Source organism: Paramormyrops kingsleyae, chromosome 10 (assembly GCF_048594095.1).
Source record: "Paramormyrops kingsleyae isolate MSU_618 chromosome 10, PKINGS_0.4, whole genome shotgun sequence".
NCBI lineage: Eukaryota > Metazoa > Chordata > Actinopteri > Osteoglossiformes > Mormyridae > Paramormyrops > Paramormyrops kingsleyae.
The window spans coordinates 12640691-13130084 of record NC_132806.1 but is presented as its reverse complement, the minus strand read 5'-3'; the positions used below and the strand labels follow the sequence as shown (position 1 = coordinate 13130084).

At 49.6% G+C, this 489394-nt stretch overlaps 1 protein-coding gene and 1 long non-coding RNA gene across 4 annotated transcripts; both read left to right on the top strand.

Moving 5' to 3' along the window:
* The first annotated feature begins 42516 nt into the window (after positions 1-42516).
* Positions 42517-319947, top strand: diaph2 (diaphanous-related formin 2). 3 transcript variants are annotated; one of them, XM_072717316.1, is made up of 31 exons: positions 42517-42600; positions 43358-43733; positions 57498-57530; positions 59075-59251; positions 65850-65954; positions 69291-69311; positions 118634-118773; positions 129548-129622; positions 129758-129827; positions 130628-130764; positions 132090-132198; positions 134200-134310; positions 134725-134837; positions 138805-138921; positions 142808-142926; positions 143838-143902; positions 144378-144482; positions 147284-147346; positions 148635-148976; positions 151113-151227; positions 190840-190941; positions 197546-197640; positions 212083-212184; positions 214070-214309; positions 226134-226263; positions 256576-256700; positions 273827-273991; positions 282162-282297; positions 293766-293858; positions 294179-294229; positions 315876-316002. In XM_072717316.1, the coding sequence occupies exons 2-31, from the start codon at positions 43641-43643 to the stop codon at positions 315962-315964; spliced, it is 3438 nt and encodes a 1145-aa protein (XP_072573417.1). In that variant the 5' UTR covers positions 42517-42600; positions 43358-43640; the 3' UTR covers positions 315965-316002. The 3 variants fall into 3 exon arrangements, with proteins under 3 accessions (XP_072573417.1, XP_072573415.1, XP_072573416.1); XM_072717314.1 differs by lacking the exons at positions 42517-42600; positions 43358-43733; positions 315876-316002 and adding exons at positions 56803-57066; positions 317007-319947; XM_072717315.1 differs by lacking the exons at positions 42517-42600; positions 43358-43733; positions 294179-294229; positions 315876-316002 and adding exons at positions 56808-57066; positions 317007-319947.
* Positions 319948-442149: 122202 nt separating this feature from the next.
* LOC111834999 (uncharacterized) lies at positions 442150-454112 on the top strand. The gene is made up of 3 exons (XR_002836125.1): positions 442150-442203; positions 442418-442444; positions 454044-454112. It is a non-coding gene; the product is annotated as an uncharacterized lncRNA (long non-coding RNA).
* Positions 454113-489394: the final 35282 nt, after the last annotated feature.

Sequence of the window (489394 nt, the reverse complement as noted above, 5' to 3'; positions counted from 1 at the left end):
TCTTTGCCATTAGTTGTTTTTCTTTCAGGTTTATCTGTATAAACGATTTAAATATTTATCCTTAAATAGAGCTTACATGTTGAGCACCAAGCAAGCAGCGAGAACTAGAGGTTCATGTCCATCTTCCCTTTTATTGTGCCCATCGAACTAAGTCAGAGTCTCTACAGACGGAGCCGAACATCACTGATCTCCCCGCCTCATTACGCCTCTTCCCTTGGCGCCAACCTGCCCCCCCCCAAAAAAAAACATTTCTTCATATTAAAGCTTAAAAGAGCTCGTCTCCATGTGGGTGCAGGTCTGAACTTTGCCTAATTGCTGCAGGCTAAAAGCTGACCAGTAGGCAGCTTATATATTTCAGGGAGAAACAGGAGCTCATCCAAAAGGCAGAGATTTTTAGCAACTCACCATTAAAAAACTGTGATGTGTATAAACAAATGAACCATTTTCTGACCACCTTCTCTGGTCAGGGTGGCTGGGGGCAGGAGTACAACCTTCTCTGCTGCGACCTGAATCCCATGTGGAGAGCATGCATGCTGAACTGACTGAGCAGAGTTGGGATTCAAACTCACTGACCCACCAGACCACCCATGAAGCATTGGGACTCAGAACATTAGACAGTATAGCATCGCACTGGCATCTTTGGAGCAACAAAAATGTAAACTTGCTTATTTTGCAATGAATAATGACCTTCTGAGCCACATTAATTGATGCACAGTGCAAATACTAATTATGGTGTGCAGAAAGAGCCAAATATGTACTTATTTTGACTCGTAAATCATTAGGGTGTCACATAATGAAGCAATAATTAAGATGGGGTGGCATACTTTTCAGTAAATTGTTACTGATTACCGATGTTTCAGTCCATTATCCGGAATTGCATTGCCTGTCCTCCCTGACGTTAACTGGCCATTGATTACAGGGCCTGATGGTTTCTCTCGGCCGTCTGCCCCTGGTCGCCCATCTCATTCATGCTCTCGGGAACGGACGCTAAATAAAAGGTTTTCCGCTTTAGCCTCGGTCAGGGTTGGAGCTACTCAGAGGTTGCATGTGTTCACAGTATAAATAGATAGAAATTTGCTAGCTAAAGGTAAGCGCTGGTCATCATAGACGTATCTCCAGGTCTTCAGGTGTTTCCATCTCAAACTTTTAGGCAGAGATGAAAAGAAATTGTATCTGTTCCTGTTTTCCTAGGTTATTTGTATGAGTCTCACAGCCTGGTCCTGGTTTGCAGTCATAGTTTGTCTTTCTACACCTCGCCATTTTTTCATTCATTTTCGTGTGTTTGTCTTTTGTCTCTTTCCCTGTCCCTGTTCCCATGTTCCCTGTGTCTGCCGGTTCATTCACGGGGGCCACTATTAAACTGCCGGGCTTTAAATTGGGCTTTGGCATGCAGAACTATGGGAGCTTCAAGGTTCCCTGGCTGCTGATGGGACACAAATATTGCCGTGGGCCGGACCTGGTCTCAAGTGGCTAGAGGCAGAAACAGTATCCCCTCATTCATGGGAGCAGCACCACGCATGTCCATCACCGAGGGCTGTGCTCAGCATGCGATGTTGGAGGTCAGACTCCTGGGGTGAGTTCACAGTTCACTCCAGCCAGAATTTGAGGAACTGGGATGGGTCTGAAAATGGATGTGTAGGGCAGCCAACTGGGCCACAACCAGCGGAAGTCGGACGCATGATGAATCCAGCAACTACATGATCCTACAGGGAAGATGCCAGCGAGGACTATAAGTTTGGAGTGGGAGACGGCTGAACAGATGGATTCGTTTGAGTGTTTGGGTAAGGTAAAGCTGGTGCTGTTCTGTTCAAAAACACTCAACGTTGTAGGAATAGGTCTGTGAAACACAACATGCTGATGGGATTTTCAGCTGATTTTACCTCCCCTTCCGTATCCAGGAGAAGCTCTTTAAACCTCGCCCATACCTGCAAGCTCCTCTTGTGGGTCACACCATAGGAGGCATCCAAGACGAGGAGAAGGGGGCGATGGGGTTCTTCACAACTTAGATGCCTGCAGGTAATCTCCTGCTCCCATGCACTGTAGAGATTGGTGAGGGAGGACCGCTGGACTCACAGATGGCCTTACGGGACAGGAAGGGGTTATAGGGGCTGGCCAATGCAGCTGGGACCATGTCTAAGGGCATGTGATGCCTACCTCACGAGGGGCGATTTCAGAGGGCGGGGGCTTTAGGGAGAGATGTGTGGGAGAATCGTTTCTGTTGAATTCTCCTGAAGTTACTTATTGAGGTTGGAAATGACAGTGCTGAGGAGCACATGGATGAGATTTTCTGTCCCCATGATGGACAGAAGCAGTGTGATAATGGCAGAATCATACCTGTCAAAAAGCAGCAGCGCCCTCTGCCTTTCGCTTTATGTGTTTTTTCACTTGAAGAAAAGCGATGTCTATGTCCTGAGGTTTCAGTGCACAAGCTCTTCTCCTAAGTGACTTACGCATTGTTGGGTGCTCTCAGTGGAATGGTCCAGCTTGAGACTTACGTGGGGGTGGCACACTATGGCCATAGTGGAGTAATATTTGTTTGCAAGTGTACTGCTGCCCAGGTCTAAGAGAGCTATAGCATGCTGCGAAAGCAAATGTTGAGCATGCTGCTTTATTGAATCGGGATTAAAGTTAAATCTGCTGGGAGAAATGGAGAAAGCCTCCCAGTTCTATAAATGCCCCCCTCAGTTACCCCATTGTTAGATTCCTTTAGATCTCAAAGTCATGTAAGTAGCTGCAGCCACCCCCCCATCCTCTTTTCCAGCTGATTATTGCATGGGCCTCTCATGCTGGATGCCAACCATATAATGAACAGTGCAACCCATAAGCACATAAACTCAATTTTGCATGCAATGAATATATTTTACTGAGCCACTCATGCGCTCATACAGTGCATGACATGCACAAAACATGAATAAACAATCTGAACAAAAATATGTTTCCCGCAAAATTAATGGCCAATCCATGCCAAGATTTAAATGCAATAATCTCATGCAATTTAAACAAAACACAAATTCTACTCAAATGCTCATGTTAATGAGAAGGTTGTTGTTTGGCTTCAATAAGAAGTGGAGTAGTGATTTTCAATCTGACCATCACGGACCCCCTAAGACCCATTGACAGACCCCTGCACTAATCCATCTCGATTTGTAAATCAAGATATAAAATTATGTATCGCATCCTGGGAAACTTTGTGTGTGTGTATGTGTGGTGGGGTGGGGGGGGGGGGGGGTTCATAGCCTGGCTGAGTACTTATGGGGATGTCCTTCCTGCACAGGGGCCGGATGCTATCAGCCAGGGTTCAAAGAAAACATCAACACGATCCATTCATGCAATTTTACCATTAGTCATTTTATATGGATACAATTTGTTCTGTTCACTCTAGTATAACACTGTTTGCTGGGGGGTGGGGAGTGGTGGTGTATCAGGGTGCCTAGTGGGTGATCCCCCGACTCTCAAGGAACCTCCTTTAAGGACACACCTGTTTCCTCACCCTAAGTACTGACTGACAAATCATCAAGTGATCGATGGGATGATAATGCAGGAATGAAATAGAAGATACATGTCAACGATCAGGCTGGTCTCCAGCCAAGTGGTCGAGCCAGAGGGTCATGCCCTACCTCAGGTTACCTATAAACCGGCGCAGTAGGTACTGACATATTTGCTTTATTTCATTTTAATTCCTCATGTTTCCTCATCATCTTTGTCCTCCGTCTCATGACCTACGGTGGCCGAAAAAGCCCAATGCGATTCAAAATAAAAACGAGAAAGCCCAATGAGATTCAAAATAAAAACGAGAAAGCCCAATGAGATTCAAAATAAAAACGAGAAAGCCCAATGAGATTCAAAATAAAAACGAGAAAGCCCAATGAGATTCAAATAAAAACGAGAAAGCCCAATGAGATTCAAAATAAAAACGAGAAAGCCCAATGAGATTCAAAATAAAAACGAGAAAGCCCAATGAGATTCAAAATAAAAACGAGAAAGCCCAATGAGATTCAAAATAAAAACGAGAAAGCCCAATGAGATTCAAAATAAAAACGAGAAAGCCCAATGAGATTCAAAATAAAAACGAGAAAGCCCAATGAGATTCAAAATAAAAACGAGAAAGCCCAATGAGATTCAAATAAAAACGAGAAAGCCCAATGCGATTCAAAATAAAAACGAGAAAGCCCAATGAGATTCCAAACGAAGAAACGCGTGTCTAATAGAAAAACACACTGCAAAGCAACAAAGGATATTATCCGAGTTCGTAACGCATGTGCAAACACACTGAAAATTCTTAGACGCTACACAAATTCAGAAAACAACAAAATGGCAACAAATGCGAACCACATTTTACAAACGCGCTGCACATTCACAGAAGCGCTGCAAACACAGAACGCAACTGCAACTTTGGTAACGTGCTGCAAATAGCCACAACACAACTTGCAACTTTGCCGCGTTTTTCTACTAGACGTGCGTTTCTTTATTTTGCATTGCATTGGGCTTTCTCAGCCACCGTAATTACCACTGCGCTGTTCACAGGCACCTCTATTCTCCATAGTCTCTGACTACTGTTCCACTTTCATTAAAAAATACGTATAGATTATCTACTCCATCACTTATTATTCATCCATCCATCCATCCATTTCATAACCACTTGTGCATGTCATTATCATTCACACATGTATTCTTCTGAGTGAGGCAGCCGCAGATTGTGAAGGGGTGTCCTTATTTGTCGGCTGACCTTTAGGATGCCTGACCGCGATCTTTGGGGATTTCCATACAAAATGCAGATGCTCTGCAGAGTGAATATTTTTCAGCCTGCTGTTTTTTTCCCCTCGTCACAAGTGTACAACCAGGCCAGAGAGTTCCATAGAAAAACAGATAAATGTAATATATTACCCAGCCCCCGGGGTGGCATCGCGATGTATCGCTCGGCCCAGCCGATGTATCTTTCCTCCTGAGCAAAAAGGACAAATTGAGTCCAGAAAAGGGCGAGGGGGCCTTCCCGTCCCAGCGGGTTGGGGGTGGGAGCAGGGGAGGCAAGGTGACATAAGATTTACACTACAAATGTGGGCCCGGCGTTTTTTAAATCTCTCTTGGTGTTGCTTTCGGAGATAAACTTTCCTGCTCCTGGCCTCGGCTCTGTTTTTCCCAGTTGGAAGTGCGTGACAGGAGAAGTGCAGCTTGTCACTCCCCCCAGGGGGCGCCACTCCTCCCTTGCACTGGAGCAGTATACCTTGTCTTTCCACATTGTGGACAACCCCGCAGGGAAGGTGGTCCCGCACCTTACGTAGAGAGTAAGAGCTACATAAAGACTAGACACCTAGACACCGATGTCCTTCTTAACCATCAAAACGTGTTTCCTGTCCCTGATTGGCGTTAGGCCTTTTAAAAACCCAGCCTTTAATGTCTCTTTAGTTTATCTTCCACACATCCCAGTAGTTTCTACAGTTTAGTTTCCATACATGCCTATATTAGCCACTGTCACCAGTAACTATGCAGCTGATCTTTGCTAACTGTATCTGTTCCTCTTGGATCTTAAGTGGAGACCTGCTCCAGTGCTTCAGAGCTGGGTGAAGCCCGAACCTTCATCTGGAGGCTTGGTCACACCCCCCACTCATGTTTTTTGAGAGCTTTGATGGTGTGGAAGATCTGAGCCATGGTTTGATTGGACCTACAGCCATGTCTGTAAGGGTCTGCTAATAAGATAAACTTATTTAACGAGAGTTTGAGCCTGATTACAGCTGCCAGTCTGCAAATGCCTGACGTTCTGTCATTTACACCCTAACTTTTGTAGGATAGTTTTAAGTAGTTAATAGTCCAGTAGGAAAGGGTTGGTTTTACTCAAATTTACAGCCCTCAGGCAACAATGGATTATTAGATACTCTAGTAATGTATCGTAAAATTGCTTGGAGATTACCAAAGGGCATTAGTGAGTTTTTTTTCAGTAGACTGCATGGGCAGACACTTCATATACTACAAACCACTGAGCGTAAGGCGATTACAGGGCTAATTCTGATTATTGTATTAATTGCTGTGAAGTTCATTAGACTGCAGAGGGAAGGTCACCAAACTCCACTGGGAGTCAAAGCTGCAGATTTACTGTATATCTGATTGGCTTCTTATGAATTAGCGCTTGCAGCATAGCTCAGGATAATAGTTTTGTAAATCTAAATACACAGTCACTTTAGAGATAGCGACTAGGCTTTGTTATTTCTGCTGTTCAGCAAAAGATAGATACAGCCTCTCAGTGCCATAAACGCGTTTTTTTGTATTAAAGAGACAAGATGGAGTTTAAAAAAGGCAAAGCTGAATAGCCTTTTTGCGTCTAAACGTCCAGGCGAAGATGTTCTTCTCCAGATTGGAAGGCCTGCGGTTTGATTTCTTTATGGTTATGGTGGTCAGGATTGCAGGCTGCGGATTGTTTTGATAATGGCTTCACACTGATCCACCTGTTCCAGAATAATCTGTGAGCCAGGCTAACAATTTCTTCATAAGTTCTCCACATCCGCAGCATCTCAGAAGCACAGACACTGTTCAAGTCTATTGTCTGATCCGCTCACCGAGTTCCGTCCAGGGATGTTGCGGTCTTCATATTCCAACAGAGAGCTGTGTGTGACTCGTCTGGCCCTTTCCTCCTATGGCCTGGGAAAAACTTGCCTAAATTCGCTATAAAGGAGACCTGCATGTTGGGTTAAGAACAACTGAAGCCAAACGGAACTGTTTTTAGTGTAAATGCACCCTGTATGAAACACTATTTGAGGTGGCACAGAGTCATGACCTCACAGCCTGACGTGTGGGAGATGTTCATAAGCTCCTCCTCCAGGTTCTCTGGGTTCCTTGTGGGACAGCCTGCCGTTCATGTGAACGGCATATGTTCCCTCTGCCCAGCTGCTGTTCGGACCTCATGGGGCGGCCTGCAGGACCACTGAGGCCCTGCCCTGCGTCAGCGGTTCTGGGAAATGACTGAATTTATCGAATGAATGATTCATTAATGGTTGATGTTAGACAGCCGACCCAAGCGGAACGAAAAGAGCCCACTCAGCCAACAGTAAGGATGGGTTTGACTTCTGATGAACCTCTGACGATTAACGTCTGCCTTATGCTGGAGCGGCCCTCCGGAAAGGGTCCCGGGAGGTCGCTGTACGCGGAAGTTAGCATTACACAATGTATCACCTCATCAAACTGCTCTTTCATAACCAAGCAGCACAGACTTCCCTGTTCAAAGCCAGTGTGACATCTACAGAAGTTGGAAGCTGTTACTCTTCAAACATGAACTTGAGCTCTGTGGAACATCAAAGCGTTTCCGTGAGAATCAGAGCTACGGAGGAGCGTTCTTAGGACACGAGGAGCATGGGCGAGCTGAGGAAGCTGCGCTCTCAGTTCTCTGCTTGGGAAATGACTGCACCCAGGATGAGGCCAATCACCTACATCACAGACGATCTGCTTGTTGCTTCAGGGAGCACCATAAACTCAGGGGCAGGTTCCCTTCTCCTCCAAAGAAATGTTCCAAAAACTAAACAAATAGCTAGTGAGCAGAGTCAGAAAATTATAGCAGAACATGCTGCTTCAGCACCTCCTAAATGTGGGGAGCATTTATTTTACATTTACTGTAGTGACTATTTGTGGCCAACAGGGGACCCCCAAACCTCAGGGGCCCCTAACAAATGGATAGCTTGAGTGCTGACAAATGCAGTCACTGCCATAGATCTTTCATCCTATCATGGGCCTGCTGCTCTATATAAAAATGAACTGCTATTCATTTCATTTTAGATTCTCAGAACTCGAGAAGTATTTCTGAAGATCTCGATGTAAATCTCTTTTAAATTGTGCCAGTTATATAAGTTTATATCTCATCAATATGGAGCTTACCCATGTGCCCATGAGTTCCTCGACCAAAGTACACGCTGTCGTACTTATTCGATGAAGCCTCCATTTCTGCAAAACATACATCCCTGAAATATGGGATGTGTGTCCCCTGAAGGGGCCCAGGTCCTTTGAAGCCATTCGCCGAGAGGAGAACCGCGAAATAAATTAATAAAGGAAGCCATGGGGAGCGTTATCTGACAAAGAAAAAACACACACACAACAAAATCTCTTTAATAACGCATGAGGCACTTGAGGGACTGGAGAAGGTGAGTAAGAAGAGAGGAGTAGGGGAGCGAGAGCAGAGGGTGGCGTGATCTATTCGATTGGAAACGGCAGCCTTTCGCAAAGCCCCACGGGCAGCTGGGCAAAGCCAGCCGTCCATCAATGACCAGGAGAAGCTCGATTTGTCTTTCTGCTCAGGTTCTCGAGGTATCATCAAAATGAAACTCATATGCATGTTCAGGATTCCAGCAGCTGCTGCAGAACTCACCTCTGCCCTGGTCTTGCACTATTATTACGCAAAGATCTGGTTTGTGAGGCATGACTATGAAAAGATCAGCTTTAATAAAAAGTACTGGCATCCTCTCCAGGCCATACTCTATACCGTGGTTAGACGATGGATTGAATAATAATAATAAACCTTTCCTACTGACTCAGTGACTTCCAGTGAACCAGTGTGCATTCTGGAACTGCATGTGGTATTGCACCGCAGCCTGTTGAACTTTGACCTCTCTGTGCCAGTTTCATAATTGCATGGGCCAGATAGCCAGCTTGCCTATAGTAGGGTTAGGGTTAGGGTTAGCCTACGCCAGCCTGCGACGTTACTCTTCAGTGCCACCTGCAGGGTGGAGATCACAACAGCCTCCTCCCCAACCACCCCTCAACTCTAGCTTTGGGTGTAGAAATCCGGAGTCTTACCTGGGGTGTTCTCTGGGTGTGTGCTGTTTGAGAGTGTGAGGATGTATGTATGTATCGAGGGGGGTGGGGGGTTTGGCAACCAGGTAATTATGAAGCAGGGAGTTTCCCCCGTAATTCCCACGTCTTTGGGGCATTTCCAGAGTTCATAAACCATTTATGAATTCTGTCCCTGGCTTAAATTCCACTAACAAGTAGTGTAACGGCAGAAAATTAAAATAGCCCCCCCTCCCTCCCATCCTAGTGGGGGTTAACCTTGGGTGGGTAATGGAGGCTGGATTTCATGGAGCCCGAGGTCTCGAGGTGGTCCTACCCTTGAACACCAGGCACAGAAAGCCCCCTGGACACATGTTACCATGTGTGGCCCCTCCCCACGCTGTCAAACCGGGAGGTGGAAAATAATATACTCACCCATGAACCCATTACGAGGGTGACATTTGTGCCTGGTTATAGGATTTCAACAACTGTAAAGATTCCCCAAAATACCGTTCCAGCTAAACTGACATTTAACAGCTGCTCTGACATCACCTGCTGTCTCCTTGCTGTCTCTTGTATGCAAGGAGGCTGAGTGGTTACGGTAATGGCTTGATAGTATATTGTGGTCTGTATGCATGGGTTTGAATCCTTTTCTTGTCAGGGAAGAAATAAAGTTGATCTGATATTACCTGCAAAGAACTAACAAAGAAGAAAGAAAAAAGTAAGTAATCTGCCAGACAGTAGCTGGCCCAGGTCGGTATTGAAAATCCTCGAACCTCCGCCTTTTTCTGACTCCTTCTAATGATGAAACATAAAATAATGGCCTTAATCAGATCCCTCTCCGTCAGTCCTGGGAATTTGTTACTTATAACATGGGACCCTCTTTATACCTCCGCTGGGTAGGATGCTCGTTTGACCAACGGATACGTAGCATTTAACTAGTATTAATTGTCCTACTTTACTGGTAATTTAACCCAAAATGGGTAATTTAGCATCAGCTACCTTTGCTGGACACTGCTGGGAGTATCATAGGCTAAAATCCCTGGACTTTGACCTGTTTACCCCATTGTGATTTTTCGTGCGAGCTTTATGAAATCGCCCTTGAGCACTGAGAGGTCACCATTACTCACTTCAGTTTGATTCATCGTTATACCCAAAGCACCATTAATAACCCTAAAGATCTATTTTAAGCCATGATTGTGCAGGCTCCCTGTTTTGGGTGTTTTCTGTGTTCGCTGTGGAGCAGCATGTAATAATCGCTCCCGGAATCCGTCATGAGCCGGCAGAGAGGGGCGTGACCTCCGAATGCCACCATGCGAATGGAATGGATCTGAATGCCTATTCAGAGAAGAAAGGCTCTCTCCTTTTCAGGTGTAGAAGCAGGTGTTGCCAGGGCTGCTGTGCAGGAACCCTGCTCCAAAGGGACGTGGCTCATGGACTTTTTGTAAAGGAGACAGCATATGCATATTTGCACGCATTCTCTGGGTGCTTTATGTTTCATGCTAGCGTCAAGATAATGGAGAGCATTACTCCCAGTGGATGTTGCACTTATGATGATTTATATGCAAGGAATTCCGTTGATGAGCATTCCTGCTGGCACATTCCTGCCAGGGTGTTTCTGATGGTGCATTCCTTATGGGGCATTCCTGTTGGGGCATTCCTGCCAGTGTGTTCCTGATGGGGCATTCCTGCCAGTGTGTTCCTAATGGGGCATTCCTGCCAGCGTGTTCCTGCCAGTGTATTTCTGATGCTGTGCTCCTGATGCTGTGTTCCTGCCAGCAGATTTCTGACAGGGCATTCATGATGCGCTGTTTCTGATTCAGTGCTCTTGCCAACAAGGTCCTGATGCCGTGTTCCTGCTAGGGTGTTCAGTTCAATTCAGTTCAGTTTTATTTGTATTACGCATTTTCACAACATTACATTGTCTCAAAGCACTTTACATTATCCTTTCCCAAAGCCCCCAGTAAGCAAGCTAGAGGCAACAACGGCAAAGAAAAACTCCTTAGAAGGAAGAAACCTTGGGAGGAACCAGACTCAAAGGGGGAGCCCATCCTCCAGGGGCTGACAGAGGAAGTCAAATTAACAAAGTCCTATTATAAGCTCCAATTTACATTCAGTCCGGGTGTAAATGCAGAATCACTGACAGCAGGGCGGGCAGGAGAGATGTAACAGGCAGGAGGGCCGGCAAGCAGCAGGGGAGACAGGATATCCTGATTTTTTTGGGTCTCCAGGCAGCACACCGCAGGAGGGGTGCATTAGCCAAAGCAGGGAGACTAGATGCAGTGCAAAGAGTATGTGTATGGAGGCTGTGTATGGAGGGAGAGGCAAGTGGGAGTGCAGGCATAGGGAGTCCCTGAACATCCCTGAACATCAACACTCCAACTCCTCAAGGGAGTGTGAAGCTAGAGTGACAGACCAGTTCAGTTCATCCAAAGCCAATGGCACTGATCCCCACCCAGCTCTACACCTCACACTATAGGCCTAACTGGGAATGAGTAGTTAGCTAGAGCTAGAACTAGAGTCCCTATAAGTAGTGTGTTTTTAGTCTAGACATTTTAGTCTTGAGAGTGAGCCTGAATCTCGCACATCTGCTGGAAGGCTATTCCACAGCTGCAGAGCTCTGTAGGAGAATGTTCTACAGCTTTCCATAGTCCTTTCTACTCTAGGTACTGATAGATATCCTGCTCCTGGACATGGAAGCAAGCGAGGATGGGTGTATGTAGCTAGTTGTCTCTAAGATATTCTGATGCAAGGCCATTCAGTGCTTTATGAGTTAACATCCAATATTTAACTGGAAGCCAGTGAAGGGAGCATAGAATAGGGCTTACTGTATATGATCACATGTTTTAGTTTTTTTAAGAACTCTGGCTGCTGCATTTTGTATCAGCTGAAGTTTATTTAAGGATCCAAGTGGACAACCAGAAAAGAGAGCATTATAGTAGTCCAGCCTGGAAGCTGCATGGATTAGTTTTGCTGAATCATGGAAGGTGGAAATCTTCTCAAGCTTGGCTGTGTTCCATAGATAGTACAGCGCAATTCTAGTGATAGTTCTCATGTGAACATCAAAACGTAGATTGGAGTCAACAAGGACACCAAGGTCCCTGACCACTGTGATAGGCTGAATTGGAAGACCACCAAGGTTGAGGTTGTCACACTTACTCCAAGCAGCCTTAGGGCCAACTAGCAGAACTTCCATTTTCTCTGTGTTTAGCATATGGAAATGTCTTCTAAGCCAGAGAGCTGGGATCCTTCATCTGCTTTGACATATATAACTGTATGTCATCAGCATAACCAAAGAAACTTAACACTATGATTTCTAATAATGTTTCCAAGTGGTAGCATATATAAAGTGAACAATAGCGGGCCCAGCACTGATCCCTGTGGGACACCATAGTTAACTCTGGGTTTAGAGGTTCTGTTATTCACATGAACAAACTGATAATGATCAGTTAATTAAGAGTGAATCCAAGAGAGAGCTGTCCCCTTAATACCGACCACAGATTCCAGCCAGTCCAAGAGAATATTATGGCCCACAATATGAAATGCTCATAAAAACACTAACAATATTAACACCAACAAAGATATACAACCACAATCAAAGCCATGAGCAATTCATTCATTACTTTTCCTACTACTGTTTCTGAGCTATGATATGGTTTGAACGCAAACCGAAATAATTAATTGAGATTGTTTCTTTGTAGGAAGAAAGACAGCTGATGAACAATAACTTTTTCCAAAATCTTTTAAATAAAAGGCAGATTTGAGATAGGTCTATAATTTCCTAGATCACTAGATTCAAGATTTGGTTTCTTGACATCAGGTCTAATAACAGCGATTTCAAGTTTTGGAACATATCCGAGCCTAAGAGACGAGTTTAACAAGGTTAACAGGGTAGTGCTAATCAGTGGTGCAAGTTTAGTACAAGTTTAGTAGTTTAGTAGTGAACAAGGCTAGCAGAAGATTTGCAGGAGGAAATTAAGTTCAAAAGTTCTGCTTGTTTTATGTGAAGAAAGATTAAAATGTGTTATTATTAGTACTAATGGGACTAGCAGAAGATTAGTATCTGTATGTAGCTACAGATTAAATGTGTAATAAAGTCAGTGCGTTCCTAACAAAGTGATCCTGACACTGCATTCCTGACACCATATTCCTGATGGGGCATTCCCGATGGCAGGTTCCTGGTGGGGCATTCCCGATGACAAGTTGCTGAGGGGGCATTCCTGATGGCAGGTTCCTGGGGGGCATTCCTGATGGCAGGTTCCTGAGGGGGCATTCCCGATGACAAGTTGCTGAGGGGGCATTCCTGATGGAAGGTTCCTGAGGGGGCATTCCTGATGGCAGGTTCCTGATGGGGCATTTCTGATGGCAGGTTCCTGATGGGGCATTCCTGATGGCAGGTTCCTGATGGGGCATTCCTGCTGGCAGGTTCCTGGGGGGGCATTCCTGCTGGCAGGTTCCTGGGGGGGCATTCCTGATGGCAGGTTCCTGAGGGGGCATTCCCGATGACAAGTTGCTGAGGGGGCATTCCCGATGACAAGTTGCTGAGGGGGCATTCCTGATGGAAGGTTCCTGAGGGGGCATTCCTGATGGGGCATTTCTGATGGCAGGTTCCTGATGGGGCATTCCTGATGGCAGGTTCCTGATGGGGCATTCCTGCTGGCAGGTTCCTGGGGGGGCATTCCTGCTGGCAGGTTCCTGATGGGGCATTCCTGATGGCAGGTTCTTGGGGGGGCATTCCTGATGGCAGGTTCCTGGGGGGGCATTCCTGATGGCAGGTTCCTGAGGGGGGCATTCCTGATGGCAGGTTCCTGGGGGGGCATTCCTGATGGCAGGTTCTTGGGGGGGCATTCCTGATGGCAGGTTCCTGAGGGGGGCATTCCTGATGGCAGGTTCCTGGGGGGGCATTCCTGATGGCAGGTTCCTGATGGGGCATTCCTGATGGCAGGTTCCTGAGGGGGCATTCCTGATGGCAGGTTCCTGGGGGGGCATTCCTGATGGCAGGTTCCTGATGGGGCATTCCTGATGGCAGGTTCCTGAGGGGGCATTCCTGATGGCAGGTTCCTGGGGGGGGCATTCCTGATGGCAGGTTCCTGGGGGGGCTTTCCTGATGGCAGGTTCCTGGGGGGGCATTCCTGATGGCATGCTCCTGATGCTGCCTTCCCGACGGAGTGACTCTGATGGCATGTTTATTAGCACGAATGTCTAGGGAGAGGGTATCACTCCAGGGTCAGGAAAAGATGTCACCTGGGCAAGACCATGAGCAGGAGCCTTAATCCCAGCTGCTGGAGGTCAGTCAGATGCAGGCAGACGCTGATCCCTTGCCGAAGCTTTCCTCTCTGACGTCACTTTGGACAAAGGAAACTGCTAAATAAATCTTCCCCCTTAACCGCTATCTCTCATTTTCTTTCCCCCAGCTGTCTTTATGAACACGTCTCCACTCGACAAATTCACAGCCAACGCCGCAGCACTAATTAGCAGTTTACACTGTCTAAGATGAAGAATTACGGAGCTGTTCAGAAACACCGGCTGCCGTTTTTAAGGACGTGATGTCTGACAGCGAGCCTGATGGGATCGTATCAACCTGCAGACATCAAGCAGAGCAGAAAGAAGCTTGGAACCACATACTGACACACAGGGATACAGGAACCAGGGAGATGGACCCCACAATATTTTATTTGGCTTCATCCATCCACCCAGTACACATTTTTTATTTAAATTATGAAGTTCCCCCCCCCCCCAATATCAAACATATCAAACTCTCTCTTGCTGATACAACAGAATTACTGTCCATATGCTGCAGATCCCTTATCAGCTGCTCTGAATGCAGGTGAATGTAATCTGAAAAAGATCTACAGATTAACTTTCATGCAACTGTAACAGTCCTAACCACGATATTCTCATAATTAAAAATGTAATTACAAATAGCCTTTGTCTTGCAATGATACTCTGAGCAAAAGGAAAATCGCTGTAGACTTGAAGTTACATCATGCTGTGTTACCCCTCCGTGAAATAATGTCCACGCAAAATCATAAAGTTGGCTTAAGCCCAGCCAGAAAATCACATACACGGGAATATCAATAGGCACAAATCGGCGCATGGTAGAGAGCGGTTTTACATGAATAATTCTGCCTTATCACCGACGCCGCTGCCTGGCTCTGGTGCAGCCATCACTGCACCGAATCCGGGAACCCCAATCTCAGAAAGCGGACCGCCAAAATGAGATTCATCTTAAGACGAAGAATGGATGTCGAAAAAATGTGAACAGAATGGCAGGTTCAATCTCTAGGTGTTTCCCATGTATGCAATATTGCAATGTACCCAAAAAATCTTAATCATTCAACACATGCCTGCGAGAAATGGAAAACTGTAACAATGATTGAGTAGCTTTAGAAATACTAATAAGCAGAGTAAGTGAAACAGCATTATAGAAGCTAATATTGATAAGCACTTAAAGCAGCATTTTAGCTTGGCTGCATTTCTCAAGATAAGGCCCATGTGTCACGAAGATTGGGGAGCTGGAGCGGGACCCCTTATTTGGGGTTTAACACCGGACTGCTTTTGGGGTCAGAGATGGACATTACGAGTAACGTCTGTGAGACAGTGACACCACCTTTGGGGTAACAGTTCCTGTTCTGAGACACCACAGCGGTAAAAACGTGGTCAAAGCAGTGCATTCTGTCCCTCATGGCAAATGTGGGTGTGGGTGATGGATCACTTGGTATAAAGTGACCTTGGGATCTGAGAGGTGGATATCTTAGTTAACGTAAAGCTTTGAGCTGATTAAACATACATGTGCACCACAGACCTGGGTGTTGTTAGGAGTCCAGCATAGTGACATCATACCCACTGTCATGCAATGTCCATGCCAATGGAAATCAGCGTTTTGGCGGGTTGGGGAGTAAATGTGAAAGTCTGCTGGGAATTTGAGTGCACTAGGTGGGCACCAGTATCGCACAGTGACAGGGGTCTTGGGGGTAGTAGCAACAGTAAAAGCAGACCGGGGGGGATTGGCACAGGTGGGGAACACTTAAGTTTAAGATCATTTTGCTGAAATTTCTTGCTTGGAATAACATTTCTATTGTTCTATTTCTTGGAAAACATTTAAATTAAAGAGGAGGCTACATGAGAAAAGAAAACTGAAAACCCAATGCACTGAACAGAATGACAGATATGAAAATTAAAGTCTGTATCTGACAATTTGGAAACGTGAAACATGCAAAAAAGCAATACTTTATCATTTTTTAGCATGCAAATGTTGGATGTACTCTTGAGTACTCTTAGCTCTGGTGCTCATTATACACAGCATAATATAAATAAATATTTCAATGCAATTCTTTGAAATTCGATGAGCAGTCCACTTTGAGGTCTGTTTGGAGTCTATTCAATCAACTGCCAACTAGAGAATCAATAAAATAGACTCAAATTTGCCCCCAGAGTCAACTATTGACCCTAAGGCCATCAATCTATGGTTTTGCAAGCTTCTGGGCCCTTTATACTAATAGACTATATGTATATCTGTATGTAGTGCTGCCACATCACACCCCTAGGGCATCAGTCCAATGTCACGGGAGTGTCGGTGTTTCTAAGTTGCCCATTGCGCATGTGTGTGGACAAGAACCTGGAAAACAGTGTGATGTTATATAGTGTAAGTGTAAATATTTGGTCAAATATGGTGTGAATACCTAAGGACATATGTATATTTAAGACCTCAGTTAAATTCTGTACCATTTATGTATTTATTGATTAACATCAAACGCACAATTAACATAAGGGTGGTGACGGTGAAAGTTGTCAAACGGGGGGCCCCTATGTGACGCCCCTGGACCTCGGCCTGGGTAAACCTGTGCACTAAAACTCCCATCATATGTCGAGATTCATGCACCCAGAGTCTCATTGTTTACTGCAGAGTCTAACTGCTACTTCAGAATTTTATTGTTTACCCCAGAGACTCAATGTTTAACCCAGAGACTCAATGTTTAACCCAGAGACTCACTATTTACCTCAGAGACTCATTTTTGACCGCAGATGCTCACTATTTACCCTAAAATCACACTGTTTACCCCAAACTCTCATGTTTTACCCCAGATACTCACTATTTACCAAGAGTTTTAATGTTTACCCCAGAGGCTCCCTGTTTACTCCAAAGGCTCACTATATACCCCAGAGGCTCCCTGTTTACTCCAAAGGCTCACTATATACCCCAGAGGCTCCCTGTTTACCCCAAAGGCTCATTATATACCCCAGAGGCTCACTGTTTACCCCAAAGGCTCACTATATACCCCAGAGGCTCCCTGTTTACCCCAAAGGCTCACTATATACCCCAGAGGCTCCCTGTTTACCCCAAAGGCTCACTGTATACCCCAGAGGCTCCCTGTTTACCCCAGAGGCTCCCTGTTTACCCAAAAGGCTCACTATATACCCCAGAGGCTCCCTGTTTACCCCAGAGGCTCCCTGTTTACCCCAAAGGCTCACTATATACCCCAGAGGCTCCCTGTTTACCCCAAAGGCTCACAATATACCCCAGAGGCTCCCTGTTTACCCCAAAGGCTCACTATACTGTATACCGCAGAGCCTCACTGTTTTTAGCCAATTTTGCCATCTTAGGATTGTAAGATGCGACTCTCACAGATTGTCATGCGCCAAATGTGATAATTTGATCATGGGGCAAATTTTGACTTGTGACTAGGGGTGTCGGAATGACATAGATACCCTGACACACAGAGGGGGCCCCAGCACTTGACAGGGGCTCACAAATATGTAGAATTATACGTAATGTGACGTTTTTTCAAGGGGGTTGGAATTTCTAGGTATACCTCTGCTGGTGACCCCCTGCTTGGTCACTGTTAAAGTCCATTACCACCCACCTCTGTGTTTTCACCACAGCTACCTTGACTGCTATGGGTTATATATACACAAATACCCATCGTTCAGATAGGGTTTCTCCTGAAATATTCAGTCTGGTTATATGGCCCTATGTATAGGTGGTCATTCATTTTACTGGCTGGGTTCCTCTGGGATGTCCCAGGACCGACCCCCCCCCCCCCACTCGGCAGGGGAGTTCACACAGCTTGCTCAGCTCCCTTCACTCCCAGGCTTAAAAACACTGTATTCTCAACTTTCATATACACACATATATGTATTAAAAACTTATCTAATGTAATATAATCTTTATTTGTTTTTTGTTTTTTTGAGTGGAGCTGCAGAGACCCAGGGATGCCCACCTGATGGTTGTTCACTCGCCCTGGAATTGGTATAAGCATGTGCGTGTGCTGCTGTACCCAGTGAGACCCCCAGCTTTGTGTGAAACTAATTCAGACCCCTGAAATCAATGCACACCCCGCCTTACTTTGCTTTAATCACCCGTGATTTGTTTTCCATAGCCATACTCCAGTATTGACATCCCTGACCACTGCTCTGCACATACTCAAGGGAAAAGTCCTTCATTTCCACGGACAGGAGTGTGACTTTATTTCCATATGTAATCACTTTCATATTCTGTTTGTCTTCGCAGGGGCTGAAAAGTATTGATCTGTAGACGACATTAGTGCCAGTGGTGGGAAGAGACTCACCACGAGAGAAAGGAGAACACATTTCATATTTTAACAAAAGCTCATTTTTAACACAGCTATTTTTTTTCCAAATCTACTCTGTTAATGGTGCTAAAAAGAATATATGATTGCATTACTGCATTTTAGTTCAGTATGTAACAGTATACTGCGTTTGTATATTGTATATGTCAGGGTCCTATTTTATTAATATTTTATTACGTTTAGTATTGACGCACACGGGATTTTTTTTTAACAGCTGATAATCTTCAATGAGGACGCAGCGATGTTACTGCATGCTGTGCCTGCCACCTAGCGTTAAGAGACTGTCACTGCAGCATATCCCGGCACAGTGGGAAATAACGGATCCATCACGGAAACCCCGCTGCAACCATCATTTGGGTTTTAGTGATAAGATCCATTGATCATTTTCATTTTTGCTTTCTGCCTGTAATAACAGATGGATGTGGAATCCATGAGTGGAGTAAAGAACAATATTGCAGCGAACAGTGCTTCTAGATTTCGATTTGTTGTTCATAGTCCTGCCTTTTAGCTCGGGGTCAGGCCCCCCTTTGTTTGTGTCTGAATGGGTGCGTGCAGATTGCCTCCAGTCGGTGTGGCACCTTGGAGCCCCGTCTGGGATCAGGTGCCTGAAATACAGGGATGAGCACGGATTCATAATTCATACGCTTTTCAAATGAACGCATAATTATTAGATGAAGCCTGTACATCTATGATAAGGTAAAGCCTGTCTTAGGGCCCTTAACGGATCATTGGGGCTTAAGTTTGTTTTGCAGCAGATAGCGAGAAAGCACGCTTCGCACCGTGATTAAATATTTACTCAACACTACATGGGCGAGGGGGGGGGTCTTCTGCACCATCTTGCAGTATGGAGCCCTTGCCCTATAGTGTGTGGAAAATCCTTAGCTTGATACACACTTGGGTCTTTTGTGGGATGCTTTCATGCGGATACGCCGATCGATCAGCACCCGTGAACATGGCATTTCCTGCTTGTAACGGAGCTTCTGTCTTTGTTCTCAGTTTGCATTCCTTAACTTGCACTGTATTGATTTTGTATTGTTTTTTTGCAGCTGTAAAAAAAAGGACTTATTGTGCAAGCTATCAGTGTGTTTTCCTGAGAAACCGCGGTCTGCAGAGTGTGGCGTTACTTTGCTGCCAAGCTTGCTGCTGACTTGGAACTCGCTAAAACAGAATCAGAATGTGGCTCGTGACGCAGCTGGGAAACACAGGCTGGATGGAGGAGAGGCTCCTGGTCTGAGGCTCCTGGTCTGAGGCACCTGGTCTGAGGCACCTGGTCTGAGGCTCCTGGTCTGAGGCACCTGGTCTGAGGCTCCTGGTCTGAGGCTCCTGGTCTGAGGATCCTGGTCTGAGGCTCCTGGTCTGAGGCACCTGGTCTGAGGCACCTGGTCTGAGGCTCCTGGTCTGAGGCTCCTGGTCTGAGGTTCCTGGTCTGAGGCTCCTGGTCTGAGGATCCTGGTCTGAGGATCCTGGTCTGCTCTTTTTGGCGAGTTCATAGCGTCCAAGCTGCACTCACGTGACCGACATGTTTCCAGGCGGCTAACAGCTTGCTGGGATGAAAGTGTGGGCAGAGCAGTGTGGTGGCCAAGTGCGTTGACAAGGCAGCCTTTTCATAATTTTTTTTTGGACCTCTAATGAAAAATGACATCCGTGCCTTTTCAGTTTGTACCCGAGATCTGTTGATGTGGCCCTTGCCCTAGCCATACTCGCGTCAGTCATCATCCAGACCTTAGTAATCAATCCTGGCTTCACTTAAGTAACACAAGGCCACATCTTTTGTGGTGTCAGCCCCAACCACCGTGGGTCATGTGACCTGGAAGAATGATCAGCGGCATCTGTCTGAAAGGAGCAGCAGGTAGATGCGACTCTCACAGAGGAATAGGAAGCCTCCTATAGACTGATGCTGTCACTCTTAATATGTTCACTAGCTCTACCTGCTGGGACTTTTGGTTAAATGAGATCTGATTTTTTTGCTGAGCCTGCATAAAAACAACAAGCTGTAAACCATGACAGGAAACTTTGGAGGAGTCTGAGTGCAGTGCAGTCTAAAGAGTGCAGTGGTGGTCAAACCGGGCTCTTCATTTCCAATGATTGGATTCCATTCTGGAAACTTCCACCAGCCATCTAACTCACATGGAAGGCTGAGATTAGATATTCCTGTAACTCAGGGACCCTGATAATAAAATTTAACAGATAAGTTGATGTGAAAATTTTAATACTCAGCTATACATATATTTACATCAGTACATCGCAGGGCACACACACACACACACACACACGTCGGGTAAACATATCTTTATGGGGACCGCTCATTCATTTCTATGGGAAAAATGCTAACACTAACTATGACAGCCTTAACCCATACCCAGCCCTAACCATAACCATAGGTAACCAAACGAAATACCAGAGATTTTGCATTTTTAGTTTTTTCATTGCAGTCACAGGAAACTGGTCCTCATAAGGGGAAAAAAAAGGGTATTCATCACGCTGTGGGGACATTGTGTCCCCATAAGGTAAGGTATACCCGCTCACACACACACACACACACACACACACAAGAAATCATTCACTATGGGAAATTTAGAGACACCAATAAATTTAGAGACAACATGGTTATGAGGTCAGTAACATGTTAACATAATAAAAGCGTTTTTGTGAGGTTAATCAGATAAGGCTTACAGGCCGTACAGGCCCAGTCAGTCCTATAGGCGACATAGGCAGCCGCCTAGGGCACCAACCTCTGAGGGGGCATCGACTTGCCAGCCAATTCCACTATACCTTGGACGGGGGGCGCCGGTGCTGTTGCTCACCCAGGGTGCCACATTGTCTAGGGCCAGTACTGGCCCCATATCTGAAGAGTTTTCATTCAATACACAGTTTCTTTTTTACATGAATACAGAAATTTGCAAATATATTTATCTATTTAATGAATGTTATGAAAACAGAGGCCCTATCCTTTGTTTTATTTAAAAATCGTTCAGTCACACCGCCACACATAACTGTTAGTGAAACCGTCTTTCCTGAACTAGTGCACCACAAAGTGACAAGCTGAGGTCAACTATAGACTCAGAAAGTGACGCCATGCCACGGTTTGACCACAGGGTGGCACTGTGACACAAGGCTGCCGAACAACCTCAGCGAATACAGAAACAGACCTTGCCGCAGCTGTGTTCTGCTTTTATTCCTCTTCAATAATCCACAGTGAATAAGCTCAACATCAGAGTGCCCATTCACCTCCTGTGAGACCGAAACCATTCAAAGACATGCACACAGAAGGTCTCTCAAGAGGACTATAGCCACACAAAGACCTGTGGGCAGAACTCGTCAATAGACATGGTGGAGAAACTCAAAGTTGCTTTGCTGGTGGGTTTCACACAGAAAGCATGGAAGCAGCCAGGTGTTAAGTCAGCGCCTGTCTGGGAATTCATGGATTTCCCAGATCCATTCTTGCACACTGCTTGATCAAACCTGAAACCTGTAGAAAGGACATGTCAAGAGTCCCAGAGAAGCTGCTTAGGACTGGGTCTGGGCCCTGTGGCGGCTGTGAGAGGAACCCAGTGGCTTCCTGTGCTCCTCAAACCGCCAAGCTGACAACCCAGCAGCCTGGAGCGCCGTGGGCCTGGATCCGTGGCAGCAAGACCGAACTGTTGCATCATGGGATGTGGCCAATTGCTCAAAATGAGTTGCAGTTTAAAGGGAAGCAGTTATGAGCAGACATGTGAATGGTGACTGCAGACCAGGGAGAGCATTTACCGTCTCCTTGTTGATGCTACGGGAACAGAGTGTGAGAAATTATTTGAGGCTGGACATTCAAAAAAGGTTTATTTAACTCTAATAGTTTGTTTCTTTCTCATCTTATGATGAAAAAATGGGAAGAACATTGAAATGAAATGAAATTAAAATAAATGAAAGAACATATCTCATCAACTACAAGTTTGTATCAGTTCATTTTAAACTGGAGATTTTGAATTAATGGATGGATGGAAGGATGAGAAACAGAAAATATGGAAAATATGAAGGGTCCCTATTTTAACAATGCAATGATAATTACTATAGGTGACCACAACTGTGCTGGTACTGATTCCACCCCAGTGAATACTCCAGTCAGGTGTTAAATATCTGTAAGAAGTTTATGTTATTATGACGAGAGCAGGAGCTGTGATGATCAACGGTATTTAAATAGGTATCCTACATATTGCTTTTCCCTAATTAAAATATTTTGCCACGGACACGTTTGTCCTGGTTGAACGTCCCGGCGATGATTAAATGTGGCCCATCTTTCTGTCATAACGTATGAACGTTACACGTATATTAAAGATCTGGAAGTGCGACTGATTCATGATATTACTGCTGGAATTAGGGTGTCACGCGTCGCTTTGAAATCCCTCTCCCAGAATCAGAAAAGGACAAGAAGCCGACGTCTGCGTCTTCTTCCAGTGACGCGTAATTTATGGATGTGACACCGTGTCAAGCCAAGCCGTGGCAGGCAGCGGAAAGCGTGGTCGCCCCCACCTTCCCCGATGGCGCCGGGAACGGTAGTAATTATTAACATGCTGCGGCAGAAGAGCGAATCTTGCCGCAACGTTTCGGCAGATATGACTTATACGCCCCACTCCCCCGTCAGTCTGTCCCAAAATAACCTGCGCTTCTGTATACCTGTCCATTGACTTCAGTCTTTTCGTTTGCTTACGGTGTTAAGCTCTGGGTCTATGATAATGTCTCATAATCAGGCCGATACACAAGGGGCAATTGTGGAGAAAGGTTGGGTGCCGACTAGGGCACCGCATTCTCCAAATACAGAGAGAAGGAAGTGCAAGCCTGCTGTAACATCTTAAGCATAAATTAATTAGATAACGAGAAATAATATGCCGACCACTCCTGCATAAATTTTCTTTTAAGTGTTTTACCCGGTTAATGTTAACATGTTTTACGCATTTGGCAGTTGTTTGCTTTGGTTAGCTGTTTGAATGTAGTTGTTTACCGTCAAGGCTCATTGGATTGGTGGTGTTGGTGTTATAACTTTGCTGTATGCTGACGCTTTTCGCCTTTGCATAAGCGGTTTGTCGCTATTTTTTTTTTACAGTGAGAGCTACTTTTACAAAGAAAATAGGCCTACCGAATCCTGACAAATTTTGACTAGTAAAAACTAATATTGCAGATATCTACTTCTCTCACTAGTGAAAAATACAGCTCGCATATCCATAATCCATAATTACTGATATCCGCAGTTATATTTTAGAGAACTGGAATAACACATCTTGAATGTGAATTTCTCCTAGTAACAACTGAATTGGAAATATATGCAGTAACATATTTACTAGTAAAACCTTGAATTTTTACTAGTCGATATTAAAATGTAGATATATACAGTATGAGTTTTTAGTAGTTAAAATTGAATATGGGATGGCAAAAATTCAATGGAAGTCAATGGAAATATATTACTAGTAAAAACTGAGTGTATGTCGACGGCTTGCGGCTTGACGTCAGAAGATCAGGAAAGAAACTAAGTGTAATAATAACATTGACAATAAAAAAAAATATTCTTCTCCTTAGGCATATTATTATTATTGTTATTATTATTTTTATTAGTAGTAGTAGTAGTACCACCACCATCGTTGTTGTCTTCCCATCTTGCACACAAAACTTTCTGAAAAAACTTTTAAGAAGTTGAAATGGTGACGTTTCATAAATCACGCCTTTATCTCTGCTGATCTTTCATCCAGACTACAGAGGCGGCCGGGGGTCGAGTGGGAGGGGCAATGTGGGATTGGTTTATAACTTATCATCTATACCCTAACCATAACCATGAACCCCTCCTATCCTTCATGATAAACCCCTCCTATTATTTGACATTTCTGGTTGCAGCGATACGCATCTGAAACGATTAGCCTGACGGTAGAGGTTGTTTCCATGTCCCCTGTTCGTGTTCCGTACGGAACCCTACTGCCGCTGCTGCCAGCTTCCGGAAACGAGATCTGACCTGCACGGGTTTCTGAGGTTGGAAGGACCCGGCAGGTAAAACCCACATACGCAGATCGAGGGGGTAATGGAAAAAAAGGAGACCGCGATCATCGAATACTGATTGCACAATTAAAACGACATTATAATTAACATCATCATTATGCCATAATTATACCAGTTAAAATAATAGTTTGCACATAAGGGCTGTTTGTAATTTAAATTGCAAAAGTTTAAATTGCGATTTTGCTTTGTTACATTTCGCCTCCTAGCATCCGTTTGTCGTCTAACTGCACCGGCGCCGGTGCCTTAATTCATTCGTCTTTGTCCTTTGTCAGCCTTGCCTCGGGCCTGGACATAACCTGGCAAAATGCAAGCGGGCCAAATGAGAACCTATAAAACGAGCAAAATAAAACTATAAAACAGACAATAATGCAGATGAAGGGAGAGTTTCCTAATTAAACGGCGCGTGGTTTTAGGATGGATCCGGCGAGTGATTAACGGGATCTGAGTGTCTGTCCTCTGATGCCAGCACACAGAAAAGTGCATTTCAAACGAACCACGCATTAAAAAAAAGAACACAATGCCCAACAGTAAAACAAAAATTGTTTTAATAAGTTATCTTTAATCTTGTAATTTGCCCTGGGATTAGCAGTGAGGGTTATGTTATGAGCCAGCTGGGATCTGGAGCCTGTTGATGTTGCTTTAAACGCTGTCTTGCATAGCCGGGGTCCTATTGTGGTCCTACTGTGCTTCCATGAAACATTATTGCTAACGTGCAGCAGGGGCCCTCGTCGGCACAGAGAAAATGAGATTAGGGCCCAGGATGAGTCCGGGGGGGAGGAGTGTGATTGGCCGGGAATATGGTACCAGAGATGCCCGCTGCCTTTTTATTTATTTTTAAACCGTTCCAGAAAACAACCGTGAACAAAGAAACTGCAAGATGTGCTTCTCTTCAGGGTCCTCGCACTCCTGTAAATGCTGGGGGGTTGTCACACCTTCCCCATATTTTGTGACATTTTATGTTGTCACGGGGCGCCGTGTGGGGGAATCTTTGTCCCCCCGGTCAGACTGAGGTGGCAGGATAGCTGTTCCTGGCGCTTTCAGAGTGCCACACTGTGCAGATCCTGCATAATGAGCAATGCCAGGCCGGGCTGTGAACAGGGGCCACGGCGATCTGGGGAGGTCACATTACAAACATAGTCTGAATGGCCGCGCCCTTCTCGCTTGTTTGCAAAAGCACCCCCCCTGCCTCTTTAGCTGATGCCCCATTGCTTGATTCGGTGAGGTAGACCTAGTGACCTTGGCCGTTAGCTGATTAGCGGTAATGCTAGTGGTCATGGACGTTAGCTGATTAGCAGCAATGCTAGTAGCCATGTCTGTTAGCTGATTAGCGGTAATGGTAGTAGCCATGTCCATTAGCTGATTAGTGGTAATGCTAGTAGCCATGTTTGTTAGCTGATTAGCGGTAGCACCAAAGGCTATGGCTGTCAGCTGATTAGCCAAAGCGCAAGGCTGGGTTGCGTCTCCATGGAGGACCAGGCTGACACGCTAATGTTAGCTCCATCAATGTCCTCTGTTTACAGCTACTAGCTCCTTGTAACACCGATGCACTGCAGCAATTGGCTGTACTCCCTTAGGACTAGAACAGACCCATTAACATCCCAGTACCGCTCATTATCATCAAGCGGTAACATTCAGCTACAAGCTCTTTGGGGAAGATCAGGACAAAATAAAGGTCTGCATCCATCTGTGGCTGTAAATAGCTAGCGAGGATGCCAGTTTGGCAAATTTACAAAATGCAGTAACCCAAAGTCATATAGATTAGCCTTCTTTATTTTTCTTTTAAGCCACAAAATTATTGATGCGTCTGCCGAAGCACATTTCTGTTCAGTCTAGGTTTTCGCTTAGCTGTCCTGGTTCACAGCCCATTTCTGGCGATTCTCATTCTGCTTCTTTCAGTCATTGTGCCCCTTTGTAGCGAGGCAGCCGGCCATTGACCTTGCTTGGGGCTGGGGATTTAAGCGATGCAATTTAGCATGAGATGGCCATCATTTGGCCTCATGGAGCCGTCTTGGGCATTTTCTCCATCCTTGGCGAGTCCGTGCTGATCGATACATTACCAGAGTGCGTGACTAAGTGCTCTTACTTTGCCAGTGGAGTTAATATGGCTGAATTACAACCTCGACAGAGATGGTTTTGTAGTATGGTGATGCCTGTCGGGTTCAGCTTACCAAACCTTTGGAGAATAAAACAGGCCATTGCGTTTTTGGACGTCGATGAAATGCACTGGTGGGAGGCAAAGCCTGACTGGCATGCCATCTCAATGAATGCACCTGTGCAGTTCTAGCTTTGGCCTCTGGGTGGCAGCACAGACCTGCGTTTGCTGCTGGGGGGGTGGGGGGGGGTGGGGTTAGCTTTCCGCTAAGAAATGTGCCAAAGGATTCGAGTCTCGGCGGTGCCAGATGGGGGTAATTGTCACAGAAGATGTAGCTTTCAATCCTTTGTTAAAATTCCCTGCTGTAAAATAAAATCACACAAACATTAAACATTAAAAATGGCAGCAATTATAGCTAACTACCTACAAATGCAAATTGTACAGTAGGCAGAAAACACATAGACGCAACTTGGGAGGACAACTGTTACGTTTCAATCCAAGCATGTCCTGCTATTGTTGACGTATAGACTGCTTTCATTTAAGCCACGCGACCACACTTTTTGATATGCAAATACAATGCCTTTTCTCGGAATCCATTTTGAGTTACATAATTATAATCGTTCAAAGCTCTTTCTTGTCAGTCTACAGGCTGTTGCGTGGTTGTTCCCCCATTATACCAGCGCCCCGTGAAATCATCAGTGCTGATGGTTGAATGCTTGTTCCCCGATATTCACGGCTCTTCCAGGATCAGTGGAGGGAGACTGGGAAGAAAGAGGCAAGGTGGGACATCTATAAGAGGGACATCTTGATCCCAGAGGTCACTCTAGTATCGGCGTGTAAAATGCATTAAAAAAACTGCAAAGCAGGGTCAAGATTTGAGGTGCTATCAAGTTTCCCATCCCCTGGTACCTGTGGACCATTCTGCAAGGCGGAAATGTCCGAATTAGTCCTGCAGGAGTCCACATAGCATTTTGAAACGTATGTGATGTGAAGGAATATGGGGGAAATTGGCCGTGAGAACCTTGGAAAGACGGCAAGCGAAAGTGCCGTCGTGTTTAAAAGAGAAGCGCCACAATTTGACAGGGATGAGGGTCCGACGGCTGACTCTGGGCCCCATAAACGTCTCTGAATCAGCGCAGAGACGCGTCTCTCAGGCACTCTTAAAGGCACCTTTTCTCGCCTGCTGTTTTTGTTCTCTCTCCGGTCAGGCCCGAGGCTGAGGAGATTACGCTCAACTCAGTCTAATTAATCCACTCTGTTTGGTGATTTCCAAATCTGCACGCCGCACGCCGTTTTGTAATAACCGGGGCACACAGCAGAACGTCAATTAAACGGCAGACGTGAGGAGAAAGTTTGAAATACTAGGTGGGTAAAATAAAATAGTCTGATTGCCTCATTATTGGCCATCTGGAACAAAAATAAAGGATGCAATTTGCAAGTTTACAGTGTGTTTCAGAAGTACAATTAAGTTAATAGTACTTGATAATCTAAAAATAAAGTACCCTTCCATGTTTTCCCCAAGTGTACTGCGGCATAACAGTAAAAGTTTTGATGAAAACAAACACCTCAATTGTTCATCGCGCAATAAAGGATCTTCTATAAAGTTTCAAACAATGTAGCTCCCAGCAACTTTGTTATGAACTTAAACAGGCCAACATAATGACTGCTGACGTTCTATGTGCTGGAAGACCACATCGGTGGCGGTGACTCCCAGCCATTTTAGGGACATGGCTGTGTGAGGTCGTGGGCTAGTAAGCCTGGACCTGATTGGCTGATTGCGGGCTCATGTCACTGCTGGCTGTTCACCCTCGTTGAAAGTTAACATTGTCTCCCCGAAGGATTCTCCTGGTCCTTGTCCTACTGCAGGCTCTTGTACCACAAGAGCCTGCAGTTAAGGGTCTTGCTCAAAAATCACTTTGCCAACCCTAGGATGTGAACCTTCATGATCATGAGCACTGTATCTTAATCCATGGAGCCAAACACCGTCCCTCGAACACGGTGGCTCTGCTGTAAGAGGGGAGTAAGTGGTAGCTGCCAGACACAACTGTTATGAAAAACCGGCTAAAACACACACGCAAACACACACACACACACACAGGTTTGTAACTATATCTTTGTGGGGACTCTCCATTCATTTATATGGGGAAAACTCTAATCCTAATATGACAACCTTAACCCCTACCCAGCCCTAATCATAAATACAAGTAACCAAACGAATTACGAGACTTTTGGGATTTTTACTTTTTTGCATGCGCTCTGGGTGGCATGGGTGGCATGGGTGGCATGGGTGGCTTCCTCCCACAGTCCAAAAGTATGCAGCATAGGTTGATTGCTGAGTGTACATTGGCTCAGTGGTGTGTTGATGACTGCCCAGGGTTTCTTCCTGCCTGTGCCCATTATTCCTGGGATACTCTAGGTTCTGGTCCCCTTGACGACCCCAATTGGCATTTCAGAACATGGATGGATGATTGCATTTACAGATCTTTGTGGGAACCTGAAAAATGGTCCCTACAACATCTAAAAATATGTTTTTATTACATTCTGGGTCCCCACAATAACCAAATCCACACACACACACACACACCCCTGATCACAGACCATCCGATATTCTGAGTCCGTCTTATGACAAATGCACACACTATACACTATGGGTAATTTAGAGAAAATAATTGACCCAAATGCATATCTTTGGACAGCAGGGGGGAACTCGTAAGTGCAGAGAGGACAGGCACACTCCCCTAGCACAGCTGGGGGGGGGGGGGGGGGCTTAGGCTGTGAGTGAGGTGGCATGGAAAAGCAGGGAGCCGCGATCCTACGCTGATCACCGCAGTCACTCAGCGCATGCTGGACGTGGAACGCTGCCACTGCTGTAGTCCTCACCCCCCCGCCCCCCCCCCGAGCTGAGTGCACACCTCACTGCATTAGGAAAGGTTCAAGTCAGATGAACTGAATCGTACACTTTCAGATTCACCCCCCCCCACCCTCCAAAAATCGCTGCTGAGCCATTTAAAGCTTTAGGATCACAGAAGATTACATGCCTGTGGATTGAGAAATAGCCTGCTTGTGTCTTTGAAAGTGTTTTTCCTGACCTTCATGCAAATCTATATCCACGTCTATAATCTAGGTGTATCCGTCTCACTGGCATCCTTATGTAAAAACACACGTATTGGTTTCCAGCCATTGTAATGCGAGTGTTCCTGACTCACCGGCATTCTGCACATTCTGTGCTCGCCATATCTATATCCCAGCTCTGTGGTGACTAAGATGCTCCTTTCACTTGGCATGTAGTTCTGATTCCATCAGGAGTGTCTTTGCGTTGAGATCTGGCTCTGCTTGGCAGTTCTGTTAGATTGATGTTCTGGACTCGGATCTCTGTTGGGTCACAGTGTCCTGGTCATATGATTCCTGTGACCTTTTTGCGCACATTGAATGTGGTCATGGTGCCAATTTTTGCCCTCCTTTCTCTATCAGCACGTGGTCACATGCCTTCCCAGAGCGATGATGCATTAGTGTGGCGGAATGTCACTGTGAGATGTGCTCCGGGTGGGATGGATGACAGGAATTCGTTAATGCAGGGATGAAAGGAAGCGACAGGGAATTCCTATAGAGAAGGAGTTAAACAAAAGTAGAACAGCTGTTTCGGGATCAGGACTGTGGAGAGGGCTGCTGTGGGGTCCTGACTCGCCCAGCACGACCAAACTGAGTCCTGTAATAAGATGCAGGTGAAATGACTGAGTGTTCCTGTCACCCGATCTTACTCCTGCCCTGAACGGCCATGCCCTCTCACTTCCTGCAGTGACCTTATTAATCTACCCATCTATCATGCAGCTGGTTTTCCTGCTCGGGGTCACAGGAGGATCTTATTAATAATGCATATTATAAATCATGTCTCTCTGTTCAGGTACACATGCCCTGTTGTTTCCTCGTCTTGACAGCTGGAGAATTTCATGCCCTTCATATAGACTGTATGTACTGATGTTTTAAGGCTATTGAAGGCCATCTGCTCTTCACACAGAGTGAAATGAGTGTAAGTATGACATTTACGTTATTTGTAAATATGTACGCTTTTGTCCAAAGAAACATACATTTGAGGAATACTTTGAGTCTGTATGCCGCAGGATCGTCCGCTAATCTCAGCAGCTACCGCTGGGACGGGCTGGTCCGCCTGGCCCCGCCTAGCCCCGCCTGGCCCCGCCCGGCCCCACCTGGCCCCGACTGGCCCCGCCTTGCCCCACCTGGCCCCACCTGGCCCTGACTGGCCCCGCCTAGCCCCGACTGGCCCCACCTGGCCCCGACTGGCCCCGCCTTGCCCCACCTGGCCCCACCTGGCCCTGACTGGCCCCGCCTAGCCCCGACTGGCCCCGCCTGGCCCCGCCCAGCCCCACCTGGCCCCGTCCGGCCCCACCTAGCCCCGCCTGGCCCCGCCTAGGCCCCACCTGGCCCTGACTGGCCCCGCCTAGCCCCACCTAGCCCCGACTGGCCCCGCCTTGCCCCACCTGGCCCCACCTGGCCCCGACTGGCCCCGCCTTGCCCCACCTGGCCCCACCTGGCCCCGACTGGCCCCGCCCAGCCCCACCTGGCCCTGACTGGCCCCGCCTAGCCCCGACTGGCCCCGCCTGGCCCCGCCCAGCCCCACCTGGCCCCGTCCGGCCCCACCTAGCCCCGCCTGGCCCCGCCTAGCCCCGCCTGGCCCCACCTGGCCCCGTTCGGCCCCACCTAGCCCCGCCCGGCCCCGCCTAGCCCCACCCGGCCCCGCCTAGCCCCGACTGGCCCCGCCTAGCCCTGCCTGGCCCCGCCGCGAGCATTACACCCTGGCCAAATTTGCATTTTAATTATAAGTTGTCGATTGCAATCATGTCAAGCATTAAGAGATTCCTAATTATGGGGAGCACTGGAGCATTTTTTATTCTTTTCGCTGAAAAATGACAACTCCTGTGTGTTTCTTTCCCCCCTTTCCTATGTTTTCTGTGAAAGCAGAAACACAGCACGGGCGACGGGCCGGTTTGTACCGCCTCAGGAGCAGTGAGCTTTTAGGTTCCGGTAGGTTCTGCCGGTTTGCCCCCCCCCCCCCCCCCGATGTCGAGCATCCATCTGGCAGATTCAGACAAAGCTGCTCTATTAAATTAGATATATCTATTCTTTAAACAACTATACAGCTCTTAAAAAATTAAGAGAGGACTCCATATTTAAAAAAAACAATTTGCATTTTTAAATCCAGGTTTAATCCTGGTTCTGCTGGCGGAAGGCTACACTGAGCAGCATGGTTGCTTCCAGGTTCAAAGTTTCTAAGACATAAGAATAAGGTGAAGCAGGAGACACTGGGAACGACCAGAAACCAGCCAGGTAGAGGGCGGAAGCAACTTTCTAATGCCAGAGATTAACTTATCCGACCGTTTCTCATGAATCGTAGGATGACATCAAGTGACCTTCAATAGGAATGAGAAACACTAAGTGCACTGCTAGGACAGTTCATGTCAGGCTCCTAGAAGCAGGACTGAAGTCCCATAAAGCAAGGAAGGAGCCTCATCAACGAGAAGCAGGGAATAATCAGGCTGGAGCTTGCAGAAAGATAAATATATATGTATATATATATATTATACACAGATGTAGACCCATGAATTGAGAAATGAGTGAAACAAAAAATTGTGCTGTGGCCTTCCCATGGCTCTATACTTTAGAAGAATTTGTCACGTTAAGTGTCTTCTTCAGAGGTGCCTACTAGCCGGAAGCGTCACTATTAGATGTTTGTCCTTCCAGCAGGAGGAGAAGGAGGAAGCTGCTTTGTGTCTGAGGCTCCAAGATGCCCAAAGCCATTTCCTGTTTGCTTCCATGCCATAAATAAGGCTCTTAAGTATCTGTCTTCTGGTCAGGGATGGTGTGTGTGGGGGGGTGCATTGTAGGAAACACCTGCAGCCATCACCCCCCATTCACGCTGGTGAAGGAACAATGGGGCCTTTTGAAGCTGTGGGATGCCTAAGATGGACCACACCAAGCCATGCCGTGCATTGTGTTTTTTTTTGGGGGGGGGGGGCGGGTTGGGGCATATCTCTCAGTGCTCATGTTTCATTTTAAGCATCCACATTTTTTTGGTGGGGGGGCAGTCAGGAAGAAGTTTTTCTTAGGCAGGAAATGTCTCTCAGGTCAGACGATCATGTGATGCACGTCGATGCCAGGTGGTGAGTTGAAGCAGAGCATCATCTCGTAGGCGTGGTGGCCCAACTACAACTGAGTCCTAAATTTGGTTCTTTTGCCGTCAATGAAGATAGATCTGCGACAGGAAGGTCCTGAACAATGTGTGTTGCCTTTGGTCTGTAGAAAACATCTCAGACGTTCAGAGTCTCTGCTGGATGGTGCCACTGCTCCAAAGGTCCTCAAAGCTCAGATATTCCATACTGGGAACATTCTGTGCAGTTAATGGAGGGCTTAGGTGCATGTTAATTCAGGAGTAATCGCCAGTCACCCTGGGGGAGAAGAAGCCATGGCCTCCATGTATCCTGGCTGTATCCCCCATGTATCCATGTACCCCCCCCCCCCCCCCCCAGGATAAACGCAGCCGGTCTCGACCCGGAGCCACCACACTCGCCTTGTCGGCACGGTAGCAGAGCCGTGAATAATTTCGAAATTCATTTCCCTCCATCTCTGCACCGGTCTACCCACCCACCCCCACCCCCCCAACTCTTCAGGGGGCATCGATACTAATGCTTGGATGAAGTGTCAGGGGGTGGGGAGGGAAGCTACGTTGGGAGGACGCCACGCTCCCAGGACCTGCCTCCACTTCCTGTTCTCGAGTCCCCTTTCTGCCTGCACATGCCGTTTGCGCCCCACCCCGTTTTCGGAATGACTCAGAGTGAACCCCCTGTATGCGTGCTAGGTCCTAACCCCCGCCTGCCCGCTCTTGTTCCCCGCTTCCTGTTTGCGTGGACTGTAGATTGATGTGCTCTGTCGCTATGGCGCTGTGGTTTTCATGGAGCTTCTTTTGGCCACCTCACTGAGATGTGGGGAGGATGTGGCCAGGATGATGGAGCTAACACATTGGCCGCCTTTGCTGAGTCATCGCTGACGTCTGCCTTACCGACCTGTCCCAGCTGCATCGCTTGCCTCTGTGTAACTAATCGTTTTTTTCCAACTTCTGCTGGTAAAGTAGCTACATAATAAGATTCAGGCACTTATTGTGCTGAGGATAGTGAAATGTCAAGGTAAATAATGTAGGCTAAAAATTAAACAATAAAGATAGTGAGGAGGTATGAAAATTAAACACTGCAAAATTGAAGTAAAACAAAACTGTAGAACAAAAAAATTATGTTATTAAATTTTGCAGCTTAAAATGAAGTCTCATTTAATATACAGCGCAGATGCCAGTTCTTCAGTTCCTTGTAAATGCTGGAAGGATGTCTAGCTCAATTGTTTAGTGTGGTTTGTATCCAGAAGGCCATGGGTTCAAAGCTTAAAAAAAAGTCTCATTTAATATACTGTACACATTCCAGATTCTTCAGTGGGAGCATGTGCAGCTCAGTGGTTTACTTCCATTATGGGTATGGGTTCGAAGCCCATAATTGACAGAAAAATCATTTCACAGCTGGACCCTTGAGCAAGGCTGGGGTGTGTGTCTAACCGGACTCACTTGTTCTCCTTCTCCTGAATGTGGTCGCTGACCTTGGGCAGCTGAGACACATTAACACGTATGAGCCACGAGTTCTGCAGCAGCCGGCACGGGTCCTGGCTCCAGATCAGTGCCGTCATGTCACCCATACCGTCCACCTTGGCTGCTGCTGGAGCCTCCAGCGACAGACCTAAGCCCATTGTCTAGCCAGCCAATCACAGTCAGAGAGGGAAGAATGGGTGGGGCGTCTGGAGAACCCCCCCCCCCCCACACACACACACACACACACACAACCAATCTCCTGCTTCCACAATCTTAAGGGACGAATACAAAACTAGAAGAGACAATACTGTGGCTCCTTACATTACAGTGTTTCATCTTAAGATACTTGGACTTTACGATCCACATTCAGTAATCTTCAAACTGCTCTCTGATACCTTCCCTGTGTTGCACATGTGACTGTGTCACCCCGCCCTCCTGTGAATGTCAGGCAAGAGGCTGCTTTCTGACAAGCTGTGCTTCCTCTGTTCCAAGGCCTGGTGGACGTTTGTCACTCAGCAGTGAGACATGTCTGGTTATTAATTTATTCAAACACGATCCCATGGTTACATATCTTAAAAGAGAAATGGGGCATTGAAGCAGGACTGCACCTGTAAGTGTGACTAGGTAATCCACCTGAAGCTAAACAGGTTTGGGCCTGGCCAGTACTTGAATGGGAGACAAACCAGGAAAGCTTGGTTGCTGCTGGAAGAGGTGTGGGTGTGGCCAATAGGTTCACCCATCCGGCGGTCTGTGTAGACCCCAATGCCTCTGTGCAGTGACGGGGGCACTGTAATGTAGAAATGGTGCAGCCCTTTGGGTTGAGATGTAAAACTGAGGTCCTGACTCTCTGATGCCATTAAAGAACGCTGGGCATCTTTCAAGAGAATACAGGTGGCATCCTGATGTCCTGGCTAAAATTACACCCTGTGACCTTTTCAAATCCATCCTCCTAATCATCCACCATGTCTAGCTGGTGAATTCTCTCCTGCCCCTTCACCACCATAGCTACTGTATGGTTCGCATACTGGTGTAGAATGGCTGGATTTGGGTGGGAACTATACAGTGGTGGTGGTTGAATTGGCTCCCCAACGGTTCAGTGAAAGTGCTCTGGGTGTCTTGAAAAGTGATATATAAATGCAACTTTCATCCATCCATTCATGCTGCCTGTGACCACCACCAAAACCACGTTGACCACAAATGACTCTGCTTTCTTGCTGTTTATGTCATTTGTGGGCCCCTGCAGGAGCAATGGCCCTGGGGGGTTGGAGGCAAGCATTTGTCAAGGCCCAATCCGGTCCTCAGGGTCCCCAGCTCTCTGCTGGGAAAGGGTCCCCAAGGCCCAATCCGGTCCTCGGGATCCCCAGCTCTCTGCTGGGAAAGGGTCCCCAAGGCCCAATCCGGTCCTCGGGATCCCTAGCTCTCTGCTGGGAAAGGGTCCCCAAGGCCCAATCCGGTCCTCGGGGTCCCCAGCTCTCTGCTGGGAAAGGGTCCCCAAGGCCCAATCCGGTCCTCGGGATCCCCAGCTCTCTGCTGGGAAAGGGTCCCCAAGGCCCAATCCGGTCCTCGGGATCCCCAGCTCTCTGCTGGGAAAGGGTCCCCAAGGACCGGGTTGGGAAACACTGGTCAAAACTAACATGAACTGTCTGGCCCCTCCCAGCCTGGCTCTGTTAAAAGGACTCGTCACTGAAACTAAAACCTATTCGCGATTGCACATTACTGCTGATCCAGTTCCATTCCAGATTTGCACAATCTTTCCCCACCAGTCATATGCCTAAGTCTATTTCTGTTTTCTATCTTAACATACATGTGTTATATCATGATTATATGCTTCAGTATTTATGTGCTAGATATTACTTTTTATATAACCAACAAGAACAATATTTCATTTCAAAGTCTGACCCAGGAATCATATACAGTAAAATCCCATTATAGTGGACTCGCTTATAACGGAATATTGTCTATAATGGACGAGGTCCGTTGGTCCCAGCTGTGTGCCTTTAAGAACATGCAGAAAAACATCGGATATACCGGACTCGCATATATTGGAATTTCGCTTATAACGGACAAACAATTTGGTCCCCAGGGCCGCTTTTAGCTGTAGTTTTGTTCGGCTATAACGGACATGCAGTTCCGCCTACAAGGTGTGTGGCGTTGCTGTGATATCCAGCAATATACAATGTACAATATAATAATCTATAACAAAAGTGTGTCTGCTGAGGTGTGGCATGAGTAAATGGTGTCCTGTAGTTGTGTTCTGGGCATACAGCAACTCTGGATGTAACGGACTGTTTAGCCAGCTCCCTTGAAGTCCGTTATAACTGGATTTTACTGTACCTCAAATTAGCTATAAAGATACTTTGACTTTTGACTTCAATGATAACATCTATATTTAACAGGAGCGGTACTAAAATCCTGTAGGAGATTAGGGCTGTTAAGGAGCTCCAGGCTGCTCGATGGCCGTGCCTAAGGAGAGGGACAATCCTGGCAGTGCGCCTAAGGCCCCCAGCTTATTGCACATGTTCTGTGTCACTGGGTCACCGGGCTCTGTGTGGGAGACCTAGCTGGGGTCTCGCCACGTCCGTCTCTCTGCTAAATGCCCCTCAGAATGAACCTCGTGATTTTAGCTATTTTGTTTGCCATAAACACAAGAAGAGGAACAAGGCCTGGACATGTGCGTTGGTGTCACAGACTCCAGGACCAGAGGGGGCCTGATATTCCACAATTATGCAACGTGTTTGGTTCTGCAATGGCTGAGCTCCGCCCCCACAATGGCCACTTTGACCTGCACCCTGAGCGCTGAGCACATGATAGATTCAGTGCTCGGTGCAGTCTACTGCCACCACACTCAACACGGTACATTTCCTGTAACGTTTTCATGACACTTCTGTTCCCTTCCTCTGACTCTTTATGCTCGGAACCCACATAATGAGATCTGCAAGCTTTTATCCTGCATGGCAGACACCCCTGGATGGGATGCCAGGTCATTACAGGACACACGCTTACACACCATGCGCAATTTAGAGGCATTGATTGACCAAGCTGAATATCCTTGGACTATGGCAGAAAACCAGAGACCTTAGAAGGACAGATGCCAGCATTTAGGTCAAAAGTACAGCGCTCATAAAAAGAGACCACAGCATCATTTTTTGCTTCGCTCATTTCTCAATTTATAGGTGTACATCTGGGAATGAAATATATATTTTTGCAACCTGCAGCCTGGTTCTTCCCTGCTTCTCATTGATGAGGCTCCTTCCTTGCTTTATGGGACTTCAGTCCTACTTCGAGGAGCCTGACATGAACTGTCCTAGCAGTGCACTTAATGTTTCCCATTCCTATTGAAGGTCACTTGATGTCATCCTACGATTCATGAGAAACATTCGGATAAGTTAACAGTCATCTCTGGCATTAGAAAGTTGCTTCCGCCCTCTACCTGGCTGGTTTCTGGTCGTTCCCAGTGTCTCCTGCTTCACCTTGTTCTTATGTGCTGCTGTCTTAGAAACTTTGAACCTGGAAGCAACCATGCTGCTCAGTGTAGCCTTCTGCCAGCAGAACCAGGATTAAACCTGGATTTAAAAATGTAGATTTTTAAAAAATATAGAAAATTATGGTGTCTTATTTTTTTCCAGTGCAGTATATTTATTTACAAAATCTTATATAACTTTATTTTAAAAAACTTTATTTTAGCAAGTTTTCACACCTAAGGAAATATACTTTAGCATCTATTCGGTAGACGAACAATCAGTCGGGGGGGCAGCACGTGGCTCAGTGGGCTAAGCCTGTATACCTGTGATGGGAAGGTTGCCCGTTCGCCTGGCGTCGGCACGTCTGCGGGTCCTTGAGCAAGACCCTTAACCCCCAGCTCCTTGGGCGCTGCAACAGGTGGCTGCCCTTCACAGCCAGCACACTCTTGCCTACAAAGCGCAAGTTGGAGGAGGCATAGAGAGAATTTCCCCACAGGGATCAATTATAATTGTTAATAGAATGCACCCCCTGACAGCTGCTGACTGCATAAGACTATGTGCCTCACAGATGTGGGGTAGCAATGTAGCAGGGAAAGGCTGAGACACTAAAGCTGCATCCACACTGCTAAGTTTTCATTTAAAAACACAGACATTAATCTCTGTTTTTGCCTTTAGTCCACTCTACCCTGGACCTTTCAGCCTCCAAAAATAAAAGTGCCCTGATTGGTCCCTACTCATCACATGGCCCTTCCCTAATTTGATCCTGCTAGTTACAATGTCTTATTCCTTGTGCCCCATTTCAGGGACTGCAGCCTTCTTCGCCTTAAAATGCGGCCTTCTTTTCAAGGGGGCCATGAAGGATCTACCCGATAGGCCCAACCTATCCCAGGTTTCATTGCATGGATTTTTAAAAGGATGTAGAATATAAGGCTATGTAGATACAGCCCCATAAATTTGGAGTTGGCTATAGTCTGATCGGTCTCTTAGTCATCCTACACAGAAGTAAACAGTATTCCAACATGCCGGACATGGAAGGGCTGCTTGCAGTGACGCTTTCCCCGTTTCTGAGCTGTATGCAGCTAAATATTGTGTTACACGGCGTGACTTGCATATTTCTGCAAAAAGAAACTAATTTAAAAGTCATTGTGTTGATGTGCGTCTGCCAAATATAGGGCAATAGTCACATCATGTACATTTCTGCTCGTTTCAGTGTGGATGGGAATACTTGCATAAACGATATGACATCGCCGGTGTGGCATGTTCATTTGTGGACGTGACCTTAGCTGATGCTGGGAGCCAGACACTGTCCAGTGGAAAGCTCTGAGAAGAAAGGAGAGCTTCTGCTGTTACTGCTGTCATTGTCCAGCACAGGAACATAAGCTATCATCATATGTACAACATGACATTGTCATTTAATGGTGAGACATTATGGTAATGCAATATTAACTATTCACAGCTATTTAAAACTGAGTCCTTTTTAATGTTCTTTTTTGGACCAGACGATCAGATGGATTTTTAGGTCTCATGAGTGACCAGCTTTGGTACTATTTAAACATACTAATTTCACTGGATTTGTTCATTATAATCAGAGAAAACCATTTACAGAGTAATAGTCCATGAAATACCTATTAACATAATTAGGGGTCAAATATTACTTTTAGTCTAACAAAGTTGTCTAGGCTGTTTTGTGTTATATACACTAGTGGCCAAAATTGTGGAAATGCCAAGCATTTTTGACATTATCAAAGAATGTTAAAAATAACATACATTGAATGATTTAATAGGTAACTGGAGTAACAGTTGATTAAAGTTCTGCTATCTCTAAAAATTGGAAGTGTTTCCACAATTTTGGCTACCAGTGTATACATGCGTCACTTGAATCACCAGTTTGTACTGGAAAATGGATGAGATGAATGTGTATCTCAAGCTGACTGTGGTTGGATGTGTGTGTGTGTGTGTGTGCTGTCTAATGGACTGGCATCCCCTCCGGGGGGAGGATAACCAGTGTATGCTGATGGAAATGTTCAATAATACTACATCAAACACTGGGAGGCTTTTTAATCTCTAACAGTGCTGCCTCAGCACCTGATTGGCTGCCAGGTCTTGTAGCCTCAGTAGTTCCTTGGACGTCAAATCACACAGCTCATAATGGGCGCTCTGGCCTGGATAAGTTATCCAGTGTGCAGTGGGCTAGGAATTCTAGCCTGGACCTTCTAGCCCTGTATCAGACCAAAAGGACGCCAGGGTCCTTTTGGCCAGCAGGGGTTGCTAACCATCCTGTTCTCCTCCCTGTCTCTTGTCTTTCAGCCCAATTGTGTCTAATCCCTTGTGTTTTGCTTGTTCCCTGAGCTGCTGAGATGTAATCACCTGGTCATGGGTTTGAGGCTGGCCAGGGATCAGACTCATCTGTTTGTTTATATTTATTTGTTTTGTTCCACGGTGTTTCTTTTCTGTTCTCCTGGTTATAGGTTGCCCTGCTATTTTCCTGGTCACTTCTGGCCTTTGGTTCTGTAAATGATCCTAGTGTGTTCCAAGAGTGTAGCTTAGCGTTTCCTAGCTTTAGTGTTTGTAGTATTACTGAGTTCTGTGCTTGTTAATTGTTCCACCCGTTGCTCGTTGTCCTGCTCCTTTTGTGATTGATTTACTTGATGTACAATTTACATGAGTCCCTTGTTTGCCCTGAGTTTCTGTGTGTATTTAAGTGTCTGTTCTGTTTGTCTTTGTATTAGAGGCCTGTGCTAATGTTGTTCTGCTTGATTTCCCTATTACTGCTCCCCGATTGTGTCAAGTTATGGTTTCTTTCGTTGTTATTCAGTGTTTTTTTCCCTCCTGTTTAGTCCTGACCCCTTGTGGTCCTTTTTGTTTTATAGTTTATACCAATTTTTTTCCATTTTTCCCAATAAACCTCCTTTGTCTTGAAGCTGCCAGTGAATTGTCACCTATTTTCCTGCCTGCGCCATGCTGTGCTGTGACAGGGGACACATGTTATGTGGCCAGCCAGGACTTTGACATGCAGAATCCATGTCTAGATATAAAACAACTACAAATATGAAAGCCTGTGTAATGTCTGCATTACGTATAAGTTCACAATAATATGTTAATATAATTACCATAATAACTTACTGCGCACGCTGTTTCCACAATCAGCCAGAAGAAAAACGCAGTGGTCAACAGCTAACTAATTATCTATGTGTATAAACTTTTGATGAGTCGTTTTGTTTTTTTCCGCTACGATAATCTTTATCTGCCTAGGCATGCCGCTCATTTCAGTTTAATGTATCTCCTAAAAGTAGCATGGCGGGTTGAACTGAAATAGCGAAGCAGAAAGAGAAATATCGTATAACTTAAGTCGACCAGCCGAGATATAGCGGTTGCATTAGTTTATTCGGTGAACCGTTCTGTCCAAAAGGGCACCATTAACGTACAAAAAAGCGAAGGACATATTCAACAGAACAAATAATACTAAATTAATCGGGCAATTAAAGACCAACCCTAAGGTTTTTACTTCAGCAGATTTTTTAAAGAAGTCACTTGCAATTTCACTTCGATGCCCTGACGTGGTCGCACACCTTCGCTCTGAGGACGAAGGCGACATCTGGTTTGGGACTGTCCAGACGGGGTGGGGGGGGGGTCGCCTTTTTAGCAATGCGATGTACAAAGAAACAATGTCCGTGTAACGCACTGGCAGTGAGAAATGCCCGTAACAAATGAATTATTATTAGTAGTAGTACTATTAAATTACTGCGAATAATCGTTGATAGAGGTGACAGCTAGTTCCCGAGACAGAGGAGCGCTTTTCCCCGGTCCCTCTGCCGATCATTAGATTCCCAGGGCCGGTAATCATGTGACGCTTCATGTATTATTTGATAGGTCAGACTTTGATTCGCCCTCATTTCCCCCCAGCAACAACATGAGATACAGACCGGAAAGGAGGACCATCCAAGTCAAGCAGAGCCGGTGGGACCAGAGATAGGGGAGGAAGTCATTGGGAGCCGGCGATAGCGGGTTATCGGGATCGCCGCTACAGCCGGCGTCAGGTTGTGGCGAAATCGGCCAAGACGATGCTCTTAAAAATTGTGGAGCACGAGATATCGCAGCGCCTAGAGTGAACAAGACATTTAACGATAAAGTAAAAAATGTCTTACTGGTGGAATGCATTGTGGATTTTATTTTACAGCACCATAAAGAAACACTCCTGTTGCGGTTCAAACCTCATTACTGGCGTTACCGGTGTGGTTCTCGACCGAGTGGTGTGTTTTGAGACACACCTGTCATGCCATTGTGTGAAGCTGCGATCACGGCACGCACTGACATACAGCCATAAATTTAAATGACTTTATTCACTGTCAGTGAGTTGGAAGATACATTTAACCAAGTGTATCTAAAATAAGATGAATACGGGGTGCGATCTGCAAATTTATGTTAGCTATAAAGAATGATACACGAGTAACATAATAACAATTGAAGCAGCTGTTGAAAAGCAAAATGGGTCAATTAAAATTTTAACCAACCCGTCCCCTTTCGATTTAACTCCTCCACCCGTATTTATTCATTTAACGCAGTTTTAACTGTAAATCAATTGAAGTATGCAAACTAAATTTACCAAGAATTTTCTGAAAAATGATGAAATGTATGTAGTTCGGATGTTTATTATTAGAAACGTGATTTTTAATGCGCAAAAACACAAATATGTATTAACTATACTTAATACTTATTAGTATTAGTAATGGTATATTTATAAGAGATAGCGCAGTCTGCTTTAATTAGCTACGATTTAAGAAGCCTTGTATAAAAACCCTAAAGGGGGTTGTAAATAACGGCAGTAAACTTAAGGGAGCACCACACTGGGGCGCCAGCACGCACCTTACATCCCCCGACCTTATACAAGCAGCGCACCTGCCGCTTTCAGTAACAAAGCTGACCTCTTGATTGACAGACCAGAGAGCCAATGGAAATGCGGCGACTACACGGTTGATTCCCTTTCCTAGGCGAATCGGAGCGCTCTGTGGGTGCGTCTGTAGAGGGCCTGCGTCTCGTGGTTTGGTTGTGATGGTAAGCTTTACGGTTGGGATTTACCTAGGGAGTTTTGTTTGACAGGTTAATATGGTTTGTTATTTAAATATAATTTGATATCAAATCAGTGTGTGTTACTAGTCAGACGTATGTAATAGTGCAGTCTAATGCATCGGGGTGTTGCATTTGTTGAATATTGATGTTGTCTTTTATGTTGGAGCTTGGACTATGCAACGGTGATTTATTTCTTATAAATAAAATTGGTGGAGTTTAAAACGACAGGAGTCATTTTCTTCATTTTACGGGATTCCCATGACTTAAAATGCGGTGCATAACTGTGGGCGACCGATGTGATTTGACTAGCTGGTCAGAAAAACCGCTATCAATTGTATTGAACCCACCAAGCCACAGACAACTGACTACAGACACGTATGGCTGCTGAATTAACAAGTTTTGTTCTGTGATCGCGTTGAAACGTCGCATTTGGTGCTCCTTGGACCGTACTTCTGACTTTCCCGGAGTGCATTTAGCAGTTGTGTTGCTACTCCGGCTTTTTCCAGGGTGATCGGATCGAGTAACCCCGGCTACACAGCTAGTTAAGACTGGTGTAACTGGCAATCTGAATGGGCGTTTACAGCGCCGTTTTCATACACTGTTGACAAAAGTTACACGTGAAACATTGAATCCTTTTGTTACACGCGTACGAGTGTACCCTGTTCTTTCCCGAATTTTTTTTTATCATATTGTTTTCCTGAAATGTGTCCGATTTGATTGCCTCTGTTGTCTGTTTACACAGATCTTCTCGGCCTCCGGGATCGGATCGTTTTGGCAGCACGTCTGAACCCCCCCCTCCCCTCCCCGAAAAGCGCCCCTTTCGGCCCTGAGAGCTGGATGCGAGAGCGACAACCTCCCAGCCATTCGGATTAACTACTCTCGGATTTACCCCACTTTTTACTACTTTTCCCCCCTTCTTGGATGGCATGGGTTTTTTCGCGACCCCCGATCACGCACACTTGGAGTAATTCGCTTTTTAAAGAAACACTATCGTCTAACTTTACGGAAAGTGACCGAAAGCCGACATGGATCCAGCCAGCCAAGCAGGCGGCGGCGAGGACCCGAGCAAGCCGTCAAAGAGAAAGCCGACCGAGGACGACGGCAAGAACAAAAAGCTGGTAAGCAGCAGCCTGGGAACATCACATCTCTTAAATGAAGTGCTACGCTTTGAGTTAATGTTTTTTATCCTTGTTATACCACAGTGGTGCAAACTTCGCTCCCGTACAGCAAGAAATAAGCGGCATTAAGTCTTTATATTTAAATAACCTCAAAATAGCTGCTACCTTTAGACATTTAGCGGTTTTTAATTCCCTCAGGCAGGTTATATTAATCTCTGTTTATTTTAAATTCGGCCAGTCACATTAGCAGCTTCATCGCTGTCATGCTGTCCCCAAACACAGAGCTCACTTTGTGTTCCTGTGTTGTCACACCATCACATGTCGTCTAGCGGTATTCCCCCCGAATCACTTTTGCCGTTTATTCCCGCTTGTCGCTTGTCTCCCGTGGCGGGTTTGTTCGCTGGGGTGCCGAGGACAGCTGGCTGGGCATGCGGATGTAACGTGGCCTCCTTCCAGGCTGTGACTGTGTACGTCCGCTCTTCATACGGGATCATGATCATATACTGTAAATGCTTGATTCACAGGGAAGGCTAACGTGGCCACATTTCCCAGTACATGCGTGAGCACCTTTATACGCAGCTACACACCTAAGGATCCATGTAAATGTACAAACACCCTTCTGGATGCATAAACACAACTGCGTATTTAGAAACACAAGTGCAAACACCCATTGACCACTTGGTAAATAGTATTTACAGTCACAGCAGTTATAAAAGCACTCGTAAATAAGCAGATCAGTACTGGTCCTGTTGGGTTCTTCCTTTGAATTTTGTGGTTCCTGTGCTGTGCTGATGTCACATGGTGGTGGTGGGGGTGGTGTTACACACATATCTTGCTGTCCTGAGCCTTTCCTGTCCATTGCGGGGGGAGGTACGTTTGGATACAATCAAGAGAGCTTGACTGCGGCTAATGTGCATGTTCTTCAGGTACTGCTTGGCTTCTCGTAAGCTGAAGATGAATTTAGGTTTTGATGGGTGTCATGTTTATGAAGACACTATGTAGGACAGATGGCATCTGTTTAAAGTTGACCTTTGGTCCTAATTACCTCACTGTGGGGGTCACGCAGTGTAGGACAAACATCTAAGCAGCTTGCCCTCTGTCCTTAGCGCCACATCTTCAGGTTTTGTCCCAGGTGTGGCCTATTCCGGGCTTAGCCCTATATTTTAGAAAGTTACTCTTCCAAAAAAAAAAAAAATATATATATATGTATATTAGCGAATGGTGGACTGGCCTTATGACCATCAGTAACCAGTGGTAACCATCGCTAAATGGGCAGCCACTCGAATCAGTCATTGAGTCAGGGCTTGGGGGTGTTCCATGAAGCAGGATTTCTCAGCTAGCTAGAAGTCATGATTGTCCAACAGTAATGTTCCTTATCTAAACTCTTATTGGCCAATCATGACTTCTACCTTAACCCAGCTAACTGAGAAACACCCCCTGGTCTTGTGTCAAAGACTCTTTCCCAGGGTTTTAAATAAAGTACTCAGTTCTGAGATGGCAGCTACAACCTATTTGGTTTTGACAGTGACGTCTCATGATCTAGTAAATGCAATTTTAAAAGCTGAGAAGAGAGGAAAGCAGATCTTCTGTGGTGGGACCATCTGGTTCTTTGGGCTAAAAAGCTCTTCCTGCTTTCTTGCTGCTTTTTCTGAGGGTGGAATCTGCCATCTGATTCCACTCTGTCACCCCCCCCCCAACCAAGGCATTCCAGCAGGCAGGAAGTTTTGGAATTCTCTTAACATCCGGCACAGACAGATGTTAAGACTCCTTAGCAGAGGGATCGCTGGATGGGGGATGTATGCAATTTCACAAATTTCTCTTTAAGAAGATCATCTAGCTCAGTGTCTTCTTGGTGAAATGATCACATTGCCATCAAATTGTGAAGTGTCCACTTTACCCCTGAATCGGGCTTTATTTACCCATGATTATAATGGTATATATTCATGTGCTGGTTAAGTGCTGAGGTGAGGTATTTCACCTTTCATGAAATCAAAAGCAAATCAAAATTCATGTATAAAATGCACAGCAGTACAGTAAACAGCAGTAGATGCAGGCAGTGAAATTAGTTACATTAAACCTCCAAGTATACTTCAGACTATAACTCAAACTACACCTCGAAGTATACCTCAGACTATACCTCAAACTACACCTCGAAGTATACCTCAGACTATACCTCAGACTATACCTGACCACACCTCGAAGTATACCTCAGACTATACCTCAAACTACACCTCGAAGTATACCTCAGACTATACCTCAAACTACACCTCGAAGTATACCTCAGACTATACCTCAGACTATACCTGACCACACCTCGAAGTATACCTCAGACTATACCTCAGACTACACCACGAACTATACCTCCGACTATACCTCAAACTACACAGTGAACTATACCTCAAACTACACCGCGAACTATACCTCCGACTATACCTCAAACTACACAGTGAACTATACCTCAGACTACACCACGAACTATACCTCCGACTATACCTCAAACTACACAGTGAACTATACCTCAAACTACACCGCGAACTATACCTCCGACTATACCTCAAACTACACAGTGAACTATACCTCAGACTACACCACGAACTATACCTCCGACTATACCTCAAACTACACAGTGAACTATACCTCAAACTATACCTCAAACTACACCTCAAACTATACCTCTGACTATACCTCAAACTACACCTCGAAGTATACCTCAGACTATACCTCAAACTACACCGTGAAGTATACCTCCGACTATACCTCAAACTACACCTCGAACTATACCTCTGACTATACCTCAAACTACACCTCGAAGTATGCCTCAGACTATACCTCAAACTACACCGTGAAGTATACCTCCGACAATACCTCAAGCTAAACGTCTGACTTCCCCCAAGTATACCTCACACAATTCCTCAGACAAGAATTCAAGCTGTAACTGACTCTTCTGCTTCCCTCTTGATTTGCCCAAACTGTCCTCCTTTTGGGAATATTTTGCCCAGACTCTCCTCATTTTAGAGGCATTCCGTCATTGCAGTTGTTTACCCATGGTGCATTTGGTGTCAGGAATATGGCCATCTCAGGCCATCAGAGGGGCCACTAGCTGGTCCCTCAGCGGTTCTCCTCCTTTTGCTTTGGATGGCAGGGTTTGGTGAAGCTGACTTCCGTGCAGTTCTGTTCTGTTCTTTATCTTCCCATGATCGCCTGGAGGAGCTCAGCATTATTTTCTGTAATTAGCAAAATAAGCAGGAAACGTCTGTAGCTCCAGGGAACTGTCCCCTCCACCCCCCATGTGTTGGAATGTCTGCAGCCTGGTATCCTGCTCTGCCGACCCGCTGTTCAGTGCCAGGCTGGGCGCAGTGTGCGGAGAGGTCCTGAGTGCTGAGCCCACCACAGAGGGAGGGGTTTTTCCATATCTGGGGTGGGCCTTTACTATGGTGTCATCAGTGTGGGGGCCTTGTTTATTTATGTGTATGTTCTGTCCGCTGTTGGTATTTCACCTGAGTGGCAGTTTGTGGTGAAGATAAACATGTTCTTATGCGGGATCAGGATGAGATCCTTGGGGTGCTGATGGTGCTGTCCCCCCCACCCCCATGTCGCCGTGTGTGCCCGGACCCCACCACTCCCACCCCCATGTCGCCGCGTGTGCCCGGACCCCGCCATTCCCACCCCCATGTCGCCGCGTGTGCCCGGCCCCCGCCATTCCCACCCCCATGTCGCCGCGTGTGCCCGGCCCCCGCCATTCCCCCCCCCATGTCGCCGCGTGTGCCCGGCCCCCGCCATTCCCCCCCCCATGTCGCCGCGTGTGCCCGGCCCCCGCCATTCCCCCCCCCCCATGTCGCCGCGTGTGCCCGGCCCCCGCCATTCCCCCCCCCCATGTCGCCGCGTGTGCCCGGCCCCCGCCATTCCCCCCCCCCATGTCGCCGCGTGTGCCCGGCCCCCGCCATTCCCCCCCCCCATGTCGCCGCGTGTGCCCGGCCCCCGCCATTCCCCCCCCCCCCATGTCGCCGCGTGTGCCCGGCTCCCGCCATTCCCCCCCATGTCGCCGCGTGTGCCCGGCCCCCACCATGTCGCCGCGTGCAGCACCCCCTGCAATTGTCTTTACCTATTTTTGCGCTTTCCTTTTAGCGTTAAACATTTGTTTAATTGGTTAGTATAAATTAGAGTGGTCTGTTTTTGGCTGTGGTGGATTATTGCTGAGTTCGTGTTTCAGCTCCTCGACGAGCGTTTTCTGTCGTGCTGAGTGATGATCTTTGAGCTGCTTTGTTGCTTTTGTTTGTTGATTTTCCTGGGAGCCCCAAGCAGCACTCAGCAGTGCTCGTCATGAGAGGGATAGGGTCCCGTGGCCACGAGCAGCGACAGGGAATGAGGTCATGCAAATGGGATTCCAGATATCCCGGCGGCGGCGGTGCACAGGAGGGTCTCTGTGGAAGCTTCCGGGGCTCCGGCTGAGCAGCGGCAAAGGGCTGGCGATCATGGCCTGAACCTCATGCACGTGACCCAGGCTGCTATCGCTGTTGGACCTTTGAAGGAAGAATAAAGTCATACAAAGGAATCCTCTAAAATGTTAACCTTGCACTGATTTTAAGCAGTTTTGCTGGATGTTACTTGATTGATCCACAATCTTATCTGTTTAGTAAAAAGAGATGTGTGTGTGTGTGTGTGTGTGTGTGTGTGTGTGTGTGTGTTTTCACTGAAGTCGCTCTTTAGTTTAAGTGAACAAATATGGTTCCATACGCAGTATATTAAGTGATTAAGTGTGTTTTATTAATTTACGTTCCTTTGCTCTTTGGAAATCTCCACTGGCTTCTTGGATTAAATCATACTTGGACCTCGCTGGCTGTTGGTCAGATGTCTGTTTTTTCCCATTTTCTCAGAGCTACGTCAAGGACGTGTCCTTACAGGGATCCTCTCCCCCCCGTTTTCCTTTGAATAGCAGAAAGGCCAGGCGTGTGTACACTGAGGCGCTGAGGTGTGATGTCCTACCTGTTCGCACAGAGGCCCTAACCGTTGCCTGGAAACACTTGTTTTTGTTTTCCCATGTGGCAGTTATGTGTCTGGTCGTTTGGATCCTGTCCCAGGGCCATTCCAGCGTGTCCCACACGCTTGTCAGCACTAAACCTGCTCATGGGCACTTCACCCTGGTTATAAACCCCCCCCCCCCCCCCCCCCTTTTGCTGCTTGGACCATGTTGGGACTTCTTTGGAGCTGCTTGTCACCAGAGTGGAACTCTATCACCACATGCTGCATAAGTGCAGTCACCCTCAGATCAGCCTGCTGGCTTTGTGAGGAGTAACCTTTTTCAGTACTTTTTGACTGTTCCCCCCCCCCCCCCCAGCTCCCGGGCTGGGGAGATGCTGAGGTCATAGACGTGAGGTTCCTTTCATGTGAAACACTTGAATCCCAGTTCAGCTGGATGCCTTATAAACCAGGCACTGGGTAAATTCACCATCTCCATGCCCTGCTAGTAAAGTACGTTGTTTTTCTTTGCTGGGCTGTCTTACCTGTTTCATTCTGGCATTCTTTTGACCCGCCCAAGCAAAGAGGCGCTGTTCTGAGCCGGCGAAGTGGACCTGCCCGTTTCGTTCTCTGTCTGGAGGCGTGGCTCGGATATCAGCCGGTCAGGAGTCTCTACTCCTTTTTGACTGAGTCTCCTGCAGTTGGATGCAGAGTCGATTCCTAACAGGCAATTGGCAGCAGACTTACTGTCAATGTGTGAATAAAGCGATTTCGTTCAATTCAATTACCATGACAGCAGAAGTATTTGCTTAAACAAAGCGTCATTCAATTAACTCTTTAGCCCTCCAGTGCTAATTAGAACCTGTAATTAGTTACAATAGATATTTATTTCCTTTCTCTGTTCACAAAGCTTAATTGAATGTTTTATTAATCTGTAAGCTAGTCTGTGATCAATCGCATATTGATCTGTGTGTAAATGAGTTTTTCATTGGGGGAGGGGTTGAAATACGTGCTGCATAAAGTAAACTCTGGAGCTGTAATACAGGCAGTGAGAGGGGAAGTAGGACCCCTCCAGGCCCCACAAGAAGGTGTCCTGAGTAGGTGCCTGAAAGGTTTCTGTCTTATTGGTCAGATGATGGAGGTGGGGATCTATGCATGGCTGCCGTTTCTGGTATGTTGTGAAGCGACGGTTTTTGAGTCAGTCGTATCACCATGTACTCCTGCCGGGCTAAACCTTGAGACCCCCCGGGGTCCGTCTGTACCCTGCCAGAGGAATCTGGTTCACCTTCCAGTCCTACCACTGTTGGGGTTGGGGGGGGGGGGGGTGTGGTAGTCCAATTGCCGGATAGCCTGGGGAGGTCCCGGTGCAAAAAAACAGACGGGCGAATTGGAAGTAGTGAGGCCAGAGGAGAGCATGTGGGGATGGGACTCGCTGTGAGCTGGAAAGTGGAAGTGGCAAAACTGACCTGATGACAATCCTCTTGTGTTGGAAGATGTCTCGTTTTCTGGACTCGACTGGCAGAAAGTTGAGGGGCTGAGATGTAAAGTGTGGTGAAATGATTTGTGAGTTCAGGACAAGTTGGCTTGTAAGCGGCGTCTCTGCAAATGGGCACTGCAAACAACATTGCTGCAAATGGGCACTGCAAACGACATTGCTGCAAACAGGCACTGCAAACGACATTGCTGCAAACGGGCACTGCAGACGACATTGCTGCAAACGGGCACTGCAAACGACATTGCTGCAAACGGGCACTGCAGACGACATTGCTGCAAACGGGCACTGCAAACGACATTGCTGCAAACGGGCACTGCAAACGACATTGCTGCAAACGGGCACTGCAAACGGCATTGCTGCAAATGGGCACTGCAAACGTCAGCTGCTGTAAATGACACTGCTGCAAACGATGCTGCAAATGACACTATAAATCACAGGTGTCAGACTCCAGTTCTGGAGGGCCCTGCACATTTTTGGGTTTCCCCTCGTTTAACACACCTGATTCAACTTCTAGTGCTAATTACCACACAGCTGTTGAGTTGAGTCATTTGTGGTGGAACAGGGAAAGAGCTAAGCTACACAGGGCTGCGACCCTCCGGGACTGCAGTTTGATGCCCCTGCTATAAATGGATGGTGTAAATGATGCTCCAGTACACGATGCTGCAAATATGCGGTGTAAACGGGCACTGGTAAGTGGACGCTACTGTAAATGGACAGTGCAAATGGGCGTCACTGCAAATGACACTGTAAATGAATGCTGATGTATGCAACCTGCTGTAAATGAGGCTGTAAACAGATTCCACAAACGGGCGCCACAAATGATGCTGTTTTCTTGTAAAACACCAGCCAACTGTTTAAAGACATCATCACCTGATCAGAACAGCAACAGTAGCTTTGTGTCAGTGGAAACTTCCAGATTTCCTGATATTTTCCAATATGTCATCACTTCTGTTTCTGCTTGCCATGGTCGCTTTCTGGGTTGGCGGGGGTGGTGTGGGAAACTGAGTGGGGAGGAGGAGGAGGGGGGGGGGGGGGGGGGGGTGTTTGGGGGCCAGGAGGCAGGAAGTGGACCACATGGGGGTGTTTCATGGCACTCAGGAAATGGCAAGAGGAAGCGGTGGAGAATGGCTGCAGACGGGGGGGGGGGTGGTGGTGGTTCTGTATACATTTGTATTTGTTTGGCAACGCAGCTGAGAAAGCAGACAGACAGTCCCTGAGCAGTGGGAGTTAGGGGCCTCGCTCAGGGGCATTAAGGCGACATCACTCTGCTGATCCTCGGATCTGAACCTGTCACCCTCTCTACCTTCCCTCACATGTTTATTATTCCACACCATTATTTCCTTATCAGCAATTGGAAGTACTTCTTTGAAACCATGAGAGAGGGTTTAAAGTGGCACGGTACAAGTTGACCCGCTACGCTGGGCTGACGATCCGGTTGTCCCACTCAGAAATTCCTGTGTTGGGCTGAAGTGAAATAAAACTAAGAATGGGATTATCATGATGTATTGTTTTCACTTGTCCCATCAGGCGCTTTGTAAGGCTCATATAAGGGTGAGAGTGAGACTGGGGATCTGAGCACAGGGACAGCCATCCATCGAGGGGGTTAATGGCCTAACAGAGATGTGGCTGCTCTGATGAGCGTGGGATTTGAACTAGTGACCTTCCTAACTCCCTGAGCCATGCCCCGAGCTGCCTGCTCTGCGCCTGGTCTCTTTCGGCTGCATTTAAACCCCCTTAAATACTCACTAAAAATAGGCAGCCTGTCTTTCCCGGCTTTTTGTTGTTCATTTGCTCTTTCTGAAGAGCGTTGTTCTCATGGCGCTGGGACAAATCCCTGAGGTCGTGGGGGAACGCCAAGCTCCCCCCCCCCCCCACCCCTCCCCCCAGGCCGGGTACGATGAATGCATCTCAGCTGCTTTGTACAATAACGAGCGTGACATCATCTGGTGGGATAGGGTGGAGTCAACTCGGGAATGTGTCTGCCAATCCCAAATATGGACTGAAACCTGGTGGTACCCCCCCCCCCCCCCCGAGCCCTTTGACTCAAGTGATCATCTATGGGAATGATAAGGGATCAGAAGCAGAAATTAAGGCTACATTGATATCAGGTTCCATGTTTAGCATTTAGACTAGGAACTTGTCAATGGCAACGAGCCTACGGGTCTGAGGCGACCTGTGACCCCCCCATTGGGGTGTGAGGGTCTCTGAAAGCTTTCAGTGTTTGTCATCTTCAGTCTTGTCAGTGTGACATATGCAGGATTAGTGGGGGGGGGGCAGACGGGGGGATGAGTAAATGAGTAATTGAGTTCCAGTTAAGAGGCCTGCACATGTCATCTGACTTGCTGTAATGGGTGTGTATTTCTAACCCTCTCGGAATATCAGGAAAAGGTTTTTTCTTACTTTTTTGGGCTGGAAATCCTGCCCAGTCCGCTGGTGCTGCCAGGGGGTTGTGTGATGACACCTGTGTAAACATGAGACCTTCCCCGGGGCCATCGCAGTGCCTATCTGTGACAGTCAGGCTGGGGGGGTGTCCTGCAGGTGGCGCTGCATAGCTCGGCCCACCTAGGCCCTGTCGGGTGATGTCACCCTGGGAATCGCATGCTGGCCAGCAGCTGTGACTTGCGTGTGAATATATGTGTATAATATACATTGTTACTTATTACCCAGGTATTGGTTCCAGGGTAGGGTTTGGTTCCTGGACTTTGGGTTCCAGCTTAGGGTTTGGTTCTCGGATTTTGGGTTCCAGCTTAGGGTTTGGTTCTCGGATTTAGGCTTCCACCTTAGGGTTAGGGTCCTGGGTTTAGGTTCTTGGATTTGGGTCTTAGGTTATACCACACCATGAATCAGCGGCTGATTGGCCAGCAGACGAGGGAGGTTCCCTGAAATTGCTTTGCTGTGGCTCTGCCAGATGGGCATCGATCTCTATAAAACCCATCTATTGAAATATTTAATTTATCTCATCTCCAGTGGCTCACTGGACTTCACCGGGAATCTGGAGCGCCTTTGGGAAGATTGGGGGGGGGGGGGGGGGGGGTCCGCAGAGTCACTCCTGGGAATGGAGTTGCTGTTTATGGGGGGAAAACGTCGGTCATGTCTGTTTTGGTTTCTTCATGTTTTTTGTCTTGAAGCGCTGCATGTTTTAAGGAGCAGGAACTGAGACAATGGGGAAGTTCTACTCCTCTCGAAATGACCTTATGCCGCTCGCTCCCATATATAAAGACTCTTGTAATAGTTGCCTGCTTCCTCATCGGGGAGCTGCTTTTGAGACGTGTGCCTCCATCAAAGGCGCCGTCTCGGCGCCGTCGCTCAGATGTTCTCCTTCCCATCAACACAGGTATCCTAATACGCTGCATGTTTTCCACTGGATGTAATTCAGAGTACCGTAATCTGGAGGTCATTTTTGATGGTCTGGTGCGCTGCCGGGACCGACCGTACACGAGGTCACCTCAACATCCCACCTTTGGCTGGTCCTGTGCGTTTGCAGGAGCGTCTGCCCCTCAGCTCTGCTCTTACCTGTCCAGGAATAAAGATCTTTATTTGCCATTGTGTGACCTGTTTGGTGTGGGTGTCCCCATATGGATGTGCAGCTCTCTCTTTACCAGAGACCCCCCTCACTAAAAGGGCCTGGTGACAGACTGCAAATGCGAGCAAAACCAGAAGATGTTTAAGCATAATTTATTTAATTAAATTCACCCCGGGGTTTGAACCCAAGTTCCTTGGACATTGCCCATGCTGTGGGGAGTCAGTGTCTTGACCTGTCTGCCCCCAGTGTACTGGCGCAGCTTCCGCCTGGTGCCACCCACACTGGACACTCCTTTGCTCTCTCAGTCTGGGTGTTATGGGGGGGGGGGGGGGTCCTCCTGAACAACCACATTAGCAGTGTGCATGGTACAGTGAGGCCAGCTGTTACTTTCTGCACATCTGGAGACGTCAGAGAACAACCACCAGCCTCGGGTGCAGGCACAGGGCCGCCAAGCATTTCGGCTGCTGTAATTATTCCTAATTAGTGGGCTGACAGTGTGTGCCCCCCGCCCACCTCAGGTGGGAGTCCAGTCGTGTGAAATGCAGATTACCGCTGTGGCCGGGATGGGATGGTACTGGAGGGAGGCGGTTGGCAGGCGGACTCGCATGGTATTTGGGGTGGGGGGTGGGGGGTGGGTGTTTCCAGTCTGCCAAGTGCTGTTTACACCACATGGTCTCCGAGCCCTCCTAGCCAAGAAAGCCGTGCTACAAGTGAGCCTTTGTTTGTTATTAATCACCGCTAATTAAAGTGAAACCTGATTTGCCTGCCAGTGCCTCATCGGACCTGCTCCCTGCATCTATGGCCGCTGCCTCTGGCTCGCTCCGCGAGGCCCGCATTACCGTGTCCGGCCAGCGGGGCCACTTAGGCAGCATTTGCCAGCGCTCGCTCTCTCTCACCCTTTTAGTGTGACCCCCTGTGACCTTTCCCATCAGAAACGTGACTGCGGGCGTTTCCTCAGTTGCATTTCGCAAGCTGCTGCCAGGCCGGTTTGCACCACGCCCCCTAGTGGCAAGAATTTTGCGGGGTGGAGGCAGAACAGCCATTAACGTAAACGATTGCATCTGGACCCATCGCCAGCTCAGGACCGCCTTCTGCAGTCCTTCCCCTTGGCTGGTTCTGGATCACATACGCCTTCTGTTACGCAACACCATTACGGACCGGCCTGCTTTTACAGGCCAGGTTTGGATGAATGTGCTTTTAATCCCATGAATCTGTTTCCTTTGGAGCCGTATTGATTTATATATGATATACTGTTACATTTTTATTAAAACAATGTTGCTGTGGAGGTTATATCAGGGCTCTGTTTTTCTGAGCAGTGTTTTACACAATCGCAAAGCTGTTACTGCGGTGATGAATTTACTGTGTTGTGCAAGGCGATGGGCAGGACGTGATACCTTAAACCAGGACGTGATATTGTACCCCGACCGGGGAAAATGCAAGCACAGACGGAAGCGGCCCGGCGGATGGTTGAGACACACACTGGTGGCCGTCTCCTGGTGATGGCTGGTGGGAAATGCGTGCTCTGTGGCCAGCCAGCTCCCTTTTCAACATCCTTAATGAGGTTTGATTGGATGCTATTCTCCCTGCCAATCAGAGCTGAGACCCTCAGTGGTCCCGCCTCCATGGTTTTCGTTGTGTTCCCTTAAAGTCATTATTATTATTTCCATTTTATTTCGGAGTGGTTTCCGTCATCACCGTTTAGTGATGTCAGACATGCACTGGCGTGAGTTGATTAACCTGTTTGTACAGTTGATTAGCACTGGGGGTAGGAGGCGGGGGGGTCAGTGTGCAGATGCATGTGGGGGGAGTGCGATTAGCTTATTCCGAAGGCTGAGATAACCACCTGTTCAGGCACTAAGGGTGCTGGTGGAACAGCTGACCCTGAGAGGAAGGAGCCACGTCGTCTGGGATCCGGGGGGGGGGGAGCTGGGTACTATGCTTCATACATGAGATGGAATCTTCCAGTGAAATACCCAGATTCGGAAACATGAAAAAGGTCAACACTGGAAGCTCTTAGTGTCTGAGGCGTGACTAAGGAATTGACGTCATTTTAGGGAACTTTAATGGGACAGAACCAGGGCACAAACATTCCCCTCCCCCTGTAAGGACCTGCCAGTGCACAGCCAATGGGGTGCAAGTGGGCGGATCCCGAATGACCGGCCCAAAATAGTTGTTGAGAAATGCACATTTGCTAGAAGGCAAACGTTACGTAATGTAGTAGAAGCATGGAAATTAAATACCTGTTTTCTTACTAATTAACTTTCCTAACCTTTTTTAATAAGTGACAGCTTTTGGGTAACATGGCACCCCAGGTAGTGTAAATACAGGATGTTTTCCGTAACATGGTCAGGATACAAACTTACAGAATATTTTCACAGAAATTTACCTGATGCTCGGTGTGGAGTATATTAAAGCATTAAGACTCTTCACGTTTGTGTGTTTAGTGCCCTGATGGTGTTGTTCTTGTGAGAAGCAGCAAATTTTGTTATCAGCATGTTAGACTGAAGGTCAGGGCTACAAAGATCGCCCCCCCCCCCCCACCGCCCAAGCATATGTAGCACTTTGGAGTTGACTTCCACAATCCCGCCGTTGTCACTGAAAGTGTCACTCATTGGTAATGTCAGTTCTCGTTAATGGCCATGATTCTCCGCTGGGGGGTGACCTAACCCTAACCCAGTGTATCATGTTCACTCATCACTTATTACATAGTAACTCAGTATTACATAGTAACTCTTGTTCTCTTGTGAACTCTGCACCTGGGACATCTTTATAGTTCCCACAGCGCATGAGTGCCTGCTATAAACATGACCCAGTTTCTCTAGCCTGCTCTCTGCTGCCCCCTATGTGTCATCAGTGGGTAGTTTCTGGCATGGTGGAGACTGGGATGTGTCCCTATCAAATGTGTGCCCTCCAGACGGGAAATGTGTAACAGGCTTGGGCGTCGTCTCTGTGCCACACCTGGGCGCTCTGCTTCTATTGGCTGAGGAATGGGAGGGGGTGTTAAGAGGCTTCCCAGGCAGCACCGTCGGCCCAGAGGCCTGGCTCCTGTCCGATAATTACCCCCCCTCATAGTAAACCTTTCTCACTTCCTGCTGTTCTTCGCACCATTTATGGCGTTAGATCTCTCGTTTTTCTTTTCTGGAATCGTCTGTCACTTCACTGGAGCGCGAGCGAGATCTGCCCGGGCTTTAATCAGCAGCCTTCTGTGCCGGGAGCTTGTTCTGTCTGAGCGGTCGGGTTGCTGTCTGCTGTCTGTCTGTGCGGGTTACGACAAGCGCATCCCGGAAGGTCACAAGTCACGTTTGGCGTTTATGGTGATGGAGAGAGGGAGGGTGCAGCTGCATGCTGGGAATCCAGCGGTGAGTTACTCTTTTGGTGACTCGCCGGGTCGCGGTCCCTCTGCACCTTCATGTGTCCGTATCTGTGCGTGCGTGTGTAAGGAACGTCAGCCCTTCCGTACATGGACATACGTGTCCGTGGCCAGACTCATCTGTGTCGGTGGCAAAATGGTTTGTTTGAGGAACGAAAACTATGTAGGCTGCGTTTTTAAATACCATATGTGTGGTAAAAGAAATGCACTTTGATCAAAATGCCCTTCAGAATTCGCCGTGGTGATGCCCTTGTGTGTGTGTGTGTGTCTTAGTGTATGCGTATGCATGTATGTGTGTCTGTGCATGCATGTGTGCATTATATGTCTGTGTGTTTATGCATGTGTGTCTGTGTGTGTGTCTGTGTGTGTGTGTCGGCACTAGGTGCAGTTTTGGTCTCATGTGTCCTTTCCTTTCTACAGAACATCCACATAAAAACACTGGCTGATGATATGGTAAGGTGCCCCCCCTGTCCCCCCCCCCCCCCCCCCACCCAGGGGGACTCTGTGGCATCATCCATTTTGGTTTTAATCACCTCTTTCATCATGACTGCATGGCACATTAAAAAAAAAATGAATAAATAACCTATGAATGTTTGTGGAGACGTGATGACCTGAGAGCTCACCCTGTTTAGACCATCATCACCACCATCACCATCATCATCATCACCATCATCATCTTTATTACCATTTTTATTATTAGCCCGGTTATTTGTAACGCTGACGCCTTGTCTGTAGTTTGAGATGCTCCATTTCCTGTCAGAAACTCCGAGGGCGTCTGACTCCATCTGTAAAATTTACCTTTCATATGCAGGAGCTTCTACAGTTGCTCTGTATTATTTTAAGACTGGACAGGGGTGCTTAAATGCATTTTGAAATAAATATTACTCTTTAATATTAGGTGATGTGGTTTGATTCAAATGAATCAACCTAAATTCTGATACATTGAGGGTATGTTGTCTGTAGGGGGCTCTGCCTTTGGTAGGTTGTTGTCCCCCCCCCCCTCTGATATCTGTCTGCACAGATAGTAGTGGGACTCCGGGCTGTAGAATGCCAGGCTTGCTGAATGCCCCCCCACCGGTGGTTTTGGCTCCAGCGGCCGCCTGCGTCGGTCTGGTTGAGCTGGGCTGAGTCTCACGATCCACTTTCAGGGCCCATCGTGTTTCCACAAAGATTCCCACGTGCCGTCGTTTCCGTGTCTCTCTATTACTGCCGTCGCTGAGTCACGTGACCCCATTCTCACGGCATGCCCATCCTAAGCTCATCCTCATGCCGGGTGCCCACTAACTGCATCGGCTGCATGATGTCAATCACGCACCCCCCCCTCCCACTGCCACTGTAACACCCCCACCCCGCAAACCTGTGCGGCCTGTATGTTGTCAGTTTTTCATTCTGGCCCTCGAACCCGCCGTGAGCCCCCCCCCTCCCCAACCACCCCAAGTCCGTTCTCGGGGTAGTTCTCTGCATGTGCTATGACAGTAGCGCCCCCTGCTGACTGAGTGGCTGTAGCAGTGACATGCGTGCAGGTAAGTCCAATCTGCTCTGATTGGTCGGCCACGCCAGGTGCTGTACAAGTGTGGTGTGTTAAGTGCAAATAGCAACCCAGTCATGTGACCATGACAGGGGGATCTGGGAGGGTGGTATGTACTCTCACTGTACAGTTTGACTTTACTGCACATTGCACACTGTTTATTTTAATTACTATATTAATTCCTAATGTTTATATTTTTATATTTCATATTATTTCAATATAATTAATTATATAAGTATTATTTAGATTATTGTTAATATTTTTTATTTTTATTTGTTTAATATTTTGTCTTTTTAATAATATCCCCTGTTTCTGGAGTCATGCAATCAAGCATTTCCCTCCATTGTACTTAGTATGTAAAAAAGTGGCAGTCTGTATCACCCAATCAGACTGCACCCTCCACCAAGGCGAGCTTGTTGCCCCCCTACGCCTGTCCAATACGTTTCTGTCCACCCCCCCCCGCCCCCAGCGTGACCGGATCACCAGTTTCCGGAAGACGGGCACGAAGAAGGAGAAGCCGCTGATCCAGCACCCGACAGACCCGCAGTCGGCCCAGACTGAGATGCCGGTGCCGCAGCCGCTGTTCGACGATCGCTCCATGAACCTGTCCGAGAAGGAGATCGTGGACCTCTTTGAGAAGATGATGGTGAGTGAGCTGAAAGGAAGCAGCTACAGGGAAGGTGGTGAGGTCCTCCTGTCCTTGGGGGGGTGCTCTGTCATGCTGAGGAGAGACGAGCCCCTTTATACACGTACTGTCTCTGTTACATGCCAGTCACTATTCTGTAGCTTCTCTTCATGTGATATCCAACTCCCAACAGGTCAAATTTTGTTCCCCCAAACTCTGTTCCAGACGAGTGCACGGTATCAAAAAATGAAAAAAAGGAAGTTTTGACCAAAAGGTCAAATCTAATAGTCCCACGAGGGATGTCTGATATTTTTATCCAGAGAGTTCTCCACGGTTTGTGCATCTGGGCTGTAGAGCAGCAGGGCAATTACTGAAACCACCTGGTGAACTTCTGTGTGTCCTTAACCATTGCGCCATCTGCTGCCACCACCTGTTACCTGCTTCTCATAATTATGCATCTCAGTTTCTTCAGTTAAAAGCGCTGTTCCTGTATCTGTGTACGGTGTAACCCTGTAAGATCCTGGCTGTGATGTCAGCGCCTCCTCACATACTCCTCACATACTCCTCACATACTCCTCACATATAAACAAAAAGGGGGGCCTTCTGTATGTTTCTGCCACGTACACTTTGGCTCAGGGGCTTGTCCTCAAAGCAGTAATGTGAGGGACTAGTATTTGTTTTACAAACCATTGCACGTACCAGGGTGGTGGACCTGGTATGACAGAAGAGTGCCCCCCTGTGGATGGTTAATTTTTAATGTTGTTATTTTTTATATTTAAAGGATTTTTTTGGAATATAATAAGGTGCATTATGCTAAATGGTGGTGGTGGGGGGAGACATTTGAATCCCCAACTCTGTAGGTGTGATGCCAGATGCTACCCATTGCGATGTGTGATTAGTGTGAACATAGACTCACATGGAGGCCACATATGGGGCTTGAAGGTCTGTCACCACTGGCGTGATAAGGGACCTCACCACATGCAAGCGCACACTCATGCAAACAGACACTCACAAATGCCCACTCTCCTTTTATTTCTATAGGCATAACTCTATAACTCTTATCCCACCTATAACAACCTTAACCCCTACCCAGCCTTAACCATAAGTAACCAAAGAAAATACAAGACTTTTGGCATTTTCAGTTTTTTGATTGCAGTCACACGTAGATAATGTCAGATCCTATTTAGGGGGGCTTCAGCCACCCTATTTTTTTTCTCAGCCCCCCTGAAAAATTATCATTCTAAACAGCTGTTAATGTGTGTGATCAATTTTAAAATAATGTTATAAAGTAATTTTAATCATGTCAACTCACAAGCCCCGTTTGGGATCTGGACAAATGCGTTTATTGAGTTTTCTGTAGCACATTGTTAGTCTGTTGCTGTCATTTTTTTGAGTTTTTGAGGTTTTCGTAGTAACTTTGTATATTTCTAGCTATAATTTGTATATTTCACCCCACCGTTGGGAATAGTGAGCGCTTAACTCACATTGCAGTCTTCAAATTCCTTTCTGAAAGGTATTCATAAGTATTAAAAAACATACATGCATAGAAACATTCTTGTCTCTTCTGTTGCTTTTTAAATGTAAATTACACAGAAGTTTTGTTCTAAAGTCCACAAATAGATTATAAAGTCTCATGAACAGTGATTCTGGCCGTGCCTTTTATCCACTAATGCAGACTCTAATGCAGACTTTTATAATGTAATGCTGCCTGACTGCATTTCAAAATTAATTGTAATTCATGTTCAACTTCTTGATGTGGAAATAGTGAAGGAAGTATAATGTAACCTCTCTTTAAACTTCCTCCTGCTGATTCCCCCTCTGATTTCACTTTTTTACTTTGTAGCTTGCTCAGGCTTTTCCTCTTCTTTCCCTTAAACAGATAGCTATAGTACTTACATATCTAATGGGAAAAATGGGGTAGGGTGAATGCAATCCCAAAAAACAGGATACGAGTGGTCAATAATGTAATTATAAGCATTTTAAGTAAAATAATAATAATAATACATTAGTAAATCGTATGGTAAACATCTCCAAGGGGTCTTATGAGTCTCACCAGAATTGTCTAGTAACCGCTTCAACCGAATGTGCCAAACTCGCTAACTTATTGATGGCCAAGAATCGGGAGTAACGATGGCTAAAATGATGCTTCATGAGCTATTTGTTTATTTTTTCTGACCCCACTAGTTGGTGCTCTTGGTTTACTTTGGGGCACGTTTCTGAGCCCCGTTTTGAACAGCACCATCTAGTGGCGTCAGAAAATGCAGCAAATGGTTCATGCAGCGTTGTTTTGGCCGTCAGTAGATGGGAGTAGTGAACCGCAGCCGCCGTGTGTTCGGGCATGGACACAGCACAAGTGCAATGGGTCACGATGTGCAGAGGGGCGCTGGAGGCAACATGGCTCCAGACAGTCTACGTAAAGCAAGTGGAATTAGAAAAAGGTTGCTGTGTATTTTCATACGATAATTTGTCAAATATTATTAGATTTGTAGAATCAAACACTTTGACCTGTGCAATGTGTGACTGTACAAAAAGTTCTTTTAGATTTGAAAGCCGGTTTGACCGATTCACTTTGAAAAAAAACTGTTCAAAAGAACGATTTATTCATCAATTGGACATCACACACATTCAATTGATGTTTCTCACTGAGCAGTGCTGTCCTGATAACAGCCCCAAAACTGATAAGACCACGTGTCATTAGAGTCTCTGCAATGCTTTTCTCTCTGACTGAAAATTGAGCAATTACAAACGCGATCCCGTGTTGTATTAAACTTGGTTACTAATATATCAATCATGTTAAAACAGATTTGCGATGTGATATCATGCGTTATAGCAGGACTGATTGTAGTAGTTTTGTGTTGTCAATCTTTAATGTTTTTGTACTTTAACAATTATTTTTAACAGTAGCAAACTGCTGCATTATTTGTTTGTTAATGTATTATTGTATCTGACCAGCATTTTTTTTCCTGTAGGTGAACATAATTGCAATGTATTTTCAACAAAATATAACGTGATTGAATATGAGATTAATCATTCAGATTATATGATTAATCACGATTAAAAAAATGACTTGACTGACAGCCATAATTCTAAATCCATCTAGTAATTTCATTTGGTATTTTTTGAGGGTTGATCCCCACTAAGGATCAAATTCTAAAATCACCCCTGCATTTACAGATTAATATAAAATTGAGTTTCCCCTTGTGGGGACCGAAAAAATGTCAAAAGGTCAAAATAACAGGTTTTTATCACTTTGTGGTAAGACTTGCACCACATACAACACAATAATAATGTAATTCTAAACATTACTTGCATTTTAAACAAGGCCATACAGAATTTTAAAAGCAATAGAAAATAAAACAACAACAATAGCACCACATTCTCTGATGTTTCATGATTTAATTTATGACAAAAATTACAAAACAATATGTTTAAAAATTGAGATTGGTCCGGCTTTGTGGCCATATTATTCGACAAGTGAAAGGGATGTAAGCTGCAGGAATTTAGAACTCTGACCTTTGGTTATCGGGCAGCTTCACTCCTGTATGTGCTGATAAAGCGTGATGAAGCATGTGCTCTGCATAGCTGTGCAGCCATCAGTATCGACCATGTAGTCTGCAAAGATCAAATGGCCAATGCCAATTGCCATAAGATGGTCATGATGCATAAATATCAGGTGATTTATATATAAATATATATATATATATAATAATTTTTTTTTTCTTTCTGGTCGGTCAATTGTTCAACCTCCAAGGGCTCTTTTCCATCGCACCAGGTATCGTACTTTTGGTACTTCAAGAAAGTACCAAAAGTATGTTACTTCAAGGTGTTGGTTTTCCACTGGCGTAAAAACTGGTACTGGCGCTGAATGACATCACAACTCATTGTTGTGGTATTAATACCAACATTGCATGTTATGCACATACAATTCTTACATCGCTAGTCAATTAGATTAAGATCAGGCTTCTTCTTACATTCAATTCTATATATGGGCATTATTGCGCAGGGAGTTTTTCCCTAAAACATTTTTACACTGTCATAGAAAAAAGAACTTTAGGTAGCGTTGCAGTTTTAATTATTAATCCTTTAATAGATTATCTTAGGCTACGTTCACACTGCCAGCCACATCGTTCAATTACGATTTTTTGCTCAGATTGGATTTGTCTATCTTGACGGTTCACATTCATAACTACAAGTGACCTGTATCTGACAGTAATGTGAACGCATCGGTCCTCTGAAACGTCATGCATGCGCACATTGATACATTTTTACACGGGTAGAAGGATGGTCGTAAAATCGGGACGTTGTGCAGCCATGACCGCTGCCGTTGATTCGAGTCTTTCGCCTCCATAAACTTTGACTTCAGGCTCTTTATTTTTCTTTGGCATTGAAGCCACGTTCGTTTGTGTCTGCGCTGTGCCATTTCTTTGGCAATTATTTCAATTACTATTCTATTACGATAGATTCCTTCCAGTTTAACTTGAACAGATTCATTTCCCCAAATATCAATTAAATCCCCAACTTCTCCATCCTTCCACTGACTCTTATCACAGCTCTCCCCCATGTTTACCTTCCAAATTCAGTCTTTATTGCAACAATGAAGTTACAATCAAGGCCGGACACTTAAAGTGTGCCCAATACTGTTTTACACCAATTTTTATACATTTTCTCATTGTGTAACAATATCTCGCCACTTAAGCATCATCATTCCCTCAACCATTCACCATCGTTGTTTTCTCCCTTAATCCACACCCCTATATGATAAGTTTGTCAGTCATCTTTTTTACTGTTTGGTGCCTCGGCTGAACATAAGGGTGACGTGACCATCTCTACTCAGTTTTTTAAATGCCCAGCCGTGATTGGTGAACTCAGGCGAATCCCTTCCTTCAGTAGCAAACCTTGGCAGCTTCTGCTTGTTGCAGATTGTCTGGCTAGAGGGTTAATAAGGTAAATGTCCTTCAACTTAGTGATAAGCTGCAGCACTAATAAAGTACATATTCATACACTAGAGGCTAACAAAATGGCTAACAGATACAGAAACTTTAAGCCAACAGAAGGTGCTCATTCATACTTGTTTTTTATCACATTGTACACAGCAGTAGCTGGTCAGCATTCTCTGAAGGTTACAAAGTCACTCTCTACACAGTTTACATCAGCTTCTTAATAGAGTCCTAATGATTACATTCTCTATGCGTTATGAAATACTAAATAATATTCCATAAGGTCGCATGGCCGCGAATCGGATATGTATCAGATTTAGTACCACATATGAAAGTGACAAAAATCTGATTTGAAAATGTAAGATTTGCGTGTCCACACAGCCCTAAAAAGATCAGATCTGTGTCACGTTAAGGCAAAAAATCCGATTTGAGTCACTTCAGCATGGCAGTGTGAACGTAGCCTAATATATGTTTAAAACTCAGTTTAAAGTTTACCTTCGCTGCTTTTGCATGAGCGCTTCATGCGTTCTCCGAAACAATCGTAATTATTTTTTTGCTTGCTGTTATAAAGCACTCCTAGATGGGATTGTGAGAAATTTATTAACTCCTCTTTGCTTTATAAATACCCCAGTATTTATTACAACAAAATCACACCGCTAGGACAGTATATTAGTATATTAAACAGCACTCCATATGTGTGCTGTCCTAGTATATTAAACAAAATACTTTTTAAATTTCTTATCATACAATTCTTATCTTTTTGTTGTATCTGTTTTTTTTGTATCTGTGTTTTTGTATCTGTTAACTTTGTTAATCGTTGTTTTCTGAGTTCGTAACGGTTTTAACGGCAGCGTTTTATATTGTGTTCCAGTGGCAGGCTGTTTGCATAACCAGTCAACATAGAAAGCGTTTCCAGTCCCACCCCGAAGTGCCCGAGTACCAAACAAATACCCCAGCTGGTTTGGGACTTTTGGTACTGGCACTCGAGCAGAAGTCGATGGAAAAGGGAGAGTACCCAAAGTACCGTACCCAAAGTACCGTACCCAAAGTACCGTACCCAAAGTACCGTACCAAAAGTACCGTACCAAAAGTACTTGGTGTGGTGGAAAAACGCCCTAATAACCCACTCAAATAAACACACACACACACTTGCTTGTCAAGAGACTAGTTTTATCAACAGGTAAGTATTACAAACACAAAATATGCATAGTGTAACTTGGAAAAAAAGCAAAACATTTATTAGTGGAAAATTTCCTCATGTATTTTTGAACAAGTGTTCTAGCATGTTTATTTCTGACTTTTTGTGTGTTTTTATGTTTTTTATGCGTTTCACTTTCTGTATCAATATATATCATGTGGTGTGAGTCTATGTACATAAGTAGTGTTTGTTCCCAGGTTGTATTTTCAGATGAAATGCCATGCTTCCCCACTAGGGGGCAGCATAGCTCCACCTGTAATGTATGGTTGCAAACTGCTGCTGCTGGTTTGACACTGGGGTCTCTCTGTTTGTTCCTCTCAGCGGCTACCTGGCCATGTTCTGTTTCCCTGCCCTTAGGCTCATGCCCCTAAGCCCATTCAATATGCTATGGTGTTACTCTTGGATTGTCATCATGTTTATTCTTGTGTGTGTGTGTGTGTGTGTGTGTGTCTGTGTCTGTGTGGTCCTGTCTGTCGCCCAACAGGAGGACATGAACTTGAATGAGGAGCGCAAGGCTCCCCTGCGTGGGAAGGACCTCAGCACCAAGCGGGAAATGGTGGTCCAGTACATCTCTGCCACTGCCAAATCTGTAAGTCCCTGGCGTGTATGGCTGCTAGGGTGGCTCTGAGTGTGGCCTTGGGTTATGGGGGTGGTCTTAGGTTGTGGGTGTGGCCTTGGTTGTGGGTGTGGTCATGGATTGTGGGTGTGGCCTTGGTTGTGGGTGTGGTCTTGGGTCGTGGCCGTGGCCGTGCCTGTGGCAACCCCTTTCAGGCTGTGTGTCATAATCTGGGCTGCTTTTCGCTTTCCTGCTCTGCTCGTGTCCCCGATCGCTGCTTTCCATCTTTCCTTTTGTTTTGCCTCCCCTGGTGCTTGTTTCAGCAAATTTCCATTAAACTGACAAACACCCAAATGACACAATCGAGCGACTGGTGATCCATCCCTTCCCCCCGCGTAACCCCAATCCCTCCCATTTCATTGACATCAGCCAGTGAGATCTGAGGATGTGCTGTATCTGGGGCCAGGCCTCGGGTGCGAGGTGGGTGTATGGTTATTTCACCCGGCGGAGGCGGTTCTTGCCCATTCATCCGTTTCCACGCGCTTGTCCTCAGGACTGTCTTCGTAAAGCACCTATCGTGCCAGTTAGCCATCATGCTAGGAGACGGAGCCCCTAGGAAGGAGGAGGAATCATGCATCGGGGGTGTCAAGATGAAGGGGCTTCACTCACTGTGGCTGGCGCTGCTTTCTGCCCCCCAGCAGGGAGCAGACATATGTCTGAGTAGGCAAACAGCACCAACCAAAGTGATGTTTTGGGGTTGCTGTCAGGACGGCACGAGTCGCAGAATCCACTGGTGCTTTTGCCACACATGGGGATGCCCATGAGCATCAGCCTGCAGCGGCTGAGAGTGACAGGGGACTGGACATCCTTTAGGCCGGCCACTGACCAGCGTACTTTTATAGAGTGCCCTGCCCATCACGGTTACTCTGAAGCCAGAGATTAGTTGTCAGATGTAGTGGCAGCTTGTCCTTTGGTCTGTAGCACCTCCTTCTGGTCATAGCGTGTATTACGGCGGTGGTATGCCATGACCTTGAGGCCTGAGATACAAACACGGTGACAGTCGCTAATGTTATCGTGACTGATAAGCTACTGATTAGTTAGCTGGATAAGCGCGCGACTGAGTCAGGAATCAGCCTGCCGTGTACCAACCTGATCCCTGATTGGCTGAGGCTGTCTAGCACGATAAGCGCGCGACTGAGTCAGGAATCAGCCTGCCGTGTACCAACCTGATCCCTGATTGGCTGAGGCTGTCTCGCCATTTATGTTATTCGAGCTGCAATTGTCGTCGTTTGGGATTGCTGTTTGTGCCCCCCTCCCCTTGGCAAATGCCCTCCCTTCTGTTGACGCTGACATGTTCATGCTCCACCCCCTTACCCCACGTGGCTCCCCCCACATTTTGTGTTCTCATTGGTTAAACCTGATTAATGCCTTTTCCTGCCTTTTAAGAAATCTGACGACACCCGACACACCTGCAAACACTGCAGCTAATCTGTGATTAATCTGGCCTCCTGCCCCCACCCCACATGTCTCCTACTGCCTGCCCCCCCCCCCCCTTCCCAGGCTAGTGGCCATGTCTCACCTCCCGGCCCTAAACGTGGTGTCTTTCCCGCCCATCCAGTCACAAGGCAGACCCACACGCATGGCCTGCACGCATGCCCTCGACAGCTCGCTTACCGTCGCATGCAATGCGCTTCCTGCCAGATGCTGTTAAACCCGCTGCCTGCTCTCCCCAACTGCCCTTTTGATTGTTTCTCCTACTGCTGCAAATCTTGAACTTTTTTTCATGTCATGTGACTATAAAAAGAAAATATGGTATTAAAAGGGTTAATGTCAGAGTTTTTAAAAAAAAAAAAAAAAAAAAAAGAAATCTTTCGGGAGGGCTGGGGGAATTTGCAAATAGTTCTTGCAGTCGACAAGCATCCATTTATAGCCTGAACAGGACAAATCTTCAAAAGCGAGCCGCAGAATTTATAGAGTTATTATAATATTTTTTTCCTGATGAAATCAGTGGCAAGGATCTGCCATGCGGCAGCCTTAACGCTGCCTTAACGCTGCCTGACAGCTGGCGGGCCTGGCGAGGCGCCCCGGCGCCCATCTCTGCATCGGGGGACGCATCAGAGGATGGAGGCGGGCGGGCGGGCGGCCGCAGCGAGCTGCCACAGCGATATAAATACGGACGTTGCGGGCAGGGCGTGACGGCCAGATCTGTGAGACTGCCATTCCCCCCAAACCTCTCAAAGATTCACCCAGATAAAAGTGGCGAAGGAGCGCAGTTCCTGATAATGTCTGCCGAGTTGATCACGCTCAACTAAGACCATGCGAATGATATCTCACATATTTGCGTGTGGGATTTAAGTGGCTGTTTGCCGTATTAACCGCAAACTCGCAGTCGAGTCACCATGTGTGAAATTTTTAATGATTGATTTTTAATGACTCATTACAAGCCCCCCCCCCATTTATCCATCCAGGTTACCCTGACAGTGGTCAGTACAGCCAGCGCTGTGCAAACCTGATAGGTGTCTGATGATTCGCAAGCTATTTCTGCATCATTTCTGAGTTGAGGACACTTTGCATAGAGGTGGGGGGGTGAGGGTTGGGGGTGTCCAGGACGGGCCGCGCACCCACGTCTCTGTCTGCTGATCAGAACAGACGCCATGGGCATCAGCGCCGTCTCTGAGACGCGTCCCCAGTGGGGCTGGTGGCCTCCTCCCCGCTCTGTGCATCGATTCTTATCAGAATGTTGCATTTTGTGAATCGATTATAATGTTGAAATATCAATTGTCTTCTTACCTGGTAATTAAAACGCTGGTATTATTATAAGGAGCAGAGGAGGGGGGGGGGGGGGGACTTTCAGGGGCACCAACACTAGTGATTAGAGAAATGTACGATTCGTCCCCCCGCCCCGGTTGACTGTCAGAATTGGCCCGGCAGTGGTGTGCTCCATCCCCCCTCCCGGCTAAGTCACGCACTGCGTCTGATCCCCACACCAACACAAATTCAGTTTCGCTTCATCTGTGCAGTGGCAAATCCACCTGTGTTCCCGTGGCCTTGGCATAGTGTCTGGGGCCACCAGACTCGCCGGGACATTCAGTGCAGACAGTAACCCCCCCCGCCCGGCCCCGGCCTGTTTATAAGGCGAATCGCGGCAAGAGCAGAATTTTAAATTGTAGTCTGCGCAGACATCAAAATGGCAGACATTATGTGGAAAGCGTGGCGGGCGTGCGTATGAATGCAGTTAGCCATGTGGGGCAGCTCCACTGCCCCCGCACTCTCGCAAAGCGCACTCAGCCCCAGGGGGCCGACCCACTAACGACTCTGCTGTTTGTTTCTCTCGCACCCTAACCGCTCTGCGCTGACCACTGCATGCAGATAACCGGAAGCAAAGTTGCGGTAAGTAGCAATTATTTTGTTGCTTGTGAGCCCGTCTCCCCTTTCCCCCCCCCCCCCCCCCAACACTTTCAAAATATGCGGCCAATTTCCACAAGACTATCGCTTTAGGTGGCGGTGTCTTGCCCTTAATTTAGCTAATATTCCATAATTTGAAAGGCTGTGAATTTGTGTGTGTGGGGGGGCATCTCTGGGTAAACCAGAGTCACATCAAATGAGGGATTTCCAAATTGCACAGCCAAAAATGAACTGGGGGGGTGGGGATTGTTAATTCGAGCCGTTTTTCTCAGAAATGAATCGCAGGCCGGCATATATTAGCATTTAAACTCTGTAATGTTAGCGGTGAGCGATTTGTTTTTAAGTGAATCGTCAGCGTCTGCGATCCCTAATCTGTTTATTTTAACATATTGCATCTAAATGACTTTGCTCGCATGCATCTGTCCCTCCTGACAGGGCAGTGAGGATGCATCACCTAATTATATTCTGCACATTGTTCTTTGATTGAACAGCCCCCCTAGATATTGAATGCATTCCCCCCATCAATATGCGGCCACAGTGATCTCCCCCTCGGTTATTGGGGCCCTTTTCTTTGTTCCGTTTCTTCTCTTCCTCTTCTTTCCCTCCTGCCATTGCTTTCTCAGAAATGTTTTTTTTTTCTTCTGTATTTATGAGGCTCTCCTTTCCCCCATCCTCAGCAATCTTTGTAAACACGCAGCCTCCCACCTGAAGGGGGCGCTGCCTGATTCTCTGTCCCAGTTCACATTGCACTCATGTTGTGGTTCCCTGATTTCCTGGTCCCAGGTTCCCCCTTTGCTGTTTTGTGGGGTCATGGTGCTGGGGGGGGGATGTCATGTTGTCATCAGTGGCTTGTTTGGCTTTAAATCTGTGGTTTGGGCCCTTGATGCCTCCCCTTGTTCTCCTCTTTTGACTAGTTGGAAAATCCCTGGGGGAGGTGCAGGGGGGGGGGATAGGGTGGGCAGTGTGCTTACCGCCAAGAGGGGCAGGGAGCAGGAGTGAGGAGCTGAGAGTGAGGAGCGTTCTAACTGCCTTTGAGCTCCCTGCATATTCATGAACTTCGTCTCAGTAAAGCCTCCTGCCATGTCGCTCACTGGTGTCTGCAGCCTTCACGCTACCCATAGTGTGCAGTAGCGTGTGACTCCATGCTGCTGACCCCCACCTCTGGCCCAGACAGGAGCCCTGTGCGGGCCGACGGGGGCCCGACGTGAGAGCTGCCATCTCGACAAGACTTTAAATAAACCCGGCAGCTTCTCATCGTCTGGCCTGGTTAGGGGTCGCCGTGATGCTGGGCCACTTAGTGTTTTGGGGGGGGGGGGGGGGGGGTCTGGGGAGCCCCCCCAGGGGGATGAGCAGGCAGCCATGCCTCTGCTCAGCCTCAGGTGTGAAATTGAGATGGTATGTAACTGCAGCAGTGTCACCTGGTGATGTGATTCTGAGTCCTTGATAATTAGCTCTGGTTGCCGTCGGCGACCATGCTGCCTCCTGTCTTTAAAGGGCCGGCCAGCTCCGCCCATCAGGAGCTTCGGCGGAGATTGATGTCTGCGGGGTCACTGGTTGCCATGGAAACATCCTGCCAAGTGCCGATTGTGTCCGGAGGATGGGGTGAATTAAATAAAAAATAGCCAAAAAATCTCTGATACATGTGTTGGGTGTGGACACTGCTTATAATGTGGTGCGTGGGGGTCTGTTTGAGGAACTGCGTCCCCCCTGTGGTTGGGGGGGCCTTACTGTGACTTTTTCCCTTGTACAGGTATTATGGGTGTTTCCCAATGCCATGGCATACACCAGCTCTTTCTGACTGGTCAGTGTCGGGGACCCGTTGCCGCTTCTCGCCCATTTGCCGTGGTGGGGGCCTACGTTTGCTGGTTTCTGTCACTCTGTTCTGTAGGCCACCTTTGCTGGAGCTGTTTTTGGTCCTCCTTCCCTGATGGGGGCGCTCACCCGAGGAGTTGCCGCAGTCTCGCAAGGGCCACCGACCTGGAGCTCCGCCTTTAAATGCCGTGTGTCCTTGCCGCCCTCAAGAGAAACTGTTTGACACAAATCGATGCCTGACGTATGTTTGGCTAATTGCCCAGCAACGAGGACGGGTGCATAGGGCAGAAGTCACAAAGGAGAGCCCTGCCGAATTCACTTTCACTTCCTCTTTGGAAAGTGAAAAGGTCTCTTTCACTTCTCTGAGATCCTGAAAGCTGCATGTCTCCTTCAGAGCATGACGACGACAGACGGGAGCTGCTGGGGTTCCATCCTCCTCCTCTTCCTCCTCCTCTTCCTCCTGTGCATGCTGACACGTGGGCTTTTGGCCATCAGTTTGTTGAGCAGTAGTATCCACTTTTTTCTGGGGCGGGGTTAGATGCGGCTCTCCAGTACAGGATTAAACAGGGTCTTAGTTGTTCTCTCGAAATGGCTGTACCACTCGAACGGACTCCCTCCCCGATGAGCCGTACCAGTCGAGGGGGCCCCCCTTCTCCGAGGGGCTGTACCACTCCAGCAGGCCCCCCCCTCCCCGATGAGCCGTACCACTTGGAATGGACCCCCCTCTATGACGAGTTGTACCACTCGAACGGGCCACCCCCACAACAAGCCCGCTTGGGCCTCTCTTAGTGTGGTGGCTAAGGGTGTGAGAACCTGCTATGACACGACACGGTCCGGGGGTGGGGGGCGTCCTGCGGGGGGTGTCAGTGGAGTCGCCCCCCCCCCCCCACCTTCCTGGAGTTTTCTAACTTCTGAAACTCGGTCAGAGAGGAGCGAGGTGTGACATGTCTGTGTAGCTGACACGCTGCTCCGCATCCCACTCGCCCCCCCCATGCCTTACACCACAGTAACGCCTCACTGTCAAACACCATCTCCTCTCTATCTTTTTTAGATTTGTGGTCTGCCCCCCCCCACACATTTAATACTTGAGTCTCCCCAGTGCATGTGTGTATATTAGCAAGTTCGTTTATTCTTCCTCTCTGCAGGAATTTTTAAGAGGCCCCTTATTGTATTAAGAAGTGCAATAAGTACCACGCGGACCCTCTAGGGGGCGCCTTGTTACTTGGCAGACTCTGAGGTTTCCTTTTGGTGAACGCCAGGTTTGGCTTGAGTAAATAGTGTCAGCCTCGGCCCCGGAATGCTTACTGCCTCGTCAGCACCTTTAATTATAATAATAATTGATACTTTATTGATCCCCATGGGAAAATTGTCTTTACGCCTCCCTCAACTTGCCCTTTGTAGAGACGTGCTGAGGCTGCGTTTGAACCGGCGACCTTCTGATTACAGGCACACAGGCTTAGCTCACTGAGGCTAAAACCCACACAAACACAGGGAGAGTGTGCGAACTCCACACAGAAAGGACCTATGCCCCCCCACCCCAGGATCGAACCCAGGACCTTCTTGATGCACGGCAGCAGCAGCTTCGTGCCGCCTCCTTACATACATGTTCTCCTTTTGCTGTTTCTTCAGAGGCGTCTCCTCTGTGAGGTTCTCCCTTTCGCTATCGTTATTTCTTCATCGGCTGCATGAGCAGACACCGCAATGGACGTGTGCGTGGTGATGATCAGAGACTCCATTGTGCTGCTGTGCTGTTGACCTTGCCTTTCTCCTAAAGAATGCCCAGGAGGAGTGGTTCATACCGTATGGCTCCTTTAAAGCCTCCCCCCGCCATTAAAATGCCTTCTGATGGCCAGTTGATAAGCAACAGAGCCACACCTATAAGAGCACACCTCAGCGCTTCATGGGAGAGTCGCTGTTTCCACCGGCCACTAGATGGCAGCAGATCACGAGGATTGGAGCCGCTGGAGAGGAGAGGCTCAGTGTTGCCATGGTATTGACCTGATGCGTTTCGTCCCGGTCCCTGTGCGCCTGTCTGCCGTTTCGGGCTGTAATGCCATTTAAATACCCTCCCTGCGCCGAGCGAGTTCTGCTGCCAGCGCGCTGAGCTGATGTAAGCGGCAGATCTACTGAGCCGCGAGGATGTGTGCAGCACTTTAGCACTGCGTTCACATTGACTTTTGATAAATCGATACTTTTTGTCTCATTTGACAAACAGGCTTTCTACATTTTTATTTATTTTTTTTGCTTTTTCAGTTTTTAAGATTTCGTCACCCAGCCAATCGGGGCTGGTCTTACAGCCATGGCTTTTCTACCACCTCTGCTTTTCAAGATCCTGGTTTACTTAGCAGCGATGTGGGGGAGGGAGCAGCTGACTGGTGGATGCCATGGAATGGGCCCCTCCTTTCAGCCTCCTCTGTCTGTCTGGCAGCTAGGTGGCGCTGTGCCAGGTGTTTCGGCAGCCCTGTGGGAGCTGGATTCCAACCCCTGCAGGTGACCCCATCCCCGACCCTGAGCCCATTGCTTCGTCGCAGCACCCGTCATCGTTCCCGCAAGCCGAGCTTAAGAGGACCTCTCTGACCCCCCCGGACCCCCGAGATCCTTCTGCTGCCAGTGAGGGAACAGGAACCAATGGGAAACTTCCGCTAACAAGCCGAACAGACGAGCGTGCCGCTGATTGCGTTAGCGGCTTCTTATGCGCTTCTAAAATAAATGGGGGGGGAGGCTCTGAAATTGTCATTTGAATTGTGGCTTTCATTTCCCTGCGGTTTTGTTTAAGCAGATCAGCTCGAACCTCTCGTGTTATTTTCCCCTCTGTTTGCATTTCTGAACAAGCCACGTCGTCGTAATGAATTCCATTATTATAAAACCAATTACTTTAGTTAGCTTCTTTAAAAAATAAATCAGCTTCCTTTTGTGGCCTTTTCCTCTATGGAATTGTAGCACCGCCGGTTTGCACGGCGACAGGCGTAATCTCCTGTCTTCAGTTGGCCAGGTGAGGGAGACGCGTAACGTTTCTCTCTCCTCTCTCTGGCCTTTTGGCCATTTTGCTTTTTTTTCGTCAATCTTTTTCCCGTCAATTCGTGTTTAGGCTTGATCTGCGATCGCCCCAGCTGGCAGGATGTCGGCAAGAGTCCGCCAAGGGGTAACCGTGGTAACCTTGGGAATTTGGAGTTGGGCACAGGGAGCAGATGAAGGAGCGCCAAGGGTTCGATAAGATCCCACAATCAAATGTAATCAAGTGCCGATAAGGGGCCTAATTAAATTAACTAATTAAAGGCAAACACGTACGAGGTTGGCCAGATAATGTGCAAGACGGCTTTCAAATGATAAAACTGATTAGGGAGGGGACCGGTGAATGGAACCCAATTAATTACTCATTCAAAGGAAATTTCTGGAAATGCTGGAAGGTGTAGAGGATGCCCCCCTTCCCCTCCCCCTTCCCCTCCCCCAATTCCTCCCTGCACCTAAAACCACCCCCTGAGAGTTTACAGACTTATTGAACACAGCTTCCTCTTGGATATTTGAATTGTGCTCTGTTAAAAGAATTTTAGATTTGAAAGATCTCTGGCTGGTAATTGGACCCTTAGACATTGGGGGGTGTGGATAATTTGTGCATTGGGAGCATGACTTTATGTGACATGGGGGGGTTGTGTAACCCAGTGGTTCTCAACCTTCTTTATCCAATAATACTTTGTCTCACCCCCCCCCCCCCCCAAAGGTTTAGCAATGATGACAAAAATTGCCAATGTTTATTAATATAAATTAATATATTTTAATTTGGTTACGCTGCCAAATTTCAACATGACTCAAACAAGGTTTCACTCCAGTATGTCCTTTTTTTCCAATTGATGACTAAAAAGAATTGTTCTCTAAAAAGAAGGTGAATGTTTATGAACAAAAAACCTACTCAGATCTAAAACCTATTTAGCAAATGGCTCTAACATCAGAAGCCTGACAACCATTAAAAGTGCTTAATAACTTGAAAGATCCTCAATTTAGCCTTCAACAGAATTAAACAAATATTGCAAATTTTGATATTTTTAATGATGTGATTTCTGACATTCTGTGTGACGTCACGACCAAAGCTTTCGTGCTGTTTACAACCAGGAAAAATCTTTAATAAAGGCCTTATTTTAATGCATGATAAAAGTTTACCGATATACATGATATTGTGGACATATATCTCGCTTTGAAAATATATTGATATACTGTAAATGTTTAATTTAGGCGACCCCACCCCAGCTTAACGATGCCATATTATTTTCCATGCTTTTCAAATAAACTCGCTGAGGCCCCCTAGTGGCGGCGGCTCCCTACTTGAGACATACTGCACTGGCCTGTTCCGGATGGCTGATGTGGTGACAGAGGCTGACACGTGTGCTACTGCTGTTAGAGCAGAATTTTCAAAAGGGAAATGAGATTTTGGGCTTTTTTCCTTCTTTTTCCCCCTTTGTGTGGTAAAAGTAATTAACTGTTCACAATAATAACAATCGGGTGTCTGTCAGAAAGGCTGTCTCACAACGTGGCTCTTTGTTCAGCATAATTATATTTATTAATGATCACCAAAGACCCAGCAAAGGCAGCCGAATGTGACGTCTTCTCCTCCCTTTTCCTATTAGTTTTGCAGATTTAATTGTCTGTTGCCGGGAGTTCAGCGAGATGGATTTTAATAATGAACACTTTTCTCTGCGTTTCGTCTGCAAGGGGACATTTCTATTTAGTGTTCTTCTTTTCTTTCTTCCTGGCGATTTTGCCGCAGGAAAGGGGCGATTCGGGTAGCCTGCCATTACCCCCCCCCTCCCCCCCCCAAGGACTACAATTTGGTTTGTAAGGTATTCGTCTTGGGAACGCAGGTCAGAATGGGGTGGATATGGCCTGGGATTTGGGTTCAGCACTAAATGGTACCTGCAGTGTAAGCAGGAGAGGCGTCAGGGAGTTTGGACGCTGCTCACGCTGTGGTTTTTCAACTTTGGGGTTACAGGTTGGAGAATGGACGGGGGTCCCCTCAGTAATGGCAGCACCTCTTAAAAACGTACGGGGGGGGGGGGGGGCAGGCTTCGGCCAGGTCCTGTATTTACTATGAGGCAAAGCTTTGAAGTGTAACCAGATGGAACTGCGCCTCGTCCATCTCGCGTGTTTAACGGTAAACGTCGATCTACGTGTTCTTTTCGAGGCTGGAATGGGACTCACTATCTGCCGCCAGATTCCTGCCTTTTAATTGGCCAATTTATATCGTCCAATGGGCATCGCTGTGAGGAACCCGTACATGAACGTTTCACACCCTGTTCTATATGCCTGCTCTCTGCCAGCAACAAAAAATTAGCACTCACGTAATTAATTGATGGTAATAATTAGTCAATCCAGTAATTAATTTGTGATATTTGAGAGGTTGGAGGGGAGGTTTTTACTTCCTAGCTGGCAGTAATTACCAGCTGTCCCCTTCAATGGATACCGGTCCAATTTGGCCCGTTTTGTCGAGCAGATGTTGGCTATTAGCGGGTTTTTGTTTTCGGCCTCTCATTACGGGCGGATGGATTGGTGTGACAGGCCTGGCGGACGCTGGTGGCAGCATTACTGTAAGCGTGGCTTTCCGCGGGTCGCGGCGTGGGGCACGGTGCTGCGGACGGGCCCCGGAAAATGCCGTGAGCTATGGCCGGCGAACCACGCTGCCGCCGTCATCGCTAATGCTAGCACATCGCTTACGCCGACATAATGGGCCATAAAGGGGACCGCAAATGAGGCAGGACAGGTCCAGATATATTGCCGTACATGCCAGATAGAGTCCGACGCTCCCTCAGAACATAATGGCCCCCCCACCTCAAGGCTAAATGGTTGATTTCCTCGCAGAAACTGCTCTCCCTTGTTGTGCTTATATGAACCGAGTGCTAATGTACGAGCCCATTCCTGTTTTCCGTGTGCAGTCATTCATCCTGGCAGGCAGACAAAGTCTCTATCAGCCGTCCACTGGACCTGCAGGCACGTACGTCTTTCACATGTGTGTTATGTGTCTGTGAAGTGGTTCCAGCCTGAGTGTTTATGTATGCATCGGGGGTGTGCTCCTCTATGAAGGGGACAGCACCGGGGGTGTGCTCCTCTCTGAAGGGGAGAGTACTGGGGGTGTTTTATGGAGTGGGTTGGCTGTAGTTCAGCAGAGGAGCTTCTGTCTATCTCTCTCTGGAGAGGTCGACCCCACCACCTACCGGCGCCCCCTCTCTTTATCTGGCAGGGAGCACCGAGACGTGCCATTTCATGTACTTTCCGCTCCCTCCTGCCACCTGGCCTTTACGTTTCTTTGCGTGGGGAGCCTTTGATGTTACGAGGCAGCAGCAGTGGGAGGGGTCGGATGGGAAACAGGCCTACTGCCGTCCAGCCTGCATCCTTGTGGAGCTTCAGCAGGCGGACGGCTCCCACGCATCCGATAATGACCGCCTCCTATCGATCTTAATTTTGCTTCTGTTATTTATTTTATTTGTCAGACTCCAAAATGACCCCCTGCGTAATACAAACAGAAAGGCCTCATTTTGATTGCAAGACTCTTGTGTGGTGTTTGGATAATTAGTATTATTCTGTTGTAATGAATTTTTCATCAGTCCATCATTAACATTGTGCCGTTTAACGACTTTGGCCTCCTCCACACAAAACTGTCTGTTGTTTTTCTGTAGCTGGAGGGTGGGGCTCCAGTTCCTTATTAAAAGAAGAAAAATTAACGTTATCGTCATTTTGGGTAATTTCCTACTGGAGGTAAAGGGATTTGAAAAAATTAATAAACATCGATTTTGTGTGAAGTTTATGAGATAATTATGTTGAGGTTGGAACCCAGGTCGGCTGGGATTAAGCCTGATTTAGATGTACATATATACTTCTGCCCTCCCCAGAATGCGGCTGGGCCCTGTGTGGTATCTCTGGTGTGCGGACTGGTTATGCCGACCATTAACTTTTTATGGGCACAATATTTTTGGGGAGAATGAGTCAGCCAAAGTTGACTAAAGACATGAGGGGAAAAAACATGTCAATTTCTTGCCACTTGTTCTTGATAACTCTCTGTGGACCCGACTGGTTTGATACGCGGGCACACCCTGCTCTCTCTGTGGGACCTACCGGGTTTGATACGCAAGCGTGCCCTGCTCTCTCTGTGGGACCTACCGGGTTTGATACGCAAGCGTGCCCTGCTCTCTCTGTGGGACCTACCGGGTTTGATACGCAAGCGTGCCCTGATCTCTCAGAGGGACCTACCGGGTTTGATACGCGAGCGTGCCCTGATCTTTCCGTGGGACCTACCGGGTTTGATACGCAAGCGTGCCCTGATCTTTCCATGGGACCTATCGGGTTTGATACGCAAGCGTGCCCTGATCTTTCCGTGGGACCTACCGGGTTTGATACGCAAGCGTGCCCTGATCTTTCCATGGGACCTATCGGGTTTGATACGCAAGCGTGCCCTGGTCTTTCCGTGGGACCTACTGGGTTTGATACGTGAGCACGCCCTGATCTCTCCGTGGGACCCACCAGGTTTGATACGCAAACGTGCCCTGATCTCTCTGTGCAACATACCGGGTTTGATACGCAAGTGGCCCTGATCTCTACGTGGGACCTACTGGGTTTGATACGCGAGCACGCCCCATTCTCTCCATGAACCCACTGGGTTTAACACACAAGTGCACCTCCCCTCTCTCTGTGAATCTGCTGGGTTTAATACTTGAGCGCACCCCGCTCGCTTGTCCTTTTTCACCGGAGGTGCGTTTAATGCGATATCGGGCCGCATAATGGCATGTGGGCTCTGGTATTCGCTTTTGTTCACGAAACAATCCCTATTGCTTTTTACAGCTGGGGGAGCTAATCACTCACATTATAGTGATGTTGATGGGAGTAAATCATTTAAAACCTGATTAAAGATAGTGTCCTCACTTTTTTCCCTTTTCTGGGGGTGGGGAGTTTATTTGCCAGAAGGGCAGCATTTTTTTTAAATCCAATATTTTAAATATTCCACATTGTAAATATTCCCAATAGGATAAGCGGTTTCAGAAAATGGTTGGATTTAAGTACCTTACATATCGCCCTTTATCTGTATTACAAGGATCTGTTTCTTTCTTTCTCCCTCATGCAGTAGTTGAACCTAAGGATCAAAATGGCCCCATATTGATACTGTATGCAGTCACGCTCCCATGAGAATAACGTTGTTGTCATCCTCGGTTCTGAGGTGCATAGGTGGTTTGCTGCTGATCCATTATTTCGAGGCCATCTCCCGACACCCTCCGGTCATTCCCAGGATTCTCCCACATTCCAAGGCCATTTCCCGGCACCCTCCCATCTTTCCAAGGATTCTCCCGTATTCCGAGGCCATCTCCCGAATCCTCCGTTCTTTCCCAGGATTCTCCCGTATTTCAAGGCCATCTCCCGGCACCCTCCCGTCTTTCCAAGGATTCTCCCGTATTCCGAGGCCATCTCCCGGCACCCTCCGGTCTTTCCCAGGATTCTCCCGTATTTCAAGGCCATCTCCCGGCACCCTCCCGTCTTTCCAAGGATTCTCCCGTATTCCGAGGCCATCTCCCGGCACCCTCCTGTCTTTCCCAGGATTCTCCCATATTCTAAGGCCACCCTCCCATTTTGTTTTGTTTTACATATGTTTTCCTTACCTAAGTTGCCACCGTGTAGTCTGGCAGGCCAGTTTAATTCTAAATTAATTAGCTAGCAAATTTAGCTATCTGAATGAGTGAATCTAACTTTGTCATATCATAAATAGAAATCTAAATCTGGTTATTTGCTTACTTATCCTTATGCATTTATTTACCTGTCCTACCCACCCCCACTCCCACATGCTGGTGGGGAAAAAAAAATCCCAAATCTAAAATCTAAACCGTACCCATTGTTTACGTTTACACCAGCAAAATGCTAATTTCCCTAAAAAAAAAAGAGCAAAAAAGAAAACTCTAAGCTTAATAAAGGCAGAACACGAGCGCCAAGTTTGCGCTGGTGTAATTATGAAAAACCGGCATAATTACTCGCAGCTTCTTAATCTTATTGATGAGAGGAGAGCCGGAACTCAGCAGAGGGATGGATAAATGTGTTCTCCCTCCTCTTTTGGATGGAGGGAAATGAAATGATGTAAGTAACAAACAGATGGTGCAGGTCTGCTACTTTCTGCTGACCGTCGTCCGCTTCAGGAAAGTGCTGATGAGCAGAGACCCGCCCAGACACCCCCCCGCCACACTGCATGAGGGAGGGGCCTTTAACACACAGCAAAAACATATAGGCTATATGACTGTAAAAAGAATGAGGTAATTAGTCGACTGGCAAATTACAGCACTCATTTCTATTTTATAGTGTTTCTATTTATAAACAGACACAAAGTAACCGAAATGCTTCTTAGAATCTCAGTAACATCAGCCCTTTTATTAAAGTTACAAACAACAGAGACCATCTTGGGAGATTCAGTGGCAGCTTTGGAGTGCGCGTGTCCTTAACCATTACGCCACCTGCTGGTTATATAACCAAGTCAGTCGGATGATAGTGTCGATTGCGGTTTCCAGCTTCTTAACGGATTTGTTTGTGTACTTATCTGCTTTTCCATGACTACAAAGCAGCTGGGATCACAGCTGGAGTCGTGGCCCCCACTGAGTGCTGCTGGTGTGCGGTCAGCGTGTGTGGGGCTCAGGCGGGTGCGGTAAAGGGCCTGCATGACGAGCACCTGCTTGGGCTACAGTGCATAGTGTGCGCGGCGCTTAGAGGATAGCCTTAATTATGCTATTAACCCCCCCACCCCGGGTGTACCCCCCGAGAGCTCCAGTCTTCGCCGCCTTGGCCTTGATGGTTAACCCGGGAAACTGCCCTAAAGGTGGAGCCCCCATCGGTGTCAGGAGGGGGGGCGCTGAAGGCGTTTTGGGGAGACCCAAATCTTCACCATGGCTGGAGAGGGGTTACTGGAACGTTGTCTAGCTGGTTGCTGTGGTCTGTCTGCATGTATGTGTGTGTCAGTCTTTCTGTCTCTGCGTGTGACTTTGTTTGTGTCGGTCTGTGTATGTGTATTTGTGTACTGTATATTTCTCTGTCTGTCTGCGTGTATGTATGTGTGTGTCGGTCTGTCTGTCTCTGCGTGTGTGTTTGTGTCGGTCTTTCTGTGTGTGTGTATGTCTGTGTGTCTCTGTATATGTCTGCGTGTGTCTGTATGTCTCTGTCAGTTTGTATGTGTTTGTCTCTCTCCGTGTTTGTCTGTGTGTGTGTATATATCTCTCCGTGTTTGTCTGTATCTCTCTCTGTGTTTGTGTCTGTATCTCTCTCTATGTTTGTCTGTATGTGTGTCTGTATCTCTCTCCGTGTTTGTGTGTGTGTGTGTGTGTGTATGTCTCTGCCTGTTTGTCTGTGTGTCTGTATCTCTCTGTGTTTATCTGTGTGTATGTGTATCTCTCTCCGTGTTTGTCTGTCTGTGTGTGTGTGTGTATCTCTCTCCGTGTTTGTATGCGTGTGTGTGTGCATATCTCTCCGTGTTTGTCTGTGTGTGTGTGTGTGTGTATATCTCTCCGTATTTGTCTGTGTGTGTGTGTGTGTATATCTCTCCGTTTTTGTCTGTGTATGTATCTCTCTCCGTGTTTGTCTGTGTGTGTGTGTATCTCTCTCCGTGTTTCTTTGTGTGTGTGTGTATCTCTCTCTACGTGTTTGTCTTAGTGTGTGTGTGTATCTCTCTCTCCGTGTTTGTATGCGTGTGTGTGTGTATCTCTCTCCGTGTTTGTATGCGTGTGTGTGTATATCTCTCAGTGTGTGACTGTGTGTGTGTATCTCTCTCCGTGTTTGTCTGTGTGTATGTATCTCTCTTTACGTGTTTGTCTTCGTGTGTGTGTGTATCTCTCTTTATGTGTTTGTCTTTGTGTGTGTGTGTGTGTATCTCCGTGTTTGTATGCGTGTGTGTGTATATCTCTCCGTGTTTGTATGCGTGTGTGTGTATATCTCTCCGTGTTTGTATGCGTGTGTGTGTATATCTCTCCGTGTTTGTATGCGTGTGTGTGTGTGTATATCTCTCCGTGTTTGTGTGTGTATGTCTCTCCGTGTTTGTCTGTGTGTGTGCAGGTTGGAGCTCCAGTTATATCCAGCTGTACCCCTTGGCCTCTGTGAATGAACGCCCCAGACAAGCATAGCTTGGACAGCCGTGATTAAACAAGGCCCAACTTCATCATTCTTTTGCTTTTCATAATTAGGACCCCAGGCTGCCTGTTGGTGCCCGGCTTGGCGCCTGCTTACAGGCTGACTACTGCAAAATTGCACGAGATTAATCTGTTATTGGGATGCCGGGCTGCCAACGGCTTATGTTGGATTGGTGCTGGTCCTGGACCGTACCATCATACAACAGATTTCAGTCTTCGTTCTTCCTATATATCCTGTAGTACTTTTATTACAATCATTTGAAGGTTTGATTTAAAAAAAAAAAAAATTATAAAAAAAAGCTTTTTAGTTTTAGAAAGGCAAGGCACATTTTCAGACACCTGTTTTTCTGAGGACCCCTTTGAATTTAGTAGGTCAGACTATTCTCTGATTGTCGTTGGTCAGGGGGTGTCTAGTGTGGTTTATTAGCTTTCCTCCTGTCACTGCTGCAGCAAGCTTTACCTCTGCCAGCTGCTTTTCCCCCCCTTCCGTTTTTGGTGACGCCCAGCCCGCAATGCTCACTGTTTGGGAATACCAGCTTTCGTTTTCAGTGCCTGCTGACAGTTTTGGCAGATTTATCTCTGATGTCATGCAAAAGCAGCTAATCAGGGGTTATTAAGGATGACACATTACCAGACGCACTGATACATTGTAATCTGCCGGTTTGAATGTTCATTTGTCAGCTTGACGCATCGTCCGGTTGGATCTCATGTTTTTGCTGTGGATGAGCTGACTGGCGGGGGGGGGGTGTCCTGCATCGGCTATGCCCGCGAAATGACTGAACCTGTACAGCAATGATGTTCTTCTTTTGGTCGACCTTGTGTAACCCATCCATCTTATTTCCATAAATGCGCACCAGATTCAGGTGAGCCTGGAGTCTCTCCCAGAAGGAAAAGATCATGAAACGGGGAAAGATGAGGCGATGAGTACAGGTGGTCCCCACAATGTAATATAAACATAATCCACACACATACACACACACCTGTACACAATGGCATGCATAGAGGCATGCAAAGTGCCTATATTCCTATCATTGTACAGACTGTGCATTAATTTCTATGGCCAAAACTATAATCGCAATTATGACAACCCTAACCCCTACCCAGCCCTAATCTTAACCATAAGTAACCAAACAAAATACAAGACTTTTTGGTTTTTGATTGCATTTGCAGATATTGTGGGGACCTGGAAAATGTCCCCACAAGCTAAAACAGTAACAGGTTTTACCACATTGTGGGGACATTTCGTTGCCCCATTGTGGGAAGTAGTGACAGATTCACAGACACTATGCACAATGGAGAGTTTAGCTGGATTCTGAGATAAATGCACACAGGAGACACACACAGTCACAGGAAAACACGACCAAACAAAAGGCCCGAATCAGGGATCGAACCCGTAGCTATGGGGTTGTGAGTTGTGACCCCCTGTAGCACAGTTTGTCGGCAAGACCATAGAATTGCGCACAAATCTGGTTTAGCTGTGTGACCAAATCTAAAGCTGCTCGTTTGGAGGTCTTTGGGGGGCACAGTTCTTGTACTTCACTGAGCTACTTCACCTGAATTGCTCCAGCAAAATATCCGGCGTTGAGAGAGCAGCACCAGGTCAACAACAAATTTTCAGCATGATGTACAGTTTTGTGTGAGTGCTGCCGGAGGTCAGCTGGTGGTTTTGCTGTGAACATGACAGGTAGCCAGGTAGAGTTAGGGTTACGGCGCCCCCTATCTGGGTGCTTGTGCTTTTCAGCAGACTCAGTCGCTGCCCATACACCCACTGTTCCACTCAGTCATACGCACTTCGGTCCACATGCTGTTGTAATTGCGCTGCATGTAGTTCCCACCTTCCCAGAGTCATGTGACCCTCCGGAATGCAGTTAAACACTGAGTCCCTACCGCGTTGGCCACTGTGGATGAAGGCTTCCTGTACTGGGCCACAGGAAGACAGTGACAGCAGCCATGAAGAGCTCACTGAGACCCAAGGATTCTACTGTCGGTTAGCAGGTGGGTGAGGTCCACCAGTTGGAAGATAAGCATTATCGGAAATAAAGCTCGCTCTCTGCGTTTGTTTCCCTCCGGATAGACAGATCGCTCCTCATTTAGCTCCGTTTCGCAATTTAGCGGCAGCTTACGCCGCTTTAATGAAGCAGGCAGCCGTATGTGTTTTCTGGCACGACCCAGTGGTGACCTTTTGTTTAAAATAAATCTCTCATCAGATATTGGATTGTAAAAACCTCCTGAACTCTGTGGGATGGATATTGCCACTGCATCTTTGAGTAGAAATTTGCATAAATGTTCCGGAAGTAAGTGGCGCCTCCAGCGATTTTTAAATTGTACAATATATTTAAATTATGTTTCGCTGTTTAAGCGGGCGGCCAGCAGCGTGAACTCGGGTCCGTCTCCGAAGACGACATCAGGATGAACGGGGGTGCCTTCCTGCTCTCCGCCTGTGTAATCAGGCCATTAGTTTTTCTGCCAATAAAATATATATATGTTTTTGTTTTTGGGATCTGAATGACCCTGGAAAAGTCAATCAAACGCACTGTAAATGCTTGCTTTGAGATGGCCAGCGTATAACAGCTGTGAAACGCGGGGGTATTTAACGAAAGCTTGAAAGGGCACCCAGTTCACTCTGCTTAAGGGAATCAGCCAGCAGGAGCACAGATGAATCATCCCTACTTCTTTGAGGGACTGGAATCCGGTGGCGTGGCCACATCACTGTGCAGCCCTTACCACCTGGGGGCGATCTTGACCCCATTCAGCATTCTCGGTCCGCGCTCCCCCTTCCCCTCCTGCCGTTGCTGCGGACCTGACCTGTGTTTGTTGCTCCCCGAATAACATTTGAGGAAAATGAGTAATCTGTTTTAATAAAGCAATGCTTTAAGTTGCAGTATGAGACTCTCCACAAATGGAAAAGCCTTCTCTGTCACCTGTGCATGTTAGAAAAATCCCAGTCCAGGCCATTAATACACTGATTTATACTGAGTTTTATGGAGGGGAAAAAAAAATACAACGCAACACTCCTCAACCACTAATAAAATGTGGTAAAATAGTTCCATTAAATTTACTTCTTATGTGTCTTGGAGCTACTTTTAATTTATAAAGTCTTAGTGTTTCAACATCAATATTGTTTAAATAGTCCGTTAAATGGGTTTGTCATGACATTTAGAAAATGTATTTCATTTTAAATGATGCTGACTCTTTTATTGGGGGGGGGGATACTGCTTGTATAAAAAGCCCCCATAATTTAGTTGGGAGGTATAGAGGAGGAGCTTTCTGGGTTTTGAAAGCATGTAGGTGAACCACGAACATTCTGACTGTCGCCTACTCTCCCACGCCTGCCCGTCTGTGTTGAAGGCCGCGTTGGGTTGGAGCTCGCTGAGGTATCGCTTGGCTTTTTGCATTTTTGCTGAGCTCTGAGCAAATGGGCACGTTTGACGGTCCACGGCGCACCCACATCTGGAGACCTTGAGGGATGTCGTGCGGCAGGCCTGGGATGGGCGGGTCGCGGTGGGTATCGCCACCGCTGCCTCCCCCCAGGTGTGTCCGGTGAGCCTGTTCAGCTAGTGCTGCTAAGTTAATCAAGTGAACCGGCAGATGCCCCACTGTTAACCGGTATACTACACCTCCCCCCCCAGAACTGGGGAACAGGCCACATCGGCACGCGCCTCTTGGATCTCCGTATAAATGTCCGCCTTCAACTCGACAAGAGCGACAAAGTGGCAGCGCTCTCTGGCGTGTGATATTGCCACGCGCTGCCTCAGATCCGCCGTGCCGCCGGCCTGGCGCTTTCATCCCGCTTTCGCCGCCGTCTCCAGCTCTTCACACGGCCGTGCCGCACTGCGCGCCTGTCATCCCTAATGCCTTTCTTCCCACTCCTTCTCCTTCTTTAATGCCGAGCGCGACATCGTGTCGACTTATGTACTTTGTAGAGTTAACGCTCCTCGGCTCCGACGCCTCGACGACCCTAAGTGGTTACGGATGGGGGAAAAAAAAACGGAAGAGGGTTGCCGTGGAGATCCACGCCCTGGCAGCTGCTGGCTGCGCCGCCTTTGAAGGGGCCGCTAATGAGCGCATTTTCAGGTGTTCTCACTGCGCCGTCCGAGCCTGGGGGAGCCCCACCCCCCTCAGCTTCCACCTTTGAAATTTCCCAGCAGCATCTGAATGTTACCCGAGTGCAATAATTAGGAATTAACGAAGGCTCCTTCCTGAGATTCATTTTCCACGGCATGTGGTTAACATTTAAAAGGACCACCGGCAAGAAATCCATAGTTTGACATTTTCATCGCCCACCCTATATCTCATTTATTGCTTTTTTTTTTTTTTTTTTTTTGATTTTTTAGAGGTGTTTGGGGGGGGGTATGGATGGATCTCGGGTCTTTCTTATATGAGGCAGGTGAGAGACAAGTGAGATCAACAATGCCTGCAAATTCCTGCTTTTTGGGGCCTGCTTGCGGTCTCTTAAATGAATGAAACATTTAAATATCACTTTTCAAGGCACTTCACAGAACCAGTGGCGAGCCACTTCATCCACCACTGTGTAGCCCCCACCCGGATGGCGTGAAGGCAGCCATTCTGCACCAGTATGCCCTAGCTAAGGAGAGAATTCACCAGTTAGATATAGGAGGCCAGACCTGATAGGGCAACTGCAGGCAGTTTCAGTGAGGACATTGGGCTACCACCCCTACTCCCTGTCGAAGGATCTTCTATGACCTCAGAGAGTCAGGACCTCGGTTTTACATCTCATCTGAAAGACAACGCTGTCTTACATTACAGTGCCCCTGTCATAGCATTGAGATCCACAGGACGGACAAACCTGGTGGCCACACCAGTAGCTCTTCCAGCAGCGACCCATCTTACCTAGTTGGTCCCCCATCCAAGTACCAGTCAGACCCAAACCTGCATAGCTTCAGATGAGTTTCAGGTGACGTGGCTGCTGAGGCCTTATTGAGTTTTCGGTTTTCTGACCTTAGCCCCTCTCTGCTTCCAGTTAGTCCTTTTTAGCCCAGAAACAGTGTAGAGTTTCTGTAAAAGCCACATGGATGTGAGGGATCGGATGTGGCTTCCCATCTCGCTTGAAAAGCGGCCTGGTGTCCATCTGGCACGAGTTAGCATGAAATGCCCATCTGCGCCCCCAGGAGGACTCCGGCGGCCCCCGTCGTCTGAGCGGGTGTCACGGAAGGAGGGCAGCAGTCCAGCGGGTGGTCATTTCAGGCGGAGAGCGGCGGTCAGCGTGCTGGAGCGTGGGGCCGTGACTCTGGCATACAGCCGGCGTTTATCACTGGGTTCTCCTTTAGATCGCTTCGTAATCTCGCCAGCTCAATTATCGCTCCCGCCGGGGCTGTAATTCTCAGTGTTGGGGGTGGAGGGTGGGGGGGGGGGGGGGTTAAGACAAAAAAAAATGTATGACATTAAGCTGAAAGCAAAAAGCTAGTCCTTGGGGGCACTGGGCCTGAATGAGGCAGAATGAGGGCATGCTTACTGGGGTACGGAGCGGGGAAAAAGCCTGTATGAGAATGTAAAAAAAGAGGGAAGCATCACTTCATTATATGAACATGAATTACATATTTTCTGCTGTAATGCTGACATTAAAGGAGGCTGTTTTTAATATGTTGGTCAGATATATTGCTGTTGGCCATTGGGAAGTGAGGAATCTGGTCCCACAGTGTTTTATTCGGAGAGTGTCGGCATTACCTGCCTTCTCGGATGAAGGGTGTGAGGGTGACCCCCCCCCAGCTGGTGAGGACTCCCTCTGCGCGGGATATGGGGGGGGGGGGGGGGCTTGCTTTTGTTATCAGGCACGAATCTCATTTTTGCTGGGTGCCTGCAGAATTGGGGAGGCGCCATGATGCCAGCAGGTCGAAGCCCAGTGCCGGAGCGCTAAGGTTCTGGCAGGATCGATCTGAGCCGCCGGGATTGATGGCCATGAACACGGGGGCCCGTTTGTCAGCGTGGGGGGGGGGGATCATGTGTGACGCACTGCCCCGGTTCCGAGCAAACCCGAAACGCGACACTCGCCCGGCGCCCTTCTGCTCAGGTTCGATCCATGGTGGCCTTGTTGGAAATTCTGCCCAGACCGATGAGGCTGAGATGCACTCTGCGGAGTTTAATTTTCCTTTTTAACCTTTAAAAATAGTCCTGGGATTAAATGCAGCTTAAATGGGTGCTGGGAAGTAATCCTAGCACCTTGACTAAGGGTGTATGTTTTGTATGCTGCATTAATACCTTCATAACAGAGATTCCCGCAGCACCATAAACAGGTTGCGCGTGTGTATGTCACGCCTGACAGATAGGGGTCGCCGTCACCATGGTTTTGTTCCTGCATGGCTCTGCTGGGTCCTGCCCTCATCCGGAGTGCCAGCCAGAGGTTCAGATGCTCCCGAACACCCATCATTTCAGGCTGATGAGTTAATGCTTTGTTTCCCCAGTTTATGGGATGTCATCTTGGCACGATGGATAAATTATTGGCACTGCCGCCTGCGCTATTAAGTTGCCACGAGTTTGCCGCTTATTAGAGTCGCTCTAATTTCTTTAGCAGTTTCGCTGGGCGGCGACTGATTTAAATCCGCTGCTGTTCGGCACAAACTTTCCCTTTAAATTGGAGCAAATTAAGATTCTCGTTATTTTATTTGCTTGTTAATGATCCTTCAACAAATTAAATAACCTTTGGGCACGGAAGGATTAATTAGATAATAAGGATCACATTTCTTTAATGTTTTTTTCCTCTCTTCCCCAAAATGCATTATGTCTTGATGTATCTGGCATTTAAATTAGTTTTCATTTAGACCTTGTGTTGTATCGGCGAATCCGAGCCCGGCGTGTTCGGGTAATTACGGCGGGGAAGTCACCGCCTGAGTCCTGATTTTTCACAAAGCTTAAATGGCGGAGGTGCATTATTTTTTTCTTCTTACTTGGCTTTTTTCCCCCTCATCTCTCGTGCCTGTTGTGGGGCTGGAATATTACATGGTTTCTGTGATTTTCATTCGGGGGGGGGGGGAGCGTAACCCGGGACTCCCGCCGCCGGTCTCCTTCTTAGCACTTCCCAGACCGCTTTGTACAGTAAATACTTCTAAAGCGAGTCCCGCGGTCCGGCCAGTGCCAGCGGGTCGCTCGCACTTTAGCCGTGGGCCGCAAATTAAATCCGCGCAGCGTCTTTCAAAATAATAACTCGCATCCCTGGATGGCGGCTCCGGGGGGAAGGAACAGACTTTTCCTGAATAAAGAGATGGTGCTGGAGAAGCTACTGGCACCGATTAGCCCGCGACGGGAAGCGCCGGCTGCTTCCAGCCCCAGGGAACACCGCCAAAAGTCGTCTCAAGACAGTTGCTGCAGATGACATGCCCCCCAACTGCAGCAGTGAAAGCCCCCCTCCTCCTGCCTTTAACCTAGATGCCTCTCCCCCAGTTGGTAGTGCAAACCCCCCCTTCTAAAATTAAAAAAGAAACACATCTTTATGAATGCTGTGAAGCCGCAGAGAGCGGATGTTACTTTCCGGCACTTTCTAGTGCTTTCTGCTTGGCCTCCCTTTATGCGTGTGTCTTGCATTAGCCGGGAAGCCTCTCATTTCTCCGAGAGGGCATTAAGTTGCATCATTTTGTTTTGTAAAGCCCAATTTAATTTACGTCTGCCCTCAATCCCTTCGACTTCCTCCTCCGGTGAGCACTCCGAGCGAGACCAAACGATCGGGCCGCGAAAAAGCATCTCCCAATTATTCCCGTCAGAGAGACGTCCTTAACGGTTACCGCTTTCCTTCTCGTGGCGTTTAGTGCCGCGTTATCGCCGCCGAAAACTACTTAGATCGAACCGCGTCCTCAGGCAGCTGTGTCGCTGCCGACCCCATCCCCTGCGCCGTAACGGGCTGGAGGGGGAGGCACAGGTGTGTGGGGGTACGAGCGGTAGCCCCGCTTCTTGGCGTGGGGGGATCCTGATTGGGCGACTCCCGGTCCCTCACTGGCACTTTCGGCGCTAATGAACAATCGTGGTTACTGTAGACCTTGGCGTCCTTCATTGTACGGCAGGCCTATTAGTTTAGATTTAGGGGATGGGAGGGAGCGTGGGGACTGGGGGGGAGGGGGCTGGGATCGGGGATTAAACAGCCTGGTTTGTGCAGCAATACAATTAACAGCAGCCGTGTATAAATCCTATTAGACAAGTGTCAGGGAATTAAGGGGCAGAGAAAGAAGTTCTCGGCTTGGCTGACCTGCCTTTATTAGATTGTGTCAGAGGGAAGTAAAGCCGATCCGGGCGGTGGGCGTGCATCAATCCCAGGCCCGTCCTCCGAGATAAACACTGCACTTGTAAGTTATCAAAGCGCTGCAGAAATTACAGCCACGGCCCCTAAGCGGCCGGGGGAACGTTCCGGAGGCCGTCGACAGGCCTTCGCTGCCGAGACGACGGCGCGCTTCCGGAGGACCGAAGGCACTGACCCGTCTGGACGACCCGAACACGGCTCATGATCGCAGATTCGCAGATTCGCAGATTTGCGGATTAACGGCGAGCCCTGCATGTCCATGTGTGACCCCCACCCCCCGCTTTTAAGGACGGCCGCCGACTCGGTGCGATGACTCGTGACGGCTCCTGCGGCCCCTTTCCCCGGGAGTTGAGCTCAGCGTGACTGTCTGGCTGAACTACGTTTCATCTCGGGAATGAAAGAGACCGAACGCAGGAGATGCCAGGGAAAGAGTTCAACCTAGATAGCAGCAAAAAAAGACACATCACGTTACATATTAGCACTTAAATTAGAGAAACTGCTCGCTGATCAGTGACACGGATAAAGAAACACGGCGAGCGTGGGGGGCCGCCTTTAAGAGACAAAAGTTTGCCGGAATAATGATCGGAGCCCCCGCTGGCATCGGCGAACGTCTCGGCCTCCCCTCCCGGCCCATTGTGGGGGCTGTGCTAAGTAACCCCCTTTTCAAAGTTGAGTGCTTTAATTGCATAAGGGCGGGCTTCAGCATTGTCTGCCGGCTGTTTGATGTGTCTGCGGTTTGTGGGATGGGATGGGATGGGGTGGGGGGTAATATTAATAGGCAGGCAGGTTCCTGGTGGCCGCTTACGGTAATGTGGCCGTGTTGCATTTCCTCCTGGATCCCGTCTGACAAATTCATCTGTCTCACCTCCCCCCCCCCCCCCCCCCACTGGTAAATTCTAGGATTCATCCAGCGGATGGATTTGCTGCATGACTATAGTTTTTTATTCTTGTTTGAAATTAAAATCACTTCTTAATCAAACGGCATTCCAAAACGAGCAATTGACTTGCTGTAATTGGCCGATCCTGCGCGTTGAGTTTTTTTATTAAATATGTGGTTCTACACATTTGCCTTTTTATGTTATATGTTACACCAGGGGAAACTGAAATCATTACAAAAATTGCGTCGTTACCCTGGCATGCCAGCTCCAATTAAAGGCATTTACATACACAGTGCACTGGCAGGTCGCCAGCGGCCCGTTAGGTAGCCCGCTGGTACCAGGGTGACGGCTAATTCATTTTGGCTCCAAGGAGTCCTGCAGGCGAAAGTTAATTTCCCAAAATTAAACTTAGCATATTAGCTAAAGGATTTATGCTAATCTGACCGGTGTGTCTGCGTCGTGTCCTGTCTCCTGCACCACCCTTGAGCCTGCGTGATATTTGCGAGGAGGACGCTGATCGTCGCCTTTGTTTGGGAGCGGAGCAGGTGGTATTAGGGGGGGGGGGGGGGGGGGCGGCGAGGTGCCGTCACCCGCTTTTCCTCAGCTCGCCGCGGTCGATCTGTGACAGTCGGGTGGCCCGGAGACTGACTGGTGGGTGTCGCCGTGATGTCACCATCCCCGGTTTCCGCGGCTCGACGTTCGGACAGCCAGCTAAAGCGCACCGCGGAATCTGGCATTTTCGTCATGCCGCTCTCCTCGTGTCCTGGTCACCCCGAGCCTCAAGGTGCTTGTCACGTCGAATCAGGGACACGTTCACAGATACCTGCGTCGAGCCGGTGAGCGCGGTGGCCAGCACGCCATGCGGTCGTCGGGTCTTTTGGCTCTAAATATGTACCGACAGCATGGCCTAGACCCACTGCCTATTTACAGAGCCATCAGCACCATTGCTGTCGCCCGAGAGACCTCCTCCAGCCCGGCAAGCCTTCAAACTTCAGCTGGAATGGCACCAAACAGGATGCTGTCTAAGGGTGGCGGCATGATTCTCGGCAGAGCCTCGTTTCCGTGGCGATAATAGAAAAGCACACGGTTTAGAGGCTTTCGCTCAGCTACGAGTGAGTCCACTGAGGCCATGTCTGCAGGTAGGGTTAGGAGGCACTTGCATAATTAAACGGCTGCATGAATTGATGGCACCCACAATCTGGTCTCGATTCCCGCTGCAGGTATTTTTTGGGTTCTGAGGCCAGAGCGGGATAAACCGGGGCAAGAAACAACCCAATGCAGCGATAGGTGCCCCCAGGCATCGCAGTGCTGGGAACACCCCCATGTGCTTGATGTCTCCGTGGATTGTTAGAGCGAGGCATTTGTTTTTGGTTAGGTGGGGGTCATGGGCCTGGTGTCTGTGGGAATACGGGTTCAAGGAGTGGGCCAGATCGCCCCGACCACTGGCCTGAATAGCGACTCTCTCTCGCTGTTCCTGCCTGAGCGAGATGCCGGATTCGCTTAAGCGCCGTGTCCTCCCACGCCTGGCTTCACACGGCATCCTCTTGCCATCCTTCCTCACTAATATCGTCCCCCCACATCATCCAGCAGCCCCCCCATCCCCCTCCCCCAGTCTGACTCGGACTCCCCCACGGGGAGATAGACGAGGCTATGAGTGTCAGAGTGGCTCCCAATTTGGACGGATCCTGCGCAGTGATGGGGTGGGGGGGGGGTTGAGAGGTGAGGGATTATTTACAATCTGGGAGCCATCATGACTGACCTCGTGGTACTGGGGTGGGTGGGGGGGGGGGTATCGCTCAAACAGAAGCGTCATAAATCAACTTAACAAGCTGACTCGTGCGCGGCGCGTGTACAGAGCGGCCGCCACACTCACTCGCCGTCTCTGCCCATCTGCACCTGTAGATCCCTCCTGCCTGATTGCCGTCCCGGAGTTGCCAGCGGCTACATAATTGCCTCTCCTCGGTGACATGCGCACCCCCCCCCCACCCGAGCCGTCAGTCTGTGATGGCGAGGCCACGTGGTAGACGAGGGGAAGCTGTCACCAGAGAAATAATGCATAATTAAAGGCTTCATTCATTTTTAAATTACATGGGAAATTTAATAACATGCTCACCAGGTATTTGAACGGAAGTAATATTTGCTCCTTCTGTAGTATGATCCAAAAGATGATGGGGAGAAAATCTTTCAGACCCATTTTCCCCCTTTTCTTTTACTTGTGAATTATTTATCATTTACATATAGAGCTAATTTCATTTTAATATTTCTCACTAAGATATAATTGCATGAAGATTTACGACGCAGCCTTGTCGAATCTAGGTTTGGCCTAAAAGTGACATTTGTTAAATTTCTCTTGATAAATGACTTTTACTTTCTCTCCTTCTGTTTCCCGTGTACCGAAATACGCCACGTTTCACTGGTAACACCCAGTATATAAATAAAACAGGTTAGAGGGCAGGTAAGACTAGGTGTTTGTCACTCTGTCAGCTGATTTGCTGTCTGCCCAGGCTCCCCGAGTCATGTGACCTGGGCTCGGTCACTCCTGACGGACTAGTCAGTGCTGTGCTGTTTCCGCGGTTACATGAGCAGTAGGGACAGAGCGTATTTAAAATTAAGTGGTGTGATGCCGTCACGAGACTTTGATTTGTGTCTCTTTTTATTTGTATGTTTTTTTTTCGTGCTTCTGTTTTTCCTCTTCACTCCCTGATGTGCGGATTCTCACAAAAATGGATACCCAAGGTTGCCATGTTGTCACCATGGGATGGAAATCACCCTGAGATCTTGAGGTGTGACCCCCCCCTACCCCCTTATCAGTGTGTTTTGGGGGAAGGGGGGGGGGGGCATACGGCTTGTCAGATGAGGTCCATCCTCAGCTCCCTGAGACCTCCTTCACAAACTTTTGGCTCTCACATCCCCGCGAGGCAGTGAAAGGCGTTCCTGCGAAGTGGCAAAACCCTGCATTAGCAGCTCCATGGCCACGAGACCCAAAATGGCCGAGGTGGGGAGGGGGAGGGGTCGTTGGCTTGTTCTGGCCCCCTCCTCCAAAGGTCACCGCCTGCCATCCATCATTTCCTTTCTGTAAACACCAGCCTTCAGGGCTGTCATTGGGAGTCGCGGTACTGCACTCCGCCTTCCCGCCTGCTTGGAAAACCCAATCGGGAATTTATAAATGCAAAGATCCACCTGCAGGGGGTGCACATGCACTGCGGCGATGAAGGGGAGGAGAGATGCATGAATGATGTGCTGGGCCTTTATGCCGGTGCTCGCACCCAAAGAATGGGGTCGTGGTGGGCGCAGGTTGGTGACCTTGGGCGGGGCTCTCCAGGCCTGAGCACTGTCCCGATGTCGGAGATGCGAGCGAAGCACTGAAGCAGAAAAACGCTTCATCAGAACCTTCCGGTGAGTGTAATTGGCTTCCACTGAGATTACAAAGAGCTAAATAAGATTTTGAGAATCCGAGCGAGCAAGTGTTGCCCCCCCCCCCTCCCCTGCCCCCCCCCGCCCCCTCATGGACGGGCTGGAGAGATTGCTCTCTGTGGAGGAGTATGCTCCTTATTTGGTCTCTGTGGTTACTCTGTCTCGCTCTGGTGCCCACGTGTAGCTCAGGAATCCGATTGCGTGGGATACACTGGAATACACGGTGCCGGCGACCCTGGGATCGCTGCTAGCCCCCCCTGCCCAACCTCCCCAGTAACCCAATGTTTCATACCCTGCATTCGCAAGGTGAAGATTCACAGTTCCTGCTTGCTGATGATTCTCTTTCTTTATAAGTTTTACAGAAGTCTCTTGCTTTAGATGTGTCTAAAAATAGGCTTTTTATCTCAGTGTAAGTTGATTGTAATACTCTCATTGTTTTAGATTGTAAAGTGTGGGGAGTGAACACGCTTGCTTTGAAATTCAACACCGATCGACGGCATTTCTGTCTGGCTCACTTTTGCTGATGAAATTCGCTTTCTTGAATCCCGCCTTCATCGTGGTGAAGCCGTGGCATTAATTAGGCAGCCGGCGGGCCGGACGCTCGTTTAGGCTCATTCGGCAAGGCGGGCAGTCGTGCTACCGATCTCACCCTGGGATACGGATGACATCCGGAACGGTTGAAACTCCCACGCGTATGGTGGCGATGGTTAAAAAAAGCCGATTCATTGTGTATGTGATGGTCGGTTTCAGGCGGCCACGTCAACGCTACACGGCATTAATGAATAATTTGCAGTCTTGAGGAATTCTCCGGAAAGGTGCGTGTCCTTCTCGGGGAGAGGGGACGCGAGGCTCGAAGAGAGACCTGAGATCCTGTGTTCCTTGGTGATGCCGGAATGAATCTGCAGCACGCCTTGCTCAATAATGAATTACGCTGCCGTGATTGGATGGGGTCACACTGCCAGCACCCACATTTAATAATTTACAGATTGTATTACTGTGGTTACGATTGTGTGGGAAATTAAAGGTTTTTTTTTGTTAAGAATACACAGGGGAGCCATTTAACATGACGGTACTGGGGCAACTTGGACAGTGTGACTCGATTGAAGGCAATTCTTGTTTTTATTGGTGTGAGATTGTGACATCCGCCCCAGTTCTGGTTCCCCCCTGGTTCCCAGCCCTAGCTTTCTCCCCTATTTACCCTTCCAGTGCCCCTTAGCCCATTAAAAACAGCATTTTCTGTAATATTCACATGCTTATACGGTCTTATTTCCTGTGCACTGGGCTTGACATGGTGTTTACCAAACAAGGTTTTTTTTTTTCTTGGTGCTGAATGTTTTCCAGTCCTCAAACCCATGTGGCCCACACTAATTTGATGGTGACCCTCCTTATTTTAAGATGGAATAGGGGGGGGGCACACTGGCTCAGTGGGTAGCAGACTGGCCCTAAAGCGCCACAGCTCCAATTTATCCTCCCTGTATTTTCCCAGTTTCCTCTGTGATGCTGAAATATGCTGTTTCTGTAAAATGAGTGTGCTGGGGTGTGAGAGAGTTCCCAGTGATGGGATGGCATCCCATCCATGCTGGCCCTTGTCCTGTGTTTTTTGGAATCGACTTCAGTCCTGATCTGTCCTGGATAAACCATTACAGAGAAAGGTGGTACGTATGAAATATGTGAGCTGTGAGGGAACTTTATGTTGGAGAGACTCACGCGTGACGACAACGATACCCATGGCCGTCGAGCGTATCTGGAGGTCGTGAGCCTCTCACTGATCACCGGTGTCACTGGATCAGTGGTGCTGGCAGGGAGGAGCTTGTGTTTAGGGAGCCACGTGGTAGCGATGCCACTAGGGGGCGCCTTTCCCATTCCATGTGGTAGGAATATGAGGCAGCCGTGGTCTGGAAGGAGGGGAAGGTGGGAACCCTGCAGACTGACTGGAACTGTAACAGAACTTGCGGGTTTTCTCAGGAATTGCTGGAAAAATGTTTTCTGTCATTTGTCTGGTCAGTGCTGCGTCGGGAGAATTACATGGGTTACGTGCTCTTCGTGAGGTTTGGTTATATGGTTAGATGTATGTAATTACTGTAAATCAGCTGCCAGGGTGTGGGAATGGATCTTGAAGCGAGAAGGAGCCTGTCAGGTTCCAGAAGGGGAGGTGTTAGCAATGACCGCTGTTGTCAGATAACATGATGTGTTCCCCTGAAAAGTAGGCCAGCGGTTTGTAGCCAAGATGTCAACATCATCAAAACGAGAAGATGTAAGTGGGAGTGGGGGGGTGGGTGGGAGTGGGGAGGGGGGGGGGCATAATTTGTCCTGCGTTTTACAGAAGTATCACCTTGAGAGTTGTGTGAATTTTACAGATCTAGTGTGAAAAGGCTGATAAGTTCCTGTTTCTGTACAAATAATTCACTGTGATTGTCTTGGGAGATCAGCGAGGTGCCTTCTGCTCCCAGAGGTTCCCTCTCCCTCTTGGTTTCATTACTTTTTAAGTGTGAGGCAGGAAAGAAATGAATGAAATTCCTCTCATGAGCCGGGGGATTGGCACGGGCCGGTCTGGCTCTGGAGGGAGGTGCTCATCTACGGGACTGGTTTGATATTCCCAGTTAAACTGGAATAATAATAAAAAGAATGAAACACTGTTTGCTTGCAGCATATTTTGGTAAAAACCTCAAAAAAAGTCTTGGAAGGTTCGATTCATATCAGAAAATTTACCCTAAAGGGAGCTACTTTATGAAATGCTAACCTGTAAATCGCTTGGGTTTATTTATAACGTTTAAAAGGGAAATGAGAAAGCACAGAGCCTCAGCACACATTACGCTTCGCAGTCAAAGGTCTTTTAATGATTCCGAGAGCTGAACCGGCTCGCAGACGCCTCTGTTGAGCCGTTCAAGCCGTTGAATCTCGATGAAAACCGTTTTAGTTTTTCTCATGCTTAAAGCTGAAAACGAGAGCCTATTTTCGTCATATTTCTCGCGCTTTCCGGCCCTCTCTGCGAATAGACGCCATGCTTCTGGAACCGCTGAGCCGCAGGTCAGCGAAGCGTTCCGACCTTGGACTGGATCGCGCCGGGAGGAGCTGCCCGCCCGCCGTTATGGCTGCTGTGATCATCACGGCATTTGTGGCTTCGTGTTTTTCATCTGTGTGTCATGCTTTTTCTTTCTTGTTCTTCCTCCAAACTGAAGGTTTATCTGCTTAATTAACAAGCTGTAAAACCCCAGTAACATGTACTCCTGGGTACTGGGGGGGGGGGCGCTTCTGGGGGATTACATCATGCTGAGCGACCTTTCCTGGGCTTTCGTGAGCCCTCTAACCCACCTCCTCCATCTCCCTCTTTCTCTCTCTCCCCCCCCCCCTCGATGGATGTGCGGCCTGACCGGAACATGGCCTGCTCTGTGGCGAGTCTTATATGGGACAGGCCTGCCGAGGTCTACCTCGGTCTCCCCACTGTCACAGGTGCAAGCAGCTTTGTTGCTCTTATACCTGATGGGCAGTCGAGGTAGCGGGGGGGGGGGGGGTCGCTTCTCCAAACACCTGGCGCTCTCAGAATAACCTCCCCCCCCCCCCCCCCAAATCTTCAGGCAGTTCTGGTGCGATCTGGAGCCCCAGGCCCCAGCTCGTGGATAGATTAAGAGCCGTCACGGCTAATAGGGAACGTCTCTGTAATCGCCATGTCTCCCCCGGGAATGCAGGACCCAGATCCGAAGGACAGGCTCTGCCGTGATGCCGGCGTCGGCGAGGGAGAACACAGGGAAGGCTGTAGCCTGCCGGCGGATATACATGCTAGCAGGGTGTGAGACGTGTGTGACGGCAGAGAGCCGTTTCTCCCACCTCCTCACATGCATGGCGGGGGTGGGCTGGGGGTGTAGTGCTCACATGCCAGGTCTTCGGGACAGGAATGGAAACCGGAATGTGAGGACGGTGCCTGGCTGTTCCATCCCTCTGTGGCTCCCCCCTGCCTTAAATAATTCCTCCATTACTGCTTTCTTTCTATCACTTCCTGCCACAAGGCAGATGGGTTCTCTTGTAAGGAAAGGGTTTAATCCTGAGCCCCCTTAAAGACCCATTCAACCTGAGCATGTAGATTCAAATCTGGGTTGCCTTTTCCTCCTGGCCCCCGTGTTTTACATGTTGGAGCGCCGGAGCTGTTCAAAGGGCAGCACCGGGAATCCGCCCGGGCTGATAGGAGCCCGCGACCTGTCTGTGCTGCAGGGGAGGGGCTGCGTGGGTTGGGTCTGTGCTTGATTCGGTCATCTGCCCCCCATAGAAAACATAGAAGGGATGGAAAGTGGGCCTAAAAGTTGATTTATGCCTCTGCGTCGAATCGATGCCTTATATGCGGTGTAGCTGCATAACCTGCACCTTACCAACACCGCAGCCTGACCCGCACCTCCCTACCTACACTGTGATTGGTCTGCGCGGTAGCGCTGCACTTTCTATGCACGTTTTGCTGTTGTCTCTTTCCAGCTGGGGGGAATCTTAGTGTCGGATACATTGTGTTTATTTAGATGTCCGGTCTGCTGTTTTTGCCACAGTTCAGGTCGTTAAAAAAACACAGAGCTTGCAGCCGTTCACGCTCGGAAAATGTCAGAAATCGTGATATGATTTTTTAATTTAAATATTGAGATATTTATAAAACAAAAACAGTTCAAAATCAGTACATTTCTTACAAACTGTTGTATGAGTGATTCAAACAGCAAGGATGACAATTATTTTGATTATCTCAGAGAGAGCAACAGGGGTTTTAAACGCATTTCTAAATGCATGCTATATAATCTTGAAATGGATCATTAAAACTGCTAAACTTGCTAAGTTTTATTTCCAGTAACAGAGTAGAAATATTTTAGCAAAACTCGCCGTGCTCAGCCAACTAGTGTTTTGCCAGTGTAATTGCCTAGTGACACAGACACAACAGCGCACAAGTATAAATACGCGCAATAGTGTAGGCTGCTGACGGAAGCTCCGACGTGAGCTCTGCGTAAGCCCGACGGGGAGTGCACACACACACACACACACACACACACATACAGCTGGTCCAGTACGCTTCATTGTGTATTTATGTATGTTTAAGTTTGCCAGGGATTGGCAGCTCAGTGCTGGGGCCCCCTGGACAGAGTCAGGCAAACACTCTACTACTGATTAAATGCCCGAATCCATCTGTACCGCTGCCACTGAGGAGCTGTGTCTCCTTCAGCCTGTAGGGGGCAGTGGGTCCCCCTCCGCATTGGTCCTCCCATCCCCAGCATCAATTCCGCGGGACAGAGCGTCGTTCCCGATTTGTGCCGCCTCTCGGCCGTGATTTACAGGTGGATTTCACACGGATTTACGGCCTTCTCGTCGGCCGCTGTAATTCCTAACGGTGCCTCGTTTGTGGATTTGCATACGTGAGATATGGCAAGATTGGTAAACTGCTGAGTGATTGGACAGGAAGAGAAATGTCTGGGAATGAGATTAATGCAGGAAGGAGACTCTTTAGTTTAGAGCAGATATCAGTAATGCCACTGCTACCCCCTGTATTGAGCAGGACATTTATAACATCTGTATTACTGTCCAGTGTGTTTTACAGGACGAATATTATGTATATATCACCAGCCCGTGTACTACATACTAATATTGTAGTATTCCTTTTTATGTGTAATTTTGTATTAAGTATTTTAAAAGGGAATTAAGATCAAATTTCAAGAAATGTCACAATCATAGATACATTTCTGCAGCTATTAAGCGTTTTATGGTAATATTGTTTAATTGAGATGAGTTTTTTTTTTTACAGCTCTCTCTAACCCGGATGAATAGATCTGCAGGCGTCTCTGTTCCCGTAGGATTACCGTGCTCTTTGTTTTGTTTAAGGCCCCTGAAAAGGGGGCTCGCCTCTCTGAGGCCACGCCGGCCTACGAAGGCTTAATTTCCAAACCACGGGGACAGGGTGGGGGGTCATCGATATCTATCCCTGCTCGCGTGGATCTCCTTCTGATTTTGATGACACGGTGGAGCAGAAAGCCTAGTGGCATTAGGGGGGAGTGTCCCCGGGAGGGTCGGCCACATCCTTTCTTCCCAGTGGTGCTGTGCACAGGCTTGCTGCGCTTGGATATCGATCGGCATTCCTTGGAGCTGTCCCGTTCCAGGACGGCGTTCCCAGCGACGCATTAGCAGATTGGACGCGGGGCGCCCGAATCGATCGGTCCTCTCCGCCAATCTCCTGATTGCCGGTTGCCGGGAGCCGCGGTCATGTGCTCAGGGTGCCGGCGGGCTTGCTCCTGATTGGATGCCTCTGGCCATCACACGGGGGCACTCAGGAAGCACTCGCTCGTCCCCTGGTGACCGTGAGGCAGCTCCCCTCAGCCACGTCATCAGCAACCGTAAGTCATAAGCTCTAGTGAACTAATAAAATAACTAAATATGAACATACATGAAAAACAAGTAATGGCTTGTTTAAAAAAGGATTAGCCTCTTGTGAGTTTGGCCTTGAGATTCAGAAAAATGACACCCCCCCCCCCCACTCTTCCCAATTACAGATTATAAATGGGGATGATGCCTGTTTGACTCAGGAGTGACTTAGTCCTCGCCAAGAGCTCAGGATGAGCACACTAAAACAAATAACATTTTGTGCTTTTTGTGTGAGTTATTTGGATTGTGACGCGAATGAGGTGGGAAGCGACTGGCCTTTTCTCGGTGTGTGTGTGGGGGGGGGGGGTGTTAGAGGACAGCTCAAAAGGACCATCAAAGGCAGCAGTCGGTGTGGTTCTCAGCCCCACCGCCCGCATCCCGGGGGCTACCTGTCAACTCCTGGCTGGCATTATAACGTGTGACCAGAATGGTGTGGACACAGCTCGAGGGGGGTGGGGGGGTGGTTTCTAACCTCCTCAGCTGCTTAATGAGAGCCAAGGACCTTAAGGCTCTGGCTTTGTTGACAGACATGGCACTTCTGGCACGATTTTCAGGTGGCTGATTATTCTATGGTCAAACATACGTTTCCCAGTCCCAGATGCTCAGCGGTGTGCAGTAACCCCCCTCCCCCATCTACCGAGGTCTGGTGGGTTTTGAAGTCCAACTCAAGGTGTGTCTTCTGGGCGTGCATTTCTGCAGGGGGGGGGGGCACCAATGTGGAAATCAAGCTTTGTTTATTTTTAGAGCCACTATTCCAGAGACCCCCCGCCCCCCCCCCCCCCCCCAGCTCCTGTCAGTCACATAATCGATGTGACTGGGGAGCCTTTTCTCCCCAACGTATGCCTGAGGAAGAAGAAAATGACACAAACAACTTTGGGAAATTGAACCGAACAACGTCATTTCACCAGCCGCCCCCCGCGGACGGGCTCCCACCTCCTGCTGCCCCGCCCTGTTACAGTGGTCTAGTTAGCCGTCAGCTATCCTCTTTAATAAGGCCAGGCTAAATTTCCAGCACTTTCTGGGTGCACCCCGAAATTTGGCCTAGTATGACTAAATATGAAACAATGTCTACCTGCGATGTGGTGAGTGTGGAGTATTTGTCTTCAGTCAGGACAGGGATGTCGGATCGTTCATGGGCAGAAATGTGTCAGATTCGGATTCATATTTAACACCTTTGCTGACACATTGCTTTCCATTCAGTGAGTGGAGGTGCCGATTTGGTTATGGCGTTTGATGTAGGACGTAAGCTGACTGCCTTTTGCAGGTTAGCATGTTAGCATGCCGGTGAGCTCATGCTAGTGTGAGGTCAGTATATGGTGTACTCATGCTAGCAGGAGCTTAGCATGTTAGCATGCTGATGAGCTTACGCTAGTGGGAGGTAGGTTAGAATACAGTGAGGTCATGCTAATGGGAGGTTAGCATGTTAGCACACCGGTGAGCTCATGGTAGTGGGAGGTTAGTACATGGTGAGTTCCTGCTAGCAGGAGGTTAGCTTGTTAGCACACAGTGAGCTCACATTTGCTGGAGGTTAGCTTGTTAGCACACAGCATTGCTGTCGACTTTGATTATGAGGTTGTCATATGACTCCCTGTAACTGGAATTTCATGTTTTTGTGTATATATATTTACTCACCCCACATTGCCTGTTGGGTTGCTGGTCTGGTTGGGGGTTCCTATGAAGCTGCTGACATTTCGCTCTGACCTTTTAAATGTTTGTGATTAATCCCTTATCCCAACCCCCCCACTGTTGGGTCTATTTGACTTGATCTGCAGGCTCCCCCGCGAACTTTAACACGGAACTGAGACCATGACCCCATTACTCTGGCTAACCTTCCCCGGGCGGCCTGCGCCTCTGCAGTTTCACTGCGTCGCCTGCAGAGGGCAGTGTGTGCCTTCGATTCAGGCTGCGAGGTGCCCCCATGTTTTCCGTCGCTCTGTGATTACACAGACTGAGCCCTTTCAAACATATTTCAGGCGGCGGCGTAATCTGAGGTATATCTGACGGCGGATTAAAAGGCTGCAGAGGCAAAGCGAGGCGTGTCCTTGTGCTGACAGCTGGGAGAGCCCCATATCTGCACAGTCTGCTCTCCGCTCGCCTCTGTGCACAAATGCCAGCTGCTGAATGTAAATAATGCCGACTGTCGTACACTGGGGGGTTTGTTCACACCTCCCGTGGTCCACAGAGTGGCGTGAGGTTGGTTTTTCTATGTAGCGGCTTACGGGTGCAAAATCAGAGAGGGATTTTCGGAATGAGAGTGTAATAGCTGGCATGAATTGGAGATGGGGGGTCCCATTTAAGTGGGGGTTGAGGGGTGAGTATTGTACCTCTTAGTTGACTTGTTGATATTGATTTCCTCGATTTGATGTTGCCGGGTTAACTTTGTTTTTTTCTGGGAGGGGGTAGTGAGTCCCTACCCGCCTCATCAACCGAAATTAGCCTCATTACAGCGAGTTCCGACAGTGGCAAGCGGGAGCCGAGACCAGGCCGCTGTCAGATGAGTCAAACCGGGCACGCGTGTGCGAGTCTTGCCTCCGCATGGGGATCTGTTTCGCTAATGGCTAATATTGCTACCTTCACAGCACCACCTGCGGAGTTTCTAACGGAGGCTCGGCGGCGCAGTGAGGACACCCCCCTCCTCCCTCCCCCTCCCAAACCAGATTGGTGCTGTTTTCCCATAGGTGCATCTCTCTGATGTTTACGCTCGTTTAGCCGGCCCGGCAGCCGCTGCTCGGACTCGCGCCCAGGCAACGGCGATGCGGACTGCCGCGGGCGTTTGCCGTACCCAGATTGGCGGAGAGTCACAGAGGGATTATCCTTATCTTTTACTTAACCTCATTACTTCAACATTTAAGAAATGAAACCACTCAAAAATGACGCTTTGGGAGCTGTTGTGTCAAGGGCCTTTCTGAGGCTGACCCTCCCCCTACTCTAACCCCCCAGTGTGACGGGTTACAGCTATTTTCAGATATTCAACTTTTTTCGTTAAATGTTTAAGCAGCTGCTCAGAATTTTAGTTTATTTTTTCAGTCTATTCTGTTTTTTTTTTTTTCTCCCCTTGTTATATTCAGTTTGCTGATGTTTTTGATGCTGCACCCCCCCCCCCCTCCCCCCCCGGGCCCCGCTTATGTTGGACTTATTGACTGCATTTCATCATTTGCTGAACCGAGGGTCACCTGCTTTTTAGCTCAGGTCCGCCGCCCTGGTGTTTTTTATCGTTTCCATCAGCTTCTGTAGCTCAAGGTTACTCAAGGTTATATGACGTTTCGTCCCTAATGCTTTTATGCAAAGTGCCATATGGTTTTTACCCATTTGTAAAGAAGGATTATTCACTGCAGAAATTCATCTTTCATACAGCTGGATTATTCATTGCAGAAATTCAACTTACATTCATATAGCTGGATTATTCACTTAATTTGGAGCAAAGACCTGAAGCTCACTGCAGCTGGGCAGGATTCAGCCTGGGACTCAAACTGATAACCTTATGAGTTATGACTCCATGCCATTAACCATGGTACATACACTAGCTCACTCAGGACATGAACATATGACCCCAGATCCAGCCTGTCTGCCTTCTTGAATGTCTTCAGAGAAAAGACTGCCAGTTCCAAGGCTGTGAGATGAGGACTCAACGCCCCCCCCCCCCCACTTGGGTTCAAATGTCTCGAATGGGGTGAGTGTGGGGGCCAATAACTCATCTCTAATATCTGGGGTTAGTGATCAGGCGGTGATGCAGTTTTACTGGCTGTGTCTCTCGCTGCGGATACTCGCAGTATAAATGGATGGGGCTGTAAATCCACCCCCCAGTGTCGGACTGGAGCGGTAAATTCCTCCCTCTGATATGATTTGGAAATCGGTGGCGTTACTTCACTCCGGCCCGGCAGAACAGCCAGAGCCTGTGAAATCCTGGCACTATCTGGGAGCAAAATTCAGAGCCCTCATTTCCGAATGGAATTATGAGTCTTGTTAAGTTGCCCGACTATGACTGTGAGTGAAAGCATCAATGAATTGGGCCGTAGGTCATTAGTGAAGAAGAAGTGTTCTCGCAGTGTGCCGGCATCCATGATGCAGTGTGAGCACGTGGCTCTAATCACCAGGACTGTATTTATTATACTGCCCAAGACTGTATTTACCATACTGGCCAGCGCTGTATTTACCATACTGGCCAGTGCTGTATTTACCATAATGGCCAGGGCTGTATTTACCATACTGGCCAGGGCTGTATTTACCATACTGGCCAGGGCTGTATTTACCATACTGGCCAGTGCTGTATTTACCATACTGGCCAGTGCTGTATTTACCATAATGGCCAGTGCTGTATTTACCATACTGGCCAGGGCTGTATTTACCATAATGGCCAGTGCTGTATTTACCATAATGGCCAGTGCTGTATTTACCATAATGGCCAGTGCTGTATTTACCATAATGGCCAGTGCTGTATTTACCATAATGGCCAGTGCTGTATTTACCATAATGGCCAGTGCTGTATTTACCATACTGGCCAGTGCTGTATTTACCATACTGGCCAGTGCTGTATTTACCATAATGGCCAGTGCTGTATTTACCATACTGGCCAGTGCTGTATTTACCATACTGGCCAGTGCTGTATTTACCATAATGGCCAGGGCTGTATTTACCATAATGGCCAGTGCTGTATTTACCATACTGGCCAGGGCTGTATTTACCATAATGGCCAGGGCTGTATTTACCATAATGGCCAGTGCTGTATTTACCATAATGGCCAGTGCTGTATTTACCATAATGGCCAGGGCTGTATTTACCATAATGGCCAGTGCTGTATTTACCATAATGGCCAGTGCTGTATTTACCATAATGGTCAGTGCTGTATTTACCATAATGGCCAGTGCTGTATTTACCATACTGGCCAGTGCTGTATTTACCATACTGGCCAGTGCTGTATTTACCATACTTGCCAGTGCTGTATTTACCATAATGGCCAGGGCTGTATTTACCATAATGGCCAGTGCTGTATTTACCATAATGGCCAGTGCTGTATTTACCATAATGGCCAGTGCTGTATTTACCATACTGGCCAGTGCTGTATTTACCATAATGGCCAGTGCTGTATTTACCATAATGGCCAGTGCTGTATTTACCATACTGGCCAGTGCTGTATTTACCATACTGGCCAGTGCTGTATTTACCATAATGGCCAGGGCTGTATTTACCATAATGGCCAGGGCTGTATTTACCATACTGGCCAGTGCTGTATTTACCATAATGGCCAGGGCTGTATTTACCATAATGGCCAGGGCTGTATTTACCATAATGGCCAGTGCTGTATTTACCATAATGGCCAGTGCTGTATTTACCATAATGGCCAGTGCTGTATTTACCATAATGGCCAGTGCTGTATTCACCATAATGCCCAGTGCTGGATTCACCATACTAGCCAGTGCTGGATTCACCATAATGCCCAGTGCTGTATTCACCATAATGCCCAGTGCTGGATTCACCATAATGCCCAGTGCTGGATTCACCATACTAGCCATTGCTGGATTCACCATACTAGCCAGGGCTGTATTTAACTTAATGGCTGTATTTACCACTGCAGTAGATTCTTCTTGGTTGAGGGGATGTTAGTGCAGGAACATCATATGAGCTGAGTGTATGTGCGTGCGTGTGTGTTTGTGTGCATGTGTGTGTGTCTGCAGGTGTTTGTGTGCATGCCCTCAGGCTGTTTCATAGGAGTCATGCTCAAGACACAAGAAGCAAAGATCCTTTAACCCTTAATACTGTTTCATCATTTCGTCTTTTTAGATGCTGATTTATACTGGTCCAGTTACATCACGGTGGTGTTTCTCTCGGGTGGGACACAGGAGCTTTATAAAAAGCTCTCATTTCCTTGATTTGGTTCAGCTTCCATATATGTCTGGGTGATTTTTATAAAGCTCTGATTCCTTTGATCTGGTTTCCCCTCATTCTGATTCCCGTGATTCACTTTCCACCATTCTGATTCCCCTGATCTGGTTTCCCCTCATTCTGATTCCCCTGATCTGGTTTCCCCTCATTCTGATTCCCCTGATCTGGTTTCCCCTCATTCTGATTCCCCTGATCCGGTTTTCCCCCCATTCCGATTTCTCTGATCCTCGTTTCTGTGATCTGGTTTCCCACATTCTGATTCCCATGGATTTCTCTGGTTCATTCTGCACCGTAGAGCCTGACGGCTCGCTATGGTCTCCCAGTACTGGATGTGTCGCCCTTTGCTGTCTCATCTTTCTCTGTGTCATTATCCTTTTTGAACCTGTGGAGGTCAGCTGTGTGCTGTACTCCCCTCAGCACCTGTACATGAGGCAGGGGCCTGCTCATTTTATTTATCTGAAATGGCTCTCCCTGCTGGGGACAGTTTAAAATGGGGGGGGGGGGGGGGTCCTGCCCCGCGGATGCTCCCTCTCCCTCTAGTCTCCCGGGGCTTTTCGCGGCACATATGCCGATGGGGTTTCTTTCCTCCCTGTTTCTCTGACACACAGTTCCTGATGCTCAGGCGGGGCCCACTGACACCCAAGTTTTGTGGTTCCTCGCTGGTGGGGACACAGGACTGGGGGGACCCACTCTGTTTCCATCTGGGAGTCGTTGGTGAAAGGTGCCGCCCATCTCGAAGCTGGGACTCAGCTTGCAGCTGCCGGTGCCTCTTTTCCTGTTTATTGTCCCGGTTTTTTGGATCCTTTCCTTTCATTTTATGGTTGTTTTGTGAAATTTATATCCATGGGATTAATACCTGTCCAGGCTGAGCCCCCCTCTCCATTATTTTCTTCTGCCTCCCCCCCAGCCTCCACTCTGCACAACTTGCCAGCAGATTCGCAACGGCCTCGGGGAAAACCCACTTGTCTTTCGGTGGGGGGGGGTAATGAAGTTCTCCTTGTCTCTGTTAGGATTTCCTAACGAAGTGAGCTGCCCCGGAGTGCGTCGCTGACGGGCGCATGGTGGAACGTCCGAGGTGCACCTGCGGGGGCAGCGTGATAAATGTGCCATCCTCTGGCATTAGTCGTGCGATTTTTCAGAGCCATGTGGGGGAGTTGTGTGTACGCCTCGGCCCGTGCCGCCCCATGCCGCTGGGGGCGGGGCTAGCTGCTGGGGGAGGGGGCATAGTTTACACCTCCATCGTGTAGGATTGCATCCTCCCAAACCCATTCATGGGGACAGAAATCACTGAACCGTTACTTAATAAACGCTTACATTAATTTATGGTTATGTACTTGTGAATGTTTGGCTGCTTCGCTCGTAGTTCACTAACAGATCCCGGATCTCGGATCCTAGATCTAGGTTAGGTGCTGCGTATTGTCCAGGAAATAAACAGCGAATGATCTGGCAGGATGAGGATGGGCAGCAAACACAGCTGGCATGTTGTAGTGTTTTTCTCCCCCTGATTCACTTGTCCTCAGACTCCCGCCATGTCTCTCTGTCCCCCTGGGACGCATTTCATGCCCCCCCACCCCTGCAAATCACACCGGGCCAGAAACAGCGAGGAAGGTTGCTACTGCGGCAGGCGACTCCCTGCTCAACAGGCTAATTAATCTTGCTTTGTTGGAGCGGCCGGACCTGACCTGCCAGGGGGGGTGGGGGGGGAGGAGGGGTGTTGCTGATGCAGCTTTCTGAAGCTGCGCATTCATTTACGGCCACTTAAAGATGCCGGCGCCGCTCGATGGCCCGGCCTGCCACCGCCACCGGCGTGATGAATAGCCATCCCTGCTTCCGCGGAATACGGCCAGCTTGGACAAAACTCTCATAATTGTGAGGATATTAGAAGAATCTGCTTTTGTTTCTGAAAATCTCTTCCCGAACGGCGGTGTGATAACTTTGGTTTATTTCCTTCCTCACTGGTCCCCTGTGGGGGGGGGGGGTGCCGTGGGAGTCGAACAGATCGGACGAGTGGTGGAAAAACCAACATATTCTTTGTCCTGGGGGAGGTCTGAACCCCCCGGTGGGTGTGTGGTGGTAAGAAACAATAACTATCGCAAGAATTGGGGGGGGGGGGGGAGGTAATCCCGGATGGGGGGCTCAAGACTATGTCAGCTACCTTCCCGTACCCCCTCGGGCTTGATCACTAGTGCTAATTTTCTGCCTGTGGGAAGCCTCTCTCCAGATGGGGGCGCTACTGCGAGATAACAAATGAGATTGTACAGGACGTGTGTCCAAGGAGGCAAGACTAACCAATCAGATGTCTTGGTCCTGCCTTCTCTAGTTGCTTGGACCCACCTCCTCTATAATCCTATTGGCTATCTCTCTGAAACAATCATCTTTTCTTCTGCCCTCAAAACATTTTTGTGTAAGTAAAATGAGATACACCTACCAGTAAAGGCAGCTGAAGAAATGCAAGAAGATCCCTCCATCATCTATGGGTGAGCTCCAACAGTGCCCCCAAGGTCCCAGGAAGTGTCGCACCTGGCCTCTGGATCACACTGACAGGTCAGGGAACAGTCCAGGTCTGGCCAACATCTGGCCAGGAGCCTAACTGCCCCCTAGTGGTCTGACTGTGGCCTGCGGGTGACTGAAATGGGCTGGCCCTGTGCACCAGCAGCCTAGAGATCTCACTGCCTACGTTGTTGTATTTATTCAACCGTGATTTTAATTTCATTGTTTGCGTGTTGAGTTCCTGTTTTTTTCCTTCCTTCCAGTCAAAGGTTCTGGAGCAATTTCATACCATTTTAACCCAGCCTGTTTACAAACAGGAAGCAAATTGAAATTTAATCTTGCTAATTTAACAGCACACTTTGTGACACGGGTCGGTTAACGGGAGCACGGTGATTGCAGGCCAGCAGAACCCGCGGTACCGGACTGGAGGGAAACCTCGACCTAATAAGCGAGCGATCCTGCGAGCCGGGCTAGAACAGGTGGTATTTACAGGGCGCGATAGTTAAAATCGGCTCCTTAATTGAATTCCTGGCATTTCAGTGTAAATTAGCTTCACACTGACAACGCTAGTGATCATTGACTTGGTTTCCACCCACGGAAAGAGTGATTTTTTTTTTTTCCTCTTTCGCTGTGCAACTCATGTTAATCTCCCTTCCACAATCAGACTTTTGATACAGGCAGCCGACTTCTGCGTTGCTAAAAATACCCTCAGCATATGTTTTTGACTCACAGAAGTAAATCAAAGACAGGAAAAAGACACATTTAATTGTGAACAACATCCGAGTTGGTCTGTGCTCACCCTAGCCACATTTCTAAGCAATAAATTCTTCTCTGTTCACTCAGCCCTTTGGGGATTGTGTTCTTAAAGTAAAACGTAGAGTCAGGTTCGCCTGTCGGAAACTTCATCAAAACACGGCTGGCATTGAACTTCGGATTCTTGGCAAAAATGGACCAGGACAGGAGTCTGAGCGTGAGTCCCTAGGGGTCCCCCCTCCCCGCCCCCCCCCCCCCCCCACACTGCAGGAGCAAGCCTGGAGTTCATTAGAGCTTTGCTGGCCAATCAATGCCAGAGGCAGGGTGTTATCTTAAATGAGATCTGATATCCGTTACTGTTATGTGGTGCAAAAAACCGCGGTGCTGAAATATCGTGGGAACGTCTCACAATACGTCAGGGTTATTATGTCAGCACGTGTAAGAAATACATACATAAGGCCCCTAATAACTGTATAAAGGTAATTAGCCTGTAGTCTGCAGCATTTTATCATTGTCAGCTTAAATATGACTAATAACATTAGATTCTTTAAAAAAGAATTGGAAGGATTGATGTCTGTATTTATAAATTAAAATATATTTATGCATAATTTAGGTTAAATTTACATTTCATTGCTATATTAAAATCCGACGTAGTGTGTCACATTAGCATACTTCAGTGCTGTCAGAAGTGACCAGTTTAAAAATGGAGCTGGGTGGCTTGTCAGAGCGTGTCAGTGACCGAGGCCCCTGCCCGTCTCGCCTTTAAGGACACGGTGACTCTTTGCTGGACGCTGTGCTGCCTCCTGTTGGCCACTCATCGCCAGGGCGCCCAAAAGCCGTCCTGGAACGTGGCCTTTTGCTAATTGCCTGACCTTGGCAGACGGTCAGCCAAAACAGGGCTCCGCGATGAAGATCCCAATGACAACGAGTAAATTAATTGCTAAGGCTGTCAGGGGAGGGTGCGGCTTCGCCTCTAGCGCCATCTAGAGCTGGTTCTGGCTGGCAGGAATATGAATGGAATCGGACCACTCTGCGTCACTGCCGTTGTTGTGTACTTGAGATGTCCTTGAACATACATATAAAGGAAATAGAAGCTATACTTTGTCATACATGAAGCTGGCTGTAACCATGGAATCCGAACTGTAAGTGCTACCTCCAGTGTCCAGAGACAACCTTTTAAGGTGCTATGAGAGAGCCATGTGCTCCAGGGGATTCTTCACACCGACTTGGTCTTTTGGTCTGATAGTGGGGCATTAGGAGGCCGATAGATCCGCTTAAATCGCACTGGCTGTCATGGCAACAGCGCCTTGTTCCCGCTGTCATGCGATCGCCGCAGACTCTCCGTGGATGAAACACCAATTTCACCTCATTGACCCCAGTCGAGTTTTCCCAGAAACTTAAGGGCCCTATGCACTATGTGGGCGGCAGGATTCCGGAGGCTGGCTTCTGGGCCTGTCGTCTGATACCTGTCCATCTGGTACCTGTCCGTCTGGAACCCACGTAATTGGCTATTAACAGGGAGGGACAGTTTTGGCGTGTGGAAATCTGTGCTCCGAAATCAAAGAGCTCTCCCGACCTTGGCTTGATGTTAGCTCTCATGAGGCGGGGCCTCCATCTCTTATGTCTGCTTTCAAGTTGGCTGTGAACTTCGCAAGCTGTGCTAGATGGTCCAAACGGTCATTTTCATACCTTTCAGGTGCATAACCAAGGTTGGGTGGATGTGCAGGAAACATTGATGAGAAATCATTAGTTATATGGTTTTCTGTGGGGGAAAAAAAACACTTTGGTGTGAGATATTTCAAGCGTATGCCGGAATCACATAGAACATGACACCCTGGAATGAGGCACGATATAGCTCTCCGGCTCCTTGCCGGTGTTACGAAGCTGCTTAGATGTTCACTTAAAAACTATTGATTGCTTTTGCAGCAGGACCTGAAGCGAAGTTCTCTGGGAGCAGCGTGAGGATGGGAGGCGAAGGGATACCGCCGCTGCTGACTCCATGCCTTCTCGCGGTGCGGATTTCACGGCTTAAGATTACTCCTGCTAGCGGCCCCTTCTCTGGCCACTCGCCGGCGAGTTTGAATCCCCTGAAAGCTGCTTCTCAGAGCCATTTAGCGGAGAATAGGTGGGGGGGGGGGGGAGGTGTATGGCCACAGGGTGTCATCTACATCCATGCTGCACCCAGGATGGGGTCTGACCTCCGCTGGGGGCTTTGACCTCCTGTCTGTTTTTCTGTTAGTCTCGATGGGGCGTGGCAGGCAATGCTGGGGGGGGGGGGAGGAGGAGGAGGCTGTATCCCTCTGACTTCTCAGAGTGTTTCGATTCGTGGTGGCATCTTGCACCGTCTAATTGGGCATTAATTATTCACAGGTAATTTAGTGACACTCTTTCTGTTCTTTCCTGAGGTTCGTGTCGTATATGTGAGTCAACTCTCTATAACTAACCCAACCTGAACCGGGGGTCGCCATGGTAACGCTGAGGGAAACGATGGCTGCGATGAAGACGATAGCTTGGTCGATCTTGCTGGGGCCGAGGGCCACCCCCCAACCTACCACCCCCCCCCCCGCCTCCCTGGGCAACGCGCCTTTGTGCAGCCGTTTGTACCAAGGCCGGCATCTTTGCGTGCATCACAGACCACTTTGTGGGTGTGGGGAGGGGGCATCTTTGATGTGCAAATCATTTATTAATATATTAATTGGCCGTGCCGTGGAGGCTGATGCCCCATTTTATTTATCGGTAAACAGCCTCGGGTTGTTTTGAACAGGTTCGTCTCTCTTTTTGCTCCCTTAACTTTCCATGAATTTCACACTGTTGGGCTTTCTGTGGCTGAAATAATCTTTTATTGATATTTTCATAAACTTGGATCAAAGGCGTCTAGGTGGGGTTATAACACTACAGTGCGTAAGGAGGGCTTGCTGGGCGTGTGGGTCGGCCTGCAGATTCGTTTTGGGGCGGGGGTGCTTCTGTGGTAGGTGGGAAGAGTCTTGCACACTCCTCTGCCTTTGTGGGGAGGTGACCCAGTGCTATAATACCACAGCCAGGGGGCAGCGGTCGATGCACCTACTCCAGACCTATTTCCAAATCGATTACGTTTATTTCTTTAGCAGATGCTTCTGTCCAAATCGACATACAGGTGAGGATCAGAGAGCAGGTCAGGCAGTTGCTGGAGCACCTAAGGTTAAGGGCTTAGATCAAAGGATAAGCGGTGACCTTGGTCTGCCGGTCGTGGATCTGAATGTACCATTGTACCACACTGCCACATTGCAGCCTAGAGATGTGCAACAGTGCACCTCTGTAGTGCAGACAGCAGGGGGCGGTGTGGTAGTCGTGTTACAGTGGCAGGACTCTGCTGGCTGCCTTTTGCTTGCTCGCCACGCCACATGGGGTCACTGGCAGGTTAAAGACACTTCAGGGAGGAAGAGATGAACTGGCAGAAACTGCCACCCCCCCCACCTCCCCACCTGAGGCTGCCTCGTTTCTCCCCTGGGGGGGGACGGGGACGTGTTCCTGTGTTCCAGTGTGGAGTGGCCGAAACCGTGAACCGGGGTGAACCTGCAACAGCAGGGGGGCGTCCTGTTATGATGGCCATCCGGGGGGGCACATGCTCTGTGCTTCGGCCAACCGTGTCCTCGTGCCAGGAAGGTGGCCACTTCTGGCATCTCCTGCACGCTTCTGGCCGTCTGTCTTAGGAGCAGGAAGGGGTGTGATGTCACAGACTCGCGTGTCTGAGGGTGTCCGGGCGGCTCTGCTCCTCTTAAAGGCACGGCGACTCCAGCCTCGTGCGCCTGACCTGCCAGATGAAACTTCCATTTCAAAAGCAGTTCAGCAGAATTTCAAATTATTTAAAAAGATTTTCGGAACGATGCCCTTTTTAAAAATTGGTTTCTTTGGGCATCTGCAATTATGGACCATATTGTAATTATTCGCTGTGTAATTATAATCTCCTTTTTGGAAGTCCGCACACCGTATGTATGCATTGTGCTCTTGAATTAAGCCCCATCAGTGATTTTATATGATAAAAGCTGAACGCACAAATGCAGATAATCAGCTTCCCAGGCTGCAAAAATAACACTTTTGTATTTAAATGAAGAATATTAATGGAAGATTATTTTCGCTTGTCGGAGATTATGGAGATATGTTGTGAAAGACAAATGTGATCACATTGTAGAAAATGAAGAAATACAATGTTGGGAATCACTCTGTTATCACACGTTCAAAATGAATGTCATTTCTGCTCTCTCACTCTCTGAGAATTGACTATCTTAGATAATAAAGGGAAGGGGATGTATTTTCTGGTGAAAATGACCCGGTAATCTTGCTCCTCCCCAGCCTTTGTTTCATGGTCCTGAGTACGAGGTCGTGATTGTTTTGTAATCTCTTTTCTTCTGACTTGAAAGGCCCAGAAACTCATTTATGGAAACACAATATATCTCTCTCACCCCCATTCCTCCCACAGAAAACAAGGTTATGAATAAATAATGCACTTAAAAGTCCGGGATCCGTCTCCCGGGCTGAGCGGGGGCCGAGCTGGCCGTCCGGTGCCAGGCACGAGATTTCGGGAGGTTGGGCGTGAACCGGGCCAGGGCACCGTTTACATCGTGTCGCCTTTCACGGCCCATTCGATTAGCTGCTCGCAATGAGGTTAGCAGCACGAAATGTGGAGAGCAGGTGGTCACGGTCCCGGATCCGGGAGGGTCCTGCTGTTGTCCCCTAGAGCGAGGTGCTCGATCCGCGTGTATAACCAGGCGCTACGCGGCGAAGAACCCAGAGTGTCCTCCTCAGGGGGGGTGGTCTGACATGAATAAAGTAACCGTAATCTGCGTTTCCACGGAGATGTGAGTGATGCAGGGTGACGGCGTGACACACAGCGGCAGGCTGTGATATCCGGCGATGGGATGTACTTTTAAAATTCATGTCGCCATAGCGATTTGCAGCCGCGGGGCGCCGGCGTTTTTCACCGCGTATGAAAGCGGCTGCAGGATTGGATTGGACCTCAAGCGGGATAAATGACTAAATGTGGGGCAGCGGCAGGGCGTGTGAAGGGGGGGGGGGGGGGGGTTCTTGTTTTGTAGGGCGATGACCTCAGGGTCACCTCTGCATCTGGCAATAAGGTGTATGAAATTGATGTTGTTGTGAATTGATTTGCCGCAACTTTGCAGCCTCATAGACAGATCAGCACTGTGCTGTAAGAGACCAGCAGGGGGCGCCTAGTCCAGTCAGCCGTCAGCTCATCCAGATTGTATTTTTTTTTTTCTTCGTGGACCTCCATATGTATGTTCAAATTTGCTCCCTTGTGTGTTTGTATTTCTGTGTATGTTGGGGAGGGGCTTGTCACAGATACCCTCCCCCCTTTGTAAGCCTGTCATTCAACCTCTAATGAGCGGGAAATTAAGGAATTAAAGATGTGAGCCGTTTGGCTTTGATACTGCTCGATGTGCGCTAATTGCTAAGATTGTATCAGTCCTCCCTTTCAAAAAATCAGTGTGGCGTTCTAGTCATTTTCATTAATCACATACAGAGAAGAACTAATTAAAATTTTCATTATTCTTCCATTTTCCCCTCCCCCACCACCATTTGGCATTTATTTAGAGAGCAGGATGTTAATATGTTTCATGCCACTATTACGTAAGGATGCTCAGTGCGACTCAGAAATATTCCATGTTTCCACAGTATTTTCCCCGAGTTCCTCTCACTCCCTTAAGCTGACAGAGAACCGAGACGCTGTATCTACAGACGGAGCAACAGCAATAACAATATTAACGTTGATATGAATATAATAATAATGTTCCTCATTGGAACGGTTATTATTCGGAATGATCCCTAATTGCTCCATGAAAATGACACGCAAAAGATCACGTTAATGCAGCTGCTAACGTTTCTGATTAGTTAGATTAAAGTGACACGTATTTTACAGACTATAATTTAGTGGGATTGTTTCCACGCTATGGCTTCACGCCGCGTCGAATCACGCTGATGATGTTCACCGTGCTAAAAGCTACGTCCCTCACTTGCTGATTATCCTCTTACTGCTCCAGTTACTCACACCTGCAGTGACTCTGGAGTGGGGTAGCAGTGACTCTCGGGGTTGCCCGTGTGGGTGGAGACGTGGGGTGGCTGTGTTCTTTCTGGCGCCCCACTCGAAATATCATAGCTAGGTAGCTGGTTAGTCAGATGTGTGGCTTCAGCGTCTCCTAAATAAGAAATGCGTTTGTTTAATATTTAGTGCAGTGGCTGTTCGTAGGCACACAAAGTCGTGGTCTGACTGGTGGCAAACACTGTGGCTGCAGGAGACCCCTAACCCCCCCCCCCCCTCGCCCCAGCAAGGTCCTTTTGGGAACTTAGTGGATGTCTCTAGCCACAAGATTGGTACTTGATATTGATATTGCCCCTCAGGATCGATTTTCGTTGGGGGGGGGTGGGGGAGCTTGGTCGTGCTGCCTCCCACATCTAAAGGTCAGAGCTCGGTGAAACCAGGAGTAGCATAACAGTGAACAGAAAAACTGAGTGTCGCCCCCCTCGGATTTATTATTTAAGACGACTAGAAGAAAAGAGGCCCCCGTGTTAGCTGGTTAGACGGAGTGTGTCCTTTTCCTGTAGCAAAGGTTATACGTCTGATATATTTTCAGCTGAGTCTAATGGAAAAATGATGGGAAATAGGCAGGTCACATGACCAGCGGCTCAGGTCACATGACCCTCCTCAGGGCTGGTTAACTGGGTCGATGCCATGTTATTCTGAGTATAGAACAGGCTGATCCTGAGCAATAAGGACAGCATTTTAATACCTGCTTGATTTGGCCTGGATAAATGACTCCGCTTTTTTTTTAGTTATTTACTGTTAGCCTGTGTTTTATTTATGTCATAGTCAGAACTCTTTCCCACTTCCTTTGTGAATGTGAGGTTACTCGTGAAAATGGAAAAAAAATAACACAAAGCTTTTCACGGGGAGGAGTTTCACAGACCCCGACCTCACTCACCATGGGGCCCTTTGAAGGAGGGGGCAGATCAAACTCCTGCCCCAAGGCGTGTTTCGCGGGGGGTGGGTCATGCATGAAAATCACACATCCTCGGAAAAAAAATCAATCAAGTGTGACTGTCGGCTTTTCAGCTGAAAGAGAAAGCGGCGGTCCTCCAGAGGAGTGGGAGAGGCAGCAGGAGCTGATGGGATAGCGAAGCACATTTCTCCATGAAAACCTGGGCAAACGGTGCCGTTTGCAGAGGCCAGCTAAAGGGAGAAGCTCTTCTGTTCGGGGGGGGGGGGCAGCTGTGCCCCACAAGGCAACAGACGAGTCTTTGGCAGTTTCTGGAGGATTTAATCTGAATCTTACCCCCTATTATTTCTGCAACAAGTGTGTGGCGTCCCAAGGCCTGTGACGCTTGGCTTGCGTGCCGGCTGTATGTGTGTGTATGCCCTTGCTTCATGGGTCCATTCTGGGAAAATTGCTGCATTCTGTAGGGGAGAAAACAGCTTGGAGTTCAAACGTAGCTTATAAAGACGTGTAAAACAGCCTCGTTAGGGTTCCCCTGCTCAGCGGCCGCGGCCCCAGGCTCATCCGGGCCCCTGTCCTGCGCTTCAGGGCCCCATTCTGTGATGTACCGCAGCGGGTCCTGACCTCTCCTTGCCCTCACCGACCGTAGGCTGAGCAAACCGCAACAAATTGGGAGCTTGGCTGCTCTGCCTTCGCTCCATAACGGAAAGAATAATTAATTCAGTGTAAAAAAAACCACAAAGCGCAGGCTGAGGTCCAGCAGAATGGCGCGCTGTGAGGTGTTAAGCGTGTGTTTGTGGTGTGCAAGGAATCTGGGGGGGGGGGGGGCGGGGGTTCAAAGACTGCATGTGGAGAAAGAGAGAGAGGATGGTCTGGGTTGCAATAAAGACGAGGTGTCCTAACGGGCTTCCTGCACCCTCCATGGGGGGGGGGAGGGGGGTGGAGAGAGAGAGCGAGAGAGAAAGATGTGTGGGGGAACGTGTGGGGCGTCCCTCTTAGGGGCCTTCTCCTTCAGATGTGCCCCTCTCAGCGGCATGGTGGGCACTCACGGTACATACTCTTCCCATCAGCCAGGTGTTAATGAAGCTGCTTGGGGGGCGATGGGCTGGAGGCAGATCTCTGTTATCAAGAATCGGGGTCCTGATGGCAGGAAGGTGTTTATCCAGATGCCTGCAGGGAAAATGACTGTCGCCAAATGGGTGTCAAAGTGGGATGAGCCCCCCCCCCCCACCCTCCCCCGCCCTTCCCGCCCTTCCCGCCCGAGAAGGTCGAGGCTGACCGGTGGCCGCTTCTCATTGCATGAACCCGTTCCTCAATCTCTGAGACTCTCTACTGTCCCCCGCAGGGCGGCCTAAGGAACAGCAAGCACGAGTGCACACTGTCGTCGCAGGAGTACGTCCACGAGCTGCGATCTGGCATCACCGATGACAAGCTCTTCAACTGCCTAGAGTCCCTACGTGTGTCTCTCACCAGCAACCCCGTCAGGTGCGTCCCCCTCGGCCTCTTCCTCCCAAGTGCCTGCTCCAGTGACCAGGGTGTGGGCGCCTCTCCCAAGTCTGCTCACTGGTTAAACACGTGGCACACAGATCAGAACACGCAGAGAATTTCCCGTGTCTGCATGGTAATGTGACCTTTGTTTTGTCATCGTTTTCAGCTGATTAATAAGGAACAAACAGGAACACGCTGTCGCATATTCAAACCACGCTTGGTAAATAATAAAAAATGGGGTGAGGTTTCAGCTTTGTGTAGCAGGTACAGCGAGGCCTAATCAATTTTGTTGCTTTCTCATATTTTGTTTTATCTTGACCATGTTTATTATATGCATGTATCCAAGCTGTTGGGGTTGAATTGCTCACTAGGGGGCAGCACAGAACGCTGGCTCCACCCCAGTGCTTCACTGGATCTGATGACAGGAATTGCTCTCCCACAATCCTTTGCTCTTGCCTACTACTTCTACACTGGCGTGTCCCTTCTGGCAGCTTTATCTCTTACAAATCAAGGATGGAATTTTTTTAAAGGAGGTTTGATCATTAAAAGTCGCACAGATTATCTGTTAGCATTGCTTTTTTTGTGCAGAACTCAGCAGACAAAATGTTGGCATTTGCATTTCCGAATCGGCTTCAGGGCAGCAGATGGACTCGTCCCGCTGGTTATGTCTGTAAAACTTAGGAGCGACTGGAATCCGCATGCTGCACAAACCGTATGTTCCTTGAGACATGGGACACTGAGCAAGGGACACCAGGCTTATGTCACTGGATGTGAGATACTGAGCGAGGAACACCGGGCGTGTGTCACTGGATGTGAGATACTCAGCGAGGGACACCGGGTGTCAGATACTGAGCGGGGGGCACTGGGTGTGTGTCACTGGATGTGAGTTACTGAGCATGGGGCACCGGGTGTGTGTCACTGGATGTGAGATACTCAACGAGGGACACCGGGCGTGTGTCACTGGATGTGAGATACTCAGCAAGGGACACCGGGCGTGTGTCACTGGATGTGAGATACTGAGCGAGGGGCACTGGGTGTGAGATACTGAGCGAGGGACACCGGGCGTGTGTCACTGGATGTGAGATACTGAGCGAGGGACACCGGGCGTGTGTCACTGGATGTGAGATACTGAGCGAGGGACACCGGGCGTGTCTCACTGGATGTGGGATACTGAGCGAGGGACACCGGGCGTGTGTCACTGGATGTGAGATACTCAGCGAGGGACACCGGGCGTGTGTCACTGGATGTGAGATACTCAGCGAGGGACACCGGGCGTGTGTCACTGGATGTGAGATACTCAGCGAGGGACACCGGGCGTGTGTCACTGGATGTGAGATACTGAGCGAGGAGCACCGGGTGTGAGATACTGAGCATGGGGCACCGGGCATGTGTCACTGGATGTGAGTTACTGAGCGAGGGACACTGGGCGTGTGTCACTGGATGTGAGATACTGAGCGAGGGGCACTGGGCATGGGGCACCGGGTATGAGATACTGAGCGAGGGGCACTGGATGTGAGTTACTGAGTGAGGGGCACCGGGCGTGTGTCACTGGATGTGAGATACTGAGCGAGGGGCACCGGGCGTGTGTCACTGGATGTGAGATACTGAGCGAGGGACACTGGGCAAGGGGCACCGAGCATGAGATACTGAGCGAAGGACACCGGGCGTGGGGCACTGGGTGTGAAATACGGAGCATGAGACACTGGACATGGGACACCGTGAACACTGGGCTTGAGGTACTGAGCTGGGAAATCTCATGTTCCTCCGAGGGTTTGTTTGGGGTTTGGGACACTGGGCGTGGGACACTGTGAACACTGGGCTTGAAGTACTGGGCGTGAGCCACTGAGCTGGGAAATCGCTTGTTCCTCCGAGGGTTTGTTTGGGGTGTGGGACACTCTGTGTGGGACACTGAGCCTGGGACACCAGGCTCGGAATATCGGGTGTGGTACAGGAAATGTCGAACAATGGGCATGATTGTTCGACAGGGAGATACAGAGGGACACAGGGAGATGGACAGGGAGAGGGACACCAGGCATAGGATACAGGGAGATACAGAGGGACACCAGGCGTGGGACACTGGGCATGGCTCCCAAGCAGTGTCACGTAGGTGTGCTTGAAGCAGTCCAGTGGAGTTCATACTGCACTGTCGGGGGTGTCAGAGGTGGGCTTTGGACTTTGCCTCTGCAGAAACAGCTCGATCATCTCCCCCGTGTCCCTTCTTAACTGCCCATTTTTCCTTTCCTCTCCATTTAGCGACGCCAGCTCTGACGGTTCTCTCGCTGGTTCTCTTGCTGCACCTCTGTTACGGTTTGTTGACTCACAGTAAGTGTGGTCTTGGGCGGGGGGGTGGGGGTGGAGGGGTCAATCACATTTTTTTCCCACTTGCAGGTAATCATTGAAGAAATTTGATGTCGCTCATATGCAGTCTCTCTCACTCCTGGCCGCGGAAAACGGATGGAATGAAACGGTGGCGGCCACTGTCGAGGAAATAGCCTGGAACTTTCTGTTATCTACCCACACACACACACACACACACACACACGCACACACATGCGTGCAGGAGCTTTGCAGGCTGGATCTCAGCACGAATCCTGCTGCCCTGACTTACCTGCTCACCATCGTCTCCGTGCTTCCTGTGGCCGCCCCAGGCAGGATAAACCCCCTTACCTGCCCGGATTCCTCATCAGTACCCTTGCAGTGAGGATAAAGGGCGCTCGGCTCGGCCTGACAGCCCCCGCGTGCATGTGCGTGCCGGAGGTGCCGGCTTAGGAGTGCCTTCCTGCTAAGCCGCCGTCTTACGGCTCCTGTCTGCCAAATCCCGCCAGCGACTCCCCTGCTCCGCCTGTCAGCCCTCCATCTCCAGGCTGAATCATCCCAAATTGAACTTGCTGCCTCTGAACTTTCCCTCCCTGAAGCTCTTGCCGGCCATGGTGCCGCCATGTCCCCCCTCCCCGGTAAATTTAGCTGGATGCTCAGGCCAAGGTGCGGTCGGCCTCGTGGGAAGCTGGCCAGAAACGGCGCCGGCCCGGGGCTTTGGTTCTGAGGGCTTATCCGACGCTCCGCTCATGTCACCGTGATGGGCTTATGGGGTCATTCTCAAGTCTTGGTACTGAGTTGGGATCAGCGTGAGGCCCGTTTAGTGCCAGTCCAATCTTTTCCACGAGTGTTGGGTGTTGGAGAGGCAGCCGAAATGGGCTATCAATCCGATTATGGAAAACTCGCCTCACTCCTGTCCTCAGCCCTTCTTTGCCACCCAGGAAGGGGAGGCGTGTGTCCAGCTTTGGGGTGGGTGTGGTCATTTGGACAGTGACCGCGCAGTAACCCCTCCCCCCTGCCAGTTATTGTCCCCATCTCCCGTCGTTCTCTTTCATTTATCTGCTTCTATCATGACTGTTTGTGCCCCCCCCATCCCGCCCCATGTTCTCTGACTCACATTCCGTCCCCGCCCTTCCTCGTACCAGCAATCTCGTAAGACAAAGGCCACCCTTTCCCTGCGCTGTCTTGGAGAGCACCTTTCCGCAGGCCCATGGAGGTTACTTCAGATGTCTGCCGCGGACTGAGGATCACGTCGCCGCTGAATGTCTTATTATACTGGAGATTAGTGCAGGTCCGCTCCATTGACCTTGGATAAGACCATCTCTCTTTGCTTCAGTAAATTCCTTCCTCGTACTTGACAGACATGCACAGGCTGAGTTTCTCTCTCTTTTAAAATTTCTACCCTTCCAGCGTACACAGAAACCATGGCAGGATTCGGCTCTTGGCATCGAAAGCATGTCTGGTTCCTGACCACTGACGCCTTCTCCGTCGTTTCCTAGTCGCGAGGCTGCTCGCACGGGTGTGGCATGGATCTTGAGGCGAGGCTGTAATTTATGGTGCTAGATGTGGTTTCTGGCTTTGGTGTGAATCTCAGGAGGGTGCAGGTGTGCTACAATCCTCCGTCAGCCCCAGTCCCTGTGCCATCCATTCCTGGCCCCAGTACACAGAAAAGCCCCCCACAGCCAGATCACTGCCAGTGTGCTGAACTGTATGATTGCAAAGCAAACCTGGTTGAATACTGTGCTCATAATTAAATGTTAATTAATTGAATGCGCACCTGATGCTATGCATGAGACACAAAGATGTAACACCTGTCACGTAACTGTCATGTGACTATCGTGACATTATGGTTGTTGTGTAGTGCTTCATGAGATTCACATTTTTCTTTGCAATGCCTGCTCTCTCGCCGTTTTATTCAGTTATTGTCAGAGTTATTGTCGCTTTCAGAGGCTGGCCTTGGAACGACCCCAGGCCAGCAGGGGGAGCTCTCTTCCCTGGTGAACACCTTGTAGTCCATCTTGTTGTGGGGCACACTAGGTACATTGATGCTGAGACGATAGCCATCGGGTAGTAGGGGAACCCCCGCAATGGTGACGTACTGTGTCAGAAATTTCTTAGCCCCTCCCACGCTGTACGGACCATCGCCCCTGTCTGTCACACATTATCGTCACTCAGCCGGCGTCGATATATCATGGAGTCCTGCTTTTTAAAGTAGAAAGTTAGATAAGCAAGACATTGCACTGAAATAGGCCAGGAGGCTGTTTTGCTCTTAATTCTCCAAAACTGAGGATCAGGTCGGGGGGGGGGGGGCAGTGATTGGGAGGGGGGGTCAGGGAGGATGGCGAGTGGCACATAGACATGGGAGCAGAGTTATCAGAACTCCTCCTGTCACTCCGTGAAATGAATCGGCTCTGTTGTCGTGGTGACGAAGTGAGACGAAATTTGAGGCTCAAGGCTGGGGTCATTTTTTTTTCCAGTGCTGTGCTGGGAAAAAAAAAACTCCTCTCCAGACTGCAAATGTCATTAGAAAGCTGGCGGTGCCCCTGGCTCCAGCCGACACCTGCACTTGTCAAGGAGAAAGAGGCAAGTTGTTAAAGCTATAAAATAATCTCCACATGGACCCGCCGGGCGACTTACGCATAGCTCTGTGCTTTCAGGGACATTTTTCTAATTAGAAAAATTTGTATTGTTGTCAAGCTATGGCTGTGTTTGACAAAAAATGTTTATGATTATTATTTTCCAGCAGTTGTCTTATTTAAGTGCCTGTTATCCGTGGAAGAAATAACATGAGAACACCTGGTGACACGCTTTAAGGGATAACTGGTTGCCGTTAACTCACACTTTAAGGACTAACAGGTACCTGCTAACTCGTGCTTTAAGGGCTAACAAGGTACCTGCTAATTCAGACTTTAAGGGCTAACGAGGTACCTGCTAATTCAGACTTTAAGGGCTAACCAGGTTCCTGCTAACTCGTGCTTTTAGGGCTAACAAGGTACCTGCTAACTCGTGCTTTTAGGGCTAACCAGGTACCTGCTAACTCGTGCTTTTAGGGCTAACAAGGTACCTGCTAATTCAGACTTTAAGGGCTAACGAGGTACCTGCTAATTCAGACTTTAAGGGCTAACCAGGTTCCTGCTAACTCGTGCTTTTAGGGCTAACAAGGTACCTGCTAACTCGTGCTTTTAGGGCTAACCAGGTACCTGCTAACTCGTGCTTTTAGGGCTAACAAGGTACCTGCTAATTCAGACTTTAAGGGCTAACGAGGTACCTGCTAATTCAGACTTTAAGGGCTAACCAGGTTCCTGCTAACTCGTGCTTTTAGGGCTAACAAGGTACCTGCAAATTCGGACTTTAAGGGTTAACAATGTACCTGCTAACTCGTGCTTTAAGGGCTAACAAGGTACCTGCTAACTCGCACTTTAAGGGCTAACATGTACCTGCTAACTCGCTTTTTAAAGGCTAACAATTACCCACTAGCTAGCGCTCTAAGGACTAACAGGTACCCACTAATTCGGTAAGGTAAAATCCCATTTTTTTCATATGTGCATCTGTAGCGGAAGCCATGGCGACAGTGGTGGTTAGGCTGACACTCTCTGAATGCAGCATTAATGACTCCACTTCTCAATGCACCCCCCCTACCATGTTTGTTACTGTGGTGTGCATCTTGCTCCGATGTCCACCAGACAGGCAAAATTTACACATCTGATCCGAGCCCCGTCAATCCTGAGAGAAATAGCGCTTGGTGGGAGCGGAGGTAAATTGGCATTCCGGCGTGTGATAACCGATGTGTCCGGGCCTTGTGAGCACCAGCATTTGTGCCTCTTATTAATCATTATGCATTTATTTCTGCAAGGTCTAGGGGTGTAACTGCAGATTTATTTTTTTGGGTGCGGTTGGACTGCTGCTAAACAGAAAACCCATTTAGAGAGGCCTGAGTGCAGTGAGGCCGCGGTGGTGCCGTGACAGTCGGCCATGAGAGTCGGATGACGTGCTGCGACCCGGCCCACGCCGGATTTCTGCATTCCGGCACACTGCTGGGCTCCACTTTGGTGCTCTAGGGTGACAGGGATCTCTCTATCCGTCATGCGCTCCGTGGAATCTCGGTTCACAGTCCATTAGCCGGCCTGTCTGGCTGTCCTGAACGATCAGCGGGAAGCAACCCGCTGGCCGGACCGGCATCCCAACCGCCGCACTCGCTCATGCGGCTGCAGTCCCAGCATATGGCCACCAGAGGGGGAAAGGTGGGATAAGCGAGAACTCTGTGGCTCTAAGACCATGTGTGTCATTGAAGCTGTATCACAGATATGAAGTTGGGTTGTGGGGAAGGGGGTTGCTTCTGTTCTGATTTACAAGTACCCCCCCCACCCCCTCCACAAGCTGGCAAACATGTGGCCTGGTACTTTACTGCTTAAACTGCGAGTCGATCAATCACTGTTGCAGCAATTTTGGAACAATCTCCCACCGGCTCCGGGGGGGGCCTTTTCTATCCAATTAGTTCGACGAGCACCAGGGGGCTTACACAGTTTTGGAGATAATTAGAAATTTCAGGGGTGTTTTTCTCCCAGTGGGGGGTCCGATTGGGAATGTCTGGGGACCGTGAGAGGCAGCCAACCAGCAGCACCCACACCCCCCCTTTTTCCTCACAGATTCCCTTTTACTTCCAACTTTTATGCACCAACATCTCTGCCCCCCTCCCCTCCAGCTCCAGGAAAGCAGAGACATTCTCATCCTCTGTCCAGCCAGGCTCACGGTGCCCTCACGGGAGGGGTGGGGCATGCTCAAGCTCGCCATGCAGCTGCGGGTGATTGGCCGTCACTAGGCATGACCTCACCTTTCCCACATCAACGGTGCTGAAGTCGGCCCGTCTCCGTGGGGCTTTGGCCGTCCTTTCCGTTTCGGGTCAGCCGCTCGTCAGGGCGATCGCCGCCTGACTCATACCGGCGATGAGCGCCCTCGGAGCTGCGGGGGTCTGGGGGGGTGGGGGGGGGATGAGTTAACTGCAGCCCTCAGCTTGTACCTGAAGCTGCTGCTGGTGGATTACTGTGAAGGGGGGCATGGTGCGTGGTTAGCCACACAGACCTGCTTCGGAGCGCCCCCTAGCTGCTTGTAATCAGCATTTCAGCTATGCGCAGCCACTATGTGTTTTATTTCTCTCATCCATTGGTCAGCTGCCTATCATCCTGTGACCTCTCCGGGTCAATCTTTTACACTGGAGTTTGCTGCTGTCTGGGGGCGGGGCTTGTGGTGCGGTCACATGGCCGAATCCTGCATGTCCTGTTTGGTAATTTGGCCCTTGGGGGGGGGGGGGCTGCGGGAGGATTACGTAGTGGGTCACTGCAGGCCATCGGCCAGTGAGACTGTGCAGCATGCAGCAAGTAAGGATCAGTGCGAGGCAGGTGGGTGTGCAGGTGTGGCGTCCTGCTCCATTCCGTGGTTGGGCTCACGGCTCCCTGAGGCTTTCAGCCGAGCTGCACTGCATTGTGGGAAACACTGGGCCTGTTTCTCAGTGAATGACAAGTGGTTCATGCTGTGTGGGGTTTTTTCTTAGCTCTAGGGCAACAGCATATAATCACATAACTCAGAAATCATGTGTCTGACAGAGCTATTGTTGTTGTCATTATTAATACTGTTGTTTAGATATCACTGCTAGTATTAGTAGGATAATATTAATAAATGTACAACATGAGAAACAAAAGCTGATGGTGGGTTATCTGTAGATATGTGTATTATTTTTGTTAGTTATTTCTTGCTGTGTGTCTGCATGTGTGTGTGCTCATGTCTGTGTGTGTGCATGTGTATGTGTGCATGCGTGTGTGTGCGTATCTGGGTGTGTGTTTGTGTGCACATGTCGGCGTGTTCGGGTACCTGTGTATGCACGTGTGTGTGCATTTGCGTGTGCATGCGCAGGTGCCTGTGTGTGCGTGTCCTCGTCTGCGTTTGTGCAAGCCCACATGTCTGTGAATCAGCCAGCTGTGCGGTGTAGCGCCCCCTGGCACAAGGGCACAGCACAGGGGCTGCCGGGTTTGGGGTGGCGGGGAAACGGACAGCAAGGGTTCATCAGCCCAGCAAAACTACCATGCCCTAAAAAGAGAAAAGAGCGACTTTTAGCTCCTCGCCTGCGGAATGCGTGTAATCATAGAGTAACCCAATAACACAGGTGGTGCAACTTAACTGCAGTATTACCCTCGTTAATATTTCATGAACGACTCCCCCATCCGCCCCCACCTTGCCGAACTTCGAGGATGAAGGATCTGGAAGCCTGCCATGATCTGAAGCTTGATGGCTGGGAGAGCGATAGGGAGAGGGAGAAAGAGAGAGCGGGAGGGAGGCCTGCCCACTCGCCTTCCCCTCCTTGTTCATACTGTTTTGTTTCGGCTCGAGGACCCCCCCCCCCCCCCCCGGCTGACCTGCCTCTGCTCCCCCTGGGGTGAAACGATAGCCTTACCTCTTGGTGATAAAAGCTCATGCTGACTCTCTAGGGAGTCCTCAGCTATCAGTAACCCCCCCCCCCCCCCCCCACGAAATGATACCCTTTGGCAGTAGTTGAGTGTGTCACGTCAGTGTGTGGGTGTGTCAAAGTGTGCCACGTCAGTGTGTGTGCGTGCTCGCTGAACCACCCACGCTGTCCTGAGCGCAGTGCCGACTGGCCAGCCGCGAATGTGGTTAAGCCAGAAACACTAGTTCTACCCTCGTTGGGCTCAGTGGTGCCACGTTTTTGTCGCCGTGCTGCTGATTGGGATGATTTAATTTGTGTTGTTTGGGTTCCCCAGCATAACTGTTTGTACATGATAAGCCTCTGCTAGCGGGCACATGGGTGGGTGGGGGTGGGGGGGGGGGGGTTGGGGTTGGCAGAGAGTATTAAACTCGCAACGCTGCGTAAGCAGGCAGTTATACATTTTTAGCATTATGCTCTTTTGTTTTATTAACAAAGCTGATCATTATAATGTACTGTACAGCAAATACTAATAAGTTGCAAATTAGGTTTGGTTGCCTGGTAATGACTGTTGAGCGACGATGCGGCCAATCCTTTGACGTTGGTGATTCCCGCCGCCTTTCTTGGCGGCCCGGGGGCTGCTGTATTTCACCCCCCCACCCCACCCAGCCGTGGGCTGGTATACATCACGCCTAATCAACGGCACTCGCTGACACTGATTGTCAATACAAATGACTTTAATATAGCGGCGGTACTTCGGGTGGAGCTTACAGAGCTGTCATTGAGTTAGGGCACCATCGCCTGCCGAAATTGCTCCATGCGTCTAGCTTTCCCCTGACAGCACGGAGGGGTGCTGATGGCACGGTGCCGGTGTCATTTGCGGGGCGCTGGCCCGGTTCACGGGGCCTTCACCCTCCCCCGCCCCCTTGTTTGATGCCGGCGGAGGGCTGGCCCACTCTCACCAGACTCCTCTCCTCTCTCACCGTCACCGTCATCGCCTCGTGCCGCTTCAGCACCGCGTGCGCTGGGCAGCGCCCGTCAGAACTCCATGCTGAACCTAACATTTGACTTTTTGAACTTGTAAGATGTATTTATGGAATTCCTGAAAGCAGGCAAGGTTGTCTTGAAGGTGCTAGGTGGTTGGTTAGTCATCTTGAAAGCACATTAGCGGGCAATTAGTCATCTTTAAACCTGTGAAGGTCACAAGCTGCTTTTCAGAGGGGTCACCTTGGCGCCTCCACCTCCAGCTTCCAGTGTCAGGCGTCTTGCCGCAGCTTAACTGCGTCTTCTTGGACGACTTTAGATGAAGGCGGGATGTTATCGAGGTTGCGGTAGGAGCATAGAGAGCGGTGATAGAAGAAATGGAGGGATTTATAGCCCCGCCACAGTGCTGTACCCCCACTCCTGCGATGAAGGTCCTGGGGTATAGCGCTAATGAAGACAAATCAAGCGGCAGGGACAGCTAAAGCTGTACACGCTGTCTGTGCAGCGCGTGGAGATTTCACACGTAACGCCTTAAATCATCGCTAAAATTAGCTGCAGGAGAATCTCTCTGCTTTGCGGCGCGCCTCAGCGGCCGTGTCTGAGCCGGCGCGTGGGGGCGGCCGCGTCGCGTGACGGAACCCCGCCTTTTTGCCTGCGCTCCTGTTTTATTTTAGGTTTAACGGCGGTTCAGCTGGCTGTGTCATTTTATCGATCGTCTGCGTAGCGGCCTGGTGCCTCGGCGCTAATGAACGAAACTCGAGGCGTGAGCAGGCAGATGCTCCCCCACCCCCTACCCCATCCGCCTCCCGTTTGTTCCTTTCAAACGTAAGATTCCCGTAAATCAATCAGTTTTGCCCCCCCCCCCCTCCTTCCCCCAACAGTCGAGGGAAGTGGCCGCCGTCTTCTGAACATATTATGCTCCATCCGACGAGCAAACAGCTGGCGGGGAGTCCTGGACACTGTGGGGGCCGGGGTGGGGTGGGGGGGGATAATGGCTCCCTGGCTGTGTGCTGACCACACTTTCTGTTCCCTCCCCAGCTGGGTGAATAACTTTGGCCATGAAGGCCTGGGCCTGCTGCTGGACGCACTGGAGAAGCTTCTGGATAAAAAACAGTAAGATCCCACTTAACAGGGGGGTGCGTGGGGGCGGGGGTGGGGGGGTGGGGCTGATTATCATGTTTATGGTGCATGAATGACATGCTGTGTCATCCCTGACCTCAACCCCCACCCCCCTTCCCCCCTCTCCAGACAAGAGAGCATCGACAAAAAGAACCAGCACAAGCTTATCCAATGTCTCAAGGCCTTCATGAACAACAAGGTCTGTACCTGTCTGGGTCACTGTGGGGGGCGGTTTCCCGGTTCACCAGCAGGGGGTGCTCTCATTGTTCTGAGTCTAAAGTCGATATATCTCAGTGCACTTTCTTTTAATTTACCGGCCTTCCCAACATAATGTATGAACACGTATACCCACAAGCGTGCACGTATCTCTGTAGGGAAATGCTCACGTTGCTCAACCCCTCCTTCTGTGATGTGTAAATATCCAGGTCTTAGTGCTCTGGATGGGGACAGACTGGGCGCATGGGGGTTTAAGCCCAGGCTGTCTCTGAGCTCCCCCAGGGGGGCCCAAGCTGTGCCGCTGGGCACGGCCTCTGCTGCCTCTTGGTAACTGCTCATTTACTGGGAGGAGTTTTGTCAACGTTTCCTAAATAATGCACAGTCCCTGGTTCACTGTTTAATTAAATCGGCATCAACCCAGATATTGTGATATCCCATAATGCACCTGGGTCACAAGGAGGGCCGTATTTCCCGGATTTACAGTTATGGCCCAAAGAGTGTTCGAGTCCCTGCTGCCCTGCCCTAAATTGCACTAATTCATCATCATGCTCTGTTTCTCCTTGTGACCTCGTCGCCCCCCCACCAGCCCCCAAAAGTATATCAGCTAATTCTGTTTTGTACACAACTTGGAGGGTAGTGACTAGCTCTCCGTCCTTAGGCTGGTGTTCGGGCCTCTGTTCGTGTGGATGTTGTTGTGATGGTATGAGAATCATGAGGGTGATGTGACCTCAGAGGTGTGCCTGTCCCTCATTTTGTCCCTCTTTCTTTGTTATTCTCCTTCAGTATGGCCTGCAAAAGATCCTTGGGGACGAGCGGAGCCTCCTGCTCTTGGCAAGAGCCATCGACGTCAAGCAGACCAGCATGATGACGGAGATCGTCAAGATCCTGTCTGCTGTCTGCATCGTGGGCGAGGAGAACATGTAAGTGGCTTCCCGGCCCCGTCCACCAGGGGGCGGTCTCTGCTCACTCGTGCCGGTCCTGAGTCTCTCGCGGCATGCACCTTTGATTCGTGTCCAGTTTCGCTGCTTAGCATGGTGTCGTTTAAGTGCTTGGGCTCTGTGACGCCTTTAAACGTTGTTGGCTATGAACAAACGGCCCTGTTGACAGGTTATAAATTGTGTCCTGGGAAATTTCTTTTCGTTTTTGTTCCCCTTGTGCTGAAGCAGTGTAGAATAACAAAGGCTGCTAAGCTGAAACCCAGTGACTTGGGGCTTTGACTGAACAAATTCAGCGGGAAGCCATTAGCCACATGGGTGTTTTGGAACAGTTAGCCATTAGCTAGTCCCTTTGGGGACGGCTAGCCTTTAGCTAGCCCGTTTTGAGACGGCTAGCCTTTAGCTAGCCCCTTTGGAGACGGCTAGCCTTTAGCTAGCCCCTTTAGAGACAAGTTCAGGCACCAGCCAGATGCCTTGTTTTCATCTGACACAGACGCCCTCGTGGGGCCTGATAGCGCAGTAAGAGTAATGGATGAGGCTTGTGTCCGTCAGCATTAATGCCTGAAGATTGTAGGTCATGTAAGTGGTTTAATGGGCACGCTTAAACAGGGGCTGCTCTTTGTCCTGCAGGGTTTGGGCATTGGTGGGTGTGGTGCCAGTGAGTGGAGCACACTTAGCCAGTGAAGGGATGGCACACAGCAGCCAGAGATAAACGTCCGCGGCTCCATTCCTCCTGTCTTTGTTGCTTAGTGTCTCTCTGCGTGTCACAGATAAAGGCCCAGCCTCTGTCAGCTGACGGCGCGATAAAGCTGCCCCTCCACCCTCCTCCCCTGCAGACAGCCCAGCGTGGAAAGGGCAGGCCATTTATCCCCCCCCCCCTTTACCTCTCAGGTCATAAGTGAACCCCCCATCCTCCCGTTACCATGCTGGTCATAAGTGACCCCCCCATCCCCCTGTTACCACTCAGGTCATAAGTGAACCCCCCCATCCCCCTGTTACCACTCAGGTCATAAGTGACCCCCCCCATCCCCCTGTTACCACTCAGGTCATAAGTAACCCCCCATCCCCCTGTTACCACTCAGGTCATAAGTAACCCCCCCCCCCCATCCCCCTGTTACCACACTGGTCATAAGCGACCCCCCCCATCCCCCTGTTACCATGCTGGTCATAAAAGACCCCCCCAGCCCCTTACAGAGGCTAACTGGCCCTCAGAAACCTTCCATGCAGCAGTGAAGATGCCTACTGGGGAGGGGCCGGAGAGGGTTGTGGGGAGAGGCTCTAGTCACATCTGCTGTCTGTGCTCCCTGCAGCCTGGATAAGATCCTGGAGGCCATGACGATCGCGGCGGAAAGGAACAACCGAGAGCGCTTTGCCTGCATTGTGGAGGGCCTGGAGAACCATGAGGCACAGCAGCTGCAGGTGGGTGGCTGGGGTCACGCCGTGATTGGGTCAGGCTCGTCACATGGCACAGGAACACACCCTCGCATGCCCTCTTTTAAAGTGCCGCATGTTAGAGGTGAATCGCAAAGCCTGAACCAATGGCCCCTCCCCAGTGGCCCAGTGGGAACTCAGGTCAGCTATGAAGCAGAAAAAAATTCAAATAAATAACCTCAAACGTGAAAAGCGGCACTTGGACAAAGTGGGCCTGTCTGTGCCGTTATTCCCCAAAGGCCTTTTTGCTCGCACGCTGTCTTGCCACGCCGGCCTGGCTTGGAGGATGGCAGCCCTGTCAGTCGTCAGTCTGTCCTGCCCTGCCCCCACCTCACCTTACTCTATCCCGCGTCTCCGCTTGTCAACTCGTCTGCCCTGGTTGGAGGGGGTGGGGGGGGGAGACTGCTGGGTATTAAGATGTACTGGGTGACCTACATTGTCTGTTGTCTGGCAACACGGGACGTCACTCCTGCCCCCCATCCCCCCTCCTCCTCTCCCCCCCCCCCCCCCCCCCCAGTTCAAAAGAGGGAGCAGCTCTGCCATCCTCAGGACCAATCAGAAGCCTCCTGTGGTGACTTTACATTCATCACAGACCCTTCCTTCTGTTTTATGTCTCTTTATCTTTTTCATTTTCCCACCCAGCAGCCCCTGGGTGTTTTTCCATCCCCCCCCCATTCCTCAGAGCCTTCCCCTTCCTCGCTCTTCCTCCAAGGGGCTCCGGGCTCGTGTCAGAGCCAGCCCACCGCTTCCTCCTCTTTCCATCCCCCCCCCACCCCCCCCCCCATTCCTCAGAGCCTTCCCCTTCCTCGCTCTTCCTCCAAGGGGCTCCGGGCTCGTGTCACAGCCAGCCCACCGCTTCCTCCTCTTTCCATCCCTGTTTAGAGCGATTAACCCTAGTCTTTCCCACTTGAGGTCGTTCTGCTCTTCACCGGGGTCGTAAATGTAAGGATTGTGCTTATCTGTGATTGGCCTGAGTTGACCCCGGCTGGCCCTGATTGGCTCAGCACCCTTCATAGTGGGAGGATTAATCTGCGCATCCTTCCTTTTGATGGTCAGTTGGCCCCACCAGCTCTGACGGGTCGGTGTGGGATCGGGGGACAGACCCCTGTGCAGATGATGCCTCTATGGGCTGCTGTGAATCAGAGGCTCGTTTGGGACCCATCCCAATGCCATCTCCCCCCTTACCCGACCCATAAACCCAGGAGGACATGACACCCCAGGGGCCCCCGCCACCTGCCTTCCGTATGTCCATCCTGGACATTCCTGGTCTCCCATCGACCCTGCGTCCCATTCCACTTCTCCATCGCGGTCCCTCAGCCACCCACCATCATTGTAAGCTCCCCCATTGGGCCGGTTAAAGCCTATCAACACCACCAGCCATCCCATCCCATGACCACTCCTGGCTCTTTCTCTGTTTAGATTAACCATTAAACAAGCATCCAGCTCTCCCAGTACCTATCAGCTGTTGGACTGAGTGTTGAAATATGCTGTTATCCTTCGCTTTTCTGGCTGGAACTTAAGCCTATGAGTAGTCTGAACCTCGGTCTAGTACCATGGATGTACACCTCGTACCGTGCTCCAGAAACGATAAACCCAGGGAAAGTGGTTTGCTTGGACAGCGGGATGCCCTGCTCGTTACACCCTGTGCTAATGTTTGTTTAATGTACATGAGTTAATTTCAGGTTTCATAAAAATTTTAGGGGATAACTTCTTATTGAGTTTATTTAAGCGATTCTTGTGTTTTCAGCTAGACAGGGTTTAAAGGTTAATTTTGTACAGGAAACCGATTTGCACCGCCATATTGGCAAAAACATATTGAATATTAACATACAATATTGTAATAGCAAAATTGAAGTGACTAACCTTGGGTGTCGTGGAAAGTTTTAGCTTTTCAGAGAAGTTGCTACTGTGGTCAGTGAGGGGACTTGGGCACCCGACACTGACACATGGGTGGGAAGTGAATAGCCTGACCCCTCCTGTGTCCTGCAGGTGGCGTGCATGCAGCTGATCAACGCCCTGCTCACTTCCCCGGATGACCTGGACTTCCGCATCCACCTCCGCAATGAGTTCCTGCGCTGCGGACTAAAGAAGATCCTGCCGGTGAGGACATGGCGGGGCTGGGGCAGCGCTCATCCTATAAGCTTTCTGTGTTCTGGACCCGCCCCCTTGCTGCTGTACCATTGGGTGGGCCTATCCTGATACGGAGAGCCAGTCTGAGCTGCAGTGTGATGACGGGCAGCCGCAGGAGCAGGAATGCGGGGACCTGTGATTGGCTTCAGTTGACCATAGCTGGCTGTGATTGGCTCAGCACACCTCGATAGTTTGAGGAGTTATCTGTGGCCTCTTTCTGCTTGAGGTGATCTCCCATGTCGCCATTAATTGCCCCAGGGAGAGCATGCAGAAAGATGGAAGCCATGTTTGACTATGGTCTACCCCAAAGTCCCAAATGCGTGACATTCTGTGTTCTGGGAGCTGCTGGTCTCAGGCTTGTCCTCCCCCCGCATTAAATGGCAGGAACTGAAGGAGACGGAGGAGTTGGACATCCAGCTGAAGGTGTTCAACGAGAACAAGGACGAGGATTTCCTGGAGCTGTCCCACCGACTGGAGGACATCCGGGCCGAGATGGAATATCCTTTGATATTTTCTTGTTGGGGAGGGAGATAAATTCCCCATTCTGCAGTATGGGGGGGGGGGGTCCCAGTGGCTCCCAGTGGCTCCAGTGGCTCTCGATACACAGCCCCAGAAAACGGACTCCTCCCTCCCAAGACCTCTGTACTCGGCACCTCAGCTGGTCCAGTAGTGTCGTTTCTCCAGTTTCCCAGAATCCCTAGCTCCTGCTCACGACTGTCTATAAAAAAATTACCTCGCTGGTGTTTCATAAACCTGGTATTTATTCTACTTTTCCACCTCTCAGGTTCAGGCTATTCTAGTGACACCAGCTTAAAAATGGTTTGCGTTTTGAGTCCAGGAATTACGGGAGCCCGAACCCTGCATCAATGTCCTGATCCCACATCGGTCACACTTGCACTGGCAAGTTCACGATCCTTCCAGAGCCGACGCGGGTGTGCGTGTGCTTGACACCTTAAGAGATGCGGATGTTGCTGGGAGACGGCCTTTGCCGCCGTTGTCAAGCACGATCAGCATCTGCAGCAGCCCCATTCCACATGTATACGCCGTCACACCTCTCCTCGCCCTTCTGGCTGATGTGGAATCTGTCTGAACTTCTCGGTCTTCTGTTGGCCTGTCCCGGGTGTGTCTGGTCCAGGTTTGGGTCCCTCAACCCAGTACGCCATTGGAATAATCCGGCATGTCTCTGGGCAAGACAGCCCTGTTGGAGCCGACACTCGGTTGCATGTGTTGGCACCACACAGATGTTCTCACTGACCCCCCTCCGTCTTCCGGTGTCTCCAGGCGGAAGACCTTCCTGCGCCCGCGTCCGAGAGAGTGACAGGTGCTTAGGGATGGGGGGGGCGGGTCAGGCATGTTTCCGCCCTAGACCCCTGACCTCATCTGCCGTCTCGATGGGACCACCTCATGAATATTTACGCCTGGGGGGCACCCCCCCACCCCCCATCTCCAGCCGGCCTGGATGCAGGTGTCAGCGAGGTGACTCCTGTGTGGTGATGAATAGCGATTGGCTGCGCTGCCATGGGATGGAGCAGATGAACCCCCCCCCCCACATTCCCTATTTATTCATAAGCCTGAAAAATCCATCAGTGTATCAGCTGTGTGACTATAAAACCTGATAGAAGAACAGAAAAGAAGGAGAGAAAATGCTAAAGAACCCCTGTTTGGTCCACCTCATCTCTGAGAGATGCCGGGGGGGGGGGGGCACTCTCTTATTTAGGTACGCCCGCCACATCACACTAACGAACCGCACCTCCCTCGTTAGGCCTGATGGGGGAGTGGCAATTAGTGGTTAAGGACTTTGTTTACAGTTGCAGTTTGATACAGAAGATGCCTCTTAATTACAGATGATGCTCAGGCTAATGAAAGGAGGCCACTGCTGTTCTCGAGGCTTTTCTTCCTTTGGTTTTTATCGCTGGAACGGGCAGTTGGATCACAATGAGCAGTTTTGTTGTTGATTTGGCGGGGGGGGGGGTCGCCTCTGTCCCTGCAGCTGTGGGGGACACATGCCCTTGACTTCGTAGGTGATCCTCGATCTCCATCAGCACTGAGATTTGCCTTTTTCGAGTGCCCCATTTGCTTCCCGAACACCACGACGCCCCCCCAGACAGACGTCACGTTTCGCGGTTTTAGGGAAGCATCTTCACTGCAGGCTCTCCCGTCTCCTCATGTGCCATTTTCCCCCATCGACACGTGACTTCAAATCTTCCATATTCCGCCTGACAATAGAAGGCGGGGCTGGGGCTAACGTGGCATCCAGTAGAGCGGCTAATCAGAAGCTTCCGGTCATGCTGTGACCGGGACCAAGCAAGAGCGAGTCGGCCCATTGGATGTAAGAATGCCCTGCTTTGCGTCGCCTCCCAACCCTCCGCACTCGCGTCTTTCAGAGGAGGGTTTGCTCAGTTTGCTCTCCAGCCTGCTTCTCAGACAAGACAAACATCCAGCTGAAATTACCCTTTTTTTCTTGCCAAGCTTGCATCCAATTTGAATCTTTGCCGCTAGCTATTTATTTTCTGAGTACTTCACAGGTTTTTGTTATTTCTTTCAAGTTTAGGTTGATGATTCAAACTAATCCTGCCACTGTTTGGCTCCAAACCCTCTTAAATATTCTTTTCACATATTCACATTATCTGAAGACCATGTTATGCGTCTTATATGCTTCTCTTCATCATACCGCCTCACCTGAAGCCTAATCTTAAATAAAAAGGAATAAATTAACTGAAGTATTTAAAAAAAAAAAAAAAAGTGGGCGTCGTCACTAAACTCTTCACACACCCTTCTGGTTGGTGGCTCCATTTCCTCCTCCCTCCCCCCCCCCATCCCCCCCCATCGCAGGTACAACAGGTAGAAAAAAAAAGTCTAAATTCAATAGCCACCTGCATCTTTATTTTTTAAAATCACTTCCTATTTTTCCCAATTTATTTTCTATCTATTTTAAATTAATATTTGTTTTCTATCTATTTTCTGTCTGTCAGGCGTGTAATCGATACGTGTTGCAAGTAAAAAAAAAAGAAACGGCCTTCTCCTCACCCGGAGGATTCCAGCACTTTGAGCCTTTGGCCGGCTGATGCATTTTTCATGATTCTCAGTCTAAATATTCAAACCTGTGGATTTTCCGTTTGATTAATGTGCCGGTTCTTTGGAAGGTGCCACCTGACAGGTAGACTTGAGAGAATGATATTTATTTATAGCCCTCTGCTCCCCCCCCATCCCCCCCCCCTTTTTTTGTTTGTTTAGTCTTAGGAATGAGCTCCCAGCTGGGAAAAGAGGTCATTAAAAGCTGTTACACCTTCATCATGAGCTCTGTGAGGCCTGTCGGATTGGCCGACACGGACTGCATGTGAAATCCGCTGGGGGTGTCGCGGGGGGAGCGAGTGGTCCTGGGGGCTGCCTCTGCTGCTTTGAAGGCTACACCCCCGCCGGGTGTGCTCTCTCTGTTCAGAGGTCAGTGTGTCACTGATTGACAGCCTGTGGGACAGGCTACAAAGTCTCACGGTCTGGTGGAAGTTCAGTCTGCACTGAAGAAGTTCTGGAGGAAGTTCTGGAGCACAAACCCGGCCCCCGCCAGCAGCGATTCGGCCCTCAGATCTTCCCCCGTCGGTCCTCTGCACACGGCCCATCCTGTCCTGCAGAGGAACCCTTTTGGATGCACCCGTCTCATCCTCACCGTCTTTTCTGCGGGTTTGGCCCAGGAATGATTGTGCTGAGGCTTTATTAAGGTGTCAAAATTGAGCCACAGTTACGAATGGGTCAGATGTAACTGGATCTTTTTGGAAGCCCAGTCTGATGATTGGAGAGGTTGGAGACTTTGGAGATCGGAGTCAGTATGCCTCAGGTTTATTTTATAAAGGTCAGAGCTGGGGGTGATTCTGGTTTGGTTTCACAGCTGGGCGTAGTTCTGGATCGGTTTCACAGCTGTGGATGATACTGGTTTGCTTTCACGGCTGGGGATGGTCCCAGTTCGGTTTCACAGCTGGGGGTGGTTCCAGTCCCACTTGAGGCTTGTTCACGCAGCTCTGTGTCCTGCTTCTGGCACATCGTCCCCTGCTGTGTGAATCCTCCACGTTCAGCCGTCACCTCCGGGAATCCCGCCGGCGTGACGAGCTCGATTTGCAGAGGTCCTGTCCGGACGTGGTTGCTTTTACTGGAGAGTCGGGAGCTTCCCTTCATCCCGTACACGTCTCCTGACATGGGAGACTCAGGACCCGGTGGCGGTCGGCCCCGGGTGCGAGAGTGCTGGGACGACGCGTGTTTTCATGTGTTTCTCAGGCCTCGTCATGCTGACACCCCACCTGCGCTTCCTGAGCTCGGAGGACACAGGGCTTTCTAAAAAGAGACGCGGTTGTGTTTGGACATGTTCTCCTGAAGGGGTATATATGGCGCCCGCCTGCGGAGAGTACGTGTGCTGGGACCCAACGTCCATGTGCCTGAGCTCTCTCCGGGTTTTCTCCTTAACCCCTTCCGCACCGACATGAACGAAGTCTACCACCTGCTCTCCAACATGGTGAAGGACACGGCCTCAGAGAACTACCTCCTGTCGATCCTGCAGCACCTCCTGCTCATCCGGAATGACTACTACATCAGGTGAGGCCCTCCCCCGATCTAGGGCTGACAGGTGTGGGGAGTGGGGCGACACACACGGTCTAGCAGTCCCGCTTTTCACCACAGCACATCTTTGGTCCAGTATTCCTGAATCAAAATGGCCCTCTGGGTGTGAAATGAAAGTTCCTCTAGGCCAAGGAGGGGTGTGGGAGGGGGTTACCGACCCCACACCCACCTGAGAGCTCACGCCAACCCGCATGTCGCCTCCCCCAATATGGCAGACGCATGAAAGCTCAGACCTTTTGTGCAAATAAAACATTTAAGGCGGGAAGGGTGTGTGCAGGAATGGGATTGGATGGGGATTTTTGGAGGGGTGCAGGGGTAGCGGGGGGGGCATTGTTGCTGTCCGCTTTGCGTAATGAATAATGTATCCGTCAGCCTGTTGGAGAAGCTGGATCTTCGCACGTTAGCCAGCTGGCTCGTCTCCGGCGGTAAGAGGGATCGCCGCGGACAGTCGTTAAAAATACATGCTGTTATTAAACATACGCTTCTAAAAGACACATCCCCGCTGCAGCCGTGGGTGAGCGTTGCACACACCTCCACGAGACCTGCCAGTCTCGCTCCGCCCGCCGTCACTGTCGGTTACACACACAGACGCTTTTACGCCACCGATCCTTTTATGTTCGAATTTAAAAACGGTGTTTCTGGATTCGCCTCTGTAGCCTTCGAAAGAGACGGGACCCCCAAGATCTTTGGAGAGGGGGACGGTACCTTGTCTATGGGCTTCAGAGGCGGGGGAGGGGCGGCGTATTGCTAGCATGTTAGCCAGTACGCTAAACATCAGCAAAACATAGCGCAGTGATAAGCATAATACAAGAAATTGACATCATGCCCTACTGGGGAGAAGGAATGGGGGCAGTTTGTGGCGGGGGGGTGGTTCTGAGGCCCTACGTCTTCTGGTGCCGTGTGACAGTTCTGGGTCAGACACCAACTCGCTCTTATCTGCGTCCATGGAACGATGCTGGCAGGGGGGTTGGGGGGTGCTCTTATTGAGGTAATAATTTGATGTGTCTCCATGACAGCCACAAATGGCTCCCCCCTCTTGGAAGATGTACCTATGAAAACGGTGTATAACCTCATTCTACTCTGTGTGTGTGTGTGTGTGTGTCTCTCTCTGGTAAATATGCGCGTACCGTCACCCTGCCAAACGTGAAGTAGTACTTATGTTAAACGGCACTCTCTAAGGACACCTCTCTAAGGACAGGTGCTAATGTCAGAGACAATTTAGCGTTAGAGGAAATGCCTTCGCAGGATGTCAGGGAGACCGCAGCTTAACCCCAGACGCTCTGTGTCGATGGCAGCGGCAGCTAATGGGAACCGTTTAAAATTTAAAATAAAACAATCTGAGGGAGAATGAGATGGAAACTGCCGGTTAAACAGTTTCTGAGCAGTGATTACTGCCACTGCAGAGAGCAAGCAGGGAGCGGTGAAGATGGAAGAGGCCAGAAGGTGTTCACCTGCCTGCATTCTCCATCCATCCATCCATCCATCCATCCATCCATCCGGCGTCTTGTCTAGTCAGAGTCGCATCAGGCTGTGCTAGTCTGTGGCTGGGACACGGATGTTACGTGTTTTTAATGTGTTTGGTGACATTTTGTCACAGCCCATAACATTGGTGATTATTCCCAGAGTGCCTGCTCTGTGAATGTCACCCACGTGTGTTCAGTACGGCGACTGTAAATGCAACCTATGTTATATGGTGAGTTATAGCCTGCCCAAGTGTCCTACAAGCTGCCCAGATCGCAGCGAGAGCAGCGTTAGACCACAGCAGCATCTCTTTCCCTGTAAGGTTTCCCTCACCTGGAGGTTCCCTTCACCCCGGAAGTTCCCGTTGCCCCATAAGAATCCCTTCACCCCAGAGGTTCCCGTTGCCTCATAAAGATCCCTTCACCCCGGAGGTTTCCGTTGCCCCATTAGGATCCCATCACCCTGGAGGTTCCCGTTGCCCCATAAAGATCCCATCACCCTGGAGGTTCCCGTTACCCCATAAAGATCCCATCACCCTGGAGGTTCCCGTTGTCCCATAAGGATCCTTCCACCCCGAAGGTTCCCGTTGTCCCATAAGGATCCCTTCACCCCGGAGGTTCCCGTTGCCCCATAAGGATCCCATCACCCTGGAGGTTCCCGTTGTCCCATAAAGATCCCATCACCCTGGAGGTTCCCGTTGTCCCATAAGGATCCTTCCATCCCTAAGGTTCCGGTTGCCCCATAAAGATCCCATCACCCTGGAGGTTCCCGTTACCCCATAAAGATCCCATCACCCTGGAGGTTCCCGTTGTCCCATAAGGTTCCCTCCACCCCAGAGGTTCCCGTTGCCCCATAAGGATCCCATCACCCTGGAGGTTCCCGTTGCCCCATAAAGATCCCATCACCCCGGAGGTTACCCTTGCCTCATAAGGATCCCATCACCCTGCAGGTTCCCATTGTCTCATAAGGATCCCTCCACCCCGGAGGTTCCCGTTGCCCCATAAGGATCCCTTCACCCTGGAGGTTGTCATTGCCGCATAAGGCTTTCCTCTCCCTGGAGGTTCCCATTACCTCAGAGGTTCCCCATGTCCAATAACGTTCCTGTTCCTCAAGAGGTTCCTTTTACCTCATAAGGTTATGTCGCCCATTAAGGTTTTTGCCGCCTCTTTTTCACTGAATTCCTCTGAATTCCAAATGAAATTTATGGGAAGTTACTGCTTGCCCCTTGGGTAGCGTGAAGAAAAGGGCCCCAACTGAATCCTGGGTTTGGGGGGGTTTGGAGAGGAGAGGATCTGGAGAGCTTTCCAACCCCAGTTCTGTTTCCAGATTCAAGTTTGGAGGCTCTGATGACTGCGATCCCTTTCAGAAAACTTTAGCAAACCATTTGCCCACCCTGCCTGCCCCACTTTACCCAGATTCTTTGCTGGGGTGCCTTAGCCTGCCCACCCACTATCCCACAGCCCATTCAAGTCATATTCCAGCCCCGGAGGTACAGCTGCTCCATGCTAACAGTTTGCTATCGGCTGTGGCTTATCTGCTGTCTGTGCTAGAAACCGTGAGGGGTGGGGCGGGGGGTGTTATGCATCTATACCCCTGCGAACAATAAAATAAACGAAAATAATCATTTTCAGGTTGTGAAATCTTTGCGGTCTGTGGAATACAAGTGACAGATTTTTTAGGACCTTAGGCAAAGATTTGATGCTGGGAATTAATTCCAGGAATTGGTCTGAACCATAAAATTGTGTCTGTCTTTAATGGGAGCGGGTTGTCTGGGGCGGGGGGGGGTTGGGGGGGGTAGTTCTGGTTTCAAAATTGCGTCTCCTTGGAAATTCTCAAGGTGAGACCAGAATTATTTGACGGCCCCATAACTCAGCATAGGTTGACTTTGTATCCACTAAATGTCACTCGCAATTAAAGTCGACCGTTTTGAGCTGGAAAAGGTTAGGGCCCAGCATGCCAGGTGCCAACGCGGTCCGTGAGATCACTGCCGCCGTCTGCATTCGTTTATGTTTGTTTTTTTGCCTGTTTGTTTTTGTGTTTGTTGTGCTTTTAATTACACCCGGAGCACGTTGTTGTCCCTTGGCCGTTTCTGTGGGCCACCTGTAATTTCCGAGGATGATTGCAAATTCCCTGCGTGACGGCGCAAGGCGTCACCTTGGTTGGACGAGGTCCCCGTCCGCCTGCCGTCATTTCACAGTTTGATGGGACGTCTCGCCGAAATAAGGGGTGGATGCCGGGACTCGGAAGAAGGATAAATTGGGGTAGTAATGGTGTGGAAATGAATTTTATTTATTTTTTTTGGGGGGGGGGCTGATTAGAACGCCAGTAAAGTGTCACAGGCTGCGGTGTGGATGCATCCTATTGGCCACGCCCACTGTGACCCTGCCCATCTCCCTTCTAGGCCGCAATACTACAAGATCATCGAGGAGTGTGTGGCTCAGGTAGTCCTGCACCGCAGCGGCATGGACCCCGACTTCGGCTACCGGGAGCGGCTGGACGTGGACTTCACCCTCCTCGTCGGTACGTTTCCGTGGGGGGAGTGGGGAGGGGGCTCTCAGCCAGTTTCTGAGTTTCAGTTGATCCTTGTTACCGTGCGGTGGTGTCGATGGTGACCAGAAATCCTCACAATCCCCCAAAAAGATGGTCTGATCCTGAATCAGTGTTATTGTTCCCTTAACCATTAATTCTGTCATTAGCAGAGATTAGTGAGAGTGTTTCTCAGTTGTCACTGCAGGCTGGCTGGGGCTGAAGCCCCCCCCCCCACCCCCCCCACACACACACACACACACACACACACACACACACACACTTAAATATACATTCATAAGCACTATAAATGCTTATTTGTATACTCATCACACATACAAAGCATTGCATACAGCAGTGTTTTGCTACCGTGACAAATGGAAAGCCCCAGAAATGTCATTCTGTTCAGCAGGGGGGGCACTGAGTGTCTGAGCACCCCCCCCCCCGACGCCTCTCATTATCTTCCCACCATCCCTCGAGACCCCGGGCCGAACACAGTACCTGCAGCTGGTGCGCTTATAGGATGAGCCGTGCTAATTATGCAATAAATGATGCATTATCGTTAATGCTCGTCTTTTGGTTGGGGGGGGGGGAGGCTTTGGTCAGCTGCATGTGATGGTGCATATTCTTCTTTTTATGTCTGTTGCCCCAAGTTTAAGCACAATTAGGAGGAGGTGGACAAATCACGGGCTGATTTTTTTAGATTCGCACCTCCCAAAGGCAGCCTTTTCGTTGTGGGAGGGGCTTCATTGTGACTTGCCAGCCATGTGCTTCATCTGAGCAAGGTCCTTTGGTCTGTGTCTTTTGATCTCTCGGAGTGACTAACTTTTATTCCTCTGCTCTGTGTGTGTGTGTGTATGTGTGTGTGTGTGTGTGTGTGTGTGTGTGTGTGTATGTCTCCACAGATCAGTGTGTGGATAAGGCCAAAGTCGAGGAGAGTGAACATAAGGCCCTGGAGTTTTCCAAGAAGGTGAGTCCCACCCCACCCTACCTCGCCACACCCCTCCAAGCTCCGCCCCACAGACATCACCAGTGGGGGGGGGGGGGGTTCTCACAAGCTGCCTTTCTGAGCCTCTTATTTGGGAAACGCAGAGGGAAGATTTTTTATTTTTTTAACTGCATTGATTTATGTTTCTTTTCACCAGCAAATACTGCTCAAAAGCAGGGAGACAGGAGATTAAAGCGGCTTTTTGGCTCTGGTGGGTGGAAAGAGGTGCTCCTGTTCCTGATGATCTAGCATCACACTAGTTGCAGTTCTAGGTGTATCTAGACCTCGGGGGCTACTGTGGGTCAGGCTGATACTGCAGGAAGGGGAGTGGGCTGGGCAAGGACATGCGTCTGAGTGGCACGGCAGTGGCAGTGGCCTTTGTGGGGTCTCCCCGTCGTCATATTGTCGCCGGACCTGCCTCCATTCTCACTGGCCAATCTTCGGTTCCTGCCTGCAGTTCGATGAGGAGTTCAGCGCCCGTCAGGAAGCTCAGGCTGAGCTCCGGAAGCAGGAGGAGAAGATTAAGGAGATGGAGGTGCAGATCCATGCTCTACAGACCCAGGTAACAGGACAGGGATGCCGGGGCCCCTGGGTGTTCCGTCACCGGCTCAGTCTGGAAATATCGCTCCCACTTACGCTGTCAATTGCTCTTTTATGTCATGCAGGCTTTCCTTTATTTTTCCGTTGTTTTTACGTCTTAGTGGTTATTTGTTATTTGTCAGCAGTCCTCGGATGGAAGGGCAGAATAGCAGCGCTGTTTATGTTCGGTGGAATTACGATGACCCGAAGCCAGCCTGTACCGGGAACCAAAACAGACAGTGTTTGTCGGGGGGCCACGATTCTCAAATAAATATTCACCCCACACTCGTGAAGATTATTGGTGGGAAGGTGGCGAACACCCCCCCCCCCCCCCCACCCGCTCACCCCGGCACCCTGCGTCGTTGCATGTTCTCTGTCTTGCGATATTATTTATTACTAAGGCTGAACTGGAGACAAGGCAGCCAATTATAGCAGCTCTGTGGATATATCCGCCTATCCCGGCACTCTCTCCGGGAAAATTCGAAATACACATGGTTGCTAGGAGAAAGAATTGCCTAATTCAGTCAAGCTGAAACCTTTTGACTCTTAACAACAAATGTCTAACTGCTCTAAGTGGCTATTTTTGGGCGCCTGCGATTATTTAATTTAATAAAGTGCCAATTTCCCCCTTAAAATGCCGGCCTAGATACATTTGAATTACTTCTCAGTAGTGTAATACGCTCAGAGCCGCGCGTCTCGGAGGTGGGGAGGTACGCCATTATGTTTGTGAATTTCAGCTGTGTCTCCGAATTAGCATTTTATTTTTTCCCTCTCTTATGACTCGGCTGTCAGTGAGATCCTCCATAAGCCAATTCTGAGCACTTTGAAGCTGCCCAGAGACAACTGAATGGATTGACACTCGGCTTATTGAATTTAATAAAAACTGGTATGCCCCCCCCACAGCTGATCCATCACTGGCTCGGGTTGTCTGCTTTTACACATTAACTCCCTGTGATCCATCTGATTTGAAGCATCCGCCTATCCTGTCCTGGGTCTCCACCCCCCATAGCTGGGCCCGGTAACCTCCAGGTTACAGGTTCGAACCCGGTTCTCTGAGACGTCATGGCCACTGTCATTTCCTGTCTCCCACCGTAAGGTCTTAGACGGCAGCCGTTTGAAGGAATTCTCCTTCCTGAACATGCATCCCAAAATATTTGAAACAGATGTTTTCTTCCCCTTTTCTTTTGACTTGCCCGCGTCTGCTTTAGTTTTCGGCAGCCTCCCCAGCTTATAGAGTTCTAGATGCTGCCATCTGAGGGTTATTCCCTGCAGACTCGTACCCCTGACCCAAATGAAGGCTGGAATCCCCCATGAGTAGGACCAGACCCAGGCTTGTCTGATGTCAGGTTTCCCAAGGTGCCCCCACACAGCAGGCAAGGGCTGTGGCCTCCTCACTGGGGCCTCCCACCGCTCTGCTACTCTCCTCTCCTCTCTTCTCCTCTCCTCTCCTCTTCTTTCTTCTCTTCTCCTCCCGGTGATACTTGTTAACGTTACGGCAGCCATCTGTTCCTAGTGTGTGACAGCGGGAACACATGCTCTCCTCCTGCCTTCCTAACTAGACCCCTTCCCTCTTTCCAGAGCCTTATGCCTGATTTTTAGTTTGGGGGGGGGGGGGGGGGGAGCTGTTGCATGCGTGAGCCGGCTAAGACGTACATTCGCAGTTAGCTTTGACTTGAGCAACAGTGGGGGAAAGAGTACAAGCTGTTGTACCTTTGAACTTTCTGCTTCCTTTTCCCTGTGCAGAAACCAAGCTCCTAATTGGTCCCCCATTCCGTTATCCCTGGTTAATATTTAATGGTCCCAGTCCCAGGCCCTTGGAATAAATATGCACTGCTGTTCTGCCCGCATCGGCAATGGTTGTGCCGAGATTCTCGCACTTGTTTCGATATTAGGAGCTTACCTCAGACTTGCATTTTCCACTTAACCGCCCTGAAGGGAAGTCATTCTGAAAGAAATCAAAGTTTATGGAGATAAGCAGCTTGATGAAGCTCCTTAACATGCTGACAGCTTTCTGTCATGGAGAGGTGACCGTCTCCCATCAGGGCCCCGTCACCGTAAGCCTGCTGCGTCTGCAGCTCCTCCAGCGAGCCCGCGGACGAGCGGGATGTCGGTGTGGCTGCATGCGGATCTGTCCCAGTTAAATGTGACTCCGGACTCGGGGATTTCCGTAATCACCCCTACACCCCTTCCTTTCACAATTCTCATTTAGGAGAGTTTACTATCTCGCCGATTTCCATAGTCTTAATTACAGGGAATTTTGCGTGATAATGGATTTCTGGCACCTAAAACCCCTGCATAAGCCCCGGTCTGGGTCCGCCTGCCGCCGGACTGCCCAGGGGCGATGGCTCCCCTAGTCCAGCTCCTCCAAGACCTTGGCTCCCATAAATATTTGATTCCTCTGTGATTCAACGTCAGTCCCGGAACAATGTGTGCCTCATTATGCGGCGGATGGAGCGAGGGGCTGGCGATGGCGGCTCCTGTCCCCTCTCTGCAGCGCCGCCGTCACCCCTGCGCTGTTATCGTCAGTATCACTGTCTCGCTGTCCTGTGCCGGAGTGTATAATGAAGGACCCCAGGAACAAGGCGTGTCTGCAATGTGCCTGTCAGGTGGTGATGTGGGGGAGCCTATCAGGAAGTTTGATCTGCTGACCTGCTTGCTTGCGGTGCTTGACTAAGATGTGTGTATGTGTCTATCTGTCTTGTCTCTGTCCTAACTAACACACATACCTGTCTGCCTCTCTGTGGCTCTGTCTGTCTGTCTGTCTGTCCCTCTGCCTGCTCCCAGCTATCTAGCGAAAGGGACAAGCTGAAAGAGGCTCAGAGGCTGATCAGCGACTCTCAGGGTCAGGTGGGTAGCCTTCCTGTCTCTTTCAACATCATGGCCAGTGTTTGCCTAACCACCCCCCCCCCCCCCCACTCACTAACGCATGCGAATGATGGTGCGACAGGTGCCTGCTACACTGCAGATGTCACCCCCCCCTTGGCCTGGGGTTCCAGCTGTGTCTCTGCTCCGCTCGCCTTGCTGCAGAGCTGCCCAGCTCTTGCCGCAGACATAGAGAGGCCGTTGTTTGTAAACTGCTCCGGAATGTTCTGGGTCCCAAGATTTAATTACACGACTGGGCCCATTTAACTGGGCTGCTGCCAGCCTGGCTGTCCGACCCTTCCCAAACTGTGTGCCATGGTGGGGGTGGGGGGGGGGGGGTGTTCGGGGAGAGGATGCGGGTTATGTGCAACCTCATCGTTCCTTTGATAATGGGCTTGGGATGGGGAGGGGCTTGGGGTGCTGGAGATGCTGTTCCTGAAGGGGAGACCATTCATGATTTAGGTGGCGATTACTGGCCACCACAGTAACATGAAAAGGCCTGGGAGATGCAGAGATGATTGACTCCCGTTCCTTTGATAACAAGCTAGGGGGGGGGGGTGGTCCTTAGGGGCATGCTCTTAACACCCTCCCACCCCCCCCACCCCCCCGTTTTCCAGATTTAACCATGCAGCTGGTGGAAACGTGTTGACTGGAATCTCGCTATACAATGAAGACAGCTCTGGGGGGGGGGGGGGGGGGAATTGTCTGTGAAATGCGGAGCCCGTGTTTGTTTGACGCCGTGTGAGGATGTGAGGATGTGTAATAACTTGTTAGCGAAGCGATTAGCTTCTAATCATGCGAAGGTCAGAGCCTCTCCATGCTGTGGGATTTCTAATTGAGCTGTTTGCGATCATTTCATATCGAGACGGCAACCGTCAGACAAGCAGAAATACCTGTGCCACGCTCCGAGCGGGCCACCCCCCACGACAGCTGCCCCCAAGTAATGTGGGGCGGCTTTAATTCCACCCATCGCCTCAGTAATGACTTCTTTTGTGATGAGCCTTGGAGTTTAGGATACTGGAGAAAATCCTTTATCTGGAACCTGAGCCAGTGTGCGGGGGAGTCAGTCATGTCCAGCAATCAGGGGTGTCTGAGCCTCCCCGGGCATCGTCAGAAAGCCATCGGCCTTCTTCCCGCTTCACATTCAGCCATGCAGTAAAGGGCGTGGCCTGTCCTTTTGTGTGACCTTTGACCCCCAGCATGGCACAGCATGCAGGTAGCTATTCTGCCTTGATTGTCGGCCAAGCTCTGTCATGCCAGTCTTATTTTCCAGGCAGCGGCTGGAGCTGGAGTACCCCCCCCGCCTCCGCCCCCTGGTGGCTTGGCCCCACCCCCGCCTCCGCCCCCACCTCCACCACCCCCCGGGGGTTGTCCTCCTCCACCACCGCCGCCCCCCATGCCTGCTGGGATCCCTCCTCCTCCTCCGCCTCCACCAGGCTGCGGGCCGCCGCCTCCTCCACCTCCGCCTGGGGGAGGACCCCCTCCTCCACCCCCCTTTGGAGGTCCTGGAATTCCACCACCTTTGGCTCCAGCCGTCGTCAAGCTACCTTACGGGCTGCTGCCCAAGAAGACCTACAAGCCGGAGGCGGTGATGAAGAGGGTCAACTGGTCCAAGGTACGTCAACCCAGCAGGACCGCGGCTATGGGGGGGTCCGTATGATTCAAGTTTCTACCTGTGGGGGTGAATGGGGGGGGGGCTTTTACAGATGGCAGGTCGGCTCACACTGCTCTTTACATTTACATTTGCTTGTTTTGCATCGCGCTGCGGTTGCAGTGCGGATGTGCATCTCCATCACTCAGCCCGACGCGATACGCAGAGTAAGATTTTCCTTTCATAGTGTGACTGAAGTGTTTACCGTGCACATGACAAACCCTCGCATCTCGAGTCTTGAGCAGGGCTGCCCAGGGCAAAATGGCAGGAGACTGCATGCGAATTTGCAGGCTGTTCCAGGGGGCCTGTCCATCGCTCCCGCTGATAGACGCCTCGCTTTGGAATTCTGCCGGTGTATTTCTCTCGTTTAAATGCAAGTTTCTCCTTAAATGCACATGCATTGGCCAGCATTTGTTGTCAACATGCAGTGACAGAATGACCCCCCCCCCACCCCCCCACCCACTAGCTGCGCTTTTGTCGGCTGTGTTCTTGAACCTGGCTTGATGATGGCTACTGACGGGTACCGTGATTCCTGTGACTGATTTTCAGGGAGATAAGCCCCCCCCTCACCCAAACCCCATGTTTCTTAATGATTTTGGGAAGCACGGCTGGAGAGCCGGAGATAATGGTGCCGTGTTGGGATGCGGCACTGATGTCTTTCTCCCCCCCCGTCCCTGACGGCAAGACACCTCCCCCCCCCCGTCACTTTATAGAATGTGATGGAATCAGATCAATAAACACAGTCAATCATAATGTCAACAAACGCCGCTTTACATCGAAGCCGGCAATGTGAATGTGAGGCGCTCTCGGGTGGGGGGCGGGGGGGGGGGGGGGGGGGGTCGTGGCGGCTGGGATGCCTAGAGTGCTGTTAAACCTTGAGGCCGGCCACCCATGTCTCACGGCCGGTGCCCATCTGCTCCACGCCTCGCCCGCCCGGGGCCACCTTATTTACGGCATGAAAGCTTGCTGAGCCCTCAGGGTCAGCAACAACTGCGTGTGTGCATACACATACATTCTGTCTGCAGGGGGCGCCATATGGCTGTCCTCTAATGAGCGCGGAAGCGTTAATGTCTACGGCAGGTGTAGCACATGGCGGAGGAGGTGGCCAGCATGAGGCGCTGTGCTCGTGAGCCTGTAATGGCTGTCGAGGCTGCAGCCTCGGAGGTGTGGTAATGTAATCCCTCCCACAGCCCAGGACACTAGCGCCGGGGGATGCAGTATATTTCGGGGGGGGGGGGGTTAAATCAGCACAAATTTTTTTGGGAGCTGTTTGAAACTGCAGCGACCCCCCCTCCCCCCCCCCCCCCCCTATCCATTGCTCCCTTCTGTTCCTTCTACTCCAAAGAAATGAATGAACCAGAAGAACTCTCTTTTTGGGGCCGTAATCCTTCTGTTAATTGCTTGGAGGCCTGCCCTCCATCTGGAACGCCTGCTTTACACGGTTACACAGTTCACAAAGCTATTTGGAGATGATCCGGGGGGGGGAGTCCGTTCCCTGTTGTCCGCAGAGAGCCTGTGGTGATGAGATGGGATGTCATGGTACAAGCTGAGGGGTGTCTTGTGTGCATGTTTGTGTGGGTCTGTGTGTGTGTGTGTGTGTGTGTGTGTCTGGGTGTCTTTGGGGCATAGGCCTAGACCTGAAACAGTATCCTGTTAGTGACGTGGTCCAGTCTGGGTTGCAGAGGACCCCCCCCCCCCCAGCTCACTCCATCACGCATATGAGCCGCCTGTCTGTTGCCTTGTCGGTACCCGTGGGTTCTGCCCAGAGGTGGATGCCGGACTATTTTCCATCCCTCAGTGGGTTACGTGTGGCGTCGGTGCTGGTCCAGGCCCTCGGCGACTCCGGCATCCTTGTGATGTGTTTTGTAGGCCGGAGGCGTGGAGGGAGCCATTTTGTGTGTGTGTGTGCTGGGGCGATGAGACACAGTCGTCCTGCGGGGAGGCGGCAAGCTGTCGGCCGTGGAGTTTACTCAGTGCTGAGTGGCCTAATCGCTCTCTCCAGTCACGCCTGTGTAAAGGCCCGCCCTGATGGGGGTGACACGGGGGGGTTTCCTCCGTGAGCTCTCAGGTATCTCACATGGTCTTCCTCCACCCTGATAGGTCGTGCCTCAGGAAATGGCTGAAAACTGTTTCTGGATCAAAGTCAAGGAGGACAAGTTTGAGAGCCCTGACCTCTTCACCCAGCTGTCCCTCATCTTCTCCACGAAGTCCACAGGTGAGTGCTGCTCACTCCTCCGCTTCCGAGGCCAACAAGGCCTGCTTCCCCTGGCCTGGTGACCATGGCTCGCTTCCCCATTTCCCCAGCGGCCCGATTCCCCACGACCACAGCCTGCTTCCCCTCAACCATGGCCTCCTTCCCCGGCAGCCTTGCCCCACTTCCCCGCATCCCCATGACTGTAGCCTGCTTCCCCGCCACCATAACCTGCATCCCCATGACTGTAGCCTGCTTCCCCACTTCCCCATGACTGTAGCCTGCTTCCCCGCCACCATAACCTGCATCCCCATGACTGTAGCCTGCTTCCCCACTTCCCCAGTCCCCAGCAGCCCACTTCCCCATGACTGTAGCCTGCTTCCCCACTTCCCCATGACTGTAGCCTGCTTCCCCACTTCCTCAGTCCCCAGCAGCCCACTTCCCCGCCGCCCACTAATTAATCCTCCTGTACTCTCTACCTCGCTAACATCGAGCCATCAGCACTTCCTTTACATTAACACCCATAAGAAGGCAATTTTCCTTAGTGAAGTGTTGATTATCTCGGAAACTATTTTTATGAACTTTGCTGGCTCTGTAAGGGGCTTGTAGACCCCTCCCCCCGGTTTTCTTCCTTGCCGAAATCTCTTCCCCCCAATTAACGAGACGGTAGCACTGTCATGTCTGTGGCCGGTGTCCCCGCGTGGCAGCGGACGTGAGCATGAGATGGTCATGGTTGGTTTACCCCAGCTTCCCGATATGCTGTTGTGTGGGGGGGGGGGGGGGGTGGTAATGACAGAAATGGTTTGATAGCCAAGCAGGACGGAAGGGCTGAGTGCATGTGTGTTGTGGTGGTGATGAAAGTGGGGTTGGGGTTTCCTCGACAGTGTATGCTCACTTCAGATGTACCGTATTGCACACGAAGGTTCATGGTAAAGAAGCTATAGGGAAATCAACAGAGGAGGGCTCCAGCTCTCCTGGCCTGCTCTCCTCTCGATGGATGGCTTGGAGAAATCAGCATTCAGCCCTTCAGCTGCCGGGCAAGTCGTGGACTTCCTATTGCTCATTGCATTACTATTACTGCATTTTCATCACAGACACACCTCACCCCCTGATTTGTCCCGGCCTCCTTGGTGTCACAGGAAGTGACCCTTCGCTCCCACTGGAGCATAACCCCCCAGCATCATTTGTCTGTTAAATTGGTCCTGTGTTTTCGAGCCAGTGTTCAGAAAGCACGCCTCTTCTTTGCTTCTTTGGAGTGATTTTCGTTCGGGGGTGGGGGGGGGGGGGGGGAGCTTGTACCAGAATGCCGCATGGTTGCAAGCAGTGTGATGCGAGGAATGAGTCGGGCGGTGTGAAAAACGGTCCCTTGCAAATGGGACGTGTTGCGTAGTCACTGTGGCCTGTGGGACCGCTTGGTTCTAATCAGCGGTGGAACAGAACCGTTTAAGCTTGCTCCCTGCAGAACCGCCACCCTCCGCCTGGCCCCATCACATGTGTGCCCAAGAGAAAGTAATCAGGACAGGTATTAAAGCCAAATTCTGGGATCTGGAGGATGATGCGTTTCAGCTGTCGGCGGACTCCCGTATGTAACGTGACTGCAGTGGCGTCCGGCCCCCACACAGCTGCTGCCGATGTTCTCAGTTCCATGGAGGCTTCACAGCTCCTCCATCGACGCCTGGATCTTAACGTCACCGGAGGGTCCTTCCTCCGGCGTCCGCGCTTGGAAAAATGGTTCTCGCTGTGGGCAGATTCCGCTGCTCTCCGTGTTTAATGGCCTTTGGAGGAACTCCAGATCGTCAGCCAACTGGGATTTCAAGCCTAGTTTCCATCCTGCTTAGCTGACGAAACTCCCCCCCCCACCCCCCCCCGTTCCCAATTAGAGGCCATGCTGCACACATTGTTGTTTGGACTCTCATCTATTTGTTGTTCTTGTTATTTTGTGGCCTCTTTCGCCTAGTGGCTTTATTGATTTAATATTTATGCTGAATAAAGTCAACCAGTATTGCTTAAGCACACCAGCCCCCACCCTGCCCCCCAATACGTGGTTTTACACCTGCCCTCAAAAGATATATTAGACTATATTTGAAAAGCCATTTTGTGGTTGAGTTGTTTATCCCATATTAGGCTACCCCCACAACCCCCCGTGTAATATTCTGCGACCGCCCACCCAGCCCTGCTACTGAGCGCATGGGAGAGATGGCGGGGCGGGTGGGGGGGGGGCAGATGTGATGCAAGGATCACTCTGAATACACATTAGGGCTTTGGCCACGAGCACCCCCTGGCATGTGGAGAAAGGAGGAAGAGGAGAGACAAAGAGGAAGGAGGGAGAAGAAAGACAGAGAGGAAGGAGGGAGCGTCGGAGAGAGGGGAAGCAGAGTGCAGCCGAGCCATTTTGGGCAAAATGAAACAGAGAAACTTAAGTCGCTATGACGTGCAAGAATTTGCGACAGATTTTCATGCATTCTAGCCCCATGGGGAGGGGGCGGGGGTTCTTGAGGGAGGGGCTTGCTTTGGCAAGGGATCTAGCTGCTAAAGTGGGGGGTTAAGATGTTTAAAATGTGCAAATTGTGCGTCTGGCCCTGGGCGGTCCCCCAACCAGCTTCCCGGCTGTGCCGGGGGGGGGGGGGGGGGGGCTGGAAGGCCCTACCTCCTTTTATTGTGTGTTATTAAAAGGGGGCTTAATGATGACACATTAACATAATTCGCCTGTCACGGGAACTATGGGCTCTGCCAAATGGGGTCGATGGTGGGGACTCTGAACTCGACCTCGGCTGCTACTGGTGGCGGTGGAATGGGGGGCGGGGGGGAGACCAGAAGCACTCTGATTCCACTTCCCTCCCTCCATGAAGGCAGAGGCGTCCCTTCCAGTCGGCACTTTATTTCATCATCACAGTTCAGTTGTGTGGCGTTTCAGGTGCTGGGGCGGGGGGGTGTAAATGTGGATACAAATGCGAGATATATGAGTGTAATCCATTTTCCAGGGGGATGCCTATTTCTCGGTAACAGTTTGCGATGGGAATGAGATCAGAGTGTGAGTACACTGTGTTTTCAGAGAGCCGCCCCTGTAAATCATTTTATTGGATGCCACACACTGTATAAAGAACCGGGAAGTAAACGGATGCCGGCCTTCCGAAGGCCTTTCTTTTCCCCTCCTTTTTCTGTTCATTCCCAACCGCCCATTTTAATTTCGTGACTTGCCTCTGACCATCCTCACTCTATGCCGCCACCTCGGCCCCCCTGCCGGGACTCAGTGCTGCTGCCCTGACAGAGAGACAGGAAGGGCCACGGCCTCGTCACTCTGTGCTTAGTCCTTCCCGGAAGATCGAATCCTACCAGAAAACACAAGTCCCAACCAGAAGATCAGGTCTTACCAGGATGGGCAAAATCTACCCAGAAGTGCAAGTCCTCCTTCGAAGATCAAGTCCTACCTAGAAAAGCAAGATCTACCTAGTCTTACTGGGAAGACTTGGCCAGCAGATTTCCATGACTGGGAGAAGGGAATGACCATCCCTGTAGGTGACGGCTTTCCCCGTGAGGCTGTCTGGGATGGGCCTACAGTGAAATGAACACACTCCTTTGCACTGTTGGCAGACTGAATACGCACACTGAGGCCTGATCCTTAAGCCGAGCAGGACTGAGCTTAGAGAAGATTCTGTGTGCGGGATTATCAGCGGCACTGAATGGCAGCACCGATAAGTGCTGGGAAGCGGGAGATGAGGTCTCAGGTAATCACAGGCGTCGAGCGTCTCTGTCACGGAAGTGCCCCCGTCCTTCTTCTGTGGCGGTGAGCCGAGGAGGGCGGTCCGCCTGGGTAGGATGACAGGCTCATCCCCCGGAACGCTGGCTGTGGTTCCTCTCTGACCTGAGTTTTCGGGCTTGGGACGGCCCCGCCGCCGACACTACCTGGGGAGTGTAGTTATCTCGTTCTACAGATTGCTCAGGCACTAATCAAATTGTTATTAATCCTGTATATACAAAAGGAGTACAAAGGCTTTTGTTGCAGTTGGGATGATTTTAGAAGTGGGATAATTTCTAATTACCCTCGTACATGGCATTAATTTGTCTCAATGAAGCCAGATGCATCCCGCAGTCATTTTTTATTGCGGGGGGGCGGGCACTGCTTCTGCTCCGCCCTCTGGGGGTCAGCTCCTTAACTTACTCATTCCTGCGAAATTTTAATAAATCAGATCGTGGCCAAAATGAGTTCCTTAAATATTAATGGCTTATAATTAGTTTATTGTACATTAGAGAAGCCATAGGGGGTGACCTGGATTGAAGTTGGAAATCTGCTGTTGATTCCCCATTTCCCATTAATAATGCTTCTTGCGACGTCCCACTGATTTTAATCTTTTGCCCTCCTAAGAGGTCTATTTCGGCAGTCGCTGGGAGCCTAACATCCTCTTACGGAAAAAAAATGATCCTGTTTTAAGGCCGGCCTTGCCATGGCTTACCCATTTGCTTACCGATGTTTGTCGCTGGCTTGCTCAGCTGCCTCTGCAGCTGGAGCAAACCGTCTTCAACAACGAAGATGTTTATTGCAGAGGTGAAGAACTGGACCGATTAGTGAAATCACCAGAGCAGACTTTTGTTTTAGAGCTCCGCCCCTTTGACCTCATTGGTTCTGGCCCATGCTGATCTTCCAGTTTTGGCCAGGTGGCAGACTGTCGACAGCTCACAGTTTTGGCCTGTCTTTCTTTTCTGAGAGGCTCGATTTGTTCATGGACTGACCTGGTCGGCCTAAGCAGGAAATCACATTTCTTCTCTATTCTTATTTGCATTAAAGAGCTTCATTTCACAAAGCACCTTATAATAATTTTTATTCTGCCCACACACAGACCTAATCTATAATCGTACATCTATGCATTTAATGTGTATTCTGTTTGAGGGGGTTGTGAGAATGTGATTTAATGTAATGCTCTTTTTTTGGGCCACTCTGAAAGTAATAGAATGCCCTCATGTTCTGAACAAGTACGTGGAATCGGGACCGGAGCCGACAGATGAGAATATGAATAGAGAGTCGCTCACGAGCCGTGATACTTCATGTCGCTGCGGCAGTGGTGCTGCAGGTGGGTGTGGGGGTGGCGGACGTCGGCGCGAGTCCCCAGAGAGCTGCAGTTTCTGTGCTGTTTTCTGCCACCATTGCTGTGCAGATGTAGCAGCAAGGCGCTGGCCTGGAGGCATGCGTAAGGGCGGTAATTAATGCGGCATCTCCGCGCGGGCGGGCGGGCGCACAGATCCGGCAGCCGCCTTAATGATGCATGCGAGCGGCCTGCACGTTTTTTGGTCTCTCTGGCAGGGGGTGCTGTTCCTTATCCCGACACTCACGGGGAACTTTGAAGTGCTGTGTTCTGTCTCTGCGTTACACCCGCACTGCCTTCAGACGTGGAATTGAACAGAATCCATTCCACCTCGCTCTGAACCGGAAGTCCGAATCTTCTGAGGACTGAGCAGCGACCTTTGTTTGGGGATCAGTCCTGTCCTTGTTGCTTTCGGGAGTGTGAGGTTTGTGGACCTGCGATTAATCTGCTGCTACTTTATTCCTGGGTTTTGGTTACATTCACGGTTCTGGTCTGGCCTTTGTGTCCTTTGTAGGCCATCATATTGCTTCAGCTTTGTGCCAGTTGCCTTGTCTCCCGGTTTTCATGCCCTGCTTCCCGCTCTTGTGTTTCTGATCCCCTGCTCTGCACACCATGAACTGAACCTGTCTGTCATTTGCCATATTCCTTTGATTTATGGTCCAGCAGTCTGTGTGACCTTCGGGCGGGAGACCTGATATTAAGACTAGGCAGCCCAATGCGACGTGCTCCGTTCTGCACTCTCTGTGGGCACATGTGTTTTCTCAGCCATAGGTTCCAGCCTGGGACACGCTCACACACGCACACTCACACGCTCACACACACACACACGCACACTCACACGCTCACACTCACACGCTCACACTCACGTACGCTCACGCACACTCACACGCTCACACACACGCACACGCTCACTCACACGCTCACGCTCACGCACACTCACACGCTCACACACACACACTCACACAAAGTGCTCATGGCCTGTTTCATTAGCCAGGCCCATGTTTTTTATTGGGATGCTTTGGGGGGTGTAAAATAACGAAAGAAAGTGAAGCAAAAAACAATGAAAGCAGTCTACCGCTCCCCCCCCCCCCCCCCCCACAGCGGCTGCGTAAATGCAGTGAGGGAGACGATTAGGCTCCCACAGAGATGTGTGTTTCGGAACAGCAGCCACAGGACAGCACCCCCACCTGGATCAGAGGTAATCTCGCAGGCTCAGTTAAATCCCAGCAGATGATTATGGGGGGTGGGTGGGCCGGGGGACGCAGCCAGTGATGCACATCTCAGCCAGTGCGGGGTACAAGTGGCGAAGGAAATGGTGCCAAATCGGTGACCAAAAGCCATTTGGATCAGGTCCCGGCAGGCGAGCTGTCGCCGTACCCTTTCGGGAGGGGGGGGCTCTCCCGTCTTGTACACGCCCAGCTTATCCGGCCTCCATCCGCCGCAAACTCATAAAGCGCCCCCACAGCTTTCATTGGCTGCATCCTGGCATCTCCCCAACCCTCCGTCATGACCTGATTACCTCCCGACCAGCTTAGATGTGGCGGTGATTTTTTTGGAGAGAAAGCTGCCTCGTACACCCCCGCTCCGTTTCCATCAGGGGAGATCAACAAGGAAGCCTACGGCACCCATTGCAGGTGATTCAGTTTCAGCTTTGGCCACGGATCGAGAACTGGAATCGTCCCGGAGTGAGTCCTGTGTCTTCCGAATTCCCGCGCCGTGATTTATGCTGCTGTCGCCGTGGTGACACTGCTGGCTGTGCACAGTCCCTCGGACTGGCTGGCTGGCTGGGGCACGCGTTTCATTGGCCGTCGCTTTTTACTGGTTGATTACTGATTTGAAATGTTGCCTATTCTTTCAAATGTCGGACAGAGATGTGTTGGTGTTGTGTGACATACGCTTTGTTATACTATACATAAACGTAACCTCTGCCCCCGATGTCGTCCAAGAAGTGATATTGCCTTTTGGTCTGAGAGCATCCCCACACCCCCTACCCCCGCAACATGGTCTGGCGGTTTTCCAGCAGAAAGTAAAATGGGAACATGGGTGCCCAGAGGCCCTCGGCAGGTTATCCTCTTTAATTTGTTTTTGAGCCTGTTGGACAGAATTGCTTTGGCCCCATAGGTTTGCTGGGGGGGGGGGGGGGGGCAAAGCAATGTTGTGGAGGCCCAAGACGGGCCATAGGATGAGCGGCCCAGGGTGGGTTAAGTCACTGGACCATCCAGCTAATGCATGGGGCTTGGGATTTCTATTTGAGTTAGGGCCTGTGTGTGCATGTGTTTCAGACTTGAGGCTAAATGGACAGACCTACCTTATTTTCATACATAAAATGCCCTCCCTGGTAACACAATTTATGTGTGAGTTGGTTGCTTCCTTCTCCGCGCACTGGAGTTAGCTCCTCACATCCATCTCCGTGCACTGGAGTTAGCTCGTCACGTCCTTCTCTGCGAACTGGAATTAGCTCCTCACATCCTTCACCGCGCCCTGCAGTTAGCTCATCACGTCTTTCTCCACGTGCTGGAATTAGCTCGTCACATCCTTCACCGCGCGCTGGAGTTAGCTCGTCACATCCTTCACCGCGCGCTGGAGTTAGCTCGTCACATCCTTCACCGAGAGCTGGAGTTAGCTCGTCACATCCTTCACCGCGCGCTGGAGTACGCTCGTCACATCCTTCACCGCGCTGGAGTTAGCTCGTCACGTCCTTCACCGCGCGCTGGAGTTAGCTCCTCACATCCTTCACCGCGCGCTGGAGTTAGCCCGTCACATCCTTCACCGCGCGCTGGAGTTAGCTCCTCACATCCTTCACCGCGCTGGAGTTAGCTCGTCACGTCCTTCACCTCGCGCTGGAGTTAGCTCCTCACATCCTTCACCGCGCGCTGGAGTTAGCTCGTCACGTCCTTCACCGCGCGCTGGAGTTAGCTCCTCACATCCTTCACCGCGCGCTGGAGTTAGCTCGTCACGTCCTTCACCGCGCGCTGGAGTTAGCTCCTCACATCCTTCACCGCGCGCTGGAGTTAGCTCGTCACGTCCTTCACCGCGCGCTGGAGTTAGCTCGTCACATCCTTCACCGCGCGCTGGAGTTAGCTCCTCACGTCCTTCTCCGTGCGCTGGAGTTAGCCTGTCACGTCTTTCTCCACGTGCTGGAATTAGCTCGTCACATCCTTCACCGCGCGCTGGAGTTAGCTCGTCACATCCTTCTCCATGCGCTGGAGTTAGCTCCTCATATCCTTCTCCGTGCGCTGGAGTTAGCCTGTCACGTCTTTCTCCACGTGCTGGAATTAGCTCCTCACATCCTTCACCGCGCGCTGGAGTTAGCTCGTCACATCCTTCACCGCGCGCTGGAGTTAGCTCGTCACGTCCTTCTCCGCCATAGACTTATCTTTGCACAGTTGCATATTCTATCCAAATACAGAGCTGATATCTTAGGCGAAAAAATAAAACTAAAAAAGAGGTTGTATATTTCAAAAATGACCCCAGCAATAGCCCGCGGCTGACTTCTCTATGAATGTTGTGTTTACTGATGGTGCACATTCCCCCCCACCCTGTTCGTAGCATGTTTTATTAAACAGCTGTGATGTATCACCGCCGCCCCCGCTTCCAGGCCGCAGCTTGATGGGGGCGTTGGGATCCGGCCCCACGTAGGTCGGACTCGGGAGACACAAGGAGAGGCTGCAAGTGTTTAATGGCCCGCAGGCCCTGTGCCATTAGAGCCGTTGTGACAATGGTAGAGAGAGTCCAAGGGGCTCCTTAAAGGACCAAGAGTGATCGTATGCTGTGCTCAGGCCTGGCCTGCTGCAACGGGAATCTGTTTCCTCGCTCGATGCCGGCATTTATCCCCTGGTGGGGACATTTGCAGATACCCACGGTTTGGGCAGCCAGGACCTACAGACACACTGCCTATGAGTCTTTGGTCGCCGCTGGCGGTTGGAACTTTATGGTAATGTGGTCGGGAGCTGTCCTTGAGGAAATCGGACTCCGTCACCTGACTGTGTTTATTGGCAAAGTGACGCCCCTTTTGATTGAGAGGCGGTGACCAATCAGATAAGAGCTGACACAAAGCACTTTCATTTTGAACGTAAACAAATCGATCTCTGGCTGCTGGGATGGCTCTTTATGAATCACCGCTGGAGGTGTCCGATTTGATGTGGCGGATCGAATTTCCTAACACGGCCCCTGCCCACATTTCCCTGCTGGGTCATTGGCAAGATGTAACCAGAAGTCCCAGGTGAAGTTCTGCCCCACGGAGGTGTGGATTAGAGGTCAAGTTATCTGTTAGCAGTAGGGGCTTCTTTCTGGGGAAACGTAGCAATGTCTCATGATAACTGGGGGGGGGGGTTGCTGTTATTATGCGGTGGCAGTGTCTCGGAGAACCTGCTGTTATCGCTCATCCAACGCTGATAAAGGCACTTTGGGGGGGGGCTCAGGGAGTCATGATGCGATGAGGGGGGTGTCATTCTGATGTGAAGACCCAGGGCGCAGTGTAGGGCTTTCTGGCCTGACCCTGAGGCCCATCGTGGCCCCGGAACCTCAGGGTAGATGGCCGCAGCTCCCTCAGTGTCTGGCCCCCGGTTCCATCCGCTTTTGGCTTCTACTCTTTGGTGTCGTGTTGCTCTCTGTCAAACAGAAACGTGTCCCTATGTCAGAAAGGGTGGGGGTGTGGGCTCATTTTGAGCGGCCGTGTTAGTGGTTACAAGAGAAGCGTAACCATTAGGCTGAACGACGTAGAGTAGTATTCAGAGATTAGAAGCATTTAGTCTGTAATGTGACTGCATACGCAGCGTGGGGCTTCGAGATTGCTAGTTAGCCACTGGGCACCGGCCATAGTCTATGGTAAGAGGCACAGGGGGATGTCTGATCCCGTCCACCTTCCATCTCTGGGCAGGGGGAGCACTTGAGAAACCCCCCAGAAAAGCCCCCATGGCATAGTTGCAGCACGTGTGTGTGTGTGTGTGCTGGGGCCCCTTCAGCCCTGGGCCCCGCTCCAAACTGCTAGGATGGGCCGGCAGTCCTGGATCAGAGCCGGGTGAAGCTGGGGTGAGGTGGGCTGTGAGGAGACAGGAGAGGAGTGGGGAGTGTGACGCCATCACCTTAATTCCAAGCAAAACTTAGTTCCCGAGCCCTTAAAGCCTGAGCAAACATGGCTTTTCCACGCACTAAGCCCGACGAATCCCACACATTAACAAACATGCGAATGGCTTTTATCCAGCACTTACACAATCCTGCCATAGATATTTGTGTTGCTTATTAAAACTGACAGTTTAAGTGCTGCAACTCATACTGGTTACTGCCCCCCACACCCACCCCCGGCTGGTGTCTGAAACAAGCTCATAACTAGATGTGTCAGAAAACAAATTTGCTCATTTCCCTAATTGAGCCCCCCTCAGGACACTGGGGACTCGGGGCACTCCTGTTCGCGTGCCAGTGGCCGAGGTTGTGGATGAGCTGCCGTTGGGTGGGAGGTCAAGTGATGGGGGGGCTTGAGGCGAGGGGGAGGGGTCTGCTAGGTGTTATGGATTTTTGGTTCCTACACCTCCAAGGGCCATCCGACAAGTCCTCGACGTCGGCCCCTCCACGCACGGCTAACGGCGGTCGCCGTGGCGATTGATTAGCAGTGATCAGTATCTGGATAATGAGATGATGAATCTGACCTTTTGGGGCTGTTACTTTAGCGGTGATTCACAGGGGACACCGATCAGCACAAATCAAACGAGCTTTTACACGCTCTTACACCCGACCTCGTCGATCACGGAGGCTCGGCCGCGAAGAGCCACCAAGCGTCACGCAACAGTCCCCTGCCGGCCCATGACACAGGCTGTCTTTGTGTGCGCAGCTTCGCGTTCCCGACTGTGGTCACGCTGTGCTTAAACATTAAGGATGTGGTCCGGGTGTGCTTCTCCCCCATGGGGAGGGGTACCTTCTACCACGTGGGGGGGTTGGGGGGGGGGGGGTATGATGGATGCTTCGCCTTCCTACCATCCTCCGTATTTATCTTTGAAAAAAAATTTAAAACCTGACCCAACACACCAACCGTGTGCATTTCCTACCACCAGTAGGGGGCACTGTGATACCAATAACGGCCTTGCCTCCCCTCCTATATAACCTGCCAGTTTACTAAAGGGGAATATTCTTCTTTTGTGTTCCAATTAGGCTTTTAAAATGTACGTAAAGCGGGATTCATTTTGCCGAGCGAGTGGGGCGGCGTTCCTTTGGCCCCGCTGTTTACGCTGGGGTGCTGTATGTCTAAAGCAGCTTTTAGCATATGCTGTCTGCTAAGTGTTTGGATCGGGCTTCTTCACGCATTTTCACATGGACCTCGCTGCCTTGTTATCTTGTCCGGTACTGTGCCTTCTCCGCGCCGCGGGTTCCACCATCGTGTGCTGTTTATCAGGAGGTCTTTGGGTCCGTCCTCCAGAGCACACACTGGCTCGGCCCTCGGTCCCACTGATGTCGGTCCCACTGACGTTTTCTGGGGAGAGAGTTTGAGGCTCCGTCCGCAAGGCGTCGGCCTCCGGCGTGAGCCTGGTGTTGGCGCGGAAACAGGACCGTCTCCTGTTTTGCCAAAATCTGCCTGAAGGGGAGCAGGTGAGCTCAGCTGCGCCCCCAGGTGTGTGCTAGCTTGTGAGTATTTGCTCTGGCCTGGGGGCGTGCCATTAGCCCCACCCCTTCGGAGAAAACTCTCATTACTGAATGACCTGGTGGTTCTGCTGCCCCCAGCCGGGTCACGTGTTACAGGGGAAAGCTGCTCTTAATATTTCACAGTGACCTGTCATGAATGTATCCTGCTTTCTGTGTATATTAGACGTGGATGTGATGGGGGGGGGTAATGTAGGTGGTGGGGGGGTGAGGGGGGGGGGGTTCTTGCTCTCACGGTCAGCACTGCAAAAGCATTAAAGCTCCAGTGCAGATGCTGAATGTGGCTCTTTCTGAGGTCCCGTCAGGGTTGGGGGGGGGGGGGGGGGACCCAGAAGCGATTCCTGGTAATCATGCAGCAGCTCAAAGCCCCATTGAACACGTTAGCAGATGATCCCTGCCCCTCCCTCTGGCTCCCCCTCCCCCACTTCATGTCACCTTTCTGTGAGGACACCAGGGTCACAGAGATAGTACACAAACTGTGGTAGGAATAATCTGGGTTAGTAAACTAACCGGGGCAGGAATTAATTGGAGCAGTGATAATTTGGGTTAGGAACTAGGATGGGGACAAACTGGGATAGGATTAAACTGGGATAGTAAACACACTGGGATACAAACTGGAGGACAGTGAGGAGCAGTGTTTGGTTATGTGTGGCTGTATGTGGCTCTATGTGGCTGTGTGCGGCTGTATGTGGCTGTGTGCGGCTGTGTGTGGCTCTATGTGGCTGTGTGCGGCTGTATGTGGCTGTGTGCGGCTGTATGTGGCTGTGTGCGGCTGTGTGTGGCTCTATGTGGCTGTGTGCGGCTGTATGTGGCTGTGTGCGGCTGTATGTGGCTGTGTGTGGCTCTATGTGGCTGTGTGTGGCTCTATGTGGCTGTGTGTGGCTCTATGTGGCTGTGTGCGGCTGTATGTGGCTGTGTGTGGCTCTATGTGGCTGTGTGCGGCTCTATGTGGCTGTGTGCGGCTCTATGTGGCTGTGTGCGGCTCTATGTGGCTGTGTGTGACTCTATGTGGCTGTATGTGGCTGTGTACGGCTGTGCACAGGTGTGTGTGGTTGTGAAGTAGCTGTATGTGGCTGTACGCGGCTTTACATGGCTGTTAAAGGCTGTATGTGGTTGTGTTGACTGTATGTGGCTGTGCGTGGCTGTATGTGGCTGTGTACAGCTGTACGCAGGTTTGCGTGACTGTCCTAGGCTGTGCATCATTGTACTTGGCTGTGTGTAGCTGTGCCTGACTCTTCCTCCTGCCTCTGTGTCCTCGGAGCCGCTGGGCTGACGGGCACATGCACCGGCGTCATCATGCCCCAAGCACGAGGAGAGCGTGCTCCAGGATCTCGTTTCCATAGAAATGCCACGTTGCCAGCGTTACCGGAGGTGCCGCGTGATGAGGGCTTCAGCGAACGATCCGTGTGATGGGAAGTGCCCCTCTCTCCCCCCCCCCCCCCCCCCTTCTGCCGATGCACCCACGGTGACCCCCAGCAAAGCCTCCTTACTCCACAGTCCCGAGGGGGGAGGTGCCGTGACGCAGATCAGGCCTGAGGCACAGAGGCCCGGACAGCGGCACAAAATAGCCTTTTTTCTGGGTTCACCCGAGCAAATGAGCAGAGAAGGTAAAAGCCTGGCGTGGAGCAGCGCTGGCAGCGTGGTGCCCCCCAACCCCGCCTGCGTGTTTACCACTATCACCGGTAATCTGCCCCCCCCACCCCCCACACACACATTGTTTTCTCACAAACATGCCGCTGAGAGGCGAAAGCAGCAAAAAGAAAAAAAGCCGCGACTCTGTAATTTCGCAACGCAAAACGTTCAATTTCTTGGGCCGGGTATAAGTGTCGCAATTTCGCCTGAGTGAGCATCATTTGGCCGTTTGGGAAAATGTCGCTTGCCCCCCCCCCCCAAACCGTCCTCGTCTTTTTGATTATGAGGCTTGAACCGCATGTCTTTTTATACACTTAAAAAATAAAAAAGAGAGCAGGCGGGTGGGTGGGATCTCTCTGATGCGTTTACGGAGCAGGCCGGCGTTCGGCGGGGAGCAGCCCTCCCGGAAGAAGGTGCTGTTTATGTGTGCTGGGGTTCTGGAAGGTTCTTTTGGGAGGTGTGATTAAGAGCCAATCTGCTGTCTGATCACATGACTAATAAGCCGCGCCGCGCGATGAAGAGGCCCCCTGGAGTTTATATCAGGACATTTCATGGAGCAACCAGCTCACATCAAGATGATCTCATCTCCTGTCGATGTTCCCCATCTTCTCCATTAAAGAAGCACCAGAATGTAGCGCCTCTGCAATCACGCTGTCCAAACAGGGGGCTGGTGCTGTTCTTTTTTTTTTTTGTTTTTTGTGTGGGGGGGTGGTGATGGTGAGAGGAGGTGTTTGAGATGCATTGTGGTAAAAAGGAGGTTGCCATGAAACCCCCCCCCCCCCCCCAGATCTAATCTAGGAGGAGCAAAGGTCACAACAGACACTGATCTTCACCAGACGATGTCAGTTACAGCGTGGGGGTGTGGAAGGGGGGGGGGGACTTTCTCATTTTGTTTTGGCTTCCTTGGCTCTGTTGAATCCTGTCAGTCATGCTATTAAAGGAGGCTAATGATGGGGGGGGGGGCGAAAAGGGGGATTATATCAAGTTACAGATCTTTTACAAACAAGAGGGGCAGTGTGATTACAAATAATACCTGCTTGTCTGTGCTCCATGGCGAACACGCCTCCGGCTCCCCCTGTCTGGTTCTGGAAGAAGCCGATTGGCCAGCCTCTTGGGCTCCCAGCGCTGTAAGGTGACTGTACTTCAGCACGTCGAGGTGTCGTGTAATTAGACCTCACCCCCCCTCCCCCCCGCCCTCCCATGGTGATAATCGCTTGGCTTGTTTGACACACTTTTTCAAATGTCATCGGAGTGTTCCTGCCGTTCGGAGCGTGACAGGAATACATTCCCCTTGTATGCCGTTGCTCTGTTCAATTCTTTCGATTTTTACACTTTTTTTTTTTTTTTAACTTCCCGGCGTATGCCTCCTGCAGTCAGATCACCATCCGGATCGGGCGTCCTGCTTCCGGGGCGAGTCGCGGGGGTTGTCGCGGGGGCGACGCAGACGACCTGACTTTTTCCGCCTTCGTGTTCCTGGTTGACATATCCGGCAGCAGTCTGCGACCCTCGCGGGATGACAGTAAGCAGTCCGGCGGCTTCTGTGCTCACAGTATTTAAATCTGGGCAGAGGGTTCTGCTGTTGGACCCTTCAGCGACGCTTACCCAAACACCATTGGGCAACCTGTTGTTCAGTATAGCCAGCCTCTGTGCATTCTGGGTATGCTTTACCTGCTCGCCCAGGTTCCACTCAGGGTTGCTGTAAGAAAGTGAGTACTTGGGGGGGGTTTAGATCTCGTACCTGGTCATCTCTGCCCACCCCCACAGACGTAAGGCATCGTTGGCTGCCACCTTAATGAGTTTCCCAGCATGCCACGGTGAGGGCGACGGAGGGTCTGCCCCCCAGCCCCAACACTCACGGGGCACTTCAATGGGCAACCCCCCCTCCCCACCCTGTGGTTCCACCACAACAACTGGAGACTGTAGCTGAAAGTTTAATGCTCTCATGACCTGGATTCGAGTGTTGGGAGTCTGGGGGGGGGGCGTTTGAAGCGTGTCAGTCAGCTGTCAGCTGATGACACAGACGCAACATTCAGGGGGGGAGAGGGGGAGGGAGCCTAAAGTGTGCCTCTGCTTTTCACTTCTTCATTTCTGAGGCGATGGATTGGGGGGGGTGGGGGGGGGAATCATTTTTTTCAATAATGATAAATGTCAGTGTGTTTTCTCCATCCTGGAAAGAAAGGGAAGAGTGCTTGATAGATAATGATTTTTCTCTCTCTCTGGATGCGGTTAAACCCTCTTCAGAAGGTCAGGAATTCTGTGGGGCTGTTTTGTGGACAAAGAGCAGAGTGAAATTAAAGGGGCAGCCCCCCCCCCCCCCCCTGGGTGAGGCTCGGCCCAGTGCTGACAGGACGAAGGTGAAACAGTATCTCTCTCGTTTCCGACTCGCAGGTTCACGCGCCTACGCCTAACGTCCCGTCCCTTTGCAAACGCCGTCGGCGGGGCCCCCGGCCCTGTGGTCCCGGGGCCCCATCAGTCTGTCTTCCTCCCGCTCCCCCACCCCGCCCTGTGTGACCTCATGGCTGTGTTTTGGTCTCTCTACTTATTGATGCGGCCCCTGGCCCCAAGTGCAAAGATGTGAAAATAAAGGACTGAATTGGTCTTATACGATGTATAAAGCCGATTTAAAACAATCTGTTATGAGGGGGGTGGGGGGGGGGGGGGTTACCGAGGTCCCCCAGCATTGCAGACCGTCGCCAGTGTCTGCTACCTTCGTGACCTCGAGATGGCAGCCTGGTGCCCCCTCTGCTCCCCCCCCACTCCCCCCTCCCCGCATGGTGTAAACCATTTTTTTGTCCCGTTAGTATGAGTTCAGATTCCCCAACTGCCTCTTTTTCCCCGTTTTTGAAAGGAGAAACTTCTATTGAATTAAACTCACACCTCTGTTGTATTTTCCGGAAACGGCCTCCCCAGGGCTGTCTGAGGCATTTCCGTCGATAAACGCAGCACCTCGGTTTGCTGCCCCCCCTCCCCCCCCCCAGCCCAACTGGTGCTTCTGCGTTTTAAGTGTCTTTTTTTTTTCTTTAAACTTTCTCTTTGTTTTTTTGAGCGCAGTTGATTTGAGCGTTAAAGCCGCTAATGATTCTGGCCGTCGGCCCCGATCATCGTGGCCCGGTTGCCGTGTCGCCGTGGCGGCAAGCCACGTCCGACCCTGTGGCGGAAAGGCAGGTCGGGGGTCCATCTGGCCAGCCGTGTTGCCTGCTGGTCACTTCGACCCCCCTCCCCCCCCTCCCGGCTGTCTCTACACGGGGGGTCACGGAGCCGGGAATGTGGCCCTGTTGTAAACGGACTATTGTTTAATTAATGAAGCCGTGTCCTGGTTCTGAATCTGCTCCCTCCCTCTCCGTAGTAGGGACTGAAGAGTAATAGAGGCAAGGAGGAGGGATGTATGTAGGGGAAAGCCGAGGGTGTGTCTGTGTTGTGGGGGGGGGGTGAGGCGTGGGAGGGGAGGTGGTGCTGAACACTGCACCTCACGCTAGTGATTAAAAATAACCTTTCAGGCAGCAGAGAGGGTGCTAGCTTTGCCCTTTCATTTCTGCGGGTGCCATTTTGGGGTCGGCCTAACGACGGCGCCGCAGTCGCCGAGCCAATTACACGGCCGCCAGATTGATCCCTGTGCTCCGGCCGCCAGCGAAGGGCGCCCCACGTAGTCAGCAGCTGAGAGCGCGCCCGACTCGTTCCGGGCTCGTTAGCGTCTCCTGCCCTCGCCGCCATTGGCCGAGACGCCGCCTGCCGCATGCCCGTCTTCGCAGACGCTTCCCCTCCGTCTCGCTCTGTATCCTCGGGACGTTAATCCACACGTGTAAAACGGCGGGAATCCGCAAACCTGGCTTGCGGCAGGTTATTGGAATGTCGTGGTAAGACGTCTTGTGGCAGGGGGGAGGCTTTGATCACACCTCCCGCCTCTTTGTGACAAACACCTGCTTCAAGAGCCTGATAAATGTGCATCCGCCAAATTATTTATCGATAATAACAAAGGCAGTGAGGAGTCCAATACGGAGGCTCAGCAGGTAGCCTCATGCCTCCCGGGGGTTCGAATCCCACCCCTGCTGTCATGTTCCTCTTTGGGATATCACATACCTTTTGGGGATATCAGAGGTCTACCGATATCCGGTATTTCATTGGGAATGAGGGGGGTCTCTTCGCCGGATTGCATGCAGACGGCAGAATTGTTATGACTCAGGTACTGATTTGTCCTCAGTGTAAAAGCTAAAGTGGACGACATCACCTTGGATAAAGGCTTTATTATTTTATTGACTTTAGCCGTCGTCGGCTTCACTTCTTTTCCGGAATGTTTTGATCTCGGTGTCTATTTAACGTCACACTTGCTTACGGTGGACGGCATCCTTCCATTTCCGTGGGGGGGGGGAGGGGTGGGGTTAAGCAGCAGGTGGTGGGGGGGGAGGGGCATCTTCGTCCCCCCCCCGAGCCCTGCCGTCTGTGTCGGGGCTTCTGCCCGATCGACAGCTGGCCGTCTGAGCGGAACCCAGGAGGACAGGTCGTGCTCGTGATGGGAGCCGGTCCTGGGCCCCCAGGTCAGGGGTTCGAGTGCCGGAGGGGGAGGGTTGTCAGTTGCTGTAGGGGTCCCTGAGGTTCAGCTTGCGATCTGCCTTCATACATGGGATCCAGCGCTATCATGCAGAATAAACAGGATGGGGATTTTGGATCGGGGGGTGGGAGTTGGGGGGGGAGGAGCTGGGGGGGCAGTGCTGCCCTCAGACAAATGGAAGCACTTTGATGCACTGGGAGATGGGGAGATGTCCAGCAGACGTCTGGCAGGTCTTGGCAGCATCTTCTTGACCTTCTTCGGCTTCTCACGGCTGAGGAAGACGGCCATATCTGCTCTGCCTGAGCCACAGTGCTCCTGGCTTAAGGGGATAGCATGCTGGGTACGATGCCTGCTCTCGTACAGGGCTTGCTCTCTATGACGGATGAAGTTAGGGATAAATATCATTTTTGTCATCCGTTTTGGATGCGGTTTCATTCATTCTCCCGGTTGTGTGCGGTTTCGGTGACTCCTGGCTGGGGTGGTGGGGTTGACTGGGTTCATGTGGGCATCTCAGAAGGTGTGGTTACCACTGCTGGGGTGGAGTCTGGGCTGGACAGTCAGGGGTGGTTGGGGCTTCTGTCTGCCCTTGAAGGCTGCCTCCACGCAGTGGCACCAGGCAAGGCGATGGATCTATAAGGAGTTTACTGTTATTAATAATATTTATGGAATTATTTATGAATTTTTACCTTCATAATGGATTCACTCATTAGCAGCGACCTCAGATTGCTGACCTTGTGTTCAGCTAAACATCTGTTTGGGCTGGGAAGGTTCTGGAAAATCTGACGAGCTCTTCCATCTTCTTGGTGCTCAGGCTCTAGCGTATTAATTATATATTAACGATCATGAACCTTTGTTGGTCAGCATGGGACAAGGCCGAGTCCCCCACCACCGGGATGTGACCCCCCCATGTTCACTCACTAATTCCTCCCCGCTCTGTGAGATCACCCCACCCTCCCTTTTACATGGCCACGGCATTTATGAAATATGCATCTGTGCGATCGATTGGCCCTGTCATGCGCCGGATCGATCGGGAGCCCCCCCCCCCCATCTCGTCAGAGCGAGCCTGAGCCTATGACCCCCCCCCAGGCTCATGGTTCCCAGTGTGTCGGAAGTGGTTTCTTCTCCGGCACATCAATCTTGCCGTTTTATAGACGTTACAGGGAAAGTAATATCTTTTATGAGTCTTTTACGAGCCGCTAACTTCCTGCTGCGGATGATGAGGAATGGGGGGCCTCGTTATATTCGGGGGGTCCACGTCGGCCATGCTGAGGAATGCTGCTCGCCAGCCAGCCTGCCAGCCAGCCAGCTCGCCGCTAACTCACCGTTCAGGAACCCTAAAAACTTGCCGACAGTGGTTAGCATCCTGGCTGTAAGCGTCTGTGGCCATACTCCTGCATAGTATGGTATGGGTGACTTTTCCATTATGGATCTATTTATTTTACTTATTAATAGTTAATTTCAATTCAATTTATTTCTATATTGTGCCTCTCACAACAGTCGCTGTAAGCCGCTTCAGCTGGGTCTGTTGTAATACTGGGGGGGGGGGGGGGTTATGGGCCAGAGCCGAGGGGTAGAGGGGGGTGATGAACCCTCTGTGTACTAGTGTGTGTGTGTGGAGGTTTGGTGATGAACCCTCTCTAAGTCAATGTGGGGGTGATGATCCTTATTGAGTCAGTGCAGGGGGTGATGAACCCTCTCTGAGTCAGTGCAGTGCTGATGACCCTTATTGAGTCAGTGCAGGGGTTGATGAACCTTCTCTGAGTCAGTGCAGGGGTTCATGAACCCTCTCTGAGTCAGTGCAGTGCTGATGACCCTTATTGAGTCAGTGCAGGGGGTAATGAACCCTCTCTGTAGGGGTGTAACAAGATATCATGTCACGAGATATCGCAATATTACAACATGACGAGATTTCTCGTGGGAGTGTTAAGTGGTCTTGCGAATGCACTGCAAATCAGCTGATGTAAGCATGTCGGGGTCTGACGAAATTACCGTAGTAGATGTCCCAGACACTTAAATATTTTGTGTGGCAGCGTTTTGCGTACCCGCCGGAAAATATAAACGGCAAGATAGTAACAGACAAAACACGAACCATCGGTAAGCGTTGTAGGAAAATAATGCCGTACACAGTAGCTAATGCTACTGCTATGCAAAGCCATTTGCAGCACGATCATAGCTCTTTACTGAAATCCACTGCACCGGTAAAGAAAACATAAATAAAAATATATTGCTATTTATTTTGTTTCATTTATATTCTATTTTATGTTCAATTGAGTAGTCAAATACGAGAGAAGCCTGTCATTTGAGTTTGTGGTGAAATATTCTATGGTGTTGGATATTTGTTCTGTTCTTTACTGCATACGATGATGGTGATTATTTAAAACATTTCACCATACATCTGCATTATTTAGCATTTTTTGTCTTTCAAATTAATCAAATAAAAGGGTGATTTCCAGTAATATATTTCCTCTTTGAAGTTTTCCTTAAAATATTGTTAAAATATTGTCTCGTCTTGTTCTCGTGAACCCAATATCGTGTCTCGTCTCGTGGGCTGAGTATATCGTTACACCCCTATCTCTCTGTCTTGATGTGGTTCTGAGGCCTGGAAGCACAGCTGCTTTTACGGTGACCCCCCCTGCAGTGCCGTCATGGGGCGCTTTGCTATTTCTTTGATAAAGGCGGTGGCACCGTTTTGTCGGCCAAGGATCCTGACGCTATGTATGACAAAAGCTTATTCGAGCTTAACATACTCCAACGATCCACATTTAGTGATTTCTTATGTCCCCCCTCAGATGATGCGGAGCCTTGTGCGATGCCTAAAGTACGGCGTGAGCACAGTTAGATGACTTTGGGCTGTCCTTCTGCAGCCCATGATCTCACGCCGGGCTGCATGGCTGCGATCACTCCCCAGTGATGCCTTAGAAGATCGTTATTTTGTTCCTTTCCAAGGGTCGTTGCTTGCCGAATTGATGTGTCTTCTTTATTACCCTGGCACACAAATCCGAGAGGGAGGTGTCCGCCACTGAAGCCTGATTGCCCCTCATGTTTCCCCCGATGGCCCATCGGATCAGACTTTACCCCCCCTCACCACCACCCCTCCCACGTCGCTGTAAAATGCCCCCTCTGAGGAAAGGCCCTGGAGCCAGGTTTCAGGGTGGAGGGGGGGGGGGGGGAGGACTTTCAGCTGACATTTTTACTCTGTGGCCATATTGAGCAGATGGGAAATCGAAACTGGGGAGTTATCAATAAAGGGGGAAACTGCGAAACTCATAAACAGGGATCATGAAGTATGGCCCAGGCACTGAGCCGGTATTTGTACACCGTCTGGGGGTGACGGCAGAATGACTCCTGCTGTATTCCATTGCTACCCCAGGCTCTGTTCCTCATTCATTATAAGTTAGTTAATTTCCACAGCGAATCTGTCTCTTGTCACACGCCGCTCTCGCCTGATTCACCGCGTCCCCTGGGGGTACGGCACAGGACAGGCCACTGGGGCACTGGGCCGCTGGCACTAATGTTCCCCGACTTCGTATCAGATGTGGTTGGGCTCCGTTTACATCAGCTGCACCACGGCCTCTCAGGGCTGCAGGTGAAAGGCCACACGATATGGGCTCGGAACCAGCTAGGCCGGGTCTGTAGGCCTCAGGTAGTCTGTCAGACCCTCTAGCACTGGTTCCAGACCGTCGCCGATGTGTGTTTTCCTACCGGAGCTCTGAGCCAGTGAAGACCTGTCAGCTGGGACATGAGAGGACTGGAGAAGCTGGTGTGTCCCCCGCATCCCCTTAGGAGGTGCGTGACGGGAACCGAGAATCAGGTTGGGGGGGCAGGAACGACGTGGGGAGGCAGCTGGCATTCTGGCCACCCGCCGTATCCAGAAGTTGAGTCTATGCCCCACCTGGTTTTTATCTCGATCTGAGCCCCTAGGCATGACGTTGTCCTGCCGAGAGTCACAGGGGCTCTGGGGGGAGGGAAGGACCCCAGCCTGTCCGATCCACCCCCCCTCCCCCCTGAGCACAGTTCATTAGCCATGGGAGTGGCAGGCTGCATAGTGTTTATACGGCACGCCCTGCGTGGATCAGGCCGGGAGTCCCGTTCTGCGTGGGAGAGGCCGCCCCCAGCTGGCACGCGTGCTTTGCCTCTCATCTTTCATGCTTCATGAAGTATCTTTTGGCCCGCAGGTAGAAAGTGCGGAACCGCCACGGCATCGCTCTGATAGTGGCGAAAGGAATAAATCCTGACTGGAAACTGCGAGTGATGGCAGAAGCGACCATTTCTGTAATAAAACACTGAGCGATATAATGTAAGGTAACGTCCCGGATCTGGCGGAGTGCGTGGGCCGGTGCCGGAGGAGCTGGCATGGCTGTCACTCTGCTGCAGCGTCATGCGGATCCTGCCTGGACCCCGGTGGACTTCTGCTGAACCAAGCCTGTCCAAGCCTGTCGCTCGCGATGCGCTCCATTCCATCTGCACGCGTGACACTCTCCAATCCCTCGCCAAGTGAATTAATTAGCGAAATGTGTGACAAACAAAAGGCATGTTAGTGAAATAGAATGTGACGCTCAAGGTGTCACATGCCTTCAGATTTGAGGATAGGCTGAATCCACAGGTCTGTGTTTCGTTTGTATACTTGTGATCGGCAGTCCTGGTGATCTCCGAGTGTCACATGACCAGTGACCTTTGAGCCAAAGAAGCATCTCTCAGTAAGAGGAGCTGAGTATGGAGAGGAGTGGGGTCCTCCATGAGGAGAACCACACAGAGAGGCTGAGTGTGGAGGGCAGTGGGGTTCTCCAGGCTTCTCCTGTCTCTCCTCTCTTATCTCCCTTCCTTTCCACTCCCTCCGTCTCTCAGAATGAGTTGGAGTTTGAAACTGTGTTGCTGAGGAGCACTGTCTATGGGCTTTGTTTTGGGGGGAGGGGGTGGTGGAGGTACAGACCCCCTTCCCCCCCCCCCCGCAGGCCCCGCTGGCCAGGCCTTCTGTACCAGCCTGTCTGTTTAACACGTTTCCAGTGTGAAGCGAGTGTGAGCTGCGTGAATCTGGACACACGGGCGTCGTGTGTTTTCCGCCATGTGGTCGTGACGAGAGCCCAGCTCCATGGTTACCATCACACTCGCCACATTTATTCTCCGTTCTCGTAGCACACTTATTAACCATTTTCAGCAATTTCGCACTTTTAAGCTTAGCGCCGTGCTCGCCTCTTTATGCCGGCTAATGTGCTAAGACAGTACGTATATGTAATCATTCATAATTAGCCTACTGTGTAGCTGCGCTCTGTGTGGTTTTTATCAGCTAAACGGCCTCTCTGTAGCTCTGTGACATAACCGGACGCTCACATTGCATCACGCGGTCACACCTCCGCGCTCCGTCTCCCCGTCTTCCGTCTCCCCGTCTTCCATCTCCATCTTCCCGTCGGTGGATGGGGGTGATATTTTATTCATAACCGCGTTAGTCCAGGACTATTTTGGGACGTCTCCTGGCCAGGGTGGGCTGGGGAATGGGGGCATTGTTCATTAATGTCAGGCTGAGTCCTGATGGAACGACAGTCTGCCACCCCCACCCCCAAGGCGAAATCACAGCCTTCTGATACATCTCTGTTGTGTTCTATGCTTTACGTCCAACTGTCCTGAGAGGGCGGTCTCTGCCCCCCCCCCATCTCCCACCACACTGTGGCTCAGCCACCAGCAGCGCTGACCCAGCACACACCTACAGGTATGTCTGTTCCCATATGGGGACTCTACATTCATTTCTAAGGGCATAACTCTAATCCCATGACTGACACCCCTAACCTCTACCCAGCCCTAACCTTAACCGTAAGTAACCAAAGGAAATACAAGTCTTTTGGCATTTTTAGTTTTTTTGATTGCAGTCACAGATTTTTATGAAATTCAATTGTGGGGACTGAAAAAATGGTCCCCCCACAACGGCAGAATAAACAGGTTTTTATCACATTGTGGGGACATGGGGGGCTGTGCCAGGCATGTCTGTTTTTCTTGGGTGGGAGGGGGCTGTTGGCTAAGTGGCACTAACAGCCCTGATGGTGGTGGTCGGGGGGGGGTTTGTCAGCACATTACAAAGGCATGGAGCTGTAAGCACCGGCATGGAAAGGCATCTGAGTGGAGCAACACGGGTTCCGTTTCTCTCACTCCCCCACAGCACTCTCACATGTGTGTGCAGGTAACCCCCCCCCCCCCCCCCCCATTGACCCCTCGATCGGTGTCGAACAGCGAGGGACCTCCCCACCACCCCAGGATTGCATAGTGGCTGGTCTGAGGAGTAGTATGTATGCACTGGAACGGCCTCTAATCCCTTTCTGAGTCGTTAGGTTTTTTTCCCCACAATGCTCAGCATATAGGTGAAACACAAAGAGCTCAGAATTAGAGATGGCTGTGTGCTGCTGTCCCACAGAGCCCCCCTCTAATTGTTCATTTATGTCATTTTCAGGTTTCTCGGTGGGCTCTGTTGTTTTTTTATTTCTTCTTCTGTGTCCATTTTAAGGCTTTAAATAGGCTGTAATTGCATCACGGGGATCCTGCGCGCTTCCCGCTTCCCGTCGAGCCTCGCAGCCTCACTCCGCGTTCCGGCGTCGTTAAGCGGCGGCGTTCCGGCGCCCAGCGGCTCCTCGCAGCGATGGAGATGGGCCGAGGCAGAATGCCAATATCGCAAATGATTAAACTGCGAGCCCCCCACGGTTACGCCTCACGGCGTTTACAAACAAGCAACGCCCGTCCTGTCGGCAGGCCGCGGCCCTCGTTTAAGCCACAAGCGAACGACCTTCATTGGCTCCTAGGGATCGTGGGCAGGGATGTGGGCGGAGCTCCGGGGAACGGCCTACCCGGCTGCCTGCCCCCATGGACCTGTTTGGATCTTCTCTTAGCTTCTGTTCTGCATCTGACTGTCTGCGGGGGAGGACGCAGAGTGCGGGGTTTTGGGAGGGGGGCAGTGGGGGCAGAGGGCGGCGTGGGTCTGCTTCTCGAGTGAAGAGCTGCAGACATAATGAGGAAAATGAAGGACGCCGAGACGTGTGCCTGCTGCCATGGGGTGGGGGCTGCTTCCTGTGAGGGAGGGGGGCATTTACATGAAGGAGGTCCCCCACTGCCGGTTTCACCTTGTAGCAGATTGATTCCGGGCAGGTCGGTCTTCGTGGTCTTTGTGTGTGTGCGTGTTGTGGGTTTTTGTACGAGTGCGTATTTTCCTCAGCGTTCACTGCAGTGTTTAGTATTCCTTGAAGGCGGGGGGCGCAACTAAACTGTCTCAGTAAATCATGCCCCCCCCAAACACTCCCCCAGGAGGAGCCGAAGCTGGCTTTGGGTCCCCAGGCTTGACGATGCAGGAGAATGGGCCAGGAACCCCGGGAATGTGGCATAGCCGCGATCATACCGTCCCTCGGGAGCAGTAGCTGAGGCGGGTCCCGCGACCCTGAACATGAGCGCCACCTGTCATAGCGAGTGTGTCCTGCGCCCTCTCATGACATCGAGTGCAGATCTGCACCACAGACTCTGATAAGTGCTCAGAAAGCGGCCGTCCGCATTAGTGCGATGCCCACGTGGGCTCCAGGACATACCTCCCCTGAGGTCCATGCTGGGAGACCAGGCCAGTCCAGCCCATATCAAGTTTATTAAGAATAACTGCTCATGAAGCAGCTTTGGCAATTAATTGGCCACAAGTATCTCGCCAAAATGAACCATTAAAGTGGCAAATTGCTTTAAGTTTATAGAATTAATTAATAAAACGTATGATGAAATGGAAAATTATCAAACAAGCCCCGCTCCTATTAAGCGAAAGTCTCCAAAGGAATATGCTTCCGAGAGCCAAACCTTGAACAGTGTTTATGGCCTTCCGAGAAAAAAAAAAAAAAAAACTAAACAGGAAAAAAAAATCTAAATGCAGAGGGGAAAGATAAAAAAAAAAAGAAATTAGTTTGCGTAATTAGTGATGGTTAAGTGCTTTTAATCCAGCAGAGAAAGAAATTGTTGCAGGGTAGAAAGTTCCACAGGGACTTGTGGTGGAGCTGAAGTTTTATACTTGTTTACTCCTGAAAGAGGTTAGCCAGTGTCTCAAAGCTCACGCCTAATAAAGGTGCGGGGGCCATAAAGATGCCGTCATTCCCGCTTCTCCCCGCTTTTTTTTCTTCGTTTTTTTCCCACCTCCCAGAACGGTTACGAGGTGCTGCCCGTGTACGGAAACCAAGCCGCTAGCACTGCATCACTGTGACTCTTTATACTCATCTGGTTGTTGGAAACAAAATCTTGGTCTGGATTTGTACTCTCTGGGCCTGAAATCGCCACCTCTGCAAATCACAGCTTGCATGTGTTCATGCCCAGGTACGTTAATATACACACCACACTCATGAATACAAAGCTTCTCAGCCTTGCGGTACATTACAGACTTCTGTTACGCGTAGATCGCCTTCAAGAGACTGGAATAGGAAGTGGCACACACCTTTTTATACAGTACTACGATTTATACTGTGCGTAGGCCAGTAATACGGAATAAAGCATTTAAAAACACACTCAGCTGGAACCGGCAGGTTACTCACTGTACCCCTGTGTTTGTCACCCCTGTTTAAAACACAAAGCGCCGTGGTTTCTGGGATGGCGAGGTGGGAGATGGAGCCAATCGTTTCATGAAATACTTTTCTTGTTGCTTTGAAGATAAGCAGAGGATAAGGTGACTGTGGAAGGTGGGGTGGGGCTTCTTTTGGGTGGACCCCCCCCCCCTGGTGACGGGCTGCGACCAGCCGGCGAGTTTCCCCCCAACGCGCTGTTCCGGTGCCCAAGAGGAACCAGAGACTGCGATAGTAGCTGATTTAGCTCTGGTATCTAATGCCAATTCTGCCTGCAAATCTCCCAGCGGCTCTTCAGCCTTTCATTTAATTGAAGGTTTGCAGTGATATATTTATAATATGTATTTCACAAATAGTTTTATTGCTGGAGGGCTAAGAAAGGCATTTAGTGCCGTATCTCATAATTAGGAATAAAAATAGTCATGAAAGGAAAACACTTTTTCAGCCACAAAGTGCTGGACCCTGATGAGCTCAATCCAAGGCCCAGACAGCGAGGTCATGGGCGACGCCTTTTCATTGCCCGGGGAGGGGGGGGGCAAATGGTGCTCCCTGTAGGCCAGAGCAGGGTATAGTAGGGGCTAGTAGAGGCTGCCTGGCCAATTCTTGACACAGATGAATGATGCTGTCTGTGAATGGTCTGAATTTATTGTTCAGCCTTGTGCACCCACTCTCCCCCAGCCAAGCTAGGTGTTAGAGGTCAAAAAGGGCCGTCGCACTCTTCATCCCTGTCTTGCAAATAAGAGAAATTAATTCCGGATCGATGTGACACCCAGCGTTTGTTTCATTTGCCGCAACACCCTCGTGCCCCCCCAATTCTCTGCGACTGCTCCATCATTTGCCGCGATTTGTGGCTGTGCGGGATGAGCTGGATGCAATTTCCATTTGATCTTACAGATACAGAGATGGGGGGATGCGGAGTGGGTGGGGGGGGGGGGGCATGAGGGGGTATGGAGACGGCGGCTCGTGGGACCTGTGTTATTTTGGCGCTCCATAATCATCTCACTGCTCATTTCCTCGGCATCCGATGCTGGCATTTCACGGCCCGGATCGGCAGATCCTGGCACTCGGGAGAGGGGCACGTCTGACATTTTAAGTGGAGAGTGGCCTGTTATGTGATGGCAGTAACTTGCTTGCTAAGGACACAAAAAACAGGATTGGCTCGTCCTGGCATGTCATGCCTGGGATGTCGTATGTTCATCAAGGTGCCCCGTGAACGCTGTGACTGGTAAGGCTTTATTTTCTCAGATTATTGACAGAAGGGCCTGTGTTGGGTTCAGCGGGGGTCAGACCTCACTATGGCGCTGGCTGGTGCTGCCTTTCAGGGTGGAGTGGGTTGTCCCGAGCTCTGGTTGGGGTTCCTTTATGCACTGATACGGAAAGCAGGGGCGTAGGGGTCATTCAGGAGCATCTGCAGGCCTGAAGTACACGGTGAAATGATTTTAGCATTAGCATTAGGGTTAGTTTCTGGGTTAGCTTTAGCATTAGCGTTAGGATTACTACTTTAGCCAGTGCTCAGCCTTTAGCTTCCCGAACATGCGGCCCATTTCCAGCTCCTTTCCCCATCTTTAATTGCATCCCCCTCCCTTGGCACTGCGGAACCGACTGCCTATGATTTCCCGAAAGGCCGCGCTACAAGATAAGCTCAGAATTAGAGGCTAAGGTCCAAACCCACATCGGTTGGGATGCTACGAGGGGAGACGTGGTTCGACCACACCCTTGGGCCATCACCATTTCTCCCCCCCCCCCCACCCCAGTGTTGCCATAGGAGGTGGAGCGGCTGTGGCCATGGTCATGAGGCCAGCCTCGTTTCCATGTTTACTGTCAGAAACTCGCAACAGATGCCCTGTCTACATGGCTGCCGTCTCTGCGTTTGCTAACAAATATTTGCATGTTCAGAGCTCTGTGTGTGCAGGACTTCATCTATCTAGTAAGAAAATAAATAAATAAAACATGGAGCACTTTCCGGAACCGAGTGGAAAATCTGGCATTACCCATGGTTCCTAGCGGGGGACAGAGTGGTTGCTGCTACAGCTGTCCCTCTCTTGGAAACAAACAAATAAGTGCACTTTAGCCAGATCTGTTGAACTGTAATCAGTGCTTATAAGCTCATAATTAAAACTGCTGGGCAGGACCTGGGAGTGGGAGGCGACCGGTTCTGTGCAGGGAACAGGCTGCAGCTTTCTGATCACTCTTGTCCGCTCCTTCACCCTCCCCGCTCTGCCTGACCCCTCCCACTCTGCCAGACCCTGCCCCCTATGCCTGACCCCGCCCACTCTGCCCGACCCTGCCCCCTATGCCTGACCCCGCCCGTTCTGCCTTGACCCCGCCCCCGCTCCAGCAGCTCTGGGATTTGTAATGCAACCCTGGACTTTAAAACAGGCGAGAAACATTATAAATGATCAGATTCTCATCACATTTGGATTCTTTTACAAGCTACTAGGTGCAGATAATTAGGTATTTTACATCTTATAATGTGATTTATATGCTGATGGAGGTTAATACCAATCACATCTAGCTTTAATGCATTAAAACCTGTAAAATTGTTAAATTACCTCACCTACCCCACCACAGAATTAGTGATGAAGGTGATGAAGATGTAAATTGTGCTACAGTAGCTCGGAAACTCTGCTGTATTTGTGTTCATCTGGGTCTGTACACAGGAATGAGAATGTGCCTCCTTCCTATCTGCCCCGTACCCAGGCAGGGGGCCGAGGTCCCAGGGCCATCGTGAGCTGTGTTGGCTCTCTGTGTGTCTCTACTGCGATGGGACATTTATGGACATGGGTCTGAGAGCAGAGCCAGTATTGTTTCAGCAGACTCGTCTGATGCCTTTATTTATTTTCTGGCTTCCTGTCTCCACCGTTTTACGAAAGGGTTCAGGGTCCCGGCCAAACATGCACCGGCCATCCCGAAATGTGCGAGGACCCCACTGTTCCCTGTGTGGGGGTGGGGGCCCTGTGACAGATGACGTTCCTCCGTGGTGCGGGGGCGTGTGCCGGGCAGCCGTGCCAAGATCCCGCCGTTTCGTGTTTTTCTGGACGTGCCGCGGTCAAACCCACACACGAAAGCAAAACAAATATTTATTTTTCGAAAAATGACCACAGGGGGGTGCCATTACTGATTCCGTTTCAACCTGCCGCCCCTTTTATCCCCCACGATGCTCTGCTGTGGGCCACGGAGACAAGATTAAAGATTCCTTGCATTTTGGGGGTCGTTTGATGTTGAAGGCCTGCTGAGACGTTTATGAGTGTTATTTATATATTATACTGTATCATATGTCCCAAGGGCATCTCACCCACTGTGTGCTCGGCCATTTTTAGGGCCTCAGTCATGTGTCTCTGTGGCCCCTCATTTTCAGGGCCCTTAGTTGAAAAGGTTGGAGGTCAAAGTTTGTGTGGACCCCATCGAGTTTCTCGCTGTCCTTTTGTGACCCTCATCTCGCAAACCTCTTCCAAGCACTGTGCCATCCATTGGACCAGAAATTTGCTTTCACAAAGCTCTTTTTTTAATCTTTAAACCTTTATCTTACCTGCCTGCCAGGACTTTCCATCCCGGCGGGTTTTACGTGTTTATAGGTTACAGACGAATCCCTTCCAGAGAGTTTGGGTTAATTGCCTCCACCAAGGGTACAACAGCAGTCCTGAGATTGGAGCTGTTAGCCTCTTTTACCGCCGTCATCTGCCGCCGGCTTTATATCGCCATGGTGACGTTTCTGACCGCCGCTCTCGAGCCTGGATTGGACCCAGTGGGTCTTTTTCTTGTAGGAAGATGAATCTTTGTAAAGAGATGCTGTTTACGGTGCCCGCTGCCACCGCTTTTCCTCTTGACGCTCTGTCTACGTTTTTTATATCCTACATACTGATTTATTTATTTATTTCACTCTCGCCCGACTTTCTGATCTGTGAGTAGTGAGAGCGAAAAGGCAGAGGGTCTGAAGTCAGTGTCCTGACGCGGAATGAAGACGGTCAGTCACGGCCGTCACTGCGGTAGTTTGTTGGATTTTTAATGCCTTCCTTGCGGGATCGTGCCCATTGCTGTGCAGCTACAGTCAGACTCCCTCTTTACCCATGAGGCTGCTTTAATCTGCCTCGTCACGCAGGTCTGTCTGTGGCGGCAAACTGGCACCTTCACGTGGACGTGCTCCTCTGCACGACTGCCATTCACTAACAGCCACTGGTAGATACCTTTGTTCCGTAATGAAACCGATTGTGCTGTTTTCTTTATTTATTAGCTTGTTGAAATGCACACATTTCCCCTTTGATGCCTACGAGGCTGGCAACCGCCCACACTAACTGCTGTTATTCACATTATTGTACGTTCACGTTACATTTCTTTCACAGATGCATTTATTCAAAGCCAGGTCATACAGTTAGAGTGAAGGGCCCAGTGTTAAAATCTCTCTGCTAATCACGGGATTTGAACTGACAACCTTCTGATCACAGGCACAGTGCTCTTTCCTGCTGAACCATACCCCATCGTAGCTGCCATTTAAGTGAGGTGGCTGCAGCAGGCCTGATGTGCATTTCCTGCACATCATATTCATGGTAACTGCGAATTCTGATAAGCAATAACTTTTTATATTACAAAATATCACTTGTTTTCTAATTTTGATCGCAACTGTAAAAACGTGAGAGTGGGGTGGAGAGGCCATCCCCTGCAAGGTAGTAGTGCCGGGCATGTTTGTGCAGAAAATATAGTGGAACCAACAAGGCTGAGTGGTGGATCTCTGTGCTGTGCTGCCTTCACACCGTTTGAGAGGAACCTCTATAAAGATGTAGACCCGGTGTATGGGTCCGGTGTGGCCTCCATGCCAACCAGCTGGACCCCTAATGCATCATCTTGGGGGGTCCCTTGCCCCCGTAACACTTCTCTCATTTCACATGAATCCCCCCTCTCCCCCCATATGGAGCATGTTGCCTTCCTGCCAGACGCCCTTGGCTGTTTGCTCTCCCATATCCTTCTTCACACCCTGACATTTGCAGGAAAGACGTGAAGCTTTTCCCAAGTTTCTTCACACACTTTGGACAAACAGGATCAACCTGTTGGTTGAACTGGAGGAAAGCAGATTAAGTCCGAGCTTGGCCCGGAACATAGATAGGCCTCTTTGAGGATGGTCTCCCTGCTTTCGACCCGCAACGTAGATAGGCCTCTTTGAGGATGGTCTCCCTGCTTTCAGCCTGGAACGTAGATAGGCCTCTTTGAGTATGGTCTCCCTGCTTTCGGTCCGGAACGTAGATAGGCCTCTTTGAGGATGGTGTCTCTGCTTTCGGCCCGTAACGTAGATAGGCCTCTTTGAGGATGGTCTCCCTGCTTTCGGCCTGGAATGTAGACAGGCATCTTTGAGGATGGTCTCCCTGCTTTCGGCCTGGAATGTAGATAGGACTCTTTGAGGATGGTCTCCCTGCTTTTAGCCCGGAACGTAGATAGGCCTCTTTGAGGATGGTCTCCCTGCTTTCGGCCCGGAACGTAGACAGGCATCTTTGAGGATGGTCTCCCTGCTTTTAGCCCGGAACGTAGACAGGCATCTTTGAGGATAGTCTCCCTGCTTTTGGCCCACAACGTAGACAGGCATCTTTGAGGATGGTCTCCCTGCTTTTGGCCCACAACGTAGACAGGCCTCTTTGAGGATGGTCTCCCTGCTTTTGGCCCGGAACGTAGACAGGCATCTTTGAGGATGGTCTCCCTGCTTTCAGCCTGGAACGTAGATAGGCCTCTTTGAGGATGGTCTCCCTGCTTTTGGCCCACAACGTAGACAGGCCTCTTTGAGGATGGTCTCCCTGCTTTTGGCCCACAACGTAGACAGGCATCTTTGAGGATGGTCTCCCTGCTTTCAGAATCACTGCAACATACACTCACCTAAAGGATTATTAGGAACACCATACTAATACGGTGTTTGACCCCCATTTCGCCTTCAGAACTGCCTTAATTCTACGTGGCATTGATTCAACAAGGTGCTGAAAGCATTCTTTAGAAATGTTGGCCCATATTGATAGGATAGCATCTTGCAGTTGATGGAGATTTGTGGGATGCACATCCAGGGCACGAAGCTCCCGTTCCACCACATCCCAAAGATGCTCTATTGGGTTCAGATCTGGTGACTGTGGGGGCCATTTTAGTACAGTGAACTCATTGTCATGTTCAAGAAACCAATTTGAAATGATTCGAGCTCTGTAACATGGTGCATTATCCTGCTGGAAGTAGCCATCAGAGGATGGGTACATGGTGGTCATAAAGGGATGGACATGGTCAGAAACAATGCTCAGGTAGGCCGTGGCATTTAAACGATGCCCAATTGGCACTAAGGGGCCTAAAGTGTGCCAAGAAAACATCCCCCGCACCATTACACCACCACCACCAGCCTGCACAGTGGTAACAAGACATGATGGATCCATGTTCTCATTCTGTTTACGCCAAATTCTGACTCTACCATTTGAATGTCTCAACAGAAATCGAAACTCATCAGACCAGGCAACATTTTTCCAGTCTTCAACTGTCCAATTTTGGTGAGCTTGTGCAAATTGTAGCCTCTTTTTCCTATTTGTAGTGGAGATGAGTGGTACCCGGTGGGGTCTTCTGCTGTTGTAGCCCATCCGCCTCAAGGTTGTGCGTGTTGTGGCTTCACAAATGCTTTGCTTCATACCTCGGTTGTAACGAGTGGTTATTTCAGTCAAAGTTGCTCTTCTATCAGCTTGAATCAGTCGGCCCATTCTCCTCTGACCTCTAGCATCAACAAGGCATTTTCGCCCACAGGACTGCCGCATACTGGATGTTTTTCCCTTTGTACACCATTCTTTGTAAACCCTAGAAATGGTTGTGCGTGAAAATCCCAGTAACTGAGCAGATTGTGAAATACTCAGACCGGCCCGTCTGGCACCAACAACCATGCCACGCTCAAAATTGCTTAAATCACCTTTCTTTCCCATTCTGACATTCAGTTTGGAGTTCAGGAGATTGTCTTGACCAGGACCACACCCCTAAATGCATTGAAGCAACTGCCATGTGATTGGTTGATTAGATAATTGCATTAATGAGAAATTGAACAGGTGTTCCTAATAATCATTTAGGTGAGTGTATATTGCACAGCTTGAAGTGCAGTAACTCATTTATACCACAGTTACCAATTTTACCTACATATTTGTACTTGAACACATTATTTTCATGAAGACAAATTTATTACCAGGACTGTTATTTAGGTTTGGCCAGTATAACAACAACTTCAAGCATGAAATAACTCCAAATTGCTGAATGTAGCTACCTCACTGCTATGGTATCGCTCCTTCTAGCAAAATGTACAGGTCTACCACACATTGTTGACATGAGGTAGTACACAGTGGATGTAAACATAAAATACCATAGAATTGAACTGAATAGATCGGTCCCATAGATCAACCCCATTGTCACCAATACCCAATCCAGCTATTTGAGTCAGAATCAGACTAATATCCCATATCAGTATCGGACATCAGTATCAGTGCATCCCTAGTATCTGTGCTGGAGTCGGTCCCTTGATATCAGTGCTGCACTCAGTCGGAATGGGCGCAGTGCTCTCAGTATGACCCTCAGGATAGGCGTCTCGCTTAGGGAGAGATGGGGGTGCATATAGAGCATTATGGGGAAAAATGCAAACAGAGGAAGGAAATGAAAATTCTTTTGCGAATGAGATTCTTGTATTTGCCTAATTCACTTTCATTTCACTCTGGGGATGAGTGAATTCTCAGCTGATGCTGATGATCCGTTCCACTTGTGTGACCCGCTTCCGGTAGCTTAATGGTACCTGTAACAAGCTGGGAAATGGGCCTGTTTTGCCGACGCTGCTGACCCGCGTAATGTGAGCACGGCCATGTGGTGGGGAGGGGGGGGGGGGTGAACCTCTCAGACTTTTAATACTGCCTAACGTGAACTCTCATGACATTGGTCTGTTGTCGGATCTTTGAGTGCTTTTGTACAGTATGGTGGGGGTCTATAGAAAAATAAACAGAATTGAATGGACGGACACCACCCAGGATGCTGGGACATGCATTTTCTGTTGTGCTGCCAACAGCCGGCCCACCCCCCCCACCCCTTCCGTGGTCATTTGCGAGACAGACTGGCGGCCCAGAAAGAACTGGAATACTGGAGATCAGAGCAACTAGAGAGAATTGGGTGAGTGTTTGATAGAAAACAGAGAGACGTGGTCAAGAAGGGGGGCTGGATGCCGTCGACGGCGGACAAGCACACTGTCAGGGCGGAGCCTAATGGGGACCTCCGGGACGGCCAGTATGAGGCCGGCCGGCCGACCAGCGCTGAAATCCGTGCCTCGCATCCCGAGTGGAGATGCAGGAGGCAGCTGACCACGCTTACAGGTTGGGGAGGGGGGGCAGAGATAATGGACACTGTACTAGAGGTGGGGGGGGGGGGGGGGCTCTCTTGCCGATCGCTGTCAGCCGCGCACGTCTAATGGGTCACGTCAGCAGCAGTGCGGTCCGAGGCAAACGCCTGTCAGGCCCAATCTGTGTATTACCAGTACCTTCTCTCTTCAGCCGGATTAACGAGCATGGGCTGGCAGCCCAATCGTGACGCAACTGAGCGGCATCCTGCCCAGTGCTTCGGGTTAAACCGTGCCGTCCCATCAGGCCCAACTGAACCCGGGTTTGACATCCTAGCACAGGTGATGAGGGCTACACAGTGAATGCCATGCGTGGCCGATGTTCACGTGGGGAACTCAGCACTCCATCCTGGCACCGTGCTCCTCGTCTGTCCCAGAAAGCATTTTAATATATCTGTACGTGTTCCCTCAGAGGAGGAGGACCGGGTGGCACAGCTTCCAGCGAGTATAAACGCAGGATATCCAGACCTTTTGCAGCCCTGGCGCGGGCACGCCCCCGAGGAGGGATAGAAACGTGTTCCATCCCGGCGTCAAGGTCGTCCGGCGGTAGGACGAGGACGCCGGTGCCCTACTGGGCTTCCATCCAGCGTCAGCTGTGTCCACAGCAGCTGGGACGAATCCACTCCTACAGGCGCAGTTAAGGGGTCAGAGGTCACCGCTTGGCGCTGTCGGCAAGCATGGCGGGAGCCAATCGCAGTGGTGGGCAGATGACCTCTCCCCTCTTAGTGAGGATGCGAGGCTGGTTTTCCCGTGGTCTGACTGATCACTGACGAGATCATCATCATTATTGTTGAGCACATCTTGTTATCATTATGGATGATTATAATTGCAAACAACCCCCCCTCCCCGCCCAAGGTTGTGATTTCATCCTTCTCTGCCCCCCTCCCGGTTTTGAAGTTTGGCCGCCCTGGCTAAGTAGGCGATCAGCGTGAAGGTCGGTCGGTAACGAGGGCGTCGTTAGCGAGCCGCTAATGACTTGACACGCGAAAGCCGTCAGAGTGGAATTGAATTACAGCCCATTGAGACGCCAACAGGTATTTATCACAAATCTTTTTACATCAATAAACAAGAAGCTTCTCTTAAGGCCGGTAAGAAGAAATCTCAGAATTGCTCCCCTAATGATAGATTCTCTGCTGATGAATGAGTAGCAGTCACTAATTTTCGAGACGCGTAATGAGAATCCCCGGGCTGACCTACAGCACGCGGCCTGCATTTCACGCCAGCCACTTATCTGAAAGGCTTTCATGCACTGGTGTGGTTCACTTTGCGCACTTTATTCCCTCCTGTCTTTCTTCTCGTCTCGCCCTTTCTTTTTCGTTTTCTTTTCCCGCTGACCGTGTTTATTCGTTGAAAGCCGGCTGAAAGAATGGAAAGCAATTTCGGCAGCTTGAGTGAAAAGGGAAGAGGGCTAGCTCTTTGAGAACTGAAGCACGTCGTAGAGATGGTGGGCCGCCTCGCTCGCACGCGCGCGTGCACGGGGGGGGGGGGAAGGGGCTGTTGGTGGTTTATAACAAGATGACAAATTGGGTATAGGGTGCGAGAGGGAACCGCACTGAGCCTGGTGAGCGGCTGATGGGGTCACTGCCGCCGTTTATCCGTCACTCCCTGACTTCAAACACGTCTGTTGGGTCATCATTGGCTGAGGGCAAACAGTCTTGCTTACTGACACTAAATGGCAGCAGGCCGGTCGATTGTGGGGGCAGCACTTATACAGGGGCGCTGAGGAAGTGGCAACCAGAGACGCACAATATATCGGTTATTGTATTGTTATTGGCCAGTACTCGTTCTCTGTCTACTAGACTTGTTTTTCACTATCTGTGTTGTATGATATAGATGATGCACACAATCATGGGATCTAAAGAAGTGGCATCACTGAAATAAGTTTCATTGCAGATTTGTGGAGCTCAAAGGTTGTGATGTTAGATGAAGATACACCGGGTATCGTTTTCAGTCAAAATTCCCAAATCAGTGCACCACTGGTAAAAACTGTAATGTGCAGTTGGTGCCACGTGGGTGGTCATGCGTGTCCTGAATTCCTGCGATCAACCCAGTATCGACAGCCTTGAATCATTCTGGGGCATCTGAGAGCAGCAGACGTCGGTCTCTATCACGCGGTGTCCCAACGCGGGAGGAGGTGTGGTATTCCCCAGCATCGGGTGCAGTGATTAACGTCCCTTTCTGAGTGCGGTCAGTGCCAGGGCCACATGGCCCTCCTAACACACAGCAGCAGTCACGCCTTGCCGACGGCCCCGTTTGGGACGCGGAGGCAGCCAGGAACAACGGCACAGCACGGATCACAGCAAAGATGGTGCAATCAACTCAGCGGGGTATGGAGAGACGGGATGGGTCGCCGTGGCTACGCGGTGGGGGGGCAGCAGTGGATGAAAGCACTCTTAAACTGTGAGCGTTTGGAGTCTTCCTGAGACTTCCATAAAGGTTCTTCATCATCATCTGAGGAGACCATCTCTACTCCACATTACTGTCTTGATTCTATCCAGCGGACCATGGGTGGGCAAATTTGGAGCCATGTTATCCCCTCTGCCACCCTTCAGCTGGAGTCCAGAAGGGAACATGTCACAGTTTTTTGGGCCCTCCACCCTCTCCTCCAGCGATGATTCACGGGAATCTCCCACTTGTATAAATATCCATCTGGGGGGTGTGGTGGGTGGTTATGCCGGTTGTGATTTTTAATCAAAGGCAGGGTCTGCCACAGGGCGAACAGCTGAGCACCATCAGCGTGTGATAGGCTTCCTGAGTCCGTTTAACTGGCTCAACTTCCTAAGTCGATATTCCTTAATAGTTCATGTCACTTAAGCCGACGTGTGTGAATTCTGCCTGCCTGATTTCCATCGACACAAAATGACCTCCCCTGTTGGGTAAATATTTTGAAAATCCCCTTTCATGCCACGCGTGCTGCCATGTTAATGGACGGGAAGTGATCAAAGACATCGAGTTTATTTAAATGGAGTTAATGTCTGCAGTCTTTGATCGAGCCCCATCCCAGATTTACCGGCTCGCCTGTGGCCGTTTCCCGCTGGCCAAAGGCTCGTGGCAGGGGTGTTTCTAGAGATTTTGGGCCCCATGGAGGCATATCATATTCAACCCCCCCCCAGTCCAGACCAATCCAGTTATTTTCCAAATTTTCTAGGCCCCCTGTCACCCAGGTCCCCTGGAATCGTTCTAACTTTCACACTTACCGCACCCCTGGCTGGTGGGATGATTTTTGAGAGACCTCTTAGCCTTTAAGTGAATATGCTTCTTGGTCTTGGATCTGAATGCTCCTGTGTCCTTGTGTAATCCTTCTCCCCGGATGCGTGGGGGTGTGGCCTTGGGGAGGCCTTGTATAGCAGCCGGTGGGTAACATTCTCCACTCAGAGGCAGTGTGAGCGAGAGGACGGGACTGTAATCGTATTTGACTCCCCTACGCCGTACGTTGGCTGGGACCCACCCTCACCTGTGGCTGCACAGTAAGGGTGAGGGGTGGGCTTGATGGTGGTGGCCCCATCCTGACGTGGATCTCTGGCCCCCCCGGTGGCCACACTCCGCATCACCATGGTGATACGTAACTCTGGCATCCACGTTTTCAGAATGTTCCTGTCAGTGAAAAGTATGAGGCCAGAACTGTCGGTGGAACATGTGAACCATGGCTTGTAGTTCAGGCCCCCCACCAAGCTGTCTGAGCCATTCCAGCAATGCTTTGGGGGGGGGGGGGGGGGGTAGGTTCAGCTCCACATGAGAGCTCAACGATTGGTGAGTTACCTCCAGTCAGAGAGGTGTCACTTTTTTATTATTGGACAGATTTTCCGATGAATCACAGGTGATGGGGATGGGGGGGGGTGGCGTCTAATGGAGTGATGAGGGATGTGTGGATGGGGGCCTGCTGAGAACACGGTGTCGCCTGACGAGAGCGGGATTGAGAGGGAGGAGGGCCTGCTCTGTTTCCCAAACAGCCCCCCCAGCCAGAGGCTGACACGCTGTGTGAGCTTCCCCCGCCATCCTGCTCCTTCCCTGGGGTCACATGGCTTTGAAACGGCTTCCCGTAGCCATGACACACTGCTCTCCTGCAAACCAGCTGCTGGGGGTCCAGAGGGAGGTGTCCACCTTTAGCCAGTGTGGCCCCTGTGGCACGCCTGCCCCGCGGAGCGAGCACTGGGGTGTGGATCCATACGGGGTGGGGGTTGGCGATTTAACGACAAGGTTCTCAGAAAGTGCACTCTGGCTAAAACATGCAGGCGCTGCGTAGTGACAATTCCCCAGCTGAGTGTGGTCCTGGGGGAGGGGGGGGGTCTTATGGTGATTCTCACAGAGTGACCATCCAGAAACAGGTCCTGATAGGGGGGCTCATCTCAACATGCCTCCTGTGTGTGTGTGTGTGTGTGTGTGTGTGTGTGTGTGTGTGTGTTACATTGTGGTTATTCCTGAGGCCCAGTCCACCTTGTGCCCTTTACCTGCCTTTTTTTTTTGGGGTGGGGGGGATGGAAATTGGATGCAAGGGCGAGGGGGGGTAAGGGGATATTTCCTGAACCAGTGCCTTCTTACCCTTACTTACACCCCTCCTCCCCCATCCCAGGTGACACACCCAGACCCTGGCAGCTCCCAGGCTGAATGACTCGTGTTTCTGCCCCCCCCACACCACCTCTCCCATCTGTCTCTCCTCCTCCTCCTTTCCCTTGTTATATCCACGTCACTCCGCACATTTCGGGGGGGGGGTTTATCAGCCTGATGTGCATAAACACTGAAAGCCTCTGTGGGTCCCCGCTGCTATGGACATCAAGGGTACTGAGCAGTCTCCCTCTCTCTGCCTCCCCCCCCCCCCCCCCCCCACAGTGAAAAAGGATGTTGACGAGACCGACGACAAGAAGGTGGCGCAGTTTAAGAAGAAGGCAAGAGAGCTGCGCATCCTGGACGGCAAGACGGCCCAGAACCTATGTATGTATGGTCAGACAGCCTATGTAAGGCCCGCCGTCACCTTCCTGTGACACCCCCCCCCCCCCCACCGCCTTTCTCCAGAGCAGTGAATCGCACGATCCAGCAGTCGACACCAAGCTTGCTAAAATGGCCTTAATGAAACGTCTAAGGAGAGATGGGAGATAAAGACCTGAAATGCTGCAGCACCGACTGCCACCCTGCCCCTCCGCCCCAGGGTTTGACCTCCAGTTACATACCGAGGGGGGGCACCGCGATGGCAGTCACATGCCGGGACACGCATGATCATGGACACATGCCGGGCTTTGATCTCACCGGCGGTCTCTCTCGGCCTCGGAGGGCCCTTCCCAGCCTCCGCTGTGTGACGCACTCTCCTATGTCACACTCTTTTGTTTTCCTTTCAGTTCTGCTTGGTTGCTATGCTGTGCGCATTAGCGATGTCTGCATTAGCCCCCCCCCCACCTGCCCCTTTCCGCCTGTGACCGGCAGTCTCTCTCTGGTGTCTGCTTTCGGCCTGTGTCAGTCCTGCATATCCACGTAGGGGGTCTCACATTTACGCTTGTTTAGCAATCTGAAGAGACTGACCGTTTTATACAGCTGCACATTATATGGGAGCATCACAGCGTTGATGAGGTTCCACAGCAAGACCCTTCTGGCACTCGCTTCAGCTGCTAATCCGCCTGCTTGGCCGTTGCCGTATCCACAGGCCTATTCCCCATCAGATGGAGGGTCCTGCTGTTCCGGGTCCGGACGGCGAACGTCTCTAATCTCGCGTGGTGGAGCAGGGTACACACAGCATCCAGGCGTTCTCCCACACACCTTACAGACGGTCGTGATCTCCCCAGACCATGCCCCGGTCACCTGCACCAACGTCACCATAAGAGATGATTTGGAATATAGCTCAGCTTTTCCAAAAGATGATAAAATTGTAATTCCTCAGAAGAGTGCGGTTCTCTCGAGGGGTGGGGACAGGGTCAGCCTTGTGGTCACAGCTTTGGCGTAAACCCTTCAATCGACGCCTGTCAATCGGCCATTGATCACGGACGTGCCGCCCTTGGCGGCTCCCTCTGAATATGCCAGAAAGAGCCGGGCATGTGGCAAAACCTCAATACTTGTCCTCAGAAAGTGTGTGTGTGAATTAATGCATCCTTGACTGGCAACACTGGCCTGTCATGCAGCTGACGGATGAGAGAGCATGAGAAAGCATTTCCACCCCCAGCCCCCCCCCCCCGCCCCCTCCAGGGTGAAACCCTCTGTGACCTCAGGTAAACGCAGTGTTCCCGCAGTGCCGGAATAAGCACATATCAAAACCCTCAGGCCCCAAAGTCCTGCAACTGAAAACTTTTTTTTGGATCTCGTCCTGGACTCCTTGACATGCTTTGAACCCACCTCTAGAGTTCTGGGTACAGGCGGGGGCAGGGGGGTGGGGGCGGTGTTTTGGGATGGGAGCTACACAACCAGGGAGCCTTAATGAAAGATAACTACCACCATGTCACTGCCCCACCCCCCATCATCAGAGTGGTCAAACTCTGTGAGATGCACTTATGCCCCAACCCTCCCCCGCTCTGATTTGACTGAGCACCACATCCCACTGGCCTGCTTATAAAAACAGATTTAGTTTTTGCCTCCATTCCACTCTGCCTAGAGATGTGGCAGATCAGGGGTGGGGGGACTCCGATAGGCTGCAGACCCCAAGCCTGAGAGTCTTACATCAGTCAGATACAGCTTGTTGTTCTTGTAAACGCTCCTACTTTCAGAAGACCATGTTCTCCAAACTTTCAGCGCCCTGCTGTCTCACCGGCCCTTTGTTAGAACACACAGATCCAATTCCTGTCATTAGAACATGCCGGAAAGTGTTCCAATAAACAAGCAGAAGGCCTAATGAATTTCCGATGGAAGTACAGGAAAAATAATAACGCTCATCTGTTGTGGCGAGAAAAAGTGAAGCTTTTCACTCTGAAAGTGTAAATTATGCTAATTGGTCAACAGATGATGTAACGGCCCTCCAAGACGCAAACTTCGGCGATGTCACCCGTGAGCGCCTCACCCTGTGAGAGGACAGGAGGTGCCAGTCTGGATTTCACCCAGCGAAGTTTCCCAATTAAGTAATCAAGAGACAAGAAAATGAAATACAAATGTGAAAAATGTATTATTATTTTATCTGCTTCCTCTGCATGGTGTTCCTTCTTAATATAGCTCTGGAGAGTGGACTGTAGAGGGCAAGCCGGGGGGGTGATATCGGTGTGAGGGAACAGGAAACCCCCTCACAGTCTGGACACCCTCACGACCTCCTAGATACATAAACATGTCCAGGTTGTCAAACTGTAGTCCCTGGAGCCTAAATCCCCCACCCACCCCCCCATGGTACTTGCTTGCTCAAGCACCTGAGCGTGTGAGACATGTGATGCATGTCTGCTCTGGAGCAGATCACCCCTCCCCCCCCCCAAGCCCCCTATTCTTTAGAGAATACCTCTGCCCTACGTGTGTGTGCTTATGTGTCATAGCCTGTGTTCTGGAAATTCTGTCTGAAGACCAGTGTGAGCCAAATGTTGTTGAATGAAAAAAGGGGACATGACTTAGTCACCCTCTACCTCCAACCAGTGAAAATGACACTGTCACCCTCTCTATCCAAATAGCGAAAATGACTCGGTCACCCTGTCCGTTCCTACAGTGAAAATGACCCAGTCACCATCTCAGGTCATGCAGCTAAAATGACTCTGTCACCCTCTCTGTTCTACAGTGAAAATGACTCAGTCACCCTCTCCATTCAAACAGCAAAAATGACTCCATCACCTTTGCCATTCCTACAGTGAAAATTACTCGGTCACCCTCGCTGTTCCTACAGCCAAAATGACACTGTTACCCACTTCATCCAAAAAGCAAAAATGACTTGGTCATCTGCATCGAAAAAATGAAAATGTCAGTCTCTCCATCCAACCAGCAAAAATGACTCGATCATCCTTCCCATTCCTACAGTGAAAATGATTTGATTACCTTCTCCATCCAATTGGCGAAAATGACTCAATCACCATTTCCATCCCTACAGCGAAAATGACTCAGTTACCATCTCCATCCAAACAGGGAAAATGACTCTGTTACCCTCTCCATCCAAACAGCATAAATGACTCGGTCACCCTCTCCATCCAAGCAGCATAAATGACTCGGTCACCATCTCCATCCAAACAGCATAAATGACTCGGTCACCCTCTCCATCCAGACAGCATAAATGACTCGTTCACCCTCTCCATCCAAGCAGCATAAATGACTCGGTCACCCTCTACATCCAGACAGCATAAATGACTCGGTCACCCTCTCCATACAAACAGCATAAATGACTCGGTCACCCTCTCCATTCAAACAGCAAAAATGACTCCATCACCTTTGCCATTCCTACAGTGAAAATTACTCGGTCACCCTCGCTGTTCCTACAGCCAAAATGACACTGTTACCCACTTCATCCAAAAAGCAAAAATGACTTGGTCATCTGCATCGAAAAAATGACAATGTCAGTCTCTCCATCCAACCAGCAAAAATGACTCGATCATCCTTCCCATTCCTACAGTGAAAATGATTTGATTACCTTCTCCATCCAATTGGCGAAAATGACTCAGTTACCATCTCCATCCAAACAGCATAAATGACTCGGTCACCCTCTCCATACAAACAGCATAAATGACTCGGTCACCCTCTCCATACAAACAGCATAAATGACTCGGTCACCCTCTCCATCCAGACAGCATAAATGACTCGGTCACCCTCTCCATACAAACAGCATAAATGACTCGGTCACCCTCTCCATACAAACAGCATAAATGACTCGGTCACCCTCTCCATACAAACAGCATAAATGACTCGGTCACCCTCTCCATACAAACAGCATAAATGACTCGGTCACCATCTCCATCCAGACAGCATAAATGACTCGGTCACCCTCTCCATCCAAACAGCATAAATGACTCGGTCACCCTCTCCATACAAACAGCATAAATGACTCGGTCACCCTCTCCATCCAGACAGCATAAATGACTCGGTCACCCTCTCCATACAAACAGCATAAATGACTCGGTCACCCTCTCCATCCAGACAGCATAAATGACTTGGTCACCCTCTCCATACAAACAGCATAAATGACTCGGTCACCCTCTCCATACAAACAGCATAAATGACTCGGTCACCCTCTCCATCCAGACAGCATAAATGACTCGGTCACCCTCTCCATACAGACAGCATAAATGAGTCGGTCACCCTCTCCATCCAGACAGCATAAATGACTCGGTCACCCTCTCCATACAAACAGTGAAAATGACTCGGTCACCCTCTCCATACAAACAGCATAAATGACTGGGTCACCCTCTCCATACAAACAGCATAAATGAGTCGGTCACCCTCTCCATCCAGACAGCATAAATGACTCGGTCACCCTCTCCATACAAACAGCATAAATGAGTCGGTCACCCTCTCCATTCAGACAGCATAAATGACTCGGTCACCCTCTCCATACAAACAGCATAAATGACTCGGTCACCCTCTCCATTCAGACAGCATAAATGACTCGGTCACCCTCTCCATCCAAACAGCATAAATGACTCGGTCACCCTCTCCATACAGACAGCATAAATGACTCGGTCACCCTCTCCATCCAGACAGCATAAATGACTCGGTCACCCTCTCCATACAGACAGCATAAATGACTCGGTCACCCTCTCCATACAAACAGCATAAATGACTCGGTCACCCTCTCCATACACACAGCATAAATGACTCGGTCACCCTCTCCATCCAGACAGCATAAATGACTCTGTCACCCTCTCCATCCAGACAGCATAAATGACTCGGTCACCCTCTCCATCCAGACAGCATAAATGAGTCGGTCACCATCTCCATCCAGACAGCATAAATGACTCGGTCACCCTCTCCATACAAACAGCATAAATGACTCGGTCACCCTCTCCATCCAGACAGCATAAATGACTCTGTCACCCTCTCCATCCAGACAGCATAAATGAGTCGGTCACCATCTCCATCCAGACAGCATAAATGACTCGGTCACCCTCTCCATACAAACAGCATAAATGACTCGGTCACCCTCTCCATACAAACAGCATAAATGACTCGGTCACCCTCTCCATACAAACAGCATAAATGACTCGGTCACCATCTCCATACAAACAGCATAAATGACTCGGTCACCATCTCCATGCAAACAGCATAAATGACTCGGTCACCCTCTCCATGCAAACAGCATAAATGACTCGGTCACCCTCTCCATGCAAACAGCATAAATGACTCGGTCACCCTCTCCATGCAAACAGCATAAATGACTCGGTCACCATCTCCATACAAACAGCATAAATGACTCGGTCACCATCTCCATACAAACAGCATAAATGACTCGGTCACCCTCTCCATCCAGACAGCATAAATGACTCTGTCACCCTCTCCATCCAGACAGCATAAATGACTCGGTCACCCTCTCCATACAGACAGCATAAATGACTCGGTCACCCTCTCCATCCAGACAGCATAAATGAGTCGGTCACCATCTCCATACAGACAGCATAAATGAGTCGGTCACCATCTCCATACAGACAGCATAAATGACTCGGTCACCCTCTCCATACAGACAGCATAAATGACTCGGTCACCCTCTCCATCCAGACAGCATAAATGAGTCGGTCACCATCTCCATCCAGACAGCATAAATGAGTCGGTCACCCTCTCCATCCAGACAGCATAAATGACTCGGTCACCCTCTCCATCCAGACAGCATAAATGACTCGGTCACCATCTCCATACAAACAGCATAAATGACTCGGTCACCCTCTCCATACAAACAGCATAAATGACTCGGTCACCATCTCCATCCAGACAGCATAAATGAGTCGGTCACCCTCTCCATCCAAACAGCATAAATGACTCGGTCACCCTCTCCATCCAGACAGCATAAATGACTCGGTCACCCTCTCCATCCAGACAGCATAAATGACTCGGTCACCCTCTCCATACAAACAGCATAAATGACTCGGTCACCCTCTCCATACAATCAGCATAAATGACTCGGTCACCCTCTCCATCCCAACAGGATAAATGACTCGGTCACCCTCTCCATCCAAACAGCATAAATGACTCGGTCACCCTCTCCATCCAGACAGCATAAATGACTCGGTCACCCTCTCCATACAAACAGCATAAATGACTCTGTCACCCTCTCCATCCCAACAGGATAAATGACTCGGTCACCATCTCCATCCAGACAGCATAAATGACTCGGTCACCCTCTCCATCCAGACAGCATAAATGACTCGGTCAGCCTCTCCATCCAGACAGCATAAATGACTCGGTCACCCTCTCCATACAGACAGCATAAATGACTCGGTCACCCTCTCCATCCAGACAGCATAAATGACTCCGTCACCCTCTCCATCCAGACAGCATAAATGACTCGGTCACCCTCTCCATCCAGACAGCATAAATGACTCGGTCACCCTCTCCATCCTGACAGCATAAATGACTCGGTCACCCTCTCCATACAAACAGCATAAATGACTCGGTCACCCTCTCCATCCAGACAACATAAATGACTCGGTCACCCTCTCCTTTCCTACAGCAATCTTCCTGGGCTCTTTCCGGCTTCCCTACGAGGAGATCCGGGACATCGTCCTGGAGGTGGATGAGCAGCGACTCAGCGAGTCCCTGATCCAGGTGAGATAAATCTGCCACCCGGATGTGGCTCATAGAGGGAGCCTATGTGTGTGACAGACTCTGTCCTCCCTCCCTGCCCTGGGGGGGTCCTGTGGCCCTTTTGTCTTACCAGGTTAGACAGTGATAAATGATAAATCCTTTATTTGCTATTTGCACATGTACAGGTACGCTGGATTTCTTGTCTTTGCCTACCCCATCTTACCATCCATAGCTTGGATGTTATGGAGCAGGGTCAGCCTACGTGTGGTGCCCCAGCAGCTGGGGGTTAAGGGGCTTTGTTCATGGGCCCACGCACATGTTAGTATTTTGCTGAGGCCGGGGATTGAACTGGCGACCTTCTGATCATGGGCACAGAGACTTGGTTAATGGCCTCCATCTGCAGGAATTGCCAGCTTTTTTGTTCTTGCATAAAGTGCTTATGACAAATGCTATTGCACTGAGACAGGGATTTACCCCCCCCCCCCCCCCAAACTCACCAGGTAGTGAGGGGTGCCTGCTGTTCTCAGAACGGGCCACCAGGGGGCGCCTGGTCTGCAGATTGGTGGCTGAGATGGAGATGAGTAGGCTTATGGTCTGCTGCAGCCGTTTCTGTGCCCCCACCCGCACACAAGTCAGAAAGATTAAAAAACAGCACTGTGTGATGCAGCAGTCTCCAGGGGGGCTGTCCGTGGGTCGGGGAGAGGCACGGCAGAACCTCATGTTGGTGCTGTCTCCCTCACCAGCCGTCTCTGCAGGACTGTCATTTGGAGCACTGATGACCTTTAATTGGCTCGTAATTTAGCCAGGCGCAGGTGGGGGCACAGGGAGAGCAGGGGGGGGGGGGGGGGCACGGGGGACTGGCTCAGCTCGCAGCCTACAGGAGGAGGAGCTAGATAACCTTTTCTGGAATTGGGGCCCCCTGCCCTCCTCGCTGCCTGTAATGACCACTGTTTGTCACGGTGCATGGTGCCGCTAGCGAAGATGGGCCTCGGTGCCCATTACCCGCTGTTATTGGTTATTGTACGGCTAACTCCCCCCCTCCGTGCTTGGCCACGCTCAGCAGTAATGTCCCCTGGGTCAGATGGGGGCTTCCCCGCTGGGTGCCAAGCTGTCCCTCTCTTCACCTCCACCACACGCCCCCATTCTCACCGAACCTCCGCTGGTTCCTGCTGCTTTGTGGGTGTTGGGGTGGGGGGGGGGGTGTATGAGTGGGCTTCCCAGATAGACCATTTGTTCCACCTTGTATTTGGAGTGTAAATGTGTGTAGGTGTGGTGTGGGGGGGGGGGGCTGCCAGCTGGTAGCCTGCATTCACAGCTTAACACATGAAACCTAAAACACAGGTTGCTGGTCTAAGTCTAAGGAGGGCGCCCCCTACTGTCCCACCATGGTGCCTGCAGAGTGAGAATATCCAGTAAACATAGACACACAATAATAATTTGAAAAACAACAGCAGACATAACAATGACACTGCTTTGTCTGGATCGCTTTCCTTTTGCTGGGGGGGTAGCTTCCATGGCCGGTATGTGATGGCCGGTATGTGATGCTTGCCAGCGTTGTTGCATGTTAAGTGGGTTTTGCGCTGGCTTCCAGGCTTGGGCCCCCTCCACAGTAGATATTCTGGGGTGGGGTGCTTAACTAGCATAATGGTGGTATTTGGTTCGCTTCCCTGCTTCTGTGCCAGTGTCGGTCGACTTGGCAAAACAGTGCAGAGATTATTGATGAGGTGTCTGACACTGAGATTGGAGGGGTGGGGGCACAGTCGCCACCAGAAAGATTGAAGGCAAGAAAGCAGTCATGGAAACCCCCTCCCCATCCCAAAAACTCCCCCTTATCCCTACAATGTGCAGCGGGTACAGGTGCCCATATTCCACACAGTTCCTATTGGTGGGGGTGGGAGCTACCCTGAGATGCTGTGCTTTCTCCGGTCCCCGACCTCCCCCCCTCCATTGTACTGCCACGGTCCCACTCCGAATCGGTGGTACCGGGCTGCTGTGCGAGGCCCAGCCCAGCTGCTCTTAATGGCAGCCATTTTAAATGAGGTGTATGATTTGAAATACCGCTGTGTATCACATCAATTTTAAAACGCGATCGCTAAGGGAATCTCAGGCCGGACTTCTGCACGACGCCAATTACAGAGTTGTTCAGTCCTATGAAATTAGAGCACAGCGCCATATTTCCATAATTTCAATTTAGTCGTGATGCAAAGCCAATTTGTGATCAGTTGGGTGCTTAAAATGAGTAAGCAAACACGTGTGTTTCTACTTACAAGCCCGGCTTTAAACATCCCGGCGACGCCACACCTGAATCCCGCCCTTCCTTTTCCACCCAGCTTTTCCACCCACGTCTCTGTAATATTTCCATTTCATCCTGAAAAGACTTTATTGCCGCTCTGCTCCCATCAGAAGGCATTACATGTAATGTACTTTTAAGCAGTAGGGAAAGGAGAGACGTCCTGCGATGGATTTTGGAAGAAAATGGGAAAAAGAAAGTTACCTTGTCCTTTATTAGGCAGCAGATTAAAAGATGTGGACTTTTGAGCCCCAGTGGACGGCGGTTTAAAGCTGGTATTTTGGTCAGACTCTTGGCAGAGCGGCGAGGCGCTGCGAGCTCCGTGGGGGACGGTGAGATAATTGGCACCACACTGGTTAGGACTGAACAGGTGTCGGTCAGTGGGATTCGTCTCCGTACCGACTGGGTGGCCCGGAAAAGCATCAGTGGCAAGGCGCGGGCCTGTTTGGCTTGTGTCTGCCCGCGTTGTGCCACCCCCGGGTCCTAGCTGGCCGCTATCACTCCCCATCTCCTGTGCAACTCAGGGTTCCTTTGCTGAGTGCCTTGAGAAATTCATTCCCAAGCAAAAATCAGTGGGCCTATTTAAGATTGGATCTTAATAGCCATAAAATGGAGAACAAAGTTCTCTAAGTACAAAAGGTATTGTGAGTAATGAAGGCTGTTTTGTTAAGAGATATAGGTATTGAGAGGAATTAAGGCTGGTCTGTCAGAGATACAGGTATGGGGGGCGAAGGCTGCTCTGTCAGAGATACAGGTATGGGGGGCGAAGGCTGGTCTGTCAGATACAGGTATGGGGGGCGAAGGCTGGTCTGTCAGAGATACAGGTATGGGGGGTGAAGGCTGGTCTGTCAGATACAGGTATGGGGGGTGAAGGCTGGTCTGTCAGAGATACAGGTATGGGGGGGTGAAGGGTGATCTGTCAGAGATACAGGTATGGGGGGTGAAGGCTGGTCTGTCAGAGATACAGGTATGGGGGGTGAAGGCTGCTCTGTCAGAGATACAGGTATGGGGGGCGAAGGCTGGTCTGTCAGAGATACAGGTATGGGGGGTGAAGGCTGGTCTGTCAGAGATACAGGTATGGGGGGTGAAGGCTGGTCTGTCAGAGATACAGGTATGGGGGGCGAAGGCTGGTCTGTCAGAGATACAGGTATGGGGGGTGAAGGCTGGTCTGTCAGATACAGGTATGGGGGACGAAGGCTGGTCTGTCAGAGATACAGGTATGGGGGGGTGAAGGGTGATCTGTCAGAGATACAGGTATGGGGGGCGAAGGCTGCTCTGTCAGAGATACAGGTATGGGGGGCGAAGGCTGGTCTGTCAGAGATACAGGTATGGTGGGCGATGGCTGGTCTGTCAGAGATACAGGTATGGGGGGCGAAGGCTGGTCTGTCAGAGATACAGGTATGGTGGGCGATGGCTGGTCTGTCAGGGATACAGGTATGGGGGGCGAAGGCTGGTCTGTCAGAGATACAGGTATGGGGGGTGAAGGCTGGTCTGTCAGATACAGGTATGGGGGGTGAAGGCTGGTCTGTCAGAGATACAGGTATGGTGGGCGATGGCTGGTCTGTCAGAGATACAGGTATGGGGGGCGAAGGCTGGTCTGTCAGAGATACAGGTATGCGGGGCGAAGGCTGGTCTGTCAGAGATACAGGTATGGGGGGGTGAAGGGTGATCTGTCAGAGATACAGGTATGGGGGGCGAAGGCTGGTCTGTCAGAGATACAGGTATGGGGGGCGAAGGCTGCTCTGTCAGAGATACAGGTATGGGGGGCGAAGGCTGGTCTGTCAGAGATACAGGTATGGTGGGCGAAGGCTGGTCTGTCAGAGATACAGGTATGGGGGGCGAAGGCTGGTCTGTCAGAGATACAGGTATGGGGGGCGAAGGCTGGTCTGTCAGAGATACAGGTATGGGGGGTGAAGGCTGGTCTGTCAGATACAGGTATGGGGGGTGAAGGCTGGTCTGTCAGAGATACAGGTATGGTGGGCGATGGCTGGTCTGTCAGAGATACAGGTATGGGGGGCGAAGGCTGGTCTGTCAGAGATACAGGTATGCGGGGCGAAGGCTGGTCTGTCAGAGATACAGGTATGGGGGGGTGAAGGGTGATCTGTCAGAGATACAGGTATGGGGGGTGAAGGCTGGTCTGTCAGAGATACAGGTATGGGGGGGTGAAGGGTGATCTGTCAGAGATACAGGTATGGGGGGCGAAGGCTGGTCTGTCAGAGATACAGGTATGGGGGGCGAAGGCTGCTCTGTCAGAGATACAGGTATGGGGGGCGAAGGCTGGTCTGTCAGAGATACAGGTATGGTGGGCGATGGCTGGTCTGTCAGAGATACAGGTATGGGGGGCGAAGGCTGGTCTGTCAGAGATACAGGTATGGGGGGCGAAGGCTGGTCTGTCAGAGATACAGGTATGGGGGGCGAAGGCTGGTCTGTCAGAGATACAGGTATGGGGGGTGAAGGCTGGTCTGTCAGATACAGGTATGGGGGGTGAAGGCTGGTCTGTCAGAGATACAGGTATGGTGGGCGATGGCTGGTCTGTCAGAGATACAGGTATGGGGGGCGAAGGCTGGTCTGTCAGAGATACAGGTATGCGGGGCGAAGGCTGGTCTGTCAGAGATACAGGTATGGGGGGGTGAAGGGTGATCTGTCAGAGATACAGGTATGGGGGGTGAAGGCTGGTCTGTCAGAGATACAGGTATGGGGGGGTGAAGGGTGATCTGTCAGAGATACAGGTATGGGGGGCGAAGGCTGGTCTGTCAGAGATACAGGTATGGGGGGCGAAGGCTGCTCTGTCAGAGATACAGGTATGGGGGGCGAAGGCTGGTCTGTCAGAGATACAGGTATGGTGGGCGATGGCTGGTCTGTCAGAGATACAGGTATGGGGGGCGAAGGCTGGTCTGTCAGAGATACAGGTATGGGGGGCGAAGGCTGGTCTGTCAGAGATACAGGTATGGGGGGTGAAGGCTGCTCTGTCAGAGATACAGGTATGGGTCCTTTTATGCTCACAGTGTTTTCTGCAGTAGAGCTAAGCAGCTGGTATAGCCTCTGGGACAGATTTTGCAGAATATCTGAGTCGTGGGGTTTAATGTTGGCCGATGTTTGTAATATTAGCACATAATGGACATCATCTTTCAGAAGGAAAAACTAACGACTACAGACCTCATCTACTATTAATTTGTAATTAGTGTATGTTGTGTGCAAATAGGATGCTGAAAGGATGTAGTGGGGAATGGAGAAGAGGTGTTAGAGGGAAAGGACCCTTTTCCTGCCTGAGCACTCTGCTCTATCTCAAGTTAATATGTAATGTGCGGCACATTTTACATGTGGAGTTTGTTGTTTACTCCCAGTCTTTCATGTTTTCATTCTGTTCTCTCTCCCTTAGCAGCCATGTTGCGTGGAAACAGTTATGAATGATTTTGTTTGTGTATAGAGGAAATGAAAGGCTTCCCTGGTGAGTCCTTAATGCTAGCCCCTATCCCATGTAGCTAGCAGGATGCTAATGGTGTTAGCCACCATAAACAGTGTCTGCCACCAACCTCCATATCCCAGATCTGTAAAGTGGGAGGGGACGGATAAACCCCCAGCAATGTCCGACTGCTCCTGCACCCCCCCCCCCCCGTTTTCGTTCTGCTATAGGGTGCATTTACACTGAACCATACCCAAGCCCACTTCTTCGAGCAGTTCAGTTGGACTCGGTATACGGTACACATTCTAGTATGATTGCTAACTGTACTCAAGCACGGAACATCTCGTCAGTGATGCGGACGTCAATAGCAGATAGGTGTAGTGTTTGCTGGAAATTTGGGCTGAGGAGAATATCCAGGAACCTCTGGATGCATCAGACAAAACCTCTGAGATATTTGTTAAATTACGGGACTATCTTTGTAAAAATCTTCTTAAACGTGCGGCAGGATAAAATTGCATTGCATGTTCTATAAATCTGTAAGAGGGCTGTATGTCATTGTGCCCTAAATGACTCCAAATAAACACCAAGTAAGGACATTAGTCATGAACTCCATTGTACCGTGTGATAACGCTTTCTTTCCATTTTTCTTCAACACAAAAAAGTTGCACGGTAATGAGGAAAGTGTGCCCAGGCCACGATCGTTAAGTGCAATGTGAGCACAGACCAGCGGGGGAGTGAGGGGGGGGGACAAACACGATCGGGCACTGTGCAAGGCAACCGGGCCGAGTGTGAGTATGCCCTAAGGCATCCTCCTGTATGGCTGATGACGTAGCCCAGAGCGAGTGTGTTTCCCAAAAGGCAAGCCTTTGGCCTGACCTTCGGGGCGTAACGCAGCTGAGAGGGTGTCCTGTAAAACCCGAGTGCTCACTGTGTTTGTCTGCTACTTGCAGGCAATTGGGAAGATGTTGCGGTTTCTTTCTTGTTTCTTTATGGTTGTTGTCGTCGATATCCACAGCCTCCGTGTTTTATCAGCTTGTTATTTTCACCCCGGCTGAGTTTCCTTTCCCGTCCCGATCAGCGCGGTCGCTGGGGCTGGGTGCGGGCTTCGCACGGTGGGTGAATTAAATACTACATTCTTTCCAGAGGAGCTGTGAATAGGTGCAGAAATAAAAGCCATCCAGGTGAAATCTCAACAAAGCAAATGAATGATTTAACCATCTGTCCATCTCTGGCTTGTCTGGGCCTGCTCTGTGCCCCGAAGTGTGCTGGGTTCCCCCATAGGGGACGGTCCTCCGTGCCCAGTCTTTGCTCAGATTCCTCATGATCGCGTTTCTCACCCTCTCCACCAAAGATCAGAATCCACGGCGTTGAAGAAGCCGTCAGACTTGCGCCCCGTGCACCGGCTTCTTGCTCTCCCACCCCACCCCAGACTCTTAGAACTCGCCGGCTCTTCCCTGTTATGGACTTGATGTGTTTATCGATCGCTTGGCCGCTTTGACGGGAGCATAGGTAGAGTCTTCACTCTGGACGAGACCATCCAGGCATGGCTGTCTCTCTTCCATAGGTTCTCTGCAAATATCGATCTCTGCCTGGGTTCCTCTGTGACGTTACCTCAGATGCCCGCCTCTGTGTTTAACCTCTTCAAGTTGCAGTCTCGCTGTACATTTGCAATAGTGTAGTTAGGAGGGATTAGGTTTAAAAGCATGCTTAAAAATGTGCATGGCTGACCTGACAGATGCCCACTGTGATTGGGTATGACCTTCAGTCGCAGTGGGGCTCATTTGCCTGTAAAACCCCTTTCAGAGTGTTTGCGATGCCCTCTGGAGGGACCTCGAGTGCAATGCACAACAGCAGCATCAAATCGCATGCTTGCCACGACATGCTTATTTTTGTGGCATCCAGAGGTCATGTGACAGACTGGGCCATGTGATCGAGCAGGTCATGTGAATAATTAATCACAGCGCAGTTTTTTCAGGCATCATCGCCCCCCCCTTCGCTGATCACCAGAGCGTGTAAAACCCGCTAAGGCGTGGGTTTCTGGAAAGTCACCAAGGTCCGACGCGTTTTGGGCGGTCAGCCCTCCCAGCACGGCCCCTCAGCTGCACTGGTGTCTCTCGTTAAACCCGCAGTGCAGAGGAAGCCCATAAGAGCAGAAGTGCAGCAATAAATATATCCTGCGATGGCAGATGCTCCTCGCCGTGCGGCCCAGTGCGCTCGTTAGTCCAGCTCGAGTCTGGGGGGAGTGCACCTAAACCCCCCCCCCCCCCCCCCCCCCAGGAGGGGTCTGTGCCAGTAGGCGCTACTGATGCACAAAACGGCCACGATCACTTTATAACGCCGACTGCTTATTCATGACTTGACTATCATGTGGGGACTGTTTTGGTGCGGCCACTTGGGAAAGGCGCTATATAAAGTATAAAACTTACCTGTATTTGTCGATGTGGCCTGAAATCTAATCCATCGCACTGCTGGTTTTTCTGGATGCGCTCGTGAGTCAGGCTACATCCACAAGCTATAAATAACCATTAAAAACGGTGCAGCGCCCTCAGAGGCCACCAGGGGCTCCCTCTCAGGGTGGAATGTGCTGGCGGCCCTACACACTGCCCCAAATGCTTCAGATTATGTTCATTTTTTAAAGTTTAGTTTGACTCGGCCGCTGTTGATTGTTTATCATGTTTGTCAGTTACTCACCCCCATACATATTTATGCTCCTCATTACAGCCCCCTTCTCCCTCACTGCCAGCACCAGTCCTGCTCTGCCCGAGCCCCCTGTCCTGCCGGGGCCGATGTCGGGCAGCGGGTTGCTACATTGGTAGGTCAAACAGCTTGATAAGTACTGGAGCGCCGCCCCCCCCCCCCCTCCCCCCCATCTATGAGGCTTAATTGAAGCTTAATTTCAGTAAGCTGTGCGTCACCCCACTGCATCAAATGCTAATTTAACGACGCAATATGAGATGCATTATGATGATCAAGGGCCAGAAGGGGATGGAGGAGGGGGGGGCACAAGGGGCAGGGTGGGGGGCTGGCGGGAGGCAGTGGTACAGCTCCACTGCGGCTGCTACTTATTTAGTTCTTTATCCATTTATTAATTAGTTAAATGGGTCATTTATCAACTCTGCCTTACCTGCACCTGTGGCCCGTGCGCGGGGAAGGGGATTCCTGGGGGGGGGGGGGGGGGGGGGCTCTTGACTTGGCGGTGATGGTGGAGGAGGTGTGTATGGATGGTGTGTTGGTATCGGTGTGTTTTAAAAAAGCAGCGCTTCTCATGGGACAGTAAGCCAAGGGGGTCCCTTTCCGAACAGATCCGGCTCCGGTGGGGAGGTGACCTGGGAGCAGGGAGACTTTACCGTGCATTTCTAAGTACCCCCCTCTCGCGCTTTGATCAGCCACCAGTGGTCATGCTCTCTATCATCAGTACCTCAGCTGTCCGATTTCTGCTCCTGGGTGCACGCTCCCCCACCCGCACCACGCCACGCACTCCAGGGGTATGCCGACTACGCAAGATCTCTTCCAGAGGTGACGTGTTGTGATAGCATTTACCCTACCCCCCATATCCCCCCCCCACCCCCCTCCGCACTAAAATCCTTCCACTAAATTAGGCAAAAAATTTGACAGAGAATTCAGGTGTGCTCCGTAAATTTTTCAAAATTTCTTTTGAGAGACAAATTTAATGTCACGCCAGGTCTGTCAGCTTTGCCGACTCTATCCCTTGCCGGCCCAAATATAATCCATTTTTTATTTCTCATTTAGTTTAATGCGATTTCGGATGTGTCAGGCCCGGTTTGTCGCCTGTCACTTTGCAGTCATAATGAAGCTCTGTTCGCTGCCGGCCCGTTAGCTGCTTCCTGGTGTTTCCTTCCCCATTGGATTATGTTGGAGTGCTGTTCAGTAGATTAGTTTTATGCCAACAGTTCTGCCAGCCAAGGTGTCAAGTTTGGCAGCCATCAGGAGAAATGAGCTGACAGAAGCTGCAATAGACGTATATAGTTTTTTTTTTTTTTGCATTTGTAATTACCTCCGTTTACGGATGTGTCGTGACCAAACTTCATCCAGAAGGCCCGACCGGCGCCGGGAATTCTGCAGTACGGACCCTGGCTCTGGATCCGCTTGCCCTCCACCAGGCAGATTGTTTATCGCAGTTAGGGAGCGTAGCGAAACGGCACGTTTTCACCTTTATTAATTATAGAAGCAGAAGGTCTTTGCTGTTGGGGGAGATGGCTGCGGCGTGCTATTTATACACACTCCCCATGAAATCCCCTTCTAATGGGATTTTAAAGGGGTTGTTTTGCTGTAGATGTTGTGAAGTACGGTTCCGTACACGCGGTTCTGCTGAATTGATGCGGAAACGACGCTCAGGTGCCCCACCAGCGATAACGGAGGCCCCCGCTTTTAAGAATGGGGCTGGAGATTGTATTTTCATCCGGGTGGTGCTGGCGTGGATTTCTCCCCCATCTTTGAAGTGGGGGGCGGCCCATCTCCTGCACCCTCTAATGCTGTCCTGCACCCGACCCCCACCGCTGCACTCTGCCCCTAATTGCCTCCCAGGCATGAGACTCAGAAGAGGTGTGCCTCTTTCCTGTCCGCGCCGCGATGTCGAGCAGGTCCGCCGCCACCTCTCCGCTCTTTAATCCCTTAATTGAAGGGATGCGATTGGCTCTTGATTTCTGGCACCCTGAGAAAGCCCGTCCCCCATCCTCTCCCGGCTCGCGCCCGCCACAGCTACCGCCGGTGCCGCTGTGGACGGCTCATTTAGGGAGAGAAATGGGGAATCAAACGCTTTGTCCCATTACCGAAGAAACCGGAAAGGATTTTCCTTTAAGCGTAATGAATCCTGCTGGGGTCTGAGGCGGCTGGTAAGGCAGGGAGAGCCCGCCAATTTCCTTTGACTGGCTCCTGTTAACGGAATGCTCTCTTTCTTAAGCCATACTTGACTTACCGTGCCCTCGTGGGGGTGGTCAAGCGTGATCCCCCCCCCCACACACACACACACCAATGCCGATGCTTCTTGCTGTTTGAATTCTTCTGCTTTAATAAAAAGCTTATTGCTTGGAGAACATTGTTATTGATTGCCCCCCCCCCCCCCCCCCCATCAACAATTTGAAATTTGTAGATTGGCTCTGTCTCTTTTTTTATTTGCTGGGGTGGGGGGTTGTATTCCTTGCTGGTGAGACAAAACAAGGGGTGGTGAATTTAATTTTGTCAAGAGTGGTGGGTGGGGGTTGGGCTCCCATTGCCTCCATGGAAGTGATCCCTGTTTCAAGTGTGAATAAACAAAGAATATTCTTTATTATGATGATGCAAATATGGGTGTGGAGGGGCGGGGCTAAGAAAATAGCAGAACCTGCCTGTTAGTGATGTTCACAGTGACCGCGCGCAGGGGGGAGGCAGCAGGGATGGGGTTGACTCGACACAGCACACTAGTTCCGGCCCTTCAGGATGGGTGGCATGACCCTTCACAGCAGCAGTCATGTGACAAAGAAGGTCACGCCCACTGTATTCACACAGTGTTTTTCCAGGAGAAAAGACAGTCCTCTGATTAGGCTTCTAATTTAATCTCCGAATGTCAGCAGTCCTCAGGCCTTGATGATTCCCGTTGATTCCAGAGGCCGACGGTCCCCCACATGGGGGAGGGAATGCCTGTTTTTCGCTGGCAAATCATGCAGAGTCCCGCTGCTCCTATTATGAGCCTTTCAAAGTGGCAATGGCAGCATGCATTTTAGGGCGGAGCTTCTGAAAGTCGCCCATTAGGCAGCGTGCGGCCTGCACAGCTACGGCATCCACAGCACAGCCTGTGCCCCCGCCCCCTGCAGGAAAGAGTGGAGATGACAGGTCGGCTTAACGTGTCTGTTTTCATGGCACCATATCCCCCCCCATTTTCTTAAGACTCATTCACCCCCCTCCCCCCGGCCCCCACCTTGCACCCCTTGTGTACGCCGCCTCATGTTCACGGGATGCTGTTGTCGCCAAAGTGGGCCGGGGGGGGCGTCACAGTAATTAAAACGAGGCTGAAAGTCCCCCACCTGAAGCCTGTGTCACAGGCCCGGTCTCAGGAGGCTTCTAGTAATTTCTCACAGATGGAGGTACCACTCATTTGGGGGGGGGGGGGGGGATCAGATGGCCGGCGAGGCCTCTGACAGCCTCTCCAGGGCGAAGTGTAGTGCTGCGTGACTCAGGGAGGTTATAAAAAATAAAACAGAATGGAAGGAAGAATAAAAGCTGAGAAATGAGCGGAGCCTCAGAGCGGAGGGGCCCGCTGAAAGCATTACGGGCTCCTCTCCGTTCAACAGACACCAGCGGAGAAGAAAACAGCCCCCACGTTGGGGACATGCGGCCTGCAATCGGCGTGGCCCCGCAGGTTTAGCGCCCGGAATCCGTGGCGTGTGACAGAGGAGCAGTCCGTCTCGGGCAGAGATCGCTGGGTTACTGTTGCCAAGGGCAACGGCATGATCCCTGGATCTATATGGTTGAGAACCGTCACTTCCAGAGACGCCACAAAGCTCTTAGGCACGTTCATTTGCCATCTGAGACTGTTGTGCCGGAGACTCATTTGACCGGGGGACACCGTGGGGGTGTTCAGATCCCGAGTGTTGTGTCAGGATGAGTCTTGCAGCCGTACTGCTCTGTAATCCCGGCGAGGTGCTGGATTGACTTGCGATTAAATTTTACATTGCTGCATAAAAAGAAAATAAAATGACAATCAGTGCCAATCAGTGATGCGATTTGGCTAACTGTGGTTATATCAGGGCACCGCCCCTCCCAATCCGAGTTGCAGTGGAAATTTAGAGTATAAATCATAATAATTCAATGCAAATTAGCTGTAAATGGAAAATATCCACCAAATGATCCATGTTTACATTACTGCTGGGAGACTGTAAATATCGTGAATGCTGCCAGGCAGCGCATGTCATGCGGGTGTGGAATGTTCCGGATGGCGGGCACACCTGCGCTGTCCACTCACTATGCTGGACCTCTGGAAAAAGCAGGGCCGGACCGCCTTAGCCTCAAACGCAGCAAAAGAGTCATGAGGGGCAGCTGTGACGAATTAACATGGCTCGCAGGCGTCACGGGCGTGTCCCTCTCAAGACGGAGCGCCCCCCCCCCCCCACCCCAGTGGTGTTTGCATGAGTCACCTGGCCATTAAGCTCCACCCACTGGTGTTCTTGGTCCTTATTAGCTCTAATTGCCAGCCCTTAAATGGACATCGGCCAGCTCGTACCTGGGGCTTTCAGCTCTGCTGCGCTTTTCTCTCAAAGCTGTTCAAATCCTAAGCAGGTGCCATAAAATCAGCGCGTGACGATGACACGTCATTGAGCGGCGGCGCCGGCCAGGATCACTGCGCACGGCCTGCGGCAGCAAGTCCGCACCCCTCTCACCGCTCCCTTTGTTTTTCTGACCCCAGACCGACTTTGCCGCAGGCACCATCTTTTTTTTAAGGTCCTGGTCAAGATAAAGGAAGTGTTGCATTGTGGGAAATGCGGCGCAAAGCTCCTAGGGGTCACGGCTTCTTTGGCAAGTTGGGCAGGTCGGCCGGGGGGGGGTTTACTGTGGGGTCACTGGGGGTCACCAGGGGTCGAGTGGTGTCATGAGGTGCAGCAGCCGCTCTCCACCCGTCAACGGGAAGGTCAGCATTAAGAGGCAAAGAATAAAGAACACAATTTCACTTAAAAGGAGGGAGAAGGAGGTGAGGTGTTTTGTTTAATTTACTCCAGTGACCTTTTGCTGCTCAATTAACATTTAAAGAAAACGAGTCTAGCCTTTCTTCTTCTCCCTCCTTGTTTCTTTTCAGCTCTGGTCGGGCAGATGAGCCTTTTTGCCCCCTGGAAATCTCTTAGCACCCACCTCCCCCATCCCCCGTGTTCTGGGAGAGATGCCATGTTTTCCTCGCATAACGAGGACACGTGGCATGCCGTAATTCCATGGCCGGCCTACAGGATCGTGATTACGGATAATGAAGGGCGCCTGTTTTAAGGAGACATTTTCATTATGTGCCGATTTGTTTATGCCGCCGAGCCACGCGTGTGATTTCCAGCTCAGTCCCGGGAACGGAGCAGACTGGCGGAAAAGGCCGGAACCGGCGCTGCAGCATTGGATGATGGGTACATAATTGTAGGCAGAGATGCATTATGCAGTGAAACACATTTGAAGACCTTTTTTATTTACCCCCCCCCCCCCCCTTCACTGCTGCCCTTGTGTCCTTTTAACATTAGTATCATGGCAGCATCATGGATGTGGGCCAGTTGGTCGCTCAGCACATCAGGCCTCAGTGATCAGAATGTTGCCGGTTTGAATCCCCTTCTCAGCAGAGTCGCCACCTGTCTTTTGGACCCCTGAACAAGGCCCTTACCCATAACATTGGGGTCAACTTGGGGTGGACTTGTTTCTGTGACCGCAGCTAAGAGCGTTGCAGAGTGACAGGCTGCCCTGCTCCCAGTGCCCTTCCAGCTGTGGATACAGACCCATCCTTGTCCTCATTGGAGATTCTGGTTCAGGAAGGCTTATGAAGCTGAGTCTAAACAAGATTTGTCCCCTTAGCTGGCGATTGGAGCTAAACCTGCCTCTTTCCGGGAGGCTCTGGGTTGTGCCTGCGTTAGGAAGGCAGAGAGCGGTAAAGGCGGCTGTAATTCCAGAGAAGTCGTGGGTCTCTGCGGGCTCTCGGTGCCAAATGAGCGCCCCCCTGAGGAGCGCAGTGTGCCTGCAGGGGCCCTCTCTCCGCGTGGAGGCCGGGCGCCAGCCGGACTGACTGGGGGGGCTCTCTCTGGGCTTTCCACAGAACCTGATGAAGAACCTTCCGGAGCAGAAGGAGCTGAATGCGCTGGCGGAGCTGCGCGGAGAGTACGACACGCTGTGTGAACCTGAGCAGTTCGCCATCGTGGTGAGTCCCACTGCTGAGCCCCCCCCCCTCCCCGCCCCCTTCCTCCACCCCGTCGAATGGCAGCTGTCAGCTTCATGCGTCTCTCTTCTGTACTCTTCCTGACCCCCCCCTTACACCCCCATCCAAAAAAGTAAACTGCAGAGAGTTTTCCGGCACATTCCTCTCTGTCTCTTCCACCCAGCGACTCTCGCTTTTACTCCCTTTCAGCCTGTGCTCTCCTCCTTTGCCCCCCCCCCCCCCCCTCGCCTAATGACGTACTCGTCTCCCCATTTTCACAGAACCAGGCTAAGGTTTTTGGTCGTGTGTAGTTAGGAGGAAACCAGGAAATTAAGACTCAATCCATAAAAAAAGGGAGAGAGTCAGACGGAGGGAAGGGGAGAGGCCCCCCCTTCAGGACAGCTGCAGTATCAGCGCTATTCAATATATAAAGAGTGCAGTAATGTATAATTAAAGGTGTAAGAATATAAAGGGCATTTTTTATGACCAGTCGAATCGGGCAGCTCTGGTTGCGGCTGACAAAGGCACTGAACATTTTGATGAATAATAAAGACACCCGATTGGATTTTCTTACCGGGCCTGATTAGAACCGAGAGCCCGTTTAAAGTGCTGGCTCCATTTTCACGCCCCGCCAGGCACCCCGTGCTGGCCCGTTGAGTCTGTAGTGGACACGAGACCTCGTGACACGCAGGGGTGCACCTGTGTTCCGACCGGGGGGGGGGGTGTTTTTTCCCCACCCTGACATGACTGCGGTCTGTCCCAGAAAGGTTACGCAGGCCACCTTTAAATGTTAACAGCGGCCAAATCCCGGTGTCGGCTCGGTGGTGAATGAATTATCACGGTAAATGTTAAAAGACACCACAAACAGCACCTTCACACTTTCTCTCTGCTTCTTCTTCTTGCCCTGTCCATCTTTTTAACTCCTCTGCCCGCTGTTAATGTGATGTCCGGGTGCGTTACCCGGGCAGCCACCAGGGGACACGTGAGCTCAAATCACGGCAAAAAATTAAAATATTTGCATCTCTCTGGCTGGAGTGTTCAACCACAAGCAAGGATGAAGATGAGGAACCTTCTCCAGAACATACCAGTGACCTTCTCCGTCTCCCCGGTAAAAATGTTTCGGCTGGTTTCTCCCCATCACTAGCTGTGTTAACGGTGCCCGTCACAGTAACGCAGCAGGGCGGAAAGCAGGGCTGTACAGAGCAATAAAGTCCCCCTGCTGTATCCATGGTGACCCAGGTCCTCCGTGTCGCGAAGGCCAGCGTTGGGGGCCAAAGGAGCCTGACCAAGCAGAGCTCTGCGAGAAGCTGCCCGGTTTGATGCCCGTTTGATGCCCGTGCCCGTGTTCCCGCCCTGGCTGCCATGTTTGGCAGTGCATCTCCTGCTCCTGGGATCGCTCTCTCAGAACATCCACGTTGGCCAAGAAAGAAGCGGTTTTATTTATAGTCAAATGTGTTTCTGTTCCTTGGACATTATTTTTCTTTCGTACCGTTTGCTCTCCAAAAGCGTTTTTTGTTTTTCAATTTGCCAACGTAGGAACAAAACCTTGCGCAGCTTATTTTTAAAGGGCCCGTTGTGCCTAATTGATTCTTTTCACACTCCTCCTCAGATCAGACCCGACTCGCTGTGAAGTGTTTGGGGTGGGGGTGGGGGGGCTTTGCACAAATCTGTTCCAGCGACCCAAACCGCCCGGCCAGCTGCGGGTGCGGTGGCCAAACGAAACGTGGGCCTGTACCACAACCCACATGCCAGTTTCTGTGTTCAGGGCCTATTGGGATCCCAGTATGAAGCTGCCTGCCAGTTCCGTGCCAGCCATCTATTCCTGTGTTCGGAGACGTTGCCCGTTTCCTGTCATGTGACTGATGCACGCTTTACTCCCCTGCTCCAGATGAGCTCGGTAAAGATGCTCCGCTCCCGCCTGAACGGCATCCTCTTCAAGCTGACCTTCGAGGAGCAGGTGAACAACATCCGGCCGGACATCATGAGCGTGACGCTGGCCTGCGAGGAGCTCAGGAAGAGCGACGGCTTCAGCCGGCTGCTGGAGATGGTGCTGCTCATGGGCAACTACATGAACGCCGGATCCCGCAACGCCCAGACCTTTGGCTTCAACGTCAGCTTCCTGTGCAAGGTGGGTCTGCTCGCGGGAGGGGGGCACTGCCACTCTACTGTCTGGTTTGGCTCTATCAGCAAAATCACGCACCCCCACACGCACAACCCCCTCCACCCACACACAGAGTCATTTACACTTAAAAGCGCCTCTGTTAGTCTGGCCCGACGTTAAACTGCCGTTCGTCCTCAAAAAGATGAATAAAACATTGTTGGAAAAATGAAAGACAAACACGTGTTTGTGTTTTGATACTTTGCGAGCACATGCTCTCGTACGCACACGCTAGACTGTTTACCGGTTAATTGGTTATTATGTCAGCATGAAAAACGCGACCAGTCTGGTGTGTGGCGTGTAGCTGAGTTGTCCGCCGGTGGGGTACCCCACGGCACGAGTGCCGCGTGTGCAAGCCCGAGGCAGAGGTGGAGTCAGAGTGTGAGTCAGAGTCCTCCACCTCACCCCCCTCCCTCCCCCAGCCATGTTTTTTCCTGTGCATCTGATTTAAAGCTGATTTTACCCCTGATTATTAACCCCTTTATTGCCTGGCTCAGGCACTCTGGCTCGGGGGTGTTTGGGTGGCCGGGGAGGCTCCCGGCCAGGTAGCATTGCCCCCACCAAAGCAGATGCCACTCTGGGTAATTTTATGGCAGACAGGAGCCATACTGGGTGGGGGCGGGGCTATCTCCGGACCCTGTGCTGGCATTGGCTGCCGCCTGTGAAGGGGGCAGGTCGATGCCAGCTTACCATCACAGGTTCTCGTGGGCTGGCTGTGCCAAGTCTGGATCCTTATCTCAAATTGATCTAGTCTTGAGTGACGGCACCCCTTTGTGTCGCACTCGCGGCCGTTAATTCGCCGTGGCCCGTCAGACTCTCGCCACCGGCGGCACGTGGCACAAGGCTGCCTTCAGAGACAGCGACAATTATAAAGTTATTAAAATAAAAAGCAAGCATCTGCATGATATATAAAGTAAGATAATTGGAAAGAGCCTTGTTAGTGTCAAGCATTGATAATGTATTCGATTTGCCGGCAGAGTTATTAAAAATCAGCGACGGCAGTGCGGAGCCGCTTGCGGTCTGTGGCGTATCAGCCGCTGGCTCTCCGCCTTAAAGAGACGGCGTCTTTTTTTTTTGTTGATTTGGAACATGTCTCCTTCTGTTGCTGGGAGTATCTCAGGTTCTCTCTCTTCCCCCCCTTGATGCAATAGGTTTAGGCTGTGTGCTTACATCCCCCCCCCCCCCACACACACTGCTCAGCTCTAAGCAGGTTGTCTAGCGTCCTAAAAATGAGGAACATTCTAGAAATTTCTCTAGGGAGAGACCTCGGAGTGTCACCACAAGCCGCAACAGCAGTCTCTCTTGTGATTGTAATTACCATAATGATAATTACCCGTCTAGGCATTTGGCTGTGCAGTGATGCACCAGCGAAGCACATACACGCACACGCATGCACGCGCACACACAAACACACACACACAATCTCTGATTGCCTTGCCCCCGGCAAACCCCAAGGACGTCTTCACCCCGAAGATGACCGGCTCGCAGTCAGTCTGCCAAATGGCGATGCATGCACCCGGCATGCATGCTTTGCTGTGCCATCCGGGCGATCTGATGATGTGAGTTAAAGCTGTAAATCTTTATCACAGTCGTCTCGCCCCTCAACACGACAGACTTTTTGTCCTTACGGCAAGGTTAAACGTGAGGCTGCTCTGATGAGGATCGCTCATGAATGGGGGAGGGGCAAAGTGGATCTTCACTCTGTGAAGGGGTCAGGGGTGGCAGAGTGGATCTCCGCTTTGCCACCAAGCTGCTGCCTTCGTTACGGCTGGACAGCGCCGTAAGGCATGATGTCAGCGTCTCCAGCTTGCCACCGGGGGGGTTTTGGGGCCCTGGCCCCACCGGCCTCATGACGTGCCCCTGAAAACTCGTAATTTGCTGTCTGACACATGCAAATGCTGTCAAATGTGTATGTGGAGGGGGATTGTGTAACTGTGTCATTGCACCATTTGCAGAGGACAGAATAACACAGGGTGATTTCAGTTTGGTGCAAAAATGCCATATATTTATTAAAAAATGTTTTTCATCCGCGTAAGAGTATCAGTAACATAGATCTCTGTGTAAGAGTAAGAGAGAATGCTTTGTAAGAGTAACAGTAACAGAGAGCTCTGTGTAGAGTAACAGTAACAGCTCTGTGTAAGAGTAACAGTAACACGGATCTCTGTGTAAGAGTATCAATAACAGAGAGCTCTGTGTAAGAGTAACAGTAACAGCTCTGTGTAAGAGTAACAGTAACAGCTCTGTGTAAGAGTAACAGAGCTCATTGTAAGAGTATCAGTAACAGCTCTGTGTAAGAGTAACAGTAACAGCTCTGTGTAAGAGTAACAGTAACAGCTCTGTATAAGAGTAACAGTAACAGCTCTGTGTAAGAGTAACAGTGACAGCTCTGTGTAAGAGTAACAGTAACAGCTCTGTGTAAGAGTAACAGTAACAGCTCTGTATAAGAGTAACAGTAACAGCTCTGTGTAAGAGTAACAGTGACAGCTCTGTGTAAGAGTAACAGTAACAGCTCTGTGTAAGAGTAACAGTAACAGCTCTGTGTAAGAGTAACAGTGACAGCTCTGTGTAAGAGTAACAGAGCTCATTGTAAGAGTAACAGTAACAGAGCACAATATTACAGTGAGTGTAACTCGTACTGAGCTGTGTATCATGTCCTTTCTTTATTTACAGTCCCCTGTGATCTTGTTGTTTTTTGGCCTTGGCCTGATGGTGCTTCAGTGCGGTTCTGTTTTCATGGGTTTTGAGTTTGCAGACTTCTTGGCCCCGAGACCCCTTTCCCCCCGGCCATGAAAATCCCGCCATAGCCTGAGGCACTGCCCAGGGCTCTGTGACTCTCAGATGCCTCCTCAGAAAACAAACTCTACCCTCTCTGCATCCCGGCGATCACCAGGGCGGCCACGTTCTGGGCCGACCCTGCCGGGGCCCTCTGCGGAAGGCGGAGATCACAGCACGCTGCGTATGCGGCTCCTTCCAGGACTGAGAAGGCGCCAATCCTGCTCGGTAGCAGGATGGAAAGATAAATTGAGCAATCAAACCTGACAATCCTTTTGTTGGTGAGAGGATCCGTAATTCCCGCGGCGCCCCCTCCTTTTATTAGTTAATTGTTGTTTTATAAGTATATATTTCAGACCTCTCAAAGGAAACTGCTTATTATTCTGAGCAAATCTTCACTCAACTTTGAACATAAAATGCAGATCGGCTGAGTGCACTGCGATATGGGGAATAGTTTGGGGTGTTGATTAATGTCATTTAAAAGCAATCTGAGGATTTGAAAATTAAATTATAGCCCCCTGGAGCAGGTATGTTCTTTTATTTTCTTAAAGTGCCCCCCCCGCACCCCCCCCCCCCAGGCTATTCACGTGTTGTTACGTCGGAGAGCAGCTGGGTGACATCCTGTGCGTGCTGTTAAACAGAGAGATGGTATTTAGCCCCCCGGGTGCGGGGTGACAGCAGGGGCCCAGGTGGGGGTGTGGGGCAGGGCGGCGGGGGGGGGGGGTAATATCGATCCTCAGACTCTTTAGAAAGTTTAGGCTTTCAGGCTTTCATGAACACGGCCAGTGGAGCTCAGATCTGAACCCAGTGCCTGGATAATGGTGAGATAACAGAGAGTCCTGTGGTGTCAGTTACCTAACCCCCCCTCCAACCTGCTCCTGCACCAGGAAGGAACTGGCCCGTGGTGCACAAGGAAGGGGCAGTGGGGGGTGTGGGGGGCTTGAGAGTGAGAGGGTGTTGGTGAGCTTCACTTCCCGCTGTGCTATCAGATGCCACCACACTTAATGACCATCTAATCACCCGGAAACTGCGCCGCATTGGTCGCCTTCCCCGATTGACAGAGGGGGGTATGTCAGGTCTCGAGCCTTAGGCTTTATCTCCAGATCTGCAGATTAATACTGTTTTATGCCACAGAGTTGCATTTTGGCGATGGTGCAACATCAAAAGCGCACGCCTGGATCGGAAATGCTGGTCTCGTTTTTTGATCTCAACAGAAAGCAGCTGAAAATAAGTTGTGGGCAGTGCATGCTGGGTAATGGCGGTGTGCCGTGCGGCATGGAGGAATCTAAAAGGCAAAATGTGTGAAATTAAGCAGCGATTACCTAGTGTGGGCAGGCGATGGGCTGCTGTCTTGCTGTCTAATCAGCGTGTCTGTGTGTGTGTGTGTGTGTGTGTGTGTGTGTGTGTGTGTGTGTGTGTGTGTGTGTGTGAGCGGCCCCTATGACAGACACACTGTCCTGTGGGGGTAGCCCTCACAGCCATCTTCCTAGTGTTGTGTTTTCACTGACCCCCCTGCTTACTAATAACCATATACATATTCACCCCCCCCCCCCTGTTAATGGTGATTGACAGTCGTGGGCTGATTGCGTGATTGACAGCTCCGCAGTTGATTGCCACTCTCTGTGTGCCTCCTCCAGCTTTGGCTTCCCAGGGGGGTTGAGTGGGCGCATGGGGGTGGGGGCTGCTGTCTTTTTTTTTTATTTGCGTTACAGGTAACCAGGGGTAACCTGTTGAAGAGTATTTGTCACACCCACCCTTCCCTGAACTGAAATTAGTGAGACAGGCAGTGCACAGCATGTTGTGGAAATGAACTCCATAACAGATGTGTGTGTGATTGCTGCAGGGGCTTCGGCATGTATTGTCTGTGAAGCTCTACCTTGATGAGTATGACATGATGTTCTGTCTGTCCTCTCCGCCCATTCTGCCGTAAGGATCTCTTCCGTACATCCAGGGACGATGGGATTCGCGCCTCGTGATCCCGGGAGCCTGCCAAAGCCTCCTGCGATCATGGCGGTAAATAAGCGTGAGGTTTATCACGCAGGGAATTGTCTGCGCCGATCGCGGGATCAAACGAGGCCAGCCGCTGGGCCGGGACGTCGGCTCATGCTGCCGCCGACTCCTGGTGGAGACGGAGCAGCCGGTAACTTTTTCATTCAGCTGGCACGGAGCGTACATCCTGAAATCGAGGTTTCGGGCATGGGGGGTGGGGGTGTGCGCGTTGTGGGGGGGGGGGGTCAGATCCTTGTTAGCCCTGGCCCAGGCGGATGTCAGGCTCGGCATCGGGGCTTTGGGCCGGAAAGGCCAGGTGAAGGAGTCAGTTGGCAGGTTTCAGATTTCCTGAAGCTTTTGTCTGGCCTCGTAAGCCCTGCTGGATTTGCCCCTGGTTAAGCTCTCCTACCTGACTCCCCCCCACCCCTGCGCATACCCCCCCTCCCCCCACAGACAGTCGCCACCAGCCAGCCACGCCACCTCTGTCGTTTCCCACGGTTTCGCATGATGAGAGAAACAATGCGCGCTCTTGTCCATCCTCCCTAAGCGACCCCCCACCCCCCCCCCTCAAATGGCTTCCTTTTGGGGATATGTTCAGTCAACGGATACGACTGAACCAAATGTTCCCACTGCTTCCCAGTCTGGCCAGAATTCTAGGAGCATTGCTGACAAAGAAGGCCGTGGACCGGTGGAAGCGAGGAGGACGTGAGGGTCCTGGTGGGCAAAGCGGCCCGTCCTGAATCGGGCCTCGTGAGGAAAAAAACGCGGGAGTGAGATGATTTGCCTCTCCGTGTCGGAAACAACATAAAACGGGCACTTGGTGAAATGCGGAAAACCTCAGCACGTCATATCTCACGAAGGACGATTCTGGCCACCCCGATGATGGCGAGCCGTAATCTAATCACACAGAATTAGGTGAGCGAGCGCCCGGCGTCTGGCTCTGGATCGTGAGACCGGGACCCAGGGCTCTCGCGGAATGAGTAATTATGGGAGATGTGTAGCGATAGAGCTATCGGCTCTGTAAGTGCAGCCGTGTGCCCTCGGCTTACTGTGTTTGTGTGCCGGTCCTCAAAAGATAAAGCCTGTCACAAAATGACTATTAATTCCGATATGGTTGATGGCGTTTTAGCGGAGTGCCACCAACAATTAGAGATCTGTGTTCACTACAAAATTGTTCTTTTTTCGGCCTCATGTCTCAGGGGGACGTTGTGTTTCACGCGATGGCGTCTGGCAGTTACAGCTCAGGTTGGGTGGGGTCTGCCTTCTAAGGCTCTATTCTGGCGGAGGGCGTGGGTCCTTGGGGGCAGGTCCTCTGGGGGTGGGTCCTGGGGGGGTGGGTCTTGGCGGGTGAAGCTGCCTTTTCTCTGCCCGCTTTCAAGTTACTTCTTTTGGCTGCCGCTGATCAGCTTCTCCCAGACTCCAAAGCTGAGCCACACCCTTACTTGAAGCCTGTGAGCCAACGAAGCCCAACTCTCATCAAAGCAACAGTACGACCTCACAACTTGGATGAACTGATATCCCCCCCCCCCCCCGCCCCAAGCGGGGCGAAGGCAGAATATCATGTCAAATAAAAAGCGCTTCTCAGCCAAATGATGCGTGTTGAATATGGATGGATGCATATCTTTGCCGTGTTTCACCAGGGAAGCAGAGTTCTGCTGCCAGGCCGGTCCAGAGAGCCAGTCCAGGGTCATCCGGTGCCCGCAGACCCGCTGTCTGCCTCGGCCACGCCTCTTAAGAGTCCGCGTCGCCTTCCCGTGCTCGTCTCCGGCCGGCAGGCAGCTGGGATCGGCGTGGGGGTGCCGGTCTTCGCCGGATGTCACTTCAATGTTTCCCGAGCGCCGGAGGGCTGTCCAGGCAGTGCCCCAGAGGCGACCGCGCCGAGCCACCGAGGTCCGCTGTTATTAATGCGCCGTAACGACCCCGGTTATAAATATCTAATCAGATTCCCGCGTTTCCATCCTGGAAGAGCGGCTGGTGATGAGCGCGAAGATGCCTTTTAATTATTCCGCTGATAAATATTCAACGGAGGCTCTTGAATAAACATCAGAATTGTTGATGTGATGAAGTACACTTCCAGCCAGATCCGTTAAGGGATAATGAGATACTGTGAATTGGGGCCTGGAAAATCCTCACCTCACACACGCCCCCCCCCCCCCATCCGTTTGAAAGCCATGACCATGCGCCCCCCGTTGACCGTGCCAGTAGGGCATCTGCTCTCGCGTCTGTGCCCCGCATGTCTCTGCCTGGCATGTCTGTGCCCTCTCACTTGGCATCACCCCTGGCACCTCTCTGTTATCTTACCCGCCCACAACAAGCTGAGGCAGCAGGTTGGGCGGGCAGGGTGCCCCCGGTGGCGGTGACTGGCAGGTGCATGTTACAGTGCTCTGTTTATACAGCCCCTGGCAGCCGGGGGGCTGGGGGGGGGCAGCTGCCCTTGCATCCAGGGTGATTCGCAGGGGTGCTCCTGTACACCATTCATGCACCCCCAAAGAGACGCTGCCCAATATCTCTGCATGTTTGTGAACAGCGAGTTCCGCATGTCCGACTGTAAAATAGTATCCATGGTTTGCATGGTTTGGCCCAGGACTAGGGAGTGGGGGGTGGGGGGGGGGGGGGTCTCTGCTTAGAAGCTGTCAGTGCTTTCAGATCTTGGGGGGACTTATTTTCCGAACGTGCGGGGCGTTTTAGTAGACTGACTGCGTCACGCCGGACAGCAGCTTCACAAACGTCAGCTCAGCAGAGCTCCTGTTCTCCTCCCGATAGCCGCAGGAATTAGAGCCGGCAGACGTGCGCCGTACCTGCGGAGGTCGCTGGCCTGGTCCGGCGGCGTCACGGATACGGAAAATCCTTTAAAGTGCATTATCGTTCCGCCAGAGACGGTGGCCAGCGCGTCGCGGCCAGAACAGACACGGAGCCTAATGCTGTCTGAATAACCGGGGGTGACATTAGGATGCAGGCCGGCATGCGGTCGGGTCGAACCGCTGCAGTATCTGCACCGTCGCATTCGTGATTGCGTCCACGTAAAGCTGTGCTGGGGATCCTCTGCAGAGATAACGGCACGGGAGAGGAGGGCGGCCCATATCGAGCAGGAGATCATGTGCAGAGCTGCTGAGTTGAGACTCTTCCATGTATCGACCCTGGGGGGGGGGCAGTGATTTGGCAAGTCAGAGAGGCTGAATTAATTTGCTGAACGAGCGCTAGATAGCTGGCAGAGGAGGGCGTTGTTTCTGCACAGAGGCACCATGTCTGCCATATCTGACGCAGGAAAACAAACGGCCTCTTTTCTCATCGCCTCACGTTTATTTTTTGCAAAATGCATGAACCGCAACATTGATTCTAAACAGGCAGATTCTTAGATTAAAGAGTCAATCTGATATTTCTGACGTTTTACAGTTCTGGAATTTTCTTTCTCCAGCCTCCCCCCTCCCCCCCCCCTAACTGCGTCATTTGGAAATGTCTCTGTCAATGGAGATTACAGCTGAGATGAGCCCTATAGCCAGCTGTCCTTTACAGGCAATTTCTCGGGGAAAAATTGGAAGCGATTTCTATAATGGATGCTCCAGCGCAGTGGTATCTGAAATAAAAGCACTCCACGGGAAGCATTTCTGTGATAATTCACAGATTATTCGCTTGTCCGTTTCGTTAGGGCCGCCTCACGAGGGCAGGATCACGTTCAGAAATGTGCGGAGACTCGGGCTGATAAAGCCAGCAAGGGGGGGGGGGGGGTGGGGGGCACGCAGGTACCGTGGCGGCCAGTTACAGCCTCTTAATGGATTAATCAATGCCAGCTCCGCTGCTCAGGCCCTTCTCCATTCATTTGGTGTGGGAACAAAGGCGGGGAGGTGCGGGGGAAGAGGCCCGGCCCTGAATGGGACACAAAGCCGGCCAGCTAAGCGCTTTATCGATCACTGAGACGAGTTTGAATAGGTAATTATGTGGCCCCACGCGTGCGGATTAATACAGGGCCATTGTTTACATATCACAGTGATGGATGAGCTCCTCAGTGCGCATATCAATTCAAGTAATCCAGGATCATTGGGCAGGGGGGAGGGGGCGGGGCCTGAGCGGGGGATGGGGGGGGGCAGGGGGGAGGGGGCGGGGCCTGAGCGGGGGATGGGGGGGGGGCAGGGGGGAGGTGTTGTTTGGCCCCAGTGGCCCATGGGCTGGTGTCTTGCAGTTAGAGGGTGGGGGTGACCCCAGGTCTAAGGGTGAGGTGGCGCTGGTGGAGCAGGGGTCGTGTTGCTGGCTGCCCCCCCCCCCCGCCACTGTCCGGCAGATCCGGGAGCCCCGCCAGTGATTTTTCCCGCTGGCCTGCCAGCTGCTCCTGTACTTGGCTTGCGGGTCTTGTCATATTTCGGAACAAAACCCGGACACACTCTCTGCTTCCTGAACCTGTCCTTCCTGAGAATGGGACCTAGGGGGCTGCCCGCCCCCCCCATCTCCATATCACCCCAGCATGGAGATGAGGCCGCCTACTGGTGAGGACTGAAAACAGGGCTGGGGGGTGGGGGTCAGCTGGAGAGGGACCTGCGTTCCTCAAGGGTGGGGTCACTGTGTTTAACGAGCCTCCCCCCCCCCCCCCAGCTGTTCCTTACTCCCCCCATGTACACTGAGACACAGAGCCACATCTACCAGAGACAGTGGCAGGGGTCTCTTTAAAACCTGCCCCATTTTCAGCCGGAAGAGAGAAATCTCCGTACACCTGTCTGACACATTTATCCGGAATAATGAACAATTACAGCCGCGGTGGTGGCAGTGGCGGTGGAGTTTAATCTCACCGCAGAAATAAGCAGACAGGTAAATAAATAACTGATGCGTGGCTTTCCAGCCTAGGCGCATTTTCATTTTTATTGGCACCGCTATTCATGAATTACGTGCAGAAGCACCTTCAAGTGCAGCTTTCACGCGCTAATGTGCAACCCTGTTTCCAAAAAAAGTTGGGACGCTGTGTGATATGTAATTAAAAACAGAATGCAATGATTTGCAAATCATATAAATCCGTATTTAATTGAGAATCGAACAGAGACAACATATTAAATGTTGAAACAGTGAAATTTTATTGTTTTATGACAAATATATGTTCAGTTTGAATTGTATGCCAGCTACATGTTTCAAAAAAAGTTTGGACAAGGGCAACAAAAGACTGAAAAAGTTATGTAATGTTAAAAGAAAACATCTGGTTGAATATCTAACAATTAAGTATGTTGATCGGCAACAGATGACTAAGATACAAAAAGATGAAAAAAAACCTAAACATGATCCAGAAATGTTGCTGACTTCTCTGAGCCTGAGCTCATTTAAGATGAACTGAGGCAAAATGGAAAACGGTCCTGTAGTCTGATGAATCAAAATTTCAAATTCTTTTTGGACATCATGGACGCCCCATGCTCTGGAATAAAGAGGAGAGGGACCATCCAGCTGGGTACCAGTGGACAATTCAAAAGCCAGCATCCGTGATGGTATGGGGGTGCATTAGTGCCCATGGCTCGGGTAGCTTGTAACTCTAGGAAGGCGCCATTAATGCTAAACAATATATATATGTTTTGTAGCAAAGTATACTGCCATCCAGACAACATTTTTCTAAGAGAAGGTCTTGTATATTTCAGCAAGATAATGCCAAACCGCGTTCTGCTCATATTACAACAGCATGGCTCCATAGTAGAAGAGTCCGGGTGCTAGACTGGCCTGCCTGCAGTCCAGACCTGTCACCCACTGAAAACATTTGGTGCACCATGAAATGAAAAATACAACAAAGGAGACCCTGAACTGTTCAGCAGCTGAAATCTTATATCAGGCAAGAATGGGACAACATTTCACTTTCAGAGCAACTGGTCTCCTTAGTTCCCAAACGTTTGCAGAGTGTTGTTAAAAGAAGAGGTGACACACGCCTCTGTCCAAACTTTTTTGAAATGTGTTGCTAACATCAAATTCAAATTGAGCATATATTTGTCATAAAACAATAAAATTTCTCAGTTTCAGCATTTGCCACGTTGTCTTTGTTCTGTGATCAGTTAAATATGGGTTTATCTGATTTGTAAGTCATCGCACTCTGTTTTTATTTACATTTTACGCAGCGTTCCAACTTTTTCGGAAATGGGGTTGTGTGACGCGACAGCACTGGAATGCGGCCAAACAGATGCTGCACAGTGAGGAATCTGCTTTTTCTTCCTCGTTTAAATACTTATCCCAATCGGCCGTGCACAAAAGCCGTGGTGTGTGCCCGGTGTCCCCGTCTCGATGCCTGCGGTGGCACAATACGGTGAGCGCATATATGGGATGCTGCTGATGTTGTGTAAGTTGGGTATTGGCCAGGAGGGGGCACTGTCATTGTTTATGTTATGATACACCTTCAAAATTTGGGATCCAACTAAACCATTAATTGACAAGACAGAATTCCTGTTTTTTTCCCACCAAAAAGCGTTCAGCCCAAGGTGGAACAGGAGACTTCCCACCAGGTATCAAGAACGCTGGATGTGCCGGCCAGGCCTTCCAGCAGCCCTGCTACTGGCTAACTGGGATTCTTTGTTTTCTGTGCCACACCCACTGGTTTTTCTTTTAGCTCTGAGTGTTAAATTCCAGCCTGGCTCCAGGGCCACTTAAATCTGTAAAAAAAAAAAAAAAAAAAAAAAAACTACAATGAAAAATTTGTGAGGAGGCCTGGATTTCCCGGCCTGCGAGTGGCTGTCGGAGCAGCATCACAGTACGTCACCTTTGCTCTGGTGCCGCTCCACCGTCGCCGGGTACTGGCTTTGGGGCTTTTAGCACCTGATTACTGTTATTTCGTTTACAAGCGTTTTTGATCTTCTGTGTTCTGAGAAGGTGGAAAGCAAGGAGATTAAGAGCGTCCCGGTTGAAAGTGCAAAGTCAGGATGGTTGAAGAGAGGATTTTGCTTTCACTCCGTGACTGAATCTTATTAAAGATGGGTTTTAATTAGATTTAAGAGTGTCTTTGTGTCGAACGAACAGGAGTGTTTTTTTTTCTTCTTTCGTCTTTTTAAGCCGCATCTTAGGAGGGCTTGCTTCTGTCTTTCAGCTTCGAGACACCAAGTCCAATGATCAAAACAGCACGCTGCTGCACTTCCTGGCTGAAAAATGCGAGGAGAGGTACCCTGAGATCCTGAAGTTTCCTGAAGACCTGCAGCACGTGGAGAGCGCCAGTAAAGGTGAGTGGCTGACACCAACTTTATTATGATATTTGCCACTTGACAAGCTTGATGGTATCATGGCCAAAATGTTCCTAGATCATGTTGTATCAGGTCAAACAGGAGCTTCTTTAAGTTCACCTCCTGTTGCTCTTCAACTACCCAGGACCCTGCAGCAGAATGTTCTAGTCTTTCCATTCATGTTGGCCTATTCCCCTATCCTTTGTCCCTTCTCTGACTATCTGAGGAGATGTGTGACAAATCCTTTCCTGGATCTGTCCTGTGGGTCACTCCTGGACCTACAGCATTTAGGGCTTGTCCCCCTTGATTTGCACTGTCTGGTGCTTTGGAGAGTAACCCCTGAGACTGGGCCTAACAAGGTTCTAGAACCTTAATTAGAACCTTTGCATCAGATGGAATGAAACTGGTTAAAATGCCGGAGAGTGAATCCCGCTCTTCCGCGGAAAAGGGCTCCATGATCCAGCGGATGATGTCTGCCATGGCATCTCCGGGTCAGTGAGAGAATTTTAATGAGCCTCGGGGGAATTTCACGTGGGCTGGACTGGGCTGGAGGTACACGAGGGGAGAGGAGCGGAGGTCCGATTTGGGCCGGATGGAGGTGCCGTTCATCCGATCAAGCCGCTGCAATGGCAGCCCATTATGTGAGCCGTCTCTTCAGAGGTGGAGGCTGTGGGCTTGCGGCTCGGAATCTGCTCCTTAAGCCTCGGGAGGGCTGCGTTTGTAGCACCCTGCGGCAAGGCACTTAACCCGAATTATACCAGTGAAACATTCCACTGTATAATTGGTAAAAAATACTTTTTAAGTCTAAAAGGAACAGCTCAGCAGCTGTTAATGCAAATGGCCCAGGCAGAAAAAGGTTTGTTTTTAAATTTTAGCTTTATTTTGCATCCCTCTGGTGATATGAATGCTCCTGATTAGTCTCTTTATAGCCACACGGTGGCATGTGTCATAGACATGCAAATATGTTTGAATTTCTGCCTTCAGTTCCCAGTGACTGCATGTGTGTGGTCTATTGGGCTGATTAAGTTTACCAATCGAGCAACTCCTGTCTACACCATTGGTTAGTATGGGAAGTATTGTATGTTGGTGGTGATGTGGGGGGGGGGGGGTGCATGGCTGGTCAATGGCTTCTCTGGGAGGAAAAATCAGGTGGCAGCAGATAAGTTACTTTTATTTTCTAGTGATCTCCCCCCCATCACAGTCCACCATGGGTCCCAAGCCCGTCTTCAATTCTTTAGTCCCCCGCCCCCCTGGTTTCACTTCTTTCTCTCGTCCTTTCTCACCCGCCCTGTTGGAATTTGCCCCGTACTCCATGTTGATCCCATCCCGGTCCGGATCCTGAAAGGACTTGGGTCTATTCACCAGGCCAGTGCAGTCCCCATAGTTAATTAACCTTGTTGACAAACGAGCGTGGTGATGAAGTGGCCGGTCGATCGTGAGTACAAAGTAACACCTTTTGTTTTGTAAAGATCTACACATAGATAGAGCGCGCGGAGCAGCCGCGTACGGCGGCCCCATGGCTCAGGAAACGGGGACGGCTGTGGATCTGCTCAGCCGGCGAGTTACAATGGGCCCAGGCTCTCTCACGGCGTACAGAGGCGCCCGGAGTCACTCTGCTGCTGCCCGACTGATGTTTTATGCGGTTCTCTTTTTAATAATTATTGTACTGTTGTTGTTTTGTTATATTTTTTAAAGCACAGACTTGGGAAGCAGCCCCCCCCCCCCCCCCAAACCCTGTCGAGCTTCACAAAGCCGACATAATGGGCTCCTTTTGTAGAAGCTGCTCCGAGCATCATGGGAATGGCGAGCTTCCGCTCGATGCCCGTCTGGGACGCCTTTCATGTTTGCATGTGGTGGCGGCGCCCAGGACCGCCTCGTAATTCCCCGCTATTTGCGGCTCGTTTGCAGGCTTTTCGCTGGTCCTGTCAGGTAAATTGGCACGGGATCAGTTCCTGTTCCCGCTCTCCATGCAGTGCCACCTTCAGAAGGACGCTGCTGTCATCTTCTGTGGTTTTCTGCTTTTTTCATCTCTTTATAAATGTTATCTTCTGCATTCTGTCCCCCACCCCCACCCCCACCATTTCTGTTGTGTTTTTTTTTTTACTTGAGTATCTTTCACTGTATCCTTTTTGTCCGGTCCCCCCCCCCCCCCACCAGGTATATAACACTGCAGTGGATTTCTGAACCCCCCCCCCCCCCCCCTCCAAACCAGACAGAGCTATTTTAACCAAAACTTGGCTCACAACAGACCTAGCGGGGCAGCAGATGTTCGGAGATTAGGGACCTGGGTTTGTGACCTAAAACGCTGCCAGTTTAGGTCTAACAGGGGTCCGGCTGCTGTACTCTGTGTACCGCTATGGCTTCCCTGAGATATACCGCGGTGCAGTATTTCCAGGATCATCTGTAAGTGACTTTTCCGGCTCTGGAAAGCAACCAGGAAAGCAAGCAGATCCACACGATGACTAAGCAGGCCTCCCCCCCGACGAGGCACGGCCCCGCCATGGCCGAGGGGTCCCGCCGGTATGTCTGAGAGGGAGGGCGCGACCTGGACAATCACGGCAGCTTTTTCTGAAGGCTGCTCCCCTAATGCACCTGAGAACTCAGTCCCTGCTGATTGGCTCAAGGACGTATCTGGTTTTTAAATGCATTGGTCCTCTGCTGATTTCCTAACACACAAATCCTCTGGTTCCTAACCTCTAGATCTTTACAAAAAGAATAAGGACTTAAAGTCTGGCTTCCGTCTGCTTTCTGGCTGGCTGACCTACACTTAATCGGCTCTATTGCATTACCCCCCCGCCCTCCTCCATGTTAATTGCCGCGTATCATTTCCATGTAATGTTAATGTTCCCCTATTATCATGACAAGTCCAGATTGAACGGAACGTTAATGATAATCGATAATAACCAGATTATTGTGAGTCTAGTCTGACTTCACCCGATTGGTTTATTCCTCAGATTGTTTGTTCGATTCCTCCAGACACCCAATTAACCCCATTGTCCTCAATTGATCGTAAATATATGTTTCTTCTTTGTTTGGTGTTTCTCCGTCTGTGTCAACTGAGGAGTCATGACTTATACGTCCACGACGTACTTTATCATGAGGAAATGTGATTTGTGGTGTTTTGGGATCTAAGGGCCATGTACAGCTTATTATAACCAGAACATGGATGGATGGGAATCGAATACTGCTTCCTTGTTGTCCTGGGAATATTGGTGAATTGAGAATTAATGATGCACAAAAAAAAAAAATGCAGCAGCTCTGCCGATGTGCTGAGAATCTTCTGGAATACTGGTGTGCATCTGTGAAGTAGCAGCTGGTATGAGGACCTTCTGATCATTTAGACTTTACCTGCCTGTACGGGTGGGTATTAACTCAAGTGCTCAGCACCATTAATCACAGAAAGTTCAAAAGCAGCACTCCCGAGACTTCATCCTACAACGTCTCCTGTCTTGTTATGCCGCTACGTCACCTTCTTCTATGGTCTGGACTGTTCCGTAATTACCGCTTGTACACGTGGCTCTATTATCTGCATTTTCAGTTTGTTTGTTGGAGTCTGTTTTGTCTTCAGCAGTGGTGTGTGGGGGGGGGGGCTGAGCCTGAGACTGAGACTGGGGGCTTTAGGAACCCCAAAGCGTGTCCCAGCAGCACGGTGAGTCATTAGGGATGTCAACATGCCAGTGTGTGTTCCCAATGCTGCTCACATTCGCCGTGGCCAAGGATCCTTCCTGGCTTCCTGGCTCTCGAGGAGCCCTTGGAGTATCGAGAGCCCCCTGGAGTGAATAAATCCAGGCTTCACTTCGTGCCGGCCTCGCTTTTCCACTGACGGCTTTCACGGTGATCCGGCTTCCGGCCGGTTCCGGGCTTCAAAGCCACAGAGTATCACATTAACGAGATGTCTACTTCACCTTGCTGGCCTGCCCAGCCCCAGCCTCCGCATAGCGAGTGACTCTGCAAACGGGAACCGTATCAGCAACTGGTCAGACTTCTCCATCTCTGCATCTCCGGCAGAACCCGGAGACAATCAATTCTGGCAGCGGCTGGGGCTGGAACTCGCATGGAGCACTGTGATTTGAATACCGGCGGCTCGTGTTGGAGACTGACGGAAATTGTATCAGACACAAAATCCATACATTAGTTGTGTATGATGTGTCACAGGGAAGCAAAGATCCTGAGTGCTGCCGTTTTAGACCAAGGAAACACACAATTCGCCATGTAATGAACCCATGGGGGCCGCTGACTTCTCTCACTTTCTCAGGCGTGCCGATGTGCAGGCGTGACCGTGTGGGGGTGGAGGGGGGGCGGAGGCCTGCCTCGTATTCAGCGGCTGGGCTGACGTTGCGCTTCAGGTTATAGGCTTGAAGGTTGCCAGTTTCAATCTCCCAGGTGCTCGGCTGTTGAACCTTTGAACAGGGTACTTAACCCAGATCGCCGCAGAGGAATTTTCAGCCGCGTAAATGCTTCAAAGCGGTCAGTCCGGCACCCAAAAATGTGAACAGGGCTGGCCTGATGGTGATGGCCTGCTACCCTGCTAGTCCCCCGCCCGCCCTGAGGGGTTGATGTTAAAGGCACACGGACGAGCCCGGGGGAGGTGAGGGGTACCTCTTTTCATTTATGCGTTTTGGCAGCAGTGGACGTGGTGGCATCTCTCTGATGCCTTCTGCGTGGAGGTCGGGCTTCATGCTCGTTTGGTCGCGCTGGCGACAATGGGGGCCGGTTCTGCCGTCACCATGCAGGTCTGCTGCAATTAAAACATGGCGCCAGCAACACAGTGGGATTCCTCTTCCTGGAGATTTCAGATTTTGATTCAGTAGGCAGATTAAGTGCAGGAAAATGCAGGAAGGAGCTTGCAGATACATGGTGACGACCGCGGCTCCTGCGTATGGGGTGCTGTAATTCCTTGCCCTCAGAGCAGAATAATCACCTGCCCCATAAATCCTGACGGATTCCGTCTGGCACCAGAGCCCCATGGGGTGTCTCTCCTACACCCTGGAGGACAGCGAAAGGCCGGCTGACCAATTGCCCTGTCCCGTTTCACGCTGCGATTCCTTCACAGCAACGCCGCCGTTCATGCATGGGCTGGGCCCACCCGTTTAGTGTGTAATTGCCAGCCTCGGCTCCCCCCCCCTCCCAGCTCTCCATTTTCCGCTTGTTGTCTGCCCTGCAACGGCGTTCCCGTCTCCGTGATAAACCGGGTCGATGTAGCCTGGTTGAGCTCATTTCTTTACATCCTGGGCCCTGGGCGTTAGTTTAGGGTTTCTGGGGGAGGGGACCGGCCAGGCCACCCCTCACTCTCTTTAATCAAACACGTTTAATCTGCCCTCCCCAAGACAACCGCTCTGACTCAGTTGATCAGCTGTGCCGATTTTATTTGGCGTGGTTTATTTGGTAAGTCGCCTGTTATGGCACTTCTGAAGACAACCAGTACCCAATCCGCCGTGGCTGCATTAGTGACTCCTCCCCCAGCACCCAGCCGCCTCGCTGTCCTTGCACCACCCCGCCACTCATCTCCCCAGAGCAATAATTAAAGATTGATGCCCTCCCCCCCTCCCAGGGAGTGGGAGTCTGGGCAGAGCGACGTTCCGCACAACGGGACCTGGAGGGTATGGAACGCGCCAGTGTGGCCAGTGGACCGTGTCCAGAGTGCGGCACATACCGCGGCCTGTGGAATGTTACGGAAGGGCTGCCTGCGTTGGGGGTTTAATTAATCGCTTAATAAATTCACCTTCGGCAGATTTAGTGGGGGTGGGCAGCTAAAGGACAAACAGAATCGCCGCGCTGCGGCTGCCACTGATCCCTCCTTATCTGGTCTACGCTCACAAATCTGACCCCCCCCAATAACACGCCTCTCGATCACTCTCCCGGGGTGGCAAAGCCCCCCCCCCAGGAGTGTCAGAGGCTAATTCCAGCCCCCTCCCCCCCCCACCCCACCCAACACACCTAAGGAGATGAATAGTAACTTTATGGGGACAGCGGCCTGGCCATCTCTGCAGTTACACTCAATCAGAACCGGCGTGACGATCCGTCTCCACCAACGGGGGCAGGACGAAATATGACAGCGATGTTCCCATAAATCTGTGCTGGAAAAAAAACGTGGCCAAGGGCGAGGTGGGGTGGGGGTGTGAGGGGGGGCAGCTCGGGAAATGGCATGAAACCAAGAGATGGAAAGCGGCCAAAAAGGAAGGAAGAACTCTGCGGGTATTAATGCCGCTGTCAGAGCCCCCATTATCTGCGGGTCATGTACGTCAGCACGCTCCACGACCCCGCACCCCCACCTGCCCTCCACTGCCCCACCCACCTCTGCTGCCCCACCCACATGCCCTCCACTACCCCGCCCACCTCTGCTGCCCCACCCACCTGCCCTCCACTACCCCGCCCACCTCTGCTGCCCCACCCACATGCCCTCCACTACCCCGCCCACCTCTGCTGCCCCACCCACCTGCCCTCCACTACCCCGCCCACCTTCCCTCCACTACCCCGCCCACCTCTGCTGCCCCACCCACCTGCCCTCCACTACCCCGCCCACCTCTGCTGCCCCACCCACCTGCCCTCCACTACCCCGCCCACCTCTGCTGCCCCACCCACCATCCCACCCGCTGCCGTGCCTGCTCCAATGCCATCTTCCTGTTTGCGCATCATAGACGCAGCAACAGTACTCTGCCGCATTTTCCTTTGCTGGAACAAGTTTGAGCTTTTTTTACATTTTTTTTTGAGAAAGGCATGATCAACAGTGAAGTTGTGAAGGGTCCCGGGACAGAAGGGCTGTTGTCTACTAGAAAAAAACCACTAGCCCCCCCACCCATCTCCCCTCCCTGGTGAAGAGATTCTGGCTTGTTTAGGGGGGCTTCCTACCTCGAGTGATGGGAAAATCAAAAGAAAAACTGCTTGTTGTGAAAGTTTAATTCTCTGTGGTTTGGTGTTTCTGTCACGTCATCAGGGGACTGTCTGGGGTGGACTCTGTCAGGAAGATTGTCCCTCTGGCATTAATCTTAAGTCCCCCAAAATGCAGCACTCGTTCTCCTGCTGCAGTGACCCTCAGGACATTACGCCACACTTTACAATGTTATTTACTGACCCTTGGGACACAATTTTGTTACGTACGGAATTTCTCTGGAATGTAGGGCTCCATGTCAGCGCTCCTGGCCTGCCCCGGCCCCTCTACCAGCCATTAAACCAAAAAAATCTCCATGTCTCCAGCCCTTCCTGTCTCTTCTTGCCATTTTTTGGCCTGTTCCACTTCTGCCCGGAACATTCTCGGCTGATACACCTGAAGAATTTGCCCTCCTCCTGGATCAATCCATGGAGATCTGGCCTACATCGCTTTCATTTTTTATTTTATGAAAATGCCACTACCCCCCCACCCCCCCCCCTTATCTCTGGCTGACACACGCATGCAGAATATGCCTGGATTAAAAAGGCCTCAGCACGACAGGGACATTTACTGCGGCTCCGATGAAAAGCAGGGCTATGATGATGGGAGTGTCCAGTCACATGCTCCGCACCACAAAGACGGAAGCCTGTCTGAAAACACACGCCGGTCCACACCCGGACGCAGCAGGTCGGAACCGCCAGATGTTCTCCATTCCGGAGGAGAGAACTATCATTTCCATTCTCCTTCCAAACTGGTTTGTAGTTTATTTATTTATTTAGTGTATCCTGTGGTGGGGGGGGGGGGGGTGAATCCTGACATACTGCTTCAGCATCTCCCTGAGTGTTCTCTGGCAGGACCTTCTCAAGCAGCTCCCCGAGATGGAGGTGCGTTTGAAAAGCAGACATATTCAGGCCATTCTGTGAGCATTTATTTGTTTATTTTTGCAGGAACACTCTGCGATTCTGTTACTTCAGGCACTTCTGTTCTCCCATTTCTGTTTTTCTTTTTCTTTTCTTTTTTTTTTTTTGCCTGAAAGTTAAAAAAGAAATAACAGTGGGGTGGGGGGAGGGGGGTGAGAGCAGAAGCGGCCGGCTGACAGCTTTACACGGCACTGCCGAAACGCGGCTCCGTCTTGGTGCGGAGACCCGGGAAGCTGGAGCGCTTTGCAGGTTAAAAATACGCTCTGCAGAATAACGGCAGCCACCGAGCCCCTAACCCCATGCCCCGCCTGCGCCCCCACCGCAGCTGCACGCATATTCAGGGGCACATTTCATGACGTGATAATTTACCTGAGCAGATTCAGTCCGGGAAGGTACGCCTACACTCCGTGTAACTACATTCTTTGCAGCCTAGCAACTTTCAAGACCTAATAGTTCACATTTCCCTCTATTACTGGCTATGTTTTATAGCCAAACTGGTGTATAAAGTTTTATTTATTGTGCCTGAGTCTTGCTTGATGGGAAGTTCTGGTGTCGAGGTTGCTGGGACTCCTGCAGAGGTCATCAGGAAGCTCCAGCAGATGGCGCTATGCCAAGGGTGAGAGCAGATCCTCATACGCGCCACGTCACATTACCAGGCTCGCGGGAAGAGTTCGTGCCTCAGTGGAATGGGTTACGGGGGGGGGGGTCCATGCTGTTTGGGGAGTGTGTACTCTACGCTGCTTTCATTTGGCCCTCCAAGCTGATTTTAAGACGGCTCGTTACCCATAAGGCCAGAGAGGAGGGGGTCGTGTGTCATTCCACTCCCAGGGGAGGCTGCAGTGGCGTCGCTGGCACGGTTACCGCAGCAACAGATTAGTTTAAGTGGCATTTGGTCAAACTGAATCACTGAACTCGTGACAGAGAGAAACGTATGAAAAGGAAATGGGCCTGAAAATATCCAGAGAGTGATGGATCCATGAACTTCGCAGATGAAACTCAGCTGCAAACATCTCTGTGTTAGGGGCCCAGTGCGGCACGAGATCGATCGCAGGGGTGAACGTCGCATGTGTGCTGGGGCGTCTATCTGGGGATTGTGCGGCTAGCGAGGCTGACCTTTGACATCTGGGGGTCCGCCTTGCAGCATGTTGATGCACTTTGTAGCAAATTGGAGCCAATTGGGCCCCCTGGTGGCTATGCATCAGGAGTGAAAAGCAGCCCTATTCATAGCGTGCCCCCCCACCGTGGGTTAAAAGGACACATCAGGGGAGAGCATTCTTAAGCAGAGCGTGGAACTCTCTGGGGATAGCCGTCACGGAGCTGTGTGAGTGAGGGGTGCACCTTTACAGGGGAGACATTCAGCGCCCGGGAGATCACATTCCGCAGGCTGGTTCCTCTTTGTCAGAACCTTTTAGTCCATTATCAGGAGAACTTCTCGGAGCATCTTAGCATCAATCAAGCTTCACTCCTGAGCTTTCAGGCCACATGCATGTATTATTTATGAATTAATCACTCAGCGTCTCCGTTCCTGGGGTCAGATATTTTTAGTGCGTCCTTCTCCCTTGCTGTTCTGTGTCGGCGAGACTGATGGGTCATACCTGTGCCCCCCCCGGGGGCCCCATCGCGTTGCATCGCTTTCTAATTCCTATTCCCCACCGTTTCCATCTCTCCCGACATGCTGCGTCGGGCTGAGTGAGTGTGACCCTACTCGCGTCTAACTGATGGGGGTGGGGTTTTGTAGCCCAGACATGATCTTTGAGGGCAGGAGATGCCCTCGAGACCTTCTGGAGTTTGGAGTCTCTTTCCAGAAGCATGTGTAAGCTTTGGAGTCGCCACCGATTGGCTGTTCACAGTAGGTGGGTACTTTAATCATGGGGGGGTATCGGGGTGGGGGCTCACACTGTGCTTTCAGGGTGACCTTTGGCTGTCTCTGGCACCTGTGCCACCAGAGGGCTGCGGTCTCTGACATGGCGTGGGGGGGGGGGGAGTGAAGCCAGTCCGAGCTGACAGTCTCAGAGCGGAGCGTCCTGCCGAGGAAGGGGGGCCGAGCCGGTGACCATGTCACTCTGTCACAGCGTGTGTGCAGACTGCAGCCTCCGTCCCTGGATAAATAATGACTTTGCTTCTGTCAGGTTTTTGTCAAGGACCCCCCTCTCCCCCCATGTGAAGCATTTGTCACTGCCCACACCCCCCCCCCCACCGCCACGCCAGCAGTGGTGCACTGGAGGCCAGGGGGGTGGGGGGGTTCAGTTTCCTGACAGCGGATTTCTGTGGAGGGTGACAGTTTGGTGTGAAAAGAGAATAACTGCTGTTTGTCTCAGCAGGCGAGGGTCCCCCCCCCCAGCCAGGTGATGGTTAGCTCGTCTGAGAGGATAATGTCTGGGCTGAGTTGATGGGTATCTAATTAGTTAGTTAATGAGCCGCTTTGTCTCCTTAGGGAGTGGATGCGCGTGCTGTTTCCGTCTGCGTTTGCACGTATACACACGCGCGTGTGAGTGCTTCTCAACGTTACGCTCGTATTTTTATATCAGGTCGGAAAAGCTGTCACTCAGCGCATATCAAAAACAGAGGACCGGCCTCAGACCCCGCCCCCCCCCCCCCCCCCCCATCAGCAGGCGCCTCGAAGCATGACTTTCAAGTCGGGGTAAACGTGTGATGGGGTGCGCCCGGGGGGGGGGGGGGGCACAGCGGGGGTGAAGTAGTGCCTCATCGTCTTGCATGACCGAACACACGTTCCGAAGCTCATCTGGAAACTAAAGTGGAGCGTAAACATCAGACAGAAGCGGTTTGGCCACACAGCCCCCCCCCCCCACGCCCACATCTCTATAGTGCCCGCCCTCCTTATATACTGAGAAGCGGAGTAAAATGGGGCAGACTCAAAGTGCATAGCATGGTGGGGGGGGTGTGAACACACTGGGTGGGTAAACACTTGACTGACGCCAGACTCCATCTCATGTCAACTGTGGCTGATGCTCAGCGGGGCCCCATGAGGACGTGCTCCTGTGATGCTCCCCAGGCACGTGCTCCGCCCCCACGGGCCCATCACCCTGTGATGCTCCCCAGGCACGTGCCCCACCCCCATGGGCTCGTCAGCTTGTAATTCTCCCCAGGGACGTGCTTCACCCCCAGGGACCCTTCAGCCTGGACTGCCCCACATGGTCTGTATGTCCCTGCTCCAGCTACCCTGGGTTCCTGATTCCTCTGCAAGGGCCCGCTTCTGTCTGGGGGCAGCGACGCCTTTGGACTGCTTGCTCTTTCGATTGATTGATTGATCGATGGGGGCTATGGGGGTGGTGCCAGCAGCCCCAATGAATGGGCCTGTCACTCTCGTCGCTGCATCCTGTTGCTTTCTGCGTCGGATACCTGTTGCGCAACCATTTTGTGGGCGTGTGGGCGGGGGGGCGGTGACGCCCCAGCTGAATGGCAGGCAGATGTGAGTGGCGGGGCGACGGGCCAGTGCCTCATTGCTCATTTGCATATTCACGCCTGAATCCTTCGTGGGCTGCAGGATTATTAGGGCCTCGCTGTCTTTGTCTTGTGTGAGGTGTCCGCTGGCCGAGGGACAAAACAACAAACAAACAAAAAAAGAAACTGAAGAAGCATAAATGTACTGCAGCAACACATGTCCATCACAAATAATAAAGAAATAAAGCAGGTCTGTTCGGGCTAATGCTAATGCTCCAGCAGTCACATCCTCTGGATCCAGGTCCTCAGCGAGTGCCATGTCAGGTCAAGCCTTGGCATTGCTGAGATGTTGTTCTAATGTTGCTGAAGTGTTACATATAAGGATGAAGGACTCATCAGTTGCATAACCAAGTTAATGAAATTTGAAGAATTAGACAAATGGGACCAATTTGTTTGTTTTTTTTCCAACAAAAATGAAAAGAATGGTGGAGAGATTCTTGGGCCCTGAGACTGCATGTGGAGCTCTGTGTGCTGGAGACTGATATTCTGTGTCATTACGGTGTGTGGGAGAACAGCAATGTTTAATTAAACAGGTATTAATTAATCTCTCTTATTTTGTGTCCAGTTTCATGTTCATTAAAGTCAAATCTTCTCCCCACGGTTTTCCTGACATGTTAATTTCAGTCCTGTGTATCGGTACGCTCCGTCTTCCCCTTCCACCTACTGCTGTTTAATATCGAGGAGATGAGGAGATTCCGGGCCTCCTTTCCACAGAAGAGCTTCAGTCCTCCTTTGAACGCCGACATACACGTCCAGAACTGTGCGTAGTGGCACACCGAAAGAGTCTACAAGGAAAAGCCTCCAGAGCTTCGGAACTTTCCATAAAGGTTCAATAATGTTTCGACTTGGTGGCTGAAGGTGTTTGACTTCATCCTGAAACCACTCCTGAATTTGTTTAGGGGTGTCTTTGGGGGCTTTATTATCTTGGAATTTGGGAGCGTGGCCTTGTATTCCTCGCCATTACGTGACCGTGTGGAGCAATCATTGGACCGAATGCCTCCCGCGAGACGGCTCCCACGCCGACACACGCTAGCTGTTCTGAAAGCAAACTGGTCCCGATACAGGAAAACGGACAGGGGACGACTCATTAAGCCTTATTTGGTTTCCCTTTGCTCATTGAGCCAGGTTTCGTGCTTCTTTCTGATCATTAATTTGCTCGTTTTTGATGTACAGGTTTGCCGAGTCGGACTCCGGGGATCGTGCGCTGTGCTTGTCTCAGAGCCTGCGCTTTCTTGGCGGTTAGCAATGATCCCGTCGGGTGTCCATCGGTCCGAACCGGTCAGCTCGGACGTGCAGTTGTTGCTCCTCTTTGCCAATGTAGGTCCTCCGCGGTTGGAACTTTGCTGGCATGATTTTTCAGCCTGTTCCCCTGACGCATTTAATAATTTTGCAATTTTTGTAGACCCAATTCAGGCAGCGATTATGGAGCCGCTTTGGAGTGCTGTCACTCGCCTCATGCTGCTTTGAAAACTCGCATATCAAAGCGCTGCTTGTCAGGCCATTTTTCCGCTGTCACACGCCGTTCTCTGCCACTTAACCCGCTATGAATCACCTCTCTGTCTTTGTTTGCAGTTGTGATTCAGTTACTTCAGCATTAAACTCCTGTTTCATGTGGAGGTTCTGGCTGTGTACATCTATGTGTATGTTTCGTTCTGTGTAAAATTTACCACGGTCAGGGTTCTGTTTCACCATCATTTAACCCGGCACATACATCTGGCACATGCTAGGCCTCCCTCTGGTCCTGCTTTGTATCGGGGTGGGTGCACTTTACCCAGAAACTGACCCACCTTCAGAGAAACTAAATGACTCTTTGGAATTGGGCAGTTACCCCCACGGCCATTTTGTCTTTTTTTTTTTCCTTTTTTTTAATCAATTGCCTTATTTTAAAATGGGCACCTTTGTAGTCGTGTTTGCCCCCCACCCCGCCAAAACGAGCATCCCTGTGGAGTCCACGTGTCATGCCTTTCTTCAGTTATTGCGTCGCCTGGACAACAGTCTCCAGGGAAAGAAGCGAATTGCATACTGCAGTTGGAGCGAGACGGTCCTTTGTGTGTCAAGACCCATAGAGAAATGGACAGAACCAAACGATTATGTGGGGGGGGGTAAGGGGTGGTTAGTGAAATATGGATTAGTGCCTGGTAAAGGGTGCTGTTTTCCTTAGCAGGAGGGGTGTGTCACACTGAGACCCTGCGATATTGACCATTCTTGTGTGTGCCTACCCCGACAGTGAGTTGGGGGGCATTTTTCAGAGTGCAAATGCATCTACTGTCGTCAAGGGAACGGGGCCCACCTCGTCGCTGTGTTGATGTGTTGGTGTTGCGGGGGGGGCAGAGTGGAGGGGGGAACCGGCAGGCGTGGGGAGGTAGGTGATGGCAAGGCGACAGCTTATAGCTTATAGACCTATCCTCACGTGACATAGCTGCAGGCCTACCGTCGCGTGACATAGCTGCAGGCCTACCGTCGCGTGACAGTGATGGCTGTTAGTGTTCATGGCGAGACATGTGGCAGCCACATGCCTGTGCCAATTTTATTGAATCGTTCCTCAGCCACAGGTGACTTTGTGATCGGCTTGAAAATGGTTTGCGTCCCCTTCATTAGCTGTCACTGAGATTCCATTTATAATTCAAGAGCAGGGAAATTAATATTCGCAAACGGCCAGCTGATTAATATGCGTAAAAACCTCGGTGACGTGAGAGCAGGAATGGTGACAGAGATGGTGGCCACCACCCAGAAGGCTGGGGGGGGGGCGATGGTGAGGCTCTGACGCCTTTTATTTCTCAGCCCAGTGTGTTGCCACCTCCTGTCCCCACGGCATGCCCGGATTGCGGTACACATGCCCCCCCCATCCAGCAGATGGCTGCTGCCCCAAATCACAGCTCCTGTGTTTATCAGCCGATATCAATAAAGCAGCAGCCCCCAAACCCGCTCTGACCTTTTCCGTCCTGTCGTCTGCCGCTTGTCACTCCATGCTGGCTCGCGTGACATTTTTCCAACCACCAGGTCCCCATCAAAGCTGCCAGTCACCCCCCCCCCCCCAACACAAGCCACTATGCTAATGCGCGTTCGCTAACTCTCAGACATTGCAAACTGGGTCAGTCTGCTAATAGCTGCTGACTTAAAATGAGACAATATTTCTTTTTCTTCTGTGTAAATTGGGTCCACCCCATCTGCGATCTGCCAGCCCACGAATTAAAGGTCCCCCTCAAATTACTTGGTTTATTCCCACTGTCCTGATAATCTCTCAAAGCCCTGGCCCAGTGACACTGTACCTTTCCATACAGTGAAAATGTACTTTTCCACACAGTGGAATTGTACCTTTCTGTACGGTGACACTTTGCCTTCCATACATGACATTGTAGCTTTCTGTATTATGATACTGTACCTTTCCGTACGGTGATACTGTACCTTTCCGTACGGTGATACTGTACCTTTCCACATGGTGACACTGGATCTTTCCGCATGGTGACACTGGATCTTTCTGCATGGTGACACCGTACCTCCCTGCATGGTGACCCTGTGCATTTCTGTATGATGTTACTGTACCTTTTCACATGGTGATACTGTACCTTTCTGCATGGTGATACTGTACCTTTCTGCATGGTGATACTGTACCTTTCTGCATGGTGATACTGTACCTTTCTTCACTGACCTACACTGACCTACACTACCAAACGATCGTACACACCAACCTGTAAATGCTCTTTAGCACAATATTCAATACTGGATTACTTTTTGCACTAATTCCTAAATTCTTGCTGCTACGTTAAGGAACGTCTACTGTTTCTCCACTACCTCAACTCATCACCTCAACACCATATTATTATGTTATGTTATGTCGTGTTTATCGCACTTTTGTTGTTGCTCTTGTTTGCACATTCGCACGTGCACTTTATTCTATGTTGTAAAATTATGTTGCCAATCTGTCTTGTCTCTGCTAGCCAGCTAACTAGGCCTCTTAGTTAGCTAGTTTTAGTTTTTCTGTTAATTTATGTTGTAAATCTATGTTGCATGTAGCACCTTGGTCCTGGAGGAACGTTGTTTCGTTTCACTGTGTACTACCTGTATATGGTTGAAGTTACAATAAAGCCCACTTGACTTGATGGTAACACTGTAGCTTTGCACAGACTAAGGAGGCACAGATGTACTGAGGTAACTGGGGGTCTAACGTGCGAGATCCCCAGGGTACGGTGAAGACTGCGGTTACATCGGATCGTTGTTGACCCTCTGAATTGAGTCTCAAAGACCGTAACACAGCACTTGGTTTTGAATAGGGACCCAGCTGGCATGTTATTGAGGCAGCAGTCGACGCTTCTCTAAGGTTCCGACCCATAATCTCGGCCCGTTTTATACCCGGCTTGTGATGGCAAATCCGGTCTAAGTGCTCGTGTCTTAGATATGACCTTTCTTGTGCACCTTGATGATTTGCATTAGACCCCGCCCCCCCCCCACACCCCCTGCCCAGGCCTGTGATACTCACAGCACAGTGTGATCCATATTCAAATATATTCAAATCAGTCACAGCGTATTTGCATGTGAAATTGAGAGGCAGATTCAGGGCTTGGAGCCGGGTCGTCTGAATGCTGATCAGCGCCGCGACGCTGCGGGAGTTTGGTATAAATAGCTGACAGACTCGCTGTTTTCCACGTGGCCCACGGTCCTAGTTTTTGAGGGGGGGGGGCGGCACCAAAAGGTCGATCAAAGCCAAAGGTGACAAACAGCTACCAAGTCAGCCTCCTGATTTTAATCAAGCCTGCCTTTGTTTATTTTTATTTTTTATTCTCGTTAGAGCTTTGCCCTTGAATTTCTCTGGTGGGGGGGCATCGTAGACACCGGCACAGATGAGGTACACAGCTATAGGGCAGAATCACTCAGCACAGTACCTTACTGCAGTACACGCAGACGACATTATCAGGAGGGGGCGGAGCCTGGCACACGTGTCTCCATAGCGAGCGTGTGGTGTCGGTGCTTATGGCGGCGTGTGCGGTGCGGCGGGCTTTGAATCTACGCAGCAAGCGGGTGCAGCTAGCATGTTGCGTGTCATGCGGCTGGCTTTGAATCATCATGCTCGGCACTGTGGCTCGAGGCGACATTCCCACATCTCAGGCACAAATGGAGGACCGGAGGAACTCTAAAGCTTTTCCCAGGAATATGCGGGATAATACTGCAACACAGAACCACCGCTGTAACAGCGAAGCTCCCGGCTCCCCAGCTCCTCAGTTCCACGCCTGGGTATCTTACTGGGCAACTTGGCTTCCCTGAGGATAAGCAGTCATCTCTGGTACCATTATATTACAGAAAGCCCTTTCTGGGGTTCGTACCCATGTAGTTAACCACCACGCCCCCTGTAGTCCATAGTTGGATACTGTTGCAATCTTAACCCCTACCTTGGTCTAACCTTAACCAAAAGTAACCAAACATATTTCAAGATCATTGGCATTTTTATTTTTTTTATTGGAGTCACAGACAGACACACACACACACATTTCTTCCATAGACTCCCTGTTAAATACAATCGATATCTAAACCTCCCCAAATAACTGGTTTGATAACAAACACAAAGGCTTTGGCACGTTTTGCTTCTCTGCAAAAGCAGTTATGGAGGGGTGGGTGGGTGGGGTGTCCAAGTGTAGCCCAACAGACCCACAGACAGAGGCATACAAACACAATATGCATCATACAATCGCCTGCAAGATAGCGGGGCCATTATATCCCTGCAATTACACATAAAAAGTCCCCCCTCCCCCCCCAGGGGGAGCTGCTCCTCGCCATATCTGCCTTTTATCTTTGGCTAAGGCTTGTTGATAAAAGGCCTTTCATGCCCCACCTCGCTCCTTTTTAAAGTCCTGCTTCCAATCTAATGGGTGCTTGACCTTCCCCAGGTCTTGACTCCCTAAGCTCTTTGCATGTCTAAATTTGGTGGCGGTTTCCGTGGTGACGGGGCCTGGCTCAGAGGCGGCCCCCACCTTGACCTGCATCTAAGCCAGAGTGCCACCTGGATGTTTCATTCTCCACCTTCATTTTACCTGTGTCACATGGAGAAGGTGAAATAAACATTCAAGTTAAAAAAAGCCAAATGGAGCACATTTAATGGCCTTTAAAATGGCTGTTTGGTCTTAATTGAGAAATGCTTTCTGTGTGACTGTAGTACAGTGCTGATGCTTTTTGCATTTGTGCAATCACACAGCGTGCAGTTGTGATTCTCCCACTTATTTTCAGATCTCTTTAAGACTTTATTTTCCAGAAGCATCTCAAACTGCTGATCACCAGGGACATATTGTCCTAAACTAATTCGGCACTCATGATGATAGATCTATTTATGATTGGGTATTTGCCGACAGCCGACAAATCACTGAATGGGCTCGCCCCTTTTCAAAATGAGGCTGGGCTGAATGATAGACAGGTATGTTAGGTTGGAGCACAAGAAATGCATGAGTATTTTTGCTGCGTTTTTTTGGAAAACAATAATGTGGGTACTTTGGAAGAACATGTTTGTGGAGAACAGCTTTTTCCCCCTTAACTGGTGGAATGGGGCAGCATGTTTACACTGCTTTATGTTTACAATATTACACATCGTCCCGTGCTTGAGGTTTCTGACAGCATTACCACCTGCAGGCTGTGCTACCTGCCGTCAACAGTGCAGATATAAAAATTTAATAAAGTGTACTTGGATACGCACACACACACACACACACACACACACACACACACACACACAAATGCGCAGTAACACATTGCAGAAATGCTGCATAAACACGCGCCTTGTTAACATCCTTTTGTGTTCAGTCGCTTAGCCGAGGGCTTTATCCGAAGTGACATCAAATTCATATTCATTTGCCCGGCTGGCTGTTAAACTGCAGCGATCCACTTTGAGCACCTCTATCAAAGGTGCAGCAGAATTTGAATCAGAAACTCAGCGCTTCTCGTGCCCTTAACTGCTACACCCCGAGCAGTGCATTTGGCCCTGAGCTTCAGCCCCCAAAAACATGGCTACGACCTCCCCCTCCCCCCCACCCTCCCCCCGCAGCTCTACCCCCTTTTATCCTCTCTGAGGGGAAGGAGGAGTGCAGCAGAGTGCGAAACCTGTTTGCCTAGCGGAGATATCACAAATCGACAGATTTCGTCAGCCTGACACTCATTTTCCCCCCAAACCACTGTTACTGCCTCTGTAAAAGCCTGCGATTATTGTGTGAATCATCAAAAATGAACAGCTAGTGGCAGCAATAACAATAAAGCGGCATATATATTTGTATGTCTGAATGTGTATGTGCTGCCCATCTGGCTGCTCTCGGCGCCGGGTCACGTGACCGGCCGTGCCGTGCCGTGCCGTGCCGTGCCTGGCGAACCAGGGCAGCCTGCTCAGTGGGTTCATGTCATCAACTGAGCAACTCCAAGTCCTCGATTGTGTGTTCCGGACCAATCTGTTGCTCTCAGCGGGGGGTCTCATCTTTGTGTCTTTGGTGGGGAGGGCGGGGCAGAGATAAAAACGAACCACCGGGGGGGGGGGGCATCGTCACACTGAAGAGTTTGAGGTTTGCCGGGATTTCGCTGTCAGGGAGAGAGAGCACAATACCTTTAAAGTGGACTCTTGTGGCTGCAACCTTTAGCTAAGCACAGTCTGCCTCCCTGTGCCCCCTGTACCTGGATAGAGGGGGAGGGAGAGTCGACTGGCCTTGAACTTATATGGTGCGAAATACAGGTCTCTCTCATTAATGGAGTTTATGGGGGACTTGCATGTGTCCCGTCGCTGGTGGGCAGTAATGGCCACCTGCTCTGGCAGAGTCAGCAAGAACAAACCTCAGGGCGTTTTAAAGTTCATTTATTACACACCCAGCTGCACGCAGTCAGGCACAGCTGGCAGACCTTGCCTGATCTGAGAACGGCGCCCCCTACAGGCCGCTTGGTTGAAGCGGCTCAGGGCATGTTATCGGATGTGGCCTCGCCACGGAGGAGCTTCTGTAGCCTGCGGGGATTTAATGGAAATAAAGATTATATAGATACGATCTTCAGTTTATTACATGGAGTAATAAAATGAGCGGCTCTTCACAGCTGGTGCGTGCTGTGACTCGGGGAGGGGACATGCTGGCATGTGTGGCGATGTCCGCGGTTCGAAAGGCCCCTCCTGGTGCTATGGCATTACGGGACGCGTCACTGCGCCGCTCAGGGCTGACCTCTGCCTCTGCTCTCAGGCCGCCTGTGACCCGCTCCATCATTTGATGCTAATTCTGATCATGTGACCAATTTATGGTCCGGCTCCGGTGTCAGAGATCCGCGTCTTTTTCCGTGGGTTTGCTTTTACCTTCTTGGGGAATATGGTGAAGATAATTACGGTCTCTGTTGCCATTTCGATGTTCTTTTCCTTCTCCTCTGTCCAGAGCGGCTGTCAATCCCGGGCAGGGTCACTTTGCGGCTCTTGCTGAGTGACCTTGTGACCTCATTCGGGCCACTTTAACCCCTCCCCCACGAAGCCTCGCGAAACACCTAGCAAATGTTTTGTCACAGAAACAACGTGGAGGTGACACAAACACTGATATGCTGGGGGTCTCTCCCGCCCCCCCTGGCCACTGTCGTAATGCGAGATGAAAGCGATTCCCCTTCCCACTAGCGCTTTTGCCCCCCCCCCCCCCCCCCCCCCCCCATGAAGAAGGCTGACGGAACCCTGGTGCTGTCGTCCTTGAAGCCCCGTCTCCCATAAATTACCCCCCACCCTGTTGCTTCCTGTCAGTGCGGCAGCGGCAGTGTGAGGTATTCCAGCACCTCCCCGTGCTCCCGGGGGGGGGTTCCGCGACCCGATAATGAGTGACACCTCTGTCGCATGCCGGTTCAGCTTGTACTAACAGCCAATCAAGGGGAACGCGGCTGCCTGCCGTCGCCGATGAATAGATCATCTTCCTTTCAAACCTGCCATTAATCACTCCCAGCCGGCGCCGCTGTTTCCCAGATGGGGGGCGGGGATGGGGACGGGGGGGATTGCTGGGCTCTGAAAAGACTCAGAAATGCACTAGGGGGCACATGTTGGATACTTCACCCCCCCTGACTGGAGGATGTGCTTTATAAACATGCTGTTTGTTTGGGTCCCTCTGCTAAGCATCTAAGCAATAACCCCCCCACCCCCCCCTCATAAAGCAGCCCCCTCCTTTCCCATTTGTCATTCTGGTGGTGTCTCGGTCAGAGTGAGCCGGCAATGCGGCTTTCCGGTAGCTTCCGTCCGGCCGGCCTTAATGTCTGGCACCATCTCTCACAGCACCGTCAGACGGCCGTTTCGATGACTCGTCTGGTCAGGTGGGGGGGGGGGAGGGGGACGGGCGTGGGCGAGCCAGATCTCCAGGAAACAATACCTGCATACCGGCTGGGGGAGTGCCGGGAAACTCAATGCCAGAACATTCCCTTGTGGTGGGGGGCTTTCAGGTTGCCCAACACCTGTGGGCATGCAGGAAATGAGTCAAGGGGCTGCAGCACTGATCTAGACGGGCCCAGCTGGAATGGACCCCACCCAGCCAATGTCGCCGACCCTGATCGTGTGTCACCTAACAGTTTGGGCCTGACTCCAACAAGATCAAAAGCATTTTGATGGGGCTCTTCTTCACAAAGTCCCATTGATTACTTATTTGGGGAATTCTTTTGGACATTCCTGTGTGCTCACCCCCCCCCCCCCCCCCCCCATTACGGAGCACTCTGGCATGTCACATCTTTTAATCAAAGCAATGGAATGGGAGGACGATTCTGTGACAAGCCGTGACCACACGCCCTCCTCTGGAGCGCCGCTTATTCTGAGAGCAGCGGGGCCCCCGTTTCAGCAATTCGCTGCCTGTAGGCCTCTGTGCTCATGACGACACTGGGGGGAGAAAAAACCCCTAAACGCCGCAGACAAACATGAGCACGGAGGAAGACGGCGGCATCCTGACAGCTGTATCGCAGGAAAACATACCGCGCCGAAAACAGCCAGAGTACAAAGCCAGTGCTGAGACAGTTTGACTGAGTGGTCTTGACAGTGTCCTGCAGCCAGTACACTGTTATTCTGGACTGTTCTCTTTCCTTTAGAGAGACATACTGGATTTGATAGCACGAAATGGAGGCGTCTTTCGCAACTAGAGCAGCCGTTTTCAGGCGCCACACCTCATTTCTGGTGAAATGAAACTTGCTGTAGCTAATACGTAGTTAATATGTAACACTGCTTCAGAGTTAATGTTCCTGATCGACCGCAGCTACGTTCTGCAGGTGACGGACGTGACGGGGAAAAGCCCGACAGGCTACACGCCAACGTGTCTGCGGGAGGGGGGAGCGTGTGCCCCCATCCTCCCGCTCCTGCCTTTGTCTCGCAGAGGGCGCTGTTGAGCCGCGAATGACGAGGGCGGGAAGGTGAGCCTCACAGGTGCCTCTCCACATCAGACAGACAGACAGACAGGCAGGCAGACCGATAGGCGGCTCTTTAAATAGAGAAAAATGGGCCAGACTCCCGGCCGAGAGCAACAGCTGTCAGAGTTTTGATTGAGATTGAGGCAGAGGGAGGAATTTGGGGGTAAGCAGAAATGAGAGGCAGCGCACAGCATCTCCACCTTCTCGGGGAAATGATTACCATGGAAACCAAACAGCCGAGAGACTGCGAGCCGTCGGCGGGCCCCTCTGACGCCGGTCTTTACGGCCAATTAAACGCAGCCATCGTCTGTAAGGCTCCTTCTTGAATCTTGCCTGCCGGTTAGCGGGGTGGAATGACTCCAGCGGTCGATGGGCTGCGGCGTCAGCCTCGCCTGGTACTGTATATAAACACAGCTCCCGCCCAGCCTAGAACCCGTCGGCAGATACCGCTGCCTCCCGTGTGTTCCGGGGAGTCTGGGTATGCATTCTGGATAAAGGTCACGACCCGCTGAGCTTTCCGGATGTAATATGTCTGGCTGGTTATTCCTTTACCCGACAGACAATAATCTGTAAGCGTTCCAGGTATTATTTACATGCATTTTCTACTAAAGCAGATGAAAGTAAAAATAAAAAAATCAGACACAGACCGCACACCGCAATCTGAACACGTCCAGAGTTTCATTCCGTCTCTGAGTGAATGTGGGGATGCGAGGCCCCGGGTCCCATTAACACATGAGTTTGCTTCTGCCCCCCCCCCCTCACCCCCCCCCCCCCACTCCACCTCCCCACCACTATCTTGCAGCCTTCGCTGTAATGGAAACCCGTCTCGGATAAACTGGAGATATTGCAGCCGTCCCTCCAGCCTGTCAGTGCGATATAGGGCTTGGATACTTTTGTTCCTTGAGATTATTATCTTCTGTCTTTTTTGTCCGTCGTTCTTATTGTTTAGTTTCTCTTTTCTGGCTGTTAACACGCTGCGGTGATTCTGATTGATTTCCATAAAAACCTGGCGAGACGAGAAAAACGTCGGGCTGTGTGAAAATCCCCCTGGATTTACACACTACAGCTGACCTCAAATGCAACGGGAATGAAGGAATGTCCCATATAGTCAGAGAGTGCAGAGATGTAGGAGATGACAGGGTTAATGTCAGCGTTAGGAAAAGTACCATGGACTTCCTCACTGGTCTACGGCGGAAGCTTCCGGAATCGTTGATCATCCTAAAATATCTTACAGATCAGGTGAGTGTTGCACGACGATGCAGCTCAGTCTGTATAATCACAGCAAATGACCTATATATGCCTCCAATTTATTATAAAATGGATTAGGGACTCGTCTTCAATCTGGTAACACACTGAGTGGATCTGGCCCGATTTCTGAAGGTGTGTGCTGTGATGTCCTCAATCCTGCTGCCCACAGTCTGTCGGGACTGTCTGTTGGGGGAGGGGGGGGTCTGCAGGTGACTGGGTGGGTGGATGAGGTCCAGAGAGAATGAGATGGGCGAGCGGGGCCTGGTTCCGGGTGAGAGAGGCGTACGCCCTGCCTCCCTCTGTAGGGCTCTTTGTAAATGTGCTTCGCAGGTGATGAATTTAATGAAGCCAGTGAGCTGCTCCTGCTTTATTGTCTGAGGGACTCTCCGTAACACTGACAGCATGCTTTGCAGATAAGGTTACAAGTGATTAGTCTGAAACGACACGTTCGGCGTCCCTATGCCCTCCCCCCTCCCCCACATCGCTGGAGCCTCCGCGGCGGCGCCCTCCCGCTCGCTGTGGACGGCCAGGGGATATTTGTTTCCTTCGGTCAGTTAATTACAAGCCCCCTCGGATTCCCCCCTCATTTCATCAGAATTATTAAGGCCACCTTAATAGCTCCTTTCAAACTGCCGAATAAAGACCTGAATGCAAATTGTGGAGTTTTACAAATTAGACAAATGCGCACTTTAAACCAAGTTAAAACTCTTTTTATTAGCTTATTACATAAATAATTATGATTAATTAGGACAAATCTTTCAGGGGATGGATTAGGATATCGTGGGGGCTTTTTTTTTGCTTCGTGATGCATTAGTGAATTCCTGCTCACGCTGGCGAGTGCATCCTGAGGTCACATGTAAGCTCCGCCCTGCTCCTGCCCCTTTTCTACATTTAATCACCTTAGGTCATGACCTTCCTGAATGGAGAAGTCCTTATAAGTATGGGGGGGGGGGGGCATGTCGGTGGTGAAGAGATAGGAGTCACCCTGGGGCCTGAGAAAGAGAGGCAGTCTAGGCTGAGGGGGGGATAGTGGCTGTTTGACAGCACTGTTATGCCTGAAGGCGAGTTCTGCCGTGCCCCAGGAGGAGGGTCCTAAGTGGTCAGTGAGAGGTCATGTGACAGGAAACTCCCAGTCAGCCATCTTTAAATAAAAAAAGAAAACTCTACTGTAGAAGACATTACCCTGTCTGCTTAGTGGCTGATCCTCCCTCCCCCGTGCCATACTTCCCAGACGGCCTCACCTGCTCGTTGCAGGATGATGTTTAAAGGACGTGGACGTTCGGCAAAAGTTACAGCCGTCCGATTGTGCTGTACTGGGGAGCTTGTCTGCGCGGCTCTCGTTTCGTCTGCCAGCTGCCCCATCCTGCCTCTTGCTTATTTGCATTTCACGTTTCCTGCCTCCTGGATTCGCCTGGATACCCGTCGCTTCGCTCCCACGCCCCTCGTTTGTTCGGTGCTCGTCTGCCATCTTGAATGCATAATTGTTCCGAGACGTGGGCCCAGGAGCTTGTGGGGACGCCGCCGAATCAAGGAGCGGCTCACAACGGTCTACCGTTATCACCCGTGCGACACCGTTTATGGGCACGGAGGGGCGGTTTATCCCTGCCCGCCTCCCCATGGCAAATACCTGGCAGTAACGCTGTCACAGATGGGAAGGTGTACGGCCGGGTTGGTCCTAGTGCCGGTGCGCTGTGCATCGCATGTGCTGCGGTATTGGTGACACGACCTACGATGCGTTACGAGCTAAGTGCTGTAACCGTGCCCTCCGCAAACGCCTCCAGCCCCGAATTGCCGGGAGGTAGCAGATGATTCTGGCCAGCTCTCTGCGTTATTTCCCGGTATAAAAGCGGTTTGTTCAGCTGACTGTGCAGGAGGCATGAAAGACTATTATTTATTAATGTTATATGCCCGTTATGCCACCTTATCTGTGTCTGTGGCTTCTGGTATTGTAAATACAGCCTGTGAACAGGTGACACGAGGCACCCAGTGCTGCCTCCTTCTGGTCGCTCTGCAGCACGTCTCACACCAGTTCATCTCAGGCAAGGTCAAGAAACACCTCCGATTTTTCATTCGGACTCGGGGCTCAGAGTAAACATTGATGTATTTGCCGAATCCCCTCTGTTCGAGGCTGCAGGAATCCCGGTTCGACTGGAAAGAGGGGAGAATCACAGGAAGCCGATAAGGGCAAAGACGCGGGTCCAGCTAACTTTACTCTGCGTGAGGAGGTGGGGGGGAGCACAGGGGGAGCGCTGTGATGAAAGAGCCAGACTGAATAAAGCTAAAATTATGCCTGGGGGAGTGAACGAAGTTTGGGTGTAATTGCAAGTGTCAAGTAAATAGCAATAAAAGTCCTTGTGTTTAATTTCCATTTGGTTCAGCCTGCATCCTGATACATTTTCCATTTTGTTTTATTTTATTTTTATATACAATATGTTGCCATGTCCGTAAAAATTAGGTCAGAGCTGCAAGCATATCGTCAGAGCTGCAAGCATATCCCACACTGTCATTAATGGGACCTTAGCGCTTGATAAATGATTGAGATTTATTTTCATCAAGTCGGATTGAAACAACATGTTTCACCTTGATGGGTCGTTCTTTATGTGAATATATTATCCTTAAGGTTTTGATTGATAAATCCTAAAAAATGTGGTAAATTATGTTGCCGGCTTTAATTACATCGTTTTTCTAATTACAGTGTTTTTCCAAGAGGGGTATTTTTAGAGGAACACAAAAAAATCAAATGGAGTGAAAGTAAATAGATTTATTTTATATATTTTTTTTCCCATCTGATTAGCGCATCGTTGATGGTGAATTATAATTACAGCCCAATACTGTTTATAGTCAGGATTTATTCATTTTCTCTCCACATTCTGATTGAAATTAATTGAATTGCACACAAACTATTTGCTGTTTGTTCTCTGTTTTCAACTGATAATACTATTTTTAAACAGCGGGTGAGGAGTGTTTGTTAATTCACCACCGTATTTCTATTGAATGTGAATTTTTGTGACAAAAGAGAGAACTTTCATTTATTTTTTTGCACACTTTTTCTTGCGCTCCTGTTGCTTGCATGTGCGATAAATGGAATTGCAAGTCAGTCATCTAAAGAGAGGAGATGATCGGTCGGCCGGCTGCCCAGCACATTACATTTGCATATTTGGGTTTTTTTTTTTGCATTCAAATGCATTTTTTGCATGTGTGCACATGTAAATGACCTCATTTGTTAAGCAGCCGCTCACTTGAAGTATCTCAATCATCTCATCTTTCGTTTTGGTGTCACAGCTGGTGAAAACAGATGAATATGCTGTATGGACTTGGTCATTTGAGCTGGGCCGATCAGGCCTAGCAGTTTGAACTCGGTCTTATGGACCAGGCCTGCCTTTGGTGTCGCCTGGCGACCAGGCCTGCCTTTGGTGTCGCCTGGCGACCAGGCCTGCCTTTGGTGTCGCCTGGCGACCAGGCCTGCCCTTGGTGTCGCCTGGCGACCAGGCCTGCCTTTGGTGTCGCCTGACGACCAGGCCTGCCCTTGGTGTCGCCTGGCGACCAGGCCTGCCTTTGGTGTCGCCTGGTGACCAGGCCTGCTGTTGGTGTTGCCTGATGACATGGCCTGCCCTTGGTGTCGCCTGGCGACCAGGCCTGCCCTTGGTGTCGCCTGGCGACCAGGCCTGCCTTTGGTGTCGCCTGGTGACCAGGCCTGCTGTTGGTGTTGCCTGATGACATGGCCTGCCCTTGGTGTCGCCTGGCGACCAGGCCTGCCTTTGGGCTTGCCTGGTGTCCAGGCTGTTGCTATTCGCAGGAATGAATAGGTGGTCCTCCATGAATCCCCTCGTTTTCCAGTTGATCGAGGGTGCATTCGCCAAAGCCGGGACTTAATCTCTCACTCATTATGTGTTGCTAAACTAGGAATTACTGTAATTAACTGTCCCAAACCTGAGATCCCTGTAGCTCAGAAGCAGAAGCTTTCTGGGCACAAAATCTGTCCCCAAAAGACAGTTTAGCATAACCACATACAGTGAGTACAATTTTAAAAATGGAATGTTTGTATAGCTGTTGTCCAAAAGCACCTCTCCGAAAAACAATCATATTCATACATCTATGTTCCGGCTCTCCAGAACCTGTGTGCAGAGGCATGCACCTAACACATAAAGCCCACATGCAAAGAATCACTGCTGCACGTGACATGCTACACGCCAGCCCGTGAACTGCAGCACGTGACATGCTACACGCCAGCCCGTGAACTGCAGCACGTGACATGCTACACGCCAGCCCGTGAACTGCAGCACGTACAGCAGGAGTGTCGCAGGCAACCTGCCGATTGAAACACTTCAGTTGGAGACATGAACGTATAAGCCGATAGACAGAGGGAATCACTACAGCGCTGGAAATTTCTCCATTTCCGAACCATATAAAACTGACTGTCAGCTTGATTTAAGCCCAAAGGCGCAATGAAGTACAGCAATAAACGATGTGTTTTCTACTTCTCAAAACTTTTTTGGCGTCTGAATGTCAAAGTATTTTTTATGTTTATATTTTCTGGTGTTGCCACGGAATAAAATACCTTACTTAGACCAGAGAGAACGAGTTTAGATAATTATTTTGAAATATGGGAGGTAAGAAATTCTCATTTTTGTTCCCTGTTTTTATCTGTGGCGGATACTTTTGTTTTTACTTTATTGATCGTGCATCGATCTTACAATCCAGTGCCCTCCAATCTCAGACTCTTTGTACAGGCTGCTATACATTTTGATGACAAACTGTATGTTTTTCAGGTATTGATACAATCATTTTTTTTAACATGGGCAGCTGGTTCAGGCCAGGGGCGAAGGGGGGAGGGGGTCAGGAAGCTGGAGGTATCAACATGAAAGTGAAATACATGAGGTCCCAGCCAGGGCGGCGCCGGTGCTCAGGGGGATGTTTTTGTAAGGGTGGACTCCCCATTCACCAACATGCCGTCCATTCTCTGGCATCCTGGGTAAACGTCCCACATTGGGTGGGATCGTCCTTGGTGTTTGAGTGCCCGGTGATGTTTTGTAGTGGGACTGCAGCTTAAATTCTGTTGGTCTGTGTCTGTAACATGCCGCTGGCCTTAGCGATTAGACTTTCTGGAGCCTGACCTTGTTTTACAGCCGATTATAAGAATGGGGCCGTGTGGCTTCCGGCTCCTTCCGCCAAACGGCGGTCATTTGTTGGAGACGGCCACGGCAAGCCAAACTGCGCGCGAGCTAATGAACCTCCCCTAATGACGGCCACTGCTGCCTGTAACTCTGGCCCCTTTTTTCCTTTCCTGTTTCCCCCCTTTCTGTGCGTGATGAAGTCTTAATTTATCAAACACCTAGGCAAGGCTCTGAATCATGCAAACACTTCTTAATTATGTCATGTAAAATAAATGTGGCTGGGGGAGAGAGAAGGTTATTACTATAAATCTGAATCCTAATTTGGTAACCGCCTGCCCCGCAGTATCCCACGGCCCGCACATACAAATACCACACACACGCAGACATGCAGATGAGCACACGCGTGTACAGTGTGAGTGTGTGAGCGTGCAGAGGCCTGCTACAGGAGTGGAGGTTCCGGAAGGTTCTGCAGCCTGTCTGTCCTCTCTGACCGCATTCCTCCGTGCTCCTGTGCTCGTTTTAAACTCAGCCCACCGTGAGATGTCGCCAGTCATGTTCCAATAAATCCCCCCCCCCCCCCGGCTCCACAGCCTTTTTGGACATTGCCAGAGGCGGGGACATATCGACATCCCCCCCAGCCATAAATTTAAATTAAATGCGGCTCTGCCGCACGAGCGACTGGGTGCGGCATAGCCGTCTTCCCGTTAACACCTACCATCTCGATTCCGTGTCACGAGCCCGTTCGTTTTTATGATGTCTGTCTCGCATACATAAAAATATTACACCGGTTTGTTCTGGAAGGAAACCAAGCCGAGTTCTACAGCCTGGCTTCCAGCCCGCTGTCCTTAAGGAGAACCGGTTTAATAGCCCAGCAGGGCTGCGGTGCGAATCTGTGCATTAGCACTAGCATTAGCATTAGCATGACTGTCCTCATTTGAGATCATCACAGCCATCAGCACCGTTGAATGCATCTTTCCTCCCTCCCTGCACCCAGGCTGCCATTAAGATGGAGATTGTACCCCTTGTCCTTGTTAGAGGAAGGTCAATAAGGCCCTCCACGCTTTAGCCACGTGCTTCAGCCAGCAGGTGACTGGTGTGCGCCGTTAAATTGCGCGAGCGGCCCCTCACCGACAGGAGTCATTAGTTTAATTTGCCTCATCCTAGAAATCCAAGCATGGAGAGGAAAGATGGACAGGGACAGGATATGCTCTTCCTGAGTACCCACTCCTCCTCCTCCTGCTGACGTTTGGGTTTTATGACATATTTGCCAGGTACCTACCGACAGCGGGAAACGAAGAGGCTTTTTTGCTTGGAAATCCCCACGCCCTTAAAATGGTTAAAATGCGTCTCCATTGTGCCGCTATATTCTACTGCCCCTATTAGACGACCCGGAGATGTCTCGAGCCGTTTTGTAATTATTGAAATGAAGCCAGTCTCTAGCAGAACGGGCGTAATTGGCTAAGGAGGCGGGTAAGCCGGTGGATGTGGGGTTTGCTGCCTGTTTGCAGGACAGTGTTCTGCTGAAGCCCGACCGCGTGGCTTGTGGTGTGGGCTCTGTGGGCTTCGTTCGGTACCCGCCTGTAACATTTCAGGTTTGTGTCCTGAGCAGTTGCGCCAGCTCCTTCCCATGCACTCTGAGCGCACATCCCCTGTAAGCTGCATCACAGGTGGCGACACCCCCCCCCCACCCCCCCACCCCCCCACCCCCTGGGCGCTAAAGGAGCACCCTGTCCTCATCGCCACACTCTGCTCCAGAAAGCCTTTTTATCCTCCTTGATCCTGGGAATCAGGACGGGAAGCTGTGGTTTGCCCCCCCCCCCCATCTACCATCCCTCCTCCCCCACAGTCCCGCCCAAGGCACCTGTTTCCTGGGTTTGCGAGGAGAGAACCCTGTTTATGTTGGCATTATAGTTCCGCTGCTGGGGCGGGGCATGCCTGGACACCCTTTATAAGCAGTGTGGGGCCGTCTGTCCTTTCCTCGTGTCTCCCTCCCTTCCTGTCACGCTCAGACGGGGGTGGGTCACATGGTTTAGAGGCACTGCCACTGGTCCTGGGCTATAGGTCCCATGTTACGCCGAGCTTGCGGGTCTTACGCTGAAGACGCCGTACGGCCTGGGTGGAGGATTCAGGTGGAGTGAGTTAGTAGCACGCTGTCCATGGGCTCTGGGGGTGCCACAGTCAGAGCACCTTCACGGAGCGCTGTGATTGGATAGCCTGAAGAGACTGAGGAACCTGACTGCCTTATGCTCACATAGGCCAGTCTCTGTGGTCGTTTATGCAGTAATAACACCATAGGTCCTGTTGGGCCAGTTTCTTCATGTGATTCTTCTCTGTCTGCCCCCAACAGTTTCGGCACAGACCCTGAAGGCGAGTCTGGACACCATGGAACGTCACATCGAGCGTCTGGAGAACGACATCAAGAACTTCCCCAAGACAGAAGATGCCCAGGATAAGTTTGTGCAGAAGATGACCATATCCTTTATTTGAATGGTGCTCTGCAGACCCGTCCTGTCTGGGTCAGATTCATTCACTCTAGGGCCCAGACAAAAAGGTCTCCTCATTTCCCAGCAGCCCCGCTATGTCCGCACGGTCAGTCAGGAATATCCGTCTGGAGAACAGCCCACCACTCCTCCACCCCTTCCCTCAGACTGCCCTGTGGAACTTTCTGGTGCTGCTCCCGGTCTCCTGGCAGGCTGACGAGGTGCAGTGTAGCGGCGCGGCATGTTTGCAGCCGGCTGAGAACAGCGCTGTCTCGTGTGTTGAGTCTCACTGATTAATGCGCCTTTTTTTGTATGTCGGCCAAAAGCGCTATTTTTTCTGGAAGCGCCACAGTCATTATTAACTGAACATAAGAGCTATTAATTGCCGTATAGCCTCTGTGGTCATTTATTGAGTTAAGGAAACACTCCATATGTTCGCTGCTCTTCACGTAGGCCTCAGTTCAAGCCGATAGTCCCGTTTTTGTTTGTTTACTCAGACTTAAGATTTATTGACGGCATTTTTTGGCTGTGGGTGCCAAAAGAGTAATGGGTTAGGAGCCGATTAGGCGTCTGCTCCGAGTGGCAGGCCACACTTATGTTTCAGGGAGGCCTCATTTGCGTTGGTATGACTTCTACATAAGCACCTGTGCCCCCCATCCTCCCCGCATCCTGATGGTGATGGTGATAGACAGAGGAATCACAGTCACTAATCAAGAAGGGGAAGTGCTGTAGGGGGGTGGGGGGCACGTTCCTCTCCATGGACAATGGGCCAGAACATTGTCGTCTCCCCAGAAACTCCCAAAGGCAGCTTAGCAGCAGGATGGATCGATAAGAGAAACAGCCCTGTGATGGTGGCGTTGAGGGACTTCAGATCGGGGGGGGGGCACAAGACACTGTGATCTCTGTGTTCACCAGCACCTGTCAAGGTACATTTCCCTGAGAGACTGACCCCACCCATTTTGCCCACGCCGTTGCGTACACGGACGGCCCGAGGAGGCATGATCTCTTACGCCGAGCGAGTGCCCAGGCGTGGCATTTCCAGATCAAGTGGCCGTCGTCGCCAACACTGTGGGGGGGTGCGGTTTGAGTTCCCTGTAAGTGCCACACGGGGCAGCAGACCCGTGGCAGTGGGCAGAATTCACCAGCACTAACTTCTTCTGCTGAGAAAATTAACAACAATGCAGTCTGTACCTGCTGAAGCCAGGCTGTGTTTGTGATTGGCAATGAAATCAATAATCATCAAAATAATAAACAAAACCATAGCTGAATGAGCGCGGCTTCCGCCAAGTAGCCAACCTGCAGTCGACGTCACCATTGACCTGAGCAGCGGGCTACGACAGACAGCCGGGTAGGGGAGGGGGGGTTCGTAAACACTGATGGATGGGCCGTTTTTGCAAGCGCACCCCTCCGAAATGACGCCACCAGGAGCTGTCCCTCCTGATCACGTCGCTCGTGAATTAGATCGCGGTACATGTGGCTTGGCAGCCCCTCCCCCCCCCCCAACATGAGGCAGTTAAATCAAAATATCTGGACCGTGAACGGGTGACCAATGAGTGACGCATTGCTGGGGCTCTGGGCTTCGATGCGGGCTCGGTAAATACCGTGGCCCCACCGAGGCCCTGATCTGGCGGATGCCGGCCCGCAGAGGAGGTGCCAGATTCCATCAGACTTTGCTTCAGCTGAAATGAAAATGCTTCATTTCTCCCAGCCAATATTGACATTCCTCCCCTATTACTGTAATTTATGCTAATTACTGGGTGTTTTCTTGTGGGGGGTGGGGTGGGGAGGGGTTGTTTTATTTTATTTAAAGTAATGCGACTCATACAAATGGTCGTAAATGATTCATGAGGCCTAATTCGCAAGAGGGGTTTTGGTAATAACCCCCCCCAATGCCCCCACTGCCGCCGCCTCCCTCCGGCGCCTCTCGACTACATCCCGGCGGCCCTGGGGGAGCAGGCTGTCTGTGGGCCAGACCCCACCAGGGGTGGGCTCCGCTGGGAGGGGAGACGGCCTGCCGTAATGGGCGAGCGATCCTTGTCCTGTTGCCTTCCCTCCGTCACACTCCATGATGTATCTCATTCCTCGGATATCTGGCTTAACCTTGCTGGTCCCGGAGGAGCCGGGCCAAACCGCATCCGCATCTCTCACTCTCTCCTTTTACTGACGCCGTTAAAGCAGAATGAGGCCGACGGCTCCATCGGGGCCGAATTTGCCATTCCGACCCGCACGCGTCCGAGACTTGGACCCGCTTCACCTCCAGACAGCCTCTTACTTGAGCCCATTGGCACCGATAAATACCGCGTGGCGTCCGCCATAGATCCGACCTGGTATGTAAGACGTATCCCTGCCAGTTCCAGTTTCACCCAGCCACTGGGCTGGATCCAGGAGGATCAGGAACGGGGAACATGCTCCATGCCTCGTGGCGACCTGGAATCGGTAGCGCCACCGTGTCACCTCTGTCTTGTGCTAGAGGGTGCTCCTAGCTGTCTGAGGGAACCATCTCACCAAACAGCATCTGCTGGAGGTCCATCCCTGGAGCGGATCGGTTATATTCAGAGGTTTATCTGCTGGGGGGGTCTTCTGTGGTGAGACGATTGGCCAGGGGAGAGCTGTTTGGCTTTCTGAGAGCCAGCCGCAGACACATGGCCCTCTGGCAGAGCACTGGTTAGCGGGCTGGGGAGGCCCCAGCCACCACAGGGCCTCTGCGTCTGTGGTGAGTGTAAACACCCCCCCCCCACACACACAACAGCAGGCAAGGGGGAGGAAGGGCGGTCCGGCCCAGACCAGTCTGGCCCTATCTGCCGCCGCCCGTCTCTCCCCAGAGCCGCGTCCGTGGCCGTCTTTCTGGGGTTGCCATTGTTCAGGGACAATAGCCAGGTCTAATTTGCTGTGTGTCACAGCAAGATTTGAATGGCATTAAGATTTGAATGAGAAGATTAGAATAGGTGTTGATCCAAATAAACCTTGTTAGGAGAGATAACGATTGTAATTATAATAATGATTATGATAAAGGGAAGCGGGAGCGAAAAGCAGGGTGCCTGTCTGCGTGATGGGGCCTCGGCCAATCGCAGCCTTTGTTTACACTGGAAGTAGTACCCTGGGCCGTGTTTTGCGCACCGCTCTTTTGCATATGCTAATGTTCCTGATTGCTGGCCTCGCTGGCTATATTGACTTGGATGATGATCTGCGTGCCAATGAGCCTTTTTGAATGGCACCCCCTTAATAAAGGCTTAACAAGCCGCTGGGCCTCTGGGAAACACCGTTTCCTGTTTGTTTGCTGCTGTTTTGTGGTATTTATCTAGAGTTGGCTACTTATAAATGGAAGTGGCCGTTTGCGGTCATTTAAGGCTGATGACTTTGAGTATTTTCAAGGGATCACACCGGCCACGTTTGTTGTGAGTGCTGCAGAAGGAGGGTAGGTTCGAAATTCGGTTCGCCCGCGTCTTTCTGCGGCAACGCAATGGCGTCACAACACATTGAGGGTGCATTATGGGTGATTATTGACGTCTCTGATTCCCAGTGTCCCGGTGGCATTGCGATACGGATGCATACGTGTATTTACGCAGAACTGATGCATAGAGTTTCGGTAGCTGTCCCGTACACCATCCCAGTGTCCATCAGGACCGATATAGAAGCTGGCTGGCACCAATGTGGATGTGCAGCATCTCATTTGTTAGGGTTTTCGGGGTTAGTGTCTCAAGAAGGGTGCCTGGCCTCAATGAACAACAGAGAAGTGATGAGAAAGCAGAAGATGAGGGGGAAGATTAAGCCCCAATTGGAAAGTAACACTGAATAGAGGTTTTCACAAGCCAGACTGTAAACGGGTCTGAAGAGGGGAAGCGGGATTCTTTTGTGGCTTTTCTTATAAATTGAGCTTTCCGGCGGCGTGAAACCGCATTCATCATACCTCTGTGAAAAACACGGTCACATTAATGACCAGCGGTGTGGTGTAAATACCCTTTTACGCGAGCCGCCCTGTAATACACGCCGTAAATATTTGCTGGCGAATTGACCATAAACGATGAGGACCGCAACCCAGGTGGCAGTAATTTGTAAAACAGTGAGTGCTTAACGATCGACCGATGCCGGTTGCCTCGTCGCGGCCGACTCTTGTCCGGTCCAAGCACCATACATTGCCTTTATCACCAGCCACTGGCTGGGAGGATGCTCTAGCAGCGATAGGTGGCAGAATGATGTTGGGTTTAGCCAGTACTTAGACGATGTGATCATGCCAACCATGGACATATTGCGCAGGTACACCGCCCTGTCTTTTGCGTCCCCATGGCGCGGTCGGGCTCCCGTTTAACCGCAAGATCAGACCTGCCGTTTCATTGGCTGTGTCGGCAGAGACTGTTTGCCTCTGACCAATCGTGATGGGTTTCACTCCTGCTCTCTCAATGCTGTTTGTGTGAGTGAGGTGGTGAGGGGGGGGTGGCACGGGGCTATCGGAAGCAAGCCAGCTTTCACAGTAAGACAGACAGAACGCCAGCGTGGCGGCGGGTGGGGGGGGGCCTCGTTAAAGCGATTTCCTTGACGGACGTGTAACCTGAGCCACTACAAGCTTGCAGTTTGATGCTAATCAACAGGGGGTTACTCATTAATTGACTAAATGAGTCTCATCAATCACACTAAGAGGACAGCAGCGGAGACTCTTGGAGACAACTCGGTCCTGTCACCGCAGGGGCCCAGCGGGGAAGCCAGCGGGAGCCGCATTTCGGGGACGGCGACTTGCCGGAAACTTCTGGAAGGAGGAACTTTCCTGTTCCAAGGAGCCTCTCTTTGAGCCAGGAATCTGCTTTGCCGCAATCAAATTGTCACGCCTTCTTAATCAAGCTTAATTTCTCCGATAAATCGTCATTCATGTCTACATAAGGGGCTTAAACACAGGGGGAAAAGAAAAACTTTTAAATTACAGAAATCACGATCAACAGTCACGTCATGCGTATGTCACCGCCCCCTCCCCCCCAAAGCCACCTGGCTGGTTCATGAAGAGCCTAAATCGGCTCCCTTTAAATGGATACTGCTGACAGTGTTGGTAACCCTGTTGCCTGGCTCTGTCATCCCTAACATTGGCGCACAATGCAAGCAGGCACTTAATTGGCAATTAGCCGGCGATTAGAGACGCGTGACCTTTTCGGCGGCTCTTTGTAGCAGGCGGCGATACCTGTTTCGTGGTGAGGGAGGGGTGCCGCCTCTCAGAACCTGCCGGAATGCAGCCCCCCCCCCCAGCCTCAGGGACCGTGAAACTGCTGCTGAGCTAAATGCTGACGATGGTGAGCATTTTAATTTCCTGTTTGCTGAAAGCGTGGAGAGAAATGCGATGCGGTATTACCTGGTGTGTCCTGTGAGAGGTGCCGGCGGGTCCTGGCTCCACGTGATAGCGTCACTTTTTCTTCAACGGAGAGTTTTTCTCCTGGCTAATGGCCCTGTCGTTACAGAGCCGCCGTAAAGGTCAGTGTTGGCGTGTGAGACCATCCCGCTCTCTCCCTCTCTGTTTATGTATGTGTCCATTTGTCGATCTGTTTATTTACTCACGCCTGCTCTCATTAGGCAGCGCTGAGCCAGGCGCTCTGCAGGGCCAGAGGGGGCCGGGGTGGGTGTGGGGGGCCAAGCCTGACCCTGAAACCCCGGGAAGCAGCTCTTATTGGCTCCTTGGGGGGGGAGGGGGGCAAAAGCTGACTTCCAGTTACATTATTAAGACAGCACTATTACTGTAATAATAATAATAATAATAATATTTTGATACATCATACTTGATTATTTTTCAGAATATGTTGGGTAGTCTATTGACAATATACAGTAAGACTTGTTAAATGTACTGTAGTCTGATAATTACTATTGCTACTGTAAAATAAATTGCTATCTAAAATAATTACTGTTATGACTTTTTGGTAATATATAGTAATATTATTGACAGGATTACTGATGTAATTAAACTTAACTGCCTACTATGGAGGTTCAACCCTGCTCAAACTGGGGCTTTAGGTTCTGGGTACTGGTCATTTGTAGCATAACAGAAGTGGGTGCAGTTCTGCTGCACACAGTCCTCACTGTTCAGGCCCGTTCAGCCGTGTTCAGCTGCGTTCAGCCGCGTCGGGCTGAAGTGTGACGCGAGTAAATTTCGTGAACCGGACGATTAGGGGGCTCCGAAGCGAATTACAGGAACTTAACAGGGAGCCTTTTTATTACAATTTGGCTCGGAAGGGAGGGAGGTAATTAAACGGCGAGTGTTTTTCCAGAACCGCGTCCCGCTCTGGTGTTAGCGTGCGGTTGCATCATGCGGCGGGGTGCAGGGCCGCGGTTCCGATCCGCAGGCCAGCACACACTGGGGGAGAGGCCGACTTCAAAGCCCTCAGCGGGGCTCGCTCCACAAAAGGGCGTGGGTGGGGGGGGGGCACCCGGGGGGGGGAGTGCTTCCGCTGATCACATGGGGGCCTAAAGAGCAGCCAGGGGCGCGGGGGGGGAGGTATAGGAAGCCAGCTGGAAATTACCGCTACAGACAGGACCTTGGTCAGCATGGCATGTAATGTGGGATCCCATAGCGCCTGAGGGGGGCGCTGTGTATGGGGAGCAGACGGCTGTCTGGGAATGTCTGCCGGGGATGCCGAACGCCCGCAGCAGAGCCGGTCTTCTCGCCAGTGTCATTCTTTAAACCCGACTATCTTGTTTTGAAGGTGTTTCTGAGTGATGAGTGCATCTCGCTGTTTTTGTCGTCGTCTTTCTGTTTTCCTTAATAATCATGTAATCGCACTGCAGTCTCACACCTCCAGGGTTGGGGGCTAGGCTGTGGCTTACAGCTCTTAACTGCAATTAAGACTACTAAGGAGACAATCTGTGTCATTCACAATGTAGCTGAAGGACCTACTGCTACGATTCGGCCAGGATCTCGCGCCAGCGTCATCTGGGGACGGGGCGGGGGAGGCGGGAGGGGTCGGGTGTGGTGAGGTATCCCGGCTGCCTCTCAGGTCTTGTGAAAAGTCCCATCTGTCGTGAAAGACCCCAGGGAACAACTCCTGAGTGGGAAGACCTTCCAACAGACCACCCCACCCCCAAATGTCTTTCCTCCTCAGAATGGGGGGAGTCACTAATGAATTTGCTTCTCGATTGCTCCCAAATTCTTTTCTCTTTATGTGTTTACATTTTGGCACCAAATGATGTTGCTAACATGCTAACTCTCAGCGTATAACATAAATACACAGAAATGCGTAACCCGGGTGGTGAGTGCACTGCCCTGCGAAACGTATGACCCCCATCCATCATGTGAGCTGACTCTCTCAGCACATGCTCCGAAGCATTCATGGTCATCTCTGTCACATCCAGACTAAGCCAACGTGAATCCTACTATGTTTTTGTTCTGGGGTCTTTCTGCGTCCGTTGTTGTGGTGACGCTCTGCACGGGGGACACTGCCGTCCTCATTAAGAGAGGACACATCTGGCTCTGCCCTCTTGCCCTCTGCTCTCCAGCCCTCTGCTCTCCAGCCCAGTCTCTGCTCTCCAGCCCAGGGCTCTCCTTCATAAAGTCCTGTCTTTTCCCATTGGTCCCTTTGTACATGTGACCGCTATCCCCCAATCAGCAGTTCTTTTATAATTTTCTGCCCTCTTTTTCCTGTCTAATTGACCAATCACAGTGATGTACAGAAAACTAAAGTGCCTGCACATCTCTGTGGTCTGTGTGAACATGTGCGGGGCGACCCCCTGCTCACGATAAGCCTGCCGGTCCCACCCCGGCTGTGCATGCATGGAGTTAAACTCGCTGATTTCCTGTGAGATACTGTAATCCTCAAACAATATCTGGTGATCTCCTACAAGTAAACTGTCTATCTGCAGCAGTATCTCGGCAGTGCATCCGTCTGTAATCATATTAAATACTGTCATCGAGTCAAGCGCAGAGAGCAGCGAGCGCCGGGATTCTGGAAATCAAAACTTTATTGTTCCTGGATGACTGGGCTGATTCTTGCCGTTTAGTGGGTTGTAAATTAGCCTCCAAAACAGCAGCGTTACAGGGTAAGGGTCTTATAATCCGACTTAGAAGAGACTCAAGGTGTGTCACTGTCTCCCTATGGCTGGGATTTGATCCTAATCCCGGCTGCCACTCAGAGCAGGAAGGATCACTCTATGGGCAGCACAGTACTAACTGTGATCGCGTCCCAAAATGAAAGGCCCTTATGGCGGGATGGGAAGGCAGGATGGCGGCGGTGGGGAGGGGCAGCGGAATGGGAGAACTTCCTGCCGCAGAGGGGGATCAGAGGGAGTGTGTCAGCGGCAAGCGGGATGCAGATTTCCTTTCCAGGCGCAGTCGAGAGATTTGCGTTAATGCCCACTGCCGACTGACAGAAGGGGGGGGGGAGCTTCACTGAATCTCCTGCCCTCCTTTCTGTTCTCCCGTTAACTTCCGCTAAGTTCCGCTAAGCCTCAGAAGTCCGGTGTTAACCCTTTTTCGCTCTCCTTCTCTGGCGTGCCTCGGGGGGGGGGGGCTGACAGCAGATTCTTTGTGGCACCCATTTCCGGCACCATAATGCACGTCATTTGTTACCTGGACGTTGGGGGGGGGGGTGGTATGATTAATGCTGTGTCCCCCCCACCCCGCCGGGTCCTGGGTCTGTGTGATCTGACTGCACGATCCCCGCCCGCCTCGCCGCTAATTCCGTTCATTATTCACAGAGCCGACTTTCCGGGTCGGCACACGGCACGCTTCAGCCTGTCCCCATTAATTGCTGAAATTAGAGCGGAGGCGATGGATTGGACGGAAGGCATGCATTGCCCTGTCATGTGACCCATCCGTACCTGGGCATGAATGTACAGAGTGTCTAAGCGGAAGGAACGTGGGAGCGGAGCCTGTGCTGGCTTTCACTGAGATCTATGGAGGTCTTTGTTCTGCTGTTGTGTGCTGTCGATACATCTAGAGCACAGTTTTAACTGCCCGCTGGGGACAGATACCCAGGATGTGCCCCCCCCCCAGGGGTCTGGCTGCCTCCCAGAGGCACTGTGGCAGTGTTTCAGGAATAAAGTCTACGCTAACCTGATTTCATCCTCATTTTGTTTCTTTATAAAGAACCCCATTCATGTCTGGGACCAGTTAGTTTGAAGATATTTATTGTTATTCTCCATTCTATCAATTTCTCTGCCTGGAGCATATCCCAGAATGCCCTGGGAATGAGTAGTGAGGTGTGACACGGGGTCTATCGCACAGGACACTCCATATAGACCCTGGTCCACTGTCTCTTTAGGCTGTAGGAGGAAACTACAGAGCGTGGAGGAGCCCCAGACAGAGTGGGCTTCAAACCCACATCCTGACCGGTGTCAGGCTGCACTGCCTGTTTTATTTATTCTGTTTGATTTGTGGATGAAGAAAGTATTAGATGTCTGATAATATTTTGTGTTGTAATCTCGCCTACGTGTGTGTGTGATGGGATCAACGTAAATCCCCGGGCCAGACGCTCACTAGCAAAGACACAAGCCAGGAGTCACCGCAAGTCAGTATCAGTGCAAATCAGAGTAAATCTAACCGGGGGCCCATGATCAGAGTCTCTGTGCTTTGACTCGGCCTCCGTGAAGAATAGGGTCGAAAACTTAACGTTGCAATTATGGAATGTGCGGCCATAGATAAATGACTGAAGGCAAATGCATTAAGATGCACAGGACCCCCCCCCCCCCCGTCGGTGCTCTGTCTAGGCACCCACATGATGTTGTCCTGCTGGAGCGCTCCTTCTTTTCGGGGGGGGGGGGACGGACTGCCTCATTTGAGTACCGCTGCTGAACGGCAGCCGGCCCAAAGCAAAAGCTGAGTGTTCCGGAAAGCAGAGGGGCAGGGAGCGGGAATGATGGTACGCGCGGACACTGCCGGCTCCTCCCGGCTCCTCCCGGCTCCTCCCGGCTCCTCCCGGCTCCCGGGGCTCCGCTGACTTTCCTTCCTCCCTTTTCTCCTAGGCTCGGCGGGGCAGTGGCACCGTGAGCCTTATCGGCACCGTCCCCGGCGGAAATCCGCACAGCGGCACGTCACACTGCCTCGGAGAACAAGCCCCGCAGTGGAAAAAGAAAGTCATGTAAACAGGCTGCCATGCCGCTGTAGCAGCCGACGGCATTTTGGGCGGCGCTGTTTCGTGCAGAGCCATCGTTATAAACCTGAAAACGACAGAGCTAACGAGGGCTGGGCTGTGTGAGCCATACAGGGAGCCCCACGCCAGGGGCTGCTCTCTGCCACCTGCCTGATGCGTCCTTAATCCTGTAGGAGTCTCCTGTCTCTCCACCTCCTTCCTCTTTTCCAAGAGCAGGAAGAAACGTTTGATACTAAATTAATTTCTACCTGAATAGTCCTACCTCCGGTGTCGATTTCACTCGTTTTCTTTTTTGTCTTTTTCCTCTTTGGCCCTGTTAGGCTTCTGCCCTCTCTGTGAAGATCTGTGGTCCGGCCTCGTGGGCGGGGCTTTGGCGGGGAGCCTTTGTGGGTGTGGCTTTGAGGGTGCGTCTTCACAGTTGGGGCTTTGTGGGTGTGGCTTTGAGGGTGCGTCTTCACAGTTGGAGCTTTGTGGGTGCGTCTTCACAGTTGGGGCTTTGTGGGTGTGACTTTGAGGGTGGGGCTTTGTGGGTGAGCCTTTATAGGTGCGTCTTCACAGTTGGAGCTTTGTGGGTGAGCCTTTATAGGTGCGTCTTCACAGTTGGGGCTTTGTGGGTGAGCCTTTATGGGTGCGTCTTCACAGGTAGGACTTCGTGGGCAAGGCTTTGTGGATGAGCCTTTATAGGTGCGTCTTCACAGTTGGGTCTTCACAGGTAGGACTTCATGGGCAAGACTTTGTGGAAGGGGCTTGGTGGGCTGGTCCATATCTTCCACGGAATAGTACAGAACGTATACAGGCTGTTCCTAGCAGTACAGCTGTAGATGTTGTTTTCTTGCCACTCTGATGCTTTTACCAGAGCAGCAGGCCATTTTTTAACCCATTTACCAAGCGCACTGTTTTTTTCCTCAATGACCCAACCTTGCTCAAGGGTACAACAGAACAGCCCTAACAGGCTTTGTTTGTCTGCTTTAGCCCCCTGCTACCTGCGTAATTTTTTTTTTTTTTAAATTAAGAACGTTGTGCTTATGTTACTGGGGTCATCTGCTTTAATACTTGAGGGTGTTTGACGGAGAACGCCCTTGAATGTCCTCTGTCGGTATCAGAGCCACCCCGATTCTCCAGGCCTGACCACTAACATGGAATTTGTGGGCGGGTCCTTCCTCCAGATGACATCCACAGGGCAGCCCTCTCTACAGGAAGTGGGATTTTAAACGTCGCAGACACATGGGACAGAATGCACTGGGTGTTTCATCATCTTCTTCACTGCGGCTTCCAGGATTCCGGCAGCTTCCATAATCTCCGAGCGGTTTTGTCTCGCGGCCTGCCTGCTTGCCTGCCTGCTTGCCTGCCTGCCTCCCTTGCTGCTGTTATTGTTGTTGTTTTTTGTCATTTTTTGCTTCTTTTTTTTTTTTAAGCACTTCACATGTCATGCGGAGGTGATCGGCAGACGGGACAGCCAGGAGGTCTGGTCCCACGCTTCTCTGTTCGCCTGACAGCGTGAGCACGTCGTCCGGATATATTTAGACGCGCCGCAGAATTGTTGACACTGACATGAGCGAAATTCCGACTTGTGCTGCACCGAGGAGTCAAAAGCAGATTAAACCCAGGAGTTGACCTAGTTTGGAAGCCCTGGCTCTCGGCGTCAATTGTCTGCGTCACGCAGCCGTATGGGTAAATTATAGACAGCCCCTTAGTAGTCTTAAGCCTGATTTACCTGATCGAGGCTTCCGCGAAAACATGGTACGTGTGTGACATGCAGCCTCACTATTCGGGGATCACCGCTGCGGAACCAGCAGGTTTTAGCGTCAAGTGGCTTAGCCGGTGAGATCGGGGGTAGATACCACCACCCTAGTTTTCAGAATGAGGCTCGATTCTGTGCACTTTCCAGCTTAGAAAGTAGCTTCCTAAACGTCTGTGTGCGTGTGAGCAGGGTTTTAAGGCCGAGGTGTCTGTGTACCGCTGAGAGTGGTAAAGCCTCTGCGAGGGGCTTTACCATGTAAGACATCGCTGATATATATATGGACTTTAAGCATTTATAGAGCCAGTTTCCCCTGACCTGAATCGAGGTTGGGGGGAATCTGCAGGCTGACCTCTGGGAGGCGCTGGCTAGTCCTGGGGGATGAGCAGTTTGGGGAAAAGTGTGATGGTGACATTCTGATGTGACCCTGACACGGATTTCATTAAAGCCAAACCTCCATTTGCATATGTGGGGGGAGGGGTTGCTTTTAGAAGAGCATTGAAAAAAATCCATGGCAGGTTTTATGGTTACGGTTAAAGACAGTGGGAGAGTGCCCCCCCCCTCCCACCAAACACCTCCAACCTGTGACAAGATGCTTATTTATTTATCAAAAAAAGCATGTTCTGTTTTTGCCTCGACTCCGGAACTACGCAGGCACCACGCTCTGAAATTAGACATCAGCCGACAGGCCGACAGATGAGGGGGGGGGGGGGGGGGGGGAGGTGGTTGAGGGGAGGCAGAGGGAGGGGGGTAAATAAATAAACAGAGTGACAGGCAGATAAAGGGACTGACGTGTTCATAGAGTTGGGTTGACAGATGGTTCTACATGAAAATGCTGATGAAAGACTGCAGGAACAGCAAGGGCTTGGGGACAGAGAAGCTCCTCTGGGGGAGAGTGGGGGACAGCGGGAGGGACGCCCAGGGTCTCCCCCCCTCCTCATCCTGGCCTTCTTTCTATCTGCATGGGGGGTCTCTTCTGGAGGGGCCCAGCGTGAAATGCAGGATGTGCTCGCTCCATAACGCACTTCAGTCTACGCCCAACAAGTTGTAAACATCTGTCTCGGCAGTTCTCCTCCACAGATGTGCTGTAGCGAGAATCTGGGGGGTGGGGATGGACACGGGTGGGGGGGGGGGGCGTTTGAATTAACTTAGGTCTACCAGGTTAACTGGAGCAGGTTCAGTAAGGCCGCTGAAAGGTCCAACAGCGTGACCCTTCTGGGATTTGAACTGGAAACCTTCAGGGTTATTCACTGTCTTTCAGTAGAATGCCAGCTGCAGTGCCATCTGGTGGTCCTGCATGTGGTAAAGCGGGGTGTCCGGTTTGGGTGCCGCGCTGCTGCGCCTCTCAAGGCAGCCCTGGACGGAGCCAATTTCACCAACACGCGCTAAGCGGCTTGCCCCTCCGCAGGTGGGCCACCCCCTGGCTCGGCAGCAGAGAAGTTCTGGGGTGGGGGGCAAGGGGATGGGGTTACCTAGCTTCAGCTAGTTTCTTCATTAGGTGGACATTATATTACAAACAGATATGGTGTGGGTGCCACTGCTCGTCACTCATTAGACGCCAAGCACTCCCAAACCCTGCCCCCCCCCCCCCCCCCCAGCTCCAGCAGACGACTGGAGACCTACATCTCCATAAATCTCCTTAAAGCTCCACTAAAGAAACTCGCCGAGATCATTTTATCTTCAACTTGATTGCCAGATAATTATCAGTTAATTATTTAGAGCCTTAAATTAATTTGCTAAAAATAGTCACCGTGTCTCCTTGTCTCCGATGGAGATGGTTCCATTACTTCTATGCACTTCCACCCGCCCCCCCGCATGACGTCCCCCCCCCCACTAGATATTCACATTCCATCTTTTATTTTTATTTACTTGCCCATTTAAAGACCACAATAAGTGGCTTGTCAGTGGTGGCCAGCCCAGATCCTTTCTGGGTGTGAATGGCCAAGATCCGGGCCCCCCAGGCAGGAATTCCATCCCCCCCCCCCCCACCTTGACCACAGGAAGTCCTCTTCCCGCTTTATTTTCCTGACACTTCATTAAGCTGAAGTCACTCCGAACAGAGTCCACAGTAAAAGGTCCTTTAATGAATTTCTGTGGCTCAAGAAATCAAGCTGACCCCCCAGGCCTTACCTACGCTGTTGTTACGGTGGGAGGCTGTGGATGGAGCCGTTCCCCATCATGGCGGCGGGTGGGTGGCGGGGGATCGATTTTCATGCTCCTCGAACAAGGCCAGCTGTCTGGGCCCGTCGCCTTGCCTTAATTTGCCTCTTTTTCTCTTTTTACGACCCCTTCAGGAAGCACGTGAACAGCTGGTGGGGGCGTACACGTGTGCAATTGGACAGTCTTCCTGGGTGTGGTCTCTCTGACCCCTCGGGGGGAGGGGGAGGCTAATTAGGGTAATGAAAGTGGTTGGCCCTGCTTGCCGCCACACTGTCCAACATCGATCACGTTTGTATGAGTGCTTAAAGTGCTTTGTTGGGTTTGACTGTGGGTCCCCAGAAGTCTTCGGGTCCCCACTGATGTTTGACAGTTTGTCCTGTGAAGACAGCCTGCCTTCCTAGTCCACCCCCAATATGCTGGGACCGGCTCTGAAGGTGGACCACCTGCACCAAGGTACCAATTTAGGAAGATGTCCCTGAGAAACTTCTAAAGAGATGTTATCTCTCTGGCTTTTATTTCCCCGCTCGCTGGTGCCTCCCCGCGACTCCTAGCCATCTACCTGTGTATGTGTGTTTACTCGCTCTCCCGGAGAGCCCATGGAGGCTTCCTGTTCATAGGGACCCTCTACAGTCATTTCCATTTCATTAGTGGCGAGATACAATCAGTAGATCCAATTGTGTAACTCAAATAATCACCGCGCAGTTTGTCTGAGGCGATAAACTTAATTACAATCAGGTGAGAGCGCACTGAGCCGTGCCGTCAGGGGGGGGTGGGGGGGGGGTAATGCGGCAGCCTCCTGCAGCACACGCCGGGGTGCGTCTCAGACACCAGCGCAGTGCGCTAGTGACCTCGCTGCACAGAGGTCGTCATGGCAATGGGAGAAGCGAGCCTGGACCGCAGCTCCGGCCCACGTACGCTAACGATTAGCTGCCTTAGCGTGAGGTTCCTGTCATGACCCGCTGGCCCATTCCTGGTCTCAGTCCTGCCATCCTGGTCTCAGTCCTGCCATCCGCTGGGAGCATCAGCTTTTTCCTTGCGCCATGTCCCCCCACGTAAGCGACGCTGTTCCGGGGAAGCCGGCAGTTAAAAACCGGCCTCTGCATGAGCCTCTCCGCGCTGTTCGATTTATTTATCATCCGTTAGACTTTTCCGAAGGCACGGAGACTCGCTTTTTTTTTCCAAGGATCGTTATTTTTGTCAACGCTCAGAAAGATCCTTGAGATTTTAATCGGAGCGCGTGCTGAAGGCTCCGTACGCCACCCGCGCTCCCACGGCGTGCCGGGGAATTTAATTTGGTAAAGTTCAGACCGCTGCCTCAGCGTGGCTGTCTCCCTCGCTGCCGACACGCCACACTTGTGTACACACTGCTAACTTCCAAAGGGGCCAATTTGAACTCCGAGAGCGCTCTCTTGTTTCTGCAATTTTCATTCGCCTCTGTGCGGGGGCTGGTGGTGGGGGGGGGTATCTCTCGAGGTTAATTGAATAATTAGATGAGATGATGTAAGGCCGTAAGCCTGGTAGCAAACTGCCTGACATCTGTCCCTGGCGCTGGCGGTGTGGATAAAGACGTTTCTCCCGGCCTATCAGGCTGCCTCCGAGCGCCGAGCTCTGAGCGTGAGACGTACCGTGACATAGCCAGTGTGTTGGATGCCAGATCCCTTTAACATGTCTCTCTCCATGTGCCCCCCCCATATGATTGCATCCCATGTTATTTATACTAGGCTAAACAGAGGCCTACAGAATTTGATATTTAGAGGTTAGCTAAAAGCACCCCCCCCCCCCCCAAAAAAAAAGGAACAGGCTGCCAGCCCAGAGATGCACTAGATGGGAGGTAAAAGTCTTTGGAAATGGGTTAGGAGAGATGCATCCGGTTGCTCTTCTGTCTGTACTGAGAGCCGAACGCCACTTTAATACGTTTTCCATGCACAAAGGTAGACAAGCGTCCGTTTCTGAAGTGCCTTCTCCAATTCTCCATACTTCCCACTTATGTCTGTGCATTTCTTCAACCTGCCTGTGGATGGCACCGCTGATCAGCATTCCATGCGTGCACCGATGGGTATTCACGTGCAGAAATTCACCTTGCATGCCTGGGATTCGAACCCATAACCATATGCAGTGCTGGATTGCCAGGCAGAACAGTAGTGCTGCCTTGGGCCGGGGATGGGGGGGCATCTCTTCTGTAAATGACACACAGACCCCCCTCTATCAGATTTCAGGAAAATCCCAACCGGGACAAACAACCGGACAATGAATGCAATCAGCTGTTGCAGCGGCCTCTGGTTCTGGCCCTCCCCAGCGAAACGCATTTCCATTCCCTGCCGGCTGTCGCCGTTGGAGAGATGAGCCATTGAAATGCCATATTAGTTCTGCTGACCTTTTGTGTTTGGAAGTAGAGCCATTTTAGGCTTGCGGTCCGCAGGCCTGATGTCGAAAGCACAACTCTGGAATGGCTTCTGTTTTTTTTTGCCGTTTGCTCGCTGAGCCGCGTGTTCTATCACTGGGGTGAAGTCACAGTAATGGTGAGGATGTGTAATACTGGTGAGCGAGTCCCATATGGAGCTGCCTCCATCTGCCCTCTGGGATTCTCTCCTGTTGTTGGTCCTCTAAAACAGATATAGCATTGGTGTTATTTTGTATTCATAATGTCATGTATGTAATATGATTATTCTAAATACATAATATGATGAGAAAAAAGATTTCTAGCTCTCTACAGGGGCAGTGGTAGCCTAATGGTTAGGAAAGTATGCTTGTCGTTGAAAGGTTGTTGGTTTGAATCCCTGATCAGCAAGGTACCCCTGAGGTACTCTGAGCATGGCACTCTGCCCCCACGCCCTGCTCCCGGGGTGTTAATTAGCTGCCCACTAATATACCACATAGAGGTTAAATGCAGTGGACACATTTCCTTTTTACGTGCTGTGGTGTATGAACAATGATAATTAATGATCTAAAAACAAGATTAAAAAGTTGACTCTTCAGCTCCAAAGAGACAGGCCTTGAGGTGACTCTGCTTTTGGTTGATTCAGATCCCACAGACTATCTGGTCGTTGTCATGTTTACAGTCCTTGGCTGAACCGGATGCCGCCTTTAACATTAAAAGATGAAACTGAGTTGAAGTTTGCCTTGGTGCCAGTGTCTGAAGGTATTTCCTTAACGGACATCGCCCACGGCTTCTGCAAACAGGCGCGAGAGCAGTATGAGAAGCTGTCCACCATGCACAAGATCATGCTGAAGCTTTACGAGGATCTGGGCAGCTACTTCGCCTTCGACGCACATTCTGTCAGCATCGAGGACTTCTTCGGGGACCTGGCCAACTTCCGCACCCTCTTTCTGGTGAGTTCCTGGGCGAGTTCTCTCCCTAGCACCCACGAGTGAGCGAGGCCGGCAGCACCGTCGCAACCTGGAAAAGAGGCACCTTGGATGAAAGGAACCATTTCTGGATAAAACTGCAGGATTTGGCTTGTCTGAAAGCGCTGTTCCCAAATCTCACAGAGGGACTTTAATTACCTGCATTTAGCTGTAAGATCAATGTGACACTTCTCCTGTTATTTATATGCTTATAGTTCTGCTGTCTGCATTTATGTCTGGTCTCCTGTGGGGTTCTGCATCTGCCTTCAGAATAGCGGGTACTCTCGGGGATTCCTCGTCCTCGTGAAAGCCAGAGCAGTCCACGCATTTCTGGCCAGCGGTTCCTCCATCGGGAGATAAACGTCTCTGTTGTCTGTCTATCGCTCAGAAGTCTTGTGTTTTTTCTTACTTTAGGAGAGTTGAGATGTGTTTGAGAAAATGAACGCAAATCCCTGTTTCAGTAAGTGTTATCGACATTATTATTTTTAATAGTTTCATGACTCAGGGTGACATTTGGCACAGTGGACTGAAATGTCTGTCAGTTGGTTAGTTGTACATGGTTTGATGCAAATGGATTAGGCCGTATAATACTGAACGCCTGATCCTCATTATTAAAATGTGCAAAAAATATGAAATCGTACAGGTTGTCCGTAGTATTCAGTGTCCGTTACCGAATCCAGTCTGGAGATGGGTCGGTGGGAGGGGCTGGTCTGGTGTTTTGGCCTGGTTCCTTTTCAAACCGGTGTTATTTTGGTACGCTATGAAGGGACAGATAGCGCAGTGCTAGTTTCTATGTTGCCATGGGAGATGGGGTGAGGGGAGGACTCCCCCCACCGTCCCATATCCGGCGGGGGGCCGGCGTCTCCGAGCACGAGTCCCATATTGCGTCTGTGGGCCTCGAATTAACTCATTTCATCAAGGTCAGTGGCGAAATTTTTTTTGACAGGCATTGCGAGCCGATCGAAGAGCAAGATTATAGCGCAGATGAAGCCAGCGTAAAGTGAGCTCGGAGCTCGATGTATAATGCATCAGCAAGCTTGCGAGCTCTGTGGCTGATGAAAGGGACTCTGGGTACTCTTTATGCTTTAAACACGGTTTCATTAGTGCGGTGTGGCACCACATACGTCAGCCTCGCAAACGGCGCCTCTAGGATGCACCGTCAAAGTGCTAACGAGGGCTTGGGCTTCTGCACATTAGGGAAGCACTGCAGGCTGGGAATGCATACTGGGATCCGCAGGGTCAGACTCACAGGAATGCACACTGGGATCTGCAGTGTCAGACTCACAGAAATACACACTGGGATCCGCAGTGTCAGACTCACAGGAATACACACTGGGATCCGCAGGGTCAGACTCACAGGAATACACATCGGGATCTGCACTGTCAGACTCACAGGAATACACACCGGGATCTGCGAGGTCAGACTCATGGGAATGCAGACTGGGATCTGTTGGTTAGAAAAGTAGCTGTTTTAAGTGGGTCATTGATTCGCATTCCTTAGTGTGACCCCTGTCTGTAATGGAATGTTTCTCCATAAATATTTAGCTTTTTTTTTTTAAAAGTGTTTTTTAAGCAGTACCTGTACTGGTACAGGCCTCGTGGGATAATCGGGAATTCCCTCTGGCACGATGGCAGATCCTCGGAGTGATGCTGGTACTAGGAGTTCAGCTTCAGCTCTGCCTGGGATGGCTCTGCAGCAGATGTGTACACTGCGTCACATTTTCTTAATGCAAAATGCCTGCTTAACACATCCGATTTGATTTAATATTCTGCCACCAGTTGCTTATTTTGTAAACCGTGACCTCATGATGGGTGGGGACGAGGGGGGGACCTTTTGGTTGATTTCTTGACACACAAATGGCCGATATTCAGGTCCAGAATTCCCAGCCAGAGCCATTTACAGAGCAGAACTGTTTTTTTTTTTTGATAAAATGCCAAAGTTCTCCTGGCAATCGATTTTGACCCAGAACGACCTCTCAGCAATGAGGCCGAGCTGTGTGGGGGTGTGCGTTTGGAAAAACAAAAGCGGGTTTGGGCGATAGCTAGCCGAGAGAAATGCTGGGAGCCTGCAAAGTTTGATCTTAAACGAAGGTTGTAGCGAGAGGAAGAAGAGCTGCAGCGTGCTTCAGAACAAAGGGGCGGTCCAGCCCACAGGAACCAGCCTCTTAAACATTTATTTGTGCTTTTTTTCCTCTCACTCTTCCTCCACTATCTCTGACTTCCCTCTGAGCGCCAAAAAAATTAAATGTGTCAGAGCGATGACATGATGTCCAGAAAGTGCTCCGAAGTCTTCAAAACCCATTAAAGTGAACGGCAAGGTCTCCCCCGCCTCAATCCCCCACTCTCCCCCAGTCAGAGCCGCATCTGAAAATGAACTTTCATTTCCCTGATCAAAGTGCGTGGATCTCAGCTCGGCGCCCCCCAGAGGAGCTGCCATTGGTCGGGCATGAAAGCGGTCTCTACAAAGATGCATTTGCTGCAGAGAATCGAACCTCGTTATGAATAAGTAATGACTGAGTTTAGCGCCGAGGCCGGAATCGGCCGGAAAACGAGGCCGAGTGCTAACGAGCTCGCCGAGTGGCCCTCTCTGGCATGGCCACGCCCATCCAACTGCCCACAACGCGACACATGATTGACGTTCCAGGGAATGCGCTCCGGCACGTGCTGCTCCGAGTGGCTCTGAAGTGGCTCTGTGTCTGTCCTGTTCCATGTGTTTGTTTGTGTGCGTGTGTGTCTGGGTGTGTGTGTGTCTGTGTGTACATGCGCGTGTGTGTATGTGTGTGTGTGTGCAGCCCCCATCCCTGAGAGACAGGCCAACATGGGGGTGGGGGGGTGCAGAGGACCTGTCTGCTGCAGAAATATATCACTCTGCTTGCTGTCCGGATCGCCCTTCGCTGCCTTAATGCCCCCGTCTTGTGAAAGCCTGAGCTGGCTGTAAAGGGAAGAGAACATTCTGGCGTCCTGTAGCACGGCTGACAGGAAGATGCCTCTCCGATGCTTGTCATTGGCCCATGGAGTCTCCAGTGGCGAGGAGCTCCGCAGCACGCCTTTTCCTGACAACGCCCCGGCCAAATGCGCCGTCAGGCAGTCCGTAAAGAGACAGGCGGGCGGCCACGGGCCCCGCCCCAGTCACCACCTGGCTGCGGCTGGCTCCTGCTGCATGACATTAACCGCAGTTTCCTGTGAAGGCATCACTTGTGGTGTGTTTCTCTATGTGGAGAGGGGTGGTGGAGCCGTGTGTGTGATTAGGGCTATGTAATCCTGACCAGGGGGGCTGGGTGCTGGGGGGCTGCTCTCAGTATTAATGAGTTATCAGCATGCCACAGATGGGGGCAAACTAACGTCCCCCTAGTTAATTGAGTGCAGTTCAAGTAAGACGATCAAGGTGGGAGAGGGAAGGAGCTTTGTGGGGTGGGGGGGGGTGTTTAATAAGGATGCTAATGTCCAGGGGCCATTCTGGGGTCGTTTTTGCCCCATGCTGCCAGTGGCTGCCGCTGGCGCTGTAGCTGCTAGTTATTAGTCGTGCTCCCATTACTGCCCGGTGCCGCTGCCTCTCCCAGCTCCTCCTCGCTGATACCGACGCCGGTACCGTCAGCCGTCCTCGGCATCACCGCCGCTGTCACTCCCGGCAACTCCGCGCCTGTCACCTGCGCCCGTGCGTGACAGCTGCCTCCTCGGCTGCCGTGATGCCCGCGTTTGACAGGAATCTGACTTGGCAACGGGGGGGGAGGAGAAATAGGACGACTTAAAATAAACACCGGCACCAGTCAGTAAATGCCAGGAATGTTGCATATCACCGTTTTCGTCATTTAAATTCAGCGAAGCCCCGCAAACCCGCAGTGCGTTGGGGAGGCCAGAACCTAATAACCTGATGACTGGATGCTCAGTCCAAGTTTATGCCGAAGCTGATTAGACGGCGCCATTGTAAATATTGAGAATGCAGTGCGATTTTGTCCTCGGATAATGGAGTCCCTGATGGCCTGACTGTACGGCTGTCGCCCTTAAAATGATCTGCGCATGTCCGGCTCGGTTCCGAAGACCCAGCGGGGTCCTAAAGCCCCCAGGATCGGCATGCGGGGGCCGAGGACGAATACAGATGGCTTTACGCCATCTAGACCCAAGGCAGCGAGGCTCCCTAACGAGGGGGGGAGGGAGGGGGTAAGACGGTGCAAGTCCCCCGACTCACTTGCATGCCAGTACCAAGGATTTAAAGCTGAAGGGGGTTCCAGCTGGCAGCCAGTGGACAGGGGTGAGGCGTGAGCGTTTAAGGAGGTCAGAAGCAGCTCCCACAGTAGAGATGGAGAGAGAGACGATGGCGTTTGCCAGGATTCCAGCTAGGAGCCATAATTTAACAAATTAAGAAGTATAAATATAATTACTTGAACAAAGAACATTAAAATGTTAAATTAAAAAATTCTGTTAAATTCCTCATATGCCCTCCAAAATTCTATGCTTCCGCTCTGTATACACATTTTGTTGTACTTGTTTTTGTTTTTTAATTAAAAGAAAAAATAAACGATTCTTAAAATGTATCGAGTAAGGGGGCCTAATTAGCGGGAAGCGGTCAGGTGTCCTCTCACTGCTTATCCCGTGCCGGACAGTGTTGTTGACATACCTGTATGACCATGGCTAATTAAAGCTTTTGCGAAATGTCGCACCGGCTTGGGCTTTCCGGAGCCTTCTGGAGATTCGCTCTTTTTGACATATTGCTTTTGGGCTCCGGAGAGTTCCGCATTTCAAATCTGCGAGCTCCCTCTGCACGCCCCGCCTCTCGCTAAAACCTTGTTTGTTGTTGCGCCGGCGGTGGTAGTGATTACAGGAGCAGCAGCGTCAAAATGCACCTTAAGCTCCTCTGATGCTCCCGTCTGCCCCCCCCCCCACACACACCCTCCCCCCACGGCTTCTGGAGAAGCGTGGCTCTGCATTAGCACACAGCACGGTCGCCTGGCGTGAGAGTGAGGATGATGCCATCGGAGCAGGTGGGGTGGGGGGGGGGGAATTATTTTAGTGATGTCAGCATGGATTGGGCGGGGGCCTGGGCTGGCTGATGAGATGGCTATGCCCGGCATTCCATTAGGCCTTATATTTAGGCAGTTTTGGCGTGCTATTTTATTTGGATACACCGGGCATGTGCCGGACCTCGTGGCATCATCAGACCGAGTTCCCAGTGAGCATCTGTGTCGGGACGCTCCAGTTTCGGCACGTCACTTCTGCAGTGTGAACTGGGGGGGCCAGAATTCATCACTGTTTCTTATGCTCTGGGTGTGTGGGGCTAGCAAAGTGCTTTCTGTCGTCTATGCCGGGGAGGACAATATGGGGCAAAGCCCAGGATTTTTTTGCCCTTCATTCACTTACAGTGCGGGGCAGTCAGTATGACGGCCTCTTTCTACGGCTCTGTGTTCCCTTCAGACTGCAAGGTGGCCCTTCCATTTCTCCAGGACCGGTGCAGGAGACGGGGTTCGAGGGCCAGGCAAAAGTCAGAAGCAGGTTCTGTGTAGTATCTCCAGCCCTCCATGACCTTCCCTTCATTGTGATGTCATTATTTTTATGTGCATTTTCTGCCGTTGTTTTCCTGCAAGAGTGGTCCTTGCAGGTCGCATTCCTTCCAGCAGGGGCAGAATCCCAGCACCCAGGGGTCCGCCGGGTATTATTATATCCATCTCCCTCCTTCCCCGGTCCCTGATTACAGAAGTCTATCGTCACCTGTCTGGCTCTAGTTTTAAATAACCCGTCCAGTGTTGTCTAATTAACGCGGGAGTTTTAAGCCAAGTTTCTGTAATCGGCTTTGCTAATGACTTTGGATTATTTCAAGTGCAAACGCAATTATCTGGTCTAATTTTGCCTTATCGTATCGATTAGTGTCCGCCGCCGTCAACCTGAGCACATCCTGTGGATTCCAGTCTAGCTTTTTCGTTTTTGAATTTGTCTCATGTGTCACCGTTTCAAATAAATGCCAGCGTGCAATTGGTCAGTGTCGCCGTATATTGAAATAACACACGGGTGTAAATAGCAGTTTAAAATGTTTTGTAGTAATCATAGTAATGCTTAGAGTTTAAATTGACAGTAATCAAGTTAGTCTCAATGACAGTGAGAACTGTAATTTAATTTTTTTTTTACCTTGTTCCTCATGACGAATACCCAGAATTCTGTGTGCTCTTTGACAAACTGTTTTTCTGAATTCTGTTTATTAGCTGTTTGCCGAAACTAAGCCTTTAAAAAAATACCCCGTGTGGCTGCTGGTATCATGCCTCTGGAGCATAAGAAGGAAATCAGCAGCGAAAATACCGACGCTGTTGCCACCACAAGCTGAAAGAGACACACTGGCGACCAGCAGCTTTTACACGCTTGTTGCCATGGCGATTAGAACCACTCTGTGTTTGATCAATGTTAGATAATTACGTAGTGCGATTATGTTTACCGTCTGAAAAGCTTGTTTGTTTATTTTACGATTCGCCAGCAGGAAGTATTTTTGTAGCCATGAATAAATAATTATCCACATAATGATCTAATACTTAACACCTATTTGTATGTGTAATGTATGTGCAAAACAGATGAATTAGGATACTTGGGCAGTGTTGTGCACAGATACATGCATGTTTCCTTTATGTGCATGACGTGGTTGTACTGTTAGTTTAGAAGATGCTTCTGGCGAATGTGCTTATAGAATTCTCATCTGTCGGCTCCTGTTACCTGTTTGGCCCGTGCACTTGCTTGCTTCATTCATAAATGAATAGAACGATAACCAATCAGGCCGTGGGCCTGACTCCAGTAGGAGGAGCCTGCAATGCTATTGGCTGGCATGATGCTGATGTTTCCCTTCAATGCTCCTTGGCCGCGCATCGTCACCATCATCTCTTTCTGTTCTAATGGGCCCAGAACTCCTGGCCATGCTCCCCGCACTAGAGCAAAGGTGGTACGCTCCCGTCTCTCCCCTCGACGGCGGGGTCTGTGGTCCTGTCCGCCTTCAGGCCAAGGTGATTATGACTTTTGGGCCGGGACAGCGAACACGACAGCTTATTTCTGGGATCAGGCAGAGATGGGACTGGTACAAAAAAAATGTCTTTTCAGGGGGGACACGAGCCTGTAGGACAGGGACAAAAAAGGCAACAGAGCAGGGCCAGGTCTCAGCTGGCATCCGGACTTTGGTCTGGGTTACAGAACTCAGATGCCAAAATGCACCAGGCAGTGTGTGAGGGACAGGTGGGCCGTCGCCATGGATAATCTCCATCACCTGACTTCCTCCCGCTCCATGGTGCCTCTCGTCCTCGTGTTATTTTTTGCATGGTGCGCGGCGGTGCGTGACCGTCCCCGACTTGGCCCGGCTTGCGTGGCGCTGAGGGTCGCGCGCTCGTCCTGTGAGATCCAGCTCGCGCTTTCCGGCATTTGAAGGAGAAAAGAGGTGAGGTCGCTGTGGCCCACTCAATAGCTCCGGGTTTAGCCCCTATGCCCGGTGGGTGTTACTGCTTCCTCCAGACCTCCTTTCGTGGGACCGCTGCTGGTGCCCCCCCCCCCCCCACCCCCGGAGATGTTGGCTGTGGTTCTTAGCAGCTGCAGCGCCCACCAGGTGTATAAACCGCATTAAAAGAAGGCAGGTGGGTGGTCGGTTCCGTGTGTGCATGCGCGGGTGCCCATCTGGACGCCTCGCATCTGGGCGACGGTGGATCTGTGAGCACTGAAGATGTTGCTTGTTGCCTGGCTGGAGCTCGCAGCTTGGAAATGATGGTTAATGCTCGCCGCAAGAAGTGATGCGATCACCCCCCCTTCCCACCTAAAAATGCTGCCCATGTCGATCACAGCTGATTAGTGGCGGGAGAGTGCCACAGACGGCTATATAAGATCCTCGGAGCAATTGGGAGGTGTGGATGCCCTCCCCTCTCAATGTCTTAAAGGTCCTCTAACTTCACAGGCAGGTTCTGTTCCATGTTCAGCTAGCACCCCAATTTAGGCTCCGTGTTTCCTTTGAGCTTGCTGAAGACATGGGGAGAGCAAAAGAATATGTGTGAACCGTGGGAAAATGGTGTGATGACTGGAAGAGGGAACCTTGCTTTTACCACACTGTCCGCTTGATGGATGCTTTTCCCGAAGTCCTATCCGACGTGGGAAGATCTGGCGGCTGAACCTGCCCCGTATTTATTCCTGTGCCCCCCACTTACAGGAAGCTGTTAAGGAGAACCACAAGAAGAGGGAGATGGAGGAGAAGGTGAAACGGGCCAAGATGGCTAAGGAGAAGGCGGAGCGGGAGAAGCTGGAGCGACAGCAGAAGAAGAAGCAGCTGATTGATATGAACAAAGGTAGGGGGGCTGGGGGGGGCGGCTGTATCTGTGAGGGGAAGGGCCGAGCTGCGGGTCAGGTGAGGGGTGTGCTGTGGGTGGGTCACCTCAGGGGAGTAGTTCCCCTGCAGAGATCAGCTTTAAACCCTTTACTCAGGCTTTTAATTGCTTACCAGAAATCGGCCCGTGGACTTTCGGCCATCAGTCACTTTTAGGGGGCATCACCCTTCTATAATTTCAAAGTCGATGTGTCCCATTTACTTTTAAAAATCCCCCTTTAAAGTCCATATTTCCATTCTGGCCTGCCTCCTATTGTAAGAGAAATGTTAAATGAGCTTGTTTAGCTGCATCGACTGGGTATCCTTTACTCTCCCTAATCAACTTTATTTCCCCTGTCTGCGCGCTTTACAGAGATGCATCATTTGTACAGCAGCTCTTTGTCACGCCGTACAAGTGTGGGAATAGAACAAAAGACATTATTGATCTCAGCAGTCTGTGAGAAATCCTGCTGCTAGGACACAAAAATTGAGTAATTATATGTCTTTTTGCTTCAAAAGGGAGGCGGCCGCTTGATGCACATCTCTTGGCATAATTGCGTTTCGGCGTGGCCGACATTCCGGAATGTCCGGAAGGAGGCAGGACCGGCAGGACCGGTGGCCGTGCTTTTTCCTGCTCGGGTTTGCGGTTGGTCCTTGGAGGAGCCACGTGCCCCCATTAACCGCGAGGCGTTCCCAGCGAGAGAGAGGGAGTACGTCTCCCGGGTGACGGCTTCTCTGATGTCGCTGGGGTCCCAGTGCTAACGTTCCTGCCCTCTGGCTGCTCCCCCCAGGCTAAAGCACTTAAATATCATCAGTACACACCATTACACACACACTGTCACAGACACACTGCTGCGTAGACACCATTACATGCGTAGACACACAACGTTGCACATGCACAGACACACTGTCAGGTACACACCATCACAGAAGTCTCTGTATGACCCTTACGGCAGCCTGCCTGCCAGGTTCGAATGGCGTCGGGATGTCTGAGGCAGCCTGACAGCGAACTTGCCCCGTTCCTCACCGTTATCCCGCTCTGCCTCATCAGAGATCGGAGCCGACTTCAGCCTCCGCCCCATTTGACTACCCCAGCTTGGGATTTCATACGTGAGGGAGGTGAGAATAAAGGAAGAAGACAAATAAAACTTTGCTGATTCTAACTCGGGGAGATGGAAGCTCCCTCCGTATCGACGGGAATAGGGCGGGCCTGTCAGCTTGGATGTGCGCAGGAAGGTGTCTGGGTTATGCATTCGCCACTGTTCCACACGCGTGTCCGATGATGGGGCCTCGTTCCCCCCGCTGCGCCCACATGCCCCTCATTTAACAAGCAAACAAACAGATAAATACATAGTCCACCTTTGCTCAGGCCAACACTTCCAGGAGGCTGTCGTCGATGTGTCACGTTCCATTGGGAATTGCACATCCCACTGTCTTTCCCGGGATGCTGCGTGCTGCCGTAGCGATGTGGATAGCCGTCTCCCACATTTCCCTGTGGCTCTCTAAACACACCGCTTTGTGGTTTCCTAATGCCTCTCTGAGTTTTTGCGTTGCCTGAAAAAAATTAATTAAATTCCGCAGTTATTTAATCCCCCCCCCCCCCCGACATCCTGATTCCTGTCAGATCTCTGCGTTCAGTCTCCCTTCTGTACCTCGCTTAAAAGTGCCGCGGAGAGTTCCGGAGCTGACTGGAAGTGGATCAGCTTCCCACGTGCCACTGCTGGACGCCGTTAGCTTTGTCGCTGCTCACTTTCATCGCGGCTGTCCGGGGCGGGGGGGGGGGGGGGGGTTAGTCAGAAACGGGGTGCGGCTCCTCCACCAGGGACCCACAGGGCACAGCCTCCCCCTCACCCAGAGTACCCCCTGTGCCCTCACATTTAATGACATTTCAGGCGACTGTTTCATAACTACGTGGATTTTCACTCATTTCGTAAATTGGGATGTAATCCTCTTCATGTGCCAGTGATTAACAATAGAAATACATTTTTAACAATAATTAAATTCGTTCAAATTTGGCCGGATGGGTGGGGCAGGGCTGTGGAGGGGGCGTGGATGACAGCAAACACTGAAATCTGGTGAATAATGCAGTGAACAATCCAGCCAGTGTAGCCTGAGCTCATTTCCCTGCGTTCATGGCGCGCGGCTCCTTCCCCGTGGCGTTTGACTGATGGCGGAAGTGAGCGGGAGCCAGAACTGTTTGCCATGTGAAGTATTAGAAATACTAATATGGGAAATTGCTTATGAAATCATTACTCGGGTCCCCATTAGTTTTAATTTGTCGTAAGTGGATTTCCATCTTCTCGCAGACTGACCAGATGTTCGGGGTGCACCAGGCAGCGTAACCCGTGGAAAAGCTGTGGGAAGCAGGCCTTGGGGGAGGGGGTCTCTGAAGGGAGGGGGTCTGCAAATGACCTGTGCCATAGGGTGACACAGTGTGGTAATGGACCCATCCACTAGGGGGCTCCCTTTCTTGAGTGAAAGTCGCTAACTAGGTTGGAAGTCCTGCCTCACTCCTTGGAGTTACGTTCTCCTCTCCGAGCTCAGCATGACCTGACATACAGAAAGCTTCGGTGACAGCTTGCTGCGTTGGATCGGTGGAGGGGGGGGACATTCGACCAAAATTTGTATTTTTTTTTATAAACAGATTAATGAGCAGACGTTCTCACTCGGATTACGTGTTCTAGGCGATTAATCAAAACAGAACACAAATGAGGGCCGGTCTGACCTCTGAAAGAAAAAGGCATGAGCCACACTAAGAATCCCGTAAAGGCGCTAGCAGGATAAAGGATTCGTCCTGTGGAGTATCCTGTTTAGGCCTTGTGTATAAATGTGCCGGCCCCCACTGTTATGCCCGTTTTGTCTGCAGGTTTTTCAGGTGCTTGCGGGCATTTTTTATCAGCTGGGGGGAGGTCCAGTATTCTTCTCCCCACCCCCCCCCCCCCCATGAATCAATCACCGGCGTATGCTTCCTGAGCAGCCCGTGGGGCAGATCAAGGGGCTACGCCTCCCCACCATGCCACGGCCGGTCCCGGACGATCAGCCCCCCGTTTCTCTGCATGTCATGTGGTCACCCACCCCCATCCCCCCCCCCCCCCCCCCCACACAACATCGGTCGTGCTTGAGCCCCAAGCCCCGGCTTCTCTCCGCTACTCCATGTTTACAGGAAGTGCTTGCGGAGAGAGAGTGCCGGCAGGAAACAGGATAATGCAGAGTGCGCTCAGTCCGGCTGACACCAGGATAAAACACAGCCATAGCGCCCCCCTCTGCTTCTGATATCCACACGAGTGCCTGGATTCGCAGGCTGCTGCTGATGTGTCTTTATGTCAGTAACAGCAAAGCTACTGGGGTAGGAGCCTCTTTCTCGTATTTCAATCTGAGCTCGCTGCGTGCAGCCTGCGTGAGGGGTCACTCTGACCACAGAAACTGGACCTTTTTCCTTCATCTGTGGCCTATACTACGAAGCGGGGTTACTGGCTTATCGGGGTAACTTGTCGGATTTAAGGTAGTCTGGGCAAAATGTAAGCGAAGGAATATTAAGTTCATTTAAACTGTGGAATCCGACAACTTACCGCGATAAGCCAGTAACCCCGCTTCGTAGTACAGGCCACTGGACAGACGAAAGCAGAATATTAAAAAGTAAATATTTTGAGAGGTAGTGTTAATGAGGACTGTGGCCTGCGATGGACTGGCACCCCATCCAGGGTGTCCCCCAGCCCTGTGCCACCTGGGATAGGCTCCAGGCCCCCAAGACCCTGAGCAGGTGGAGCAGTCAGAAGCTGAGTGGATGGAATTTTTGCCAAAATGCTCACTCTGGGAATTTTCCTGGCATGCCAGTCTCAGTTTTATATGCCGTTAAATTACACAGACAGGCTGTACTCTATAACGCCTCCCCGAGGCCGAGCAGTCTGCCGGCAATGCTCCTCGCACCGCCCCTCTCTGAGGGTCCTGCCCCCCACCCAAAAACTTGCACCCGGCAGGTTGAGAGCTGGGTGTCTCTGCTGCACTGGCCTGGCTGCAGTTTGGGGAGGAGAGGCGTAACAGCCCACAGTGTCTCGGTGTCCTGGCCGGAGTCTTGGTGGGAGTCTCGGAGTCCTGGCGGGAGTCTCGGTGTCCTGGCCAGAGTCTCAGAGTCCTGGTGGGAATCTCGGAGTCCTGGCTGGAGTCTCGGAGTCCTGGCTGGAGTCTCGGTGTCCTGGCCGGAGTCTCGGAGTCCTGGTGGGAGTCTTGGTGTCCTGGTAGGAATCTCGGTGTTCTGGCAGGAGTGTCGGTGTCCAGGCGGGAGTCTCAGTGTCCAGGCGGGAGTCTCGGCATCCTGGTGCTTGTCTTCGAGTCCTGGTGGGAGTCTCGGTGTCCGGGTGGGAGTCTCAGTGTCCTGGTGGGAGTCTCTGTGTCCTGGTGGGAGTCTCTGTGTCCTGGTGGGAGTCTCAGTGTCCTGGTAGGAATCTCAGTGTTCTGTGAGGAGTCTCTGTATCCAGGCGGGAGTCTTAGTGTCCAGGCAGGAGTCTTGGCATCTTGGCACAAGTCTCTGTGTCCTGGCAGGAATGTCAATGTTCTGGCAAGAGTCTCGGTGTCCCGGCGGGGGTCTCAATGTCCCGGCAGGAGTTTCAACCAGCCGCATTGTGAGTCACTCCAGTGAAATCATTCCCACTTTCATCATCTTCCCCCTCCCCCCAGATGTCTACACCCAAAACCATCATCTCCTGCTGTGTCATCATTACTCAGCAAACTGTAGGTACTCCGAATCTCCAGCCCTCCCCTCGTAATAACCCCCTCACCCCAGCAGGTTCTGGGGTCTCGCCCGTCGGCCATATCCACTGCCCACCGCCCTGCCCCCTCATAGTTATCCTGAGAGACGCTGCCAGAAGGGCAGAATCCTTATCGAGCACCCGCCACCCCCCCACCCCCCCCCAGTCCTGATAAATAACCAGCATGCTCAGTAGCAGTCGCAGCCCTCCCGATTTCCCCCACGCTGCCGTGCGACGCCTCTCATAATCTCATGATGTTTATACACAAAGCGCTCTGCTCAGAACCCCAGGTTATGCAGAAGTGCTGATTATCTTCTGATAATTATTTAGATTCAAATTAACGTTACTTGAGGGACCCTTTTCCCCTTGGAGTTTTTGTCTTCAAAATACATATTGAATAATCATTTAAATAAGAAACTTTTATTCTTTTGTATTAATATATTTGTAGAAAAAAGCTAATTAGACCACTACTAAAAACTCTAATCACTTTCAGACAGTTTAACTTAATTTGGCTGCCTGTCCCTCAGGTCACGCAGAGATTGCAGGATCCATCTGAGAGCACTTTCCCGTAGTTAAATCTGAGAGCCCCCCCCCCCCCCTTCAGTAACGGTTTCATCAGCGGGTGATGGCCAGAGATTCGGGCATATTGAACAGTAGCCGACTAGGGGACGCACCATGGAGAGCTTGCACATGCTGTGCATGCATAGGGGTCCTTAGCGTGACTTGGCTGGGGGTATATTGCTAACAGGCAGTCAGGTAACCGTATGCTTGTGGTCCATGGTACTCTGAGGAGTCCGATTTGACTACCCTGGCCTGTCCCATTGGATGGCAGGTGACCTGCCCCGTTGGTTGGCTGTGTGTGGCACCCTCACGATCTGGCACCCGTTTGGCCTGCCCCTGCCTCGTCAGTCTTGTTTCTGTCCTCCAGCCCACAGGGGGCAGCAGCCATCAGGTGTTTGCCCTTCCCTACCACTGGGCTGCCTCCATCTCCTTGTCAGCCTCCAGTAGGCTGTGCTTCTCCCCCGTCAGGCCCTGCTGGGCTGAACTCACCCCCACCCTTCCGTTGGCCTGCCCCCGTCTCCCCTTCACCCCTGCCGAGTTGCTCCTCCCCCCACCTTTGCACGCCCACCCCCAGCTTCACTCGAGGTTGCCCACGAGGATGACAGTGAGGAAGTATCTCTAATCAAATGACAGAGAACATCAATGGATCTGCTTTTGGAGCTGAAACGCCTCATGACCTGGTGACACTTGATCCATCTCTTTCATCTCTCTGTCCCGCCTCTCCTTTCATGTGGGCTCAAGCTCTCCCCCCCACCCTCATGCCTCCCATTTTATAACTTTTGCTGTGTCAATTGAATCTTGACCTCTGGTGAAGGTCAGTGGGCCGACCGTTTCTGAACCCTGGCCCTATGGCCACGCCCACCGCACCTGCCCCTGGGGTGGCCCCAAGAAGCCGGGAGGCCCCAAGGGAAGGGTCCCCAAGGCAGGTGGCGTGGCAAAAAGTGAAACCCCATCATGGGGGCAAGAGAAACTTGACAAAAAAGAGCTTTAACATCCCAGCTCTTTATATCTGTGGTTTAACCACCCTGCCTCATGAAGCTATGAGTATCCTGTTAACCTGGTCATATGAACCCCAGTGACAGGAGTGTTGGGATCATTTAATGCCACTCGGAGGTGTCAGTTTCAGTCACAGAGTCAAATAAGTCACCTCATTCCCAGCTCATTCCGCTCTCATTCTTATCCTCTGCTCCCTACCATACAGCTGTGTGACTGCGGATCTGTCCTGGCTGCACATCCCCACTCTCTCGTGTTTATCGACGGTCATGGGGGATTCTGGGAAAATGCGCAGAATTAAAACACGCATGTGTCGAAATACGACGGGAGGTTTTTGACGCCGACCGATCGGAGCCGGGGTTGTTTATCCTGCGCTTTTGTTTGGAAAGCGCCAGTCGTGAATATCAATGAGAATTCCTCTGTAAACGCTTGTCACCTAAGCGATATATAAAGCGCTGAACAGGTTTCTCTCCCCCCCCCCCCCCCCATATGCCTCACGAATGCCGAGTGGGGAGACATTTTCCCGTCCATGCGAATAAGAGAGTGACATTTAGAAGACAAAATGTAGTACAAGGAGAAAAAGATGTGTAGCACACTGCTTTAAATGCCAGTTGAACACGAGCCATTGTGTCCCACGCACGGGATCACGGAGGCGCTAAGAGCCGTGAAATGCAGACGGGCGCGTCGTGAGGTAATCGAATTAAAGGCTTCAGGCCGAGCCCGTGCCGCTTGGCTGGAGGTCCCCCGCAATCTCTGTCTCATCACCCGAGAGCCTTTCAGCAGCATGTAAACATATCGCCTCACATTTCGGGGTCCCAAACAGCCACCAGCTGCTGTGCAGGCAGAGTGAGCTGAGCCTGGTGAAGGTTCGGACCCCAGGCGTGACCCAGGTGGGCCCGTGGCCTGGGGGCACGTTTGCAGTGTGCATGTTGGGGCTTGGGTTTCCCGAGCGAAAAAATCCCCATCAGAAGAAATCGGTAATCTGGAAAAAAGAGAAGCGGAGCACTTGCTGTTTCTGCCCGTTACATGCGCATCTTCAAATTAAAAGCAGATATACAAGAATTCAAGCCCTTTTGTTTTTTCATTCTTAAACTCAAGGAAACATTAAAAATCACGCCACCATCCTCGTCATCGCCGGCGATGTATGTCGACAGGTTTCTTCCTAACCCTTTGCGATCTGGCACGTTTATGGAATGTTCTCTGGCATCGACGCCGTATGAGATGCAGTATTGGGTGCGATCGCCCCCGACCTGTCTGTTGTGCTGCTACGCTTCTTGTTCTGGGTTTTGTCTGGGTTTCTCTCTCTCTCTCCCCCGCCACCCTCAGATCGGTGGCGCCTGACTGTGTTTTTGCTCGCCTGGCTCCCCGGGGGCGGGGATAATAAGCTCCGACCCACCACCGGGCAACTCGTCGGGAAGCTAATCGGCAGCGTGAAGCTCGCAAATCCGGCTGAGAGTTCTACTCGTTATCCCCCTAATTAAAACATGCGGTAGCGCACCCATAAATACATTCCCGCCAGCGGGAGCAGGAGCAAGAGGCAGGGAGTGGGAGATGGGGAACAGGAGGCGAGGAGCGGGAGACAGGAGTAGGAAAGTAGGAGCGGGAGGCAAGGAGCGGGAGGCGAGGAGCGGGAGACAGGAGTAGGAAAGTAGGGGTGGGAGGCAGGGAGTAGGAGGTAGGGAGCGGGAGGCAAGGAGTGGGAGGCAGGGAGCGGGAGACGGAGTAGGAGGTAGGGAGCGGGAGGCAGGGAGTGGGAGGCAGGGAATGGGAGACGGAGTAGGAGGTAGGGAGCGGGAGGCAGGGAGTAGGAGGCAGGGAGCGGGAGACAGGGAGTGGGAGGTAGGGAGTGGGAGGTAGGGAGCGGGAGGCAGGGAGCGGGAGGCAGGGAGTAGGAGGCAGGGAGTAGGAGGTAGGGAGCGGGAGGCAGGGAGTGGGAAGCAGGGAGTAGGAGGCAGGGAATGGGAGGCAGGGAGTGGGAGGCAGGGAATGGGAGACGGAGTAGGAGGTAGGGAGCGGGAGACAGGGAGTGGGAGGCAGAGAGTAGGAGGTAGGGAGCGGGAGGCAGGGAGTAGGAGGTAGGGAGCGGGAGGCAGGGAGTGGGAGGCAGGGAATGGGAGACGGAGTAGGAGGTAGGGAGCGGGAGGCAGGGAGCGGGAGGCAGGGAGCGGGAGACAGGGAGTGGGAGGCAGGGAGTGGGAGGCAGGGAGTGGGAGGCAGGGAGTAGGAGGTAGGGAGTGGGAGGCAGGGAGTAGGAGGTAGGGAGCGGGAGACAGGGAGTGGGAGGCAGGGAGAGGGAGGCAGGGAGTGGGAGGCAGGGAGTAGGAGGTAGGGAGCGGGAGACAGGGAGTGGGAGGCAGGGAGAGGGAGGCAGGGAGTGGGAGGCAGGGAGCGGGAGACAGGGAGTGGGAGGCAGGGAGTGGGAGGCAGGGAGTGGGAGGTAGGGAGCGGGAGGCAGGGAATGGGAGGCAGGGAGTGGGAGGCAGGGAGTAGGAGGCAGGGAGCGGGAGACAGGGAGTGGGAGGCAGAGAGTAGGAGGTAGGGAGCGGGAGGCAGGGAGTGGGAGGCAGGGAGTAGGAGGTAGGGAGCTGGAGACAGGGAGTGGGAGGCAGGGAGTGGGAGGCAGGGAGCGGGAGACAGGGAGTGGGAGGCAGGGAGTGGGAGGTAGGGAGCGGGAGGCAGGGAATGGGAGAGGGAGTGGGAGGCAGGGAGTGGGAGGCAGGGAGTAGGAGGCAGGGAACAGGAGGCGGGGAGTGGAAGACAGGGAGCTGGAGATGAAGTGAGAGACAGTGAGTGGGAAACAGAGCGTGGGAGACGGAGTTGGAGACAGGGAGCTTGAGGCAGGGAGGAGTTGGTAGGTACTGGGCAGGAGCAGCATTAATGGGCATGCCCCTATGCCCCTCCCCCATCTTAATAAGCTCATTAATAGGCAGGCATGTACCCCGCTAGGTGCTGGTCTGCTTGGGGTTATAGCGGACCTCTTGCCTTTAGGCCTCCTTAACCCTTCTCAGTTATCCAGAGGCTCAGGAGACCGAAGTCGCTATAATTCCCAAGCATGCCTGCGATGTGCTCTGCTAATTGGCGAACGACGGTCCGATGGTTTAGCGGTTTGGAGAGTGCCAGAACCGGAAGAGGGAGGAAAGCGTGATGTTTCTCGGCAGACTCTGCCGTGGGGGCGCAGTCTGGCTGCTAAGTGACCTCACACTGGTGTCTTACCGCCGGTTCTGTGCTGCAGCTGTTTTGTTTGTGCATTTTGAGTGTGGAGTTCAGATGTGCCCCCCCCACAGAAATCAGCCCGAGGGTGTACAGTTAATGGAACAGCCTGTTTTAGTCACTCTGGGCCCGGGGCCGGGAGATTCTCCCCTGAAGCGGCCCCGCGACCCGGGTACTGGTTGTTATGGATGATGAATTGCACTTTAGTTTAGCCAGAAGTAGGACAGATCGATCAAAGTGGCAGGTGTCCCCCTGCGATGTCTGGGTCTCAGGAAGGAGGGAATGAAGGAGGGAGAGAAGTGAAAGGAGCGATAAGGTGAACGGAAGAATGAAAAAGAAGGACGAGCAAGGAACACAAGAAATGAGTGAACTTTTTGGTGCTTCCTGGTCTCAGCACAGATGCTGGGTCTGAACGGATGTGAGCGCATTGCTGTTTGGCCTGGGGGGAGGCGTCCGTGTCACGGCTCAGCTTGGCCTCCGGAACCTTCCACCCGTCAACCGGCACCTGGAGTCACCGTCCTGTCACAGGTGGCCGGCATCAGGTCCGGCGTGTGACGGCTTGTCTAATTAAGCCTGGCTTTGCTTGGCCACCTTTAAATACAGCCGGGGGGGGGGGGGGGGGGAGGTCGTCAGCAATGATAAAGAGAGAGAAATACACATGAAAAGAAATAACAATTAATGCCCCTCTAGACATGCACCTCCCTCTCCATCCGCCTGTTACTCAGTGAACCGTTAAACTCCTGAGTTACATTGTTTTGGGATATCGAAAGATTCTTTTGGAGGGGGGCACGCCTATCCGGGCCAACACAAGAGCACGGGGCCCCTCCTAAAATTAATTACAACTCACCGTCAACTTGCCGTTTATAAATTAAATTTGCTGACTGTAATTTTAATCCCCAACGTGCAAGAGAACAAAAGATTGATCACAGTGCTTGAAACTGCTACCGTTGACACCCCCCCCCCCAAGAAACCTGAAGCGAGCAGCCTGGCCCGGCGGTAAACATTTTTCCGAGTGGCGGTTACATTAATGATGGATATCGCCGTGCCGCCGAGGATAATCCGTCACCGTAATGATGCCGCTGTAAAATATCGTCTGATGTGGACCGCGGTGATGGAGAATCCAGCCAGGACTTCATTAGCATGAGGTAAAGATAGATGACCCAGATAAATGGCCCAAACTTTATTACTTCCGCGTGGCGTGGAGAATGGGGGGGGGGGGGGGCGCTGTTCCAAGTATCCATGTCCATAATTCCTCCCTGCGATGGCCTGGAGATTCCGATTTTCCCCTCAGCTGGGACCCCGTGCACCGTGCCATGCTAAACCGTGGTGAAGACCACTAACCTGCCCTCGTGGTCGGCGTCTGTCAGGGTCCATCAGCCGCTCCAGTCATCTCCCGCCACCTCCCCCCACCCAGAGAGCTTATTCCTGCATGCACTCGCCCTGCCTAATTACCTCATCTTCTCCTTTATTTATCTTGATTATGAGAACACCTGTTGGAGGGGGGGGGGGGGGGGAACAAGTGTGGCCTTCATTTTGGACAAAATAAAGAAACGGATCACAATACGGTACAGTATGAAGAACCCCAATGATGTGCCTGAGCGCTGGGTAACCTCGCCTCAGACTGTGCCACCTCATTGGCTGCTCTGTGAAGCCACGTTGATGACAGCAACAGTGAGGTCATGAGTGTGCTCTGGCCCACATGTAACCCGGTAATCTTACCACTTCTGACTTGTGGAATAACTTTGGATGAGAGGATGCAACAGCACCCCCCGTAGCTTCAGGATACAGAGAGAACTGCAGGCTGACTGGCCAATAGCGGAGGGTGTAGTTGGGGCGTACATGGTATGACACTGATAATGTGAGTGGTGTGGGGGTTGGTTGTAGATACATTGGATATTATTGACTGTGCTCATGACCCATTCCCCTGTCTGCCCCGCCACAGAGGGAGACGAGACCGGTGTGATGGACAGCCTGATGGAAGCGCTGCAGTCCGGGGCTGCCTTCCGGGACAGACGGAAGAGGACGCCACGTAACGGTAACGGGGGGACCCTCCTGGAGTGGGTTGCGATGCTGCATAGGTCCCAGCTCTGTCTGGCCCCTTCCTGTCCTGCCTGACAACTGAAATACAGGGGACCTCCGTACATCCCATGTGACTGGGGGGCAGCTGGGGGGGGGGGGGGGCTTTGTCTCTCCACCGGTGAAGGTTCTGGGATGGTAATTGGCCCGGATCTCCTGAAAAAGCCCAGTGCTTGACGTGCCTGTCTCTCTCTCATGCTCTCTCTCTCTCTCATGTCTCCCTCCTTTCCTCCCCCCCCTCGTCCCACCCGTCTCTGTTCTACCTCCTCGATGTCACAGGAGATCAAAGTCCCTCCAGTCCGGTCTCTCTCTGGCCGGGTGCTAACAATGGTAATGGAAGAAAGCGGGGCATCCGCTTAACCCCACGCCCCATCCCCCCCCCCACCCTGGGCTGTAGCTGTAACTCAGGCCCCCGCAGCATCCCCGGTGGGCCATCCGCACCTGGGGACGCGGGCACTGAGGTTCAGATCTCCCAGAATGCACCTGACTTCGCTAACATCCGCTAACAGCCATAATAACAAATGCAGCGGCCACAAACAGACAATATTAATGTTCGTAACAATAACAGTAACTCCCGACATTGGCCCTCAATGTTACCCACGAGTGACACTCCGCCGGCTTTTAATCCCTTCTGGTGATTTGAGTGTTTTTATTTTGGCTAGCCTCCGCGTTCCCATTCCTGTTCCGTTCTCTTACCAAGGCTCGTGAGCTGTGTCTCTGGGATCCATAACGGGATCGAAGCAGACACAGGCGAAGTGATCACAGCCCGTAATCTGATTGGCATTGTGATTAAATAAAGTTCCTTTAGGAAGGGTCTCCCCCCCCATTTCCTCAGTGCCGGTCTCCCTGGTACCACACAGCCCTGGTCTCCACCTGCCTCACCCCCCCGGCCACGCCCACATGTGGCCGGCTCCATTCTCCTTGGCAGGGGGGTGGGCCCACGTGGGCCTCTCGTTTCCGTTAATTACGCAGTGATTTCTCCTTTTCCTCAGCTTGGCATTCTGCTTTAAATGTCAGCCCCACTCCCAATGGACTGTAGCCTTTCTGTACCCTGGGCCCCTTGGCATGGCTCTAGGGGAGGGGGGCCTTAACCCCTGAGAGGGTGTGTGTGCACGTGCGTGCTTGCTGTCAGTGTGTTAGTACTGATGTATCTGTGTGGATGTGTGTGGATGTTTCCAGGGCAGGTAAGTGTGTGTGTGTGTGTGTGTGTGTGTGTCGGTCTTGCCGTGTACAGGCATCATATCCAGGTGTGGGACACCTGTGTTTCCATATGAGCCCTTGTTCGTGTTTAATTCATATTTACAGTTATTAAGAAACAGTGTGTCGCTTTGAGGAAATATTGACTAATATAATCCACAGCAGTGCATCGGGATGGACAGGAAAGCCGAGCAATAAAGGTAATTAAAATAAACGGCTGCATGCTGATTAGACCGAGGCATCCATGCTGTGGGCCAGAGCGCGACTGTGCAGGGTCCGATCCTATCAGGAAAACGGCAGTGCCCTCACGCAGATTAGCGGTGCCTTCGGGAACTGAACCTCATTGTACCGCATTGTACCCTGCCGTACCGTGGTGAATTCCGAGGGTCAAGGCTGTACCACGTACACAGAGACTGGCGTGTGCGTCCTGTTTGTGTGCTCTCCGGCGCACATGTCTATGTCACGTGTCTCGTGTTGCATTCACAGTTATCCTGCTGGCTTATGCGTGTGTCCTGCCTGCAGGTGGCACTGGTGAGGACCCCAATCTCACAGAGGACCCCCTGTCTGGGTCCCGTCATTAGCGCCTTGTCCAGGCGAGCCCCCGCCATGCTGCATGGCCTCTTTTTGTCAACGCTAATAGCACGCAGCCTCAGGCGTGTGGCGTGTGCATGTACCGCCGTGAGTGTGCAGGATCGGCGCTCGAATCCGCCGGGTAGCAGAACCGGAGGTGGCTGGGGGGAGGGGGGCCCAGCTTGCAGCCACCGGAGCCGAACATGGGCCAAAACCCAGACCATCACCAGTGAGAGAGAAACTGGGAAAACACAGCAGTGGTGTGGGGGTACAGCTGGGGCTAGAGGGCCTAGCGGTCAGGCTGTCGTCCCGAGGTGGCGTCCCTTAGGCTGTTGTCCCGAGGTGGCGTCCCTTAGGCTGTTGTCCATCTGGCTGTCGTCCCATGGCAACGTCCCTCTGGCTGTTGTCCCATGGCAATGTCCCTCTGGCTGTTGTCCCATGACAACGTCCCTCTGGCTGTCGTCCCATGGCAGCGTCCCTCAGGCTGTCGTCCCTCAGGCTGTCGTCCCTCAGGCTGTTGTCCCGAGGTGGCGTCCCTTAGGCTGTTGTCCATCTGGCTGTCGTCCCATGGCAACGTCCCTCTGGCTGTCGTCCCATGGCAGCGTCCCTCAGGCTGTCGTCCCTCAGGCTGTTGTCCCGAGGTGGCGTCCCTTAGGCTGTTGTCCATCTGGCTGTCGTCCCATGGCAACGTCCCTCAGGCTGTTGTCCCGAGGCGGCGTCCCTCTGGCGGCTTCACCAAGGTCCGGTCCGTCTGCGGTGAGGCTGAGATTATCGGTTAAGCATCGGGTCGGACCCCGGCGTGTCATATGAACGACCCTAGCAGTGGCCAGTGCCGGCCTCCTTCATGGGGGGGCACCGTCGAGACAGCTGCACGTTGGTTCCAAACCATCGATTCTGCCCCCATGTAGACGCCTTGGATGGGACGTCCCGAAAACCACATGCATCAGTCCACAAAGGATGGAGCCTGGCCTATTTTTACACTGCCTTTCAATGTCATTACGACCCCCCTGCCCCCCCACCCCCCCCCCACCATACACCCAAATCTGTCTCAAGCTTCATCCTCAGCATTTCGCCCCTCAGATCTTCGCCTGGATGAGGATCGCCTTTCAGGCCTTAGAAACAGAGAGGGCCCCATAGACAGTGGAGTTATAGCAGGTCAGCCCTGCTGTCCGCCCCCCCCCCCACCCCCCCGTCCTGCGGTTAATTCACCGCGGCAGGCGGCCGAGTCGGCCCCTGTATGTTTAATGAAGATTAAATTACCTATTTTCGGTCATGAAATTTTAACATGCGGGAAAGAGATGAATCCTCAAAGCAGAGATTAGACGAGGAGGTCCAAGGCACAGACCTGAAGGGAACTGGCCAGAGCCCCCCCCCCCCCCCGCCCCCCCACTTCACTCCCTCTTTCCTTTGGTGTTGTGTGTGACACCCCCCCCCCCCTTCCATTCCAAGAATTCTAGGCACCATCTCGCTTTGAAGGCCTCGGTTGGCTGAGCATGTTGCTAACTACGACCCCCCCCCCCCCCCCCAGGCCAATCCTCCTGGAGAAAGCTCTTGGGGGGGGGGGCATGTGGTTGTCAGGTTGGTTTTTATTGCCTGAATATCTGTAAGTTGGCTTACGGGCCCGTCTTCTGCTGGGGGGTGGACACACTAGTGTCTCTACACGTGTGGCGAGCCCGGGGGGAGTACGAGGGCTAAAGGTGTCGCAGGAAATGGTCTCCCCACACCTCTCTGTCCTGGAGGGGTTTGGGAACCTCTCTCACCTGCCTCAGATAGATAAGGCCACCCGTCACCATGGCTGGGGGGTGAAACAGTCGTCTAAAGAGACGCCGATGGTGGTAATATGTCCGGAGTGTGGTGTGCTGGGTGGGGGGTGGGGGGGGGGGGTGGGTGTAGGGTGGCTGAAGTGAGGGTTGCCTCAGACCAGCACTGTCTCCTGTCTGTTTTTGACTTCCCAAAAGCTATAAATCCCGCGCGGCCCCCCTCCCCCAAGGCTTCGTCGGCACGGCATGCGGCTGCAGCACCGGCCTGCCTCCCGGCGACAGACCTTTCCGGAAGGAGCCACTCGGCAGGGCTGCAAAGGCCAGCCGTCGGCAGCGCTTTTATCTGGCATTGTCGCTGCCAGCGTGGGGCCAGGCAGGATGGCGGGCTGTGGTGGGGGGGGGGGGCTCACTGCCAGTACCTCCCCCCACACAAGCACTTTTTTTTTAACTAAATGAATTTTACTTCGTCTTGTCCTCATGGTTTTTCCTGCAGCTCCTTCGTGCCGCTTAGCTGAAAGGTCGTGCGGAGTGCAGGACAACTGGGGGGGCGGGGGCATTACATTTTTTGTCTATATATTTATTTGTTTGTTTTCTTTCCATCCATAAATAAAGTAATTCCGGGGTGCACCACGGCCGCGTTCCTGGGAAATCAAAGGAGGCCGTGTACATTCTGTATTATTTCTGGGGCAATTTTCCCATTGTTATTCACCGCGGAGTGTCTGTTACCACTGACGGGTAGTGTTCCAGCGACGTCAGCATCGCGGCGCCCCCTCCGCTGCCTCAGCACACATCAGTCGCTTCTGCACCAAATCACCGTATTGAACACGTCTAATATGGAGCATCGTAACTCCCCTCCTGCGCCTGGGACTTGGTACGGCCCACTCCTCACATATTTTGACCTGTTGGACCAAAGAAAAGTTTGGTTAAGGAGGAATATCCATATACCTATCCATCAACTAACCACGGGCCAGGGTCACCTAGAAGGGGCAGCACCCGCCCAGGATGGAAGGAATGTCATTGTGTAATTTATTCCCTGTATTGCATGAGCAGGCCAACTCCATCTTTAATTGGAAGGGGAATCCTGCCTCGCTCCGAAGGCATATCCTCCGCTGATGTCTGCGAACATCTGTTCCCTCAATCTGATTGTGAATCATCTAGGGAGCTTCTGAGTGCCCCTGCAAAGGCAAAGAGGAAGAGGCAGGCGCAGCAACACGATCACGGTCTGGACGAGTTTCTGAGCTCCACAGTTCGTTTCCCACATTGCTCCACTCCAGGCTGGTCCAAGCATGTTCAGAGTCAGACCTGGGCCCCTGGCATGGTGGTGACTAACTCGAGGGGTTGAGGTGAGGTACCTCAAGCAGGGCTTCAGCTTACACCTGGGTTTCTGTAGCTGTATGGGGCACCTGTAATTCCACCTGCTGACAGCAGGGGTCACTGCATATGGGTGAGATGGAGGGGGGCCTAATCCATCTAGCTGCAGTTTGTCCTCCAGGCCATTGGCTGTGTAGGGATGAGAGAGCGGTGGTCTTAGCACCGAAACATCTTTACAAACAGGTAGTCGTGGCGTAGCACTGGGCCTTGCTTGTTAAGACTGTTAGTGGGAGTTTTCAGCTGCCCCATCACTGTCCCTGGCTGACAGTCAGGACCAGGCGATGCCTTTTACACTCAACACCAGCCTTAGACTTGCATTCTCTTTTAGCCACCCTTGCAATATATTGATTTTCTAATACCATTTCTCAGAAGAAGTTAGTTGGAATAAAATAACTTTGGTGTCTTTGTTTAACACTACCTGGTGTAAACAGGGACCAGCCCAGTGCCAGTAGCAATAAAACAGCTTTGGCACCTGTATTTAACACTACCTGGTGTAAACAGGTACCAGCCCAGTGCTTGTTCCATCTCCCCGCGCATCTCTCTTAATGCTGTGGGTGTAATGAGCTTCTCTCCCTCCTGCATGGCTGTGCTGACTGGGGTAATTTACAGACGGCCTTCGGTGCCCGATGGGCATTACATTGAGGGGTTTTGATCTCAGTTAAACCCCAGCTTAAAACACTGGCTGCTGTGTTTGACCCCAAAACACCCCAAGCAGCTTCCCTTACCTGGCTCCTTAATAGCAAAATGAGGAGCTGTCTTCACACTCCATGTTGCCCCCTGCAGGCGTGGCGTTCCTGGGAACATGCCCCGCTCTGGTTTGCCTTTGGGAGGGGCTCCTTGTCGCTGGTGGCGATGGGTTTCACACAGCCGCCTTGCCCATAGTCCTCGTGCCCCTGTCCCCTCAGTGCTTGACTCCAAACCGTGGAATTGAGTGTAAAGGCATCACCGCGAGTATTTAAAGCTACGTTTTGCAGGAGCTTTAAATGGTGGAGATGACTGACTTCGTCTCTCCGGTTGTGCCCCCCCACCCCCCCTGTCCGTGCTGGCAGTGTAGTATGGGTGTCCACAGAGCGTCACTGAAGGGAGTATGGAAGAAGTCCAAGTCTAATGTTTTACGCTACTCACTGCAAAAAAGTGTGTGACTAGACTTACCTTTCCGCTGATGTGCTTCTATCCAGGATCTGATTGGCCCTGGGGCAGAGGGGAAGCTCGGGGTCCCTGAAAGTCGACATCAAGCCACATCCCAGGGAGGGAGATAATGAGGAGGGTGGGCAGGTTCGAGAATATAATCCAATAGTCCAGATAGAGCATATTGGTCGAGAGCCCTTGCTCAGGTCCTGAAGACCTGGAGAACCTGGCAGGGAGGGTGGGGCCGACGCCACCTCCCAGGCTCTGCTCTTCTCCTCTCCGCGCGGGGCAAGATTCCGCCTGACGGGACTCCATCACTAATGCTGACGAATGCCCATCTGCGAATGGTCCTGCACTTATTTATTTATCTGTTTGCCAGCGTTGCGGGCCGCGCTTATTTATTGATGGGCCGCGGGGATGTGACGGAAAATTTCCATTTGCAAAATAAAAATAAGAGTAGGAGAGAGTGAGAGAGAGAGAGAGAGAGAGAGTGGGGGTGCATGCAGAGCGGAAGGGGAACATTTTCCAGGGATTCCTCACCTCCTCACGGAGAGTTCTCAGCATTCCTGCCTGGTAATGGAAACCGGATAGAGGCCATTTATTTGCTGAGTAATAATCCCACTGGTTTACCCCCCCCCCCTTCCCTTTCCCTCTGTTAACTTAGACAGGGTTTCCTCAGGGAGGTGTGGTGATCATTGCACACTCCTTGTTGTTTCAGGGTGGGGGGGGGGGACTGTGCCACCCAGCAGTCAGGTTGTCGGTTTAAGTCCCATGTTTCCACATCACGACCGCGATGGCGTGGCACGGACGACCTGTTACCCTGGAGTGTCCGTTTGGCCTGTATCCCCCAGGGGGCGTTCACCCCCATACCCAGAGTTTAAGAGATTGTGGTGCCTAAGTTTTTCAGCAGTTATACTGAAAGGGCAGCATCATTGCAAATGTGGGACCTGCGATCACTAGTGGCTGGGGGTCGAGTGATATCTCCTGGGGTGGGACTTGCTAACAAAAAGTTACAAGTGAAGTTTTAATATATACCATTTGATCCATGTTCTATGGCTCTCTGAGGTTTCTCGAACACAAAACATGACTTGGTAATGCATTCTATTTGTGCATCAGGTACCAAAATCTAGATTTGATATGAATAAAAGCGTTATATATAATGTGAGGCATGTAGTATGTCTTAAATATTAAGGGTGAAGCTCTCTGCAGAGGCCAAAGAAAGCAGCAGCAGTCTGAAAGGATCACGCAAAGTTCAATGGACTCACTGAACACGCTAAGCGACCTTTTGGCCCCAGGGGGGATGTGAGGGGGCGCGGGGGGATTGGGCAGGGGGGGGGGGGACTGGTTACATTACTTCACCTGCTGCTTTTGCGTAGCTGCTTCACATTAACTTGGGTCAGACGGCAGCGGTGGGTGCCCGGCTTGGGCCGGTGGTACACGCATGTGCTTGTTAGTGTGCATGTGCGTGTGTGTGTGTGTGTGTGCGCCATCACTCATATTAATGGCCACCATCCCTCTCTCTCTCTCTTAACGTTTTCATTAGTATGTTTATTGCAGCAGCGGCCAAATGGATTTCCTTTAGCGGACTTTGAAACTTTTATGGCGGTCGATGAGGCGAGCGGGGCCGCCGTGCCCGGCTTTCCTGGGGGGGGGGGGGTCCTTGGTTACTTACCCTAAATAATGGAGGAGCCGAGTTGGCCTGCCGGGGATGGGTGGGGGGGGGGGGCTTTTATGGCCTGACTTACGGCTGGCTTCAGAGCTGTGTCCTTGAAAATCATAGACTTCTCAGTTTTTTTCCTCCTCCTGCTTTTCCACGCTCGCCCCCCTCCCCCACTTACTCCCCCTCCATATCCCTGCTCACAAACAGTTATTTATCCCTCGATCTACTTCCCATTCAGAATGATCCGGCACAGGGGTCACTTTGAGCCTGGATCCTGGCCCCGGAATATCAGGCGCGGCGCTGAGGAAGTGCAGGATGGTGCCACTTTATCTCAGGGGACAGGCCCTCTCACAGCGGGACTGGGCCTCCCCGCATGCCTTCCCCTTAATCCCGGCGCCTGTTTGTCTGGACCTGTCCCCCCTCGCCGGGAATGTTCGCAGATAACAGCTCACATCGCAAAGGAAAAAAGCCGGTCACTCTGCATTCAGGGATAAATGCGGAGGCTTTGTTCACGGCGATTATTATCCCTCCGCCGAAAACCACCCTTTCCAATCTAATAAACAGAATCGGGCCGGCCTTCCCCGGAAAAGCATCCCGCCATTGTCAGTCATTTTGTCTCATAAAGTGAGTGTCAGCTGCGGTCACGATCACTCCAGTGGAGGGACCCCAACAAATCAGTGATGGGCTGAAGGAGGACCTCAGAGGGGCCAGGCCAGTAGACAGAAAAGGTGGGAATGGATTAAAGCCTCCACTGTCCTCTGGGGTACAGTGTGGCCCAGATTTCTTTAAAGAAATATAGAGGGGGTGGGCTGTGTGCGCGTGTGTGTGTGTGTGTGTGTGTGGTGTTGAGGGGGGGGGGGGGCTTTCTTTCCTCAAGAATAAATGTAGCAGTGAACACAGCAATAAGCTCACGGCCCCGTCGTGTCAGAATGGGGCATTCAGGGAGAGACAAAGCCGCGTCCTGCTTGACTGGCAGGTGAAGAAAAGGGTGATTTGAGGGGAAATAATCTGATTTTGAAAGGAGCCGCTGTGGTGGGGGGGGGGATGGGAGTGACCCTTCTGTGGGGGGGGGGGCTTTGAATGTTTAAAGTGTCTCAATGAGGTCTGCTGGAAGTTTGGGGGCCCGAGCCCCCGTGACCAGTGCAGGGCGGATTATCCTCCTCCCTTTCAGCCCGCTTTCTTATTTATTTTTGTTTTTTTTCGGGAGGGTATGGGGTGTCTGGCAGGACAAAACCACACTGTCTGAGAGGTCTGTGGGTGGGTTGGGGGGTAGGGGCAGAGGTTCAGGAGTGCGACAAGACTGGAGTGGCCGCGGAGACTGAAAAGGTGACGAGGTGGACTAAGGAGCGAGATGGGAGGTGGCAGGAGGGAGGTGGTGGGAGGCAACGGGAGGTGGCAGGAGGTGGCGGCGTTCTATTCGCCAGAGACACTGGTGCTTCAAGTCCCTGTGCCCATGGGGCGTGGAGGTCCGAGGCGGAATGAAGATTTTGTCAGTTATTGGAAGGGAATCCATTCCTGTAAGCTCAGTGAAGCACCTCTTCACCTCTTCATGCAAGGACAGAGAAGCACGCCCTGTCCCTGAGAAGACAGCCAAGCGCTCTGCTCTAATGATGCTCCCTTTCACTTTAATTATCAGTTTTATTGCAGTTTTATTTGCCTGCATGTTTGTGCTGATTGCTCCATTTCACAGATTAATGTAAAGTGTGTGTGTTTGGGGCGGCGGGGGGGTTCATTCAAGGGCTAAGGAAAGACAGAATAGAGGTGTGCCTCATTCTTGAGGGGGGAGGGCAGGGGGTCAGGTGCAATTGAGCATGAATGACAGGGGGGCGTTGTCGGGGGGGTGCGGTGTATGGTGGCTGAACTCAATAAAAGTCCAACACATGAATTCTTAATTAAAACTGCCAACTACGAATTGTTCTCCACCAACACCCCCCCCCCTTACAGGTCAGCTGTCAGTAGTGCTGGGTCTGAGGGGCGGGTTCTCTGTCCCGGCATGAATGGAGGGAGGCCCTTTCCTTTCCCTGGCAGGGCCCCACCCACTCCAGCGCTCCGCCCGGCCGGCTCTTTCAGCTCCGGAATGCCGTGGGGTCCAGCTGCATGCCTCGGGCCTTCCCCGGTGGTGGGAATGGCACCGCGCCGGATTCATGTGGGGTCCAGCTGGTGCCGAGAGTCGCGTCCGTTTGCTGGAACCATGCCGGGCAGGCGGGTTCGCGGTGGCCCCTCCATGACAGCCCCCACCCCCACCCCCAGTCCGACACTGGAGCACAGACCTGTGGCAGACAGAAGCTTTGTCAGGCAGTTAAAAATGTTTTGAAAGGGGCATGTTTTGGCCTCGGGGGGGCGCTGTTGATGAACTCACGTGGGTTTGCGCCGGATGACAGTTTTGGTGCCTTTATGAGGAATTCCCAATTCACATGCAAATGGCGTGTTTATCATCGGCGGGATCTGCGAGTAATGCGCAGCCCGGCACACGGGGCCCCAGCTCGCCACACGGGGCCCAGCGGAAATGAGGCTGTCCTTCCTTGTTCATCCATTTCATTATCTGTGCCATTATTGGCCCAGAATGAACACATCCATTATCTAATTTCCCAAATACAGCCATTTTATTGGATGGAAACCATCCCCTGTTTGTCTGTGGAACCTGGTCTGAGACGTCTCATCCCGTATATTACGAACGTCACCCCAATGCACTTACTCGTGTCCCAGCTCATTCTGGGGTTTTGATACCCATCTATAATGGCAGTCACCAAACTCGGGTAGGAGGCGCGTCTAAGGTGATGTGGTCATACATGTTGTCTGCTGATTGGTTAACATCATGTCAGGTGACATTGGGAGATTTGGAGCCATCAAGTCTTTTGGTTCCATGAGGTTTAGCTTGAGATTAGTCCTAGGTCTTCTCTGACAGTCAACCACTGAGTCCACCCACTGATGCTAGCCATGTGCGCCCCATTAATCATGCTTATTATTATCATTATTATTATTATTATTATTATTATCTTTCGTATCCTTAATCTGAGCTTGGAGTCTTTCCTGGTCATGTTGCTGGGGTGTACCCTGGATGGGATGTCAGTATTATTATTAATTTAATAAGTAACATAATAAGTTAATGTGTGTGTTGTTTATTTGCTCGTTGCATAATGCTGTTCAGTGCTCATCAGCGCTCAGCTCAGGTCTGTGGGATATGAACCCACAACCTTTACAGCTGCATCGCCCCTCTTAGGCAACTCAGTAATAAAGAAGCAGTGGCATGTAAGGATTCGCCCCCTCGGATTGGTCTGTCTGTTACTCTATAGCTGTGAGCGTGCATGTTTATCTGCATTTCGCCGTTTTGGTCACCTGTTGAATGAGGACCTGTTTGTAGCTGTCAAATCCCACAGTGAGGTGTCCAGAAATTGCTTGTGTCTGGGGGAAAAAAATGTGGACCAGTTTTAGAAAGGGCTATTAATAACCACGAGCTGGGGTAGGAGAAGGAACACTCCGGAATAGAGCGGTACGGCAGCTAAAAACACCTGTCAGTTAAGGGCAGGCACTGAACTCGAGAGGGACTCATTCCAATGAACTGTCCAGTGCAGCATCTCTCAGAATGAGACGGAGCCTTGTTATTGTGGGCAGCCATTGTAAATGAAAGTGCAAATTAAAAATGCAGTTTGCAGACTGTCCCTGTGCATGTGCACTACTAGCAGTGTAAATGTTAGGGGCAGTGTGTACTGCTAGCACTGGCAGTGCTGTTGTTATAACAATTTATTACAGTGTAGTATTACAGTATATTTGCCTATTTTCATAGTTAAAGTATAGCTAGATTCTGGTTCATCTCCCATGGAATATGAATATGATTATGAAATTTGAAATTCAAGGTATTCAATTAAATGTATTTTGGGGATGGGTGGCCCTTGGGAGGGCATGGGGTTGTGAACTGCCAGCCTCTTCCTATTCGTCAGCTTTGACGCCCCACAGCGTACCATGTCACCTTCTCGCTTTCTTTGCCCCGCTACCATTTGCCCCCATGCCACATGTGTCTTTCCTCGGTTGCCACGGAGATAAAGCCCCCCCCCCCCCCAACCTAATCTCTGTTTACCTTACATAGTGTCTTAATTGGAGAAACCAAACACAATGTGGTGGGTTGGTTCTTGGTCAAGTGGAGATACTTCATTATCCGGGACTCTGCAGCTCAGCATGTCGGTTCTGCTTCAGCTATATGGCAACAAACATCAGGGGCAAAATAAAACGTCAGCGTACGTGTTGGCAGCCGTGTTGATGGGCTCTTTTCTGCTGGAAAATGTGCCTTTGGTGAGATTATGTCTATTTCTATCTGCGGCTCTGTTTGATTGGACCCCATTCAGCGGGCCCTTCACCTTCGCGGATTAGCCTTTAATCTGCGTTTAACCAAAGCCTGTGAAAAAAAGGAAACAGGCAGATAATTAACGCTTTCCCACTCTCCCCCAAGCCTTTATTTATTTATATATCTCGGTGTGTATTTTTAATGTTGCACGGAAACGGTGTCATGGGGTTGGGGGGCTTCTAATAAAGGAAAATAAAATAACTGCGTCAAAAGAGGGGAGAGTCGGTGGGGGGAACGAGGGGGAGAGAAACCAAGGGAGGGACAGAGAGAGAGTCAGTGAGAGGATGAATGAGAGAGAGGGGGGGGGGGAGGAAGAGTGAGAAAAAGGGAAAGAGTGAGACAGAAAGGAGAAGTGAAAGAGATGGAGAGAGGAAGAGATGGAGGGTTCATGCCTGTTGCTGGGGCAGGAAAAGCGGCGTACTTGCACATTTCAGTGGAGAGCGGGGTGGCGGGGGGGACTAAGTATCTGGGTGCCCATTGCCAACTGATGAACCTCCTGAGATCGTACCCTGGCTTCTGCCCTAATATCTGATGCCTCCTTGCACTACCCAGGTGAACCCCCCCCCCCCCCCCCCCCCAACATGGATACACATCCCCTAGCTCCCCCCCCCCCCATTTCTAGCTAATCTGGGCTCTCCCATATGGTCCCCTGTCGTGACACATCTAATCAAAGCAGCCGTACGGGGGGGGTCTGGACTTCACTCCGTGTTTGTCTCAACAGTCTCCGTGGTCCCGTCGGCCACTCTGCGTGCTCACACCCGCATTCGCTGACCTTGACATTCCTCTACGTTCTCACATTTTCCTGCATAAATGATATCTAAAACCAGGCCACAGCACTGAATCTGTCAGAAACTGCGGTTCAGGAGGCTGACCAAAGTGCAGTGACGATGCCGGTGGGGCGTGGGGTCTTTGGCAGCAGTAGACCCCGCCCAGGCCCCATGATGAGGCCGCCATCGTTAATGAGCTCCTAATACCCCGGGGCCCCCGGGGTAACGGCTGATTTCTCCTGGATAGCGGCTCTTCATTAAATGTTGATTTTCTGTCGCGAGGAATCCCTACCAATTTAACAGCGGCCATTTTCTGAGCCCATGGCTCTCTTCATTCGTTTATTTGGTTTATTTCATCACTTATTTAATGCGCGGCACAATTTTTTATCGTTAATGGCAGTACGGCGATCCAGCAAGCGCAGACGGGCTCCGTGCACCCCGCCCCGCTGGGCTCTCACTGAGTTCCTGACAAGGCGGCCGGCTCCACAGTCGGGTGATTGATTGGGAGCGGCTGAGCTAAGAAAAAATCCAAACTCAATCTGGGGGGAGGCCCGGGATGATCAGAGACAGCCTCCCGCCTCTCAGGGACTCACTTTCTGTTTACATGCTCCAGGATCGAAGATGACAGTGCAGATCCATCCAGGTGTTGCGCTGTAACTCCCAGAATTCCCTTCTCCCTTTTTCGATGTTCTCTGAGATGACAATTTGGCTGTTACCACCATCACCACGAAGGGCTTTTCGTGTCTCTACGCTTCAGGGCTCTCTCTCTGTCCTGCTTTTATTTTGACTCGTCCTCTTCCTCCCCGTATTATTTCTGCAGAATGTTCTACAGTGACAGCGTGGCTATGTGGGGAAGTGAGCAGAGAGGCGGGGTACAGGAGAAGGCTCTGAAATCTGTGGTCTCGCTGCCCTCAGCCACTCACCAGTACAGAGGGTGGACTGACATGCGTTAATGGAGGGGGATCTGAGGCAACTGGAGGTCCCAGTGGAGATAGAACCCTGAAGTAGGGTGGGGTGGCACCAGTACAGCTGTTTAGATGGAATAATAAAAAAAATCTGAATTTGTTTCAGACTGGTTAACAAAAACCACAAAGGTGATACCTGTTTGTTAGGCTTTTATTTTGAACATGCCAGTGAGGCAGCTAACATAAGGAATAAAAGTGACACCAATTTGTGAGGCCTATATTTTGAAGCTCGGTTTCATACATGTCAGCAAGGTGGCTAACAGGAGCCATTAAAGTGACTGCCATTTTTGAAGCTTTTATTTTGAAGCTCTGGCTTTTACATGTCAGTGAGGCAGCTAACAGGAAGTATAAAAGTGAGATATTTATGAGGCTTTTATTTTGAAGATGGGTCTTGCCCATGTTGCAGAGGCAGCTAAAGAAGACATAAAAGAGACTTTCCGTGTTGGTGAAGTAGTTAATGGGAGGAGTAATTGTGACACCTGTTTGTGAGGCTTTTATTTTGAAGCTGGGTCTTGTATATGTCAGTAAGGGGATTAACAGGTGGTGTAAAAGTGGCCCTGGTTGTGAGGCTTTTATTTTGATGTTTCCCACTTCACCATCCCACTTTCATCAGCATCAGAGCTGTGGCCGCCTTGTGTAGCCGGGGGTTATCCGCATACTGTAATGCCTGTGCTCAGCACGTCATCTGTGTTGAACAGGCCTGCATTTCCACATCACGCTTTTTCCTCTGTCTGTGATGCCTAACAGGTGCCAGCTGAAATAAAAAGGCTCAACATCGTTTGCTCCTGAAATTATTGCATGAGACTGAGACTGGTCATCAGAGTTTGGTGGGGGTGGGGGTCTTTGGCTCTAAGTCCAGGCCATGGTGCTTGTACACGCGTGTCCCTGTGCTGGTATTTATGCCCACCCGCATGCCAGCAGCCCGCTGTGATGAGCCTGCTGGGGGCGCCATGTTAACCAGGAAGCCAGCCGGCCTGCCAGATGTTCCATCTCTGCTCGGGCCTGTCGGAGATGATGCCCCAGATGCCACCCAGTGGAAAGAGGGAGTCACTTCTCCAAAAACAGGCCCCCCAGCCCGGTTCCGGTACCAGCATCATGGGCCTTACGTAGGATATTAACACGTGCAGAGGATTCTGGCAGGTTGCCGGGCCGTTCCTGGTTAGGCTACATTCATGGACAGGCTGCATGCATCTGCGGACCCTACGGATGACCGGGCTCGTCTTGGTCAGTGTACCAGCTCTGTGGAGAAGGTGCGAATCTTGGAATGAGGAAGTGCAGTTGTACTCTTACCCAGGTTTGTTAACCGTGCTTTGCTTAGCATCCAGCTGAAATGAGGCGGCGATGGAGAAGGTCAAGACATGCCACTCATTCTGAGCTGAATTACGAGAATAAATAATGTGCGCTGATGTCGCTAATTAACGTTTTAGTGGGCTCGCCGCGTCCCGTCATGACTGCGAGCTACTGCAGGAGGGCGGGTCCGGCGGACGCAAAATGCCAGAGGAAAGGTCGGCTCCGACGGGGTGATCCATGGCGCAGGACAGCGGGAGCCGCTCGCACCATGATCACAAAGGTCAGGCCACATCAGTTACAAGCCCCCTAGAGGACGAGGAGGGAATTTCCGCCCTTTTTGGTTGGTTGCAGGTCTGAGTGTTCCTATCCAGATAAGAATATCGGAAGCTGAATTTGTGGGTCACGGGGGGGAGGGGGGGGGGTGCTTTTGAGAGCGTCTCATGCACAGTGTCCTAAACCCTAGAAGAGAAACTGCTGTGATTTGGTAATCGGTATAGAGACTAAATGATTTCACATTTAAAAGATTGACACATGAGTAAAAGCAAAGCAGAACCCCCCCCCCAAAAAAAAGCACCATAATAAATAACAGCACCTTACATCAGAGACTCTGAAATGAGTCACGGATTTCCAGCGAATCATTTCTTGCTCTGAGGAATAAAAGGGTCCTCTGCAGGCTCTGATTGGCTCCCACTCTGTGTTTATCTCTGCATGGTGGACTCTCCACAGGAATCCCTACTGATAGGTGTCAGGCTGCGTTGCTGGGCAGCGAGAGTAGGGGGGGGTGGGGGCGGTGTTTGTACATAGGGCACTGCTGTCAGGTCCGATGGCGTGGCTCATGCTGTGATGTGAAAGACTGCTCTGGGGGGGACAAGACAGGTACCAGCAAACAGCCCCCCCCCCATAGTGACTCACTGTGACGCTGACTGGGCTGGCACACTCCCCTATGACCTACAGCAAGAGCCGGCCGCAGTGAGGGTCCTCCCATACTGGGAGCGGGCGACCAGTTTAACATGGCACTGCACCACTAGGCCAAAAGATTGTGGGAGGACGCTGGGTTTCTTCTGGGTTTATTAGGCTACCTCTGTATGGAGGGGCTGCAGTGGGTACCAGCCTAGAGTGTGGTGCGTCTCCAATCCTGAGGTCCACGCAGAGAGACACCCAGCACCTTCTCCATTCCCAGGCAGCCGGACAGGCACCCCGTGTCCCGGGAACGCCTCCGAGCTTGAAGTTCGGCTTCGCCCGTGTTTCTCTCACCACCTCCCGCTTCTCCATGGGCGGGATATAAATGAGTGATGAGCCGTGTCTATGAAGCACCGTGCAGCTCGCTTTATTCAGACACCATGACTTATTCATGGCTGCTGGAATCATGTTGTTTGCTTGTTTTATTGAAAACCTTGCAGCTGAAGTGCCTGGCTGGGATTTCGGAATGTTCTCCGGAGGCCCCCCTGCCGAATCCCGCTTCCTCATGAATAAATCAGCATGGATGAATTTGTAATTCCTCCCCAAAACTCGTTGTTGGGGAGATCCCTCTGGGGCTGCATTTCAGTCACGTGGGCTCTTTAAGAGCAGGCCCCGCCTCATGGCCCCACCCTCTTTCCTCATCCAATTAAGTGTTTGATGGCTGGGGCCTTAATATTGTGAACTTAGACGATTACAGCCGGTTAATTGCCCTCCCCACAGCTGTTCTGATTGATCCGAAATAATCTGGATGGATCTGAATTCCTCCCTAGGAACGTTTCACAAAACAGAGCGACGGATTTTAAAAGCTACATCGCGTCTGCAGTTACCGGGGGGCGCCGTGGAGCCGCTCGTCGGGGAGGTCTGCCTAATTGGGAGCGGCTCCCCGAACACGGTCTTGCGTATGACAGCGCCGTTTATTTGCCTAAATGCTCTCGGCGAAGCAGCCAGGATCAGTGCCTCCCATGTAATGCTGTACCCATTAGCCGTAAACAGTGACATCATTCACCGGGTAGGTCAGCAGGTTTGCGCCACGGAGCTGCCGCTGTATCAGAACCAATCGCTGATGGAATCCGGGGGGTTCGATCAGAACAGAGAGTGCTGGGCTACACCCCTGACTGGCACCTGCTCTTATCTGCACCAAAACTATACCGATGCCCGGGGGGGACCTCTGCAGTGACCGCCAGTCATGCAGTGACCGCCAGCAGCCGCTCACGGTTTTCAGTCTGGTCCCACTGCGTATTGCGTTAGGGTGGGCGCCGTCCCCATGGCCCTTGACCCTGATCCAGCCCAACCCACACTGGTCCGGCCCGGCCTGCTCTGACCCAGCCCAATTCCTATCGTTTGTCACTGCTTTAGCTGCTCATATCCTGTTACCTAAGCTAATAGCTCACGGTTCATATGTAGCGCAGGACGTTACCTGCAGCGGCAGCCTTCCGCATTCCAGACGGCCTACGCAGCCTCTCCGACGGGGAGTGTGGAAGCTTAACCCTTCGCTTCCCGCCCCGCCGGACCCCTGGTCCCTTTTCCGCACGGGAGCTGACGGATCCGTGTCTTATCGGGATCAGTCCGCTGGGCTGTGCTTCTCATTTCCGCAGCAGTGACACAGCGTGCCGTGGCTCAATTCTACCTAAAAATATCACAGAATCCCCCCCTGGCTGCCTCTGGAGTTGTGTCAGCTGTACTCAAAAATCATTTGCGTTGCATGGAGGAAAATGTAAGCCTTTGTGCGCGGGGGGGAGGGGGGGGGGTATCGATCCGTCCATGTCACAATTTATATTTGTCTCTGGTATCTGGCTTCCTGATGGTGTGGGTTTGCCTCTGCATCCTACATTTCCCCCCCCCCCCGTCCGTGGGATGATCCATCAGACTGTTTACTTTATCACGCTGCCAAACCATCCATTTACACATCCATCTGTCTGTCAAACTGTATCTGAGCATCCATTTGTCTAACTATCTCTGTGTCCAGTTATGCTGCTGTCAGTCAAGCTGCGAGGGGCGGGGCTTTGCTCTCACTGGCTGTCTCTGTACGCCGCATTCCTGCCGTTCTGCGTAATGCCACTTGTAACTAATGAGGCGTCTCAGTGGCCTGTGGCAGCCAGGGTTCACCCGGTCTATGGTGCATTGTGGGTACGCGATGTAGCACTTTGTGCCACTTTTGGTGGATTCAAGGAAAATGGGCTTTTTTCTGCTGTAACTTTCCAGCACTTTGGTCAAAACTTCTGCTGCCCCCCCCCCACTTTCTGCCCTTGTAGCTCGCTTCCCACCACTGTGTCTCGCTTCCTGCCCCTTGTGCCTCACATCCCGCCCCTATTCCTCGCTTCCCGCCCCTATTCCTCGCTTCCCGCCCCTATGCCTCGCTTCCCGCCCCTATGCCTCGCTTCCCGCCCCTATGCCTCGCTCCTTGCCCCTATGCCTCGCTTCCCGCCCTTATGCCTCGCTTCCCGCCCCTATGCCTCACGTCCCGCCCCTATGCCTCACTTCTTGCCCCTATGCCTCGCTTCCCGCCCCTATGCCTCGCTTCCCGCCCCTATGCCTCACTTCCCGCCACTATGCCTCGCTTCCCGCCCCTATGCCTCGCGTCCCGCCCCTATGCCTCACTTCTTGCCCCTATGCCTCACTTCTTGCCCCTATGCCTCACTTCCTGACCCTGGCCTCATTTGGCTGTGTACTCACCTTCCATTTCAGGTATTTTTTTTTGCTGCTCCAGAACTCAGTGTCACTCTCTGCCAGTAACCAAAGATGAACGCTTGGCCTTTTCTGCAACTTCCGAGCTGCTGTCACCTCCCTTCCGCTCGGCCTGTCCGCGGCGAGCGCTTTTCTAGACCCTCTCGCCGCAGCAGTAATGTACTGCTTTCCTAAAAAAAGCATTTGTTTATCGACGTGTGTAGTGATTCTCAGCTTTCCTGCGCTGTATTGTGTACTGAGCTGTCAGGAGACGTTACTCTCCATCCTGGCTCCATTTTCAGGCATGCCGTGCTGGGAGGGGAACTGAACCGGATAATATGGGACAGGGGTGGGGGTGGGGCAGGGGCGAGGGGGTGTCTCTGCCTGTAGCGAAATCTGTTAGGATGCCTTTTAAATGAGGGTGTAGACTTCGGTCTGAGGTATGGGCTGGGGAGAGGGCACTGTGTTTCCGAGGGAGGGGCTGGGGGAGGCGGCGAGTATGGAGATCCGGACAATCTGGGTCACCGGCACGCCGTCTGGCAAGGTGGGGGGGGGGTGGCAGTTAGCCCAGGAGGGGCACGCCGGTCCACCTGGGTACCGCCGTGTTCTGATCCGACACTTTTGTCAGACACTTGTCGTGACACTCATTTCCCTTAAGGTGCTGGATGGAGGCGGCTCCAGTTTGCCATTACAAACCGAATCGGTGCCACGGGAGGCTGGAATACACGATGGCCAGGTGCCGACAGGCGGTGCTATTTATTAATCGACATGTTTGGGGGCTGGTCTGTCGTTGCCTCCGTGTCTCCTCCACGTGTGCCCGTCTCCCTCCTGCTGCGCCACCTTTAAATCTCCCCGTCTGAGAAGCACATTTTACGGAGGTCGCCGGTTGCCCCCGGTTTTGCGACCTCCTTCTCTGACCCCCTCAGATCTGAAGCTTCTTTTCAGGTTGATGCTCCCTTCTTCCCCCAAAGTAATTACTCGTACCTCAGAGTCGGAGCCTGTAGTTTGTGGAAATGCCCCCCCCCCCTCCCACGCCCCTGACCCCCGTCCTATTTTTCTTGTCCTCCTGTTTGAGGGAAAGGCACGCGATTGTAGCGAGGGCCACGGCATGGAGCCAGGCGCTTTCCAGATGACGGAGCAGATACTGGCCGCCTGTCGCGTCAGCTCGCCGTGTTGACGGTGCATACGAAGCTTTCATCATTCTTATTGCATTTTTCTTCTCTGGGGGTGCAGATTCACGTGCATTTCTGCATTCCTGCTTGTGCATATGCATCTGCCGGCGTGCGTTTTGACAGCCATTTACATTTCTGCACCATAGTCGCGTCTTGGTGCCGTGATGTGTGTTTCTTTGTGGAATTGTGAGAAGGTTTTTGTTTTGCTGTCTGCGTGCTTACCGGTTCCCATGTCGTTTGTGTGTGTGTGTTTGTGTGTGTGTGTGTGTGTGTGTGTGTCTCATGTGTCTGTTTTGCTGGAAGCCCACGCTCTCAGTTCACCAATCTCAGTTCTGTTTTGATCAGAGTCCAAGAAAATGGAAAAGCGTATCACTTTATCAGTTTATCGCTTTTTCTGAGTTAAGCTGAGGAGTAGAATTCGCACTTAGGGAGGTGCTTCCCCCCCCCGCTACATATGCTAGGGGTAGTAAAACATGAAAGTGTATTTCTACTCAGTCGACAGGGGGACCAGACGTTAAACCGGAATGCGGAGAGAGACGCTTAATCACTTAACCTCAATGGGTTTTTCCCGTCACATATAATCACGCATATTTACGTTCATTTGATCCCGGAACGGAACGACAGCGAGGTTACTAATGGGGCTGCCTGCTTTACGGCTGACTTTAATATCGTAAAAATGCAGGCAAATGGGGCCAGTTTACCGCTGATGATGTAATTGGCTGCAATTACTAAAAAAAGATGACAGCGGTATGCACGCCATTACGCCATTAATCCGTCCGCAAGCGCTACCGGCGAATGCCGTGTCCAATCTACCGATCGCGGCATGGCGTGCCGTGTGGCCGGCTGGCGCGTCCAGACAATCAGGCGAGTGTGAATGTAGATAGTCACTTAGCGCTTGGGGCATCTTTGGTGTCTATGGCGAACCCCCTTCCCCCCCCCTTGATACAGTTGATTAGGAAACAGACTCTAAATAGATTGATGGCGCTCTCGTCTGGCCCCATGACATGTTGCTTGACACCTGAAAAACAATGGCAGCCCTTAGCATTTAATTAAGTTCTGGATTGCAGGCATTTCCCCACTGTATCCCGTGATGTTTTACTTCCTCCGCCCCCCCTCCCCTACCGCTCCTCACCACCCTCTCCCGCTTCTGCGCTTCGAAACTCTGAAAGATGTCGCCTTGGGGAGAAGCAGGTAAAGAAGCCATCAAACCGACAACAGGAGACAGATTGGTGATCAGTGACGGAAACCTCTCTGTCGTATCTGCCTGCGTTTTTTTTTTTTTTTTTTTTAGTCCTGTAGAGGATGGCTTTAATATTCCTCCCTAGAAGAAACTGCTGCCATTTTTTCAATTGCTCCCCTAGGTCGTCGCAGGGAAAGTCAGGTGTTTATGCCGGCCTGCGGACGACACGGGGACAGTCTGCCTAAGGAAACCTGTTCGGTGTGCCGTGTTTTTCATCATATGAGGGTTTTTGTTTGATGTGGGGTGATAACGTGATTTTGACACTGCCTAACGTTGCCTGTGCCAGGTTATTGAGGTTCAGCCTTTGTAAGAAATCCCAAGGTGTATCTCCTGGATGCGGTTGATGTTCCATTTTCACTCCTGGTTGATGGAAATCAGTCGTGTGTCTGTTTGCCTCTAAATGGGAGCTGAAACAGGGCTGAGTCTCCTTGCAGAAATGTTCCACACATCTACAACTGTTTCAAGACAGGATCGCTCCTTGTTCAGGTTCCCTCCTCTCATTTTCTCCTTATTCACCCACGTCCCGACTCTCCATGCCGGCCCCCTCTGCTGCCTGCTCCCTCTCCCTCACCCTCCCACGCGTTTTAATAGATGTAGCGCTTCTGACCTCGGCCGCGGTGGTGCTGGAGTCTCCAGTGGATTCCCGCAGAAAGGCTCTCCGAATGTTGTTAGGTCTTGTGGGGGATGAGGGTGGGGAGGAGCGAAACGGAAGTGCAGAGTGAGAAATGAGGTCACCTTTTAGGGAATTGCAAATTAATGGCAGAAATACAATGTGCATATTTTTGCAGCATTTTTTGAAGTCAGTTCCTTTGTTTTTGTTCTCTCATTTTTTTCTGCACCAGTTGCTCGTTCACATTCTAGATTCTTCTGTTTGCTTTTTTTTTGCCCAGAAGGATTGCAGATGCTTGGGGGTGATGGAGACTCAGGAATGATTATTGAAGCTGGTGCTGCTGATGACCTGCTTTCCCTTCTGGTGTTTTGACATTTGCAGTGCTCGGTGTTGCGTGACGTCAAATTGCCTGTCCATCTTAACTGCCCCTCCCCCCCCCCCCCCCTTCTGAGATTTTAGTGAATCAGGCTCTTTGCCACTTGCTGCCGTGAATGCAGAGCTTTTTAGCACATGCTCGCTGTCATTTGGGGTGGCTGTGTACCCTGCATACCCACCGGTACCATCAGCTGGCATGACAGGTAGCTGGGTGCCACAGCTCCCCCAAGCTTGGTGAAGGCTCCTCAGTTTTGAATAAGGAGCTTTAGGATAAGCCATTGTCCTCCTGGCGCACCCTGAAGTCCAAAGAGGTGTAAATAAAGCCAAAATGTCCAAACTTCAGGAAATTTCAGCTTCAGGAGTGTCTCAGGGATGGGCTCTAGTTTACTGAAGAAGACCTGCTGCAGTGTTATTTTATAATGCAGTCTGTAAGCTTGGGGCCAAGGAAGACATCAGCAACAGACCACCGCTGCTTTCCATCCTATATATCTGCAGCTGCCACCTTTCATTTCAGACAGCTATCCTGCCCCATGCGAGCCCACGCTCTGGCTTTGCATCACTTGTCGTCTGCCGAACCCTGCGAGTTCCCCCACCTTCCCCTTCTCCCTCCCCCCTTGTCCAGTGCCGCAGTCATTCCCTGTACCCTTATCTTGCTAATGCATCGGGCCTGGCTCCTTCCTCTTCAGGGCTGTGCCTCTGCATCCAAATTGCACTCCCCCCCCCCCCCCCCAATGAGTGCTAGGTGAAACAGCTTTTGAGAAAAGCCCAGGAACAGGTGCTCAGTGGGGTTACTGTGGAACCAGACAAAGGAGGCCTGATCCAAGCCCTTCACCCACTCATTCTCCTTCTGCGCTCCCTTAATCAGTTTGTTGCTTGTTTTCCACCCCCTGGTTTGTTAGTGTCCCTCTCTGTGTAGCAAGAGATGAATCCCTAATTCCCTTTCCCGCGTCTCCAGTCAACGCCTCCTCACCTCAGTAGTTTTTCTTCCTGTTGATCTTGTTTTTTTTCTCCTCCCCGCTCTCTCTTTCTGGGGGAACAGAGAACCGGCACTTGGTCCTGGAGAGGTCCCGCTCCCGCCATAATGGAAACCCGTCCGGCCGGTGACCTCAGCCAGATCTCGCCAGCCTCGGCCAGCCTCACAGGAAGGAATCTGACGTGTGCCAAAGATGGAGCTTGGGGGGGGGGGGCATCTGGAGTGAAGGGAACTGCGGGGTGAACCCGTGGGTCCGAATGGGACGGCTTGAGGGGCTGACAAACGCAGAGGTCCAGGATGGCCGTAGGGGAGCAGACCGTCATCGACCAGCTGATGGTCTGGCGGTCTCAGCATATTTATTTATTCCTACTGTGGCTTTGTTTGCAAAGGACATGTTTAATTACGCCTGCAGTTGATTTTAATCTCCTTTCCATTTTTATTTGCTTGTTTGCTCTCTGTCTGGCACGCTCACTTGCCCATCTGTCCCGCTTGGTGAAGCTGACTGACTTGTGCTGGTTTACCGCCGGCTGACTTTCAGCTTACTCAATCAGCAGCAGAACAAAAAAAAAAAGAAACAGGAAAAAAGAACAGTCAGGTAACTTCAGGTCTGAAGTTTTACAGCTTTTGTATTCTCTATAGACCTTTGCCCCAAACAGAGACATCTTGCCATCAGGACGTTCACCACAGCTGCATTTTTCTTTGCGAAACCTTCATCTCCCTGCCCCAAAAAGGTCTCCTCCATTTCGACATCCTGGCCTGTATGTCCAACTCTCTACCTTCCATGGAGAGTCTGCCGTTATCCACTGCACGTCATTTATATCTACGCTGAGACGCATTGTGTAAATGAGAATTACGACGACATGTACATGCTGTGTGGAGGAGGATCCTCACGTTTGCTTCGTTATGGTGTTTCTGCTACCTTGAGGGTGTCTCTGTTGGCAATCCCCAAGGAGTACGTGGGTTACTTCTGCTACATGTAACAGAAAGGAGATGCAGGAGGTGAATGTGGACTTGAGATGGACACCCTTGGTGCCGGCCCAGAGCTTGCAGATGAAAAGATGCAGCTCTCAGACTCCCAGTTACTCTTGCTGGGAACAATTCCATCGAGAAGGTGAGGCTCCTCATCTGCCGATGTTTGTCAAGGTGCGTCTTCAGAACCTGCACGCGGCATCTCACGGCGAGCAGGGCACCTCCCCCTGCGGGGAAATCCGCTCCTCCACTGGCTGAGGACTCGCATGTGGGGGCTCCATACACTAAGCCAAGGCAAGACGTGGAAGAGGAAGCGATGAGGCAGCTGTGGGCCGTGTTATGAGGAGGTAGCAGGGTCAGTAGTGGGTGCTGCTGTCTCCTCAGATGAGATTTAGGATCCAGGCCTTCTAAACGTTTCCTATCCCTGATCCTTTTGATTCGAGAGCAGAGCACTGCACCTCACTGGAAAACCACCATTCCCTGGATGGGCATCAAGTGTGGGGGGGTGAATTTGTAAAGGCCTGAGACTGTTTCCAGGGGTGCCCCCCACCCCGGGTCTAGCCATAAATAGAGCCAGCAGCAGAGATTTAAGTGCGCGGTTTAAGGCGTGACACACCGTTCACCCCCCCCCAGCTCGCCCTCTCACTGATGGGCTGGTCTCCAGCAACTAAAGAGAGTTTTTATTAATGTGGTTTTGTGTGTTTATGTGTCTCGAGACTCTTGCATTTCCCTGCCCCGTGAAGCTGATCCATTCAAAAAGTGAGATAAATTAATTCTGTCGACACACAGGAACACCGTCGAGTTCAACAGCCCACAGCGAAATACAATAAGCAATTTGAGCTGAGCGCATTTTCCAGATGTCTCGAAAAATTCTGCGGAAAATCTGATATTTCTCCCCGTAAAGGAAGGCCATTAGGAGTCACATCGCAGGACGGGCGGCAGCAAGGGGGGGGGGGGCTCCAGGCCTTTGTCCGCCTGTTTACCGTGGTGCGATACCATCGTCGCCTACACCCTAACCGTTCAGCGCAGCGCAGATTCACGTCGCCGCATCCCATCACGAGTTGCCGGGGGTCATGCCGGCCGGCCTTGCCCTCCCCCGTTGTGAAACAGAGTTGAGGCTTTTCCTTGCGCTGCCGGCTTGTGGAGCAGGAGGAACAAATCAGGAAGTCCAGGCATATATAGAAACAGTACAAAATACTTATTTAAGAAGTCTGTTAAAAACAGTATCGTCATCAAGTGATTAAATAGCAGTTAATCGATTGACAATTGAGCTTTTCCAGATGAAAAAAACCTGAGGACTACGAACAATGGGAAGAATCCTCAGCGAGCCCCGGAAACTAGATCCGAGCCGGAATGACCCCGGAATGTCTCTGCCTTACGTGATATTAGGAAGACAGCTGTCATTTTCCTGCCTGGACCCAGCCGGCGTGTACGCTCGCTCGCTCGCTCGCTCTTGCTCTCCTGAGCCTCCAGGACGCAGGATAGCTGCCACGCTGCCATACCCATGTTCAGACCTCTGCCATAACCGAATCCCGCTGACTGCGACTTGGCTGGGGGCCGGGGTCAGTCTCAGAATGCCATTCATTTGCTTTTTTTGTGTGTTTATTATGTCACAAAAATGGACGCCAACCTTTTGATGAATTAAACTGTGTATAAGTAGAATTTCGATAGAGTTGTGCCATTGGTAGGGTTGTTTACCCAGGTGGGGTGGGGTGGGGTGGGGGGTGGTTTCTATGACGATGGAATCACATTTCAAACGGTGCACTTTAACCCGCTGTAGGCTGCCAGTTTGATTTTTAGGTTTTATTAAGAAAAGGTGGCGTCGGCACACTTGCCGGCTGTGCGTCTCTAGGGAGTGCGGTGCGACTCGGACACACGCAGAGAGGAGACGTGGAAACATGAAGAACGGGGAAACTCCCAATGACCTGATTAAACATGGCTCACGCTGTTATGACCGCCATGTCATATTGTCCTAAAACACTGTTTTGATTTGTAACATCTGTTTCTTTTTTGTCCTTAATAAAAAGAAGGGGGTATGCATGCTGTGTCTGAGTGGATCATGTGATCGAAAATCGGACTTCATTCTCTTTATTTGTTCATTTATCTGCATTTAGCAGCTCCGTGAACGCCAGTGGAAATCGACGCTTGTCTTACAACCCGCGCGGAGCACAGACGGAGATTAACCGCGATTAACAGCATTCGGCTTTGCTGGGTTGTGATACTATCAGATGATTGCTTTGGTCCTCAGCTGGTCGTTTAATCCACAGCGGCTGACGCGGTGCGACGCGTCACTAACGCAGCCGGAACCCTTTCTGCTCCGAGACCCCCGACCAGGATCCGGGTCTCCGAGACGGCGTACGGAGGAGCCGATTCCGGGGCTGGCAGCTGGAGGCCGGGCTTGGGGATCGATCGAATTCAGCTGAACTTGATTCGATTTACAGGTCGTGTACATGAGCACATTGTTGTGAAACACCTTACGATTGAATTCACAGGGGGAATTAGAGGAGGCCGAGTGACAGCAGAGGGAGAATGAACGGCCATGTTCTGGGGAAGGGGAGGGGGAGGTATAGGTGCATAGAACATGAGTGTGACTGTAAAACCCCCCCAAACTCTGGCTCTCACCTGCGACTGGGGGGGGGGAGGCGTGTGCCGATCTGCTGAGGTCCAGGGTTAAGCGTCCTTTCCGTGGTGTTGCTGTGCTCAGCTGGCCGGCGGTGAACATCAGCATACCGCTGGGGCTCTGCACCAATCTGCCAGCCGCCACTGAAGCACCACACTGAACCTCCGGGCTCCAGTGAAGACGTCCAGCATTTAGTCTGTGGGGGCAGCGGGGGCATCATTACCGTCCCAACATGGCCTAACAAGCATCATGAACTTCAAATGGTTCCCCTAATTTAAGAGCCGCGGAGCCTTCTGGGGGGGGGGGCTAACACAGCTTGCGAGTTTGTAAATAAAACTCACCCGTGGCTGGTGTCTGCACTACTCGGGACTAGGGGGCGGGGGTGTATCCAGAGTAATGTTTGGATTCTTTTAAAATTCACCCTACCGCTGTGGTCCGGAGCCCCCGCTGTGCCGGAGTGCAATGGCACAGAGCATGGGTGTTTCAAATGACCCCCCCCCTCCATCTCCCGGACGTGGCCAGCCTCCTTCTCAGTACACACACAGAAATACCCAGTGCCCCCCCCGCCCCCTCCATCGGCTCCCGAAGTCCCGCACGAGCAGCTTGGCGCCCGTGTCCTGCCGCCGGGCGAACGCGGCACCATATGCGAGCTAAAGAAGCTCGCTGGTGTCTCGGGGGGCGGGGGGGGGCCCATCCACACATACGCTTATAATATATCCTTAATCGCGGATCATCCGTGTTGTCATTCCCGTCTGCGGCGCCGGCGCAGACACAGATGGAGCTGATCGCAGCCAGTGGAGATGCTCCTCTCTGCCATACCAACAGCGCGCGTACCGCTACTGCCAATTACCCGCTTTGTTCACATTTTCTTTAAACCCCTCCCCCCTCGGAAGCAAGGAAAGGCAGCGAGACACAGACAAACAGACGGCATTGACCTTGCGGTGCGAGCAACCCCCTCCTTCACCACACGCACCCCCCCCACCATCCCAATGGGGTCGTCCATCTCTCCCTGCTAATTATACAATTCTGCTGTGCTCCGTCTTCCTGCGATTGGGCCCATCCTGAGCATGCGGCACGGACCACAGCATCTGTGATGGGGGGTGCACACCGCTGGGGGGGGGGGGGTTATTTTTACACCATGGTACTGTAAGTACCCCTTGACAGCCTCTGAAGGATATGCACAGCCCACACACACACACACACACACACACGCTTGCCTCCCCAACCCCCCCCAACTCTCTCCCTGCCGTTTAAACCGCACACACACACGTCACCTGACCAGCTGTCGAACGGTCCGTTGCTCAATCATTAAACAGGTAGGCTCTGCCCAGCCCCATCTTTACTGTGTGTGGACTGTGTGTGTACTGTGTTATGGTGGTGTGGACTGTGTGTGTACTGTGTTATGGTGTTGTGGACTGTGTGTGTACTGTGTTATGGTGGTGTGGACTGTGTGTGTACTGTGTTATGGTGTTGTGTACTGTGTGTGTACTGTGTTATGGTGGTGTGGACTGTGTGTACTGTGTTATGGTGGTGTGGACTGTGTGTGTACTGTGTGTGTACTGTGTTATGGTGGTGTGGACTGTGTGTGTACTGTGTTATGGTGTTGTGGACTGTGTGTGTACTGTGTGTGTACTGTGTGTGTACTGTGTTATGGTGGTGTGGACTGTGTGTGTACTGTGTTATGGTGTTGTGTACTGTGTGTACACTGTGTTATGGTGGTGTGGACTGTGTGTGTACTGTGTGTGTACTGTGTTATGGTGTTGTGGACTGTGTGTGTACTGTGTGTGTACTGTGTTATGGTGTTGTGTACTGTGTGTGTACTGTGTGTGTACTGTGTTATGGTGTTGTGGACTGTGTGTGTACTGTGTGTGTACTGTGTTATGGTGTTGTGTACTGTGTGTGTACTGTGTGTGTACTGTGTTATGGTGTTGTGTACTGTGTGTGTACTGTGTGTGTACTGTGTTATGGTGTTGTGTACTGTGTGTGTACTGTGTTATGGTGTTGTGGACTGTGTGTGTACTGTGTTATGGTGTTGTGTACTGTGTGTACACTGTGTTATGGTGGTGTGGACTGTGTGTGTACTGTGTGTGTACTGTGTTATGGTGGTGTGGACTGTGTGTGTACTGTGTGTGTACTGTGTTATGGTGGTGTGGACTGTGTGTGTACTGTGTTATGGTGGTGTGGACTGTGTGTGTACTGTGTGTGTACTGTGTTATGGTGGTGTGGACTGTGTGTGTACTGTGTGTGTACTGTGTTATGGTGGTGTGGACTGTGTGTGTACTGTGTTATGGTGTTGTGGACTGTGTGTGTACTGTGTGTGTACTGTGTGTGTACTGTGTTATGGTGGTGTGGACTGTGTGTGTACTGTGTTATGGTGTTGTGTACTGTGTGTACACTGTGTTATGGTGGTGTGGACTGTGTGTGTACTGTGTGTGTACTGTGTTATGGTGTTGTGGACTGTGTGTGTACTGTGTTATGGTGTTGTGGACTGTGTGTGTACTGTGTGTGTACTGTGTTATGGTGTTGTGTACTGTGTGTGTACTGTGTGTGTACTGTGTTATGGTGTTGTGTACTGTGTGTGTACTGTGTGTGTACTGTGTTATGGTGTTGTGTACTGTGTGTGTACTGTGTGTGTACTGTGTTATGGTGGTGTGTACTGTGTGTGTACTGTGTTATGGTGGTGTGGACTGTGTGTGTACTGTGTGTGTACTGTGTTATGGTGGTGTGTACTGTGTGTGTACTGTGTTATGGTGGTGTGGACTGTGTGTGTACTGTGTGTGTACTGTGTTATGGTGTTGTGTACTGTGTGTGTACTGTGTTATGGTGGTGTGTACTGTGTGTGTACTGTGTGTGTACTGTGTTATGGTGTTGTGTACTGTGTGTGTACTGTGTGTGTACTGTGTTATGGTGTTGTGTACTGTGTGTGTACTGTGTTATGGTGTTGTGTACTGTGTGTGTACTGTGTTATGGTGTTGTGTACTGTGTGTGTACTGTGTTATGGTGGTGTGTACTGTGTGTGTACTGTGTGTGTACTGTGTTATGGTGGTGTGTACTGTGTGTGTACTGTGTGTGTACTGTGTTATGGTGTTGTGTACTGTGTGTGGACTGTGTGTGTACTGTGTTATGGTGGTGTGTACTGTGTGTGTACTGTGTGTGTACTGTGTTATGGTGTTGTGGACTGTGTGTGTACTGTGTGTGTACTGTGTTATGGTGTTGTGGACTGTGTGTGTACTGTGTGTGTACTGTGTTATGGTGGTGTGGACTGTGTGTGTACTGTGTGTGTACTGTGTTATGGTGGTGTGGACTGTGTGTGTACTGTGTTATGGTGTTGTGTACTGTGTGTGTACTGTGTGTGTACTGTGTTATGGTGTTGTGGACTGTGTGTGTACTGTGTGTACTGTGTTATGGTGGTGTGGACTGTGTGTGTACTGTGTTATGGTGTTGTGTACTGTGTGTGTACTGTGTTATGGTGTTGTGGACTGTGTGTGTACTGTGTTATGGTGGTGTGGACTGTCTACTTTAATGTACTGCGTTATGTTCTGTGTAATGTACTTTGTGGTGTTTATCCAAAAATTAATATGAAACAGTTATTTTTCAGCCAATGGAAGGCTAAAAATACTTTTAAATGATTGTGTTCTAAAATAGAAGATGCGTATCCAAGGCTTTCCAAGTCTCTTCAGCGTGTTGTGGTTGAGCATCCAAACAGATGTTCTCTCCAGCTGTATTAAAACACATCATGGACCCAGTGTGCCCTGCGCCCCCCCCTCTCCTGGGATACCTCATTCCCCTGTGACTCATCCCTAAGAGCTCACGTGGATGCTGTAATGGTCTTGTGCATGACCTGTTAAATAAAGAATAGAGTTCAGCGTTTCTTCAGCTTTGGAGCTAATGCTGTATTTCCGGGATGGCTGTGCAGACACACTCAGACACACACACACACACAGACACACACACACACAGGGGGCAGTGTGTATGGGATGGACCGCACACACAAACACACCCCTCCAGCCCGAACCCTGACCCCACGTTATTAATAAGGCTCTCGCCAGAACGGAGCGGCGTCTGAAAGTGGGCAGGGGGCGGGCAAGTGGAACACCAGCAAAGCAGCGTTTCATCTCCAACAGCTTTTCCTCTGGGCAGTGGCGAGACGACCGGGCCGTGCCGAGCGGCGCACATGAAAGCAGCCGAGAGGAGTTTTACCTCAATTAAGGGCCCTTTAGCCTCGTTAACATACGGCGCGCTCCGGTATCGCGGTACGGCCCAATACCCATGATAGCATTCCCAAGAAGCTGCTTCCTCCCCGAGAAGCTGCTTCCTCCCCGATTGCTTGCAGTCGATGCCTGAAGTTTTGGCATACCGGATTTTCCAAATTATGGAACAACGGCGCCAATCCCATCATCCCCCCAGGTGATAGGTGCTCACAGAGCTGGGAACGTCGTTGCACAAGCAGTCAGGCAGAGCCCGTTCAAATGGACTTTGCATGATCCTTTACGTCAGCCGATGGTTATAATACCTCTTTGTTTGGGCATCTCCTCTGTCCAGAGTGACTGCAGATTTACGTGATAATCACACGTATTAAACCAAATTGTCCTCAGTTTTATGGTTTCTCTCTTCTGTGTTCTGTCGTCAGGCAGAGTCCGATGTATTGAGTGAGTTGCTTGTTTGGGGGATGGGTCCGTACCTCTCATAGGTCTCATCGCATCAGACTGGCAGTGTGACCAAAATGGCCGTCCCTGATCCACGGGAGCAAGGACACCCCCGGAGCGAGCCTCTCGGTGCCCTGACATCCCAGACAGCCCAGCTCAGCCATGCTCCTGCTCTGACAGCCCGCTGTGGTATTCTGAAACTCACGCGCCGTCCATGATGAGCCATTCCAGCTGTTGTGTGCCAACCCCCCCCCCCCCAAGCGACGGGCACGGGGACCGCTCAGCGCAGCCAGAAGAGATGGCTGTCTAGCCGTCTTTGGAGTTTTATTTTTGCTTTGCCCTTAGCAGGTGGCCATGTTGATCAGGCCAAAAAAACAAGCACGCACACACACACACACACGCGCGCGCACGCACACACACACCCTCCTCCCGCTCTGACCAGCTGTGTTGCCATAAAACACCACAGAGATGTCCCGGCTGTCCCCGAGGCAGGATCCAGCTCTGTCGGGCCATGAGGCTGCAGATGTGACCGCGGCTGTCAGACGCCCAGCCGCCGACCGCTCGGCGATATTCACGGGGGCTGTGAAGGACAGATAACACTGACTTCATTGTAGGAGCAGCGAGTCACCGAGGATGTTTACAGACGTATTTACCAAATAATGGGCCGCAGACAGGCTCCTGGATGCTTTGCCGCCAGTCCGCCACACCTGCTCCTTTTACTCCCCACCTCTTCCTCACTTTTATCAGCATTTCATCCACCATTTCTCCTTGAATTAGCTCCTGCTTTCATGACCTGCCTCACCTCCAGTCTCTCCTTTTGTCCTCCTCGCCCAGTCGAGACGATGCCGATCAACAGGCGCACTGGAGTGAGGTGTTTCCAATCCGGAAAGGCGGCGGACCGGAAAGCATGCCCCCCCCCCCCCCCCCCATCCGGGCCCAACTGATCCTAAAGCCACCCTCCAAAGCCATAAAGGGAATAGTCACACGGGCTGCGGTTCCGAGTGAATGACGGAGCGCTCGATAAAGTTCTGATGGCCCGTCTGGCGGGGGCTGTAACAGCCTTGTTTGTTTCTTGGCTCCCCCCACCCCCCACACCCAAACGACCGATGTGGAATCGTTTACACTGAGGCAGTATAGGAGACCATCCGGAATGTTCTCGGGGTGACATCCGAAGCTGCTGGCATCGGCCTTTATTCCCACCTCGGAATTCCTGGAATGTGCGGAGTGCTGTACCTCAGGAGTAACGCTGTGTCACATCTCAGCCCAAGGACGGGGAGTGCCCTCCCGCAGCGAAAAAGGCCCCCGCATTGATATTTGGAAGCAGCACCCATGATGCCTCCATTTTCCATCATTTGAGAAGCTCTCCCCTGGACGGTCCCTCTCCAAGGTGCTGCCGGCGCGAGCATCTCGCTGGGCTCCCCAGGTCACCAGATTCAGTCCTTTGATAATGGTGGTGTGAGATGGGGCAGACCAGCGTCACGGCAGGTCGTGACAGAAGATTTGATGCCTTATTTACTTATTTTTCCCAACACGTCGCTTTTATCCAGAGTGCAGAGGATTAGGATTTAAATACACCTTTAGTCAGACTCACTGCTTAACACATATGGAGAGGTTGGGTCAGGACATCTATAAAATCCTCTGAGCCAGTCTGAGGTCCTGCACGAGGGGAGAATCAGGGTGTGAGTACCGGGACAAGCGGAAACCACTGGCAGACCATTTGCATTCCATGCGAACGTGGCCATCGGGGCGAGAGTATCCATGGCAAGCGACGAACACCAGGGCGGCGCCAATTACACCCCGGTGGCAGCGGCGTGTGGATACGCCAGACCATGCAGCGTGGTCTTCCTGCTAGCGGTATCGCATTGAATTTCAGTATTTCATAAGTTAGACTTTGTGTTTGCATGAACGCACCGGAACAGGCCAAACGCTTGGGGTTTATAAATGTTTAATTTTGTCGGGAGTCAGCAGAAAAACTGTTAACAACGGGCGATCAAATCCCTGCCGGATACGACGCGGCCTTGCACCGCCACACCGGGACGGTTCCTCGAGCGTAAGGCTCTGTAATGCCGTTTAAAGCGATGCTTTGTCCTCACGTGTCTATTCAACAAAGTCCATCTGCCTCCTAACTAGTAAAATGATTTTTATGTGATTTAAGGCAGCTGTTAAGGATAATACCTAGGGTGCCTGGATCAAGTATATATCCTGGGTTTGTCCTGGAAAATATCTGGCTGTGTTGCCTGGGGAAGCATTGGGCAATTTGTACAGGAACCTCAGCTACACAGCCGGTTGTAAGGGTTAAGTTCCTGCACCCAGATTCTGATGCTTGCTCATTACTGTGGTTAATAAATAAACCATTTCGGTGTTTATATCACAATTGATGTGATGACGACTAACATTCATGAAAAGAGTGATTAGTTATTTGTCTGATTAATAATTGATTTTGCGCTTAATCACAGCTCAGTGAGGAATCAGGTCGAATCCTGCCCAGCTGTTGGAGAAACAGTATGTTATAGTAAATAGCTCATTTTCCCCGAGTCAGAGGCGCATCTGAGCGCTCCGAGGAGTCTCGCTGTTATTAAACTCATTATCTGCTGTATCCAGGGTAACCCACACATAACGATTTGACCCAGTCGGCTGTTTATGTGGTGTCATGTGTTTTGTTAGAACCAGTCAAGCTGATTTCCCCTGTTTCACATCACGCCGTTCAACCCGTGGTGTTGCGATTAAAAGTCTGGGTCTGCAGTGCCAGTCATTGTAAGGTTCTGGGTTTACCGGCACATAATGCCACTGTTGAGAAAGGAACCAAGGTTTTGTTTCAACCAACCAATCGAATATTCTGTGACTGTTACTCTTAATACTGAACTGGTTGGTTGAAACAAAACCTTGGTCTGGATTTGTACTTTCTGGACTTAAACTTTCCTACTCTGTCTGTAATGGGGTACTTTTGTGAGTAACTTCCCCAACACTGCAAACTGCATGTGACACTTGGGCTTGAGTCTAGGTGAGTAAGGGGGGGGGGGTCACAGCTAACCACTCAGTGTCTAATCACTCGGACTCTTCCCTGTGGATCCTCCCATGACTGAAGGCCTGTTTTGTTCCCAGACCATAGAGGTACAAGGTGTAGCTGTGGAGGGGGGTCATCTCTTATTGGACACATTGCTAGCACACAAAAAAAACCAATGAGAAGCTGGGCCCCCATGTGTAAATCCACACGTGCTTAGGGAGGGAACACACCGGGCACACATCACCTGTATGCATGAAATGGGGGGGGGGGGGGTGAGCTGAACGGGGCCCATCTGCTCCCACCGTAGTGCTCCTCCCCCCCACTCGGCTTGGCGAATGCCGGACGCCCTCTCCCCTGGGGCACAGGGGGGGCAATCTGTCTCTTAAAGGCCAGCTGTGCTCCCCTCTTTTTCCTGGCCAAATATTCTGCCATCCAGCTGTTCACCTCAGGTGTAGGGCACCATACCCCCCTCCCCATGCCCCTGCAGTATTTGTTATATCTGGACTGTTTGCTGTGATGCTCTTTGACAAGGACAACACGTGTCTTTGTATTGCAATGTGGCATGGCGCCGAAGTCGAATGCATGTCATGCCGATTACGTATCACTTACGGCACAGTGACAAACGCACGTACCGGCTGATTACGTGTCGCTTACGGCACATTAACAAATGCACGTAACGGCCTTTTACGTATCGGTTACGGCACAGCAAGAAATGCACGTTCTACATATTGGTTATGGCACAGTGGCAAACGCACGTAACGGTCGATTACGTATCGCTTACGGCACGTTGAGAAACGCACGTAATGGCTGATGATGTATCGACTGCAGTGCCAACTCTGAAAACATGTAATGACCGATAATGTGTTGCTTACACATTTCTAACACTCCCCCCCCCACACGCCCGTGTTTTCCATGCACTGTCCTCACGGCCCACCGCAGTATTTTTCTTGAAATTGCTTTTGTGCCACCTTTAAATCAGCCTTTTATCCGAGCTGAAGTCACCCCCATGAGAGATTTCTTTGGATCTGTCCATCACGCCACCACTGCAGGAGTACTGCTTTGTACTCTCCCGCCATCCCAGATTAAAATGGCTCCGGATCATGGGGCCCCCACCTGCGCGAGGTGGCTGCCGGCGAAGGTGACGTCGGTGGGGACCGTGGGCACGCAAGAGAGGGACACTCTCGTGAAACCAGGATTTCACTGCATGGTTTGTTCATTCTGCATTGTCAGTGACCTCCTATAATGTAACGTGACTCTCGGTAAAAGGGGGTGTGGCCTATGTGAGTGAGTTATTCGTATGGGATATTGCCAGCTGCCTCTTGTCCTCGGCAAAAAGCATAAAATGACATTACTTGTTTCATGTCTGCCCATCGCCCAGAACCCCCCAGTTTATGACACCCTCTCTCTCACCCCCACATCACAGAATCATGGTTCAGTTGGACAGCCCTGACCTGAAACTCCTCTCACACTGGTGCTGGCAGGGGTGCGTGCCTCAAATACTCAAGGCATTAAGAGGCAAAGAGGCATCCTGGGGATTTGAATGGGGCGTGAGTGTCGCTGTCCGTTGCGAGGTGAAGGTTACAACATCGGACTCAGGTACAGAAGTAAAGACATCATTATCAAAGAAGCAAAGTGACTGGAGCATACACAACCGATCTGTGACATCCATGTGAAGGAGGGCCGACGGGGACCCAAATGTGGATGAGTCAAGGCCAGCGCCTCCTACAGGGCTGCAGGGACTCCGCTTGGCGCAGGACTCATAAAGGGGCCTCTGTCCCGCAGCCAGAGAGGATGTAACCGCACCGGCGTGCCGAGAGCACCGACGGTGTGATTGATGAGCTCGCCGCCGTGACGGCTAACGGTGCGAGTAATTTACGAGCGAACCGCACCGCCGACGCCATGGCCTGGTTCCGTGTTCTAAATGAGTCGCGCCGGCTCTCCTCCGCCGCGGCCAGAACCGGCCCAGCTCATCCATTTCACCTGCAGCCTCTGACAATTAAGTGGAAGACGGCCCACCACTAATGTAACACTAACGAGCCAAAGGGCGGCGGATATAGCAGTAAGGGAGCATCGTCTTGCACTGGGCGGGGTCACAGATGTTCCTTTCCTCCCTCACTCAGCCTTGTTCCTCCACCCCCACACCCTTTTTGGAATGTGACCACACCCATGGAGAGCATTCTCTGCTGTGTTTATCACTCGCACCCACCTTTAACTCGTCTGCGGTGGTCCTGCACCACGCCCCCAGTGCCTCCCCATGTCTCCGGAAGCCGCCAACTCTCTGCCGGCTGCCATTTGCCGGGCTGCCACTTGCCTTGCTATGTGCAGGCTGGTTAATAGAGCCCAGTGGGGCGTCATTCCTATTCTGCTCATGATAAAGATGTCCTCCCCCCCCCCCCCCCCCCGGCCGGCCGGCCCGCTCTCGCCCCTCCGCGGAGGGGCCTTTGAGGGGCCGGAAAAGCAAACCCTCCCGGCGGGGGCCATTAGAAACCCGTTATAAATGTGTGTTGAAAGAGATCCTTTTTCCGTTGGATGATTCGCCGTCCGCGTCGCCCCCATTTTCTGCCCCCCCCCTCCCCCCCATCTCCTTGCTTTTTGTCCCCCCCGCCTTTTTTGGGATATGAGCCCTTGCCTGACATGTCGCCCAGTACACCCTGCAGAATTGTCTGTCACTGAGAGCACCCTGAGGGTGGCCGGGTGGGGGTCACCCTCGGGATTTTATGACTTCCTGTCTGCCAGCCGCCATTCGTGTGGCCCAGAGGGTTCGTTACTGGTTTCCTCCCAGTGAACGCCATCATCGCTGCTCGGTAGAGCCGCTGCCTCTGGACCCCTACTGCCAAATCCACACAAAAGTATCACATTTAAGGTATGGGGGGGGGGGGGGGTTTGGTCCTGCAGCCTCACTGCAGCCTGAATGTCATTTGAGCACAGTTGATGTGTCCTTATTTAAACAGGGTCCATTGCTGTTTCTGAATCAGCCTGGGGGGGGCGCTGTCTCAGACTCAGACCCAATCCTCACACCATCATCTCAATGGTAGGCAGGGGGCAGTGTTTCTGTGGACATTGTGATTCTGCCGTGCGTTTGGGGAGGCCGGGCTAGTGATATGCCATATATCCTTGGGGGGTTGGATTAATACGTCCTTGTACCGCTTGCCCCCCAACCCTGACCTCCTTCCCGCATCCCTCTCCCTGCCTCATCTCTGCCTTCCTCCTGTCTTCAGGAATTACTGACAGGCGCATGTCCCCCTGTCCCCTCCCCAGAGCTCAGTGTCCCCCCACCCCCAACGGTTCCCTGCTCTCGATGTCGTTTACCAGTTTTAATGACACTGTCTGCTCGGTTGGGTCTGTTAGCCCTGCCCCCCCCGTTTGGGCGGCTTCAGCAATTTATGTTGCATGTTCCATACTTCCAACCCCCCCCCCCTCATTTTATGCCCTTTATCAAGGTCACACACATAGCAGAGTGCTGTAAATGTCGGCACTTCTGAACCTGGGGGGAGGGGGGCGTGTCCTCGTCATTGTCCCCGCTGGATGATACCTCCCCCTGCAGGGGTATGGGTATAATGCAGTGATGGGGTGGGGGGGAATATGCTGAGGCCTGCATCGATGAGGGGGCTCCATACGTCAGCTCACCCGCACGACACGGCCCACAGCCTGCGCCATGGAAACCCCACGCCATCCTCAACGGGGACGTATAGTTATACAGAGACTGAAGTCAAGCTTGAAAACATTCAGTGGAGCTTTTAGGTTACAAACGATAATAAATGTTCATGGTGGGATTGTAATGCTTATTATGCGATGTGTGATGTCCTTCATGTCTGTGATGCAAGCAAACAGGAAATTGGATGATTAGCCTTTTCTTAAGCCACACTCTCCGCGTCCACGCGGGCAGGCTAGCCCTGCACTTGGCCCCCGGGAATGCCGTCTCCACACACCCCTACCCCCGGCAGGCTTCCACAGGGATCGCAGGCTGATTAGGCCGCCTTGGCTGATCTCCATCTCTCACCGTTATTCTTTCTCTCTCCCCCATTTTTGCCCCTCTAGCACCTTCTCTCTCTCTCTCTCTCTATCTTTTATTCTCTGTCTCTCTGTCTTTTATCCCATGCCTCTCTTTGTCTTTTATTCTCTCTCTGTTTTTATTGTTTCTCTCTCTCTCTCTCTCTCTCTCTCTCTCTCTCTCTCTCTCTTTCCTCCCCCTTCTCTGTATCTCCCTCTCTTTCTTTGGCTCTTGTTAGATCCCGGAATATTACCCAGATTTTACGGAATGAATGGGCCTCTGAATGGAGTCTATATGCGTCTGAAGGTGCTGGCCTGTCTGATCCCACCACGGAGGCCTACTGCATTCTCCTGTTCCAACCCCGCCTGCTCCTCCCCCACCCTGGATGCACCGAGGGGCCCTTGCCGGGCCCTCTGGCTCTGAGGTGTGCCTGTGGTGCTGTGATGGCACACCCCCACCCCACTCGTGTGCGAAATGGTGAAAAGCAAGAGTGTTATATGTGCACACATCAGACGTACTACGGGCTACACTCAACACACCAGATGGCCAAACTGGGATAGTCCTTTTTCCCAGTTTAATACACCCTTAATGATGAATGTGAGTCACGGTTTATTTTAAGGGGCTTCACCATCATTACTTTCCTGCTTTCTTTGTTTTACTTATGAGGACATATTCAAAGAAGGTATTATCCATAATCTTTATGCAAAGTTTGGAAGGCTTGGCAAAGTTCTGCAAGGTTCTACAGGATTCTGAGGTTCCGAACAGTTCAGTGAGATACAGAGAAGTTCTGGGGGGGGCTCTGTAAAGTTCTGAAAGGTTTTATGTGGTTCCAAAAGTTTGTCTGAGTTTCTATAAGGTCCTGCCCCCCCAGCTGCTGCATTGTCATGTATAAGACAGGTGCTTCTCTCGCCCTGTACACCCCCGCACCCCCTCCCCCCCTCTCCCACTACCGCAGATATAGATCTGCTCCATGTAGGTCATTGCGTCACACACCTGCTAATGCACATCACACCTGGGTTAATTGTAATTAAAAATTCTAATCGGGCCACTTCCTTTTGTCTAGGCACAGTGGTAATTGCCTCAGCTTAATTTGCAGAGTTAACAATTGCACGAAAGAGTAATTAACGTGACATCAAACGGAATGGAAAGGGAAAAGGGGCCATTTATCCAATTGTCAGCTGTGTGATCGTCACTTTGTGAAATATTAAGCGTGACACAGGCCTCTGCTGTAATTGATCAATTCAATCTCCAGTAATTGATATCACTGACCCCAGGCTGTAACTTCAGTGAATCGCTTCTCCGTGTTGATCTGACCCCAGTTTGGGGGGGCCTGTAGTTTTGGAGGGGGGCAGTTGACTCTGGCTCTGTGTTGGTCCTCCACCCCCCGAGAGAGGGGGGGGCCAGCAGCGAGAGTGAAAGTCTCATCCACAATCTGTAATTAGCAGTAATTTACAGTCTTCCCCCTATGCTCACTCTCGCCCCAAATTCGGCAGCTGCCTGGGGGGGCCAGTCTCCCTGCCGCACGGTGGTTCACCGTGGGCGTTACTGTGCGCCCTCCCTGTCAGCTCGCTCGTCTTGCTCGAGGTACCTGGAAGTCGCTTTCTGTTTTATTAAGACATGAGGAGGGCGAGGAGCTCCGCCCACAGTGCGCACCAGTAACGGGGAAGGGACGGCACCGTGTCAGACGCCCCCTGCTGGATGAACAGTGCACTTTCCACAAAAACATCAATCTGCCTTTCACTGGCCAGTTCATCCAATCATCCATCAATCCATCTTCTAACCACTTATCCTGGCCAGGCCTGTGGGGGGGGGGGGGGGGCACTGTATCATATCAATTCTAAGTGCTTCATTTACCTGATGCTTCTGAAGTCAGCTTGATGCCCTAACTGGCCAGCACATGGTTCCCGCCGCCATTTGCCAAATCACCCTGAGGCAGTGTTACTGAGTGCATCCCAAGGGCTCCATGGCCCCCAACATGGCTCCCCCCCCCCACCCCAGGGACACAAGCATCTTCCAATTCCTTGGTCTGCATTCCTTCCTCCATCTCGTGAACCTTTTCAACAAAGTCAGTCTCTCACAGTTTTCGCAGAATGCGATGTAGGTCCCGCCGTTGGACTCTTAAGTGGAAATATGGAAATATGTAAGTGCGTTCTCCGGCCGCCCCCTCAGAGACATATTCTATTCCAGCTATGTGTCCTGGGTAGACGCTGTGGGGAGCGGTCACCTTTTACCTTTGACCTTTCACCTGTCCCGTGCTGTGCCCACCCACTGCTACGTCGACTCCAGATAAAAAAATCAACTTCTGTACTTCCTGCTGGGGAAATTGAGCTCTTATTTAAAAAAAGGGAAAAAAGTGTTTGAGGATAGTGTCCTTCAACTTGACATTTCACAGAGATTGCAATATTTCCCTTATCTCCCCCGTAAAGGATGGCAGGTGGCTGTCATTTGCCTTTCATGCAGCTCCGCCTTCCTTGCATGGCTTCCACTGGCTGCATCCATTGAAGTGCATGATTTCAGAATCGCATTCGGATCTTGAGGTGGTGGGGGGTGGTGAGCAGTAAAGGACAAGTGATACTTGCTGCTCGAGCCCCCCCCCCCAAACAATGCTCCCCTCACATAAAATGAATTATGGCCGTGAGGGGAGGTGGAGAGTATACAGCAGCCACCTTCCTCCCAGGTGGGTGGGGAAAAATGCAGCCCCCCCATCTGTTCCTGTGCCATGCTTGTGTAGTGGGGGGCGCTCTTCCACACATTTTCCCCACAGCATCCTGGCTACTTCCAACTTGGCACACTCCTCCATAATCCCTTGCTTTCCTCAGACACTGTCTCTCTCTCTCTCTCTCTCTCAGACCCTTTCTCTCTCATTTTCCTTTAACCCCATCTCTCTCCTCTTCCTCAGACCCCATCTCTCTCCTCTTCCTCAGACCCCATCTCTCTCCTCTTCCTCAGACCGCATCTCTCTCTCATCTTCCTCTGACTCCATCTCTCTCCTCTTCCTCTGACTCTGTCTCTCTCCTCTTCCTCAGACCCCATCTCTCCCCTCTTCCTCTGACCCTGTCTCTCTATCCTCTTCCTCAGACCCCATCTCTCTCCTCTTCCTCTGACTCTGTCTCTCTCTCCTCTTCCTCTGACTCTGTCTCTCTCCTCTTCCTCAGACCCCATCCCTCCCCTCTTCCTCTGACCCCATCTTCCTCCCCTCTTCCTCTGACCCCATCTCTCTCTCCTCTTCCTCAGACCGTATCTCTCTCTCATCTTCCTCTGACTCCATCTCTCCCCCAGACCCCGTCTCTCTCCTCTTCCTCTGACCCAGCCTCTCCCCTCTTCCTCCCCCACCTTCTCTCCATCTCCTTTCCCCATTTTCTACATCCTCTCCTGCTCATTCTCTTTCTGACCCCATCATCCTCTCTTCCCTCCGTCTCATCCCACCTCTTTCGCTGAACAGTGAGTCACTGAATTCCAGCCACCGTCTTCAGTCTCTTCCCCCACCTTTCGGCTTGTCAGCTCCTGTTACCAGATGCCTGGACGCCTCCGCCTATGGATTCATCCATGGGGTGTGGGGAGGGTGGGGTGGGGTACATGCCATTCTGTGTAGTCACAGCGAGGAGGGGGGCATCACAGGTGAGCTAGCACCAAGTGACCCGGTCATCGACCGCGCCCGGGCCGCATCATGCCAAACAGCAGCGGAGGCAGCTTCCAGCCTGTATACATGTGCAGTATGGGTTCGAGCTACTGATTTGGCTGGGTCATGTTTGCTGCGCGGTCGGATGCAAACTCCCGCATGAAATAGGCATCTTGTGAGCCTGACATGCCATAAACACGCTTGGGGTAAGATTGTGCCGAGAAAAAACCTCCAGGTTGATGGGCGACAGAAAGGACGAACCCTCAAGATTCCCAGGTAATTATTAGCCCCGGATTTAATTGGGAATTAAATAATCAACATGAGAACTAAGAGTGCTGGTTAAAAGTGCACTGATTAAAATGTTCGAATGAGTCGTGGGGTTGTCTGCTGCATTCTGCGAGGACGGTGACAGGGAGGACATGGTGACCTCTCTTTGTGCTAATTAGCGTGGCCGCTGTTGACGGCACAACCAGGAGAAGATCATTAGTGGTGGTGGGGGGGGAGGGGGCATGGGGGCGGCGAGCTGTCCTCCTGACTCTGTTTCTGCTTCTCATTCCCCAACGCCTGGTCCTGGATCAGTGGGAATGGATCCCTCTTTTTCCAACAAGAGATTCCCTCACTTGTCACGACGACGCCCTACATTGCAGACGCAAGGAGCCCCAAATGACCCAATCTCTACACATCTGATTTCCATATTGTGACATTTTCCCACAGGGAAACCCTTGCTTCCTGAGGAAAGATGGGAGTTCCTTGTTTTTATAAACCACACCGGCACCAACACAGCTATGGGCCAGGGTACAGATCAACAGAACACAGACTGGATCACGAAAATTGGAACTGAGCAAACGCAACGCTCAAGAGGGTGAATGAAACCGTATGGCATGGATGCAGGCATCTGGAGCTGGGTCCAGGTCACTGGAGGCCAGAAGAAATCTAAACACATCATTTTATACATAATACAGGGTCAGAGAGACACAGGAACTTAATATCGCAAACCCCAACGGCACCCTCCCAAGACAGATGTAGGCTGTCCTGTTTACTCTAAGGGGTCCGAAGGGCAGCTGGGGTTTCTTCAGCCGTTTCAGGAATTTCGGATGTACAGTAACCTCAAAAAGGCGGCCAGAGTGGTGATTAAGTATCTGGGCTTTTAAACCAGCACTGCGGGTCCAAGGATTCAACAGGCAAACTACACTTTAATTTAGAATTAGCAGGCCGCTAATTTAGCACAGCGCAGAAGCGTGTCAAGCCAGGAAGCAGGGGGCCCTTGTTACACCGTCCCGGCTGCGCGTCTCTGCATGCACGTGCCTCTTCCTGCCAGACAGAGACCCTGTAGGGATCCAGCGTGAGGTACTCATGCGCTAATCGGATGTAATTGCAAGTAACTGAATGTTCAGGCAGTGAGAGGATATGGCACTGGCTGTCCAGGAGGGGGCGCTCTGCAGTCTGTGATTAAAATCTCCCCAGATGTTGCTATGGAGCTGTTATCCCTGGATCTCTGTGAAGACTACGCCAGTTCGGAATCATACCGCTACTTTCCCAAGGTCGCCTAATGCAGCGCGGCCTCGAGCCCTGTGTGTGGAACACGCCCCGCCACCCTGGGCCCCCTGTGTACCGGCCGCCTCCTCGTCAACGTGAGCAGGGTGGTGAGGCTCCATTAAGGCTGGGACGCGGGGGGATGTTCTTGCTCGATACTCACCACCACCATGTCAGCTGCATGCTCCCCACTTGACAGGCATCTTCTGATGATGCCTCAGAAGGGTCCTTCCTACAAACAGCCACTTCTTTTGTTTTCTTGACCTCTCCTCTCTAACTTTATTGTTTTTTTAGCAGGTTAACATTCTTCTCCTGAAATGCCAGCATATTATATTTCTTTCTGTCTCTCTTTCCTGTTTAATCCCTCTGAGGAGGTCATGCGGCGGCGAGTTGAACTCAGGACATTTTAAAGGCCATTTTTAAGAAAGCCTCCCACCCTAACCCCTGGTTATTGTACTGTGCTCCCCAGAGACGTCCCTCCCATGTCAGTGCTCGAATTCCTTCCGAAATGACTCCCTCTCAGCTCCTTGATGGAGTGGCAGGTCGTCATCATTGAGCTGTATTCTAGAAGAGAGGGGTGCTGGGATTGCGCATTAAAGCTGGACCAATTGGATTCCAGGAGCAGGAGCATCCCCAAAAGTTCACAGGCCTGCCATGTTCGAACCCACGACCTCGAGGTCACACTTTAAACAATCCAAGATGGACCCAGAAGCCCAAGTGTCAAAGTGGGGGTGCAAGCAGAAGTGCTTCTACCTGCTCTTTTATGCGTGGGATAAAACGGAACTGAGGAAAGTTCTCTTGGGTCAACATAAAATGACTGGGACCAAAAGAGGCCTATCCGGGACAAAACTCAGGCTCCAGCCAGCGTGGGGTTAAACGTCATCCCATGCAGGTCAGTAAATGGCTGTCCTGGGATTATTACGGCTGAAATGTATTCAGCCAGGTGAGATCAATGTCTAGCTAAGGGAATGAACAGGAATGAGATGGAAGGCTCCGGGGCGAACGTTTTGCACACCAGCTCCTCAGCTCTGCTCTGATTGGTGACCTCACAGGATACCTCCTCTCAGTCTCTTGAAGATCATCAAATCAGAGGCAGAGTAAACTCTGGCCAGCTGTGAACGCTCCTTCTCTGCACGCCGTGAACAGAGACTTTAATTAGACCGTTTCCTAGGTCCTGCCCCTGAACGTGGGGTGACTGTGGTGGTAGTGTGGCGGATGAAGAGCGATTATACACAAACAGGACCATTCCAAAGGCTGAGCTGGCCTTCTCCATCCACCAGAAGAAAGAAGAAAACACATGAAGCCTAAAGGACCCAGTGAAGGTGTGGGTGTATTTTAGATGTGCGCTTTATTCCAGGATTGGTGTGTATTTATAGTGGAAGAACTAAACATCACATTGGGACTGTTTTAAGATCAGGGTCACTCTGAGTGAAGATCTGACGGCCCCGCTCACCAAATGACTCCAGGAGTATATGCAGGTGTAGAACCATCCGGAATGCCTACGGACTGAGAATGATGTGAAAAATCAAAACACAGCGGACAAGCAAAGATGGAGGAAGGATCACTTTCTTGTTGTTTAAAGTATGTGGCACCTCAGGCTTCTGTGACTGCTCAAAGTCCCACAATGCATCTCCCCGGATCCATGGTCTTAAGAAGTACCATCTCCGTCAAGTGCTGGAGAAAGCAAAGCTGGGACGACACAGATCTGAGAAGAGTCTGATTCCGCAGAGGAAGAGAGAGCGCTTTGTACAGGCCTAGCCCACCACCCCCCCACCCCCCATTAACAATAAATCAGGGAGCTGATCTCCTTGCTGTTTACCACTCCAGCTCGTTAAGCAATGCTGCAGAACATGTTAACTTAATTTGAGCTGAGATTTATGGAGCTTCGTCTGGTCGAGCAGAGTACCCGTCCCGGAGCTCAACTCTGACATTCTGGATCTGGGTCGCCAAACTGCAACTAAGGGAGACTGATAAATCACCCCCTCTCATCTAACCTACTTACGCTCCTCCAGATAGACGCTAATGAAGAAGTATCCCAGCAGCTGGCCGAACGTGGCATCGGGGCCGGCGATCGCTACAGTACGTGGGAGCGTGGCGGCAGTTTGTTTCCCAGAGGCACTGGCAACACTGCCCAGGGGAGATGTTTCGGTAATTAGTACCTCTTTACGAACCGAGCGGCACAACATTTAAAGCAAATTACTACGCAATCTGCCCAATCGTATGGGATCTCTGTGCATCCAATCAGAGCAGTGCCCAGGATCATGTGACATGCAGAAATGGAATCGGTGACTCAAGGAAACCGGAGGGTAACCCAAGCTGATGGATGGATGGATGGATAACTTTACTAATCCTAAAGGAATGTATACAGCAAAAAAGACATTAAATGACTGGAACAATAAATAATAAACATCCAGAAACAGTAACAGTGCAAGAAATGACATGGCTCAGTAATTAACGGCACTGCATAGTGGGTGTGAATATGCAATGTGACTAAGCAATTTGGTGTAACCCGTTCAGTGTGGTGATCTGCAGTTCAGGGTTGTGTGGTGCAACCCACTCAGTGTGGAGGTCTGCAGTTTGGAGTAACCCACTCAGTGCGGTGGTCTGTATTTTGGAGTAACCCACTCGGTGTGGAGGCCTGCAGTTTGGAGTAACCCACTCAGTGCTGTGGTCTGTATTTTGGAGTAACCCACTCGGTGTGGAGGCCTGCAGTTTGGAGTAACCCACTCAGTGCTGTGGTCTGTATTTTGGAGTAACCCACTCGGTGTGGAGGTCTCTAGTTTGGAGTAACCCACTCGGTGTGGAGGCCTGCAGTTTGGAGTAACCCACTCAGTGCGGTGGTCTGTATTTTGGAGTAACCCACTCGGTGTGGAGGCCTGCAGTTTGGAGTAACCCACTCAGTGCTGTGGTCTGTATTTTGGAGTAACCCACTCGGTGTGGAGGCCTGCAGTTTGGAGTAACCCACTCAGTGCTGTGGTCTGTATTTTGGAGTAACCCACTCGGTGTGGAGGTCTCTAGTTTGGAGTAACCCACTCGGTGTGGAGGCCTGCAGTTTGGAGTAACCCACTCAGTGCTGTGGTCTGTATTTTGGAGTAACCCACTCGGTGTGGAGGTCTCTAGTTTGGAGTAACCCACTTGGTGTGGAGGTCTGCAGTTTGGAGTAACCCACTAAGTGCGGTGGTCTGTATTTTGGAGTAACCCACTCAGCGTGGAGACCTGCAGTTTGGTGGTTTTCCAGCATGATTCTGAACCGGTGCTGTTCAATGTTTCTTCACACTTGTAAATATGCGATCCCCCCTTCCACAGGCCTGTTTCTCTGGCAGATGTAATTATCAGTCCTGGATTAACATCTGCTCAAGGGCCGCAGAGGCCAAATGTATCGCAGCACCCGGTGCCGTCCCCTGGGTTCATCTCGTGCTGCAGTCCCCGTGGATACATCACGTGCTGCGGTCCCCATGGTTACGCCTGTGCAGTGTGGTCCCCATGGTCGCGCCTGTGCAGTGTGGTCCCCATGGTTACGCCTGTGCAGTGTGGTCCCCATGGTCGCGCCTTATACACGTGCGAGCCAGAGTCTATTTCTGATGGGTGTATGGCTCCCATTCACCCTGACGCCGCCTGCATGCTCAACATCTTCGTGTTCAGGGGAGCATCCCAGTGCAAGCATGTTCAGGCCACATTTCACATGTCAGTCTAGCCGTGTAGGTGTCAGCCCCCCCAAGTCTGGAGTGACGCATCTCTGCAGTTCACTGCTTGCTGTTGAAAGTCACTGTTGAGTCTTAGGAGACATAGTGGTCAAGAGACACCCTGAAAGTTGGGTAACATGGTGCATCCTAAGTGGGCAGACCATCTCAGTCATGATGAGCTCAGATTGTCACCACTGGATGCATTTGGTGACCTCCTCGCCTGTTGTTTTCTCCTCCTGCTTCTGCCATCAAAGTCCTGCTCTGTCTTCCCTCTCAAACACACCTTTAGCCAGCATTCTGTTTTTCTGCTGTTCGGCTGGCTTCTCTTTAGCTCTGCCTGCCGTACCCCCTGTCAGTAAAGTTGTCTAATGTTACCCAACACCCTTCTGAGTCAAATCTGAGGAGCTGTCGGGCATAGCTGGCAGGGTCGCCTTCTTGCTCCACAGGTGGTCTGTGTCTGAAGCTGACTGCCACCCCCATCTGCTTGGGTCACGGCTTGTCTGCAGGCTTCGTCCTTCTGGAAGTTTCTACTGCTCTCTGCCTGTGTGCGTGCTTCCCTTTCCAGCCTACCTTTGCATATGTCCTCTGGAGAGAACCTCCACCCCCGCCTGCAAGGTGTCCATTAAATCTCTGCTGAGCATGCAGGGTCACTGGCCAGAGACTGAAGCCAAAACTATTGATGTTCTACATAGTTTTAGATTGCTTGCGTGTAACTTTGTGGTGGGGGGTTGGATCTGTGGTTTGGAAATCCAGGAGTCTGCAAGGTTGTTGGTTCAAATCCCATGGAGGAAATCATTTGTCTATTGGGTTTATTCTCCAGGAAAGCTTGATGAGCGGCTGGCCCTGAGCTTAGACCCCAAGCTTCACTCTCACCTCTGTGTGTGTACTGTATGTGTGTGTGTCACAAAAAGGAGAACATGATGGGACCTGCAATGGCCACATAATATCTATGAAACTATTCCCACACAAATGAATAGAAGGATCTTCTCTTGAAAATCGTTAAAATGACGTAAATGGAAGCAGCAATGACTGAAGATGACTGTGGTGTTTCAGTGCAAGAAACCTCAGGCATGTGGCGCCATTATGCAGAACTCCCGTCTGCGGCTCACCTCGGCGCGTGGGCTGTGGTCACAGCTTTCTCGCTGTGACTTGCAGGGCGTGATGTTAATCTCTGCAGTCTGGTACCACAGAGTCATGCTGTGCTCTGGAGCCCCTGGGAGGCGGAGTCATGGCACGGGCTGGGTTTGGTGATGTCATCTGTTATATCTGCGATTCGCCCTCTGACCTTTTGTCTACAGGTAACCTGATTAATAAACCATGGCTGGGCAGGGCTGGCTGTGATTGGCTCGGCTGGAGGGACAGTCACTTTTTGCTGTTTCCATCTCAAGGCTCTTGCTTTTCTCACTTTGGTTTTCGGTTTGTTGTGTTAAAGGGCCCCTTGACCTTTTTATGTGTTTGTGGTTTCTCCGGTAATAAACGTTTGATTGGTCTGATAAAAACTCTGCTATCCCGCTCTTCTGGCCTGCCCTCTGCCCGATCTCACAAGCTGCCTCTGTAGGATTATATCTGTCATATTACAAAAAACGATCACATCTGTACATCACAAAGATGTCATTTTCCCAGAGTGTTGCGGGAATACTGTCTTTGAAGGGGTCAAGGGACATTTTTAATTTTCCTAACAATGGAGTAAAGTTTTTAAATATTTTTAATTCTGTGTTGAAAGTTACCAGTCTTCCTCTTAAAATTGTGCAAACAATCTGGGATGTGACTGCCTGGGTTCAGTATACACACGCGTGTAGCTGTATGTGTTTGATTAGTGATGTCTGTCCCTACTTACCATATTACACTGAATCTTTTTCCTCCAATTAGCTAAAATGCTGACATATTCCTGGTCCGTCTCCACACTCTCTCCTAATGATCTGATCTTCTCCTCCTCCTGAGTTGGCCTATTTGACCTATTCTCTGTGCTCCTTGAGTCTGCCCCCCACCCCCAAATGATGAAGAGAGGAGGGAAAATTAGCAGTAATGTTTGAGTGTTTGTGCTCTGATGTAAGGGTTGTGTCTGCAGGAGTGGTAACGCTTTGGAGTCCCTGCTTGTGTTTTTGTGCAGGTGTAAATCTAATGCCGCTTCCCATCTGCTCGTGTTCCGTGTTCCATGTTCCGTGTTCCCTGTTCCCGTCCTTGGCACGTCACGCGTGGCTCCCCCTATTGATGCATGCCGCTTTTCCACACGGGGCTGCAGAGGTGCACTTCACCTGTCAAGCTCTGATAAAACCTGCCTTTATTTTCCCACATGGCCTAGGGGGGTGAAGAGTGCCTCCCCCAAGGGGGGCAGAGTGTAAGTTGAGCCCAGAGGCTGGGGTACACCTAATTCCTGTCCCGGGGGAGGAATGGATCATGTTAATCTGAGACAGCTTGATGGTGGAAGATGTTAGCTCTCTGAGTGACATCACCGCATTGGTCTGCAAAGATGGCCCAGATCTCACTTGACTTAATTATGTAAATGATGTAAATTATGTAAACGAGGGCGCCTCTTTGCGATGACATCACACACTGTCGCATGTCTGCGGTGTCGTTAACGGGGGCAGGACCTTCCTAATCTCAAGCGCCTGCATATATTGCTGCATTTTTTTCAATCATTTTGATAATAATTATAGAATGGGTCTGTGTCTCGGGCTGGAATACGTAGCGTGTGGGAGGAATTCCTGACCCTGTGCTAGGGTTATCAACACATCGGCGGTAGAGAGATGGATGGATGGATGGATCTGTCCTGGAGCAGGTGGCGGTGGGCAGAGCCCCCCCAGCAGCCACTTGGGCGGCTGTTCCTGCCAGCATGCAGGCCGCTGGGCCAGGTTCTGGTGCCGGCAGTGCGAGGCGGGTGTGAAACTCAAAATCCGCATTATGGGCGTCGTTCTGAATTAATGCTGCAGGGATCTCAGCTGACATAGCAGGTCATTAAAATATATTTGTGTCTGTTTGTGACTGTGTGTGTTTTTGTAATTATTATGTTGTAGGGACCAGATTTCCCTATAATATAATAAAAACCTGTTATTTTTGACCTTGTGGGGACATTTTTTAGGTCCTCACAAGGGGAAACTCAATTTTATAAAATTCTGTGACTGCAATCAAAAAACTAAAAATGCCAAAAGTCCTGTATTTTGTTTGGTTACTTTTGGTTAAGGTTGTCATACTAAGGGTTAGGGTTTTCGCTATAGAAATGAATGGACAGTCCCCACAAAAGATATAACTACAAACCTGTGTGTGCGTGTGTGTCTGTGTAAGTGTGTGTTTGTGTAAGTATGAGTGTGCGTCAGTGAGACTGTCCAGCAGGACATCCAAACCAGATTTGTGGACATGCCATTCATGCAAAATCATGCCAATCCATCCAAGGGAAATGTCATCCACCCCCCGTATACTGGCACGGTGCTGATTATCTATACCCATTTGTTGAGGGGGTAACGGAACCACAGTGCCACGTCCTCCTGCCCCACTAATTGTCTGGAGACCTTCTGTTACGGGCTAATGAACTGCGGAAAAAGAGGAAGACGGAGCCAACGATGTGTGATTATACCTGGAGTCACTCCCCGGGTCCGATCCGGCCGGCCCGGTCTCCAAGGCCCAGCTCCCACCATCTCAGGAAGCTGTAATTAGCTACTCCGCTTCTTCTGCTTTTTTTTCCTTCCCGTTCTCCCGCCGGACGCCCGCGATTCGAGACCGCCCCGCAATTCGAAATGGCTCATTAGCGATTTCACATTTTACAGCAAATGCCACGTCGTGAGGAACATGCTGGGATTTGCCCCGCGGGATCCGGGCCATGGGTTCTGACCCGCCTCTGACCCCCCCCCCCCCCACATGCTGTAGACAAGGACCCCCATCTCTCGTTTTTATGAAAAAAACACTAATGGGTGGATGACGAGTCTCATTCCTGTGGCTCAGGCTGACCGTGTTTCGACTCACATACATCCCACGATTGAGCCACAAACCCCACACAGAAGTCTTTCACACTGAACCTTTAGCACGTCACCTGATTCCCGGTTAACAGTAGCCTATGTGTTGTTTTGTCGCTCACTTCATAAGGTTGCATAGCCCTTTAGCTATACACATCCTTTGATTTGCATTCCATTAGCTGTGTACATACTTCTATAATCACTTCATGTTGTGAAGTTAGCTCAGCGCTCTTACGACTGCTTATGACTTTATTTAGATAATCTCTTAAATACCCAGCTTTAATTACAGCAAAATATAGCGATCAAGCTCTTCCCTCCATTACGGGTTTGGTTTGGTTTGGTTTGGTTTACCTCTACAGAGCTTAAATTAGCTGAAACTCTCAGATCTGGGTTGGCATACGGATGTAGTTTTACTTTACTGTATTTCAAAGTGCCAAAGGCCAGCAGTGCTAACAGCCTAACTTTCCTGGCGGTTCAGCGTTTATTGGGATTTGCTGCTGCGTAATCATTCACTGATAGCTTACTGAAACGTCTCACGAATCAGGTGCACCACATGACATGGTACAGGCCTGGTTGGTCCTCCCCTGTATTCATATGACTAAAATGATCTTGGTGAATATTATTATTATTATTATTATTATTATTATTATTATTGTCAGATGACTCAGTGATTCAAAGGACAGGGGGGCTGGCGTTACAATAGCATGGTTTGTACCACATGAATATTCATATAAAGAATGAAAGCGATGTTTTTAAAAGCCTCTGGGACCATGCTGACTGGAGCATTGTAGAGCTGGGCTACCGATTAGCACGTTAGCATTGAGCACGGCTCGGTGCTGGCACCTTTCACCGCGCCAGAGTCACACGAGCAATTCCTCGCTCAGCCCCGTGAGGGAGAGACAATTAGCCCACCACTGCGCCGCTTCTGCCTCGATAATGAGTGATTGATCGCGCAGAGCGTTTTCATTTTAGACAACACTTAACGGCAGAATCGGGCCCATTAAAGAGGGAATCGGGCCTGTTGGTGCAAGCAGAGCTCTGTTTGAGTTTGATGAATGGATACCAATCATTTCGACACTGCCGCAAAGATTAAGTTTGTCTAATTAGCAATGGGCTCCATTTCGCTTTTGGCTGTAAGTGAAAATATGGATGATTTTCTTTATGGCACGAGAGAAACCCAGAGGACAGGGGGGAGCCTCAGCAGAGCATGTAGAAATCTGCAGTGCTGTCACGTCCCAGTGTATTCTGGGTAGCGTCGTCGTTTCACACCACGCTCAGCACGGCTCTCCGTATCAGCGCCCGCCTCTGGGGATCCTGATGGCCCTCCCCCTTCCTCACACCCCTGGCCAGCCACCGTCGCCATCCCCGAAGGTGGGTCCTTTCACACTGCTCAGGTGTGAACTCCGAGGGCCTAGGTGTGATCTTCTGGCCGAGACCCCGGGATCCCTCCCGCTGCCCCTCGCTCTCATGCCCGGCACCGGTGCCTGCAAAACGCCTGCAGTGGCATGCGAGCTTTCACCAATAGGAGAAGAACAGGATAAAACAGGAGCTGGCTGGAGCTGGCGGGGGTGCCCGGGCACGCTGAATCCCAGGCTGGCCACGGTCACGCGTGGCTGTGTCCCCAGTGGCCCTGCGGTGACTCTGGGCCTGGGACCGGGGCCAGGTGTCCGTCCGGCCGGCCAGCACCATCCTCCAGCATGCTGTGGGGGATAATGAACACGACACAGGCTCGGCAGGTCACCGCGAGCCAGGGACTGAGAATTCACGCGTTTTGTTTAAAAAAGAAACGTCCTTTTCCCACTAAGCTGCTCGGGGTCAGCTGCTGGCATGAGGGCTACAGGGCCGTGCCAGCAGGGGGCAGTCTGGTGTACCCTTGATTGATTTAGATGTATATAGTTGAGAGCTCCGTGCCAGTCAGTTGGATCAAGGGTTTCCCAAAATGCAGTGACGAGTCATAATGAATATAATAATAACTAAATGTGATATCTTCTCAAAACTGGTATCTGAATGTATACAGTCATACAATTTGGTTTTGGAATGGATCGTCCTGGACCAGCCTGGTACCCTTGATGCAAGTCTAGAATTGTACAGTATTCACACACGTTGCGACATTGGTATATGGGGTAGTAGCTGGTGGTAACACTCCTGCACTGACTTGCCTTTCTCCTCTAAAAAAGGGCATGTTGGTTTTCCCTAGAGCTGTTTAATGGTGTGTCTCTCCGATGGGCCTGCTATGTTAACGAAGCCCAGAGTAGACACGACCACAGGGCTGCTCTGAACACAGACTCCCCACTAAGACTCTGGCTCCAGGATAATAGCCCAGCTGTGGACAGGCATCACTGCATAGTGACGCAAAATCAGTCAAAATGAAGATGTATGAATACTTGCTGTCTTTGAGGTATGTGATTGCCTCAGAGGGATTTCTGGGTAAAGTCAGTGGACCTGTGGTGCGATGGTTACTCTTCTCCAGCCTGGATATTATTATTGTAATATATTAGTGTGTTGTAGAAATCACTGGCATAGTGATGCAATTGGCCCACCTGTGACTGACTCACCTATGATTGGCCCATCTGCAAATGGCTCCCATGCGATTGGCCTGCCTATGACTGGCTTGCTTGCGATTGGCCTGCCTGCGACCAGCTTGCCTGTGATTGGCCTATCTGTCTCCAAAGGAATGGAAGCTCATGAAGAGACAGCCCCCCACTGAGCCGGTCATCCACTGGTCATTGGGACACGGCTCTGGGGCGGGTGGGGTGCAGTGACGCAGAGTGGTGGCCCTCCCCCTTTCCCCCGTGGCCAATCAGGTGTCTCGACGCCATGAGGGGAGCTGGCGGAGATTTGGGAATGTGTCTGGCATCCCTCAGCAGGCCCACAGCCCCAGAACTAATCCCGTCACAGGTGATTACGGAGGAAAAATGAGGCCCCGGTGGGGCTGCACCCCCCCCCACGCTGTTCCCAGAGCCCGGCCCGGCCCGACGGGACTCTGTCAGCCTGGTCTGGTGGCCCGAACCCACTTGGAGCAGATGGAGTGCTCGAGGCTTCAGATTCTGATCAGCAGGCTGTGGAGATGAGGGAAGGTGGTCCCCATCCAGCAGCCTGGGCGTGTTGGTGCCCGCTGGGCCGGGCCTGGCCGCACCGCGTGGTCCGTCTGGCCACATTTGGTGATTTCTGTCTGACTTGTTTGTTTATCACGCTGGTCGTGTCTGATTCCCGTCCTTGTTTACTCGAACGTGCTGGCTTGTGCGTGCGCGGATGTCGAGGCAGCTCGTGAACATGCCGCCCGGGAATGAGGGGGGAGGGCGCCGATGGCCCGAGAACGTCTCATCTTTTGCAATTTTTTTGTTTTATTTTTTTCAAAGACATGGAATCGATGCAGCCCAGAATCGCTCTCCCAAGGCCGTCAAGGAGATGGCAGCGTTCCCTGCTCCCACATACCAAAGAAGTGCTCTGCCACACCCGCCACCACCGCCGCCGTCAGGAAGCTGGGCACGTAGCATAGGGAGGACATTAAAGTAACAGCCCCTCGCTCTCACGGTATTTATTATGCCTCTCTTTGACTGCTGAGGGCGCCGCTGACACAGTTTGCGAGGGGGCGGCCTGCGTGGTCGCGTTGTTAAGTACGCTACTCACTTCATGGTGCATTAAGTAGCGTGTTACCGCAGTCTGGTCGAGTGCTGCATCCTATATGCAAAGGCAACCAAGGTTATGTGCCAGTAGCCAAGACGAGCCGCTCTCGTGACCATAAGGGTTTGGCGGACGGCCCTGCGTGACGGACACGTGAGGGACATGACAGGTGAGCCGCTGACCGGGGGCTGGATCCGAGTCACCGAAACCGGCATGGCTTAGCAGGCAAGGAGATTAGCCCTGTAGATCCCTGTCCCCCGTCGCCGGGCCGAACCGGAGCCTTGCTGTGAGCTTGGAGGCTGACGTCACCATCACAGTGGTTTCTGAATGAACTCCTGCTACATAATCGACGGGCAAACAAAGGGGGCCTCTGCTCACCCGCCGTCGTGCACAGGTGTGCGTGGTGGAAGCAGCCTTCTGCTCAAGGGGCTTAAACGTCGCCCCTTCTGGATGGTGGCTCGCCTGTGCTGGACTGTGACCCGGTCAACGCGGATGACCGCGAACAGGAACGAGCCAGGCCTGTGATCCGGGCAGTGGTCAGTCCAGCCAGATCTAAGCGGGGAGTCACACACGTAGATCCACATCGGCAAATCGGAGTGTGAAATCCCAGGATGTTGCGAGGCCATTGAGGCAATGAGCCCCTCGCGCTGACTGCTTAATTCAGCCTGACTTGGCTTGACTCGGCACGGTTTAGTGATGTGGCTCGTTTGGCGATCAACTGACGATCCTCCGTACACGAAATTTGTGGAAATGTGACACTGAGCTGTTAGCTTTCTGTGGGCCAATTATCCTGTCATCGGGGGTGGGGGGGTGGGGTGGGGTGTTAAGTGTTATTTCCTTCCATATGAGATCAGGTTTTAGTGTCTATGTAATTAGTAATAAAGTGTTTTAATTCCAAGCCCTGCTGAACATGCGCTCTTCTCAAAATGTATTATCAAGCAGAAAAAGTACAGTAAACAGAATGAGGCTAATTTTCATTTAAAGACATACTGATTATCACAAAAAAATGAATCATATGAAAACAAACACTAAAAATAGTTTCCTGCAAATACTTATGTGGAAGTTGTTTAGCTGTTTACAAAAAAGATGAGGGTCAATATTTTATTGTCTGTAAAAGTTCCACACATTCCAAAACGTCCACATCCAATCCTGTCCTGTTCATGACAACCCGGGCTGATTTAATCGCTTGTCGTTTTCCAACTATTTGCAGTTTCCGCTAACAAAACTCGGGCATTTGCACTGTGACGATTTTGTACAATTACCTCTGATTACAGTCTAGCATAAAGGTATAATTTCAGATTTTGATTTTGATACACAAAATGCCGATTCCTCACCCAGCTTTTATTAATCAGCAATAAACCACATGGAAGCGACAAAACAATTCTTCACATTGGTCCAGGCCAGCTTTTATTTCCACGTTCTTTCTGACGTTTCCTGCCCATGTTCTGGTGCTTTCTGATGGGAATGTCAGCCTTGTGATTCACATGGTACTGATGGGTATATCGATGGGTCTACCTCAGTCATGGAGGGTGGGCTGGACCATTTTAAAAACTGTAAAATTGTCAGTCCTGCTAGTGCCATCAAAAGAACTTCTCCAGGTGGATGATGGGATTGTGCCTGTCACGTGACCCGGTTTCACTGGACTGATCTGGTGGGGAGGGGGGGTTTTGGGGGGGCTCCCTCGTGGACTGTCCACGGATTACTATCCAAACACAGTGCCTCTGAAAGCAAACGTTTGTCAAAGCTTAAGGTTTCCACACCAGCAGCTGAACAAATCGGCTGTTTGGTTTACGATAATCTGTGGTGTTTTACAATAGCAAGAGGCCGGATGCCTCATAGTTTGGAGGCTCCTGCGTGAAGCCAGTGTCACGTGTGTGTCCATGACCCAGCGTTATACGCAATAACGAGTATTAATGGTCATTAATAAGCCTTAACAGGCATTAACGAGCCTTAACCGGTCTTTTTACGAACCGCTAAAGCTAGCTATGTGAGCGTTAACCAAGCTCACCACTCTCGGCAGTTTTGTGGCGGCTTGCTGACACCCGATCTGGGACTCCCCGTCCCGCAGATGCCCGCATAGCGCTATCTTCACCATCCCAGTTGTTTTGTTTGTTCTTTTTATCCTCCTAACTCTTATTAGAATATTTTGCCGCATTCCTGCATCTTCACACGTGGGCTGCTTTGCCAAGTGAGATGGGGGACGCCGGCTGAGGCGTAGATGACACCATTCTTCAGATCCGCTCCTCTGCCCTCCCTTTCTGTGGCCGGAGCATGGGGTCTGCAGATATACACTCTAAAGTTTACTTAAGGAAAGTTACAAAGATAATCTGGTGTTTTGATCAGGTCACCACCACTGTACTTTCCATTTCCACTGGAGGCTGTATGGTCAGCCGGGTAGCTAAGCATGGCCAACTCTGGGCCGGTCTGGGTCCCCGCCGCACTTCCTGTGTGTGTGAGGCCTCTAGTCCGGGCTGGAGTGATGTATCAAACCTGTATCCCCTCCATTTTCTGCTCTGTTGGTCCTCTTGCTCTTTAGAGACGGGCACCTGCTAGCTGCTGATATCCTGACCTGCCGGCGACACCGATCATGATGGATGAATCCCCCCCCCCGCCCATCCCAGGTCCGGTATTTGTTACGGGAAACACAGGGGACCTGTTGTGCAGAGGGAGGTGAAGAAATGACTGTGTGTATATGTGTGTATATATATATATATATATATATATATATAAATTATTTTCATGTGGCATTTAAGGGACGTGGAGCAAGTCTGTAGCAGATAAAGATAATTTAAGGATTTATCCGAGGGGATTAAGGGGTCTGCCGTTAATCCCTTTGGTGACATCGCTACATGCGGAATCTTTAATTAAAGAGGCCCAGAAAGCGAGCGAAATGCAACAACACAAAAAAAGCCACGTTAATTAACTTTTGCCGGCCGCCACACTCTCCTGCTGGTTCACGCCCTCTCTGCCTGCGTGAGGACGGTGGATCGATGCTGCTCTCCCTTGTGATCATGGGGAAGGAGTGACCCAGGGGTGGGGGGCACTGGAGTGGACCGGAGTCTCCATGACTGTTCCGGTGCTCCGGAGCTACACCTGCCCCCGCCGCTCTTGCCAAAGATGAGCTGTTTGTTTTATGCATTATTTCTGCTTATTCATGTATTTTTTTTAACATGCTGATGCTACACTGAGCCTCCCCCACCTCGGCCATGGCGCTGTTACTGGTCAGGCATGGAGTTTAAATAAAGGAACAAACTCAGGCTTGATCTTACAGGACGGCAGGCGGCAGACAGCCTGGGGTTAAGGGGCCGAGATATTGATCAAAGGGTCTTGGGATCAGGGCCCAGGAGCGGGTGTCCTTACAGGGCCAAACTGGATCAACTATCCTGGAGTCTGAAAGAGTTGGGGGTGGAGGTAGGAGCTGCAGTTTTAGGTTAACTAGGTGGGTAAACTTAATGGGGCAGGTGTTCACCCTGCATGTGTGCCGGTCCTGACCGGGCTGCGTAGGTGCGATCCTTTCTGAGGGACTCGCTTTCTACTGAATTCCTTCTTCTGTTCACATCAGCCCGGGCAGGAAAGGCTCTGCGTTCTTCATTGCTGGAGTCGTGCCTTAATCCTGTTGCAATAAAAGATTGCATTACTCTATGTTTCCTGTCCAAGCGTGTGATGTCGAAACTCTACACGGTTTTCTCTTGTTTTTCTTTTTCTCTCTCATTTCCACGGATCGAATCGCCTGGCAGCAGGAGGTCAGCATGATGTATGTCATTACTTAGCAACTTGAGAAGCACTCGGAACCTTCAGGACGTTAATCACGTCGGCCTGGTCAGGGGTGACGTTTAACGCCGTTTGTGTCCTGTGCTTGTTCCCGATCGGTTCTGCTCCTTGAAAGCGGTCGACCTCCGAGCAAACAGACAGCGTCCTGCAGTCCATACAACAAAAGCCTGTTTTCTGTGACCCCCGCTTCTGACCCAGCCTGAGGCCTGAAAAGCCAGTCTCGAGTGGCTCCGGGTGGGGGGATGGGTGGCCACCAGCACCAAAACAAACTCGGTTAGAGTGCCATCTGTTCCGGGTCACGCTAAGCTAATTCCCACTGCCTGCAGGGACAGCCGATGCTTCCTCCGGTGGCTGCGGGGGGCGCTGTAGACGGGCACTTCGGCTCCGAATGTACGCTAGCGGGCAGCGGCTCGGTGATGGCACACACTGCGCCGGCGCTTACGGCACACCTCCACTGCCGTAATTCCCGATGCCTCCCCTCAGCTGTCGCACAGAGAGCTTGGAAAGACGTGCGCTGGGTGATTGATTAGCACGATGACATCGGCACAATAGCTCCGAGGGCGAACAGATCCCTAAATAGAGCAGAGCGGGAGCGGCAGATCCCGGCGAGGCACGCAGCGCGGGGGTTGGGGGGGGAGCCCCGGGGCCCCTTAAAGCCACGGCACCTTCCCCGAGAAGCGGAGCGGCAGGAAATGAAAGAGTCTCGTTGTCACAGGGTCTCTGCGCAGACCCCGACGGGAGACGGTTTGGGATTTTAAAGCTGTTTAAGGAGACATAATGAAAACCATTTAAGGGAAATATTAAGGCAATAAGTCATTTTTAACTTGCACGCAAGTTTTGTGTCAAATGCGAAGCCCTGACTGGATTTTCCCAGATAACTGTTGCATCAGTGAGTAGAAAGAGGATTGTCGGAGTAGGAAAGGCACTGTAGGGAAAGAGATCATTTTTAACTTGGCGGGTTTGCCCTCACGTTCGGCAAATGGCACTGGGGTGACCCTTCCTCAGCCTGACCCTAATTCTGTGTGCAGCACTGTGGTTTAGAATTTGAACCTGTGACCCAAAAGTTACCATATGCAGTTCTGCACAATGTAGCATGGGACACAGCACCTCACAGAAACTCACAGAAAGTACACAGAGGAGAGTATGTACAGGAGCAGTACCTGTCCTAGTCAGTGTGGCAGCCTAGGCAGCCACCTATGTCTCTGATAGGATTGACTGGCTCTACACAGGAGTGTACTCAAGGGAGTGTATTCACAGAAAATATACAAAGGAGAGTACGCACAGGAGTGTACTCATGGAAAATTCACAGGAGAGTATTCACAGGGATGTACTCATACAAAATACACAGAGGAGAGTAGTCACAGGGGTGTACTCACAAATAATATAGAGGGGAGTGTAAGTACAGGAGTATATTCATGGAAAAGACACAGAAAAAAGTAGGCAGGAGTGTACTCACAGAAAATACGTAGAGGAGAGTATGCACAGGCATGTACTCACAGAAAATACGTAGAGGAGAGTACGCACAGGAGTCTACTCACAGAAAATAAACAGAGGAGAGTACGCACATGAGTGTACTCACGGAAAATACACAGAGGTGACTACGCACAGGAGTGTACTCATGGAAAATAAACAGAGGAGAGTATGCATATGAGTGTACTCACGGAAAATACACAGAGGAGAGTATGCACAGGAGTGTACTCATGGAAAATAAACAGAGGAGACTACGCACAGGAGTGTATTCAGGGACAATACACAGAGGAGAGTACTCACAAGGGTGTACTCACAGAAAATACACAAAGGAGAGTATGTACAGGAGTGTACTCATGGATATTACACAGAGGAGACTACGCACAGGAGTGTATTCAGGGACAATACACAGAGGAGAGTACTCACAAGGGTGTACTCACGGAAAATACACAGAGAAGAGTATGCACAGGAGTGTACTCATGGAAAATAAACAGAGGAGAGTACGCACATGAGTGTATTCACGGAAAATACACAGAGGAGAGTACACTCAGGAGTGTACTCACGGAAAATACACAGAGGAGAGTATGCACAGGAGTGTACTCATGGAAAATACACAGAGGAGAGTATGCACAGGAGTGTACTCATGGAAAATAAACAGAGGAGACTAGGCACAGGAGTGTATTCAGGGACAATACACAGAGGAGAGTACTCACAAGGGTGTACTCAGAAAATACACAAAGGAGAGTATGTACAGGAGTGTACTCATGGATATTACACAGAGGAGACTACGCACAGGAGTGTATTCAGGGACAATACACAGAGGAGAGTACTCACAAGGGTGTACTCACGGAAAATACACAGAGAAGAGTATGCACAGGAGTGTACTCATGGAAAATAAACAGAGGAGAGTACGCACATGAGTGTATTCACGGAAAATACACAGAGGAGAGTACACTCAGGAGTGTACTCACGGAAAATACACAGAGGAGAGTATGCACAGGAGTGTACTCATGGAAAATACACAGAGGAGAGTATGCACAGGAGTGTACTCATGGAAAATAAACAGAGGAGACTAGGCACAGGAGTGTATTCAGGGACAATACACAGAGGAGAGTACTCACAAGGGTGTACTCAGAAAATACACAAAGGAGAGTATGTACAGGAGTGTACCCATGGATATTACACAGAGGAGACTACGCACAGGAGTGTATTCAGGGACAATACACAGAGGAGAGTACTCACAAGGGTGTACTCACAGAAAATACACAGAGGAGAGTATGTACAGGAGTGTACTCATGGATATTACACAGAGGAGAGTACTGACAGGGGTGTATTCACACATGATATACATTTGTAAACTATACACAGGAGTGTAAGCACAGGAATTTGCATACAGTATCCTTGTTGGTGTGTTTTGCAAATGATCATGTCGGCCTTCTCTCAGGGATGGTACAGTCACCGCTGTGGTATTTCCTGCAGTGCGATCAAACGTCTGACCACAGAAATTTCCACAGGGAGCGGTTGCAGCACCAGCCCTGGCGAATCAACACGTCCCAACATCCTGGAACGGGCCGAGCCTAATCCGGTGCGTCTTACAAAACTCCATCTGCATGTTTGCGATTGAGAAATCCAGGCTATTAGGCGCACTCTCCAACTTTGTTTTACATTTTTTTTTAGCAAAGTTACAAAACAGCGTTTCTCAAGATTTGATGAGCCTGGCGGTGAGGTGGCCGTGTTGTTGCCCTTTGGCTGAAATTTCACGCAGCCGCTGCTGTGCTCACTGACTAAGTGGCTTTGGACCGCGGTGTCTGCCAAGTGCATGTAAATTAGTAAATTCTTCACATGCTTCCTCCGTCTTGCCGAGCTTCTGCACTAGGGGGTTGCTGTGATTAAGCCGTGAATCCCAACAATCCCCGGTCAGTCACTTGTGCCAGTTGTGTAACACACACACTGCGCATGGAAGTTAAGTTGGGTGTTTGGCTTTCTGAAGTTACTGTCTCTCACGCCCAAGTAGTGTAAGCTCCCTCCCGGAGGATGCGGAGATAAACACGACTTTAACAGATTTTTAACTTGTTTTCATCCTTTACTTTAAAGGTTGGTGCTACTTCCCGCTTGTTTTAATTTGTGTCTCACCCATTGACTGCTATTTTAGAAGAAATAGGCGACCAGTGATGCAACACTTGGAGAGAGCAGAGGTAGATCTCTGCCCTGCCACAGCTGGCGTGTTGCAATTTTGAGCAACATCGCGGAAAATTAAAATTGGGAAATGGGAAATCTTTTAAACTGTTGCATCACGCCATTCATATTTAGAAATTAACTTCCAGCCTCTTAATTCATCCTTTATTTTGAGTTGCGGGGTGGGAGGGGCCTACTTCCTGTTCTATATGTCGTCCCGCCTCTTGACGGTGTGCCAGATCAGTGACAGTCTGCAGTCGGATCGCTGTGTTGCTTGCCTATCCCATGCCGATTGCCGCGGATGTTTGTCTTTTTTTGAGGCGGGCTGTTTTGGCAATTCCCCAAAACTCTGACCAACACGAGAGCCTGGGAGATGGATGAATCTTTGGACAAGCTATCCTTGAGGATCTCTGGTGTAAAGATTCTTCTACCATTATCTGCCGGCTCTCATTTTCCACCTTTTTGGAACAGATGATGAATTTGGCGTTTAATCTGTAAGAAAACTGAAGAAGATGGGCTGTAACAGATCACGTCTAATCCCCTTATAAAAACAGGGCTAAACATACTGTGAGCTGAACGCCGGCATTTCCCCTGGTACACCGATCTTCCTGCTTCCTACTCTGCCTGTCTGAAGGTGTGACGCACGCACCAGGGGTCTATTCCTCACATGTCGTGTTCAGAAATGTGCAATGTGGCCTGAAACAGCACCCAACTGCAACATGAAAAAAAAAAGAATTCCAATGAAACTGTTTAGCTTCACAAGTTTGGAAGCCACAGCATCAGAGCTGCTTGCATTCCTCGCCAGAGACGGTCGCGATGTACTGGGGAATCATGGGAAATATGCACGGTGGATTAACTGTACTAAGCAGTACACGGCAAGATGAATTTGGAGGTGAATCCAATTTAAAAAAAAAGTTTGTGTTTTGCCAATAGATGACTCCAATGAATGCTGTTTGCTTCAGCACACTCAGCCTGGGCACCGTGCAGGTACATGGAGGTGCGTTACATAACCAAGGCACTGTATGGGCATGTGGAGGGATGTTATGCAGCCTGGGCACCGTGCAGGTATGTGGAGGGGGATTACACAGTCTGGGTACTGTGTGGGTACATGGAGGGGGATTACACAGTCTGGGTACTGTGTGGGTACATGGAGGGGGATTTCACAGCCCAGGCACTGTACGAGTACGCAGAAGGGCGTTATGCGGCCTGGGCACCTTGCAGGTATGTGGAGGGGTGTTACACAGCCTGGGTACTGTGTGGGTACATGGAGGGGGGTTACACAGTCTGGGCACTGTGCGGGTAGATGGAGGGGGGTTACACAGTCTGGGCACTTATGGTGCACAGAGGGGGGTTACACAGTCTGGGCACTGTGCGGGTACATGGAGGGGGGTTACACAGTCTGGGCACTGTATGGTGCACAGAGGGGGGTTACACAGTCTGGGCACTGTGCGGGTAGATGGAAGGGGGTTACACAGTCTGGGCACTGTGCGGGTAGATGGAAGGGGGTTACACAGTCTGGGCACTGTGCGGGTACATGGAGGGGGGTTACACAGTCTGGGCACTGTATGGTGCACAGAGGGGGATTATACAGCCTGGGCACTGTACAGGTATGCGGGGGGGGGATTATACAGCCTGGGTGCTATGCAGACTATAGCACAGTGCAAGACGTTACACACTGAGGTCTTATGTGGTGTCAACAGGTGCACAGAATCAAAGTCAGCATCTGCGTTTATCCTCAGCAGCATGAAACAGAGGGCAGGACGTCTGCCACTGCACATCTTTGGGGCCAAGGGGGGGGGGTCACCATCATCCCTAACAGTCCAAGGAAGGCACCTTGGTTTCATGCCCCCCCTGTCTTGCCTTCCATCGGAATTTTTTTTAACCCCCTCCCAATCCTGTTTAGCTCCACGCGACATTACCCTCTGAAGGTGAGTCTCGTTGTGCTGAAGGACAAATATTCATGGTATTCTAACCTCCCCCCTGATTCCCGCCTCCCACATATCTGCCCAGAGGTGAGGTTCATCACCCAGTTTCCAGGCCCTGCCCTACTGGCGGTAGGTGCCGGTGCTGGGGGCCATAGGGAAGACGGTGGAGCCAGAGACACTGGTAGGTCCCAGAAGCCCCCCCCCCCCACACACACACACACACACATACACACACACACACACACACCTCTCCCATCACCTTTATTGTATATCAGTAGATAAGTCACACGAGATGTCTGACGTCCCTGCTCCCCCGCCCCAAGGAACAATCAGCTGGGCCTGCCTGTGCATTCATGTGCATGCGTATTTGCGTGTGCCTGCGTGTGCATGTGAGTGTACCAGAGCATGTCTCTGCGTGTGCGTGTGTGTGCCTTGCGTGTGCCTGCGTGCACATGTGAGTGTACCAGAGCATGTCTCTGCGTGTGCGTGTGTGTGCCTTGCGTGTGCCTGCGTGTGCATGTGAGTGTACCAGAGCATGTCTCTGCGTGTGCGTGTGTGTGCCTTGCGTGTGTCTGAATGCATGTTGATCTCTCCACTGAAAAAGTAAACATGGGCGGATTGTTTCCAGTGGATTCCGCTTCTCGTGGTGCGAGACAGTGAATGTGATCCCTGCAGCCGTGACCAGTGACTCGGTGGTCTTTGTCGAGCAGGTGGGTGGGTGGGTTTTGATGGCACAGACCAAACACAGAGCATCTCTTCCATCCATCTACTGTGGGGCAGGGGTTAAGACCCTAACCAAGCGACTCCTCTACTGATTTCAATCTTAGACAACCTACAAGAACTGCAAACACTCCAGGCTGGTGCTTTATAGTTGGTCACCAAAAAAGCAAACAATAGATTTAAATGTTTACTGATGTTTTCTGTGTCTCTGTGACCAAGTCAATTTGTGCTGTTTCCAAATTGGACCTGAAAGTTCACAGTGAGCACTTTTGAATTTCATATAAACATTAGGAACCCACCACCCTGACTGGGAGGGACGATCAGCGGTCCGGATGGATGGGTCACCGTGAAGGAGATGCAGCAGAAACTGAAGGAGACAGGATCTTGCTGCCACTTCAGACTCTAAACCCATTTACATTTGCCTCGTCTCTTCAGCAGCTCATGCGACAAACTTTATTTGTTTTGACAGGAAAAGCTTTCAAAACTGAACAGAATCATTTTTTTTTTTGACTGCACTCAAATATGGAAACTTTGTTAATCTCCAAACAAGCCTATTTAAGATTGATTTTTATCAGACGCGCTCGTCTTTTACGATGTTGACCCATGAAAGATGAAGCGAGCGAACGCTGCATGTTCAGCCCCCAAAGTTATGGACAGCGTCGACTTTGACAAACTGCCAGCTTATAAATTACGTCAGCGAAGGTGCACCTTCATACCGCCTGACAGTTATTGACTGACTTTAATTTGCACACCTTCTCTTTCTGTTTTTTAAGTAATGTCTGGTCCCGTTCAATCAGCGTCTCACCTCCATTGTCAGCAGACAGAACCCTGGGCCGTCTTTTACAATGACAACGATTTCAGCCTGAAGATACACATCACATATTGTCCCTAAATATGATAAATCTGATTTCAAAATGTTTCTTTTTGATCTTTAAATGTCTTTTTTATTATTAAACGTTAAAAGAAAAATTTTGAAAGGACTAGTCTCTCCGAAATGAAAAAGCCTGGTTGAGTGAAAATGACTTTTTCTCTTATATTTTCTGTTTATTCACTGAAAGGTTTGATCGTTTCTTAATCCCAGTCCTCACATGTCACACATCGCCACAGCAACAGGAGGATGGACCACCAGTTATTCAAGCAGAAAAGTCACAAGATCAACCCCTGTGGTCGTGTCGAGTTTATTTCCCAGTAACCTTGAAATCCGCTGTCCGTTGCTATTAGATTTCACGCTTCCTAGTAAGACATCCGTGTTGATCCCTTTAGCTATGTTTTAAAAAGCGAATTAAGCCTCTGCTCAACACATTTTAATCCTGTTGTTAATATCTCTTTTCTCAGATCTCGATGACTTATCTCGTTGTTTTAGAGATGGTATTTCAAATCTCCTCCCCGACTTTTGGGCAGTTTTTTTTCAGTCAAGGGAGACTCGGGTGTGTTCACTAATGACCTGTGATTTGTTGTCCCCTCAATCAAGTGCAGGAGGCGGGGCTTGAACCTGGATGCGCCCACTCCCCCTTACTAAACTCTGCACCAAGATGTCGTCGGGAACCGTCAGCCAACCAGACGGATCCTACACTGCCAACCCCCAACCAGGCACCGCCCACCTGAGAGCAAAAGGCTGAAAAGTTCCACTCTTGGGCCGTCATTGGCCGACCTTGGCACCCGGGTCAGAACACGCCCCCGTCGCACATTAACACACGGATGTGAGCGCGTAAGACTGCCATAAAACAGGCAGTTAACCTGGCTCAGCGGCCTTACCACGCTCTGATTCCTGTAATTGCGTTTTTATTGCACACGAGGAGGTATGAAATCATACAAATGTGTTTTAGGAGATTGTTGACCTTATCGTGACTGAAGCTGCACATTCCTCTTGGCCCAATGAGGGAACATGGCGGATTTAGGAAGGAGGTTCCTCGCAAGCTAATTGTTTAATATGTAATGTTGGCTGAACATGGCTTTACGCTTTCAGCCTGGGTGCAGGTTTTACCCGGAGCAACTTTGTGGCTGAAATACGGCTGTGAGAAATAGAAACGGAAGGACACTGGGCTTACCTTGCTGGCAAAAGTCTGCAAGGCAGATGGGGGGGCAGTAGGTGTCTCAATGGAATATGATGCTGTGTCTATGATCAGAAGGTCACAGGTTCAAATCCCAGTGTCAGCAGAGTGATGTCACCATTGGGTCCCTGACCAAGGCCCAATTGCCCCAGAGACTGTCTGATCCTGCTTTCAATTAATGTCACTTTAAGTAAATTGTCTCCTAACTAAAGTAACTGCAACTAAACCGATGGGGCTATGTTATTATCTACAAGATTTGAGTTCCGCATTTGGTCCTACGGCTTCCATCGCCTGATTTGATTCTTCACATGTGTGGTTTTATGAGCAAGCTGAAGGTTTACAGGAACCGTCCAGGTTAATAATCTGCCCTGTGGTACACGAGGTAAGACTTGCACAAGAACCTGCCACGCTCGCCTTTGCAGAACAAAATCAGTAAGAAGGGGTCTGAAGTAAGGCAAGGTCCAGTGACATAATGAGGGTACCTGGTACCTGGGCCTGAAGCTTTCAAATAAAACCTGGAGCTAATAGCCAGCTTGCAATGGTAAGTTGGCCAAACCAGAAGACACACTGATGTTGGTGATACATACATCCATCCTCAGACATGAATGCTGGTGACTTTCTGCTCAGTGTTGGGGAGAATGAAGCTTGAGAAGATCTAATTCCATGAGTTTGGTTGGAGTTCAATCTGTTCCTGGGCACTTCTTCAGCAAACCTCAGCAAATTCCAGGTCTAATGTCCACGTTACTTTTATGTTGAGTTACCTTCATGTTTAATAACTAATTTATGTTTCCTCTTTGCTGCATCACAAGAGTCAGGTAATAAACCTTCAGATGATCGGATTGTGGGCTGGGAGGTTCAGTTTGATGGTGGTCAGCGCCTAGAGTCTGAAATAGGCACTGGTTTTCTGAATCCCATTTGGCCTCAGAAACTGGAATAGGAATTTAAGGAGAAGCAACCTCTGTATGACTGGTGATATTGCAGCCTGGGGGGTCGATTCCGACCCCTGCTCTGTCAGTGTGGTTTGCATGTTCTTCCTGTTTGTCTACAGCTGTGTATTCTACAGTCTTCCCAAAAATGGCCAGTAATGCCATATTGTTCATTGTGTGTCTATGTGCGTGTGCACATATGTGCATATTTGAAATTCCTCAGATTTCCCCTCAATGTGATAAAACCTGTAACTTTTCATGTCGTGGGGACATGTTTTTCACCTCAATAAAATCTGTGACCAAAAACAAAATATTAAAAATGTCCTGCATACAGGCAAAAGTCCTGTATTTCATTTGGTTACTTATGGTTAAGGTTGTCACTGCTGGGATTAAGGTTATGCCCATAGAAATTAATGGAGAGTCCTTATATGACATGAATTCATGGACTGGCGTGTGTGTACAGTATACGTGTGTGTGTGTGTATTAGAATTATATAACATTGTGAGGACCAAATGTTCTCCACATTGTACTAAAATCTGTTATTTTGATATTGTGGGGATCATTTTTCAGGTCCCTACAAAGATCTGTAACTGCAATTGAAAAACTAAAAACGCGATAAGTCTCATATTTAATTTGGTTACTTATGGTTAAGGTTAGGGCTGGGTAGGGGTTAAGGTTGTCATGTTGGAATTAGTTTTCCCCATAGAAATTAATGGAGAGTCCCCACAAACTGTGTGATATAATTACACACTGTGTGTGTGTGTGTGTGCCCTGTTATCTAGGATGTACTCCACATTATGCCCTGTGAGCCTGCACTACATATTAAGTGCTTATCAAGGACTGATTGATGGGTGCCTTCTATATGAGAGGAAGATCTGTTTTGAGGTTTGGTCATTTTTCATAGCGCATAAATATTTCTATATTTTTATATTCCAACCTCCAAGGATGGTGTTTGGCTCAGCAGGTTAGCCTGCTGTGCCTGTGGTCAGAAGGTTGCTGGTTTGAATCCCATGCTTGGCAGAGTAGCTGCATCTGCTCTAGGCCCTTGAGCAAAGCCCTTAACACCCCCCCCCCCCAAAAAAAATGCCCCAGCAATACCACATAAATGACGGACCCTGTGTTCAGACCCCAAGTTTCACTCTCATATATGTGTGTGTGTCTCAAAGGAGAGCATGATAGGATATGTGAGAACTCACACCTTCCAGTACTTGAACAAATGGGAAATTAAGCTGTCTTTTCATGTATTGTATGCAGCCTTTCCTAATTAATCTGGATTACTGTTAAAGCAGATATGTACAGTGCAAAAATATGTATGACACTTATTAAAAATGGCATCCAAAGGAGGGAGACACAGTTAAGACTCTATTGTTTAACGTGGAGAGACTTTTCGCTTGTTTAATGTTAATTAAAATTGGAGGCCGTCTCAGTGACATACTTTGTAGTTTTGCTTTGAGCGGCATGCTGAACAAACTGTATTTGTTGGTGGCTTGGCGCTTTTCATTGCTTGACATTCTTGGCGCTTTTCATTGCTTGACATTGTTGCACCAGTTGTTTTTGGTTCAGATCCAGTCGCTGGCTTCAGCACCTTCGTGCCGGGATGGTGGTGCTGAGGCGCTAATGGGGCCCCTTCCCCGCAGATGCCCATGCTGGCTGTGTGCTGGGGCCCCCACCACTCTATGTGACTGTCGGCAGCATTAGCTGATATTTGTGTGGAGACGCCGTGCAGTTTCCTTTTTTTTGGTGAGAGTCACGGAGGGTGAGCGAGCGGACGCTTAATCAGCGCCGAGCCCCAGGCACCCCCGCCGTCTGCCCCTGCCTGGCAGGCACTGAGCCCCTCCCTCAGGGGATATTTCAGGGGGTATTTTTTGTAAATGTTAACGTGTGAGAAGAACGCCAGGAATATGTCTTAATGTCTAAATGCTTGCATTGACTCCATGTATACTTTTTTGTTGTTTTTTTTTTGTAACCAGAATATTCTCTCATCTCGCTCTGAGCATTCTGTCAAATTAGGGCCAGGGATTGTGTAAAGAGTGTGGGATTGCAGAACATGCCGGAAACTGTGCTGGTCAAGAGTCTAGTGCTCTACAGTCACTGGGTGAATCTCAATATGTGTACCATAGCTGTGACCATATGACCATAGTTGTCTTCTGGTGTACCCGTTTTACGTCATCTTCCATTGCCGAAGACCGGTCCCAATACTAGGAACATAAGGATGAGGACGGTAAAAATCCCCAGATGTTGGTCTTGCTCCGCCACAAATATCAAGGATACATCGGTTGCATCGTTGTCAAATGAGACCAATCCCATGATTTAATGCACCCCAAGTTCCTCCGCAAGTTAGCAAGACCAGTCTTGCCAAGACCACAAGTACAGTCTTGGCATTCTTGGTATTGAGATTCACCCCAAGTTTGGTAAATCACCAGTAAAATGCTGAAGAGGGGTCCTGCTTTGTCCAGTGACCTAAAGCCGCCTGCCCCCCCCCCCCCCCCGTGCCCTACTAGCATTGCCCGTCCTCTCTCTCCATCACACCTGCTTGTATATGCAGTGTTTCTGTGCTTTTTTATCGTTATGCCAGATTTCCCCCTCCATTTATATAGTTAGTAATTAACCACGTAATGCGTGTAGTTGGTTATTGCTGCATTGCTTATCAGCGTCTGCATACGTTGCTTTATCATTATCTGTTTATTTTTCCATGTTTATCACAGCCGCGCCACGCTCTACATTTGTGCCTGTTGTAAGCGCCTTCAGGTTCCATATAAATTAAGTGTTGATTATTATTATCCTTTGAGGGTCAGTGACATGCTGGTGACTCACCAATGGGATTAAGGTGAAGGTGAGACTGCGTCGTGCCCACCATCACAGCACAGACGCAGAGCTAGCAACACGCAGCAGCGGAGCCAGACCTGGCGGTGGCGCTTGTGAGTTATGGCGAGCGTGATTCCCAGCAGCTCGCACGGGCGTCCGCTGGCCGTGACTCTTGCCAAAGCGCGGCGATGTTTCGTGCCGTTTCCCGGCAAAGCGCTGCTGGTGCTAACATCTGGCAGGGTGAAGAGGGCGGGGCCCCGCGCTGTCGCTGCCCCCCCTTGTTGGTGAGAATAGCTCACACCCCTAATTAGCAGGGACCCACTTAGACGAGGACACTCCAGTCGTGAGCGATCGGACGTCACAGAGCCCCTGGCGACCCGGGGGTCCAGCTGACCCACTTTCTGCCACCGCATCCCCTTATCCATGTACCCGGGTAACTAGTATTTAGTCCTCCATTATTCCTGACTTATTTTTACCATTTGTGACTTCCCCTTTAATAAGAGAGGGAGGCGGAAGGAATGACTGCGTTTAACAATACCCGCTCCAACCCCCCCAGGCCTTTGTTTGAGGTTCCGCAGGGCCTGGATAATCAAATTTTCCTTCAGAGCCTTTCAGGGCTCAGGAATGCCAACATGTCGCATTGAGGGTGTGGTGAGACTGGGCAGCGATACCGCCCCCCTCTCCTCCTGCCTCGTCTGGACCCCTGTCAGTACATCTGATAGTCATACTTATAATTAGTGAGTGGGTAACCTTTATTTTTCATGGAGAGGCTGTCGCTCACTGCCCACTACTTGTGTGGGCTGGCCTGGTGCTGGGTTCTCACAGTGCCACTAATTACCTTTAATGAAACTGCTTTTTAAAACTTGTGTGTCCCCCCTCACTGCCACCTCTCAGGTGCCATCTCTAACCCCCTCCAGTGTCTCTGGTAGAGCCCCCCCCCCCCCCCACCGATATCCACAATCCTCTCAAGGTTAATTGCTGGCGTTCATCTCTGGCCATGTTGGGAGGGAGGTGCGGCGGAGCTGTCCATGAACGTGCCTGTAACGATCGACCACATAAAAAAGAATAACGATGAATTAAGTCCTGCGCCGTAACAAGTACCTCACTTTTCCGGAGCCGTGAGTAATGAATTACCCCCCCAGCCTTCTTTGTGGCGTGCAACACAGGAGGAAGTCCTGCTTAAAGTTTATTACTCATTAGTGCAGGCGCTGTGAGGAGTGTTTGGCCTCTGGTAGTCATTACAGAAGGCAAGAGGCACAAGATAACTGTGCCTGTGATTCACTGGAAATCCTGTCCCTGCATGAATGCAATTAGCATCCTTTAAAGGCAGCACCCTCGGCTGTCACTCGCCGGCCCCGTGTCCTCAGAAGGCGTCACACTAATAAGAGCAGCAGAGTGAGCTTTCTGTGGGCATTACAATCGAGAGGCGGCGTGGACCCATGGGCTTTCCGGCACAGCCCGGCGTCCACGTGCCAGTCAAGAGGCGGCGAGGTCCCGTGGGCTTTCCGGCACAGCCCGGCGTCCACGTGCCAGTCCAGAGGCGGCGAGGTCCCGTGGGCTTTCCGGCACAGCCCGGCGTCCACGTGCCAGTCAAGAGGCGGCGAGGTCCCGTGGGCTTTCCGGCACAGCCCGGCGTCCACGTGCCAGTCGAGAGGGGGCGAGGTCCCGTGGGCTTTCCGGCACAGCCCGGCGTCCACGTGCCAGTCCAGAGGCGGCGAGGTCCCGTGGGCTTTCCGGCACAGCCCGACGTCCGGGTGCCAGTCAAGAGGCGGCGAGGTCCCGTGGGCTTTCCGGCACAGCCCGACGTCCGGGTGCCAGTCGAGAGGCGGCGAGGTCCTGTGGGCTTTCCGGCACAGCCCGACGTCCGGGTGCCAGTCGAGAGGCGGCGAGGTCCCGTGGGCTTTCCGGCACAGCCCGACGTCCGGGTGCCAGTCGAGAGGCGGCGAGGTCCCGTGGGCTTTCCGGCACAGCCCGACGTCCGGGTGCCAGTCGAGAGGCGGCGAGGTCCTGTGGGCTTTCCGGCACAGCCCGACGTCCGGGTGCCAGTCGAGAGGGGGCGAGGTCCCGTGGGCTTTCCTGCACAGCCTGACGTCCAGGTGCCAGTCAAGAGGGGGCAAGGTCCCATGGGCTTTCCAGCACAGCCTGGCGTCCTTGTACCAATTGAGAGGCAGCGCAGCCCCATGGGTTTTCTGGCAAGGCCCGGCATCCACGTGCCAGTCAAGCAACAGCACGGCCCTGTGGGCTGGCAAGGCTTTCATATACTAGTCAAGAGGCAGCACGGCCCGGGATCTGCATGCCAGTCGAGAGGCAGCGAGGCTCGGCATCTGCGTGCCATTCAAGAGACAGCGCAGCCCTGTGGTTTTGTCGGCATGGCCCGGCGTCCACATTCCTGTCAAGAGGCAGTAGACCATTTGATCATTAACGTCTAAGCAAAGGAGTATGTGAAGTTGTAATCGATGTTATAGATGCTCATCCTTGAATGTCCCTACCCCACAAAGAAAGGGATGACAGGGTAGGGAGAGACTGGAGGTCAACGAGCCCGCCCTCCCCCAGTGCTGAAAAGCAGGGCATCCGTGTCACAGCTGTAAATTAGTGGAGCCCGTAATTCAATAGGTTTTAGGACAAATGCGTCATTGTCAAAATTGTTTCAGTTATCAAATTGCACAAAAGGGGATGCAAGCCACCTTAATTACACATATTAGCCTACTGAAGAAATGAACAAGCTAATAAAATAGCCACATATCGTGTAAGGTGCTAGATGAGAACGGGTCTGTCACTACTTGTTTTTTAATCACCCTTTTTCAAAGAAATTAAAGCCACAGCAGCATCATGCAGCAGTGCATTTCAGTGTCCCCCACTCCTATGAAGCCTTTGGTAATCTGGGCAGAACCAACACACACACACGGTCACAGAGCAAAATCCTGCTCTATCGGACCACAGGAAGTCCATGTGAACAGAAGGAGGATGTACAAAGTTATGCAAACTGGGGCCGGATTTGAACCCGGGTGTGTGAGGGGACAAAGCCAGGGCCATAATGTTTTTAATTAAAACATCACAACACACTTCTCTGGGGCCACCTGGCACCTGGAAATCCATCAGGGCCATTGATTGGTGTTGGGGGGTTTCACTGCAATAAAATTCTCTCCCCGTCGCGATGGCAAGTGCTGCGTTTCATTGTTGACCATGAGAAGGTTTGACCTTGAAAGAAAACACTACGGTTCAGCCACAAATACAGTACCAGCTGGTATTTAAAGCCAAATGCCCATGTCAGACCCGCTGGCATATATATGTAGGGTTTTTGATGTTCTGCTGGCTTCTGTTACGGCCACATCTCCCAGTCGCTGTGATGTTGGTAGGGTGGCACCTAGCTAACGGACAGGTAATAGATCGTGTGAATTATTAATGGGAGGGGGGGTGGTGACAGTCTGACACACCCCAGCAGATCAGTGTGAGCGCCGATAAGATTAACATTTAGTGGGGATATACCCCCCATCTCCTGTGCCCAAGACTCCATGCACAGATGCTGGTTAATAAAACACTGCTTGCACAACAAAATATGCAATTGAACTTTTGTTCTGTCTTTCATAAATCTGAACTGTTTTCTATTAAGATTTAATAACCTTTCTGATAGATCATTAATAGACTCTTGTTCCTCATGTTCTAATATTTATAAAGATCTTATTAAAACAGTTTGGGGGGCACAGTTTATTGTAGGGACAAAACACACATTATTTTTCTTCTTCCTGGAGATGGGTTTAGTTTAGTACAGAGCATTCAGAAGAAATCTGAATCAGCAAGAGTGAACAAATATTAGTCACACTCCGCTCACAAGTCGTCTCCAGTGTGTGTGTGTGTTTCTGATTTACAGACTGCAATAAAATGGGCATTAGTAATAAATAGCCAGCTTCTCTGTTTATTCTGCTGGGTGCCGTTCATCTCCACACGTCAAATCCTAAGTGGCTACAGAAACAAATCCCCCCCCCCACCCAAAATAAGTAACTGTTCTCGGTATTCATAAATGCCCCCCGCCCCTCCCTTGGATTGTCATTAGTGCCATCTGTAGGACGGGAAGGGAATAGGCTATATGGGGCATTCACGTTTATCCGATACACACACCTGTCTGCACACACTAAGAGTGGAAGCAACAATCAAACCCCCAACTGGTCCTTTCTGCTAGTTAATTGTAATTAATGACCATTCTTGAGCCCTTCAGGCATTTTCAAAGTATCTGAAAGCTCTGTGTTTAGGCTTTTTTTCAGTCCCAAGAAGAGAAACTCAATTTTATGAAGAAAAAAAAAAAGTCTCATATTTTGTTTGGTCACTTATGGTTAATGTTAGGGCTGGGGTAGGGCTAAGGTCATCGTTGTTGGGATTTGGCTTCTGCCCATAGAAATGAATGGATGGTCCCTACAAAGATATGAGTGGTACAGGTCTGTGTGTGTGTGTGCGTGTGTGTGTGCGTGTGTGCTGTTGGCACAAATCACCCAGCAGTCCAAAGACTTACGGTTAGGCTAACTGGCATCCCTGATTTTCCTCCAGTGTGTATGCCCTGAGACAGACTGGCATCCTGTCCAGGCTGTCCCGAGACACTGTGCCCTGTGCCCCTAGAGATCCAGGCTGGCATCCTGTCCAGGCTGTCCCGAGGCACTGTGCCCTGTGCCCCTAGAGATCCAGGCTGTCCCGAGGCACTGTGCCTTGTGCCCCCTGAGATACAGGCTGTCCCGAGGCTCTGTGCCCTGTGCCCCAAGAGATCCAGGCTGTCCTGAGGCTCTGTGCCCTGTGATCCCAGAGATCCAGGTTGTCCTGAGGCTCTGTGCCCTGTGCCCCCTAAGATACAGGCTGTCCTGAGGCTCTGTGCCTTGTGCCCCCTAAGATACAGGCTGTCCCGAGGCTCTGTGCCCTGTGCCCCCTGAGATACAGGCTGTCCCGAGGCTCTGTGTCCTGTGCCCCCTGAGATACAGGCTGTCCCGAGGCTCTGTGCCCCCTGAGATACAGGCTGTCCCGAGGCTCTGTGCCCCCTGAGATACAGGCTGTCCCGAGGCTCTGTGCCCTGTGCCCCCAGAGATCCAGCCTCCAGCCCCCCGCGAGCAGGATGAGCAGATAAGCCAAAGACGGATGGATGTTGCGCGTTAATTGCCTCACGTTCGTCGCAGAAGCACTTGACCTTTAGCGTTAAATCGACTCAGGAAATCTATCGACCCTTCTGAGCAGGTGACAAACGACGGGGGCATGGGAGAGAAAAGGGGGCGGGAGGGGGGGCTGCACTCTGGCCCATGGGGAGAGGTTTTAGACACATGTCGTTTCACTTCACATTTAGAAAGGGCTCCTTGTGTACGCGCAGATTCAGACCGCGCAGTAACCCCGCACAAAGGGCCTGTGTTTATTCTGCTGCTCAGCTGATGCCCCTGTGGACAGTGGGAGTTCTGCACCACTTCTGAGAAATCATGCTTTTTGTTTTTGCTTGTAACTGATCATGCACGCAGATGTTTCACATGTGTGCCCAAAGGGTAAAAACGATTTAGCAATATGCAATACCTCCCAATGGTGCTGATTTGACACAACGCAAGCTGGAAGTAGCCAATAGGGACTGACTATAATTTCAAAACGACCCGTGTAGCCTATTGTGTGCAGACCTTCCTATGACTCTCTATGAGTAGCTGCATATTTGGCCCCTGTTTTGCATTTTTAGCCTGGTTTCAAATCAATTGTGCCAGCTGGGAGTCAGTACCCATCCTGGCAAGTCCACTGCACTCGTGCTTCTGCTTTTATCTAATGCAACTTAAAATATTTGCCCATTTTTGCAACTGGATATTTAGGTAATTAATCAGTGACATATAGATTATGGGTCCTTGAGCACATTCTTAAACACCATGGCACCTACTGGCCTATAATAGCCCCCCTTGCCTCCCCTGAAACTGTTAGAATCTCAGCACGACCCAAAAACGGAAAGAGGCAAAAATATCCACGCCTGACGTTTTGAGGTTTTGGCGCCGTCTGCCGGGGGTGTAATTTGACGTGGCCGCTCCGTGAGCACAAGCCGACTGGGCATCAGCACCGCCGCACTCGCCATATACCAGAAACAGCCCTGGCAACCACAGTGCCAAAGAAAGCCTGCCGATTAGCCTTATCAACATCCGCCCCGCACAAATCCGCAGTGCCCCTAGTGTCAGTGTGAGGGTGGTGCAGGTGCGGCACAATTAGGCAGGCCGGCGATGGCTGACGACAGTGGCTGCCCCCCCCTATCTCGCACACATACACACACACACACACACAGGCAAACACACATCTTCCTTACACGGAGCTCCAAGGCTCTGACGCTTGTCACCATTCATTTCCGTTCTTGAGCACGGAAGACTGTCAGGAAGACAAGATGGAAAACAACTTCTTTGTAAAAAGTTCAGCCGCAGACACTGTTCATTTTTTTCTCTTTTTTTTTAAAGTAATACTGTAGTAATAGATTTGTCATGACTTTGCTGAGAATGCTCCAAAGTTGGCATAAGGGTTTTGGGATGCAGCCCGGAGAGGCGGGCGTTTTGTGTGCCGTCCTCGGAGCAGCGCACCCCTGAAGCGGCGGTCGCGAGCTGCACTGGAGTAGCACGCAGGCATGCGGCCCGAAAAGACGCGCATGTTTCTGAGCATTTGAATTCCACCCGAAAAACGTGCGCGGGGCGGGGCGGGGGGCTTCGGTGGAGGAGACTGACTCTCCGGAGCCCTGCTGCTCTCCATTCTCTCACACATCCTCCATAGCATCTTGCCGCTAAACCTGCCAGAGCCCGTTAAAGAAGAGCTAAAGAAGAAGCTTTCTTTGCATGAAATAATTTCAGAGAACAGCAGAAAGCTGAGGAACATGGACACTGGGGCTCTGCTGTTGTGCCCTTGGGCAGAGATTGGGTTGAGTTTGGATAAACGCTACACTAAATGGTTCCACAGTGATGTAAACAGTCGGGTTTATGCCGGTAGGTGAGGCTGGCTGAATGGTTTAACTCACTATGTTAAACTGGCAGCTTGAAGGAATGACTATATAGCACTAAACATCCACTGGCACAGAGGTTTTCATTTTATAGAAAAGCAGAATCAGAGGCGCTCACTCATTCCCTGCTTTCTGGTCCCATCCGGCTCCATGCGTGTCAGATTTGCACCTCCTCCCTGCCTCAACAACTTCCTCTCGCAGATAATTGGAGACTCTAAATTGCTAATGGTGAAGGACTGGCATCCCATGCGGGGTTTATCCCAGTCTTGTTCCTGCTAACTGGGATAGGCTTCTGCCATGGCAGAACGCATCACTGGGGTTTGGCAATCCATTTGCAGGTTGGCTGTCTGTATGCGGTTTCCATCAGACCCTGGTTAACCCTCTGTGGTTTAAGGCCTTCTCAGACACTTTGCAGATGCCTTGACATGCTTTGACTTTTCTGTATATATCAGCAGCAGAAAATATAATGATTCAGTGTGACCTATATTTTTTGTTTTCAGCACAAACATAGCTACAATAATATGGCAGTATTATTATGCCAAGGTCTTATTTTACATTTATATTTTTAAAAGATCCATTTTGCAAAAACTGATTTTAAAAACGTGTTACAATAATGTAAAAAATTACAAACTGGTCAATATCCAGCACACTTTGGAACACAGACCATTGTAGGCACAAGTCTTAGCTATTTAAATGTATTAAAGTCATTCACAATTTCCATTCGGTTTAATAAATAGAGAGCTATTGCTTAAGTATGTTGCTGCTTCTGTTCCATTATCTCTACCTGGGCAAACAGCTGTGGTGATGAATATGAATGGGATTCACCTGGGAAACTCCCCATGCCGGAATCAGCCTGTCAGTGGGCCCATCTAGTGCAGAATGTCAGTGCTAAATGAGACAAAAACATATATCATTTGTAGTTTTTCTGTTTGCTGAAAGCAATAGGAATGATTAAGAACAATGAGCTTGTTTTGTGCGAGTCTTTAAAACGACGTCTTTTTAAAATAGTCCTCATCGCTGTCACAATCTTCATCAGAGGATGAATTCATTTTATCACCGCTGTTGGGAAATGATTGAACTTGTTGGTCCAATTAGTGCTTAATTATCGGGGCAATTTCTTCTGATGTGTTTCCACACTATGCAGTATGTTTTATGGTCTCATTTCTTGACGTACAGCTGTAATGCTGGAATTGTCTGAGCTATATAACGTGCATATTACATGGCACATGCTGTGAATCTCCTGGAATGTGAGATGGGGACCGTCCTGTCACCAGCCAGGCACTCTGGGAGGGGGGCGGGGGGGGGGGTCTTGACCTGCCTTAACTTGGCCAGCCTGACAGCACTTAGATGGACTGAACCATGACTCAGCAGTCTTTGGACTCCTGGGGGAAATGGCAGTGCAATGCCGCAGCAAACACTGAGGGGCACAGAATTTCACCGCCCGCTGGCCATTGAAAAGCCCACAAAGAGGTTCTGTCGGGGAAGGTGGGGCCAGAGAAGGAGATCTCAGCCAACAGCAATGTCACTCTTGATGGGCGTGGCCATCAAAAGGGGCAGGGCCATCACTCGCTCGGCCAGGTGTGTCCCCACATTTCGCTATACAGAGTGTCTCTCTCCTTCACTGAGACGGATTTCCCTGACAAGATCGTACAGCCACACGCGCAGGACTGAGTTTGCCGGGCTCACCTCGTTGGGAGCTGAAACACATGCTTAGGGTGCGCTTCCTCATTGTGTCTTTTCTAGCCCCTCACAAGCACAGTATTTATTCCGACGCCTAATTGGGGCAGGAGTGTGCTCGGTGCCGTGGAAAGCCGCGCTATGTGGGTGGATATCTCATTTTCTTGAAGTGTAGCGGTGGATGGAAGGTTTTTCAGTCCGTGTCTTGTTAACTCTTTTTTTTTTTTTGTGCTTAACACAACGTGCTTTTTAAAAATAATAATAAAAAAAAACCACGTAGCCTCTTTCCTCAGCCACGTGAAAGTGTTTAGTCGGTGAAAACATCGTTTAATGAAGGAGTCGGCTGTAGAGGCGGGCGTAGGCGCCGGGCCCGGTGAACAGAAGCCGCACCGTTGTTAGACAACAGGAATTATGGGTAAGAACCCAACCTCCAATTATCCCCAGACATGGTTGTGAGGCGTTTTGTTCAGGCAGGGTCTGGGGTCCCGTGATGGAGAGGTGTAATCCCCTCTAAACGAGAGACGCAGTTTGATACCTTGTACGGGAACACTGTTTTGACGCTGATGTTTCCAATTACTGCTTAATTTTAAACCTGCAGCTTTATTTATCGATATTTTTCTGGTGAGAGGTATAAAACATGGCTTATGGAGACTGACAATTAAACTTTAATATAAAAAACACCACAGAGATCAGATCTGGGAGAGTTTCACTGGAATGTGAATTACTGGGCAGCACAAAACATAGCTCTGAATCCCCCAATGGCATGTAAAGACACAACCTAGATGACCAAATATAGAAAGGGGGCGTGGCTGAATGGAGGGGCATGGCAAGTCAGGTGACCGGCTTCTTGTGTCGATTTCCCACACCTGTCCCTTGGTCATTTGCATATTTACTGTTGTGTTTTATTTCGTCTGGTAACCCCTGTGAGAGCGTAGACACCTGTAGCCAAATTGCTTGTGCTTTTCATTTGTTTTCTGGTCCCCTACAATGGCTTCTTTATTTCAAGTTTATGTTAAATACAGTGTTGAATACAGAGTTAATCCATCTACCTGATTTCCATAGCAGAAAGCCAGCAATGGATCACAGGGAGTTCACAGTCATTTTTAAAAATGTTTAAACAAAGTGAAGTCCTTCCTGCTCTTTGCTCTTCAGGGTCACTATTTTTCTGTCTAATGTGGTTCTGGGTCAGTAAATTTCATCCGAACAAAAAGACCCCCAACAAGTTTTAGCCGGTAAAGTGTTTACAGCTGTAGGGTGTCTCCTATAAAATGCCCATTAAGTACATGGCTAAACGCTGCCTCAGCGCCTCATTGTGTCGCTGTGCTCTCGCACTGACCCCCCGTTTCATGGCGGGCAGCCGTTTGATGGAAGCCCCATGACACATCCTTTTCCCTGCTAATCAGCCTGGCCTGTAAGCTTGATGAGGCCTCTGGTTCCCATCTTAGGACTCAGATCTCTGGACTCTGTGGTCTGTGAACAATTGCCCTTCCCCCTCTTCACAGGAGTGGGCGGAGCTGGGACAGGCAGGGCCCCTGATCTATTTGGCTAAACCGTGGGTGGCTCACAGGGGGATCCTGAAGGCTTTTTCCCATGATTCACTGCTGTTCGCACTGGACAATGCACACTTGTATTGTATGGTATACCGGCTTAGACACTTCCAAGGAAGACAGGCAAACTTCCCAATTAACATTTGCTGACTTTCTTCTGTTATGGCTTCAAAAAAATTCTTCTTATTTTTATACTTCCTCCCGTTCCTGAGGACCGATTTGAGGTTCACCTGCTGAAGTCTGCCACCCTGCTCATCCACACATCCAGGTCATTAAGAAGGGTGTTACTAGCTGCCTCCTATTTAAGCCTTTAATAACAAGTGATGGGAGAAGCTGTGTTTTGAAACCCCCCCGGTGGGTGGGATTAGTGTGCTCTGCCAATCAACGGCAACCTTAACCCGCTGGGAACCAATGGAGTGATCAATGGGGTTAAACCGCTAGGTGATTGGCAGCTCAAACTAATCTCCAGTATTGTGGGTCTTAAAGCCTCATTCCTCTGGTCAGCATTAGGAGCGGCATGGCACCCCCACCCCTTATTCTGTACAGGAACGTGGCAAGGCGACGAATGACACAACCAGCATGACTGGAAAAGAAAGGGGTGTTTCTCAATACTAAGAAGGCAGATCGTATTTGAGATCTTGGCAAGACCAGTCTTGCTAACTTGTATCCCAAGAACGAACTTGGGGCGCAATGAATCATCCGATGTATTCTTGATATTTCGGGCTGAGCAGGGTCAACATCTGTGGATTTATACCATCCTCAGTACTTCTGCTCTTAGTCAAATGGAAGATGGTGTAAAATGTTTACACCCAACCCAAGTATGGTCAAGTACGCATATTGAGAAACAGCCTCAGTTTCACATTAGCAATGAGTCATACAGGAAGTACAACCCCCGTAACTGGCAGTGACCCGGAAATAAGTAATCAAAGGGTGACAGGTGTGCAGTGCAGCCAGCCAAGGCGTGAGGCTAGAGGTGGGATCGGAGAGGAAGGCCTCCCGTGTGTGATTAATAAACACTGCATTTTAACACGCCTCTTTCCAACATGGCACACATGACTGCGTGGGGAAAGTGTACATAGCTACAGTGTGGAAAGACGAGGAGGAATAGAAGAATGCAGCACGTCGCATGAGGGTGAGCACAGCAGTCCTGCTGGGGTCCTGCAGCGGTCCTGCAGTTCCAATATAGTGCCTGTTCTGCCAGATAAATATGGCGACCTCTCGTGGGTCTGCATTTACTGTGTGTCATTGACTTTAGAGCGAGTCAACTTCATTGTCACAGAAAAGGTGTTAATGGATAAATAAACCATCACAGCACCCCGCAGCACTGCTGGCTTCAGAGACAGCCTCTAGGGAAATGATACGGTGTACACATTCACAGGCAGTGGGAACTATCACCGCACTTTTACAAGTGAGATCAAGTGTCACAAGGCCTTCGATTTGTTGCAGTACCCGGGTCTCATTGTGGAGGATTAGCCTGTGGATCAGACCCTATGGTCAGAATGACTCAGGTGTGGTGTTTAAAGCCTCGGTGTGTTTCCTGATTATACCCATGCATGCGGATTTCATGCACGGAGCTGGGATCTTGGGCCAGGCCGAAGCCCACGACCCCTAGTGTGAATGTTCCATGCCGGCCCGTAATTAAACCCACAGGAAGTGTCACATTGAATCCCGTGGCAGCAAGTGCTGCCCGTCACCTGGTGCCCTGTCAGTGGCATGCACGGACCTTGGTGTATGTCTGCCATGGGAGGGGGGGGGTGATGGGTGTTGTGTGCAAGCAGAGGGGCACTGTTTAACAACATCAGCCCGGTGTGATGGAAAGGTAAAAAAACATACTGAGTGAGGGAGAGAGAGAGTGACAGAGGGGGAGAGAGAGAGATAGAGGGAGAGATGGAGAGAGACAGAGGGAGAGAGACAGAGGGTGAGAGAGAGGGAGAGAGAGAGAGGGGGAAAGAGAGAGAGGGAGAGAAGCCTCCACGCCAAGCTAAAAGCCAGTGAGCTCCTTCCCTTGCCTTTTCCTTCCTGCGCCTTGAAAAGGGCACAGGGGATAATGAGGTCGCGGTTTCTCTGATTCGCCTGCGAGGGGGCAGTGTGCTTTGCCACTTGTCCTGTTTCTTCCCACACTGCCACAGGATGAACGGGCCGCCGTTGTTCACAGTCACGCCTCGCGCTTTCCGCCCCTTCCGCAGGGTTTTTTTCCACACTCCTTGTGCTCCTCCTGTTCCGTTACCGGAATACTGACGGCATTCTCAGCCTGAAAACTATTCAGGGACTGGAAGATGTGTCAGTTGAGCGGCACATTTGCCAAATTATACAGCTGAGTACGAACCTCCTCCGCGGAGAAATGGTGTAGAATAAGCAGCTGCGTGCTCACATATCCTCCGTGCCGCCACCGTGTTGCGTTCTGCGGCGTCTGATTGAGGCTACGCCCCACTGAACGCACTCTAAGCCAACAGAGGTGCGTAGCCTGGGTAAAGAGTGAGGGCCCGCAAGCCGGTGTGACATTTGGAGTGGGGGGTGTAAAGGCTGGGTGCTTCAACAGAGGCACATGTGGATAAATATGCAAAACAGCCACATGCCTCCATCCAGACGAGGGTTCCTCTGCTTGACAAGGCCCCTGTTTGGAGTGGCTTCCCGCTCTTCAAAGCACCACCATGATTGTCCCTCTTCTCTCCCTCCTATCACTATGCCCCATTGCCCATAGCGTGGCTGGATCTTTCTGGAAGGTCAAGTTCCGCCCAATCAGGGTACAAAACCAACCAAGAATACAGCAGCCACAAAAACATGGAGCATGTGTCTGTCCCATCTACCCCTCTCACCCCCCCATCTCCCCCCAGGTCAGGACCAAGCCCCCACGCAGGCACTTATATAGCTAAACAAGCTCAATCCCCCAAGCCTCTGAAATCACATGACTGATGCCCCAGTGCATGCATGCCCTCCCATACCGCTCACACGCCACCTCTCGCGTTCCGCTGCTACATCTCCATCGGCTATTAATAAAACCGAGATTCAAAAATACCTGGAATATATTTGCGTTGATTGTTCCGCAGATTAGTGGGTGAAGGAAATTAACAGCTAATGCTAAAAAAGAACATTTACTTTTCTTCCTTCTGCTTCTATTTATGGTCTGTGTTTTTTGATCGATAAGTGAGCTAATTATAGCCCAAAAGTCTAAGACATTAGGTTTGAAATTGCTGTTATTATTTTGAATATGAAGCAGCCCTGAGCTTTTTGCTTGACTGTATCTTACCGCGTGTAATACAGCTTTTATCTTCGAAGAGTGTGACGACAAACACAAATATGCCAGTAGAGATAAGTTAGTGAGTTTGGATCTCACTGCATGGCATGGTGCCTTTCGTCCTCTGGGTCCCAGCCCACCCCAGCTACCCGGCCACGTCGGACATAATCCCGTCACTTGGACCAAAGAAAGCCTACGTACCAAGGCTCAGTCACGCGAGCATGCCAATGGCCCGGCCCTGGATGCTCGCCATGTCAGGTTTCTCCCGCAACAGGGTAGAGTGATTTCTCGAATGAGGTTAGAGTGGCATAGGATGATGATTGAGGGACTCTACCGTCGCAGCTCTTACCCCGAGGCATCAAGGTGAAACACTGACATGCTGAGGTATTCACCTCGTTCTGCATAAAGAATGCCAGCAGTCGTGCTGACAGAACCCGGGAGACTGAAGGCTGAATGAACACTCGCAGACCCCGGGTCCGGTGTCTCAGTGTGCCAGCAGGGGGCACCCTCATGGACGGCCATCTTCTGCCACTGTGGCCAGCAGGGGGCCTGAGATGAGTGACGTGGAGGTTTAATATGGACGTCAACTTGCAAATCCCAGCTTAAGAAGAAAACATGAGATATACATGTTAGCAAGAATGATATGGCTGCTTTGAAAATATTTATATCTGTTATTTTTGAACATTACGGCTTATAAGTTTAAAGAATTGTAATTCTGTATCCAGCATAGTGCAATATCATAGTTTTTTTGTACAGTTTAATATTGTACTATTCATTCCTTTCTGTAACCAGAGTAGTATAAGCAGTATAGTACTCATTCTGATACCCTGTTTAGAGTACTATATTTCTCTTTCCTCAGTGTTGTACAGTACTCTCATCTATTACCAAAATGGCAACAACAAATCCGAGTTTGTTACAGTGGGGCGTGACGAAGGAGAAGCAACTTTGACAAGACAGGGTTTTATTAACATAATGCAACAGAAAGGGAGAATCAGAAAACAAAGAGACCACAAAGGGGTCAAAACATAACTGATAACAAACAGAAGCTAAGGCAGGAAGCAACACTAACAACAATACCAAAAGCAGGGAGCAACACAGGAGGCTATAATAACTAACTTCAGATAACTATTCTGACTAAACTTAATAATGGCATACCTAACACAGGGCAACATCTGCAATGAACCACTGAGGAACACAACAAAAGCAGGCACTTAAATACACTAATAACAAGACTAGACGAGAGACAGTTGAGAACCATAACCAATCACAAGGGACTCTGGGCAATAAGGAACAGGTGGAGGCAGTCAGGTACAGAAAAGGAGCAAACACCAAGAGAAACTAAACAAGCAAAACTGAGCATACTATAAACATGGAATAGAGAGCAAAAACAAGGAACTGTCACTATAATACAGAAACACATGATAAACCAAGAAAACCACAAAATAAAATGTTAAATAATAAAAGGGAAGTTGGGACGGTCACCGACTGCTTTGTCATGTGGTGGCCCAGGGAGCAGGGAAACAGACTAGGGTAACGCCAAACTGGATGGTCAGCGAAACTATTGGCCAAATGGGGAGATGACACATGGGAGAGGGCAGACGAGCACTGATCCTGGCAGTCAGACAAAAAAATCATGACACTAAAAGGAAAACGTCCTCTAAGAAGACGTGCGGATCTGTTAAACATTGCTTGTCAATGGACTTTTGTCATGAAACCAATAAAATTACAACATTATTACGGAATTATGCAAGCGTCCCAAGACTTTCTGTGAGCACTTTATTTTCTTATAATGTTTACTACGGCACAGAATATCCCTTTTTCAGTGTAGTACTGTACTCTCAGCTGCGTTTGTTCCCAGCTACAAGGCCTTTTCCAAGCTCAGCCCTGCCCAGCTGATCTGCATTCTGTTCCCAACATAATATAGTATCATATATTCTTGTACCCAGTTTAGTATAGTACTGTATTTCTCTCTCATAAATGTAGTATAATGTTATAATTTGTTTGTTCTCAGCTTAATACACATATTTACTTATAATGTTTTACTACAGCACAGTATTTCCCTTTCTTTGGTGTAGTACAGTATACTCAGATGTATTTCTTCTCAACTTAGTACAGTAGTATTGTCCTTGTAGCCAGTTTAGTACAGTGCTGTAGTAATCAGGCTCTTCCCATGCTTGGCCCTGCCCAGCTAATCTGCATTCTTCACCTGCCCTGTGCTTACCTGACAGGTCTGCTGAAGGAGCTAATGCACTTTGCTTGTTTATGTGGGACTCATGGTCACAGCTGGGGCGGGGGGGGGGGGGGGGTTGAGGTGGGTGTATACTCAAGCCAAGGCCCCGGCTTATGCACTCAGCACTCTTGGCACAAGTGTCTGTTGCTGGCAGAGATCCCCAGGAACCTGGGAGCACGGCTTCTGCGAAAGTGTCCGGGCTTGAAGATCACTCCTGCTCTTGCTCTCTAAGCAGCCAGCAGGAGCGGCGGCGGAAATGCGCGGCGCCAGACGGGCCTGCGAGAGTCGTCTCGGAAACGAGACAATAATCATCACGACGACTGCTCCCGGAGGTTTGTTAAGTGGTCGGTCTTAATGAGGACGCAGAGTTGCACATCAGACGAAATGCAGCCGATGAAAGACTGAGGGATCTGTAAGCTCAGGACCAGACCAGCACCAGCTCCACGGGGTTAACAGCAAGCCAGGACTCCAATTAAATGTTAATCTCTCCTCTGCCTTTTTTTTTAAGTCACTTCAGATCCCAGGATGAAATATGAATAATAAAGGTTAATTTTCTTTCATGACTTGTGTGTTATAGATGTAATATCTGCGCTACACACCAGGGACAGAGTTACACCTACATCTCAGAATCCCATATATTATATGCTCTCAGCACGAACGTCCATGAATTATGTGCCATCATACCGCATTAATGACATTTCCTATCTTAGGAGATGAATACATCATTAAAACCCAGATAAAAGGACGGATAGGAGAGTAGTGCATTTGGGGAGGGGTGGGGCTTACTTTGACAATGATAACCACCGAAGACAGTCCCCTGTGCCGATTCGTTGTTCTACCACGTTGACACTGAGAAGCACCTTACTCGCTGCCTCATTTATCTTGCCCGCCTTGGTTTAGTGTATCCGGCGATTCCTGCACCTTCTCCTGCTGAGAGCTGCCGAGATCGGCATGCGGGTCACGACCGTGCGTCATGGTGAAACTCACTAGTGGGAAGCACCGCCCATCCTGTCCGAGGCTTCGACTGATGTTCCTGAGCCTAACTGCATCGGTAGATGTCCGCTCGTGCAAACTCTTAAGCTCCACCAGTCTGTCTCGGTAAAAGAATCCTCTAAGTGAATTAGCCAGTATAAGCACCTTGGGGTAAACACTGCAGAAAGTCGGAAAGGGTGTGAAACCAAGAGTCATCACGCCTGTACAGAAGAAACATCCTGCAGCGGAATGACACCCAAGCCAACCGCAATGACAGGTCCAGCAGCCTTCAGTGTAAACCAGAGGTTCGAGGTGGTGCTGTGAGCCATGTGCTGCCACCTAAGGTAGACTCAAAGATCTTGAGCAGTTCTGAAAGCTATTTTTTTGTATGGGATGGAGCGGGCAGGGGTCAACCAGGCAGATCTGGGAACATAATCCTTCGTATTTAGAATTTATTTATGCATTTTTTTTCCCACTTCGTCAGGGTTGCCTTTTACAAAGTGGTTTGTTTCCTCCAGTGGAAAAAGCTTTTAAGGGTTTGTTGACATCCGGTTCTCTGTGCACGATGCTATGTGCTCTAATTTTCACTACTGCTCATGGGCACTTCGTCATTGTACTGGGTTTGTTTATGCCGCTCTCACATTTGTGAGAAATTACACCATTTCTCAACTGCAAACAAAAAAACGTCGCTTCACTAAATAATATTGTCTCACCTAATTACATATATGGTTTTGGTTGTAATCTTGTACCCTGCTATTTCCAATCTGCTGCCGGCTTTGTCGTTTCAGGATCTGAAATCGGAGTTATTACACAGATACCCAGGGGGAGATGTAATATAAACATGGTGGCTCTCTCCCGGCCTTTCCTGAGTGTGGCATTCTCGCCAAGTACTGTCTGCCGTTGTTGATTTAGCCAGAGACCAGGCCCAGCAGTGTCAAGCCGTGCTCCCTGCTGTCAGGACCTCCCTCCTATCCATGTACCATCCCACGCTTACCCCTCAAAAGCTTTTATCCAAAGAGCCTTACACAGGTGAAAGTAATAATGCATTAATATTACATGTTTTACTCAAGAGTTCAAGCAATTTGTCCACTCTGGGATTTCACCACACAAGGTTAAGGTCTTCATATTGGAGCCAGAATCTGCCCATTTTCCGGTGTTGTGAGGAAACGGGACTCAGGCTGTTCTGTGGTGTTGTGTGAGAGGAATCAGGACTCAGACTGTTCTGTGATGTCATGTGAGAAGAATCAGGACTCAGTCTCTTCTGCAGTGTCGTGTGAGAGGAATCAGGGCTCAATCTGTTCTGTGGTGTCATGTTAGAGGAATCGGGACTCAGTCTGTTATTCATTGTCGTGTGAGAGGAATCAGGACTCAGTCTATTCTGCTGTGTCATGTGAGAGGAATCGGGACTTGGTCTTTTGTGTGGTGTTGTGTGAGAGGAATCAGGACTCAGTCTGTTCTGCGTTGTCATGTGAGAAGAATCAGGACTCAGTCTATTCTGCAGTGTCGTGTGAGAGGGATCAGGACTCAGTCTGTTCTGCGGTGTCATGTGAGAAGAACCAGGACTCAATCTATTCTGCAGTGTCGTGTGAGAAGAATCAAGACTCAGTCTGTTCTGCGGTGTCATGTGAAAGGAATCAGGACTCAGTCTGTTCTGCAGTGTCGTGTGAGAGGAATCGGGACATAGGCTCTTCTGCAGTGTCGTGTGAGAGGAATCGGGACTCAGTCTGTTCTGCAGTGTCGTGTGAGAGGAATCGGGACATAGGCTCTTCTGCAGTGTCGTGTGAAAGGAATCAGGACAGTCTGTTCTGCAGTGTCATTTGAGAGGAATAGGGACAGTTCTGCAGTGTTGTTTGAGGGGACACAGAACTGGAACATTCGGCGGTATGAAGATAAATGCTTCTTGTGATTTTGTGAATGCTCTGGCATGTCCTGTAGTATGACTTGTCTTTATGCTTAAGGAGGGTGATAGCAGACCAGGAATAACAGAAGAAGCAAATTCTACAAAAAATGCCTGGAGGAAGAAAATATTGAGACTGCTTGGCATTGACAAGCATTTTTCGGTAACACTTTACATAAAGCTGTCATCTATAATGCAGTATAGATACCTTCATAATGCATTGTAATGTTCGGTATAAGAATTTAGGATACTTTGTACTGCATTATGAAGGTATCTATTGTGCATCATAGATGAGAGCTTAATAAAGCATTCATAATGCATAATAAACATGGCTATAATGTGTTATGCCTTTTTAGAAATATTAATAGCAATGTCTATAATGCTTTATAAATACATTATAATGTGTTATGAATGTATGCATAGATTCTTATAGACATGGCATTCATAAAAAGTGTTATCCATTTTTCTTTGGCACTAGATGCTATGCCAAAAGCATGCTAAAAGTCCCTGAAAGCAGGTATGATGGGGATTAAGGCTCAGGATTCCAAGTGAGGCCTGAGAAACTTTAGCATTTATGCTAGCAGTCAGCAGAGTACACTTCTGATGGAGTCTGACATAGGACCATGGGCTACTGCCAGCTGGTCTGTTGCTCCTTTTGGACCTCAGATCAGGCATAACGTCACGGCCACTCAGCCAGATTTGGCGACTCTGAGGGCCAAATGTTGTGAGATCTCCATGCTGTAGGTCACCAGCAGAGCTCTGTATAAATTCAGAGACAAAGTCCCCTTAGGGCTTACTGAGATGTTCCCTGATTCACAGTAAGTCGAGTCATTCACCTACGGGAGGATAAAACTGCACACCGAGCATTTCTCTGTTCATTAAAAAAGAACCATCTTCCAGGCGAGTATCCGTGTTTAATTTCTCTGCCAATCTGAATAAAAGAGATCACAATGTAGCCCATGTTTGACTTTGTGTGGGATTGCTCTGCTGTGGAAATGGTATTATTTCTCTCTATTGAAGTCTTAAAAAGGTATTAAAAAGAACAGCAAGCCATGCATCCTCCTCACATGGGAGGCAATAGCGCTTCCCCAGTACAACAGCGCTTCCCCGGTACAACAGCACATCCTCAGTACAACAGCACATCCCCGGCATAGCAGCGCATCCCCAATATAGTAGCGCACCCCGGACAGCAGTACATCCCTGGTATAGCAGCGCATCTCCAGTTCAGCAGAACATCCCCAGTACAATATGCATCCCCCGACATAGCAGCTCAACCCCAGACAGCAGCACATCCACAGTACAGCACTCATCCCCAGTACAGCAGCACATCTCCTGTACATCAGCACATCCCCGGTACAACAGCAGCACATCCCCAGTACATCAGCACATCTCCGGTGTAGCAGCACATCCCCTGTACATCAGCACATCCCCGGTACAACAGCAGCACATCCCCTGTACATCAGCACATCCCCAGTACATCAGCACATCTCCGGTGTAGCAGCACATCTCCGGTGTAGCAGCACATCCCCTGTACATCAGCACATCCCCGGTACAATAGCAGCACATCCCCAGCATAGCAGCACATCCCCTGTACATCAGCACATCTCCGGTGTAGCAGCACATCCCCAGTACATCAGCACATCCCCGGTACAACAGCAGCACATCCCCTGTACATCAGCACATCTCCGGTGTAGCAGCACATCCCCAGTACAGCAGCATATCCCCAGTACAATATGCATCCCCGACATAGTAGCTCAACGCCAGACAGCAGCACGTCCCCAGTATACCAAAACATCTTCAATCTGGCACTGCATCCCCAGTACAGCGCCGCAGGTGCGGCCATGAGCAGAAGCCTCACATGAAGGCTTGAGCACGTTGAGCCCACACCCCATGCTCTGCGTCTAACGATGGCTGCCGTGCCGTATTCCCTGGGCGTGTCATTTACCCGGGGCTGAGCAGCTCCAGTTGAACTGCTTTCATAAAATTACTCAAAATAACCAATTATCCGTCTTTGGTTGCACAGGAAGTCAAGCCGAAGCCCTGGGGAGACCTTTAGTCCTGACACAAACAGAAAAAAACAACTTGTGTCACCCACACTAAATATAGACCTGTTTTCTCTCCCCACCCCAGGAGTTATGGGAAATGTGGCTGAGGGGGAGGGGAATCAGGTTCCTCACTTTAGAAAACATAAACAAGATGAAACCCCCTGACAGGGAGAAATCGCAGCAATTGATTTGCCCCCCTCCCTACTCTACGCCCCCCCCCCCCACCCCCGACCCCCCCATAGCCTTTATAGGAGCGCTTCATCCTTTCTGACATCCGTGTGCCCGTCTTGGCCATCTGAGGCCCTGTGAGGGCCACCCGGCCATAATCGTCAGTATCATTGTTGCATCCCCACTAATTTCTCCATTTTCCGCTAAGTCTGCTGAAGTGCTCGCGTGCTGCCAATATGAAATCGCTACTTTAAAATGAATGACAGCTCTAGAGTGCTGGGAAAAAAAATTAAATGCCCTGTATGAAATATTCATTTTGAGCGTTAGGGTTGGATATACAGCAGTAGCGATAGTCTAGGCTTTTATTGTTTTCTACAAACCGCAAACACCTGATTCTGCCAAAATCAAGCCAGCTAATTATCAGGCACTCGATTTCCTGTCTCGGATACGCAGGTGGCGGTTTCGCACCTGGGACCGGATCATGTGGTGGGTGAGGGGGGGGCTGGGTGTGAGCTGCTGATTTAAGCTTCCTTTGTCCATGAGCCTAGCTCACAAGAGCATCTTCTTACCCTGTCAAACTCTCACACTGGGTCTAAAAATCTCAGCCGGTTGTGCGACCATCCAGCAGCTCTGTCTGGTTAACCACCAGGGCTCTTCAGAGCTATATAGATTTAAGGTTTTTATGAAAAAGTCAGAAGAGGGCTTTAATATTTTATGCGCAGGCCTGTGTGGTCAGTCCCGCTCAGACATGTCATGTTGCAAGATTCTAAGCGTTATAAATTAATCCAGCATTGATCTGACATTAACTGAACATCCCCCCACACCATGTCGAGAGCCTTGTACCCGCTTCTAGGGTTCTGCTGCTCCATCGCCAGGGTATCATGCACTGCAGTTGTTCAGCGTGCCAGGGGGGCAAACGAGGAAATGTAGTCGTCTGGTGATCAGGCGAGGCGGTGCCACCGGGCCGACGCGCTTTGTGACGTTAGTGACCACATTCCAGGCTCCCCTCTTTCACATGGGATGACGCTGCAGTGGGGGTGGTTGGCATCTCGTGGACTTTATCCATGGCTGGTCTCTGTGGTCTACTTTGGCATTTCAAAAATCAATTCCTAACACCCTTCTGTTTCCTGAAATATGCTACTTAGTGCAGTCAATAAAATTAATTGAGAAATCTTTAATTGTTAGTCATTCCATTTTGGTACTCAAATTACCATGTCCCACCCAGATGACTAAATCTGACTTTAAATACCATATATTCTCCTCAAAATGTGGTAAAATAAATACATACCATGGCATATTGCTTTAGATATTTTATTAAAAAGATGAACCAGTCTTTTGCAATGTGAACCTCCTGTAATGCCAACACAAAAAGCAATATGTGATCCAGGCCGTACCATCTGAATGGCTAATTTTGTTAATATATGCAAATCACTGCTAGATCCCTTGGTTTTTAATTGTACTGTTATTCAATTTTCTTTTTTTGTTTTGCACAACAATAAGCACAAGGCAGCACTCACGGGGCTGAAAAAACCCGGTGAACACCCTAAATGAGGACAGCAGCCTGATGCATTTTTTTTTGTAAGAGAACAAAAAGCCCTTTGCAATTAACCAAGAGATATTTCTCTCCTTCTCCCCTTATCATACCATTAGAGAATTCCATGGAATATCACAACGCCGGGCCCAGTACGACACGGAAGTAGTTAAATATCTATCAGTTTGAGCTAAAGCGATGGTGCCTAGAGAGAGGGGGGGGGGGGGGGGGATAAAAGAGAGAGAGAGAGGGTGAGAGACAGGGAAAGAGAATAAAAGACGGACAGAGAGAGAGAGAGAAAGGGGGAAACCGAATGAGAGAGAGGGTGAGAGACAGTGAGAAAGGGAATAAGAGAGAGAGAGAGAATGAGAACAGAAGAGAGAGTGGAGATGCATCTGAGCTGTATGTGGGGAATTACTCTAAAATTGTGCGAAAGCCCCCGAAATGGGCTCAGGTCGGGAGAATTCCGCTGGGCCACCTTTTAATTAGGTCTCTGTGCCGCGGGCGGTGGGGCCACGCCGGCCCCGCCCCTCGTGTGCAGAAGTTCCCACAAGCCCCTAATGGAATGATTGACCGCTCCTGCACAGAAAGTGATGGTCGCCTTCACGGTCCTCGCGCTCCTGCTTAATTACCCCTGGGTTTATGGCGCTTGATGAATTACCGGCTCCTAACCACACGCATGAAGATCGATAATTGGCATCCCGGGCCCCAAATACTAACGATCAGTGATTCATTTTCCCCTTCCTCTTCCTGCGCCCTCTGTCCAGCCCCGAGTTCAGCAAGGGTCACAGCTGCCCATGCGGGGTTCTACCAGTGGTTTATCCTGCCAGTAGCTAGGCTCATGCCTCCCATGTACTCGTTATAAGGTCAGTTTCCAGGGCCCCACTTATGTACATTTAATTTAATATGGTTCACATGACATGATTTTATTCTAATTTTTAGAGCTGGGGGGAACCACGTGATCACCCATATGGCCAATGGGATTTACTACGGGGGTTCTTTTGTAAATGCTGCACCCCCACCACACCATCCCAAATGCAGGAATAGTTGTTTACAGTGTGTCAAATAGCCAGTGGCTTGGAGAGGTGGACTGACAATGTCTTGGTACTCAAAAAAGTTGGGGGGGGGAATACATTTGGAGATCACTCAGTCATTAGGTTGGTAGATTAGATAGATAGATAGATACAGTAGATACATAGATAGATAGATAGATAGATAGACAGACAGAGACAGATAGATAGATAGATAGATAGATAGATAGATAGAGAGAGAGAGAGAGAGACCAATGAACTTTATATTCCGTGTTTTGTATAATTGGCCAGCCAGGGAAATCAACTATTGAGACGACATTTCTCCCCTTTCCAGCGGCCTCTTGTCATCGGCTACATTAAAAACATAAAAAGATAACATCATAAAAAGGCTCAAATTATCCTTGCAGTGGGAAATGACAGAGGTGTCAAGAAATCCAGTGGGGGAAGCCAACTGGGTCAAGTTACGCAGCTCGCCTTTGTCTGGCAGCAGACGGAGGATTTGTGTCTGAGTTACAGTGCATTAAAATCATTTACTTTTAAAAAAGTGAATAACTTCATGGCATCATTATTTGCTCTTTTATTACTCTGGGGTGGACTGACAAGATACAACGTTTAATCAAGGAAAAAATAATCAATGTCATTTCCTCACATTCCTTTTGAATTAAGTGCCACTGTTTTTCTCAGCTGGAAACTCTTTAAATGTCTCTCGGTTCTTGTATTGTCCTTGCCCAAAGGATTTCTGGGGTCTTGTTGTGGTTCTTGCATTGTCCCTGCTCAAAGGATTTCAGGGGTTCTGTGTGGGTTCTTGTATTGTCGCTGCCCAAACGATTTCTGGGTTCCTGTGCTGGTTCTTGAATTGTCCTTACCCAAAGTATTTCAGGGTTCCTGTGGTGGTTCTTCTATTAGCCCATCCATCCATCCATTCCCTGCCACTAATCTTGGGTTAGGTCACAGGGGCAGCAGTCTAAGCAGGGATGCCCAGACCTCTCTCTCCCCAGTCACTTCCCCCAGCTCCTCCAAGGCAATACCAAGGCATTCCCAGACCACCCGAGGGGTATAATCTCAGTGTGTTCTGGGTTTGTTCTGAGGTCTCCTCCTGCTCGGACATGCCCGAAACAGCTCACCAGGATGCCGTTCAGGAGGCATCCTAGATATATGCCCAAACCACCTTAACTGACTCTTAACATTCTGCAAAGGAAACTCATTCTGTCGATTGCATCCACAATCTCCATCTTTTGGTCACTGTCCAAAGATCATGTCCATAGGTGAGGCTGGGAACATACATTGACCGATAAATAGCTTTGCCTTCTAAATCAGCATCTAAATAACTGCTGATGATCTCCTGCTCTATTCTTTCCTCACTTGTAAACAGGGCCCCAATATACTTAAACTCCTCCATATAATGCAATAACCTGGATGAGCCAATCCACTCTTTTCTGGTTGAGAACTATGACCTCAGATTTGGAGGTGCTGATCCTCATCCCACCCGCCTCACACTACAAACTGGCCCAGTGCACACTGAAGGTCACGGCTAGAAGAAGCCAATAGGACCACATCATCTGCAAAATGCAAAGACATGATACTGAGGTCACTGAACTGGGCCCCCTTTGCCCCTTGACTGCACCACATAAAGGTTTTGAACAGAATTGGTGACAAAGCGCAGTCTTGGTGGAGCCCAGCACCCACCTGGAACAAATAGGACTTACTAGCTAGGACCCTGCCTTCGAATGCCACCCAATCTACGGGACCACCCCTGCAGATGGTGGGCCCACAGGAGAGCAGACCCATGTAATTCCTTCAGGCTATGCCCAGCTGGGTCCCATGGGTAGAGACCCGGCCAACCTTCAAGCACCCCCCAGGCCTGGCTCTAGGTCAGGGCCCTGGTATCCCCAATCTGGGGGCTCACATGGTCATTGTTGTTACCTTCCATGGGAGTCTATGTGAATTGCACTTTGCCTGGCTGCCCACCTTGAACCAATTTGCCTTGGGAGACCCATCCAGGGGCAACTGCCCCAGACAGCATAGCTTTTAGGATCAAGGCACACAAACCCCTCCAGCAGGATAAGGTGTCGATTCATGGAGGGCTTGTATTGGCCCCTGCTAAAAGGATTTCAAAATCACTGTGTTGGTTCTTGAACAAGACCTGCTCACTGAGTTTCGGGCTTTTGGTGCTGGTTCTGGGTCTAACATACACATTCTCATCGTGCTCGTTCTTTTTTTCTGACATCAGGCTTCATGGTAGGTGGTGTGAGTTCAACCCTCCTCACTTCCAATACAATTTGCCACTAGAAATGGATTTATGACCTCATTAATTCTGATTAAATTTGCACCTCAGAGGGATGTTTTCATTTTTTGCTGCTATTGTCTGGGATATATCGCCGAAACAAATTTGTGTATGGGAGGCGGCTTTGACAAAGTGCCATTTGACAATGTGGCGTTGACACGCTGAAAGAAATAAAAACAACTATCCCTCAAGTGAGTCATTGGCTGAGCCCTGCTTGGGACGGAGATTTTACTCTGGAAGCGGAGTGGAGTCTGAAAGCACTGCAACATTTATCATGTGTCCGCCTGGATCGAAAATGGAAATATGATGATTAAATATATATCCGGGAGTGGACCCCCTAGCTGATCTGCAGCTGGCGCTGCTTGTAAGCGTTAGGGCTGGACACCTGTCGTTTACCTGGCCATGCTGCGTAATGGACGTGGCAAATGCTGACACCCACGCGCCCGGGGAGTCTGCCGATGTTAATAGGATCCGATAAATCATTTAGCTAACGCGTTTTGACAAATCACTGCACACAATCGTGGGCCGCGTTGAATGAATTATGTCATTTAATTTCCCACCCTGAAATGATCTTTACAGAAGAACCGGAGGAAATTTTAATTGATTGCCAGGCACTCAACAAACAGACCGTTGTGCCACGGTTTGAGTAATTTCTGACACGATCACGTCGGGACTCGTGCATGAAGCCGATTCCTGTGACCTGGATGCTCCGCTTGAGTTTTTGAAGGATCTCATCCTTATCCGTCAGTAGCTTTTTTCCAATGACGAGAGAAAACTCTCATTGGAAACATAGAGATCAGGTCCAATGGGACCGACTAAGGGCTATTATCTTCCATCACTCAGTAGCTTTGCAAGTTTTTTGCAAAATATTTATTTTCTCCAAGTTGTCCATCTGACCTTTCACCATAAAAAATTTAGGCTTCCTCGAAGGTGCACCAGGTGACACCTTATGGATCAAAAATCTTCTGCCTACATTTTCCATTTATATGCCAGGTCTCTAAAATGTGTTTATTGTACACCACATAACACCCTGTCTGTTTAAATGGATGCATAATCAGTCAGAATTCAAGTTGCACGCATGAACCCCCCTGCATTATTCTATCGCTTGACCTGGGGGGAGTTGTACCTTTGCCGTTGTGTTCCTCGCAGGTGCAGTGCTGGAGTTGCGTCTCTTTGTATCAGTTTTAGCTTTGTGATCTGCACGGTAACACCTATAGTGTTTACTGTCTGCTTACTTTATATTCCTATGGTTTCTCATCTCTGAATTTACGCATTTGCACAGTGGCATTTCGAACCTCATGTCACATCAACAGTCCCTCTGGGCCAATCAGGTTCCGTATTCCCTCCACGATCGTGCGCACCATGTCGGAGACCGCGATGTGACACTCCGGGAAGTGCCGACCTCCAGAGAGCAGGCAGTCAGCAAACACACCATAGTGAGTGATGGCGGCCGCTCGCCTCACAGATAATGACCATGACTGAGGGAGTGAACGCGTGACAGACACAGATCTGACCAGATATTCAGAGTGCTAACATCGCTCGATTTCCCCGCTCTCATTCTGTGATCAGATGCTTTTTTGAAGAAAGAAATTTGCCGGTATTAAAAAGAGAGGAAACTAAAGCAAACGGGATATATTTATGCAGTATAAGGGGAACAAAATTTTTGGGTCATTGGTTCTGAGTCAGTTCACCCCCGCTTCTGACAGCATTGTTTTTCCATATTCAGAGATGGAGTGAGGGGTGAACAGGGCCATTTTATTTTTTTATTAAAACGGAGCCCTTATCAGATCTTTATAATCTCAGTCTGGCTGCATAAATTTCCCGTCAGTGTCGCCTTTCTCCAAGCACAGCGGGGTGCGATTTATCAGCGAATCTGTGGCTATGGAGCCAGGTTGTGGCGAGGGGCGTCTCAGGAAGAGCGTCTGCGGGGAGCGGTGGCAAGGCGGTAAAATCGCGAAATTCAACAGCGAGCGGCATCATGGGTAAGAATCCTGACGCGTGACTAAAACAGCGCACTTGAGGACCCAGGAGCAACCTGTACCATCTCCCATTACTTCAGTAATAATATCCAGTCACACAAATGACTGTGAACTGTATACATTTGTGGGTAAATTTAGGAAAAAGCACAGTCGGCATCTACGCCTGTGAGAGAGAGCAATGTCCTCCCATGCCGGGAATGAGTCAGCAGCACAGAGCAGCCTGGAAACCAGTGATGCTGCCTTACACGCCATACCTGTTGGTTCCCATGACGACATGCGAGTCATCACCATCCCCAACTATGGCCGCGGAGCGCCATAGCCACCGGCCTCCATTCAGATGTCACCCGTGGACCAGTTTTCCATTCCGTTCATGCCATTCGGACGTGAAGAGAATGAGATGGATGCATATGAGAGATGGATGGATGGATGGATGGATAATTACAAGATTATCAATCAATGAGGAAACGCCCTCTTTTGAATTAAACTGGGATTATGGGAGAAGCTGGGCGTGTTTCATTGTAGCTGTGGAAAACCCCGTCTGTTTCTATATCCATCACCTGTACAAATGATCTTAGCCGTGGAATAAGGTGTGGGATCATTTTTCTGTGTCACCAGGCCAAGCATCCAGCGCAGCGAGTTTTAATGGCTCCTTGCTTTTCTTTTAATGGCTTGGTCCAGTTTTCATGTTCAGGCCATGTAAACAGCAAGACCAGGTTCAGGACCAAGGCCTCAAAGCGCCAAGCGGACAGCAAGGGCTATCAAAATTCTTTGAAAAGTATAATCTGGTAACTGTTCACTTAAACCACCCATGTACAATGCATTATAGATACACTGCATTATCATAATGCATCATAATGGCTTATACTTATTATGGTATCTATAGTGTATCATAGATGAGAGCTTCATAAGGCAGTCATAATGCATAATGAACATGGCTATAGTGTGTTATGCCTTTTCATAGTTATAACCTTGTTTATAATACTTTATAAATAATGCATTATAATGCATTATGAAAGTATCTATCATGCATCATAATGACTGCTTTAAAAAAAGTGATACCCAAAATTGTAATGTCCATCAAAATGCACAGGCCCAAATGGCTCTCTTTATCGGAACTATTCAGAAGGGATCTGCCAGGGATTGGAACTGGTGACTTGCTGGTTGGCCAGTCCTGTCCTCGACCAACTCTACTGCAGGCTGGCATTTGCCAATTGGGATGTGCAAATGAGCTTCTTACGGGCCGAGTGCAGCTCGGCAGAGATCGGGCTACATTAACAAGGAGAGTTTCGGATCGCTCAAAGTAGGTGCTTCTATATTAGCCTGCTGTCATTTGCTGTTAAACCTCTGTACTCTAGAAAAAAAAAACAGATGGAAAGGCTCCCTTATTCAGTACCCTGTGCACATTGGAAGTACAACAACAATTAGAAAATGAGGAACTCCACGTACCTACTGAAGTCTAATTATATCCACGTTTGGCTGTGTGGGCCTCAGCTGTCTTGGTATTGATTTAACTGCAGGTTGCTCCCTCCTGGATTGGTGAGGTTCTCATACGCTGCAGGAGCGCGGACATGCTGATCTGCTTGGGGAGACACCTGAGGAAAAAAAAAAAACTTGAGTCCCAGGTTCCTAGAACAGGGTCTTTACTGAATCTCGGGGCTGTGTCGGGCCGGGGAAGCAGACAACTGTGAATTATTTACAAGGGTAATTAAAAACAAATTACACCAAAGGCCTGAACAGAAACCTCCCTCGCACTACCCCTGCTGGCTGCTGGAAGATACACTTTGCTGTGGACAAATCTCCACCCTCAATCCTATATTGACTAACAAACATGGCTATCCCCCCCCACCCCCTCCGACCCCTGTGGATATGCATTAACACGCAGACGGCCGTTTGATTGCTGGCAGTTACCAGAAGCCAATAATAGAGTAAATCCAGGGGGTAAATTACACCGTCCCCTGGGTTTCGGTGATGACTTTCAGGCTGATCATCGATTCATTGCCTTCAAGCTCTGGGTGGTCTTTTATCCACATCCGGAGAAGGTGTGAGAGGGATTGAAGAACACGGACAGAGCTAATTCCTCTCCTTCTGCCCAATCACCCCCCAGGCACACACGCATACATACCCCCCCTCCCCAAGTGAGCACGCAAACTGCCTTTTTTTTTAGGCAGAAATGTAAACGAGCTCGAGGGAGATTGATCAGAGAGAGGTTTTCACAAGTGCTTCACGAGGATCTCTTCTTCATGGATCGCTGAAGCATCTGCTGCTCTCCGACTCCGGCTTTAAAAGCAGCCGACTTTTATCGGAAAAGGCGTCTCCTTCTACATCAAACCCGCTCGTACCACTTTATTCCTGCGGAATTCTGACGTGCAGGGATGCCGCACACGTTTGAACTTGGAAAATAAACATATGGATACCCCCCCCCTCCCTCCCCAGACACATGTGTTGATGACCCAGAAATAACAGGGGGAGAGAGGGTACAGGTTGGCACGGTGGCTCCAGTGCACTGATCCAGGGGGGGCACGGAGTGACGCTGAATATCTGGGGGCCTCCTGAGCTGCCAAGCACACGGCGCCATGTCCACGCTGGCATGCAGATCAGGCTGGCGGCGCCAGTGTGCCGTCTGCCTTGGCTTTTATCTGCTCTTCCGGGACGTCGCGCCGCCTCAGATGGGGGGCCACCTGTGCCTGTGCCCATGCCCATCAAACCTGCCTGTCCCCCCCGGGGTCCTGCTCCTGCAGAAGCTCTCTATTTCTCCTTCTCCCTCCCTCTCTTTCTCTCTCTCTGTCTCTCTCCTAGCTCTGTTTCTTTTCATCTCGCTCTGAATCTGTCTTTCTTTCCCTCCCTCTCTCTTTCTACCCCTCCTGTCTCTCTCTCTGTCTCTCTCTCCCTCCTTCCCTCTCTTTCTGCCCCCTACTCTGCCTCTCTCTTTCTCTCCTTCCTGCCCTCCTCCTTTCTCTCCTTTTGTTCCCCGCTCTGCCTCTTTCTCTGTCTTTCTCTCCCTCCTGCCCTCCTCCTCTCTCCTTCTGCCCCTGCTGTCTTTCTCTCTGTCTTTTTCTCTCTCCTGCCCTCCTTCTGCCCCTGCTGTTTCTCTCTCTCCGTCTTTGACTCCCTCCTGCCCTCCTCCTCTCTCTCCTTTCCTCTGCCGCCCCGCTCTGCCTTTCTTTACTCACCCCCCCCGACTTCCTCTCGACCTCCGCATACTTTACTGCCCCCCCACTCCCCGCCTTGCTCCCTCTCTGGAGCAGTACAGAGGTACAGAATGCGAAATGTACACTACAGTCACTCCCTGGCAAGGAGCTTCTCATTAGCAAATCGTAACAGAGCCAAAGATAGCACTGCCCCCCCCCCCCCCCCCACAACCACTTCGTTGTTTCTATACAGAAGTATGACTTTTTTGTTCATTGGGTGAATTCTGTCTCTGCACTTGCAGATTTTCTGTAAAAGAGCATAATAACTGCGATGGGTACTGCCAGTCCCACCCAGCCCCCCCACTCAAAACCTTTAACGGATTTGCCTCATCCACTACTGTCCAGTCACCCGTTTCTGAATCGCTGATACCACAATTAAAGGTGTAATGATGGCTTGATCAAATTGCCATTAATTGTCTTCCGCAACATTAAACTGTTTACACCAGTTTAGTGCGGGCGCTGACACTGCCCTTTCTCCGATTAATTAGGAGCTGTCGGGCGATGCGTTACGGAGCCACGCGATACCAACGCAAGGAACCCGGGCTTCGTTTTAATTAGCCTTGGTGAAAGGGATGATAGGGGTTGCATTTCCGAGGAACACTCACAGGGGGCATCGGTGAAGACGGTGCAGTGTGCCGGTGAGAGTGTATCAGGGAGAGAGAGAGAGAGAGAGAGGGAGAGAGGGAGGGAGGGAGGGAGAGAGTGACATTGGCAGTGTGGGAACGGTGCTGCTTTTTGGTTGAGTGTTCACGGCCTCCTGTGAACTCTTCTCGGATGGGAGAACGAGATGCTCCAGGGACTGGAACCTTCAACATGATACAAAAAAAAAAACATATAACTCAGTCCAGTTTTTCATTTACAAACTCCACTGAAATGTAGCGAGTCAGCAGAAAGCCCAGACTGACTTAAAGTCTCCTCCCTATAGGAGAGTTTTAATGAAAGTGTAGTTGACAGCGGAGCTGAGGGTCTCACTCATCTGATTCGTGAAGCAAGGGTTTCCCAGATACGGGTCTCCACCTTCCCATGAACGTCAGAAGCGGTTATGCCAGGCTGCCTGATCCCTCTTGGTGATTGCGGTACCACGGATGCGGCCTAACACAATCACACCACGGACAGAGCCCTCCGAAAGACTCTTTGGTTTCCAGCCCCTCTAGGTAAATCAAATCAGCAGCTGGCTTTGTGCTGCACATCAGCAATAGTTGCAGCCAGATTTGTTGGCCAGGTTGTTCTCTCCTCGCTGGCTCCGCCTGGCTCCTCTCGCACCCTGGGCTCGCACAGCAGAGCATAGGGACCAATCAGAGTAGAGACAGTAGCCCATAGATGTGACGCCACAGCACACGGGAAGGGAGGGGGGGGGAGGGAGCACTGCATGGCTGAATTGTTTGTGGATCCTTCCAAAGTTAGAAGTTTGAACTTGAAGACATTAATAAATAGGAAGGGATGTTGGGCAGGTGGACGTCATGTGACGCTGAGTGGCAGACATGACACATGTTATATTTGTAGCTGAAAGAATGGCTTCCTGTCAGTGTCACTGGGGGTCTCAGTCAGGAGGGACAATACAGGACGAGCAGGAAGGATTTTCCTTTACCTTTGGCAGCGAACGTCACATGGTGGCTGAGGTAGGGACCCTGAGGTACGCCCAAGATGTGGGGAAACTGCCACCATTTGCTGCCACCATTATAGCTAAAATTAATTTGTGGCAAGGAGCTCTATGATGCGGGGCGGGTGACAATTAGGAGCTGTAATTTATTTAAATAAATTGGCAGAACTATTCATTATTAATTTTAATTATTATTAAGTGCTATTAATCTGATCCCATGCACATTATCTTTGGACGTTTTATAAATGTCGGGTGTTTGTTTCCGCTTCAAAGTTTTTATTTTCACTCATGAAGATAATCTGTTAGCATCGCTCGCACATTAAAATACTGCTTAGCGCAAGTTAAGATTAGACAGGAGGAACTATCAGTCAAGTAAATTTTGTTTGTAGCAATTAATTTTAACAAAGAATTAGTTTCACCGGGAGAGATAACAAGGAAAATGGGTCATATTATCTAAACTTTAATTGCAAAACATTTCCTTTAAAACATGGAAGCTCTTAGCCATATCTTACTGAAAGTTGGAACTGAAATTTCCAGTGTGTTTAATTAATTCCCCAAAATGTTTCCCTTCGTTACATTGCTTGTTTGACTTTACAGATATGTGAAAAGGGTCACTTAATTTTCAGAAATGTGTGTCTATTTTGTGTTGCATGTTGTCAAGCACACGGTTATTAATCCGTGTGCTTGACAACAGTTAGAAAATGCTGTTAACCGGGAGCATGCTAATCACTGCTAATTTCACCGCAGACTAGAATCTCTGTGTTCCCCATCCAGGTCAACAACCCGGCACTCGTCTGCTCCTTATTCTAGGTAATTCTGTCTCTGCTGATGCTGTTTCCCAGCTGAGTGGTAAGTGCTGTGTATCTTCTGCTCGTCTGCTCCTTTGGGCACTGGGAGGGGCAGCCCTATATGGCAGGACCTGCTGTTCTGATGCTGCCTGTTCCCAGGCACCAATCGGGGCCCCCGGTCTACAGTCTGCTCCAGTAACAGGGCACTAAAACAACGCCAACGTGTGCGATTGCCTGTGTGTTTAGCAGTTCCTCTGTGCCAATGGTGTTTTGGCGCAGAAGGGGGAGCGTCTAATCCACGTCATCTGTAAGAACGAGCCATCAGATCTTGCTAAGGGTCCCACAGGGAGCCGGAGTGACGAGGAGGCTCCGTTTACAAGGGAGAGGTGAACCTGCTGTGTCCGCTGGTGCATCTGCAGCAAAGGCGGTCGGCTCGGTAATGATCGCTCTCTTTCCGTCGTGCTGCTGGTAAGAGCCACAAGTGAAATGCAGATGAAGTAGCGTTTTTAATCGGACTCCCCGGGCCCAGAAAGACATGGAAGGCTTTTACAATAGACAGTGCATGATGGAATGGGGGAAGGGGGGGGGCGGGGGGAAAGAGAGAGGGAGGGTGGGAGAATAGGGGCTGAGAGACCATCCAAATAAATAAACCGCAATTCAAGCTTTAATAATAAAAATAAATACAATAACATTCTGAGAAAAATGAAGCAAGTGCAAATCTGAGATTTCCTAATCCATGAATGACAAATCAATCAAGCACAAAGCGTGGTTATGGGATTTGCAGAATTTAACAGCCTCAGAACAACCGGAAATAGCCCATTGATATCGAGGGAAAATGGAAACATTTTGATATCAGCCGTAAAAGAAATACCACTGTGACTTAACATTCAATCGTGGCCTATTTAAAGAAATAATTAGAAATAATTAAAATCCCCATAGTGGTCCTGTAATTGATGGAAACATCTCCGATCTGGGAAGCGTTGGGATTTTCCAGAAGGGCACCTCCGAGCCCGCACGAGCTGGACTTAAATTATTCAAGCTGTCAGAGAGTTAGGATGCTATCCTGACACCTGGGGATCCAAAGGTATTAGTATGGGAAGCAGTTTTGGATGGATATCCTGGATCCTCCTAAACATTACTGTCCTAACCTTTCCTAATGAGCACAGTGCTCCAAGAAGGAATCAAATGGCCCCTTATCTGAATTATTTCACACACTTCCTCTGCGGTATTAAAGAGGGAATTTAAAGGCTTCTATATATGTAATAATTACTTTGATCATTTAATTTCACTGATGCAGACTGGTTTCCTTTTACAGAGTAATTCGTATGACCTGTCATTTGCCGATTCGCCTCAGTCCAACACGTGAGCGCCGAAGGCATGGGAACATTACGTAGAAGCAGAGTTCTTCGGAAAAGTTTCTTGATGATCCTTCTCTGGAGAGCAGCAAAGCCTGCTCAGCCAAATTGACCTGATTTTGCCTGTTTTTTTTCTCTCTCTCTCTTCTCCAGCAGGTGGAAATGTGCTGTCAGATGAGGAGTCTGCAAGAAAACACTGGTCCGATTCACCTAATTTGTTTACTTTGTGTGTGACGGGAATGAGAACGTTCTGGAAATGTATCGCCGGACAAAGGAACCCTGATACAATTCTAAGGAAATGAGGGCACTGTGGAGATGAACGCAGTCGAGGCAGACACACTTACATAATTGCAGTCTGATCTGGTGGTTGTATGAGTACATTGTTCAACATGGCAGCTAAGCTGAGCATTTATTTACCTTCAGAATTACAGTAAATGGGATAAACACTCACATCCTCCATCACAGAACTGGACACCAACAGTGACTAATTCTTATATATTGCAGACAGATGTGTGAGACCGGCAAAGCTGCACCCTGTTGAAACTGAATCCAGGAAGAGTCAAGAGAAAACAGGAGAGATGAAGGAAATGCAGATCAGAACAGGGTCAAGAGTTAGCAGCGGAAGGCGGGCCGCAGAGGAGATGAATGGCGGCGCGGAAAGGAGCTTCTTCTTGGAGACGAGAGAGGGTCATGCTGAGATGCCCTCCTGCATTTCACTGTCATTTTGTTTCAGTCGATTCAAATTTAAGACATTAGCGTCTCATCATAGTTAAAATGCTTTTCCCAGTTATCACTTAGGATATAACTGTTACTGCATAATTATTGTCAGTCGGTATTTTATTTTGTTGTCATTGTAAACTCAATCCTTAACTTGGGCAAAGCTTTTAAGTATTCATTTAGAAATGCACAGTCAATTCAAAGAAATAAAAATAAAATCACAGGGCTGGATGCACCCAAAAAGAAGAGTTAGAGCTAAGGATGAGTGGAAATGAAAATTCAGTTCAGTTTGCTTTATTTTTATATAGAGCCTTTCACAATGGAGTTGCCCCAAATAAGGAGGGGGGTGTTATATGGTCCTGTTTAGGCCTATGAGCTAGGGTGTGTATAATGCTTTGGTATAGTGCCGCACCTGGACCGTATCCTTCCGGCGTATCCTTCCGCCGTTTCCATGACACCGTGCCGTGCTCCTGGAGCTTTGGTACCTGTTGAACAAAACAACACCGCCGTCCCGCAAATGCCTTTAATCCCACCCCCACACCTCTCATAGTAGGGGAGCAAATGCATGGTTCTGCTCCCCTCATAATTGGGGGGTGGGTTGTAGCGGGTTTGTGGTGTGTGGCAGTTTCACGCACCCCCATTACCGGCTTGGGGGCCAAGCTGTCGGGGGGGAAGTGGTACGGCGGCTATGGCCTGCAGCAGCAAATTCCAATTACACTAATTAACATACCGGAACATTCCGTCACTGTTGTGCTGAGAAACAGGCTCAAATGCGCCCGTTTTTCTCTCAGAAAACGTCGGTACAAGGGTGGCTAAGCGATTCCCTTGCTCGCCTGTCCGGGCCCCTGAGGATGGACCTTTGACGGCATCATGTGACTGCGAAAGCAGGCGCAGGGTGTTATGGCCAAGCTGCGTCATTCACGGACGACCCCCTCTAACGTGGGGGATGGGGGGGGCTAGCTGTGTGAGCTTTCCACACAGTCTCGGTATTTTATTACAATTCGTATTATTATTAGCCTTTTCAAATGTTAATTTGGGAATTGTGATTATAAATAGATTACAAATAAAATATTTCAGAAAGTAAAATTGAACCATCGGTAGGGCAGAGGATTTTGGATTATGATCAGATGGCTGCTCTGTGAGTGTTCTATTTTTTTGGCAACTTTTATTTCATTTATACTGTCATCCATCGTTTCTATTCCCAGGTAGATTACCTGAGAACCAAACCAGCCACGGTCTGCCTCCATCCACCAAAAGGTTGCCACTTTGTCGCTGTGGGATCCGGCATTATCTTTGCTCTGCCCTGCCACCGCCCTGGTACTATGGAAGGATGGAGGCATGGGGTGTTTGCAGAATCGGTGTCGGGTGGCGGAACAGAGAAGCAATTTTAATCAAGCTGCCGGTGCCATCGATCAGCTGTGTGTCATGTTCAATATAAAACTAATTCTGGTGTCAATTATTCATTAATAAGTGGCTCTGGATCTCCCCAGCCCAGTTTATGCCTTTGCTTCATCTATTAATATGCGTATATATACACCGTGTGGATGTCAATAACGTTTCTGCAGCAAATCAATAGTAAGTGGTTGTCGGCGGTTTCACTAGGATTTTCACTGGGTCTTTTGCCAGGTTTCACCAGGACTTTTGCCGGGTTTCACCGAGATTTTCGGAGGATTTCACCAGAACATTCACTGGGTATCACCAGAACTTTCGCCGGGTTCACTAGAACTTTCACAGGGTTACACCAGAACTTTCCCTGAGTTTCATCCGGGATGTTCACTGGGTTTCACCAGGGCTTTCATCAGGACTTTCCCAGGATTTCACCAGAACATTCATTGGGTTTCACCAGAACTTTTGCCAGGTTCACCGGAACTTTTACAGGGTTTCACCATAATTTTCACTGAGTTTCACCAGGACATTCGCTGGCTTTCACCAGGACTTTCACAGGAATTCATGGGAGCATTTGCTGGATTTCTCCAGAACTTTCACTGGCTTTCAATAGAACTTTCGCTGAATTTCACTTGGACATTCTCTAGGTTTGTTCTGGGTATGACATGAAACTGCATCCGGCCCTGCAAGCGGTCCTCCAACTTGCAGGGAAACAATTTTTGGGGGTTGGTGGTGGGATTGGCACTCCAGCTACCATAAAAACAACTCACAACTGTTCGATTAAAACAAGCTAGATACTCTTTTGCTGTCCGTGGGAGTAGCTCTGCTGCAGCTGCACGCACCATGAAGGGGATGGGGGAAAGCATTCGGGAGCCCCATCCCTGGATGAGTTGAAACTGTCAGAGAGCTAATAGGGTCAGGCCTGTTGGGGATCGGGGCTGGTGTGGTGCTGAGACGTCACCTGCTGCATGGCGGAACTCGGGTCCCAGTTTGAGATGACCCATCCGGGTCGGCACCTGGAACGTCTTGTCTCTCCTGCCAGATGACCATCTTCCTCTGCTGTCGGGGGAGCTTCGTAAACTTCACATTTCAGTGGTGCCACTCTCTGAGGTACTGGGGAGTGGCCAGGTCCCTGTAGGTGGGCATACCTACTTTTAGTCTGGTCGGTCAGGGAGTAGCTGTTCAAAGTTCAAGGTTCAAGGTTACGTTACTGTCATCAGCAGCTTCATAAATGTACAAAGAGTGATGAAACAGCGTTTCTCCATGGCCCTGGTGCAACACATAGTACACTTAACATCACAGTAACAGGGCGTGCAAGGTGTAAACAGGCAGTGAATAAATAGTGCAGAGATGTAAACTTAATAAGTAAGTAAAGTGCAGTTGCAATTTAGAGGTAGTTTGTATATGTAGTTCAGAGGAATTTGAAGAGAGATAGTCCAGATATTAGTGTGTGTTCAGAGTTCTGATGGCCTGTGGTATGAAGCTGTTGTACAGCCTGGTAGAGGCGGAGTGGAAGCTTCGATACCGTTTTCCGGACGGTAGGAGAGAAAAGAGTCCGTGTAGCCTGTATTTATGGGTCTGTTGTAGCAGTGGGTCTGGAAAATGTCTTTTAGGGGGATAGGGGCACAACGATGATCTTCCCCGCTGCTCTCACTATCCACGGAAGCGTGTTACAGTCTGAGACGTTACAGTTCCTGTACCAGACAGTGATGCAGTTACAGAGCAGGCTTTCGAAGGTGCTGGTGTAGAAGGTGCTGAGGATCGGTCGGGGGAGGCTCGCTCTCTTCAGCCTCCGCAAGAAGTACAGACGCTGTCCAGTCCTCTTGCGTATGGAGGAGGAGTTGAGGGACCAGGAGACGTCATCGGTGAAGTGGACACCCAGGACCTTGGTGTTCTTCACCCTCTCAACAACAGCGCCGTCGATGGTGAGAGGTAGGTGAACAGTGCTGGATCTTCTGAAATCGATGATCATTTATTTGGTTTTGTCTACATTTAGAGGGAGGTCATTGCTCTTACACCACTGAGCCACTCTCGCCACCTCCTCCATGTATGCAGAAATGTTGTTCTTGATGAGGCACCACAGTCATGTCATCCGCAAACTTGATGATCTGGTTCGAACTGATCTCTGCTGTGCAATGATGTGTCAAGAGTGTGAAGAGCAGTGGGCTGAGAACACAGTCCTGTGGCGCACCTGTGCTCAGGGTGTTGGTGTTGGAGGTGTTGGTGCCGATTCTGACTGACTGTGGCCTGTCAGTCAGGAAATCTAGTATCCAGTTCACCAGGGGGGTGTTGAGGCCCAGCCCAATCAGTCTCTGAGGAATGATGGTGTTAGAAGCTGAGCTGAAGTCTATGAATAGCATCCTTACGTGAGAATCTCTCTTTTCCAGGTGCGTTAACGACATATGAAGCGCAGTGGATATTGCATCATCAGTTGACCTATTGGGGTGGTAGGCAAACTGGAGGGGGTCCAGAGTGTTGGGTAAAGCGGCTTTGATATGATTCATGACCAGTCTTTCAAAGCACTTCATGATGACTGGAGTGAGGACCACAGGACGGTAGTCATTGAGGCAGGTCACCACTGATTTCTTTGGGACTGGGATGATAGTTCGACAAAAACTTTTAACACTCTGAATATTCAGCTTAGATCCAGTAGGCTACCACCTACTAGGAGAATAAGGCTGGACTTAGCCAGACTCCATGATCAAGCTGTTTCTGATGAGTTTGCATGCAATTTGTGTGAGGAACTTGCAGACTTAGGTGCGACTGTTGACTCTAATGTGATGTGGGAGACCTTCCATGATAAGACCCTGAAGGTTGCTGAGAGTTGTGTTGGTGTTGCCAGTGTTCCCAGAAGGAGGTGTTTCATCTTGCAGGGCACCCTGGATGTTATCGAGAGGAGTCGCAGCAGAGGACTTGGTGGCAACTCCAGTCTGTACCGGGAACTGAGAAGGACGGCTGTGAGGGCTCTGAGGACCGATAAGAAGGCATTTGTTAGACGAATTTGTGAGCAGGTGACACACCATCTGTGGTCTAGTGACCCACGTCCTGCTTACAGAAGAATCGAAGCATTATGCACATCTGAATCTGTTCCTTGGAGACTTGCAGTCAGGGTGGGTGATGGGACGGTCCTTACGGATGACACTGCAGTTGTGACCTGCTGGGCTGGCTACATTGAGCAGCTGTTTAAAGCTGACCCTCCAGCTAGGATGTTGGACATCTCTGGGTCTATGGTTCTTGAAGCTGATCCTCTGATTAGCTGTGAACCACCCTATCTCACTGAGATTGCACAGGTGGTGAATCAGCTGAGGGAAAGGAAGGCCGCGGGGATATGTGGTATCTGGGGTGAACTTCTCCAGGCTGGTGGTAACTGGTAAGGCTGTCCTCCTGGGATTGCAGGCAATCTTTGCTTCCATTTGGGAGTCAGGCGTCATCCCCACTGACTGGAAAACGGGACGTGTTGTCCCTATCTGGAAAGGGAAGGGTGATCGCCTGGATTGCGGCAACTACAGGGGGATAACACTGCTTTCAGTGCCAGGTAAGGTCTTTGCTAGGGTCATCCTTAACAGGATCTGTGATCACTTGCTTGCATGTTAGTGACCAGAGCAGTCTGGTTTTACACCTAAGAAGTCTACCATCGACCGTATCCTTTCAATGAGGGTTCTCATCGAGCGCAAACGCGCATATCGGCAGAGGTTCTTTACACCCTTTGTAGATTTTCGTAAACTGTTTGACTCAGTTGATCAAGTTGCCCTGTGGGACATTCTGAGGCTTTGCAGGATCCCCCCGAACTTACTGGATGTTATAGCCGGCCTGTACACTGGTACTGTGAGTGCTGTGCAGAGTGGAGGGAGAATTCAGTTCTTCCCAGTTGATTCTAGGGTATGGACTGGGTGTTGGGCAGGATCGTGCGGTCCAGCGGCTGTGGGGCGTCCAATGGTGAAGAAGATTTACTGATCTTGACTTTGCCGATGATGCCATTATCTTAGCTGAGTCAATGGAGGCTCTGATTGGGGCTGCCGAGAGATACAACAAGGAGTCTAAGTGTCTGGGATTGAGGGTGTCCTGGAAAAAGACCAAGATCCAGACATTTAATGACTTCTTAGGCACAGCCATCAGTAGTGTGTCTGTCTGCGGGGAGAATGTTGACCTTGTCGAGAGGTTCACTTACCTCAGCAGCGAGATTCATGTCTCTGGTGACTCTTCCTTTGAAGTCAGCAGATGGATTGGAAGAACATGGGGGGTCATGAGGTCGCTGGAATGGGGTGTGTGGTGCTCCCGATATCTTTGCAAGAGGATGAAGGCCCAAGTCTTTACAGTCCTGGTGCTCCCTGTCATGTATGGCTGTGAGACATGGACGCTATCCAGTGAGCTGAGACGAAGACTGGACTCCTTCGGTACTGTGTCTCTTCGAAGAATCCTTGGGTACTGCTGGTTTGACTTTGTGTCGAATGAGCGGTTGCTAGAAGAGTCCTGAATGAGGCGCATTACCTGCATTGTGAGGGAGCATCAGTTACGGCACTATGGCCACGTGGCGCATTTCCCTGAGGGTGATCCAGCTTGCAGGATCCTGAGGACCCAAGTGGCTGGACCAGGCCAAGGGGATGCCCACGTAACACCTGGCTGTGACACATGGATGGCCATCTCCAGAGGGTGGGACTGGACCATGTATCCCGAGGAGTTTCATTGTGTGGTGGGTGCGGCAACGTGCTGCATCAGCGTATGCTCGCCAACCTGACCTGACCTGATTCTCTAGGTTTCACTGGGACTTTGCAGGGTTCCACTAGGATTTTCACTGGGTTTCACCATGCTCACTGGGTTTCACCATGACTGAGTTCCTCTGGGATTTTCTCAGGGTTTCACCAGAACTTTCACTGGGACTTTTGCTGAGTTTCACTGGGATTTTCACAGGGTTTCACCAGACCTTTTGCCAGGTTTGCCTACGTTTAACGGTTTTTTCAGGGGAATGAAAAGCTTTAAATTCCTTTGCACATAGAATTCAGGTAGCTTGAAAAGTTTAAAATATTTATTCATAAACTGTGAATATTTCATCTGAACTTGCACTGATTCACCTAAACCTGGGATCTTCTTCAGTTCAAACTGGAATTTTTATGTTTAACCTCCAAAAACGAAGGGATTTCTGAAGGTGCAAAATTAACATCTTTCTTCTGGGGCCTGCTGCTATTTTATGGCTGTGTGGAGGTCCTGTATCCCCTGAAAAACACGTATTTCTGTCAGGCTGACATCAATTAGACTGAATTACAGTACCTCTGAGGAGCGATCCTGAGAACTCTGTTGTGTTCTCACCCACGCAGCACCAACAAATAAAGAAACAACCTCAATAAAACCTACTCCACAATGGCGTGCTGTCATTCACAGTTCAGGGGTGAACCTTCTCCAAATTATGGGTGCCAGGTGGCGACCATGCTCATAAAATGCCACACAATGGTGGCTAACAATGAGGAGATGAAGTTGCTTGCAACGGCAGGGGGTCAGCAAGTCAGCCCCGAGCCTTTGTGGCCGCTCAGTGGTCCGTGTGGGTGGTTTTGGAGCAGGACAGAATTTTAATCCACCCCTCCTCCCTCCGGCTCTACTGCTGCCCCCCACTCACATCCAACACATGCAGGACAACGGCATGCCTAGCTCCAGCTCAACAGCACACAAGCACTGCCACGCCCCGAACGCCCATGCCTTGCGTGGCTGTGTCCGCAGGGAGGCGGGATCGTGGGCTGCTATTAGATCAGATTTCCTTTGGTTCCAGCTGTTTTGCAGCTGCTGCCGGTTGCCTGAATCCGCTTCCATGGTGTCCAGCTGAACGGCCGCACTCCGCTTCGACGCCCTTCCCATTTTTTGCTCATGTCCCCCGCGCCGCACTGCGGTCGACTCACGCCGTACTGTGGACCCGGTTTTGGCGCTGATTGGACAGAATCCTTCTATATAGAACAAGGTCAGGTGAAGGAAAAGTGAGGTGGAACCCGGGACCAGCTGGTAATAATCCGACTCTCCAGGAATGTTTTCCTCTTTCCTGGGAAGAGGAGAAGATTGGGAAATGGATAAACAATGAAAGTCAAGCCCAAGGGAGGAGCAAAAACACTGTAAAACACACAAGGGAATGAGGGAGGATTGGTTTAGAGCTGACCGTGGGGGGGGGATCAGTTTCTCTGGGGCCCTTCTGTTACTTGGGTGGAGAACAGACTTCTGGAAATGTGCCATTTTACACAGCCACCCTCTCCAATTCACATCAACCTTCCCAGAAAAGACAGTGACTGCTGTTCCCCCCCCCACCCACCCCCCCAACCCCATTCTCACTGCCGTCATCCACTCACCCGGCCTCACCGCAAAAGGTGGACCTCAGCATGGCCGCTCACTGGCGGTGACCTCCGGGTTCGGGGTTGTGTGAGGAGCCGCCGTTTGCCGAGCCGTGACCTTTCCAGTTTTCAGATGATCTCGCAAACAGCACAGCTGCTTTGTTAGGAAGCTTTGGCAGCATGAAACACGTATAATTAACTCAAAAATAGACCCATGCTGCCTTTAGACCTACTGTTTCTGTGAAGAAATTCATGAATCCTGCACTTTCTTTGTCCTCCTGCATAGCAGATGAAGAAACTCATAACCCTGTGCTTACAGAGCGAAGACCTGGCCCCAGGTCACAGAGCGTCTTCGGTAACCTCGGCAATGTTCCTACGTGCACAATGCAATCAGCTTTTTGCTTGAGCACTGAATCTTTAACTTAGAACCAAGCGGATCCACAGTCCCGACCTGTTGGGCATTCAAATGCCGCATTCCTCTACATTCCTCCTCACTGAAGTTGTTTATGATGTCATGGTTTTCCAGCGGTGGTGTTTCCCTGGACTTGACCCAGGCCAGCCAGCCTAATTAGAATGCCGTCAGTATTCCAGGCTGGCCGGCCTAATTAGAATGCACATGGAACCAGCATCCATCACGTCATGCTGCTTGTGGCCCACGAACGTGAACGCGGTCCCGGTGTCAGTGGGTATCAGGCAGTTTCATGGGTCTGACTCAGCCTACCCTCATTATCGTTTAACCATTTGTTTGGACCCTGTTTTCATGAATAACATGTAACAGCAATTACCGAGTCAGATGACCCGGAACAAGGGAAAATAAAGTGCAAACCAATGGAACTCACTCTGTGATTAAACACAACACAGTGTATTGTGTTTGCAGTTGGGTAAAAATCGCAGTGAGCAGTGTAGGAATTAGAGCCTGCTATGCATGGAAGCCATTTGCATTTTCAAAAGAAAATAGTAGCCGTTATTTTTTGCCTTCGGAAAAAAGTCCATGTGAGATTGAATGGGATGACAGCAGATGTAATTAAATGTTCCCCCAGGTGTTTTATGGTTGCTCACAAGGTCGTGGGGGTTTGTGCGTAAGGGCGCCATGGCTACGGGCTGTCGTGATGTGAATTGCCTCCTTTCAGCGTCTCCGTATGAGTTCCGCCAGGCCTATGATTTAGGGTTTGACAGCGAATCCGAGGAAATGTTCCGTCTGCCGAAATGCATTTCGAAGTCCATGATCTGGGTTACTGGAGCGGCCCCAGCACCAGCTTCCTCCCGGATATGATAGATGGTCATTTTCCTGGGGGTGCGGGAGCACCAGCAGAGCGTCTAAACTCTGCAGGTGTGCCGGCGGACGAGCCGCGGCAGGTTCTCCTTCTGGGGGGAGGCTGCTGTACCCTTGACCTGGGTCGCTTTATCTGTTTTGCCGTTAAAACATCCAGCTGTAAATTATGTGAGTTATTTATAGATAAAATAGCTCAAAGCGAGCGAGTAAAGATATCACGACAAATCAAACATGGTATGGTGATGTAACATACCTGGGGAGGGACTGTAGCTGCACAGGCCCGGTGGGACCAGACAGGACCACCCAGTGCAGAAGCTCCCTTTATCGGCTGGACTGCTACGAGCTGACATCTTATCCTCAGCTCCATTCCAGATGGACTTTTCGACTGAATAGCATTTTACAATGCAGACAGGGAGATGATCGTGACTCCCGATTGGACGGCTGTCAGTAATCGAGTAAGACATTTAGGTAAGTATGCAGTGACTCATACAGTAAGTTTGAGGACTACCAGAAGGGGATGTGGCCCAGGGCTATAAGGAGGGGCAGCTTTCATGTTTCTTGGCCCTCTCACTGGTATACTGACTGTTTGTTGTTTCTAGGGCCCACGCAAATACGTGGTTTGAATGGTGGTGAACATGGCCGCGGGCCATGAGGAGGTGAACAGGGACACCGCTCTGTCTCCGCCTCAGCAGCCCCACAGAGGTAATCGGAAAGCCTAACAGGATTTGGGGCTCATCGTGAAAATAATCGGACGCCAGAAGATTCCGTGCCTAAAGTGCATGACGGCTGGGTTGGAGTTTGCCGGGAATACTGTGTACGGGTCTGGTCATCTCATCTGAAAATGGACATTTTATCTCTGGAGAGAATCCACAGTAGAGCAAATAAATCGATCCTGGGCCTGGCCCGACCGAGTAGGAGCGGGAGAGTCTAGCGAACGAAATAATGGCGTGAAATGTGATATGCTGGAAATGACCTCCTTAAATCCTGAAGACCACAGTTATGTGCAGAAGATGCTGGTTCTGGAAATTAGCCAAGATAGACATTTATTTTTGGGTTTTGTGGGCTAAAGGGTAGCAAGAAGTCCACAAGAAAACTCCAAGCCGAGGTGATTGAGGCCAAATTTCTGGATGCATGAAGAGGTCGGCAGGGTGAAGTATTAGGTGTCCAAATGAGCCCTATTGCACTAGGTTTTCTTGTTTTTGTTGCTGCATTACAGCAGTAAATTTAGATTCCATGGTAATTCAATGTCTATGAAGGTATGACAGGTTTGAAGGTAGCACAGGTTTTTATTTTAATCGCTTGTTCTCAGCTGTTCCTCCATGTCCGCACCATTGACAGCCACCCGTCCATCCTGCCGCCTCGGTGCCCTCCTCAGCGGTGTCCCGAGTGGGGGGGATTTGGGGGGTGGTGCTGGCAAGCTTTATCATGCTGCCCGCTATGCCCTGCTTCCAGTTCTGTCCACTGTGGCTTTGCGTCACCTTGCAGATAATGAAAGTTGTGTAGAACCACCTGTGAACAATACGAGATAATTGCCATGTGGGGGAACGTAGAGGGCATGAAGCGAACATTATGGTCCCCTGTTGGAGCGCTGTCACAAGCTAGTAATTGAACAGAGAAACACGATTTTATTGGTCCATTTGCAAATCCCCCTCCCCATTCCCCCCTATTCCCCAGTGTGCAACAGTGCCCCCTTCCAAAAACACCACACCAGAGAAAGACCATGGTGGCTAATGCTGCCGAGATGATATCACACAATAGCACGCTAATGTCTTTGTCTGGTAATGGCTGCCGTGGAGTCAGTAGTCATGCAGGACAGGTGTTCCTCCGTCATGCAGCCCTAGCTTCTGCCCTCCAGGGTGTGGGAAGCCATCAGGCCGTTACCGTGCCGACACGCAGTTTTTAATTGGGGCTGTGGGATTGGACCCCTCCCCTCCCATGCTCATGCACTTTTCATTAACGTTTTTTTTTTTCCCCTCTTCAAATATGAGCCTTTGATGGAGTCCGGATGTGATCTGAAGAGTTTCCACCGGGTTCTGGCTGTGGTCTCTTGCTGGGAGCATGAGGGGTGAGGGTGTCCTCTATATCCGTGATGAGACCCAACGCCCCTTCATGTTTTGCATCCGGCCCTTTAACGCGCATCTGCCCTGTCAGCCAGAAGCTTGGCAAATGTGATTTTAGATGGAGATGGTGCCACATGTCGAGAACGCAGGCACTGTTTTCGTTTGATAAACTAGTCATTAACTGTGATAATTGCTCTGATAATCAGTCCAGATGTACTGTCTTGTTGGTTTTCATGCTCCTTCGCTATGTAATACAAATTTACCGTGCTATGAATTCTGGGGCCAGTCACTGATGTAATTGAAATGTGGAGCCAGGCCTTGGTTATTAGGGGACTAATTTTAATAACCAAAAATGTATGATTTGGTCTGCAACCTAAGTAATCAGCTATGGGGTTGGCCCCAGCGACCGCGCCGTGCTGCGGATATTGAGCTGGGCCCATGGCACAATTCAGGGGAGAGCAATTTAGCCACCGAGACAGAGCAAGTCAGTCAGAAGGCAATAAACACAGCATTAGTCCTCAATACAGGTGAATGTCACTGCGAGATTGTCTTGAAAGCCAGCTTTAATCAGACAACTCTCCCCCTCGAAGACTCTGCAGCTGGAGCTGACATTAACTCCCCCCCCCCCCTCGGCATGTCAGGGAGAGGTCGAATTCCATGTATGAGGCTTTAAGCACATTATGAGGAGATTGAAATTAATTATTATAAAGATGATTTGATTATGAAATGTGTGTGCTGGTGCCGTCCCGCTCCGCGGTCAGGTTTACCGCTTTAATGACGGGAATTCATAATTCAAAGAGCGCATGAATATATTACTGGGAAAACCTGCTTAGCAGGAATTACCGAAGGATAAACACAGAAGGTGTGGGGAAATGTGCACATCAAATATGCAGCACAAGCACATGAGAAAGAACCTGCACGGCACCTGGGACCATAAACGTTTTTTCCTTTTTATGTGGGAGCGGGTCAGACGGGTCCACAAACGGAAAAATAAGAAGTAACAGGGCAAAGGACTCCTCGTGGAGGTCAGGGGATCACAAACCAGCAAAGCATTCTGGGAGGGCGGCATCAGTAGGATCATCTAAACTTTTGTAGGGTCAACTTTGCGTTTCGCAGTAGAAGCGGTGGGGGGGCGGGGGGGGGGGGGGATGTTGCAGAGACACATCTAATCTGGCCCTTGGTCTTCCCCTGAACTGAGTCATGGGTGAGGTAGCTTCAGTAATTCTCCCCCCGAGACATAAACTGGCCCCCCCATCTCCCAAGCTGGAGCTGAAAGCTGCCATGTTGGGGGCCTCCTATTTTCGGTCTTCAGATTTGTTTTTTCAGCAGGACGTTGAAATCCTGCTGATGTTGTTCACGGCTGCTTTAGGATTTATCCCGGAATGAAAGATGTGGGAGAAGACTTCTCCTGGGGAAAAGTCTGTGCTCTGAAGAATACCTAAGATGCTATGTAGCTAGATGGATTAGATAGACACATTAGTCAGGCAGGCAGGCAGACAGATGGACAGGCATAATAGATAGATAGATAGATAGATAGATAGATAGATAGATAGATAGATAGATATACTGTACAGGCAGAAATTCAGGCAGACAGATGGACAGACAGGTAGACAGATGGACAGACAGGCAGACAGATGGATAGACAGGCAGACAGATGGATAAATAGGTAGGTAGCCAATAATATGTATCTACAAAGTACATATCAGCCTACATGACATGATCTAATTGTCAGGCTATTCTTACAAGCTGTCATATTCAAAAACACCAGTGCATCTTGGGAGCACCAGTTTGCCACTGTCTTTACAGAAAAATGTTACCCATCTGCTCCATGAGCCCAGTGGCTCGGCATGTGCGGACGCCCTGGAATCCCTTTTGTTGATGGTGGATTTCTTGGGTCGGTGGGTTTGAGTAGAAACTTTGTAGGATACACCCTGCAGGCCGATCACTGTCCCCCCTACCATCCCCCCCCCCCCACGAGTCTGTACGGCTTAGTTGACAGGTAACAGCTGTGTCATTAAAGTCACCCGGCACTGCGTTGACAAATGACCAGGACAGAATTCCCCCGCTGAGGGTTATACTCACATAACCTGCCTTTCACCAGAACTTTCTGCCTCAGAACTTCACTGATAGCAAGCATATTTGGTGGGAAATAGATAATAAATTAAACAATGGCGAGTTTTAGGCCACTTGGGCTCATATGCATTTCATTGGGCCAAGTCATGGGGGGGGGGGGGGGGGGCACAAATGAGGCTGTTGAGCCCTTGAGCCAGATTTGGACATGGCAGGATGTAGGCTGAGATTACTGCGATAACTCACCAAGCTCCCCCAACCAGGACACTCCCTTCTCTGGTACAGTCTGTGCATGTGCACTGTGCATGAGTATGTGTCTGTGGGGGTGGGGTGGGGGGGTCATCTGGTTTTAGTCATTGACAAAGATGAAGCCATTAATCAACACCGCCCCCCCGAGCAGCGATTCTGCCCTGTGGTGGCAATATGACGCCAGACCTGCGTGTCTCTGGAGCGCGTCTCTGGTCCGGAGGCGAGTTCTGACCCAATTCCCAGTAAGCCGACGGGTATCGATCATGCGGTCGGATGGTGAGGCTGAATTCAGGTGGTTATTCAATGGGCTCCATTCCTGTCACACAGACATGGAGCTTCTCCGCTCCAGCTGACCCGCATAAACTCCACAGCTCCGCTGTGAAAGAATCCACCGGAACAGTGCGAGCAAAACAAGGTGTCGGCAGAGTGAAGCCTGAATATCAATGGTGTCAAAATCACAGGCTGGAAAGAAGAGCTCTAAATAAGCCCGCATGGACACCCGAGGGACGGGACGGGGAGGGGAGGGGAGATTAGTGGACCCTTGAGATTTATCCGCTCTATTTTGGCAGCGCTCTCTGTAGCTGTTGGATCGCGTCACTGTTGTGCAATCACCCTGATACTCCATCGTAATGTCGGCTGTAATACTTCAAAAATTTAAAAATGCTCAAACTGTTGCTAAGCTTCAGAAGTGCTGTTAACCCTTCTCGGATAAATCAGAGCAGGTCTGACATTGTGCACTGGTTGGTAATAACTTGGACTGCAGAAAGATAGATGTCTTGCTCTTAAAAATTTCTGCAATCCTCCTCCACTCCACTCCGTTCCCCCCTCTGCCCAGAGCCCCCTGCCCCTTACTCCCCCAATCCCATGCATCCAAGAGGTGAGGCAAAGAGATAAACTTGTCATCATATTCTGGAGGTATCAGGGGCCTCCTGGGCAACGCCAAGGGCCCCACTGCTGAACACCTGGGTGTCCGGGGCCCTCCTGTTATATCGGTGCTGAGGAGAGCCCAGCATGCTGCTGTCGGATCTGTAGACAAAACAGTTTGGCTCACGCCGTCCACAGTGCTGCCCAGAGTCTCAGTTTAGCTCAGCAGACATCGAGTTTGCTGTAATTATAGAATCAGTCAATCAATTACAGTCTCACTCTTCAGTGAATCTCCTCCTCTGGCCCTCGTTCCCCTGAAAGGGCCACTGTGTGGGGGCTGACAGCACGAGTGTGCTGTGGAATCTCGGTACCTCGATCCGGCACATTCTATGGCAAGTGGGACGAGATGCCAGGGTTTTCAGCTCAAAGTGGCAGGCTTGCTTTCATGTTATTCGTTATGCAGATTTCCGCTGTATAAACAAAGCTGTTCCTCTCCTTCTGCATCTTCTCATTCTTTATGATTCATGATGTTTGTTCTGCTGTTTTTATCTTTGCAGAACATATGAGGATGTATGAGGTGTATATAAGTCAGATCTTTTCTGTTTCTATCGTTATAGATTTTATGAAAATATTGCAGGTGCAGAGTTGGGAAATTCAGGGCCAGAGAGTAAAAAACCCAGACCAGGATTTTGTTTTAATCAACATAAAGACATGAGCATACTGTAAAGAGTCACAGTCACAGAGTATTCAACTTCTTGGTTGAAACAAAATCCTGGTCTGGACCTGAATTACCCAACTTTGTGCAGGTGTATGCAAGAGGTATAAAAGACAGATGTTTGCTCTACTGTTTTTGTCATTATAGAGTTTATGAGAATGTTGAAAGTGTATTTAAGCTTGCTTTGCTGTTTCTGTTGCAGACCTTTTGAAAACATAGAAGTGGTATATAAATGGTACATTAGGTACATATAAACTGTCTTTGTAAACGCTACAAGAACACCAAAGGTGTACAAAAAGGTGCATATAAGCCCGATGTTGGCTGTACTATTTTTGTTGTTATACACTGAAGGTGCATATAAGGTGTATATCAGACCAATGTTTGCTCTGCTGGTTCTGTTGCTGTAGACCTTATGAGAACATGAGCTGTGTATAAGACCGATGTTTGTTCTGCTGCTTCTGTTATAGACCTTACGAGGACATCGAAGGCGTATTGTCACTTTGGTGCTGAGAGCCTGAATCGCCACAGTTGGGCCCAGGCAGGTCAATGGGGCCTTTCAAGGACCCTCTTTTACTCTCTGTGACAATCCGGCAGTAACAAAAGAAGCGCATCTTAGACCTTGAGCATCAAAAGAAATTAAAAGCAAATAAACTGCCTGACATAGAATCTGATGCCCCGTCCTCAGTGAGGTGAAGAGCCCTGAAGCCTTGGGCTTCCACTCAGATAGCTGCCAGCTTCTCAGGATGCTGCTTAGCAGACGAGTGGCAAGGCCGCACTGAGTCGCCAGGGACAAAGACTTGCCAAAACCGGAGAAATAACAGTAATTTGCATAAATAATAGGCTTTTCTTGTACGTTAAATTCTGTGCCCCCTCCCAGCCAATTCTCTCTTTTATTCAACAAATAACCGTGTGGCTTATGTTGCTAGGCAACCATAGCATACGTGCTTATTTTTCTGTGTTTTAGTGCATTTTTTGCCATGATGGGCCAGGGTTATGCACCGGAACGCCGGTCTGTGGCGGTCCGGGGTGGGTGTGTGTCGGCTAGATACCTGAAATATTTGAATGCGCTGAAAGTGACCTTCGATGTCCACCGTGAAGCCACGGAAGGTGTGCAGTCTGTCCACTGGCACCCAGGTCCTCGTCCACGGCGCAGTGTTTCGGCCCATTTCCCCGATTCAATAAATCCTGAAGACAGATACAATTAGAAGTTGCTGTGGGTATAGTATGCCTGTGATCCAATATATGGTGACAGGAGCACAGTTGATTGGAAAGACAGACCAAGGCACTGAGTGGCAATCACTATTAAGTTTAAAGGTTAGCTTCTCTGTAAACTGTAAATTATTATATTGCATAATAGAAGCCGATTCTTGAAACATCTGGCCTGCCAGTAAGCCCGAGTTACTGGCAGGTTTGGGGATACTGTCTGTGGCTCCGTGCCGTTGGCCTGGCTGCGATAATGAAGGGAGAGCCTTCGTCTGCAGGATTAAAGAGCCCTAAAGGATGCTGTCCTTTCATACCGCTGTATGCCTGTACCGTAGGTGGGCCATCACGCCATAGGGCTTACACTGTAAGACAGCGGCTTATGCAGTGATTCAAATTCCAGCACATATTCTCATCTGTTACCTGTGTTATAGACTTAAAGATTAATTTACAGCCTTAATCACAAAGGAGAACAGGGAAGCAATGTAACAGCATCACTGAAAAATTAAGCGCCAGACAGTGCTGTTTTACATCGCTTGCACTAGCACAGTTGTGAAAAATGGCCAGAAGAACAATTCTGCAAAATCATTTGGGTAAAAACAGTGATTATTACCCAGGGCCCTGTACTGGATAAGTGGGTATAAGACGGACGAATGGATGGTCTTTATTAGGAAGCTGGTGGCGGTGGGCGTGCAGGCAAACTCACACGGGCGAGGAAATGAGGGGCTTATCTTCTAACAGCCTCTCGCTGGCACCTCACAGCCCCGTTTCACACTGCATGTTACCTTCTAACCACCGTGAAACTGGCATAAGCACTTTGAGGAACCTCTGAGAGACGAATCTGGAGCCTGGGATGTCAGCAGAATCGCGGCGGTCTCCACAGAACCGGATTAAAAGGCACCATGAACGGCACGGCTCTGCCCACCCAAGAAGAGGAAGAGATTTCAGAGGGTGTGGCAACAGGTGGCGTATTTGTTAAACCGCATATTGAGTTGTAAGACTAGAGCCTTTGCATCGAAAGGTGTAAAAATTTCATTAAAACATCATAAGATCTAATTATAATATATGGAAACTTATTTGTAAAATTACACAGAAATTCATAGTAAACAATCCCATATGACTGCATTTCTGATAAGTGCAAAAAACACAGTGTTTTGTTATTCATTTTTAAAATGGTACATTATGCTAATTATTCCTGTTATTGTGTGTTCTGTAGACATAGACTCCTACAGTTGTATATTAATTTGTGATCCCAAGTTGAACATTATGCATTTTCAAAACAATCCTCAATACTCTTGAAGTGTGATTGGCCTCTTTCATGCATTGGACGCCTTGGATTGGCTAGCCCTCAGGGAGCGTGATTTCAAACCAGTTCCCCCCTCGCCCACCCCAGACCCTGCCCCTCATATTTGGCTCAGTGGACGGATGAAACTTCAAAAGTCTTACCAAGCGTACATTCACTCTGAGTGACTCTGAAATGGGGGGGATTAATCAAAGCTACAGAAATGAGAAATGTGCTGTTATCAGTAGTGTGCGCTTTTGATGGCCCCTGTGATCTGCTTCTAAGGCCTTGTCTCACTCTCTGAATCGCAGGCGGCCCCTTCCACTGCCCCTGACTAAGCGTGACCTGGACGCAGCTGGACTCCAGGGTTCACCAGCTCTCAAGACAAATCATCTCAGGGGCGTGTTTTATAGCTGAGCCGGAGGCCCAGCCAAACCGACCTGCAAAACGCACACAGAACCGCCATTCGGGTCTTCGGTTCTGTGCTCAGAATGAATGGAAGGACTTGACCTCCTTTACCCGCACACAAGCCTCCGCACTCCTTGGGCTAAATTCGTTTGGATTCCCCGCATACACGTCCCAGACTTTGAGAGTCAAGGTGGCTCCGTCGTGACCCTTTTTTGTGATTTTAAATTGGAGAGCAGGGCAGTGTCTCTCCGCTCTCTGAGTCAGGTAACGGGTGATAGGTAACTGACTCTGGCCTTGTTCTCCTGACACCTGACAGTTGCTGGAGGCTCACTCTAATCAATTTCCAGCAGGCATGCCTGACCTTCCAGGGCACCAGCTACAGGCATACAATGATTAGATGATCATTTTGACAACTTGCATTTATTTTTTCCCCCAGTCTCCTCTCCTCCTTGAAATGCAAGCCTCTCTTGCTACCTTATCCCTTCTTTTGCCCCCACTGGCTATAATTGTTGTCGAAGCATTGATATTCCATAGTCATTTTGCCGTTGCACTCAGCAAGCCGCGTTTCCACCATTCCAGTCCGGCTCCCCAAACTGCCACTGCAAAGAAATCGACCGACATTTTTATTGAGTGCAGAGCGCAGGATACATCCGAGGTTCTCACTCCCTAACCTAGTTTGTCACTGTTTTTGCAAGAGGAACACAGACAGCAGCGTTGGCTAAACACGCAGCGCTGAGCAGATTGAAGCAACAGCATGTCCTGTGAGAGAACCGCTTATAAAAAGAGCTTCTATGTATCTCAGGCTACAAGCGTCGGCTGTGCTTTATTATCTCTTAATTAGCGGACCTTAGCCCTGCTTTAGCAACCTCGTGCTTTAGCGACATTGTGCTATCACTGGTCACGTGACCCCGGCCCGGGAGCCGCGGTTAAAGGGACGTGAACGCCGGCCAAATGCATGTTCCCATCCAAGCAGCACCAGCGCAGGCATGTTGCACAAACCCTTTGTGCCGCATGCCTGCGATCAGCCTTATTTGTGGCTGGGCTAAGAGGCAATGGGGCAGAGAGCGCTGTTCGATTTTGGAAGGAAACATGGAAGAAAAAACAATGCAATTGTGTTGTACAATGAATAAATAAAAAATAATCAAAAACAGAGTTTAAAAAGGCTTACAATGGGAGCTCTAGAGGGGCTAAATATTAAGCTGCACATATTGATTGGAGTGTATGCACGCCTAATGGACGTATTCATTCTCTTCCCCGGGGAATCAGACACTTCATCACTTCTTTGCTGTACCATATTACACATGTCTGCAGGGGGGTTTTCAGGAGGGCCGGGATTTTTCTCATGTTTGCTTAGCACACGCTAGTCTTCCCTGAAGCGGACCCCACAGATTCCCCATTCCCTGGCCAGCCCTGGGTCACGTATTCCCTACCGGCAGCTGTCTTGCAAACCTGTGCGTATGCAGGATGGAAGCAGTTTGAATGGTTTCTCAAGGGCAGAACGGGAGGGGCCACGCTGAGTTTACCACCGCCGGCCTCACAATGGGGCGCAGGCAACAAAAAAGGCAAGATTATATCATGACCAGTTTCAACAGCCAGCGCTTTCAGCCCAGCACAGACTCAATGAAAGAGTTACAAGGTTTTTATATACCTGCCAGGGTGGAATGATGCTTTTTTTCTTCACTCAGTGGTAAATGGGGTCCAGCGAGCAGCAAAGTTGGCTGCGTTTAGACGTGCAGTTAGTCACTTAGCTGATGCTCATATCTGAGGCGGTTTTAGCCCTCACATGTGGCGGATGATATATGGAGGTCTGTTCCTGCCCCTGCTCGAACCCAAAGCCTTTGGATCGCAAGACCTAGCTCTTAGCCTTTGTGTCATCGCTCATAACATCAATTCTCTTTTCAAACTTTCAGTCCTTTAACCATGTATAACACTCACAAATTAGGAGGTAAATCAGAGTGCACCTTTGTACTCCTCCTCAGCCCCACCCCCCACCCTCCAAATCAAAGACACGTATGGCTGCTTGTTACCCAGAATCCTCAGCATGTCCTGGTGTTTGGTGATGCTTTATTAACTGGTTCCTGTCGTGCTTTTACATTTCAGGGGATGGGGATAGCTGCATATGGATTGTGCCCCCAACTGACTGCAGCTTTGCATAGCAAATTTTTAAATCAAAGGGGACGGGGCACGAGGCCAGGCACGGGTCAGCCGGGATTCTGAGCCCTGTGCTTATTTACCAAGGCAGAGTGTAAAAAGCAAAAACAGATTGAATTGGTATATAGTTGTTCCTTCGGCTGCAGTGATACCCAAGCACTATCTCTGGAGGTACATTATAGGTACTGCCTCACAACGCCATTCAATACTGCTGCTGCTATTACTACAGTAATAATAGTATTAATAATAATAATAATAAACAACAACAACAATTATTATTATTATTATTATTATTATAGTGGTAGCAGTAATAGTAGCAAGTGCCTTAGTATGTTAGGACACTGTACTTGTGATGGGAATGTCACCTGTTCAAATCCCAGGGTCGGCGGAGTGATGTCACCATTGAACCCTTGAGCGAGGCTCTTAACCCCCAATTGCTCCAGGGATCCTCTTAATAATCAAAAGGGCAGCAAAAGGTGTCAAATGCCAGTCTATGGCCAGCTGTTACAATATGTATCTCCTGTTTTACTAAGCTCCATTTCATGAAAAGAAAACATCAATGCTTTAAAAAGATTTAGCGGAGATATTTACACAGCTCGCACTGCAAAAGACATCTCCAGTTGACAGATTATCGTCTGAAGGTGTTTCAGATTTGAGCTCTTGGGGGAAAGGTGAGATACACAAATTAAATATTCATTTGATAGCGCTCAGATGTTTGAACAGGCATACACTCAGAAAATGGTTTGAGACGATATTAACAGTAATCATGAAAGGAGCTTAGACGCGTCTAACATGCGGCGGTTAAACTGAACACTTTGGGAAGTATCATCTTGAAGTTGATGTACATATCATTTCATGCTTCTCTATGTAAAAATAACTGACTTTCCGTTTTTCAACTAAAGCTCTTGACAAAAAGTTTTATGCTATTTCAAGCAAGTCTCCTGTGGTCCATTAATTATCATTGCTTTGCTTTGTGTTTTGCTTATTAACAGGTATCTCAGAGCCTTGCTGTGGCCCTGGCTCTGTCGACAGGGTGGTGGCGGCCACTTCTTACAGCATCAAACCTAGAGCTTGAGTTTCACCAAAAAATGCCCCTAATGGAGTCACATGGGCGTCAGTAGAGGAGCCTACATCTGGGAAATAAGGCTGCCCCCGTGCTCGGTGAGAACTGTCCATAAATCAGAGGGCAGTGTAATGATCCTAGAAGCCTCGCTAGGAGCACATGGCCATCGCTGATGCAGTTAGGATTGGTGCCTTCAGAGACACTGGGATTTGGGTCTTACTACAGGCTGCCCCTAGTAAAGTTGTTGCAACACCAGATGGACCCTGTCCTCTGAATTTGCCTGGCATATCTGTGGTTGACGACCCCTGATCCAGTCAAGCTTGAGACTTGTCACATATATTACAACAGAGGGTGCCGGACCTTAACAGGAATGTAAATCCAAAGTACAAGAGCCTCTACATACCTTGGCACAGTATTAACTGCCCATGTTCCTATAAATAACTGGGGATGTTAAAACATACAGTAAGAGACATTTTAAAATCAAACTTCACAATAACATGTGACTAAACTCAGTTTGACATATGAGTTTGTTTGTTCTTGGATTGGCCTGAAGTCCAGCGAGGAGATGACCGACACCTCAGCACTCCATGAGCAATTTTTTCAAGCCTTCGGTGACCTCGATCTCCGCTGAGAGGGCGAGCGCCACCGTGACAACGCTGCCTTGACACTTGGAGAACATCCCAGAAACCCAGTAGGCCTGAGAGAGATGAGTGTCCCCATCCGTCATGCTGTTGCAGGAACACTGCGCAGTACTTCCGTGAGGGGATTCGGGCTGTAGCTGTTTGCTGGACGATACTGCAGACTCATGTGGGCCGGATTAGGCGTCGAGGTGTGATATCGTGTGGTGCCCATGTCTTTGTAATCAATGTGTATCTTATGACATCATCAGATGATCGTTTAGTCCACTTCTGGCAAAGCCCATTCAGTAATGTATTCCCTAGCACTGTAAATGCATTATTTGAGTTTTATCAATTTAGCAAACACTTTTATCCAAAAGAACATACATTTCTGAGACATCAGGGTCAGGCAGTCCCAGGAGAAATTGGGAGTTAAGGGCCTAAATCAAAGGCCCAACTGTAAAATCAATCCATCAATCTTGAGATTTGAAACAGCAACATTCCGATCACAGGCATACTGTCCCAACTGACTAAGCCACACATCACCCCTGTTATTATTAAGTAACTTCATCTCTCAGTGTTTTTCATAGCAGAAAGGATACCTGTATCAATGGGTCTGGAGCTGAATGACATGGCGAGCAGCCGGTGTAACTGCAGGGTCTCTCTGACTCCTCTCACTCTTTGCCTTAAGCTGCTCAACTGTGTTGCTTCCACTGAGTCACAATGAAAAGGCTACATTAGTCATTAGGAGTTATAAGCGACGTGGTGGCCCACAGTCTGAGTAGGGGTACCATCCTATTACCAAATATGGAAAATTCCTGAATCCAGGTGGGGCTTCACTCATGAGGCAGAGGGGGAAAACGATCTCTCTCACTTGTGAGGGGCTGGAAGGTGACCCCCCCCACCCCTACCTCTGTCTCGCCTAGGGCTCAGTGCTCTTTGCTCTCAAGCGTACACGTTAATCACAGCGTTCCCTTGCTGTGGGCCTTCAGTTAGACGACTCGGAGGTCCCACCGTGAAGACAGTGAAGCCGTCTTTGGAGATGCCTGACGTGTAACAGGATACATCGGGGCCCGAGGTGGACGTGCGGTACAGAGTTACTGCGACTGCATTCCTTAAGTCATCACGTTCATCATCACTAGCTGTGCCCACATGGGGTTACTGCTCGTCACATGACCTCGCTCACATGTAAGCACATCTGCATCAACGGCAACATGCTGTTTTCACAAAAACAACACATGAGCATCTGGATCAAAAGAGCTAGGAGACTCTGGATTTGGCTGATAAATTTTTTTTTTAAAAGTACCTGATTTTATCTTAGTTATGAGGCACGTCTGGGGTGTGATCTTGTAAACAGTTATCAATATGGTCTACTCATTTTAAAAAAACTATTTAAAATTAGTAACAGAATTATAGGGAAATCACAAATTCTACGCCAAATATCTATCATATCTCAAAATGAAAACAGTTCTTTTACAGGTTTCATTGATAACATAACATACATTTATGTGTAAGTTTCAAATAATGTCTACATATCTTACATAGGATGTTAGAGAATGTAACACAAAGTTCTTTTCTCCCTTAATGGTGCGATGGTGGGGCACATCTATCAAATGCTGCACTATATCACCGCTGCTGTGCCACTGTGGTACTGGAACACAAAGGAAGGTATTAAATTAAGGCTGCGTTAACAAGCGAGAGAAAAAAAAGACTTTTCTTTATAATAACGCATCAAGCATCTCTCTCTCCCTCTCTGACTTTGAAGGTTTTAAAAAAAGACGAGAAGCGATTATTAAACTATCATATCATATAGTACATGATCGCTAAATAGATACTGGTACAGTCTGAGGGTTCCAGAGCAGACATACACAAAGAATGTATATTGTGCAGTCCAAATGGGGTTGCAGTATTTACCGCAAATTTTAAATACACATATAATACCACATAATGCATGATACTGCTGCACCGAGCTGTTGTTTTTGCACTTGTGGCCTTCCTGTTAGCTTTGACGAGTCTGACCGTTCTCCTCTGACCTCTGACCCCTCTCATTAACATAGTGTTTTCAGCCACAGAAATGCCATAGCCTTCATGTTTTTGTTCATCACATCATTCTTTCTAGACCTCTAGACACTGTAGTGCATTAAAATCCTGTGTGAGTGGCTGTTTCTGAGAGGCTGGAACATCCATGTCTGGCACCAACAGTCACAACACGCTCAAAACCATCATTTAGCTCACACATCTTAGCTGTTGTAAACCTCAGTCGAACAGTGAGTGAACCTCCTGACCCTGTCTGCATGCTGTATTTTTCAGTTTTAGCCACACGATTCACTCTTTAGATGAAAAGGTTGTTTACATTAATGAGTAGAGATATATGTATGTTCATGTGTGTGTGTGTATGTGTGTGTACACACACACAAATAGTACTGTGCAAAAGTCTTAGACCGCCATAGAAAATTATGTTTAATTGATCTTCATCTTGGTGTAAAACTATGACGTTATGCCAGTCAAAGTGTGTTAGCTTAGCCATTTCATAACTTCACTCCAGTATTTGCAGCAGCCATCCAATACACCCATGTACTCAACCACTAGCACACCACATATGGGTTATCAGTGTCTCATTGACTTTTTAAACTAATGTAATTAATCAATTGAGTGATCTAGTGGTGAAATTTAATAAATACATGGTATGGCTGAGGTGTCCCTCAGGAGAGGTTTGGGAACTGAAGCGATGTGTGTGTGTGTGTGTTTGCATAGATCACATTTGAGGACCAAATTGTCCCCAAAGTGCGGTAAAACCTGAAATTTCCCTACTTTTGGGGACATCTTTTGAGGTCCCCATTTGGATAACCTCAGTTTAATAAAAATCAGCGAATGCAATCAAAAAAGTAAACATGCCAAAAGTCTTGTATTTGGGTTGGTTACTTATGGTTAAGGTTAGGGATGGGTAAGGGTTAAGGTCGTCATTGTTGGGATTAGAGTTTTCTTCATAGAAATGAGTGTGTGTGTGTGTGTATGTGTGTGTACAGTATCTATTTAGTGAGATCTTCATACTTCATATTCGTGTTAAACTATGATTTTGGGTTTGAAAGTGACACTGTAGCCATATAAAAAAATCCATCCCCAGTATCTGCAGTACCCATCCAAAACACCCAGGTCTTTGTTGACCTGACCACTAGCACACCTTGTTTGGCTAATCCATACCTCAAAGCAATGTTCATCTAGCCATCCAAGAAGATATCGACAACTTGTTGGTGAAAATAAAAATCCTTTGTTAGTGTTTATTTACTATGCTACTGTTTGCATGCATTTGGGGGGGGCAGGAAATCAGGTAGGCCAGTCCCTTAACAATTACCTTGGTGACTAAAATCACACTACAAACGCAACTATGTGTTTTCTCTGCTTTTAAATGACCTACGGCATTACTGAGAACAAATGGAACAAAGACAAAGAAAAATCTATTAGCTTCTCAATAGCACTTTTCCACTGATCGATTTAACATACATACCTGTCAGACACGATTGTTTTATTGTACAGTATCGCTCGCAGAGTGGGTGGGTCTGAGCTCCATCTTGGTGGGTCTGGGACCACCTAACCCCACCCGGGCCGCTGCGGTAGATACACCCTATTTTCTTGATTGCCTCCACCCACCCCCTGCCCTGATATTTCCAAAACTAAAAAAAAAAGCTAGAGCTAGCTGGTTAGCATAGCATGTTGCTTCAGCATCCTATACAAAGAACGTGGTTATTTAATATTTAATCTATTGACTGTTTGTGGCCAACAGGAGGCCCCAAACCTTGGGGGGGCCACAGAAATGCATGGTAAACACCAGCACTGCCTGCGTTTCATGAAGCGCTCGACACGCTGTGGGCAGGAGGTGCGTCAGTGGCAGCAGGGATCTCATTGGGACGCCGAGCCCGGGACACGGCACCGGGACACGGCACCGGGACACGGCACCGGGACACGGCACCGGGACACGGCACCGGGACACGGCACCGGGACACGGCACCGGGACACGGTGCGGCCGGAAGCAGTCACCGCACACAGCGCCACATTACATTTCTGCTACCTTGTTAATGGTTTTCGCTACTGCATTGAGTTGCTAAGCACTTGCCGCTAATGAGCCAACAGCAATATGTATCATTTACTGAATGTTTCCCGGAATGTTTTTTTTTGCACCGTTTTTTGCTGAAAACAGCAGTTACTGTTTTATTGGGCAATTTTAAATGCATCTTCTCTTTTGGCATATTCTCAGAAGCAAAGTCAATATTTCAATTAAGGGCAACAGGCACAAAGAAATTATGTGTTATTGCACATATTCACTTTCCAACAGCTCGCTCAATGAGGAGGGAACGGGCTGGTCCATCTCCTTCTGACGGGGCCCGAAACGGGGGCCGATGCAGGAAGGAGACGCAGATGTCAATGCAGGAATAATGAATTTAATATAAACCCCCGACTTCCCTCAGCCTGTGACCTCTCATGCCACCTATTATGACGAGAACATCGACTTTGCATGAGTAACCTTCAGGTGATACTGGCATAGAGCTCAATTCTTTTCAAACATATGAAAAAAAAAATTAATATCCTGTTAGGTCGGAAAAGTGTATTCATTTATTAATAATCACCGACACCCAACCCCCCCCCCCTAGTCCAATAGAGAAGCGTCACCCATGCCCGGTGACGGGGGTGGGTACAGAGATCGGGGGGTCCTTTCCAAGGAATGCGGTCTGAGCTTGGGTGGAGGCCATATAACGATTCCTCAGAAATTAACGGGATGAAATGTCCAGAGTTGTGAGCTACGGGAGAACATGCCTTCCTGGGACGGCTAAATGGGGTATGAGAATGTCGCCATGAAATGGAAAATAATTAGCCACAGAGCTGCTACTCGGCGACTTGCTTTAATCTGGCTGCTCGTCACGTCCGAATGTGACGGGATCTTGGGTTACGTGTGAATCTTAATCAGCCTCATGGATTTCAGCCCCCCGCCCCGCCCGGTACGTGGTGGTCCGCATGGCTGCTCGTTTGGGCAGCATCAGCCCCCCCCCCCCCCCCCCCCAACCGCCTAGGTGGGATTTATTGTGCCCGCCATGGCATCCCCCCCCCCATTCAATCGCCAGCTCCACCCGCTTCCCCGCGCTCCGACTCTGCCGCCTCCGTCCTCTCTGAGCGGGAGTCACAGTTTACGGTCGTGCCAGACGGCCCGGGAGACTCCTGAGATGAAGGACGTCGTATTGGAGGCCGGAGGAGAGACGTACAGTGCGATCGTATCGGCCGACCGGTGCCCACAGATACCAGCTAACTTCACCCAAAGGAACTTTAATTAAAGGTTGTAAAATGGTGATGGATTCGATGCCAGCGACTCCCTTTATCGATTCTGCAAGCATGGCAACTTCCCAGTGGCGCCAGCCTAAATCACAGCGAAGACCCTGTTTCACGCCCCCTCCCCCGCCTCTCTCATGGTCCAAACCATGCCATGTTTACAATGACGGGTGGGCTTGTGATGGGAGTGGAACCCAGTAGAGTCCATGTTACTGTATAGGTGTGGTGAAAGGCTGATTAAAGCCCCCCCGTGCCTTATACCGTATGCAAAATCATAAACAACCCCCCACATATATTTCCATTAACATTAATGGATGTTAAATGCTGGCATCTCTTTGTGTTCCTCTCTGGGGGGGGGGTAGATGCATCAGTAGGCCAGATTTGTACTTCAGTTGAACTTGACATCATCTCGGCAGACCTGAACACCCCCACCCAGCCTGAAATACTCACACTGTCACCCCGCCGCTCCCTCGAAAGCGAGTGTGCATTCTGATTACCTCCGGAGGCGGAGCCGTCTTCTCTCTCAAAATTATTAAATCGGATTAGAGACTTCATCAGGCCTAGTGTGGAATTCCAATGGACTTAATCCCACTGAGGGCGGGGCTGGAGGGCGGGGCTGGAGGGCAGAGCCAGCACATCTGCGAACCTACCCTCGCACCTCCACACCAGCTCTGATATGTTCCACACTTTCGGCCTTTCACTCTGTTACGAATGCCATAATTTTTTTAAAAGATTGTTTACCCTACCACAGGAGGGCTCGCATCAAATTACCGCAAACAGATTGATCGTCTAGGAGCAGCGCACAGCCCGGAATGAAATTATACTTTAAACATTTGTGGCCTTTCCCTATGCCTGTCTTTCAGAAAATGAGTCAATAAAAGGGGCCACAGGAAGGTCAATCTGGTTAAGCCAGAGCTGAAAGTTGTGAGAAGTGTGTTTAGGCTAACGGGTAGGCAGGTCTTGGGAGGGTGTACTCTCTGTTGGGCTCTGCTCGGCCACGTTTAGCAACAGCGATGTACCAAGCTCATACCACGCTTAACCAGACACGCGTTTACGGTGTTCAGTACGCGAGTCCAGCAAATTTAGTGTGCCACATTTGTACAAGCCACTTGTCACGTGCTGTCATCCGTTGATATGAGCGAAAAAATTGAAAAATTTGTCAGTCGGGGGAGGGGGGTTTCTTGACCAATTGTTGCGGAATATGTTGGATGTAGCTCCTGGGAAATCTTGAAAGAGAGTGGTGATGGCATGACGCCGTCTCCCACGTCTTCTCCAGCCGTCCATGTGACTGGCTTCACACATGGGCGCCTGCCCTTCCGTGCAAACGCAGCTGCGGCGCTACTTTGGCGTTAGCAGCGGCGCTGCAGCTCTGGCTGCGGAGGGGCGCGGCCCTGCATGTTGAGCAGCTGATACGCTCAGATGTCGTCATGTGCTACTTAAGGCTATGAGGCTGAGCCTTCTGTTTCTGCTGTTTGATATTTAGATTACGCAGTTCGTTTAGCCTGGGACGATCAAATGGCTCATCAATTTTCCATGAATTTTCATCTTACTTAAACTCTTATTGCAATGCCTCAATACCACAGAGAAGTTCTCCCAGTAATTATTTATATGAAAGCTAATTTTTCTAGTAATTTAGTTCAAAGAAACAATGTTCGATGTGATGTCGTACTGTTACCATCTCACTCCCACGGGGAATAGATGTTTGGTTGAGATCAGAACCGAACCACAGTGACCCAAAAGTGACCCTCAGTGACTGCTTTATTGACGGGGGGGTGGCTTCCTTTTCCTGGGTACAACTGAATAACAAAGAGGATAAATCTTTTGAAAGGGGACAGCTGGACCAAATCATCCCCAGCAATCACCATAACTCACCTCTCCTTCCCATTCGGGCCTGGTTCTGCCCCCCTCCCTCCCTTAAAAAAATCCTTTAATATACTCACTGGGTCAAGTTGGAGCTTCGTTAATTTCAGAGCGGAGCTGAATCAAACATGGAAGCTTCTGGAATACGAGCTGGATTCGCTCAGATGATTTTTGCATAGAGGCTCGGATTCCTCAGCAATCAGCACCAGCAGATGAGTCAGGCGAGATGATCAGGATGAGCCAAGAAAAAGCAGAGCGGTGAACTTCATGGAAGTTTCGAGAAGGAAAAAAAAACTCTCATGAGACAAACAGCAGATCCAGAAATTATGACAATCAGCAGGGATGGATTTTTCCAGCAAGTTTTCAATAGAGCTGCATAAATTAAGGTACTAATGTACAGCCAGAAGAGGGATTGAAGGTCACATGCATGAACTGAGGACCAACAAGAAATCATAAGGTCATGAATAGGCCACGTTACAGGAAGTCAGGTACCTACTGTTGTGCTTAGACTGTGCTACTTAAATAAAATTTTATTGCAGGTTTATGGATGATGCAACCGAAATCCAGATACTGCGAGTCGTTAGTGCAGACCAGCTCCACAGCGCCCCCAAACAGCAGCGGGGAGTCAGCGCTGTCCTTCACGTGCAGTTTGGGAGCTGCTAGCAGCAGGTGAGGAAGGGAGCCACAGCGGGAGACGAATTAGTGGCTCTGTGTTCTTCCGTGGAGGGTCTGGCGAGAGCATGCTAATGAGGGATTTGATGAGGGTGTAAGTCGGGAGTCAAGAGCTAGGATGGGGGCCACGGGGGAAACTCCCTCGACCGCCTGTGCCGCTCCTTCATGCGAGAGTGGCCCTTGACCAAGCACTGCAAAGCACCGGCTGTGCTTGACTGGCGCTGGACAAGCCAGTAGAAAGTGTCAGGAGGGGCCGAGCAGGCGGGACCTTGGCGCATGCAGCCAATCGGGGGAGGGATTTGGAGCAGCCGGTCTCTCTGTGGCTGGTCCCGGGCAGCCGGGTTGCTCAGCACTCATTTGGTTCCAGCCGACTTCTTAATGAGGCCTGATTAAGCCCTTAGCGCAATGCTAATCTGGATTTCACATCGTTTGACAGACTCCTGCCCTCATGAACGACAGTAAATCAGGCAGTCGTGCCAGTTGTGGCCAAAGATAAAATATGCCATTTTTTAGAATCAACTCGGAATTGCTAAAACAGATTAGCACATCTAATTGCTGGGCTAAAAATGCGCTCTCTTCATCTGTAGGGACGCCTGCACCCTGCACAGAGTCTGTCCTGAGCACAGCAACTCAGAAATAATCCAACTCGCACGTGAACGTGCATCAAGGAGCTCCCTGGGTCCCCGGTATGTCACACGGGCCTCAGGGCCAGTACCTCGGGCCTCAGTACCTCGGGCCTCAGTACTCAGTACCTCGGGCCTCAGTACCTCAGGGCCCATCACTGCCACCACCCTGCTGGAATATTATGTGTCAAATGAATAAAATTCACTTTGCCCTGATTTCTAATGTGTACAATGTGTAGATGGCCCCTTATTGGAGCACTGCAATTGGGGAAATAGTGTTGTCAATGATGTCATTGTGTCAAGAAAGGAGATGCACTGTCGTCGACTCACTGCAGACAGGAAGTGAGGGCTTCTGAGGACCAAACTCTGCAGAAATGGTCCAAGGTTCGGATCACTTCTGTGACCCTTTGAATGATGTCACCACCCTACAGTTTGAGTGTGCATGCAGTGTACCTACAGGTGCCATTTGCCCGGCCTGCCCCCAGTGCCACCTTGTACTGGTCTCCAGTTCCACACTGATGCTTAGCTGAGTCATGCCTGCTCTGACCGCTGCCTCTGTTGCCGAGGGTTACCAAAATCGAATGTTTTGTTGTCTCCGTGACAGAATGGGCCCGACTTGGCGGGAATATAAAGCGCTCGGCACTGGAGGGGCCCCACGCCAAGCCGGTGCACCTGTTCTGGCTTACCGAAACAACTAGTCGAGGGTTTGCTTCCATATTTAATTAATATCGAGCGTCTTTCTTTCATGTTGTTATTTCGATGCTTCTGGATTTGACTGTGTGTCTGTGTGAATGTTTAACCCTTTCATCCCTCACAAAGACTCCCAGGGAGCACTCAGTCTGTTGTTTTAATACAATAGTGACGATTAAGTGCCAGGAGAATCCAAACCAGGCAATTGTGGTGGTGGTGGGGAGGGGGAGAGGGTTCTATCCAGGTGCCTCATGGATTTAGGTGTTCCCAGTGAAGACTACACCGCTGACCTGCTCGCTTGGATCGGTGGCTGACACTGGTACCAGTTTATAGAGCTTGATATTTCACTGTGGTAATTCACAGTAAGCAGGCTGCTTGGGTAGTGCATTCGCCAGCCTCTTTCTGCAACCTCTTTGGTCACAAACCTCTTAATTGCCTTTATACTGGCCGCCATGGCTTCGAACAGTGTCGCCTCATATTGAATCTTGTGGGGAAAGAGACATATTATCTCAACCCTTTGGTGGGGGTTTCACTCAAAAGTCGCTGTCCTGCACGTTATGGGAAGGGAGCGTGTGCGATCGGATCAGACAGGGCCGCTCAAATGAGCAGCGCGATTAAAAATGCAAAGTGCGCGGCCTGGCGGGGGATCCTGATAGAGTCTGGCAGCAAGTGTCCAGGCCCCGGAGATCCCAAGTGTAACTGACAAGCCAGCATCGCCTCGGCGTTCTGGGAGCCTGGAATGTCGGCCCGGGGAAGAGCCTGCACGAGTACTTCATTCCCTCCTCGCCTCTGAGCATGAGCTTTTAAGTCAACGGCGAGCAAGGAGGCCCCGTCCATAAGACACACAGCACAGATTTCCCCCCCCCAGCCTTGTGGAGCCCCCCTGCCCCCACCAAATGTAGCCTGCGAGGGCCAATGGAAAAGAAAACAGGCTAGCTGCAAGCCTAGCATGTCTGCTGGTTGATGGTAAATTAAAGAAATTGCTAAAATCCACTTCACACTGAGTGCCTAATTAAAAACACACAAGTCAACTTCGTCAATTGGAAATGAGCAGGAGGGCAGCCGAAGGCGTGGTGCCCAGAGCCCACCCTCCCCATTGGAAGATGCACTTCAGCTCACCTCTGTCACGCTGTCCTGGATGCTTGTTCCTATGAAAGCATTAATGGCTGTGTTTAAACACGCATCAGCACGTATACGACTGCACGCATCCGCTGGTGAGGCCCAGTCCGGCGCCCAGCTTCGGACGCCTAGCAGACGCCTTTGTCTCCCAGCTGTATCATTAGTGCCGCTTCCAGTCCCCATCTGGCATATTTTTTTTCCGGCATTAAAGGGAAGACAGAGTAGCTAATGCTCGCTCACCGTGGGAAGTCCTCTCTATCCTCCGTAAGATGTTATTAAAGCAGGGGCATCTGTCCCAGGGAATGGGCTCTCCGTGTTTTATTTCCGTTCATTTAGACCCCGATATGACCCCAGAGGCGTGGGCTCTGCTAGGTGGGAGGGAGGGAGACGAGGTAAGAGCTTTGATGCTTATGCATCCCGGGTGGAGGCGGCCATTTTGTTTGGGGGCTCTGAAACTGGGCTCGCTTGAGGCTGCTGCCCCCACCTCTGATGCTCCCATCCTAACGTCACCTCTATCCCCATTTCACAGTCCTATGGCCCCTGAACACGTGACGCCCTGCACACCAATCAACATATTACACACCTCATCAGCTCCTCCTCTGTCACTATTGTTTCTTAGTCTTTGTAAAAGAAACCAGAAAAGAAGCAGACCAAAGTGAGACCTTGTATAAATGCCCCTCTTTTGCCCATCATGGTTTGAGTACCTCAGCCCCCTGACCACCCCCCCCCCCCTCCATTGTATTTTGGCTTAATAACCAATGATGTACTTTTAGAACCCTACATTGTCAAAACACTAATCTTCTTCCAGGGGAGCAAGTCATGTTGGGGAGGGTGGGCTTTGGGACGTGGAGGGTGGGGGGTGTGAGTATTTACTACTTCTCAGTACCATAACTTTACATGTCTCATGTGGGGGCTGTTGTGTTTGAGAGGATTGAGGTCTATTCCATAAACTCCGTTCAAATCGACACCCTCTTATAATTAAGCACTTTAATCCCAAAACCAGCTTCAATTCCAATCTAATTCATTTTATTCCAGTTATTTAAATTCAGTCCTTAATATTTCAGTCCACACATCTGTTCATTTTCCATTCAATTATGTGTTTCCAGATCAAACTGAACTTTCAATGAATTTAATTGAAGAATAATTCAGGGATGACATTCGAGGCATGTCGATGGATCATTGTCGTATTTCTGACCTTTGAAATCAGATTTTGAAAATGGACTTTAATGTCCAGAATGCAAAATGCAAGCAAAGATGTGCTGTTGCAGTTTATTTACTGGCTCAAGGCAGGGAACACAGAGGAAGGGAATCCAGGCCATCATAAGACACACACACATGCACACGCAGACAGTGAGATACACACAGAGTAGGTATGTATATCCCTGCCAGGACTCTCCATTCATTTCTATGGGGAAAACTCTAATCCCAACAATGACGACCTTAACCCCTACCCAGCCCTAACCTTAACCATAAGTAACCAAGCAAAATACAAGACTTTTGGCATTTTTAGTTTTTTGATTGCAGTCACAGATTTTTAGAAAATTAAGTTTCCCCTTGTAGGGACCGAAATATTGTCCCCACACTGTCTAAATAACAAGTTTCTATCGCATTGTATAGGGCATTTGGTCCCCACAATGTAATAAATATATAGCAATAAAAACACACACAAACACGCATACACAGACACACACTGTGGACAATATAGAGGCATTAATTTACCGAACTGCATGTTTTTGGAATCCAGAGTAAAAACCAAACAGAGGGTACCCAAACAAGTGTACACACAATCTCCACACACACACACACACACACACATGTAGGGTAAACATATCCTTATGGGGACCACTCATTCATTTCAATGGGAAAACTGCTAATGCTAACTATGACAACCTTGAACCCCCACCCTGCCCTAACCATAACCATAAGTAACCTAACAAAATACAAGAGTTTTTGCATTTTTAGTTTTTTCATAGCAGTCACCGATTTTTATAAAATAGAGTTTTCCCTTATGGGGACCAGGAAACCGGTCCCCATAAGGGAAAAAAAACGGATATTTATCATGTTATGGGGACATTATGTCCCCATAAGGATAGGTAAACCCGCTCACACACACACACGCACACACACACGCATACACATACGCATACACATACGCACACACACACAGTATTGAACACTCCAGCCTGGAGGTATGAGGCTACAGTGCTCCTCGCTGAGCCACAGACTGTACTTTTTTGGGGGAGGAGTTACACTGGTAAATATAATATTGGTCTAAGTTTAATTCTCCTCATCTGGCAAGCACACGGAGTGCAGGAGGGTTACCGGTGGTTCCAGTAGCTAATTTGGTTTTATGGATGCCAATGCTGGGAGGGTGAGTGGGCAGGCAGGGGGATGGTGGGGGCGGGGGGGTACGGCGCTGTTGCCCAGGCCCCGGAGGTTCCCCCGCCAGCCTCAGCCACCTGCCGCGCTCACCTGTGAATCGCATCTTCCAGCCGCCCCTAATCAGCACGCCGCCATGCCTGTGATCCTCATAATTAATCTCCTATATTAAAAAACAGCAAATGTTAGCCTGCAAAGTGCTTACTGCAAACCTGCCCCTCAGTGTGGATGTCAAATGTCACCACCATGCACCTTAACTCTACAGGCCTTTCTCTTATTTAATCTGGGTTTCTTGTTTCATTTTTCATTGGAATTCATTTTACCTCCCGCCTCTTCTTAAAGGTCTTGGTCACAGCCATGATATATATTTTTTTTTCTTAAAGCCATTTTCGTACAAAAAACATGTAAATAATGCTTCAATAGTCGTACCTGAATCTCACTCCGGGCTTGGATATGATTGTAACAGTTTGATCCACAAACTGTTACATGTGAAGCACAAAGTGGCAAAAAATAGAACCATTTTGTTCTGGGTTTAGTAGAAATAAGTATTTTAACTTACTGTTTCTTCTTTAAGGCCACCCTAGTTTAAGTTTTCCTATTGATTAATAAGTTGTTTTTCACAAAGCTTGTTTATTCGTAGTTTTGGCTAGCAACTGTAACCCTGGTGTGTGCTTTACATTATCCTTTTGAAGAAATGTGTGGATGAATTTGTTTATTTGGAAATAAATATGAAGACATTCACCTCTGAGATCTGGGCTGTGGATGCTATTTAATATTAATATTGATATTTCGGATTGCAGTTGTGCAGGAGTGGAACTAAAATGGAATTGATTGTTTCAACGTCTTGAAAATACCATCTGGAAGACGAACTTCATTAGCTCTGGATCTAATTCGTGTTTCAGTTTGCTGGAAAAGATCCAATTCAGTTTAGAGATCATCCTTGCCCAGCCACCACCACCCCCCCCCCCACACACACTACGCACAGCTGGCCAAACAAACCCTACACCACCCCGATGTATTCGGACCCCCCCTTTGTTAGGCTCAGGCAGACTGAAATCCCCCTAAGAGACGCCTATTGATTCAAAGGGCAAGTTGATCACCGATTTTTTCCTGCGTGTTTATAGGAATTTCTCTTTGCGCTCTATTACAATGAACACCTGCTAGGGAGCCATTGATCAGCTTGAACCTTTGAAGGCCATCTATTATTTCATCTGCGTTTCCACACAGATTCTCTACATGCAGTTTTTCTTGAATAGATTTTTCTTTTCCACTTGGAATCTGGCCATAACAAAAATTTCTCTAGAACTCCCCGCGTTTGCAGACACTCTGACATTTCTAACAGACCGGATGTACACAGGGATAAAACGGCACGGCATAAATATTTCCCCGAGGTGACGGCACTCGCCGCCTTCCACTACATCTGTGCCCCTTTCCCGCCATTTTCACCACTTAGTTTGCCGTCAGCGCACGAAATAACTTTCTGACTTGGGGGTGGTCTCCAAGGAAACCATATTGGACTCACGATTTATGGAGTAACGCGGAGCGGCACTGAGGCTGCATATCGGCGGAGGGGAAATCTTGGTGGGGGCGAAGGCAGCTCTCGAGGCTCTGGAGGCAGGTGGGGGAACTGCGCGGTCTTCATGAGCCGCCCCGTTCAATTCTTGCCCTTGCGCGATTTTTCCAAGAGTGTTCTTTCTCTTCCACTCAGATAAAAGTTAATTGAATCGGATGGTAATCTCTTTTCAGATGTGGCAAGAGGTAACAGGTACATAGCTGCCATCGCGGACGGCGTGGAAATGCTGTATCTTCCGTACCTGCCGATTACGTCCCATATACCTCTCATCAGGCCCGGCGCTTCCTGGCGCAGGGACCCACTCCAGCGCGCAGCATCAACCCCCCGCTTCCCGCTGCTGTCCCACTGCTCCTCTTCTTCTTCCCCGTGTTTGCCGGCCGCGGGACCAACGTGTCAGCCGCACGTCTCCCTCTTTTGGTGGCACTCGTCCAGTTTCTGCATTTCACCCGGAGGCGACGGCAAACCCATTCCGCAGCACGGCCATTAGACTGTCCCGCCGGACGGGCGGCGAGGCGTGGGTGTGCAGCCCAGCCCGTCTCTGCCACGCACACCAGCGCCACTGCAGCCCGTGGGGGATCATTTTAAACTTCACGTCACCCATGTTCTACATTAAATGTAATACGTTTTTATTCGTGTCGCTAGGATGAACGGAAGGGTGGATAAATTGATTTTTATAAATAGATGGATCATTTTCCCAGAGACTTGCCACCCTGTACTGGATAAGCAATTGGGAAATGGATGGATGGATGGATGGATTTTCTAGAATACTGGTCATCATGTGCTACTAATCTGACGTCAATGATGTGTCATTGTTTCGATTTGGAAATATCACATCTTCAATTATTAAAAACAGCTTTGTTTTCCTCATGCATTTATTTTCTGTTTACACCCTTGTTTGTTTTTATTGGTTAAATGAGACTAGAAATGAAGGGGAAAAAAAGTTTTTTTCTTTTAATTACTTTTTGTTTTGTGTATTATTTGGACGTTGATTAATCACTGGTGACTCATTTTTAGCCATAGAAATTGTTTGTACTGTTCTGATAAAAATCAAAGTTGGGGGTTTATTAATATAAAAATTTGGTTGAAATTTTAACCAGTTGACAGTAATAATTTATTGAATTTTATTCAATAAAAGTGGAGAGAATCATATCCAAGTGGCTAAATGTGTTACATAAAAATAGAGGTCGATACAGATGGACTTACTCTCCAACAGAGACACCATGCTCCAAATTACAGAGACAAAATAGAGATTAGATGTTCTAAGGGGAAAACAGAGCAGAACTTAGCTGTGTAAGTTAAAAATAATATTAAAAGCTTGTTTTATTACTACAGTAAGAAATCACTAAAGATAAGAATGCTGGCAGGATACTGAAAAACAACAAATACACATATAGTCAGCCATGGACGTAACTGGTACGCAAGTATGCATTCACCTTTAAAATCCATACGTGCGATAATCGATTATTTGTAAAAGCACAAATGCATACTTATTTGAAGTATCATATAAAGATTAACTTATAAAGCATTATATGTTGTTTTCATATCAGTGCACATTAAATAAGTACACATTTACACTGTTACCACAATCGATTGTCACACGTATCATTTTTAAAGGTGAATTTGTACTTGCGTAGTTATGTCCAGTTATGTCCATCCCTGTACATAGTACATGATTAAATTAATAGTTTGCACAGGACTTACAGCAATAAACAAAATAAGAGCTGTTACTATGACTCGATTAAACTCGATTAATCGATAATCAAAAAGCATCGATTTTGCTTCTCGATTACTCGGCAATATGGTGGAAGGAGGACAGTGTATGACTGTAATGTAATGACTGTCCAAATGAAAAAGCATTCTTCACATTAAAACCGAATGAAAATGCAGTCATCGCTCAGTATTGCCAAACAGAACTTAAATATCACAACAACACAACTGCAATACAAACAAAGAGTACAAGAAGACATTCAGGTTTGTCGGACTCACCCAATAATGTGAGGTTAGCCATAGATAAGTGCCAATTAGCCTCTCAGAGTAACCTACCCTGTTTTTGTCACCACTTTGACTTTGACTATTTTGCCTACTTTACCCTACTTTATAATATTTCTGTATGTAAAAATAATCTTACATAATACGATGATAATATTATTTTTTGTTTTGTTGACATATTGTGTGCTTTGAGTAGGGCTGAACAATATTGGACGGTTCACATTGCAATATTTGAAGTTGCTGCAATACTTAGGAGTTGAGAATTAACTATACAGCCAAATAGAACCGAGGCCTATTATCTACCAACAGTCTGTCAAATACGTTGGTGGTGCTGCTGTGAGCTGTGCCAACAAACACGAAATAGTTCAGACAAATCACTTGCTTTTGCTTAAAATACGTCTCTGTGGAATAAAATATATTTCTAAAGACGAATGAGTTCGTGACCGGTTCTTGTTCACTTTTCTCCTCTTCACTCATTTATGTTTAATTTCTCACAAACACGCCACACAGTCATTGAGTGAGTCCAACAGCAAGATGAGAATGATTATGATGTCTCAGAGAGCGCATGCAGAGCTCATACAAAAACAGCGACGTAAACTTCAGACTTTTTTTTTTTAACATATACTAGATAATATTGAAAAGGGGCCGTCATTAAAATTGCAAAGCTCGCTAAGTTTAGTTTCCTATGACTGAGTAAAAATGCTTTTGCGCAACTTATTGATGGTTTGAACCCAGAAAACTTTTGCAGTCTTGCAATGTGACTATTGCATGTGCACGAGAAGCCATGTCGATATTAAAGTCACTCGTAGTGCAGGCCTTGTTTAGAGGAATGCACGGTGGCGCACTAGGTGGTATAGTGTCCCTGCACATCGCTGCTTTGTGTGTGTGGGGTTTGCATGTTCACTCTGTGTGTGTGTGGGGTTTGCGTGTTCACTTTTTGTGTGTGTGGGGTTTGCGTGTTCACTATGTGTGTGTGGGGTTTGCGTGTTCACTCTTTGTGTGTGTGACTTTTCGGCGGAATCTCCGGTTGCCTTTCACTGTCCAAAAACTTGCAACTTAAGTGAATTGAAGAGCTTAAATTTGACCATATGTGGTTGGTTCCTGCCAACTGCAGTATATTATATTATATTGTATTATATTATATTATATTATATTATATTATATTATACTGTGCAGTGGTTAGCACTGTTACCTCACACCTCTGGGGCGAGGGTTTGAGTCTCTGCTATGGCTCCTTGTGTTTGGAGTTTGCATGTTCTCCTCGTGTGATTGTGGGGTTTTCTTTGAGATCTCCGGCTTTCCCCCCACAGTCCAAAAACTTGCTGAGGTTAATTGGAGCTACCAAATTGCCCGTAGGTGTGCCTGTGTGAGTGAATGGTGTGTGAGTGTGTCCTGTGATGGATTGGTGCCCCACCCTGGGCTGTTCCCTGCCTTGAACTCAAAGGCTCCCGACCCCCCCCCGCGTCCTTGAATGGGACAAGCGGTTACAGAAAAGAGATGGATGGATTTAAACGATTACTGGATGAATTGCCAGATTAATCGGTAGATTACTGGATTCCTGATATAATCAGTAGTGGCTACTATCAACAAAATGATGCACTCTTGTGTTACAGAGCTGTCGTGCGAGGACAGGTTAGGAGTCCCCTGGGGGGGTAACACATTCTAGCATACATAGTGTTACAGGAACAGGCAGGGTCACCCCTGTAGAGCACTTTACAGTCAGCGGTAAGGCAAGGGCACCAGTGGCTGTTTCAGGTGTGAGTACGGGATGCCCACAGGGGACAGTGGGGGATGCTACTGGTGCAGCTGGAGCCCATAGCCGGGTACATTCACGCCAGCTGTGGCTTCTCTCTCGCCTGAGATAATGTAATCGAATGTAAATTAATGTAAATATTGTTTTGCAAGGTGATATTTGTTTATTTTTCTCGAAACCTGCAAAAATGATATTAAGTGCGAAGCTTACTGTTATTGTGGGTTTATAAGTTAATTCAGTTTGAACCTCCATCAAAACACTGGAAACAAAACAGTAATTTAATCTAAATCTTTTAAACTCTTGTTATGTTTGCCTCTGGCTGAATGATGCAAACACTGAGTACGTCCCAGTGATCCCACAGCGAGCACATCCGTCTCCTGTTGCCTCTCATTCTTCTTGATTCTTCTTCTCCTTTTCCTCCTTCTGCTCCTCCTTCTACTCCTCCTCCTCCTCCTTCTTGTTCCTCTTCATCTTTTTCTCCTCCTTCGTTTTTTCACTTTTTAATTATTCTTACAATCAACCTCATCATCATTACCACCATCATTATTGTTACCTCACATTAGGGTTACGGATAGACAGATAGGGATTTTGATTAGATATTTTATCTTTATTATTTTAAAATTACAAAAATTGAGCTAAAAAAATGTCTGGTTTACCTGTTCCTTCATTTGTACTTCTGGGTTGTCCAGATTTCCTCATAGATCCTCTCCATTCAGTCAGGAGTCTAGATTCTCCTTGTGAACCCTCAAATCATGTTATAGACGCTGGGTTTGACCCCCTGATTTCCCCCATAGAACCCCAAGATTTGGCACATGTCCAGTTTGTCATTGTGGATTCCCCAGATTTCTCCTGTTGAATCCCCAGAAATCCCCTCTGGATAAGGAAGAAAAACATGTTTCATGTGTTAACAATTTGTTACTCTGCCATCAAAAATGAATTAATGTAAACCTTACTTTATCATACAGGATAACCAGAGGGTAGAACAACTACTGCATAACACTGTGCATCTCCCCTGCTTATAAGAAATGCATGAGCCATTGCAGTGTTGGAGAAATTAAATTATTAAAAGGAAAAACTGTATAAGACCCAATGTGTCTCAGTAAAGCAACATTTCCCTACATGTCCACATTATTACCCCACAGCTGTAACTCTTTGCAAAGCTGGACTACCAGGCTACAGCTGGCCATGTCACAAGAAACGCTGATGGATCAGCGACAGAGCTGGGGTCCTCGGTGCCCCGTGACCTGCACATGCATCCATCCCCCAGGGTCCCAATGCCCCACTCCCGGGTCTCAGCTTTCACCTGGCAATCTCACCGTAATTGCACGTGTTGCTTTGTTATCCTCAGACTGCCGTGATCTTTTTGCCAGTGAGTTCATGAGCTTCACCACTGGGGATGAGTGATCGGCACAGTTCATGCTGTCGGTCATGTTTGCGCCCATTACGGGACATGTGTGCACGGTCCCGCTCGGTGCTCGTACCACCTGGTCACATACACTGCACATACAGGAAGCTCTTTGTTAACCGGACCAATCAGTACCTGGGGGAACAAGTGGAGGACGGAGTCCGTCCCAAGAATGGGATATCACCAGTAACTTGTGGCATGTGGCAGTTGCTAGGCAACGAAATCTGTCGATTTTTGAGTGAACTAGTTGTCATTAACCCTATACATTTTTCAGAATAAATTCCCTGTGGTTTGTTTTCTTTGCACAAGACCTAATACTGAAAGGAAACTCAGCTGTGGGAACGTCTACAGGAGTAATTAGCAGCTTATAGTTATATAATTATATAGTTATATTGTTATATGGTTATATAGTGGGAAAACACAACTTCGTTACAAAAGCAGGTTCAGTTTTCTTGCTATTTTCTTGGCAGCTAATACAAGTCTTAATCCTTAATCCTTAGATGTTAGCATCCATTTAGATTTTTTTAGCTTTTAAACAGATTTGTTTCTGTGTTGTATATTCCTAGGATGGAGGTGTCTGTTTCTATGTGTGTGTGTGTGTGTGTGTGTGTGTGTGCGCGTGTGTCCTAGAAATGCTCCTGTCTCTCTCAGAAATGCCCCAAAGTCAGAATTGGGTGGAAGTGGCTGCCTTGCTCGTTGACCGCATGTACACAACCCCCATCCCCTTCCGAGACCTGCCCCCAGCATGGGGGAGACGGTAATGAGCCCAGACAGGTATGTCCCAGCTGAAAGTTACTTTCAAACACCATGCCCAAGTATGAGTAATGTGGTGCGGTTCGACGTGAGAGCAGAGGACACATTACCAAGAGGGGCAGCATTGCAAGCACAGCAAATGGTGGGGACTTCCTCCCTGTGGACGAAAGACTCACACATCTTAAAGCTGACTCCTTTGACAGGGCTACGTCCATGTCGAGGGGTAGCAGGACTCGACCCCAGCCAGTCGGTGAGTGTGCTCACTCATTATCTGTGTGAATAGTCCATCTGATTTCCCATAAAGCCGATTAATAAATGACAGGGCGGTCATGTTGGGATGTCAGAGGTTAAAGGCCAGAGGCATTAGGGTTGACTCCGCCTCCCTCTACACTCCCAAAGCACCCCCCCCCCCACCGTCAGCTGATCGATCCTCATTGGCGATAGTGCCAGCGGGGGCTCACTCAAGGTTCCCCCGCCGCTATAAATGACAGAATGCTACGAAGCCCCAGTGGTGGGGAGGAGATTTACGGCTTCATGGCTTCTGGTTCTTCTGTTTCTCCACCACCGTGACCAGCTCAGGAATGACCTTCCATGGGTCACTTTCAAGACCCAGGAAACTTACCTGCTCAGTCACGGTTCAGGTTTTTTTAATCAACCTTTCAAGTGTCACCTCACTTGGTTTCAAGATTCAAATCTTGTATGACTGTGTGTGTCCCTTGAGATAAACTGTCATCTCAGCCTTGAGTCCTATGCTGCCTGGGATAGGGTCCAGCCGCCCCCCCGATGACCCCGACTAGCGTAAGAGTTTATAGGATGGATGCAGAAAGATGTGGGCGGCAGGAGTGTGATCCTGATCGACCAAACAGCCACTGATGTAACATGGACGGATTAACTGGAAATTCTAATAGTATATGATAATACAATGTTTTTGGTGTTTATTTATCTTTCTTTTCTGAGATTCTCTGTTTGTTTGTCTCCCTGCTGATCCTCCGGCGCCGGCCAAACCCTCCAGTTAAGTGTGGTGAGACATGCATTCACAGTGAGTATTGCTGTTACTTATTTGTTTATTTTGTGGTTTAGAAAAATCACACACTTTCAACAAAATTGTATTGGCAGGCATTCTACCACACTTGCATTGTTTCCACTGGGCATTATGTGCTTATCTGATCTCTTTTACAATACATGTTTCAAACTATATTCTATATAAATGAGTGAGTGAGCTACCTGGAGAGAACCTTTTATTTTGAGGTGCTGGACCACAGAATAGGAAGGCTGACTTTTGTTTTAGGAAAAACATCCAAAGAAAAACTAGTATTATACTGAAGACTCGTGCACACAAGTTGCAAACACTTCACTGGTGATGTTTTAAATAAGATAAGGCTGACTGCTGCGTGTTGTTTGCTTGCAGGTTGCTAATTGGTTGTCCGTTTGGTCACTAATGCTAGACTAATATGTCATCATTGTTGTTTCCTGTGACTTACAGGATTAATTAAACATGAGTCAGTGGTTTGTCGTTGTTGAATATTCAACACAGGGCTGTGTAGAGGTTAAAGAGCCTCACTTCACCATTATACAAGTTAATAACCCCTAAAAAGTTCAACCAAATGTATCAACCCGATAGCTGGCAGCGTCACTTCTACATGATTTTAACAGTACTTCTGTCGTTATTCATCATTTTAGACAAACTGCTAATATATACTGACAAGAAAAAGCAGCAGACAGCAGTGTAGAAAAAGTGTAAAACTAAAGTAAACATAACAAACTTCAACCCGCATGGTTGACCTTATAAAACCATTCCAGGTGGATCCGAATAGACGCAGCTGAGTGTCATAAATTGCGTTGTTTTACCATTTAGTCCTAAGAAATCACCCGAAGCCGGGTGCTCAGTCTAGTGTCAGGTAGAACATGCGCACGCTGAACATCAAAAACCATAGATAAACGTATAACTGTCAGCAAAGTTAATGTCTGTAAAACAAACAGTTTGCTTTCTGTCGCTCAGTTAATATTCAGTGTCAAGTACAAAGGGAACAAGGCAGTGGAGGAGCACGCCAGTGTGAATCCTCAATGTGATGTACGCTCTGTGATTAACAGAAGCATGAATTGACATCTTGGCCTTCATGTTTAATTCAGTTCATCGCCCCGACGTCGCATTTAGTTCCGTATAAACCATTTCCGCTAAAGGATATTTACCGCTCTGCTTGCCAGGGAGGCCTTGACATGGCACTCTTTCAGGCTTTTGTTGCTGTTGATAAAATTGAGCATTTAAGGGTTTGTGCTTTTGATTCGCTGGGAAAAATACCATAATTTGCATAGACAAAAATCTGTATTCACTGAAAAAAACACGAAAACCCCGGAAGAAGAAAATTTCTCTTAAAGGTCACAGGAATTAGCTTTTTGCCTTTATCGGTCCCCTGGGGGCCAGTAGAAGGCGGCTGTCGGGCTGCTGCTACGTGATGTAAGATTGATTTTCGGTTCTGACGTGGTTAGGCTCGGTCAGCGGTGACCCGCGGCAGTGCGGGCGGGTGGCCGTCAGCGCTTGACTACGTGAGGATGTGTGGTTTTTTTTTTAAACGAGGTTTGTTTTACACTGAGGGTCTAATTAATATATTAAAAATTACGTCCGGGCTGAAGCTGTCTGCTTCAAAGACGCTGCGGCGTGGTGGCGACTTGCCCGAAGCCCGGGACCCGGGACCCGCACCCCACTGAGCGACGCCGGTTGAGCCAGCGGCCAGCCAATCACAGGACGGAAGCGCGCTTTGTAGTGCAGGCGAGGACAGAGCCAGAGAGCCCCCCGGCAACGGGGGGCGGCCGGGTGCGCCGCCGTTTGCCGTGGCCTGCATGTTAACAGGCTCTCGACCCCCCCACGTCCTTGCCCTTTTTATTACAGCCCCATCTCTAACCTTGGCATGATGGTTCTTCGTCTGGTCATGTTCCGCGACGCCTGTTCTCTCTCCTTTGGCATCCCCCCCCCCCCCCCCCGCCCCACCTGCAGCTCATTTGCTCATAAAACCACCTAACAGCTTCCAAAAATAATATACAATATACCCAAAAAGAATGTTTTCTTCAAGAGATTTTTTGGTCATTCCAGTTTACAGAGAAAGAGAGAAATTGTGTGTGTGTGTGTGTATGTATATATATATATATTATATATATATATATATATATATATATATATATAGAGAGAGAGAGAGAGAGAGAGAGAGAGAGAGACAGAGAGAGACAGAGAGGGAGAGAGATGTTTTCCAAGCCTTGTGCCCAATGACCCTGGTCAGGTTGAATGTGGATAGATGGATGGATGGATGGAAGGATGGGTGGGTGGATGGATGGATGCATGCATGGATGGATGGATGGATGGATGGGTGGGTGGATGGATGGATGGATGGATGCATGGAAGGATGGGTGGGTGGATGGATGCATGCATGGATGGATGGATGGGTGGGTGGTATGGTGAGTCACTGTTTGATTAGTCTGATTTATCTTTGCTTAGAGGTACTGTAGGTAAATCATGTCCGGATGGCACTTGCACAGGCAGGTATCCCTTGGGACCGAAGCATGTAATGATGTTAGCAGTAATGTTACAGTCTTGCGCCATGCTGTGCGGAAGGGGGCACATTTCATCATGCTAATGGACATGGCACCTCCGCCTCACGCATGTGACACCGCGAGAGCTAAAATCGCATTTCTCTCATGGTGGGGATCTCGCGTGAAAGTGGGGTCTGGGAGACAGGGCATTCTGCTACGTGCCTCTGGGGGGGGGGGGGGCTGATAATGAAAAAAGGTGCGACATGGATGGGGTTGTCGGCGGGGAGCGCACGCTGTCACCCCGAGGCAGCCCCTCACGCTCAGCTCTGAGTACGGTGATGGTCCGTATTAATTCACAGGAGCACAGCCATTCTCCAGGTGTGAGGGCATGTCCAGGTCCCCGGAGGTGCCACACCGAATAGGGCACGAAAGCTCACAGAAGTTTCCTTCCTTGCAGTGGATCTTTCAATTCCATCCTTCTCACTGCTGAATCCAGTTGTATGAGACATGCGCGCACACATTCCCTTCCGGGGATGGGGGGGGTAAAGGCCTCGGGTCCAATCAGGGGCCAAGGCTGTCAGTCATCATGTTGTCTGATTTGTCGGCAGTTGGAGACCTAATTACCTCTCTGAGCCGAACCCTAAAACCCCGCCCTCCTGCTTCCCCATCTCTCACTGCAACCTGACAGGATTTTAAATGGGCCATTTAATTAGCATTTTCTAAACATGTAGGGGCAGAATTAAGTTAACAGGCATCCCTTTAATTATTCATGAAAACAAATTAACCTTTAAATATCAGCGAGAGGAGGGCCTCGCCTGTTTTCCTTCGGCGCGGCTCCGTCGAGCCGATTTCCGAAATTTATTCAAATTTGTGGCCGCCCCGGACTCCTCCTCTTCCCGACCTTTACCCCCTTGTCGGGCCCTTGGCACCACTTCTGTATAAGGTGCGATTGTATGTGGGGCACTAAGTAGTTCATTATGTGACTGGCAGTCAAATCAGGTCAGATGGATGCAGCGCTGCCCCGAGCTGGGATTTGACAGCCGGCTAAGAGACGCGTAATAATAAGTTAATTAGACGTTCGCTCGCTGGACCCGGAGCCAAGCCATCGACAGTGTATATGGCTCCGGTGCAGGAATATATTTCACAAACACGCCCCGGATTCTCTTATCGCACACTGAGGTAGCGGTGGTTCTCTCATTAGGATTAAAACTCCGCTGGTTTCAACATTCGAATTGTCTCTAACTGAAGGGGGAAAAAAATGAACTTTTCAAAAGAAGTAGAATAAACCTATTTTAGCCGTGTTTACTTTTCGACTTCTGACAGCGGCACCTTTAATTAGTGCCCATGGACGCCGGGATCGGCGCATGCCCACAACACCCGCAATATGTGACCTTTAAATATCACACTTGCAGCAGCAGCCGCGTCGGCCGTTTGATGCAAAGTTCTGCGTACCAGAACGGACATGTGGCAAGAGGGGCTGGGGGATTTTCCCCTCAGTGAAGAGGGCCCATCAGACGACTGGAAGGGTAAAAAAGGATTCGTTTCATGCGAGTGGCTGGTGCATCCTGGGAATACGAGTGCCGACTGGCAGAGCCAGGAAATGGCGAGCTCTGGGCCAGATGACGTGTGTTAATACATGGATCTGGAACACTTTCGCAGGCTGCGGCGCTCTGGCCTTGGAGTTTCATGGGTTATTTTTAGGTCCATACATAATTTACTCGGCCGATGAAGAGGATTTATAAACACATGCAAATCGTCACGTGCAGCCCCCCAGCCCCCATCGGGCTCAGCCGCCAAACCGCGGAAAGGTCGAAGGGTGTTCTCCAGAAATGTCAATTCCCTGCGGACCAACGTCGCTGTTTTTCTGGGCCTGACCAGCGCCTGGTAGGACAGAAAGGCACTGACCGCTTACATGGTGCTGATTGTTGTGATTCATGGGTGCGGGGGCCCTGGGGGCCAGGCGCCGTTTGGAGAGTCATTGCTGTGGTCCTTTATCCATGCTGTGGGTCGGCCCACTTTATCACGGCACCATACTCATGTTCATTCATGCAGGCCCAGTATACACCTCGAACCCCCCTTTCTGCTGATCGATTTCATTTATTAAATTTATGTCGGGTTCCTCCAGATTCGCGGGGGTGTTGCTGAGTTACTGCGTTACTATAAATTTGTTAGTGCTATTAGCCTGATTCTTTAGGGTTTGACTACAGGATTATGTGTCTTTTTTCCATGATATTTTTGTTTTTATGGTTGGCGCACCTCGAGAACCCTTCATCCGGGCGGACTTAAACAGCTTATTCTTTATCCATTTATAACGACGGGCTTTTCAGCACGGTTAATCAACGGCCGGGAGGCCGACAGACCGGGTTACTTAACTCAACCTGCTCCCAATAGCAGCCAAGCCAGTAAGACAACTGGGTCAGTGAAGTAATGGCAGATTCGACCTTCAGAAGAGGGCAGTGGCCGGCCTCGTATCTGACGACCCACATTTGAGAGCGATTAATCGTGGGCCTGTGCATAGTGGCTAGATCCCCTTCCCTCTAAATGCAATGAATGTTTAGACTCTTTCTCTGCCCCAGTCGCTTTGAATAAAAGTGTCTCCTAGGCAACAGAGTAACAGTATTATTGTACAAATAGCTGGACCGGGCTGCTGTTGACGTCACTCACAGTGGAAGACGGCCGCTCCGTCATGGTGGGCCTGCCTTCTGGGTCCAGTGACGTCTCTGGGCCCCATTTCTGATGTGAGTGGCACCCACTGGTCTTACCCCCCCAGCCAGAGAGACACTGAGGCCAAGAGGAAAAAAACAGTACAGAGAGAGACCGGTGACTCCAAAGGCGGGGTGCTGAGTCAGCGCTCAACACTGCCCGGCACGGGACGCGTGTCAGCACATCTGACCCATACGGCCTCATTAAACGGCCCGACAGCGGCAGCTCAGAGCTGCCATTTCTTAACAGGGCTGCTTCCTTCAATCCATTAAGTCCCCGAACAAGGGATCTTGGGGTCCGGATGAGAGGTACAAGCCCCAGACCCCCAGCCCTACACCTCCGCTGAAATCCCTCCCTCCTCCCCACTTTCCTCATTAGCGGCCTGCTCGGGAAGAGAAGAGCGATTGCGGCCGTTTTTGTTTCGGATGAGTAGGACGGCGTGGTGTGTAAAGCTCACCATAGGGCTGAACCTTTTCGGGATGTGCTGCATTGAGAGACATTCCCTGTGGAAAAAAGAAAAGAAACCATTCATCGTCGTCATTCCCATAATTTGCCGAATTAACTTTAAAATCTTTAAAATACCACAAGAAAACAATTTTTGTTTCCTCAGCAATCAGACGCTGTAAATGGAGGCAGGGTTTCTGTGTTGTTGCTGTAATCACATCACAGCTTTATGGTGAGATTTTACTCTCATCAGTAAATAAAGGGGCATAAGCCTCATTTGATGATAGTGTATTCATTAGCCTCCATTAAGTAATGGGATGGAATTAATAAGGGAGCGATGGAAGATTCATTTGGAACATAAATAATGTGTTTTTTCCTTCGTTCCTCTGTGAGGAATGGATTGTTTTCCGTGCCGCATGCAGCAACGGGGCTCTGCTCTCTCGTTAAGTCAAAGGCAGAGTGTCTTTGCTATCATCTGCAACTATATGACACACGGGTCACACACTGAGGTGACATTTCTGTATCGTTGGTCGCAGTGCAAACAAACTGTAATAAATAGAGCATAAATATGTAAGATATTTAAACATGACATACTGAGAGAGGGATATTAGACAGACACGTACCTAACACACTTAACACACGTGGCATTAACACAGGAACAGGCAGTGCTTGGACGCCTCGACGTGACACCCGTGCTGCACGCCATTCCGCCATCTTGCCTTCCAGTGTCCTGTGAGGATCACAGGCAAGGCTGTGGGCGGGGCTAGTCGCACCCGGGCTGGTGCTCAGCGGGGACACTGCGCTTTAACCGGCCCTCCTCCTGTTAGTGTTCGGTTTCTTCTCAGCTGCTGGGGCCTGAGCACCTTCGCTCCCCCACTTAGAGGACCCCCATATGGCTATGTAGGCGGCGCTGTCACGGGCGAGGCCCACGATTAAAGATGGAGGGAGTGTGGTTCCTTGGCGAACCTGCTGAAGGCCGTTTTAGGCTGCATAATCTCCCCAGAACGCCGCGAACCCAAGCAGACTGCATTACGGCTGATAAGAGCTGTTGGAAATGAAGGTCAGTGGTTATGACACCTGTTCACTGGCCCCTCGGTGGGAGAGCTAGGCACCCTTGCTGTTTAATCTGGATGCAGTTTGTGCTTCGGCCTATTTTAGTAGTGGGAGGGGCCTCATACATAATTCCCTCAGAATAGACCTGTGCGCCTTGGTAATAATTGGCAGTGTTTATGTACAGTTTAATTGGCCACAGGAGTTGTTCTTTCCCGGCCCTGCATCCGTCAATCTGTCATTTACGCGGGATTGTATGTGATATTGTGCTGAAATTGGTTATTGCCTCCTTTGAACTATAGAATGAGAGAAAGAATTATTTTGGGGGCATCAGTAATCTGTTGTTGAAGGTGTTGGGTGTTTGATATCACCCCCGCTAGGTCGCTTAGTGGATTATCTTCTATCTGGAGAAGAATGCACCCGGAACGTTAAATGATTTGTCAAACCCGATCGGGAGAGCAGCAAGCAGAGAACAGGCCCTGCATCCATGTGCTGCTCATGGCTGACATCTAACCTTGAGGACAGACAAAGCTGCTTTGCAGCATCTGCTGTTACATTTGTACTATATATTTTTAAATTGGAAACTGGGGGGGGGGGGGTGTAGTGACTCAGCAGTGACTGTTTTTATCTCACTGTTTTTTAAATCTGGGCCTAGCTCTGCATGCAGGCCATTCGTAGGTTCTCCAGATGTTCAGGTTCTACAGCTTTCGTTGGTAGGTGAGCGTTGGAGCCCAATGATAAGAAGCGAACTTTATTATCATGGACCAAACGATAAATCAGTCATCGAAAGTTTTATCTGACATACCCACAGTCATACTCAGTACAGTGTGCAGGGAAATATCTTGTTGCCTGACTTCAAGACTGTGAAACCGGGCCCATAAGTATAGACGAGACTTTCAACAATGAACTTTAACCAATAACATCATTAACATCTTTTTATGCTGTGCAATTAGCAGTAAAGTGACAGGTTTAAGTGCAAAGAGTCGAATTAATAAATAAGGCAGCATTTCCATATGTAAGCTATACGGTGGGCATACATGTGACGCCAGATATGTTGAGAATCCCGCCCATACAATGGAAAAACGCAGGATCGCGTTCACCATAGACAGCTGTGCAGGCCGTGTGTCAGACCTCACACAGTGCAGCGTGATACAACACAGTCTATATATGAATAAAGCAGATGCACCAGGGAGGGATTTATCATCATGGCTGGCGTGATATCGGAATAAATACGGCATGTAGAATAACTATAGAGATGGTGGGATGGGTGCAGCATTGCGGAAGGTGCCAAGGGATATGGGGGGGGGGATCTTACGGTCATTATTAAGTTGTGTGGGAGATGGGGGGCAGCAGGGTGTTGAGGACCTGGACAGCCTCGGGGGAGAAGCTGTAGCTGAGCCTGGATGCTGCGATATCTCCAGACAGAGGGGGGGGGGGGGGGGGGTTGGGGGGTCAGCCAGCATGCTGGAGGCCATGCGAATGTAGCATTTGTCATGAGTATCCAGAATGGGGCAGGGGCTGTTGATGTTTCTGTTGTATTTCACCCTCCATTGACCTATTGTTTGAGGAATTTGTGATTCCCATACCAGGCAGTGATGCAGTCGGTGCGGACACTCACTACGGACACTCGCTGTAGAACATGGTGAGGGAGGCTCATTCTCCGCAGTCGCCACAAGACACAGAGGTGCGGTTGCACTTCATTGGCTAGAGAGGTGGTGTTGAGATACCAGGTGAGGTCATATGTGTTTAGTGCTTCTGATTGTCTCCATGGAGTGGCCATTGATGGAGAAAGAGTCCACATCGGTCTTCCTGAAGTCGGCAATCATCTCTTTAGTTTTATCCATGAGACTTTTGTTCCAACCCACCAGCTGCTCCACCTCCACTGCATGTGTAATCAGTGTCCTGTATTAGCTATTGCACCTTTATCAGGATGCTTTAGTCCAGATACATCATGATCTGCTTGGCTTAGCAGCTACTGCTGATGAATGGAGGTATTTTTAGACTATGTGCCGTGTTTGCTTATGTGGTGTTGCCCTTCTGTCAAACTGAAATGAGCATAGAATGTTCCTGAATATCTCCAATGACCCACGACCTCCATTAGGGGAATCCTGAACCCCAACCCACCCCCAACGTTAATGAGTGAACAAACACCTTTGTGTTTTAATCGGCACCTCAGCCTAACCCATAACCAATGGCACCACCAATTCAAATTAGCCTCAAGCCGTGGGTCCAAACCTCAAGCCCACGCAAAAAAGCTGAGCTCATTAGGCTACAACCGGGCCCAGTTGGTAAATCAGGGTATGAATAGTCCGTTCGATAACAATTAGAGCCGCAGTCCGCTTGGCGCGATCGGCGCATCACCGTCCTCGCAGCCTGTTCCTGACGTGGCGTTTCGGGTCAGGGACCCATAACCCAAAAACCGAGGCTTCACCAACCCAGGAGCTTCTGTTGCGTAGCCCCTTCAGGCTCCGTCTTCACCCCGAACCTCTGCAGTAAAATATGCAGCTGTACAACAGAAACAGGCAGTTGCCTAGGATCGAGCTGCTGGCTGCAAATACGTGTTTCATATGAATGCGTTTGTTTGTACGTTTCGCCATCTGTCAAACCGGAGCGTTGCACCAAGATTCAATCAAACGGCATTTAAAGCCAAAGGTTTCATTTGTGCGATGTGATACATTGGGCTACACTGACGGGCAAAGTGGGCGGCTGCAGTAATGAGGGACACACGCTATTTTCATTCTCCACTGTCTCTCACCGTATTCAGGCCATAACTCCGCCAGCACCTGTCTCTTATTGTTCATCCACGCTGTATTTGCTGGGGTCTTTAACTATTTATCCGCTCACCCAATACACAGCCGTAACATAATAGGGATTTTTTTTTTGTAGTGTCTTTTTTTCCCCTCTAAAGAGCTCTTGAGGCCAATTTGGGGCACATTAAAGATGCAGACATGCTGGATATGCTGGTGTAATTCATTGACCTTACCAAGCGCTCTCCTTCTGTGCGTATGCATCATCCTAATGATTTAATTTGTACTACGGTTTCACTCCTTTGTCTCGTGTGTCTCCCCATATCGATTTCACCGGGTCGTGTCTGCTGTAGAGATGGACCACTTTGAAAAACCTGGAGTTAAAGCTGAGCTCCGAAGCCGTATCAATAATTAATATGTATGCGCATCATGGATTTTAAAACCGCTTGACCGCTGCTGCTGTTTTAAATAGACATTGCACATCTAAATATAGCCCTTGCCACCTCCCTTCCCTGCGTTCCTGTAACGGTGCTGCCGTCAACCATGCGCTATTCAAATGAGCTCCAAAATAATTTTACACCCCAGTTCTTAATAAGCCGTCCCCTACCCGCACGGAGCTTAATCGGACGACAAGCTCCCTCTGCAGTCATGGTGACGGACGTCGGAGAGGAAGATCTCCCGGCAGCCTGGATAACAGCTGACAGCGGACGCTCTTTCTTGGCTTTGGAGTCATGAGTCCGAATCTCTTGCTTATTATCAAACGGGCCTGTGAGCCGTCATTCTCAGGTGAGATAAAATCGGCGCAGGTCGACGTGCAGGGAAAACAAGCACCATTTATCTCTGGGAGCCGAGCGCGACGCCCGAGTACGTGGAGGAACTCTGCTTTATTAGAAGGGTGGAACCTTTATTTATCTGCACTGCCGTTCTCTATGGTCTGTCAGGTTCCCCGGACTGGAGATCTGCATTCCCGCAAATGTTTTTATGTCGGACTGAAAAGACTCCATCTCACTGACAAAGAGACTCATAAATGCCCCAGAATCCTGTGGGTTCCGGGTGCGAATCACAGAGCCAGGCGGTCTTGCTCACACTGGTGTGTATTGGGAGGTGTGTCAGGTTCCCCCAGCCTCACGCTGCCCCCCATTGCTTCTCTATAAGCCCCCCTTTAAAGTGCAAAGATTGCATCAAAGCAACAGCGATGTGCTTCTGTTTTGTAGCGGACAGACAAACATGCATGCAGTAGATTCTAAGTAATCTGGGGGGTGGGGGGGGGGGGGGGGTGTAATTCTCTGATCAAAGTAGCACGAATCCTTTGTTGAGTTAGATTTCATTTCCTTCAATCTGCCTGTCTGTGAGATTAAGTGCAGGCATCGCAGATGAGTGGCAGCACCGTGGCACAGTCTGAGCCGACGCCGTAACGGACGAGGCCGTGCCGTGGCACAGTCTGAGCCGACGCCGTAACGGACGAGGCCGTGCCGTGGCACAGTCTGAGCCGACGCCGTAACGGACGAGGCCGTGCCGTGGCACAGTCTGAGCCGGCGCCGTAACGGAGGAGGCCGTGCCGTGGCACAGTCTGAGCCGGCGCCGTAACGGACGAGGCCGTGCCGTGGCACAGTCTGAGCCGGCGCCGTAACGGCTGAGCTGGGATTGCAAAGGAGGAGGCCAATCTGCGGCAGCTCCTTAATGAAGGAGGCCGTGCCGTGGCACAGTCTGAGCCGGCGCCGTAACGGACGAGGCCGTGCCGTGGCACAGTCTGAGCCGACGCCGTAACGGACGAGGCCGTGCCGTGGCACAGTCTGAGCCGGCGCCGTAACGGACGAGGCCGTGCCGTGGCACAGTCTGAGCCGGCGCCGTAACGGACGAGGCCGTGCCGTGGCACAGTCTGAGCCGGCGCCGTAACAGCTGAGCTGGGATTGCAAAGGAGGAGGCCAATCTGCGCCAGCTCCTTAATGAAGGAGGTCGTGCCGTGGTACACTGTGAGCCGGCACCGTGAAGGAGGAGGCTGCACCGTGGTGCACTGTGACCCGGGGCCGTGAAGGCAGAGGCCGTGCTCTGAACCGGGGGAATGTCAAGAGCCGCGTCAGAGATGAGAGGCAGCCACTCAGCTGTGCATGCGGAGTATTTCTGCAAGTGGTTTATTCAGTCTGAGTTCTTTTCTTTCTTTTTCCCCAACAGAACCACAAAAGAACAAAACAAGCTGTGACTGAGAGACATTTTGTGGCAGATCGCACCATTCCTGGTGTTTTGTGAAAGTAAAATGGCCGCCGGCGAATGTGGGACACCCAGCCCTCAGCACGGGTGGCACGCAGGGATGACGAAATCCACTCTCAGCTCGGCTTGCTCATAACCAGGAACATTCCAGGCCCCCCACCAGTGAAATACAGAGTGACAGTTAAATAGGCACGGCCCATCAACACAGTGCATGGGGCAGCCGATGATGGCGGGGGCCGCAGCGGTCATGCCTCCCCTGTCAGCCTTGACCGGACGCTTAAGCTGGGCTTGGCAGTGCAACCCGAGGGTCTGCTTGTTGCTATTGGACACAGTGGTGTCAACAAAGCCAGCTGTTGGAGCCAGAGGCGTGGGGGGGCGGGGGGTTGTGGCCATTGTTACAGTTCATACTGCGGTGTCTTCATGAATCATTCATTTTCAGACAATCGCTGGCTCTCTTCCCGTGTAGGGAGATTCTGCTTTTTGTTTTCTTTTTTCATCTAGACTCTGATTTGGAACAACACTGGGGTGGTCACACTTAAGGGGGCTCTATCTTTTTTTCATGACATGCAAAGTTTTACTGTTTTTTTAAGAAAAACAATTTGAAAGAAAATGTTTTGAGGAAGCTGAAATATATTTATATTTACTTATGGAACTTTTAAAATGCTCGCACTCACACAAACATATAAAATTGTGCCTATTCAAAATGAATCACTGCAACGCCAAATTGTAATATCATTGTGGGATCTGTGGCAAATTTAGCCTTTAATCACTCATCTGATTTCAGATTATTACTCTGGGCTTCCACTCAAATGTGAGAAAGCTTTTCAGAGAGATTCCTCTCCATTAATTGTCTCTCTAGAAGATTCACTAAAGGAATTACTTACGGGAGGCCCATGCTTCACATTGATGGGGGATGAAATGTGTACTTGAGTGTTTAGTTCTGCATCAACAAAACACACAGCTAAGCTTTTGAATCCGACAGGCCGATAGTGTTGCTTAGTAAGACGCGAGCCCTCATTGCCCCCTCCCCACTCGATCAGAGACACAGCTACCCCCCCCCCCCCTCACTGCCCCCGCAGCCCACCAAATGGGGTGAGCGGCAGAGTGAGAAGGCGGGGCCCCGGGCCCTCAGCTTAGGGTGTGGAGCAGGCCGGCTGTCCACTGGGGACAACTGTGTCCGTTCAAAAGTAAACAAGCCTGCGGTCTCACCCGAGACCATTCACTGAAACACAGCATATAGTGAGGGGGGGGGGGGGAGATAGGGTCGAGTGTCATTAGCATATTAGCCATGCATCCTGGGCTCTAAGAAGATGGGGGGTGGGGGGAGGGCATCACAATAAATTGCTTCAATATTAATCCATTGTGCTTCTTAGCAACAGTTGTCTTCCCCGCCCTCGGTTGGGTGGGGGCAGACGGAGATGCCAGCCTTTAGAAAGCTGCTAGACTCCCCCACACCCCACCACAAGCATACAACCCTCACTCAGCTCCCCTGTGACCCTTAAGGACCCCTGCAACAATGGGTGGGGGGCCCCAGGAGAGGACGGGGTGATGCTTGGAAACAAAGTGGGGCTGACGCTGCGTTTTCCCTTTCTAATGCCTGCTGGGGGGGCGCGGGGGGGGGAGGGGCTGTGGCTAATGCGGGATGGGGTTGAGGCAGACTCTGCTCCCCCTCCGTGCTCCGATGCAGCAGCCAGCAAACAAACCTCCCAGACTGACCCGCCAAGGGGTAAAATGCAGGGCATGACACAAAGGGGAATCATTTCGCCCATAAAAATTTAGATCAGTGGTTAAAGGAAAAATGTCCTTATTAGGTGCATTTATACTGCATTTTGATGTAATTTAACATTTTTTTGCCGATACTTTAGAGTTTTTGTTCTTGCTAATGGTTTTTTGGACAATTATTTTTTTGTGGTTGTCAGTGTGGTGCCTCGTGATGCATTTCTGAAAAAGAGAAAAGTTACTGAAAGTTGTTTTTAAATGTAAATTCTTGCATAATCTGCAACAAGGCGGGCCTCGCATCGCTCCAACTTTTATGTTAAAATGATTGACTCTGTAACTCAATAAAAGCACAGTCGTGTGTTTGTCATTAGTGTGCAAGATGAGCTCGATGTGGGGTCCGTCCGTACGTGGAGTGCAGAGATGTACTGCGGCACAGCAAACCAGCTCTGGGTGCATGTTGATCTGTTTATGTGAGCGCTGTTATACTAATGTGCTGCCATCTTGTCTACCAAACACCAGCTTGCCAGTTTAAAAATAACTACATCTTTCAGGCCATGTTTACATCTCTGTTGGGCGTCTGCCATGTTGTTCGTTCCATCAGATGATTAACAGGCAAGTCTCCCAAGACGGATCTGATCAATTAAGAAAGGTAGTTGCAAAGAAAGCTTAAATTACAGGGCAAGATTCAACGTCAGCTTGAGGTTGATGGCCGGCTGGCAGACTGGTGCATTCGCAAAGCAGGGGAGAGAGAGAGAGAGAGAGAGAGGGGGGGGGGGGGGGGGACATAAACAGCCATGGTGATAATTTCAAAATACTAAGTATTATTAGTTCTCAATAAGCTGGAATGTACTGGATACAGATGGCCATACCGGTTTTCCTCTTTGTAGTTATATCAAGAGAATTTAAGTGTTCTGCTTTTTGAGGCATGGCCATTCTTTATTTCTGAATATTGGCGGGGGGGGGGGTAAATTGGAAAGTCATAGGGCACATTCCTCATGATTTCCACACGAGATGTCAGAAGCCAAAGCTGAAACACAAGCACAATGGACGTATTCCACTTCATTCTAATTTCCCAGGCAAAGGGCTGCCCCAAGCAGAATTTTAAGATTGATTAACTACGGCTTCTCTCCAAGCGGCAGTCGTTTAATCGATGTGTATACATTCACCGCCGGCATCCGACATCCACCAAGGCAAATCTGTGGTGACCTTAGGGTATGATTATAATACCAACCCCAGCTACTGCTATAGAGGATCCAGTGGCATCATTGAAAGAGACATCTGGTAAGATGGAGGCAAAGAGCTGACAGATACGGAGAGGCAGTGTCCTGAAGCAGACAGCTTCGGGGAGCTTTAGTGAAGGTCCACCATTTCGGAACCTGCCTCCTATCAAGGCAGTAATGCCACATTCCTCCATGAAACAATGACACCTGTTATCTAAACAGGACAGCCACTTTGATCCAGTGGCCTCCATACCAGACAATCCCCCGTGGGCTTGATGAAATCACATCCAGGCCCGGCCGTTGTCCTCTGGGCCCCCAGCTGGACATTATTACATCAATGTCAGCAGACTGGTTTGTCAGCAGGCCACCGGAGAGAGCGGGTAAATGGCGAGAGAGGGGGCCGTGACCCACGGGGGGGCCTGTTTTCAGCTCCTCTGAGGACGCATGACCTAATGAGGTAGGGGATGGCACTCTTGGAAATCAGCCAGGAGTAAAATAATCAATAGGAGCGTAAATATGTCACATCCTTCTACGTGCTTTCCAGCCTGTCATGCATCATCGCGGTGAGGAGGAGGTTCCTCTGAAACGTCACTCATGTCTGGACATCAGGCTTTATGTGCAGGCATATACACGGGCGCTCACTGTGCACGGGGGGAGGATGCACGATATGCAGTGTCCTTCTGCAGGTTACCACTCTGTGGCCTGGGTCGGGATCTCAGCCATCTGACAGGAAGATGCCGGTTTTGGGCCCTGAGTAAGATCCATACCCCAAAGAGCTTCAGTAAGTAAGATCCATACCCCAAAAAGCTTCAGTAAGTAAGATCCATACCCCAAAGAGCTTCAGGGATTCCGCTCTCTGCTCCCCAACGTACGTCATGACAAAACCATCTGCTGAGTGAAAGATGGGCTTTAATGATAGACCCAGAACACTGATGGATCCATAGCGTACGGACCTGCAGAGATGTCAAGCCGAACAGAGGAATCATTGTATTCTCTGGGTTCTGTGATTTTGCCATTCATTTGCTAACAGGGATGTAAAACCAGGGGCATTAGGCCTTGGTTGGATACAGAAATATCCTGGTCAAACACCACCTCCCCACCAATCAATCTCTTTCTTCCTCCTCCTTCTCAGGAGAAAACTCTAATCCCAACATGACAACCTTAACCCCTACCCAGCCCTAACCTTAACCATAAGTAACCAAACTAAAAATGAGACTTTTGGCATTTTTAGTTCTTTGATTGCATTCACAGGTCTTGACATGAACAATGGTCCCCCAACATCAGAATAACAGGATATAAACATAATCCACACACACACACAAAGACATGCCCATTGTTAAGGGAAAACTATAGTCCTCAGAATTCTCACATATATACTGGATAATAACACCTATTTGCAGCTTTTGAGTTGATTTTTTCTTTCTTTTCCCGTCCTTCTTCTTCATGCCATATTTCCTTTTCTTTTCAAATTAATGACTTTACTGTCACCTTGTTCTGTGCTTCTTCGCCTTAAATAAATAAATATTTTTTAAAAACAGAGGCGACTTTTGGGGGAACCAACTCCTAAAATTGCCCTCAAGCCCAGACCTTGGGGGGAGGGGGGTGACACAGCCGCAGATTTGAGTAAAGCTAATTTACAAAAAAAAAAAAAAAAAAATTGTACAGGGAGTCCTGTAATGGACTCTGAGTCTGAAATAGAGCTGTTAGGGGCTGGAACCTTATATGTTTGTGCACCAGCCCCTCCCGACTGTCAAAAAGGCCACAGAGAGGGCAGGGGGGGCTGACATGTACAGTAGGGTACACCTGGCAGTAATTAGCGGACAGTCGAAAAGTAGGTCTCTGTTTATGGACCGCTGGGGACACGCAGGTGACAGGGACCCAGGCGGCTGACACGCACCGCGTTTGAAAGAGGACACGACCTCAGCCGAAGGCGACACTCGCGTCACAGGCAGCAGCCGGGGGTGAGACGCGAGGTCACCGCGGCCAGCCCCGCGCCTCCAGCATCGAGGTGAACCGTCGCTGCCAAGTCACTGTTTCCACGGCGAGATCGCCAGAGACAGTCGCAGTGCGAGGCATGTCGGCAAAAAGGAAGATTCTGGAACTGCGTATGCTGCCTGTCTCCCTCTACAGAGTCACTGAATGCGTGTCGTCGTGCTTTTAATGGTAATGTACTATGCAAGGATGCTGCGAACCCCCTGCGTATTCTTTGTGCAAAAGCCTGTGTTCTCCCCAGAAAAGAAATATTTGCTAGACCCCGTGAGGAAGAGGAAAAAGCAACTTAAGATATTTGTTCAAGGCAGATAAAAGGGTTAGAGGTGTAGTTTTTTTAAAAAAATGAAGGGAATGTGTTTAGTTTACAAACACATTACGGCATCGTAAATTTATAGTCTGGTCTTTTAGCAAAGCACACGGAACAGGTCACCTTGGGAATCAGGTGCTCAATGAAAGAGCGTTTGGAGCAATGGCGCGTACCCCTCCCTGCAAGCAGAGTCAGGGAAGGCATGTGTGCCTTTTCTGGAGCGTTCTTTCCTGTTGTGAGCATGGAGGTTTTTTTAGAGAGGAGATTTCTCGCTTTCACATTACCAATGTAACCTTGACCTTGTCGAGAAATGAAGATTGGTGAGATGACCTCTAAGGTGAGAGATAAAACAAAATGTGTGTGTTTTTTTTTTACCCATCAAGAAAACAGAGTATTTTATTAATTATTGCATTGTGCTTTATTTAATTGTTTTTGAGTTTATTTTTGGCTCTGATGGGAGGGAGTTTGACATGTTTGTGCCTAAGCAAAAGACAACTGAGAAATATTTATAGCACTTTTCTCCAAAGGTCACCTGCGGATTGAATAAATTAAGCGCGACATTATGTGATTTGCATTACACAAATGCTTTTTGATGGGATCTGCCGCTTTTGCGCATTAATTTTTCCTTCCGGTGGCTCAATAGCTTACAGTTCTAAGTGTTATTAAGTCCTATAATCTCATCATCTTCCACATCAGAAGGACAGCAGACACAAAGCATTGCACGTTTCAGTGTTATACATTTTTATTGAGTGAAAGAAGATTAACATAGTTGTACTGATAATGCTTCAGAGGATAGATTCACATTACAGATTTTTAACATAACTACATAATCACGAATACAAAACCTATCACAAAAAAATCTTTAGTGCGATTTCACTCTCGTATATACCTTGAATGTAGCTCAGCACAAACGACACAATGGCAAAGCAAACAGTGTCACTACTCACAATGTCTGGCTGCCTATCTTTACAGATGTAGTACGAGCTAATAAATATTCTACAAATGCCACTTACTTCAGGTAGCCAAAATACAGCAAAGTGTTAACTTAATTTTATATGTTGTACAATGCAAATGCAGAATTTTTGCTAGGGAAACAGACTATTTGGCAAAAGTCTTTTGCACGTTGGCACAGCTGAGGTAGGTGATAAGACGTGTTTCCGACTTGTATTCACGATTCAGACATTTTTTTGGGGGGGGGGGGGGTTGGTAGTTATTACAGGCATTTTGGCTCCTCTGGGATTGTTCGTTTATTTATTGAAGCGCCAAATATGTACACAAGGTATAAAGGAAATTAGTCTAGAGCCTAGGACATACAAGAAATGACAACATCCTTCTGAGTAGGACAGCATTAAGAAGGACCAAAAAACATGGTCTGGGGTCCTCAAAAATTTCTAATTCACAAATTCAAGAGTTTATACTGCATTTTCACAGAATTTTCAATGAAGAAGCCAGTACAGACGCTCTACTTACGAAAGAATTACTTTCCGAAGGGCCGTTTGTAACTTGAAATGTTCGTAAGTCGTTATTCAACATAATTTTAAGGGTATATGCAAGTACAAAGAACTAGGATGCTGGGAGTACGCACGCTACACTGCTGCGCGGCGGGAGTAGCGGCCAGATGTCGTACTAGGCGGAATTGGCACGCAGAAAAAAAAATTGATCTTGTGGACAGGAAACTGGAGCCCAAAGAACACAATTTGGACTTACAGTATTCTTCGTCAGTACGTCTGAAAGTACGTAAGTTGAAAGTTCGTAAGTAGAGGAGTGTCTGTACTGTGTTAATATAAAAACCATATACTCTCAAGAATGACACTAAAGTTGTCCATCTAAAACCTGGAAGACATCAAGCCGTGTATTGGGCGTTAAAAGCTGTCGGACTGCCGATGAGAGTGTGTGACTGCCTGGCAGGCTGGTGTGTAGCATGGTCAGACACAATCAGTCCCCGTTGGCACTGTTTTGGCCGATTCAGCATGTTGAATTAGTGTCGGACCTAATTGATGAAAATTAGCTTGATTGGGTTATACGTCAACCAACACCTCATGTCATGCCAATCTGTTCCTGTGCAAATTTTCCAACTGTTAGTCGGTCCTGGTCAATGTTAGTTTTTTTGCCATCGGCAGGGTGTGTACCCAGCTTAATTGTCTAGAAGTACGTATGTTGTGTCCCTTAGAGGACCTCTTCGGCTGGTCGGTAAAACGCCTAGACCCCTATTATTCAAATCACAGTCCTCGAGGTCCGAGCACTGCTGGTTGTCCAGCCTTCCTTTATCTGTAAGCCAGGTGTGAAGCCTCTGACCAATCAGAATCAGTAATTATTAAACTAACTACCTGGGAGAACTGAAAACATTTGGAATCGAGGTCCAGATTTGAAGAACCCTGGCCTAGACACACCAACAGCCACGTGCTGCCCGCGTACTAATGCTGCCTTGAAATCATCATCGGGAAAGAGCGGTTTGCGTATTTAAACATTTCAATGTATGCGATGGTGACCCACCCAAAACCCTTTCCTCAGTGTTAATCACTACGTACCTGGCAAATGATATGTTGTCATATCCGGGGGTGTAAAATTGAATTGAAATCACCAACTTCTGAGCTATGTATCCTGAGGCAGGGCTCTGAGTGGATGAATGAAAGGCCTCTCTCAAAGAAGCACATCCCCAAGATAAAAAAAACTGCTAAATGTCATTTCTAATCACTACCGTTAGCAACAAGTGGTCTTCTGGCTCTCTGATGGTGTGTGTGTGTGTGTCTTTGTGTGTGTATGTATATATATACACACCTGAACAGATTGAATGCTTGGATATATGTATGTAAAATATATAGCTGCATCACAAACACATACACAAGCCTCATGTAATATTTCCCATTTTGCTTGCTCTGGTAGGGATAGTTATTATGTACTGGGACCAGGCTTCTCATGTGCAAACCAGCATCTGGTCCCAGCACAGGTTGGCTTTTCACCCAGATATATTCTACCTGCTGTTCTGGATCCATCCACTGGGTTAATGTTTAACACAAAGGACACAGGGCTGTTCAAAGAAAACTCTGTTTATTATGCACTGTATTAAGCACATGTGTGACTGAAATACCATTGAAGGTGCAATCCGTGTAACTGCCTGCCATTAATTGCTGGCTTTAAATGAGAAGGAGGAGGAAGTGAACTTTGGGGTGCAAACTGTTGTCTTATTTTCTGTTTGTGGTCTTTGGAGAAGAAAGGCATCCTTCGGAAATGTGCGACCTTTTGGTGGATGAGCCCCAGGGTTGATGGCCTTGTCCTGCTTTGATTGCCATTCATACCTTGTGGACAAATTGCTTTTTACTTCTGATCAGATGGACTGAAATGTGCACTGACTCAATAACGATGACAGGAGGTGAAGTCTCACAGTCCGCTGCAGTTACTATGTAATTATAGTGTATTGTCTGGTGTCCTCATTATGGAAACCATACCAGTTTAATTGCTAAGTAGCCTCAGTTGACAGGAGTGTCTCTGTGTCTCAGCCATAAAGTGCTTTGTAATTCATGCGGACCTTCAGCTATGTTTATATTCCACCTGAGTGTATTGCCCAAAGCCCCACTCAGAGATAAAAGGCTTCTGCTTGTTAAAAAGGTAACATTGGAAAGTGAGTTAATTTAGCCACTTTAATGTCAACTACCTGGTTAAGACGTGGTATCATTACATGAGAGCACTTTTAAGAAGAGTTTTCAGTCTCATGAACCCCCCCCCCGGTCTCTTAGTGTGTATATGTGGGTGTCGATATCTGATAGCATTAGTAGATTTCATGTTGTGCACATTTCCAGCAGGGAGCAAGGGTTGTGGTACAGAGGGTGGAATCCCATTAACTTCTAGGTGTATTCTCTGTTTGTGTATACTGTTCAGTGGAGAGCGGCTTTTAAATTTAAAAGGTACTTTTTGTAGTGTATGAAGTACTGTAATAGATAGTGAATAAATATGTATAATACTAAAATTGAATAGAAATGTTTTGTTAAAATAGTAAGCACTGAAATGAAAACAAAGAAAAAAATACCAGAACTTGAATAATGACATTAAATGAACCTTTACTAATAAGCTGTTGCACTACTAATCATGATGAGAAACTGAAATCTGTGCTGTGATCTGTATTTCATTTTACGATCTGACTTGGAGCCTAATAATAGTCTAAAATTAAATGACAAAAAGTATACTTTTTACATGTTTATCGAATGCATCGATGCAAATTACCTGCATGACTAGATGGCTTCTGGACTGACTTTTCCATACCTTCTTGCTCAGTAATACTTTGTTATTATTCCTGAACCATTATACTCACGCTGTTCATGAAGATAAGGTTTTTCGTTTGTAGTGCAATCTTTCCTTTTCTGGCAAATATATCGTTTCACATTTATACCAAAAAATCCACTTCAAACTCGTTTTCATCAAAACTTTCTGGTTGCCTACTGGATTTGGCAAACTACTGATAAGCAGTGTCATTCTGTTCTTCGCTCACCATCCCTGTTCACTGGATTCATGAACACTGACATCAGCCAAAGAAAGAGGGGTCACTGGAGCCATAGGTGCAGAGTCCTGCACCGGGCCGGGTACCTGCAGATAGTTGCTGAAACGGGTGGATTTTAATGTTCTGGAATTTTACGGGCGGGTAATTCATTACACGGGCGGGTAGCAGGTCAATCAAAACAGTATTGTAGCCTGCAAAAATAACATATAAGCGAAAAAATCTATGTATTAGACTATCATGTACAAATTGTCATCATCACAGTGTGTTCAGTATGTTGGGGGTTCATTATGGTGCCTTCGATTTTTTCTCTCCAAGTCGGCACTCGGATGAAAACGTCACGAAACATCACGAAAAACGTCACTTCCCGTCGAAAACACGCCTCTTTTATGACGCCTCGACAAACATTCACATACACATCTGAATCCTTGCTGAAGCGTGTCAGGTTCTCTCTTTCACGCTCGTCACAGTATGGATAGCTTAGATCTATCTGATTTGATTTTGTGTTAAACGGACTTTTTCGTTTCAATTCAAAATTCATGTAGGCCTAGCGCTTGTCACGTTGAGCGGTGCATAGAACAAATAATTGTGTGTAATTTATGTTAACGGGTCCGGGCGGGTGCGGATTTCACTTTGAAATAATCACGGGTGCACGGACGGGTGTGATGCTGTACTCTGTGGGTGCGGGTCTCCAAAAGTGGACCCGTGCAGGACTCTTCATAGCTGTTACCCTGTGATTCTTTTTTGGCTTTCATGTGTATTGTACATGTTGCCCTTCAAGTGATTTTTGTTGGATGACCACTCCTGGAAAGAGTAATAATGATGTTGAATTTTCTCCATTTGTGCACTGGCTGTCTAACCTAGTATTGATAGAGGCTAAAGTCTTTAGAAATGGTTTTACAGCTCTTTCCATCCTCAAGACCATCGGCTTCTCTGTTTTGAGGTCAGAGATTTGAGCAGGGCATGACTCACCTTCAGAAAACTGCATTTCGTAGAGCAGATTGATGGAGATTACACACTGTGTTTGTGTGTTTTTTTTCTAAATCGGTGTGTGCCCCTGATAATCAAACCTGATTGTTATCATATTGATTGAAACATCTGACTGAAATAACTCCATTAATAAAGACGATTGTCCTACTGTTTAGCTTTTTTTGCGTAATTTAATCACATTTTCTTTATCCATTATTAAGCTTTGGGTATTTTTGGCGTAAACATTGCAGTACTGGAATGCAAGAATCGTAAAGGGTATATAAACAGACACACTTATATGCTATATAATGTTGTATATATGCTATGCTAAATATTTCTTCATACTTTTTTACATTGCAGAGGTTGATTCTGTTTGGAATGCTTGGAACAGAGGATGGCATTGCGACTCAGTGGACAGCAGAATCACCTTGCACCTCCCGGTTTAATGGTTTGAATTCAACCCTTGCTCTGTGGATAGAGTTTGCATTTTTTTCCTGTGCTGTAAAGGGTCTAATCCCATTTCCTCTCTTGTTCAAAACAGCTGGCACCCATTGCATCCTTGCGTGTATACATGGCCTGTGATACACCAGCATCCATTCACACTCAGATATGCCCCAAATTATGTGGCATTCAATTCATCTCCACCTCGAATAACTGAAGTGACCACAGTAAGCAAAGTAATTTATTGATGTTTAGTTATTTAACTTAGTTTATAAATGTAATTATCTTTAGATGCTGTATTGATTGCGATTGTTCAACTGTTTGTATATATGTATGTGCTATCTTGTCAGTTTTTTAATGTACTTTCTGCCAGTAAAGCAGTCTGTGCTTGATGTTTGAAATTTTCTATCATACTGGTAATGAGAGCTGACTTGTGTACCCATCAGAGGGTCTGCTTCCAGAGCAGTCTCGGTCTTGGAGAGATTTCATTACTAGCGGTGCAAGCAAATTCTTTTGTCCAAGAGAGAGAAACGCAGTGGACACTTGAGTTAATCAAGTCTCTTTAAATATATGAACTTGTTAGTCTTCCCTGCCTTCCTGCATGCATGTGTTTCTGTGTGTGTGTCAGGACAGGGCAAGGGTGTGTTTATTTTCATGTGTGACCGCGATAGACCCAGTGCTGAATTACAGTTATTATTGTTCTTTGTCAGTAGGTCAGATTGTCGGCATTCCACTCTCTTTCCGCTTTTGTGTCTGTCTCAATTTATACAGTGCAAATTGCTTTTTAAGTGTTGATTTTGCAGCCTGGACAGTGCCTTGACAGAAGTGTTCCAAATTACCTTGGTATAATCCCATCTTCATCTTAAATCTGAGCCTCTTCTCAAGTAATTTGTATTGGAGGATTATTCTGAGATGCTGCACATGTTCTTGTCTTTGCCGCGTCAATTGGCTGTGTTCACCGAACATACGTAAGACAAGTACTGTATGTGCCATGTTCCAAGAGCAAAGGGGGGCAGGAAACGATGAGCTATTTCAGACTGATCATATGACTTCAGCAAATAAGTAATAAGTATTTTTGCCTTAGTCCATTTATACTGGTCAACAGGTGTCAGGAACATAATTACCAGTGTCCTGGAAAGTGAATGTTGGTGGCAAGCTTTATTATACCTAATCCTTTCCTTCGAGAATATATTCTTCTTAACATTGAGCTTCTTGGTAGCAGTTTTACTTGATTGAAAACCATCCAACTATCTTTCAAACAACTTTGGAGTGTTTAAGCATTAGAATCAGAGTCCCACACGGAATCCCTATAATCTGCATCTTTGCCCCTGTCTGTCCCATGTTCCCAAAGTATCATGTGACCTAACCGGCCCCCCTCTTCCTCGAGGCAAGTGACCTGGAAGAGTGTGCTTTGAACAAAATGCTCCCTGTGACATTCCAGTATTCCATGCGTGGCAGTAACCTTGGCGATGAGCTTTACAGCAGGCTTTTAATTCCAGTCACGCCCCCCCCCCCGTATCGGCCTAGGCTGCCTCTCTCCAGACGCGTGCTGAATATCAGGCAGGGGGTGAATCTCCAGTCCCTTCCCCAACACAGGCCCATCCTCGCTTGTGTCGCCCCTCCCTGGCTGGTGTCTGTTGGGTTGCTACTAGTGGTATGCTGATGTGGAAATTTTGACAGATACTGATAACAGATTTATTTTTCTCTGATTTTGCCGTTATCGGCACTATCGGTCAAAATACAATGGACCGATGCCCCTTGATTAATTATTAACGAAAAATACTGGCCAATACCGATATATTAAGTGATATGTCGTGCATCTCTAGCTGCTACACTTACATATCACCAATCTCACTTTCCCCTCCTGTCCCAGATGTGAAAACTGATGGAAGTCTACACTGACTCTTTCTTTGCTTTGTTCTGTGTGTATAGGCTTAATAGTAATAGATCTGGGTGCGTAGATTGTTGTCTGAGAATAAGTGAAGCCTTGACTCCCCCCAGACTTGCAAGTTGAGGGGCTGGCAGGGGGCTTATTTCCTATCCAGACTATAGCTTGCTGAAAATTGTTTGCTCGCAGTGAGGTGCAGACCACGAGCTACATGCTAACACCTCTGTGTACAGGGGTACTACAGGCACTCTAATGAAGGACCTTCTTTGATTCTGACCTAGCCAGGAACATTTCAGCAGCACAGGCATCCAGGTAGCTGTGGAATACCTGAATATGATGAAGGTGTGTTTCGGCTGGGGAGTGCTAACCTGTCTTTCAGCTTGCTAACAGATTCGTTTTCACAGCGTGATACAAATTCCCAGGCCGCATATTTAGTTTTTCTGTTTCATTAAGTAGAAATTATTTGCGTATGCATTTTCCACAGTTTGATTAAAGCAAGCCAAAGCTTTCACTAAGACCTGACAAGTTATTTTTAGAAAATAGTTGTCACCACTTAGCGGATGCCATCTCTGAAGTAAAGCATTGCACAAACTGCTAAACATTTGCAAGTCGATTGTGTAAATAAGACAAGTGCTAAGCGTCGATGTCAGACTTTAGCCATGATTGTGCAAATGTATAGATGTGAAAGATGGGTCACACGTAGGTGTTGATAACTAAGGTTCTTTTTTGTTTGAACCTGGCTTTACTCAACATTGGAACCAAGGTTGCATGTAACATTGCCAGGCAGTTCTGACTGAGTCATATAACAGTCAGTCATAAAATGTTATTTCCCCACCTTTTACATACCTACGCCCCCCTCCTCAACCTCCCCAAGGACCTTTTTCCATTCAGCACCCCAGAGTGACCGGGAAGTGGTGAACTTCATTTAAAGCAGGGGCGACTGAACCACCAACTGCCGGAGATGAATAAGAAAGACAGAAATGTTCACCTTGCTGACTACGTCCATGGCTCACGGAGAATCGTCGCAAAGAAAGTTACTTTTGGAGCCATTACTTGTTCCGCTTTTAGCATGAGAGGGGGGTAACTTGTGTATACAGCTTGATACAAATTCAGAAATTGGTGGCTTCTTTGTCTGCCACCTCTCCTGCTGTTGTTTTCAAAATTCCTCCAATTTGAATGGATTATTTCGTTTTCTGCGGATGTATGTGTTACATGTCATGTTTTTGTTTTAAGCTTCGTCCCTTAAGGCTGATCGCCAACGAATCGGCACCGTCAATCTCTTCCCGCTCGCAATGGCGTCACTGTGGGATAAGGAGCTGAGTTCACTCAAGGCCTCTTGAAAGAGTCTTGCCATGTGGAGCGACACTACATGTGGATCTTTCTCAGGCATGGAATGGTAATGATCGTGAAGCGTCAAAAGCCATGAAAAAATAAAACATGCGACATAAACGGAACAGTTTGAATGGCATTAGATTTACAAAGCACCTCCACGCAGCCAGAGGGCGTGGTGACACTTAAGCTTTGTGAACCAGATTGTCTTCCCTGATGCTCCTCATTCGTATTTGTTTACTCTATGGTGTGGTGAGGATCCCCCTTGAAGCACTATTAATAAAAATGAAAGTTTTATCACAAGGAGATGATCTATGTTTATTCCCAAGGAGAGAGGATGGGCGGTGCGGGGAGGGTACAGGCATCTTGTGGACTGATTGTGGACTGAAGGCATCTGTCTGGAAGTGGCTGTAATTGGTTGTGGCACGGTACTGCCTCATTAATATGGAGCCCAGGGGAAGAGACAGCCATCTTCTTTCCCCTGTGTTTGACTATTCAACAGAATCGCCATAGACGCTAAGCACACAGCACCCCCATCGACTGCTTCAGTGGAAATGCTAATGGTGCGAAAGCACAAAGGTGCTTCAACGAGGCATCGGTGGTAGGGGGTTAGAGGGCCCTGAATGGGGCCGTGCCCCCATTCTAGAATCTCATTCGTCGACTGGAGCTTAACGAGATCTGGGGTCTGACCTTGTTCAGTCTAATTGTGCCTTTTCTGCATTGCCTACTTACCCTTTGTGAGATGGTACTGTACCTTACTCTCATTTGCAGGTGAACATGAAAGCTTGCAACTTTAGTGATACAGTACTTATCTTGGGAATGGGACAGTAGCCCTTTGTGATTGGCTTCATAAATAAACAGATTTTGAAGAATGCATTTTGAAATGAGTTTAAATCAGACTGGAAACTATCCAGTGCTTTCCTTTATACTTTTTTGTAAGTATCTGTGTCTTTGTTACCATTTGTAATTAGGATGTCTTGTAATTTCAACATAAAGCCCTTATTTTTAGCATCTCTTCTGGTGTCTGGGGGGAATAAAACCACTCAGTTTCTTAACTCTGTGTTGAGTCGCAAGATTTTATTTTGATCCTGGTTGATATATGACTGCAGAGAGGAATGGATTTAGGGGAAGATTACTGCGTTTGGGTATGCCTGTATCTCAATACCTCCTCTTTATGCATCTAATGCAAAAGCACAACTGAACCGCTCACTTGGGATTAGTACTTGGGAAGCAATAACCTTAAGATATTTTGTGTTGTATACAGTATATATATCCCCAAACTGTCACCAGCACCTTTACTGGTAACCAAAAACAGGGTTAAGGCAGAGAGATACATTATAGCCTGGCGTGTATAAGCCAACCAAATGCCTTCCTGCTTTTAGTGATCTGCAGGCATGACGGATAAAGCAGCACGAGCCTGGGACCAGGCTGCCTTATCACTCAAAGCCATACTGTTCCCACGCTGGCCGAGAGAGGTATGCCCACTCTGGGGTAACGCTGGCACATCTTGATAACACAGAATAACTATTGATAAACAGACTGACTGAGTAGCAGCTGTGCTGTGGAATTCTCTGCATATTGCTGTTTATTGTTTAGCATTGTTGATTTGAACATGGGTTCAACAGTCTCACTTTCCATAACCTTTGACCTGGCACTGGTGTTCAAATCCATCTGATTGTCCTACAGAAGTCTGACAGACTAAATTTTTATCCAAACATTACAATTATGTATACAGATAATTGTGAGTGTGGTATGGAGAGGAAGGATCGACTTCTTTCAAGTTAACTCATAGGAATCCTGTGGTTAACAATGAATTATTCATTAAAAATACGAAACTCTCTCTCTGGTGGAACACGCCAAATCCTTAGAGCAGAATCGCTATGGGAATGCGAAGGTCAAATTAAATAGGTTTCCACACAAACTATTTAATGATGAAGAAGAATGAAAATTAACTATAATTGGTTTAAAACGTCTAAATGTAAAGGACTCTTACAGGCCCTACAGCCAAATGAACATTTTCTGCGGTCTTCTTTGAGCAAAGTTAATAACTCTTCAATTAATCATGAGGGGTCCGGCTTTGCCCCTTCTCGTTCTTTAGATGTGAGGTGATTCAAGCTCATCCAATCACATGGCATGAGAATGTGAGTATTAATGCCTATTCAAAGTCATAGGCAGAGGGCAGAGGACCTCCCCATTCCAGTCTTATGCACCAGAAGGGCTACAGAGAGTCAAGCCTCGCCAAAAAGCATCATTAAATCATGCTGAAATATTTGCCTCCTCTGCACAGTGTCTATTTTCTGCAATGAATCAGTGTGGCAATAGTCACTTTAAGGAGTGTGTATAGACCTAATCATTCACCCCTGCCTCACCTTAATATTTGTTCAGGGTGCCACCATAGACTTTATTTAAATTTTTACCCCCACCTGCCATACTTTAATTTTCCTCCAATTGCGGTGCTGTTTGATCATTTCGGAAAACACAAACCCCACCGGCCCCCAACATCACCTTGCAATGCAGCTGAAATCTTGTATGAACACTTGAAACACTTTAATGGAGTTACTGCTCTTTAGCATCCATGATCTGTAGAACCTATGACCCACTGCCCACAATGTTCCCCACCCCCCCACCCCGACCCTTTTTGAATGAAACTCTTCAGAACAATGGCCAACGGACTTTAAAGCACTCACATGTAGGAGCCTGTTTGCTGACTGCAGCCGTGAAGTCACCTCTGATAGCAGAATCCCAGCCCAGACATTTAAATTATTCAGTCTGCTTTTGCACAGGAGAAATCCAATCGGCATCTTCATATACAAGTGTTCCTAAGGGAATTTGGCAGACAGAAAGGAACACCGGGCGTAATCTGTGGAGGAGAGAAAGGTTTGTAATTGGGAAACACATTGACTGTTGCCTTTTTCGCAAGGTGCCACCAGTTGGGTTTTTAGGCCCTGGGGCTGCCAACGTAGGTGGGAATCTGTGCCGCCTTCGTTCTTTGCCAAGCGCCAGAGACATAGTGCCCTTCTTGTTTGTCAGTTTCATTATTTTCCTTATCTTTCTCTCCCTCTTGCCTGTTTCTCAGTTGTGTGCTTCTCTGCATTCTCTCACACCCACTTATCAAGCCCCCCCCCCCCCCCCCCCCAAACCTTCCTCACAAATGTCTTGTTGCTCCTGATTTCTTTCCTCCCTTTGAGGGTCAATACGAGGAAATAATAGCCCGGCTCTCTCTGAAAATCAAGTCGATTCCTTGTGCAGCAAAAGCGACAGAAACTCATGGCAGGGTGTCTGTGGTTCCCAAAGAGCACCAAATTGTGTTGTTCACGTTCAGTCTCCTTGTCAGTCTGGGGCCACTGTCTCGCAAGACACGGAGATAGTTGGTTTCCTTAACTGCAGTAGAGTGGCCGGTCTCTGCTTCTTTTTTTTTTTTTTTTTAAAAAAAAAAAAAAAAAAAAAACATAACCATGAAAAACTGATCCTAAATAAAGGGGTGTGGTAGTTGTGTTGAGGCAGCAGCGTGCGCATGTCCTAGAAAGTGTATGCTAGATTTTCTGGAACGTAAATAATTCTTGGACCAGTTCAGACGAGAAGTTAGGACAGAAATTATTTTGCGATATGCCTTATTATATGGGTTGCCTTTTGCTGTATTATATGGCTAAACAGGACATTCTCTCCAGCGTAACCTGCTACTATGTATGTATACAGGTGGATGTTTATTGGAATAAGTGATTGTACATACCTTTCCTCAAGAATTCAGATTTGAACCTCGAATCTTACTGTCATAAATAGAGTTTCCTGATAACTGCACCGGATCCTTAACTGAAAGCCACGAAGTACAGAGTTCCAGTAGCTTACTTCTTGTTCCCTGCTAGTTATAGAAACTCCTTGTACACTTGTAGACTTTGCCCCATGCCCCACAAGTTTCAGTGTTTCATTTTTCATCCTCCACTTACACTGGGCACTATTTATTAGTTCAGCTTCATTAAATTGAAAGTACAGCTGCCATGTCCGTGGAGAATAGCTCAAATTGTCTGGTTGCTTCAAGGGAAGTCACACATGGAATGACTTTCTCCCCAACAGAATATTGATCTTGTTTCCTTTGGATACACGGAGATCAGTTTTATTTTCTCTCCTGGGGATTTGGTATGTGTGCTTTTTTTTTTTTTGAAGACACTTGATCCTTTCAACCATTAGGTTGGTGTTTTTCCCTCTTCTCTTTCTATGAAGTGTAACTGGGAAGAATAACAATTACCTCGGTGTCATTTTTCTGTTCCTTGGTGTGTTCGTAATAACTTAACTGTCATTCTCTAAAAGCCATTCTCTCTATTACTCTGTTGGCTTGGTTACTATGGTTACTATTTTTACAGAAGTCATAATATCAAGCTTACAAGAATGGATACTTGAAATTAAATATTCTTTTTTTTCCATTTTCTTACATGGTAGAAAATAGGTTTGCAAAAGTTGTACCTCATTCTGTCACAAGTGTTTAATTATTACATTATGTTGACTCCATTTCTGGCTATGTATATAGCTAACTATCTGTTTCTCATGCACAGAGCCATGTGTAAAGAATAGAAAATCAGGCCAGAAGCCCTGCTTTGTCAGAGAGTGAATCATACATGTAACTGTTCATCACAAAATGTGTGATTACCTGCCTGGTGCTATTTTGCTGGTTCTTGTCCTATGTAGGAGTGAGCTGGCATCAGTTTTACAGTATTATCGAGGGTTTGTGATTTCTTAAAGGATGTTACTAAAGTTAAATTTTACGACATTATCTAGATTTTTAACTTGCATAAGAAAAGCTTTTGTGGAAATACAATTACATGTAATTCTTATATTAATTTAGACATTTATTTATGGATTACTAGCATAATTGCCTGTCACATGTATGTAGGTGAATATGTCAATTCAATGCTAGGTCCTACCTCTTCAGTAACATCTCAGCTATACCTAAAGCCAGTCATGTATAGGTTCCAGACCTGCATGTTGTCTTTTGGGTCACATAACTGCCAGACTCTAAAGCAGACTTGTAAATGTCACCTTTTTTGTGATCCCTGAAGTACCACAGTACCTGATGGTAATTTATAGGTTTTTTTGTAAATTCATCTCATTTCCCAAACTTGCAAGTTAATCGACTTAAGCTTGCTGGGCTGTTGAAGGCAAATCCAGTCTCATCATTTATTGAGAATATTCTTTGGAGTATTGAAAGGAAGATGGACAGTGGAACCCAGCCGCATTGCCCCGTGGGTAGGAAGATGGGAGGTCGCATTAAACACAGCACCAGCCAGATAAAACTTGACAAAAGTTATCAGGATTCAGAGATCTGCTCTGTCCCCTGCCTCTTGTGCTGGCAATGACAGGACTGAAAGGGATTATAAATCTTTCTTTGAGGATCTGCAGTGTGGAAAATGGAAATTGCAAACACCTCAGATTTACAACCAAGCAGGCCAAGGAATGGTCTTCGAGGTTCGCAAAGCAAAGAGAATTTATTTGCCCATGCGTTTTATAAAGCCTGGATTGGGTCAACAGAGGCCCACCTTGATGAGATGTTGAAGTTTCACCCTCCATGATGGGTAAGATAATCTGCTAGTGGGTGTTTAATTGCAGTGTTTGGGAGAGTGTGACAAATGATGTGAAGAATGGAGATGAATGAAGGAGATCAGGTCCCTGAGCTGTGCCCAGCTGTTTGGCCAACCTCCCCTGGCAGTGATGTATGGTGAGACGTGGTTAGGGCACACTCACAACCCCAGAAAGGTTGCGTTTTTGTGAAGGACCACGACATCTATGTGAGCGATAAGTCCCCGTTGCTCCAACAGCTGTGGGAAGGCCCCCAGCACCATGGAGGGAGTCTGGAAGGCATCCTTCCCCCAGACGCTCCCGCACTATACTGTCGAGAGGTGGCTGGAAATTCTCCCAAGTTCCACCTATGACGAGACATCCTCTCAAACTGTGACTCCAGCTTTAGAAAACTGCAGTCATTAAGCAAATTTGCTTTGGTGCAGGATTATGAGAATTATCACGGCATTTTTGCTTCATTACCATGGGCAGACTGGAAACGTCTCCAAGACGGATTCCACAGTGGAAAAATACCGATCAAACAAAAACAAAAGAGTGAAATAGAAGCGCTTGACTAAATAAATAAATATATTCCAAAGTAAGCTTATCTCAACAATGCATCATGGCCGGACCTGTTGGGGTTGACAGTGAGGCGTGGGGACCACTGGGTCTCAAAGTCCCCCCCCCGCCCCCCCTTTCTCCTCTCTTCAGCCTTCTGGAATTCTCAGTAGAGTGCCACAAACATACAAGCAGCAGGTATCCATTAATCACACCAAATACCAATTATAATGGCACCCGTCAAAACTGTGTGAAGCTCTCTTTGTTTTCCAAACAAAGTACACGGCTCTGAAGAAAGGCAGAAGTATAATTTTTAGGATTGATGTCTCCATAATAATGGCAATTATTATTGTTGTCATTATCAAGATGGCAGTTTTTTGCTCTGGCTCTTTTGGGTCAATGCAATTAAGTTGAATTAAATTTGCAGCGAACACAAACATACTTTGTGCACGTGACAGTGGTACAGCATCCTTTCTCTTGCACACCTGCCAGCGAGGGCACTTTCCACCATGGTCAGTTTTTCTGGGGCATCCAGACTATTGCACCAGTGTTGGAGTGTATTGCTATGGCAACCTCAGAAAGTCCATTCTCCGTTTCTCCCCCTCTCTCTCTCACCATAGCTTGCCTGTCTTTGGTGATGGACAAAAGATGTGGAGTCGATGCAGCTGCCAATGATGGAAGCTGTATAGTGCGCTGTGGGAGAAACAAGCTGTTTTTTCACTCCCTGGAGGCTTGTGACATCATTCTGTTACTGGGGACAAAGACTCAGTTGGTGTCACCCTGTTTTTGTCATACTGAAGTTCCATCACATTGACTGAATCCGTGTATCTGTTTGCCTCACTTCCTCTATGTTGCATATCATGATACAACAGTTTCTTGCAGGGCGTGCAATATCTCCAAGCTAGATAAACAGAGGAGGACAACAGCCCCTGATTGACAGAATGCAGGATTTGTGTGAACCTGCAGCTTTTGCGAATTGAGAATTGGAATGACAAAGCGGTTTTGAATGACGGTGTCCAGCTGCCGCGATTGCCGCAGCGAGATGTGAGGCTTGGGCGGTAGGACACAGTTAATCTGCTGTGCCGAGACCTCATGTGTGCGACTGGATTGCTTGTCCAGGTGGCGTGATGCACATTTCAGTGAAAAAAAATCATCTAAATACAGATGATGTGAGGCAGCTTTTGCTCGGGCCTTTTTTAGTTTAAAGCGAAAACAACAGTTTGCACCATGTCAGGCTCAATTTTCTTGCTTTTATACCTACCAGTTTTCTCTTCTTTGTCTTCCCATTGGCAGTTATTGAGGGGCTTCTTGCTGTACTCCCAGATGCTTTTATCTGACGTGGCTGCCTTAGCTTCCCGTTTACTGAGACTGGCAAAGGGAATGAGTTAGCCTCTGTGCCTCACTGAAGGAAACAGGTTGTAGGCAGTCTGGATCCTTAACAACTACTTTGATTGCTCGCTATTTATTTATTTTTTTGTCTTTTCAGGCTGCGCGTTTGCTTGTTTCTCTTTATCGTAACATCTGTTGCCATTAGCATGGTGTAAACCCGTCTGCTCCTTGGCTTGGGGTGGCCTGTGTTTTCTTCGTTTCTTGTTAATTTAGTCCTCAGAGCAAACGAATCTTCAAGGACTATGTTGGTTTCAAAAATACATACATTTGCCACTTGGCAAAAAAATGTTTGTTTGCTATATTCATGAAGCGACGTTTTCGTTTTTATTTATTTTATTTTTTTTCTGAGCATTTAAGTCGTAATCTGTTCTCACAGGAAGTCCGTGCAACTGAGATCATCTCACTGGTGCTATCACTAAAAACCCAAAAATTAAAATAAAAGCACTCATGTGAGAGGGAATGCAAATGGAGTCTATCAAGAGAAAAAACAAAGAAAACCAAAAAGCATGTGGGCCTTTAGCTTTTTTTTTTATTTTGCACTGTAATTATATGCAAAGGATAATGATTTCTAATACTTACGTTTGCCAATGTGTTTTTCAGAAGGCAAACATCTGTTGTTTCAGGCACGCGTGTTGCTTCATCACACGCTGATTTATAATGCATCACAATCTGGGATCACATCTTGATTTTAAGGAAAATCGAGTGTAAGCCTTGTATGAAAAGTCAACATTGGTAGATTCCCAAATCATCTTTCTGTCTCTCCACTCAAACTCCAAAAAATCTAATAGTTTTTTTTTTTTTGTCTTTTCTTGCCCTTTTGCAATATATTTTGTAATAGTCTTCTGTTTGAGCAATCCTCCCCACTGCCATATTACACCAGGAAACCCCTTAAGGATGCCTTTTAATGGCAGAATATTATTCCATTAAAAGAAAATCAGGTTTGCCTTTGAATAGAAGTCCAGGTTCATTAGTGCTGTTCTTGTTGAATTTAGACCTCAGTTTCCCAGTGGGGGTGGGAGCTAAATCTGAAGCCTCCACGTGTGTGGCTGCGTGTACATGGTTGGCTGCGGTGCAGTGCAGGCAGTGTTTCTGCAGGTGACAGCGTGCTGAAGAGCTCTGGTTTTTATATGCAGTGGTGGGTGATTGTTGCCTATTCACTCAGTCTCCAGAGTCTTGGCTGCAAAAGCCCTTACGGATCCTGCCGGTCCTGGAGTCCGACATACTGGACAAGCGTCTATGCTCCAGTTGAAATCAGAAGTGAATATGAGCATTTTTTTTGCGCATGATCTGAATTTGAAAAGCATTCAGAGTTGTTAGGTAATCTCTCAGAAAAGTCCTATGCAGGCAAAGGGATTTCAGATTGTTTGTCATTCCCTTTGTTTGAATCTGAAATTTGTCCAGCATCTTAACGAAAGCAGTGAACACTGTTCGTTTGTAAGTGTGGACTTGTAGCAGATATTTCTCTTTCTTGTGCGGCCGTGTTCACGCCTATCCTGGAGCGTTCACGGCCTTCACCGGCGGCCGGAGCACCACAGCTACCTACCGATGCTCACGACACAAACATCAAACCTGCGGGGTTGGGACAGTAACTGCTTATTGATGGCAGCATTCAGCAAATCACCAGTGTGAATGTGACAAGCTAAACATGCTCTTTTCACTCCCATTAACTCATTATCAGGCAGATGAATGTATCAAAAGTCTGTTTAGTTTGTTTACACGTATTAGGTTTTGGTTGAATTTTTTCATTGCTACTCTCAGGTGACAGGAACAGATGAGTTATGGTCACTGTCATAAATTAGACACACATGGTCCGTAAGGCCTTGAGTACCAACCATGCTGTAAGCTTGATTTAAGCTTGTCCCTGTAGTTTCTCTCAGGGATCGGCTGTGCCCTGTAATCGCCTGTGCCCTGTAATCGGCTGTGCCCTTACCTTCACCTGTAATAACTTTGCTTTGCTAGCTTTTCATAAACAGATTCACCAGTGACCTGTCGAAGGTAGGAAGGCACTGATAAACCAACTTAAAATAGTAAACATAGTACACAGTAATAACATAATACACATGTGTGATTTTTAATATTGTTATGCACAAGCAATTGTTACTTTGCAAGGACCGCAGATGTCCGTGGGGTAGGGACCATTTGCGATTGTTTATTTTCAAGATTATTTAGCATATGTTAAAAATTCAGTCTAAAGTTTACCGCTGCTAGTTTTGCATGAGTTTTGCATGCGCTGTCCGAGCCACAGTCATAATCGTTTTATTCCTTGTTGTTGGACTCACTCATAGTGGGTTTGTGAGCAATTTTATAAAATGAGTGAGGAGGAGAAAAGGGAACAAAAACTGATAACCAAAAGACTCATCTTCTGCTGTATGGAAATTTTTTGGATTCCAGAAACAATATTGAGCAACAGCAAATGGTTTGTCGGCACAACTTATGGCAAAACCCCTCCATTTTCTCTCACTGTATCCTATTCAGGATCACAGGGGGTCTGGAGCCTATGGATGCAACACAAGAACAACCCAGGGTGGGGCACCAACCCATCGCAGAGCACACTCACGTACCATTTTCTCCCTCGTGCGCACCTACGGGCAATTTGGTAGCTCCAACAGACCTCAGCATGTTTTTGGACTGTGGGGGGAAACCGGAGTACCCAGGGGAAACCCCACAACATAACGGGGAGAACATGCGAACTCCTGACACACGGAGCCATGGCTAGGACTCGAACCCTGTGTCACAGAGTGGTTAGCAACAGAGCTAACCACTGCACCACTGTGCTGCCCCCTTATGGCAACATGATTAATTTATTTGATGGACTCTCTTAGTATCCTGTGAATAATGTGATTTTTTTTTCACTAGTTGTGGTAGTGAATAAAAATGAGGGTCAGTCTTAGTTACTTGCTTTGGCTGTGACTTTGAGAGTGAATATTTGTGGCACACTTGGCAGAAGCTTCAGTGACTCATACTTCTCATCTTTCTTATGTTTCAAGAGGCTCAACAACGTTTGCCTCACAGGTCTGAGGGGAACGAAGTCAGCTAGAGCCAACTGCTACTTGATCATGATGTGAACCGATTGGATCAAGCATTGCAATGGTGACTGACTGAATTGGTTGTTTTTAAATGTCAGGCTAAGTCTGTTGAAAATTTTGCAGAGCAGGGTACTGTGGTCAGCATTGCACTGCATTAATGCCTTGTAATACCTAAAAATGTGCTTTTGTAAACAAACTGGTGTTCTCAACAAGAAGGTAAGTATGTGTGTGTTTCACACCAAAACATGCCTACGGTTTGAGTGTTGTATGTGTGTAGCTCATACCAAAACAAACCTAATTTGAGTGTTGGATAACACTTTGCTTAAAAGCAGACATATAAATGCATTATAATCGTCAGTATTAGAATTAAAGATGCTTTGTACTGCCTTATAAAGGCAGTCATAATGCACAATGCACATGGCTATAATGTGTTATGCATTTTCATAAATAGTTATAGCTGTATTTATAATACTTTATGAATGCATTATAATGCATTATGAAGGTATCTATTATGCAGTATAATGACTGTTTTACGTGAAGTGTCACTGAGTGTTGTTTCCCACAGTGCATGTTTCAGGTGGTTATGTTATGATTCAATTATGTCTATTTGGAATGGTTTAATTCATTACAATTAAATTGCGGTATATTTAATTCCCAGGTTCTGACAGCCATTCACACGTGTCATTAAGGTATAAACTAGGCGGGGCTATTACATACTATAGCTATCAACCTCATGATTTGTTCATCCTTGTGCTAAATGCCTCTACAGCATAGAATGTGCTCATGGTTTTAATTGATTTGCTCAGTGCAGCCGTATACTTTCCACCCCTGCTTCTGAGGGATTGAAAGTGTCATGCTGGCTGGTTGGACGGGAAGATGAAGGACACCTTTTTATTTTTCCATCCTCTTTGCAAAATGGTTAAACCAGGACCATCAATACAAAAATAAAAACTTGAAAATATTAAGTCTTGCTGTGGTGCTAATGCCTGTCCGAAAGAAATTGCAGTAAAAATGGATCAAGATCTTGACCGAAACCCACAAACACAGAGAAACACTGTTCAGTAGCCACAGCTGTGGAGACCTCGTGTTTCTGTTAATTCATTCACAATTAACGTGGATTGGCCTCGTATGGCTGTTGAGGTGGTGAATCAGTCACCGCTCAATGCAGAATTGTGGGGCTAGGTGCACACAAGCATAATTATACTTGTGCTACTGTAAAACCAGTCATAGCATGTTACAGTTATTGGAGGAAATTAGTGCATAAACCTGTCGAAAAATTAGAATGCCTAAGATGAACTTGGAAACCGATAGCAGCACAATTATTCGGTTCTTGTTTTTCACTGGTAGCTTAAACTAGTTGGATAATTACTGCATACATTTAAATATTTGGTCTGTGTGGTTTTGACAGCAGCTGATTAATTTGCTGCCAATTTACCATTTCACGTCTTTTACAGTTCACGGTTACTATTGTGCAATAAGTCATTACTGCTATTATCAGATTGAGTCATTGCTTTGTGCTTCACTGGATTTTCACTGGAGATACCAGTTCCTCTGTTGATGCAGCGATTTACTGCAGTGGTTTTGGTCCAACAATCCATTGTCCAGTGACATATTTCTCCTCTTTTTGCCACCGGCATCTTCAAAACTGACAGCATCACCACAAAAAGATGTGGCATGGTTTTAGTGCCCCCCTTCCCCCATTAAATTTTCCCTTGTGTTCCTTCTAGTTGACATGTCAGTCTGACGAAGGGCCAGAAAAGGGAAAAGCTAAATTTGATTGACCACCCCATGGTTTTGGAGGTTCTGTACACCTGGTGTCTGAAGTATTTATGTCAGACTGTGGTACCGGGGGGGGGGGGGGGGGGCATGGGTGGTTTGGACACCAAAGCGTGTGGGAGGAGGAGCAAAAGGCATAGAAGGAATCTTGCTGGTGGGTCCTGTTATCTTCTCACCCTGTCAGAGCTGTTCATAGGTGTTTGTGCTGCCATTGTAATTTTGGTTTTCCAGGACAGCAAGAACATGTTGGAAAAAGGACAAGTGATATGTGTTGTCGTCCCTTCCATCATGCATGTGGGGTTGCAGTTCACCTCCAATCTGGTGGGAGGAATGAAATGGAACACTCCGATTAAAAGGATTGGCGGTGCCTTAAAGGTTCCAGGCTGGGTGCCCTTCTGGTGCCAGTCCGCCAGACCGCTAAGCCGTTTTCAGGGTGTGCCTGTGCCGATTTGGTCTTCTGCAAATGCTTTTTCAATTAAAAAAAAAAGGAAAAAGTGTTTCGCCATCCAACAGGAGCTGCTGCTTTACCACTCTGCAGCTGTGTCTCTTTCTGCCAGACTTTTAATTGATTGGGAAACCGTGATTGCTTGCTGGAGGGCGAAGCACGAGACGGTGCCGTTTGATTGGGTTTTGATTAGTGATTGGATAATTCATCCTGTTGAGCATGGCCTCTCAGAGAAGTCGGCACAGAGGAAATCTACAAGCTTTTGTTATGTGGCGAATTCCTTTCTATACCTCCAGATAAATAATTCAGCTGAACTGCAATGCAGTACATATCCTCAAACATGAAGAGCGATTCTGAATACCATCTCATTCTGCCTCATACTATGGGTGATATATAGCCTATATATTTTGCCATTTATCTGCAGAAAGTTGCATCCTTATCGACTTCTGAGTTTGTTCCTCCTCCTTAGGTATTTGTCTCAAGGCAAAGAATTCCATTATATATTTTTTTACTAACCCATTTCCCAATATATGGTTATATATCCTGACGATATGGAGACTGATCTGCTTGGGCTTGCAACAGAACATTTTCTTTCGCAACCCACTATTTTATTAATTTTTAAAGGCCATAAAAAAGGTTCCTATGGTTAAGACCAAAACCCGCCTGGTGTAAATCTTTTACGTGTATTACTGTGTATAGTGATGCAGGAGAGCAAATGAAATCATTTGATTATTGGACTGCCCATTCTATGTAAAATTGGGGCTATGAACTTAACAACACAGTCTTTTCATTGAAGCTGATTATTTGTCTCTAACAGTTTGGATGGCGAATGCGACAGGCCCAGCCACAGCTACATCACTGTCGGAGCCGTCTGAAGGAACCAGTAGAGTCATGGGTTCCTTTCCTGTCTGCTTTGAAGCCCCAGTAATGATGATCCTCAACTGATTTCAAAACAGCTTTTTAGTTGCTTCGCTTTGCCTTTGTTTCACATTTCTTCACAATTTGAAGGTTTCTTAATTAGTATAACTACAGTAAATTATCTATGTCCCTGACTAGGATAAGCGGATGGAAGAGAGATGGATGGAAATGAGCTACGCATATTCCATTTTAGCAGAATAGCTTCAAAAACATTATCAGTGAGACATTTTAGCAGAATGCTAAACTCTTAGCATGCTTTTACACAGGAGGAGTCAGGAGGTGTGAATGGTGCTTAATAGCGATGAGCCACTGGTCATCAAACATAACATGGAGCATTAGATACACAGGGTCAGCAGTGAATTTCTCTGTTGTCTGGATCAAATCAATCATGATGCAGTTGCATGGCCTGAAACTCCCTGTTCTACACTGTTTGTGCTTTAATTGCAAATCTCCGACTTTGGGTACCGTTCAGTAATTATTTTGGATTCAGCTGATGTCTTTGCTGCAAGAAAAACCAAGGGAAGCTGCCAAGGTGAGAGGCTGTGTGTGTGTGTGTATGTGTGGATTATCTTTATATTACATTGCGGGGACCAAATGTCCCCCACTTGTTCAGGTCCCTACAAAGATCTCATATTTTGTCTGATAACTTATGGTTAAGGTTAGGGCTGGGTAGCAGTTAAGGGTGTCAAGTTGGGATTAGAGTTTTCTCACACAACGATATAATTACAAACCTGCATATGTGTGCATGCGTGTGTGTGTGTGTATACAGTATATATATACATAATTAATAATAATAATAATAATAATAATAATAATCTAAAATGTTACTCTCTGGTTCTGTTGTTGGTAACACTTTACTTGAGAGGTAATAAGCAACTTAGTAACTCAAGTACTACTCAAGTACAAATCATGAACACATGTAGTAACTGCATGAAATACATAAATTGTTATGACTGATTCATAATGAACAAACATAGGATCAGTTTATAACTAACACTTTGTTTCTGGTTAAATAATACATTAAGTAAGAATGCATTACTACATTATTTGTATCCCCTCAAGAAAAGCGGTACCCTGTTCTTGATTGGATAATTCTGTTGTATTGCTATTGACGTGCAATGTGTTTTTGAGTATGTCATGCCACGGTAAATTGTAAGTGTTGTTAGCAAATGGCTACAGCATTTGGGCCAATATGTATAGGAAACGTTATTAGTTGTTAACCTTTGGGGAAAAAAAAACATGTCATTTCACAGTACACGTGTTTTTGTGCTGTGGCGCTGAATTTTACCGTGTGCATGGGAATCCTTTTACCAACAAAGGCACTGTGTTGTAAAATACAGGTACTTACTGTAGTACCCTGTGATTGTGTCTGATTTATTTTTTGGCTGTGCTACCTGGCTGACTTGTTCACCGCACCAAAGTAAAAAGGTTTCTCATTAATAATGGCTCTTCTCTTCCTCCCGTCGCACAGAGTCCTTGTTCAACAAAACAACTAAAGTATAAAGGGAAACTGAGCCTGCGGAGGTATGGCGGCTACAGCAAATTAATTAGGAAACAAATAAGATAAAGCGTTTCCGCTAAGGTTTCATCTTCGCCACCTGTATCACCGGCGGTACAAAACGGGGCCCCTGTTTCCTGGGCTTCAGAGGCTCCACACTAATTTATCTCCATTCCATCAGTCCTGTAACAATGAACTGGAAGGTGCCAGTGAGAGTGGCATCTCATGCTACTGTAGATACGAAGGAGACGTGAGATGAGACCCTGAGGTAAAATAAGCCGAGTTTATAAATGCTGATCAGTCGCAATGAAAATGTCACTGGCCCTGTGCGTAGGCGCAGTGCGTGTTCTGAATACATAAGGTCATTAATCTGTAGAACATCGATCGATTTGCGTGTGCCTCTTAAGAGCTGGAACGGAACGGATCGGAGTCTACAGGACTGATGCCACCCAGCAGACTCTCTGTTGCAATGCACACAATACTTCTGCACTATTACTGCCTCTCTACCTTCTTCAAATAAGCTCATCTTTTCATATAAAATCCTTACCACACATACATAGTAGTGTCTCTGTACTAATGTGTATATATACAGTTTTTTTTCCTCCTTTGAGCTGCTCGAACTGCAGCAGTTAATCACTTATTACATGCAGGAAACTGAAGATACTGAGGAAATATTTAAAATATCAGTGACCTTCTCAGAAAATGTTCTATGGTTTTTTCAATTAAATGTGACATAAGCCAACATATATATCAACATATTTATGTGTATATTCACACCGCTGTCTGATGATACCTGTCAGTGGTTGTTATGTGATGTGCACAGCTATGCGACCATGGCCTGTCATTGTGAATGCACACATCACGTAGCTCCTACGTGGCAGATTCAGCATGCTCAACAAAGTCCAGTATGACTACAGTAGGTTAGTGGGTCTGGCATGCAGGCAGTGTGGAGCCATTTCTGCTGTGTGTGTCAGTCAGCCTCAATATACAGTGACTCGATTTGAATCTGTACTTGGTGTGTGTGTGTGTGTGTGTGTGTGTGTGTGCACCGTCCACATCTTCTCTTAATTACTTAATTACCACTTCTGTTATCTTCATGATGAAGTGTGGTGATACATTACCTTTATTGCAGAATTAATGTGCCATTTTTTCCGAATGAAAAATGTATCAGTTTTGCTGCTGAATTGTGCAGAAAACCAGTAAATAGTACCAGTGGGAGGATGGAGGCTTTGGCGCTTACTGCCGATGGTATTGCCTTGTGCTGTCAACCATCAAAAGGGAGCTGTCCCAGTAAAGAAACCAATGGGAAGTGCTGGGGACCTCTGGGTGGTTTACAGCAAATGCTACAGCTGTTGTTTATTAACCGGACTGGTTAGGCCATCGCAGTGAGTTGGAATGAAAGCAGTGAATTGGAATGAAATCCAGGGGAGAGACTCTGTCCTCTGAGGATTGATTCAGCCAGCCTCAGTCAGTCATCTGACCGTGCCTACCTCTGTAAACCAGGGTGATTTTTAGATTAAAAACTAACTGCTGTGGAGTGCAACATGGCGGAAGGTTAGATTGTGATCCATAATCAAAATAAGAATCATATTCTAATGCAAAACAATATATTAATGTTATATATTGTTTTTATATTTAAAAAGGGCAGTTGAGTTATGTGTTTTTTTTTTTTTTATTTAATTCAATTCCCAGATATTTAATCTGTATCATGAGTATTAATTGGTTATCTCAACAAGACCATTGTTTCAGTTATAAAACCCAGGATATGAGTCATCAGTGTAAAATGAGAATGTGGGACTGAACCTCTTTGTAAAATAGAAAGAGGCTGAACCATTTACTAATCCAGACATGCTACTGTAATTTTAGCTACTCTTTTCACGTCACATTTGTGATCACAATGTGGACCAAGATCCATCCTTTTGAATTACCGTAATGTGGGCAGACAGTTTCTGCTGGTCACCATCTCATAAAAGGTTACTGGGGGGCGGGGGGGCAGCGATCAGTGAGGGGTGAGTCCTGACAGGCTTGGTGCCACCTCCGCTGCTTCTTCATTCCGACTGGCCCCAGTCAACATAAACATCTGCTGCTTCATTGGACCGGTGTGCTTAGTTAAGGTCGACGTGGAGGACAGCTCTTTCATGGCTCGTCTTATTCCCTCTTCCTGGGTGAGGGACGGAGAATTATTTGAGGAATACAGCAAAGAAAAAACAAAACAAAACAAAACAAAAAAAAAACGAATAATTGGTTTGGCAGAGTTATAGGTTGAGTAGTCTTTTTGTAGGTCGTTAAGGTCTCTGCGCTTTGACGTTTCCCCAGAGGTCAATGGCATCCTTCAGTCAATGCAGGCTTCACATTATGTGCTAAGGTTTGAGGGACTCGGGGTCCAGTTGCACCTCAAAGGATTTTCAGAGACGTGCTAATGGGCTCCTCATATCGGCAGAATCTGTTATCATCCCACTCTCTCCTGTTCATGTACCGGGTTTCCACCAAGGGATGTTATCCATTGCATTCACTGGACATTGATTGAAAAAATCCAAATCCCTGAAGTTTCTTCCTGGTTCAAAGTTATGAAATTTTTTGTATGTCCAATGCAGACAGTGTTCCTGACATATCACATCATTCTGTGCCTTTGGTTGGCCTCTGTGTCTTTCTGCAGCAAAACAGACCCAGTGAAACAGAACCAATCACACAATAGCAACTGGTTTTGACCATACAGTATTAAAGATTTTTTTATTCGCGGTGTTTGTTTTTTATGTACCTGGCTGGGTATAAGAGCTCAATTCCAGTGCACTCTGTCAGATTAGCCAGGCTCGTTGTGAATTTATGTAGGAGATTAGTAAGTGACCTTTGAGATGGTGGGAGTAGTAACTGAAAAGCAAGCTAGTAAATTGGACACCTCTGTCACATTTAATGTGAAGGACTAAAGAGAGGCTCGTTGGCTTAATCAGGATGAAGACATATATTATACATCAAAATCGAAAAGCACATTTTGGGTTGAGGTTGGCACTGCTGGTATATACAACCACAGGCACTTTTCTTAGAAATGTCACATTTTACTCTGTTAAACAGATATAAGTTTTACTGCCATCGCTGAGGTTAAACATGCTGCTAGTACACACCAGCCAACCCTGCCTCCTACTTGAACCTGAAACTGTTTGGTTACTCGTCCGGTGCGTTAACTACTGTTGCCCCTGGGTGATGTTTGGCATTGCAGGTCACTGCTGCATGGGTCTCTCTGCTTTACATTTCTGTTGCTGTGCTTTAAACTGCAGTGGACCTCCAGGCCCTGCAAGGCCTCCCACGAACAGGCCGTGAATCTGCATGCTGGATTTTGCCTTGTACAGGCGGGGGGCTGGCCTGATTACTCTCCTGTGGAGAAGATAATGGCATAGCCTTGAGGTAGGGGACTGTCCGTTCCCATTTCCTTCACTGGGCAGTAGCGAAAGGCTGTGGCGTCATTCAGCTCTGATACTACTGCCAGAAGGATGCGAGACATTTAAATCATTCTTATTTATTTCTAAACAGGTTTCCTGGTTCACAATCTATTCCAGGCTTTTGTATTTCTCGGTTCTGGCTGACAGAAGCCTAGAGAATGTAAAGTGGAATGGAGAAATCATCAGAAAGAATTTTGTCCCACCCATTTTTTGCATATGTGGAAAAAAAAAAGAAAATATTTGATATCTATGACCTGTCACAAAAACGACGAGGTTGAAACCAGGTTTGACTGTTACCAGAGCCCACTGCACTTTGGCTTAGCATTGAGAATTGTGCGATACTGCCAGTGTGGGCAGTTTTCTATCTATTTATTTGATTTTTAAAAGTCAGTCAGTCCTGGAGGGTTATGGGCTTGATTCTGGAAAGGAGAGTGAGAAAGAGTGTCAGCGGATAGAATGACTTCTTAAAAGTTTCTGAAATCTGAAAATGGTGCTCCAAAGTGCTTTTCTTTACAATGGCTATTTCCCGTTGCTTGTTTGAGTCTTTTTCTGATGTTAACTGTAGGCCTCACTCTTATTTGTTCTTCCATTTTTAATGCCTTTTTAAAAGTAGGTTGCTTTTTATTTATCAGGCAAGCCTACATAGGTAAACATTAAACATTAAAATTGTTTTAACAGTTGCTTTTAGTGGTTCTGAGAATGTTTCTGAGAGTTTCAAAGCAATTTCTTCATAGTCCCAGAGCCATGTAGTAAATGGTCATGTATCAGCAGTTGAGGATTGTGCAATTGTTCAAGTAACTGTATGACTTACTGGAAAACAGATCCACAATACTGGGACAGAGATCACAGCCGCTGATGGAATGAAGTTTCTGTTAGTGTGGTGCTCACCAGTCCCAAACTGAGCTTAAGGAAAGCGTAACAAATACAGGTACTCTGAATTATCATTTGCAACTGGCAAATTTTTCTCATGTCTGGCCACTGTCCCTGAGACATTTGTACCAGAGATATTCTCAACTGTCCACCCTTCTATAAAACAATTTAAATGTTAATAGAACAATGTTCATGACACTTGAATCCCAGAGTCCTTTGATGTAAATCTGTTTCTAAGGAGAGTTGTTGCTGAGCTGTAGGCCCTAAGGCATCAAACGTGAGTGGACAACATGGTGTTTTTGTGAACATCTTGACACTTCGATGCTCATGAAGAACAGGAGGGAAGGTTAACGCAGCTCCACTCTCATTCCTGTGCTTTTCCAACGTTTCTGATAAGGCGATGAATCTCTTTGATGTTCATGTTCTGACCTTAAAGAATTTCGACCCCCTGGGCTGAGAAGACAATGTTATGAGACCCCTAGGGTCCAAACACCATTACAGCAGTATTATTCACCATCTCTGCATTACTGGAGTCACAGTGCTGTAGATTATCTGGACCCCCGGCTGAGGCAGAAAGAGATCCTTCTAGTAGATTGAGGGGGAGGGGGGTTGTGTCAGCATGTACATCGTGAAAACTTTCATGTTTGCACTACCGGAGGGTAGAAGCGACAAAATTAATTTTTGTGGGGGGGAAGAAAAATCCTTTTTGCTTATCGAAATGGGCAGCTGTGTGACAGCTGCTTATCTGCTTGAAATGTTTTTTTCTTCCTCTCTTCCTCAAGCTACCGCCCGGAATAGTTTTATACAATTCCTGTGTTTTCCCATCAATGCAAGAGTCATAGCTTCCTAATTCCTGGGAGAACATTTCTTCAGAGACACTACAAAAGTCCCTTTTAGTGCTCACACCAATTTCCTGATTGTATCCTATAAAATACAGACCGGGCTCCTTGTCTCTCTGGTCATTACCTCATATGCTTTCATTCCTCTCTGGGAATGCTATTAATTTCATTGATAAATTTCCAGTCCTTTAAAAAAAAAAAAATATCTCTTCAAGGATCTGAGCGGTACTAGGTAATTTAAACACAGAGGCTTTGATAATGAGAAATGCTGTTGTTCAGATATGAAGGATGTGCCGCATATTAAGTCTACGCCATTGCGGTGCTGGTCCCTCCTGGCTGTCGCTGTAACGCCTGTCAGTACTGGGGTGCTTGTCAAACATCCTGTCTGTTTTTATTTTTGTTGTGATGGATCTGTTGCATCAAATTTGTAAGGCAAAGACCCCAGGAATAATTTATGTCACTTAAATGACATGTGTGCCCCCACTTCAGTGAATTGAAAAGGCCCTGATATTTTTAATATACTGTCTCTGGCTCAGGTTTTCCTACTGCGCATTTTTTTTCTTTCTTCCAAACTATAGGTTTCCTTACTTCGGGATGATAGAGCAATTATTTAATTGTAGAAATAGGTCAGCCGGGAAGGATGACAAAACAGAGAGGCTTT

Coding starts and splice junctions, on each gene's coding strand:
- diaph2 (XM_072717314.1), top strand. CDS start 56,818: ATGGCGTTAGATCTCTCGTTTTTCTTTTCTGGAATCGTCTGTCACTTC. Junction 138,922..142,807: donor CGGAATGACTACTACATCAG/GTGAGGCCCTCC, acceptor TCTCCCTTCTAG/GCCGCAATACTACAAGATCA. Junction 148,977..151,112: donor AGAGGGTCAACTGGTCCAAG/GTACGTCAACCC, acceptor CCACCCTGATAG/GTCGTGCCTCAGGAAATGGC.